We start from the raw sequence: 540,748 nt of genomic DNA, 5'->3' as shown, positions 1-540,748 counted from the left end.
ACCTTGATGCTGGGAAAGATTGAAGGCAGGAGGAGATCAGGATGACAGAGGACAAGATGGTTGGATGGCATCACCAACTCAATGGACATGAGTTTAAGCAGGCTCTGGGAGATGGTGAAGGACAGGGAAGCCTGGTATGCTGCAATCCATGGGGTCACAAAGCGCTGGACACTACTGAGGTACTGAACAGCAACAACACATAATAAATATAATAAATACTCATATTTATAATAATACATATAATTATAAGTAACAGTGTCTAATTATATATATACTAAGTATATTAGGAAAAATATATTTATAATTCATAAATCATATATTTTTCTCCTTATCTACTTATGATTATATACTTATATACATATATACAATTACATATATGTATACATTGTATCATATATATTTATACATATGATTACATAAATTTATACCTATATAATCATATGTAGGTAAGGAGAAAAATATATTAGGGAAGGAAGAACAACAGATGGGAGTCTATATGAGAAGGGGGAGAGGTTGAGAGTCTAAGGGTGGTCAGAAAAATTGTCACAAATAAGTAAACATTTGAGAAAAGACTTAAAGTTAAGAGAGTGACCAAGAGTATATCTAGAATTGGTAGCAATCAAGGTAAAAAAAAAACAGCAGATACAAGGCAAGTGTATGCCTGATGGTTTGAGAAACATCAAGGAAGGCAATGTAGCTGGAGTAGAGCAACAGAGGAAGTCTGAGAGGTTACGGTGTCCCGTATCAAGTAGGATATGGTCATTTTAAAGACCTTACCTTTTACTCTGAATGAGATGGAGAATTTTGAGCAGAGGAAGAATGTGATATAGCTTAGATTTAAAAAAGATTATTTGGACTACTGTGGGAAACAGTTCATAGATAAACAAGAGAGAAATTGGTTTTAAAAAATGTGAGATTGTTGCAATAATCCAGGTGATGATTGGGGCAGGGTAGTAGCACTGGGGAAAGAGATGGTGCATAGTCAGATATGTATATATTTTGAAGGTAGAAAGTAAAAGTGAAAGTCGCATCTGACTCCTTGCGACCCCATGGACTATACAGTCCATGGAATTCTCCAGGCCAGAATACTGGAGTGGATAGCCTTTCCCTTCTCCAGGGGATCTTCCCAACCCAAGTCTCCCAGGTCTCCTGCATTGCAGGCAGACTCTTTACCAGCTGAGCCACAAGGGAAGCCCGAGAATACTGGAGTGGGTAGCCTATTCCTTCTCCAGTGGATCTTCCCGAACCAGGAATCGAACCAGGGTCTCCTGCATTGCAGGGGGATTCTTTACCAGCTGAACTACATGGGAAGCCCATGAAGGTAGGCCTAACTGGATTTGCTAAAGAATTAACTGTGAAGTACGAGAAGAAGAAAAGAGTCAAAGATGATGTCAGGTTTTTGCCTGAGCATCTGGAGCAAAGGAATTGCCTTTTACTGAGATAAGGAAGATGGTGGAAGAAACCATTTCGGGGAAAACATAAGGAATTTGGTCTTGGAATTGGTTTAAGATACCTTCTAGACATACAAGTTGAAATGTCAAAGATGAAATTGGATTAAGAGTCTGGAGTTCAGGGGAGAAGTCTGAGTTAGAGATATAAATTTGGATGTCATTAGCATGCTGCTGTTGTTCAGTCACGCAGTCATGTCTGACTCTTTGCAACCCCATGGACTTCAGCACACCAGGCCTCCCCGAACTTTACCATCTCCTGGAGTCTGCCCAATTTCATGTTCATTGCATCAGTGATGCTTTCCAGCCATCTCATCCTCTGACACCTTCTTCTGCCCTCGATCTTTCCAAGCATCAGGGACTTTTCCAATGAGTTGTCTGTTCACATGAGATAACCAAAATACTGGAGCTTCAGCTTCAGCATCAGTCCTTCCAGTGAATATTCCTTAGCATACAGTGGCATTTAAAGACATGAGATTGAGTGAGACCATCTGTACAATAAATGTCTACAAATTCACAAAGTGCAACTACTGAACCCTGGGTCACTCCAGTGTTACAGAGCAGAAAAGTGAAGAATTAGCAAAGGAGACTGAAAAGGAGCAGTAGTGTGCTTAGAGCAAAACCAGGCGAGTATGGTGTCTACACTGGAGCCAAATCAAGAAAAGTGTTTTATGAAGAAATGAGGAAGGAAAGAGTGAGCAGATGTGTCAAACCGGATTCTAGAGCTAGTTAGATGAGGCTCCAGATTAACCTCCAGATTTATCAACACAGGGGTCTTTTGTGCCCTTGGTAAGAAGAGTTCCAGTTAAGGAAAGGGATAAAGCCTGATTAAAGAGGGCTCAAGAGAGAATGAAGGGAGAGGACTTGGTGTCAAGGAATACTGATAATCCTTTAGAGATGTTTAGTTGAAATGGAGAGCAGAGAAATAGTGTGGTAGCTAGAAGGGGATATGAAGTTAAGAGAGACTTCTTAAAGTGAGACATAACACTTTTTTAAGCTGATGGGTTGATCCTTTGGAAAGTGAAATATTGGTTATATAGGTAAGAGACAGGGTTGCAAGAACGTAGGGGAAAGGATTGGCATTTCGAGTACTGAAGGGAGGACTGAGTATGTGGGCATAGATGAGCTATGCCCACTCATAGTGGTGAGCTATTTGGTTAGAGGGAAAAGAAAGAGGAAGGTGTCCAAGTTTGTGGAGAGAAAATGTATGAAATAATCTTTAGAGAAAGTGGATGAACTTTTATTTATTTAATTGAAGAAAAATTGCTTTGCAATATTATGTTGGTTTCTGCCATACATCAATATGAATCAGCCATAGGTATACATACATCCCCTCCCTCTTGAACCTCCCTCCCACCTCCTGCCCCATCACGGAGCACTGCTGTCAAAGAGCACCTGTTTGAGCTCTCTGAGTCATACAGCAAATTCCCACTGCCTGTCTATCTTACGTATGACGGTATGTATGTTTCCATGCTACTTGCTGCACTTGTCCCACCCTCTCCTTCCCGCCCTGTGTCCGCAAGTCTGTTCTCTATGTCTGCATCTCCACTGCTGCCCTGCAATCGGTTCAAATCTTTCTAGATTCCATATAGATGTGTTAATATACGATACTTGTTTTTCTCTTCCTGACTTACTTCACTCTGTATAATAGACTCTAGGTTCATCCATCTCATTAGAACTGATTCAAATGTGTTCCTTTTAATGGCTGAGTAATACTCCATTGTATATATATACCAGCTACTTTATCCATCTATATCAGTCGATGGATATCTAGGTTGCTTCCATGTCCTAGCTATTGTAAATACTGATGAATGAACACTAGGGTACTTTTGTCTTTTTCAGTTATGGTTTCCTCAGGACATATGCCCAGTAGTGGGATTACTGGGTCATATGGTAGTTTTATTCTTAGTTTTTTAAGGTATCTCCATACTGTCCTCCATAGTGGCTGTATCAGTTTACGTTCCCACCAGCAGTGCAAGAGGGTTCTCTTTTCTCCCCACACCCTCTCCAGCATTTATTGTTTGTATATTTTTGATGATGTCCATTCTGACTGGTGTGAGGTGATATCTCATTATAGTTTTGATTTGCATTTCTCTGGTAATGAGCATCTTTTCATGTGTTTATTTGCCATCTGTATGTCTTCTTTGAAGAAATGTCTGTTTAGGTCTTCTGCCCACTTTTTGATTGGGTTATTTTTTTTCTGGTATTGAGTTTCATGAGCTGCTTGTATATTTTGGAGATTAATCCTTTGTCAGTTGTTCATTTGCTATTATTTTCTCCCATTCTGAGGGTTGTTGTCTCACCTTGTTTATAGTTCGCTGTGTGAAAGTTTGTAAGTTTAATTAGGTCCCACTTGATTATTTTTGTTTCTATTTGCATTACTCTAGGAGGTGGGTCCGGAGAAGGCAATGGCACCCCACTCCAGTACTCTTGCCTGGAAAATCCCATGGGCGGAGGAGCCTGGTAGGCTGCAGTCCATGGGGCCGCAAAGAGTCGGACACAACTGACTGACTTCACTTTCACTTTTCACTTTCATGCATTGGAGAAGGAAATGGCAACCCACTCCAGTGTTCTTGCCTGGAGAATCCCAGGGACGGGGGAGCCTGGTGGGCTGCCATCTATGGGGTCACACAGAGTCGGACACAACTGAATTGACTTAGCAAGAGCAGCAGCAGCAGGAGGTGAGTCATAGAGGATCTTGCTGTGATTTATGTCATGTGGATTGACTTTTAAAATAAAAGGATTCCCAGGTAGCACTAGGAGCCCACTTGAGGTTAGTGTAAATGAATTTTAAAAGTCCAGTTGATGTAGTTGTAAGTTTTTCTTCATCCACTTTCCCAAAGGTGGAGAGTAAGTGAAGAGTTAGATTGTCCAGGATAGGAATTTTGTAAGGCAAAATAACAAAGTAAGAGGAGACGGGAGGTACTCGGACATATCAAGGGAGTGATGATAACGTTGGGCCTTGCAATTGAAGTGGATAAAAAGAGAACTGAGAGGACATGAACTAGGTAAGAAATGGTGAATAGGTGTTAGAATCATTGGATTGTAGGGCCAAGGTGGGGATCCAAAAATCTGTTGGAGTGAGTGAGTTGGAAAGACTGGAGAGGTACAAGGATTAGAAAGATTATTGGTAGATTATTAATAAATAGAAACAATCCCCAAAATAATAGTACAGTAAGACATCAAAGTGCTCACTATGAAGTGGGGAAGACAAGGCAGAATGAAATGAATGCTAACGACAGTTGCATTCAATAGCTGTAGCCAAAAAGAATTTCAAGTAGGTGTGAGGGTCAGATAAAGGAATGCATGCAAAGAAAAGTGTCATTTGAGATGAGCCTCAAAATTGAGCAAGTGCAGAGCGTAGCCTAATGCATCACAGCAGTTGTACCACTGCAGCAAGTGTTCAGGAAACAGCAGTTGGAGCATGAGATGAGAGCTATGGCAAAATATAAGACTGGGGCCAGATTAGGAGATCTTTGAAATGGCAAGCTAATGCCTGAATATTTTCTGTAGGTAAATGTGAGCTTAGGGGCCCTTCTATGTAGTTGAGTCCAATTATAGCATTGTATGAAGTCATATTGGTTTCTGTATATTGATCAGTCTAAAGTCTTTCTTCGCCATTATATACATAGGTCATATTTAGAGTTTTTACATTTCACCAGGATTTTCTGTTTGTCCTTTTAAGATCACTTCCCCTCAACTGCGTTGATACTGCTGTTTCTATCCAAACAATGTACTGCCACATGCCCATTCACTTTCTTTTGAAGAGCCTTCAAATCCACCCCCCAGTGTTAGTAGGAACATGATTGCTTATAGGTCTGAAATGGGCTTAATATGATCAGAACTATGCTGTCCAGAGCATTAGGACTGGTTGCAGCTGATAAAGGGCCTTCCCTGGTGGCTCAGACAGTAAAGAATCTGCCTACTATGCGGGATACCTGGGTTAGATCCCTGAGTCTGGAAGATCCCCTGGAAAAGGAAATAGCTACCCACTCCAGTAATCTTACCTAGGAATTCCATGGACAGAGGAACCTGGTGGGCAACAGTCCATGGGGTCACAAAGAGGTGGACATGACTAAGCAACTAACACTTTTCAGCAGAGTGGAAGGTTAAGTAATCATATTTTCCCAAGTTTAGGAAGATGAAAGGGGCACAACCTCAAAACTGAGGTGTCTGAATTTTTTTAGGAGCTCAGTATCAGTACCAACGATGGGGGTCAGTCTCTTTGCAAGCTATATTTATGATATGATTTGAAGATAACCACAATCTGTGTCTTCACAGACTAACCAGTTAAGTGTTGAAACTATAACCTTCTCTATCTGTCATTGTAACTGTGGCCAAGTCCCTCCTCTCTTCTGGACCCAAGGTGCTATCTTTAAAAAGGGGGTTGCTGTCAGCCTTCTCTAGGGTCCCTTCCAACTCTGACATGCTCCAATTTTTCTGTTATCATTTATTCACTATTAAACTTATGTGGCAGGCATTTTTCCAAGCATGGGATCCTCTCACCCCTTTGCTCTGCCTGCCAAGCTACTGTTATGAATTGTATAGTGTTCTTCTTCATGTAACACATTAGAGAGAAAATCGTGTAAAAGGCTTTGTTTTGTTCCAGCAGCTGAAAACAATAAAAACCACCAGAATGACATGCAGCATCATTTTGTACTGCCCTCCAGTGGTGGCCCAAATGCCTTTTCCTGGTTGAAGTTTAAGCAATAAAATGAATTTTCAGAGGAGCTCACATTATCTAAAGGTAGGGGAGTCTTAGAGGGCCTAAGGAAAAGATCTAATCAGATATCTCTTCTTAAAAAGGAGGAGCTGAGGCCCATCATTGTTCTCATCACCATGCAAACCTATTCTAGTTTCTTCTGTCTTAGAAATATTTTAAAACCCTGACTCTCTGGGTCTATTTCTCTACTCCCCTTCATAGCCAAATTTCTCAAAAGAGTTATCTATATACTTTTTCTACTTAATCATCTCCAGCTTATTTTTAAACTTTTTACTCGAAAGTAATTCCAAACGTTCAGAAGAGTTGAAAAGAATTCCCATATACTTTTCATCCAGGGACACCAAGAGTTAGTATTTTGCCAGTCTCTTTATCTGTCTGTGTGTTTATGTGTACACATGCACACATAAATATATACAATATATTCTATATAGAGACAGGGGAGTTCTGAACCATTTGAATTGTAGCCTTCATACCTAACATTCTAAATACTTCCGTGTGTATTTTCAAAGAACAAGGTCATTATCTTACATACCTACCTACCTTTCTCCCTACCCCCAACCCCAGTATGATGGTTAAATTCAGGAAATTTAACACTGATATAATCCTTATTTATAGTTCACATTCGAAGTTAACTTATTGGCCTAGTAATATCCTATCTAGCAGTCATCCCTCCAATACAGGTTCTGATCCAGTCTTGATCCCTAATCATGTACTGCGTTTAACTCTCATGAGTCTTTAGTTTCTTTTAACCTAAAATAGATTGCTATTCATGATACTGACTTTTTTTTAAGTATAGGCCACTCTTTTGTAGAATTTCCCTCTCTCTGGGTTTATGTCCTATTTCCTTATGATGAGATTTATATTTTTCTTCTTTTTGGAGTGGGCAGGAAAGCTGCTTGTAGGATGCTTAGTGTGTCACATGAGGAGAAATATGGTGCTACCTCATCCCATTATTGATGATATTCATTTTGATCAGTGGTATCTGCTAGGTCTTCACTGTAAAGTTAGCAATTTTTTTCCTACATAAATAATGAGTAATCTGTGGAGAGGTACTCTGAGACTAAGATCATGGTATCTGGTCCCATCACTTCATAGTAAATAGATAGGAAAAAAGTGGAAACTGTGGCAGCTTTTATTTTCCTGGGCTCTAAAATCACTGCAGATGGTGACTGCAGTCACGAAATTAAAAGATGTTTGCTCCTGGGGGGAAAAGCTATGACAAGCCTAAACAGCGTATTAAAAAAGCAGAGACATCATTTTGCCGACAAAGGTCCGTGTAGTCAAAGCTATGGTTTTTCCGGTAGTCAAGTTGGATGTGAGAGCGGGACCATAAAGAAGGCTGAGTGTCGACGAATTGATGCTTTCAAATTGTGGTGCTGGAGAAAACCCTTGAGAGTCCCTTGGACTGCAGGGAGATCAAACCAGTCAATCCTAAAGGAAATCAACCCTGAATATTCATTGGAAGGATTGATGCTGAAGCTGAAGCTCCAGTACTCTGGCCACCTGATGTGAAGACCCAACTCATTGGAAAAGACCCTAATGCTGGGAAAGATAGAAGGCAGGAGGAGAAGTGGGTGACAGAGGATGAGATGGTTGGATGGCATCACTAACTCAATGGACATGAGTTTAAGCAAACTCCGGGAGATAGTGAAGGACAAGGAAGGCTGGCATGGGGTTGAAAATAGTCGAACACAACTAAGTGACTGAACAATATCTCTGAGACTGTGTAAATATCTTGTTCCTCTTCAAAACTTGTGCCAGAGGTTTCAACACTCACTGATAATTCTTGCCTGAATCAATTACTTTGATAGTTGCAAAATGGTGATTCTAGGGAATTCCCTGGTGGTCTAGTGGTAAGAACTACATGCTTTCATTGCCCTGGGCCAGGGAACTAAGATCCACAAACTGTTCAGCAAAAAAAAAAAAAAAAAAAGATTCTATAACTCCATTAGTTCATCTTCATTTTTTCAGTTAGCATTCTACTGTAAGCAAGATCTTTCCCTTATCTCTTATTTATTTATATATTATGATCAGTTAAAAAAAACTTCATCAATTCTTATTTTATTTAATAAGTTATTTTATTTAATCCATTATTGTCATTGTTCATTTTATTGTTCAATTTGTCCTAGATTTGGCTGTTGAGACCCCCTTTAAGCTAGCTTCTGTGTCTTTTTGACACATGCTCATTTTTTTTGCTTTTTAGCTTTTCCTGCAATGGCACCCCACTCCAGTACTCTTGCCTGGAAAATCCCATGGACGGAGGAGCCTGGTAGGCTGCAGTCCATGGGCTCGCGAAAAGTCGGACACGACTGAGCGACTTCACTTTCACTTTTCACTTTCACGCGTTGGAGAAGGAAATGGCAACCCACTCCAGTGTTCTTGCCTGGAGAATCCCAGGGGCGGGGGAGCCTGGTGGGCTGCCGTCTATGGGGTCGCACAGAGTCGGACACGACTGAAGCGACTTAGCAGCAGCAGCTTTCTGGTATAATACAGTACAGTGTTCCACATTCATCTTGTATTTTCCCTGTCTAGCCTTGGAAATCATCCCTCTCTCTGAAAGAGCACTGCTTTTAGTGGGGAATGGTATTTAGAAGCCAAGACCTGGGCACCAGATGTATCCATTGCTACTGGGGAGTAATTTCTTCTAGGCCTTCTAAGTTAACAGAGCCAAGGAGGAAAGGCAACCTAAAATAGTTCAACTATTTTTAATCATGAGATCAGTACTGGGTACCTCTAACTCCAGTTCAACACCACAGGGTTCTTTCTCCCATTCCTAATTTGCACCTCCCTTTTCCCACAGTTAAGAACTCTGGCTCTCAACAGCACTGATGTCTTTTTTTTCATTTGTTCAGTGTTATGATACACACCAAATAGTTTCAGAATTGCTATATTTGTTCCACTAAAGAAAAAATCCCAACAATCTATTAAATATGGCTCAATATTTGTCTGCAGTTTTGTTTTTATACTAAGGGAATATAGACAAAATACTATGTTCAAAAGTTATCTGGATTAGTTTTTTATTTTCCCTCGGAGTGGTTATTTTACTTATTTAAATATAGTTAAGTTTATTTCTGTCTGTTTATGTTCAGTTTTAGGATCCCTTTCATCCTTGTGGATTCAATTTTCTTTTTTGAATATGTGAAAGCTGACATTGTCCAAAAGTCAAATCCAAACACAGAACACTTCATGAATTTGTGTGTCATCTGTATGTAGGAGTTGTACCAATTTTCTCTGTATTGTTCCAGTCTTACTATACATGCTGTCAAAGCAAGAACACCTCCAATTTATTTTTCAACCTATTTGATGCTATTGAAGTGTGACCCCCTTCACCCACACACACATCCTTCACTGAAACTGCTCTCGTCAAAGTCATCAGTGACTAATATTTTTCTATCCTCATCTTAGTGGACGTTCCACACTCTAAGTAAACCTCTCCAATATTCTTGAAACAGTCTCTTCTCTTGGTTTTTGTTATCCTACTCTTCTGGCTTTCCTTTCTTTCCATAGGCCTCTCCTCATTCCCGTTGTCTATTCAACCACCCCAAATAAAATGTGTTACTCTTCAGTCCTCTTGGCTCCCTTCACTTCCCTCTGTGTTCTCTCTTCCTAGCTGATCTCAGTCATTTCTAAACCTTCAAATGCTGATTATGCTAATGACTTCTAAATTCATATTTTCATCCCAGACCTCTCTCCTGGTCTCCAAGCTTATAACCAACTGCCTAATTGACATCTACTTGGATATCTCACTGACATCTTCAGTTTAACAAGTCTAAAATAGAACTCCTCATTTCCTGGCCAAACCTGCTTCCCCCAGGCTCCTCCCTTTTAGCAGATATCACTTCCATCTGTTGGCTGCTCTAGCCAGAAACTTAGGAATCATTCTTGATTTCTTTATTTTCCTCAACCACAGTGTCCAAGCTATCTACAATATATGAAAATTTTACCTCCAAAAATATGTTGAATTCATCCATTTTTCTTTCTCTACTTCTACCACTTCACTCATCTCTCACTCGGGCTCTTCAACTATCTCATAATTGGTCTCTCTTTTGTCCCCCACACATTCATTCTCCATTTAGTAGCTGCTACTGCTGCTGCTGTCACTTCAGTCGTGTCCAACTCTGTGTGACCCCATAGATGGCAGCCTACCAGGCTCCCTCATCCCTGGGATTCTCCAGGCAAGAACACTGGAGTGGGTTGCCATTTCCTTCTCCAATGCATGAAAGTGAAAAGTGAAAGAGAAATTGCTCAGTCGTGTCCGACTCTTTGCAAGCCCATGGATTGCAGCCTACCAGGCTCCTCCGTCCATGGGATTCTCCATGCAAGAGTACTGGAATGGGGTGCCATTGCCTTCTCTGATTTAGTAGCTACCATAACATTTTTCATGACTCAGATAATCATGATGGTGTAATCAGTCACCTAGAGCCAGACATCCTGGAATGTGAAGTCAAGTGGGCCTTAGAAAGCATCACTACGAACAAAGCTGGTGGAGGCGATAGAATTCCAGTTGAGCTATTTCAAATCATGAAAGATGATGCTGTGAAAGTGCTGCACTCAATATGCCAGCAAATTTGGAAAACTCAGCAGTGGCCACAGGACTGGAAAAGGTCAGTTTTCATTCCAATCCCAAAGAAAGGCAATGCCAAAGAATGCTCAAACTACCACACAATTGCACTCATCTCATACACTAGTAAAGTAATGCTCAAAATTCTCCAAGCCAGGCTTCAGCAACATGTGAACTGTGAACTTCCAAATGTTCAAGCTGGTTTTAGAAAAAGCAAAGGAACCAGAGATCAAATTACCAACATCCACTGGATCATTGAAAAGGCAAGAGAGTTCCAGAAAAACATCTACTTCAGCTTTATTGACTACACCAAAGCCTTTGACTGTGTGGATCACAACAAACTGGAAAATTCTGAAAGAGATGGGAATACCAGACCACCTGACCTGCCTCTTGAGAAACCTTTATGCAAGCCAGGAAGCAACAGTTAGAACTGGACATGGAACAACAGACTGGTTCCAAATAGGAAAAGGAGTACGTCAAGGCTGTATATTGTCACCCTGCTTATTTAACTTCTATGCAGAGTACATCATGAGAAACGCTGGGCTGGAAGAAGCACAAGCTGGAATCAAGATTGCCGGGAGAAATATCAATAACCTCAGATATGCAGATGACACCACCCTTATGGCAGAAAGTGAAGAGGAACTAAAGAGCCTCTTGATGAAAGTGAAAGTGGAGAGTGAAAAAGTTGGCTTAAAGCTCAACATTCAGAAAACTAAGATCATGGCATCTGGTCCCATCAATTCATGGCAGATAGATGGGGAAACAGTGTCAGACTTTATTTTGGGGGGGCTCCAAAATCACTGCAGATGGTGACTGCAGCCATGAAATTAGAAGATGCTTACTCCTTGGAAGAAAAGTTATGACCAACCTAGACAGCATATTCAAAAGCAGAGACATTACTTTGCCAACAAAGGTCCGTCTAGTCAAGGCTATGGTTTTTCCAGTGGTCATGTATGGATGTGAGAGTTGGACTGTGAAGAAAGCTGAGCGCTGAAGAATTGATGCTTTTGAACTGTGGTGTTGGAGAAGACTCTTGAGATTCCCTTGGACTGCAAGGAGATCCAATCAGTCCATCCTAAAGGAGGTCAGTGCTGGGTGTTCATTGGAAGGACTGATGCTGAAGTGAAACTCCAATACTTTGGCTACCTTATGCAAAGAGTTGACTCATTGGAAAAGACCCTGATGCTGGGAGGGACTGGGGGCAGGAGAAGAAGGGGACGATGGAGGATGAGATGGCTGGATGGCATCACCGACTCGATGGACCTGAGTTTGGGTAAACTCCGGGAGTTGGTGATAGACAGGGAGGCCTGGCGTGCTGAGATTCATGGGGTCACAAAGAGTCGGACACGACTGAGTGACTGAACTGACGACGTTTTTGAAAAGAGAATAATAGTACAAGCTTACATTTATTAGGTGTTTCTTAAGTGCCAGGAAGTGCTGTAAGCACTTTATATGTGTTTAGTCCTTACAACCACTCTATGAGATAAAAACCGATTTACCTCAATTCTATAGGAAAGGAAACTGGAGCCCAGAGAGGTTAAGTAATTGCCCAAGGTCACACACAGCTGGTAAATGGTAGAACTTAGGCTTGGACTCAGACTGAATCTTCAGCCTTCATGCTTATCTACCACATTATACTGAATTATGTTATTACCCAGCCTCAGATACTTTCATGGCTTTTCTCTACACAGGGAATAAATACCCAACTCCATTTCAAGGTCCGCTGATCCTGTGCCATGCTTCCTGCTGACTCCCCCAAACTCATCTCAGGCTGCTTCCCTTTCCTTCTCTTCCCTCCAGCAACCTGGCTTGTTTTGTTGTTTTCCAACTTCCTTGATCGTAAGGCCTTTCTTAGCGACAGGCATTACACATTCTCTGCCTCAAACACTCTTCTCTCTGGCTCCTTCTCATTCTACAGACCTCACTTGAATGATCTGTTCTGAGAGAATTTCCCTCACCATGATATTTGTTAAACAGCTCCTTTACTGGTATGTTCTATTGAAGCCCCATTCTTGTTTTCTTTTAGCCCTTAAAACAATTTTTAATTATTTATTTGTTTGTAAATAAACAAGTTTTGTTTTATTTTGTAAAACAAATTTTATTTTGTAAAACAAATTTTGTTTTACTTTGTTTTGTCTCTCTTCCCTACTAAAATTAAGTGCTGTGAAGGCAGAGGCTGTGCCTGGTTGGTAAAACTTGTTTTTTACCTCACTTTTGTGTACTCAGAGCTTACACAGTGCCTAGTTCATAGAAGGAACTCTAGAAAGATTTGTTGAATAGACATACCTTTTTCAACTTCATAGTTTCTGTTTACTTGTATTTTCTGCTTCCTCATCACTTTAGTTTGTCACAGCTCAGGCTCCATTTTCTCCTACACTTACCCTTAACCTCATGACCTCTCTCTTTAGTTATAATTTTTATTGCTGTTAATGGCCTCAGTCACTTCATGTTTCCCAACTTGAATCCCTGAGAGAGAAATATTGATTTGTCCAACTCATTTTTTAGAAGCCAGGCAACATTTACAGGCTGTTGGTTGCTTGCCTTTGGGTCAGATTCCCAGTCCTGGTCCAAACAGCTGTGTTGGGCAGGGTGTGGGTGGTCTGCACTGTGCTGCTCCATTTCCTTTCTGGGACTCTTATCTTGAATCATAGCCCAGAAAATTGTCAGGCCAAAGTTTGACTGCCCAGTGAAGTGTTCTAAAGGAGTTTGATGATAATTCAGATTTCCCCTAAGGCAGTACTGTGGGTGAGCTCTATGGGCTCTGGGTTCCCAGGGCACTTACCAAGCAGTGCCTAAGGACTTATGGAGCACTTAGCATGTGCCAGGCACTCTGCTTTACATGTACTCTCTCGTTTCAACCTCACAACATTCAGGTGAGGTCAATAGTATTATAATCCCCACTTTACAGGTGAGGAAACTGAGATTCAAAGGATTTAGTCCCTGGGCCAAAGATCAAGATCTAGTAAATGGCAATTCCCAGATCCTAATTTAGATTTGTCTGACTCCATAGCCCATCCTACTTACATGACCCTAGACTGTTTACCTTCTCCTTATCAACCGTGTCACCTTGGTCAAGTTACCTAATGTATGTGACCTTCTATTTCCTTGTCAGCAAAATGAGGATATTAGTACTTAATTCATGGGATTATTATACATTTATGAGCAATCATAATCTATTCCAATAAGCATAATAACCACATTAGTATATCTCAGCTTAGTCTGAATCTAAATTTTCATATGTGAAAAGCAGAATTATCAACTTCAGTTGTCCATAAAGAACAGGATCTCCTGTGAACCTTTATCCTGCTGGCAAGTATTCCTGGTCCAAATCATGAAGACATAGGGCTTTGAGAGAGACAACAGTCACTCTCTAAGGAAACAGAGCAATTCATTGTACTTTGGAGATGACAAAGAACCTACATTCAACCTAGTCATAATGTAGCAGAGTGGAAATGAGTTAAGTGCTCAATATAGAGATTTGAATCTGTATCTGACAAGGATAAGACTTTCTCCAAGGCCAGAGCATTTTACATTTTGAGTTGGCAAAAAAGTTCACTTGGGTTTTTCTATAGCATCTTACAGAAAAACCCAAACTAACTTTTTGGCCAACCCAACATTATCTTATTTAATCCAACCACAACTTTAAGAGGTTTTCCAGTGGTTAAGAATCTGCCTTGCAATGCAGGGGACTTGGGTTCAATCCCTGGTCAGGGAATGTCCTATATTCTGTGAGACAATCAAGCCCGCACACTACAACTAGAGAGTCCATGCACCCCAACTAAAGATTCTGCATAACACAACAAAGACTCAACATGCTGCAACTAAGACCCAATGCAGCCAATTAAAAAAAAAAAAGAACTAAATTATAAGATGAGACATTATGAAACTTCTAGAAAAGAACATAGGCAAAACATTCTCTGACATAAATAGTAGCAATATTTTTTATATCAGTTTCTCAAAAGCAATAGAAATGAAAGCAAAAATAAGCCAATGGGACCTAATCAAACTTATACGCTTTTGCACAGCCAAGGAAACCATTTAAAAAAAGATAAACTACAGAATGGGAGAAAATATTTGCAAACAATGTGATCGACAAGGGCTTAATTTCCAAAATATGCAAACAGCTCATATAACTCAATAATAGAAAAACAACCCAATCAAAAAATGGGCAGAGGACTTAAATAGACATTTCTGCTAAGAAGACATGCTGTGCTATGCTTAGTTGCTCAGTTGTGTCCAACTCTGCGACCCCATGGACTGTAGCATGCCAGGCTTCCCTGTCCATGGGGATTCTCTGGACAAGAACACTGAAGTGGGTTAACATGCCCTTCTCCAGGGGACCTTCCCTATCCAGGGATAAAACCCAGGTCTCCTGTATTGCAGGCAGATTCTTTACCATCTGAGCCACAGAGAAGACCAAAGAAGACATATAGATGGCCGATAAGCACATGAAAAAATGCTCAACATCATTAATTATTAGAGAAGTACAAATCAAAACCATTTCACATTGTTCAGAATGGCCATCTTCAAAAAGTCTACAAATAGTAAATGCTAAAGAGGGTGTGGAGAAAAGGCAATCATCATACACTGTTGGTGGGAATGTATATTGGTGAATCAACTATGGAGAATAGTACAGAGGTTCCTTAAAACACTAAAAATAGAGTTACCATGGGAGCCAGCAATCCCGTTCCTGGGGAAAACTAATTCAAAAAGACACATGCACCCCAGTGTTCAAAGAAGCACAACTTACAATATGGAAGCAACCTAAATGTCCATCAACAGATAACTAGGTAATGAAGATGTTATATAATACATATCTGTGTGCATATATGCATATGCATATGCACAACTAAGCGTAGCACAGCATGTCTTCTTAGCAGAAATGTCTATTTAAGTCCTCTGCCCATTTTTTGATTGGGTTGTTTTTCTGTTATTGAGTTATATGAGCTGTTTGCATATTCATAAATAATGAAATACTGCTGCTGCTAAGTCACTGCAGTCGTGTCCGACTCTGTGCGATCCCATAGACGGCAGCCCACCAGGCTCTGCTGTCCCTGGGATTCTCCAGGCAAGAACACTGGAGTGGGTTGCCATTTCCTTCTCCAATGCATGAAAGTGAAAAGTGAAAGTGAAGTCGCTCAGTCGTGTCTGACTCTTCGCGACCCCATGGACTGAAGCCTACCAGGCTCCTCCTTCCATGGGATTTTCCAGGCAAGGGATACTACTCAGCCATAAAAGAGAATGAACTAACGCCATTTGTAGCAACATGGATGTACTTAAGGGATTACCATACTAAGTGAAGGAAGTCAGACAGAGAAAGACAAAGTATCATATGACATCATCTATATGTGAAATTCAAAATATGATAAAAATGAACCTATTTACAAAACAGAAATAGACTAACATAGAGAAAAAACTTATGGTTACCAAAGGGGATAGCAGGGGAGCCATAAATTAGGAGTTTGGGATAAGCAGATACAAAATACTATAATACAAAATAGATAAACAACAAGGTCCTACTTTATAGCACAGGGAACTATATTCAATATCTTATAATAAATTAGAATGAATATAAAAAAAGATTATATATGTATAATTGAATCACTTTGCTGTATACCAGAAACTAACACAACATTGTAAATTAACTATACTTCAAAAAGAAACAAAACAGAAGTGGAAGTTAAAAATGAAAATGAATGAATAGCACACTGATGGTAGGAGTAACTAAATATGTAGCAATTACTTTACATGAAAACAAATTAATCTCACTAACTGGATTTTTTAAAATTATATCTAACAATAAATTGGTTATCAGAGACACACACACTTAAAACATAAGGAGATGGAAAGACTAAAAATAAAAATATCAAAAAATATACACCAGGAAAATATGAACTGGGTTGTGGCTGTAGTATCTGTCAAAGAGGAATTTTAGTTTCAAAAGAGAACAAGTGATAAAGTTATTACATACTCATAGAAGAAACAGTAGGCAAAATGCAATAGGTAAAACACATAGATGCACCTAATTTTACAGTCTTAAAATATGCAGAATTGCAGGGAGGAATATTATAGATAAATGCATAATTGTAGCAGAAGGTTTTAAGATTCCCCTCAGAAATTGATATATCAAGGCTTAAAGTATAACTACCATATTTCATCAATTCTACATTTTATACAAGACTGGCTCGAAGATGATTAAAGACATAATAAATGTAAAAAGTAAAATTATAAAAGAAAAACATAGAAGTCTGTTACAGTTTGTGACTGAGAAAAATGGAAAAGCAAAACCTAAAAAGCGCAAACTGTAAGATAATAATATTAATGAATAATAAAGATTTATATTCACTGAAAGACACTGTAGACAAAGTAACTAGATAAAAGAATGAGAAAAGATATTTGAAATTTTTAATATACAAAATTCCTGCAAATAAATGACAGGGCAGCAACCGCTAGAAAAAAAAATAAGCAAAAAACAAGAACAGAGAGGAAATCCAAAAGTCAAAAGGCTTATAAAGAGATGCTCAAAAAATCAGTGAAATGTTAATTAAAACAGAAATGTACTATACTTTTACATCTATTAAACTATAAAAAATTGATAATGCCCGCCGGTTGGGTTGTGGGGATGCTGAAACCCTTATCCATGGTGGTGGAAGTATGGACTAGTATAGCCACTGTGGAAAGCAATCTGACACAAATTATGCAAATTAAGAACTCATATTCTATGAGCCTACAGTGGCACTCCTGGGATATATCCCAAAGAAGTTCTTGTGCAGACACGGAAACATATTCATTGCCGTATTATTTATGATGGTGGTGACTTGACAACCTGGCTGTCTGTCACTGAGAGAGTAGACAGCTAAAATGTGATAAATGTTATATCATGAAATATTATGTAGTAATCATCAGAAATAAATTAGATATGCACACAACAACATGAATGCATTTTATCTTGACAGTGGCGCTAGTGGTAAAAAAAAAACCCACCTTCCAATGCAGGAGACATAAGAGACTTGCGTACAGACCCTGGGCTGGGAAGATCCCCTGGAGAAGGGAATGGCAACACATTACAGTATTCTTGCCTGGAAAATTCCACAAACAGAGGCGCCTGACAGGCTATAGTCCTGCATGCGGCCATGGGGTTGCAGAGTCAGACACGACTGAGCACACAGCACACATAGCTGATATACAATATTATAATAGTTTCAGTTGTACAACACAGTGATTCAATATTATACTATATTTAAACTTATTACAAAATAAAGGCTACTTATCACCCCTTCTTTATCCATTCATTTGTTGATGGACGCTTAGATTATTTCCATGTCTTGGCTATTGTAAATAATCCTGCTGTGAACACTGGGGTGCATGTATCTTTTTGAGGTAGTTTTCATTTTTTTCACGTATATACTCAGGAATGGAATTGATGAATCATACAGAGCTCTATTTTTAGTTTTTGAGAACCCTCCAGACTGTTTTCCATAGTGGCTGCACCAATTTTATTCCCACAAACAAAATACTAGAGTTCCCTTTTCTCCACATCCTCACCAACATTTATTATGTGTTCTTTTTGATGATAGTCATTCTGACCAATGTGAGGTGATTATCACAGTGTGGTTTTGATTTGCATTTTTCTAATAATTAGCAATGTTGAACATCTTTTCATATGTCTGCTGGACATCTAAATGTCTCTGGGAAAATGTCTATTCAGTTTTTCTTCCCATTTCTTAATCAAGTTGTTTATTCTTTTGATATTGAGTTATATAAGAAGTTTATACATTTTGGACATTAATCCCTTATCAGTTATATCATTTGCAAATATTTTCTCCCATTCAATACGTTGTCTTCCATTTTGTCACTAGTTTCCTTTGCTATGCAAAAGCTTTTAGGTTTATTTGTTTATTTTTCACTTTGTTTCTTTTGCCTTAGGTGATAGAGCCAAAAAATATTGCTGTGCATAGAACTCTACTCAATGTTATGTGCCAGACTAGATGGGAGGGGGATTTCGGGGAGAATGGATACCTGTATATGAATGGCTGAGTCCCTTTGTTGTCCACCTAAAACTATCACAACATTGTTAATTGGCTATTAAAAGTTAAAAAAAAAAAAGAATAGGCTTCTTGTCTTATTCCTGATCTTAAGAGGAAATGCTTTCAGTTTTTTACCTTTAAGATGGTATTATCTGTGGGCTTATCATATATGGCCTATATTATGTTGATATATGTTCCCTCAGAGCCTCTTGATGAAGATGAAAAGGAGAGTGAAAAAACTTTTAAAACTCAACATTCAAAAAACTAAGAGCATGGCATCTGGTCTCATCACTTAATGGCAAATAGAAGGGGAAAAGTGGAAGCAGTGACAGATTTTATTTTCTTGGTCTCCAAAATCACTGCTGGTCGTAACTGCAGCCATAAATTAAAAGACGCTTTCTCCTTGGAAGGAAAGCTATCACTAACCTGCTGCTGCTGCTGCTAAGTCACTTCAGTCGTGTCCGACTCTGTGTGACCCCACAGACGGCAGCCCACCAGGCTCCCCGTCCCTGGGATTCTCCAGGCAAGAACACTGGAGTGGGTTGCCATTTCCTTCTCCAATGCATGAAAGTGAAAAGTGAAAGTGAAGTTGCTCAGTCGTGTTTGACCCTCAGCGACCCCATGGACTGCAGCCCACCAGGCTCCTCCATCCATGGGATTTTCCAGGCAAGAGTACTGGAGTGGGGTGCCATTGCCTTCTCCTAGACAGCATATTAAAGAGCAAAAGCATCACTATGCCAATGAAAGTCCATATAGTCAAAGCTGTGGTTTTTCCAAATTAGAGATACCAAGGGAACATTTCATGCAAAGATGGGCACAATAAATGACAGAAATGGTATGGACCTAACAGAAGCAGAAGATATTAAGAGGTGCCAGGAATACACAGAAGGACTATACAAAAAAGATCTTCATGACCCAGATAACCACAATGGTATGCTCACTCACATAGAGCCAGACATCCTGGAATGAGAAGTCAAGTGGGCCTTAGGAAGCATCTCTATGAACAAAGCTGGTGGAGGTGATGGAATTCCAGTTGAGCTATTTCAAATCCTAAAAGATGATGCTGTGAAAGTGCTGCACTCACTATGCCAGCAAATTTGGAAAACTCAGCAGTGGCCACAGGACTGGAAAAGGTCAGTTTTCATTCCAATCCCAAAAAAAGGCAAGGACAAAGAATGTTCAAACTACCACACATTTGCACTCATCTCATATGCTAGCAAAGTAATGCTCAAAATTCTCCAAGCCAGGCTTCAACAGTACGTGAATGGTAAACTTCCAGATGTTCAAGCTGGATTTAGAAAAGGCAGAGGAACCAGAGATCAAATTGCCAACATCTGTTGGATCATGGAAAAAGCAAGAGAGTTCCAGAAAAACATCTACTTCAGCTTTATTGACTACACCAAAGCCTTTGACTGTGTGGATCACAACAAACTGTGGGAAATTCTTCAAGAGATGGGCATACCAGACCACCTGACCTGCCTCCTGAGAAATCTGTATGCAGGTCAAGAAGCAACAGTTAGAACTGGACATGGAACAACAGACTGGTTTGAAATCGGGAAAGGAGTACATCAAGGCTGCATATTGTCACCCTGCTTATTTAACTTATATGCAGAATACATCATGTACAATGCTGGGCTGGATGAAGCACAAGCTGGAATCAAGATTGCCAGGATGGGAAGGAAGGTGGGAGGGGGGGTTCAGGTTTGGGAACATGTGTACACCCGTGGTGGATTCATGTTGATGTATGGCAAAACCAATACAATATTGTGAAGTAATTAGCCTCCAATTAAAATAAATAAAAAAAAAAGATTGCCAGAAGAAATATCAATAACCTACATAATCGATATGTAGATGACACCACCCTTATGGCAGAAAGTAAAGAAGAACTAAAGAGCCTCTTGATGAAAGTGCAAGAGGAGAGTGAAAAAGTTGGCTTAAAACTCAACATTCATAAAACTAAGATCATGGCATCTGGTCCCATCACTTCATGGCAAATAGATGGGAAAACAATGGAAACAGTGACAGACTTTATTTTCTTGGGCTCCAAAATCACTGCAGATAGTCACTGAAGCCATGAAGTAACTTGCTCCTTGGAAGAAAAGCTATGACCAATCTAGACTCATATTAAAAAGCAGAGACATTACTTTGCCAACAGAGGTCTGTCTAGTCAAAGTTTTTTTTTATTTTTCCAACAGTCATGTATGGATGTGAGAGTTGAACTATAAAGAAAACTGAGTGCCAAAGAATTGATGCTTCTTTGTTGGTGTTGGAGAAGGCTCTTGAGAGTCCCTTGGACTGCAAGGAGATCCAACCAGTCCATTCTAAAGGAAATCAGTCCTGGGTGTTCATTGGAAGGACTGATGCTGAAGGTGAAGCTCCAATACTTTGGCCACCTGATGTGAAGAACTGACTCCTTGGAAAAGACCCTGATGCTGGGAAAGATTGAAGGCAGGAGGAGAAGGGGATGACAGAGGATGAGATGGTTGGATGGCATCACCGACTGGATGGACATGAGTTTGAGTAAGCTCCAGGAGTTGGTGATGGACAGGGAAGCCTGGCGTGCTGCAGTCCAAGGGGTTGCAAACAGTCAGACATGACTTAGCAACTGAACAACAAAAACAAATACCAATTTGATGGTAGTTTTTTTTATCATGAATAGATGTTGAATTTTGTCAAATGTTTTTTCTGTGTTTATTGAGATGATCATATGATTTTTATCTTTCCTTTTGTTAATGAAGTATATCACATTGATTGACATTGAACTATCTTTGCATCCTGGGAGTAATCCCACTTGATCACAGTGTATGGTCCTTTTTATATATCATTGGATTTGGTTCTCTAATATTTTGTCAAGAATCTTTGCGTCCATATTCATCAGAGATGTTGGCCTGTAACTCTCTTTCTGTAGTGTCTGTGTCTGGTTTAGGTATCAGGGTAATTGTGTTTTTTGGAATAGTTTGAGAAGGATAGGTATTAACTCTTCCTTATATGTTTAGTAGAACTCCATATAAAGTTGTCTGGTCCAGGACTTCTTTTTGTTTTCTGGCTGCCCTAGGTCTTCATTTCAGTGCATGGACTTTTTCTAGTTGCACAGCATGGGCTCTAGTGTGTGAGGCTCGGTATTGGTGGCTTCAGACTTAGTTGCTCCACAGCATGTGAGATCCTAGTTCCCTGACCAGAGATTGAACCCCCGTTCCCTGCATTGAAACGTGGATTCTTAACCACCAGACTACCGTGGAAGTCCTCCAGCCCTGGACTTTTTTTTGCTGGAAAGTTGTTTTTATTTTTTTTTTAATTACAAATTCAATTTCACAGTTAATGATTGGTCTTTTCAAACTCTCTATTTCTAACATTAATGCATTTTATTTATTAGACTGGCAACCCTAAAGCATAGATTCCGTACACCAGCCCCGCAGCCCCGAGACAGTATTCAGACTCAGCACCTGAAGCCTTGCTCTTTTTCATCATGAGAAGACTCTTATGTTACAGAAACAGGTGTAAAGATGAAAAGTGCCTGGATATGCTACCCCAAAATATGCCACTTTGGCATAAGGGTTATTTTGAGCTAAAGGGACTTGAAAAACAGAAGATACAAAAGGGACACTTTGATCTCCCCTTTCCTCCTGAACACATGAGATAAAACTCCCACATAGGAGCTGCCCTTCACATTCCAGGAGAAAAGAAACAGTCTTATCAAACTGAGACCAAGAGAATTCTACCCAAACTGACATTGTTAAAATAATTCTTATCTTCCTTCAGCCTCCCTGTACATTTTAGTTACTTCTCCACAATTGACTCTCTTTGTTTAACCTGTATTAAAGCATTTAGGTTTTGCCACTTCTTTGGGTCTTGATTTCCTTATGAGGGCTCCCTTGTCCCATAAAACTTACGTTGAATAAATTTGTATGTTTTTCTCTTGTTCATCTGTCCTTTTATCTTTACCTTGCCCCACCCCACCATCCCCACTCCATGCCTGCAATATCACATGTAATTTCAGTCCATGAAATAGAAGACTCACTTTAGTACAAACTTTATTTCCAAAAAGCTTCTGATATCCTTTGGGGCCACATGTATTTAAACAATTCATACTTATTTGGATTTTAGAAAGATAGCTCTAAATTGATGCTTTTGAACTGTGGTGTTGGAGAAGACTCTTGAGAGTTCCCTTGGACTGCAAGGAGATCAAACCAATCAATCCTAAAGGAAATCAGTCCTGAATATTCATTGGAAGGACTGATACTGAAGCTGAAGCTCCAATACTTTGGCCACCTCATGCAAAGAACTGACTCATTAGAAGAGACCTGGATGCTGGGCAAGATTGAAGGCAGGAGGAGGAGGGGATGACAGAAGTTGAGATGGTTGGATAGCATCACCGACTCGATGGACAGGAGTTTGAGAAAGCTCTAGGAGTTGGTGATGGACATGGACAGGGAAGCCTGGCATGCTGCAATCCTGGGGTCACAAAGAGTTGGACAGGACTGAGAGGCTGAACTGAACTGAACTGAACTGAAGATAGCTCAGCACTTTTCTTTATATACTACAAATAACCCAGCAGGATCTAGAGTATGATCCCATAAGCAACATAGCAGAGGAGTAAGATGTGGAGATCATCTTCCTCCCCACAAATACATCTGCATGTGGAACAACTCCTACTGAAGACCTCAGACTTCATCTGTCGTACATTACATTCTCAGGCTCAGCTGAAGACCATAAGAGGGAAGAGGTAAAGTTTTGCCTCCCCTGCAAAGACACATTTCCCAAACCAGAATATTCCAAAGATTCTAAGGCCCAAAAGCTACAGCAGACTCCAATCTACATGAAAGAAGGAAGAAGTTGTTGCTGCTCCTCTGCGACTTCACCACCCCATTCCTATCATCCAGGTGCCGTGCTTTTTGACACTGAAATTTGATTCATGCGTATCTTTCTCTGGGCTTCTTTGGTGGCTCAGATGGTAAAGAATTTGCCTGCAGTGCAGGCAAACCAGGTTCAATCCTTGGGTCAGGAAGATCTAGAGAAGGGAAAGGCTACCCACTCTAGTATTCTTGCCTGGGAAATCCCATGGACAGAGGAGCCTGGCGGGCTATAGTCCATGGGGTTGCAAAGAATTGGACATGACTAAGTGACTAATATTACTGTGTTCCAGACCCAAATGGGTAGGCCTGTGCTATCATATGATAATTGTGTCTGGGCTTGATGCTCCAGCTAGACTAGGATTGGTCATCGGTGTAGTCCTAGTTAAATGAAGGAAGGAGTCAGCATTAATTATCACAGCTTAGTTTGCAAATGTGAAAAATGAGGCCCAGAAAAGTTAGATTACTTGTCCAAGTTACAACAGTTGGGAAGTAAGTAGGGCCAGGAATCAACCATGGTGACCTTGAGTACCTGGCAACCACATTAGCTAGCTTCTTAATATGAAGAGGTTGTCACACGTCACTCACCTGCTTGTTGGTATATTTTTTGAGAAAATTTTTAAAAGAGGAAAATTACCTTATGATTATTTTCATTAAAAGGGTATTTTTTTCCCATGTGAGAGTTGTCTACTATCTGTATTCAATAGTAATACTCACTCATTCAACAGTCTAATGCAATGGAAGGATAATCTTTGGAACCAGACAAACTTGAATTCAGATACTGGCCCCGTCCCTCACGGGCTGACCTGAGCAAGTGACTTCCCTGCTCTTAGCACTTCCTGTATCTGTAAAAAGGAGATAAGAATGGTATCCTCTACAATGGCTTCTCTGAGGGTTAAATGAGCACATTGCAGGAGCTCCTCAAATTGATAGGAAAGTGCTTTGTGATCTGTAAAGAGCTATGTGAATGCATATAATGATGCTGTGTGCCAGTGGTATAGAAAAGGTAAACATAAAACCAGCAAACCTGCAAACAAGTAATAATTAATTAAAAAATTGGGGCCCCAAACAGCAGAGAAGCAAAAGGAGTTTCACAAAATATTACTGTTTAAGAGGAAGTCTGATTTTGCTTTTAAGTGCTTGATACACCTGCAAGAAGAACACATCAAATAGCATTGCCCACAAATACAACTATCCGAACTGCTCAGTAAATACTAAATAATATAGACATTAAAATAAAATAAAATCATTGGATATACTGGAATAAATTGAGAGTGAGGCTTGAGTTTATATAGAAGGTTTTTTACTGTTAATTAATTTTATAAATACCATGAAAATGATAGTAGTAATAGCTACTACTGGTTGACTGAATATTTATATCAGGCACTTTATGCTGCTGCTTCTGCTGCTAAGTCACTTTAGTCGTGTCTGACTCTGTGTGACCCCGTAGACGGCAGCCCACTAGGCTCCCCCATCCCTGGGATTCTCCAGGCAAGAACACTGGAGTGGGTTGCCATTTCCTTCTCCAATGCATGAAAGTGAAAAGTGTAAGTGAAGTCACTCAGTCGTTTCTGACCCTCAGCGACCCCATGGCCTGCAGCCTTCCAGGCTCCTCCGTCCATGGGATTTTCCAGGCAAGAGTACTGGAGTGGGGAGGCACTTTATAGACATCACTAATTTAATCCTTAAAACAACCTCATGAAACAGGAATTATCACTCCCTTTCCATTGACAAGAAAATAGAAGCCCCCAAAGGTGGTGGGACATTCCCAAAGACATATAGAGCAAAGATGATGGGATAGAAATACAAATTCAATGTTGTTCAAAAAGAGCAAGTAATTTTGCTTCCTAGATTTTGCCAAAACTCCTGAACATTCTTCCTTCTAAGCAGTATCATTTGCCTCTGAGTGGGGACCACCTTTTACCCAGTTATAGTTCATCCTTCCAGTCAACACGGACTTCTACATTTTCACCCAGAAATGCTCTTTCATCATCATCTTCCTTCAGCTGCCTGTCATTTCCTGGTTCCTCAGCAGAATCTTCTTCACTTCCCTCTTCTTCAGTTCCCCAAATGTCATATTCCCTTTCCTCTTTCTTCTTGGCCTCTTCTTCCTGTTTTCTTTTTTCCAGTTCTTCATACAGTTCTCTCCATTGCTTCTCTACATCTTGTTTAGAGTATGGAATTTCAAAATAGTAATTTACAGATGCTATAAACAAACTTAAGTCACTTTGGAAACATCTGGCATCTCCCCACACACTTAAAGATTTGTGGTATGGTGTTTATTTACATACAAATTTTTAGTATGTGTGGAGTGGAAAGAAGTATGTGTGTGTGTGTATAATTTGTTCATAAATAAAATTGGTTCAGATTCAACAAACACTTACTGAATGCCTACAGCACTGCCAAGCATGGTGTGAGACAATATACACATGCTTTCTATTCCTTACGACAATGTCCAAGGCCCCATTTTCTAGGACTATGAGGTTCAGAGTGATTAAATGACTTGCCCAAGCTATACAGTTAGTGAGTTGTAGAACTAGAATTAAAAATCAGGTTTTATGGTCCTGAGTTTGACCCTCTTTCTGCTATATCACTGTAAAATAGTTTTTATGAAGCTCTTTGAATTTGCTTTTGAACTGTAGCAAGTACAAACTTGCAGTCAGAAGTAGAAGGTCTGTGATCTCTAATGGGTCATCCAGGTTCTAGAACTTGATCCTTAGAGCCATTATCATAAATTTTACTGCTCAGAGGGCCCTTAAAGAAAGGACAGAGTTGGAACTCCTCTAGGTCTTTAATCCTCAACATGGAGAATCTGGGCCAAATAGTCTTTTAGCCAGTCCTGGGAGACAAAGCTAGATTGGGAAACTGCATGCCCTATAGGCTGGGGCCCTCGACAATCCTACTGGGAGGAAATGCTTGACATCTTGTTGTGTTTGCCTCATTATTGTGTTGCGGGGGCATACTCTCTCTTTCAGTCAAGCCTTCTTTTTCTTGTGCCTGGAAAGCACTTGCCACAGTTAACGTCTCTATTTTTTTACTTCCCTCTTACTGCTCTATTCACTGATCTGTTTCTACCCTCCATTCTTTACCAAAGCAGATCTTGCCAAAGGTAACCAAACTCTACCAACTCCTTAAGCCCGCCTGGACCTATAACAATCCATTGAACCATTTCCTTTTCATTGGACCTCATCCAACTCATACCTTCACTATCCTCCTTTCTGTATTTTTATGTGATTACTCTCTTGCAAACATCCTCAACTTCCTTGCCCTTCCCTCCCTTAGTTGGAAAGTGAAAGTGAAGTCGCTCAGTCGTGTCCGACTCTTTGCGACCCCATGGACTGTAGCCTACCAGGCTTCTCTGTCCATGGGATTCTCCAGGCAAGAATACTGGAGTGGGTTACCATTTCCTCCTCCAGGGGATCTTCCTGACCCAGGGATCGAACCCAGGTCTCCTGCATTGGAGGCAGAGCTTTAACCTCTGAGCCACAGGTCCTCAAATCTGATTAATTCCAGTTTGCCATGCCTCCACCTAAGCAGAGAGAATGACTAGAGAAAATAATGAAAACAAACTGATTCTCCTCATTTTAAATTCATTGAAACTGAACTCAAGTGAGACCTTAGTGCTAACTGGTGAGCCTACCGTAGTTCTGTGTTTGATTCATTCTCCTTTTCCCCTGGAGCCATGTCGGGCTAGCAAGGTTTTCTTGGAGCTGCACTGCATTTGGCTATAATTCCTACCCAACCCTCCTTTCCCTTTCCCCTTTCAGAAGTGCCTATTTCTACACCCTCTACCCTTCATCTTCCCCAGGCATTACCTGCAATAAGTCACCTACATTTCTAACACCATCTTGGTGTCTGTCTGTTTCCCAGAGAATTCAACTACATGGACTGTCACCACCACATCTACCCACCTGCCTGTATTTTTTACACGGTCATTCCTTTTTTCCTGTCATTATGGATGAAATAGCTGTACTCCTATGGGAAGCCAGCGCACCTTGAGCACTGGATCTCACCCACTCTCATAGTCTCAAGAACAGTGCTCTAGCAATTCTCTTTTTCTCCAATATTGTTTTTCTCTTTATTTCATCATTCCCATTAACACAAAAGCAGGCAGATTGGTCAAAAAATCTTGACCAACATTTCCTTTTACCTGCCACCTGGTTCTCTCTACCCTTTTTTTTTTTTTTTAACCACAAAACTCCTCAAAACACTAGTTTATACTTATGTCTCTGGTTGTTCTTCTTTCATTCTTTTTCAAACCCATTTTTTCCCCTGTACCACTTCACTGAAACTGCTCTTGTCAGAGTCACTAATGAACTCCATGTTACTAAATTCAGTGGTCCATTCTAAGTCCTCATCTTCATTGACCATCCAATACAATTGATCCCTCCTTTTCCCCTTAAAATGCTTTCTTCACTTGGTCTACAGGATAGTCTTCTGGTTCTCTTCCTACCTCATTGGCTACTTTTTCTGTCTTCTTCGCTGGTTCCACTTTCTCTTCCTGATCTCTAAATACTGGGGTGCTCCAAAACTCATCAGGATTCCCTCATGGCTCAGATGGTAAAGTAGTCTGCCTGCAATATGGGAGACCCAGGTTCGATCCCTGGGTAGGGAAGATCCTCTGGAGAAGGAAATGGCAACCTACTCCAGTATTCTTGCCTGGAAAATTCCATGGATTTAGAAGCCTGGCTGGCTACAGTCCATGGGGTCGCAGAGTTAGACAAGACTGGGTGACTTCACTTTCTTTCCAAAGCTCATCCTTGAATCTTCCTTCTATATATACCCTCTCCATAGGGGATTTCATCCAGAGTCATGGGTCTTCAAGTATTACCTGTAGGATGATGACTCCCAAATATACTATTATATCTTATTCAGGTTGTATCCAGTTGCCTCATTAACATTTGGATTTCTAATCATCATATCTGACTTAACATTTAATAATATGTTATTTGTTTCTGTCCCCACTCCTACACCAAATATGCTCCTTCCTGTTCTTCCCTATCTCAATAACTCCACCCTTCTAATCACTGGAGTCAAAAACTTTGGAGCCATCCTCTTTACTCCCACTCATATTTTGTATCTAATCCATCATTTCTGTGAATTTTGCCTTCAAAATGAATCTAGAATCTGAACATTTCTCTGCCTTCGCCACCACCACTCACTTCTGCCCTTATTCTTACAGTCTTTTGCAACACAGCAGCCAGAGTAACATATTCTTCTATGAGCCAGTTCATATCACTCCTTTGCTAAAAATGGCTCCCCATTTTATTCAGAGAAGTGGCGGCAACTACTCTCTTTCACTCAGCTCTAGTTACATTGTCCTTCTTACTCTTTCTTGGACAAGCAAGTTATGCTTCTATTTCAGGGATTTTGCATTTGCTGTTCTCTCTACCAGAAGGCTTTTCTTCCCAAATATCTGTGTGGTTTGCTCCTTATTCCTCCAAGTTACTTAAATGTTGCTTACTCAACAAAGCCTCTCCTGACCGAAGAGCAAAATCCCCATGATGACAGGCCTCTCTCTTGCTTTCTTGTCCTCTGTAGTTTATCTCACCATCTCATCATATATATTTACTTCTTTGTATGTTTGTTGGTCTCCCTTGAATGTAAGCCCCATGAGGGTGGAAACTTTTCTGTTTTATTTCACTGGCATATCCCCAACAAATACAATAGTACTTTGAACAGGTACTCAAAATATTTGCCAAGTGAATATACAGGTTAATAATAATAAGTACCATTTATTGAGCAATTACTATATGCCTGTCTTCATGGGGATTTTGCTTTTTGGTCAAGAGAGGCTTTGTTGAGTAAGCAACATTTAGAGGCTTCCCTGGTGGCTCAGACGGTAAAGTGTCTGCCTGCAATGCAGGAGACCTGGGTTTGATCCCTGGGTCAGGAAGATCCCCTGGAGAAAGAAATGGCAACCCACTCCAGTACTCTTGCCTGAAAAATTCCATGGACAGAGGAGCCTTGTAGGCTACAGTCCATGGGGTCGAAAAGGGTCAGACACAACTGAGCAATTTCACTTTACTATATGCCAGGGACTTATAAGATAATTGCTATTGTATTCACAATTTGTAGATGAGGAGACTGAAGAGGTTAAATAACTTGCCTAAGATCCTACAGCTAGCAAGTAATAGAGCCTGGATTTGAACCTAAGCAATCTAGCGCTAAAACTCATGTTCTTAACCAATATGTATATTACCTCAATAAAACAATGTTAGATGATAACCTCAAAATAAAAAAAAAAAGACTAAAAAGTGTAAAAATGTCTAACTTTTATTTTTTCTATGGTGACTATCACTGCCTCTTTGAAAAGTTTAATTACTAAAGTTCTCTCAAAAATCTCTCTTTGATGCCTGTGCTTTGCTACTGCTCTAAGGCCTAGTCTCCTTTAGGGTAATCAGGCATTGGTCACAAATCTGCTTCAATGGCCCTTCCTGCAGAACCAGGAGGTCTGGATGAAGGGCGGCTCCATTAAGAAGCCATTGTCCCAAGTATCACTCCACCCATAAAATAGTTCTAGGAGACCAGGGAAGCTGGTAGACAGCACAAACCTTGCTTCCTTCTCCAAATCGTCCATCAGAAATGGCTTCGGTGTCTCCCTTCAAGGTCACCATACTGTGAGCAGGGAATGTGACACAGAAGGTGTGTGCATTCTGACTCAACAAGTTAAAGGTTGTGTGTGACCTTGCACAGTTTATATATACTCTCTGAATCTCAATTCCTACATTTGAAAAGTGGGAATACAAATATCTGCCTTGTGACACATATACACTATTGATACTATGTATGAAACACACAACTAATAAGAATACACTGCAGTAGTATAGAAAACTCTACTTAATGAATTGTGGTGACCTAAATTAGAAGGAAATCTGAAAAGGGGGATATATGTATACGTATCAGTTTGGTTCAGTTGCTCAGTCCTGTCCGACTCTTTGTGACCCTATGGACTATGCGTAGTTGATTAATTCTGCTGTACAGTAGAAACCAACACAACATTGTAAAGCAATGCTACTCCCGTAAAAATTAAAAACAAACAAACAAACTCTAATGTCTTGCTGGGTTGTTTTAAGGGCTAAGTGGGGAGACTTTTGGAAATGTTCATAGAGTTAGGTACAAGGTTTTAGGTGTCCAATGAATACAAATTCTTTACCCTGCCTCTCAGGGCCATGTAACCAGCAAATGAGACAATGACTACAAGACTGATTTTTTAAATGCAGAGAAGAGTGCACAGCTGAGGAGTCAGACATCTGGAAATCCATATGAGTGAATATCTTACTTTTCTTGTTCCCCAGGTCATATTTCCAACCTCCTCTGCAAACTCTTCATCATTTGTAAGAAGGAAATTGTCAAAGATGCTGCCTGATTTCACCTGTTGAAGAAACGATGGGATTATTAGAACTAGGTCGACCAGCTTAAAAAATATCAACTGGAAGCTTTGCAAAATGTAGATTCCCAGGCCAGAAGCCCAGTGATTTTAATCAATAACTGAGGCGGAGTGAGAGAATACAATGGTGATTAAGAATAGAAAAGCTCCAGAATGCTGTACCACCTTAGCTGATCTGCTCTAGAAATAAGTTACGTTACTGTTTCCCAAGATGCTATGTCCCCCAAGCCTCTGACAACTCTTTCAGAGGGTTGTGAAGAAATTTCCGTCACTCTGTCAGGCTCCAAATTGCTGCCCAGTGGCTCTCGCCCCAGTTCAGATTGACAGCATCTACCTCTGCTATCACTTACAGATGCCTTTTTAAGGTTCTCTCCTCAATATAGTCTGGAGAAGGCAATGGCCACCCACTCCAGTACTCTTGCCTGGAAAATCCCATGGATGGAGGAGCCTGGTGGGCTGCAGTCCATGGGGTCACAAAGAGTCAGACATGACTGAGCGACTTCACTTTCACTTTTCCCTTTCATGCATTGGAGAAGGAAATGGCAACCCACTCCAGTGTTCTTGCCTGGAGAATCCCAGGGATGGCAGAGCCTGGTGGGCTGCTGTCTATGGGGTTGCACAGAGTCGGACATAACAGAAGCGACTTAGCAGCAGCAACCTCAATATAGTCAGAAAAACTAAAAGAATACAAGGAAAAGAAAAGGTTTGACAAGAAGTGTGAGCACAGTTTCTACCATATTTCTCTATTTTCTTAAAATAATATACTTAATATTTACAATTACAGAAAAAGATGAATTAGTCAATGGTATATAATAATTTCAGTGTTCATTGGACTTCCTTGGTGGTCCAGTGGTTAAGAACCCAAAATTCCATTGCAGAAGGCACTGGTTTGATCCCTAGTCAGGGAACTAAGATCCCACATGTCATAAGGAGTAGCTGAAAAAAGTACTTTCAGCATTTATCAATGATAAAAAAATAGAATAGAAAGAGCAGAGGTCATGGAGTCAGACCAGCTCAACCACACACTATCTGTGTGACTTTGGGGATGTTACTCAACTCCTCTGAGCCTATTCCCTCATAGTTCAGTTCAGTTGTTTAGTTGTGTCCAACTCTTTGCAACCCCATGGACCGCAGCATGCCAGGCTGTAGTCCCTGTCCATCACTGACTCCTGGAGCTTACTCAAACTCATGTCCATCAAGTCAGTGATGCCATCCAACCATCTCATCCTCTGTCATCTCCTTCTCCTCTTGCCTTCAATCTTGCCCAGCATCAGGGTCTTTTCCAAGGAGTCAGTTCTTCACATCAGGTGGCCAAAGTATTGGAGCTTCAGCTTCAGCATCAGTCCTTCCAATGAGTATTCAGGACTGATTTCCTTTAGAATGGACTGGTTGGATCTCCTTGCAGTCCAAGGGACTCTCAAGAGTCTTCTCCAACACCACACTTCAAAAGCATCGATTCTTTGGTGCTCAACTTTCTTTATGGTCCAACTCTCATATTCGTATGTGACTACTGGAAAAACCATAGCTTTGACTAGACAGACCTTTGTCAACAAAGTATGTCCCTGCTTTTTAATATGCTGTCTAGCTTTGTCATAGCTTTTCTTCCAAGGAGCAAGCGTCTTTTAATTTCATGGCTGCAGTCACCGTCTGCAGTGATTTTAGAGCCCAAGAAAATAAAGTCTGTCACTGTTTCCATTGTTTCCCCATCTATTTATTCCCTCACAAATGAAGTATTAAAAATAACTCCCTTGCAGTGTTGTCATGAGCATTAGAAATAATACAGTGTTTATAAGTCATAAAACAGTGCTTATATTAGTCATTTGATAAATTGTAAGTTATTATCATAATTTTTAAGTATCTGCATATGTTTCAAAAGAAACACAGGAGGGTCATTCTGGATTTTTAAACTTCAGCACTATGTTAATTAAATCAGCAAATTAATTGTGTGAGAGCAGTTGTGTGACCAGGAGAAAGTTTGCAGCATGTGTTATCCCCATAGCCTCCCTCTGAAGGTTTGAAAAAGTTTTGTTTTGCTTTTTTAAATAAGAAAGAAGTTTATTTGGCTTACATCATCTCACCAAACCTGCCTTCAGCAGAAAAATAAATGACAAAATAGCCACTTTGGATAGAGATTGTTAATTTCCTCTGAGCAATTCGAAAAATCTGTTTTAATAATTTTTTATGCAACTTTACGATTTTTTTCTTTGGGATTGTTTTTTTCTTTTTTGAGTTGGATGTTTTGTTTTTCTTTTTTGAGTTATTGGAGTTGTTTGAGTTGGTTAGAGAACTGCTCATTTTTTGGTTCTTTCATTTTTCCTACTCCACAAGAAATGTTTCCAATCTCCCCTGTTCTCATTGGTACTCTTTTTCCTCCAGCCCCCTTACACTGAACTCTGCCTCCAGCTGAGAATCAGGACATGAGGGCCAGTCCTGCTGGCTAAACCTCACTACTGGAGGGACCTCAGTCTACTCTATCCTCTCTGTGTCTCCATGTTTTTCTCTGGACAATGAAAGAAAATATAACTTCCCTGTTTCCTTCACATACTTCTCAGGAGAGAACTTGTGAGAAAGACTTTCGTGAGACTATAACGCCTAAAAAATTAATTCACTGAAAGTTACCTAGTTTCCTTGATGTCCCGCTTGAATCATAAAATGGAAAGAGTGTAGATTTAGCCACTTACTAGCTATGAGATCTTGACAAGTCATGTCACCTCTCTAAGGCCTCCACTTCTTGGTCAATAAAATGAAGATGATAAACCCTACCTTCCAGCCCCATAGGGCTGTGACACAGACCATATGACCTAAGGAATGTCAACGTGCTCTGCATTATGACTGCTAGGCTGTACCCCTTCAAAGATCATAAGGAGTCCCAAAACTAAGAGAAAGTGTTTTCTTTGTTCACTGCCATCTCCTCGAGCCTCTGTCCCAGTGAAAGATGGCAGTATCTTCTGCCTAAGAGGAAAAAAAAGAAGGAAAGAAAAGGAATTTTGTATGGAAGACAGCAGGCTGGGTCGGGAACTAAGTAGAAAGGTTAAGAAATTTACTAGGCTAGGACCTGATGCAGAGGGTGATGGGTTCACAGAGCATTTGGAAACCCAGGCTGGAGTACAGCCAGTGAGCGAATGCCGCCCATTTCCACGCTGAGAGTCGCTAGGCTTTCCAGTGAGATGCAGGGACCCTGTGGTGAGCTGGATGTGCTGGGTTGGCTAAGTGAGTAGGGTGGAGTAGGACTTCGGAGTGCCAGACCCAGCTAGAAGTTAACAGGATGCCTGCAAGGGTGATGTCAGCATTGTGCAGAACTGTGTTACAAGAGGAAAAATAGATAAAGAGATCTTGCTGGAGTTTCAGAAATGTTGTCTCTCAAGATTCATCCCAGACCTGCTGGATCAGAATCTGCATTTTATTAAGATCTGAATGATTCATATGCATATGACAGTTTGAGAAACACTCCTTCAGCACGGTTTAAATTCTCAAACAGAAAGTTTTGCCTATTGGGGGAGGAAGATAGAACTCAGAGCAATTAGCACAAAATAATTTTAAAATTTTGTAGATGAACATAGATACTGTTTAGTGTGTGCCTTAATGTTTTTTATGGGAAAAAAACCCAACGCATTTTAAGGAAATAATCAGATTAGGCATGTTAACAGGACCACATATTTTTATAAGATGTAGAAAGTTCCTATTATTAAAAGGGGACAACTGAAAAAAAAGAGGTAATGGGAAATTGTAGAGAGTGTATCCGTATTCTTTAGATAAGAAAGCAAAGAAAGAAGAACATATGTCCCTCTGCTCTTTCTTCTTTCCGTCTCTCCTGAACCCCTACTGTGTACCTGGTAATTTACCTATCTCATCTCCTTGCACTTGTATGCTGACGTCACTGAATCAGGAAACCAATAAAGTTGAAATAAATAATCCAAGAAAACTTCAAATAGTGGGTGTCTGTTCAAGAGACCTTTAGCAGCCCTGAACTGTAGAAATCACTGGTCAGAGACAGAGATTTCCCTGGCCCTGAAACATTCCAGAATACACCCAAGAACCAGTGGCTTCACTTTCTAGAGGCTCCATTGTACACTGGATGTAGTCAGTAAAGGACTTAGGCTGACAGGTCTTTGAATCCTGTCTCTCCCATGCACTACCTGTGTGCTCTTGGGCACATCACGTGACATTTCTGATTCTTAATTCTCTCAAATATAACATGGGGTAATAATAAGCTGATAGTAATATTTACTTTCCCTTCCTCTCCAAGGGAATTCCAATACTACATAGATTGTAGTTTCCAAGAGGTCTCCTGGGCTAAAGTTTTCCCTCTGGGGCATGCACTTGAGGTACTGTCTTTCTCCCGAGCTGGGGAAGAATCATAACAGGTCTCGTTGGAAGAAAACAATCCGACAGCCTGAGTTTCTGAGCCCCCCTCTTTCCCTTCCAGTCAGAGGCAGGAAGAGGGAGGTGAGGTCAAGATTTGTCATCATGGCTGGGACAATCAGCCCCAACATCTCTCTGGGGATTTTAGCATTTCAGAGTTTTACCACATCTCTGATTCCCTTTTATCTCCAGAACTACCCCCCAAGATTCATATAGGACCAGACTAGCAATGCAAATTATTAGAACACTGAATCTAGCCTCAGAAAGGCCTGTACTCAAATCCCAGCTTCTCTGCTTACCAGATGTGTCTTCGGGCAAATTAGCTAACTTTTCTGAATGTCAGTTTCCACATTTAGGTACAGGGGATTTCATAGTGAGAATTAAATGGCATTTGCAGAGTCCCTGAAATAGAGCTTGGTATAGGGTAGAGACTGGGTAAATTTTAGCCGTTATAATTATCAGGATAAATATAACTAGCCCCATTTTAAAGATGAACAGTTTGAAATTTAGAAAGAATAAGACTCATTCAGTTCTTGTAATTTCCAGACTGGAGCTCTCTTCACTTTGTGCAAACTTCAGAGGGACTGTTGTTCAATGGCTCTGAGCCCAGAGAGCTTTACCTGCCAAAGGTCCAGGCCAAGGACACTGATGTTGTAATAGTGGCAAATGTTGGGGTCAGGCTTATATTCAGGATTGTCTATTTCTAGATGATTCCACTCCCCCTGGTACTTGGAACTGTCAATGATCCGAGGTTTCCACTTACCCTAAGCAAAGAACCAAAGAGTGAACGTGGCATTAGTATTTTTCCATTCTTCTCATGCAATTAGAAAGACTAATCAGTTTATAAAGACAATTGTGGATTAGGCATAAGGATTCAGAGCAGGCTTCCTGGAGCTTCTTTCCTTTTCTTTGAGCTAACTCACAAGACTTTCCCGGTTCCCCTTTCTCCCCAGAGGGATCTGAACAAGGTGGCAGAGACCCATTATGAGCCTGGTCCCAGCTCTCTGTGCAAGTTTGATCATGGGGTTAAGAAACGTAGCTTCAAAAAAAAAAAGAAAAAAGAAACGTAGCTTCACAGGGAACACCATCTAAGGACTCTGGACTTGGGGCCATTCTCTTCGTGGTGTGCAGCACAGGAAACTGGGGCCAAATAAAACAATACTTACTTCAGTCAGTCCTATCTCTGGACCATTTGATAGTTGATTCCTTTAGTTCCGGACTTGGCCCTTAAAAAGAAGCCCCCATACCCCAGCATGTTTGGCTATTCATGTCCTACTCTTCCCCTTTCTGGACCACTTCTGAGACTTCTGGTCCCTGACCCCAGACCCATTTCCTGTTTTGATCATGTTCCTTTGGCTGTTATCCACCACTTGGGACAAACTCCTTGCTTAGGGCTCCCTGGACCTCTGCTTCCCAGCATCGACCTTGACCAGCCCGCCTGCTCCCAGCCAGACACAGCCGTGAGTACAGGGCCCAGATGAAGCTACAAACTCATGGAGGGAAACAGGGCAGGGGGCAATGGGGAAGCAGGAAGATGACCACAGCATCTTAGTGTTTCTGTTCTGTAAATTAAAGTTTACACCATCTCTTTTGTCTTATTTCTCACACTGATTGGAAGGAGAGACCCCCTCCCTTCCCCCCGCACCGCCACTCACCTTATACTTCACGTTTGGTATCAGGGGCCCTTCCCACTCCCCATCCATTGCCTCATTCCAGTCGTCTGGCTTCTCGGCGTCTGGGTCAGGGATGTATTCAAAGTCTTCCCAGTCCTAAAATAAAACGTTCCTCCATGAAGACAGATGGGTGGGCCAGAATGAAACTGGGGTCATGAGTACGTCAAGTGGACCTGGTGCCTTGCACCTGCTGCTCTCCTGTCCTCATCCCTATGAAAGCCCAGCTCAGGACTCTGCAAACAAATCCAATACATGCGGCAGAGAAAAAGCCTTTAAGCAATCCAGCCTCTCCTCAGATTCTCCATCCTTCTGACCCTGACAACTTTAAGCTCAAAGAAGCTGGGAGTTTTCCTTATCCTGGCCCTCTCTCTTCCACAGTCATATGCCCCATCATTAGAACAAATCTTCTAGCCTGGGTCCCTCTTCCTAAAGACCTGTTTTAGTGACCTGGCACTTGGAAGGTCATGCTCTCAGATCTGTATCAGTCCTCCTTTGTACCCCAGGTCCCTTCTATTTCCTAAGACAACTCCAAGTTACAGCTTGTCTTAACTTTCATATTTCTTCTGCTCTGGAGCCTCTAAAGTTCTGCTCTATCTACCTGGCAGTTCACCTTGGTACTGACCATTTCTCAGACTTAAATAAATGCTTTGATACCAAGTGCACTAGGCTCACAGTCTTTCACCAGCATAAAGTTCCCTGGTTCCTGGGCTCTCTCAGCTGCTTTGCGGTTCTGAAATATTAACAGTCAGCATCTCATCCTGGGGTCTATAGACTTGATATGTCCAGCCTATCTAAGTAGTTTCTACCTTCTCTAGGTCCACTCAAACAGGGAGCATAGAGGCCTGTGTCTCTCCCGTCTGCCCCAGGCCTAGATCCATCCCTGACTACATCAGGTGTGTGGTCCACACCAGGAGGAAGGGTCTATGGTTAGTCTTGCTGCTTTGAGCCTGCCTGCTGGGTCTGGAACTAACCCAGCCCCTAATTTTCCCAGGGTACTGAAGGTCTAGACACTGCTTGATCATCTGCCTTAATTACCTGACCATACCTCCTTCCTCCTGGATTTGGAGCCCATTGAGTCTCCTTACACATGGCTGGGGCTTGCCCACTTCTCTAGGCCTCTCCTTAGGGAATGAATTCCAGTTGCTGGGTGCCATGCTGCTCCTCACTTAACCCTGAGCATCTCGTCCGCATGAAGCTGAATCTGCTCTGCCCTAAGGAGCAGCAGCCCAGCAGGTGAGGCCCTCTATGACCTGGCTCCAACAGACCATTCCAACTCATCTCCCACTCACTCACCACCTTGAACTTTATGTTCCCAAAATACTAAACTGCAGCTTTCAGTTCTTCGCATAACCATGTCACTTTCTGCTTAACTGATGTGTCTTCATACCTGCTGTGGGTCTGGAATATCTTCCCTTCAACTCAATTTCCCTTGCTCTAGTGAATTTGCTCTTTGAAATTCAGTACACGATTAATATATAATTGCCATGTATTAAGAACTTATTATGTACCAGGCACTAAATTATGTATATTAGCTCATTTAATCTTTACAACAACTTTCACATATAGGTATTATAAAAACCCTATTTGTGAAATTTCACAGCAGCTAAGTTCCTTGCCCAAGGTCTGTTTATAGGTGGGATGTTATAGTTAGTAAATGGTGGTACTCCGATACAAACCCATATCTGTCTGACCCGAGTCCCAACATCACCTACACCCCAACTCAACCTGAATTAGGAACCTACTCATGGCTCCCACAGGATTTGGCTTCCCTGACTCTCACCATTAATTACACAGTGTGACCTGCATCTGTGTACCTGCCTGCATCCCTCACTAGATTCTGAAACCCAAGAGGATTCACAGTCCCTGAATTGTTCTATTCATAGCTGTATCCACTTTGGCTTTCCAGTGACTAATAATGAATCAGTCCGTATACTCCACACATTTCCCATTTCAGTAACTTTGGTGTGAAAGATATCCAGATTCAAATGTTGGTTCTAATGTACGTGAGCTTGGGCAAGTCACTTCATTTTTAAGTGTCAGTTTCCGTATCCTCATTGAGGCTGCTAGCAGGATCAATAGATCCTGAACAAATGTGAGGTGCTTTCCTCTTCCCTCCATGCTTCTTTGGACACCAGTATTTAGCTGGATACCTCCTTGAGGGACTGTTGTCTCCGGTTTGTGCTCCATTGTTTCCAGCCTCCTTTGCCCATCCCCACAGCTAAGATCCCCTGTTGCTTCCTAGGAAACACCTTCTGACCTCAGGTTTCTTATCTTCATGATCTTCTATTTGCAGCTGTTCATCCCATTTTCTTGGTTTCTGGGCATAGGGGTCTTTTATCTTCCTGGGAGGCAAGAAGGTCCAGTCGTCCTCCAAATCCCCAGCTTCTACTTGCTTATTGTCAATTTTGACCTCATAAGTAGCACTGGGGCGAATAATGAGAGTGTATAGGTGAGTGTCTTTATTGATCTAGAAAGGGAAAGAGGAATATTTCAGTCCCCTGTTGGACCTCAAGCATTAAATGCACCATCTAAAACAGACCCTCAGTTCCTGAATGCCACCTCCCACATAGTCACAAACACACTTTATCATATTCCTCATCCTATTTCTCTGGTTAACCCAAAAGAGTTTTTGGGTCTCATTCTCCTAAGTACACACTCCTCTGGTCTCCCTTAGTTCCCATCCTTCCCTTCATCATAACTCTGGTCATCCTTTTTTCTTTTCTGGTTTTCTGTCTGTCCTACTAGACTCTAAGCTTCTCAATAGCAAGGATCGGGTCTGACTCATCTGCTATATCTGCATGTTTCAGAACAAGGCCTACCCTGAGCAGGATCCCAGGGAGTCCCTGTATGTACAGCTCCTGTACCGTCCTGGTAGGGAAGGACTTTGCCCTGAAAACAAGTTTTCCAATGACCCAGGTTCTAGGGGCTGCCCTGGACTCGGTCTCTGCCTCTCCCCTGTGCTCTGGTTGGGCTGAACTTCTTCAGTGCTACTCTTTCTCAAGCCTCCTTAACTTTTCTCATATGATTACCTCTTCTAGTAGCTCAATCCTTCCAAAAATTGTCACCTTCCTTTACAAGGCCAATTTGTGCTCATCATTCAAAGTTCAGCACAGGGGAAACCTTTTCTAAGAAGCATTTCCTAAGACACCAGGTCAGGTGGGGGTGGGGTCTCCTCCATGCTCTCATAGATCCCTATTACACTAAATAGTCATTCTCCTTTGTTTGACTCCTACCTTCTGAGTTCTGTGAGAACAGAGGTCACGCCTGACTCACTCTATCCCCAGTCCAAGGCCCAATACAGAGTTGACATTCAGTGACTTCCTGTTGAATTGCTGATGAAATCCAGCTCTTACCCACCAGCCAACCTAGATCTCTCTAGCCAAGATGTTCCTAAGGTAAACTCACCACCTATTTCTAAGTTCAGCATTCCCCACATCCCCCATCTCTTCCAGTATCTAGCAGTGGGGAATGGGAACTTGCTGACCCTTGTTCCAAGATACAACTTTATATGACTTCCTGTCTTTCAGATCAATTTCTTCTGTTTGAACTCCTATAATTTATACCACTTTCTATTTTCTAATATGCAAAATGGAGATGATAATACTTAATTCAGAGGGGTGTTATAAACATTAAATCAGATAACATATTCAAATACTTGCCCTTCTCCCAAGACTAATGACCAGCCCACACACTCACCCTACACTTGATGGTCTTGTTGTTTTCATGATATTTCCCTTGATAATGAAAGATGACTTGTACTTTGTTGTTGCCAAAGCCACAGATGTCAGGGCCTGGAAATTAAATCCCAATACATGATTTTACATCACTTTTAGGCAGTTTGCCTGTTCTGTGGCCAAAACAGACATGGTCTGTGTAATCATCAGGGTCCCAGCAGGAAATAGATAGCACACACAAATTTAGGATTATTTCAGAAGAACTTAATAAAGGGACTATTTTAAATGGTGGGAGCAAGACATGGAGAAAATATAAGGAATAATGCTATATTCCAGGCTAGCAACAGTAGGGCTATTCCCATCCCTAGGCTTGAAGTGGGGAGGAGAAGAGGTGGTTCTCAGAGCCCAGGGAAAAAAAAAAGAGTTCAGTAGAGAGGGCAGCCTGGAGAGAAGCTGTGACTTTCAATCAAGGAACACAACTCTCTTCCCTCCCTGTGATCTTCTGCCAGGGCTCCCACTGACCAAACCCAACTGGAAGCCCCTCCTGTGCCAGGCACGTCATAGCATGTCATTTAATTCTCACAAGTAGGTATTACTATTGCAACTTTTAGTTGGGGAAATTGTGGCCCATAAAAGTTATGCAACTTGCACAAGGTCAAACAGCAAAAAAGTAGCATTGCCAAGATTTAAACCCAAGCTTAACTAGAAACAGAGCCTGGGGCTCTTCCTGCTTTGTGAAAACTTTAGAGGAAACTGTTGGTTGGTGGTTCTGAGCCCATAAAACTTGGACAAAGGTCCAAGAATAGGTTTTAATCTAGTTTTTCAACCTAATTTCTCATGATATTGCTCTCTGACTATCCTAAGCATGTGTCTGCATACACAACAGACACACACACACCCACCCACACACACACACACAGAGGGTGCTCTAGCCACATTGTTGTTGTTGTTCAGTCGCTCAGTTATGTTCGACTCTTTGCAACACCATGGATTGCAGCATGCCAGGCTTCTCTGTCCTTCACCATTTCCTGGAGCTTGCTCAAACTCATGTCCATCGAGTTGGTGATGCCATCCAACCATCTTGTCCTCTGTTGTCCCCTTCTCCTCCTGCCTTCAATCTTGCCCAGCGTCAGGGTCTTTTCTAATGAGTTGGTTCTTTGCATCAGGTGGCCAAAGTATTGGAGCTTCAGCTTCAGGATCAGTCCTTCTAATGAATATTCAGGATTGGTTTCCTTTAAGATTGACTGGTCTGATCTCCTTGGAGTCCAAGGGACTCTCAAGAGTCTTCTCCAACACTGCAGTTCAAAAGCATTGGTCTTATCGTTTTTCTGCTTACATTTGAATTTCATGCCCCCGAGCTTTTGTATACACAGTTTCCTATGGCTGAATTACATGTCCTCTATTTTCTTTTCTGCTTATTAAAATCTAACCCATTCTTCAAAGAGTAATTAATATCTTCTCCCAAAAGCCCCCCGTTGGACAGAGTCATGCCATCTTTTGCAATTTCATGGCACCTCATCAACAGCTTTTTCAAAGTGTGTCTTTCATTCTGTCTTTTAAAACATGACTCATATGCCTGTGTCCCCACCAAAGAGAATACAAAAGGGTAGAGTAGGAAAAAGCCCAGACTTTACAGCCAGACAAATTGGGCTCAAAATCTGACTTTCCACTTATTTACCTTGGGCAAATTTCTTGCCTTTATTTTCCCATTTATAAAATGGAGATGATGATAGCCCAAAAAAACTTGTTGGGTTTTTTGAGCATCAAATAAATAATATTAATTTGAAAAAAAATCACCTTAAAAGAAACCTATTTCCAACTTCCCTACTACAACCACCACGTACATCTTCAAATATAAGTTCCTTGTTAAAAGGGGGGATTCTGAAAAAAGTAGAGGTGGAAGACACACACTTTAGAGCTCCAGAATGCTGTACTGGTGTACCTAAGAAAAGGATTAAAAAATAAGAAAGACATTGAAATATAAGAAAGAAGGAGAGTAGTGCTTGCTTCGGTAGCACATATACTAAAGAAAAAAGGAGAGTTGAGGAGGAAGTGATGCAGAGAGGAAGCAGCTGAAGAGGAGGATTTGGGGAAGGGCCAGAGAGAGAGATGGAGTTCGTTGGGAATAGAAAAAAATAACTAGAGAGAATTTTAAGGAAATGGTGATGTATGATGTGTAGTTTAACCTTTTCCTCTGAATTTGTGCAAAAACATTCAGTAAAATCCACATTCTTCATCAGTGATTTAGAAGTGGGATTAGTTGCTCTCATTTCTTTATTTTTAAATATCAACAACATTGAAACTGGTCTAAGGTAGGAGCTAAGTAAGAGCTGGACTGCCCCAAAGAGGCCCAGTATACTGAGGTTGCTTACTGGATGCACCACAGATGTTGGATAAAGGCAATTTCCCTGACCTTCTGTGTCTTTCTCTGCCTGGGGGGCAGGAATCTCCTTCAGACCACAAAGCCTTATTGTGTTACATATGTACCTTTGAGGGTGTCTACATAGTTTCTTGTCCCTTTCTCCTATTCTTAGACATGGAGAATGTCTCTTTGTACTGTACACTTATTAATACCATGTGACTCTCCACCTTTTTGATCTATTTATATTACCATTTAGGTTTAGAGTTGCTTTTCTCAGGTCTTTGAAGAGTCTTACCGCAGAGAGAGGTGGAGCTATCACGTTAGAAACTTCCTGCTTCAAAGAATGTGAAAAAGAATGTGTGTGTGTATAACTGGATATTTTATACATATATATATGTATATATATCTGATTCATTTTGCTATAAACAGAAATTAAGACAACACTGTAGATTAACTATACTTCAATATAATAGATTTAAAAAAAGAAATTTCCTGTTCCAGGTCCATCTGAGCCTTTTCTAGAACTACAGTGGCTGTCATTAAGATCTCATAGGACCAGGACTTCCTGGGTGGTCCAGTGTCTACGACTCTGGGCTCCCAATGCAGGGGGACCAGGGTTTGATGCCTGATCAGGGGACCATGCTGCAACTAAAGATTGTGCATGCCACAACTGAAAAAGAAAAAAAAGATGGATGATGCACGAGCTGGAATCAAGATTGCCAGGAGAAATATCAATAACCTCAGATATGCAGATGACACCACCCTTATGGCAGAAAGCAAAGAGGAACTGAAGAGTCCTTTAATGAAAGTGAAAGAGGAGAGTGAAAAAGTTGGCTTAAAACTCAACATTCAAAAAACTAAGATCATGGCATCCGGTCCCATCACTTCGTGGCAAATAGATGGGGAAACAACGGAAACAGTGACAGACTTTATTTTCCTGGGCTCCAAAAATCACTGCAGATGGTGACTGCAGCCATGAAATTAAAGACGCTTGCTCCTTGGAAGAAAGGCTATGACCAACCCAGACAGTGTATTAAAAAGCAGAGACATTACTTTGCCAACAAAGGTCTCTCTAGTCAAAGCTATGGTTTTTCCAGTAGTCATGTATGGATGTGAGAGTTGGACTATAAAGAAAGCTGTGCACCGAAGAATTGATGCTTTTGAACCGTGGTGTTGGAGAAGACTCTTGAAAGTCCCTTGGACTGCAAGGAGATCCAACCAGTCCATTCTAAAGGAAATCAGTCCTGAATATTCATTGGAAGGACTGATACTGAAGCTGAAGCTCCAATACTTTGACCACCTGGTGTGAAGAACTGACTTCTTGGAAAAGACCCTGATGCTGGGCAAGATTGAAGGCAGGAGGAGAAGGGGATGACAGAGGATGAGATGGTTGGATGGCATCACCGACTGGATGGACATGAGTTTGAGTGAACCCCGGGAGTTGGTGATGTGTGACAGGGAAGCCTGACGTGCTGCAGCCCATGGGGTCAAAAAGAGTTGGACAAGACTGAGCAACTGAACTGAACTGAATGCCATGCACGCAGCAACTAAAAGAACCTGCATCTCGAAACAAAGATTGTGCCACAAGTAAGACCAGGCACAGCTGAAAAAAAAAAAAAAAGAAAAGAGGACCCCACGTAGCTGACAGTGACTGCTATCAGAGCGCTTACCAAACATGATGTAATACTCCAATTCTGAATGCATATCCTCCTGGTTCATGGTGTCAGGAAAAAGTTTCACATACCCACCACCACAATCAACGCCTTGCTTATGTTTTATGGAAAATTGAACCACCAAGGTCTCGTTCTCATTGCTGAATGGCTTAAATCTGGTTGAGAGGGCATAAAACTTGGCATCTTCACTGCTCTGGAGACCTAAGAGCAGAGAGCACACAATCTTTAGACTTCAATACCCTAAGAGCAGCCACAGAAACCACACACTTGGTCTTACCAATTTCTGGTACTTTCTTACACACCTGCTGCATGCCAGGTACCGTCATGGATGCTTTACACACATTATTTTATTCAAGCCTCAGAGCAATTCTGCAAAACAGGTACTATCTTCACTTTTACAAATTAGGAATCTGAGTCATGGGAAGGTGAAGTGAGCTGCCTAGGACCAGATAGCAAGTAAGGAACTAAACTGGGATTTTTAAGCCATGTTTAACTGATTCTTTCTTTCTCATACCATACTGCCTCTGATTTACAAGAGATACTTAAATACTGTTCTGAAGTTTTACAAAACATGGGGTTTCTACAGAGACCCCATGGGTGGCCAGAATCAGGCTCTGCCGTGCAAAACTGCTGTGGTAAATAGAGGCCCAGCGTGGCCTCTTAGAGTAAATAGTAATCATTGCTAACACCTATTGAACACTTCCTCATTACTATGCAGTATGTTTCATTCATGTGTGTTACCACTCATAATCCTCATAAAAACTCTATGAGGTGGGCCTTACTAATATCTCTACCTTATTATGAAATCACTGAAGCTATTTTATTTATCCAAAATCATACAATCAGTGTACTTAATTTCAGAGCCCCTAACCCAAGACTTTATCTCCCCTTCCAGACAATATTGGAGCTGTAAGGGGTATTAGAGCCAATGGCAACCCACTCCAGTATTCTTGCCTGGAAAATCCCAGGAACGAAGGAGCCTGGTGGGCTACAGTCCGTGGGGTTGCTAAGAGTCGGATACGACTGAGAGACTTCACTCTCACTTTTCACTTTCCTGCATTGGAGAAGGAAATGGCAACCCACTCCAGTGTTCTTGCCTGGAGAATCCCAGGGATGGCGGAGCCTGGTTGGCTGCCGTCTATGGGGTCACACAGGGTCGGACACAACTGAAGTGACTTAGCAGCAGTCTAACTACATTGCTTTATAGATGAGAAAGCCAAGCCCCAGAGAGGGAAAGTTACTAATCTAAGATCATATAGTCACAAGTAACATACACATAAGCCAGTGTCCAGACCTCCAAGCTAGAGGTCTTTTCATTATTCCAAGCTGCTGCCCAGCTTTCTGGATATAACTCTGTCTCTTTAACTCTCTGAGCTTCAGCTTCCTCATCAGCAAAATGTGAATAATTAATCATACTCCAGAGAGTTCTCTTGAAAGTCAAATGGGTAAGAGAAGTAAGAAGTGAAGTGAAGTGAAGTGAAATCGCTCAGTCGTGTCCGACTCTTTGCAACCCCATGGACTGTAGCCTATCAGGTTCCTCCGTCCATGGGATTTTCCAGGCAAGAGTGCTGGAGTGGATTGCCATTTCCTTCTCCAGGGGATCTTCCCGACCCAGGAATCAAACCCGGGTCTCCCGCATTGCAGGCAGATGCTTTACCGTCTGAGCCACCATGGAAGCCCAAGAGAAGTAAGAAGCACTTTGTAAATTATCAATGTAAAATGCAAGGGACTATCATTATTCATGCCTGATGAGGGTCCTTCCTTTATGATCCCACAACTCTTGGTATCTCCCTGGATCTCATTATGTTGCAGTTAAGCTTATTTCAGTCTCTTTGAATAATTTTTAAGCTCCTGAATTGCAGAGGCCTCTTTAACATAAAGATCTAGGACAAGGTCCGGCATAGAGGAAATGCTCAATAAATATGTGTTAAATTGCACAGAAGGATCACAGGTCCTGATTCAGGTATCTCTTGAGCATTTATTGTACACTAGGCTCTGTGCTAAGCACTTTCATGTCTGATATTGCATTGCTGCTGCTAAGTTGCTTCAGTCGTGTATGACTCTGTGTGACCCCATAGACACCAACCCACCAGGCTCCCCTGACCCTGGGATTTTCCAGGCAAGAACACTGGAGTGGGTTGCCATTCCCTTCTCCAATGCATGAAAGTGAAAAGTGAAAGTGAAGTTGCTCAGTCATGTCCAACACTTAGCAACCCCATGGACTGCAGCCCACCAGGCTCCTCCATCCATGGGATTTTCCAGGCAAGAGTACTGGAGTGGGTTGCCATTGCCTTCTCCGGATATTGCATTAGGAGCTGTCTATATTTTAAAGCATATGCTCATACTTAAGACTTCACCTGTGGTCCAGTAATTAAGAATCCGCACCCCGCTTCCAAAAGAAGAATCTGCCTCCCAATGCAGGGGTCACAGGTTCAATCCCTGGTCTTGGAACTAAGATCCCACATGCTGCAGGGCAACTAGGCCTGTGTGCCACAACTAGAGAGCCCTCATCCTGCAACAAGAGAAACAACTAGAGAAATGCATGCTGCAACCAGAGAAAGCCCACCGGCCGCAATGAAGAGCCTGCATGCTGTAACAAAAACCCAGCGCAGCCAAAAAAAAAAGTGAAGTGTATGCTTATTTCCCCAAAGATCTCAGGAAGGCCAGAGTAGACAGGGAAGGCTTCATGGAGGAGGCATGGGCACAAAGGAAAGAATACTAAACCCATGGGCAGAAGACCAAGCCTTGAATCTGCACTCTACCCAATGTAGCTGTGTAGCCATGTGATTTCCCCCAACTCCAAGCCTCATTTGTATCCAGAACCCTTTTAGACAACCAGGGGGCACCTAATGAACCTGAATAGGATGAGATATGGGGCAAGAACCAAGAAATCAAGCTGAGAGAAGGTGGGTGGCTGTGCACACTGCCTCAAGAGCCCCTCAGAGAGTCTCTCGGTTCTCTCTCTGGAAACAATTTTCCAGAGTGGATTTAAATTAGATTTTAAAATGTACAAGCCAATTCGTAATTCTCTCCTTTAATAAACATGAAACTGAGATTCATAGTAGTATCCAGGAGAGAGAAGATGGGAAATCACTCCAGAGGACAATCAATGGATTCTATTTATAGGACAAAAGCTTTCTCAGACACACACAAAAAAAGACTTTGCCTAGCGTCCCCCTTCCCTCATAATGTTATTTGGTTCTTACAGCAGCCCTGCCTAATGAACATGGTAGATGATGATTAGTTTCTCCGTCTAATATCAAAGCTCAGAGAAGTGAAAAGACTTGCCCAAATTATGCAGCCAGCAAGTCATGGCCCTAGGTCTGTCTGCTCAGTTCTCCATCGTAGCAAGCAGCTCTGGGGAAGAGCAGTATTGGGGGCTTATATAGTGCTGTCCCCTGTTTCAAGTGCAGAGTGTTAAATTTAAAAATGCTTAGGATTGTGGAAAGCAGTATAGTCCTGGGTAATGAATACAGTCTGGTGTCAGATTTAGAATCAAGTCTCAGCTTCACCTCTTGCCAGCTGTGAATATAGCCTTGGGCAAATTGCTCAACCTCTGAGGGCCTCTGCAAAACCAGGAACCTAACAGTGACCTTCTCAACGGAGTTGTTAGGAAGATTAATGGGGTAATGTGTCTAAGGACTTAGTTTTAAATACCTGTTATTCAATAAATACAACATTATTTTTGTAGAGACTTTTCTCCACCTACTACTTCTTTTTATACTAAGAAAAAGAAGTAAGTTGATAATCATGAATAAAAACTGTTGTATAAAAGTCAGAACTTTCCCAATGAATTAGTATATTTCTGGATTCTTGTAATTACCTTTATCCTTTTCTTTGTCTCCATAAAACTTTCCTCCAGTGAACTGAAATTTGCCATAACTGACCCATCGTTTTTTCCATCCGTCTATGGGATTAAAGAAGAAAAAAAGCAGCATATAGAAATGGTTTGTGTATTTTAAAGACAATGAAATGCAGCCAAGGTTGATCAAGTCTTATGAAGATAGTAAGGGGATATCAGAAGGTAACTCCAATATTCCTGTAAACCCCCTCACTATCTGATGCCTGAACCCACTATTCATGTACTATTATGTAGTTAGTGCTCCATTAATGCTCTAGCCCACCCTCCCCCATGAAAGTTAAATTCTGAAAATCATTACAGGAATGTTTGGTAAAGTGCCTTTATGGTTGAGGGACTGAGTGCTTATACATATTTATGTCTAGTAAAATAATAAAATTAGCTTACCAAGTAAAGAGATTAGCAATGTCATTTTATACTTCTTGAATTAGTAATGATGATATTGAACAATCAATTTCCCTTTACCTTTTTTATTGCTTAAACTTTTTAGACTCTCCTCTGCAGTTTCAAAGAGATGCTGATAAATTTGTTTTGCTTTGGCATAGATGGCATACAGACAAAGAAGCATTCTTTTGGGACCCGGCACTCCTTCCAAACATTCAGTGCCTGTCTGATTTTATGCCTCAGAATCGCTGACTCCCACTTCTTGGACCCACCACGGTCTCAGAGTCATGGGGCAATTTGGCAGCTTATGATGAAAGAGGCCTTGAGGGTAGCTTTCATTTCATCTCCTTCCTGCAGCTGAGTCAGTCTTTCTCAGATACCACTACCTGATATCCAGGATTACTGCCTTAGCTCTGCCCATGAAAACCCCATTTCAACATACATCCAATAATACCACCACCCTGAGTGGCTCTTTTGGCTCCTATTACTCAAGTCTAAAAACAAACTGCCTCAGTAGTAAAGAATCCGTCTGCCAATGCAGAAGTTGCACTGAGACATGGGTTCAATTCCTGGGTCAGGAAGATCCCCTGGAGGAGGACATGGCAACCTATTCCAGTATTGTTGCCTGGAGAATCCCATGGACAGGGGAGCCTGGCGGGATACAGTCCATGGGGTGGCTCAGAGTTGGACATGACTGAGCACATACACAACAACGTCCCTTCTTGAGGCCTAGGGGCTTCCTTTCTCTCCTGTCTTCCCTTGTTGCTCCTAAGATCTCAGTGTTAGGCCAGAAAATGTCAGTGACCACCTCACCCATCAATCCAAGGACGGGACTTCCGAAGATTCTTTCTGCCTCAAGTTGCTGTGGCTTGAAAGAAGCAGGTCCTGCTTCCTTGACCATAGTTGACCCAATGAAGGATAAGAACTGATGTCAAAGTCAAAAGATTGTTATTATGTGTTAGACCTTTACGTGGCTCACTAAAAATTTCTCCTCATATACTCCCATGGATGATGCTTTAAGATACGTATTATTAGTTCCTTTTTGCATTTAGTAAGTGGTGGACCTGAGATTTGAAGCTAAATCTGTCTGATTTCAAACCTCTCCTCTTTTCTAGAAGGAGAGGGAGATGTAGGGAAAAGTGCTATGAAGAGAAAAAACTTGTATAATCATAATAATAGCTACTGTTCAGTAACTACATGTCAAGCATTGTACAGAGGGCCTTACATGCATTATCTCATTGTAGTCTCATAACTGGGGCTTCTCTGGTGGCTCAGATGGTAAAGAATCCACCTGCAATGCAGGAGACACAAGTTCAAGATGTGGGTTCAATCCTTGGGTGGGGAAGATCCCATGGAGAAGGAAATGGCAACCCACTCCAGTCTTCTTGCCTGGAAAATCCCATAGACAGAGGACACTGGTGGGCTACAGTCCATGGGGTCACAAGAGTCAGACACAACTTAGTGACTAAATCACCACCACCACAGTCTCATAATAGCTCTGTGACAAATGTTCTATTTTTTCCCCAATTCAAAAGATGAAAAGAGTGAAGCTCAGAAATTTGTCCAAGAACCAAGTCTGTAAGTTAAGTGTGGTAAGCAGGGTTTGACCCAGGCCTTTGTAACATCAAAATCTGTACTTTTGGGACTTCCCTGGTGGTCCAGTGACCAAGGCTCTGTGCTCCCAATGCAGGGGCCCTGGGTTCCATCCTTGATCAAGGAACTAGATCCCACATACTGCGACTAAGAGTTCACATGCCACAACTAAAGATCCTGCATGCCACAATAAAGATCAAAGATCCAGGGTGCCACAACTAAGAGCTGCTTTTACCAAATAAATAAATTTTTTTAATTGGTACTTTTAATTGCTATACTCTATGACTTTCATGAGCTCATGTATATGAAAAGCCTTCTATAACCTAAAGAGTATGCAGAAAATATGAGTCAATCATAGTACTCTACAGGTCCTAAGTAATAAAGCTATTTGTGTATAATTTGAATATTGTCTATCTTGTCCACTGGACTGATAAGTTTCATAACAATTTTACAAACTCTTATGTCCCAGTATCTAGCACAGAGTAATTACCAAAAACATTTTTTCGAACGACTGAATGGATGCATGGTCCTGCCTTTTGCCTATGCCATGACATTCTCAGCCTTACAATTGGATTGATCCATTTATTAATCCATTTGACAAATGTTAAGTGAGCCTGGCATTCATTCATGTTGAAACAGTTCACAGCTTCGATCTTGAACTTCATGACTGAAGCGGTGAGAACAGAACTCAGGACTTCTTATCACTGATTATTTTTCTGGATGAACAATACTGATATAAATCAAACTTGCTACAGTTTAGGATGTCATCAAATAAGGAGTCTTTCTTGTTAGAAAAATAATGTCATAGGGTCAATTAAGATCCCATTTTAATGTTTTATTAAATTTAATATTTTATTTAATTTCCTCTTAGCATCATAACATCTTAACATCATAAAAGGCTCAAGCCAGAATGATCCTTGGTGGTCATTTAATCTGACCTCCTCATATTGTGTATAGGGAAAATGAAGCCCAGAGAAGGAATGACCTGCTCATGGACCCAGTTGCCAGTTACAGAGCTGAGACTAAAGCCCAGTTTTCTGTGCTCTCGTCGCAGACTCATTATTCTTTCATTCAACAAATATTCCTCAAGCATCCATTTTGTGCAAGGCAACAGCGGTACAAACTTGAGTCTTACAACGTTCCTCCAGGGACCTATGAGCTTCAGGGAGCTCATAGTCTGAAGAAACAGACAAGTAAACAATTACAATGCAGTGCGGTAAGGGCAGTGATAGAGGGAAGCACAGGACCATGAAATGCAGAAAAGCGCTGACTGCTCCCCAGAGTCAGGTAGATTTCAGAGAAGCCATGACTGAAGAAGAACTGAAAAGGCAGAAAAGATGAAGAGTGAGTGTTCCAAACAGAATGACTTGCACGTGTAAAGAAAGGCCTTGAGGCATGAAACAGCACGGTATTTCACGGGAAATGCAAGCAGTACTGTATGGTTCTGCAGGCCAGAGGAGCCGGATCAAGGAGAAATCATTAATTGAGAACAGAAGAACAGTGTGTTTACCAAGATTGGATGTTCCCATCTTGTTTCCTTGCCAAATCTTTCATCCAAATTGTTCAAATATCTGTATGTACCCGGAAATCCATCCAACGAAAAATAACAGGTGTTTGGGAGCAGGCACATCTAGCTGATAAATGCACATAATCACAGCCAAGTCTGTAGAGATGCAGAACCAAGGAGGCCAAATAACTATGATTCTTCTACCAAATGAACTTATTTCCTTAATGCACCCCCCCCACCCCGGGTGCCTGGCTTGCAAGGTAGTTCAATTCAAAAGACTGGACTTGGCATTTGCCTGGTGGTTCAGTGGTTAAGAATAGCCATGCAAAGCAGGGGACCCTGGTTCAATCCCTGGTCAGGGAATTAAGATCCCACGTGTGCAGAACAACTAAGCCCACTCGCTACAGCTAGAGAGCCCGAGCTCTGCGACTACTGAAGCCGGTGCTTTCTGGGACCTGTGTGCCGTAACCAGAGACTCCATGAGCCACAAAGAAAGATCCCACATGATGCAATGAAGATCCCACATGCTGCAACTAAGAGTCAATGCAACTAAATAAATAAATACATAAAAATTTAGAAAAGACTGAGCTAGAGACTCATTTCAGCAGTATCTTTACCTCTTTGAGATTCAGTTTATTCAGCTACAGAAAGGGTTTACCTAACTCATAGTTTCTGGGAGAATTAAATGAAATAGCATGCAACACAGCATTAGGCACATCATAAATGCTCAGTAAATACTACTTGAAACCGGATTTGTATATATGTGTATGTGTTTACAAAGATATACATATCAAAGGTAGAGAGAGAAATATTTTCAGCCTTGAGAATAAAAGTTGTACCTTCCCCAGCACCTAGTCCTAAGCCTGGAACAATAGGCCCTTCAGAAAATGCTTGCATAATTAGATAAAAACACACATTTGCTGCATTTATTCAGCATTGTGGGATTATATTTTGCAGAAGAGAATTTGCTGGATGAACTAAAGAATATCTCTTCAGGGGCCAAAATTTTTTCTACCACTTTCAATGGAAAGGTTTTGTAGACATTTGTAAAAGACTCTGATCCCTTATGTAGAGAATCCTAAACAAAACTTGAAGTTTCTTGAAGACTCATGCTCTGTACGAAGCTGTAATGTGCAGTGGAAGTATGGGTTTATTTTGAAATTTTTCTGTCTCCACTGTTCCTATTCAGCTGTGAGCACTTACTTCTCCCTGAGGTCAGTGTGTTTGCCTCTAGCAATCAATCTATCCAGCTGTTATGAAACCAGTGGACCTACGTCCCACTTACTTGCCTGTCATCTTACCTGTTCAATTCCTTTCTTTTCTTTCTGTCTGCCAGTCGATATGCATGTCTGCCAAATAGACCATAGTCACAGATATTTATCAACTAGTAAAAAGCCTTATAGGGTGGTAAGTAGCACTGGATAAGAATCTTGGGTCTGTCATTTTTCTGAATCTGTGTATATTTAAATTCTTTAAGGAAAGAAAAAAAAAATTCTTTAAGGAAAGAAACACTGTGCACATAGTAGGTGTTCAATAAAAGTTTGCTGAACAGTAGACTGGCATGAGGACCAGGTAGCACAGTGCTAAAGTGTCTGCCTGCCAATTCAGGAGATGCAAGAGACATGGGTTCAATCCCTGGGTTGGGAAGATCTCCTGAGTAGGAAATGGAAACCCACTCCAGTATTCTTGCCTGCAAAATTCCATGGACTGAGAAGCCTGGTGAGCTACAGTCCATGGGGTTGCAAAAAGTTAGACATGACTGAGTGCGCACACACACACACACACACTAATTATTATTAACTAATATCATGATTATGATTAGTAAAACCATTAAAATTATTATTTTTGCTGTCATTGAATGGGTTCTTGTAGTGGGTCCCTCATTCATTTTGTAGGTTTCCATTTCTAATCAAGTATACCCTAAGAAGCACATAATCAAGTTTGCCAAGAAAGGGAGCGTTAAACAATAGCCTATACATTTGAAGTAGGATAGAATACAAGCCCTTTATTTAAATATTTGCAGGGAACCAATACTGTGCCAGTGTGAGTGCTAGATGCCAGGCTACAAACAAGATGTAATCCCTCAAAGAGCTCAGGGTCTAATTAGAAAGACAAGAAAATAAAGCATCTGCTTTTCTTATTTTATTGTTCTTGAATTTTCAAAGTAAATACTGTAGAAATTGTAGAAAACCCAGAGGAAGCAAATAAGCAGTAAAAACATACATCCATGATCTACCTCCCAAAGACGACCACTGTCCAGATTTTTATATATTTCCCTCCAGCCTATTTTTTCCTGTATGTGAACAATGACTCCTGCTCTCGCTTCCACATCCCTGCTGCCCCTGGAGAGATCCTTGCCATCAGTTTGTACTTGAGACCTGGAAAGGCCAGCTGGATCAGGCCTCTTGGGTTTGGGCATCTGTCCAGAGCGATTCTTCCTCAGGCCCAGCATGTCTAAGCATCCACGATCTACAGATGGTCCCAATAGCTTACCAAGCAGAGGCCTGAGCAGCAGGCTGTTCCTCAGCCCTGCTGGGCTGTCCTCAAAAAGTCTGAGCCAGCTGGACACAGAGGTCCTTTGTCTCAGGATGTCTTTCCAGCCAAGTTTTCATGATCAAGTCTGAGAGCTAATAGAATTAACATTCACTTGTTGTGCACACACACACGCACACACACACACACACACACACACATCTCTTGTGATGTCTGCACCATTCAGTGACTTCTGTACCTCATGTGAACTCCAGTTTCTTTCTGTCTGATTTTGTACTTTGACAATGGCCATTGCTGTTACCATTAGCCCTCTTGTCACCTGTCACACCTGTTTGTATCACTAATTCAATGATTCCCCAATTCAATCAACCACAATTCCTGCACATTTTAATGTGTCCCTTTTTAACACAAAGCCTGAGATTTCAAAAGTTCGTGTGGTCCCTGGGGCCACTGGTATTATTACCTGCTGACCTACTGACACTTGACCCCCTGCAGCAAGGGCCAGTACGTCCTTTATGCAGACAAGAGACCTCAGCTCAAAAAACATCTCTGCCACTGACTCACTGTGTGACTTTGGGAAAACTACCTCTTTTCTCTGGGTCTCAGTTTCCCTATCTGTAGAATGAGAGGGTTGAATTCTAAATGCCCTTTACTTGATGAGGCCTGGAATAGTCTGGAGAAAGAGCAGAAAGAAAGGAGCCTGAGTCAAACTTTGCCATAGTTCATAACTGGCCCTGGCATGTTATATCCTCTCTCTGGACCTCAGTTTTCCCATCTGTAAATGAGAAACAGGAAACCGTTTGGAGCTAGATGAGTATTCAGGGCCCTTTCAGTTCAGACATTCAAAGGATCTAAGCTTTACTTTCCTGGGGTTGCTATGCACTACTTAAAATGTGAGCTAGAAGACCTTCCACTTACTAGGTTCATGGGAGGAAGTGGGGTGGGGAATAGGAGTAATACAAGAATAATCAGTTTTGATATCACACAATCCTAGGTTCAAATCCTGACTTTGCCACTTAATAGCTATGTGACCTCAGACAAATTATGCAACTTTTCTGAGCTTCAGTTATATTATCTGTAGACTGGGAAAATAATAACTACTTTACAAGTGGAGGTGAGAATTGGGAGTGTGTAAACTATCATGCCTAGTGAGTAAAATTGGGCTTAATAAAGGTTACTTAAGGCATCAGATACTATTAGCTATAAAAACAAGGGTTCAAAAGGTGGAAATTCAGTTCCATAAAGAAATGAAAAGACAGAACAATTCTCTTAATTTTTAATAGTTTTTAATTAAAAGAGTAACACAAGTCATTATAGAAAGTAAAAAAAATTAAAGTCATCTGAAATTCCATTATTTACCATTTATATTTTTGGTGTATTTTTGTCTAATCCTTTCTTCTGTGCATGAATATATTTACACAATGACCACATATGCCTTATATGTAATTGTGTACTTTTACAACTAAGCTTAGATCTTAAACATTTCCCATGACATTAAAAACTTTCCAAACATTCTATGAATGTAGCATATTTCACTTCATTGTGCCCCTACTGTTGGATATTTAGGTTTCTTCAAATGTTTCCAATTATTAATAACACACCCTATCTCCACTGACCTTCACATCCATTCTTTAGCCATCTGCCCCTACATTCACATCTTGGACCTTATTGTGACCAGAAACTACTCCATCTCTGAGCTCTCAAGCCCAGACTCCCCGCTCTGTGACTGCGGCTTCCTATCCTCCAATTCTCACATTCTGTTACTTAAAGTACACCTGTTCTTTGATCCCCTGCATTTTTTTTTTTTTTTCAGTCAACTGGCTCCTTCCTAATTCTCATGATCCATCCTTCCTCCCTCCCTCCTCCCTTCTTTTATGAGCCAGGCACTGTACCAAGTGCAGGGGTTGTAAAGTTGTAGGTGTGACTCCATCAACTTGCTGACTCCCTTGCCCATTGCCTTTCTGCAAAAGCTCCACCTGTGTCGTACAAACCTTTCACCGTCACTTTCACTTTGCATCCCAGATTACCTTCTTGAGCCTTACACAACTTCCTCTCTCAGCCACAGCTCTCCAAAACATAGCTCATGACTGTCCTTTTCATTTCCCAGGTCTTCATCAGCCCCTCAACCTACTATAGCAGCCTTCCACCCCCAGCACTCCTCTGAGTCATGAAATTGGTCTCCAAACTACAAAATACAATGAATGCTTTCCAGAGTTTGCCTTATTTGGCCTCCAAACCACTTTTGACACTAACTGTGTAACCTTGGGAGAGTCACTCAACCTCTTTGAACTTCAGTTTCCTCACCAGTGAAAGAGATAATAGCATCTTTCTGATTGAACTGTTGAGAGATTCAATAAAATAAGACATAAAGAAAAAAATCCACTGCTATACAGTAGACATCAAACAAAAATTAAGTTCTGACATAGCTTTGTTTCCTTGGTCCCTGACAATCAGAAAAGGTCTGTCTTGGCTAGTATAAGCAGTCTCTTCTCTTGAAAAGGATCATTTCCCAGTACAATTCATTCACTCATTCAAAAAAAAAATTTTTGAGAACCTGCTATGTGCTTGTTCTAGGGGTTACAGATACAGCAATGAACGTAACAGAGAAGCACTGTGTGTTCTCAGGAAGCAAATCTAATGGTGAGGAGAGGAAGAGAGATAATGAATAAACATATAAACAAGGAATGAAGCAACACTGAAAAGTATTATAAAACATTCAGCATGCAAAAGTTCATGACGGAATCTTTAGGGGTGATGAAAATATTCTATGTATTAATTGTGGTGGTGGTCACAGAGGTGTATATATATATTTCAAAATCCAATGAATAATACACTTCAAATGAGTATTTTATGTGTATAAATGATACCTCAAAAAGGTTGATTTAAAAATTTAAATCAGGACTTCCCTGGCAGTACAGAGCTTAAGACCCTGCCCCTTCCACTGTAGGGGAACTAAGATCCCACATGCCATGTGGCGTGGCCCCCCCAAAAAAATTAAATCATACAAAAGGATAGATATATATGTGTATGTGTGTCTAAGTTCAGTTCAACCATTCAGTAATTCTTTAGTAGGCACTTGTCTAAGTCAGGCACTGATTTCGACACTGGAAACAGAGGAGAATCAGGTAAATAGACAACCATAGTCTGTTTACTGACTAACACAAAGGAAGCACAGAGGTTAAGGGACTTAGTGGAGGCCTAGGCAAGGCTTTCTGGAGAAGGTGACATCAGGCAGAGCAGACTTTTCTACAGATAAGGTATTGAATTTTATTCATGATTAACTGTCTTAGGGTTTGAGACTTGGAGCCCCTTTTTCTTTGATTCCAAGGATTATTTCAGCTGACTCATTGGAAAAGACCCTGATGCTGGGAAAGATTGAGGGCAGAAAGAGAAGGGGACAACAAAGGAAGAGATGGCTGGATGCCATCACCAAATCAATGGACATGAGTTTGAGTAAGCTCCAGGAGATGGTGAAGGACAGGGAAGCCTGGTGTGCAGCAGTCCATGGGGTCACAAAGAGTCAGACATGACTGAGCGACTGAATAACATTTCAGAAATATCTGTTGATAACATGCTTCAGAATTTTACTCTTGCCACACAGGGCAAGGAGAGTTCAGTCCTTGGGGAGGTGACTGCCCATCTGGGCATATTCTCCATTTTCCAACACAAGAAATTGCGGTGTGGGTAAAGCCATCCCAGGCAGGCAGGGTGGGGATGGGGGGAGATTAACAGTCAGAAGCTCAGCCTCTCAGGGTTCAACACAAAGGATAGCTGAGGTCAGTCAGAAAATGGGGGACCACCAACCTACACTTGGAAGGGGCTTATGCCTTGTCAAAAGGTGCCCCCCACAGCAAGTCAGTGAAGCTGAGGGCTGCATGCAGCTCATCCTTCAGCCAACTCCTAAACATATCTCCTGTACGCCCCTTCCCCTATCTCTCCATGACCCTCTCCGCAAAGCAGGCCTCTCCACTTTTCACCAAGATAACTACAGCCTCCCAGATGGCTCTGTTTTTACTTTGTTTGGGGGGTATTTTTGTCTCCAATCTCAACTTTGGTCAGTTTCATAGTACATTCTCCACATTTTTTGCTGAAGTGCTCTTTCTAATACCAGGGCCAGATCTTGCTTCTCCCTTTTGTGTTCTTCTCTGGCTCCCCCTGCTTACAGCCAAAGGCCAGGTTCCTTAGTCCCTGCCTGCTTCCCAGCCCCCCTTTAACCACTCTCCCCTTCACACTTCCCAGTTTCCTGAAGATGCCACTGCTGACTGTGTCATAATTGGGAACCTTTGTTGTAGCTGTTCTTCTTGCCTGGAACACCCTTCTCTCCATCCCCACCCATCTGATAAATTCTTGAAAACCCTACTTCGGTTTTACCTTCTCCCTGATCCTTTCCTGTCCAGTCTGCTTGTCTGGGCTTATTCATTCTTTCCTCTGCACCATCTCTGCGGCTTATTCTCAATACAACGTTACTTGTATCCCATATTAGGGAATTGAATATTAGAAAGAGGAAAGGGCTTATGAATGCTTTCAAGGTGGAATGTAGTACTCAAATCCTGATTCCCAGATGAGAGCCCTATCCACTGCACCCTCAAAGAATTAATCATATTTTACACACATGCACACACACACAGAATACTTTGTGGACTAAAAACAGTACCATTGGACATCTGTCCTTAGGTAAATAAGCTCTGCCATAATTCTCTGATGTTCCTGAGACATTCCAGGGAGGAGAAGGAGAACTCCCAGATCCTCTGAGCTCTGATATTCCATGAAACACACAAAAGTTTACTATCACAGTTAGTGCTCACATTTTCCCTCCTGAGTTCACTAGTGTTTTTAGGATGACAGGAAGGGAACAAGCATTTATTGCACATCTTCTATATACAAGGGGCACTGCTTTACATGCCTCATCTCACTGAATTCTCAGAACAATTTTTGCAAGATGTCTTTTGCTGTCCTCATTTCATAGGCAAGGAAATTAATTTGTAGACAGAGTAAACTACTAACCCAGGGTCACAGAGCCAAGGGAGGAAGGAGCTGAGATTTGAACTGTTCAAGGCTGGGGCAGGTGATTGAGGTCTACCTTCGCCCCCTGCCCCCACGCCTTCCCACTCGGTGGAGCCTCTTACCCCGGTCTAGGAGCGCCTCGCGCAGGTAGATCTGACGTTGCACCCGCGCCCCCTGCACACAAGTGGCCAGCAGCATTGGCCGCTTGACAGCCCTTTCATCTTGCAGAGGTTGGTGTCCTCACGCCCAAACTTGGAGAGCTGCAGTCCTAGCCAGGTATTCTGTGCTGTTACAGCCTCTTCCTGGGCCCTGGGGCGATGGCTGAGATCACCAGCACCCCGCACCTGACTGTCTCTCATTTGCGGCCTTGGGGATGATAATGACCACAGCCAATGGTTAGGGACCACGCGCTGTGAGTGCTGGAGGACGGACATGCGGGGAGGCGACTAAGTGTTGAGGGAGCTAGAAGGCAGGGTCCCTAAGGAGTGGGGGCGTGGAGGAGCAGCTGAGGCTGGCCTCTGGGACCCGGAGAGCCTGCTCACTGTTGGTGCAGCCGGTTTCAAAGTGCTCTCACACGTCCTTCCATCATCCTTCTGACGGTCCATCCTTCTACCCCCTTTCCCTTTATTCATGTATCCTTCCTCCCGTCTACCCATCTATCCACTGGGCTTATGCCGAACAATAACAGTATGATATATGTCTAACAGAAACCCCCAGGGAGGAAGGGTGCCCAGAAGAAGCTATAAATCGGCATGAGATCTTAAGGAAGGCTTTCTGAAATGCGTGACAAGGTGAGCCAGGGAGGAAGAAATGGGGAGAAAGGAGCAAAAGGAATACTATGTGCAAAGGCCCAGAAGAGGGAGAGACTTGTCACTTAATATCACTTCTATCATAACCCAATACCATGTAATCGGTGTCATTTCGCTTGTTGTGAGGCTAGTGAAGCTCAAAGAGGGGAAAAAAGCACCAATATTAGTTGATCATCCTATTGTGTGCTAAGCACTGTGCCAAGAACTTATCACGTATTATACCATCTGATCCTCATACTAAATGTATAAGGTGGGTGTTATCTTGTGAGACTTACTTTGTGGACTGTGAGAAACAAAGTGACTTGCCAAGGTTACAGAGATGGGACAAGGACTAGAACTTAAGCCTTCTCATTCCAGTGCCTTCTCTGCACCTTTATTCAACTATTCAGCTAGTCAGTATCTATTTTTTTAAATGTATTTATTTTAATTGGAGGCTAGTTACTTTACAATATTGTATTGGTTTTGCCATACATCTATTTTTGAAGGTCCTACTATGTTCCAGGAACTGGGCTAGGTGCTGAAGACACAGTGGAGAATAAGGCTGGCAATTCTCCTGCTCTCCTGGGACTCACTTTCTAGTTGGGGAGACAAAATCATTAAGGAAGCAAACAAATATCAATAATGATAGGCATTTGAAAAAGTAACACAAGGTTATGACTTAGAGAGTTGGAGAGAGATGGCAGGAGGCTGATAGGATGGGAGAGGGGAGGGAAGTCCTCCTCAAGAGGCGTTACTGGTTGAGATATGAATGAAAAGCCTTGTACTAATTTGGAGACAAGTGTTCCAGGCAGAAACAATGTCAAAGGTAATGGTTCAGCGAAGGGGAATGAGGGTGTCGTATTGCAACATTGGAAAGACAACCAATGTGGCTTAAGCAGAGTGAGCAAAGGGGACAATGTCAGGAGATGAGAAATCAAGGCTTGTAGGTCATGGGAAGAATTTATAAATGGTGCAATGGGAAACCCTTAAAGGGTGTGACATTACTGGATTTATATTTTCAAAAGGTCACTTTGGTTGCTGTGGGCTAAGTTGAGGATGTTAACATGAAATCAATTAAGGTTATTGAGTTCTCAGTTAAAATTTCTAAATCTGGAATTCATAGAAGAGATCCTAGCTATAAATATAAGTTTGGGGGTCATATAAGTGGCATTTTAGCCCATGTAGATAGATGAGTTTTTTTTTCTAAGACGGAGAGGAGATTGGCCAAGAATCTTGCAAGTACCCCAGGCCTGGAGAATTGCAACCCTGAGAGGTGGGCAGAGAAAGTGGAGGCAGTACAGTGGAAATTTGCTGTGTGACACAGGGAGCTCAGTCTAGTGCTCTGTGATGACCTGGAGGGGTAGGATGGGGTGGCAAATGGGAGGGAGGTTCAAGAGGGAGGGGACATATGTGTACCCATGGGTGATTCATGTTGATGTGTGGCAGAAACCAACAACATTGTAAAGCAATTATCTTCCAATTAAAAAAAAATTTTAAATCAAAGCATTAATCAGAATAGCAGCTTGCACAGATTTAGGGTATTTGCTGGCTAAAAAAAGAAAGAAAGAAAGAAAGAAAGAAAGTGGAGGCAGCAAAGGAAACAATGGCTCTTAAAGAGCTTCAAATAAATTCCCTTAGAATTCTAGATTTGTTACCCATTGGCAGGGCAGTCTTCTCTTAAAGGTAGTGCCATAAATGCAATTCAGCTAACATTTCCTGATCATCTACTGTGGACAGGACGCTGTGCCAAGTTTTGGCAAGACAAAGCCAGCTAGGACCTAATTCCTGGCCTCCAGGAATTGTTGAGCCACCTGGAGAGACAGACCTTTAGACAAATAACTTGGGAACTTGGAGGCCTGAATTTGGTTCCCTAAAAAAGACAAGAATGGGAATTTCCTGACAGTACAGTGGTTAGGACTTCATGCCCTCACTGCCAGGGATCTGGGTTTAATCCCTGGTCAGGGAACTAAGATCCCATAAGCCATGTAGAGTAGCCACACACACACAAAACCAAAACAAAAAACAAACAAACAAAAAAAACGAGACGAGAGCAGCAAGAGCACAGAGTCATAAAGATGTGACAAACAGTGTCCAGTGGCTTCACTTACATCATCTTACGCCATCCTTGCCAAAACAGTAACTATTGTAATCTCCCCTTTACAGAAGAAGGAACTGAATCTTAAGGATAGTGGTAACTTGCCCAAGGATACACAATTGACTGATTGTAAAGCCAGGTCTGTCTCACTTTAGAGCCCAGTGCTTAATCATTCTTTAAAATTCTGTGACTCTGTAATAGGGCTGGAGCATTCCTGGGAAGATGGAGGGCCCAGAGAACAAGGCACAAGGAGATAAAATGAAAAGATGGGAAGGGCCAAATTCAAGGTCCAGGCCTTGAATGCCAGCAGGAATTTGGATTTGGTTCTTCTGGCCAGGGCTTTTCAACCTCAATGCTGTTGACATTTGAGGCCAGATAATTATTTGTCGTTTTGGGGAACGGGGGCAGTTCTCTCCTTTGTGTTGTAGGATATTTAGCAGTTTTTAGTCATTAGATACTGCATAATGACAACCCACTCCAGTACTCTTGCCTGGAAAATCCCATGGACAGAGGAGCCTGGTGGGCTGCAGTCCATGGGGTCACTAAGAGTCGGACATGACTGAGGGACATCACTTTCACTTTTCACTTTCATGCATTGGAGAAGGAAATGGCAACCCACTCCAGGGTTCTTGCCTGGAGAATCCCAGGGACGGGGTAGCCTGGTGGGCTGCCATCTGTGGGGTCGCACAGAGTCGGACACAACTGAAGCGACTTAGCAGCAGCAGCAGCACTTTTTTCTCCCTCCCCTACAGATGTGACAATTTAAAATATCTCCGTGCATGCTTAATTGTGTCTGACTCTGCAACCCATGGACTGTAGCCCACTAGGCTCCTCTGTCCAGGGGATTCCCCAGGCAAGAATATTGGCATGAGTAGCCATTCCCTTCTCCAGGAGATCTTCCTGACCCAAGGATCGAACCTGTAACTCCTTCATTGCAGGCAGATTCTTTACTGTCTGAGCTAGCAGACATTGCCATATGTCCCTGTGGGGATTGTATGCAGAACTGGTCTCTAGTTGAGAATTGCTGCTCTAGGCAGTGGTGGGGTTCAGAGTTTTGAAAGGAATGTGAGATGATAATTACTAGGCGTGCACCCTTAACGCTAATAACCTATACCATTATTATACTCAAAATCAATACCATTATTATACTTCCCTGGTCCAGGAAGCTCCCACATGTGAGAAATTGTATTATGTTTCACTTCTGATAAATTGGAATCATCTGTATTACTTTGGTAACATTCCTGCAAACTCTGTTCTTTTTTTGTGAAACAAGTAGATTAAGTTAAACATGTGTTTCTCAAAGGCATTGTGCCTTCTTTGTTTGTATATTCTCAGTGCCTAACAGACTGAATGTTAAATGAATGGATGTATTTTAAATTTCTATTATTTACATAATTGCATTTATCTTTAGGACATCATGCTGACATCAGAGATTTGGCAGAGGTCTGATATACCCAGTATAAGATAAGCATCTTTGCAAGGAAAGAAAGATGTCTTTTAATCTTTTGACCCTAAAATTCTACAAATTGATAAAATTCATAGACTTCGTTACAGGTTTATTTTCCAGATGAGTAGGCCCACATGATTTTTTTGTGGCATTCACAGAGTTTTCTTCAATCTATAAGAATCTGGGACTTCCCTGGTGGTGCAGTGGTTACGGTTCCATCCCTGGTCCAGGAAGATCCCACACACCGTGGGGCAACTAAGCCTGTGTGCCACAACTACTGAGCCTGTGCTGCAGAGCCCATGAGTCACAACCACTGAGCCCATGTGCCACAACTACTGAAGTCCATGCACCCGAGAGCCTGTGCCCCGCAAGGGATGCCACCTCAGTGAGAAGCCTGTGCACTGCAACGAGAATAGTTCCAGCTTCCTGCAACTACAGAAAGCCAGGGCACAGCGACAAAGACCCAGCATGGCAAAAAAAAAAAAAAAAAAAATCTGTAACAATTTGCTGTTCATTGTTCACTGTATAAAGCAATTTGGGGTGACAATATAATTTAATTCAACATTTACCAAGCTATCCCCAGGAATTAGATACCAGGAGAGGAATGAAGGCACAGTTTCTGCCCTCTAGATGCACCTAATCAAACGGGATGTCAGGCTCACCAGGGCCTGCCTGACATTCTTCTGTCCCTTACCTGCAGTGTGACCTTGGGCCAATCAGGACCATATTAAGACTTTTGTAGGCCCTAGGCACTTACACCTTCATGGGCCCCAACCTCCATTAAAAAAAAAAAGTATTTAAATACATATTTTTCTCTGCATGGCATAAATACAAATGTAATGCAGGCTGGATTCATTATTATATATTCATTTTAAAATTCTGATTTAAAAAGAAATTAATGTTAAAACATTTTCTTGGGCCCTAAACACTGTCTGCTGTGCCTAATGTATAAGTTGGCTCTGGGGCCAATTACTGACCTCGCCTAGTTCTCATTACCTTCACTTTAAAATTTTAATTTTGAAGGGTTGTTATAAGGTTTACTTGAGATACTTGGAAGCTGCATGAGGGCAGGAACCAAGTCTTATTTGTTCTCCACTGCATACCTAGAGCACTTAACGAAGAGTAAGCGTTCAGTAATATGAACAGGAAATTATCCTCAAAGTGCCAGAATACAGTAAACACTTGACAATTATCAGATTTCTTCCAACAGATGTCCTAGAAAACAGTTCAGAGCATATATAATAAGTATCAGAAAGCTGGAATCTATGGTACAAACTCGAACAGAAATTTGGATCAGGAAGGATGGTATGGGACCATCAGTTCACATACTTTTTAATCTTTTATTTGTCAGTTTAGACATGTCCTGGGTTCACTTAATTGCCCTCATAACACAGTCTGTCATTAGCTACATAGATAGGGGAGTGTTGAAAACCATCAGTTTTCCTCTCCTGTATGGTGTGTTTATATATGCAAGGAGTTGCACCAGTACTGCTGTGCTTATCTCCAAATCCTCTGCAGATTTAATTACAAAGCTACAAAGCGAACGCATAAATTATGCACCAAGGCCCATGTTTTGGAAATCACTGTGTAGCCTTGGGAATTAGATAGGAGGTTATATCTTTGTAATTGATATGCTTCCACTCAAGGGCTGGAACGCTGTGGACCTGTGAGAACTTTTTCTAAAGACAGTGTGTCTGCAATTCTGCAATGCTAGCTGGATGTTTAAACCCTAAACAATAGATATCAGAAGGAAAAGAACTTTAAACAATACTTAATCTGGCCCAGGTCTCCCTGTCTAGCCTCATCTCCCACCATGGGTTCACTGGTGTTTTACCTTACCCTACCCCATCTGGAAGGATGAACCATTCCCCAAATGTGCATAGTCTCAAAACACTGTCTTTACTATACTGTTCTCTTTGCTTGGAATATTCTTCCTGTCTTCATTCTGGAGTAGGAAATGACAACCCACCCAGTATCCCTGCCTGGAGAATCTCATGGACAGAGGAACCTGGCAGGCTACAGTCCATGGGGTTGCAAAGAGCCAGACACAACTGAGCAACTAACACTTGATTCTGGGAAACCCCAGAGAGACTGCCTTATTCCTAGTAGCTACTCTACTGTGTAGTTTCTCCTCCCTGAGCAAGAAAGCAAAGTTTTCACGTTGGTAAATTCGGCTCAAATGCTATTTCTCGTGGAAGCCTTTGCTACCTTCTCTAGAAAGAAAGGATAAAAAGGAGGGCACTTGAGTATTAGACACCAGTTATATATTTATTATCTTATTTAATCCTCGGGGTAATTTTGTGTGGGAGGTATTCTTATTCTCAGTTCCCAGCTCAAGAATCTGAGGTCTAAAGTTTAAGTATCTTGGCCAGAGTTCCATGCCAGTCAAGGGCGGAGGTAGCACTGGAATTCAGTTCAGTCACTGTCTTTCTCAGGCAAATAATTTCATAATTGGAGATTTCAAAGCCTTCCATCATACCCCTCCCCTGGCACTTCTCATTGTATGATAATTTATTTATATACCGTCAAAATCTATCTCCTTCACTAAACTCTTAAATGAGGGACTAAATCTTACTTCTCTCTGTACCCTGAATGTGTGGCACAATGACTGGCATACAGTGGGTGCTCAAAACATATTGATGAAATGAGGTGAACAATAAAAAAGCACTCTGCAAACCATTTTCAAAAATATGAATTCATTTAACTATAAATAAGCATAAGATAAAGCCCTTGTCCTTGGAAGCTAGCAATATAAATGAGAAAAGTCATATGCAGGTGAAAAAGATAATGAACAAAACAATATTAAGAATAACAACATTGCATGACGATATGAAAAATAAGTCAGCTGAGGCTAAGGAGAATGAGAACTCAGAAAGCGATTTTAGACTTGGAGAGAAAATCATCTTAGAGCTCCATTTGGGGTTCTTGCTGAAACATTTTAAGTACCTTGTCTTATTTCATCTTCACAAAAACCCAGTGAAGTGATACTGCCTCTATTTCCCAGAAAGAGAACAAAGTCTCTTTGTCTGATAGGTTATGTGTTTTGTTCAAGGTCACACAGCTGGTTTATAGCAGAGGCTATTCTATTATGTTCCCGTCTCTGAGTCCTCTTCTTTTTTATTTTCTTTTTTTTTCCCTGTTATGATAGCTGGATTATTCTATGTCAATATTTTAAGGGATACCACTAATTTCTATGTTACTTTTACAGGTAACAGAAACATATTACTAAGGGTCTACTTACTAAACATCTTGGTGTAGTGTAATGTTTAGTTGTGGTAGTATGTTTCTTGGTTTCAGTTGGAATGCAAGTAACTTATTTAGGATGTGATGTCTGGAAACTGGGGTGGGAGTAGGGCGGTGAGACAGGAGAGCGAACAAAGCCAAAAATGTATACAGTATCAAGCTAGTTACCATGGTAGCCAACTGGAGCTCAGTTATGCTGGGGAACTGTGGGAGCCAATGTATAGGACACATTCAGGGTGTCTCAGTGGAGGGGTGAGGAAGCTGGGCTATTATCCACCAACTCACCATCCATACTGAGTTCAGGACAGCTTCTTGTGACATTAAACCTCTGAAATGTTTAGCTTGCTTTGCCCACAGGCCAAGTATGTTCTCTGGACAGGGAGAAAAAAAAATTAAAGCCTTCAGACAAAGAACTGTAAGTATTCCCTGTAAGTGGCTTCAGTGTACAGAAGTGAATGCCAATAAAAAAAAATGGACAGCAAGCCATTAGCATCTACTACAGAATGTAATGGGATACAAATCTTGCCTGCACCACTTCATTCTACATTCAAAAGAAATTCATGAAGTATTTATTGTAAGTCCATCACATGTTAGGTCAGGGATCAGCAAACTATGGTTCAAAGGCAAATCTATCCCACTACTTATTTTGTAAGTAAAGTATTACTGTAACACAGCCATGTCCATTCATTTATGGTTTTACCGTCCAATGGCAGAGTTAAGTAGTTGTGATAGAGAAGTCTGCAAAGCCTAAATTATTTAGTATTTGGCACTTTACAGAAAGTGTTTGCCAACTCCTGGACTAGGTACTTGGGATACTAAGATTAATAAAAATTTTAAATCTCCTGCCTTTAGAGAGTTTATTATTTAATGAAAAAGACAGATGTGTAAATCAAAGGTTACAAGTGCTATAGTAAGCATTCAAATGAGGGAATGTTAATCTAACTAGTTGGAGGGAGAAATCAAGAAAATCATAGATGGAGGGAGTGGGGCAGTCTTAAAAAAAAAGAAAAAGAAAATTTTCATGAGAGACTCGACAAACATTTACATAGAACCCCTAAAGACGAGTGGTATTTTTTATACAAACATAGAGGAGGGAAGACATTTGACACAGAGGTGGCAGAAGTAGCAAAGATGTAACATAGATCAACAATGAAATGAATTTCGGAAACTAGTGTCATATTTGGATATGGGGAAAGGAGTGACACAAAAAGGAAGACTGAAAAGTAAGGAATTGAATTTTATCTTTTCTTTAGAAGTATGAATGGCTTCCATAGTCACTGTGGCGGCCAGGCTGAAGGGAGCAATAGTGGAGTTGATAGCTCTAAGCTATGATAGAAATCTAAGCAGGAAATGTGGAGGCTTGAGTCAAGGTGCTAGCGTGGATAGGAAAAGGAGAGAAAGGCTATTTCTAGTGCAGACGGATACACTCCAGCCTGTCAATAGACTGGCTTAGGTGCCTTCCCTGTGCTCCCTTAGCACCCTTCTTTACCACTGGTGCAGCACGGATTGTCCTGGGTGGCAATGTATTGCATTCCTTGATGACAGGAACCATCCATGACTGATTTTTGTCCTCAGTGCTTGGTCCAGGGCTTGACACAGACCTGCTGCTAGTGAAGGCTACTTCCTGAAAACAGTAAATGAATGTACTGCAAAATTTTGGCTGCAGTAACTTGTCTGCAAAGTGGACTTGCAGTGTCAGCTCACATGGAAACCTAGACAAATACAGAATGAGGAACAAGGCATAGGAAATCTGCAGGGTTCCTGACTGGGGTAGAAGTCTGTTCTGGCAGGATCTGATAAGCTATCTATGCTTGAACTGTGATGCTGGCTTATCCCAGTTCCTTAAGTAGGCAGGCATATTATGATTATAGATGACAAATACCTGGAAAATTCAGAGCTGGCGTAATTACCTTGTGGTGTTTTTCTACTGTATTCTTTTTTAAAATTCCTTCACAAATGGCATTTTTTTTCTTATTATAAATACAATGTCTGTTACTTGTCAAACATTTGGAAAAGACTGAAGAATTATAAAGAAAAAAGTAAAATCAACCACAATCCCACAAACTGACTACAGATGTTTTTCTACATAGCTTTATAGTCTTCTGGGAAGATGTGCACATTTTTAATAAAATTAGAATCATACTACATATGTGATTTTTAACCATTTCATATGTATGTATAATTTTGTATTATACTTTTTTTCATTTATCATTATGTCTCAAACCATCTTTAATGACTGCACTTCAGTCCATCATACAGATCTACTACAACATATTTAACTTTTCCATTTTGCTGGGGTTATAGGTTGTTTCCAGGGTTTCAGTACTACAAACAAGATCCTGGCACATAAATCTCTGATTATTTCATTACTGACCAATTCTCAGAAATTCTTGATGCTATTTTGCTGCAGCAACTTGAGAAACTCCATCCTGGTCCTGTGAAGGGATATCATATTGATAGATAACTGATATCCACAAATAATTTCTAAACTCAACTTAGCCTCTCTAGTCTTTTGCTTAGTCCCCTGGAAAGGTTTGGGAATCACAGAAGAATCTCCTTTTATCATTTTGTCACTGAGCAACTTCTTTCATTAAAGTCGTGTCACCTGTCCCATAGCTTTCCCCTCAACTTCAACCCCTGCCATCAAGTGGGTAATTTCAACTTCCATGTAAACGAATTTTCCAGCACAGTGGCTTCACGGTTCCTTGACTTCTATACCTCTTCACACACTTCAACCCTTACCTTTCCATCACTTGGAACTGTTCTGCCCTGAAATCTGAAGCTCCTCTAATTATAACCTTCTACCACCAGGCTCTCAATCTCTTAAACCTCAGAGGGGATCCTCTTGACTCTTTTCTCCTATTCTATCCTCCTTTCCTGTCCTTTCACTCTTCTGCTACAGTCAGCCTAGATCTCATGATCTCTCTCACCTCAGTCAGCACTCTCAACTCCTTTCTTCCCAGTCCTCTTGCCACCTCTACTCTCTAAATCCCATCCGTGTGTGTGCTAAGTCGCTTCAGTTGCTAAATCCTCTTGAGAAAGAGAAAGTGAAGTCGTTCAGTCATGTCCGACTCTTTGTGACCCCATGGTTGTAGCCTACCAGGCTCCTCTGTCCATGGAATTTTCCGGGTAAGAATACTGAGTGGGGTGCCATTGCCTTCTCCAGGGGATCTTCTGGACCCAGGGATTGAACCTGGCTCTCCCGCATTGCAGGCAGACGCTTTACCATCTGAGCCACCAGGGTAGCCCACCTTGGATAATTCCAATTATGTGCTTTCTCTGTTCCTACAGTCAAGTTACTAAGAATTGCTGGGGAGGAAAATTTCCACAACCAGACAAACCTGTGCTACTAATAAACTCAACTAGACTAGACTTTCATTACTACTTGGAAATTCTTTCTTCATTTCACAGAGTCCCTCCCTCTCACCTTTCATTTTTCATCATCTTCCCAAAGTTCACTGTCCAGTCTATTCCCTGTCTCCCCACCTCATTTTCCTCTCTGATTATCTGCCAATAACCTTATAAACAGAGTTCACAGGGGACAAGGTTGCTTCATTTCTTGCATAAGACCTTGAAATGTTCTCCCTCAGTCTTGGCTTCCCCAAACTCTCTATTCTTTCTCTAGTCTAATTGTTCATTTTCAGTCTTTTTCTTGATTTCTCTTTCTGTCTTTCTTTCCCCCTTTTTCAAATGTTGCTGTCCTCCAGGATTCCTTCCTGAATCATACCCTCTGTTCACATTCGCTGGTGATTTCAGAACCTCCTATGCCTTCAGTTACCATCTCTGGATTAGAACTCTTGAACTTGTAATTCTCACTTAGATTTATTTCCTGAGCTTCTAATTCTATCCACTTGCCTGCTGAACACCTATTTTTATCCAGCTGTGCCACATATGTAAAATTCAGTATGTCCAACATTACATTTATCAGAGTTCCCCAAACCCAACCTTTGCCTTTGTTCTTAAGCTAGAAATCTGGAGCCCCCCTTGATTTCTTTCTTTTCCTAATCACTTAACATTTCTCCTCTCCATCATCTTCTGTTTTCTTGACCATGGGCTTCTTGAATCCAGCATGACATCTATCCTGGTCCCAGTAGATAGATTTGTCTTCCTAACATGTCCTGACAATGTTGTATACATGATCACAATGCATTGTGTATATGAACTCATTAAGGGTGTGGTGAGATCATTGCTATCTGCTTGGAGGAGTGTGTAATCTGCTGCAGGACATAGCAAAGGGTAAAATTAGTTTTACCTGGTTGTTGGCATAGTGGGGGTGTTTGAAGAAGCCCTCAAACAGGAATTGACATTTGAATTGGGACTTGCATGATCAGTAAAAAGTTGCCCAGGCAGAGGATATGGAAAGCTCATTCCAAGAAAAGGAAACACAGGTGGCCTTTGAACAACATGAGTTTGAATTGTGCAGGTCCACTTATACCTAGATTTTTTCTATACAATACCATGGTACTATCCAAACTATGGTTGGTTGAACTTGTGGATGGGGAGATGTGGATAGAGAGCACCAACTCTAAAATTACATGAGGATTTTCCACTCTGCTAAGAGTGGGTACCCCTAGCCCTGCATGGTTCAAGAGTCAACAGTAACAGGAGAAAAGTGTTAGTCTCTGAGTCACATCCGAGTCTTTGTGACACATGGTCTTTGGCCCTCCGGGCACCTCTATTCACAGGATTCTCCAGGCAAGAAAACTGGAGTGGGTAGCCATTTCCTTCTCCAGGAGATATTCCTGACCCAGGGATTGAACCTGGGTCTCCTGCATTCCAGGCAGATTCTTTACTGACTGAGCCACAAAGGAAGTCAATAGGAGAAAAGCAAGGAGCTAAATTCAAATCAGTTTCACAAGCATTCAGTGGGGGCTGCTGTGTCCCACGCAGTGTTCTCACACTGGGGATATACAGGTGAATAAGTCACTGACCTCAAGGAGATTATAGTCTTGAGAAGCTACTTTTTCCTTGACATTTACTAGGAAAGGCGGCTCAAGAGATTAAGCCCCTTAATTTCTATTAACTCCTCTAAATCCATCCAAATAAAGCAAAATAAATATAAGTGAAAACTATATCTAGCAAACCAGCTCCCCTTGCCTCCCCTCACCTTTTATCCTGATTGCCTGGTGCTGCTGCTAAGTTGCTTCCACTGTTTCCTTATTGTCTGTATCAGGCACTGAGCTAAGGTGAGGATGTATATATGACCAAGTCCTCAAAGAACCCATTGTCAAAGGAGGGCTTTCAGCCTCTGTGAACCACATGATAATTAAGGCAATTAGGTGTCTCAGACTCTCTGTCAGAAATTTGCTTAGAGAATAGGTGGGGCACAAGAGAATGAGGTGTCAATTCCATCTGAGGGTTGGGTAGGGGGATGTTTGTGAAATGTTTAAAGCCCAGGGTAGCTGGAATGTGCAGATATCTCCAAGGGGACTTTAGAAGGGGAGGTCAAAAGATAAGTGCATTCCTTTTTTTCTCTCCTTAAAACAGAGGGTCTAGACTTTCTAAAGTGTTTTCTCTCCCTTCCCCGGCTCCCTTCTGCCTCAAAATCTAAGCTGCGTTTTCCTAAACTTGACATTTCACTTTCTTGCTCTCTAGCTGGAGAAAAGGGTGGGAAAGAATGGGGATTTGTTTGTGGGCAAAAGAGACTGTGTCTTATTTTGCTTTTCCTATATTTAAACTCGATCTTTTGTTTCCTCCACACTCAGCAAAGGATAGTCAAGTTTTTGTAGGTGTCTGTGTTTTCCCTTAAGGAGGCAGCATTTTGTAAATGTCATTTTATTTGATGCCCAACAACGGCCAATTAAGAAACATGACAACAACAGCAATAACAAAAAGCAGTTGGTGGGAAGTTTAGGAAGAGAAGGCAACAAACCAGCAACAACAGAATGCATTTTGAAGCAATTTGCACCTACAAATCTTGGCTTTGGAAAGTTGGAAGTACTTTTTCCTGGAAACTTAAAAAAATATATCACATTTCTAAACAGCTGTGTAAAGGAAGGAAACTTCATATTGAGAAATACAAGCCGTTTTTGTTCTTCCTTAAAAAAAAAAAAGAAACTTGACTACTTAAATAATTAGTTGCGCAAGTTTGAAACCTTGGTCTTACCTCTCCCTCCCTTTATTTCCTCTTCTCTAATTCCATGGTTTAGTGAGTTTTAAAATCTTATTTCCAAAACATTTTTCAATAACTCTGCAGTACAGTATCTTTCCCATTCTCTATCACTGCCGTCATTATTCTCATTGTTCACGTTTAGACTATTGCTACTACTTGTTTGGCTTTTTAAAAGTCTCTTAGTTTGTCTCCTTGCTACCAGTCTTGCCCATCTCAGATTTGTTCTCAGTTTTACAACCAAAATGATCTTTTTAAAAATCACATCTTTAATATTTATTCTAACTGGCAGGATGAATTAGTCCCAGTTCCTGTCCTTGGTGAGCTTACAATGTTCAGTGGTAAACTCGTCTCTGTCTTCTGATTCTGAGCCTGATCCTCACTTTCTGCTCTGCTTCAGCTGCCATCTCATTCAACAAGAGGCCAGTCCCTGAGGAATGTGGGGATGAGAGCTGATGCGTCTCCACCATGTTGAATTTTAGCTGATGATCTAAAGCATGTAGCTTGATACTTGGTGCAGAATGTAGAAAAAGTGCTGTGCAATTGGACATGGTCTTAGGAGTCAAGAACTGCCCTCGCTCCTGGCTCATCCTGATGACTTATGTTTTGACATTTGAAGTTAAGTAGAGCCTGCTAGTAAAGTAATGCTCAAAATTCTCCAAGCCAGGCTTCAGCAATACGTGAACCGTGAACTTCCAGATGTCCAAGCTGGTTTTAGAAAAGGCAGAGGAACCAGAGACCAAATTGCCAACATCCGCTGGTTCATCAAAAAAGCAAGAGAGTTCCAGAAAAACATCTATTTCTGCTTTATTGACAATGCCAAAGCCTTTGACTGTGTGGATCACAATAAACTGTGGAAAATTCTCAAAGAGATGGGAATACCAGACCACCTGACCTGCCTCTTGAGAAATTTGTATGCAGGTCAGGAAGCAACAGTTAGAACTGGACGTGGAACAACAGACTGGTTCCAAATAGGAAAAGGAGTACATCAAGGCTGTATATTGTCACCCTGCTTATTTAACTTCTATGCAGAGTACATCATGAGAAACGCTGGGCTGGAAGAAGCACAAGCTGGAATCAAGATTGCCAGGAGAAATATCAATAACCTCAGATATGCAGATGACATCACCCTTATGGCAGAAAGTGAAGAAGAACTAAAAAGCCTCTTGATGAAGGTAAAAGAGGAGAAAGAAAAAGTTGGCTTAAACCTCAACATTCAGAAAACTAAGATCATGGCATCTGGTCCCATCAGTTCATGGGAAATAGATGGGGAAACAGTGGAAACAGTGTCAGACTTTATTTTTTGGGCTCCAAAATCACTGCAGATGGTGACTGCAGCCATGAAATTAAAAGATGCTTACTCCTTGGAAGGAAAGTTATGACCAACCTAGACAGCATATTGAAAAGCAGAGACATTACTTTGCCAACAAAGGTCCGTCTAGTCAAGGCTATGGTTTTTCCAGTGGCCATGTATGGATGTGAGAGTTGGACTGTGAAGAAAGCTGAGTGCCGAAGAATTGATGCTTTTGAACTGTGGTGTTGGAGAAGACTCTTGAGAGTCCCTTGGACTGCAAGGAGATCCACCCAGTCCATTGTGAAGGAGATCAGCCCTGGGATTTCTTTGGAAGGAATGATGCTAAAGCTGAAACTCTAATACTTTGGCCACCTCATGCGAAGAGTTGACTCATTGGAAAAGACTCTGATGCTGGTAGGGATTGGGGGCAGGAGGAGAAGGGGACGACAGAGGATGAGATGGCTGGATGGCATCACTGACTCAATGGACGTGGGTCTGAGTGAACTCCGGGGTTGGTGGTGAACAGGGAGGCCTGGCGTGCTGTGATTCATGGGGTTGCAAAGAGTTGGACACGACACAGCGACTGGACTGAACTGAACTGAACCAAACTGAAGAGCCTGCTGAGGGCTTCCCAGGTGGTTCAGTGGGTAAAGAAACTGCCTGCAATGCAGGAGACCCAGGAGATATGGATTTGATTCCTGCGTTGGGAAGATCCCCTGGAGGAGGGCAGGACAACCCACTCCAGTATTCTTGCCTGGAGAATCCCATGGACAGAGGAGCCTGGTGGGCTACAGTCCATAGGTCACGAAGACACAGATGAAGTGACTGAGCATGCATGCACAGATTATGCTGATACCTGCGTGAGCCTGATAAAAGTTAAAACTGATTAAGAAGTTGATCATGCTGCCTGTGTCAGGTCCATGACCTTTATTTACACATCAGATCAGATCAGATCAGATCAGTCGCTCAGTCTGTCCGACTCTTTGGGACCCCATGAATCGCAGTACACCAGGCCTCCCTGTCCATCACCAACTCCTGGAGTTCACCCAGACTCATGTCCATCAAGTCAGTGATGCCATCCAGCCATCTCATCCTCTGTCGTCCCCTTCTCCTCCTATCCCCAATCCCTCCCAGCATCAGAGTCTTTTCCAATGAGTCAACTCTTCGCATGAGGTGGCCAAAGTACTGGAGTTTCAGCTTTAGCATCATTCCTTCCAAAGAAATCCGCTTGCAGCTGGGGTGAAATGACTGTGGGGTGAAAAAGAACCTAGATTCTAATTCTGGTTCTGCTGTTTGCTAGCTGTATAATCTCGGGCAAGCCATTCAATAACTACATGTCCCAATGTCCTCATCTGTAAAATCGATGTGATAATATGAATCTTAAAGGATTGATGTAGGAATTAAGGGAGAAAATGTAGGTGATGTTTCTTAGCACAGAACTTGGAACTTAGTTTTTGGTGTTTGCTTTGTTGTTGTTGTTTATTTGGCTAGTGGGCCAGTGCAGCACTGGAAGCATGGAGTTCTAACTGTAGTGTAAGGGGGTTAGAGAAGGCAAGGTTTAGAAAAAGAATAAGAGCAGCATTTTATAGGAACAGATCACCTTTTATGAGGCAAGAAGGGGCAGCTGTCAGATTAGTGAGCTGCTGCACTAATCCAAGAAAAGAGTAAGTATATATGGGCATATATGTGGAAATCTTCTCTCTTAAGGGGGCCTGTTCTTCTTCTTCAAGGTTGTTCAAAGTAGTTATCTCTTAAACTGCTGGGGCAAGGAATTCTGGAGATTGGCCAGAGGCTAGGATCAGCTGGGAGCTGGGTGGGTGAGAGAGTTCTTTGTTTTGCATAGATTGGTGGGGAGGACCCGAAGGGAGTTTTAACTCCAGGCTATTTTGAGCAGTGTAACCTTCCTTCACTAACCACTGGACCCCCAGGGAAGTCCCAGTAAGTCAGTTTTAATAGAGCATATGAAAGTGAAAGTGAAGTCGCTCAGTCGTGTCCAACTCTTTGCCAGCTGTAGCCCACCAGGCTCCTCCGTCCATGAGAGTCTCCAGGCAAGAATACTGGAGTGGGTTGCCATTTCCTTCTCCAGGGGATCCTCCCGACCTAGGGATTGAACCTGGGTCTCCTGCATTGGAGGCAGACGCTTTAACCTCTGAGCCACCAGGGAAGCCACATGCTGCTGCTGCTGCTAAGTCGCTTCAGTCGTGTCCGACTCTGTGCGACCCCATAGACGGGAGCCCACCAGGCTCTGCCGTCCCTGGGATTCTCCAGGCAAGAACACTGGAGTGGGTTGCCATTTCCTTCTCCAATGCATGAAAGTGAAAAGTGAAAGGGAAGTCGCTCAGTCGCATCCGACCCTTAGCGACCCCATGGACTGCAGCCTACCAGGCTCCTCCGTCCATGGGATTTTCCAGGAAGCCACATAATTGAGGTCAAATAACAATTTTTAAGTATCTCTGTGTGCCAGGCATTGGGCTAGTTGAGCCACAGAGATGAATATGATCTGATTGGTGCTCTTAAGAAGCCAATGGAAAAGTAGTAATTGACACATTGTAAAGCTTTCTTTTTTTTTTTATGCTTTATTTTTTATTTTTAAACTTTACATAATTGTATTAGTTTTGCCAAATATCAAAATGAATCCGCCACAGGTATACATGTGTTCCCCATCCTGAACCCTCCTCCCTCCTCCCTCCCCATTCCATCCTTCTGGGTCGTCCAGTGCACCAGCCCCAAGCATCCAGTATCATGCATCGAACCTGGACTGGCAACCTGTTTCATACATGATATTATACATGTTTCAATGCCATTCTCCCAAATCTCCCCACCCTCTCCCTCTCCCTCTCCCACAGAGTCCATAAGACTGTTCTATACATCAGTGTCTCTTCTGCTGTCTCGTACACAGATGGCTAACAAACACATGAAAAGATGCTCAACATCACTCATTATCAGAGAAATGTAAAGCTTTTAACTCACATTCATAGGGTTATTGGGATAGGGTTAAATGTGATAAGGTACATACTTCTGGCACAGTTCATGGCACAGTCCCTGGCACAGGGTAGAAAATAAATGGTGGAATTAGTGAGAAAAACATTGGTTGCATGGATGTTTCATGCCCCTGATTAGCTACTGGATAGGAACTAGCTCTTCATCTTTATCTTTGTTGAAGGTGCTAAACACGTGTTTTGTTCTTAACGAACTGTTGAATTGTTATTTAAGAAAAAGGATATCCCAAAGAAAGGAAGGAAGGGGGAAACTGGAAAGTGATTTTATTTGCTGCTATCTCTTTTAGATATGCTCTTTCTTACTACTTAAATTAGATAGAGATTTACCTTCATATTTACAGAAGAGAAATTTCAGTCCTACACAGGCTTACCCAATGTCCCACAGCCAAAATAGCAGATCCAGGACACTTCATGCTCATCTCTTTAATTCTAAGGTCAAGTTCTTTTTATTCCATTTTGCTGCTATTTACAGAAAAGTATAGAAAAGTCAGTAAAGAGGGATATAGAAAATATTCCTTGTGTATATTGCTATCTGTGGCATTCCTTAAAGAAGACAAATTATAGTTTGTAAGGAATAGTATGAAGAACTCGAATTGCAATAAACAAAGTGACTTGTGTGGGAAACATCTTATGTAATATGGTTTCAATAATTATGAGAATGGCTTTTCCTAACAAGCACTTCTGCTGCTTGAACATCAATTTCTATTCCTTGACCAGGTTTCTTCTTTCTATGTTTCCAGTTGCATTTTCTTTGCAGCTCTTTCATTTTCCTCTGACTTTCATGTGTGGCCCATCCTGCCCTTAGCTTAGAAGCTCCCTGAGGGCAGGGACTACATCCACATATCATTGAACCAATGTCTTTCATGCCATATGATTTTAATACATTAAACTGATGAATCAAACTAGATCAGAAGCTCTTTGCAAACGAAGGAAACAACCATGTTTCAGGTTCTGCTTTGGTTGCTGCAGATACAGTTGTAAGCAAGTGAGACAAAACCTCTACTCTCATGGAGACTACATTTAAATGGAAGAGAAACAATACATAGTTATATACCTTCTAGCTTCTTCCATAATATCTTTTGTTTGGTGTGTATGGAGGGCTGCTAAACTAAATGTTTATGTATCTAGGAATCGTGAAAGTGAATTCAGTGGAGAAGTGCTGGATTGAAGGAAGAAGTGTAAAGTACTCTGTCTTGTCATTGTCTGTTTATATATTGTTTCTGTTTCAGACCCCTCATGTTTAGGGGAAGGATCTTACTCTTTTTAGTAATAGCAAATCTAGCCTAGTGCCTGATACATAGGAAACAGTCAATAATTCTGCAGTGAATTACAGCATTGCTATTTAATAGTAGTAACTCTGTGAACTTGTAGTCTCTTGGGTTCATTTTTTATCAACTAAAAGGGGTGTTACTGTCTATCCCACAGGGTGGTTAAGACTAAATGTTCCCTCTGCTGCCTCTAAACCATTTCCCCTCCTTCATAAACCTTAGCTTCTTTAAGACCTTGCCACTGTACTTCATCCCCTGCTATTCTGCTTTGTTGCTGTCATCTACCCATCCTCTGGGCGTTAGTCCTCATTCAATGGTGATTTTAGCCCTGAGCTCTCACTTTTTCTACACTACTGTTCTTGTCATTATTCTCAACATGTCCTAGGACAATGCTTTAAATGCTTTCACTTCTAGTTCCTGGACCTCCTCATCCTCAAATCTGTTCTTCTACTTGACCTCAATCATCCATGGCTGTGGTGGTATCTCATCATGATGTGGTCTTTGCCCTCATCAGTAACTGTTTCACTTCCAAAATCTTGACTTCAGGTGTCCCATCATCTTTCAATCACCACTTCTTACCCTTCCAGGTTACCTGTTCCCACTCCAGGGCTTCCTTGACCTTAGTAAGAAGATTTGTAGTTTTATCCTTCTTTCATCTCCTGTTCTCACTTCCTTCCTTACTTAAACTAGGTTTTATAATCATATTCACAGCCCTGGATATCACTGTAAACTCAATTGTCCTTTCCTGTCACTTGGCTCTCTTGGATAAATTCATCTCTCTACACAGTCTGAGCTTACCCCGTTGCTCTTTATTTTTCAACATGACATTGCTGAAAAAAAGCTGATATCCCTGTTGACTGGTCTCACTTTAAATTCATGACCATAAATCTTAAATGGGCATGCAACACTGCCCAGCAATCCTACTCTACTTCTATTGCTTTCTCATTCTCTGAAATGACCTTTTCAAACCTTCTCCTCTTTTCTTAATTTATTTAAGGATAATTGCTTTACAGAATTTTGTTATTTTCTGTCAAACCTCAACATGAATCAGCCATAGGTATACATATATCCCCTCCCATTTGAACCTCCCTCCTATCTCCTGCCCCATTCCATCCCTCTTGATTGATACAGAGCCCCTGTTTGAGTTTCCTGAGCCTTACAGCAAATTCCTGTTGGATATCTATTTTACATATGGTAATATAAGTTTCCATGTTACTCTTTCCATGCATCTCACCCTCTCCTCCCCTCTCCCCATGTCTATAAGTCTATTCTCTATGTCTGTTTCTCCACTGCTGCCCTGTAAATAAATTCTTCAGTACCATTTTTTTAGATTCCATATATGTGTGTTGCTGCTGCTTAGTCACTTCAGTTGTGTCTGACTCTGTGCGACCCTATGGACTGCAGCCTTCCAGGTTTCTCTGTCCATGGGATTCTCTAGGCAAGAGTACTAGAGTGGGTTGCCATGCCCTTTTCCAAGGGATCTTCCTGACCCAGGGATCGAACCCGAGTCTTCTGCATTGCAGGTATATTTTTTTTTACCACTAAGCCATCAGGGAAGTCTTTGTATATATGTATCTACAGTAAAACATGAAGCTTGTTCGTTTTCATTTTGTTTTTCACGTGGGCCATTTTTAAAGTCTTTACTGAATCTGTTACAGTATTGTTTCTGGTTCATATTTCAGTTTTTTGGCCTTGAAGCATGTGGAGTCTTGCTTCCCCTGCCAGGGATGGAACCCACACTTCCTACATTGGAAGGAGAAGTCTTAATCGCTGGACCACCAGGGAAATCCCAGTCTACATTTTTTAAACCAAGTTGGCTCTGCTGTCGCTTCCTAGAGGCACACATCAGCCAGACCACGTCTCCTCCCATGCTGTCCCATGTGACGCGCCCCCAGGGGTGGCCGTTCAGGCACCTGGGAAGTCATAATACAAGTGACACAGACTCAAATTCTCTCTGTGGATGTGTCTGCAACCTTGTTTCGATGACAGATCATGGAGCATCTTCTCCTACCAAATGGCAGAAGCATGAATGTAAATCACAGTCTTCTGGGAAGTGCTTTGTACTCACAGACGTGGCGCATTGTCAAGGTTTAAAAACCTGACTCTATTATTGAATAAATATGGGAAGATAACGGACTTCCTTCCCAAATAGCCCATCTTGACGATGAAAATGTTTTCTTCTCCGATTGACCAGGTTCTTTAGAGAGGAATTCAGAGAGAGACTTGTCCTTGCATCCATTGTTCCCATTCCAACAGTGACGTCTGCCTCACCCCCTGCTCTGCCCCCCAAGGTGTGAGCAGCACCGTCCCTCTGGCGGTGCGGCCAGCAGCTGCACTGGGTCCTACACCTGGGAGTGGGGAGTGCAGACTCCTCCGTGGCACGTGCTCTGATGAAGATGCACCCCGGCACCCACCCACCCAGGACCCCTGGCGCTTCCTGCTAACAGACAGTGCTTGGCCCTTCCACTGTCAAAACAGTCTCTCCACTGTCTAGTCAGAGGGCAACCAACTTGCTCTGCAAGGGCCTCATACTCAATAGCAAGTTAGGCTTCCAGGGACACAGAGAGTCTCTCACCCTCAACGTTCTCCTTGCCCTGTTTATCTTTCTCTTTCTGACTCACTTCACTCTGTATAATAGGTTCTAGGTTCATTCATCCACCTCATCAGAACTGACTCAAATGCGTTCCTTTTTATGGCTGAGTAATATTCCATTGTGTTTATGTACCACAACTTCTTTATCCATTCATCTGTCGATGAACATCTAGGTTGCTTCCATATTCTAGCTATTGTGAATAGTGGAACAATGAACAATGAGATATATGTGTCTTTTTCAATTTTGGTTTCCTCTGGGTATATGCCTAGGAGTGGGATTGCTAGGTCATATGATGGTTTTATTCCTAGTTTTTAAAGGAATCTCCATACAGTCTTCCATAGTGGCTGTATTAATTTATATTCCCACTAACAGTGCAAGAGCATTTTTCTTTTCTCCACACCCTCTCCAGCATTTATTGTTTGTAGACTTTTTGATGATGGCCATTCTGACTGGTGTGAGGTGATAGCTCATTATAGTTTTGATTTGCATTTCTCTAATAATGAGTGTTTTTGAGCATCTTTTCACATGTTTGTTAGCCATCTGTGTGTCTTCTTTGGAGAACTGTCTATTTAGGTCTTTTTCCCGCTTTTTGATTGGGTTGTTTGTTTTCCTGGCATTGAGTTGTATGAGCTGCTTGTATATTTTGGAAATTAATCCTTTGCCAGTTGTTTCATTTGCTATTATGTTTTTCCATTCTGAGGGTTGTCTTTCAAACCTTCCCCACTTTTATTTTGTAACACATTTCTTTCAGAAAAATTTAAGAACTAGAATATATATATATTGAGTGCTTAGTATTATTGTTCTAAGGTCTTCACATATACGAGCTCATTTAATCCTGAAGGCAACCTTTTATAATCCACATTTTAAAGATGGAGAAACAGAGGCACAGAGAAGTGAGAAAACTTGCCTAATGTCATGTAGCTATTAACTGATGGGTCTGAGGATTCAAACCTAGGTTGTGTGGCATCAGAGTCCACATTCTTAACCACTAAGCTTTGAGCTCAACTAAAAGCAGATAGATGCTTATTCATCTCTCTACCACTAAACTACAAATCCACGGCATTTGAATCCATACTCTCTGCTCTTCCTTTTGTTGCTATGGATGAAGTATCCCTGTTCCTGATTTTACTGGTGAATTTCACCAAACATTCAAAGAAAAATTAATGCCAATATTTCTCAACCCTTCAAAAAGAACTGAACAGAAGGGAATACTCCAAGACTCATTTTACAAGGCCAGCATTATATTATTAAAACCAAAGCCAGAACCACAACAAGAAAACAAAAAAAAAAAAACTACAGGCCAAGATCCCCCTGAATATAGACACAAAAATTCTCAACAAAATACTAGCAGATCAAATTCAACTATATGATTCAAACAATCATACACAGTAATCTGGTGAGATTTATTTCTGGGATGCAAGGATGGTTCAACATGCAAATTAATAAGTATGACATATTACATTAATACAATGAAAAATAAAAATTATAAGATCATCACAATAAATGCTTTTTTCCTAAAACATTTTACAAGGCTCAATGTCCATTCATGATAAGAACTCTCAACAAATTCGGTATAGAAGGAATATACTGCAACATAGTAGAGGCCATGCATGACAAACCCACAGCTAACATCATACCACATGGTGAAAACTTGAAAGGTTTTACTCAAAGGTTAGGAACAAGACAAGGCTACCCAATCTCACCACTCCTATGCAACATAGTACTGGAAGTCTTAGCCAGAGAAATCAGGCAAGTAAAAGGCACCCAAATCAGAGAAGAAGAAGTAAAAATTTCTCTTCGCAGATGACATGATTTTATATACAGAAAATCCTAAAGACTCCACAAAAAAAGTTAGATCTTATCACCAAAGTCAGTAAAATTACAGGATACAAATAAATATTAAAAAATCAGTAATGTTTCTATTTGTTGTTGCTTTTAGGCGCTAAGTCATGTCTGACTCTTTGCAACCCCATGGACTGTAGCCCGCCAGGCACCTCTGTCCATGGGATTTTCCAGGCAAGAAGACTGGAATGGGTTGCCATTTCCTTCTCCAGGGGATCTTCCTGACCCAGGGATAGTACCTACATCTCCTGCACTTAAGCAGATTCTTTACTTCTGAGCCACTGGGGAAGCCCCAGTGTTTCTCTACACTAACAATAAATTATATGCAAAAAAGACAATCCCATTTACAATAGTGTTACCAAATGAGGTTTGTTTGCCTAACTGAAAGCTAAAGTAAAACACAAAGCTTTGCAGTAAAGAAAGAGTTTGTTCTCAAGGCAGCCAAGCAAGGAGACAGGAGAACAAATTTCAGATCTGTCTCCCTGAAGGGGACAGGTCTGTGATGTTTATGGGATAAAGAAGCAGGGTGATTTTAGGTGTGAGGAAATGTGATTGGAGGTAAGGAAAAGGTGAGGTAATCAGTGTTTTGAGCAGGCCCAGTTTTAGGGTCGGTGGTCCCCACTAGTCTTAGCCAGATGGAACCGGGCAAAAACCAACTCCAGATTTCTGGAAAACAACTTAATCTCCTGTTACCATAGTGATCCATATGTCAGAACTGTTATCTATAGGAATGTTAAGAAGTGTGTGGTGGGACTTCCCTGGTGGTCCAGTGGTAAAGAATCCACCTGCCAATGCAGGAGACATGGTTTAATCCCTGATCTGGGAAGAGTCCACCTGCCTCTGGGCAACTAAGCTTGTAAACCACAACTACTGAGCCCATGAGCTGCAACTACTGGGTCTGCACACTGAAGCCGGTGCACTCTGGAGCCCATGATCTGCAACAAGAGAAGCCACCACAATGAGAAGCCCACACACCGCAAATAGAGAAACCCCATAGGCAGCACAGTCATAAATAAACAAAAATGTTTTAAAAAGCGAAGAAGTGTGGTGATATATTACCTAGGCTATGTTAAGCTTGGAGGGTATGAAATTAGAGAAAGGGAAAAATAAATCAAACAAACTGAAAGCAGACCTGATCAGTGAAGGCAGGTTATAAACTGTTGTTCTGTAAGACACACTCAAGGTCTTCTGTTTAGGCTCCAGCTTCTGTTAACCTTATGGGACATCATTTCAGTAGCAACAAAAACAATAAAATACTTAAAAATAAATCTAACCAAGGAGGTAAAAGATCTGTATACTACAATTTATAAAACATTAATGAAAGAAACTGGAAAAGGAATGGATAAATAGGAAGATGTTTTGTGTTCATAAATTGGAAGAATTAATGCTGTTAAAATGTTCATATACCCAAAGCCTCTTATAGATTCAGTGAAATTCCTCTCAAGATTCCAGTGGCATTTTTTACAAAGATAGACAAAAAAAAAAATCCTAAAATTCATTTGGAATCACAAAAGAATCTGAAAAACCAAAGCAATCCTGAGAAAGAATAACATGGCTGGAGGCATCCCACATCCTGGTTTCAAACTATATTACAAAGCTATAGTAATCAAAACAGTTTATGACACTGCCATAAAAACAGATACACAGGCCAATGGAACAGAATCAAGAGTACAGAAATAAACCCATGTATATACAATCAACTAATATTTGACATGAGAGCCAAGAATGCTCATTCATTAGGGAAAAGGTAGTCTTTGCAACAAATGGTACCAATTCATATGAAGAAAATTAAAACTAGACCCTTATTTTAAACCATTCACAACAATTAACTCAAGATTAGTTAGAGACTTAATTGTAAGACCTGAAACCATAAAACTCCTAGAAGAAAACATACAGGAAAGCTTCTTGAAATCAGCCTGGGGAATGATTTTTTTTTTTTTGGATATGACACCTAAAGCACAAAGCAGCAAAAGCAAAAATAAGCAAGAGGGACTACATGAAACTAAAAGTTGGTCAAAAGGCTAAAAGTTCTAGTTATGAGATAAATAAATTCTAGGAATGTAGTGTGAAGCATGGTTACTATAGTTATAATACTGTATTACATATGAAGAGTTGCTAAGAGAGTAGATGAACTAAAAAGCCTCTTAATGAAAGTGAAAGTGGAGAGTGAAAAAGTTGGCTTAAAGCTCAACATTCAGAAAACTAAGATCATGGCATCTGGTCCCATCACTTCATGGGAAATAGATGGGGAAACAGTGGAAACAGTGTCAGACTTTATTTTTGGGGGCTCCAAAATCACTGCAGATGGTGACTGCAGCCATGAAATTAAAAGATGCTTACTCCTTGGAAGGAAAGTTATGACCAACCTAGACAGCTTATTGAAAAGCAGAGACATTACTTTGCCAACAAAGGTCCGTCTAGTCAAGGCTGTGGTTTTTCCTGTGGTCATGTATGGATGTGAGAGTTGAACTGTGAAGAAGGCTGAGTGCCGAAGAATTGATGCTTTTGAACTGTGGTGTTGGAGAAGACTCTTGAGAGTCCCTTGGACTGCACGGAGATCCAACCAGTCCATTCTGAAGGAGATCAGCCCTGGGATTTCTTTGGAGGGAATGATGCTGAAGCTGAAACTCCAGTACTTTGGCCACCTCATGCGAAGAGTTGACTCATTGGAAAAGACTCTGATGCTGGGAGGGATTGGGGGCAGGAGGAGAAGGGGACGACAGAGGATGAGATGGCTGGACGGCATCACTGACTCGATGGACGTGAGTCTGAGTAACTCCAGGAGTTGGTGATGGACCGAGAGGCCTGGCGTGCTGCAATTCATGGGGTCGCAAAGAGTCGGACATGACTGAGCGACTGAACTGAACTGAACTGAAGAGAGTAGATCTTAAAATTCTTATCACAAGAAAAAAAATTTTGAGGTGAGGTGATGAGTTAACTAAATGTAATGTAGTAATCATTTCACAATACACACATGCATATCTTTGGGGTTTTTCTTGGCCACACTACACGGCACATGGGATCTTAGCTCCCCTTCCTGGGATCCTAGAACTCACGCCACCTGCATTGGGAGCGTGGCGTTAACCACCAGGGAAATTCCCAAATCATGCACATCTTAAATTCATACAATGCTGTATGTCAATTATATCTCAATGAAATAAAAAAGGATATCAGCATAAATAATTTGATCTTTAGATCTTCATCCAACTTGATTAGCTAGTAAATAGGTTCTCTTTGTCTAGCTCCTTCAGTGATATTCTCTTTTCCTAGAGCTTCTGTTACCAGCAAATAGAGATTCACAGCACAATACCTGAATAAACAAAACACCTTTAAACCCCTAAAATAAAGAAGTTAAAAATTAAAGACAAAGAAAACCTCTCCCTTGACTTCACAGCCACTTCTAGCCAATGCCCTGCTTCTTAGTTCCCTTTTTCTTATTCTTCACGTCTCAATGTGTTTTCCTGGGATGCCTTACACAATCACTCAATTATATACTTTATAAGTAGCTACCCATTGGCTTCCTATTACATCCACCTACTTAAATTCTCCACAAGACATTCATCACTATTAGATATTTTTCATGTTTATTTGTTTTGTGTTTGCTTTCCATCACAGAATTTAAGCTCTTATCTCTTAACAAGGAATCTGTTTGTCTCCTTCAGTGTTGCATTGCCAGGACCTCAAACATTGTCTCAATATACTAGGACAATACTTCCATTGTCTTTATAGGCTCTAAGAAATCTGCTCTTACTTCTCTGACCTTGTCTCCAACTACCTCCTCCCTGGCTCACTACTCTACTTACAAAGAACAATTTGCTGTTTTTTTGCCAGCCTCCCTCTTTCTTCAGGTCTTTGCTCAAAAGTTACCTTCTCACTCAGGCCTTCTCAATTTGGGAACTTAAAATTGCAGCCCCTTACCCTTTGCCTCTTTACTTGCTTAATTTGTCTCCAAATTACCAAATTGTAATATACAGTTACAATTGTATATTACAATTGTATATTTTTTTATTGCCTGTTCGCCTCATGAAGGCTTTGCTGAACCCCCAAGCCTACAGCACAAAACAAAAAATATTTATTAAATGAATGGGTTTGTGAAATAATTGCTTAAATGAATATCAGATGTGAAATTATTTGCATGTGTAAGGTATTATGGGCAGTAAAATTATCTATGTTAATAAGTAATCTTAACTTCAGTATTCATGCTTTAATTCTTCACATTTCGGGCACGGAGTCCTACACACGACAGACTCCCAAAGAAAATCGTTTTTCTGAATTTTATAGCTGGAGGCGTGGGTCCGCGAGTCTACCAAGGCGGGAAGCAGTTGCTGGCCCCACCCTGGGCCCGCCCCTGTCGGCGATGACCACGCCCACCGAATGTTGAAAGCCTTATAGGCGAGTGACGTCAGGCCGTTTGTTGTCATTGGCGGCTCCCAAGATGGCGTCCATCATGGAGGGGCCGCTGAGTAAATGGACTAACGTAATGAAGGGCTGGCAGTACCGTTGGTTCGTGCTGGACTACAATGCAGGGCTGCTCTCCTACTACACAGTAAGTCCTTGGAGGCAAATCCCCGGCTGCCTTGGGAGTCGGGATTCCTCGGTGGAGGTGGGGAACAGGCTTTTTGGTAGCCCGGTAGAGGTTGCTAGGATGGGGGTGCCGCCGTACGGGAGGGTTCCCTCGTAGGGGAGGGTTTTGCGCCCCGGATAGCCAATGAGGGTGAAGGAGATGCTCGCGCAGCCAATAAATAGGCACCGGTTGTATGATTTATGGGGCGGGGGCGAGCCGTGTTCCTTTCTTAGGGTCCGGTATTTGTTGGGGGGTAAACAGTGGGGCGCGTTGTAGGTAGGTGGATGGTTGTAGTCGTGGCTTGAAGGGTTCGGTCTCGGGATCTGTGCAGTTTCCACATGTTATCCTGGACTTGACAGTGTCCCCCACCAGGCCCTGTAGACGGCCGCGCCCCTTAGCTTCCCTCCAGGGATTGAGCAGCGCTGCTTTCTTGGAGCAGTGGTCTGACGAGCTTGGCCAGGTCCTGGAAGTGACTGGGCGTTGCTCAACATGAAGGATTCTGAAATACCTCCAGTCTGCCCAAGTTGAGTGTGTCTTTCACAGGACTCTCCTCCATTCAGCGGGGGGCGAGCGTAACCGACGCCTTAACTTTTGAGAGCGGAGGATTTCCTACACAGGAGTCTCTTGTTAGCGAAGAGAGACTGCATAGTGCGATGTCTCCTGAAAGTTATATTCTGGGAAGGGCTGAGTTAAGGGCTTCAGTGTCGTGAAACACAAATCAGTGACTGCGGGAAAGGTCCATGAATTGCTGTGAATCTTATGTTCTGACTGTCGCTCCACCCCCCGACGCGTTAGAAATGGAAGGTGGGTGGAATTAGAGAAATTACTTCCAAAGGTATTGTCTCTGAATGGTGTCTAGTTAATAATAGCCAATGAGAGGGAGGAAGCCTCTTCAAACGACAAAACAGAATGTCCTGAGGCTTTAGAAAATAATAGAAGGGGAAAAATTGTGACTGTGGAAGAAGGATTAATGTCAACGAGAGGAATGGGGACACTAGTATTGATATTTTTTCGTTAATTTAAATATTTATTGAGCGCCCACTACGTGTTAATTACTATTGCTTTAGGCTAGGTGTGTGTGGATGTGTGTGCTCATGCGTGTGCATGTGAGCGAGAATCAACAAAGTTCAAGATACCCTTTTCTCTGGAGCTTATATTCTAATAAGGTGGTTCCCTTGATTCTTTTTACTTCAATAACTGCAGAATAAAGTATTCATTATCCCCATTTTACAGTTTTGGAATCTGAGGCTCCAGGCTTTTCAGCGATTTGCTCAAGGTCACAGAGCTAGCAGTGTTATCAGGAGTCTAAGTAACATGGCTTTCTTTTTCCTTTACACTTCACTTTCACTACAGGAATGAGAAAAATGCAGTCTTTGAGTTACTAAAGACAAACCTACAGGAGTAAAAAGTAAAAACTTTCACACCAACTTCCTTTCTTTACATAATTTTGAAGGGGGAAAAGACTGAACAAACCTGAATGAAATTTAAATACATTATTCAAGATTAGCTAGCTATGAAAGAGAGGCAAATGAACATTATATCCTGAAAACTCTGAAATTATGAAATCTCATAGTTCAGATAGATGAAGAGTAATAATAAGTTTCAGTAGAAGTGATAATCAGAAAATCCCATGGACCCTTTCCAGCCCATTCAAAGTAATTTCAGTGGCACTATGGAATGAAGTTACTCTACAGATCCCAAATTTGTGTGGGTCTGAATTTAGGGCCACACTGGAGGGGCCCCAAGCTGGGGTTCTTGGGAACTCCTCTCCCAGACAGAATCTTCTTTTTTTCCTGTTTTTCTCACTTTGGCATATCTTTTTTCTGCCTCCTTGCCCTTTAGTTTCTGAGTATCTTGACAAATTTCTCCTTGTCTTTGGCTAAACATGGCTTTTTAAATTATGCTTCTTTCTTCTCCCTCCCGTTACTTATCCTCCCTACTGAGATTAAACTATAAAACATCATCCTTGCCAGTAGAAGGAGGTATCATATTTCTCACTAATGGATGTTTAGAAATTTTCTTTTCTTTTTTTTCCTTGTTTTTTTGGTGTTAAAAGTATTTGTTTGCAGAGAAACAACAGAGAAATATTGTAAAATAAAATGATTTTGTGAAAATAAGATGATACTCAATGCCAAATTAAAGGAGATCCAGTAAAGATGAGAAAAGGATAGGTATTACCCACTTAAAGAGAAAGTAGGAGACACATTGAATATTGGCAGTGAATTCTGTACACTTCAACATTGTTTCATTACATTAGGATTTGGAAGGATGAAGGTACATCTTAATGATCTGCATGCGGCTGATAACTTGGAGCTGCATCTTCCAGGAAGATTATCTGAATAGTTGCACAGCATTTTAAGCAGAGCAGTAAATAGCAAGTCACTCTAATCACTTGCTCTCTGGTCTGGCTCTGTAGTTGGAGGTCTGTCTATTCTAGGGTGGCCATGAAAACCCTGAACGAAACTAGATTGACCTTGCTTTAGAGTTGGCCTATACCAAAAATTGGTATTGAGATAATCTCAGGGTTTTGGAAAAGATCACGGGAATTGCTGTGAACTAAATAGTTTCACCCAAACCTCACCTTCACCTGGAACTTTTGGTCCTGGGCCCAGACCCTTACCTGTCCTCTGGGAATGAATAGTTTTTTTACTTTACATTTCTTTTATTTTCATTTTATGTAAATTTTCAGTTCTTGAAAAACCGTTTAGTAGATATTCTGTTTAATACAGGAACAGAAAAATTGATTACCTTCTTTAGAAAATAGATTTAGGCAACCTTTTCAGGTCACGCTCCTGTCTTTTAATTATTAGAAACAGTGGTTTATTCAGGAAGCATTTATTTGGGACTTTTTAATAGGCACTTTATATATGGACTTCCCTCATAGCTCAGTTGGTAAAGACTCTGCCTGGAATGCAGGAGACCCCCGTTTGATTCCTGGGTCAGGAAGATCCGCTGGAGAAGGGAAAGGTTACCCACTCCAGTATTCTGGCCTGAAGAATTCCATGGAGTGTATAGGCCATGGGGTTGCAAATAGTCGGACACAACTGAGCGACTTTCATTTTCACTTTACTATATATGCCGGAGATAAAAGCATGAAGGAGAGAGTCCCTTCCATCTAGGAACTCAAAATCTTGCAGAATAGACACCTAAACATAATTTCAAAAAAGTATGATAAATTCTACAATAGAAGTAAGAATAGACTGCTGTGGAAACATTGCCTAAAAAAGGCTAGAGAGACGTTTGAGCCGAGACTTAAAGGTAGAAGAGAAGAAGGACATTTCAGGCAGTGGGAAATATGCACAAATTGGGAAACTTGAAAACATAAAGTCCGTTAAGAAGATAGTGAGAATTTCTGAGCTTCTTTAATGTAAAGGCATGTAGGGAGATAACAGGAGATTGAATCCAGAAGGTATTTGGAGCCATAGGTCAGGCCTGGAGATGAAGATCTGTTAGATTATAGCATAGAATTTGTTAGTTGAATTTGGGGGTGAGCTGTACTGAGTCTTCCTTGTGGCACATGGGTTCTTTGTTGTTGCTCACGGGCTTTTCTCTAATTGCGGTGTGTGGGCTTCTCATTGTGGTGGCTTCTCTTGTTGCGTACACAGGCTGTAGGGCGCAAGGCCTTCAGTGGTTGTGGCCCATGAACTTAGTTGCCCCCCCCACCCCCGGCATGTGCAATCTTAGTTTCTGGACCAGGTAGCAAACCAGTGTCCCCTGCATTGGCAGGCAGATTCTTAACCATCGGACCATCAGGAAAGTCCCCTGTTAGTTGAATATTTATTGAGATACTCAGGGATAAGGATATAAATTTGGGAACACTGTTTAAACAGCTAACCATTTATGTTATCATGATCACATCATGATCACAGAGAAAGACGAGAAAGGAAAGAAAATTGAAGGAGATATAGATATGTGAGGAGTTGTTAGACTAGAAAGCAGGTGTTCATACCTTTTGATTATCAAATGTTTATTGAGGATGTACTATGTGCTAGGCACTATGCTGGGAAGAGGGGTTAAAATGGTAAATAAGATGGGAATGGTCCATGTTCTCATGATGCCTTCTGCCGGGGTGTACATCAAGTAAGAGCTGTGATGGGGAAGAGTAGGATGTTGGGAGGTACACAGATGGGTAGCTTGCCTCTGTCTTGGAAAAGATTTCCTTGAAGAGGTAGGTTTGCTTTGACCTAAGTGGTGAGTAGAGATTAGCCATGTAAGCAGAGAGGGAAAACTGCTTGAGATAGAGGGAATAGATGTTTTTGAAAGAGACACGAGTAAGGAGCTTGTTAGTCCTGGAATTTATGCTGTGAGGTGGACAATAGTGCGATGAGAGGGAGAGAGAAGCAGGGGCCAGATAATGAAAGACTTTCTTGGTAAACTGAGCTAAGGAATTTAAACTTTTCACTCAGGGCAGTGGAAAGTCACTTAAGTGTTGTAAGCACTTTTTGTTGTGGAAAAAACTTTCATAATACAAAATTTGTTTGAAACATATACGAAAGATGATAGTAAAATGAATTCCTGTCACCCAGCTTGTGCAGCTATCAATATATGGCTAATCTTGTCTTATTAATACTCCCAAAGCTCCTTCCTACCCCACTGGATTACTTTAAAGCAGATCCCAAATCTCTTATTATTTCATTTGTGAATATTTCAATATGTTTTACTGTGTTTAATTTCCTTGATTTTTCTCAAACATCTGTCCCTCACCAGTTGGTTTATTTGAGTCAGAATTCCAAACAAGAGCCACACGTAAAACTGAGTCTCTTTTACTCTGTAGGCCTTCCCTCTCTCTTTTCCTTTGCCATTCATTTGTTGAAGAAAGCAAATTATTCTTTAGATTTTCCACATTCTAGATTTTGCTGAGAGTATTCTTGTGGTGTATTTAAACATGTTCCTTTATCCTCCATGTTTCCTATAAACTGATACTTAAAGCTAGAAGCTTAATTAAATTCAGCGTTTTCCCCCCACTTTGGGCAGCAATACTTTGTAGGTGGAACATATTACAAGTATCTCCACTTTCTGATAGTTTGCTTTACTCTACTTCTTTTTTAGAAAAGACCTATTTTCCTGTTTTTGCTAACCAAAAGAAATCCAAAGAGGATTTTTGCTTTTGTGGAAAATACACAAAAAGTGAAAATGGCATTCAGAGGTTTTTTTTTTTTTTTTTCCCCCGCAGCGAGCTGCTATAGAGTTAGTGAGCGCCCTAAGCAGCAAGAGTGACACCAGTAAGTTCCTTCCCTGGGACCTATGGGCTTCCCAGGTGGCACTAGTGGTAAAGAACCCACCTGCCAATGCAGGAGACATACGAGATGCAGGTTTGATCCCTGAGTTGGGAGGATCCCAAGGAGAAGGGTATAGCAACCCACTCCAGTATTCTTGTCTGGAGAATCCCATGGACAGAGGAGCCTGGAGGTCTGTAGGGTCACAAAGAGTCAGATGCAACTGAAGCGACTCAGCTTGCATGCATGCTGGGAACTATTAATACATAGTAGCAAGCTGCTGTAGTTTTGAACTGTGTTTGTGAGCATCTTTACTTTATCTCAGTTTATTTTGTACATCTGTTAGCAATGTGTATCCTAAGGCAATTGCGTCATTGCTTTATGCCATTTTGGCTTAGGGAAGGTTTCTTAGGAACAGAGGGAACCTGTACATCAAGTGGCCCATGATGTCTGGTTGTCTCTCTGTGATTTTTAAAATTAAACAATAGGTTCAGGTAAAGTTTGTTTTTGGATTATGGAGAAATAGTGAAGTCCTATTGACAGGATTTCAGTGATTGGATGTGAGTGAAGGGGAAGGAGGAGTTTGATGAAATCCAGGTTTTTAGATTTAGTTGAATGAATGATGATAGGGAAGATAAGTATAGGTTGGGTGGAGAATGGTAGTTGCTTTGGGGCATGTTGAAATTGTAGTAAAGATATTGCATAGTCTTGAACTTAAGAAAAACATCTGGGCTACAGATAAATATTAGCTTTATACATATGGAGAGATGAGAGAGTGAATGAGTGGGAATAATAGAGAGCTTTAGATAGAACACTGAGAAACACCATTGGATTAGGTATCTATTGCTTTATAACAAATTGGCCATAATGATTTTAGCTGCATAAAACAATACACATTTATCATCTGTGACTCAGAACTTTGGGCTCAAGGTCTCTCATGAAGTTGCAGTCAAGACATTGGCTATGTCTGCAGTCATTTGAAAGACTTGACTGGAGCTGGAGGATTTGCTTCCAAGATGACTCACTCTCATGTCTGTTGGCAGAAAGCCTTAGTCCTTACTGGCTCCTGGAAGGTGGCCTCAGTTCTTCCCCAGCTAACCTCTCTGTTGGGCTACATGAGTGTCATCGTGACAGGGCATCTATCTGGCTTCACCCAGAAGGAGTAATCCAAGTGAGAGCAAGGAGAAAGCTGAAGTGCCTATTTGACCTGGTCTGAGAACATCACTTTTGCCTTCTTCCATTCATTAGAAATGAATCATTAAGTTCAGTTCATGCTACAGGGGATGGGAATTTTAGGCATGGGAAAGAGAATTAGCCTCTACCTTTTGAAAGGAGTGTCAATTTATGGAGGGATTTTAAGCCATCACAGTCGTTTCTAAGGGATTTAGGTAGAGAAAAGAGCCTGCACAGAAGAGTGAAAAGGGACAGCCAGAGATAGCCAAGAAAAACCAGAATGTGGAGTCAAGGCAGGAACTGGCTTGAATACTGTTGAGACAATTGAATAGATGAAATCTTAAAAATACTCAATGGATTGATCAAGTTGGACATCACTGATGCCCTGAAAAAGAGAAGTTCCCATGGAGTCAGAAGTTTGGAAGTCAGAGTGGTTTGAAGAGTAGATAGGAGGCAAGAAGTAGAGAAGATGAGTTTAGATTGCTCAAGGTGTTTCATTATGAAAGAGGAACAAAGGAATATGGAACTGAGAGGAAAGAGTTTCTAAGGTAGGAGTATGCTTAAATGTTTTAGGGATGGGAAGCAGGGTATTTATTAAAGATGAGAATAGAGTTAAGATTTAAGGAATGTAGTAAAGATTTAGATTAGTGGCCATGGGAACTGGAAAAAGGAATAACTTGGGTCACATTCTGAGAAGGCAGTGGCAACCCACTCCAGTACTCTTGCCTGGAAAATCCTATGGATGGAGGATCCTGCTAGGCTGCAGACGATGGGGTCGCTAAGAGTCGGGCACGACTGAGCGATTTCACTTTCACTTTTCACTTTCATGCATTGGAGAAGGAAATGGCAACCCACTCCAGTATTCTTGCCTGGAGAATCCCAGGGACAGAGGATCCTAGTGGGCTGCTGTCTATGGGGTCGCACAGAGTTGGACACGACTGAAGTGACTTATCAGCAGCAGGGTCACTTTGAAATTAACCAGGGTGTAAGAGGAGCCTCTTGAGAAGCCTATATGCAGGTCAGGAAGCAAGTTAAAACTGGACATGGAACAACAGACTTGTTCCAAATAGGAAAAGGAGTACATCAAGGCTGTATATTGTCACCCTGCTTATTTAACTTCTATGCAGAGTACATCATGAGAAACGCTGGGCTGGAAGAAGCACAAGCTGGAATCAAGATTGCCGGGAGAAATATCAATAACCTCAGATATGCAGATGACACCACCCTTATGGCAGAAAGTGAAGAGGAACTCAAAAGCCTCCTGATGAAAGTGAAAGTGGAGAGTGAAAAAGTTGGCTTAAAGCTCAACATTCAGAAAACTAAGATCATAGCATCTGGTCCCATGACTTAATGGGAAATAGATGGGGAAACAGTGGAAACAGTGTCAGACTTTATTTTTTGGGGCTCCAAAATCACTGCAGATGGTGATTGCAGCCATGAAATTAAAAGGCGCTTACTCCTTAGAAGGGAAGTTATGACCAAGCTAGATAGCATATTAAAAAGCAGAGACATTACTTTGCCAACAAAGGTTCGTCTAGTCAAGGCTATGGTTTTTCCTGTGGTCATGTATGGATGTGAGAGTTGGACTGTGAAGAAAGCTGAGCGCCAAAGAATTGATTCTTTTGAACTGTGGTGTACTCATGATGTACTCTGAGTATAAGTTAAATAAGCAGGGTGACAATATGCAGCCTTGACGTACTCCTTTTCCTATTTGGAACAAGTCTATTGTTCCATGTCCAGTTCTAACTGTTGCTTCCTGACCTGCATATAGACTTCTCAAGAGTCTTCTCCTCTTGAGAGTCCCTTGGACTGCAAGGAGGTCCAACCAGTCCATTCTGAAGGAGATCAGCCCTGGGTGTTCTTTGGAAGGAATGATGCTAAAGCTGAAACTCCAGTACTTTGACCACCTCATGCAAAGAGTTGACTCATTGGAAAAGACCCTGATGCTGGGAAGGATTGGGGGCAGGAGGAGAAGGGGACGACAGAGGATGAGATGGCTGGATGGCATCACTGACTCGATGGACATGAGTCTCAGTGAACTCCAGGAATTGGGGATGGACAGGGAGGCCTGGTGTGCTGCGATTCATGGGGTCTCAAAGAGTCGGACACGACTGAGCAACTAAACTGAACTGAAGAGGAGCTAGTTGAGATTATAAAATATGATTTGGGGGTGGGGGGGAGAAAAAAAAATAAAATATGATTTGTTTAGTCATGAACTGTTAAGTATTTAACACTCTTTCTTGTTTTATATTGTCTTTATGACATTTCAGAGAGAAAAGTTAGAAATAGTGAGTTAGTAAGTTGTCAGGGTCACTCAAGGTTTTCTTTAAAAGGAATCATTGGAGAAATGATGTGTTTTGCTGTTAACATGCTAGCTGGAAGAGAGTCATAGTGACTTTGCATTTCAAAAACACTGGTAATCTGAACACATTTAAATATTACTTGACAGTCCTTAGCAATGTCTGGAAGGTGATAAAATCTCTCATCTAATTCTTGGATTTTAGGTTTTTGAAGAGCTTAAATATATGTGTTTTTCTTGCAAAGATGTAAAAGAGGGAATCTCAGATTCTCCTAGAAATGTATCAGCACCACTCCCATCAAGCATTTAAAAGTGAATTTATACTTTTGTAAATAAACTTCTTGGTTATATCAAATGTTTTTTATTAAGCTTACATGGTACATATTAATAATCCAAATTAATAAAATAGCTTTAGAATTACAAAAGGAACACAAGAAAAATTGTACCTAATCTAAATGCCCTGAAAAGAAGTATGTGGAAATTTTATGTCTTGTGGTTTCCTTCAATACCCTAGTCAGCCTTAGTTTTTCTCTTTTTTGATTTTTTTTTTTGTTTTGTTTTGCTGTGCTGTGCATGGCATGTGGAATCGTTAGTTCTCCAACCAGGGATGGAACTTGCACCCTCTAAAGTGTAAAGTGTGGCGTTTTAACCACTGGACTGCCAGGGAAGCCTCTATTGCATTCTTTATCTGTACAGCAGGCTTGTAAACTCCTTGATAGTACTACTAGCATTATCATTTTCAAGCCCTATAAATATAGTACATCATTCTCATAGTGAGTGGAATGTCCAAGGCCCTTTAAAGTAAGAGATGTGATGTAGAAGATTGTTTTGGAATCATTGCTTATACAGCCTTGTAAATTTTGCAAAATATACTGATAACAAATGTGTTTATGGCTTATGTAAAACCTGATTAAGCTTGTATTAATAACAATGGCTTTGTTTTAATCATCCTTACCCTGTAGAACTGTGTGGGATCTTTTGGTTAGTGTGTTACATCAGACAAGCAGTCAGTTCTTGCTTTATTGCAGGCAGTTTTGTTGATGATAGTAATTTGTAGAAGGATAGAAAGCAGAGCTATTCTTAAGTATGCCACTCTTACATGTGGCAGTTGTCATAGGATTAGATTTTCAACTAGTTATATAATGTCAGTCAAAGCTAGCTAGAACAATGCTCAAGAGAGTTAGATTAAGGACCTAGTTCCTTTTACTGCTTATAGAGAAAATCAAATGGCCAGCTGAGTCTTTTTCTTCTCATTTACTGTATTGTAAAGGATAATCATCTTAGACTGATTTAAACTTAAAAATTTTACTTTTTTGGTACATGATACATGGAATCATATAAATGAAATCATATTTGGGGAAAGTATTTTGAGGTATTCAAAATTATTTTTTTCCCATTCACATGACAAAGATTATTATGAATGTTAATATTCTGATTCCTGGAGTTTTTTCACATTGAGCCTTCATGCTAAATTGTCTACTTATTTAATTGAATTTATTTTATTTTAGCATTACTCTTATGGCACAGGTGGACAAATGAAATATTGGATGAACATTTGGTTTGTCATTTTGGCAGCTGTCTCTAGTCTCTTGATCTTCCTCTTTCCTCAGTCTCTTATAAATGATACCATGCTTCTCAGAGACAATAGAGTTCATTTGGTGGGAACACTCTCAACTCCTTGTACTGCCACCTATGGGTATAACTATTTTCCTGCCTATCCTTCCCTGTGTCCTCCCTGACATAATGGAAGAGGTAATCCTTGGGTGGGCTTTCTTGGTGGCTCAGTGCTAAAGAATCCCCCTGGCAATGCAAGAGATGCAGGTTCAGTCCCTGGGTTTAGAAGACCCCCTGGAGAAGGAAATGACAACCCACTGTAGTATTTTTGCCTGGAAAATCCCATGGACAGAGGAGCCTGCCAAGCTACAGTCCATGGGTTGCAAAAAGAGTTGGACACAACTTAGCAATTAAGCAACACCACCAATCCTTGGGTGTTCTGGATTCCATCTACTCGCGAATTTTTAGAGAATCTCAGTCTATAGGTTTTTCTCCTTTTTCTGCTTTCTCCTTCCTCTCGCCCATTGTCTTCTACTTCTTTCTATGTACAGACTTTTGTTGTTTAAGAATATTTTGCAATATAACAACTAAACATCATAGTTGTAACAATTTCATATGGAAAATTTTAATACGTTTTGGGATTGCCTGTTGCTTTTCATTTTTTTGGTACACTTAGTTTTGAAATTGGAAAGTGTAAGCCCTTCAGCTTTGTTCTTTCTCAAGATTGTTTTGGCTATTCTGGGTTCGTTGAATTTCTGTATGAATTTTAGGATATACTGACTTTTTCATTAACAAATAAACTTGGGCTATGTCTCTCTCAAGTTGAAAAATATCTCTGCTAATTCTGTGTCCCCCTGGAAAAACCATCTTCACCTCTCTTCTTCAAGTTAGATAAACCTATTGAAAGAGTCTTCTACATTGTCTGTCTTTATTCATGCATTTACTGTACAGCAATCTGTTTTTACCTCCAAATTTCACTGAATATCCTAGCAAAAGTCTCCAATGAAAGCTTTGTTGCTGAACCCAGTGGGTGCTTTTAACTTTTCATTTTAATAGCACTGTCTCTGCAGAATTTGACATTATTACTCTTTATTTTAAATTTCAAAAAGATAGTTTCATTGCTCTTGAAGGGATGCAATATATTCTTAATTTAAAAAAAATTGAAAAAGCATATAAAATAGAAAGAAGCAAAGTACTACCTGAAATCCTACTATCTGTGTTTTGGAGAATAGCTTTCCTAACAACTCTTTATGCTTAAATACACCTTTATGTATATTTTATATAAATGGAATCATTATATATATAATAATCTACAACCCAGAAGCATTTTATTAAAAAATTTTCTATAGATATGTTGTACCATTTTGTATTGTATTTCTTCAACTAACAAAATGAGCAAAGGATATCTTTTCTCCTTCATCCTTACTTAATGAGATCTCAGTCATCTGGCTTTGGGAGATTAAGAGTCCTATGCTGTCTGTGATGCAGGAAGACAATGTACAATAATCTGTATTATGTCCCATAGTTCTGCTCAGCTGGATAGTACCCAGTCTACTTGATTAAGGGCAGTTCAAAAACCCACCCACAAACAGAAGACTCTACTTCTTAATGAGGGAGTGACAAAGTTCTAAAAGAGCTTGTAGGATGAGAAGTACCATGATAGGCCATTTTTGGAAAATGCAGTGTGCCATAAGCCTCTACTATATTAATCATTGTTGTAGGTATTTTCTACTATTGTCAAATATATCGCTTCATTAAGCCTCATAACCTCTTCCATTTTTCCTTGCTACCGCTATAGCATATAAACCACCCGGGTCTGGTGCAAAAACTTCCTAAGTGTTCTCTTTGTTTCCTTTTTGCTCTCTAAAGTCCATTTTTTTATCAGTAGCCCAAGTGATCTTTTAAAAAAAGGAAAAAGGAAGATCATATTTTTCCCCCTGCTTAAAATTCTCTAGTGACTATAGGAAAAAAAAATTCAAACTCTTTACTATGACTTACCACCTTGTAAGCACCAAAGAATTGATGCTTTTGAACTGTGGCGTTGGAGAAGACTCTTGAGAGTCCCTTGCACTGCAAGGAAACCCAACCAGTCCATCGTAAAGGAGATCAGTCCTGAGTGTTCATTGGAAGGACTGATGTTGAGGCTGAAACTCCAGTACTTTGGCCACCTCATGTGAAGAGTTGACTCATTTGAAAAGACTCTGATGCTGGGAATGATTGAGGGCAGTAGGAGAAGGGGATGACAGAGGATGAGATGGTTGGATGGCATCACCGACTCAATGGACATGAGCTTGGGTAAACTCCGGGAGTTGGTGATGGACAGGGAGGCCTGGCGTGCTGCGGTCCATGGGGTCACAGAGTCGGACGCGACTGAGTGACTGAACTGAATTGAACGGATGGCCTTGTGATCTTTCTCCACTTAACTTTCTACAGTAAACCTTTTGCTCACCACTATATCCACTGTAGCCTTTTTTTCCCCCTGTTCCTTGGACACCTCAAGCTTGTTCCTATCTCAGGGTCTTTGTGTATATTTTCTGGCTTCTTGGACTGATACTCTCCCATGACTGTAGCATGCCTGATTCCCTTCTTGTTATGCAGGTCTTCATTTAGGCATCACTGCTCAGAGAAGCCTTTTCTTAACAACCTGTCTAAAGTACACCTCACTATCAGTCACTAGCACCAGCACACTGGCCTTTTTTTTTTTTTTCACTTGATGGTTTAGAATATAAGCTTATTTTATGTTATTTAAAAAAATTAATTTATTTTAATTGGAGGCTAATTACTTTACAATATTGTAGTGGTTTTTGCCATATATCGACATGAATCAGCCACAGGCGCACATGTGTTTCCCATCCAGAACCCTCCTCTCACCTCCCTCCCCATCCCATCCCCCGGGGTCATCCCAGTGCACCAGCCCTGAGCACCCTGTCTCATGTATCGAACCTGGACCAGCGATCCGCTTCACATATGATAATATGCACGTTTCAACGCTACCCTCTGAAATCATCCCACCTTCACCTTCTCCCACAGAGTCCAAAAGACTGTTCTTTACATCTGTGTCTCTTTTGCTGTCTTGCATATAGAGTCATCGTTACCATCTTTCTAAATTCCATATATATGCGTTAGTATACTGTATTGGTGTTTTTCTTTCTGGCTTACTTCACTCTGTATAATAGGCTCCAGTTTCATCGACCTCATTAGAACTGATTAAAATGCATTCTTTTTAATGGCTGAGTAATATTCCATTGTGTATATGTACCACATTTTTCTTATCCATTCGTCTGCCAACGGACATCTAGGTTGCTTCCATGTCCTGGCTATTGTAAACAGTGCTATGATGAACATTGGGGTACATGTGTCTCTTTCAATTCTGGTTTCCTTGGTGTAGCACACTGGTCTTGATGTATTTTTTCATAGCATTTATTGTTAGCTGCTAAACTTACTTTGTTTTTCCTGTTTAGTGTCTGTTTCCCTCCTCTGGAATGTAAGTACTGTGAGAACAGAGACTTACCTTCATCATTTTATCTTTAGCATCTAGAGCAATGCTTGGCATTTAGTGAGTATTCAGTAAATATTTATGGAATGAGCAACAGGTGAAGTAGTTTATATATTACTTCCTTTACACATGAAGAAATTGAGACTTAAAAACTCACACAGTAGTTTCTCTGTATGTGATTAAGTCTTCTAACTCCAGATAGAATGTTCTCTCACTGAATTGTGCTAGTGTTGATATTTTAAAATGACAAACCCAAGTTATCACTAGTCTGCTTATAGGTGAAAACTGAGTTACATCATTATCACAATGAAATAAACTTTCTGCATGCTGCTGCTGCTAAGTAGCTTCAGTCATGTCCGACTCTGTGCGACCCCATAGATGGCAGCCCACCAGGCTCCTCTGTCCACGGGATTCTCTAGGCAAGAACACTGGAGTGGGTTGCCATTTCCTTCTCCCAAACCTTCTGCATAGGCTATTATTCTAAGGTACAGACTGCATTGATTAATCATTAAAAAGTACTGAGTCCTTTAACATCTAAGTTGAAACACCGAGGATGAATGAAAAACTCTCTTTCCATTCCAGTGAAGAGAAAGCCTCCTAGAGAAGGGAAAGGAAGAGCAGATACTAAGTCTTAGAATTTGTTGAGTAATGAGTTTTTTATATTCACAAAACATGACCACAGAAAGATAGTGGCACATTCTTGAACATAATTCTTTGAAATTTTCATCACCCAGAAGAGGATGAAATGTACATTTCAGATAGATGATACGTTGTGTGACCAACCCTCTGTTCTGTGCTTGCATGTCAGCTCTTCTGCCTTTGTTTTTTGTTTGTTTGTTTGTTTTTTAACCCATTACAAAGAGTCGGACACTACTGAGCAATGGAACAGCAACAGCAATTCTGAAGTAAAATTAGACCTAATAAAGAATGAGTGTTTTTATTCTTTAAAGTTTTATTTACTACTGAATTATAGTTGATTTACAATATTGTGCCAGTCTCTACTGTACACCAAAGTGATTCAGTTATACATATATATACACTTTTTAAAATATTCTTTTCCATTATGGTTTATCACAGGATATTGAATATAGCCCCCTGTGCTATACAGTAGGATTTTGTTGTTTATCCATTCTGTATATCATAGTTTGCATCTGCTAACCCCAAATTCCCAAGCCATCCCCCCCCCAACCCCTCTCCCCCTTGGCAATCACAAGTCTGTTTAGAATGAGTGTTTTTAAATTGCCTTTTTAAAAAGTGTTTCTCCCTCCCCCGCTCCACCCTGTTTATAAAAGTAAAATGTTTATCATAGATCATTCACTAATCAAGTCCTAGGTCTCCTAAGCCCTTTGGCATAGTTGACCTACTTCCTTATTCTTCCTTGTAGTCTTTTTTTTTTTTTCCTTGTAGTCTTGCTTTCCCTTAAGCAACAACATCTAAAAGAAATGCTTTAAGAAAATAGTTTCTTGGGCAGTATTTGAATTTATAACAACTTTCCCCCTATCTTTTGATCACATGCTGTATTTTGAGTGCTTTTCCTAGCTAATCTGGGGACCATTTTCAACAATTTATTCAAAAGAATTTGTTCTCAGTTCTAAATTCCAAATCAGAACAAGGAGCTTTTGTAGCATAACCTTATTCTAAATTGAGGCATGTAGGATGAGTCTTAGGACTGAGAGTTCAGATATCTGTGGTTCTGGCTATTGTTCTTGCTAACCAGATTATTTTAGGTGTTGTACAAAATTTCCCATCTTTAAATTTTTCTAGTGCTGTTCTTGTTTTTCATCTTTTCATGATCTTACTGCCTTGGGCCCTGACTTAGTCTTTTCCAAATAAGGAGAAACACTCTTGGGCAATTTTTGATGGAAAAGTGAAGTTGAATGATAATAATGGATTATCACTGTACAGTTTGGTGGGAAAAGTACTAAATAACATAAACTTCCTGGAGTTTAAAACACCCCTATCATTCCCTTCAGTCATTTTTTGTGAAATAACATTAATCACTATTTAGTATTTGGGCAGTATACAATTCAGATTTAAATCGAAGAAAGTAGGGAGAACCACTAGACCATTCAGGCGTAACCTAAATCAAATCCTTTAGGATTCTACAGTGGAAGTGACAAATAGATTCAAAGGATTAGATCTGATAGAGTGCCTGAAGAACTATGGACAGAGGTTCGTGACACTGTACAGGAGGCAGTGATCAGGACCATCCCCAAGAAACAGAAATGCAAAAAGGCAAAATGGTTGTCTGAGGAGGCCTTCCAAATGGCTGAGGAAAGAAGAGAAGCAAAAAGCAAAGGAGAAAACAAAAGATACCTATCTGAATGCAGAGTTGCAAAGAATAGCAAGGAGAGATAAAGCCTTCCTCAGTGATCAATGCAAAGAAATAGAGGAAAACAATAGAATGGGAAAGACTGGAGATCTCTTCAAAAAAATTAAGAGATTCCAAGGGAACATTTCACGCAAAGATGGGTACAATAAAGGACAGAAATGGTGTGGACCTAACAGAAGCAGAAGATATTAAGAAGAGGTGGCAAGAATACACAGAAGAACTATACAAAAAAAATCTTCATGACCCAGATAATCATGGTGGCATGATCACTCACCGAGAGCCGACATCCTGGAGTCTGAAGTCAAGTGGGCCTTAGCAACCATCACTATGAACAAAGCTAGTGGAGGTAATGGAATTCCAGCTGAGCTATTTCAAGTCCTAAAAGAAGATGCTGTTAAAGTGCTGCACTCAATATACCAGCAAATTAGGAAAACTCAGCAGTGGCCACAGGACTGGAAAAGGTCAGTTTTCATTCCAATCCCAAAGAAAGGCAATGCCAAAAAGTGTTCAAACTACCTAAAAATTGCACTAATTTCACACCCTAGCAAAGTAATGCTCAAAATTCTCCAAGCTAGGCTTCAGCAGTATGTGAACCATGAACTTCCAGATGTTCAAGCTGGATTTAGAAAAGGCAGAGGAACCAGAGATCAAATTGCCAACAACAGTTGGATCATAGAAAAAGCAAGACAATTCCAGAAAAACATCTACTTCAGCTTTCTTGACTACACCAAAGCCTTTGTGTGGATCACAATAAACTGTGGAAAATTCTTAAAAAATTCTTAAAGGCAGACCATCTTACCTTCCTCCTGAGAAATCTGTATGCAGATCAAGAAACAAAAGTTAGAACTGGACATGGAACAATAGACTGGTTCTAAATTGGGCAAGGAGTATGACAAGGCCTATGTGGTTGGATGGCTTCACCAACTTAATGGACATGAGTTTGAGCAAATTCTGAGAGTTGATGATAGACAGGGAAGCCTGGCATGCTGCAGTCCATGGGATCGCAAAGAGTTGGACATGACTAAGTGACTGAACTGAACTGATTTTGAGGAACAAAACAAAAATAGAAACTATACATTGAGATTCAGTATATATTGACATGCTAAGTAATTTGCAGCACTTAGGTTACTATTTAGTATTTTATGTTATGGTTAACTTTTCTTGGAAAGGATCCAGAAACCCCCGTCATCAGAGTTGTGCTTAATTAAGCCCTGTGAAGTGGTTCTTGTCACTGATCTGTTGACCTGAATTTTTGACTTAAAGATAAAATTATCCTTTTTAAGAAACAGTAAAAGACCTGGGACTTTACAATTTAAGAGATCACAGATCAAAATACAAGTCTCCAGTCCTTTACCTGTAGTTCAGAAATCCCTGAGTCTCTGAATTCCAGAAGTTTTTTTTCCTAAATGTGTTATATTCTCATTTGGAAGTAAAGCCTGCCTTGAACTGTGTGGTTAATTATAAACTCCATTGTGCTTAATATAAATATATGTTGTACTACCAAAATATTAGTATGCTTGATTGTGAAATTAATTAAATGCTTAATAATCCAGACTCTGTTGCAGGTGTGTGACAGTTTATGTACTATTTGTATGGTACTTTTTGAAAATTCTGAATTTTAAAGCACGTTTGAACCAAAAATCTCAGATAAGTGATGTGGACCTCTATCTGGTCTAATGACCTAGGGTTTATATGCTGGCAGTAGTTCAGAAGGCAGAGGGGGTACCACCCTCTGAAGCACTGCTGCAGTGCTTTGTGGGGTGATATTTGCGCTGATGAATTCAGAGGATCGCTGATTTGACACACAGCCTTTGTGGCTCGGAGAAACTTTGAAAGGAGACTTAAGTTAACCAGATCTGTAGTAACTGTGGTAGAAATGCATAACCTTTAGAGTCAGACCTGGATTGGAATTCTCTCTGCTGCTGCTGCTGCTAAGTCACTTCAGTCGTGTCTGACTCTGTGCGACCCCATAGACGGCAGCCCACCAGGCTCCTCCGTCCCTGGGATTCTCCAGACAAGAACACTGGAGTGGGTTGCCATTTCCTTCTCCAATGCATGAAAGTGAAAAGTCAAAGTGAAGTCGCTTAGTCATGTCTGACTCTTTGCGACCCTATGGACTACAGCCTACCAGGCTCCTCCGTCCATGGGATTTTCCAGGCAAGAGTACTGGAGTGGGGTGCCAGTGTCTTCTCCGGAATCCTCTCTATCTATCTGTTATCTGTGAATCCATGGGCAAGTAACTTATGCCTTTTGAGCCTTTATTTTCTCAATTATAAAATGGGTATAATAAAAGAACCTATATCATAAGATTGGTATGAGAAGTAAATAAAATTGTATTTAATTGTGTTTAAAGCACTACCCCAGGATTATGTGAGTTCAGTTCAGTTCAGTCACTCAGTCGTATCTGACTCTTTGTGAACCCATGAACCTGCAGCACACCAGGCCTCACTATCCATCACCAACTCCCGGAGTTTACCCAAACTCATGTCCGTTGAGTCGGTGATGCCATCCAACCATCTCATCCTCTGTCGTCCCCTTCTCCTCCTGCCCTCAATCTTTCCCAGCATCAGGGTCTTTTCAAAAGAGTGACCTCTTCACATCAGGTGGCCAAAGTTTTGCAATTTCAGCTTCAACATCAGTCCTTCCAATGAACACCCAGGAGTGATCTCCTGTAGGATGGTCTGGTTGGATCTCCTTGCAGTGCAAGGGACTCTCAAGAGTCTTCTCCAACACAACAGTTGAAAAGCATCGATTCTTTGGCGCTCAGCTTTCTTTATAGTCCAACTCTCACATCCATACATGACTACTGGAAAAACCATAGCCTTGACTAGACGGACCTTTGTTGACAAAGCATACTTCTTTTTAGTATGCTGTCTAGGTTGGTCATAACTTTCTTTCCAAGGAGTAAGCGCTTTTAATTTCATGGCTGCAATCGCCATCTGCAGTGATTTTGGAGCCCCCAAAAATAAAGTCTGACACTGTTTCCGCTGTTTCCCCATCTATTTGCCATGAAGTGATGGGACTGGATACCATGATCTTAGTTTTTGAAATGTTGAGCTCTAAGCCAACTTTTTCACTCTCCTCTTTCACTTTTATCAAGAGGCTCTTTAGTTCTTCTTCACTTTCTGCCATAAGGGTGGTGTCATCTGCATATCTGAGGTTATTGATATTTCTCCCGGCAATCTTGATTCCAGCTTGTGCTTCTTCCAGCCCAGTGTTTCTCATGATGTATTCTGCATATAAGTTAAATAAGCAGGGTGACAATATACAGCCTTGACGAACTCCTTTTCCTATTTGGAACCAATCTGTTGTTCCATGTCCAGTTCTAACTGTTGCTTCCTAACCTGCATACAGGTTTCTCAAGACAAAGGTCAGGTGGTCTGGTAGTCCCATCTCTTGAAGAATTTTCCACAGTTATTGTGATCCACACAGTCAAAGGCTTTGGCATAGTCAAGAAAGCAGAAATAGATGTTTTTCTGGAACTCTCTTCCTTTTTCGATGATCCGGAGGATGTTGGCAATTTGATCTCTGGTTCCTCTGCCTTTTCTAAAACCAGCTTGAACATCTGGAGGTTCACAGTTCATGTATTGCTGAAACCTGGCTTGGAAAATTTTGAACATTACTTTACTAGCATGTGAGATGAATACAGTTGTGCGATAGTTTGAGCATTCTTTGGCATTGCCATTCTTTGGGATTGGAATGAAAACGGACCTTTTCCAGTCCTGTGGCCACTTATGAGTTTTCCAAATTTGCTAGCATAGTGAGTGCAGCACTTTAACAGCATCATCTTTTAGGATGTGAAATAGCTCAACTGGAATTCCATCACCTCCACTAGTTTTGTTCGTAGTGATGCTTCCTAAGGCCCACTTGACTTCACATTCCAGGGTGTCTGGCTCTAAGTGAGTGATCACACCATCGTGATTATCTTGGTCATGAAGCTCTTTTTTGTATAGTTCTTCTGTGTATTCTTGCCACCTCTTCTTAATATCTTCTGCTTCTGTTAGGTCCATACCATTTCTGTCCTTTATTGAGCCCATCTTTGCATATAATGTTCCCTTGGTGTCTAATTTTCTTGACGAGATCTCTAGTCTTTCCCATTCAATTGTTTTCCTCTACTTCTTTGCATTGATCGCTGAGGAAGGCTTTCTTACCTCTCCTTGCTATTCTTTGGAACTCTGCATTCAAATGAGTACATTTTTCCTTTTCTCCTCTGCTTTTTGCTTCTCTTCTTTTCACAGCTATTTGTAAAGCCTCCTCAGACAGCCATTTTGCTTTTTTGCATTTCTTTTCCATGGGGATAGTCTTGATCCCTATCTCCTGTACAATGTCACGAACCTCCGTCCATAGTTCGTCAGGTACTCTGTCTATCAAATCTAAGAGTTCAGTACATGTTAACAAAAAAATAAAGTTTAGTGTTTAACATGTAATAATATTCATTAAGTGTATTTACATTGTGGTCACTATTGCATAAACTAATATTCAAATTTGTTAATTCATAACAAGAAATATAATTATTAAGGAGACTGCATATTTAGGCTATCTGATTCATACATTAATACAGTCTCTGCAAGCAAGCTATATGGGATGCCAAATTTATATGCAGAAGCAGACCAAAGAGAGCTATAGATATTTAAAGGCATCAGGCTTTGGTATCAAGATGCAATATCTCTGTGTTAGATACATACCTATTACAAGAACAGATCTAATCTCTTGGTCAGCAAAACATCTGACTTTCTGGTTCTAGTTCTGACCCTCCCACTGTAGTTCTATTACTATTAATACTTTCTATACTTAGTATAATATCATAATTAGTATAATTACCTCCAGGCTGTTCCAGCTCTTAATGATGTTCTTATATATATCTCTGTTCTGTGTCTGTTTTCTTTAAAGGAAGGCAGTCATCTTCCAGGATCTTGGAAAGACCCCAGACATCATTGTCCCCTTGTATACTGATTCTGTATATTTCCCTAAAGCTCTATCCACCTGATGTGAAGAGCCTACTCGTTGGAAAAGACCCTGATGCTGGGGAAGATTGAGGGCAGGAGGAGAAGGGGGTGGCAGAGGATAGTTAGATAGCATCACCGACTAAATGGACATGAATCTGAGCAAACCCCGAGAGATAATGAAGAGCAGGGGAGAAGGACAGACGTACTGCAGTCCAGAGTCAGACAGAACTTAGTGACCGAACAACAACAAAGTCTCTGTCTGTAGTATGTGCGTGTATGTGTGCTAAGTTGCTTCAGTCGTGTCTGACTCTTTGTGACCCTATGGACTGTAATCCGCCAGGCTCCTCTGTGCATGGGGATTCTCCAGGCAGAAATACTGGAGTGGGTTGCCATGCCCTCCTGCAGGGGATCTTCCCAACCCAGGGATCGAACCTGCCTCTCTTACGTCTCCTGCATTGGCAGGCGGGTTCTTTACCACTAGTGCCACCTGCTACTGCTCAACTGAGGCCTTCTATAATGTGGAGTGGGAGATGCGGGAGTTATCTGTAGTGTAAAACTTGAGGGATGAATGATGGGGAATATTCCTCAACAATCAATAATGAATATTGATTTTCATTCATCTGAAGTATTTTCAAATTTCCCTTGTTATTTTTTCTTTGAGCCATTAGTTGTTTAGGAGTATTATTTAACTTCTACCTGTTTGTGGATTTCCCAAATTTCCTTCTGTTATTGAGCATGCCTTTTAATCTGTTTTGGTCAAAGAACATACTTTGTTTTGTTTATGTTCTTTTAAATTTATTGAGGCTTGTTTTATGGCTTAACGTATGTCAGTCCCAGAGCTTCCCTGGTGGCTCAGATGGTAGAGAATCTTCCTGCAATGCAGGAGACCTGGGTCTGATCCCTGGGTTGGGAAGATCCCCTGGAAAAGGGAATGGCTGCCTACTCCAGTATTTTCTCTCTCTCTCTCTTTTTTTTTTAACATTTTATTTTATTTTCCTGTAATCCAGTATTCTTACTTGGAGAATTCCATGGACAGAGGAACCTGGCCCAGGCTACAGCCCATGAGGTCGCAAAGAGTTGGACACAACTGAGTGACTAACACTTTTACTTTTCATGATCAGTCTTGGGTAATGTTCGATTACATTTGCAAATAACTTCTTTTCAAGAAGTTTCTTTTGAAAGGATCAATCTGTTGCACATTGCTTCTGTTCACAGCCCACTGGCCTATACCTAGATACAGCATATAGCTAGCTGCAAGAGGCTTGAAATGTAATAGTCAGCAGAGGAGCCACGTGTTCAGTTAAAATTTGGGGTTCAGTTCAGTTGCTTAATCATGTTTGACTCTGCAGCCTCATGGACTGCGGCATGCCAGAGTTCCCTGTCCATCACCAACTCCTGAAGCTTGCTTAAATTCACGTCCATTGAGCTTGCTCAAATTCATGATGCCATCCAACTATCTCATCCTCTGTCGTCCCCTTCTCCTCCTGCCTTCAGTCTTTCCCAGCTTCAGAGTCTTTTCTAAGGAGTCAGTTCTTTGCATCAGGTGGCCAAAGTATTGGAGTTTCAGCTTCAGCATCAGTCCTTCCAATGAGTATTGAGGGATGATTTCCATTAGGATTGATTGGTTTGGTCTCCTTACAGTACAAGGGACTCTCAAGAGACTTCTCTAACACCACAGTTCAAAAGCATCCATTCTTCGGCGCTCAGATTTCTTTATGGTCCAACTCTCACATCCATACATGACTACTGGAAAAACCATAACTTTAACTAGACAGATCTTTGTCAGCAAAGTTATGTCTCTGCTTTTTAATATGCTGTCTAGATGAATCATAGCTTTTCTTCCAAGGAGAAAGCATCTTTTAATTTCATGGCTGCAGTCACCATCTGCAGTGATTTTGATGCCCCCAAAATAAAGTCTCTCACTGTTTCCATTGTTTCCCCATCTATTTGCCATGAAGTGATGGGACCAGATGCCATGATCTTAGTTTTCTGAATGTTGAGCTTTAAGCCAACTGTTTCACTCTCCTCTTTCACTTTCATCAAGTGGCTCTTTAGTTCTTCTTCACTTTGTGCCATGAGGGTGGTGTCATCTGCATATCTGAGGTTATTGATATTTCTCCTGGCAATCTTGATTCCAGCTTGTGCTTCGTCCAGCCCGGCTTTTTGCATGATGTACTCTCCATATAAGTTAAAATTTGGGGTGGAGGATGTTAATACTGAAAGGAAGAAGAGGAGAATGGATTTTGGGGGACAGGCGTGTGATGGGCAGCATTATATTGTATTTGTGGTAATTTACTTTGAAATTTTAATACAAATTGTAATCTGAATCAATAGCTTGGGGTTATCATAAGGATTAATATAAATTATTTCTTTGGGGGTGCTGAGTCTTAGTGTGGAACGTGGGGTCATTGATCTCTGTTGAGGCATGTGGGATCTTTCAGATGCAGCATGTGGGATCTAGTTTCCTGACCAGGAATTGAACCCAGGCCCCCTGCATTGGGAGTCCAGAGTCTTAGTCACTGGACCACCAGCAAAGTCAAAAAAGTGATTTTTGGTTGCATGGCTTGTTATATCAGAATCCAGTGCCCTTGCATTAGTAAGATATAAGAAACCAGCAAATCCAGCCACCAAATCCAACCATCTTGTTAGTCCTGGAGCCTCTTAGAAGTAGAACACATCACCCCTGTATCTTTCTGCTTCATGGGGGATTCTGTTTTCTTAAATCGCTGAAAAGATTTTACCATCTGTTTTCTGAGTACCTCTCAAGGTGCTGAGCCTTGTGGCTTGGAGGCATGTTTGTGCTAACTTGCTAAAAAATACTTTTGTTACTAAGTTTGAGAACATTGTTAGCATGGCACCCGGTAGGAAGATCACCGGAGTTGGGGTTATGTTTGTTGGCTCTACCTTTTCTCTCATCACTACTTGTATTTGTAAAAAAAAACCCAAAGAGACAATAAGAACATCAAAACCAAAAACAATGCCCCCTGCCAAACTTCCAAAACAAAACCCCCTGCTCTTCAGTGAATAGCACTGGCAGGTTTGCTTCAGATCAGAGGATAGCTGGAGATCACTTGCAGGTAGAAACTTCTGCCTCTCCCCTCTCCTTCTCTCAGCGTGTATGCTTTAGTTATTGCTTCCTTCATGTAGAGGGCACAAGACCTGTGGCAACTGTTCCTTAAGCTTCAAGAACATATAGGAAGGAACTCTTCTCTCAACGCCAGTAGAAAAACTCCTGTGAAAGGACTCCATCCTGCCTTGTCCCTGAGGTCATAGGTCCTGTGATTGGCCAGCTTGGTCCAATAACCACCCCTCAGCACTCACTGTGCCTAGGGGGACTTAGTCATACCAGCTTCTCTTTGGCTACACATTGGAGTTGAGTGGCAAGAAAATGAGGGAGAGGGCTCTGTGTCATTGTGGAGAAGGAGCAGGATTCAAGGGTATCAGCACAGGTGTGATGTGGGAGAATGATTGGCAGGGCAGCCATTCCAAACTGTGTCAGCCGTATCAAACTGCTATGTTTTACACATGTAATTTAATTGGGTAATTTACTTGATCTCCCTGATGTCACCTTCATTTATGTGGGTAACTCTTACCAATGCAAGGTCTTGTGAGGTTTACTGTGTATAAAGTCATAGCACATGGAGGTCATCAATGAGTGCGAGTCTGCTGCTGCTGTTGATGCCGCTACTGCTTTTGCTGTATCGTTAATGTCACCATCATCCCTTTTCCCCAAGTTCTCTTATTTAACTTCTGTTTTTCTATAACACACCCTTGAGAATGTTCATAAACCTTTAGCTCTCCATTAACTATTGAAGTTTAATTTCCTTAACTACTCACTGTTTCTTTCAGATCCCCCCAGGACCTGGTCCCCACATCTCCTTTTCAGCTTCATCTCTCCACCTCTCTCTACCTCCCTCTTCACACTCTGTGCTTGGGCTATAAGTCTGCCACTTCTGTGAAGACCTCATATGTAAAGTTTTCCGTACCTGTTCCTTTGCTGATGTTGTTACCTTGCTTGGAATACCTCTTTTGCCTACCTTCTCTCTCTAGAATTCTGTTTGTTTGTTTTTTTTAAAGTCCCAGGTTAAAGCTTGAGACCTAATCCCTTCTCTGTTGCTTTCCCTGATCTTTTTCAATGGCAGGGAGCATTCTGTAGTTCACGGTACTTTGTGCCTGTATGCACATAATTTATTTTTGCTCCTTTTAATTTAATTTATTTTTACAATTGTTTATGTGCTAGTCTTTTTTTTTTTTTACATTTTAAAATAGTCCAGGCCAATTATTTTATAAGATGTCCCACAGTCTGAATTTGTCTGATTGTTTCCTAGTTATGTTTGTTGTAATTATTTATTACCCCGTCTTGCCCTTTTTTTATCTACTATAATCTGATTTTTAAAAATGGAAGAGAATCAAGGATGTTTGTTACCTTGTTTGAGTTGCATTCTAACTCTCATTGGGTATTTTCAAATCTAATTATTATTTTTGTGTTTTGCCGTGACACTTTTGGAGAGAAGATAAATATAGGGTACAGTAAAAGGGCTATTAAATGCTTAGGGAATGTTTTTGTCAACTGTGTTTTTGCCAGCTATTTTGTTAGTAAAGAACTCATTTTTAACCCTGTTTATTTATTTATTTATTTTTTTAAGTTTTAAAATTCTGAAATTTTTTTTTCCTTCTTCAATTTTTTTAATTTAATTTAATTTTTAAACTTTACAATATTGTATTGGTTTTGCCAAATATAGAAATGAATCCGCCACAGGTATACATGTGTTCCCCATCCTGAACCCTCCTCCCTCCTCCCTCCCCATACCATCCCTCTGGGTTGTCCCAGTGCACCAGCCCCAAGCATCCAGTATCGTGCATCGAACCTGGACTGGCGACTCGTTTCATACATGATATTATACATGTTTCAATGCCATTCTCCCAAATCTTCCCACCCTCTCCCTCTCCCACAGAGTCCATAAGGCTGTTCTATACATCAGTGTCTCTTTTGCTGTCTCGTATACAAGGTCATTTTTAACCCTGTTTAATGTTGAGAATTTTTAATAAAATGTATGAATCGTGGTTATACTTGCAAGAAGACTCTCTACAGTATTTCAGTAATTTCTGAACATGAATTTCTGTAGCTCACTACTGTGCTTTTTTGTTTCTTTTTTTTATTTTTGAAGAAAGTTTGCTTTGATTTATTGTAATGTTGTTACACTGATAAGCTTACAATCAGTGAAAACAATGGCATAGATGTGTTAACAGCATGTTGCAGTGAGAAGGATAAGGCAGATCTTTGTGTATAGGCAGGCAAATCTCTCTGAGAAATGATTAAATTTACTTTTTCAGCTTTATTGAGGTATAATTGACATGTAACATTATTTAAGGTGTACAATGTGATGATTTGGTATACATATATATTGTGAAGTGATTACTACAATAAGATTGAACAACACAACCACTATCACCTCTTATAGCTACCTTTTGTTTTGTAGTGAGAACTTTTAAGAGCTACTCATTTAGCCACTTTCAAATATTCAATATGTATTATTGACTATAGTCATTATGCTGTACATGAAATCCTCAAGGTATAGTTATCTTATGGCTGGAAGTTTGCCTGTGGCTCAGTACAATGGATGTAGGGCATCTGTGGTTTAAAGTGGGACAGTTTTCTTCAAAAATGTAACTCCATGATATTGACTTGTTTTACTTCTTTGTCACATAGTGGAAAAAATACCAGTTGTTGAGGTATTAAATATTTTTAAAGCTTTAGTTGTTTGAGGTTTTACTTTATTTTTTACACATGACTAAGTTAATTCTAGGAATATTTACTGGATGTCAACATGGGGCTTATTGTTCAGAACACAGTCTTTGCTTAGCTCAGTCTAGCATCAGAAACAAAGGATAAAAATGTTTTATTAGTAAATATTTTCTGAGCACCTACTGTGTGCCAGACACTGTTCTGAAGCATAAGTCAGATACAGTTTCTACCCCCTAAGGAATTTGCAGCCTTGTGGATGAGTCAAACAAGTAACCAGCCACTATAGCACAAGGTGCCAGGGTCGGGAAACATACAAGAGATGCTAGGAGTCCAGGGGTGGGAATTCTAATTAGAGGTAGGGCACTTGATGAGTGATAATCCAAGGCAGAAAATCAGAGCCAAGGATATTCTAAACTGAGAAACATTGGATGAGAAATCTCAGAGGCAAAAAAAAAAAAAAAAAATGTGACCTATCTAGGGAGTTGCAGAGACGAAGTTAAAGCAGTTTTTCTCAAGATGTGTCCTCTGTTTGCTTGAGTCAGAATCATCTGGGAGTGATTCTTAAACCCGCAGATTCAGGTGACTCTCAAACTCACTGAAATGTGAGAAACATATTTTAGTTGAGAGTTAAGGGATATGAAGGAAAAATGAAAATATAGTGTAATATATGCCATGTTTTTTTTTGTTTTGTTTTGTTTTTTTCATGCCATGTTTAAGGTACACATAAAATTCTGTGATTAGCTTTATTTGTATAAACTACTTCCCTGGTGTCTCAGAATCTGCCTGCAGTGCGGGAGACCTGGGTTTGATCCCTGGGTTGGGAAGATCCTCTGGAGGAGGGCATGGCAGCCCACTCCAGTATTCTTGCCTGGAGGAACGTGGACAGAGGAACCTGGTTGGCTATACAGTGCATGGGGTTGCAGAGTCGGACATGACTGAGTGACGAGGCACAGCACAAAACATTTTACGTTTGCTAATTCCTGTCTTTAAGTGATGGCTGGGTAGAGTGGGACAGGGATGGGGAAAAGGGAGGAATATTACTATAAAATTTATCTCTTTACCCCTAGATGATTCTAAAAAGTCTGTTTATCTTTTATTCATTTAATGTTTTTGTTTTTCTTTTAGTCCAAGGACAAAATGATGAGAGGCTCTCGCAGAGGATGTGTTAGACTCAGAGTGAGTATTTATTCATTTTTATGAAAACCAGTTTTGACAGAAAGAAAACTATTTTGACAGATTCATGGGAATCTAAATTTAGTTTAGCTCCCTTACTTAATTGGTGGGGCAGACAAGTTTAAGGCTCAGAGGAAAAACGACTTCTCCAGGGTAACTCCAGAACCAGGGCTAGAGTTCAGTTCTTTTGGCCCATTAATTTAATGTTGTATCCATGACTTGATGCACCTACTGATTTTTTAAATCTGTTTTGTATCCAGGGACAGGGGCTGGAAATTAAATAAGTTGTAGTGTTGGCAATAGAGTAAGCAGTAGGAAAAAACTCTGAGAAATCCCCACTTTCAGCTGCTTAATTCTTTCTGTTCAACACTATTTAATAATGGGTGTTGCAGCAGTTATGTCCCTTAGAAATATAATGTGAGCAACATATATAATTTAAAATTTTTGTTGTGTCACATTGAAAAAGCAGGTGAAATTAATTTTAATGGTATGTTTTGTTTATGCCAGTATATCCAGAATATTATTTGAACATGCAATCAATAAAAAAATTATTGCGATATTTTACGTTCCTTTTTTTCATACTACGTCTTTGGAATCCACTCTGTCTTTTGTACTTATGGCACATCTTGGTTCAGATCAGCTGCATTTTAGGTGCCCTATAGCCTCATGTGACTCAGGGCTACCTATTGGACAGTACAGGCCTATAGCTTCAAACTGTTTTCTATTTCCTGTTCAGTTTCCGCCATTGTCTGAATAGCTAAAGACAAGGACGAATGCAGGGTTGAGGATATAGTTTCTAGTACTCAACTGTATCTGAAGAAGGACCTATCTCTGTCGTAACTATTAATAGGTAAATGTGCTTCTAGTGGCATTTTCTTCTTTCGGATTCCTGTTGCTTTCTTTCTGCCATCGTTTTTTCTGTACCCTTACTTTTGAGGATGTAAATGTATTTCATAAATATATGATTGCCTTTATTAGCAGTAGGTTATTGGTAGAAATGGGAGATAACTGAGAAAGAAATCAAATTCTAATGGAAAAATTTTGACACTGAGATAGGAGTTAAGTATGATGAATTTGCAGGATGGAAATGAGACAGGCTTGTTTTGAACAGATGGTGTATATATGACAGCATAAAGATTTTTGAAAATTCAGCTTATTGTGCTCTTGGCTATTTTTCCCCTTTCCTTTGGTTTTTGCTTTTGCCTTCTTGGTTTAATTGCTTTTCTAAGCACTTGTTATTGACCTCAGTCACTGCTCAGTCTGGTATTAACTGCTTTCTTGGCTTGAGATAGACTCAGTCAGTAGTGAGACTTTGGCAGCGCTGTAGTGAGACAGCTCTTCAGTTGAATTCAATCTGGATTGTTACACTTAATGCACATTTTTTTTCTTTTAAATATAGCTTAATTATTTATGAAACCTCGTGGCTACCTTGTAGGTTAAGAAGTAGAGTTTTGCCCAGTTACTGTGGAAGCCTGTCTCTGTGTCCCGTTCAAATTGCATCTGCCTCCCTGTCTCCTAAAGTAACCACTCTTGTTTTATAGGAACCACTTCTTAGATTTGCCTTCCTAAATTCTACATTTTATCTTGCCCATTTAAAAAAATTGGTATCTTTTGTTTGCAATTTATCTGTTGATGACTCCAGACCCTTTGACCTGTAGGAGTTTTCCGTAGTGGAGGTTTTATCGATTGCGTACTGGTGCAATTCAGCATGTTCCTGTCTCTTTTCCTACATATTGGCAGCTGATCCAGAGACTGAGTCAGACTTAGGTTTGATCCCTTTGGCAAGACTTTAGGCTGTGTTGTATTCTTTTATTAGGAGGCAGTGTCTGGTTTTTGCTCTTCATTGGTATTAACAACTTTGTTCTTGGCTGCAGGATGTCAGTTTCCTAACCAGGGATTAAATTTGGGTCACGACACTGAAAGTTGCTGAGTCCTAACCACTGGACCACCAGGGAACTCCCAGATATTACCAACTGTTGATGCAGTACCTAGATCCATTTGCAATATTATATTTTATCATTTTGTTTAAATTTTTATCAGAAATAATCATATAAGGAAACGCTTCATCAGTTATTTGGTTACCCAGTGCTACAATTCAAATAGGATAAATAAATGCTTGATTATTTCCTTTTACTTACTCAATGTTCATAATAATGGACTTAAAACAACACTCATATATATATATATAAATGTCTGTATATACCCAAAAGAATTGAAAGCACAGCCTTGAGTGGATATTTGTATACATAGGTGCTGTTTGCAAAAGCAGCAGCACCTATTGTGAGCAACTATTGTTACTCACAATAGTCTAGACATGGAAGCAGCCCTAGTGTCCATTTGATGGATGAATGGCTAAACAAATGTGAAATATCCATAACAATGGAATAGTGTTTAGTCTTAAAAAGAAAGGAAATTCTGACACATGCTACAACATGGATGAACTTTAAGGGCATTTGCTACATGAATTAGGTCAGTCACAAAATGACAAATACTGTTTGATTCTACTTACATGAGGTACCTAGAGTTGTCAAATTCATGGAAACAGAAAATAAAATGGTGGCTTCCAGGGGTTGAGGCTAGGAGGATTAGAGATTTCTTGTTTAATGGATACAGAGTTCCAGTTTGAGAAGATGAAAAAGTTCTGAAAATGGATGGTTAGGATGGTTGTACAACAATGTGAATGTTCTTAAAAATATTAAAATGGTAAATTTTATGTTATGTGTACTTTACCACAATTAAAAAAAAACACATTTTTTTAATCTACAGTTTTTTAATCTACAGTTCTGTAGATCAAACACCTTAGAAAGGTTCTCTCCTTGTTGAAATCATGTTAGCCAAGCCGGGCTCTTATTTGGAGGCTCTGAGGGACTACAAGGGGAGAGTCTGCTTCCAGGTTCATTCAGGTTGTTGGAAGAATTCAGTTCTTTGTGATTAAAGGACCAAGGTCCTCATTTTCTTGCCGGCTGTCAGCTTGAGATCTGTGCTTAACTTCTAGAGGCTATGCATACTCCTTGTCCTTGTGGCCCCTCCATCTTCAAGTCAGCATGGTGCATGGAATTCTTTTAGTGCTTTAAGCCTCTCTGACTTCTCCTTTGTGTTACCAGCTGCAGAAAACACTCTGCTTTTAGAAAGTCTTATATGATTAGAATAGGTTATACCCACCAGATAATCTCCCTTTTGCCATGTGATCACTTCAGAGATTACTCTTCCTGTAACATAATCCCTACAGTAACTTCTCATCATATTTGCAGTTTCCACTCACATTCAAAGGGGAAGAGAGAAAACAGGGACGGGGTCATTGGGCGGGGTGGTATTTTAGAATTCTACCACACAGCATGACCGAGAAGAGCTCACTATACCTGTGTTTGAATCTTATTTTTGCTCTTTGCTTTGTTGACTGGAAGAGGGAAGCAATCGGTAATTCTCCAGACCTTAGGTTTTCTCTTCTTTTAAGTGGGGATTATAATATCCTTGCAGAATTTTGTGAGGATTACTCACTTATTAGGCTTTTAATTAGTTGTGTGTGTGTGTGTGTGTGTGTGTGTGGTGGTGTGTATGTGTGTTTTAAGAGGCTTTGTGTTATTTTCAAGAAGCTGAACTACCATTTGGCTTTCTATTTAGGAAACATCTGGAGAGTTTGTTTGCAATATAGATTTCCAAGTTCCACTCTAGTGATATACTGTTTTAGAACTGGGTCTGGAACCTTTTATTTTTAAACAGCTTCTCCAGGTGATTGTGTTGTACAGCCAAGTTTGGGACCACTGGTGTGGTAGAATCAGAGAGACCTGGAGCTGAATATCATTTAGCTACACCCCTTACTGACTCTGTGCCTTTGAGCAAATTTCTTAACTTCTATGAAGTAACATCTAACTTGTAAGATTGTGAGGTTTAGCACTTATGTATGTACAGAGTTTGGCACATCGTACACATGCAGTGATAACTGCTGTGAACGATGATGGTAGTGGTGGTCGTGATGATGCACCTATCATCGAGATTCCAAAGGAACATAACAAGCTCTCACGGGTCTCTTCCTGCCTATTCATCCATCCTATCCTATGTTCTAACCACACCACACTTTGTTTCTTCAACCTTGTATCATATATTTTTCTATGTCAGGAGTATTCTGTGCCCTTATCTGGTGAGCTCATCCTTTTTTTTTTTTAAGTTTAATATTACAATCATGAGGCAGGACAGGACAGTTCACAGGCAGCTTCCCAAAGACAGGCCAGGTCTTCTCCCCAGGCCAGTGCACTACCCCACAGAGCACCCAGGCAGATGGGCAGGGAGGCCCACCCTCAGTCCAGCTCTCCTGCACAGAGAGCACGTACACTCGCTAAGCTCGCTGCCAGAGTTGTAAGCAATGGTAACGTTGTTCAGCAACAGGATCTGGCAGGCCAGCTGGGCCTCAGTCTTCTTCCCCAGGTAGACTGACTGTATAACAGGTCCCCATGGTTTAGATCCGTAAAGCAAGCACAGCCTGGCTGCTGGTCACCAGCAGGTTGTCTGAAATGACCCTCAAGCTTGCACCACAACCCAGGTCTTGCTGACTGGAGTAGAGCTTGATGCCTGTGCTGCAGTCCCAGATCCCGACGAGGTCATCTAGACCATGGCTGGTGGCGCAGGAGGTGGTGTAGGGGAGGGAGGTGACATCTCCACGGTGAGTGAACATGTGGCTGACCTGGCTGCCAGTCAACACGTCGCACAGGCGCATGGCCCCATCTTACCTTGCACTGACTAGCCCTGTGGTCTGGTCAGTGTACATAGTCGTGATGGCCTCTGAGTGGCTTTGCAGAGTGAAGAGGCAGCCTGAGTCCTCCAGTCCGATCACCCTCAGTGTGTGGCCCTGGCTCCCAGTCGCCCAGTGCCTGGCCTCTGCCTCCAGGCTGTGATGGGCTTCTGGTGTGCACAGGGCACTGTGGGTCAGTGCTGCTGTGTCCCTGCTGCTGTACGTGGGGAATTTGGGGGACTGCCCTGCCTTGGGGCCCCTCGGAACTGCAGGAAGCTGAGAGCAGGTGTGCGTCTCCAAGGAGAAGTCAAGGAAACTATTGAGCCAGGCAGCCAGTCCTTTTGTCTCCGTGTTGCCGGAGGAGACCTCCTCGGTGCTGCAGTGCAGAGTGCCCTCGATGGCCTCCCACACCTCCAGCCGACCACTGCTGCACCCACCACGATGGGATTGCCCTCAGCTCCAGGCTCCACATAGAGCCGTCTGTGCTGGGGGACCAGATGAGGAAAGGAAGCTCTGAGAGGAGTGCCTCCCTCATTCTCAGGGCCCTGGGGCAGGGTGGGTGCAGGGCTGGTGTGTGGACAGGAGCCATTCTGAATCTCTTCCTAGTACACCGGCTGCACCAGGCGGCTGACATCATTGCCTGGGGAGTCCTGAGCAGGGCGGCAGCCCACCCAGTGCTAGGACTCAGGCTGAGTTAGCTCTGGGAGCTGCAGCTATGCTGAGAAGTTGGTGTTGATCAAACAGGTGAGGTCTGACAGATCCCCAAAGAAGGGAGGCAGTGGAGGGCCCTGTGATGGTACCGTAGTGGAGGACTGTCCCCGGGCCACTCTGGCCACCCTTCCTGCTATCTGACAGCCGTTCCCAGCTCTCTTGAGCCTCCAACACATTGCCAACACCACTGTCATGGTGCTGCCCGCCTGGTCGCCAGATGCTGGTGAGGTCATTTCCGATGTGTGCATCCCATACACACATGTGGCCTGCCAAGCAACAGCTCACCAGGAGCATCCCATCGTTGGCCAGAGACTTGATGTCCGTGAGGTGCCCATGCAGCACCAGGGGCACGATCTCCGTCTCAGGTGGCTTGTAGCTGTAGTCACTGCAGGCCAGCACCCCATACCATGGGTTTGCCAGGGTCGTGCATCAGGATACTTATAGTTACTCGGGCAGAGCATGCGGTACAGGCAGAGCAGCAGCAGCACAATGATGCCCGAGGCCTCGCTGAGCCCCACCACCTTGTACGGGGTGATGTCTCTGTGTGCATGCACCGTCTGGCCCCTGAGGCTGGCCTCCCAGAGCCCATTCTGCCCAGACCATAGTGGAAGCCAGGGGTTGTGGGTATCCTGAGGGTGCCGCCCCTCCAGAGGCCTCCGTTGGGTTTGAGGCGGGGGGTGACAGGCAGCAGGTTGACGTACCTCTGGGCCAGTGTGATGATGTAGTAGCTGAAGAGTGTTGGCTAGTGGCAGAAGGACAGTTTCCTCCAATGTTCCTCATCCTCAGGTCCCCAGGTTACTCTGGGGCTGGGCTATCTTGGACACCCTCAGGTGGACCACTGGGCCTGGGCAGCTCCCCTGGCCATGTCTGGTTCTTGGGTGACTTAGAGGTGTCAGGTGGGAAGATGGAGAAGGTGGGATCTGGGTAGCTGGAGGGCACCACATCACTAGGTACAGGCAGGGGAGCCAGGGTGCTCTCACCCAGAGAACCCTGTTCTATCACCTGGGCAGCTAGGTCTGTGTACACCAGGATACCAGTCAAGACAACAGTGCCGGCCATGGTTGGTGCTGTGTTAGGCGGGTTCAGGCCAGGAAGCAGACTGCATGCAGCCTCTTGGGGAACTGTAGGTTTTGGAGGGAGAATGGTTGCAGCGTGATGGTGTAGGGTGTGGACAACTGCCGCTCAAGGCGTGTTGGCCATGCCACTGGCTTAGCAGGGGGCAGTCGGGCCTCAGGGGGCAGCCACTTATTCATATCTGCCAGCTCTGTCCAGCAAATGTCAATGAACAGTGCTGAAAAACAGCGTTTGAAGGAAGAAGTCAGACACTGGCCCACAATGGCAAAGCAATAAAAACTCCTGAGTGGCAGGCATGAGGGTGAAGTAGCCAACGAGGATGATGCCCAGCTCTGTGACCATGGTTTTCATGATGGACCAGCTCTCTCTGCTTAGGCCTTGGGCAATGCGCAGCTTCCTCTTGAGATCCACTGGGGTGGAGACCACTGACTTGGTGAGCACCAACACGTTCTCTAGCCCAGTGATCACCACAAGGTAGGGGAAAACCTCACCACTGTTGAGGGTGGGCATCAGGCCAGAGAGTGTGCAGAGCCCCACAGATGTGAGCAGTGATCCGAGTACTGTGACCATGGTGGGCAGAGCCAGCCCCTATTTGGACTTGGCTCTGTGTATCTTGCACGTGAAGGAGAAGTAGGCCTGATGTAGGTAGGCACAGGACGATGAGCTCAGCAATGCCAGTCTCCTCCTTGAAGTGCACGTGGACCAGGCTCTCTGCCCAGTTGGGACTGGGGTGCAGGAGCATCAGGGAGGCCCGCAGACTGCCCAGAAACTTGAATGGTAATGCTGGAAGACCAGGATTATGGTGTACGAGACCACTCTCTTCCTGGTGTAGAGGCTGTACTCACGGAACAGCCCATGGTTGTAGCAGGTCTGAGATACCTCTCCTGCAGCCTTTCAGTCAGGGTCATCCTCAGCTGAAGTCACCTTGCTTCCCTCCTGGGAAGTGACCGTGGATCAGCCTGGCACACATTGGACAGCCCTGACAGTGGACACTGTCTGCACACACGAGTCTGAAGCAAGTTCTTGAAGCAGTATCCCACCGTGTGTGGCAGATGGCAGGCAGTACATGGTGACCAAGCTCATCTTTTAAGATACTTTTCAAATGGTGATTCTTCATGAAGCCTTCCTGACCCACACCCTTCTAAAAGATTTGATCCTCTTCCGTTTGTGACTTAAAACCATGAAAGGGCTTTTACATGATATTACATGTTAAGTAATCTGTTTTCTCTGCCCACTAGTGAGTTCACACCCAGTGTCACAAATGCATGGTACATTGTAAGTAGGTATTCAAAAAATGCTTCTTGTTGATTTCATGTAATTATAAAAATAAGGAATACACTTTAGGGAATTTACCTTTACTATAGTTTATAGACAAAAGAAGTTAAACACAGTGGCGTGGATGTGTTTTTTTAAAAAGAAGAAAAAGAAAAAAAAAAGCACAACACCCACGTGGTTTTAGGCCACATGAAAGAATAGGGAAAGGAACCAGTAGTTACTGAGGAAGCTCTTTGGATCAGTGTTGCCAGATTTTCATTGATATCCCCATGATAATCCTCTCAGGTCAGTGGTGGTATTTCGTTTTACAAATGAGAAGATGGAGACTCACAACTTTTAGTAGCTTACCAAAGTCACATAGTTAGTAAATGGTGAATCTGGGGTTGAACTTGGGTCTGTCTCATTCCAAAGCCCTGTTCAGCCCTTAATGTTACCAGGCTCCTATTCTTCTTGACTACAAGAGTCAATAATGCAGATGCTCCAACTTGATGCACAGAAGTGAAAAACTAGTGGAGGAAGATGAAGTTTGGAAAACCATTTCCTTCCCATCTTTGTTTGACTGTGTTAATGTCAGAGTGTGGCCACTAGATGGTGCCCTTGCCTTGATGGAGAAGTACAATAGTCAGTTGAGTCCTGGGGTCTGATTTTTTTTCCCCCCCCTTCTGGGACTCAACCACAAGCAAAGCATTAATATTTCCAGGTAACATGAAAAGTGGAGAAGTGTTAGTATTAAAGAGGCAGTGTGGGGGTAGAGACAAGGTAAAAAGTGAAATAGAATTCAAATCCAGATTTGCCACTTACTAGCTTTGTGACTTCAGGGAACTCATTTATTCAGTTCTGAGTCCTATTTCCTTTACCTCTGGAATGGCCTCGTGTCATTTACTCATGTAATTATGAATATCACATTAACTGATACATTAGAAAGTATCCAAACAACGTTTGGGACTTCAGTTCTTAATGAATGATAGTTACTATTGTTACTAATTACTATTGGTGAGATGAATATCAGATTCTGAGGAATTCTGCAGGGCCTTAGGAATAACCAAAGTAATCACTAAATGTATTGTGACTTTTTTTTTTTTTGGTATTGTGACTTTTTGAAAACTGTTAATCCATATGTGACTTTTTTTTTTTTTACCAATCCAGTGAAACTGAGTACTTCATTTATTTATTGTGCTTATCATCAGAGTTGATTGATTCCCTGAGGAAGGAGTCTCATATTCTCTTAGTCCATCACAAGAGAGTACAGCACTGTCCTGTGATGGGTTAAAAGTTTTAGCACTGATTTCTTCCAGTGCCTTATTTCAGTGATTCTACATTATTTTTGCATACGTTAACATCTATGGCATTGGAATGCATTTTATAATCACTGATATCTTAGCATAGATACAATTAGATATTTTTAGATTAATGTATCTGGAGAAGGCAATGGCACCCCACTCCAGTACTCTTGCCTGGAAAGTCCCATGGACGGAGGAGCCTGGTGGGCTGCTGTCCATGGGGTCGCTAAGAGTCGGACATGACTGAGCGACTTCACTTTCACTTTTCACTTTCATGCATTGAAGAAGGAAATGGCAACCCACTCCAGTGTTCTTGCCTGGAGAATCCCAGGAACAGGGGAACCTGATGGGCTGCCGTCTATGGGGTCGCGCAGAGTCACGACTGAAGCGACTTAGCAGCAGCAGCAGCAGCAGATTAATGTATAACCATAAGAGTGTCCTTCTCCCCTGTCCTCTTAGATCTACATCCTGTCTGCATCATCCTGTCAGTTGTTTTCTCATTTCATTATGAAAAAGTACTCTATTGGTTTATGTCCTTTTTTGTTAATTCACTAGCTTTTTTGCAGGCATCATCTCTTCTCTGTGAATTTGACATTAAGAATCTCTCTCTGACTTTCTTGTACAAGATGTACATCTATTTAATCTCTTGTACAAGATGTACATCTATTTAATCATCTTGTACAAGATATTCATCTATTTAATCTCTTGTGATTAGTACATAGATGTCATTAATGCTATTTTCCGAATGTTTATCATATTTTATGGCTATAAATTTAAAAATAAGGTGATAAAAAAGGATGTTCCAGGAAAATAGCAAAAGAAAGCTAGGAAATAGTATTATTAATAATATCAGAAATAATAGACTTTAAGGCTTGCCTGGATTGATTTCAGAAAGTAAATCTAAGTTTGATTCTAGGAATTATATAACCTTAATCTTCAGCTTTTAAATTAAAATTCCTGGGAATCTAATAATGAACTATTGGTGGTAAAATAAATAAATAATAGACTTTAAGAAAATGATTAGAATTGTATGGGAAAAGAGGGTACTCAAAATTCAGTGTCATATACATAACATTCTTTGACAATGGTAGAATAAATTAGAAACTCCTTAACAAAACAGTAGCCACGTGCCACCTCACATGGATACTTCTAAATAATTCATTGGTGAAGGTTGAAATTATAATGGAAATTATGAAATATTTAAACCTGAGTGACAGTGAAGGGACCACATATTAAAGCTGCATCTAAGGCAGTCTGTGATTTATAACCTTAAATGAATATATTATAAAATAGAGATTGAAAGTTAATGAGATAAGCATTATAGTCAACAAATTAAAAAAGAAAAAATTAATGATAAAGTAGAAAGAGGAACAATCAAGGAAATTTTTAGGCCAGAGTCGCTTATTAATATAAATGTTAAAATCATGAACAAAAAGCAGCAAACCATACCCAATAATATATAAACAAAAAGGGTTATGACCAAACAGTTTATTTTGGGAATACTATTAATAGGATTCTAATTTTGTAATTAATTAAGATAATTTAACATATTAACTAATTACAAAGGGAAATTACATGACCATCTGAATAAATGGAAAAGAAGCAGTGAATAAAATGAAACATGCATTCAAGATCAGTGCCAGCTAGGAATAGGAAGAGAACATTCTTAACCCAATAAGGAGTATATACTAAAATGTTCCAGTGTGTGCTTAACAGCGAAATAGTAGAAGCATCTATTTTAGAATCAGCAATGAGACAAAGGTGCTTGATTTTTCTGTTTTTGTTTTTTTGAACGTAGTGCAGTTGATTCACAATATTATGTTAGTTTCAGGTGTACACTGTAGTGATTCAGTATTTTTGCAGATTGTATTCCATTATAGGTTATTTCAAGATAACGGCTGTAATATTCTGTGCTCTGTACTATATCTTTGTTGCTTATGTATTTTATACATAATAGTTTGTGTCTGTTAATCCCATACCCCTAATTTTTCTTTCCTCCATTCTCCTCCTTGATAACCACAAGTTTTCTATATTTGTGAGTCTGTTTCTGTTTTACATATACATTTATTTGAAATATTTTTAGATTCCACATGTAAGCAATGTCATACAGTATTTGTCTTTCTCTGTCTGACTTATTTCTCTAAGCATAACCCTGAGTCCGTCCACTTTGCTGCAAATGGTAGTATTTTGTTCTTTTTTATGGCTAAGTAATATTTCATTCTGTATGTATATGCATATATATATACATCTATATGTATATATACTGTGTGTGTGTTTATATACACACACACACATTGTCCACATCTTCTTAATCCAGCTGTCTGTTGACTGCACTTGAGTTGCTTCCATGTCTTGGCTGTTGTAGATAATGCTGCTGTGAATATTGGGGTGCATGTGTCATTTCAAATTAGTATTTCTGTGTTGTTTTTTTTTTCTGGATATATACCTGGGAGTGGAATTGCTGTATTGTATGGTAGTTCTGTTTTTAGTTTTTTGAGGAGCCTCCATAACCTCCTTACTGTTTTCCATAGTGGCTGCACCAATTTATATTCCCATCAGCAGTGTACAAAGGTTTCTTTTTCTCTGCATCCTCTCCAGCATTTGTTATTTGCAGACTTTTTTGAGGATAGCCATTTTGACAAGTGTGAGGTGCTATCTCATTGTGGGTTAGATTTGCATTTCTCTAATGATTAGCAACACTGAGCATCTTTTCATGTGCGTGTTAGCCATCTGTCTTGTTTGGGAAAAAAAATCTGTTCAAGTCTTCTTTGATTGGCTTGTTTTTTTGAGTTGTATATAGAGTTGTATAATCTGTTTGTATATTTTGGGTATTAACCCCTTGTTGGTTGCATGATTTGCAAATGCTTTATCCCATTCTGTAGGTTGTCTTTTAGTTTTGTTGGCCATTTCCTTTGCTGTGCAAAAGCTTTTAATTAGGTCCCATATGGGTTTTTGGCATTTATATATTTTGCTTTGGGAAAGTGATTCAAGAAAATACTGCTATGATTTGTTTCAAAGAGTATTCAGCCTATGTTCTCTTCTAGGAGTTTTGAGGTCTTTAAACCATTTTGATTTTATTTTATTTTTTATATGCTGTGAGGGAACGTTATAATCTCACTGCTTTACATGTGACTGTCTGCTTCCAGTTTTCTCAGCATCACTTCTTGAAGAGACTGTCTTTTCTCCATTGTGTATTCTTGCGTTCTTTGTCATTGATTAACTGACCACAGGTTTGTGTGTCTATTTCTGGCTGTCTATTCTGTTCCATTGGTTAATGATTCTGTTCTTATGCCAATACCTTCTGTTTTGATTACTGTGGCTATATAGTATAGTCTGAAGTGTGGGAGGTTTATACCTCCAGGTTTTTTTCTTTTTTCTCAAGATTGCTGTTGCAGTTCTAGCTTGTTGTGGTTCCATGTGAATTTTAGGATTATTTCTTCTAGTTCTTAAAAATGTCATGGATATTTTGGTAGAGATTGCTACTTCTTTATATATGGTATTCTGGAGGTCCTTGGGAATGCAATAAGATACAAAAGATGTAAGCTTTGGGAAGATGAATCAAAATTAGTATTTGCAGATGATGTTTCTGTAACTATACTAGAAGTCCTGGCAAACACAAGAATAAGAAACAAAAGAAATCAAAGAAAAAGGATGGAAGTGAAGAATAAACATTATTGATATTTGCAGATGATATGATTTTCTACTTTTAAAAAATCCACAAAAATTTGCATAAATGCTGTTTAAATGTCTCGCCTTTGGGAAAGGTTTTGGATTTGAAATCAATATACAGAAAATAGTGTTCTTCTATGCAACCCACAATTTTAAAAAAGGGATTCTAATAGTAACACAAATTCTAAGTTACATAAGAATATATTTTACAAATAAATACATTCCTTTGATGGAAAAAAAAGTAAACATCATTGAAAGACTAAAGGAAGATCTGAACAGCTATCTCATCTTCCTGCTTATTAGACTCAGTATTATCTGAATGTTTGCTTTCCTTAAATTAATCTATAAATACATGTAATTTCAGTCAAAAATCTTAATCAGGCTTAACAAGATGATTCTAAAAGTCATTTAAAATGGTAAAGAGGCAAGAAGAATTTGAAGAATAAGGGGTTGGGGGACTTGCCTTTCCAGATGTTAAAACTTTTAAAATAAAACTATGGTAAATTTAAGTATGGTATTGGTATAAGGGGAAATAAATAGATCAGTGGCATGGAAGAGAAAGCTTAGGAATATTTACATCTATGTAAATTTAGTGTATAACAGCATTACAAACCAGACACTATCACTCAGTAAATGAAGTTGGATCAACTGGCTGCCCGTATGGAGAAAATAAAATTGTTCCCTAACTCATGCTATACACAGAAATGAAAGGTATAAAATGAAATTTTATACTCATAAGAATGTATAGAAGAATGTCTCTATGATATCAGGATAAAGGAAGATGTCTTAAAAAGCAAACAATGATAGAATTGATTGTTAGATTTGACAACATTCAAATTTTAAAACCTTTCACAGCAATAACAAAAGACTCTACAATCAGAGAGAAGCACGCCTTGGACAGGAGAGAAAATATTTACAGTGCATACAGTTGACAGAGGTTTAACAGACAAAAAAGAAAACCCAAAGAACACATATAAATCAGTAGAAAAGTCAAAAGAATGCCCAAAAAGAAAATGTCAAAGGATACACTCAATTCACGTAAAAGAAATAAGAAAGCAATAAAAGTGACTTGATTCTTATTCTCAGTGATTGTCAGAGATTCTGAATTAAAAGTTCAGTAAGATAGTATTTTGATCAGATTGCCAAGGTCTTATAAAGTCTGATTTTATCTAGTGTTGGCCAGCAACTGGGGATATAGGAACTTTTCTCCAGTGCTGGTGAGGATATTAATTGGGACAACTGCTTAGGGGAGCAGTTTTATGGTCTGAGGGCTTCCCTGGTGTCTCAGATGGTGTGGGAGAACTGGGTTAAATCCCTGGATCAGGAAGATCCCCTGGGGAAGGGAATGGCTACCCACTGTAGTGTTCCTGCCTGGAGAATTCCATGGACAGGATCCTAGAGAGCTACGTATAGTCCATAGGCTCTCAAAGAGTTGGACACAACTGAGCAACTAACACTTTGTAATCTTTAGTAAGATTGAAGATGTGTCTGATTCTATATAAAAATGGAACTGTCTGCCATTTCAGAGTGTTTGCTTAATATTCTCTTGCAGAAATGTTAGCAGGAAACATATACAGTGATGATTATTGTTGCATTATTGGGATAGGAAAAATTAAAAGTAACCTAAATGTTCTACACAGGGAAATTAGACATTGTGGTATACTTATATAATAGGATACTATATAACAGATAACAGTTATGTGCATATTCTCAACATGGATAGCGTTTGTGTGTATATGTATTCATATGTACACACACATATATTTCTATTCTTGACATGAAAAGTATGTATTTATTTACTCAATATGAACAAACCTCAAAATAGTATTGAGTGAAGAAAGGAAAGCAAATTGTTCACCACCCTATTGCTTTCACCAGAAAACTCAATAAATACTTATTGAATCACTGAATGATGTTGATGCATCATTTCTTTTTTATGCAGCTGTGGCCTTGATGAGCACGCTGGACCTCCAGCTTTCCTGCTTCCCTCTGTGTTGTTGACTTTTCTCTCTCCTCTCTGAACTATGTGCTCATGTGCTCTTACAGTGCAGAGATATATCTTATTCCTATTTATATCCCCTGGCTGTTAATTGCTCCTGGCCCAGAATAGGGATTTAGTAAGTATGTTGAATTAATGAATATTGCTTATTATACGTATGCCCTATTAAGAATGAACTTTGGCTCAGGAGTTGGAAGACCTGAATTCTCCTGTCTTTTAGTTGTCGGACCTTAGGCAATATTTTTTTTAATATACTCTGAGTCTTGGTTTTCTAATTTCTAAAGAAGAGTAATACCTGTTCTGCCCAAATCTGAGAGATCATATTTATGTGTTATATTCATGTGAGATCATATAATGTGAGAATGTGAAAACGATACACGAATGTAAGACTTTAATATTTCAGCAGTGAGGGAAAATGTGCAGTTGTAGAGTCGCAGTGGGAGTAGCTGTGCTGTGTATTCTTAGCACAGTCAACATTCCTTTTAGGAGCCATATGAGCGATCTGTGTCCCAGAGGAGTCATCATTTCTTTTTTATTTTCTTTGGAGCCAGTTTACCATTCTACTTTTCTCTTTTTGACGAAGGGAGATTGGCCCTGAAATAGCCAGCGTTCTGTTTTTTTTCCCAAGACATGAGAGCAAAACTGTCTTCCTGTCTTTGGTACCAGAACTATGATTATGTCTGAAATATGTTTGTGGATATAGAAAAAAAGAGAAGAGGTGAAGTCAGGAAACTCAACTGATTTCATAACTCCATCTCCCATTACCTTCTGGAACCTGGATAGTGTGACCTGGAGCAGCAGGCACCATGGTGAGCCTAAATCCTGGCAGAACCTGAAAGGTTGATCATCTGAAACCTTCAGAAGAAAAATCATGGAAAGTCATTGAAAGATATATATGTTTATTATGTTGGCACAATGAGTCATAAAAGCAGGAATGAAGTAAAAACTTCGAAATTTTGATGAGTTAGCATAACAAAGAACTTTGCTTAATGATAGAATATTATTTCATATATGGATTAGAAAAGGGAATTTTGCTTTACCAGATATAAAGATAAATAGTATAAACCCAGATTAGGGGAGAGGAAGGATGTTTGGTGGAAGACAGCTTGGGGAAATTGGTAAACCTCAAACTGCCCAAGTATAGAATTTGATGAGAGATGAGAGGTAGGTGTGGAGCAAATCACTGAGGGTCTTTGGTCTAGGCCATGATAGAGTGACCATATCCCCTAAAGCAGGACACTCCTCTAAGAATAAAAGGGGGTTCTATTCATCATTATGCTAGGATAACAGGAATAAAAAAATAGCTCCAATGCTTTGGCCACCTGGCGTGAAGAGCCGACTCATTGGAAAAGACCTTGACACTGGGAAAGATTGAGGGCGGGAGGAGAAGTGGGCAACAGAGAACAGGGTTGTTGGATGGGCATCACTGACTCGATGGACATGAGTTTGCGCAAACTCCAGGAGATAGTGAAGGATAGGTAGGGAAGCCTGGCATGCTGTAGTCATGGGGACTCAAAGAGTCAGACATGACTTAGCAACTGAACAACAACAAACAATAATAGGAATAATCTGAAACTGTCTCAGATAAACTGGATCATACAGCACCTTATTTCAATGTAAAGAAGAGCTACTGATACGATTACAAGGAGTGGGAGGTTAAAATAAATTTTAGGCAGGAGACTTGGACAAGTCTGAATAATAATCTTGGTTGGAACAGAAAGAGAGAGGTGGGCCATTTGCTAGATTAGGATGTATAATGGAGAAAGATTGTTGGTATTGTTTTTGTTGTTGTTAAAGAGTGTAAAGTCTTCTCATATGTAAATGAAGTTGAGAAGGAGCCAGTAGAAAGGAAGAGGAGCTGAAGATTAGAGTCAGAGACCTGAGGAAGTAATAGGCACTTTTCCAATTACGACAAGTGAAAAGAAGCAAGACTGGGTATGGATGCAGATGAATCTTCAGGTAGGAGGGCATAAAAGGTGTAGAGTTCCTATCTTATGACTTTTTAGGTTATTGAGGGTTCAGGGAAAGTAGAGAAGATTTTAAATAGCTACAGTGGACAATGGAAGAGAGGCCAATCGCAAGACAAGGATGCCCCCTACTCTCCTTGTGTTCAACGTTGCCTACCACTCTAGGGTCAATCTGAAACCAGGCAGTCCTAGCCAATGAATAAAACAAGAAAAATAAATATAAAGTCTGAGGATTGGAGTAGAAGAAATAAAATTGTTATTATTCATGGCAGCTTTAATTGAACATATAGAGAATCCAAAAGAATCTGCAGATAAACTAAAGAATTGAAAAATGAATTTAGCAAGGTTATGACTATGCCAAAGCCTTTGACTGTGTGGATCACAATAAACTGTGGAAAATTCTGAAAGAAGATGGGAATACCAGACCACCTAATCTGCCTCTTGAGAAATTTGTATGCAGGTCAGGAAGCAACAGTTAGAACTGGACATGGAACAACAGACTGGTTCCAAATAGGAAAAGGAGTTCATCAAGGCTGTATATTGTCACCCTGTTTATTTAACTTATATGCAGAGTACATCATGAGAAATGCTGGACTGGAAGAAACACAAGCTGGAATCAAGATTGCTGGGAGAAATATCAATAACCTCAGATATGCAGATGACACCACCCTTATGGCAGAAAGTGAAGAGGAACTCAAAAGCCTCTTGATGAAGGTGAAAGTGGAGAGTGAAAAACTTGGCTTAAAGCTCAACATTCAAAAACGAAGATCATGGCATCCGGTCCCATCAGTTCATGGGAAATAGATGGGGAAACAGTGGAAACAGTGTCAGACTTTATTTTTCTGGGCTCCAAAATCACTACAGATGGTGACTGCAGCCATGAAATTAAAAGACGCTTACTCCTTGGAAGGAAAGTTATGACCAACCTAGACAGCATATTCAAAAGCAGAGACATTACTTTGCCAACAAAGGTTCGTCTAGTCAAGGCTATGGTTTTTCCTGTGGTCATGTATGGATGTGAGAGTTGGACTGTGAAGAAGGCTGAGTGCCAAAGAATTGATGCTTTTGAACTGTGGTGTTGGAGAAGACTCTTGAGTCCCTTGGACTGCGAGGAGATCCAACCAGTCCATTCTGAAGGAGATCAGCCCTGGGATTTCTTTGGAAGGAATGATGCTAAAGCTGAAAGTCCAGTACTTTGGCCACCTCATGTGAAGAGTTGACTCCTTGGAAAAGACTCTGATGCTGGTAGGGATTGGGGGCAGGAGGAGAAGGGGACGACAGAGGATGAGATGGCTGGATGGCATCACTGACTCGATGGACGTGAGTCTGGGTGAACTCCGGGAGTTGGTGATGGACAGGGAGGCCTGGCATGCTGCGATTCATGGGGTCGCAAAGAGTCGGACACGACTGAGCGACTGATCTGATCTGATCTGATCTGGGGAAATCCAAGGACACTATACAAAAATAAACTATTTCAATATATCAACAACTTGTAATTAGAAAATAAAATTTTAAAAACAAGAACATTTACCATAGCATCAAAACATTAATTACTTAGGAATAAATATTAACAATAGGCAGATAAGACCTTTACTCAGAAAACTATAAACACTGAAGTTATATGTATACCCATGGCTGACTCATGTTGATGTATGGCAGAAACCAATACAACATTGTAAAGAAGTTGTCCTCTAATTAAAAATAAATATTAAAAAAAGACCTAAATAAATGGCAGTCCCAGTTTGTTCCCAATCAGTATCCTAAAAAGTGAGTATGTGTGTGTAAAACTTGTTCAACTGCTGACTGTAAAGTTTATAAAGGGCCAAGAATATTCACTTTTGATTCCTATCTTAGTCAACGAAGAGACCCCAGTAGATACAGCAACTTCTCTCACCTGCCATTCTAGGGAGAACTGGCTATGACCGTGGTCATGATGTTGATTTACAGTTAGTTTATAAAGGCCAAAAGACAAATGTTAGAGGACTTATTCCACTTGATTATTGTTGTTGTTCAGGTGCCAAGTCATGTCCGACTCTTCACGGCCCCACGTACTGTAGCATGCCAGGCTTCCCTGTCCCTCACCATCTTGTAGAGTTTGCCCAAGTTCATGTCCATTGAATTGGTGATGCTATCCAACCATCTCCTCCTCTGTCACCCTCTTCTTCTGCCTTCAGTCTTTCCCAGCATCAGGGTCTTTTTCAGTGAGTCAGCTGTTCGCATCACTTGAAATTCAAATGTAGAGACTTCCGGATGATAACATAGGAGAATACTTTCATGGCATTAGGATTGGTAAAGATTTCTTAAAGAAGATACAGAAAGCACAACCATAGATGTAAAACCAATACATTTTACTACGTTAAAGTTAACTCTTCATGAAAAGACATCATTGCTGCTGCTGCTGCTAAGTCGCCTCAGTCGTGTCCAACTCTGTGCGACCCCACAGACGGCAGCCCACCAGGCTGGGATTCTCCTGGCAAGAACACTGGAGTGGGTTGCCATTTCCTTCTCCAATGCATGAAAGTGAAAAGTGAAAGGGAAGTCGCTCAGTCGTATCCGACTCTTCGCGACCCCATGGACCACAGCCCACCAGGCTCCCCCGTCCATGGGATTTTCCTGGCAAGAGTACTGGAGTGGGTCGCCACTGCCTTCTCCAAAGACATCATTATGAGAGTATAAAGGCTGGCAAGAGGGTGGGAGAATATATTTCCCTAATTCATAACTAATGAAAGATTCATGTCCAGGATATATTTTAAAAAAACCTCCTACAAATAATTAGAAAATGATAGTCTAGTTTATTCAACAGACAAGAAACTTGAACTATTTCACAAAAGTCTCGCCAAATGGTCACAAACATAAAAAGATACTGAACTTTGTTGTTTTCAGGGAAATATAATTAGGACCACTATGAGCTACTAGTACTCACCTGCCAGAATGACTAACGTAAAAAAAGTGTTAGTGAAGATGTAGAACAATTGAAACTTCCATACACCATAGTTTGGAGTATTTTTGGCTCAATGAGTACGTCAAGGGTATATCTTGTCACCCTGCTTATTTAACTTATATGCAGAGTACATCATGAGAAATGCCAGACTAGATGAAGCACAAGCTGGAATCAAGATTGCGGGGAAAAATGTCAATAATCTCACATATGCAGATGATACCACCTTTATGGCAGAAAGCAAAGAAGAACTAAAGAGGCTCTTGATGAAAGTGAAAGAGGAGAGTAAAAATGTTGGCTTAAAACTCAACATTCAGAAAACAAAGATCATGGCATCTGGTCCCATCACTTCATGGCAAATAGATGATGAAACAATGAAAACAGTGACAGACTTTATTTTTTGGGCTCCAAAATCACTACAGGTGGTGACTGCAGCCATGAAATTAAAAGACACTTGCTCTTTGGAAGAAAAGCTATGACCAACCTAGACAGCTTATTAAAGAGCTGAGACATTACTTTGTCGAAAAAGGTCTGTCTAGTCAAAGCTATGGTTTCTCCAGTAGTTATGTATGGATGTGAGAGTTGGACTATAAAAAAAGTTGAGCACCGAAGGATTAATGCTTTTAAACTGTGGTGTTGGAGAAGACTCTTGAGAGTCCCTTGGGCTGCAAGGAATTCCAACCAGTCAGTCCTAAAGGAAATCAGTCCTGAATATTCATTGGAAGGACTGTTGCTGAAGCTGAAACTCTAATGCTTTGGCCACCTGATGTGAAGAACTGAGTTATCTGAAAAGACCCTGATGCTGAGAAAGATTGAAGGCAGGAAGAGAAGGGGATGACAGAGGATGAAATGGTTGGATGGCATCACCGACTCAATGGACATGAATTTGAGCAAGCTCCAGGAGTTGGTGATGGACAGGGAAGCCTGGCGTGCTGCAGTCTTGGGGTCGCAAAGAGTTGGACACGACTGAGCAACTGAAGTGAACTGAGAACTGTTTGACAGTGTCTATTAAAATTGGAGTGTGCATACCATAAGACTTAGCAAATTCATTCCTACACTGTATCTACTAGAAATATAAACATATGTATACATATATATATATAACACAAAAGATATGAATGACAATGTCATAGCAGCATGATTCTAATAACCTAAGACTGGAAAACAACATGAATGTCCATCTGCAATGAAATTGATAAATTGTGGATATTCCTACAAAAGAATACTATATATAGCAATAGAAATGAACAAACCGTTGCTACATGTAGCCTCTTGGATGAATTTCACAAACATGTTGAGTGAAAGAAGCCAGACACAAAAGAAAATATGTGATATGAGTCCATTTGTATGAAGATGGACAAAACTACTTTTAATGTTAGAAGTAGGGATACTGTTTGACTTTGGGTTGGAGGACAAGGGTAATGATTAGGAAAGGATACAAGGAGAGTGTTTCTTTATTGAGCTTGTACAGTTATGACTTGTGTATATGTTTGTTGTTCAGTCGCTAAGTTGTGTCTGGCTCTTTGCCATCCCATGGACTATGGCACACCAAGCTTCCCTGTCCTTCACCATCTCCCAGAGTTTGTTCATATTCATGTCCAGGGAAGCACGCCAGGCTTCCCTTGTGGCTTCGTTGGTAAAGAATCTGCCTGCAATGAAGGAGACCTGGGTTCGATCCTTGGGTTGGGAAGATCCCCCAGAGAAGGGAAAGGCCACCCACTCCAGTATTCTGGCCCCTGGAGAATTCCATGGACTGCATAGTCCATGGGGTTGCAAAGAGTCAGACACTACTGAGCGACTTTCACTTTTATGTCCATTCAGTTGGTCGTGCTATCTAACCACCTCATCCTCTGCCTCCCTCTTTTCCTCCTGCCCTCAATCTTTCCCAGCATCTAGGTCATTTCCAATGAGTCAGCTCTTCATATCAGGTGGCCAAAGTATTGGAGCTTCAGCTCCAGCATCAATCCTTCCATTGAATATTCAGAGTAGATTTCCTTTAGAATCAAAGGGTTTGGTCTTCTTGCAGTCCAACGGACTCTCAAGAGTCTTCTCCAGCACCATGATTCAAAAGCACCATGATTCATTAGTTCTTCGGTGCTCAGCCTTCTTTATGGTCCAACTCTCACATCTGTACATGACTGCTTACCTTTCAGTATAACGTTATTTTCAAGTGATGTATGTAAAATGCTTATCATAGTGGCTGGTTTATTACTGCCAGTTCACTAACTGACAGTGTTAACTTTTTTACTATGGTTCAATTCTCTGTAATGACTAGGTCAAGGACAATGCTGTCCAGTAGAATTTACTGCAATTATTAAAATGTTCTGTATCTACAGTGTCTAGTCCCATAGCCTCTAGTCACATGGGGCTATTGAGTATTTGAAATATGACTGAAGAACTTATTTAAAGTTTTACTTAATTTTACTCAATTATAATTAAAATTTAAATACCTTTATGTGACTAATAGCTATCGTATTGGATATGGTAAGATATCCAGGTCTAAGGAATTGCCATGGGAATGAGTCAATGAAGGAGAATGACAGTGAAGTTTATGTTAGTTGAATAATCAAGAAACTGAGAGGCCAGAGTGTCAGATGAATTGTGCATCTGTACACTGAAGAATGCTCAGGGCAATGGCAAGACTGGGTTGGCATTGGAGGTGGTTAGGTAGGTTCCAGAGTCTTCAAAGAAGCATTTGGATAGAGGAGGGGAAAAGTGTAATGAACCAAGAAAGAATGCTCTTTCCCCTATGGGTTGTCAAAGATACTTGGATAGAAATGTTTCTGAAGCACAACTTAAGTAATTAAGAGTCCTTGAAAGAACAAGTTTTAAAAAAGAAGTGGTTAGGAGCAGTAGCAGTGCTTCAGAGCAGTGTTCTATGACAAAACTCTAATGTAGTAAAGAGGTATTGAAGAGCTGTGAGAGTAAAACTTGGTGCAGAGGTGGGAAGGGAAGCTAATTGCCAGGAGTAGGTGAAAGGTTAAGGTGTGGGCAGTTTTCAAAAAGCTCCTCCTGGTGAAAGCTGTAAGAAAGGAGGTGGTTGCTAGTGGGAGTGTGGGGTTTTGCTTTTGTTTAGCAAATGGTAGGAATTGAACTTGAGGAAGGACATGAAAAAGTGAAATTGCTTGGTGTTTTCTTTCAGTGCATAGAAGAAATCTTGAGGCTGAGTACCTACAGGGTCTCTGTGAGGTGAGGAAGAAGTGGCTGTAGAAATGTTGATTGGGCCAGATTTTGAACCATCTTGAATGGCATTATGAAGAATTGTTGGCTTTATCTCATAGTTCATGGAGAGCCAAGGAAAGTTTTAAATATCTGAGGCTCCTATAAGAGCTTGTGCTTTATAAATACTATTCTGGCAATATCAAGGACTGTGGACTAAAGGTAGCCAGACTGAAGACAGATTGCTTCATCAAGCAAGAAGTGATGAAAACCTGAAATAGGGCAATAACAGTTCATAGAATGAAGAGTTGGGAGAATTTGACATTATAGTTTGGAAGTGGAATGAGCACAACTTGTGGTGATGGAATAAGGGAGAACAAGTGTTAGAACCTAGAGGTTTCTGAGTTGACTAGCTAACTGATGAATTTATATTAAGGGGCTAAAAGAACTCAAGTTTGGGATGGTGGTCAGTTATTATATCTCAACAGTTGAGATATAATTCACCCATTTAAAGGAGACATTTCAGTGTTTTTGGTGCAACTACCATTACAATTTCAATTTTAGAATTTTTTTTTTTTGTCATCCTATAATGAAACTCACACTTATTAGCAACTACTCCTCATTTTACCCCACCTCCTTCTCCTACCTCCCAGCCCTGGGCAACCACTAACCTATTCTTGGTCTCTATGAATTTGCCTGTTTGGGACATTTCATATAAATGGAATCATACAATATGTCCTTTGTGACAAACTTCTTCTTCAGCGTGTTTTCAAAGTTCATCCAAGTAGAGGTCTCTTTTTGCCTTGTTTTATGTATATTCATCTCTTTACATGTTTTGGCTCCTCTACCGGAGGCACTATTGTTATATATTCTAAGCCTATATCTATTAACAGTATATATGCTGTATTTAGTTATGACTTAGCAGATATTTGCTGCATCATAAAGTTAGAAGGTTAACTCCACTAACCATGAAATTAACCTGAATGAGTTGCTCCCACACATGCTTACCCACCAAGATGTGTCTTTTTTTGCTGTCATAGAATAAGTAGGTACCATGCCAAATGGTTCTGGTTCTGCCATTAACTCTGTATGACCTGGGTAAGTCATTATATTTTGGATACACTTTCTGTATCTGAAAACAGTTATAAAAATCCCTACTCTATATAGTACAGAGGAATAGCTAAGGTAATGCAGGTTGATGGGATTTGGATAGAATTGGGGTTCATCCAGACAGTCTCTGAGAAGAAATGAACACAGGTTTCCTCTCCTATCTAAAAGATGAGTACTCTTATGAAACTTTTTGTAAGGCAAAATGGCGAAAGCAGAAAAGCAATACCTTAGGATGCTGCTTCCTAACATATACACAAAACAAATAGAGATAAAGCCAAGATGCTCATCGATACAGTTCAAAGCTGACAACTTGATGCTGAGATGCCAAGTGTAGTTCCTGAGCGGGGAGCTTGGCGGTTCTACTCTTATTGTTTATGGTGTGCGCTGCCTCTGTAATGGCTTAGGGCAAAACAAATGCTGAATGCTATTTTTGCTTTTCACCTATTTTCTGGAAAATTTCCAGATTTATTTTGGTAAGTGAAAACAGGTACAGCCTTACAATGGGGTTACATACAGTAAACCTATTGTAAGTCAAAAATGCATTTAATACATGCATTTAATACACCTAATGTACTGAATACCATGGCTTAGGCTCACCTGCCTTAAACATGTTCAGAACAGTTATGTGAGCCTATAGTTGGGCAAAATCATCTCACACAAAGCCTGTTTTATAATATAGTATTGAATAGCCCCAGTATTCTTGCCTGGAGAATCCCATGGACAGAGTAGCCTGGTGGGCTACAGCTCATGGAGTTGCAGAGTCGAATGTGACCAACACACACACACGTTGAATAGCTCATGTAATTTATTGAATACCGTACTAAAAACCAGAATGGTTAATTGGATACAGGAATGGTTGTCACTGTTTGTTGTTCACCCTTGTGATCACATGGCTGACTGGGAGCTGCTGCCCAGGATCATGGGAGAGTATCACCACATATTGCTCGCTCGGGGAAAGACCCAAATTCAAAATTCAGAGTATGCTTTCTGCTGAGTATTTATGTCTTTCATACCTGTAAAGTTGAAAAGTCCTAAGTCAAACTATCATAAGTTGGGACGAGCTATACTAATGTAGGTCTTTTGCAAAAGTAAAGTGGCATGGGTGACCTGTAAATGTTTGACTCTATTACCTGAAACTCCTGGGATAGGAGTAGCCTTTTTTCACAAGATTTGGAATTTTGGCCCCTTAAGTCCTTTCAGTCCCATTTTAGCAGGTCCTGGTTTTGTCATTGGTAAACTGCTTCTTAGTCACCAATGTGGGGCATTGTACTTGTGTCATGTTCTCTAGCTGCTCTGTTTGGAATACTTAGGACCCTTATTTCTTAAGGACACTGACCAGTAGGCTCCCTGTTTTTCATAGCTTTATATTGTTTTAATATGGCTGCATATAGTTAAATACAAAAAAAAGATAAAGTTTAAAACCCAGTCTATCCACCTTCCTGAAACAAGCAACTTATAACTGCAGGCCTACCTTACCCCTCTCGTTTGGAGAATTGTTCATGCTTTTATTTAAAAAAACATATACTGAGTGTGTACTTGAATGCCATGTCTCAAAATAAAATAGTCCTTAGATCTCATAGCAATTCAATGGGAGAAGGCAGACATAGATGATCACAGTATGATATGGAAAGTGCAGTAGCAGCACACACCTGGAAGAAGCCACTGGGACAGGGTTTTGAAGCAATTGTCACCTGGTGTTTCTTTACTAATAAATATAACACAGAAGCAGCCTAATGAAAAGCACTAGTGTTCTTTGAGCCTCAGAACAACTGAGGTGACTCCCATTTTAGAGAGCAATCCAAAACTCAGAAAGGGTCAATGGCTGGGTTTTAAATAGATTCTAGACTTAGATTCTATGTTTATCCCCTTGTCCTCACCATATCCATGCCCCTAAGCAAGAGTAGAAAGTACCGTTGCAGACTCCTACAGTGCTCTGCCACCCCCCTCTGTAAGCAAAGCTGGAGTCTCAGGTTCCCTTTTCTGTGTCTAGCCTGCTTCCAGTGTCGTCGGTGCATTGAGCATTCCAGGGCTGTAGCAGTAGCGAATATTGCTGATGTCATTGTTTGCCTTATTGGGATTTTGCTCTTTGTTTCACAGGGAGCTGTGATTGGTATAGACGATGAGGACGACAGCACCTTCACAATAACTGTTGATCAGAAAACCTTCCATTTCCAGGGTGAGCTGAAAGAAGAGATTTTTTTCTCTTCACAGTCCCAACTGCTTCTTTCCTTCTCCTTTGGGTTGTTTGCTGGATGACTAGAATGGTTTTTACAACTGATCCTGTATGAACGATTGCACAGGAACGTTCTGGATGAAGTGGTACTGCAGGTTAGGCAGGGATTTAATCGTATCTGCAGTGGATACAGATCTCTTTGAAACATCTGTGGATCTGGCTGCAGTTGGAGATTAAAAATTTAAACGATAAAAATCAGTGAAGGGAGAGAGTAATGGGCTGCTGCTGCTGCTGCTGCTGGCTTGTGTTTACAGAAGGTTGCTGATCTTCTTTATCGAGGAGTATGGCTCTGCTTCTGCATGAAGAGTCTAAAGACTGATTGTGAAGGTTGCAGTGTTTGTCCCTGTAAAACTCAAAATATAAATTAAATTGAAGCTAGTGGCAGCCTTTGGCTTAAGGTTTTGCTTTGCTTCAAGAACTACAAGTTTGCATTCATTTCATCTGCATTCTGTGTCTTGTCTGCCAGCCATCATTTCTCTGCTATTATCCTTTTTATAGTTAATAACACCAAATGCCATCTGCCACTGCTATGTTTCGGCATTGCATGCTCTGGTTCACCGGTAGAAAGGGTAAGGTACTGGATGATCATTCTCATTTCATCTTGCTTTGAAAACTCTAAACCAGCAAATAAAAGTCAGTTTTAAGGATCCTGTCCTAATGTACTCTCATCTGCTAGGAGTGTCTAGTAGCTTTGATACTAATGTTTTTGCTATTTTTGCCTATTGAGAGTAACCTCTATTTTATATTTAAAGCAGTCCAAGAAACTTAGAAATTGAGAATATTTGCACTTTTTCTGAACTACAAGTGACAGTGCACTGTGATAGACGCTAGGTATACCAGGATTAAAAAAATAGTAAATCAATTTATTGTTTAAAAATGTTTTGGTTATGAAGTCTAACAGTGACCAGATATGTTATGTGAGATGTTCAGACAGCTATTGTCCTTCTGTATTAGGATAGTATATTGCAGTAATTTTTCTTCATTGTCTTGTTGGCACATAGAAATGAAAGATGCAGCTTATATATAATAAAGACAAGCCAATGTACTCACTTGTGATATCTCTAATGCTTTTAGGAAAAAGCATTCTTAGAGTATTTATTATGTTTGGTCATATTCTTTACTCAGAACTGCTTTTAACTAATAATGCTCTCTTGAAATTTTCTACTACATTTAATTTCATAAAACATTTAAAATCTTAGTTTAAGAAAGTCTATGGCCTTTATTTTTAGGTTAAATATGTAATGCTGCTTATCAGTGAAACCAGATAATACCCACACTGTGGAACTCTTTACTTGAATGAACTTGAATACTTTAATGTATTTCAAGTAGTAGCTGCTAGATACAGGTAAAGACTGCAGTATGAAATTCCTCTGCAGTTACTAAGAAGACATCTTCTTTGGACTTCAGAAGCTGTATTGTTTGCCTGTTTAAAAGAGAGGAGACTCAGGCCTCTAGAGTAAAGGCACCTCTACCTTCTCTAATATAAATTATTTATGTTAAACTGATCTTCCCTTTAACACTTCTGTATTTATGTTGTTTGCTTGTAAAACAAGTGATTCCTTTAATGAATCATTTAAATGACAAGGATAAATAAGTGTTATATATATTTTTTTAATGGATACTTAGCTCTGAGACTGTTGGATTCATTAGTTTATTTTCTGCTGTAATAGTTTTGGAAGTCTCAGACAACATGAGATTATTTGGCTTTTGTAAAGAACTCTAATATTCTTTATATTCTTGGACATAATAAGAATTATTTTGCCTTCATAGGTCCTTGCTCATAAGTTTGGTGAAAAATTGATGAAATTTTCCGTCTAAGGTCTTATATTCTTGATTAGAATTGAAAGCAAGTTAAGATGGATATACATTAGCATGTGTGTAAATGTGTTGACTTTTTAAAGTTTAATATAACAATTTTTTGAAGCAAGTGAAGTATCAATTGAGACATCTATAAAACAAATTCTGCTTACTTTCAACTCTTAAAGGGAAAGCTAGAATTTGTTTAGATCCACTAATTTGTTCAACATCTATTTTAGACATTATTTTAAGTTCTGGGGATACAGTAGTGAACAAAATATAAAATTCCTCCCCTCTGTAGCATCTAATCTGGTAGAGGAGAAAGCCAATAAATAAGATAAATTGGTAAAATATAAGGAAATAAGACAGTGCCAAGTCCTGGCAAGGAAAAAAAAAAATGCAGGAAAGGAGAAAATGAAATAGAAGTGTGTGTATATTTGTAGGGGGTGGCTTAAAATTTTAGATGGCTGGGGAGACTCATTGGGATGATGCCTTTCAGTGAAAGACCTGAAGGAAGTGAGGGAACAAGCTTATATGGCTTTGTTGGGGATGATGATGAAGAGTAAATCACTCCAGGCAAAGGAAACAGTAAGTGCAAAAGGGTGTGCCTGCCGTATTTGAAGACCAGCAAGGAGGCCCGCTCTGGTTGGAGTGCGGATAACCATGGGGAGGGTAGTGTGAGATGATGTCTAAGAGGTAATGTTGTATGAGGCCTTATATGGCACAGTAAGGACATTGAATTTTACTGAGATAAGAAGCCATTATAGATGGTTTTAAGCAGAGGAGTGACATGATGTGATTTTTAAACAGTTATCACTCTGGACACTGTTTTGAGAATAAAATGCAAGAGGCAGGAACAGAGCAGAGAAACTAATTAGGAGGCTAGAGTAATCCAGAAGAGAGATGATGGCGGCTCCCACGTGGTAGCAGTGGGAGTAGAGAGGTAGTGAGAGGTGGTTGAATTGTGCATGTGTATTTAATCAACTCTATTGAGGTATAATTAATATGCAATAAAATGTATACTCTATAAAATTCAGTGAATATTGACGAATTTACTTACTCATATAGCTGCTACCATAATCAAGATCTGGAACATTTCTGTCATCCAGAAGATTCTTTTATTCCTTTGTCAGTCTACACTCCAGCCCCTGGCTCCAGACAGCAACTGATCTACTTTCTATCGCTAAAGATTAAATTTTTCTTGTGGAGAGTATCACACAAATAGAATCTTTCAGTATGTACTCTTTTGTGTCTGGCTTTATTTTAGCTCAGTATGTTTTTAATGCTCGTCCATCTTGTTGCATGTATTGGTAGTTCCTTTTATATTGCTAAGTAGTAGTTTGTTGTTAGGTATTATATTTTTTTGAAGGTTGTACTGTATGTAGCATGTGAAAAAAAGACAGTAGGAAGACAGGATGACACCATATTTTTGACTTGAGCCAGACTGGTGTTGCCATTAACTGAAGTGGGGAACCAGTTGGGGGTGGCAGACAGGTGGGCATCGAGAGCGTAGCCTTGGACATTCTTATAATAAAGTTCTAGATGCCTATCAAATGTCCAAATGGAGATGTCAAGTAGGCAATTGAAGTGTGGCGTTCAGGAGAGAAGTTCAGGCTTTAAATAAATAATAAATTTGGGAGTCATTGGCATATAGATGGTATTTAAGCTGTGAGAATTTGGGAGGAAGTATGGAGAGAAAAGAGAAGAGGTCCAAGTAATGAACTCTGGAACACTCTAACATTTATTTAGAAGCACAGAGGAGAAGTGGAACTAGCAAAAGAGATTGAAAAGAATCAACCAAAAAAGAGGAAGGAAACCAGGTGAATGTGGTACCCGGAAAACCAAGATAGGAAGTATTTCTTGGAGGTGAGAGGCATCAGCAACTGTGTCAAATGCTCCTGATTGAGAAAGTTGAGGGCTGAGAAATGATCACAAGATTTAACAATTAAGTCTATTGATAACCTTGAGAAGAGCAATTTAAAATTAAGAGCATAGACAGTGCTTTTAAGTTCTGCTATAAAGGGAGGGTGAGAAATACAATAGTAGCTGGGAGAGGGAAATAAGTTTTTTTAAAGATAAGAGCAATAATGACATGCCATTCTTATGCTGTTGGTAGTGACTCAGTAGAGAGAGAAAAGTCAATGACGCAAGAGAGAAAAGGGAAAATCATTAGATCGGTGTCTTTGAGACAGCAAGACAGGATGACACCTAATACACAGGGAGGGCATTGCGTTTGGCTCAGAGCATAGACAATTCATCCATAGTAACAAGAAAGTCAGGTGTATAGTATATATGTAGACAGAATGTTATCCATCATTTTTATTTCCACTGTGGTTTGACTCTCTAGTTGACCTACAGGTCCTGTATCCTAAAACATATTTTGTTAATCATAAAGAGGACTGGTGCCATGAAGAGAACAAACTTTCCTGAAACAATAGATAATTTTTCATTATAATGATTCTCAGTTCTGGTAGCTTGATATTTCAGAGTAGCTATAATTTTAAAGAGATATCATAAAATTCTCAAAACAAAGTTAATTTAAATTAACTTTAGTTTTGAAAAAAAAAAGAAAAAACTCCTTTTCCCCTCTTTAGGTAATAATTGAAATTACAGTCCTTGCATGTTAGAGCTTTAAACAGATTTGAAACCTACAGCTTTATTATGCCATTTTTCAGAGATTAAAAAGAAAATGATTGCCAATTCATCTTTATAAACTGGCTCTTCTGATAAGAGCGAAAAATGATTCCTTTTTCTCTCAGTCAGCCAGAGTTGTTTGCATTTGGATTCTTAGCTAGACATTGTGTGGATAGCAGTTTTGGTATCCATTAGACTGGCTGTTGTGTTCAAACATTTAATATATGAATAGTATGTGTAACTCAGAACTGTATACAGGTTAATAAGACATAAGCCAGGATGTTAGCGAGCTTGTGAAGAAGTAATTATAATGTAGTATGAAATACGCTCTAGTAGTAGAAATATGTATAGGACACTGATATAATGGAGAGGCAAAAAAGACAGTCAGTACTTCACAAAGAGCAGAGTTTTTCTTGTTACCAAGTAATTCTTTTTAAAATAATAACAACTTAAAATTATACTAGTTCTAAAAAATTTCAGGTTGCCCAGAATTACATAATATAAAAACTAAAAGTCCCTGTCCCCAAGCTCTGTCTCTCACCTCCCCTTCCTTGCCTCCTCTACCTGGTAGAGTTCTGAAGTCTGAAGAGAAGTTTACCAGGCGGAGGGGTGTTGTAGCATTTGCAAAGGTATGGAAATATGATGCTACCACATGTGTTCCAAGAACTTTGAATGTTTGGTACCATTAGGACAGTGGACAGGAGTTGAGGCAGAGGCGTACGTCTAATATGAAAGGGTTTTATTTTTATCCTGAGGTCTGGTAGGAGCCAATGAAGCAGAGTTTTAAGCAGAGATTAGATAGAATAAGACATGGTTCTCTAGATAAAGACCCTTGATTTTTAAGGCCCTGAGTGGATTAAAGCCATTGGTAATGGGGAAAGAGAAGAGGAAAACAGACTTGAGATTTTTTTAGTAAGTAAATCTTTAGGAATTGTTGATTGCTTGGGAAATGGGAGCTGAGAGAATTGAGAGTAGTAAAGGTGTAAGAAGGATGTGGCTTACTATTTTGTTTGGATGTTATCAACATCTGAAATAGAGAATTTAGAACAGAGATGGTGTGGGACTTCTTAAATTTGAGGTGTCTTTGGGACATACAGGTATTGATGGTGATGCCAATTGGGTCTAAGTCTGGGCTTCCCAGGTGGTGCAGTGGTAAAGAATCTGTTGGCCAGTGCAGGAGACACAGGAGACATAGGTTCCGTCCCTGGGTTGGAAAGATCCTGTGGAGAAGGAAATGGTAACTCACTCCAGTATTCTTGCCTGGAAAAGTCCATGAACAGAGGAGCCTAGTTGGCTGCAGTCTTTGGGGTCACAAAGAGTTAGACACAACTGAACATGCATGCCTTCCTTCCTGGGCTGAAGATGGAGATTAGTGGTTATCAACCTATGACTGGAAGGTAGAATTATTAATAGAATTTAGAAAATTGAATGCTTCAGGGCTAGGCAGATATGTAAAGGAGTGAAAAGTAAAGCTGACTGAAGACTAGCGATTTGGAGAGCTTATGCCCTGTTTGAAGGGGTAGCTGGTACTTAATTCCAGACAGTTGTAGACTTTTGGTAATGCTTGTCCAATGTTTTCAAGAGAAAACTGTCCAGTTTTTCAAGAGAAGCCAGAAATCCAGATTTTTTTTTTGTATGTGCATGAGTTTGAATATGTGCATATTAAATCTTCCAGTTTTAAAAAACAATTACGTAGACCAATGCAATGCATCTATGAGCTAGCTAAAACCTAGATATTTTAGTCTGTGGTTAAAACTATGGTAGTGGTGGTTATGAACCTTCTGGCAGATGTGAATGAGAAGAGAGCCTCCAAACCTGGCAGTATACTAGGGTGGGACCATCAACAGGCTCAAAGGAATGATCAGAGAGGTTGGGGTGAAAGCTACTAGCTTCAACCATATGAAAGTACATACTGTTTTTATCATTCAAAAGTAGTTACATATCGGCAGTTAATATGGGACAACTTAATAAAAGACTAAATGGACCATAATTTGTACTAATTAGAAAGATATCCAGTTATTTGAATTTTACCTTCAAAAATTATATTTATTTAATGCTTTTATATATGTATATAATGATTTATAATGTTACTGATAGTGTATTGGAATAATGATAACGATAGCTACATTTATCAAAGGTTTATTTTATACTATTCAGAGTTTTACGTAGTTTAACCCATTCAGTTTTTATGACCTTATGAAGTTAGGTACTGTTATTTTTATTTTATGGGTAAGGAAACTGGGGGCCACGTACATGTAGGTAACATTAGGCAGCAATGGAATTTGAACACCAACAGTTGAGCTCTAGAGGCATTCTCAGATGCTACAAAAACGTTATAGAAATTTGTCAACTAGTTTATAATTAACTTTTATAATTTTATCTAGAAAGGAATTGGTGTAAAATATAAGGAACTTCAAATTACAGTGCTGCTGCTGCTGCTGCTGCTAAGTCACTTCAGTCATGTTCGACTCTGTGTGACCCCATAGACGGCAGCCCACCAGGCTCCCCCGTCCAGGGGATTCTCCAGGCAAGAACACTGGTGTGGGTTGCCATTTCCTTCTCCAATGCATGAAAGTGAAAAGTGAAAGTGAAGTCGCTCAGTCGTGTCTGACCCTCAGCGACCCCATGGACTGCAGCCTACCAGGCTCCTCTGTCCATGGGATTTTCCAGGCAAGAATACTGGAGTGGGGTGCCATTGCATTGGCAATTGCATTGCCAATTTTAATGCAATTAAAATTTTTTGTGATGTTCTACATGTTCCATTGCTTAGTAGAAATAGTAGCAGTAGTGGCAGTAACAGCTACTACTAAATATGTCTTATAAACTAGGCACTCTGTTTAACAGGCAATGTACATTACTTCCATAATTCCTAAACTCCCCAATGAGGTAGTTATATTTCCAGTTTTAGAATCAGAAAAACTGAGTTTCAGAGAAGCTAAATGCCCAGGATTAGTAGATTGTGCCTACGTCTGTCTAGATCAGTAGCTCTTAAAGTGCAGTCCCAGGCTAACCTAACTAGCATCACCTGGGAACTTGTTGAGACCACAGAATATCAGGCTGAGCCCCAGACTTGCTGAATCAGAAACTCTGGGAATGAGTCCTCTAGTGATTCTGACACACACTGAAGTTTGGTAATCATTGATCTGGATCCAGGGTTTCGTGTTGTTATTCTGCTTTATTCTCATAACCTTATATATTAGGTGTAAGTATCCCCAAGTTATATGTGTGAGAAGACATAGAAAGTCAGGGGTCCTGGCCTTGATCTTAGATTGTTTTTTACTATGTCGGACACGACTGAGCAACTTCACTTTCACTTTTCACTTTCATGCATTGGAGAAGGAAATGGCAACCCACTCCAGTGTTCTTGCCTGGAGAATCCCAGGGATGGCGGAGCCTGGTTGGCTGCCGTCTATGGGGTCACACAGGGTCGGACACGACTGAAGTGACTTAGCAGCAACCTACATAAACCCTGGAGGAGGGCATGTCAACCGACTCAAATATTCTTGCTTGGAGAATCCTCATGGATGGAGGAGCCTGGCAGGCTGCAGTCTATGGCATCTCAAAGAGTCGGACACAACTGAGCGACTGAGCACAGCACAGGAACCTACATTGAAGGGCTTCCCTGGTGGCTTAGTGATATAAGAATCCACCTGCCAATGCTGGAGACTAGGGTTTGATCCCTGGGTCAGGAAGATCCCATGGAGAAGGAAATGGCAACCCACTCTAGTATTCTTGCCTGGGAAATCCCATGGATAGAGCAGCCTGGCAGGCTACAATCCACGGGGTTCCAAAAGAGTTGGAGACAATTTAGCAACCAAACAACAGCAACAACCTACATAGAAGGAGTCTCTTGCCTTAAGTAAACCTGGTGTGTACAGGAAAAAAAAATCTAAATTTTTATAGGGTGAAAATTAGCAATATGTGATATTCTTTCATTATAAAATAATCCTTTACTTTCAAAGGATTTTAATAAAGGCATTCTTTAATCAGTGTGTTTTCAAAGTGATTTCAATATGAAATTTGTTTGCAGATTTATTTGGGTATACCTTTAAAGCAATACAAGTTGCATAAGACAAAATTTAACATTCTTAAACAATAAAAAGTGTTTAAATTAGAAGAACCTTTAGGAACTGTGTAAGTCTAGCAGAGTCATCTGTTGCACTGATCACTGACCTTTTCAGCTCAGTCCGTTAGAGCTTGCTTATTTATTAAAATGCAAAATTACTATAAATCAGCCCAGTGGTGAAGGAAAGTGTTTAATTTAGAAATGTTATATTGATCAAGGATATTAGGGCAACCCTTACTGCATTAACATCAATCAACATGGCATGACACATCTGCATCATTAATCATTTAGAAGAAAAGACTTAACTCATAGTTGCAGACTTGTGCTTTAAAAATAAGTTAAAGTCTTTTGCTTTAAAAATAACCATCTCAGCATTATCATTAGTAAACAGATTCCATTATTCTATTGATTACCGACTTAAAAAACTTTCCTTCTGTGGTTATAGTTTTTATTTTTATGTGATAACCCCTCCTCAAAACAAAATAACCACTTAAAGATTTCATTTAAGGGAAATAAATCCCCTATAACTAATTCTCTAATTAGATGTTATAATTTCACTAGGCGTCAGGAGGGGAAATGCTACTGAATTCATGTATTGGGAGTTTGTTACATTACTGCCGGAGAATTGGATCTCAGTGGTGTACCATTCTTCTTAATTTGCTTTCTGTTTGTGATCCTCCCTGAATTTTTGAAATTGCATTTTATCAAAATTTAACCAATTGTGGACTATTTGTCTTACTGAATAGCCAGGATTAGTTGATATATAGTTTTATTTTTCTTAATTATTTACATTTTATCCCACCATTTCCTTTTTCATCATTTTTGAGTAGTAAAATTAGTAACTGCTCACTGTAGAAATTTGGGGAAATAGAGTAGTATACGGCTGGTACTAATAATCGCCCATAATCATACCAGAAGATAATTATCAGTAACATGCTTATGGATTCCTTTCTGATATTTCAGTTGTTTGTGTGAGAGTGTATGTTTGTATGTGTGAATTTTACAAAATTGAGTCATTCTGTGTAAATAAATTTCCATACTAAATTTAAAATATTATATTATGAAAATTTTCCCATGACACTGAATGATCTAAGAAAATGTGATTTCTAATAGTTTGTGTTATATGATTTAATAAATAATCATACTTAACCATTCATCTGTATTGTACAGATTTTTCTCTATATTAAATAATACTGTGTTGAATATCCTCATACATAAATCTTCAGCAAAATCTCTATTTAGCTTAGGGTAGATAGATTCATAAAATAACTTGTCAGAACAAAAACATAAATATTTTAATATTCCTGAAATACTTTATTCCTTATATAAACCTTCCCCTGTAGCTTCCAAGGGAGATTGTCAATTTATATTTCCCTTCTGCTTCATCACACCATCAGCATTTGGCATTTTAATTTTAAAAGAATACCAACCCAGTGTCCTCAAGAATAAAATGTGTTTATTTCTTGTTTGGTCAATTACTCATTCTTCTGTCCTTGTTTTTGTTGGTGGTGGTATGCTCATGCTTTTCTTATACTCTCCTCTTTGAAAGGGTAGACTCATTCATTATATCTTGCTAAGTAATCTTTTTATCTAATTTGGAACACGTTGCTGGTAGGTAGTATTGTGCAGAGTAAATGAAGATATATAAAGAAGAGCATTTCCCTGCTTTAATGTATAATGTATAACTGAAAATGTTCATGGAAGCAAACTGAGTTGAACAGACTTGCAGGGTGTAAAGGGGGTGCATTCTCACCACATACTATGAAGTCCTTAATGACACTTTGACTTTTAGACATAACATTTATTCATAAAACATAGTCATACATTTTGTACCTTTCTTTTAAAAATGAACGTATAGGCAATGGACTAAAATCTTAGGGGCTAAAGTCTAAGGAGTGTCCTATTGATGATCAAGATTTACTGCTTTTAGCATGCCTAATGATTTCTCAATTGATTTCTCCGTTATGTTTATAAAGTTTATATTAATTGTCACCCTTATTGGCACTTTAATTTTTCTCTTTTTCTACTAATTAAAAGAATGGTAAAATAAATGCGAAATATATTAAAATAGTTGCATGAGCACTGCTCTTCCAGTGGAGGTGGTGATGCTATAAGAACTAATTGTTGCCTGGCAGGCTTTTGCAACACACTTTTGCACTGTGTGTTGGCGCAAAATGTCCACTTGTTGCTTGATGTAAGAAAATTAAAACTTTCTCTGAGGAGTCAGTGTATAAGAAAGTACAGGTTATATGGAAGATTGAATAGGCCAGCACTGCTTATGTAAAATGTAGTCTCATTCCTCAGGAGACTTTGGGGACTCAAAACTGACTTAGCCCTCCTCCAGGGGATTTTCCTGACCCAGGGATTGAACCCATGTCTTTTATGTCTCCTGCATTGGCAGGCAGGTTCTTTACCACTTGCTCCACCTGGGAAGCCCCATGTCTTAGGGAATAGTGAGCATTAAATTATATACACTTATAAGTATAACAGAATTCAGAGGAGGAAATTACAGTGATAGTTAGATTTTCTCTGTTTTTCAGACTTTTAATAAAAGCATTTTACATGTGCAACCTTATTTGGAAGCCTAGATGTGAGACTGAAAAAGGTATAGTTGCTCTGGTAAAAGTCAAAGGGTTGAGGGCCTACATCCATGCCCTAGGAACTTTGAGAAAACACCAGTGTTCAATTTATTGCAGCCATTCTTTCTTTTTATTCATCCATTCATTTATTTTCATTGTCAACAAATAATTAAATGCTTATTGTATACCAGGCACTAGGCTGTTTCCTGAGCGTAAAGTAGTGAGCAAAGCTAAGCGCCTATCCTTAAGGGTCTCACATTTTGAAAATCATTATTCTAGAGGAGTCTTCCTGCTTGCACACTTTCAGGTAGTTCTCAGACTCCAGGTTAAATATCCAAGAGTTAAAGCGGTATCTTTTAATAATGTCTAGACTGCATTCACCTTTTAGCTAACTCAATGGTGAACTCTCTAAGAAAATACTTACTTCTGCCAAGGTCATTTTGGCCTTTCAACCTCCTTCAGTAACACTGCATGTAGTTTATGGACTACATGTAGTTTATGAACATTCTCATGATTGTGGTGGCTTTAATCAGTGTACTCCACATGTAACGTTGTTTCAGCATATAAATTCAGGTTATGTTTCACCATTGCATTTTGTTAATATTAAACTTGGAGAACCCTAAGACAATTTGACTCATACCCCTGGAAAAAGAATTCAGGTAAACTATAAAGAAGCTGCATCTTTGCTGGGTTGGTGGCTTTAATGAGGATATATCTGCTTTGGGTAGGACTGCCTAGTGGGTGGAATTAGTGGATCATATAAAAAAGATTTAAGCTAAGCCCTTGTATATGGATGATTTAAGTCAAGTGGGGATGAGTGTCAATGGGTTTTTTTTTTAATCTTGGAGAGAGTGATTGACTAGAAATCTTTTCTGGAGGTGATTCTATTCTAGAAGTGAGCCTCTGATGAATAAAAGAAGGGAATGGAGTGGAAAGGAGCAAACATTTAGAGTGCAGTTAATGTGATGCTAGGCACCATAATCCTCATATGTACCCCCACATATCTTTGTGAGATAGGTATTTTTATTCCCATTTTATAGAAAAGGAAACTGAGGCTTGGAGAAGCTTTTATCCGAGGTACCACATATGGGAGGTTGCTGAGCCTGAATTCAGGCCCATGCTATCTTGATTATTACAATGCTGCTTCTCCACAACTCTTTTCCCTTTTTACTCTTAGTCACAATGACTTCTCTTTTCACCATGCCTTAGCCTCCCTGCAGCTCTAACTTCAGGCTTCCCTGGTGGCTCAGTGGTGAAGAATCTGCCTGCTAATATAGGAGATGCAGGTTCGATCCCTGGGTCACAAAGATCCCCTGAAGGAAGAAATGGCAACCCACTCCAGTATTCTTGCCTGGGAAATCCTTCTGTGGAAGGAGCCTGGCAGCCTACAGTCCACAGGATCACAAAGAGTTAGGCGTGACTTAGCAACTAAACAACAACAATGCTATAACTTCAGTTCTATTTTCTCTTCTGAATAGTCCAACATTGCTACTCTGACGGTAGTTAGGGTTTTCATGCTACCCGGTGGTTTGGTTGGCATAGTTCCTCCTGTGCTCAGTGTATATACAAGTTGCTAGTTGTCAGTTGTCGTTGGCAGGGGCCCAACTGAAGCAAGAGAACTGGGATATTGGTCGAAATAGACTAGTGTGAAGCATGAGGTGAGCAGTCTGTCACCAAGTGTGAGGGAGGCTTGGAAGTGTGGCTGAAGAGAGTCTCAGGAATGTCCCTGTATGGAGTTAAAGGCAGCATATCAAACACACATTGACCTGTACCCTGTTTAATTTTACTTCTATTCTGATTGCAGAATTCTCATAATATGTCGACTGAGATAGCATGCTCAAGTTATTGAGGAAAATAGGCCAATATATCTTACGATATTTATTCCTCCTTTGCAGAGGAAGTCCTGCCTCCCTGAGAAACCTAAATGTGGAGCAGGGGGTCATCAGTAAGAGGAGGATGGTAATACCGAGCTCCAGAATTGTACTGTTAGAGAAAATATATATAAATACTCAATATGGTGCCTGATAAATAGCAGTGCTCAAAAAATAGTAGCTGTTGTTATTATTATTGTTTTTTATTTTATGAAGTTGCTGATGATCATGCTGCTGCTGTTTTTGGTTTTCCCTTTTCTCCTTTTTCTAGCCAAGGGTTTGGGTTAGAGGTAACCCAAATTAGGTTTTTGAAAGTGCCACAGGCAAGCGCACGATACAAGGGATAGAAAGCTGATTCCCTGCTAGTCAGGGAGCTCTCAGTTTAGTAGGAGGAACGACTATGGGAATATTTACTAGAAAGATGACAGTGAGGATAGCAGCTTGGGCTTAACACGTGTTTTCTCATTTCCCTCTTTTAACAACCCTAAGAAATAGTTTTGAGGAAACTGAGGCAGAAAGTGCTAAATCACTTATCCAAGTGATTTAGTTTGAAACAGCTAGTTACAGTGCAATGTAAAAGTGATAGAGATGTATTGAGATGTAGAAAAGAGAATGATGGAGGCAGGAAGACGTCACAGAAGAGATGGTTTTGATACGGATTTTGAAGGATGAAAAATACTTCAAATGAGATGTAGTCAGGCAGGAAGAGAAGTGAAAAGAAAGAACATTTACCAAACTTCACAGAAAGAAAGGAGAAGCACGTTCCAGATAAAGGGAAAGTATGTGTACAAGCTTGGAAGGATGAAAAAGAAATGTAGGAAGTGCAGTACATTTGAGAATACATTGGAGGTGAGGAAAAGGAGCTTGAGTTCTGTTTGGAACTAGATAGATCATCAAAGGTCTCATATACCAGAATGATAAACTAAAACCCCTTTTCTATAAGTTAGCGAGAAACATCAGTTATTTTAGTCATGGAAATGTCATGATCCCTTTTGTGGCTTAGAAGGAACACTGGGAGCTGTTTGTGGAATGCTTTGAAGAGAAGTGAGATTGGACGTAGGATGCCTGGTTTGGAGCTTGCTGCAGAGGTTCTGGTAGGAGGTGATGGGGTCTTGAACAAAAGCAATAAGACTGCCCCAGAGAGGATAACACAGAAAAATGGATATGACAGGCAGATTTTGGTGACCGTTTCTAGGAAGATAGGGGGAAAGGAGTGCAGAATTATCCCAGGCTTTCTGACAGAGTAATGGGAGGGTGCAGCACTGTTCTTTCAGATGTATTAAGGACTTTGTCTTTTTCACTGAGTGTCACCAGTGCCTACCTGCTGTGGACACATATGCCCTCAATGCATATATATATATATATATATATTTTTTTTTTTTTTTTTTAATGAAAACGTAATTTTGGACTATGTCAGGGTAAATGCAATTGTTTAAGAAAAACAGGTGATATTCTCCCACTGAAGGAAGCTTCAGGGCTTCAGATCCCTGAGAAAAATAGTCTTCAATTAAGAAGTATCAGAAGGTCAGCAACTTAGGCTTGGAAAGAAGTGCTCATACCTGGGGATCAGTGTCTGACTTATACTAGAACACAGTATACTCTGATTTGTTAATGGGAAGACCACGAGTAGAATACGACTGAAGTATATAAATTAATTCTTGACCATGTTCTCTGTGTGGAAGTTTCTAGCCATCTTGCAGCACTTTTGAATGTGAACTAACTGGAGTCCTTTCCTTTCAGGAATCTAAATTTTTAGGCTAGTGAAATAAGTCAGGGTAGTGCCATAAATGTAATATTTTACTAATATGAACAGGTTAGTTCATGGTAGACAGAAGCAAATCTGAATTATAGGCTATCTGAACAGAAATGCCCTTTTCTAGCTTTATCTGTGGACACTAGAATTAAGCTAACATTGTTGCATGATGAATTTTTTTAGCATGTTTATCATCATTAAGAATTTCTTTTATTGTTATTTATACTTTGTACTTAGTGAGTCGGTTTAAGCATAGTGATTTGGTATAAATCATTTAAGTCCTAAATTGTAGGTAGGGCTGAATCAATGACATGTTACTATATCTAGACTGTGTTTTGTCAGAGTTAAATCATGTGAGATGCACTGAGGTTATGCAAGTTTATATTGCAGTCTTGGTCTGGAAATATATACTTTCCTAAAGAAAGGTCAGGATATTATATTAAGAGCTTACAGCTAAATATAGAGAAGGAAGGAAGTAACTTATTGATAGCTTTGTGCCCTGAGCAGATTTCCTTGGAGAGTTACTGGGGACAAAGAGCGAAGCCTTCAGAAAGGTTGTTCACTGGGAATATTTTGAAGATTATAATGCAGCAGTGTTTCTACTGTACTTTATGTACTGAAGACCTATTTGCATATATATTACATTTTTTTCTTTTGGTCACGCCATGCAGCCTGCAGGATCTTAGTTCCCCATCCAGGGATTGAACTCACATCCTCAGCAGTAAAAGTGCAGAGTCTTGACCCCTGGACCGCCAGGGAATTCCCTATATATTTTGTTTAAGTCTAAAGGGTCTCCCTATCCTCTGTGTATAAGGAATAATACCTGTCTTCAGAAAACTCTCTTTAAAGTAACATAATCATATAAACATAATAAAATAACATAAAGTAACATTGTAGTTTCTTCTTAGATTGATTCTGTCACTTTGTTAGGCCACACCTATTTTGGCCTTGTTTACCCCATGGACAGAGGTACCTGGCAGGCTACAGTCCATGGGGTTGCAAAGAGTTGGACACAACTGAGTGACTCAGCACAGCACTTTGGAAGTAGACAAAAGAATTAGGTAGCAAATTCTCTTTTATTATATATATATATTTTTTACTTGCCCTGCTTTCATTTTCTTCCTAAATTTTCTAACATGTATTAACTTTCCCCCTCTCTTTCCTTTCATTGCCTAATTCAAAAGTTGAATGATTCTGTAACAGCATTCTTTTTTTCTGAATAACTCTTAACTTTGGTAGCCAATGAAAGTATTTTTGACATTCTTTCCAGTTGACCCTTGAACAAGATATGGGGTAAGTGTCCTGGTCCACTGAGCAGTTGAAAATCTACCTGCAATTTCTAGCCAACCCTCTGTATCTGTGGTTCCTCTATATCTGTCCTCCCAAATCTGGATTTAAACAGCCATGATTTGTGTAGTACTACAGTATTTACTGTTTAAAAATTCATGTAGAAGTAGACCCATGCAGTTCAAACCCATATTATTTGAGTCAAACTGTATTTATCCTCATGAACTAGTAGTTGGCTTCAACTTCTCAAAATTGCCTCCTTCCATCCCTCTCTGAAAGTGCTGCATTCAGTATATCAGCAAATTTGGAAAACTCAGAAGTGGCCACAGGACTGGAAAAAGTCAGTTTTCATTCCAGTCCTAAAGAAAGGCAATGCCAATGAATGCTCAAACTACTACGCAATTGCACTCATCTCACACGCTAGAAAAGTAATGTTCAGAATTCTCAAAGTCAGGCTTCAACAATAGGTGAACAATATGTGAACCGTGAACTTCCAGATGTTCAAGCTGGTTTTAGAAAAGGCAGAGGAACCAGAGATAAAATTGCCAACATCCGCTGGATCTTTGAAAAACCAAGAGAGGTCCAGAAAAACATCTATTTCTGCTTTATTGACTATTCCAAAGCCTTGGACTGTGTGGATCACAATAAGCTGTGGAAAATTCTGAAAGAGATGAGAATACCAGACCACCTGACCTGCCTCTTGAGAAACCTGTATGCAGGTCAGGAAGCAACAGTTAGAACTGGACATGGAACAACAGATTGGTTCCAAATAGGAAAAGGCGTATGTCAAGGCTGTATATTGTCACCCTGCTTATTTAACTTCTATGCAGAGTACATCATGAGAAACGCTGGGCTGGCAGAAGCACAAGCTGGAATCAAGATTGCTGGGAGAAATATCAATAATCTCAGATATGCACACAACCCCACCCTTATGGCAGAAAGTGAAGAAGAACTAAAGAGCCTCTTGATGAAAGTGAAAGTGGAGAGTGAAAAAGTTGGCTTAAAGCTCTACATTCAGAAAACAAAGATCATGGCATCTGGTCCCATCACTTCATGGCAAATAGATGGGGAAACAGTGGCAACAGTGACAGACTATTTTGGGGGGCTCCAAAATCACTGCAGATGATGACTGCAGCCTTGAAATTAAAAGATGCTTACTCCTTGGAAGGAAAGTTATGACCAACCTAGACAGCATGTTAAAAAGCAGAAACATTACTTTGCCAACAAAGGTCCATCTAGTCAAGGCTATGGTTTTTCCAGTGGTCATGTATGGATGTGAGAGTTGGACCATAAAGAAAGCTGCTGCTGCTAAGTCACTTCAGTCGTGTCTGACTCTGTGTGACCCCATAAACGGCAGCCCACCAGGCTCCTCTGTCCACAGGACTCTCTAGGCAAGAATACTGGAGTGGGTTGCCATTTCCTTCTCCAATAAAGAGAGCTGAGCACCAAAGAATTGCTGCTTTTGAGCTGTGGCATTGGAGAAGACTCTTGAGAGTCCCTTGGACTGCCAGGATATCCAATGAGTCCATCCTAAAGGAAATCAGTCCTAAATATTCATTGGAAGGACTGATGTTGAAGATGAAACTCCAATACTTTGGCCACCTGATGCAAAGAGCTGACTCATTTGAAAAGACCCTGATGCTGGGAAAGATTGAGGGCAGGAGGAGAAGGGAACGACAGAGGATGAAATGGTTGGATAGCACCACTGACTCAATGAATATGAGTTTGAGTAAACTCTGGGAGTTGGTGATGGACAGGGAGGCCTGGCATGCTGCAGTCCATGGGGTCACAAAGAGTCGGACACAACTGAGCAACTGAACTGATCCCTCTCTCCCTTCTCTTCTCCAGAATGCATTAAAGATGTACTCTACTTTTTGGCTTCTCCTGGAAAGGGAGTATTTTCTAGCAATATATATACTAACAGTAAAAATGAATGAATTCAGTAAAACTTAAATAAGATTTTTCAGATCAGGTTTACCAGATTTCAGGATTCATTGAATCTAGGTCTCTTCAAACCCAAAATAATATTTTACAACCCACCATTCGCAAACTGTTTTTCTTTCTGTATTCGCTATGTTGTGGAATAGCACTTTCATTTACCCAGTTAGCCAAATTCGAAGACTTCTCTTTCTCTACATCTGCATCTACCACATTTTCCATGTATCACTTGAGTAACCATGGCCATTGGCTTCTACCCTTTTTCTATTTCCTAAGTCACTTGCATAGTCCAGGTCTTTATCACTTCTTTCAGTATCTATATGGATCCTCTTCAGTTTCCTTCTCTCCTTTTTCTCTAGTCTTTTTTTCTGCCAAATCTCCCTCTTTATTGATGTCTGGGTGAGGTCTCTAAAACCAACCTATTTCTAACATTTTTTTCCCTCCCCTCCTTAGTATTGTCTTTTTTGTGTGCGGGTGTGGCTTAAAACAACACAGATTTATTATCTCTCGGTTTTGTAGGTAGGAACTGGTTCCTCCAGCTCTGCCGATTTCCCTGTTCCAGGTCTAACAAGTTTAAAATCAAAGTGCTAACTGGACTCTTACTGGCAGACTCTGGGAAGAATCAGGTTCCATGCTCATTCAAGTTGTTGGCAGAATCTTGTTCCTTATCGTTATAGCACTGAGGTTCCATTTCCTTGCTAACTGTCAGCTGGGGGTGCCTTTAACTCCTAGAAGGCTCTCCCTGGTTCTTGCATATGAACCCCTGTACCTCCGAGCCAGCAGTGGTGCATCAGACCTTTCTCAGGCTTGGACTCTGTTTTTGTTTCTCTTCTGCCACAGCTTTTCTCCTCTAGTATTATAAGTCTTAAAGACTGAAAACTCCAATCTTAATTTTTCTTCAATTTATGATTAAGGAATAGTGACCCCTTTACCAAAAGCTGGAGTTGAAGTAGTTAGGGCACATCTTCTGCAGCAGCTAAAATTCTTAGGCTATATTTACATATGGTGAAGATTTTTATTTACTGGGAATAACTTGACTTGGAAGCCTCTGGTTGTAGAATGAATTGAAAATAACCCATTTTCACTGTCTACTTTGACTGAATCAAAGATATCCAGTTGCCCAATGCAGTGCTGACTCTGTCCAGGAGAAGCACAGTATTGCTTCAGATAGTCAAAGCAGAAGTTGTGGGGGAGAACACTTTTGTAAATATTTGCTTGTGTTTTATTCAGCAGTTTGGAGATTTTAGCTAAAATTGTTCATAAATCTTTGAGGGAGCAGCTTTAAAGGATGCTAAGCAAAAATAATGATTTCTTAGGAAATCCAACCTATTTTTAGATTCCAAATATAAAACATTAGGTAAACCATACACCGAATAGTGCAATCATTATTCCTCATTCAACAAATATTTATTGAATACTTGTTTGCCTGGCATAATTCTAGGGACTTGGGATACATAAATAAATGAAATGAATCAAGATGCCAGCCTTTGTGGAGCTTACATTTCTTTTTTTTTTTTGAGCTTACATTTCTGTGATAGGAGACAGATAATAAATAATAAGCATACATAAATATATATAAACTGCTGCTGCTGCTACTGCTGCTAAGTCGCTTCAGTAGTGTCCGACTCTGTGCGACCCAATAGACGGGCAGCCCACCAGGCTCTGCTGTCCCTGGGATTCTCCAGGCAAGAACCCTGGAGTGGGTTGCCATTTCCTTCTCCAATGCATGAAAGTGAAAAGTGAAAGTGAAGTCGCTCAGTTGTGTCTGACTCTTAGCGACCCCATGGACTACAGCCTACCAGGCTCCTCCATCCCTGGGATTTTCCAGGCAAGAGTACTGGAGTGGGGTGCCATTACCTTCTCCAAAAATATATATATGTGTGTATATATATTAAAAATATATATATATACACACACACATATAAAAGAAGCGATAAGTACAATGAAGAAAAGAAAAGGTACAGCAAGATATGGGGAATAGGAAATGCTTGGTTGGGGAGTCAAGTTTTAGCATACACCTCATGAAGAAGTATCATTGGAGAAAATGATAGATTATTATTTGTCTGGTAATTATGAGTATCATTTAGTTGCTAAGGACATGTAGGTTTTTGATAATTAAGAAAATAGGTATCATATATATGGAATCTAGGAAAATGATGTAGATGAAGCTATTTGCAGGGTACAAATAGAGACATAGACATGGAGAAGAGACACTGAACACCAGGGTGGTTGGTGGTGGGGTGAATTGGGAGATTGGGACATATATACACTAACATGTATCAAATAGGTAACTAGTGGGAACCTGCTGTAGGGCACAGGAAGCTCAGCTTGGTGCTCTGTGATGACCTAGATGGGTGGCATGGAGGGGGATGGGAGAAATATCCTAGAGAGAGGGGATATATGTATACAAAGAATCTGCCTGCAACGCAGGAGACCCCGGTTCAATTCCTGGGTAGGAAAGACCCATGGAGAAGGGATAGGTTATCCACTCCAGTATTCTTGGGCTTCCCTTGTGGCTCAGCTGGTAAAGATCTGCCTGCAGTGCAGGAGACCTGGGTTTGATCCCTGTATTGGGAAGATCCCCTGGAGAAGGGAAAGGCTACCCACTCCAGTTTTCTGGCCTGGAGAATTCCATGGACTGTATAGTCAATGGGCTGGCAAAGAGTTGGACACGACTGAGCGACTTTCACTTTCATAGCTGATTTACTTCGTTGTACAGCAGAAATCAACACAATATTGTAAAGCAACTATACTCCAATAAAAAATAAAAAGGACTTAGGGTTTATAAAAAGAAGAGTATATTCATCTGATTGGGAAAATAGCCATTTTCCCAAATGAAAAAAAATTAGTGAGAAGAAACATTGTTTTACATTTTTGAAAAATTTTAAATGTCTGGCTTAATAGAAGATGGCAGTGTTCTTATACCTGTTTCTGCATTCAGTCTTTGTGATATGTTGTTTTGGTTGAAGTATATGAAGAAAATATAGTCTCATACAGATACATAGTTAGAAAAAGGAGTACTTTAATAACCTTTTCATATAATTGTGAATATTCTTCTTTGATCCTTGACCCAAACTCAACAAGTGATAAGTTTCTTAAAGATTAGTTGCAGTGTGGAATTTAACTATAACAATTAAATTTATATATGAAAATATTACCTTTAAATCCATTGGTCTGTCTGGTATTTTGAATGGATCTTTATGTATCATTTTGCAACATCATGCATTGGTCATATGCAGATCTTCCATATTGATACATTTCAGCATACCACATGAAAAATTATATTTGTTGATATTGTCCCAAACTCATCCAGAAAGGCTTTAAGTATTGAGACTCTGTCAGAGTCATGATGCCTGGTGAATATAGCTTTTCTAAAATGCTAATGTTTGCTTTGAAACCTCAGTTTTATAATTGGCAGCAAATACTGTCAAATGACAGGTTATTTTCAAGGAAATGTCTGCAAAATACCCCAGTGTGAATAATATGGTTTGTCAGTATTGTTCTTTCAAGTAAAAATGATTTTCCATGAGAAAAGAAGAGGCTTCCCTAATGGCTCAGCAGGTAAAGGATCATTTGTAATGCAGGAGACACAGGAGATGCAGGTTTGACCCCTGGGTCTGGAGGATCCCCTGGAGAAGGAAATGGCAACCCACTCCATCCAGTATCCTTGCCTGGGAAATCCCATGGACAGAGAAGCCTGGTGGGCTACAGTCCAAGGGGTAGCAAAGAGGCAGACACTATTGAGCACATAAACACATGAGAAAAAAGCCACTTAATTCACAACTCAGACAATTGCACAAGTGCTTTGGCTTGAGATAGTCATTATACTTTGATGTAGCAGCAGTGTACTTCCCACACAGATTATTTCAGAAGCATACATTGAAGGATCAAGATGTCATCATATTTACTGTTTCTTCAAGGGCATTCTTGAGTAAAACAGGGGTTTTTGTTTTTTTTCTTGTTCATGGTGGTGAAGAATATAATGAGAAGTTTAGTTCGATGCCATGGGCTCTGCTGGTGCTGATGTATTGAGTTTCACCACCATCTCTTGCACCATTGTTGCAAATGTCAACATAGTGGAAAACACAGATAGCATGTTAATGTTGTCATGAAAAGAGTTTTGCCCTAAGGATACCTGTACCCTAAACATTGTCATATATCTTATTATCCACTTTTCACTGTAGACCTTTGAGCTGGTTGGTGATGTTAAAACCCCTTCTTGAAATTTGTGTATATATATATCTCAGTTATTAAGTACTGCCCTCCTGAGGTCACACGAAATTAGTGACACTGCAACCTGAATCCAGGTTTTTTGATTAGAGTTTTGAGCTCTTGTTTTTTTCTATTTCATATACTATTTCCAAGGCAGAAAAGTTTATATTGTTAACTTTTGAGAAGGACTTTGTCTAGTAAGAAGGGCATGGAATGAGGCTTATTTAACAGAGGTAGGGTTACTTGAAACCTAGAGACTTAATTTTTGCTGTCTCCTTTCTTGGTGGTATGTGAAAGTCGCTCAGTTGTGTCGCTCTTTGTGACCCCATGGACTATACAGTCCGTGGAATTCTCCAGGCCAGAATTCTGGAGTCGGTAGCTGTTCCCTTCTCCAGGGGATCTTCCCAACCCAGGGACTGAACCCAGGTCTCCTACATTTCAGGCAGATTCTTTACCAGCTGAGCCACCAGGAAAGCCCTTCTTGGTGGTATACCAATGCAAAATACCAAACTTTTCTATTTCTCTATTCTGGAAAATAAGGATAATAATAATACCTATCTCATGTAGTTGTTGTGAGGATTTAATTAGTTAATATGCATTTAGACAAAGGTGTCAGACAGTGCTGACACAAATTAAGTGCTCAATAGAGTTAGCTTGTATTATTTACACAGATAGAGGCAAGTCTTTGGCATTTCAGTGGAAGGAACAACTTGAGCAAAAGCTGAGAATTGTGAGTACAGTAAGTACAGTGTAACTGAAATGTACTGGTGTGTGGAGGAGTGTATTGGGAAGATAGAAAAGGTAGGTTTGGATCTGATTATTGCTGGACTAGATCTGTAAACTCAAAATTGTACCCCTAATGCCTAAGACAGTGACTAGTGTAACATATATTCATATACTACCTGAGTGTGGGAACATTTAAATAAATTTAAAGAAGGAAAGAGCAGATCCCTTTATCATGAGCAACATATAGGGAGAAAGTGACATTTTAATGTAGCTCACAAGAATGACTAGGATGCTAATAAGCATGTATTAGAATGGGTGGAGATACTTAAAACAATACACTATTCAACCAAATGGTTATACTTTCCAAGAGACTAAGTTGCTTGAGATTATGGATTGTTCTATCTTTGCCTGTGCTTCCCTGGTAGCACAGCTGGTAAAGAATCCACCTGCAACACAGGAGACCCCAATTCAATTCCTGGGTCAGGACAATCCCCTGGAGAAGGAATAGGCTACCCACTCCAGTATTCATGGGCTTCCCTGGTGGCTCAGACAGTAAAGAATCCACTTGCCATGTGGGAGACCTAGTGACTCAGACAGTACAGAATCTGCCTGCAATGCCGGAGACCTGGGTTTGATTCCTGTGTTGGGAAGATCCCCCTGGAAAAGGGGATGGCAACCTACTCCAGTATTCTTGCCTGGAAAATTCCATGGACAGAGGAACCTGGTGGGCTACAGTTCATGGGATTGTAAAGAGTCAGACACGACTGAGTGACTAACACTATCTTTGCCTGTAACGCCAAGATAGTACCTGATGCATAATGGGGCTCAGTAGATATTTGAGGAGTGTCTTGAGCATTTGATCTTGTAAATATGATTTTTGTGTAATGTTTTCATTTCACAACAACTTTCAGAGAAAAAGAGAGCTTCCTGATTATAGAGGCTATTTCTTCTTTTTACTTCAGTTACAAAACAGGGAAATAACCACTTCCTTCTGCAAACAAGCAGTAGTTTATTCTTAGAGAAGAAAATATGACAAGGAGGACAGATTCCTAAATAGTGGATCAGGAATGGTAAGGTATCAGAGTTTTGGAAACTTGTCTAAAAATGTATTTTAAATGTGTATAATGGAGGAAATGTGAATAGATATGTAATTAAAAATCCTGTAAATAAAAGTATTTTACTTACTGGATGAATACTGTTTCTCTTTCTGTGTACCATATATTATTTCTATATAAGCCAGGCATTGGGAATTAGAAGTTACCAATAATCTCCTCCTAACTCATTTTCTGTAACTAATCATCTATTAGATTATTAGTAGAACTTGTTTTCTCTTAAGGCTGTGTGTGATAAGAATAGCATATATTTTTAAACTTTATTGAAGTATAGCTGATGTGCAGTGTTGTGTTAATTTCTGCTGTATAGCCAAGGGATTCAGTTATATATATTCTTCTTTGTTATGATTTATCACAGGATGTTGAATGTAGTTCCCTGTGCTATACCATAGGATTTTATTGTTTATCAATCCTGTGTATAATAGTTTGCATCTGCTAATCCCAGATTCCCAATCCTTTCCTCCTCCACTCTGCCTCACCCTTGGCAACCACAAATCTGTTCTCTTTATCTGTGAATTTACCATATTGATGTTTAAGTTTATGTTAGATACTGTGGTAAATATTGTATGGATTAATTATCTCATTTAAACCTCACAACAACGTTATGTGGTCTAGTTATGAGCTGTCTGTATATTTTGAAAATTAAGCCCTTGTGAGTTGCATCATTCACAAGTATTTTCTCCCATTCTGTAGGTTGTCTTTTCGTTTGCTCTGCTTTTGTTTGATTAGGTCCCATTTATTTATTTTTGCTTTTATTCCTATTGCCTTGGGAGTCAGATTTTTTTTTAAATTGATACAATTTATGTCAGAGAATGTTTTGCTTATGTTCTCTTCTAGGAGTTTTATGGTGTCTTTTCTTATATTTAAGTCTTTAGCCATTTAGCTTCCCTCATTGCTCATTTGGTCAAGAATCCACCTGCGATGCAGGAGACCCCAGTTCCTGGGTTGAGAAGATTCCCCTGGAAAAGGGAAAGGTTACCCACTTCAGTATTCTGGCCTGGTGGCAAAGAGTTGGATGTGGCTGAGTGACTTTCACTTTTACTTTAGCCATTTAGAGTTTATTTTTGTGGATGGTGTGAGGGTGTATTCTAACTTCATTGATTTACATGTGGTTGTCTAGTTATCCCAACCCCACATGCTGAAGAGACAGTTCTTTTCCATTGTATATTCTTGCCTCATTTTTTGAAGATTAATTGACTGTAGGTGTGTGGGTTTATTTCTTGGTTCTCTGTTCCATTCTGTTGATCCATTTATCTGTTTTTATCCCCCCAACCATGCTGTTTTGATTACTGTAACTTTGTAATGTTGTCTGAAGTCTGGTAGGGTTGTGTCTCCAGCTTTGTTCTTTTTGCTCAGGATTGATTTGGCAACTTGGGGTCTTTTATGGCTCCATATGAATCTTAAGATTATTTGTAGATTGTTTGTTCTAGTTCTCTGAAAAATGTCATGAGTAGTTTGGTAGCCATCACATTAAATCTGTAGAATGCTTTGAGTAGTATGGCCAAATTAACAATATTAATTCTTACAATCCAAGAGCATGGGATGTTTTTCCATTTATTTGCATCATTTTCAGTTTCCTTTATCAATATTTTATAGTTCTCAGCATCTAAATCTTTTACTTCCTTGGTCATATTTTGTACCTAACCATTTTATCTTTTTGATGGGATTTTAAAAGGGATTTTTTAAAAACTTTCCCTTTCTGATTCTTCATTGATAGTGTAAATAAATGCAACAGATTTCTGCAAGTTAATATGATAACCTGCTACCTTGTTGAATTCGTTTATCAGTTCTAATAGTTTTTGTGTGGAGTCTTTATAGAATTTTCTGTGTATGGTATCATGTCATTTGCATATAAAGACAGTTTTGCCTCTTCCAATCTGGGTACTTTTTGTTTCTTTTTCTTGTTTGAGTGCTGTTCTTTGCCCATTTAAAAATTTTGTTGTTGTTGTTGTTGAGTTGTAGAAGTCCTTCATGTATTTTGGATATTAACTCCTTATCATATACATGATTTACAGTTATTTTCCCCTATTCTATAGGGGAAAATATTTCTCTATTTCTCTATTGATTGTTTCCTTCAATGCACAGAAATTTTTAAGTTTGTTTTACATTAGTCCCCCCTTTATCACAGGGATATACTCCAAGGCACCCAGTGGATGCCTGAAACTGCACATAGTACTGAACTCTATATATGCCTAATGTTTTTTTCTATACATACATACCTATCATTAGGTATAATTAATGCATTAGCCATAGTAAGGGATTAACAGTAACTAACAGTAACATAAAACGATTGTAGTATACTATAGTAAAAGTTATGTGAATGTGACTTTTTCAAAGTATCTTATTGTATGATGTGAGATGATAAAATGACTAGTGATGAGATGAAGTGAGGTGAATGATATAGGCCTTGTGAAGTATTATTAGGCCACCATTGACGTAATGATGCACTGGAAGGAGGATCATCTGCTTAGTGTGGATCATGGAGCCATGACAATATTGATTGTTGGCTGTAAGGAGCACATTATGTTAATGGTTGGGGATCCCGGACAGGACAAAGCAGGATGATGTGAGATTTCATCATGTTCCTCAGAATGATACACAGTTTAAAACTTATAAATTGTTTATTTCCATTTAATATTTTAGCATCTGGTTAACTGGAGGGGTAACTGAAACTCTGGAAAGCAAAACTGTGGATAAAGGGGTTCTTTTATAGTTCTGTTTGTCTATTTTTAAATTTCATTGCCTATGCTTTTGATATCATGTTGAACAAATCCTTGCCAATTCCAATGTTCTAAAGATTTCCCCATGTGTTTTCTTCTAGGAGTTTAATAGTTTTAAGTCTCACATATAAGTCTTTAAAACATTTTTGGGGAGTTCCCTGGCAGTTCAGCAGTTAGGACTCCATGCTTTTACTGCTATGGGCCCAGGTTCAGTCTCTGGTCAGGGAACTAATATCCTGCAAGATGCACAGCATGACCATAAATAAATAAAAATAAATACATTTTCAGCCAGATTTTGGATGTTAAGAGTCCGCCTTCATTCTTTTGAATTGTGGATATCCACTTTCCCCAGTAGCATTTATTGAAAAGACTGTCTTTTCCCCATTGTATAGTCTTGGCACCCTTGTCAAAAATCATTTTGGCATACATAAAAAAATCATTTTGGCATACATACAAAAATCATTTTGGCATACATACATACAAAAATCATTTTGGCCTCTCCTCTGTTTCATTGGTCTGTCTTTGTGCCAGTAAACCTGTAAGCCATGTGGTGTTAGACTAGAATTGGAGGTATCAATATGAACACATGGTTTCAGAGAGAGAGAGAGAATGAAAAAGAATGGGGGCATGTCAAAAGGAGAAGTAGAACTTGTTCTGAGGCACATGGGGCTTAGAGATGGGAAGGAGGGTAGAGTCAGCATTAAGATTCAAGGAAGGGGAAAGTATGCCATGAACAGGAAAATAGTTCATTTAGAGTGTTTAGGGGCCTATGAGAAGATGGTTTAGGTCATATAAAAGAGGCGTGAAATAAAAGATGTGGAGGGCCTTTTCTGTTACTCAGGAAGGTTAGGTAAATCTAGTATGGTATTAGAGAATGTTGAGGTTTTTGATGGAAACAGCCTTGAAATGTAAGTTCAAATATGCATGAGGTGTGCAGGCTGCACTGACCCTAGCAGAGGTTAGCACATGTACATCTTTTGTGATGATGTTTTGTTTACAGGCATGAGACTATATGAGTGCTTGAACAAGCAAGTTGTCAGTAGAGATGGAAAGAAAGACTGGAGAGAGGGACTGTATCAAGGAAGAATCTGGTGATTGTGAGGATGTGGCAGGTTTAAAGGTGCTTGCTGTTTAGTGCCCTGATGGCTGTGAGAATGGCACTTCATGTCATGTCCCAGACATTTCTCAGTTCAGGCCTCACCCTCACAACCACTTCCTGACTGGCATACCACCTCTATTTTTGCCCCAGATTGATATTTTAAACATGCAAATTAGGCCATGTCACTCTCATGCTTGAAACTCTTCAGGGGCTTCCCATTGTCATAAAGTCCATTCACACTCCTTGGGATAGGATCCTAAACTTTTGCCATTTCCTTCTCGCCCGTCAGCCCACTGTTCTACACACATTGAAACCAGTTTTCTAATTTTACTCTTTACATGCTTCAGTGTCTTTCGTTAATGTCTTTCCACTTTCAGGATATCCTTATCTTTCTCTGCTTCACAAACTGATTCTTATTCTTTGAGATCTAAACTCCTTAAGGAGGTCTTCCCTGATTTTTCATTTACACCCTTTAGTGGTGATGTTGTTGTTGTTTAATCAGTAAGTCCTGTGCAACTCTTGTGACCCCAAGGACTGCAGCCCACCAGGCTCCTCTGTCCATGGGATTTGTCAGGCATGGTGGTGATATAAGCCATGTATTTATGCAACTAAGTACAAATCTGTCTTCTTACTAAATTTTTGAGTTCCTTGGGGTCAGGGATAAGTCATAATAAATGCTCAACAGTAATGATAATAATAATTATACCATTTACCTGTCCAAGTGTTATATTTGGACTAACTCATTTTACATTTGTAATAATCTTATAGATAACCATTATTGTCCTCCTTCTATAGATAAGAACTCTGAGGCTTAGAAAGGTTAAGTAACTTGTTGAAAGTCATATGGTTAATAGACAGCCAAGTTCAGAGTTGAACGGGATGTTCTGGCTCTGAAGTCCATGTTCTTTGACTTCATATGTCACAGTGGCTTACCATGATATTCTTTAAGTGGTGTATTTTGATGAACTCAAATTGTTAAGTTTATGTTTTGATTTTTTTTAATTGGAGGATAATTGCTTTACAATGTTGTGTTGGTTTCTACCACACAATGATGTGAATCAGCCATAATCATACATATGTCCCCTCCCTCTTGAATCTCCCTCCCACTGCCCATCCCAAACCACCCCTCTAGGTTGTCACAGAGCACCAGTTGAGCTTCCTGTGTTATACAGCAACTTCCCACTAGGTATCTCTTTCACTTATGGTAATGTATATATTTCAGTGCTACTCTCAAATTGATGTAGTTAGATTTATCAGTTGTTGTCTTTATATCTTGTTTAAGTTTTGTACCCTAAGAAGCTTTTTTCTGTCCCAAAGTTAAGATGATATTCTCCTGTTTTACCTTCTGGAAGATGTGTTGTTTTTCTTTCACATTTAAGAATTAAGAAAATCACCTGGATTTTACTTTTGTGTATAGTATAAGGTAGGTTCAGGTTTCATTTTTTTTTTCATCCATATTATCCTAGCACCATTTATTGAAAGATTGTTCCTTATTGCTCTTCAGAGCCATACTTAGCACTAACCAAGTGTCTGTATTTATGGGTGGGTCTGTTTCTGGTCTGTGTTCTTCTTCACTGGTTTATTATTTATCCTTGTTCCAGTATCACATTTTCTTAATTATTATAGCTTTATAAGACTTTATATGTAATAGACTAAACCCTCTTAAATGCTTCTGTCTTTTCAAGAAGGACTTTGCTATTCTTTACCTTTTGTACCATTTTTCTTTTTTTTTTTTTTTTTGCTGAGTCAGGCAGCTTGCAGGATCTTTGGTTCCCCATCCAGGGACTGAACCCATTCCCCTGCAGTGGAAGCACTGAATCCTAAGCACTGGCCCACCAGGGAGTTCCCTGATTTATATTTTAGAATCAGTTTGACTGATTTCCCAAAGTGCCTTTGGAATTTTAATTTGCATTGCGTTTAATCTGTAGATCCATTTGAATATTCTAATTCATAAAATGGTTTTTCCATTTATTTATGTCTTCTTTATCATAATAATGTTTTTAAAGTATAATTTTTAAGAATTTCAAATAATCTTGCATTTACAAGAAGGTTGCAAATACAGTACAAAGAACTTTGCCCTCCCAAAACTGTTTGAAGGTTGTTGTTAACTGGAAGTCCCATCGCCCCTAAATGTTTTTTTATTATATATTTATTTTCTGCAAACAAGGAAATTTTCTTGTAAACACACTATGCAACCATTAAAATCAGGAAATTAACATTGATGCATTAAAACCATCTACTCCTTCGAGTCTATTCAGGTTTTGCCAGTTGTTCCAATAATGTCCTTTATAGCAGGAGGATCTGGTTCAGAATCACAATTTGCATTTAGTTGTCACATTTTATAGTCTCCTTTAGTCTGGAACAGCTACTCAGTCTTTCCTTGAGTTTTATGACTTTGACACTTTAAAAGATTAGAGGCTAATTATTTTGTAGACTGTCCCTCTGTTTTCTCCTAATGTTTCTTCATGATGCAGATTACATATCTGGCCTGAAGATCACAGAAGTGATTCTTTGTTCTTTTCACAGGATTTCAGTTTGTTCCATAACTAATGACATTTACTTTGATCAGATGATTGAGGTGGTATTTTATCTTTTTCCTTTCTTGATATTTTGTGGGGGTGAAGCTATGCAAAATCCCATTTCTGAGCAAACCTTCAATTTATATGTATCAGTGCTAACTCATGGTTTCCTGTTTTACTCAATGGATTATAATTCTTTACTATCATTATTTTAATGCTCAAAGTGTCCTTAATTTGGCCAGTAGGATTTTTTTTTAAGCTGACTTCTGTGTTCTGTTGACATGTTCCTATCATTCTCTGAGTATTTTCTTCTTTAACTTTCAGGCACACAAAAGATGTTCCAGGCGAGTTTTCTGTCTTCCCTGTCCCAGTCCTGGAATCAACCATTTTTCCAAGGAGCCCTAGTTCCTTGTAATGGAGAAAGATATTTAGAAATCAGTACCTGATGCTAGGTGTACTTATTGCTGATGGCTCTCATGGTGCCCAGGCCCTCTCAGAGCTAAGAAACATATGAATGTTATATACATGTGTACATACATGTGTATTCATGTACATATTTCCATATGTATTTATTTACATAAATATTAAAAACTATTAGTTCATACTGATACCTGTATTTCCAGCCTAACATTGCAGAAATCATTCTGGTTTTCTCCCTTACCGTTTTTGTAACTATCCAACAACCAGAAACCCTTTATCCTTGTTATATTTACTCATTTGATCAATCCCTCTGTATGCAGTTAGTTTCCCATCATCACCCACTTCCTTGTGTGGATGTCCCCCTCATTCCACTTGTACCAGCCTGACCCAATCCCCCTGCCCAGCGTGGACTCCATCTTGGGCTCTGACTCCCCATGCTGGACTTGTCCATTGTGTAATTTTCCTCTTCATCCTGCTGGCTTTGATACCCAATGCCAGGTTGTTTCTTGGTTTGATGTATGCCCTCCTTGTCCTTTTCAGACTCTGATGTCCTGAGCTGAATTTTCTACCCATTTGGTACAATACTTTCAACTAAAGCACAGAGCTCATGTGATTTTCCCCTTTTAATGCCCCCTTTCTCTTCCAGGGTTCAGTCTCAGATCCCATATTGCCTTTAGTTATGACAGTTCCTTACTCCTCTTATCTTTTGTGACTTTGACATTTTTGGTGAGTTTTAGTTATTTTGTAGAATGCCTCTCAGTTTGGGTTTATCTGATATTTTCTCATGATTAGAGTGAGATTATGTGTTTTTGGCAAGAATACTACAGAAGTGATGCTGTTTCCTTGTCAGTGGGTCGTATCGAGAGAGTGGTATATGATATCAAGAAATTTGTTACTGGTGATATTAATCTTGATCACTGGATTGAGGTGGTGTCTGCCAGACTTGTCCATTATAAAATTACTGATTTTCCCTTCATAGTTAATAACTATATTGGGAGAGATACTTTGAGACTCTGCTAATATCTTCTTTCTCCTCAAACTTTTGCTCACTGTTTTTAGCTATTAGTATGCCATTGGCCAGTCCTGCCTTCAGTAATTATTAATGTTGTATTTGTCTACAGGTGATTTAAACATTTCTTTCATTCATGCTATACTTATGAATTGTAACTCTTCTGAAGAAAGAACTGTGCCTTCTTCCCCATCTATTTATTCAAGTAATTTATATCAATAGTGTACTCTTAGATATTTATTTTATTCTTTGGATTATAATTCAATACTATCAGTTATTATACTACTCATATTCTTTAGGCTTTGGTTTTTGGAACTCCTTCAGTTTGGCTCCTTTCTCCTTTTGACATGCCCCCATTCTTTTTCATGCACTTCCTGTCTTTCTGTCTCCCTATCTAGAACCCTGAGTTCATAGTGATACCTCCTTTTCTATTCTTAATACCATATGGCTCATTCTATCCTTCTCATTTTCCTCATTTGTAATTTTTTTCCCTCAGACACTGAGAAACCAGGGTTGGCATTATCTACAATATATTCACTTGTTTGTAGTTACAGAATTGCTCAACTATACTCCTGTGAAAACCAGATTTATAGTACTTGTGCACTTTTTGTACAGTATTTGTGTATGGTTCTGTTTCTGTTTAGCCTTGCATTGTCTAGTTAGAATACTGTTTTCAAAGTTAGTTGGGCTTAATTTTTTCTTTTTTCTTCCTCGTACCCTTCATTGTGGTTGTCTTATTCATTTGTAATACAGTTAGGTTAATTTATTACTGTTTATATTATATTTTCCCAGGTAGCTCAGTGGTAAGGAATCTGCATGCCAATACAGGAGATGCAGGAGACATGGGCTGAATCCCTGGGTTGGGGAGATCCCCTGGAGAGGAAAATTGCAACCCACTCCAGTATTCTTGCCTGAATAATCCCATGGACAGAGGAGCCTGGTGGGCTATTGTCCATGAAGATCCCAAAGAGTTGGACATGACTGAACACATACACAGAATTACATTGTATTTGGGGTTCCCTCTCCCCATCCTGGTTGATTTAAATTATTTATCTGGGGGGCGAATGTGAAATATTACTGTGGCTTTAAAGAGTCTGAGTATATACAAAATGATAAATTCAGAGAAGTATTGCTGCCTCTGAACCCCTACTAACTCATTCCTGTTTTTCCTGATTTCCATACTTGCCCACTGTGCTTTGCAGGTAACCAATCTCATTAGTTTATAGTTCCTCCTCCTTGTATTTATTTTGCACAAACCAGCAGATGTGAGTATATTTTCTTATATCCCCTTCTTTCTTCTTTGTTTTCATTGAATAATACATCTGAAAAAGCACTCCAAATCACTCAAAAGTGATCCTCCTTGTTCTCTTTTTTACACTTGCATTGTACTCCATGGTTTATTCAAGCATCTTCCTCTATCTAAGCATTTAGGTTGTTTTACAGTATTTTGTAATTATAAACAGTGCTACAGTGATTAACCTTATTCATATGTATTTTTATCTTGTTCAATGTTGCTTGATTTTTTTCCATACTCAACCAACCTTGTATTTCTGGAATAAACTCAACTTCAATTTGACATATTAAGTTTTATAAAGAATTTTTGTATATCCTTTTTGCATTAGAAATGTTGCCTTAAATTTTTTTCTCTTATGATAGTCTTGTCAGGTTAATATCAAAGTTATTCTGACCTTAAAAGAGTTGGGGAGTGTTCTTCTTTTTCTTTTCTCTGGAATATTTTGTGTTTGATTGGCATTCTTTCTTCATAAATGTCTGACACAGTGCTCTGGTAAAACTTTCTGGGTCTGGAGTTTCCTTAATGGGATGACTTTTCAATTATTTTAATATAGAATATTTTTGATCTACCAAAAGTACACTTTTTCTGTGACCTCACCTAATAGTTACAAAACTGTTTAGATCTCACCCCCAGCTATTTTAAGAATATTTCCTCTGTCTTTGGTTTGTAGTAAATTTTGGCTGGGATGGGTCTAGCTGTGGATTTTCTTTGATTCAGCCTGCTTAGAATTCTTGTGTGTGTTAGTCACTCAGTCGTATCTGACTCTTTGTGACCCTGTGGACTGTAGCCCTCCAGGCTCTTCTGTCCATGGAATTCTCCAGGCAAGAATACTGGAGTGGGTTGCCATACCCTTCTCCAGGGAATCTTCTCCATCTAGGGATCAAACCTGGGTCTCCTACATTACAGGCAGATTCTTTTACTGTCTGAGCCACCAGGGAAGCCTGGGCTTCTGAAATCCGTGGCTTAATGTCTTTCATCTTGTTTTGAAAAATTCTTCATCAGGTAGTGCTTCTAGTCCTTTCTCTCTTTTGTCTTCTTTTGGCATTTCAATCACATGCATATTACACCCTCTTACCGTCTGTGTTGCTCTCCCTTTCGTCTATATTTTCTCTCTTTGACTCATCTTTTGTTCTGATGAGTTTCTTTTGGTCTCTCCTCCAGTTCTCTCATTGTCTCTTCAGCCGATTTAATCTGCTGTCAGACTCATTCACTGAGTTCTTAATTTTGCTTATTATTTTAATTTTGTAATTAAAATTTTGTAATTTTTTTAATTTTGTAATTTATATTTAATTATTTAAAGAACCCATATAATTTATAAAATAGTTTCTAAGGCTCTGTCAAAGTTTCCAGTCTTTTATTGAATGAATTAAAACATAGTTACTTTTCAGTTGTGGGACTGTTTGTTCAAATATCTGGAGCTCTTATTGATCTGTTTCTATCATTTGATTTCTCATTTATGTGTGGTTTTGTCTCCTTGTATACCTTTGGTTATCTTTGGTTATGTGCTAGTCATTGTATTTAAAAATTGTTTATAAAAATAATTTGGAAGCTGATATGATGTTATCTTTCTATAGAAAATATATTCATTTGCTTTTGCTAGCTGGATGTTTAGAGTCAGTAACAACTTGGGGTAGTTTTAATTTCTTTCAGGCCTCAGGATTTTGCTGGATGATCCACATGACTGAGCAACTGTTTTAATTCTGTTTTAGTCTTTTTTTTTTTTTTGATGTGGACCATGTTTAAAGTCTGTATCGAATTTGTTACAATATTGCTTCTGTTTTATGTTTTGGTTTTTTAGTCTCCAGGCATGTGGGATCTTAGCTCTCTAACCAGGGGTTGAACCCACACACCTTGGCATTGGAAGGTGAAGTCTTAACCAGTGGACTGCCAGAGAAGTCCCTGTTTTATTCTTAATCCCAAGGTGCAGCCCTTTGAGGTCCCAATCAAAACCTGAGCTGTTTGCCAGAGCCACCACTGTTGGTCGGCCTTGCTCTCCTGATTTTTGGCCTGACAAACATCCAACAGATGTTTTTAGAGTAGTTTTAGGTTCCCAGAAAAATTGAGCAGAAAGTACATGGAGTCCCCATATATATGTCCCCTGCTCATATATAATAACAAGTCTTTTAAGAAGTTGCTCAGTCTACAACTCCTCTTTTGAAATGTACAATGCCTCTAGGAGGACAGTGGCCCTTAAATACCAGGCTGGATGTTTGTCTTTTCCTAGATTTTGGCCTGTTAATTCTTTACTATCTTGCTATTTTCTGATGCTTTCAAAACAGTTATTTTAAATTATTTTAATTTTTCTAATTATTCCCAGTGGTAAGGTAGCCTGCAATTGTTCTCTTTGTTATAAATTGCTGCAATTAGGTTGCATATTTGAGAAGAATAGAAAGATAAAACCTGTTAAGGAAATGGCACAACCAAAAACCTTTTCTATTTAGCATCATGATTTAAAATTTTTGCTTCCAATTATGGAGTTGTATTGTAGATATTAAGGTTTTGCTTTTTATAAACTTTTATTCCAGCTCGTGATGCTGATGAGCGAGAGAAGTGGATCCATGCCTTAGAAGAAACTATTCTTCGACATACTCTTCAGCTTCAAGTAAGAATCTTTACATGGCTTCTGGATAGTTCACTAGGTTTTTTTGTTTGTTTTCTGTTTTTGTTTTTTTTTTAAATAGCTAATAGGACGTAATGGAAACTTTTAATTTCTGAGTTGTTTATTTTTGCCTTTACAGTATTATAATATATATAAAGTTATAGTCATTTTCTTCTGCTTAAAATACTGATTTTTGTCTAGAAACAAAACAGTACAAGGCAATGTTGAAACTGAAATGCTGTGTTAGAATTAAAATGTGCCAGGCTCATTTTTTAAATTTAATATGTAAGTTGGTTATTGGTATAGCCAAATTATATAATAATGCATGATAATAGATAAAGTGCTGAGAAGTTGACCTACTTTTCTTTTTGTAAGATTTGGCAGTTACTGTTGTGGGTAGTACTCTTAGGGGTGAAAGTGAAAGAAAAAAATCCAAACTTGGTTTAAGGAAAAAACACATCTAACTTGGGTGTGGTTTGAAGTAGGCATTTAAATAATGTCATGAGGACCCAGATCCCCATCTCTGTTTCTCTGTCTAAGTTATTCTGGGTTGACTTCATTTTTAGATAGATTCTCCCTTTGTGGTAGTAAAATGGAAGCAGCAATTTCAGCCTCCCGTCGGTGGAACTCCAGATCCATAGGAGGCTGTTGTTCTTTCTGGATTAAGAGTATTAGTGCTGATACCTTAGCTTCAGTCACTTTCCCAGTCCTAACCAGTCATAATTTCACAGTCATATGTTCCACCTCTTGGTAATAGGATTTACCTCTACATCAGAAACATGTAGCAGTTAGGGGAGAAGGTGGTCCTCGCTGTCCCCAGGCAGAGTCAGAATGGGGGAAAAAAGATGCTAGGTGACAAAAACAATAAATGTCTAATCTACCATACTAAAGATGGTTTTCAGTGTTTGTTCTCCATTGAAAGAGGTTATATTGTAGTATATATAGAGGATTTTGTTTTGATTATTTGGATTTATAGGACTGAATCATAGAAAACTGATGTTTTGTAATCCTTTGTCTACTTAATTTGTCCTATATCAGGAATGGGGGCTTCCCAGGAGGTGCTGGTGGTAAAGAACCCACCTACCAATGCAGGAGATATAAGAGACATGGGTTTGATCCCTGGGTTGGGAAGATCCCCTAGAGGAGGGCACGGCAATCCACTCCAGTATTCTTGCCTGGAGAATCCCATGGACAGAGGAGCATGGAGGGCTATGGTCCATGGGGTTGCAAAGAGTCAGACACGACAGAAGCAACTTAAGCAAGCATGCACATACCAGGAATTGGCTTACTTAGACCAGTTAGTTTAGGACATCCCAGGTCTTACAAGACAGCAAACTTCCCATCACTTTGAAAGTTGTTCAAATAGATGATTTAAAATAATATGTGAGGATATGGCTATTAAGAAACTGTAGGAAATGAATATGGAGTTGAAATCAGAGCTCTCTAAAGTTACTCTGTGAGCGAGCTATACTTTTTAAAAGCAACTTTATAAGCACATCTGGCTTGGGTGTACTATGAAGAAATTCTATGAATTCCTTCATAAATTTCTTTTCAAGTTCAGTTCAGTTCAGTCCTCAGTCGTGTCTGACTCTTTGTGAACCCATGAACTGCAGCATGCCAGGCCTCCCTGTCCATCACCAACACCAAGAGTTCACCCAAACTCATGTCCACTGAGTTGGTGATGCCATCCAACCATCTCATCCTCTGTCATCCCCTTCTCCTCATGCCCTCAATATTTCCCAGCATCAGGGTCTTTTCAAATGAGTCAGTACTTCACATCAGGTGGCCAAAGTATTGGAGTTTCAGCTTCAACATCAGACCTTTGAAAAAACACCCATGACTTATTTCCTTTAGGATGGACTGGTTGGATCTCCTTGCTGTTCAAGGGACTCTCAAGAGTCTTCTGCAATACCACAGTTCAAAAGCATCGATTCTTCGGTGCTCAGCTTTCTTTATAGTTCAACTATCACATCCATACATGACTACTGGAGAAACTGTAGCCTTGACTAGACGGACCTTTGCTGGCAAAGTAATGTCTCTGCTTTTGAATATGCTGTCTAGCTTGGTCATAACTTTCCTTCCAATGAGTAAGCATCTTTAAATTTCATGGCTGCAATCACCATCTGCAGTGATTTTGGAGCCCCAAAAAATAAAGTCAGCCACTATTTTCATTTCTTCCCCATCTGTTTCCCGTGAAGTGATGGGATCAGATGCCATGATCTTAGTTTTCCGAATGTTGAGCTTTAAGCCAACTTTTTCACTCTCCTCTTTCATTTTCATCAAGAGGTTCTTTAGTTCTTCTTCACTTTCTGCCATAAGGGTGGTGTCACCTGCATATCTGAGGTTATTGATATTTCTCCCAGCAACCTTGATTCCAGCTTGTGCTTCTTCCAGCCCAGCATTTCTCATGATGTACTCTGCATAGAAGTTAAATAAGCAGAGTGACAATATACAGCCTTGATGTACTCCTTTTCTTACTTGGAACCAGCCTGTTGTTCCATGTCCAGTTCTAACTGTTGCTTCCTGACCTGCATACAGGTTTCTCAAGAGGCAGATCAGGTGGTCTGGTATTCTCATCTCTTTCAGAATTTTCCACAGTTTATTGTGAGCCACACAGTCAAAGGCTTTGGCATAGTCAATAAAGCAGAAATAGATGTTTTTCTGGACCTCTCTTGCTTTTTCTACGATCCAGAGTATGTTGGCAATTTTATCTCTGGTTCCTCTGCCTTTTCTAAAACCAGCTTGAACACCTGAAAGTTCATGGTTCATGTATTGCTGAAGCCTGGCTTGGAGAATTTCAAGCATTACTTTCCTAGCATGTGAGACGAGTGCAATTGTGTTGTAGTTTGAGCATTCTTCGGCATTGCCATTTTTGGGATTGGAACGAAAACTGACCTTTTCCAGTCCTGTGGCCACTGCTGCATTTTTCAAATTTGCTGGCATATTGAGTGCAGCACTTTCACAACATCATCTTTTAGAATTTGAAATACCTCAGTTGGAATTCCATCACCTCCACTAGCTTTGTTCGTAGTGATGCTTCCTAAGGCCCACTTGACTTCACATTCCAGGATGTCTGGCTCAAGGTGAGTGATCACATCATTGTGATTATCTGGGTCGTGAAGCTCTTTTTTTTGTACAGTTCCTCTGTGTATTCTTGCCACCTCGTCTTAATATCTTCTGCTTCTGTTAGGTCTATACCATTTCTGTTCTTTATTGAGTCCATCTTTGCATATAATGTTCCCTAGATATCTCCTATTTTCTTGAAGAGATCTCTAGACTTTCCCATTCTGTTGTTTTCCTCTGTTTGCATTGATTGCTGAGGAAGGCTTTCTTATCTCTCCTTGCTATTCTTTGGAACTCTGCATTCAAATGGGTATATCTTTCCTTTTCTCCTTTGCTTTTCTCTTCTCTTCCTTTCACAGCTATTTGTTTTTTTTTTTTTTAATTTTATTTTATTTTTAAACTTTACATAACTGTATTAGTTTTGCCAAATATCAAAATGAATCCACCACAGGTATACATGTGTTCCCCATCCTGAACCCTCCTCCCTCCTCCCTCCCCATTTGTAAGGCCTTCTCAGACAGCCATTTGCCTTTTTACACTTCTTTTTCTTGGGGATGGTCTTGATCCCTGTCTCCTGTACAGTGTCATGAACCTCTGTCCATAGTTCATCAGGCACTCTATCAGATCTAGTCCCTCAAATCTATTTATCACTTCCATTGTATAATCATAAGGGATTTGATTTAGGTCATACCTGAATGGTCTAGTGTTTTCCCTACTGTCTTCAATTTAAGTCTGAATTTGGCAATAAGGAGTTCATGATCTGAGCCACAGTCAGCTCCTGGTCTTGTTTTTGCTGACTGTATAGAGCTTCTCCATCTTTGGCTGCAAAGAGTATAATCAATCTGATTTCGGTATTGACCATCTGGTGATGTCCATGTGTAGAGTCTTCTCTTGTGTTGTTGGAAGAGGGTGTTTTATATGATCAGTGTGTTCTCTTGGCAAAACTCTGTTAGCCTTTGCCCTGCTTCATTCTGTCCTCCAAGGCCAAATATGCCTGTTACTCCAGGTGTTTCTTGACTTCCTACTTTTGCATTCGCGTCCCCTGTAATGAAAAGGACATCTTTTTGGGGTGTTAGTTCTAGAAGGTCTTGTAGGTCTTTATAGAACAGTTCAAGTTCAGCTTCTTCAGCTTTACTGGTCGGGGCATAGACTTGGATTAATGTAATATTGAATGATTTGCCTTGGAAACGAACAGAGATCATTCTGTCGTTTTTGAGATTGCATCTAAGTACTGCATTTTCGGACTCTTTTGTTGACTATGATGGCTACTCCATTTCTTCTAAAGTACTCCTGCCCATAGTAGTAGATATAATGGTCATCTGAGTTTTCAATTTAGACAGTTGTATAAATGAGTAGCATCGTTTTAGGAAATTTATGATCCAATAAGAAGACAAGTATTTTAGGAATCAGATTAGACTGTAAGTGGCAGATAATATTCCCTCCACAGTTGGTTAGACTGATATTCAAGTCTCTGTGTGATCTATTTTCTTCTAGACACTTCTATAAACCTACTAGAGTGCTGCCCCTACATAAATCTACTAAAGTGCTGCTGCTTACTTGCTTTCCTCTGAACCCATCTTTTCATTTCTGATCTCTACATTCCTATATGTGATATTCTGTCTGCCTGTAATACCATCTCCCTCCACTCTGCCTCTGTGTTCTGCCTCTTTCTTCAAAGTCCACTTCAGAACTGACCTCTTCTGTGGAGCCTCTCCCAACCAACCCCTCCTCCCTCAGCCACCAAACTCAGTGATCTCTTCTTTGAATGTCATACTTGTTGCATGGTTTACTGAGTTCTTATGATATTCTTCTTGTTATCCTTTAAGTATATATAATTCCCACCTCATCAGATATGATGCAGACTCCTTAAGGTACCTACTTTTATCCAATTTTGGAATACATGAGCTTTTACTAAGAAGAGCGCTTACCTGTCTTTTGGAATAACAAAATGAAAGGGATAACTTTGGGAAGTCTTAAATACTGATATTTAAATACATGAATGTAATAATTTATTTATATATTTTTTCTAAAGTTAATACACACAGGAAATAGGACATTTAGAGATATGTAATTAAATGTTAATTATTCTGGCAAAAAAGGTAAAGAGATTCTTTCCAAAGATGGTGAAGTATGGTGAAAGACTTGACTTTGGAGGCATAATGACTTGGTTTCTGCATCACTCTGAGTTCCAGTGTCCTCATGTATAAAAAGAGGATAATAAAACCTATTCTTCAGTGCTGTTTTGATTATTAAATGAGCTAAATGCAAATTTATTGAAATAATGCCTGGCTATAGTAAGAAGTTGGTAAAAAACAAAAAAAAACTTCCCATGTGGCTTAGTGGTAAAGAATCCGCCAGCCAATGTAAGAGATGCAGGTTCGATCCCTGGGTCAGGAAGATCCCCTGAAGAAGGAACTGGCAACCCACTCCAGTATTCTTGCCTGGGAAATCCCATGGACAGAGGAACTTCATGGGCCACAGTCCATGGGGTTGTAAAAAAGTTGGACACAACTTAGTGACTAAAAAACGGAAATAATTTTTAAGCGATTACTAATACTCAACTTTCAAACCTCAACAGCTCAGACTATAATGCTGTCATTAACAGAAACAGAAAAACTGGATGAAGACATGGGTTTGAGGAGAAAGAGTTGATAAGCAATTTTAGTCTTGCCGAGGTTGAATTTCAGGGAGACATCCAACTGTCAAAATCCACAAGGAAAGAATATAGGACAAAAGCTACAGCTGCTTTTACCATTCCTACCCCCAGTACTTGGCATTCTAAATGGTGCTTGATAAATGTTAATTAAAGAAAGAATTGATGAAGGAATTAATGAATAAACACATGATGTATAGACTGCTTTTACATTGCTGTGTATCATATTCTTTGAGATGTCTAACATATTGTTACACCTCCATGAGTTAGGGACTCATGAAGTGCTCATCCAAATGGGTGTTGGAGAAGGTATTTATATGTCTTCCTTTTTCAGTGAACTTTAATTTAGCTATTAAATTATACTGCTGTGGCCTTGTCATTACTAAAAGCTTCACTATCTCCAAAATACTGAATTTAAAAGTGTTTTCTATTTGTCCACAGTTTTCTTACTTCATCCCCTTCTAGCACTTTACTTCTTCTGGACTTTTCTTCTCTCATTTTGGTCTGAGCTCTACTTCTCCATTTTTCCTGGCCATTTCACACCTTCCTAGTTTTGCTTATCTCACTCCCCCATGTAGATATGATGGTCTGTTTCTTCAACGTAGATTTTGGTATTACCCTTAAAATCTCTTGTCCCTGGATATTTTGCACTGTTAAAACAGCTGTGAAAAGAAGAGAAGCAAAAGGCAAAGGAGAAAAGGAAAGACATACCCATTTGAATGCAGAGTTCCAAAGAATAGCAAGGAGAGATAAGAAAGGCTTCCTCAGTGATCAATGAAAAGAAATAGAGGAAAACAGTAGAATGGGAAACACTAGAGATCTCTTCAAGAAAATTAGAGATATCAAGGGAACATTTCATGCAAAGAGGGGCACAATAAAGAACAGAAATGGTATGGACCTAACAGAAGCAGAAGATATTAAGAGGTGGCAAGAATACATGGAAGAAGTGGACAAAAAAAGATCTTCATGACCCAGATAATCATGATAGTGTGATCATTCACCTAGAGCCAGACATCCTGGAATGTGAAGTCAAGTGGGCCTTAGAAAGCATCACCACAAACAAAGCTAGTGGAGGTGATGGAATTCCAACTGAGGTATTTCAAATCCTAAAAGATGATGTTGTGAAAGTGCTGCACTCAATATGCCAGCAAATTTGGAAGACTCGGCAGTGGCCATATGACTGGAAAAGGTCAGTTTTCGTTCCAATCCCAAAGAAAGGCAATGCCAAAGAATGCTCAAACTACTGCACAATTGCACTCATCTTACATGCTAGCAAACTAATGCTCAAAATTCTCCAAGCCAGGCTTCAGCAATACATGAACCATGAACCTCCAGATGTTCAAACTGTATTTAGAAAAGGCAGCGGAACCAGAGATCAAATTGCCAACATCCGTTGGATCATCGAAAAAGTGAGAGTTCCAGAAAAACATCTATTTCTGCTTTATTGACTATGCCTAAGCCTTTGACTGTGTGGATCACATCAAACTGTGGAAAATTCTGAAAGAGATGGGAATACCAGACCACCTGACCTGCTTCCTGAGAAATCTGTATGCAGGTCAGGAAGCAACAGGACATGGAACAACAGACTGGTTCCAAATAGGAAAAGGAGTACGTCAAGGCTGTATATTGTCACCCTGCTTATTTAACTTCTATGCAGAGTACATCATGAGAAATGCTGGACTGAATGAAACATAAGGTGGAATCAAGATTGCCGGGAGAAATATCAGTAACCTCAGATATGCAGATGACACCACCCTTATGGCAGAAAAGTGAAGAAGAGAAGAGCCTTCTTCATGAAGGCTCTTGATGAAAGTGCCTTCAAAGAGCCTCTTGATGAAAGTGAAAGAGGAGAGTGAAAAAGTAGGCTTAAAGCACAACATTGAGAAAACTAAGATCATGGCATCCGGTCCCATCACTTCATGGCAAATAGAGGGGGAAATAATGGAAACAGTGACATTTTAATTTGGGGGCCTCCAAACTTACTGCAGATGGTGACTGCAGCTGTGAAATTTTAAAAGACGCTTGCTCCTTGGAAGAATAGTTACAACCAACCTAGATGGCATATTCAAAATCAGAGACATTACTTTGCCAACAAAGGTCCGTTTAGTCAAAGCTATGGTTTTTCCAGTAGTCATGTATGGATTTGAGAGTTGAACTATAAAGAAAACTGAGCACCGAAAAATTGATGCTTTTGAACTGTGGTGTTAGAGAACACTCTTGGAGAGTCCCTTGGACTGCAAGGAGATCCAACCAGTCCATCCTAAGGGAAATCAGTCCTGAATATTCATTGGAAGGACTGATGCAGAAGCTGAAACTCCAATACTTTGGCCACCTGATGCGAAGAACTGACCTATTTGAATAGACCCTGATGCTGGGAAGGATTGAGGGCAGAAGGAGAAGGGGACGACAGAGGATGAGATGGTTGGATGGCATCACCAACTGGATGGACATGAGTTTGAGTAAACTCCAGGAATTGGTGATGAGCAGGGAGCCCAGTCATGCTGTAGTACATGGGGTCGCAAAGAGTCGAAGACGACTGAGCGACTGAACTGAAGTGATGCCATTCTGATTTCTATTCCCCAGTGCCCCCAGCTGTTATATTTCTCTGCTTCTATTTGGAGGTCACAAAATCAGGATGGCTTTATCTGTCACTTTAAATTTTGTCTAACTTTAATCAAATTTCTATAAATATTTGTCGTTTTATTCATTTCTTTTTGATTGCCAGTTAAATTCCCACAGTGGGTCTTTTTAAAATTACTGTTTAGTATCTAATATAGTCCACTCCCTTCTTATAGAAAAGATCTCACTACTTCTTCAATAGTTATAAGTGACTGCACCTAATTTTTTCTTTCTATGCTTTGCATGTTTCAAAGCAAAAAAATATTCTCTCTTTCAAGTTAATAATATCCCCATAATCTTGACTACATGATAGTTCCTTTAGACTATGACCTTATTTACCCTCCAGCAGTCCCCACTATTTCCATGAATTCAGTTGAAACTTCTGTGTAGATGACTTTCTTCCCTTCCCCCATCTTTATATCTCTTTTGCTGTTTAGCTTCTCCCTTAAGTCCTCAATTCTTTCCTTGTGGATTTTGCCTAGTAGATATCTTCTGAAATTCAACCTCAACAAGGCTAAAAGTGTCTTATCAGCTCTTTTCTCCTCAAATCCATCTCTTTATCCATTTTTTATGTTTCTTAATATCCACATTATAGTCCGATCCATTGAGGTTTGAAAGTTGAGGTTTTTTCAGGTAATAACTTCTAACTTGCCAAGCCTGGGGACTTTTTTTCTTCTTTTTTTCCTCTCCTCTCTTTTTAATAGAATTACTTACACTCCTGTGCTCACGTTGACTATCATTTTTCTTACATCTGACTAACTCTGTTTCTAGTGCCCTCCTAATATTCCTGAATCTATTCCTTTCTTCATCCTATGAACTTAACATCTGTAATTAATGATCTTAAGGCCTCCGTAACTGTGAGAAACCTTTAGTGGTTTGCATTTGCCTGTAGAATGAAATGAAAATTCTTTTTAAGGGATTTCACTATCTGTTCGATTATATCCCACCCTAAATTTCTACCGCCTGTCCCTGCATGTACTTGATGCTCTATGTAGAAATCATCCCTGGTTCCATTCTGTGTAATCTGTCTTTTAAACCTCTTTTAAACTACCTGATCTTTAGAAAGTGAAAGTGAAAGCCGCTCAGTTGTGTCAGACTCTTTGTGACCCATGGACTGTACAATCTGTGGAATTCTCCAGGCCAGAATACTGGAGTGAGTATCTTTTCCCTTCTCCTTAAAGGTATATATAAAACCTTAATAAAGTAGTTGTGCTAAGGTATTATCATATCTCCAACATATTATTACTTTTGAGATGGTGGAGTGGGTTGCCATTGCCTTCTCCAGTGCATGAAAGTGAAAAGTAAAAGTGAAGTCACTCAGTTGTGTCCAACTCCTAGTGACCCCATGGACTGCAGCCCACCAGGCTCCTCCGTCCATGGGATTTGCCAGGCAAGAGTACTGGAGTGGGTTGCCATTGCCTTCTCCTTTGAGATGGAAGGTATTCATAAATATTTATTCTGTTTTTCCTTCCATTCTGATTAATGAAAATTCATCTGGAGGATCCCTTGTAGCTTCTCTCTTTCCTTCTATCTTTCCTTTGTTCTTTTCTTTTAGTATTGGTCCTGTTGTTTTGTGGGTAACTGTGATTTACAATTAGGATAGTCTGAGGATGGAAGAAGACAACTGAAGCCTCTCTCCTTTCGACACCTATGTTGAATTTCCAATAGTTACTCTAAACTTGTATTTAGGTTGTGGTATCTTTTCATGTATTTGCAGCCAACTTCACTCCTTGAGAGAGGCCGGAGGGGCTGCTAAGCTTCTTAATTCCATCTTTTTAGCTGGTTAAGAGGCATTTAGTAGACATCTGATGACACTAATTAATGAAAGCAAGCATTTCAATTCTTTATTTACCCTTGTAAGCTTTAGTACCGACTAAATGCTGAGAGATTCCTAAGCAAATGATTGATCATGGAATAAGATTTAAGATGTTATATCCTGTATGTTTTGCAGTATCTATCCTAATTTATGTAATGTATTATGAATTATAGCAACAGGTCTGGATATCATACAGTTTTAAAAGTTTTACTTGAGTAAATGGACCCATTAAAAAAAAAAAAACTTTTGCAAGAAAAAACTCTTGAACCCCAGTGTTTAAAATAAAATATCATAGTTTTATTTAATGTGGGCAAGCGTAAATCTATATCAACTTATTAAGTTTAAAATCTTACAGAAGTAACCATGCATTTAAATGAAAATTGCAAGTTAAATACAAATAAAACACAAAGCAATAAAATCTAAATTAACGTTAAGTTAATGTGCTGAATGATACTGCCTTGCTTAAAGTGGTTCACTACTTTGAACATGAATATGATACTGTAAGGAATAGATTCTTTTTCAATTTGGCATGCATACACTATTGTGTGGAATGTGATAACTGTAATCTCTCCACATTTCTGTGTTCTGACTACTGGAAAACCTTCATTTGCACAGCATGTGTCATGAGGTCTTTGACTTTGACTTCACACTTACGTCATTTTCATGGTCAAGGCTCTTCTATGGCAAGTGATAGTTTTTGGTACCAGCTTGATGATACTTGGCAATGAAGTAACTTGTTAGCACTTGAATTTGATGTTGTTACTGCTGATTCAGTGTGTGGTTATACTAATTTTTATAGGTTATCAGAAACTAAAACACAGAAGATTGAGATATAGAGACTTGTTTAGACCCCAATTTGAATACACTAATGTAGATGTTTGAATAGTATAAGACCTTTATAGGTTTTCTGGTGGCTCATTGGTAAAGAATCCCTGCAATGCAGGAGACCTGGGTTTGATCCCTGGGTCAGGAAGATCTCCTGGAAAAGGGAATGGCTACCCACTTCATTATTCTTGCTTGGAGAATTTAGTGGACAGAGGAACCTGGTGGGCTACAGTTCGTGGCATAACAAAGAGTTGGACACGACTGAGCGACTTAACACTTTTAACTTTTCATAGATCTTTAAGTTTTTGGCTTCTATGCTATAAATGAGTTGATATTTTTAAAAATTTTATACTGAATGGTTTCTGTGATTATAATTTGAGTCATGAAATTGGCTATACTTGTCCTTGTCTGTGTAAGTTTCTGTAGGCCACTGTAGACTGTATCTTAGGTGGTTATCAAATTGGAATTTCATTGCTACTGACTTGTAATCTTTTAATTTTTGCCCTTTCCTATTTGTTCACTATATATTGGCTTTGATCTCAAGTCTGTAGAGAAAAAGGACATGATATCTATAAGAATATGGCTGAGGGGAATAGTGAGGGCTGGTAGAAATCTCACCAGAAATGCTATTGAATCTGTAAGTAAAACATCATTTTATATATAAAAGAGATGTGATAGAATTCAGATTGCAATTTGTTATTGAGGCCAGAAAAACAATAGAACCATTCTGAAGCATTTTTTCAAACCTAGATACTTTGGTATGATAATTATATACATACATGCTAATTTAGTATTTAAGATGCAATTTAGGATAGTTGAACTAATTATTAGTATTAGTTAGCTTGAGTCTACCCTCTTTTCTATAATAGCTATGTGTCTAGTTGGGTAGTTAAGATTAGTAGAAATCTCCTGAGTATTTTTCTTTTTTAAAATATTAAAAAAATTTTTTATTTATTATCTTTGACTGTGCTGGTCTTCATTGCTGCACAGGCTTTTCTCTAGTTGCAACAATTGGGGGCTGCTTTCTAGTTGCGGTGTTCGGGCTTTTCATTGTGGTGGCTTCTCTTATTATGGAGCACTGGCTCTAGAGCGTATGGGCTTCAGTGGTTGTGGCTCTAGAGCACAGGCTCAATAATTGTGGCACATGGGCTAAGTTCTGTGACCTCTGGGATCCTCCTGGACCAGGGATCAAACCCATGTCTCCTGCATTGGCAGGCAGATTCTTTACCACTAGCCACTAGGGAAGCCCTTGTGTATTTTTCTTGAGTGTTAAGCTATTTTACTGAAGATTAGCTTTTGGAACATCTATTTCGATTTCTTAGTATAAAATACTGACCACATGAACATAATAACTATCACTGTACATTTCCCTTGGCCTCATTAGATTTTATTTTTGTGTCATGTAGAAAAATACATCTGTTTTGTTTTTCTCCCTTGAAGCCCTTTGTTTCCCAAAGGAAATGATTGCAATATAGATATGTCACTTTTTCCACAGGTAAAATGGTATGTAGAGGTAGCCAGGTACTTGGGGCTCCTACAACAAAGGAAAATTCCTCTAAGGAATGTTGCCAACATTGTTGCTGTTACTGAGGGTAGAGGAATTTCTGGCTCCTAAATTGGAATTTAGGATTCAAGGATTCATTTTTTAATAATAAACTTTGTTGTAATAGTGGTGGCCCATCTTATCTTGAACTCTTGGGAAACAACTAAAAACAAACGGTCCAGTTATTGTAGATGCTAAAGATTGTTCCTTTAAGTGCCAGAAATTTATTTTAATTGTGGTTTTATGAAAATCTTTTAGAACTTATATTTTACTGCCTTCTCTTTATAGAAATAAAGTTTAAAAATAAAAAAAAAAGCTCAATTCAGAACATACAGAGAATACAGAAAAGTTATTTATTTCATAAATATTTATCAGACAATGTGTTCAGTGCACTGTATTAGTTGTGGAGGATGTAATTGTGAATAAATGACATACTGTCCTTGTCTTTACTGAGCTCAGTCTGGTATAAAAAAGAAAATATAAATCATGAGAAGTGAATTTTTAAAAAACTATAATAATGTCATAAGTCATGCTTCCAAAAATGTTTTAGCTTATATATTAATAGAAGTATGTAAAATAAAAGCAATAGTTTTTCTTACACCCTTTCTTTAGAGAAAAAACATGGAGTTCCAACTTGTTAATGTCCTAATTCTCATGTAAAGTTAGTATGCCTAAAAGCCTGGAGCATTTAAAGTGAAGAGCAATCACAGAATACAGAGACATTTTATCCATCTTGTGGCAGGAAGCTCTGTCTGTACTTTTAACCAATTTTGGCAACTCACATGGTTTTAGTGGAATCAGAACTTTCAGAAAAGTTAAGTGGCCAGTGTAGAATTTAGCTATAAAAATAGGGGCAATAGCACCTTTCTCCTATAATTTAAAAAGTGAATGGTACTAAAAGGCTCATATAGAAAAACATTGTCCTTCTATTGCAGGAAGGGGGATCCCTTCCAGGGCCCGAAACTGGTCTCTTGTCTAACACTTGGAAATGAATTGTCCGAGGAGACACATCTGCTGACAAAGCAAGAGATTTTATTGGGAAAGGGTACCCGGGTGGAGAGCAGTAGGGTAAGGAACCCCAGGAGAACAGCTCTGTCACATGGCTTGCAGTCTTGGGTTTTATGGTGATGGTAGTTTCTGGGTTGTCTTTAGCCAATCATTCTGACTCAGAGTCCTTCCTGGTGGCGCATGCCTTGTTCAGCCAAGATGAATGCCAGAGAGAAGGATTCTGGGAAGTGGTCAGACTTGTGGTTTCTCCTTTTGACCTTTCCTGAACTCTTCCAGTTGGTGGAGGCTTATTAGTTCCCTGTTTCTTACCAGGACCTCCTGTTGTAAAACAACTCATGCAAATGGTTACTATGGTGCCTGGGCAGTTTGAATCAGTGTGCTTCCCCTAACACTTCTGCCCCTCTGCTTTCTCTGTTCTGCTTGTTAGACTACCCATTTTCAACCTTTTTTGCTGTTTATACTGCTCTTTTTGTAATGTACCTAGCATTTCATTCATTCAGTAGACATTTATTAAGCACCTAGTACATGCCAGTCTCTGTGTGAGAAGATACTAAAGATACAGGGATGATTAGGGCAGTATACTATCAAGAGCCACTGTGGGGTTGTTTAGAGGGTATTCATTCCTAAATCTGAACCAAAGATTTTTTTGTTTGATGATGCATTGAGACCATCTTATCTGTCTCCTATGAAACCTATATGTGGGTCAAGAAGCAACAGTTAGAATCCTGTATGGAACAACTGACTGGTTCAGGATTGGGAAAGGAGTACAACAAGGCTGTTTATTGTCGCCCGGTTTATTTAACTTATATGCAGAGTACATCATGTGAAATGCCAGACTTGATTAGTTATAAATTGGAATCAAGATTGCGGATATCAACAACCTCAGATAATGTGGATGATACCACTCTAATAGCAGAAAGTGAAAAGGAACTAGAGAGCCTCTTGATGAGGGGTGAAGGAGGAAAGTGAAAAAGCTGGCTTAAAACTCAATATAGAAAAACTAAGATCATGGCATCCGGTCCCATCACTTCGCAAATAGAAGGGGAAAAGGTGGCAGCAGTGACAGATTTCATTTTCTTGGTCTCTAAAATCTGGTGGATGGTGACTGCAGCCATGAAATTAGAGGATGATTGCTTCTTGGCAAGAAAGCTATGACAAACCTAGACAGTGTGCTAAAAAGCAAAGACATCACCTTACTTACAAAAGTCCATATAGTCAAAGCTATGGTCTTTCCAGTTGTCATGTACGGATGTGAGAACTGGACACACAAAGAAGGCAGAGTGCCGAAGAATTAATGCTTTAAAACTGTGGTGCTGGAGAAGACTATTGAGAGTCCCTTGGACAGCAAGGAGATCAAACTAGTGAATCTTAAAGGAAATCAGCCCTGAATACTCTTTGGAAAGACTGATGCTAAAGCTGAAGCTCCGGTACTTTGGCCACCTGATGCTAACAGCTGACTCATTGGAAAAGACCCTGATGCTGGGAAAGATTGAAGGCAGAAGAGGAGGGTGACAGAGGATAAGATGGCTGGATAGCATCACTGATTCAGTGGATATGAACTTGGGCAAACTCCAGAAGATGGTGAGGGACAGGGTAGCCTGGCATGTTACAGTTCGTGGGGTGGGTGAAACATCAGACATGACTTGGCGACTGAACAACAGCATTGCCATTATACCAGTCTTAGACACTGAAGTCTATCAAAAATAAACAAACCCAATTTATAATTGGGTCCACTAAATTTATACTAGGATTTAATTTTTATAGTACACTGTCAAAAATGATAGTGCTTTAGATTTTGAAGTTCTTGACTCTTTGATGATGATAATGATGGTGGTGGTGGTGATAGAAGATTTGGAGGACACAGACACGATCTGATACTTTGGTATATACTGTTAAATGCAAAGTCTTTAATGACCCTATGGATCTTTCTGTCTTGTTGGGGAGATAATAAGAACACATGAAAAGCACATGAAAGAACTGGTAAGCAAGAATTACATAAATTAATAGTTTGTCTCTTATAGGGTCAAATAGTGTAATTTATAAACAGATTTAGAGATATAGGCTTTTTTTTTTGCCTTGACCTGGAGAACTGTTTGATCAGCCAGTATTGAATTAAAGTCCTTTGAGCTTCTCTGGCACAAAATTAACTGCTAGAAAAGCAGATATGAAAGGAAAAAAATGTAAAGGGTATTAGTGAAGGTTGTTAGACACTGACCTTAACCTTGTCCCTCTGGCAAAATTAATGTATTTTTATCCATCACTGCTTATAGTTTTATTGATGTTTATCATTTTTCAGACTGTTAACAGAGGAACTTCATTATTGAGCACCCAATATGTGCCAGGCATTTGGCTAAATATTGAGGCTATGATGAACAAAATCGGATAGATCCTTACCTCTTTACCTCTTACAGTCTAGTGATGAACGTAAACATTAAATAAAGAATTATGCAAATAGAAAACAGAGCCATGGTTGGCAGGATTGACTGCTTGAGGGGCACAAGGGAAATTTTGGGATAATGGAAATGTTCTATGTCTTAATTGTGGTGGTCGCTGCATTTGTGCATATGTTTATCAAAATACATTGAACTCTGTACATCTAAAAAGGATACATTTAATGTTATGTAAATTGTAACAGTATGTTTGTTTAAAAAATACTCAAATACATGTAAAATTATAGCCGTAATAAGTTTTACAAAGGAGTGTTGCATGGGCTATGAGAATGTAAAATAGAAAGAATTCACATAGGCAGAGAGGAAATGATAAGTAGAAGTAAATGAAGGATGGGGATTGGTTTCATGGGGACAGTGTAAAAGGCAGAAATAACCACAAGGCCCACGTGCCAAGTCCCTGAGGTTAGAAGATCCATGGCAAATTGAAAGAACTTGAAAAAGGCCATTGTGTGGAGTGCAGAAAATGAGGGAGTAGGTGTAAGACGGAGTTATGGACAGGTAGGGCTAAACCTTGCACACTATTGATGAATACTCCGTTGTATTCATCAATACAACGTATTCATCAATACAATATGTTGTATTCAGGGTAAGCAGTTGAAGTTCTTTAATGGGGTCAGGTTGGGAACGCTGGGCCGGAGGAAGCACAAGCTGGAGTCAAGGTTGCCGGGAGAAATATCAATAACTTCAGATATGCAGATGACACCACCCTTATGGTAGAAAGTGAAGAACTAAAGAGCCTCTTGATGAAAGTGAAAGAGGAGAGTGAAAAAGTTGGCTTAAAGCGCAACATTCAGAAAACGAAGATCATGGCATCTGGTCCCATCACTTCATGGCAAATAGATGGGGAAACAGTGGAAGACTTTATTTTGGGGGCTCCAGAATCACTGCAGATGGTGACTGCAGCCATGAAATTAAGATGCTTACTTCTTGGAAGTAAAGTTATGACCAACCTAGACAGCATATTCAAAAGCAGAGACGTTACTTTGCCAACAAAGGTCCGTCTAGTCAAAGCTATGGTTTTTGCAGTAGTCATGTATGGACGTGAGAGTTGGAATATAAAGAAAGCTGACGCCAAAGAATGGATGCTTTTGAACTGTGGTGTTGGAGAAGACTCTTGAGAGTCCCTTGGACTGCAGGGAGATCAAACCAGTCAATCCTAAAGGAAATCAGTCCTCAACAGTCATTGGAAGGACTGATGCTGAAGCTCCAGTACTTTGGCCACCTGATGCGAAGAACTGATTCGCTGGGAAAGACTGAAGGCCAGAGGAGAAAGGGATGACAGAGGATGAGATGGTTGGATGGCATCACTGACTGGATGGACATGAGTTTGAGTAAGCTCTAGGAGTTGGTGATGGGCAGGGAATCCTGGCGTGAAGTCCATGGAGTCGCAGAATCGTACAGGACTGAGCACCGGAACTGAAATAACCATAATGAAAAAATAGTAAGAGCAGAAGGCAGTTGCCCTCCAGATCAGTAACTCAGTAATTTATTCGTGTCTGTGATTTCCTGGTTTGGATGAATTTTTGTTCAGGTCCCCTAAGCCCAAGAAGTTATGTCATTTGGATTCCCAAAGTATTTTCACAAACCACCTACATTCCTTATGGAGCTGTGGCACAGCAGCAAGCCCATGTTTCCCTGAATTAATAAAACAGGCACCGCTGCTATTGTTTATTGATATAGTATCCCCCCCTCCCCTCACGCCCTTCCCCGCCTCGCGACACAAACAACTTTCCGGAAGTAAGAAAAAGCAGTCATCCAGATGAAATTTGGCTCCACAGCTGCCAAAATAGTGGATGTCGAGCTAGACGCGAGTGGGTTTAGGTGTTTGCGTCTATGACCGGGTCTTTCCCAGTCGCCACCCTACGGGAACCTTCGGGGCCGAAGCCCCGAAGCCTAGCTGAGCTCCCTTGAGCCTCGAGCTCCCTTTCCTGGGGGCAGCAATTGGCGTGGTGGGGCAGCCGCGAGTCCCGAGGAATAGGTCCGGGCGCGGCAGACGGCCAGAGCCCCGAGGTGAGCCCTGGGCTGCGCGAGGCGGTGGGAGGGCTGGGGAGCCAGGCCGTCCAAATGCCCGGCCGCCGCGGCCGGCCCCTCTCGCCTCTCCACCCCAAAATTGGCCTAACCGCCAATCTTCGGCCGCTCACCTCCTTTACCGCAGGTGACCCGTGGCCAATCGCCAGGGGTCTCTTTGCCAGGAGTCGTCAGAGTCAGCCAATCGGTGCGGTCCCTCGGTCGGGGCGGGGCAGGGGTAGCGAGTGAGGGGCTGTCCCGCGGGAAAGGCAGAACCTGAAGAGACCAACTGATCCGCATCCGTGATTCGGCGGAGGGGGGCGAAGAGGGGTGCTCGGAAGCAGCCCTCGGCTCCCTCCCCTGGAGGCAGAGAGGGCGGGGGCCTTGGCGAATGGCTTTCTTGGTGGCCACTTGCGGAGTGAGTAGACCCGGAGGGTCTGGGAGAGGGGCCGGCTCCCACCCCTGAGTTCCCAGGGACCCTGCTGCTTGCCCAGGCCGTGGGCGCGAGTGTGCTTCTCTCCCTGCCTCCATCCCGTCGCCCCCTGGGGTGAGTAGGACGATGTGGCCGTCCGGGCCCTCTCTTCCGTGAGACTCTCCTCACTTCCTCGGCCGAGATGGTTGGAGGCTGGGACTAGGGGCCTTCTGAAACCCGGAGAGGTCATTCGCCTCCAACCAAACCAGTCTGGAGAGAATCGTTTCCCCCTTTTCGATTCATTTTTGTGAAACTCTAGTCTTCTTTCGGAAGCTATCTCAAGGTACTGAACACAAAAGTTAGACTTTCTCTTAATGTGAAAGTTTAATTTTGACCAGTTGCCCGATAATAGAATTTCCTGTTGCTGGCCAAACATTTTTTGTTGTTTTATTTTTGGCTGTGTTCTTGCCTTGGCCAATGTTTTTGTGTGTAATAATTATGGGTGCTGTTATTTGTGAGTATGTGTGTGTTGGGAAGGGGAAGTGGTTTTATGTTTTTGGGGGTAGTTTGTGGAAAAAATAGTGAAAACTTTGGAATAGTTTTATGGGGTTCACTTAAAAACTGGAGGGAAAAGTTTAGGTTCTCAGTATGCTTGGTTATGGAAAGTTGACTATAAGCAATGGACTAGGAAGCATGTATGAATCATACTTTTATTGCATCATTCCTACTATATTTAAGTGTTTTTGATATGAAAGAGTAAGAGATGTATTGATTCAGAAAATGTCTGTTTGCCGATTTGAAGTTAACATTTGGCTTTACTTGTTGATTAAACTGTGTACTTTTAGCTGTATTCAGGAAATCAAAAACAAATCAAGGAATTCTTTCTCCTAGTATTGAGTTAAGAAAGTGGGAGAGATCTTAGAATAGTAGTTGCAGTTTTAAGAATTCTTGTAGTGAACTTTTAAGTTGGGAATTCTCATCCACCGTGAATCATCTCTCAGAACATTTCCTTTTTTGAGCTGAGTTTGTGATAAAGCCCTTTAATAAATAATGTTAACATCTTTCATTTACTTTTAATTTTTTTTTAATTTCACTTTTTATGTACCCCAGCACCTTAAAATACCATGCTACCTTTCCTATTTTAGGAAAGATAAAAACCACTAAAAATCAGACTTTCAGTCTGGAGAGCTTACCTGGGAAATTAGAAAGATAACAGAGAAGCTGGATCTATTTTCAAAATGTTCTGAGTTTGATTTTTACAAAGATGACATTTTACTTGAAGTACCCCTCAATAAACACTAGGTTGCAATGGCTGTTGGTCACATTCATTTTGATATTTCCAAAGTCTTAGGTGGTGGTCTTTTTTCCTTTAGTGTGGAAAGATTGGTAATAATCTAACCACTGAGCCATCCCCAGTTGTTAAGTTTGGTTCAGGCCGTAAAGAGCATTGTGATACAACCATATTCTGCTGATTGGAAAATCAGGCAGTTGCATAGTTTGTAGTTTTTTGCTTGAGAAAGAGGATACCAGGCTTTTATTTTAAAAAGGAAATTCTGAGATGTCCCCTGGGATATGTTGAGTTCTGTCAGTATCTGAGAACTGTTGTTTATTGGGATTCTATAGAAAAAGACAGTTTTTTATGGATACTGTAATGTACTTGGCCTAAGATTATATTTGTACTATTTGTACTAAAGCTTCCCTTGTAGCTCAGTCGGTGGAGAGGGAAATGGCAACCCACTCCAGTGTCCTTACCTGGAGAATCCATGGACAGAGGAGCCTGGCAGGCCACAGCCCATGGGATCGGAAGAGTTGGACATGACTTAGTGACTAAACCACCACGAGATTATATTTAGGAAGATTTTCCAGTAGATGTTTAAGCAAAGATTATGTTTGAAAGAATAATTCTTAGGTTGAAAATGTGCTTAAGCCAAGTACCTCTCCCTAAATATTTTAGTTAATTGAAGTTCCACCACAAACAGGCAATTAGTCATTTAAAGCCATTTTCCATCTCCCTTATTTTCCATGTCCAGTTAGTTACTAGATCCTGTTTAATCTGCTTTAGAAATAGCTCTTGGGTTTATCCTTTTTTTTTTTTTTCCTCCCACATAACTGTTTTAATTCAGGCCCTCATCATCTCTCACCTAAACTTGCACAAAATTTAACTAGTCTCCCTGTCACTAGACTCCCTCTGTCCATATTCTTTTCCACAATTAGATCCCACTGAGTCACAGCTGTGCTTAAAAGTCTGTTTTGGCTCCCCCTTGCCCAAGCCCAGCTGCTGAGAATGTTCTTTAAGGCCCTTCACAACTTGGTGATAATTATCACTCTTGGTGTGGACTCAGCTGCAGGCATCCTACCCAGGGCATCTACTGTAGCATTATGAACTCTTACGTGTTTGGAACATGACATAGCCTCTCATAGCTCTTTGCACAGTCACTGCCTTTCCCTCTTGATTAAAATTACAGTTGCTTAGAATTCAATCCAGTGCTATATCGCTACTACTTTTGACATACAGTTTTTGTGTTACTTTTTCTTTGATGTCTTCCTTCCTTCAGGCAAAGCAAGTTAGGATTACTGTTGTCCTTCACGTGTTACTACAGCACTTTGTTCATACCTCTATGCTATAGATCTTTGTGCACGTATCTGGTTCTTGGATTAGACTCTAACCTTCTTTATTTCTGTAGGGCCTTTGTCCCTAGTCTAGTGCTTGGCACATGATCAAAATACTTGACTTAATCATGTCGTTAAGTGTACAAACCTTTGACTCATTGTACTGAAGCTTGGTTTATCTGTGTGAGTTAGAAAAATATTCCAAGTCACCAAGCTCCCTAATTGCTGCCACACCTGAGAGACAGGACTGCAGAAAACGTTAGAAACAACGTTACAAATGGTGAGTGGATTTCCAGGCAAAGGCCTACTTTTCCAAACTATGCGGCCTCTAATACAGTTGAAAGAACACTAGTAGTGGTACCAGTACAAGTTGGTTTTGTAGTAGTTAGTATCATAGGAAGAACAGCATGTTGCTGGCTAGGGAAGTCAGGGAGACTGCTTGGAAAGGGTGAAATCTGATCTCATTCCAGAAGATTAGGTAATGATTAATTGTATTTGCTATTTTATCTGTATTGTCCTTAACGAAGTCCTTTGAAGACATTGATAGCACCTGGCACATAACAGATCTTCAGTGAATATTTGTATTGCAGAGGAATGTTAATGGTTGCTGTGTGTGTTTTGGAGGGCAGGGGAGTTATTAATACTATAGGAGTTCATTTATTTCTAGAAACACCTTTAAGAACATTGCTTCTTTGCTATATTGACAGAGCAGCTAATTTTGTTTTTTTCTGAAATGTGCCATTTCAACCAAGGTATTCTGCTTACTCGGTTGTTTCTTTGCATTCTCTGCATTCCAGAGCATGTTTTTTAATCCGGTTACATTAATCTTCCTCACTCAGTTTCAGGGTTACACTAAATTTTTGCTTGTGTTTTGACTTTTTTTTTATCCTACGGTAGAGGACCCAACTGCAGTTAGAACCTTTAAGTTCTTATTGTCTTTGTTTAAATGAAGTTAACTTTTTTTTTAAAGCCAGTAAACAGACCCTTGGTTTTTCCAGTATGGTGAGCTGTTCACTCACCTGATGAATATGGTTATTTACTTGGAGATACTGGCTTCACAGACTCTTAGAACTGGAAAGGATCTTAAAGTTTTAATTCAGCCTCTATGTATTTATAAAATGGAGAAAACAGTTTCAGAGAAGCCAGGTGACTTGCCCAAGTTCACCCAGTTAGAGACTAGACTAATAGGACTACCATCTATGGTTTTTGCTCTTCTGTTAGCTCTAGAGAGAACTGGGATGCTGCTCTGATGCTTGTGTTCATTCATTGCTTGCCTCAATCTCCTAAGTCCCAGTCATTTTTCCAATTCAGACACTGATTTTGCACTTTCAGTTCAGCATCTGCATCTGAAAAATATCTTACATACTTCTCCAAGAGAATATTGTTCGTTATTTCACCTCCTTGTGCTTTTCAGCCTCTCTTTGTGCTTATACTTGCTCCTAAGTCTGGAAAGATGGCTTTTCTGGTTACTCCAGTTTCCTGCAAATTCATTCTCTTTGCTTCTCTCTCTGTCCCAGGAGGCTGACCTTCACAGCCTGTGTTACCTAGAGTCCTTTTTACCTTCTGGCTTCTCGTAGGGTTTAGCCAATGGAAGGACAAAAGATGGAAGGAAAAAAAGAACCTTTGGGGGTATTTATTCCTCTTGCTCTCTCTCTGCTTTGATGAATTTGTGGCAGTGGCTGTGTCCTACAGCTGGTGTCCCTTGAGCCTGCTCGGAGCTACATTGTTTCCCTCCTTGTTCCATCAGTCTTGGCTGCTGATCCTGATTCCTGGGTACCTTAGCATCCCTTGCTAGTTTACTTAACCCTGCCCTCATTTCTCTTCTAAAGAAAAGTTCACACATTCCATCTATTTATAATGTTTCCCACCCTTGCTCACTGCTGTTAATAATTTCCCCCTCCTCATCTTTGTCCAAATCAAAGTGCTACCTCTGTGACACTTTTCTGACCCCCTTAACTTTCTCTCTTGAATTGCTTAGTACCTTTCTCATAATAATTTATCATGCTTGAAGCAGTTATTTGTAGACAGATGTTTATCTCCTACTACAGATTTCAAGCTATATCTGCTTCATCTTGGGGTGTCCAGAGCATCCAGCGCAGTGTCATAGTCATAAACACCCAGTGAATGAATCATTATTGTAATGCTGAATTCCAAACCCAGAGTAGTATGTATAAAACTATGTTCATGAGACTTGGCATGAGAGAATGAAGTTTTAGAAGTTTGTTTTAGTTATTATCATCTGGTCTTGCTTCTTGAACTCCCTGGTTGGTGTCTTTCCTATTTAATTTCTCTTCTCTTAAAAACTTTCAATTATTCTTAAAAGTTTTCAGCATCCATACTTATAATAAATTGTTTAGAATAGTTAGATGTTATTTGTGATTTTTTTAATGAGTACTCTGATTTATAATCTGCAAGAACATCTTTGATTGCTTTTTATGTTTAAATCCTAACAGGTTGACGCATTTCAGAATTCCTTAATTCATTAATTTACAAAAATTTTATTGAGCACTTGCTACAAACCAAGCACTATCCTGGGGGTACAGTGGAGAATAAAAAGAGTCTTGTCGTGTCAGACATATATTCTAGTCATATTTTAGACTTTTTTGATCGATTTCTGACAACAGGGTAATCAGGGTAATTTTGTATTGCACTTTTAACAGCCTTAGTAAAAACAACTTACTTCCTTCTGTTTGATGTTCACTGGCAGCTAAATCAGATATACAAAAACTGCTTCGGCATATGTAATTTTAAAGGAATTATCACCAAGCCAGTTACAGAATCGATTCATTCCAATTCAGGGTTATTTTTGTTCTATTTTGTTTGCTTGTTTTGCGTGAGAAATAAGCCATTTAGTACTGATTGTCTATTGGCCTGACTAGTTTATCATTTAACTTCCCTTGGTGGTTTTATTTCAGTTTGTTGTATTTTGCTATACAGAGAGATCAGTTTTGTTAAAGGAATACATTAGATTTTGTAGAAACATTTCATAATCACATTTCAACAAGTATTATGAATGATTATGAGAATTCTGTAGTTATTTGAAAACTTGAACTACTAAAGCATTCAGTTTTAAGAACTCATGTGTTGAACATGAATTTTTCCTCATTATATGTAGAGCAGATTTCCAGGAGACTTTCTGAAACTTCCATTTTTGGTGGGCCCTTGAAAATCATGAGAATTTGCTTTCCAAAATTCTGTGAAGCTCAGTGACAGGCAGTCATACGAGGTTGGAAAGGGGAAGAATGTATTTTTTGCATCCCATCCTAGTAAGCAACTCAGAGCTTATTTAAGATCCTGGAATGACTTAACCTATGACTTTTAATTTTAAGAAAGATATTGTCAGTAGCCTGACCAGCGATTAACATGTGAAAAATAAAGCTTTGACTAATTGCCAGCACCACATGGTCAAACAGTGCTTCATTAAGTGGACTTATATAGTAGATATTTTTGTTTTTTATGAGTTTACTTTCTTTAGTGTTGACTCATAATCATGGAATTGGCAGGAAGGATGTGGGAAAAAATTATGTATTCTGCTTTGTTTTACTGGCCATTTTTCTTGTTAGTGTGCGTGTGCATGCGTGGGTGCTAGTTTATACTTTATCTGTAAATAATGTTATAAGTTTGTTATGCTTTATTTTATTTGGCTTGAAAAGATGTATCTGAGCAGCTTTAGCGTTACCAAGTTTACTCTCTCAAGACATTTTAGGGTTTGATAATTTTAAAATAATAATGCTAATGATTTTGCAAGCTAAAAGAGTTATAACATTTTTGAAACATATTTATAACCAGTACAGTTTCTGAATACTTTTTACATAAAATTTTTGAGTTTACTAATTTTTTAAAAATCAGGCATCATGAATATATAAAGTAAAAATTAAGAAGTCTTTGTCTCAAATGCGCCTCTTTCTCAATCTCACTTCGTAGGTGTAACATCTGCTTCTTGTGTGTTTTATTTCAGACCTGTGTGTGTGTGAGAATAAAATAACTTTTCAAAAATATAACATCTTATTATTCATGTCTCTGTCTAGAATAAGGTAATCACTCAGCCAGTATTAATTGGCCTGAATTTTGATGTCTCTTTTATTTTTGTAATTTGCTTTCTACATTCAGAAGCTGTAAACTCATATTTCATTTAAACATTTTTTAAAGTAATTTGCTGCATTCTGAAATCTTGAGGCAATCTGTATGCCTCCCAGACATTTATATCTCTATAATGCTAGTTACCACCTTTATAGAGAGGGAGAACATATTGTTGTCCCAACTGGAGCACTTGGAGAGTGAAGGAGGCTGCTAATAATTTTGTTCAGACAACAGGCATAAAAAGAGACTCTCCCAGACAAACTGGAAAAGTGGTCACCCTGTTTATAAACTCCAGGTTTTTGTGTGTTCTATTTACTTTTGGTAGTAAGTTTTCATATGACTTTATTGAATAAATTGGGAGAGTCATTTGGAAAGACAAGGTATCAGTGATTTAAATAGAGGAAAATGGTACAAACCCAGACCTTTCTTGTGCAGTTGTTTGAGTAATCAAATCAATCACTTTATGGAATCAATATTAGTATTTTGTTATGTAAGTCAAAATGTTATATAACAGTGGTGGTATTAGATGAAGAGAGATCATGAAGAGTAAGCAGTTGTGCTAAGAGTTATGATAAAGCTAAGGAATTTTGACAAAGGTGTAGGTACCTGATTCCTATTTGACAAAGCAGCTCTTTTCTGTCCCAAGTATATGAGCAATTTAGACTTGTTGTGTTTGTTTTTTTTTAAGAGAAGTTATTTTCTTTGTAAATTTAAAGATAAAAATGTTTTTATTTTTCAAAGAACTAATGTATTTTCAAAATCTTTTATTTTATGGAAAAGAGTGATTCTTTATATTGTTTGACTCTTTGTTACCAAGGTAATAATTGAGCACAATTTACCTTTTGTGGTTCAGGCATAATACCTGATACTTTTCTGAACATCTCATATGGAATTTTGTTTCTGATCTGTTTTCCAAGACTGTATTTTAGCACTAGTTTTGTCTATTTCTCATACCTTTTTTATTACTACTATGTGTTTTCTTCAGAGTTCATCAGCTTACTGTTTATTTTCCTTTTTTTCAAGGAACGTTAAATACAGTTTAAGTTATGCTGGTATCCTTTTCTCGATTATACTTCTTTATTAGAGTTGCATATGTTTTGTGTATTACCTAGTTGTTAATTTATTTTGTTCTTAATCCATCAAATATTCGTTGAGAAACTTTTCTGTATGTTAGGCCTAGTTTAGGGTCTGGGAAACAGTGCTGAATCCTGGTTATTTTCAGCTCCACATTATGAAGAAGAAATAGAACACCAACTATTTTGCTACTTTATGTATATTCTTTCATCTCTCCAACAACCTTTAGAGGTTTATTTTTGTGTCCTTCCCTGGTAAGAAAATGGAGGTAGAGAAAGTAACTTGGCCAGATCATGTAGGTAATTAGGGAATCCCAGATTCAGGATTTAAAACTAGATCAGTCTGACTTTAGAGCTTGTGTTCATTTTGGATACACTAGGCTCCTGCGGACATTTTTAGATTAAATTTTAGTCTAATATGCTATGAATTCTTTTCAAGTATCATTGTGATTTAATAGAAAAATGTAATGGGTTTGAAATCAAAGGACTGGGTTGAAATCTCATTCTAAAACCCATCTGGATGATTTGGGTAAGCACTTATAAAATAGGGTTAATATCTATCTATTTTACTATGTTATAATAATGAAACAAGAAATGACATACAGTAAAATATCTAGCCAGAGGATCTAGTACTCGGAAAAAAACTTACTGTACTGTGTTGTGCATCCCTGGTGAATCTGTGGTGCTGCTGCTGCTAAGTCGCTTCAGTCGTGTCCGACTCTGTGCGACCCCATAGACGGCAGCCCACCAGGGATTCTCCAGGCAAGCTGTGGTGCTAGTACTGTTCGTTTAAAACTATGGGAAAAGGCTTTACCGTTCAGGGCATTCTTGGGGCACCGAGCAGTTGTTGATAAAATTAGCTGTAACTATCATGTTGATAAAAGAGAACCTAATTTGGAATCTTAGACTATCAGAACATTGACTTAGTTGGAAAATGCTGTTCTGAAGTTACACTGGAGGAAAGAATTTAATAATAGGCTCAATTTTATGGATATTTTTGAATTGGAAATCTTTACTCCAAACAAATTGGTATATGAGTATTTTTTAGGGTTAAAAATTCATATTCTCAGAACTTCTCTATACCTCTAAATTCTGTTTTCCTTTAGCTGAAGAGGGTAAACCACAGAAATGGCAGATTATAAATGTTTCCAAATTTTTAATAAACCAAGGAAGGCACTGATTAGTATACCCCACATAAAATCTTGGTCTTACTAATATTTCTGGTTTCTTTAATATACTTTTTTCATCATTAAAGCAACTTTTGAGTAACTTGGTGAGGAAACAAAGTGGTGTCATTTTTCAAAAAACTTAATTTTCTAATTTCTAAGGAACAGAAAAGCCATTAAAATTTTTGGCATAATTTTTAAATTTATTTATTTTTTAACTTGCCACTTGCTACTCATGTACCTGTTGATACTTTTCCTCTGTACAGTTAGATTTTTCTCTTATTATTCCTTTAATTAATTACTCATGTCACACGCACAGCATAGTAACTTTCTATTCTCTCTTTTCCTTACCTTTTTGGAAGATCAGTACCACACTTGCTTTTTTCCAGTCTTCTGGTATCTCTCCAGTTCTTGAATTTTCAAAAATAATTGTAAGTGATTCAATTGTAAGTATGCCCTATACTTCTTTCATTGGCTGAAAGCGTATCTGTGATGCATGTCATCTCAAATTGCTAACTGTGAACATAAACTTTCCAAATAACTCATATTTAATCAAAACAACATTTCTGCAAAGTTTTTATTATTTTATTTAAGGACTGTTATGCTAATTTTCCTTTAAAAATCACCTACTTTTGTCTGGATTTATGCCATTTGTTTTTCATTAGGTGTCTTGTTTTCTTTGGTGTTTTTCCTTTGTTAAATTTTTAAGCTGTTATTCCTTTTACAGTTCTGCTACTGATCACTTATTTTGTTTTCTTGTTACTCTGAACTTTCTTGTGAGACTCACATGGAATAATTTCGGTGTTTCTCGTTTCACAACATATTATATAAGAGAAAGCACTGAGCATAAGGTACTTAGTCCTTTAAGTTTTTGCTGTGAAATAAGATTTGATATGAAAATAATTACTCATTTGTGAATTTCTTTTTAGAGTGTTATTCAGTCATAGCCCTTCCTGTTCTGCATTATTCTTCTCAGTTCCTTAAATTACTCATAACTTTCTTATTTCCTGATTCTGATCTCAAGAAGACCTTAAACCACCTTTCCCCACCTTTACCTCCACTATTCATTACTCTTCCTCTGTCAGCAGGAATTACTTTAAAAGCTTTTACTCTTTGCCTCAAAAATTGCCTCTTGTACTATTTTAGTAAGTGTCTCTCCAAAGCAGCTACATAAGAAGTACAATTCCTGTGTACTTCAGAAAGTATTAAAGCCATCCTTTATAATACTCTTCTTTCTAATGGCAGTGAAGTATTCAGTTATGTATATGTATAAAGTACAATGTTTAATGTCCCTATTAGAGTTATTAATAGAAATTTAATTTTGCTGACATGTGTTAGAAGTACCTTCTGAGAAAAGTGATGATATTCAACATAAGTATTAGAAAGATAGTAGGGAGGTACTTACATACAATTTTGAGGCAGTTTAATATTCTTCTGTCATTTTAGATATTATTTTTGAAATTCCCCTTAAATTGGGCCAGATGTCTGCCTTTATATATTTTTAATCTGGACACATAGACCTTGGTTGATAGAGAATTATGTGTTACTGTTAACTTTATACATGTACTTTAGCTTTCTTTAATTAGCAAGTTACTCTTGAAGACTAGGGACTTTTTTTTTTTTTTAAACCACGTTTGCCACATAAGTGGGTTTTTTTTCTTTACATAGATTATGGTTAGATTTAGGTATAATTTCTATTGAGTTTCTTCTAGTTTAGCTTATTTTATATTACAAACCATTTTGTCTCTGTTTCTCTATAATAGTTTTATTTTAAACTTTAAATGAATTCATACAGAAATCATCTTTAGAACTATGGCTCATCAATGTGGTAAATTAAGGAGCAACCACCTCTTTTGGTCCTGACTGCCAAAAATGCAGTATATCACTTACTACTGAAGGAAAAAAGAGAAGGAAAGAAGGACATGAAGAAAGGACTGAGGGAGGAGAAGGAGAAAGAAAACGCAAGGCAGGGGAGATCTAGGAAGCTGTGCATGGAGAAGACTGGCATCGGCATCAGCATTGCCGGAAGCTGCCATCAGTGCATACACGTTCGCTCAGCAGTGCGCCAGTGCGCTAGCCTGGAGTTGGTGTGGGGGTGGAGCGGTACAGTGCTGAATGAACGGTAGTTTCTGCCCTAGTGGGGTTTAGAATCCTTCAGGGAAATCAGTCAAGTAAATATTTAGATACGATAAAATGTGATAAGTGTTAGATTAAAAGGCAAGTAGAGAGTCTGTTTGACTCCCAAGCTGCTTGTTCCCAAGAGCTAAGATGTCACTGTAGGAAGTATGAAGTCATAGTGTTTTAAATTATGTTCTATTCAAAAGAAGACAGACCACTCTCGACATGGTAAAGGACCATATTCTATTTTTATGACCTTTTTAAAAACACAAGTCCCTTAAAAAGGATATGAATAATTGTAATACCTTATGTTTTAAATGTTGAATGAAAAGAAGAATAAAGGGATGTTATGAAATCGTTTATGTTAGAAGGTAATAAGTTCCTTTTCTCTTAAGATACTCTAAGACTAGATGACTTTCAAGAACATTATAAAAGTAACTGCTGTTGAGTGGGAGGTTGGACTACATGGCTTTAATTCTATGTCCTGAATCACAGTATGTGGTGAAAACATATATTTTCCTCTAGCACATTATTCTTAAAAGATTTGAGAAAACAGCTTAATTACTAGCATTGCTTGTCCACATTATTAAATCAATGTGTACATGTTATTTTATTGATTGCAGATGGGAAATTATATATGTAGATTTTATTTTAAGGTATACCAAAGATTTATGAATTTACTATGCAAGAGAGTTTAGGCCAGTTCTGGGATTTTAAGCTAATAACTATTGTTACAAACTTCCCATTATACAGTACATAGAGAAAAGTGGATTGTTGAGTAGATCTCTGACTTGGATGTTACGATGTTGGGGGTTTTAAGGGTAAAGGAATGTTGTGGAAGACTGTCTAGGGAGAGGCAGGTCTGACAAAAGAGCCACAGTGAGGTTCGCATGATTATATTAATAGTAAAATCAAAGAGTTGTTTTTAAGACTTAATTTAGGTAGCTTTCAGATCATAGTAATTTAAATCTAAGTTTTTCCATTTATTTATTGGTAGATTTTTAATCAAATAGTGATTTGTCTAGAAGGTTATGTTAATTAGATTTTTATAGTGGTGGTTCTAAATGGATTCAGAAGAGGGAAAATTCTTGAAGATCACTTTTTCTCATTTAGATCCTTCACCTTTTTATTTATGAGCATGCCATTGACTTTTTTAATATTTAGCAAGAATAATGTATTTAACTGATTTTAATGAGGTTTTATAGTTATTGATAATTATATCGCTTTTGAAACAAAAAGTAAGCCAAGCAGTCCTTCCTATATTCCTGTGGTGTAGTTACATTGAAAGGAATCACTCCCTACTTTCTTAGTACAATACTGTAGTATCTCTGGAATGTGATGGATTTATCCTTTCTTTCCCACATCTTTTATTATATTCTGCATAGGAAGGAAGTGTTTCTAAAACAGTGTCTTAGGGGTTATCTTTAAAAATGAAGATGTTTACAATTTTATAAATATATCTGGATTTTACATACGTTGCTTATTATTTTTCTTTCTTAAACTTTGTTTTTACATGACATCTCTTATTTTCAGTACTCATTTCAAGTAGTTTCTCAGTGTGTATGTAAGAAAAAAAGCAGGCAGTTTTTGTTGCCTTTGAATTTGAAAAAGAAAATAAATTACAAGATTAGTTGTTTTTCCCATGATCTTAATAAGAGTTAGGTTTTTAATGCTTTGTTTACGAATTTAAATTTTAGTTTGGGAAGAACAGCAGTAGTAACGGTAGTTATTGATAGTAATTATAGTCTTTAGTAGAAGTCATAGCTGCCACATTAATAATAGGAGGAGGAGGAGCCTGTATTTGGAGGTAAGAAAATAGCTTAGAGAAACACAGTATCTTGTTAGTGGCTGAGCTGTAACTAGAAACCAGGCCTGCCAACCCCTTGTTGTTTCCATAATGCTATACTGTGTCAATCTAATGTTTGAGATCATGGTGGAGAAAATGCTTTGCTAATGACAGTGTTAGGCAAGGTGAGGTGTTGGTTTAATATAAAATGAACTCTGGCCTCAACTGACTAAAATGGAGAATGTGAAATGATAAGCAGTTTTTTTGGCAAAAGGGAGGGGAACAAAAAACACTGAAGGTCAAGTATGTTATATTGGAGCACTGTGTCTCAGCCTTTTAGTGAAGAGTTTTGTGGTTGGGTTAGGATTATGACTTTATTGGTTCCCGACCCTTATTTCCCTGTTTAACTGCATGACTTCTAGTCATGCAAATATGGCAAGATGATAGCCTTTTTTGATCTCAGACTGTTTTGTCTTTTACAACCAAGATTAATGTATTTTTCAGTCAAAGATGATTAACTCAAAACTTTCTTTTGAGTAGAGTTAAAGCATAGGAATCCTATACTCTTAGAGCTTAAAATTTTTAGTGTACAAAAAGTAGGACATGCACATTCTGGATTGTAAAACTGAGAAATAAGTGGGCCCTCTAAATAAATAAACATTTAAACTATGTCGAGAGTGTAGTGTTCATGCCAAGGGGGAAAATGAGTAGGGAACGTAAGACAGAAGTGTTGTCACTTTCACTTAGGGAGGGCCCTCTTGGAAGAGGTGAGAATTTTGAGTTTTCCTTCTTTTTTTAAATAAGGGAGGAGGAGGAGGAGGAGGAGGAAAACATCTGAGCTAATGGGGTAATTTAGGGAACAGGAGAACAGTGAGAATATAAAGTTGAGATTAGGGGACTGGAGGATTGAACTGAACAGAAAATAGGGGGAAAATAAGAGGGTAATCTAGGTTTTGTGCATGTTCCTTTAGCTAAATTATTGTTGCTCTGGAGCCCAGTATGGGGCTTTTGGGAGAGAAGAAAATTATTCTGAAAAAGCAGGATAAATCCTAATTTGAACAGCAGCACATGTAATTGATGAGAAGGGAATAGTGCTAGAAGTTCATGAAGGAGATTGATGTACCAACTATTCTTGGAGAATTGAGATAATTTAAATAGACCTATTATTTATTTAAAAGACTATTTTTAATTTAGAAAAGTGAAGTGTCGCATATGAAGGATGATCTTTTGTACTATTAGACATTGCTGGGATTTATTGCAATTTTTTCCCCCCTCTAGGGTTTGGATTCAGGATTTGTTCCTAGTGTCCAGGACTTTGATAAGAAACTTACAGAGGCTGATGCATACCTACAAATCTTGATAGAACAGTTGAAGGTATGATATTTGATTATATATTGAATTGATATAAAGTAGTAAATGTTCCAGAGCTTGATTTTGAGTAAAAACAATTACTTAATGTTACCGACTCGATGGACATGAGTTTGAGCAAGTTCCAGGAGTTGGTGATGGACAGGGAAGCCTGGTGTGCTGCAGTCCATGGGGTCACAAAGAGTCGGACATGACTGAGCAGCAACTGAACTGAATGTTACTTTACAACGCTTACTAGTCCTTCAGCAATTTTAAAAACTAACCTAAACATAATTAGAAGGAAATAAAACAAGGTTAGTTTCATATTTTGTTTAAAAGTTCTCTGAAACTGGTAAATTTTAAGTGGTTTAGTTTTTAAGGGCTTTTTTTATTTGGGTGAGTTAGGAGTTTGGAAGAGGGAGTTAGGAGTTTGGAAGAGTTTATTTCTTTACATCCTTTATCATTACTAAAATTGTCTCCTTCAATTCCCACTTTAAAATTAATTACTAGCAAAGGTCCTGGAAAGAAAAAGAAATGTTGATAAAGTTGAAAGACAAGGCAGAAAAAAACAGGTTCGAACTGACATTTAAAGTTCTTAAAGTCATATATTTTCTTTTGCTTTGTAATACTACCACAGTAATTGATCTTGACTGTTTAAGATAGTTCAGTAGAATTTGACTTGATAACAATGCCTTGGAAAAATACATGTTATCTTGTATTTTAAGAAAGATTATACTTTTAATCCATGTATAAATCATCCCTGGAAGAAATATGGTTGTTTTTCTTTGTTTAGTAAACATATACAATGTAGTAAAATAGCTTGATACTATAATCTTTTCTTTTTTTAATCCTGTAGCTTTTTGATGACAAACTTCAAAACTGCAAAGATGATGAACAGAGAAAGGTAACTTCCATAATCATGATTTTGACTTTAAAAATTTTTAAACCAGGAGCCTTTTGGAGAAGTAATAGAAGGACCTCAGTGTTTTGACTACTTTACTGTTCACCTCTTATAATGTGCCATATAGGTTTTAAGGGGAGTTTTCTGGTGCATTTCTGGTGTGGTTTCATAATTGAACAAAAGAATAACTGAAATTTTTATTATGATACCCTTTTTGTAAGTACCACCTTCCTAGGAATAAGTTCTTTCTGTTGAGGGATCATATGTTGAAGGTAAAAATTCATTAGATTTACATGTGGTCACTTCAGATATTAATAAGGCAACTGGTAAAATTTTCAAAATAAACCAGAAGCCACAGATGAGGACACAAAATGAATGTTGCTTTAATTATAGTTCCTCCCTTTGGGTTTTTGACAACCACTTTGTAGTTTGAATATTATTTTCTTTTTTCAATTAATGTTTTCCTTTTCCTTGACTAGATTTCCTGATGCACCATCATTTATGTTTTTGCATTTATATTAATCATAGCCTTGCATTTGGCTCTTGGTAATATTAGTGAGTCATGTTTAGCTCACCTTCTTAGTTTTGGAATTTAGTTTCATGTCATTTTTAAGCAGCTTTGCAAAGTTTAAAGTGATTCTAAAATAAGCATTTTAAAATCGCATAATGTATCCTATTGAAAAGACAAAACTTGCTTTCAGGTAAGGAATAAGAATGTTTTATATTATTCTTACAAATCTTGAATTGAACCACATGAATTTTATTTGAGGATGCAATCCATAAAGTGTTTGAATTTTTTATTTAAATGTTTGATTTAAATTAAGAAGTACAACTAAAAGCACTCTGCAACCTGCCTGAACTCAGAGTAATGAGTACATTTTTAGTAAAATTCTTTAAATGACTAACCAGTAAAAAACAGCAATGATATCTCCTTGTGTTTCTGACAATTTATTTAAACTTATTTTTCACAGAAAATTGAAACCCTCAAAGAGACAACAAATGTAAGTTATATGTTTGATTAACTCTGGCTTTGCATTAGAAAGTGCTTTAAAATGTTTCTGTTTTAAGCTGCTACTATTAATAAGAACAATTGAGATTTTAATTTTTATGAATTTTTACAAGAGTTTAAGAACTGTGTTATTTTCTAAAGGAATTTAAATGAATAGAATAATCCCTTTAATTGAATTGACTTCAGATGCCATTTTATGTTTCTGGTCTTGTCTTTTTGAGATCCTTGGATAAAAAGTGTTATGCACACACAATGTATATTTGAGTTTTCTGATATACTGGCCTTCTGACATTATGTACTGGACTGCTAATAAAACTTCTATTTTGATAAAAGCATTTTATATACAGATATAGTAGTATTGTAGGTTCACCAGTATTTTGATAGGATCGTTTATTCTCCATAATGCCATGAAAGTCTTGAATGACATTTTGAGAATTTACATTGAGATAGCCTGCTGTTGATCTAAGAATTTGGAAGTTAATCAGATTCATATCCCATTCAGAATCTTCTGATCCATAGTCAGACGCATTATCCATTACGCCACTGGTCCCATACTTAGATGTTATTCAGTGTAAATTAACAATTTTTTGGCATTCCCAAATGATTCATAGAATTGCTAATAATAATTTCATTTGCCACTATCAGCATATTTCCTGGTGTCTCAGACAGTGAAGAATCTGCCTGCAATACAGGAGACCTGTGTTGGATCCCTGAGTCCAGAAGAGCCCCTGGAGAAGGAAACAGCAACCCACTCCAGTATTCTTCCCTCGAGAATCCCATGGCTAGAGGCTACAGTCCAGGGGGTCGCAAAGAGTTAGATGGACACACACACACATATATTAGAACCCACTCGAAATCCAGAGAGGGTATTTCTTATGTAGAGAAGACTTAAAATCCTGTGTATTTGAACTGATTTTTATATTTTAAGCTTTCACATTACATGGCCGTTTTATTGGGGGCAAGATCTAAAATCAGTATTTTGTTTTTGTAGAGCATGGTAGAATCAATTAAACACTGCATTGTGTTGCTGCAGATCGCTAAAGTAAGTAAAGTTTGTTTTTGATTATTTTCATTTAATGGGATTTAAATGTAATGGCATTTTTCTCTAATAACCAAAATACTCAGTTCTGAAATAATAGTACCTTTCTACAGTCAATTTAAGTTCTATTTTGGGGTTCCTGTTACTGTTGAAAAACTATTGTGTTTGGATGTTACTTGCCAGCCTGTGCCTGTTTTTGATGAAGTTATTTGTGATGGTGGCTGGGAAGGAAGGGAGCACATTTGAATGGCTCACCCTTTCCATTATCACTGCTTGAAACACAGACATATTTTGCAAAATCTTTCACAAAAAAGATTTTCTTAGGAAAAAAGGAATTGAATTTTAGCAGAGTTATTTTTGTTCATCCACAATGAAGAGTATAATGGAGATAAAATTGTTTTTTACACATTTTTTCTAGTAGTGAATTACATTAATAAACTGCTATTCCTTATTCATAGAATATATATTTTTGGTTATTGTGATTGGGTAACAATTTCATGGATATTGCCTGCTTTTCTAAAAAATTTTGGTGTATTCAACCTAAAAATGTACTTGATTGCATGATATTTTGAGAAATAAAAATTTTAGTATTTGAAAATAAGTATTAAAAAAAGTTTTGTTTTGTTTTGTTTTTTACCATTGACTGCACCTCTGTGTTTCTAGCCAGTGGCTAAAAGCAGGTGGGCAGCCAATTCAGCAACCAGGTTTGGAAATGTTTAAGTTTTTAATTATTTGACCTATTCTACGTATTCACTTGTATATACGTGTTTGCCTAATAATGAACACTATTTTCCTAGCATTGTTAATGACACAATAGTATAGAAAAATGCATTTCTGCTTAGATAGTATGGCTATTAAGCTTGTAAGTGTAGGGGTGAGGGGAAGTATCATTTTCTTTTGAGGCTATTAAAGTGTCAGAACTTAAGGACTTGTGTTCATTTTCTAGGTATTTTTGATGACTATGCCTGATTTTCTATATATGTTTCTAAATTTCCCATCTATTTTTGTGGATCAGAATATATTCTAAAGGGAAAATAGGGTTGGAGGCATAAAGAGGGGTAAGGTTTTTATTTTGTGTTTTCTTTACTGTGAAATTACATGAGTGGGTTGGGGCATCTACAATTACCCAAAAGCTTATATACAGATAACCAGTAAAAAACGTTAAGCTCAGTGTGAGTTAGATAGGTATTTTAGGGAATGTCTTCTCTAGAAAATTGAGGAAGAACTGATAGTGTTTAGACTAATTTGGATCATCTCTGCAAATCATGGAATTCTCCACGCAAGAATACTGCAGTGGGTTGCCATTCCCTTCTCCAGGGTATCTTCCTGACCCAGGGATCAAACCTGGGTCGTCTTTATTGCCGGCAGATTCTTTACAGTCTGAGCTACTAGGGAAGCCCATTCAGTACTTGAGATAGCTGCTCTTTGTAAAACAGAGCAGCCTAGCCTCTTTCAGTAGCTCACCATTTAGCTACCCAAGAAGAACATTTTTGATGCTCTGTCTTTTGAATGAGTTACAATTCAAATTAGAAAAACTTTATTCTAGAAATTTATACAATTAAGTCAGTACTTGCTACCTGTTTGTTTTAGCCCAGCTTAATGGACCTGCATTTCAGTTTAGAATGGATAACATGGATCAAGTAAATGAAGTTTGGCTTTTTAATTTTTTCCAGAAAGAATTTCACTGTTCAAGCTTTTTATGTACAGATATATCCCTCAAATTATTTATGTACCATATGTGAACTCTATGTATTTTTAAACAATTTAAGTGTAAATCAGGCCATGTCACTTGCCTGCTCAAATCCTGTTAATGGTTTCCCACTTCCCTGGAATGGAATCTAAATGACTTAGGATAACTTAATGGCATTTGAGCCATCACTACTCCCTCACTTCATCTTGCTTGATTACACTGTTCTGACAACATTGGCCTGTTTTCTTTTTCTCAGGCCAAGCATTTTCTGCTTCAGGGATTTGTATTTGCTTTCCCCTCTGCCTAGAAGGTATTTCTTCCAGACTTTGGGGTTTGCTTCCTTACTTTTTTTCAAATTTCCACGCACATGAACTCTCTTTGGAGAGACCTTACTGACCACTCGATCTAAAATAATCTTATCCTCCCATTAGTTTTCTTTTTCTTCTTGGCCTTGCATCATTAGCCAGATTTACATGGTATCTTGTTTATTGTCTGTCTACACCTGACTATAATCTCCTTGAATACTTTGTCTTATTTACTACTTGTATTAGAATGCTTGCACTGCCATAACAAAAATACCACAGACCAGGTGACTTCAACACCAGAAATATATTTCTCACAGTTTTGAAGGCTAGAAGTCCAAGATCAGGGTTCCTATGGATATGGTTTCTGGCGAGGACTCGTCCTGGTTTGTAGGCAGCCACCCTCTCACTATGTCCTTACAAGGCCTTCCCTTGGTATGTACACGTTGAAAGTGAGCATGAATGAGAACTTTAATGTCTCTTCTTAAGAGGACACTTAATGGATTGGGGCCCCATCCTTAAGACCTTATTTAACCTTAATTTACTTCCCTTACTCCAAATACAGCCCCGCTAGGGTTAGGGCTTCATTGTTTGAATTGGGGGGTGATGCATAGACATTTACATCATAACACTAGAATGTTGCCTGCCATGAGCCAGGGACCTGATAATAATTGTGAATTTTGAATGCATTTTTTAATACATAATTTGTAATAGTTCATGGTTTAGTATTTCCACTATATGTATGATTTTTTAGTTAGCCATATGACTCATCATCCTTGTAAATTAATCTTTGGCTAATCAGTCAATCTATGATTATTAGTTTTTAAATAATAATGAGAGGTAGCATTACATTATATTTAAGAGCATGGACTTCAGAGCCAGACTGAGTTTGCATCTTTGCTCCACCATTTGAGCAAGTTTATTTACCCTCTCTTTGCTTTGGTTTTCTCCTATAAAAAATGGGATAATAATAGTATCTGTACTCTTACTGGTAGTGTGAAGCTTAAATGAATTACTGTTTGTAGTGCTCTTGGTACCAAGCATTAATTAGTCCTAAATAATTGTTAAGTTTAAAAAAAAAAAAAAAAAAAAACCTCTCTAGGAGGGCATAAATTTTAAAGCCACCAAATGGCATTTTGGTATAATTTTGAGAACTGATGGGAATATAGTGTTATAGTTACTTTGGGGGATTATTCTGCCCTGGTGGGTTAATAAAATTTTGTAATCAGCTACTCTGGAAAAGGTACTTTCATCTGAGACTCCAAATAGACACAGCCAAAAAAAGAATATAGATAATTTGATACCTTTGTTGTTTGGGGTTTGATTTAGTATGCAAAGGTTGGGTTTTAATCTTCTTCCAGTTTTCTGAGTCTTTCTTTTTAATTCTCACTCCCTAAAGCTTCCCACCTGCCTGAATGATTAGCGCATTGGTTCCCAAACTTTGCTGCACATTAGAACCACCAGGGGGGCCTTTAACAATTCTGATGCATGCTTCCCACCCCCAGACATTCTTGTAGTTGCTGTGGTGTGTCAGCCTAGACACTGGATTTTGCAGTTCCCAAGTTGATTCTAATGTGTAGCAAAGTTTGGGCATTCCTTGGTTATTGGGATTTTCGGGTACGTTGTGTTAGCTTATATAACTTCATTCTTCCTTTGAACCATAGGTAGAGACAGCACTGTTCCATTCATGGGGAACTGCAGAGGAAGTAAGGAGTGAGGGGAGGGAGCAGAGTGAAGATAATCTAGGAGACCCCTACAGCAGAGGACTTGATCAGTTCATCAAGATTAGGTGATATGACCAGAAGTCACAACTCATACAAGCAAGGGAAATTAATAATGCATTTTATTTAACTAATTATACCCAAAATAATAGCATTTCAACATGTAATCAATATAAAAATTCATTCACTAATGAAATATTTCATTTTCTCTCTCCTTCTCCTTTAGCACTAAGTCATCACTATCCTGGGTATGTTTTATACTTTGAACTAGCCACATTCAGCTGCTGAATAGCTACATGTGACTAGTGGCTTCCAGACTGGACTTCACAACTCTGGATTATAATTTTAGAACTGAGTTGTCTGGCCATGTCGTGTGCTGTGTGCTCAGTTGTGTCTGACTCTGCGACCCCATGGACTGTAGCCTGCCAGGCTCCTCTGTCCATGGAATTTTGCAGACAAAAATACTGGAATGGGTTGCCATTTCCTACTCTAGGGGATCTTCCCAACCTAGGGATCCAACCCACGTCTCTTGCATCTCCTGCATTGGCAGACATTCTTTACCACTGTGCCACCTAGATACTTTTAAAGTAGATGTGTCTTTAAGTTATCCTTTGATCCCAGATTCTCTCCTTAGAATATTTTTCTTTGTAGACTTTTTCTTTACATCTCAGCATTCATTAATTTCTCATCAGACTTTTCTTAAAATGAGATTTTCTTGTTCAGTCGCTCAGTCGTGTCCGACTCTTTGCAGTACGTCAGGCTTTCCTGTCCTTCTGCATCTCCCTGAGTTTGCTCAAACCCATGTCCATTGAGTTGGTGATGCCATCCAACCATCCTCTGTCGTCCACTTCTCCTCCTGCCCTCAGTCTTTCCCAGCATCAGGGTCTTTTTTCCAATGAGTCAGTTCTTCGCATCAGGTGGCCAAAGTATTGGAGTTTCAGCTTCAACATCAGTCCTTCCAGTGAACACCCAGGACTGATCTTCTTGCAGTGCAGGGGACTCTCCAACACCACAGTTCAAAAGCATGAATTCTTCGGCACTCAGCCTTCTTTATGTCCAACTCTCACATACATCATAAAATTCGCTCATTTAAAGTTTATGCTTTAATGGTTTTTGGTATATTTACAAAGTTGTACAGCCATCACTATAATCTAATTTTAGCACATTTTATCACCACCCCCCAACAAAGAAGCACCAGACCTATGAAGAGTTCAGTCCCTATACCTCTTTCCCTCACTCACCCTTGCTCCTGCCTCTCCTCTAATTCCTGGCAACTACTAATCTATTTTCTGTCTTAAACTTGCCTATGGGGCTTCCCAAGTGGTACAGTGGTAAAGAATGCACTTGCCAATTCAGGAGAGGTGGGTTCGACCTCTTGGTTGGGAACATCCCCTGCAGTAGGATATAGCAACCCATTCCATTACTTTTGCCTAGAAAATTCCATGGACAGAGGAGCCTGGCAGGCTACCATCCATGGGGTCACAAAGTCGAACATGACTTGAGTACACACGCCACAGCACAGACTTGCATATTCTGGACATTTTATATATTTAGGATCATATAGTACGGGGTATTTTGTGACAGGCATCTTTCACTTAGTATAATGTTTTCAAGGTTGATCATGTGGTAGCATGAATCAGGACCAAATTCCTTTTAATTGCTGAATAATATTCTTTTGAATGATACACTACATTTTGTTAATGATATACAACATTTGGCTTGTTTTCGGTTTTTGACCATTATGAATAATGCCTCTCTGAACATTTGTGTATGATGTTTTTGTGTGGATGCTTATTTTCATTTCTATTAAGTACATACCTAGGAGTGGAGTTACTGGGTTAGGGTAACTCTCTGTTTAACTTTTTGAGAAACTGCTAGACTACTTTTCAAAGCAGCCACACCATTTTATATTCTCTTCATAATGCGTAAAGGTTCTATTTGCCCCACGTCCTCACCAACATTTGTGATTATCTTTTTGATTATAGCCATGCTAGTGGTGTCTCGTAGTGATTTTCATTTGCATTTCTGGAAAAGTGTTCACATTCTTTGCTCATTTTTTTAGATGGCTGTTTTAATCTTATTATTTAGTTGTAAGGGTGATTTTATGTCTTCTGGATACAACTTATCAGATACATGACTTAGAAATTTTTCTTCAAGTCTGTGGGTTGTCCTTTTACTTTCTTTATAGTGTCCTGAGAAGCATGGGAATTTTAAATTTGATAAAATCCAATTTATCAGTCTTCTATTGCTTTTGGCTTTGGTGACTTTTCTGAGAAATCATTGCCTAAGCCTCAATTACAAAGATTTATTCCTGTGTTTTCTTTTGAGTCGTATAGTTTTAGCTCTTACATTTAAGTCAATGTATAATCTACTTTGAGTTAATCTTTGTGGTGTTAGGTATGGATCCAAGTTCTTTTTTTTTTTTTTTTTTTTAATGTGGATATCCAGTTGTCCTAGTCCCATTGTTGAATGTCATCAAACTGAATTGGAAATTTTCTTTCATCTCCATAGCATATTTATTTTTTAATTTATGTAATAAGCACATGTATAGGCCCATAATTAAGAGAGCTTTCATTAGACTCCATTTCCTTATTAGAAAGATGAGAATATATTTCATAAATTTTGTCAGTAGGCATGGTTTTAAAATACTGGAGTCTATCAGTTCAGTTCAGTTCAGTCGCTCATTCGTGTCCGACTCTTTGCGACCCCATGAATCGCAGCACGCCAGGCCTCCCTGTCCAGCACCAACTCCCGGAGTTCACCCAGACTCACGTCCATCGAGTCAGTGATGCCATCCAGCCATCTCATCCTCTGTCGTCCCCTTCTCCTCTTGCCCCCAATCCCTCCCAGCATCAGAGTCTTTTCCAATGAGTCAACTCTTCCCATGAGGTGGCCAAAGTACTGGAGTTTCAGCTTTAGCATCATTCCTTCCAAAGAAATCCCAGGGCTGATCTCCTTCAGAATGGACTGGTTGGATCTCCTTGCAGTCCAAGGGACTCTCAAGAGTCTTCTCCAACACCACAGTTCAGAAGCATCAATTCTTCGGTGCTCACCCTTCTTCACAGTCCAACTCTCACATCCATACATGACCGCAGGAAAAACCATAGCCTTGACTAGACGGAGTTTTGTTGGCAAAGTAATGTCTCTGCTTTTGAATGTGCTATCTAGGTTGGTCATAACTTTCCTTCCAAGGAGTAAGCATCTTTTAATTTCATGGCTGCAGTCACCATCTGGAGTCTATAATTCTGGTCAAAAGTCTTCCCAAATTATATTGTGCTGGTGTTTTTGTTATGACCATATTTCCAGATCTCAGTCATGTTGGTTTGTTTAAAGAAGAGAATATCCATTGTGTTAAGGAATGAGGGGTGTAAAATCAGATAAACATATTTATAATCTAAGTGTGAAGTAACATTAGGTCCTTTCTTTGTTTAATTAACATAATTCACATTGATTTCAGTTGAATCTCTGGTTCAGTAGTACTTGAAATTGAGCTTTAGCTGACCCTGATAAAAGGCAACTTGTGGTTTACATACAAAACAAGAACAATAAAATTTTTAAAAAGAAAAGTAGGGTGGGGTGGGAATGAGTGTTGTAAACCCTTTAAAATAATAGAACAAAATTCCTTAAGTTCATGATGGGAATGGATTGGTACTAAGGTGTTTAATAGTCTGTAGGTTCATCTAGATTTGACTCTGCCTTGAAAGATAAAGCACAACAGTAACAAAAATAGTAAACCCTGCCTTAAAATACCCTGTAGATAGCATTTATTATTGAGAACACTTTGAGGGAAAAATTGTCAGATATTTATTTTTTTCTTCCAGTTTTATTGAGATACAGGAGACTGCACTGTGTAAGTTATGGGTGTGATTGACTTTACTATTAATACATCATAAAAGTTTATTACAGTCTGTTTAGTGAGCATCCATTATGTCATTTAGATACAAAATCAGAGAAATAGAAAAAAATTTTTGTGTGATAAGAACTCTTAAGGTTACTTTCTTAGCCATTTTAATATATAACATACAGCAGTGTTAGTTACAAGTATCATGTTGTACATTACATTCCTAGTACTTATTTATCTTAAAACTGGATATTTAAGTTTATTTAAGTTACACCAGAAGTAAAAGTGGTGGTTTTCTTAGATAATATGATATACTATATCAATAATGTGTTGCTATATAACAAACCCGATCTGTCTTAAAGTAGCTGTCATTTATCTTGCTCACAAATCTGGGGGTGATCTGGGTAGGCCCCATGACCTGTTTCTGTTTCACACAGTGCCTGTTGTTAGCCTAACTTCAGGCGGAGGGGGAGGTACCAGAGGATGCACTTTCAAGATGACTAACTCACATGCTTGGGAAATTGAGCTGCAGCCGAGGTTCTCCTCCACATAGTTCTTTTTACAATTGTTTGGCCTTTCTCACAGTGTGGTGATTGGGTTCCAAGAAGACAAGGCATTTCTGTGACCTGGTCTCAGAAGTCGTAGTCACTTCTGTTATGTTTATTGGTAGAGACAATCACCAAGTTTTGAGGATAGGGGCCATGAACTCTACCTCTTGTTGGGGCCATTTTTGGAAATTTTAATCTACCCCATGTGTTTCTTTCCACTTTATTGCCACTTAACATGTATTTCTGAGAAATTCTTTGGAAAAAAATCAATTTAATGTTTAGAAGTTAGTAGAAAACTAAAAGTAAAATAAAATAATATCTGAGCAAGAAACTTTAAAATTTTCCTTTCTCTGTAGTTCTCAAGATTTTATTTTCAACTGCCTCTATTAAGAATTACTGAAACTTTGGATATTGTAAATACATAGTTAATTTACTTGTGCAAATCCCAGCATGAATTACGTACTTATCAACATGCTTTTATTTTCAAGGATATACAAAGGAAGTATGCATTGTGTTGGCAGTTTATAAGGCCACCCCTGGGTTTGGTGATGTTCTTGGAGGGCACAGCATGTAGCTGTCCTCACAGATATGGTTTATTACAGCAGAGGAGCCAAAGCAAAATCAGCAAAGGAAAAAGGCATATGGGGCCAAATTCAGAGGAAACTAGGCCCAGACTTCCAAGAGTCTTCTCTCAGTGCGGTCATACAAGGGGTGTGCTTAATTCCTCCAGCAACAGATTGTGACAACATATGTGAAATGTCTGCCAGGGAAGCTTATTAACGACTTGGTGCCCAACGTTTTTATTGGGGTCTTGTCCTGTAAGCACTCTTTACCTTGCACTTACCAAATGCCAGAGTCCCCAAAGGAAAGCAGGTGTTCAGCATAAATCAACCATTTGGGTTGCTTAAGCAGTTCAGGCACAGTGAAGTACCCTTATGATAGTTGGGTGCTGGGAACCCTCCTAAAATCCAAGTTCCCAGACACCAGCCAAAGGCCAACTTTGTAGGCAGGCTTTTCTAAGGATAGCTCTTTCAGGCCTGCTGTGTTAATGCTTTCTTTAAAAAAAATTATCCCCTAATCTTTAAATTGTTCTTGATTGACCCTTCAATGTTGTAAATTCTGAGTAAACTCCATAGTTAAAGAGTTGAACATAAATGAGATATAACTTGGCTGTTAACTTTAAAACCAAAACCAAATATCAATTTCTGTTAAAACTTGAAAGCTTCCTGATAGTATGGAGTTGAAACATTAACAGTTTTAAGCTAAATATATTGTCTGTGTATTACTAATAGATGGATTATAGTTACAGGATCAAATACGTTCAATAACTTTCCACCAACTTCTTAAATACATCCTTGGAGAGGAGAGACGAGTCTTAAGGAGCATAAGTTCTGGAACTAAACTATATGTCTTCGAGTCCTGGTTTCTCACACTTTCTCAGTTTTCTCATCTATCCAAGGGGGATAATAATAGTACCTACTTGATAGAGTTATAGGTGGAATAGGTGAATTAATATACACACATATCTTGCTTTGTTACATTTTGCAGATACTACCTTTTACAAATTGAAGGTTTGTGGCAGCCTTGTGTCGAGCAAGTCTATTGGCGTCATTTTTGCAACAGCATTTGCTCACTTTGTGGTCTGTCACATTTTGGTAATTCTCATAATATTTCAGACTTTTTCATTATTACTGTATTTGTTATGGCTATCTGTGATCAGTGGTCTTTGATATTACTACTGCAACTCACTGAAGGCTCAGATGATGGTTAGCATCTTTTAGCAATAAAGTATTTAAAATTAAGGTATGGACATTGTTTTTTAAGACATAATGCTGCTGCACACTTGATAAACTAGCAGGATAGTGTAAATACAACTTGTATGTGCACTGGGAAACCAAATAATTTGTGTTAGTTGCTTTATTGTGATATTTGTTTTATTGTGGTGGACTGGAATATCTATGAGGTCTATGGCTGTATGTAAAATATCTGCCAGGTAGTGTGTGTTAACCCCTATATCATCATTCTGTGGTTATAGTAATTATGATTGTCATATCTTTAAAGTACAGTAAGAGATTGGGGGTGTGGAGAGTTGGAATAATTTGCTATAAAGTTAAACCCAGAAGTATTTAGGACCTTTAATCCTCAATTAATGTATCTACTTTAATCATTGGTACCAATGTGCCTGCACAGTTCAATAGGATATTTCTACAAATAATTAAATGCCTGTATAGAAAAATAATTTCCATGTTTTTGGTTAGAATTCTGTTTGGCTAGGAATGGACAAGTGAAACTATCTTAGTGGAAACAGATCAGTAGTTTTCTAACATTGTTGATTACACAGTAAAATAAGCTTTCTTACTAGGGAAGAGAGTACACAAGGTGTTAACTTAAATGAAAGAATGAAGTTAATATTTTTAACATTTCTCCTTAAGGACCAGTATATTGCGGAGAATCACGCAGATGGAATTATAGTAAGTTTAATCTAATCTTTACTCCACTTTACTTCTGCAGAGCATTAATAACCAGTTATGTCAGGAGAAGCCTGAATTTCCACTTATTTTTCAACACAAATCCCTCTTTTTACCCACTCACTGCTCTCTATTGTTGATTCTTGCAATTTTCCTTGAGCTCTTACAGTTGGCCGTCTTTCAACAATCATTTGGAGGGGAAATTTAGATCTTAAAATTAAGTATTGGTTCTTATTGAATCACCTTGCATGTGTTAACTTGATGGGTTAATCATGGTGTAAAAATGCGGCTTTTATGACTAAATACTGCATAACTCACAATGCTACATTTCTTGGCAAACTGTTTCTAATGAAAGTAGGGGGCACAGTACTGAAACATATCTTAATCTAATTATATGTTTATAGGTTTCTTTTTCTTCTTTTTTTTTTTTTTCTTTTTAGATTCTGTGTATTGTGTTAGCTGTGTTAGCCGCTGTGGTGTATACTGCTTTTTTGTAGCAGCAGGTTGCAATGTGAATTTTTTCACATATAGCCATTTTCTCTTCTTTCCTCCCCTTGGTTTTTTAGTCTTCCCTTATATTCAACTTGCGCACCTAAAAGAAAATTTTATTGGAAATAAAAGTTAGAGTTTGAAGGTTTGCAGTTTAAGCTTCCCTGATTTTATAATACATGTGTGACTTGTGTTCAGACTGTATTTTTGAAGCATGAGGCAACCTCTTTTTTTAGTCTTGAGGCTTTACAAATGCCAGAGGTCTGCAAACTCATTTTGTAAATCTTCAAAACCATCTTATGATTATACTTGAAAGGATGAGTATGTTATCTTTTTATTTGCTTTAAAATGAACACCAAGTTAGATGTCTATGTTGTTTACATATTTCTTGAGAAAACAGAGATAAGAGAAACATTTTAAAAATTTGAATTAAACACATTGAAATATTTGTTTCTCTTCACAGCATGAATTCAGGGTTTGAGCCCTGGTGATTTAATAGAACTATGTGATATAAACACAATACAATATAATATACCTCTTCCTGAGATAGCAGTTAAGATTATAAGCCTCATGGAAAAAGACTATGTAAGTTGTCTAGAATTTCATGGGAACCCCTAACACCTTAAGGAAAATTAATGATGGCAGTTATTTTTATCTCTTTTCCCTCAAAGCAAATCAATTACTTTTTATTATGTTAAACAAGTTTTATAAAGCATACCAAAAATGTTTGATTATTTGCAGTTTAAAAACATCTAGAAAGTTTATACTCATAGAAAACCTAAACTTATAGAAAACAGACATATTTGAATCATTTGATTAGGGACCATAGCATTTTTCCTTAAGGGTTTTTTTTTTTTCTTTTTTTTTTTTTTTTTTAAAGAGGAGTTGTTTATGGTTTAGGCCTTGAACCCAGACTGCTAGGACGTAGCCCTTCCACTTACTAGCTGTGACTACAGGCAAGTTACTTAACCTTTGAGTCTTCTTTTCCTCATCTATAAAGAAAAGTGACTTCTACCTCAGAGGGTTGTTGTAAGATAGTATGCACAGAGTACTCAATAAATGTTAGCTGTATATACATGTATATATAGATAATTAATCCTGGAGAAGGAAATGGCAATCCACTCCAGTACTGTTGCCTGGAAAATCTCATGGACAGAGGAGCTTGGCAGGCTACAGACCATGGGGTCGCAAAGAGCCGGACACAACTGAGCAACTTCACTTTCGACTTCACTTAAATAATTAATATATTTTGTATTGAATCGCACTTCTCAAGCTCTTCACGTTCTTTTTTAAAGCAAAGCATAGAATATTATTTGACATATTTTAGCCTGAAGTTGATCGATCACAGATTGTTAGATATGTGTAGAATAGTTGTGTTTTCTGTTAACAACAGCAGCAAGAAATATTTGGTACCTTTAACATACATCTTAAAAAGTCTAAAAGTGTTCTGTGGGATTGACAAGCCTAATAATCTTAGGCTTTTGAAAAATGGGACATTGCATTCAAAAGATAGAATTCTGGTCCATTTTTCCAAAGTTATTTTATTTCTTAGCATCTTTATAAATTTTACTTACATTAATGTAATAGGTGGGAATAAGGAGGCAGCATGTTCTTGTTCCTGTGGCTCAAAGTATTAGAAGTGGGATTTTGCCTTTGTTAAAGCACCTGGGTCCCTTTAGAGAAAAATTACTATGTAAAAATAAGAAATATATTCTAAGGACAGTTCCAGGATTGTTGAGACACTTGTTTAGTTATTATGGCCCAGCCTGGTATCTGAAAATAGAATCCTAAAGTAATAACTAAAAAGCCCTTAGAGACCATAGCATCCAGATATTTCTTCATTTTATACACTGGGAAGGTGAGGCCCACAGCAGATTAGACTTGCCAGGTCACTGGTAGAGCAAGGATTCTAGGAATTAAAGTTTTAAGTCTCTGTTTCTGTGCTTTTCCTAATGCTTTGGAACTTTACCCACTTTACAAATTATTAATTATTGTTTTCAGAGTTTCTTCTCTGTGTCCTTTATTTCCTAGGCCTAGAATATTTATGGTAGGTAGACTGTTGTGACAGAATTCTTGTGTTTAAATTACTTAATTTAAGAGATCTGATTTAGTGATTTTTCTATATACAGAGAGGGGGTTTAAGAAAAAAATTAACTTAGGTATTAAATAAGAATGCTATAAGAAACTTTCCCATTATCTCAATTTCCATTGTTAGGTGCTTTTAAATTTTCACAAATGCTTTTGAAGCTCATTCATCAGTAAAAATACATCTTTTCTAATTCTATTTTAGTATTTTCTGTTATAAGCTCTACCTAATATATATTTGAAGTTTAGTTTTCCAGATCAAGGAAAGCTGAAGAATTTAAGTTTTTATTTCTTGGATTTTATCTAATGTCATCTTCTAAATGGTGGATTTAAACTTTACTTTGGCAAAGACCTTGGTTTAAAATCTCACCCTCCTCCAAAAAAAAAAAAAAAAAATCAGGAAGCTGTGGAGTCTTGTTTTTAAAATACCATTATGCTGGCAAAATAGTTTCTTGGCTTGGAGTCAGAAAACCTAGGCTTTTTCTCTCTCTCTCTCTCAAATGTAACTACATATTTGAGTATTTTTTTTCCTTCTAAATCCTCAAGAAAAAAAAAGCTTGTTTCCCCGCAACAACTAATTAGGAGACAAGTTTCTTTGCCTTTAGTGACTGTAAAACTAGATGCCTATACAGTGCAATACACATTGATGGAAGGTGGCTATAGTATGGGATGTAAAGATAAGATTATAGTGGTGCAAGTGTATTAGGTCGTTGTAGGTATAATGCTCATTAATAACAAAGTAAGAGCATTTCTCCCCACTTTGATATTTGTGTTGAATTAAAAATTTGAGAAGCACTGAGTTGAATTGAGAATTTATTGTTTTGGCTTCCTGAAATCATTCTACAACTCTTTCCATGTGTTTTCATTTGGCTTCACCTTTCTATGTGACAGATTGATTCATTTTTCCTCCTTACTATGATTTTTGAGAAAATTTTTTATAAGAAACTCTTAGCCTGCTGTATAGTAAAGTTGTTTTATTTCCTCCTTGAAATTTGACCAACATGTCTGTATAGCTGCTCCCAGGACTTTGCTGTCAGAAATGTGGGCATTTCATACATTTGGGAAGGTCAACACCAGAAGGGTAATTACAATAAAAATAACTATACTGTGTTTCTTTACCTCAGAGTACTATTAATCCTGTGGATGCAATATATCAACCTAGTCCCTTGGAACCTGTGGTCAACACAATGCCTTCCCAGACTGTCTTACCTCCAGGTATAGTATAGTATTTGGAAAATTGTTTCACAGATTCATTAATGACAAAAAAAATCTTTTTTTTTTAATGGCAGTTGTAGTAATCTTGAAGAGCTCTGTTTTTTTTTAAAAAAAAAAAAGTAAAAGGGATCTCACACACAAATACAGCCAAAAATGAACTGGAAAAAAATCATACTATTTTGGGGATTGGAGCTTTTTAAATACAATTCAAAAGGTTTTGGTTTTCAAAGTGAGATGGAAGACAAACATGATTACTTGGATTAGCTGATAGGACTGAATCCTATGACCTAGGATTCATGGCTACCAAGGAAAACATAATATACCTTGATCTACTTGAAGGTAACCCAGAAATGTTCTATTTTTGTGTATTCTTTATAACTCTGAATTATACAAGTGTACTTTTTTGTGGCATCCAACATTTCAGTTGTTGGGTGAAATGTTCTCATTAGTGATGAAGTTAAGTCAGAAATTTTACTGGGGAAAAAAAAATCTGTTTAAAATTACTTACAAGTATGTGAGGTCTTTTTAGGAATTTTTTCTCCTTAGGAGAAAATTAGGAGCATAATATGTCATGAGACTAAAGAGGAAGTACTGTGCCACATTTTAGATTTTACATGTGGTTTAATCCTCGGGTGCATGCTGTGTGCTTGTTAAGTTGCTCAGTCGTGTCCAACTCTTTGCAACCTATGGACCAGGCTCCTCTGTCTATGGGATTCTCCAGACAAGAATACTGGAGTGGGTTTCTATACCTTCCTTCAGAGGATCTTCCCAACCTGGGGGTCAAACCCAAATTTCTTAGGTCTGATGCATTGGCAAACAGATTCCTTACCTCTGAGCCATTTGAGAAGCCCATCCTCAGGGAGGAAACAGTTTATCATCAGAAGCATTTGCTGGCTGTACAGAGCAATTGTGCTAAGATATTGGCCTATCTTGACTAGTCCTTGATATCCCACCTAGTGTCTCAGTACTCGGTAGCCTACCATCATTGAGTTTAAAGAGGATAGGGCATCGGAAAGGAGTAGCAGCATGACAAGTGACTTACTGGAATATAGTCTCAAAAGTTACTGGTCTTTAAGATTTTGAATTCCACAGAGTTGTAGTTAAAAGTTATGTTTGGCTTTTTCTCTCACTTATTTCACATCTTAAATCTCCTAGAACCTACTCAGTTGTGTAAGTCAGAGCAGCGTCCATCTTCTCTACCAGTTGGACCTGTATTAGCAACCTTGGGACATCATCAGACTCCAACACCAAATAGTACAGGTACAGATTGTGTGCTTCCTTTACTTCTCATAACTGCCCATTAACACTTGAGATTTGTGTTTGATTACGGATGGGAAAAGATTGAAGAAAGGTGGTATATTTTGCATTGGAGATACCTTAGTTTTACTTTTATAGTTCCATCCATGAAGTGGTTAGCTTTGTGATTGAACCAGAAATTTAATAATAATTATAAAGACTCTGATGCTGAGAGGGATTGGGGGCAGGAGGAAAAGGGGACGACAGAGGATGAGATGGCTGGATGGCATCACTGACTTGATGGACGTGAGTTTGAGTGAACTCCGGGAGTTGGTAATGGACAGGGAGGCCTGGTGTGCTACAATTCATGGGTCGCAAAGAGTCAGACATGACTGAGCGACTGAACTGAACTGATAATTTATATGAAATAAATTATTGCAGAATTTTGTGTATTTATTGAGATTTATTTTGAAGATATGTATTGACTTTTTTAAAAAATTGCTCAGGTTAGATTTATATACTTTCTTATTGTAAAGGAATCAAATAATACAGAAGTATGAGAACAAAAGCTGTAAATCTCCTTTACTGTTTGTTGTTTGCATACATGTATGTACATGTCTACCTGTATTGCATACTTTTATTACTGTTTTTGTTCTAACCTAAATGAGATCATACGGTTCTGTGACTTTCTCAATTTTCATTTAACCGAGAACCATTTAGAGAACTTTCTGTGTTTATACACTTAGGTCTGCAACATACTTTTTACAGCTGCTCAAGCTGTTTTCCTGCTGATGGACATTTAGGTTGATTACAGTAATTTCCTGTTATAAGCAGTATTTCAGGGAATACTCTTCAACAGCAGCTTGGGCACATAATATATTTTTATGGATAGATTTATCGGTCACATTTTTCACCAATTTTATAAGCATAAAAGGATACTTGATTTAATTTGCATTTTCTGAATTTGTTTAGATTCCTGGTCTTTATTTTTTTCTCTGATTCACAAGGATACTATCAATGTTAGTATAGATTTATTCCTTATTTTAAAACTAATCAGGTTGATGTTGAGTTATCAGTTGAACCAAACGCAAGGGAGCACTTGGTTTTTGTCCCTATTACACCTGGAGGCCAAAATCAAAACCACATGAAGGACATGGGAGATGAGCTCCTGCTATTGCTCCACAGATTCTTTCCTGGGTGGGAATTTCCTGTGTAATAATGAAAAGCTACCTTGTGATTTTTAGCCCAGTATGAAATTTGAATTAGTAAAGATGCTGATACTGTTACTTTGGATTTTTAATATTTAACAGCCTGAACCATATGTCTTCTTAATTTTGGAAAAAAGCAAGCAACAAGAAGAGCTCTCTTATTTGAAACTGTAAAGTGATGATAAGCAATTTGAATAATAAGATTGAGATGTTTAGCTGACTTTTTTGTGTATATCATTACACTTTGCCATTTTAAAAATTGTATCTGTGTTTCTTTTTTTATAAAGAGGAATTATGTTAGAATTTTGAAATAGCCAAAATATATCCATTTGGAAATATAAAATACTAGTCAGTTACAAACTTTGAAAAAGTTTGCATTTTTTATGTACATGAAGTTTAGAGTCATTAATTAGTTATAAATAATGATAAATAATTTAGGATAAATTATTTCAGGAGGCATTATAAAAATATAACATTGTAGAGTAGGTGGACTTAAAGAAATCTTTTCTGGTTTATGTCTTGTTTGATTTTTCAGCCTAAATTCTTCATCTTTCTTTCCTTCATCTCGGTCACTAATACATAAAAAGTTTTTTCTCATAAGGAAAACTCAATTCTTTGGATTGCAGTTCCCATTCTAACTCATTTTCTTCTTGAATACATTTTCAGTTTTGTGTGGTTGCCAGGACTGTTTGCATATTACTTAATCATTTGTATTTCCTGGTCTCTTTCTTCCTTTCTCTGTCATTTTCCCCCCCTTATTTCAATAAGGGAAAATTTATTTCCCATCTTATTGCTGGTATGGAGCAGGGCAGGTGGGTGAGGAGAAGATTTTAAAGTCATTTGCTAAGATGAACTATCTCTGGCATTCACACAATAAGCTTTGCCTATTTAGGCAGCAAACTTTCTGTGTTTATGTTTTAAAAATATCTTTGTGAACATGGTAACTGAGTGTGGCAGGTGGATGTGCTCTCGTAACTGTTGAAGCGTAGACCGTGGAATGGGCTAAAAATCCATGGGTGGGTCTGGATTCATTTTTATTGCTGCTGTTCTTATTTCTTCTAGAAGCATGGCATTGGCTTTTAGATTGTCAGCAGTGACTTTACTCTCCACCAGACATTGGTAGCAGTTTGGCATAAATTGCCTGAGAGTCCTTAGATGCTCAATAAATACTTTTTAAATTGCTCTCAATATTTCACTGTTCTGTTTGATACTTTCATTGTTATTTTTTATTACGAAACAATGAACCCCAGATGATTACCAAAGAAACATAGCATTTTTTCATTTATTTAGAAGGCTGTGTCCCATTCTATAATGTGATTTGCCTTTTTCTTTGTCTAGTTTACATGTTGATTTTCTTTACAAATAGTGTAGGGACTTCGGCCAACTTAACTCTTTTCTTGATTTTAATAAGTCTGCTTTGACCCCATCTTCCTAATATCTTCCTTTCTATTACCAACATTGTCTCTTAATTTAAAACTCTTTTAACTTTCTAGGCAGTGGCCACTCACCCCCTAGTAGCAGTCTGACTTCTCCAAGCCATGTCAACTTGTCTCCAAACACAGTCCCAGAGTTCTCTTACTCTAGCAGTGAAGATGAATTCTATGATGCAGATGAATTTCATCAGAGTGGCTCATCACCAAAGCACTTAATAGAGTGAGTAGGTGAACTAACTGTATTGAAATGAGTCTCCTGATTTTTAAAAATGTGATTTGATTTTGAAAAACGTGTTAAACAAGTTCCTTTAAAAATTATTTGGAAAAAATGGAAAAGAGCTTATTTTCAGTTGACTTACTGAGCAAGGCTAGTTCTGTGAGAATGTTGATTTTACTCCCGATTTAATTCAAATAGAATAAGTTAGTATCAGTTGTGATAACATGCCAGTATTGTTCATTGAACTTTGGGCCTTATTTCTATAGAACCAACATTAGGAGAGGGTCAAATGAAAGTGAGGATGCTAGGAATTATTCATATAAGAGGAGGTTACTACTACTTGTTTTGTATTAGAGTGAAGGTATTCAGGTACCTATAAGTAAGGCTCTGTACTAACCAGGTAGAGGAATGATGTGTTCAGGACTTTGGACCCCATGGACTGTAGCCTGCCAGGCTCCTCTGTCCATGGATTTTTCCAGGCAATAATACTGGAGCAGGTTGCCGTGTCCTCCTCCAGGGGCTCTTTCAGACCCAGGAATCGAACCCATGTCTCTTGTGTCTCCTTCATTGGCAGGTGGATTCTTTATCACTAGCGCCACCTTATACAGAAGTGAAACAAGAGCCAATCCTTCCCCTCAGGAACTTACAGTCTTTTGTGGGGAAAACGGACCTTTATAATTCAGTATGAAATATGCTTTGGAAGAATAAGCCCAGGAAGAATTGGGAGCATTTTGAAGTCCTGAGAAGAAAGGATTCACAGAGGATGGCGGGAATGAGATCCTAAGATGAGACATGGATGAGAGAGAAGGGTCATAGGGGTGAGAAGAGGAGGGGGAAATGGAAAATGTTGTTCTCATGGAGCTGGAACCCTAATAAGAAAGGCCTGGGGGCAGCAGGGGCTTGGTTTCTTTGAGAAGCTATAAGCTAGTGAGTGTGGTTATAAGTTGTGGGGAGTGGTTAAGAAGATACAGGATACAGGAGAGGTTGACAAGGGCCAGGTCATAAAGGAGTCCTTTTAGCCTTTGATGAATTTTGAACATTTTCTCGCAAGTGATGGCATCTGCTGGTCAGGTCTACCTTTTAGAAAAATGAATAAGAAAAATATGCCTAAATTGTACAGAATTGAGTGCAGTGGGAATGCATTATGTGTAGGAAGACCAGCCAAAACTGGGTAGGACATTGAGAAATGTTGATAACCTGAGCTAAGGTCATAGCATAGGAATGGAGGGAAGCATGTGGACTCCAGAGATACAAAGTAGGCAGATTTTAGCAGATAGTGATGGTAGATTTTCTTTTATTAGGTGACATTTGACCTATTTTACACTGTCAGATCAAAGCTAGGTATGTTCTAGGTATGTTCTATTGTACAGAAAAGGCCTTTCTTTACACATGAAGTCACTTACATAATAGTTAAAGAAAGTGAAAGTCACTCAGTTGTGTCTGACTCTTAGTGACCCCATGGACTATACAATCTGTGGAATTCTCCTGGACAGAATACTGGAGTGGATAACCCTTCCCTTCTCCAGGAGATCTTCCCAACCCAGGGATCGAACTCGAGTTTCCTGCATTGCAGGCGGATTCTTTACCAGCTGAGCCACAAGGGAAGCCCAAGAATACTGGAGTGGGTAGCCTATCCCTTCACCAGCAGATCTTCCTGACCCAGGAATCGAACCGGAGTCTCCTGCAGTGCAGGTGGATTCTTTACCAATTGAGCTATCAGAGAAGCCCACTTACATGATAGCCAGTCAGCAAAGTCCTTTTTATCCCTGCTAGTATAATATAGGTTGCTATGATTAGACTTTGGATTCTGGAATCTTAGAAAGAAATAATAGGTTCTAAATCTGTTTTGCTTTAAAGGTGTGTGATCTTGGTCAAGTTATTTAACCAGTGTAATCCTCAGTTTCCTTGTTGGTAAAATGAGGATGATAATAGTTTCAAATTCAAGGAGTCGTCGTGAACATGTAGATGACAATCATGTCAATCAAGTGCTTACAGTAATGTCTGGCATTTATAATAAGTATGCAGTAAGCGATAGCTGTTATAGAAAGCAAATTAACATTTATTTGCTTTAATGTTCCTATATTTGTTGTAGATGTAACTGGCTTACTTTTTGTTGGGTATTTTTTCCAACTGTTGTGCATCTCAAAGAGTAAGTGCTATCGTTGCAGTTTTGGGTTTGCTTTGAAATACAATACAGATTTGGAATTTGGAATTTTGTCACAGATTATATGTGAATTTGCAAGCTGAGTACCATCAGCCAAACTTAGACCTTGAACCTTGGTTTCTTTTAATAAGGAATCTTGTGTAGCACTTCAGTTCTCTTAAGTTTGCGCATGAACTGAGAAATACAGTATCACATGTAATTGTACCATAACTGTTCAGAATCTCAAAATTTATAAGGAAAATGACTATTATTAATTCGGGAAGTGTTATTACATAGTAGATCAAATTCAACATTTGAATGTGAGAAACGTAAAATGTATGCCATTAGGTGAATACATAGTTACAAACATGAGAGGAAAAGAGATTTGGGCCCACAATTCAAGAAGACTAGTTCAGCAGAAAGAGTTAGGTTTAGCATGTTGGTTTCTTAATGTTTGTATGTGCGGCAGTAAACTATTACAAGACCATTATTAACAGTTTGCCAGTAGAAATTTCACTTTAATTTTGAAAAATAATTTTTATAATAGGTTAAAAGAAAACAGGCATTTGGGAGAAAATTCCAAAATAAAGATTATTATTGATTTTTGAAGTGTTAAATCATTGTTTCCTTAAAAATAATTAAAGAAGGTCTGGTTCATGGGACGTTAGCTATTACTTGAAACATAGAACAAATTAAGTATCAAAATGAATCATCTATCCTGTAGAAACCTAAGTATATTTATTAAAAGCTTGATGATGATATGGTTAGCCTCCTTACTACATCACTGATAGTCTCTGGCCCCAGTTTTAGGGGTACTCCTTAAATTTTAAGTGCTTGCTTACCTGTTGTACCTGTAATAGGCATGTCTACAAAGTTACCTGCAGGCTCATAGGCGTTTTTTTTTTCTCCTTAGAAACTTCTTCTTTGTGCTCTCCCAGTACCCACCTCATAACAAACATATGATCTATGAACCTTCATGCATCCTTATATGCCTTAATCTAGATTCCAAAACTAGTAGGGACTATAGGTATTTAATTTGGCCAGCACAGTGTTTGTTGACTTGTTTTTTTTTTTTTTTTTTTTTAAATAATGGGAGTGTAAATCCCTTCAAATTGACTATGCTGGCTCCAGGTCTCCATTGTCTTATGGAATGGGGAGTGTTCAGTCGTGTCTGACTCTTTGAGACGCCATGGACTGTACCCCGGCAGGCTCTGTCAAATTTCCAGGCAAGAATACTGGAGTGGGTTGTCATTTCCTCCTCCAGGGGATCTTCCCAACCCAGGGATTGAACCTGGTCTCCTGCATTGCAGGCAGATTCTTTTACTGCTGGGAAGCCCACCTGACCCTATTCACATATTTAGGCTTCCCTGGTTGGTCAGCCATAAAGAATCTGCCTGCAATTCAGGAGACCACCTTCAATGTAAGAGACACTGATTCTATCCCTAGGTCAGAAAGATGCCCTTGAGAAGGAAATGGCAGCCCACTCTAGTATTCTTACCTGGGAAATCCCGTGGACAGAGGAGCCTGGCAGGCTCCAGTCCATGGGGTCGCAAGAGTCAGACTCAACTTGGCAGTTACACCACCATCACCACCATTCTCACATTGATGCTCTCTGTCTCATGTCTGTAGGCATTGAGCTTGTGTGCCACCTGCTGCTCATCAGCTGCTACCACTAGCTTTCTAGCTCTCCAGTCAAGTTTCTATCTACAGTTTCTCTCCCTGAAGGAAGAGAATTTGAAAGCTTAAGTCCTTCCACCATTCAGTTTCTAAAGACCTGTCGTAATGATAACTTCTCTGTAAACTAATGTTCTAACATAGGCAGAGCACAGAAGATTTTTAGGGTAATGAAACTGTCCTCTGCAATAACTACAATGATGGACACTTAACAACATCCTTTTGTCAAAATTCATAGAATGTACAAGACCAAGCGTGAACCCTACTGGAAACTGTGGACTTTCAGTGATAATGCCATGTTATGTAGGTTCATCAGTTGCTACAAATGTACTACCAAGTACAGGATGTTGATAGTGGGAAAGTTGTACATATGGGAATTCTGTACTTTCTGCTCAGTTTTGCTCTGAACCTAAAATTGCTCTTTAAAAATACCATGCTTACCATTAAATAAGAAATCAAAAGAAAGTAATCAAGGCAAACTATGTTTCAATTAGAATATATAATGTGTTTTGCTGGAGAAGGAAATGATATTCTACTTCAGTATTCTTGCCTAGAAAATCCCACGGACAGAGTGGCCTATCTGGTGGGCTGTAGTATATGGAGTTCACAAAAGAGTCGAACATAACTTAGCAACTGAAGAACAGTGGTGTTTTGCATCTATAAATTTGCAATAAAAGACTTTAATGTGTGTACCATTTTATAAATAATACCTGCAGTATGAGAAATTTGGTTTCTATTTTTACCCTTAATAAGTAAACTTAGATCATTCTTTTATTAATGTACAAATACTAGTCCTGGGTAGGTTATGATCAGAGCTGTATAACAGAGGGAGCTTTCTTTAGACCCTGTTAATCAGCTCATAATACCACTTACCATAAATTTACTTGTAAAAGTTAATTTTTTTAATTTCAAATATGGTTTTTTATTGACTAGGAAAGATGTTATTACCCGTTGTAGGCTTTTTCAAAGGATCTCAAAAATACATCTTTCTGAGACTAATTAATAGATTTATCATTTTTGAGGTTCTGGAAATTGTCGCCAAGAATTACGACATACTTACATTTATGCAAGGAAACAAATTTGGAAAATGAATTCAAGTTTTAAACTTACATGAAGAGGCAAAATCTTACTAATTTTTCATGGCCTTTCAACATGTGAGCATACACCATGCAAAAAAACAGGAAGCTGATGGGGAGAGAATCAAGCATATATATGTATATAACCAGCTAACTTTAAAGGTCTAGTTTGTTTCTGTCAGTTATCTGCATATACTGGTTTTAAGTGGCTTTATAGGTTAACGTCTTACTGTGATTTTAAATTGCTTCCTTAAAAAGCTTAAGAAGGTGATTAATATTTTTTAGTTCCTCTGGATCTGCCTCAGTCTTGACACACAGCAGCTCGGGAAATAGTCTAAAGCGTCCAGATACCACAGAATCACTTAATTCTTCTATGTCCAATGGAACAAGCGATGCTGGTAAGCAGCCTTTGAGAGTTTTAACTTTTTTTCCTTAAAAATATTTGTTTGAAAAAAATCATTTATAATACTGGTACCAGCACAGATTGGCCCAGTGTAACACCACTCTAAGAAGATGTGTTTTATTTTAGACCTTTTCGATTCACATGATGATAGAGATGACGAAGGGGAGGCAGGGTCGGTGGAAGAGCACAAGAGTGTTATCATGCATCTGTTGTCACAGGTTAGACTTGGAATGGATCTTACGAAGGTAAGAATCAAATTTGGTTTTGCTGTTAATGTATATATGTAGATTCTCAGTGATTGTATGGTGAGTGTATCTGCACATGTAATGTAATGACGTATTTCTGTTTATACTTTTGTCTTTTTATATATGTACCTGAGTAAACTGAGAATTTTATAAATGGATAACATAAGTAAAACTAGGGTAATTTCATAGGGATAGTATGTATGGGAAAAAGCGTGGAGTAGTATTGGGCTTGGTTAGTAGTTGGACAAAACCCAAAGCAGTGTAGCATATGCATAGAATCAAAATGAGCAGAGTTCTGATTTTGGGGTCAGAGGGTCTGTGCTTACATCCTACTTTTGCTGTTACCAAACTCTGACCTTGAGCAAGTTCCTTCCTCTATAACCTTTGGGTTTTGCATATACAAAATGGATATTGGAACAGGTAATGAGTGGGAAATTGTATGATATACATTGAGCCATAAAATTATTATGGTTCTGGATTTGAATTTGAATTTAAACTTGGTGCTCTAAACAGAATGCATGATTGATACAGGAGACTGGTGTATAGGTGCCTGTGTATATCCCTGCCACTCTGCTTAAAGCCTTCTCCTTTCACCTAATTCTCACCATAGCACTGCAAAGTTGGTGGTGGTGGTTAACTTCATTTTATAGATGAGAAATTGAAGCTCACAGAGATTAAGTAATTTGGCTAAGTCCTTCCTATTAAGTGGCAGAACTGAGATTCTAATCTGGTTGTAGATTTCAAAATCTATAAACTAAACCATAATACTTTCTAGTAAGTGTGTATAATAAAAATTTTTACCCCAAATCTAAGAACAGAAGCACAAGGATAGCATTAATTTGTGCAACAAACATACTTGCTGGGGAAGTTCTAGGTAAGAGAATATTTGCAGGAGCTTGCCTCCAGAATTTTTTCATTGATCATTAGATTGATTGCATAATTGCTGGAGCAGAATTGTCACTTCAAATTTGAGAAATACAGCTTCATTTTAGATAATGATGTTTATATTTCTTTTCTACACCTTCTACCTTGGTTGCGTTTGGTCTCCAATAATGGAAGAGCCACCTAATAGTATCTTGAACAATACTAGGTTTACTATCTCAGGAAATGAGAAGTCCAGAAATAGAGTAGTTCCAGGATCCATGAATTCATAGTGGGTCAACAATGTGAGAAACGATCTAGGTCCCTTCATCTCTCTGCTCTGCTATACTTTGCATGCTGACATTCACACTCAGACCCGTCTTCCCACCATTGCAAAATGACTGCCACACTTCCAGTTGATCACATCCTTACGCAGGTATGTCAAAAGGCAGGAAAAATAATTCTCTTCATGAATTTTATTGTTGATATAGGGAGAACATCCTTTTCCCCAGTGGCCCGTCAGACTTCCAGTTGAATCCCATTGACCCAAGCTCAGCCAGTGTGCATGCATAAGCCAGTCACTGGCAAAGGAGGTTAATAGATTGGTTTAGATTAATCTACATTCACCCCTTGGGGTGTGGGAGGGCCCTGTGACTCATAGCAACCTATAGCCTATACCTGAACTGAATCAGACTTCTTTCGGTAGGGATATGCATAGGCAGCCGGAAGGATGTGCTGCAATCAAGTGTGTAGTTCTTGCCTCTCATAGTTTCCTCTGCCGTATGCTCCATGTTTGGGTTTTGTAGCCACTAAAAGTTTGTTAATTTTTGCTAACTTATTAGATATTTTAGAAATCTTCATTGGCATACATGGTTGTGGTTGTCAGCAGATTGTGAAATCTTGATTCCCTTGTGCATTTCAAAGTATTATTACAATAATACCTTATCTCATTTTCCTACTTATAATAATATCTTCTCACCTCAAATATTTTCTAAAAAGAGTTATTCTCCAAATACATCATAGTGTTTGGAAACATTACTACAGTCACATCTGGTTTACCTCTCTTGGTCTTCAAAACAGTCCTAAGACTTAGCAGGGCATATAATTATCCTCCTTTTACAGAAACTTTCAGATGTTGAGTAAATTTTCTATGGCCTCCTCACACCAAAATAAGTATTTGAACCCAGGTTAAAGACAGCTTAGTCCAGCTCACTTAAATCAGTGTTTCAGCAACTTGACATAATGGCATGTATGCAGATAGTGCTAAAAACAATGAAGAAGATCTGTTCAATGAGAGTTCTTAAGAAAAATTTTAAATAGTGAGGGAAAAAATTTTTTTTGATTACACATCTAATCAAACTTAGGGTCTGTGGCCATGTCTTCTTTTTCAAATTGCATGTTCTGTACTTTTGTTCATTTTTCTGCTGGCAATAGTAGTCTTTTTCTTGTTGATTTGCAAGAGCTGTTTATATATTGAGATATTTAGCCCTGTCTTGTTCTTTTGCAGTCTTACTTAATAATGTATAATCTCCGTGTTCTCCAAGAGTGGTAGAAAATTACAACAAGCTTACTCACCAGTTTAAGCATACTTATACTATGAATATAGGTGTTCTGAGGAACATTTAAACTCAGGAGTCTAATAATAAACATGCTAAATGTTAGAGCCATAGGGGTTCTTTCCAGGTTCTTGCGTTCTGTCATTCCTCTTTATATACAGCAGCAATACCAGTCCACTGGTCAGTCACTGTCACACTCATTTTCTGCTGCCTTCCCTCCCCTTGTCCCCCACCACCATCTCCATGTCTCCATGTTTTCCCTCTATTAGAGCCTACTCTCTAAGGCTTTTCTCTAGCACCACCTCAATATGTTGTTTCTCAGCTTCGCCCTCATTCTGGTTTCACAAACAGAGCGTGATCTTTTGCCTCTCCTGAATTTCCAGAGTACATTGAACATCTCCTGGATGCTCCTCTGTTCATGGAATTCTCCAGGCAAGAATAGTGGAGTGGATAGCCATTCTCTTCTCCAGGGGATCTTCCCAACCCAGGGATCAAACCCAGGCCTCCCACATTGCGGGCAGATTCTTTTCCATCTGAGCTACCAGGGAAGCCCGATATTTATCACATTTTACCTAAAAGTTAAATGCTGGTATTATTCTCTCAATTAAACTTTGCTGCTTCCATAGCATTTACCACAGGTGCTTGAATATTGCAGTAATTACTACATTTAAAGGAATCTTTGGTTACTGTGGTGCTCAACTGCCATAATGAATAATGTCTAATCTGATACAGACTTCAAAAACTCTTCCTCTATTTGTAATTAAATTCTTCTTTTCTTAACTGATTAATCTTAATCTTTCTTATTCTTTTTTCCCATATTTCAATTTCTTCTTCTTCTAAGTTTTTATCTTATATTTATTTTTGGCTGCACTGGATCTTTGATGCTGTGCATGGACTCTTCTCTAGTCGCGGCGAGTGGGGCCTACTCTTCAGTTGTGGTGCACAGGCTTCTCATTGCAGCAGCTTCTCTTGTTGAGGAACACAGGCCCTTGGGCACACTGGCTTCAATAGTTGTGGCACATAGGCTTAGTTGCCCCACAGCATTGTGGAATCTTACCTTCTTGGACCAGGGACGGAACCCTTGTCTTCTGCATTGGCAAATGGATTCTTAACCACTGGCCCGCCAGGGAAGTCCTCCAACTTCTTTCCTTTACTTTCTCCTCTGCCACTTTCCCAGGCCCTCAGCATTTTTCTTCATGGGCCCAGCCTCCTGAAGAAAGAGTTGGTAGAATCCCATCTTTATTGTCTTCTTCATTTTGTTTATTCCCTCAGTTACTTACTAAAAATTTCTTAGTTTGTAATAGTAGCTGAAATGCAAGTACAAATAAAGTATGGTTCTTGCATTCTAGAAGCTCATTGTTTACTTGAGGACACAGATCCATAAGTACACAGATCCAGTAGATAAATTTCCTTAGGCACTTAAACGATGATAGAGAAGCAACAGTAGAGAGGAATGTGTGTAGACCCCACCCCCCAAAGTCAAACAGAGCCAATTTTGGATTCCACTTAACAACAGAGCAGTGAGAAAATTTCTCACCCATTTGAGCTTCATTTTTCTCCACTAGTTTGTAATAGGAAAAGGAGTGCATCAAGGCGGTATATTGTCACCCTGCTTATTTAACTTATATGCAGAGTACATCATGAGAAACGCTGGGCTGGAGGAAGCACAAGCTGGAATCAAGATTGCCAGGAGAAATATCAAATAACCTCAGATATTCAGATGACACCACCCTTATGGCAGAAAGTGAAAAAGAACTAAAGAGCCTCTTGATGAAAGTGAAAGAGGAGAGTGAAAAAGTTGGCTTAAAGCTCAACATTCAGAAAACTAAGATCATGGCATCTGGTCCCATCACTTCATGGCAAATAGATGGGGAAACAGTGGCTGACTTTATTTTTGGGGGCTCCAAAATCACTGCAGATGGTGATTGCAGCCATGAAATTAAAAGACGCTTACTCCTTGGAAGGAAAGTTAGGACCAACCTAGACAGCATATTCAAAAGCAGAGACATTCCTTTGCCAACAAAGATCCGTCTAGTCAAGGCTATGGTTTTTCCAGTAGTCATGTATGGATGTGAGAGTTGAACTACTGAAGAATTGATGCTTTTGACCTATGTTGTTGGAGAAGACTCCTGAGAGTCCCTTGGACTGCAAGGAGATCCGACCAGTCCATCCTAAAGGAAATCAGTCCTGAATATTTATTGGAAGGACTGATGTTGAAACTGAAACTCCAATACTTTGGCCATCTGATGCAAAGAGCTGACTAATTTGAAAAGACCCTGATACTGGGAAAGATTGAAGGTGGGAGGAGAAGGGGATGGCAGAGAAGGAGATGGTTGGATGGCATCACTGATTCAATGGACATGAGTTTGAGTAAACTCCAGGAATTGGTGATGGACAGGGAGGCCTGGTGTGCTGCAGTTCATGGGGTCGCAAAGAGTCAGACACGACTGAGCAACTGAACTGAACTTTCTCTAGTGTAAAATGATGATAATTTCTTCTTAATGAGATGGTTGTATGGTTTAATAAGATAATGTATGTGTGATGCTCCAGAAAGTCAAAAGATATCAAAGGGTTGCTACTGCATAGTTGTTATTGCTAAAACTTTGATTATTGACTCAGGGAGCCAAAGAGAGGTTGCTCAGAGAAAGTGACATTTGAACATTCAGAATCTCTTGTCTTTCATCTCTTAGGCAGGTTAATGGGCATTTGTGAATCAGAACAGTTTGAGAAGTAGGTATCAAAAGCATGCCTGGGCAGTACTTGGTGGATGTTACTGTGATTGGAATCAATTTTTTTTGTTTTCATTTACGTGTTTTTCTTTTTAAATGCAGCTTAGCAGTCTTATATATCTGTAGTGGAATTTGATTCTCAAGGGTCAAATATGTATGTTTTTCAGGTAGTTCTTCCAACATTTATTCTTGAAAGAAGATCTCTTTTAGAAATGTATGCGGACTTTTTTGCTCATCCGGACCTGTTTGTGAGGTATTTGACTTGATACATTAGCTTCACTTTTTAAAAGATGTTACTCATTACCTTTCTGCCTTTGCAGGATAGATTTGCCTTTCAAATGTTTCTGAGGAAAAAAGGTGTTGAATATTTTGTTTGTATTAGATGCCTCTTTGCTTAGGTTATCTGTTGCTGATACTGTTAGGCAACCAAGTTGAACACCTTAAAAATCTTGAACACCTATTAATAAGGTAGCCAGTATTTACAGAGCTGTTTTTGATCTAGGAATTGGTAATCACTGTCAGATTATTGATACTACATCCTGATGAAGTTCAGTTATTTGAGTTTAACAAACTTTTCTAAAACACTTGTTTTTTTGTCAACATTTTATTATAAGCTGGAAAGGGAAAGAGTTGCAGTGTCTGCATTTGAGGAATTTATAGGCCAGTGTCCAGATTACAGACTGATTCATAAATTTTAAATACAAAGATTGCAGTATTCGATATATGTATAAAGGACAGGAGTAATCTAAAGGTGAGATTGATTTATGAGGAGGTGAGTGAGTTCACATTGCTTTTCACTGGTAGCAGGAGCATTTTCTTTGTAACAGGATGTTCTAATCCATCTTCTCTGATTGCATTCCTTGGCCTTGGACTGTGATTTACTAGAGCCAGATACAGATCACCGAAGTTTCACAGTGGGTGGGCACATTGGATGACACTGATATGTAACTTCTTAATGAGGATTTTAGAGACTCATTTAACCAGTTCCCAAAGGGCAGAAATTAAATATGGCATTATTTAAATTCATACAAAGTTGAACAAATAAAATGTAAGCATTTATTGATAACATACATAGAAAGTAGCAGTTATTCATTTTATATAGATTTGAGGTTTAAGGATAATTTTTATGTATGAGAATTTAGGTCCCTAGAAGGAACCATTTAAAAAATACAGAAATACAGCTAAAACACCAATAGATATGATTAAGTGTAATTCTAAAAATTCTCACTCTCCCACAGAGGAGGAAAGGAAATATAATAGAACAAAGAATAAAAGGGCCAAGAAGAAAACAAATGCCGTGATGATAGAGTTAAACTCAGCTATATATTCATAGTACATTAAATGTGAATATCATATATACTCCATTTAAGAGAATAGTGATTTTAAGACTGGATTAAAAAAAAAAAGCAAGATTCATCTGTACTCTGTTTGCAAGAGAGAGACTTTAAATATGTAAAGACATTGATTGGTTAAAAGTAAAAGGATGGACAAAGACATACCATGCAAAACACTAAGCATAACAAAGCTGGTGCTGCTGTGTTAGTATCAGACAAAAAATACTTTTTAAGGTAAGAAATATTACCAGAGACAAGTAGGGATATTTCATATGATAAGGGTCAATTTATCAAGAATAAATAATCCTAAATATGTAAAACAGCTTCAAACTATATGTAGCAAAAATTGACTGAAGGAAGAAATAGACAAATACACAATCATGGTTGGAGATTCCTCCCTCTCCCCACCCCTCTGAGAATCAGTGGGACTATGGAAGATCTATTTAACCTTTCTAAAACATTACCAAACACTATAACGGTCTTTCTGAGTGCCGTGGAACATTCATCAAGATGTACCATATACTAGGAAGACTTAATAAATTTAAAATAATTGGAACCATATGGAATATATCCACTGATCTTTGAAGAATTAAATTAGATATCAGTAACACAGATACATCCAGAAAATCTCCAACTGTTTTGCAATTAAACAGTGCACTAACAAGTATGAAGTTATGGAAAAAGCAAAACTAATGGTACTGGAAACCAGAAACAGTGTTTGTCTCAGGGTTAAGGTGTGGGGATTGCTTGGAAAGAATGGGGAAACCTGGGGGTAATGGACATGTTCTGTATCTTGATTGTATGTCATTATTTAAGTACAATCAAGATATAGAACATTTCCATTACACCCAAGATTAATTAAATGGATATATGCATTTTTCCGATTCATGAAACCAAACAATTAAGGCTGGTATGTTTGATTATGTATACTATACTTCAGTTTTAAAAAGGAGCTGAGGTAGTTAACTGGTCCTAGGTCCTCTCAGCCTGGCTTAGGGGGTGGACCATGCTGAGGGGTACTGTCAAAAAACAGGATGTTAAATTTTGTCTTTCTTCCTTGCAGTATTAGTGACCAGAAGGATGCCAGAGACCGAATGGTTCAGGTTGTGAAATGGTATCTCTCAGCCTTTCACGCAGGAAGGAAAGGATCTGTTGCCAAAAAGCCATACAACCCCATTTTGGGCGAAATCTTTCAGTGTCACTGGACATTACCAAATGATACTGAAGAGAATGCGGTGAGTTCTCCACTGATGTTTTTAATTATCTTAGTACTTAGTTCTTAATGTGCTGATTCAAGATTTCATTTTATTTGGGGGCAGATGATAGTGGTAAAGGCACTGATTAAAAGATGTTTACCACCATAGAAGAACAATGTTGTTGGATCAGCATATTTTGAATATAGTGAGCAAGGGAAAAGAGTGGTGCAAGATGAGGATAGAAATTGAGAAACAAGATCATGCAAGTCCTCATGGACCATAAGGATAATTTTATGGCTTATCAAGAACTCATTTTTGTAATGAAAAGGTCATTATGATTATTTTGTGGCAAATGAATTGAAAAGGGGCAAAAATAGAAGCAAGGAAACCATTGAGGAGACTTGGGCACTATTCCAGGACAATAGTTGATTCAAGTTATATTTTGGAGGCAGAGCTGTTAGATTGGGGGAGGTAAGTTAGAGATGAATCCTTGCATGGTGGGCTGATGCTATTTACTACAAAGGGAAAGATTGGATTTGGGGAGGGAAAAGTCTAGAACTCCAATCTGAAATATAACGTATGGGGAGTCTCTTAGACATGTAAGGAGTTAGAATTTTAAGAGTCTGGAGTTCAAGGGATGAAAAAATAAGCCCATAGCCCACAGTGGTTGGCACATAATAATCTCTCAGTAAATGTAACTCGCAATGTTTTTCTTTTGCTGAATGATGCATTACATGTAGTCCTGCTTCCCAGGCAGCCTCTGGAGAAGGAAGTGGCACCCCACTCCAGTATTCTTCCCTGGGAAATCCCATGGACAGAGGAGCCTGACAGGCTACAATCCATGAGGCCGCAAAAAGTCACACATGACTGAGCAGCTGAGCACACACACACTAAAGACACAAGCAGTATATGTCTGTTCTTAATCATATTACAGACCTGGATAAGTACCTGTTCTGTGCCAGGCTTGGCCCTAAGTTCGGGACATGATCCTTGCCTTCATGCATGTCTTAGAGAGACTTACACAAAGCAGTCATTCCAATAGTGTAATTAAGTGCTGTGAGAAAAGTATATATGAGATGCTTTGTGAGTGTAGAGGAGAGAGCATTTAACCACCTTATGAGGCAGAGACTCCAGTTATTAGATTGTCTGCATGTTGTTTGTTTCTACATCAAAAGAAAATGATGTTCTGTTTGCTTGCAGGAGCTAGTTTCAGAAGGACCAGTTCCCTGGGTTTCCAAGAATAGTGTAACATTTGTGGCTGAGCAGGTTTCTCATCATCCACCCAGTAAGTGACAGAGTTCCTCAGCTACATCCACTTTCAAACTATTGTCTAAAGAGGGTCATAGAAAGCTCCACAACTGAGGTCTCTGCACTGTCCTCGTGTTTAATGGCTACCTGTGTCTTTCCAGTCCTGTGAAGATTGGTTCCTCATATCTGTTCCTGGTATAAGTTCCAAAGACTCTATTAGCTTCACTGATTAATTAATATAAAAATAAGGGATTTGGGAAGGTAATTTTTAATGCTTCTAAAGTCATCTTTCTCATCATGAGCTGTGCTGTAGCGATCTCAGCACCTCTGAAGACAGTTCATATAAAACAGATGTAGTTTCAGTATGGTATGTTCCTGGCCCAGTGGAAAGAATGCATGTCTTCCCCTGTTACTTGCTGGATGCCATGTTAAGACTGATTATACTGTATGGGTTCAGGTTTGGGCTGGGGCAGCAACATGCTTGCTGATCAGAACAGACTGACCCTTTGTTTTTAAGCCCTGGGATTGGCCTCACGGTTCAGGAAGTTCCTCCCCATGTGATCCTGAACAGTGGCTTGCACTGGGGGAGACAGGGTGTAAAGGGCAGGTGGGTAATTCCTGACTACATTCAAGGATGTTCTTTGAAAGGTAAAGGATTTCCCCCATGCAGCCAGTTGTTTCTCTGGGTTAAGGGAGTTGGGGGTGGGGGGCATGTATGTTTATGGTGTGTGTATGTTTATAAATAAAATGAGGCTATATATAGTGCACTAACTGAAACAGTTTCTCTTCAGTTTCAGCTTTTTATGCTGAGTGTTTTAATAAGAAGATACAATTCAATGCTCATATCTGGACCAAATCAAAATTCCTTGGGATGTCAATTGGGGTGCACAACATAGGGCAGGGTAAGTCTGTGGGCTTTGGGTGGACTACAGTGTTAATGGGAAAAGTCTATGTCATTCTTATATGTGCCGGTCATCTGTCTAGTAAGAGGAAATGACCCCAGAAAGTCAGGCCGGATGTCATTGTGTGCAGGGAAGCAAGTGTGTTGGGGGTGAGAGCCAGGTTGAGATGCAAGAGTGATTATCCCTAAACTGAATGGAGATTCCATCAGCTGCTTATATGAGATTCCATCCCTTCTCTCCACAGGTTGTGTCTCGTGTCTAGAGCATGACGAACATTATATTCTCACATTCCCCAATGGTTACGGCAGGCAAGTAGAGCTGGTCCATTCCTCTGCTGCGCAGGCAGTAGGCCCTGCTGTTCTTTAAGTTGTGCCCCTCCTTTCTTTCCTCCAAACTGTCAGCCTTACTGACACTTTTGATTTTGCAGGTCTATCCTCACAGTGCCCTGGGTGGAACTAGGCGGAGAATGCAATATTAATTGTTCCAAAACTGGCTATAGTGCAAATATCGTCTTCCACACTAAACCTTTCTATGGGGGCAAGAAGCACAGAATTACTGCTGAGATTTTGTAGGTATTTTGTTTTTCTGCTTTGATGCTCCTTCTGCATCTCTAAAATAGTTTTCCTTTTGTCTTGAACTATAACTTCCATCAAGAATTGACCATTTTACCATATTGTAAAGTTTAAAAATAAAATAAAATTAAAAAAAAAAGAGACTAAGGAAAAAAAAAAAAAGAATTGACCATTTTAATGGTCCTGTCTTTGTAAACTTATTTTATACGCTGTGTTTCATGTCTCTTCCTAAAATCCCATCTCAGAAGGAGACCTAAGAACAATCTGAGGTCACTGGTGGGATTTCCTTCCTAGGAACCTGACTTGCAAATAGGAAACTTAAGGAGTTTTCCTGGATCTTGTAGATATAGGAAACTTAAGGAGTCTTCCTGGATCTTGTAGCCAACCCAGATTATGTATGCCTAACTCATTATTGCTGGATTGGATCATGAGCTTGTCCATACAGTAGACCACTGTAGTGTCTCAAAGCCCTTATGGTCCTTGTTTTTTTTGTGTGCCTTTGCTGGAGAAAAACAGTAACCATTGTATCTTTGTTTGGTTCTGTTTGACGCTCCAGGATTAGATGAAGACGTCTGCTGTCCAAGTCAGTAGTCCGTTGGGTTCAGAGCCTGCCTAGACAAGGAGACCCTGCAGGGATTTCTTTGTCCTCAGAGGCCTCACTGGGAGCAGTGTTGCAGATGGCAGACACAGAATTGGTTAACCAGTTTTTTATGGAGATAATTTAATTTTGATGATAGAATCAAAATCCAGAAAATTCTTGGAAGGAAGGAAGGAGGAAGGGACCATGAACAAAAGATGAAGTTTACTAAGGAACACTGTAAAATCCAAAATATTACTGCAGTCAGAAAATAGGGGCAGAGCTTAGGGAGCAGCACAAGTCACCACTATAGTGTGACTGCACCCCTCAGACAGGCAGGCGGGGGAAAAAGGATGTCCAGAACAAAGACATGGGTGGGCCTGCTTCTCAGAGTTCCTTAAAGCAACCAGCACCAATAGGAACTGCTAGCAGATTTTTTGGCCAGTCACAGTAATTTATAATAAACTGCCTTCTGAAAGAGTGCATGGTGGGCTCCTCAGATAACATCTTAATATTATGGCCCAGCCTGAAGATGAAAGTCTGGTCTCCATCATTGTATCCTTAAGCAAAGCCTTCCCTGACCCTCATTGTAGCAGTGTTGCCCTTGATCTCCCGTGGTTGCCTGGACATAAGAGCACTTGTCACCCAGAATTTCAGTGGTAGTGTCTTCCCCACTAGACTGTGAAGAGCTCGAGTTTGTCGTCTGCTGTGGTCCCAGCACCTAACATATCTCATACCCAGTTTCTGGGATCTTGAATCCATTAGCAGCATCTTTAGGGCATTAATTCTTATAGTTGGCTCTGAGAAAACCAGTTTTATTAATCTGCATTCACAAATAAAACCAGTTTTATTAATCTGCCTTTACAGTTGCTCTTCTGTGTTTTGCTCTGGGTAGGTAGGCCACAACTAACAAGATTCTTTGGTAGAGAAATTTCAATTTGAGACTGACACAAATGTTTTAATGTTTGTTTTTTGTTTTTAATGTAGTTCTCCAAACGACAAGAAGTCTTTCTGCTCAATTGAAGGGGAGTGGAATGGTGTAATGTATGCAAAATACTCAACAGGGGTAAGAACGTGTGTTTTGCCACTTGTTTCAGGCTTCATTGAATCGTAGCTTGTCCCTTACTCTGGCTTCCTTCATCTGGAAATTTTAACCACCAAGATGAGCTCTAATGCCATCTCTTCAAGCCAGGCCTTTTCCTTCTTCCACCTTTCCCCAGCAGTACAGGTAGTAGAATGATTTTTACTTTCCTGTCCCCTTAAAATACTCAAGAATAATATATGGCAAAAAGTGCTCAGAGTACTTAACATTAGGATTCGTTGTTCAGCTAGTCCAAGAGATTACATCCCAATCATATTACATCCCAACACATAGCCACATTGAAAGGATCTATTTTTACCAAGAGCCTTTGCTGCTGCTGCTGTGTCGCTTCAGTCGTGTCCGACTCAGTGCGACCCCATAGACGGCAGCCCACCAGGCTCCCCTGTCCCTGGGATTCTCCAGGCAAGAACACTGGAGTGGGTTGCCATTTCCTTCTCCAGTGCATGAAAGTGAAAAGTGAAAGGGAAGTCGCTCAGTCGTGTCCGACTCGTAGCGAACCATGGACTGCAGCCCACCAGGCTCCTCCGTCCATGGACTTTCCAGGCAAGAGTACTGGAGTGGGGTGCCATTGCCTTCTCTGACCAAGAGCCTTTACCAAGACTTAAATAGTTTAGGCTTTAGATTGCATATGGAACTCATTGTCTACATCACTAACATATTGTGGGATTTCATTATTAAATCTGTTAATGGGAAGAGTTGACTTTTTCTCTTAGAACAATGTGAACAATAAAACATCTACCCACCTTTTCTGTTTTCTAGGAAAATGTAGTTTTTATAGATACCAAGAAGTTGCCTATTATTAAGAAGAAAGTAAGGAAGCTGGAAGATCAGAATGAGTACGAATCCCGCTGGTAAGGAGACAACATAACTATAGAGTTGTTGCAGCAATGCTCTTGCTATTGGCCAGGCATAGGTGCAGGGCCAGGTTGTAGACTGCATAGCAGGGTGTAACAGAGCACAGGTGGAGTCCGAATGCCTGGGTTCATACGGTGCTCCACCTGCACTGTAACCCTGACTGTAAGCTAACCTGTCTTTGCATTCTTTCCTGAAATGGGAACCACCTCAGCATTGCTATGAGAACTAAAGGAGATATACATGGAGCCTGTGTATGATGCTGGACAAGTGGATGTTGGCTTATCACCATCTTTGTAGACTCTGTATATATGGATATAGATAGATCTCAAAACATCTTTAGGTTTTAAAAAACTTAAAAACTTGAAAGAATAAACAGTCTTATTTGCCTGGACTGCCTGTTCATAGTTGTAAGTGGAAATCTATAAACCTTTATGCTCTGCTGCTCACACAAGGGGATCTTAGGATGGCTACTTTTCTAATCCCTACGCGTTCTCACTTATAAAGCATTGTTTGAACCAGACTTGTCTAGCTACCATCTTCCAGGCCTTGAGAAGAAGCCAGATCTCCTCCCCCACCCCCAACCTTAAGCCTCTGCAATGCTTCTCTTGACCTTTATTCTGTATTCAGACTGCTTCTCCCAGATTCATTAATTCCAGGGGAGTCTTTATGAAATGGAATGTCTCAGCTCCTCTCATCTCCCATTTAGTTTATTTAATATAAACTGTTGTTCCTTGAGCTTAATATAAGGGACACTGACGCCCTAGAGAGATGAACTGACAGCCCCAAGGTTATATCACTAGTTAGAGGTACAGCTAAAAGTAGCCTGTCTCAGTTGATCTTTCTCCTCTGTTGTCCCAGCCATATATACAGCTTTCTGCACATGCTTTATTTCCTCCTTTGACAACTAGCAGTAGAATCTTCTGAGTTTGTTTCTGTTTTTCACTCCTGTGCCAGCCTAAGGAGATTTAGTCTGTGAGCTACATTTAAAGTCATTTGACTTGTACTGTAATTATGTTCTAGATGGCTCTAGCCTTTCATTTTTAAATTGCTAACTCCTCTCTCCACCAAGTACTCAGCACCTTCACTTCTTTTCTTTAGCCTTTGGAAGGATGTCACTTTCAACTTAAAAATCAGAGACATTGATGCAGCAACTGAAGCCAAGCATAGACTTGAAGAAAGACAAAGAGCAGAAGCCCGAGAAAGGAAGGAAAAGGAAATTCAGTGGGAGACAAGGGTAAGTTTGTTTTGGGGAGCCTGCCTCGGTCTGCTAGCTGCTGTTCCCTGAGCTGTCATTCATTCATTTCAGTGAATACTGAAGTACCAAATAAGCATGGTGATAAATGAGATGAATGTTCATTTCACTTGTTGAGGGGGGAGCACATCAAATAATTAAAAGTATGATACAGAATTACAAAACAATTGTGTAACTGAATTTCCCCCCTTTCTCTAACAGTTGTTTCATGAAGATGGAGAATGCTGGGTTTATGATGAACCATTACTGAAGCGTCTCGGTGCTGCCAAGCATTAGGTTGGGAAACATAAAGTTTGCTCCTGGTTCCAGGGCAGGATGCATAATTAAGCAACAATCTTCCTTTGGGAGAACCTATTCACTCCCTTCTTATTGCAGTGGTTCCTATCTCAGGGATACTGGACTTTCTGATGCAGATGAACAATTAAAGCGAGCAAAGCTTCCCTTTTTCCTGTCTGTGGCAGTTACAACGTTGATTTTGGTCTTGAGAAAAACTTCAGGTTTTGAAAACAAGATGTCTGCTCCTTTTCCAAATCCCACGGTATAAATCCCAGTCTTAAACTCTGCATTCTAGTACTGCTGTTGAGATATACAATACAACATGTTTCCTAGTTCATATAATCGTGGGTTCTATATATACATATATATAATATAGCTGATGCCAGATTTTTCATAAATACTCCATTTACTGTAAATATCAGTTCCTCTGAGTTGTTTTAGAAAATTTAGTGTAATGTATTAAAATCACGTGTTAGGAAATTTCATGGTCTCACCTACAATAACTTTTACTTTGGAATTGAACTATTATTAAATTGTATCTAACTCTGGACTGTGGTTTAATTATACTCAATGCTTCTTAAGGCTTCATAAAGTAATTTTTCCAACCTTTTTTTATAATGTGCTGATTATTTTTATGATTAGACTTGGGCCTAGTTACTTAGCAACCTTGAATACAAAGGCTGGCTTTTTACAGGGACTCTTCAAATAATGAAGGGGGTCCATCCATTCTGTCCCTTCTTTATACTCCTCTGTTCTGTCTATAGCCCCCACCATGCTATTCTTGTTTTAATTGAACTCTCAAATACTACACATAGGGCTACCAACCTTTTATCCAAAAATATTTTATTGCCTTAGAGAATTTGGGAAGAATGCTTATTTTTAGATCCCCACCCCACATTGAAACAAAATATAATAAAAGGAATGTCACAGCAGCAAATGGCTCATTCTGAAGGGCAATACAGAATTATCTTTATTTTTAAATACATTAAAAACAACAACACAGGTATTAGCACCTGGCATTTAGGTACTAAGAAGACATAGGGCCTCTCAAGGCAGTCATACAGAACTGGATTCTCAATCTGAGAAGACCAGGACAGGCCAGGGCATCTCAAGACTGCTCCAGCAAGCTTTTTGGTTACATTTGGCCCACCCTGCTCGTTTCTCTCTGCAGCTGCTATAGTAACCCTCGGTCTGTTAGTCACAACGGAAGGGGAAGGGTAGTAAATCAAATTCTGTGATGCCAGTGCAAAAATTCAATGGAAGCCCTAAGGCAGTAGTAGTGTAACTTCATAAAATTCAAACACTTAAATGCACAGTGCTTCAGGCCAAGGAGACTGCAGTTTATTTGACTATTTTATGGTAGGGGAGAAGGTTAAGTCTTGATGTGAAACCCCTGATATCAACAATGGGGACGGTACAGTCTACCAGCAGAGGAGAAGCTGGCAGGTAAGTTAGCTGCATCACGTCACAAGAAGAGTTTGAATCCTCACCGGAAGGGGTACCATCCTCTTCCAGCTCGTACTTCCCGAATCCAACAACCTGAAAAAGGCCAAAGACTTGAGGTGAGAGACAATGCTGACCACGTTTGGGCAAAGACCTAGTAGGATCTAGGACACCAACCCAAACTCAGTACATGGGTGAGACGACAAGTCTGGAAAGGACAGAGCTACAGCTTTGGTAACGATACTCACATGAACACTGAGCATTTTACTTCCTGGTCCTCTGTGGGCCTTGAACCAGTTGACTAGGTCTGATTTTGAGAATGACTTCAGTGCTTCAATCTTAATGGGAGAAGGGAAGATATGAAAGAAAGCTATAAAAAACTAGCAATATATTTATGCAAAGATGGTTCTTAAAACACAACACCCTAGCCAGACCTTCTTGGTCCTGCTTATTATAAGCACTGTTTTATTTTAACATGTTTCAGCTGGCTCCCAACCTTCCAGATAAAGATACAAATGAGCCTGACATACCTTCATGTTTCTTCGCACTGACTGACTGGCAGATAATAAGCAGGAGAGGGCAGCAGATGCTGTAACTACAGCTAAGTACCGTACATGGAGTCAAACTCGTTACTCCATAGTGTCACCTCTCAGATACATGGTAAGTATTTATCCTCTGGCTTCTAACAGAAAAACTGCAGAACCTCAAGAGTTGGGCTGAATGAAGCCTCTCTGTTAAATACCTGCTCTGCTTCAATGTCCTTTGGTAGGGTTATAGTATCAGAGCACTGGACTGTAGGACCCAGAGCTCCTTTAAATGGGATTTATTACTTGAGGCTAGAAGTTGTCACAAAGACCTACACAAAGAATCCTTAAATCTGGAGAAGGAACTTCATAAACACCAGAAGTTCGCAATTTTCTTTAAGTAGCAGAACCTGTTTTTCTCCCAAACTTTGTAGTGAATCTGAATATATAATACAAAAACGAAAAGGAAAAAAATTATATATATATGTAAAACTGAATCACTCTGCAACAGAAATTAACATTGTAAATCAACCATACTTCAATTTTTTAAAAAGTGGATTTGACTGAAATTGGGGGAGCAAGAGTAAGAATACCCAGCATCCTGCTCACTTGGCCACCTGAGACACTACAGTAGCCAGTCTGGAAACGATGTAATTTAATAACATCAAGAAATGGGCAAGTAAATAATAACCAACCCAAGATGAGTGCCCCTGGTCTCTCCTCCACACAATACCAATTTGCTTAGAACTGTGTCTCCTGTTAAATCAAGAGTCCCTGTCAAAGCTGTCTTACTCTGAAAACCATGTTACTACCTCATGGGCAAGGCGGTCAAAGAGATACTGCCGAGTCACCACTTCATTCCAGTTCCTGTCCACTTCCTCCCCAAGGTGGGTGTCCTCGCACTCCTTCAGCTTGATCAGAGCTGTGACCTGTTACCGTCAAAGAAACACTCAGGCATGGCATCACCCAATCATCCTCAGCACACTTAACCCTGTCTGGTCTGATTTGTGATAGACCTGCCAGCATGACGACGAGGGATGGAGCTAGGAAGACGTGGTCAGGTTAAGGTGGGCTACAGAGCTCAAGAACCCAGCACACAGTACTGTTAAGACTAGTGTCGAGGGCTTATGCTATGCTAAGTCACTTCAGTCGTGTCCGACTCTGTGGGACCCCACAGACGGCAGCCCACGAGGCTCCCCCGTCCCTGGGATTCTCCAGGAAAGAACACGAGTGGGCTGCCATTTCCTTCTCCAGTGCATGAAAGTGAAAAGTGAAAGTGAAGTCACTCAGTCGTGTCCGACTCTTTGCAACCCCATGGATTGCAGCCTAACAGGCTCCTCCATCCATGGGATTTCCAAGCAAGAGTACTGGAGTGGGGTGCCATTGCCTTCTCCGATTGAGGGCTTGGGTGACCCAACAAAAGACCAAGCCAGCACAATGACCTGGGTGTTGAATGCATCCTCAGTGAGGTTCTCAATCTTCTCCTCAAAGCTTGAAAGGAACTCTTCTATCTTCTTATCAACAACTTCAGAGCTAAAATAAAACATCTTCCATTAAGTCATCACTGACCAGGTCTCAAGCAGAAGGCAAAGGAAAAACTGGGTCTAAGGCATATTTCCAGGAAAGGCTGAAGTGATCTCCCCTAAGCTGCAGGAGGTAAGTGAACAGTGAAGAACCCCCACCCCTACTCCACTTCTAGCCCAATTCCCTGGTATCCTCGTAGGAAGCAGCAGACAGCCATGCTGACCACTTCAAAGCTGAGGACCAACAAGGCCTAGTACCTTGCTTGCAGCCTGAATGCTAGGTTACGCATCTGCCTTTCTTGTCTTCAGATAGGCCTGAAGAGAGGAAGCAGTGGCAAGCCCTGCACAGTCACCATAGGACTTGAGTCAAACCCTACAAACCCACTGGTAAGTCCTGGACCAGGCCATATATGAGCCACCTGCTGCAGCTGTGACTAAATGGGAAGCAAATGGTCAGGGCAAGGATGCAGCCCCTATTCTCTATGCCGAGAAAAACGATAGCCGGGCCCATCTTCTCACTTGTTTACTCACTTGTATTTGGTTGCCTGAGTCCCCACGGTGACAGAGAAGCCTAGAATCCCAGATGTGTTCCTACAGGTAGGGTAGACATGGTACCTATGGCCAGAGTGAAAAGTTCTATGAGCTCAGGTACTCATCTGCACCCTGTCCTTGGAGTTACTAGAGAGCAGTGGGAAGGGTTTCTGCCCATCCTTACTGGACCCTACAGGTCCTGGAAGAGGATCCATAGATGTTTACTCTTGGGTTAGGGTATCCATATCCACCCCTCTCCTGAACTGAGGACCACAAGGCCAGCCTCTTAGTCTTGAAACCTGACCAAACTGACAGACTGATCATAGTCCAAGATGCAAACTGCAAAAGTTTTGACAGTATGACTCTACTGAGTATGACTTGGTAGGTATGACTCTTAAGGCCTGGAAGGGCCAAAGAGTGCTGAGACTGTTCAGTCAGTATAGCTGATCGACTTAAGCCTGCAAAGTAAGCCCCAGATCTTGAGCTCAGTGCTCTTGCCAGCAGACTTACCCAAGGGTCTGCTTGGTTCGAAGGAAGTCAAAACAAGGCTCTTCCATATGCATCTGTAATTCAACATACTACCCATCAGCTTAACTCCTCCCAGCAGAGAAACCTCCATTTCTTCCCCCCAAAGTGTTAACATGTGACCCCGAGTCCAGCCTCCTTTACTGCCTTCTTAAATAGCCCAGGCCCATTATCCTGGCTCATACTAGGTGAGAAATGCTCAACAACCAGCTCACTTACAAACCACAGATCTCTGACCACTCCCAGGTCCCCAGCCCCCAGGTAGATAGGCCAGTCCTCACAGTTGGCCAGGGGCTCCCGAGTATTGGGACTCTCCTTTATGCAACTTACCACAAGCAGCTCCATAAGAGTGTATTCTTTCAGACTCCTGGCACCTGACTGAGAGGAGAAGCTGATCAGACCAACTGAAAAATCCAATGGCTTACAGGGCTTTTTAAAAATATAGCTCTTCTTGACAACCATTTATTCAGGATACTACCCTACTCTTCTCTCCCCCCCACCCCGTACCCTCTACTGTTATACTTCCTGCCTTCCCACAAAACAGGAGGTGTGTGCAGACTGGAATCATGCGTGATGATCTGTATTCCCAGCCCTAGCTCAGAACTGCAGGTGGACATGGAATTGAGTTCAGTAATCCCTGACCTGCCAGCTCCTGCCCAAAACACACCAAGGACACAACCTAAAGTCAAGGACTTGCAGAGGAAGACAGGCTCTACAGACAAGGCAAAGATTCAGCGCCAGAAACTCAAGAAAAGGACAAGGTGACAAGTGAAGCCATGGAGCCCTGCCCAAAGTCCAGGCCAGGGATCTTTATGAGGTCAGACAGAGAAGTGACTTCCTCATGTAGAAAACCCAGGACCAAAGCAGCAGATAAAGAGCCCCAGTGTTTGGGAAGTCTGAGATCAGTCTAAACACACAGGTCCCCATTGTCCTAAAAGTGAGTGGGACCAAACACAGGCTAGTCTATGGACCAACTGAGATCAGTGCAAAGCTCTTTCTTATTTTAAGCACCATCCCGTATCTCCAGAATGCTGTGGAAAACACATAGGATTTGAAGACAGAAGGTATAAATTTGAACTCCAGCTGGTATGACCTCAGTAAGTGAAGGACCTCAGATTTATCATACATAAAATACAGGTGATAAATCCTCTCTCTCAGGCGCTTTGAAAATACTCATTATGACTCTGGAAGCCATTCTATTTACTGTATGTTGGTTGACTATGTTTGTTTTTGTCATATTTCAAAACTGTCCTTTTAACAAATGTCCTCTTGCTCCCTGGAGTTGTGACTGGTAAATATGTAGGGATTTCCAGCCATACTTCAGTTCTGTCCCTCTGGACTAGTGGCTGGGTGATTAATAAAGCACTGTGATTGAAAAAGGATCCACTCACTGACAGGAGCAGTTTTTAAATGTAATTGCTTCAAGAGGACATATGACCCCAAGCATAAAACCACAGAGTAACCGCAAACAGGCCTTGAAGAGCATAGGATCACTTCCCCCAGACACTGCGGTCCTTCCACCAGTCTTTAGTGTCTAAAAGACACAGCCATGAGGACAGCTGTGTGCAAAGGGGCCACTGACCTGGTAATATACAGTGACTTCAGAGTTGGCGTCACCCCTGTTCAGAGCTCTCACTTTGCACAGGTGGTGGCCACTGGGTAGCTCCACCACCTGGAACTGCACAGGCATCTCCTGCTCCAGAGGCATGAAGTTCAACTTGCTGCAAAACAATCAGTATGGGTCATCGAGGCTGTGCCTTTATCCTCCTACTCCTGCCCCCAAAATGGAAAGTCAGGCCTTCTACATTGCCTTCTGAATTGTTTTGTTTATATAACTAACCTCAAATAAACCTACAAGAAGCATCTCCATTACAGATTTAGTAACAACTGAATTTTGGTCTCAAGGTCCTCTTGCTATTAAGAACACATAACTCCTAAAGAGAAAATTCAACCAATACTCACTCAACAACATATTTCAGGAAATCTGTAGATTCCTAGGAGGTGAAAGAGAAGAAAAGAGCTATATCAGGCTCTACTGTCATTAATTTCACCCTAAACCAACTAATACCAATGTTCTAAGTGCATGGGAAGCCCTGGAATGCATCAGAAAGCAGATACAGTCTGTCACCCAAAATGCTGATCATTCATTCACTGGGTTTATCACTCATTCACTAGGATTATCATTCACTGATTCAATATTATGTTTGTTGAATACTAAGTGGCTCTCAACTGAAGTGGCTCCTTTTCTGTTCTCCCTTGGTGCTCTGTTTACTGTCCACTGTGAAACTTTCTTCACTTGGGGATCAAACTTAGTTGTCCGGTTTACCCCATTAGGCTGTGTTTTAGAAACCTGGATCTATTAATATTAATACAGAGCCTGGCATAGAGTGAGCAACAGAATACACTTGATACTAAGTGAATGATGTATATGTATGTACATCCCTCAGCCCTCCCCAGCTCCCACTTTTATATCTAAATTAAACTGTTTCTAGTTTCCACAATCGTCAACAAATGTAACCAATACCATGTATTTTCCAAACCCACTTAACTCAAAATGCGGTCCAATACCAGTAGTCTCTTTCATAAGAAAGTCTTGTCCAGCACCGAAAGGGCCAACTTTCCTTCTAAACAGACTGTGACAATGCTGGCCTGCCAAAATGACAGCTTCCCCTTTAGGGAAGAACTAACAGAATTCCAGAGCGCAGAACAGCATTCATACCTGGCCTGTACCAACAGAACCCTGACACTCACTGTGCTTGTGACATTTCCTTGTACCAGGCCCTCAACAAAGAGCTGGGCTTTGAATTCTCTGACGAAGCTCAGCAGAGACTCAAGGGAAAGGCCATCCATCAAAGCACGATACTTATCAATCATAGACCAACGGGAATACTCCAGGATTAAAAGCCGAACATCTCTACAGAGAGCAGAAAAAAAAAAGTCATATTGTAAGAAATGAATCGTAAGGGTATAGGATTGGGTTAAGTTTCTATAGATGATGTGTTTCTTTAAAGTGACAATTTCTATCACTACTTAAGATAGGGAAACAATGTCATAACCAGCAAAAAGCATTTAAAACTGCATATATAGACTATTACATAGATTTTTAGCTCATTGGTAAAACTTATCTGTTTCAATTGCAAAATAAAACATTTCACACAAGCTGCCAAATGAGTCACAAACCAATTTAATATTACTATTTTGATTTCAAATCTCACTAGCATTTATCCATTACTGGAAGTGACCATCATGTATATCTACAATGACAATACAGCATAACTGGCTCTAGGCAAGAATCAGACTAACCCCCTCCCACACAGTAAGCTATTTATTTATTTTTCTTAGTAAGCTGTTTAAATATGGCCAAGTTACCTAACATTTGTGACTCAATTTCATTTGTAAAACAAGGGAAATAAAAATGCCATACTATTATCAGTTTTGGTGAGAATTAAATAAATACACTTAAAGTTCTTAGATCTAACACATACCAAATCTTCAATAAACAAGTATTATTACTCTACCACATTTTAACAAAGTAGTATTCAGCAGTTAGAGGATATATGGGGCTATTTTTAATCATATCAATAATTCCAGACAACTCTCCTTTCCCATTTATATTTGGTTATTAGTTTTTATAACTTTTTGTGATCAGATTATCAGTTATTACATGTCTGATTCTTACCTACTCCCTCCCCTGCTTTCGAATTTTGGCCACTTATGTTCTCATTATAACTATGTCTAATGCAGGGTATTTACAGATGCCCAGCAAACAGGTCAAGTAGGGGCTTGCAAGCCATGTGCATAAAGGGCTATATCTGCTCAGAGGGGAGTTTTTCCCCCCTCCCACAAAGGCTCTTTTTACCCTCAAGAGTGTACTTTTTTCTGATTCACACAAAGGTACCCTATAAGCTACTGCTGGCCCTGGATTAAAGAACAGGCTCTGGTGAAAGGCCCAAGATGACTGCCTATTAGCAGAGGGCATACTGACTGTCCAGAAGCATTTCTGCTCTCTTCTGCAACCTGACTGAATTCTGGATAGTTGCAGTTGTCAGAAAAATGACCTGTTAGGCAATTTAACTCAGCTACTTATCATAACATCCAACACACTAAGCAATTTTGAGCTACAACCAAGTCAGCACTTTTTGAACTGTTTTTTACTTAGAAACTAGGAAAAAACACTCTTTTAACCTTTAGCCTCTAATTAAGTATAGTAGACAGCAGTCCTCCTCACCGATAACTACTTACAATGAGTTTAGAAACTCTCTAACTCTACAGGCTAGTTTCCTAAAACACAGCACAATTCTATCACATCTGAATTAGCACTGAAACAACAGCCTCACTCCCCACACTTAATTCCAAGAAGGCATATAGTTTTAGGCCTTCAAAATATAAGCTGATCCCATGTATACCCACTTGGCCAGAGTTTCAGGCTTGATGAGGATGTTAAAGTAGGTCTTCTTCAATTGCTCAGTTATCATTGTAAACACAGCTGGTGTGGAACTGAACTCCGCTAAGTAGTCAATAATAAGCTGAAACAGTAGCTAAGAAGAAAAGAAAGAAACACCTTAAGTGGAGAAACATGTAAATCCACTGATTTTTAGGGGGAAAATGTTTCCCATTGGTTTCTACCAGGGGTTCAATATGATAAAATAGGCATTGTGTGGGACATAAGTACTAATGACTCAAAGAATCTTTTTTTTTCCCTTAACCCATGGCTACACCACCTAGCTATTTTTTTTTTTTTTCCAGTAATTCATTTATTTATTTTTGGCTGTGCTGGGTCTTCATTGCTATGTAGGCTTTTCTCTAGTTGCAGTGAGTGGGGACTGCTCTCTAGTTATCATGATCAGCTTCTCACTGCGGTGGTCTCTCTCGTTGTGGAGCACAGAGTCTAGGCTGCACGGGCTTCAGTAGTTGCAGCTCGTGGGCTCTGCAGGTGTGTCTCCCGGGCTCTAAGCACAGGCTCAACAGTTGCAGCACACAAGCTCTGGGACATGTGGGATCTTCCCAGATCAAGGATTGAACCGGTGTTTCCTGCATTGGCAGGTAGATTCTTTACCACTGAGCCACCAGGGAAGCCCCTCCCTCAAAGAATTTTTAGGAGCTAAAATTCTCAATTATAAAATCTGAAGGAATAAAAATTTTCTTTTTCATAATTTTCAGAGGTATTTTAAAACATTTTTTCCTTCCCATTAAACTTAAAAATAATTTTATTGAGCATCTCCACTGCCCCAAAATTTGATTTTAACTGGGAGAAGATAATTTAGGAAATAATGACTTTGTATCAACCTGTGCTATCCAGAAACATGTGAAGTCTTCTCCCTTAAAGTCTTTTATATGCTTCAAAAAGATTTATAGCTTTCTTTAGATAAGTTCTATACTTTTCTTCTTTATTCTTACATATTTGATTATTTTTCTCAATATTATAGTGACATATTTTTTCCCAGTCCATTTCTAAATGGTTACTGCACTATAGGAAAATGAGCCATTGATATACTGGTCTTATGATGAGTCATATCACAAATTATTTTTTAAATTCTAATAGTATCTTGCAAAGAAAAATGCTTTTTCTCTTCCAGGTGTTTTTATTTTTTCACTTTAATATAGTAGCCAGAAACTCTAAAAATAATGTCAAGTAATAGAAGTGATCATGGGTATCCTCGGCTTATTCCTAATTTTAATGTTCAGGATTTCATCAGTTAGTATAACATCTGTTATCATACATTTAATTAAGATTTTTATTGTGGTTGTGTAACCTCCCTTTATTCCTACTTATTAGGAATGACAACTCAAATTTATCAAATAATTTTGGGGGCATTTATCACTATATTCATATAGTATTTCTCAACTGATTTTGATATAATGATTTATGTTCATGATCACTATATTCACACAGTGTTTCTTAACTGACTTGTGTTATAATGATTTATAACAGCTTCGTAAAACTGAACAACCAACTCTTTGCTTTGCTGGCACTGGTCATGGTGAATTATTCTTTTTGTTATATTTGAACTTAACTTTCAAGTTTTTAGAATGCTTGACTCTGTATTTCATAGGTGTAAATGATCTCTGGTTTTATATATGTATTTATAGTATTTATATCAAGTTTTAATGTTACAGTAGGGAAGCTTCATAGAATGAAGAACCTCAAATACTATGGTTTGTATTTCTAAAAAGCTCTCCAGGTAATTCCAAAACATACCTACCAAATGACAACTACTGTATTTGGCTTTAATATGTTTGGATTTTAAGCTACATTATATTTACTCTTTTGAAGGTTACTAAAATATTCCATGTGTCTCCTCCTAAGGACAATTTTTGTTCCCAGGGGAGACTGACAAGTAAGAGGGTATAAAGAAGAAAACTACTCTTCTCTAGGATTTTTGCTAAGATATGGAGGCTATCACCTCTTAGCACAGGTCTGATTACTTCCAGGTCCTCTCCTCCAGATTTTTTCTTAGATGAACCCAATTCCCCAAATGTTAATATATATTCTACCCAAAAAACCAACATATAAAATTTATTGTTGGGTACATTATTTTACCTGGTACTTGGTATTTCTTCCTTTACTTATGAAGTACTGACAGATGACATTGAAACATATTCTTTACCAAAAGATAAATCACTAACAAGATATAAACTCTGTTTCTTAAGAGTCATAAACTTAGAAGGGAACAAGACACACACACTTGAAACAATGGAAAAGACTGTAAGAAGACGAAGAAAGAACACAGACATCTAAGTTCTACTCTTCGTCAGGGCATCAGGGAACATGTCAGGTGTTTTAAATCTGTCCTTGCACTATGGCATGAAATTACACTCAAAAAAGAAAACAAATAAGAGCTAGTCACTCAGTAGTGTCCAACTCTTTGTGACCCCATGGACTGTAGCCCACCAGGCTCCTCTGTCGATGGAATTCTCCAGGCCAGAATACTGGAGTGGGTAGCGTTTTCCTTCTCCAGGGAATCTCCCCAACCCAGGAATAGAATCTAGGTCTCCCACATTGCAGGCAGACTCTCTACTGTCTGAGCCACAAGGGCAGCCCAATTACACTCAAACAAGTCCTAAATACCAGTGTTGGCTGCAGAGAAACGGACAGCAAAGAGAAGTGTAATCAAGTCTGAAGCACAGGCTGTGCTGTATCTATTACTAATGTATACAACACTAATAAATGTAATTAATTGAAGAATATATGTTGCTCTTATATGTGGCCAAAGTCAGAATACTTGCCATCAGCCAAAAAAACCATAATGATCTCCAGGCCAGAATACTGGAGTGGGTAGCTGTTCCCTTCTCTAAGGAATCTGTCCCACCCAGGAATCGAACCAGGGTTTCCTGCATTGCACGCAGATTCTTTACCAGCTGAGCTACCAGGGAAGCCCAATAAATGCAATTAATTAAAGAATATATGTTGCTCTTATATGTGGCCAAAGTTGGAATACCTGCCATCAGTCAAAAAAACCTAATGATCTATATTAATACATATTTCTTTTCATATACAGCACCTCATGCACAAACCTCTATGCTTGGTGCTATAGGCACAACAAACAAATATGAAATTTTAAAGTTGTCTGCAAAGAAATCAGAGCACTGTACTTACAGGTAGTTTATGGTTGAATCCTTTCACTCGAATAATTAAACCATGTTCTCCAGCGACCAGCTTATACTCCAGCTGTGCCACATCTGCTTCATAAGCTGGTTCCGCAAGGTTATGGGTAAGGATATTGACAAAAATATCAAAGAGGACCACACTAAGAGTATAAAAATGCAAACAGCATCATTAACTGACAAGAAATAGACAAATTTCCTTCAATTTAGAGTAAGAAACTTCACTTTTATAAAGATATTAATTCACTACTCCAGAATGTAAACTCTATATACTAACTGAGCTCAAAGGTTACTAGGGCTCGGGTTCACCGGGGCATTACAGAACTCCCACCTTCAGCAGTGCTCCCCTATCTTTTTCATGTCATGCACAAATAGAATATGATAATATTTATGTTGCACAATGGGATAAGTGTAAAATACATGAAAAGCAACTGGCCCAAATGCTCTGGCTATCCCTGTGGCCTAGGTTTTCTGACCAACAAATTAAAAATCTGAGGGAAGAGAGGAGGGTCCTTTTTTTTGGCCATGTGGCATGTGGAACCTTAGTTTCCCAACTAGGAATTGAACCAGAGACTGATGCATTGGAAATGCATAGTCTTAACCACTGGATGGCCAGGGAAGTCCTGTAATGCACTTTTTAGACTGGATATTAATAATGTTAGTGCTATTTGTCAGTTTAAGGCTGGATTTTACAGGTTAAGGGGCAAAAGAAAGGGAGAAATGTAGTAACATTTCCTGAGCACCTCCTATGATTCAGGTATATTTTAGGCTCTCTGACCTCCCACAATACAGCTAATCTATATAAACGTGTAAATAATTTGCTAAGAATGAAGTAAAATCAGACTCCTTGGCAGTCTCAAAATACAGGTCAACAGATCCACACTAGTCCTCATTATATACTGGAAGCTAACCCAAGCTTATCTTTAAGGAACTTTCTCAATCCAGTACAAATAAGTGCTGGAGATGGAGCAGCCACAATTCCATCTTAGTGATTCACACAGATAATTTGTTTTGGGCACATAAAAAACACATAAATGAGGAGCACAGCTCAAGTACTGACAAAGAGAATGATACAATGATTCAGAAATAAAAGTCTTTCAATAATTAAAATATATATATCTTCCAGAAAAGAGGACAATTTCTTACTTTGCTGCAGACTTCTGTATCAAAGGTGAGATCAGATGGAAACGTATATATGCTGAAAGAAAAAAAGACCCTAAATAAGAAACTAATGGCCAGAGGCCTCAAATATTTAGTACACCTGTTATTTTCCCCCAATATGATGATGTTTTAAAAATTCTGAAATAAACCACTAATCCTTAAATCCTCATTACATTTTTATCCTTAAGCATCCTTAATAAGTATATTTACCATTCCTAATAGTGTCCAGAAGGCACACTTTAATCTATAGGAAAATCACATATATAGACAGATATGCAGAGAGGCCTATGAATACTCTTACTATCAACAGCCTTGGTCAGGAAAAATGCATATAGAGGTATACATGTCAAGAACATTAAGGGAAAAATACCAATGCTCACAGAAAGTTGTATCAGTACTGTTCCAAGGAAGCGGAATAAATGTTAAGAACATTTTTAGAAACTCATAATCTATCCAAGAAAAACTGAGTAAACAACCTTCCCAGTGAACTCAAGAATCCCTGAGAACTATAGTACAGTTGTGTCAAGGCTAGGGATATGGGCTAGATGGCAACCAAGAGCACCTACCCTTTGATTCCAAGTTGCTTCAGTAAGTTCCTATGCTATGCACAAGAACACAAAATTTAAAAAGCAACACAGTTTGGGCTACCATGTTGAAGATAAGAGCTTCAGAGTCTGGTTAACTGTATATACAACACTTCCTTTAGGCTGAGAAACAAAAGAATACAGGGAGACAGATGGAGGATATTTCACATTTGTAATGCTGAACTTGGCTATCTATCACGTCTAAGAATAATTCCTTTCAGCTTACTCTTACTCTTGATTCTCTTTTTAACAATAATGTTCAAAAAACACCACCTGCTGCCTGAGACAGCCAAACACCTGGCTCTGCTTTCATTTAACTGAGAAAAAAAAAAATCAAAAAATAATTTCATTTTATGCTTGAATCCTTATTTATTCCCTGGAATCTGTAGTGTACATAAGAATTTCTGTGACAGCACAGGAGCATAGTATGGATCCAATAGGTAAGCCTGGAAAAGGTCTTCAAGTAGAAGGGGAAGAGGAAAGGAAGAGATGTAACAGAGAAGAGGTAAAAGGTTGTGAGAAACTGGAGAAAGTTTGGTTATACTTATTTCACTAGTTTTAAGGAGGTAAACATTTTACCTTTGGGGATTTTGAATTTGTTGTCTTTCTTATACCACAGGCAACCTTGTGGAGTATTCACAATTTTAACAGGGTATTCTGTCTCTGGACAATCAAAAGCCTTCAACATGAAATCCGTGGCTAACAAAAGCAAAAGGTAATAAGTCACTCAGTTATCACAACAGAATTTCCATCAATCTGTTCTTGGTTTCAGAACTCTAGGTAACTCTTTTTTGAGGCAAAAAACATGTCAAATTCAAATGTTAGAGTACAATAAATTAGTAGAACAATACTAAAAAGAAAGTCCTCTTGGCCTTGCTGCTGCTGCTGCTAAGTCGCTTCAGTCGTGTCCAACCCTGTGCGACCCCATAGACGGCAGCCCACCAGGCTCCCCCGTCCCTGGGATTCTCCAGGCAAGAACACTGGAGTGGGTTGCCATTTCCTTCTCCAATGCATGAAAGTGAAAAGTGAAAGTGAAGTCACTCAGTCGTGTCCGACTCTTAGCGACCCCATGGACTGCAGTCTACCAGGCTCCTCCGTCCATGGGATTTTCCAGGCAGGAGTACTGGAGTGGGGTGCCATTGCCTTCTCTGCTCTTGGCCTTAAACTACATGAACTCTGAAAATCTGTAATTTCCCAAGAGCTGACTAATCTTAACTGTGAGAGGGAACTTTGGTCAAAATAATTGTACAGACCAATTTATGAATGCATTCTTGAATGAGAATGTCTTTTACCAATTTACATATTCAAAATTTACATATTTTTGAAAGTTAACAAATAAAACCATTTTAAAGTGAACATTTCAGGGGAATTAAGTATATTCACAATGTTGTGCAACTACCACTTCTTTCTAGCTGCAAAACATTTTCATCAACCCAAAAGGAAACCCCTAAGCACTAAGGACCACTAAGCAGTTACTCCCCATTACCCACTACCCCCTGCCACTGGCGACCATCAACCTGAGTTCTGTGTCTCTATGGATTTACCTATTCTGGGTATTTCAGGTAAGAAGAATCATACGTGTAACCCCTTTTGTCTGTCTTCTTTCATTTACCATATTTTCAAGATTCATCCATACTGAAGCATATATCAGTACATCATTTCTTTTTATGACAGAATAATACATCATTGTATGTATATGCCATAGTTTGTTTATCCATTTATTCATTATGAACACTAGTTGTTTCCACCTTTTGCCTTTCGTGAATAATGCTGCTATCAACATGCATGCACATGCATTTGTTTGAATATCTGTTTTCTTTTGGGTATATACCTAGGAATAGAATTGCTGGAAAAATGAAATTCTGAGTAAATTATATTTGTCCTAGACCAGTGACTTCCTCACAGTTAGAATTGTTTTCTGTTGTAAGCTAGTAGACAGGTTAACACACACATATACCTACCGGGAACAGAACTTCTGAAAATAATACCCTTTCTTTATTTAATGAAACATTTTGCTATTTTCCACTCTGATATTTTTTTAATGCTTTCACAATTCATTACACTGGGAGGCAAGCTGTAGTTTGAAAACCTCTAGAATAATCAGACAAGATAATGGCAACACCTACAAGAACTGACGTGAAAGCATCAGCTATCACTGACCAGAAAAAGTCCCAGGATCTATGCTTACGTCCTGTTTCCTGCAATCACCAACTGAACAGTCCAGGACAAGTCACTTGGCTTTTCTGAGCTTCAGTTTTATCGTTCGGAAAAGTAAGAAAACTGTAATGCTCATCCCAGAGATCAGGTGTTATTTAATATTAGTACATGGATGGATTATATATAATGATTGATATTTCACTGACCTATGTACTTGTTTTCAGCTGGAAGATGAAGATCTGGATTCAATTCAAAATCACTCTTCCACAGTTCAGCCCAAGAGTTTTCAATATCTGTAGAGATAAAAGACAAATTGATCCAATAAAGAATGCAGTGTTCAGAATTCTCATAGTAACAAACCAGTCAACAACTGGTCTTCACTAACCAATTCTTTTTTCTCAGGAAAACTGTAAGTGACATAACCTGAGTTTCCAAACTCTTGCTACTCAATGGGTGGTTTCATCAGCATTATCACCTAGAAAGTTTGTTAGAAACACAGAATCACAAGCTCAACTCTAGAGCTACTGAATCACAATCCATATTTTAATAAGACCTCCAGGTGATACATAGGCACACTGAAGTCTGGGGGGCACTTTTCTAAAATACAGCCAAAAATAGCCCCAGGCTCCCAAAGACAACAGGATTTTCTCACTAGCTAATACAGATATAAGCATTGCAGAAAATAATTTCCAGTAAAGTAATATAAATCATTTTCATTTCAAAGTAAACATCTTAAAAAAAAAAACAAACCATTTTCTCCACAGGAACTACCAAACTATTAAAGGAATAAAACTTCCCAGGTGAATCATATACCTACATGTAGGACAATTTTAAAATATTTTACCTTCCATACTATACTGAGTCCCAAACCATTTCTCCTTGAGGTCACATTTTCCCTCATTAGCACCAGACAGTAGAACAAGATTTGCCTTTTGAGGAACTAGCTGATTAAGGGCTTCAGCAATGACCTAATTGAGGACGGGGGAAAGTGGAGGGGGGGAGACACATATACAACAATTATAACTTCAATCTAATACATCTCTGTTAAAAAGGCAAAGCCACATTATGTTAGACACCCTCAAGATCCTAGCACCTTAATGCTCATGAAACTGTCTATAGTCCATGACCACCCTAATTGACAAAACTTCATTAGTCTATCAGCAGCTTCAAATATCTTTCTTCAGAATGCTCCAACAGTTCTCATCTCAAATCCTACATAAGAGGACTAGCAGTGAAAAGAGCTATCATTTACTAAGCTTTTACTATGTGCCAGGTAGTATTTCATTTAATCCTAACAATAACCTTAAGGTATACCCATTTTCCCTGGTTCGGGAAGGTCCCCTGGAGAAGGGAATGGATACTCATTCCAGTATTCTTGCCTGGAGAATTCCATGGACAGAGAAGCCAGGTGGGCTACAGTCCACAGGGTCGCAAAGAGTCAGACACGATTGAGCAATTAATAGTTTACTTTTCATACCTATTTTATAGAAAGCACTCAGCCTCAGAGGTTAAAGTTTAAGTAATTTGCACAGATTAAAGAGTCTATAATCTGCACAGAACAACACACCTAGAAGTGACAAGTGGAGTTCTAACCAAGTTTGTACATAATTTCAAAAACTATGCTCTTAACTATTATGTATTATACTACTTCAAACACAAGAATCAGTAAAATGATTCAATGTAGAGCCTCCTGTAATAATCCTTCAGCTATGACAAGAACTAAGCATAAGATTTTTGTGGGTTAGATTTGAAACCCTAACTACTACTTAAAAACATTTCTTTGAGAAAAAAACAACAAACAGTGGTTCAGAAAAAAATACTTGGACCCTTGGGCACAATTATCCTAGGGAAATGACAAGACTATGTGGTTACTGCTTCCTCCTTTACCTTTCCCTATCTTCTTTAAAATTAGTAGTTTTACAATACCTACCATCATCACAGTCTCTCACCTCAGCACTATTAACATTTTGGGCCAGATAATTCCTAGTTGTAGAGTGCCATCTCCTGCATTGTAAAATGTTCAGCAATAACTCTGGCTTCTACCCACTAGATGCCAAGATCACTCTCCAGCTGTGACAACTGAAATGTACCCTTTGTTGCTGTTGTTCAGTCACTAAGTCATGTCCAACTCCTTGCAACCCCATGGACTGCAGCACACCAGGCTTCTTTGTCCTCCACTATCTTCTGGACTTTGCTCCAACTCATTCCATTGAGCCCGTGATGCTACCTGACCATCTCATCTTCTGCCAACCCTTTCTCCTCTTGCCTTCAATCTTTCCCAGCATCAGGGTCTTTTCCAATGAGTCAGTTCTTCATATCAGGTGGCCGAAGTACTACAGCTTCAGCTTCCACATCAGTACTTCCAATGAATATTCAGGGTTGATTTCCTTTAGGATTGACTGGTTTGATCTCCTTGCTATCCAAGGGGCTTTCAAGAGTCTTTTACAGCACCACAATTCAAAAACATAAATTCTTCAGCAATCAGCCTTCTTGATGGTCCAACTCTCACATCCACACGTGACTACTGGAAAAAACATAGCTTTGACTATACGGACCTTTGTTGACAAAGTGATGTCTGCTTTTTAATATATTGTGTAGGTTTGTCATAGTTTTCCTTCCAAGAAGCAAGCATCTTTTAATTTTATGGCTGCAATCACCATCTGCAGTGATTTTGGAGCCCAAGAAAATAAAATCTGTCACTGTTTCCACTTTTATCCCTTCTGTTTGCCATGAAATGATGGGACTGGATGCCATGATCTTAATTTTTTTGAATGTTGAGTTTTAAGCCAGGTTTTTCACTCCTCTTTCACCCTAATCAAGAGGCTCTTTGGTTCCTCTTTGTTTTCTGCCATTAGAGTGGTATCATCTGCATATTTGAGGTTGCCAATATTTCTCCTGGCAATCCTGATTTCAGCTTGTGATTTCCCCCAGCCCAGCATTTCACATGATATAGAAATTAAATAAGCAAGGTGACTGTATACCTAGTCATAGTCTAGTCATACTCACGTCCCAATTTTAAACCAGTCAGTTTTTTTATGTCTGGTTCTAACTGTTGCTTCTTGACCCGCATACAGGTTTCTCAGGAGACAGGTAAGGTGGTCTGATATTCCCATCTCTTTAAGAATTTTCCACTGTTTGTTGTGATCCACACAGTCAAAGGCTTTATTAGCACAGTCTTCATGAAGCAGAAGTAGATGTTTTTCTATACTTCCCTTGCTCTCTCCATGATCTAATGAACGTTGGCAATTTGATTTCTGGTTCCTCTGCCTTTTCCAAACCTAGTTTGTACATCAGGAGTTCTCAGTTAATGTACAGCTGAAGCCTAGCTTGAAAGATTTTGAGCATTACTTTGCTAGCATGTGAAATGAGCAACTGTACGGTAGTCTGAATATTCTTTGACACTGCCCTTCTTTGGGACTGGAATGAAAACTGACCTTTTCCAGTCCTGTGGCCACGGCTGAGTTTTCCAAATTTGCTGGTATATTGTGTGTAGCACTTTCACAGCATCATCTTTTAGGATTTGAAATAGCTCAGCTGGAATTTCATCACCTCCACTAGCTTTGTTCGTAGTGATGCTTCGTAAGGCCCACTTGACTTCACTCTCCAAGGATGTCTGGCTCTAGATGAGTGACCACACCATCTTGGTTATTCAGGTCATTAAGACACATTTTGTATAGTTCTTCTGTATATTCTTGCCACCTCTTCTTAATCTCTTCTGCTTCTTTCAGGTCCTTAACATTTCTGTCCTTTATCCTGCCTATCCTTACACGAAATGTTGCACTGGTATCTCCAATTTTCTTGAAGAGATCTCTAGTCTTATTCATCCTATAGTTTTCTTCTATTCCTTTGCATTGTTCATTTAAGAATGTTTATTCTCTCCTTGTTGTTCTCCAGAACTCTGCATTCATTTTGGGTGCATTTTTCCCTTTTTCCCTTGTCTTTCACTTCTCTTTCCTCACCTCTTTGTAAAGCCTTTTCAGACAACCACTTTACCTTTTTGAATTTTTTTTCTTTTTCTTTGGCATGGTTTTGGTCACTGCCTCCTATACCATGTTATGAACCTCCATCCATATTCCTTCAGTCACTCTGTCTACCAGATCTAGTCCCTTGAATCTATTAGTTACCTCCACCATATAATCATAAGGGATTTGATATAGGTCATACCTGAATGGCCTGGCAGTTTTCCCTACTTTCTTCAATTAAAGCCGAATTTTGCAATAAGAAGCTCATGATTTGAGCCACAGTCAGCTCCAGGTCTTGTTTTTACTAACTACAGCTTCTCCATCTTTAGCTGCAAAGAACATAAATCAATATGATTTTGGTACTGACCAATCTGGTGATATCCATGTGCAGAATAGTCTTTGGGTTGTTGCAAAGGGTGTTTGCAATGACCAGTGTGCTTTCTTGACAAAACTTTGTTAGCCTTTGCCTTACTTCATTTTGTACTTCAAGGACAAACTTTTCTGTTATTCTGGGTATCTCTTGACTCCCTACTTTTGCATTCCAATCTCGTATGATGAAAAGGACATCTTTGATGCTAATTTTAGAAGTGTTGTAGGTTTTCACAGAACTGGTCAACTTCAGCTTCTTTGGCATCAGTGGTTGGAGCACAGACTGGGATTACTGTGATGCTGAATGGTTTTCCTTGTACCCAGGCAGTGACAAATATCCCATGGGGACAAAATCACCCCTGGTTGAGAACCTCTACCCCATATGGAGTGAAATGATTTATTTACCAGGACTAGTGGAGGAAAGACCCTGACCAACTATTTATGTGTAATATTTTTTACACATAAGTCATGTATTTTGAAATCAAGGATTCTTGTATTTCTCTTGTATATATTCTCAAAATTATTAAAATTGTACAGAGTCTCCAACAGAATTAAAAGGCAAGCTAAGCAAGTATGTTTATCACCTAAAGCACATAATTCTTAGAAATGACTTTAATAGATGTTTCAACACTTGAAAAATAGAACAATACCTAAGGAGAGGACTTGATTTTCTCGTCATATTAAAGCATGGTCATATACAAGAATCATGAAAAATTATCCACAAAACTACTGACATTTCTTCAGTTAAAACAAACAAAAACCTGACTAAACATAACCTAATTTTCTCCATTCTCATGTTCTTATGTACCTTTCTACACTTTCTCACCCTCCTCTTTCTCTAAAAGTAAGGTTTAGAGATGGAAACCTCCTTACTTCTGGCTTGTATTCAAAAAGAAGCTGATCTCCAGTGAGAAAGTCCTGTAGTGGGTACAGCTGCATGTTTTCACACATGTTTTCCACATACTCAACTGGATCTGTCTGTAAAGAGGTAAAATTATTTCACACCAGAAATTCCTCATTACTATCCTTAATTTCCCACAAACTATAAATACTTAGCTCTTTTTTTAAAATGAAACCAAAAGTTTCCCACAGATACAACCAAATATAATGGCAGCTTAAGGATCTGGTGCTCAGAATTCTAACATAAATTAGCCAGAGAACTACTTTAAGTAGCTTATCCTAACACCCCACCAACCCCCCATCCTAAGCCCTACAACACACAAGGCTCTAATCATGTCACAGCATCTTCATGGGAGAAATTTTAACAATGGCCCAAATTTTAACAATGGGCACTGTGAAGTGCCCAAAGAGAGAGTCTTCATCATTTAATCACTACAGCACTATAACCTAAAAACTATTTGTAAGCATCAATCAAAATCAAGGTAGAAATCAAATTTTGTCATTAAAGCCTTGATATAAATGGTAAAATTAACTAGTATATTATCTCAATTTAAAACTGAACTAATGAGGGCAGTCTCTAAGATGGCAGAGGAATAGGACAAGGAGACCACTTTCTCCCCTACAAATTTATCAAAAGATCATTTGAACACTGAGCAAATACCACAAAACAACTTCTAAATGCTGGCAGAGGACACCAGGCACCCAGAAAGGCAGCCCATTGTCTTCGAAAGGAGGTAAGACAAAATATAAAAGATAAAAAGAGAGATAAAAGAGTTAGGGACGGAGACCCATCCCGGGAGGGAGTCATAAAAGAGAAGTTTCCAAACACCAGGAAACCCTCTCATTGGCAGGTCTGTGGGGAGTTTTGGAATCTCAGAGGGCAACATAACCAGGAGGAAAAAATAAATAAAACCCACAGATTACATGCCTAACTGCAACTCCCAGTAGCCCAGATGCTTGCATCTGCCACCAGCAAGCGGGGGCTGAACAGGGAGGTGCGGGCTGCAGTGCTTAGGGTAAGGACTGGGCCTGAATGCCATAAGGGCAATCTGAGGGAGCTAACGTGAGACAGCAACCCAAACCAGGGGATAGCCAGAGAGAGAGAACTTTCCCACAAAAAGGTCTAACCTAAGGCACTGCTGGGCTGCTCACAGACAAAGGACTGAGCCAATACCAAAGGAGAGATAGCCAGCAGCACACTGGCCCATCCCCTGCCAGAGGCAGGGAGGCAGGCATGCAATGGCCAGAGCCATAAGGCAAAGGGCAAACTCGGCTCCAGGGATGGCATCCTCTACCAAACTGCAAGCAGACTCCCAGTTGCTAACCAAGTCTTCCTGGGATCCTAGACTCACTACTGGATACTTCATTGCACTCCAGAGAGAAAAGATCCAGCTCCACCCATCAGAACACTGATGCAAGCTTCCCTAACCAGGAAACCTTGACAAGCCACTCATCCAACCCCACCCACAGGGAGGAACCTCCACAATAAAGAGGAACCACAAACTACCAGAATTCAGAAAGGCCACCTCAAACACAGCAACCTAAACAAGATGAAAAGGCAGAGAAATATTCAGCAGGTAAAGGAATATGATAAAAGCCCACTAAACCAAACAAAAGAGGAGGAGATAGGGAGTCTACCTGAAAAAGAATTCAGAATAATGATAGTAAAAATGATCCAAAATCTTGAAAACAAAATGGAGTTACAGATAAACAGTCTGGAGACAAGGATTGAGAAGATGCAAGAAAAGTTTAACAAGGACCTAGAAGAAATAAAAGAGTCAATATACAATGAATAATGCAATAACTGAAATCAAAAGCACTCTGGAGGGAACCAACAGTAGAATAACTGAGGCAGAAGATAGGATAAGTGAGGTGGAAGATAGAGTGGTGGAAATAAATGAAGCAGAGAGAAAAAAAGAAAAAAGAATTAAAAGAAATGAGGACAACCTCAGAAACCTCTGGGACAATGTTAAATGCCCCAACATTCAAATCATAGGAGTCCCAGAAGAAGAAGACAAAAAGAAAGACCATGAGAAAATACTTGAGGAGATAATAGTTGAAAACTTTCCTAAAATGGGGAAGGAGATAGCCACCCAAATCCAAGAAACCCAGAAAGTCCCAAACAGGATGAACCCAAGGTGAAACACCCCAAGACACATATTAATCAAATTAACGAAGATCAAACACAAAGAACAAACATTAAAAGCAGCAAGGGAAAAACAACAAATAACTCACAAGGGGATTCCCATAAGGATAACAACTGATCTTGCAACAGAAACTCTTCAGGCCAGAAGGGAACGGCAGGACATACTTAAAAGTGATGAAAGAGAAAAACCTACAACCCAGATTACTGTACCCAGCAAGGATCTCATTCAAATATGAAGGAGAAATCAAAAGCTTTACAGACAAGCAAAAGCTCAGAGAATTCAGCACCACCAAACCAGCTCTTCAACAAATGCTAAAGGATGTTCTCTAGACAGGAAACACAAAAAAGGTGTATAAACTCAAACCCAAAACAACAAAGTAAATGGCAATGGGATCATACTTATAATTACCTTAAATGTAAATAGGCTGAATGCCCCAAACAAAAGACAAAGGCTGGCTGAATGGATACAAAAACAAGACCCCTATATATGCTGTCTACAAGAGACCCACCTCAAACCTAGGGACACATACAGACTGAAAGTGAAGGGCTGGAAAAAGATATTTCACACAAATGGAGACCAAAAGAAAGCAGGAGTAGAAATACTCATATCAGATAAAATAGACTTTGAAATAAAGGCTGTGAAAAGAGACAAAGGAGGACACTATATAATGATCAAAGGATCAATCCAAGAAGAAGATACAACAGTGATAAATATATATGCACCCAACAAAGGAGCACCGCAATATGTAAGGCAAATGCTAACAAGTATGAAAGGGGAAATTAACAATAACACAATAATAGTGGGAGACTTTAATACCCCACTCACACCTATGGGTAGATATACAATGGACCAGTTAGATCTAATTGATATCTGTAGGACATCTCACCCTAAAACAATGAATTTCACCTTTTTCTCAAGTGTACACAGAACTTCTCCAGGACAGATCACCATCCGGGCCATAAATCTAGCCTTGGTAAATTCAAAAAAACTGAAATCATCTCAAGCATCTTTTCTGATCACAATGCAGTAATATTAGATGTCAACTACAGGAAAAAACTATTAAAAATACAAACATATGGAGGCTAAACAACACACTTCTGAATAACCAACAAATCACAGAAGAAATCAAACCATGCATAGAAACAAATGTAAATGAAAACACAACAACCCAAAACCTATGGGATTCAGTAAAAGCAGTGCTAAGGGGAAGGTTCATAGCAATACAAGCCTACCTCAAGAAACAGGAGAGAAATCAAGTAAATAACCTAACTCTGCACCTAAAGCAACTAGAAAAAGAAGAAATGAAGCATCCCAGTGTTAGTAGAAGCAAAGAAATCATAAAAATTAGGGCAGAAATAAATACAAAAGAAACAAAGGAGATCATAGCCAAAATCAACAAAGCTAAAAGCTGGTTTTTTGAGAAGATAAATAAAATAGACAAACCATTAGCCAGACTCATCAAGAAAAAAAGGGAGAAGAATCAAATCAACAAAATTAGAAATGAAAATGGAGAAATCACAACAGACAACACAGAAATACAAAGGATGATAAGAGACTACTATCAGCAACTATATGCCAAAAAAATGGACAACTTGGAAGAAACAGACAACTTCTTAGAAAAGTATAACTTTCCAAAACTGAATCAGGAAGAAACAGAAAATCTTAACAGACCCATCACAAGCACAGAAATAGAAACTGTAATCAGAAATCTTCCAACAAACAAAAGCCCAGGACCACATGGCTTCACAGCTGAATTCTACCAAAAATTTAGAGAAGAGTTAACACCTATCCTACTCAAACTCTTCCAGAAAATTGCAGAGGAAGGTAAACTGCCAAACTCATTCTATGAGGCCACCATCACCCTAATACCAAAACCAGACAAAGTGCCACAAAAAAAGAAAACTATAGGCCAATATCACTGATGAACATAGATGCAAAAATCCTTAACAAAATTCTAGTAAACAGAATCCAACAACATATTTAAAAGATCATACATCATGACCAAGTGGGCTTTATCCCAGGGATGCAACGATTCTCCAATATTCGCAAATCAATCAATGTGATATACCACATCAACAAATTTAAAGATAAAAACCACATGATTATCTCAATAGATGTAGAGAAAGCCTTTGACAAAATTCAACATCCATTTATGACAAAAACCCTCCAGAAAGCAGGAATAGAAGGAACATACCTCAACATAATAAAAGCCATATATGATTAACCCACAGCAAACATTATCCTCAATGGTGAAAAACTGAAAGCATTTCTGCTGAAGACAGGAATAAGACAAGGGTGCCACTCTCACCACTATTATTCAACATAGTTTTGGAAGTTTTAGCCACAGCAATCAGAGCAGAAAAAGAAATAAAAGGAATCCAGATTGGAAAAGAAGAAGTAAAACTCTCATTGTTTGCAGATGACATGATCCTCTACATAGAAAATTCTAAAGACTCCACCAGAAAATTACCAGAGCTAATCAATGAATATAGTAAAGTTGCAGGATGTAAAATTAATACATAGAAATCCCTTGCATTCCTATACACTAACAATAAGAAAACAGAAAGAAATTAAGGAAACAATTCCATTCACCACTGCAAAGAAAAGAATAAAATACTTAGGAATAAATCTACCTAAAGAAACAAAAGACCTATATATAGAAAACTATAAAACAATGGTGAAAGGAATAAGATGACACAAATGGATGAAGAAATATACCATGTTCATGGATCAGAAGAATCAATACAGTGAAAATGAGTTTACTACCCAAAGATATCTATACATTCAATGCAATCCCTATCCAGCTACCAATGGTATTTTTCAGAGAACTAGAACAAATAATTTCACAATTTGTATGGAAATACAAAAAACCTCAAATAGCCAAAGCAATCTTGAGAAAGAAGAATGGAACTGGAGGAATCAACCTGCCTGACTTCAGGCTATACTACAAAGCCACAGTCATCAAGACAGTATGGTACTGGCACAAAGACAGAAACATAGATCAATGGAACAAAATAGAAAGCCCAGAGATAAATCCACACGCCTACAGACACCTTATCTTTGACAAAGGAGGCAAGACTATACAATGGAGAAAAGACAATCTCTTTAACAAGTGGTGCTGGGAAAACTGGTCAACCACTTGTAAAAGAATGAAACTAGGACACTTTCTCAGAGAAGGCAATGGCACCCCACTCCAGTACTCTTGCCTGGAAAATTCCATGGACAGAGGAGCCTGGTAGGCTGCAGTCCATGAAGTCGCTAAGAGTCGGACACGACTGAGCGAATTCACTTTCACTTTTCACCTTCATGCATTGGAGAAGGAAATGGCAACACACTCCAGTGTTCTTGCCTGGAGAATCCCAGGGACGGGGGAGCCTGGTGGGCTGCCATCTATGGGGTAGCACATGGTTGGACACGACTGAAGTGACTTAGCAGCAACAGCAGGACACTCTAACAACATACATAAAAATAAACTCAAAATGGATTAAAGATCTAAATGTAAGACCAGAAACTATAAAACTCCTAGAGGAAAACATAGGAAAAACACTCTCTGATGTAAATCATAGCAGGATCCTCTATGACCCACCTCCCAGAGTAATGGAAATAAAGCAAAAATAAACAAATGGGACCTAATTAAACTTAAAAGCTTTTGCACAACGAAGGAGACTATAAGCAAGGTGAAAAGACAGCCTTCAGAATGGGAGAATAATAATAGCAAATGAAGCAACTGACAAAGAATTAATCTCAAAAACATACAAGCAGCTCAATTCCAGAAAAATAAGTGACCCAGTCAAAAAGTGGGTCAAAGAACTAAATAGACATTTCTCCAAAGAAGACATACAGATGGCTAACACACACATGAAAAGATGATCAACATCACTCATTATCAGAGAAATACAAATCAAAACCACAATGAGGTACCATCTCACATTGGTCAGAATGGCTGCTATCCAAAAGTCTATAAACAATAAATGCGGAGACGGTGCAGAGAAAAAGGAACACTTTTACACTGTTGGTGGGAACACAAACTAGTACAGCCACTATGGACAACATTGTGGAGATTCCTTAAAAAACTGGAAACAGAACTGCCATACAACCCAGCAATCCCACTCGTGGGTATACACATGGAGGAACCGAGAATTGAAAGAGACACGTATACCCCAACGTTCATCGCAGCACTGTTTACAACAGCCAGGACATGGAAGCAATTTAGATGCCCATTGGCAGACGAATGGATAAGAAAGCTGTGGTACATATACACAATGGAATATTCAGTTCAGTTCAGTCGCTCAGTCATGTCCGCCTCTTTGTGACCCCATGAATCGCAGCACGCCAGGCCTCCCTGTCCAGCACCAACTCCCGGAGTTCACTCAGACTCATGTCCAACGAGACAGTGACGCCATCCAGCCATCTCATCCTCTGTCGTCCCCTTCTCCTCCTGCCCCCAATCCCTCCCAACATCAGAGTCTTTTCCAATGAGTCAACTCTTCGCATGAGGTGGCCAAAGTACTGGGGTTTCAGCTTTACCATCATTCCTTCCAAAGAAATCCAGGGCTGATCTCCTTCAGAATGGACTGGTTGGATCTCCTTGCAGTCCAAGGGACTCTCAAGAGTCTTCTCCAAAACCATAGTTCAAAAGCATCAATTCTTCAGCGCTCAGCCTTCTTCACAGTCCAACTCTCACATCCATACATGACCACAGGAAAAACCATAGCCTTGACTAAACAGACCTTTGTTGGCAAAGTAATGTCTCTGCTTTTGAATATGCTATCTAGATTGGTCATAACTTTCCTTCCAAGGAGTAAGCGTCTTTTAATTTCATGGTTGCAGTCACCTTCTGCAGTGATTTTGGAGCCCAAAAACATAAAGTCTGACACTGTTTCCACTGTTTCCCCATCTATTTCCCATGAAGTGATGGGACTGGATGCCATGATCTTCATTTTCTGAATGTTCAGCTTTAAGGCAACTTTTTCACTCTCCTCTTTCATTTTCATCAAGAGGCTTTTTAATGCCTCTTCACTTTCTGCCATAAGGGTGGTGTCATCTGCATATCTGAGGTTATTGAGATTTCTCCCTGCAGTCTTGATTCCAGCTTGTGCTTCATCTAGCCTAGCATTTCTCATGATGTACTCTGCATATAAGTTAAATAAGCAGGGTGACAATATACAGCCTTGACATACTCCTTTTCCTATTTGGAACCAGTCTGTTGTTCCATGTCCAGTTCTAACTGTTGCTTCCTGACCTGCATACAAATTTCTCAAGAGGGCAGATCAGGTGGTCTGGTATTCCCATCTCTTTCAGAATTTTCCACAGTTTATTGTGATCCACACAGTCAAAGGCTTTGGCATAGTCAATAAAGCAGAAATAGATGTTTTTCTGGAACTCTCTTGCTTTTTCCATGATCCAGTGGAAGTTGGCAATTTGGTCTCTGGTTCCTCTGCCTTTTCTAAAACCAGCTTGAACATCAGGAAGTTCACGGTTCACGTATTGCTGAAGCCTGGCTTGGAGAATTTTGAGCATTACTTTACTAGCGTGTGAGATGAGTGCAATTGTGCGGCAGTTTGTGCATTCTTTGGCACACTGCCTTTCTTTGGGATTGGAATGAAAACTGACCTTTTCCAGTCCTGTGTCCACGGCTGAGTTTTCCAAATTTGCTGGCATATTGAGTGCAGCACTTTCACAGCATCATCTTTCAGGATTTGAAATAGCTCAACTGGAATTCCATCACCTCCACTAGCTTTGTTCGTAGTGATGCTTTCTAAGGCCCACTTGACTTCACATTCCAGGATGTCTGGCTCTAGGTCACTGATCACATCATCGTGATTATCTGGGTCGTGAAGATCTTTTTTGTACAGTTCTTCTGTGTATTCTTGCCACCTCTTCTTAATATCTTTTGCTTCTGTTAGGTCCATACCATCTCTGTCATTTATCGAGCCCATCTTTGCATGAAATGTTCCCTTGGTATCTCTGATTTTCTTCAAGAGATCTCTAGTCTTTCCCATTCTGTTGTTTTCCTCTATTTCTTTGCATTGATCACTGAGGAAGGCTTTCTTATCTCTTCTTGCTATTCTTTGGAACTCTGCATTCAGATGCTTGTATCTTTCATTTTCTCCTTTGCTTTTCGCTTCTCTTCTTTTCACAGCTATTTGTAAGGCCTCCCCAGACAGCCATTTTGCTTTTTTGCATTTCTTTTCCATGGGGATTGTCTTGGTCCCTGTCTCCTGTACAATGTCACGAACCTCATTCCATAGTTCATCATGCACTCTATCTATCAGATCTAGGCCCTTAAATCTATTTCTCACTTCCACTGTATAATCATAAGCTATCCCACGTTGAAGGTCAGGAACGGCGGCGGTGAGGATATACCCCTCATTGAAGGTAAGGAGCAGTGGCTACACTTTGCTGGAGCAGCCGTGAAGAGATACCCCAAGCCCAAGGTTAAGAGAAACCCAAGTAAGATGGTAGGTGTTGCAAGAGGGCATCAAAAGGCAGACACACTGAAACCATACTCACAGGAAACTAGTCAATCTAATCACACTAGGACCACAGCCTTGTCTAACTCAATGAAACTAAGCCATGCCTGTGGGGCAACCCAAGACGGGCAGGTCATGGTAGAGGGATCTGACAGAATGTGGTCCACTGGAGAAGGGAATGGCAAAGCACTTCAGTATTCTTGCCTTGAGAACCCCATGAACAGTATGAAAAGGCAAAATGAGAGGATACTGAAAGAGGAACTCCCCAGTCAGTAGGTGCCCAATATGCTACTGGAGATCAGTGGAGAAATAACTCCAGAAAGAATGAAGGGATGGAGCCAAAGCAAAAACAATACCAAGCTGTGGATGTGACTGGTGATAGAATCAAGGTTTGATGCTGTAAAGAGCAATATTGCATAGGAACCTGGAATGTCAGGTCCATGAATCAAGGCAAATTGGAAGTGGTCAGACAAGAGATGGCACGAGTGAATGTTGACATTCTAGGAATTAGCGAACTCAAATGGACTGGAATGGGTGAATTTAACTCAGATGACCATTATATCTACTACTGCGGGCAGGAATCCCTCAGAAGAAATGGAGTAGCCATCATGGTCAACAAGAGAGTCTGAAATGCAGTACTTGGATGCAAAATGACAGAATGATCTTTGTTCGTTTCCAAGGCAAACCATTCAATATCACAGTAATCCAAGTCTATGCCCCAACCAGTAACGCTGAAGAAGCTGAAGTTGAACGGTTCTATGAAGACCTACAAGACCTTTTAGAACTAACACCCAAAAAAGATGTCCTTTTCATTATAGGGGACTGGAATGCAAAAGTAGGAAGTTAAGAAACATCTGGAGTAACAGGCAAATTTGGCCTTGGAATACGGAATGAAGCAGGGCAAAGACTAATAGAGTTTTGCCAAGAAAATGCACTGGTCATAGCCAACACCCTCTTCCAACAACACAAGAGAAGACTCTACACATGGACATCACCAGATGGTCAACACCGAAATCAGATTGATTATATTCTTTGCAGCCAAAGATGGAGAAGCTCTATACAGTCAACAAAAAACAAAACTGGGAGCTGACTGTGGCTCAGATCATGAACTCCTTACTATCAAATTCAGACTTAAATTGAAGAAAGTAGGAAAACCACTAGACCATTCAGGTATGACCTAAATCAATGGAATATTACTCAGCTATTATAAAGAATGCATTTGAATCAGTTCTAATGAGGTAGATGAAACTGGAGCCTATTATACAGAGTGAAGTAAGTCAGAAAGAAAAGCACCAGTATAGTATACTAATGCATATATACGGAATTTAGAAAGATGGTAATGATGACCCTATATGCAAGACAGCAAAAGAGACACAGATGTAAAGAACAGACTTTTGGACTCTGTGGGAGAAGGCGAGGGTGGGATGATTTGAGAGAATAGCTTGAAACATATATATTATTATATGTGAACTAGATCGCCAGTCCAGGTTCAATGCATGAGACAGGGTGCTCAGGGCTGGTGGACTGGGATGACCCTGAGGGATGGGATGGGGGAGGAAGGTGGGAGGGAAAGGGGAACACATGTACACCCATGGCTGACTAACGTGAATGTATGGCAAAAACCATCACAATATTGTAAAGTAATTAGCCTCCAATTAAAATAAATTTTAAAAAAAGAACAACAACAACAACAACAACAAAAAAGAATTTAAAAAAAAATTTTTTTAATTAAAAAAATGAATACATAAAACTGAACTAATGAATAAAAGTTCTACAACCTATGAAATGGAAATACTTTTGCAGAGGAAAACAACCAATTCAAGTATTTTCTGAGCACCCAAATGCATGGAATCTTAAAAACTGACATGTCCTTTAGATACCAAGTGGCTCTATTCCTACATTTTACAATGAGGAAATTACTCAGATTAATTAGGTGACTTGCTCCAGAACACACAATAAGTGACAGGCAGAATAAACACTAGAGCTCAGGCCTCTTAATACAGCAGGGAACACTCTTTCCCAAAATACTATACTGCCCAGTCCTTTTGTAGACAATCTGGTTATTCTCTCATGGAACAGAAGACAGAAAGAGAAATAAAGCTTACTACATTCACGGAGGAGAAATGAGACATGAATGTATCAAATCAGAAATCATAGGTATATGCTAACTACTACATTATCGCATTAAAATAGAATATGGAAAAAGTATGGGGAAAAAAGTATTGTTAGCCTTTTTTGCCTCTCCTGAATCATATGTTGATAAGTCACTAAAGTACTAATAATACATGTGTGTGTGTGTGTGTGTGTGTTTAAGTTAAGGTACTTTTTTTCCCCTGAAGTATAACTGATATATAATATTAGTTTCAGGAGTCTGACACAGCGAGTCCATATTTTCATATACTACAAAATGATCACCAGAGTAAGTCTAGTTACCATCTGTCACCCTACAAAGTTACTATAACGTCACTGACTATATTCCCTATGCTGTACATTACATCCCCATGACTTATGTACTTCATAGCTGAAAGTCTGCATGTCTTCATCTCCTTTGCCTATTTCACTTAGCTCCCACACCTTCAAGTGCTATTACTGTTTAAAATTACTCCCTTGACAGAGGAACTGTGGCTCCTGAGGCATGCAGGATACAGAGAAACTGAAAATGTAGTCGATCAGATTTTGGAAATAACTACAACAGGAGTCTGAAAAACAAAGAGGTTGTTTTCATCTCATCAGTTCTAGATGAAGAGATCAAGTCCTGAGCCTTTGGAGTGAGAGCACTGACTCCAAGACCCTAGGCTACCAGAGAATTAACCCTAGGGAATATCAAATAGTGAGAACTCACACAAAGGAAACCAGCTAAATACAAAACCCAGCATCACCCAACCACAAGTAGCACCCTGTACAGGACGCCTCATCTAAACAACAAACAAAACAAAAATACAAACCCAATCAGCAGCAGCCAGGATTACCACCTCACTCAGCCTTGCCCATCGGGGTGGGACGGGGAGGGGGGAAACTCAGCACAATTCTCACCCAATATGAAGCTTACACAAATCCCTGGACCAACCTTAGGAGGGCAGAAACCAAAAAGAAGAAAGAATTCAACCCTTTAGCCTGGGAAAAGGAGACCTGAAACACAATAAGTTAAAAAATAATAATAATAATGAAAAGGCAGAGAAATACTACACAAATGAAGGAACAAACTAGAAACACAGAAGTCCAAATAAATCAAGAGGGAATAGGCAAACTACCTGAAAAAGAATTCAGAATAATGACAGTAGAGATGATCAAAAACCTTGAAAACAGAATGGAGAAAATGTAAAAATCAATTAACAAAGACCCAGAAGAATTAAAGAATAAACACAGAGACAAACAACATAATTATTGAAATTAAAAATATTCTAGAAGGAATCAATAGCACAATATCTGAAAGAGAAGAACAAATCAGTGAGCTGGAAGATAAAATGGTAGAAATAACTTCTGAAGAGCAGAATAAAGTAAAAAGAATGAAAAGAACTGAGGACAATCCCAGAGACCTCTGGGACAATATCATATGCACCAACATTCGAATTATAGAGGTCCCAGAAGAAGAAGAGAAAAAGAAAGGGTATGAGAAAATTTTTGAAGAGATTATTGTTGAAAATTTCTGCAACATGGAAAAGGAAATAGTCAATCAAGTCCAAGAGGCGCAGAGTCCCATACGGGATTAAACCCAAGGAGAAACATGCCAAGACACATACTAATCAAACTAACAAAGACTAAAACACAAAGAAAGAATATTAAAAGCAGCAAGAAAAAAGCAACAAGTAACATACAAGGGAAACCCCATACGTTTAACAACGGTTCTTTCAGCAGAAACTCAGCAGGCCAGAAGGGAATGGCAGGATATATTTAAAGTACTGAAAGGGAAAAATCTAAAACTAAGATTACTGTACCCAGCAAGGATCTCATTCAAAATTGATGGAGAAATAAAAAGCTTTTCAAAAAAGCAAAAGTTAAGAGAATTCAGTACCACCAAACCAGCTTTACAACAATGTTAAAAGGACTTACATAGTCAAGAAATACAAGAGAAGAAAAAGATCAACAAAATAAACCCCCAAAATTTAAAAAATGGCAATAGGAACATTTATCAATAATTACTTTAAATGTAAATGGATTAAATGCTCCAACCAAAAGACACAGACTGGCTGAAAGGATACAAAAACAAGACCTATATATATGCTGTCTACAAGAAACCCACTTCAGACATAAAGACGCATATAGACTGAAAGTGAGAGGATGGAAAAATGTATTCCATGCAATTGGGAAGCAAAAGAAAACTGGAGTAGCAATTCTCATATCAGGCAAAATAGACCTTAAAATAAAGAAGATTACAAGAGATAAGGAAGGACACTACATAATGATCAAGGGATCAATCCAAGAGGAAGACATAACAGCTGTAAATATCTGTGTACCCAACACAAAAGCACCTCAATACATAAGACAAACACTAACAGACATAAAAGGAGAAATTGACAGTAACACAATAATAGGAGACTTTAACACCCCACTCACACCAATGGACAGATCATCAAAACAGAAAATTAATAAGGAAACACAAGTCTTAAATGATACATTAGATGAGATGGGTCTCATTGATATCTTCAGAACACTCCATCCAAATGCAGAAGAATACACCTTCTTCTCAAGTGCATATGGAACATTCTCCTGGGTCACAAATCAAACCTCAGTAAATTTAAGAAAACTGAAATTGTATCAAGCATCATCTCCGACCACAACGCTATAAGACTAGAAATCACTTACAAAAAAACACAAACACATGGAGATTAAACAACAGGATTAGTAACCTAAAGAGACTAAATAATCAACAGATTATTTAAAAAATCAAAAGGGAAATCAAAAAATTTCTAGAAACAATTGACAATAAAAACACAACTCAAAACCTATGGGATACAGCAAAAGCAGTTCTAAGGGGGAAGTTTATAGCAGTACAATCCTACCTCAAGAACCAAGAAAAACATCAAGTAGACAATCTAACTTTATACCTAAAACAACTTGAAAAGAACAAAAAAAAAAACCCCAAAATTAGTAGAAGGAAAGGAATCATAAAGATCTGAGCAGAAATAAATGAAAAAGAAATGAAAGAAACAATAGTAAAAATTAATAAAACTAAAAGCTGGTTCTTTGAGACGATAAACAAAATTGACACTCCTTTAGCAAGACTCATCAAGAAAAAGAGAGAAGAATCAGATCAACAAAATTAGAAATGAAAAAGAAGAGGTTAAAACAGACAATGCAGAAATACAAAGGATTATAAGAGAGTATTATAAACAACTATATGGCAAGAAAATGGATAACCTGGAAGAAATGGACAGTCTTCTTCCAAGACTGAAACAGGAAGAAATAGAAATTATGAACAACACAATTACAGGCACTGAAATTGAAGCTGTGATCAAAAATCTCCCAAAAAACAAAAGCCCAGGACCAGATGGCTTCACAGGAGAATTCTATCAAGCATTTAGAGAGACCTAAGACCTATCCTTCTAAAACTCTTTCAAAAAATTGGAGAGGAAGGAACACTTCCAAACTCATTCTATGAAGCCACCATCACCGAACCAAAACCAGACAAAGACAACACAAAAAGAGAAAACTACAGGGCAATATCACTGATGAACATAGATGTAAAAATTCTCAACAAAATTTTAGCAAATAAGATTCAGCAACACATCAAAAAGATCATACAGCATGATCAAGCTGGGTTTATTCCAGGGATGCAAGGATTCTTCAATATATGCAAATCTATGTGATACACCATATTAACAAATCAAAAGATAAAAACCATATAATAATCTCAACAGATGCAGAAAAAGCATTTGACAAAATTCAGCACCCATTTATGATTAAAACTCTTCTAAAAATGGGCATAGAAAGAACCTACCTCAACAAAGTAATGGCCATATGTGATAAGCCATACAGCAAACATTATTCTCAATGGTGAAAAACTGAAAGCATTCCCCCTAAGATTAGGAACAAGACAAGGGTATCCACTTTCATCACCATTATTAAACATAGTCTTGGAAGTCCTAGCTATAGCAATCAGAGAAGAAAAAGAAATAAAATGATTCCCTCTATTGTGTTCTAAATTTTTTAACCAGTTACTTTCACCAGCCACTTATTTATAAGTTAACTTTATAAGTTAACAATCAGAATGTTACTAAATTGAGTGACTCAAATATTTCCTATACAAAAACAGGACCCTGGTTAAAAGTAGATCTTTAGTGCCAAGGCGGTGCAGAAAGTACTAGAAGAAAACACTTGAATGCTATCCTTTATTTTTTTTTTAAGATAAAATTCACATACCATAAAATTTACTTTTAAGGTATACAATTAAAAATAAAGTATATAACTCAGTGGGTTTTGGTATATTCATAAAGTTGTATAATCATCATTTATATCTGTTGATAGTTCTAGATTCAGAATATTTTCATCAGTCCAAACAGAAACTTCCATACCCACTAAGCAGTTGCTCCCAGTTACTCACAACCCCTAGCTACTGAAAACCATCAGTCTGTATTCTGGCTCTACAATTTACCTTTTCTGGTTTTTTCATATAAAGTGAATCATATAACACGTGACCTGTGGTGTCTGGCTTCCTTCACCTAGCATAATGTTTTCAAAGTTCATGCATGTTGTAGAATGAATTAGTACTTAATTCCTTTTTATGCTGAATAATATTCCACAGTATGAAAATTCTACATTTTGTTTAGCCATTCATTCAGTGAAGGACATTTGGTTTCTACATTTTGGTTATAATCAATAATGCTGCTGTGAACACAAGTGTACATGTATTTATGTGGACATACATTTTCAATTCTCTTGGGTATATACCTGTAAGCCAGTAACTGCTGGCTTGTAAGGTATCTCTATGCAAAACTTTTTAAGGTCATTGTTTTCTAAAGCTACTGCACCATTTTACACTCCTAACTGTATTACACATTATATATATTTATATATGGTGAGTCCAAGTTCCCATGTGAAATAAAAATTATTTTTAAATTTCTCAGTTATAAAAGACTGGTTTAAACAGTCTGAAAGAGCATTTCTATTTGTCTTTACTAGTGAAAACAAGAAAAATGTCTAAAGAGAAGATAGGTCAACTTTGCTAGTAAAACAGAAATATATAAAAGCTGAAATAAGCTGAGCTACTTGAGTTAAAATTTAGCAGTTCAGAGATATGAACCATTCCCATTTGTTCTTTGTTCTGATTAGGTTTTGATCTAAAATCTTTTGGATTCATGTTTTAAAATTAAGACAAGCATTCAGTAGCACTGCACTAAAGGTAAAAATAAATGAGCTACAAAATGGGAGCTACAGAAAAGGTATCTTGAAATGTCTTGCTAAGAAGGAACTACAGCAGCAGAAAGAAAATGTTACTCAACTAATGCTAAAAATCCAATACCTAAAAAAGAAATAAGGGTATTACTTATGGCAGGCCCACAATTCTTACTCCCACTCTCCCTAATACAGTTCTAGCCCACATGCTGCCACAACAGCTGACAAGAACACCAAAAAAAATCAGGTTTTTTTCCATCAACTGCTAAGGTTGATGGAAGGACTTGTGGGTTCTAGGCGTATCAATCTTTTCAGAGATTGTCTATAGGACCATCAAATGGCCAATATAAATCACAACAGCTCTCTGTTTTCATAGAATAAGATTTCTATTTTAAATGACTTCAATCATATAGAGCAGACTGCACAGGAATCAACAGCAACTGGAAGCTTATAGCTTTTACAACCTTGTCCTCATGTACTTAAGTCTTTTTGACTTGTAATAGATACACAGGGAATTGTTTCTAATGATGATCCAAAAAGGCAGATTTCAAGATGTTCTATGAACTGGTTCTAAATTAGGGCTCTTAATCAAGGGTCCACAGATACCTTCCACAAGATATCAGTGGACAAAATCAGGGAGGGTGGGAAGCATGAAGTTGACTGGGAAGAAATTACATATTTTCATTAAACTATAACTTAGCATTTTTACTCATTTATGAGTATATAGGCAAAAAATCATAGTAATATTATCAGCATCTATGACTACAATCGATAGAAATAACAATACAGTTCAAAATTGCACACTCACTGCTACTTAAAGTTGTAATAATTATTAGATCTGCCATTAGATCTTGTTATTTAATAATATATCAATAGAGACCCATATTACTAATTCTTACTATTTTGAGTACTTTATTTCCATATTCCTTTGCAACCTACTGCATTTTATCTTATGCATTTAAAAACAGTATTCTATAAAAAGGAACCCTTCTACCCTACTGCTGGGAATGTAAAGAGGGGCAACCATTATAGAAACTGATGGAGGTTCCTTTAAAACCTAAAAATTGAGCTACCATATAATACAGCAATCCCTCTCCTGAGCCATTTATCTGGAAAAGATGAATACCCCAATTTAAAAGATGAATGCACCCCAATGTTCATAGTAACATCATTTATAATAGCCAAGACAGAAACAACCGAAGTGCCCATTAACAGATGACTGGTTTAAGATGTGATACACACACACATATACTGGAATATTACAGCCATTAAAAAGAATGAAATACTGCCATCTACAACGATGTGGACTGACCTAAAGGTATCATACTAAGTGAAGTAAGTCAGATAGAGAAGAACAAATATTGTATATCATTTATATGTGCAATCTAAACACAAGTGAATCTATATACAAAACAAAAACAGACTCGAAAACATAGAAAACAAACTTATAGTTACCAAAGGCGAAAGAGATGGGCGGGGGTGGGGGGTGGGATAAATTAGGAGTATAGATACAGATACAAATTACTATACATAAAAGAGATAAGCAGCAAGGACTCACTGTATAGCACAATGAACTATATTCAATATTTTATAATCTACAATGGAAAATAATCTGATATATACAATATATAGATACACATATATCACTGAATCACTTTGCTGCACATCTGAAACTACCATATAATACTATAGATCAACTATACTTAAATTCTATGGTCTGTATAATATTTAACAGTATTGTTTCAATGTTAAATTTTCTGAGCATGACAATTTTAGTGAGGTTATATAAGAAGACGTTTGTAAGTAGCAGATGCATGGTAAGAGGTATCATGATGTCTGTAATTATGAAACCTCCAAAAAATACATACACACACACATAAATAAGAGGCATGAAAGAGAAAAGAGAAAGAAAACATGGCAACATATTAAGAACCAGTAAACCTAGGATGAGGGATATACCAGTGATCATTGTACTACTTGGGTGATATTTCATTAAATATTATCTCATTAAAAAAATGAAGAGATAAGAGATTGTTCTGAGGAGGGGTCCAAAGGATTCAAGAGATTCCAAAGGGATCCAAGATACAAAATGGGTTTTTTAAAAACCCTGCTTTAAACTTATTACCTTTCATCCTTTCATATACCCTATGCTATAGACATGAAAATACCATTTCCTTTTTCACAGTACTCCAGAGTTCCTTACTTATGTGCTTCCTAATACTTAGAATGTGTCTAAACTTTAACTATTTTTTAATACTGAATTCAATTCAAATTTATTATACCCATAAAGCCTTCCTTGTCCTATTCCAATCAAGACAAATGCTTTCCTTACCCTGAAAGCACAAAACATACTATTTCTAACACTACAAATAGTAATCACTTCACATTACCCTATAAAATATATTCACAATATTTGAATTCCCAAAATATAAGCTCTCCATGAATGTTTATCAAAGGGATCAAAAAGATCCACAGATGAAATGACTACACAAGTGAACAACTGCCACACAACAAATGACCTGTGTCAATCTGCCTAACTGTCTCTCTGTTACTCAATATAAATGCTCAAAAACACAAGAGTTAATTTTCAGATAGCCTCAAGGCCATCTTGAAACTCACATGACAGAGAGTGGCAGAATTAAAACTCCAGGGACACTTCCAAAAAGAGGAACAATGTCCACACCAGTTTCAACTTGGTCACAGATAATATTTAAAAAGAATTTGACTTCTAGTACCTGTTCTTGGTAATGAAATTCATTATCTTCAATTTTCTGAATCTCTTCAAAAATTCTGTGAAAGAACAAAATTATAATTAGAAGACATATTTAAATTTCTCATTGGAATCAACAGCAAGAAAAGAGAAGTATAAAAATAAACAGAATGCCCACATAACCTGTATATTTAACATACATTCACATGTAGAATAATAAGGGTATGGAATCAATAACAGAAATTTGAAAGTGAAAAGTATTAGTCACTCAGTCATGTCTGACTCTTTGCGACCCCATGGACTGTAGGCTACCTGGCTCCTCTGTCCATAGGGTTCTCTAGGCAAGAATACAGGAGTGGGCTGCCATTCCCTTCTCCAGGGGATCTTCCTGACCTGGGATGGAACCTGGGTCTCCTGTACTGCAGGCAGATTCTTTGCCATCTGAGCCACCAGGGGAGTCCCTAGTAAGTGGAGTTTAAGCAAGAAATGCCTGGAACACCATCAAGGTAGGCCTAATCCATGTCTATTGGCAGCCTGAAGGCTAAAACATAGTGGGATTGACCCCTGGCCTAATTCTAATAAGTATATATATATAAATATTACCTTTTCTCTGGGCCAAGCTTTTGCAGCATTTTTAAATACTGGAAGACAGTATGAGCAACCTAAAAACAAAGCATCTAATTATACTGTTGCATAAAGTGATATCTATATAACTTAAAAACCCCTCCATTTTAATTATTTACCTCATAGAAATGTTCATAACCCTCATCAGTCAAAGTAATAGAAATGCTGAACACTGAGTAAGTAGAATTTTGCTCGAATCCTGTCTCACCATTTCCACCAAAGAGTGCAAGAGCCCAGCACCTACAGTGAGAAAAAATTATTCCAATCAGTATCTTGGGATTGACAGTCCACAAATGCTTCAAATTAACAAAATAGGTAGGCTTTCTACGTAAAATTTGGGAAGGCCAGACTTTGAAGCAGTAAGTACTTTCCAACAGTAAATTTAAAAGTACAATTTTTTTACAAAGTACAAAGCTTCCCAAGGAAGTGTAGTGCATACAGAAATGACCAGAAGGAAATAATAGCTATATTTACTCCTTCAGTGGAAACCCTAATATTACAACATAGTAAAACATTAACAGTTTCATGAAGCTGCAGTAATTTTTTGTTGAAGAGAGCAGCACAAAATATTAGAAGCATGTTTTCTGGAAAGCATTTCTCTTTCTCTCTCTCTTTTTTGGCCATACTGCTCAGCTTGCAGGATCTTGGTTCCCCAACCAGGGACTGAATCAGGGCCCTTGGCAGTTAAAGCATGGGGTCCTAACCACTGGACCACCAGGGAATTCCCCTGGGAGGCATTTCTCACATCTCATTTTGAATGATCTCCCAGAAGAAGCCTTAAACAACACTTCAGATACATCCCTATTTAGAATGTTAAGTAAGCTCTTTGAGACCATCAGCTAACCTGACTGCACAGGTTATGCAGGAAAGAATCAGTAAGACTGTATTTTTTCTAACTAGAATAATCCTGAAAGTCTAAAATAAGAAAAGAGGAAGGCAGAATGAAAAATTTGAAATTCTAACAAAGTACAGCAAGATTAAAAGGTTATATAAATCTAAAATCATATAACATTTATTATATAAAGAATATATTTAATTTCATTCACTTTTTCTAGTAACCCTGCCCCCTCAGCTTTCTTTAAATAATTTAGTACACATCAATGTTTTAAAGTCTTTAAATTTCTTTAAATCCACCTTCCATTCTTGAATAGTGTATGGAAAAGTCAAGCAAGGAATTACTTTAATGTGTTTTGGTCCTGATTCTAAAGTTATATTTCTATTATTTGACTAGGCAACTTAAACATGTGCTTAAATGCTTTAGGAGACATTCTGGCTATTTTCTAAAACACACGGCTGTTCACAGTCCCACATAATTTCTATAATTTATCCACCCAATGAAGTTTTCATTAAAGTCCACCTTCTGGAGTGAGAAAGGCTGGAGATCCACAGCATTTAAAATTGACTTTATTATTGTTCAAATACAAATTCTTGATTAGAGCTAACCTTTTATGTAATTCAGGACTCATGGTTCTATAAAACTGCTGTCTACTATTTTTCAGAGATTGCTACACTGAAAATATTTATTAAATACTTGCTTTTTTCTAAGGTAAGAAAGAATGCTGCCTTTGCCTTCATGTCCAACCAGCCAAGAGATATAATGAAGTGGTTTCACCCTTAAAAAAAAAAGTTAAGATCAGAAATTTTAAAATATTAAGGTATAAATACCTTAATTTTACTTTATAAAATCTTCTGAGACTGATATTTGAGAATGTGGTTATAAACTTATTTTCACATAAATTCCATTAAATATGAAATTATAATTAATTTGATAGCAGCAAGACAAAAACACTTGCTTCTTTGTAAAAATAAATTGTTCCCCACAAAAGCTAATTTACTCAAAGTTCATATATCTGGAATAAACATTAGGTTAAAACAAATACACAGTCCATTAAAACAACTGGATCAAAACATATAGAAATGATACAGTCTTTGGAAAACAGAATCATGGATGACTTTTTTCTACTTTTTAGTAGTTCTCAAGATTTCTACAATGAATTACTTTAGTAATCAGGCAGAGGATGAATAAGGCTTTGCTAATTAAGAACACAGAATAAGAAAATGCAAAAAAGAGGAAGAATGGTATATATAGTATAATTCCAATCCCATAAAAAGATATGTTTTATATTTATTATTTTAATGTTAGGCATACTTATGAGGACAGAGGAGATGCAGAGTTTTACTTTTTACTTAATATTCTTTGTCCTTAATATTATGTAAGCATACTATTTTTCTAATCAAAATTTAAAACAAATGGAATAAACTTTTAAATATGCATATGACCATTTTAACATTTTTGAGACACTCTAACACACAATCAATGAATATTACTACTTCCTATATTATCCCTACACTAAAAAAAAACAAATAGACAATATACATGTTCTCTACTTTCTAAATGGAGGCATACTGATCTTGTTTGTTAACTTCAAGGAACTAGATTGTTAAAAGCATTTTTACTGAACTGACCTTAAGCAATACACATTACTTTTCTTTCCTTCTGCTTGTGTGTCTTCTTGGGTTTGTTTTGTTGGTAATAGTTTTAGAAACTTCAGTTAACTTTTTATCAGTTCATTAGCATTTATTTCTAATGAAAGAAGCCTTTGTACCCACTTAATGATCCTAACCTTTAAAGAACTTCTTAGCTCAACTCTATGGCTCCTGTAAGATAATTATAAGAATAAACTGAAATGTTTTCCTAACTTCCAAAAATCTGACCTAACTCATTCCCAACTCAAGTAAGTTCTTGAGATTTATGCTGTAGTTGTATGCCAGGCTCAAAATTACTTAATTTTATTTTTCACAAGATCAAACTAAATGATCACCACTAACAAATAAATCATAAGCTAATACATATTTATACTCAAAGTACTAAACAAATCATTATAAAAGTTAGCATTCACACTGAGATACTTAATTTCAAACACTCAGGAAAAGCAACTAATCCTAAGAAAACTCTAGCTTTTATATCCAGGAAGATATTAAAACATATACCAAAGGCAAAAATCTTGAAGTAGTGGTGTCCCAGTTTATCATCGTACTTGCATTTATAAATCTGGAGTGCCCAAATTTAAACCACTCAGTATGCTTTTAAAATATGATTCTCAGTCAGTATCTAATGGAGTAAATTTGCCTTTGAACTCTTACCTGTAATGCTGCTGTTGAGGGGGAAGTGCCCATGTGATGGTCAGAGCATGGATTTTTCTAATTGGAACAACTGAACAAAAATATTTTTCAGAAGAGCAGACATAAGTGTTTCTCCACAACTTATATATACTATGTTACATGAAATTTTTAATAAATTGTATATATTTCATCCTCTAATAAGCAGGGGAAAGTTAAACACAATATAATTATTATTTCAAGTTGCCAATTTTCCACTTTGAATAGTGCAATTTTGTAAATTTCTTTTTAATTTGGTTTCACAGATAGAGAAGGCATGGATAAAAGAACTATAAAAACATGAACACCCCTAAGGGTGGATCCCTTTTTGCAAGAACAGGTACATGACTAGGAATAAGGAGACCCATGGCTGAAATCTAGCCCTACTACTATCTTGCTATGTGAGTTTATAGGACTTGGAGAAAATAAACTGCATTTAACTCCTTCTGAATCGGTTATGGTATGATGAGTTGGGGTAAATTAAAATATCTCTAAGATTCTTCCCAGTGCTACTATTCTACGATTCTTTGAAGAGAAAATCTACAGTCAGAAAAAAATACAACCAAAAATAAGTTGTCTCTGGGAAGAGTCAGCTTAGTTCGAATGGAGGCAGCAGCATAAACAGTGTGACAAAAGTCACTGGTCAGAGAAAACAAAGAAGAAAGAGACTGGCAACTGGGGTAAAGGAGAAGGAGAAGGGAATAATTAGCCAATTAGGAGAAACAAAAATATTTGCCATGATAAAAAAAGTAAAAAAGAGAAATGGTGAATTAGGAATGCTTTTGCAATATTTACTATAGGCAAATTGTTAAGTAAACTATAGCATAACCAGGTAATGGCTCATTGGGCGGTTATTACAAACATAATATTAAATGAAAAAAGCAAGAGACAGAGTGCATATACTTTATAATCTCAACTATGTTATAAAAATATACATACAGACTCAAAAGAAAATTTCCCAAAACCACTTCTCTGGATGGTAAGATTTACCGGTGACTCCCCCCACCCATTTTTTTTAAACACTAAATTTGTCTCATTTAATAAAAATTAGTTTTATAGTGAAGATAAATGGAAGTTATTTCCAAAGTGTTTTCCCATCCCTATTTTTGTCTTTAAAAGGCAAAAAAGAGCAGAATATAGATAAAACAAAATAGGAAAGAAACAAAAAAACACCAAGAACAAAAGGAAACGAGAGAAAAATAGGAAGAAAGCACGAAACAGAGTCAAGCAGCATCAAGGTACCAGACCCATGAATCTGCTACTAGTTAGTGGACTGCTATCTGTCACTAGTTGGATTTCCATTGTCTGTCTACTTCCTTTCCAATCTAGCTGTACTTTCTGTTGTATTCTCATTTTCAAAGAAAATTGGCAGCCCCAATTAAGTTTTAGAGAATGTGCTAAAGTTATTTCAAATAGTTTTAAACCTTTGGTTCACGAACCTCTATAAAGTTTGTTAAATGCTGGTGTGTCAAATGGATCCGTTAAATGGCCAAAGTTTGGTTTGGGTAACCCACTGAAAATAAAACAAATACATTAAAATTTAATTGGCAAAAGCCTTTATAAGCAGTATCTTTAGGGATACCTAAACTGATAGGTATTTATAATCTATTCTATGCGCCCCTGGTTGAGAATCATCCTAGGCATAAGTGAATAGATGGCAAGAAAGCCACAAAATCCTGAACTACACAAACTATTCTTAACTTCAGCCCCAATAACTCAAATACTTTTAAAACTCACGGGAGACAGAAAACAATGAATTGAAGGGACCTCCCCTCCCAATATTTACTGTCTCTATCAGTCCCATTCAACTTTAGTTCTCATCTTAATAGAAAGCCATTTCAGAGAGAAAATTTATACTAGAGATATTTTTTTGATACAACAAATACACATTGAGTGATTCTTAGGAATAAAGTATGGTATTAATAAGCACTGTGGTATTTAAAAAACTTGGATTCTTCCTTCTAAAGGCTTTGCACACAGTTGAATATACTGTTAACTAATATTTCTCCTAAACACGGTCAATATGAAATCAGTATTAATTACCCAGAAGACTTTTTAACCTGGCTAATTAAGGAAACAAAGTTCTTAATGAATAATATTTAAAAGATTTTTTAAATTTAAAATTCTTATCAGGGATTGACCAACAAGACCTAGTGACTCCCTCTATTCTATATGTGCTGTGCTTAGTTGCTCACTCTTATCTGACTCTTTGTGACCTCATGGACAGTAGCCCACCAGGCTCCTCTGTCCATGGGGATTCTCCAGGCAAGAATACTGGAGTGGGAGGCCATGCCCTCCTCCAGGGGTCTTCCCACCCCAGGGATCGAACCCAGGTCTCGCGCATTGCAAGCAGATTCTTTACCACCTGAGCCACCAGGGAAGCCCCTCTATTCAATATACTTATGATTTTATTAGTAAAGTTTCACAGTGAAACACATTTCAATCTGTCACTTGACACTTAAGAAGCTAATATTCATTTCTTATCAAAACAAACAAAACAACCCCATAACATTGGCATGGCTTTCATTATCTTTCCTTGTTAGTATCAATGGAAATTTACATTAGGCAAGATAATAATAACCAATCAGTTGTTATTACAAATTATTCTAACATTTTTAAAACTAATTTCTCTTTCATAAATTTAAAACAAATTGTCTTGGAATGAAGAACTGGAAAAAGTCTAGCTTACTCACCTGATACAAGAAAAAAACAATCTGATTTCATTTAGTTTACTAAAATGCAAACTGCTAAGAGTGAGAAGAGAAACTTATTTGCTTAATTAAATTTTTTGTATTCTCTGTAACAAAAAACATAACAATAAAGTATCTTTTAAATATGTGTATTATTTTTATGAATTTGAAGTGGACCAAAAAATAGTAGCTTTCTGAGCTGGAACTCTACATCCAATTTCTAATAAAAGGCAATTTGATTTGAATATATGCAACAGGCTTTTCAGGTAATATGTAAAGTCAATTATCATCTACAAGATTATTCTTTTGTGAGGGAAAAGCATTCCAAGTTCCAAACCACTGACTTGAAAAACAAACCTTCAGAACATAATTTGTTCTGAGGCAAGGGATACATCTAAGTATATGTATATTCTACCTCTCAACACAATAATACAGTTTCAAGCACTGAACACAGTAACACAAAAGCTCTGAAGAAACACAAAATGAGGCATAAATTCTTCAGAGTTACTGCTTACTATAAGTTTACAAGCTTGGAATTTTGAACTACAGAAACTATGGAAACTTGGGTATTCAAGTCAGTTTTCCCTCTCAAAGCCTGTGTTATCTTGCTGTGTTATCTAAACTACTTTAGGTCTTAATTTAATTACCCGTTTAAAAAATAAACCAAAAGCAAAAAACGGCCTCCTTAACTCCATAGGAGTATGATTTATGAAAATAAATGTCTTACTTGTTTGGTATCTGAGAGAAGATCTCAGTCACCCACTTTTCCAAAGTATCCAGAGTTTCTTTGTGGAGAAGGCAGGAAGGAGACAGAGAAAGGCAATGTTGTTATTAAAAGCAGAAATGCAATTAGATTTCTCATGGATTTTTAGCTATAAAATAAAGGAATACTTTAATTTGGGCATCACTTGCCACTCCTTAACCAGTAATCAGTAACAGGAAAAATAACTATTTAAGAAAATCTTGAGATACATATAATTTAATTTTGTTGAGACTTCTTTATTCTTTCTTCCTAGTGAATTTAGAGAAAGCAAACAAGTAGAAAAAAAGTTTTTGCTAGGCAAGAGATGAGAATACATCAATCACCATTCCAAAACTTACGGTTTCGCTTAACTAACCTACACTACACTGACCGTTCTCAGCAGCTCATCAGTACTATTATATTCCATTTGTTTTACATCAATATACACTTGCTGAGGTCTTCTTAGGTTGATATGATTTCTATCTTCTCTCGATTCTTTTTCTTATATTTCATAAGAAATTCTTTTGAAATTTCTAGTAAAACAGGAGTTCTAAATGAAAAAGGAAATCTTTTAGTCTTATCCCAGTGATTTGTTACCATCACCATCACTGGATATTACTTGTTAGTTTCAACAGACACATGAGTTTCACTAACTCAAAAAGTGATGCCCCAGGATATATAAAACAAAATGCAAATCAGTAATCAAGTTCTGAATTTACTCCATACTATTTATATTGATATTTAACTTGTAAATGATACAATAAATGCTGACACTCCAAACTGACTCTAGATTGGACAAAGTTCTCTTATCGAATATGTGGGACTTATTTTAGAAATTTGCAAGAAGCATTAATATATTTGCTATCACTGAAGAAAAGAATGCAAAAGAATCAATACCCAGTTGAAAAAAAAATGCATGTTCATGACAGATTTGGAAACAAAAATTAGTTTTAAATTGCAAATTAACATTACACAGTAAATATAGAATTGCCTATTTTAATAAATGTTGTAAAAGGAAATGAGATGCACATTTGCAGTCTAAATGCCATACCTTATGTTCATGTCAACTTTAGTGGACTAATTTTGATTCTAAATATAAAAATGTTTTATAATTAAGTGCCAAGTCAGCTCTGATCTTAATTTTGACAATGAGAGAGCAAAATTTTATAAAATGGAGAATTACATTAGGGTGAGAAAATTTGTTTTTCAAAAAGAAATATACAAACTGAGGTTTATCAAATGTGTATCAAATATACAAATATGAGGTATATCAAAATGTATAGTTCAGCAAATGACTGACTTTGAAAATCAACCTAAGGAGAATAAAATATAAAGAAAACAAAAGAAAGATACTATGATTTCTTTAATGAGAAAAGTTGATACAACATTATCTTCACTAAAGATAAAAGAAGTGAAAGTGTAGAGGTACTGACCAATATTTTTACATTTAAGATACTTCTGCTAGCATCACCATGATAGGCTTCAATTAATCATGCCATTTTATTGGACCCTATGTAATGATGAAAAGACAAACACTGTGGAAACAGATGGGGAAACAGTGGAAACAGTGTCAGACTTTATTTTTCTGGGCTCCAAAATCACTGCAAATGGTGACTGCAGCCATGAAATTAAAAGACGCTTACTCCTTGGAAGGAAAGTTATGACCAACCTAGAGAGCATATTCAAAAGCAGAGACATTACTTTGCCAACAAAGGTCCGTTCTAGTCAAGGCTATGGTTTTTCCTGTGGTCATGTATGGATGTGAGAGTTGGACTGTGAAGAAGGCTGAGCGCTGAAGAATTGATGCTTTTGAACTGTGGTGTTGGAGAAGACTCTTGAGAGTCCCTTGGACTGCAAGGAGATCCAACCAGTCCATTCTGAAGGAGATCAGCCCTGGGATTTCTTTGGAAGGAATGATGCTAAAGCTGAAAGTCCAGTACTTTGGCCACCTCATGCGAAGAGTTGACTCATTGGAAAAGACTCTGATGCTGGGAGGGATTGGGGGCAGGAGGAGAAGGGGACGACAGAGGATGAGATGGCTGGATGGCGTCACTGACTCGATGGACGTGAGTCTGAGTGAACTCCGGGAGTTGGTGCTGGACAGGGAGGCCTGGCGTGCTGCAATTCGTGGGGTCACAAAGAGTCGGACACGACTGAGCGACTGATCTGATCTGATCTGTGCCCTCTAAGAGTTTATGATTAACACAAATTAAATGCAAAAGCAGAGATGATAAAGGCAGCAGCCAAATGTTGCTCAAAAGACCAATTCACAATCTATTAGTACATTAATACACTAACACTAGCCAAGAGATAAGACTTATGTCTATAGGAGAAAAACATTTGCCTGAGAATCAGATGATCTTGTGTGTCCCTGAGCTTTGCCTCTTCAAATTCTGATTTCCTTTAGTTCATATTAGGATCAACCACTAAAGTAAGTTAACAGTGCACAGTAACACTGATATGACAGACAAGTCCTAAAAAAGCACTACTTTCAAGTAATTCTAAGGGCCATAGTAGACAATATTACCTTTGGATTGAACCACTAAAGTCATGTAATGAGCAGAATAATAACGCAGCCAGAATTCTCTCAATCTAGCATGTGTATCAGTATTATTTCTTTTGGGCTCATGTTTGAGAGTTTCAGCATTTCCTATAAAAAAATGAAAAAGATTATAGATATGATTAAGTTTACTGTATTAAAAGTCTCTACACTGACAGTGCATCCTCTGCTACTATATACAACTAAGGAAATAACCCAGGTGACTCAAAATACTGAAACAGTTTATCAAAATAAGACAAAAATTCACAAGAAACAATTTCAAGGTTTATTTTAACACATAAGGAATTAATCTCTAGTTAGCAATACCGCAACAACAGTATTTGCCTTATGCTTCCTTTCTTAATAATTAGTCTATTAGGTTTTATCTATGAATTATTTTAGTAATATTCTGCATAATTCTTAAATATAAACCACATACAGCCAGGATGCCATATAGAGTATACAACTGTACAAACAAGCAAACAAGCAAATCATCCTTTGAATGATTGGTCTAAATGCCATTAGGCCAACTCATTCCAGATTCTACTCTGTAGTCAAGTGGATTAATATAAGGCTATAATAACTGAATTCTAACACTAAGAAACAGCCATTATGAAAAACAGACACCATTTAAACAGTTTACCAATTAAACAAAATTAGGTCACAGCTCAAAAACTACTAGAGAAATCACTGCTCAATCTCTGTTGATAAAGGCAAATTCAGGTTGGGGTAGAGCACATATTTTATAACACACTTTTATAAATTCACACTGTGGTAGTAGAGCATCTGGTACCCAAAAAACATTTTCTAAATAAATAGTAGGTGCTATTCCTCATACATCCAACATTAGGGAACCAAAACATAGGCATACTTAACTGCTTTCTATTTGAAAAGCTACCTACCTACCTACCCCAAAATGTAAAAAGTACCTAACTACCTTACCTTTTCATTATTTATAAACCCTTCATGTTCTCAATCTTTCTTTACTAGAAAATATGAAACACGATGAAATATTTAGTCTCTTACCCCAAAAAAATTTCCCCATAGGATGTCCAGGTCTAGCAAGGCTTCCAAACAACATTTCCTTTCTGTTTGCATCAGAGGGTCTTGCAAGCTGATATTCTGTCAATTTTAAAGAAATATTTTTAATAAAATGAAATTCAGTATCTTGATTTACTATCTGGAAATTCAGGCTTAAACAACTGAAAGTAAGGAAGTAACAAAAATTAATTTTATGAATCATGTATAGTAAGACTGAAGTGGGAAATTCAATGATCTAGGACAAGTTCTATGACTTAATATATTCTGTAATTTTGGGTAGTCAATTCACCTTTCTAGAGATTTTCCTTTATTTTCAAATGAAACAGGTAGTTAATGACCTGAAAGTTTCAAGTCTAGAATATGAGAACCAAAATATTGCCTGCCAATCAGTAAACAAAGGATGTTACAGTCATCAAGCCATCACATTACAGCCGCAGGGACAGCGTGCCCTAAGGAAACTCAGCATGAGAAAACACAGGATACTGGCCCCAGATAGCTGAGATGCTATCAAAGGAATGATTTCAGTGAGTCCAGACTCTTGCATCTTCCCATACATAGAAAAGCACTAAATTCCTTACCTTGAGATATCTCATTTTCTTTTATTAACAGTAATCTTTTGATGTTCCAACTACCTGGTCTCCTGTTGCAAAAAACTCCTATATATCCTGGCTCCCTGATCCCCCTTGCCACTTTGGAACAGTTTTCTCAACATTATCTGAGATGCTGCGTCCCAGGCTTGAAGTCCTCAGAGAACCCGTCAAGTAAAACATAACTCTCAACTTTTAGGCTGTGCATTTTTATTCAGTCAACAGAGGCTATGTCCAAGATTTTATCAATGAAGGTGCTAATAAAATGTTAAATCAAATTCCTTATTATCTGAGAACTTTGCCATATATATTATTTAAATTTCCTCCAAAGCCAACTATGTAGGTAATAAAGTACTAATGGTTAAAAACAATCACTTTGAAGCCAGAAATATCTTGGCTAGAATCCAAGTTCTGCAATTACTAAGCTGCATAACATTGAGGAAGTTATCTAACTTCCTAGATTCTATTTTTCGTCTAGAGTATGGAGTTACTAGTACCAAGCTCATAGGATTTTTCAAAATAAGAATTAAATAAGATACATTCCTACACTGAACATCTACTATGCACCAGGTACTACTAAACTAGTTGCTGGAGGTAGAAAGTTCAGAATCAAAGCAGAGTCAAGATATAAGGCTGAAGAGATAAGGAAGAAACAATTTTTGAAAGAGCCCTTCTAAGCCTCAGTTTCACTGCATGTCAAGTAAGGATAATGGAGGTAATAATCATAATAAGCTCAATAAATATTAGCTATTATTACTTATAGGAATAATGGTAAGACATTACCAGTGTTTAATAAGGAGAGTAACATTATTATTATCATAGATCTAGACTTCAGTAAGTTCATTCTGGTTGTAAAAGTAAAGACAGGAAAACTGATGAGGAGCCACCACTGTTATACTTGGAAAGAGAGCGGAAACCAAAGTGGTGACAGAAGGGAAGGAAAGTAGTAGAAACATATATGAAATAACATACTTCAGTTACAAGTCATGAAGTCTAAATCAAAGGTGAGACAGTAAAAAAAAATATAATTTCCATATCTAGAAAGCATACATAGTAAAAAGTATATATACATAGCTTCAATAGAGCAAATTTTTAAAATCTCTGTAAAAACATGAAGATATGGTGGCTATAACACAGAAGAAACAATTCCATTATTAAAGTGTGAAAGACTGAACAATGGCCCCCAAAGATGGCCGTATCTTAATCTCCAAAACCTCTGAATGTGTTACCTTATATGGTAAAAGGAACTTTGCACTGTGATTAAATTAATGATCTTGCGAAGAGACTCTACGGGATTATCTGGGTGGTCCCAATGTAATCAGAGGGTCCTTAAAAGACAGAGGTAAGAGGATCAAGGTCAGAAGATGTTAAGACAAAAGCAGGGTCAGATAGCAAAGGAGATTCCACACCAATGGCTCTTAAGATAATGAAAGGAGCCACAGTCTAGAAAAGTAGGTGGTATCTAGAAGGTAGAAAAGCAAACAGATTCTCCCTTGGGGCCACCAACAGAAATGCAGTCCTGAGGAAATATTTTAGATTTCTGACCTTCAAAAGTTTAAGAAAATAAATCTGTTATTTTAAGCTTTCTGGTAATTTATTACAGCAGCAACAGGAAACCATAACAGAGTAGACATATAAACATATCTACAAAAAGTAATTTAGAATTCCCCTACAACTGATAAAAATAGAGTATAAATACTGAACACTTAAAGAACACACTCAACCACTTGATTATATTAAAAAAAGTTTTGGTCATATCCCCAATCTCAATTACTAAGGTACAATATGTAGGCAATTACACATGATTATGTAGAGTATGAATAATCGTTAAAATAAAGAGCTAATCATTAAGAATAATATTTTCTCTACAATCTTATTTTAGCAATAAGTCAATCTGATTTTAAGATCTATCCTGTGTACATTTGTGGCTTCTGTGATTAAATGTATTCAAGAAAATTATAAAACAATGAACAGACCTATCTGCATTGTGCAAACAAATTCTTATAAATTTATGTGTATAACCACTCCATTGAAAGATCAGACCAAAAACAGACTGTCAATGCAGGGCATGGTAATGAAGGTACAAGAAGTGATAAATTTAAAACCTAGCAAAGAATCTCTTCCATAAGCAGGAGGAGAAGGAAAAGGAAAATGAAAAGATGAATCTACCATGACAGTTGAATTTCAACTCCTCTCACACTGAATGGGTCATTAAAGCATACAGGCAGCTAAAAACATGCAAATGAGGTAAGAATGATAGAATAAAGATTATTACATCTGAATAAAAGAAAATAACATTCAATTGTGAAGCTTTCAAAAGTGCTTAATAGACCTCATTATTTCTAGATACTGATTCTGAAAAAAGAAAGGCTAAGATATGTGACTACAATACTGACTTAGAACTAGCCTAGAGCTGTTAACACTTAATGGCCTGCATACGATATGTAACATGTGACACTATTCAATTATAAATGTTTTGTGGCTTTAGCCAAGATAAATTTATGCTGTGTTCATATTAAGTATCAGTATCTACCAATGTGTAAATACTGAGTCCCCAAATGTTCGTATGTTCAATGTTCATAGACCCTAAACTTAAGCTCATCTTAAATTTTCTGATGTATTATAAATACAAATAAGAGAATAATATATCATTAACAATATGCTAAAAAACAACTACTTAATGAATACTAGTTTGTTACACCAAAATTTAGACCTCTCCCATCTCCTTGCATATAAGGCATGCTCAGTCACTTCAGTTGTGTCCGACTCTCTATGACCTCATGGACCACGGACCGCCAGGCTTCTCTGTCCATGGGATTCTCCAGGCAAAAATACTGGAGTGGCTTGCCATGCGCTCCTCCAAGGGATCATGCCAACCCATGGATCAAACCTGCATCTCCTGCACTGCAGGTGGGCTCTTTATCGCTGAGCCACTGGGGAAGCCCCTTTCATCTCCCTAATCTCAAGTAAATCCTTAATACTTAGAAGGTTAAGTAACTAATGATATATACCTAGCTATTTGTATCGGATTACAAATTGAAACCTAGGTCTCCTATCATCAGAAACAAAAAAAACAGAGCCTTTAGCCTAAATTCATTTTAAACCAAAACTACTTATTGTGAGTGTGTGAGTACATATCATATAACACATATTCAAAATATAATATATTCTGAATTAAACTTATAAAATTAAATCAGATGTTTAATCTTTTTTGGGGGGGCCTTACCACACAACTAGCAAACTTAGTCTGCCAACCAAAGATTGAGCCCAGGCTCTAGCAGTACAATTTCTGAGTCCTATCATTGGACCATCAGGGTCCTTTTAACCTTTTAAATGGCAATTTCAACCTACTCTTGAAACTATACAAATAAAAACACACTTGAAAGAATTAAAGACACAGAATATAGTTCCTAGGTTCCCAAAAGCAGGGAAAGCTTTTAGAGTTTTCCTTGTTTATTTTAGTTTTCATACATTCAACAAAGTTATCTGGGCCTATGAAAAAAGTTGTGGGTAAGTAAATAACAAAAATGAAGAAAATAAATCTTTGATTATAAGAAGCTACTACAACTAGAAGGAATCTAACTCCATTCTACCCTCTTTTACTAATAAATTGAGGGCCACAATTAGTGACATTTCTATAAGTAAAACACAGTTTGCTGGCTTGAAACAAATAGTTCTTTCCAGTCATCTGCAGTTTATTTTGCCTAGTGAAGGCTCCTGCTGCTGCTGCCAAATTGCTTCAGTCGTGTCCCACCCTGTGCGACCCCACAGACGGCAGCCCACCAGGCTCCCCCATCCCTGGGATTCTCCAGGCAAGGACACTGGAGTGGGTTGCCATGTCCTTCTCCAATGCATGAAAGTGAAACGTGAAAGTGAAGTCACTCAGTCGTGTCCGACTCTTAGCGACCCCATGGACTGCAGCCTACCAGGCTCCTCTGTCCATGGGATTTTCCAGGCAAGAGGACTGGAGTGGGGTGCCACTGCCTTCTCCGCTTGAAGGCAGTAAATGATTATCAGAAATAGATACACAATCAAACCAAAGGGAAAATGTTACAAAAGGAAGAACTAGTACAAAGACCTGGCCTCTTCAGTCATGCAAGCCAAGCCTAACCTATATGAACTGGAAGTCCCCCGCAGTGTACTATTACGTGTTTCTAATGCTAAAATAAGGAAGCAAAAAAATAAATAAATAAATAAAATAAAATAAGGAAGCAGGGTTAATCTGCAGTGATATTATTTATTGATACCCTGTAACTGAGGGATATCTGTAGCACAGTTCTCTAATGAATCCTCACCCTATACAGACACACAGTTTTCCTTATGGTCTTCAATCTTGAAAACACAAAGATAAGAAAGACCATCAAAAAGTAAAATTAAAAGGTTTCCTGCTCAGGAGTTTAGTTTCTTCATCTATAAACATATCAAAATTATTTTCAGAACTACAGAAGCTAAAACCACAAAGTAACAGAAGTTACTGACACACAGAGGTAACAAAAAATAAGCTATTTTAATATCAGGATGGTGCATAAGGTAAAGCCTCAGAGGAAATATTTCTTCATGCAAAAAGAGTATGTGAACTTCTAAAGTTTGAATACCCAGTATTAGTCTTAAGAATTAAGAATTACGGTTAAGAGGTCAGTCACTGTGGTTAAACCCTCAAAAAACGCAAAGGCTGAAAAATCAAAAATCCACAATCCTTTGATTTATTTCAAATCTATACTGAATAGACATTTAATGGCTTCAGTAATAAACATGACATTTCTATTTTAATTTAGCCCTTTATGACATAAAGAGTGATAAAGGATGATAAATGTGCTAAATAACTAGATCAATGAAGGAATAAGCAGTAAAACATAAAGTACTTACCACTATCAACAGCTTCAACTTCTCGGTCAATTGCATCTCTGATCATTAGTGGATGGATGAAAAACTGGGCCCATCTTAAGACAAAAAAAAAAAAAAAAACCTGTCTGGTAAAAGCTTTTCACTAGTCAACATCTATTTTTTTAAAGTAAGAAACTTTACTAAGTTGGAGATTTAGTTCATTATCGTGCGTATAAAACCTAAACAATTTACAGCATTTCTAGATTTTGAGGTCTACAAACCACTTTTTCTCTATTATGAAATATAATACCCATTACAGAAAAATACATAAAACATGAGCATACAGACTATAAGGCAAATACCAAAGTGGCAACTACTCAGTTCAAGAAATAGAACACTGTCAAAACTCTAGAAGCACCCAGCACCCATCTCAGAAGTAATATCATAGATGTTACAGTAATCACTTCTCTGCTTTTCTTGGTAGTTTTAACACATATACATGTATTTCTAGACTGGTGTTTCTTGATTTTTTTTTTTCCCCATTATCAACCCTAAGGAGCCTTTTCAGAAATCTTATTCCAATCACTACCCTATGAAATTTAAGCACACATATAAAGCCTGTTTACATACTGTATGTGTACCTGATTTCATAAGTAAAAAGTATCTTGAGGACTCCTCTTTTTTAACTTTTTAAGTTAAAATATTAAAGGTTATTCGTATTTCACTTAATTGTGTAACTGTATTTGTAAACTTTAACATATTTCTTATGTAGGTTGTGGTACATCAAATTACATATGCAAAATATCCATTTAAATAATAACAGGAATACAAGCAAGTTTTTTAAAAATTACTATTTATTTTTCCAGCAAGACGTTAAAAAAATTAATTTCCTACAATATTTAATAAACTTTGAACTTCTGCTTGCTCTGAGAAGAAACTTTTAACTTAATTAGCTACTAGTACTCATTAAGGGAGAAGGCAATGGCACCCCACTCTAGTACTCTTGCCTGGAAAATCCCATGGACGGAGGAGCCTGGTAGGCTGCAGTCCATGAGGTCGCTAAGAGTCGGACACGACTGAGCTACTTCACTTTCACTTTTCACTTTCATGCATTGGAGAAGGAAATGGCAACCCACTCCAGTGTTCTTGCCTGGAAAATCCCAGGGGTGGGGGAGCCTGGTGGGCTGCCGTCTATGGGTCGCACAGAGTCATACACGACTGAAGCAACTTAGCAGCAGCAGCAGCAGCAGCAATAGCAGCAGTAGCAGTACTCATTAAAATATTACTGACATTTTTTTCTTTTCAGTACTTGTTATAATGATGAGCTAAATAATTTTTATTGAATTAAATAATAAAACAGAATATTATATTTAATTCTAAAAATCAAAGTCACACACAAAAGGAGAGGGTCAAACATAAACAACATCCACAAGGCAGCTAATGACAACCAACTGACACACGCAGACTACCTCTAGTGATGATTTCAAGATCAAACAATCATTTGAAAGTCCTCCAATCATCTATCACCACAGTTTTGCAGCCCAGACCTTGCATACGCTCTGCATCTCTTCCATGAACTCAGTGTCAGTGTAAATGGTGCTCATGTGATACTTGAGAAAATTCAGAAAGAAATTAATACTAAGTGAAGATTTTGCAGGTAGGGTTAAGCTTTGGAGGGCCACAAACCATTATAATATCAAACATTTTTTTACCTCCAAGAACCAACTTCTGCTACCAAAAGAAACAATATGAACCCTGCCAAGAATGCATGTTCTAGACAATAAAGTTTCATTTTTGAACTTCATATAAATGGATATACAGTTTATATACCCTTTACATGATTTATTTAACTCAACACTTTTAATGGTCATTCATGATGTTACACGTAACTGTGGCTGATTTATTTTCACTGCAGTAGAATATTTCACTGTATGAATTTACTCATCCATTCTACGGCTGATGGACATTTGTGCTGGTTCCGGATCTGAACCATTACAAGCAATGCTGTCAAAAACATTCTTATAAACATGTACCATAGCACATGTACACAAGTTTGTCTAAATATCTATCTAAGAAAGAACTCCTAGGTAATAGCATACGCATCATACGTTCTACATCACCAGGTCAATACCAAACCTTTCCAAAAGTGATTGTGCCAGTTTACTCTTGCATCAGAGCATTCCTCCAATCCTCTACCACCTCACCCTCACTTGGTATTGTCAGACGTTAAAATTTTCTGTAACTTTTAGAAGGATACTTAAATTTCATAATGATTTGAATTTACATTTTCCTGATAGAACATCTTATATTTTTAGTAATAATTTTAATTTCTTATTTTATAATATGCCTGTTTAAGGGCTTTTTCTATTGGGTTGTACTTTTCTTATTGATTCTAAGAGTATATATATTTAATTATCCATTGTGGCTCAGACGGTAAAACGTCTGCCTACAATGCAGGAGACCTGGGTTCGATTCCTGGGTCAGGAAGATCCCCTGGAGAAGGAAATGGCTACCTGCTCCAGTACTCTTGCCTGGAAAATCCCATGGATGGAGGATCCTGGTAGGCTGCAGTTCATGGAGTCGCAAAGAGTCGGACACAACTGAGCAACTTCACTTCACTTATATAGTATGTAACAGCATATATAATCATGTGTAAACATATGTAATCTAATAATTAAAACTCAATGGTAGTTATTCTAAATATAAGTCCTTTGTTAGTTACATGTGTTACAAATATATTCTTCCACTTTATACTTGCTTTTTTCACTCTCTTTACGTTACCATTACATGAACCCAATGTACTATCATCTCTCCTTTTTGTTTTTCCATCTTGATAACCCTTATCTAAGGTTAAAGTCACACTTTTCCATAAAAATTTTAATGGCACTTTTCACTTTTGGTCTATAATCCACATAGAATTGATTTTTTTGTGTATGTTTTGAGATAGGGAGTCAATTTTGGTTTTGCCATTATACTGTCTTGGTATCATTTTTTTTTAAGCCCTTGACCACTGCTTCATAATGTTCCTATCAAAAATCAAGTGTCCACATATGTGTTGGTCTATTTCCATTCCAAGAAACATTCTGTTCCACCATCTCTTTGTCTAGCAAAACAAATCTTAATATCCAGTAGGTCAAATTCTACGACCTTGTTATTTTTCCAATTCAAAAGTATCCTGGCTATACTTAGCTCTCTGTATTTCTTTATAAATCTTAGTTAGATTGTCTATTTAAGACTAAGTAAATCTTCTAAGATTATGGTTGTGATATCATAATCACATATGAATCATTCATATAAGATGATGCCATCTACAAGTAGTTTTACTATTTTCCCAATCAGCATGCCTTCTTTTTTGTGTCTAATTGTTCTAGCTGAAACCTCCACTACAATGTCAAATAGAGGTGGACAGAGCTGATGTCTTGATCTTCATATTTGGGAAAATGTTTTCAATCTTCCACCATTAAAAATGATGTAAGTTGTGGGTTATTAATAGATACACTTTATAAAGTTGAGGAAGTCCCCTTTTCAGTTCAGTTCACTTCAGTCGCTCAGTCGAGTGCAACTCTTTGTGACCCCATGAATCGCAGCACACCAGGCCTCCCTGTCCAGCACCAACTCCTGGAGTTCACTCAGACTCACGTCCATCGAGTCAGTGACGCCATCCAGCCATCTCATCCTCTGTCGTCCCCTTCTCCTCCTGCCCCCAATCCCTCCCAGCATCAGAGTCTTTTCTAATGAGTCAACTCTTCGCATGAGGTGGCCAAAGTACTGGACTTTCAGCTTTAGCATCATTCCTTCCAAAGAAATCCCGGGGCTGATCTCTTTAAGAATGGACTGGTTGGATCTCTTTGCAGTCCAAGGGACTCTCATAGTCTTCTCCAACACCACAGTTCAAAAGCATCAATTCTTCGGCGCTCAGCTTTCTTCACAGTCCAACTCTCCTATCCATACATGACCACTGGAAAAACCATAGCCTTGACTAGATGGACCTTTGTTGGCAAAGTAATGTCTCTGCTTTTGAATATGCTCTCTAGGTTGGTCATAACTTTCCTTCCAAGGAGTAAGCGTCTTTTAATTTCATGGCTGCAGTCACCATCTGCAGTGATTTTGGAGCCCAGAAAAATAAAGTCTGACACTGTTTCCACTGTTTCCCCATCTATTTCCCATGAAGTGATGGGACCGGAGGCCATGATCTTCATTTTCTGAAGCCAACTTTTTCACTCTCCACTTTCACTTTCATCAAGAGGCTTTTGAGTTCCTTTTCACTTTCTGCTGTAAGGGTGGTGCCACCTGCATATCTGAGGTTATTGATATTTCTCCAGGCAATCTTGATTCCAGCTTGTGTTTCTTCCAGTCCAGCGTTTCTCATGATGTACTCTGCATAGAAGTTAAATAAGCAGGGTGACAATATACAGCCTTGACATACTCCTTTTCCTATTTGGAGCCAGTCTGTTGTTCCATGTCCAGTTCTAACTGTAGCTTCCTGACCTGCATACAAATTTCTCAAGAGGCAGGTCAGGTGGTCTGGTATTCTCATCTCTTTCAGAATTTTCCACAGTTTATTGTGATCCACACAGTCAAAGGCTTTGGCATAGTCAATAAAGCAGAAATAGATGTTTTTCTGGAACTCTCTTGCTTTTTCCATGATCCAGCGGATGTTGGCAATTTGATCTCTGGTTCCTCTGCCTTTTCTAAAACCAGCTTGAACATCAGGAAGTTCACGGTTCACATATTGCTGAAGACTGGCTTGGAGAATTTTGAGCATTACTTTACTAGCGTGTGAGATGCGTGCAATCATGCGGTAGTTTGAACATTCTTTGGCATTGCCTTTCTTTGGGATTGGAATGAAAACTGACCTTTTCCAGTCCTGTGGCCACTGCTGAGTTTTCCAAATTTGCTGGCATGTTGAGTGCAGCACTTTCACAGCATCATCTTTCAGGATTTGGAATAGCTCAACTGGAATGCCATCACCTCCACTAGCTTTGTTCGTAGTGATGCTTTCTAAGGCCCACTTGACTTCACATTCCAGGATATCTGGCTCTAGGTGAATGATCACATCATTATGATTATCTGGGTCGTGAAGGTCTTTTTTGTACAGTTCTTCTGTGTATTCTTGCCATCTCTTCTTAATATCTTCTGCTTCTGTTAGGTGCATACCATTTCTGTCCTTTATCGAGCCCATCTTTGCATGAAATGTTCCCTTGGTATCTCTAATTTTCTTCAAGAGATCTCTAGTCTTTCCCATTCTGTTGTTTTCCTCTATTTCTTTGCACTGATCGCTGAGGAAGCCTTTCTTATCTCTTCTTGCTATTCTTTGGAACTCTGCATCTGACAGAATGTGGTCCACTGGAGATGGGAATGGCAAAGCACTTCAGTATTCTTGCCTTGAGAACCCCATGAACAGTATGAAAAGGCAAAATGAGAGGATACTGAAAGAGGAACTCCCCAGTCAGTAGGTGCCCAATATGCTACTCGAGATCAGTGGAGAAATAACTCCAGAAAGAATGAAGGGATGGAGTCAAAGCAAAAACAATACCCAGCTGTGGATGTGACTGGTGATAGAAGCAAGGTCCGATGCTGTAAAAAGCAATATTGCATAGGAACCTGGAATGTCAGGTCCATGAATCAAGGCAAATTAGAAGTGGTCAAACAAGAGATGGCAAGAGTGAATGTCGACATTCTAGGAATCAGCAAACTCAAATGGACTGGAATGGGTGAATTTAACTCAGATGACCATTATATCTATTACTGCAGGCAGGAATCCCTCAGAAGAAATGGAGTAGCCATCACGGTCAACAAAAGAGTCCAAAATGCAGTACTTGGATGCAATCTCAAATACGACAGAATGATCTTTGTTCGTTTCCAAGGCAAACCATTCAATATCACAGTAATCCAAGTCTATGCCCCAACCAGTAACGCTGAAGAAGCTGAAGTTGAACGGTTCTATGAAGACCTACAAGACCTTTTAGAACTAACACCCAAAAAAGATGTCCTTTTCATTATAGGGGACTGGAATGCAAAAGTAGGAAGTCAAGAAACACCTTGAGTAACAGGCAAATTTGGCCTTAGAATACGGAATGAAGCAGGGCAAAGACTAATAGAGTTTTGCCAAGAAAATGCACTGGTCATAACAAACACCCTCTTCCAACAACACAAGAGAAGACTCTACACATGGACATCACCAGATGGTCAACACCGAAACCAGATTCATTATATTCTTTGCAGCCAAAGATGGAGAAGCTCTATACAGTGAGCAAAAACAAGACTGGGAGCTGACTGTGGCTCAGATCATGAACTCCTTATTGCCAAATTCAGACTTAAATTGAAGAAAGTAGGGAAAACCACTAGACCATTCAGGTATGACCTAAATCAAATCCCTTATGATTATACAGTGGAAGTGAGAAATAGATTTAAGGGCCTAGATCTGATAGATAGAGTGCCTGATGAACTATGGAATGAGGTTTGTGACACTGTACAGGAGACAGGGATCAAGACCATCGCCATGGAAAAGAAATGCAAAAAAGCAAAATGGCTGTCTGGGGAGGGCTTACAGATAGCTGTGAAAAGAAGAGAAGCAAAAAGCAAAGTTCCCTTTTATTCATGGTTTATTACATGTTTTATCATGAAAGGGTGCTGAATTCAATTAAATGCCTTTTCTGTTTATACTGAAATAATTTTTGAAATGTGTTTGTCCTTCTATTAAATTGGCATATTATGTTGATTGGTTTTTGTATGGTGAACTACCCTTGCAGTTCTGGAATAAATCCCACCTGAATGGTGCATAATCCTTTTTATATGTTGTTGATTCAGTTTTGTAGTATTTTGTTGAAGATTTTTGCATCTATATTCTACTACTTGGAGAAGGAAATGGCAACCCACTCCAGTACTCTTGCCTGGAAAATACCATGGATGGAGGAGCCTGGTAGGCTACAGTCCATGGGGTCGCAGAGTCAGACATGACTGAGTGACTTCACTTTCTTTCTTTCTATAGTTCCTTTTGAAGAAGGAAATGGCACCCACTCCAGTGTTCTTGCCTGGAGAATCTCATGGACGGAGGGGCCTGGTGGACTACGGTCTATGAGGTTGCAAAGAGTCGGACACGACTAAGCAACTAACACACACACACATTCTACTACTGGTGTGTAGTTTTCTTGTACAATCATTGTCTAGTTTTAATATCAGAGCAATACTAGCTTCATAGAATGACTTAGAAGTGTCCCTCTTCTATATTTCGGAAGAGTTTATGAAGCCTTAGTTTTAACCCTTTAAATGTTTGGTAGAATTCACCAGTAAAGTCATATGGACCTATACTCTTCTTTTGGTAAGTTCTTGATTACTAATCCCATCTCTCATGATAGGTCTATTCAGATTTTCTGTGTTGAGTCAGTTTCAATAGCTTTGCACCTTTCTACAAATTTGTCCATTTCATCTTGGCTATCTACTTGTTGGCATACAATAGTTCACAACTGTATTATAATTTTAAAATTTTGGTTAATATAATACTAATGTCCACTCTTTCATTTCTTTTTCTTGGTCAGTTTAGCTGAAGGTTTGTCAATTTTGTTCACCTTTTCAAATAACCAAATTCTGATTTTGTTTACTTTCTATAGTTTTTCTATTCCCTATTTCATTTATTTCCACTCAAATATTTATTACGTCCTTCCTTCTGCTTACCTGGGTTTAGATTGCTCTTCTTTGCCTTGCTAATTAAGATGCAAGTTTAGGTTCATTTGAGATCTTACTTTCATAATGGAGGGGTTCGATCTTCCTGACCCAGGGATCAAACCTGGGTCTCCTGCATTACAGGCAGACGCTTTACCGTCTGAGCCACCAGGGAAGCCATGGAGGGGCTTACAGCTATAAATTTCCCTCTGATGCATCTAAATTTCCCTTTTGATGCATCTCATAATTTTTTGTATGTTTTTTTCATTTTCACTAGTGTCTAAGTATTTTTTAATTCCCCTTGTGATTTCTTTTTTGATCCACTGATTATTTAATGGTAGGCTGTTAAATTTCTACAGATTCGTGAAATTCCCTAAATTTCCTTGTTACTATTGATTACTAATTCCATTCCATTCCACCTAGAGAACATACTCTGTATAATTTCATTCTTTCAAATATACTGGAAATAAATTTGTTTTATGACCTAATATATCAATGCTGGAGAAAAATACATGCAGTACTTGAGAAGAATGTGTATTTTGCTGATTTGGGGTGAAGTGCTCTGTTAAAGTTTACATGCTTGTTCATGTCTTCTATTTCTTGTTGATCTACCCAGTTGTTCTATGCCTTATTGAAAGTAGAATATTTACATTTGCAATTATTATTACTGAATTGTGTGTTTCTGCCTTCAATGCTGTCGGTTTTTGCTTTATGTTTTTTGAGGTTCCTTTGAAAGATGAACATGTGTTTATAACTGTTACACCTTCTGAAGAACTGACCCTTATATCATTATAAAATTCCCTTGTCTCCAGTAACAAGTTTCATCTTAAAGTCTATTTTGTCTGATATTAGTTCAGCCACTATAGTTCCCTTTTAATCACTATGTGTATATACTTTTTCATCCTTTTATTGCCAATCTATTGGTGTATATTTAAGGCTTCCCTGGTGGCCCAGTGATAAAGAACTTGCCTGCCAATGCAGGACACATATCATCCTTTTGTTGCCAATCAACTGGTATGTTTTAATCTAAAGTGTGTCTCTCACATGTACACAATATTCATTGTAGCACTATTTACAATAGCTAGAACACGCAAGCAACCTCTATGCCCATCAACAGAGTGAATGGATAAGGAAGATGTGGTACATTTATACAATGGAATATTACCTGGCCATAAAAAGAAACACATCTGAGTCATTCCAATGAGGTGGATGAATCTAGAACCTATTATACAAAGTGAAGTAAGTCAAAAAGAGAAAGATAAATATCATATACTAATGCATATATATGGAATCTAGAAAGATGGTACCAATGAATTTATTTGCAGGGCAGCAGTGGAGAAACACACATAGAGAACAGACTTACCAACATCGGGGGTGAGGTGGGATGGGAAGGGAAGGGTGAGATGGAGAGAGTAACATGGAAACTTAACATGTCGCTCAGTCGTATCCAACTCTTTGCCGACCCCATGAATCGCAGCATGCCAGGCCTCCCTGTCCAGCACCAACTCCCGGAGTTCACTCAGACTCACGTCCATCGAGTCAGTGATGCCATCCAGCCATTTCATCCTCTGTCGTCCCCTTCTCCTCCTGCCCCCAATCCCTACCAGCATCAGAGTCTTTTCCAATGAGTCAACTCTTCGCATGAGGTGGCCATGAGGTGGCCAAGTACTGGACTTTCAGCTTTAGCATCATTCCTTCCAAAGAAATCCCAGGGCTGATCTCCTTCAGAATGGACTGGTTGGATCTCCTTGCAGTCCAAGGGACTCTCATGAGTCTTCTCCGACACCACAGTTCAAAAGCACCAATTCTTCGGCGCTCAGCCTTCTTCACAGTCCAACTCTCACATCCAAACATGACCACAGGAAAAACCATAGCCTTGACCAGATGGACCTTTGTTGGCAAAGTAACGTCTCTGCTTTTGAATATGCTATCTAGGTTGGTCATAACTTTCCTTCCAAGGAGTAAGCATCTTTTAATTTCATGGCTGCAGTCACCATCTGTAGTGATTTTGGAGCCCAGAAAAATAAAGTCTGACACTGTTTCCACTGTTTCCCCATCTATTTCCCATGAACTGATGGGACTGGATGCCATGATCTTCGTTTTCTGAATGTTGAGCTTTAAGCCAACTTTTTCACTCTCCACTTTCACTTTCATCAAGAGGCTTTTGAGTTCCTCTTCACTTTCTGCCATAAGGGTGGTGTCACCTGCATATCTGAGGTTATTGGTATTTCTCCTGGCAATCATGATTCCAGCTTGTGTTTCTTCCAGTCCAGCGTTTCTCATGATGTATTCTGCATGTAAGTTAAATAAACAGGGTGACAATATACAGCCTTGATATACTCCTTTTCCTATTTGGAACCAGTCTGTTGTTCCATGTCCAGTTCTAACTGTTGCTTCCTGACCTGCATACAAATTTCTCAAGAGGCAGGTCAGGTGGTCTGGTATTCCCATCTCTTTCAGAATTTTCCACAGTTTATGTTATGGTGATCCACACAATCAAAGGCTTTGGCATAGTCAAGAAAGCAGAAATAGATGTTTTTCTGGAACTCTCTTGCTTTTTCCATGATCCAGCGGATGTTGGCAATTTGATCTCTGGTTCCTCTGCCTTTTCTAAAACCAGCTTGAACATCAGGAAGTTCACGGTTCATGTATTGCTGAAGCCTGGCTTGGAGAATTTTGAGCATTACTTTACTAGTGTGTGAGATGAGTGTAATTGTGTGGTAGTTTGAGCATTCTTTGGCATTGCCTTTCTTTGGGATTGGAATGAAAACTGACCTTTTCTAGTCCTGTGGCCACTGCTGAGTTTTCCAAATTTGCTGGCATATTGAGTGCAGCACTTTCACAGCATCATCTTTCAGGATTTGGAATAGCTCAACTGGAATGCCATCACCTCCACTGGCTTTGTTTGTAGTGATGCTTTCTAAGGCCCACTTGACTTCACATTCCAGGATGTCTGGCTCTAGGTGAGTGATCACACCATCGTGATTATCTGGGTCGTGAAGGTCTTTTTTGTACAGTTCTTCTGTGTATTCTTGCCATCTCTTCTTAATATCTTCTGCTTCTGTTAGGTCCATGCCATTTCTGTCCTTTATCGAGCCCATCTTTGCATGAAATGTTCCTTTGGTATCTCTGACTTTCTTGAAGAGATCTCTAGTCTTTCCCATTCTGTTGTTTTCCTCTATTTCTTTGCATTGGTCGCTGAAGAAGGCTTTCTTATCTCTTCTTGCTATTCTTTGGAACTCTGCATTCAGATGTTTGTATCTTTCCTTTTCTCCTTTGCTTTTTGCTTCTCTTCTTTTCACATCACAATATGTAAAATAGAAAGCCAATGGGAATTTGCTGTAGGACTCAGGGAACCCAAACAGGGGCTCTGTATCAACCTAGATGCATGGGATGGTGAGGGAGGGAGGAAGGAGTTTCAAGAGGGAGGGGACATATGTATACCTATGGCTGATTCATGTTGATGTTTTACAGAAAACAACAAAATTCTGTAAAGCAATTATGTCAATTAAAAAATAAAGTGTATCTCTTATAGGTAGCATATTATATAGCTGACTCATGTTTCTTTGCCCAGTCTGCCAATGTCTTATCTTTTAATTGAAATGCTTAATCCATTTACATTTAATTACTGATAAGACAGGATTTATATCTGTCTTTGCTATCTATTGCAAGTCCTATGCCTCTTTTCCCCTCTATTCCTCAACTGCTGACTTCTTTTTGTTAAAATAGGTATTTTCTAGAGTACTGTTCAAATTCCCTTGCCATTTCTTTTACTATATTTTTGAGTTATTTTCCTAATAACTTATAACAATCCATTTTGAATTAATACCAACTTAACTTCAGTATTTGGAGAAGGAAATGGCAACCCACTCCAGTATTCTTGCCTGGAGAATCCCATGGATGGAGGAGCTTGGTGGGCTACAGTCCACGGGTCACGAAGAGTCGGACACGACTGAGCAACTTCACTTTCGCTTCACTAACTTCAGTATTACACGAAAGCTTCACTTCTATATACCTGTTTTCTTTTTTGTGCTATTATTGCCATACAAATGATATCGTTACACATTATATGCCTATGAACACATTTATAATTTTTTCTTTATACAGCTATCTTTTAAATCAGATAGGAAAAAAATTACAAAAACTATATCTTTTATATTTATATAGGTAAACAAAGACAGTATAAATTATATAAATTATCTTTTTAAGTGTGCTTTATTTCTTCATGTGGAATTGAGTGTCCTTTCATTTCAGTCTGAAGGACTCCATCCATCCACGTCGTACAGAGATTTGCTAATGACAATTTTAATTTAGCTGAGAATGTCTTAATATCTCCATTTAGAAGGATATTTTTGATGGATAAAAAATACTTGGTTTGCATTCTTTCAGTACTTTGAATGCATCATACCATTGTCTTCTTGCTTCCATGATTTCTCAAAGCACCTGTTTACCCTATTGAGATTAATCTTTATGAAAAAAGCTGCTCCTCTCTGGCTACTTTCAATATTCTTTTTACATTTAGCTTTTAATGGCTTGATTATAACATGTCTTAATGTGAAAATCATTGTGAATATCACTGTGTTTATTCTTCTGGAAATCTGCTCAGTTGCTTGAATGTGTAGATGTTTGTCTTTTACCAATTTGGAAAGAGTTTGGCTATTATGTCTTCAAGAATACTTTCTATGTTTTTCTCATTTCCTCTTGGAACTCCTATAAAACACATGCTAGTATGCTTGATGGTATCTCGTAGATCTCTGAGGCTCTGTTTTATTTTTCTTCATCCCTTTTCTTTATTTCTGTTCCTCAGACTGGAAAATCCCAATTAATCTTTCTTCTAGTTTGTTCATTCTTTCCTCAGCTAGCTCAAATCTGTTAAGCTCTTCTAGTTAATTTTTCAAGTTGTACTTTTCAACTCTAGAATTTCTATTTGGTTGTTTTAATAATTTGTATCTGTTGAGGGGTGTTAGAAGGAAGGTTCAAGAGGGATGGAATATATGTACACACATAACTGACTCACTCTGTTGTACAGCAGAAACTAACACAGAATTGTACAGCAATGGTACTCCAATTAAAAAAAAAAAAAAGTAAAAATAAAGCAATTATTTATCTGGGAAAAAAATAATTTGTATCTCTTTACTGATGTTCTCTATTTAGTAAGACATCATTCTTGTGTTCTCCTGTAGTTCTTAGACATAGTTTTCTTTAGCTCCTTGAACATAATTAAAATAGGTGATCTATAGTTTGTCAGGTTAACTCCAGAATCTAGACTTTCTTAGGAACAGTATCTATTGACTACTGTTTTTCCATTGTATCAGTCATACTTTTCTGCGTCCCTCATAATTTTGTTGAAAAAAAATTTTTAGTAATATAATGTAGCAACTCTGTAAATCAAGCCTCTCCTCCCTAATCCGGGTTTGTTGTTATTGCTGTTTCTTGTTGTTACTATTTACATATTTAGTGCCCTTCTGATTTCCCTAGTGGCTCAGACAGTAAAGAAACGGTCCACAATGAGATCTGGGTTCAATCCCTGGTTTAAGAAGATGCCCTGGAGAAGGCAATGGCTACACACTTCAGTATTCTTGCCTGGAGAATTCCATGGACAGAGGAGCCTGTGACCATGGGGTTGCAAACAGTCAGACATGAACGAGCAACTCACACTTACCTTAAACTAATCCTGTGAAGTCTGTATTCTTTGACGGCTTGGTTAGCTTAGTGATAATCTCTGGTTGCAGAGAGATTTCCTTAAATGCCTTGCCAAGGGGTTCTCTATGCATATTGGGGGATGCTTTCAACATACAGTCAGGCAGTTTACAACTCTACATTAGCCATCACATCCTGCTTGCACAGAGACTCAACACCAGCCATGACAAGAGTGTAAGGCCTTAAGTCTTTTTGAGCATGCATAGAGCCCTGGACGATACAGCTTTATACACATATGTGACCTTCAAAATTCCCAGGAATATCCTGGAGCTTTCCAAAGACCCTTAGGATCTGTTTTGCACTTTTTCCTTTTAAGCTTTGTTTGCTCCAACTTTTATCCACTGCCTCAGATGGTCACAAAGTTAAACTATTGCCATCTAAATGCTATAGACAAATGTCTCCAGAGAAAAAGATTTTTGTAAATACGTGAGCTCCCAGTCAGGCCAAATCATGAAAGTTCATGAATGGTGGTTCCCAGGGAACTGCTAGACACGTCAAATAATTAAGATTCTCCAGAAGGATGTTTTTAGAGATCTGTAAATCCATCCAGCCCCTTTCAGTGGCTGCTAGACTGCTGTTTTCACTAAGACTGTGGGACCTTTTTAAGACTACTGTAGAGTTGGGTAGAGGGGAATGGAAACAGGGCAAATTAAAATGTCACAAAGCAAACTATTCTTACTAAGATTTAGTCACTTGCCTGAATAAACTCCTTGGATTGTTGCAAGCTTTGGCTTATTTCCAGAGTTCTGAAAAAGTTGATTTTGACAATTTTTGGCAAGGTTCTCATTGCTTTTACAGAGGAGGGGCTTTCAGAGGTCCTTATTTCACTATTCCTGCTGAGGTCAATCTGCTCTTTATTTCATTTATCTTCACCTTTTCTTTCTTCTTTCTTTGGGCATACTTTGCTGGTCTTACTCAGACTTCCTGAGATTGATCAGCTCATTAATTTTAAACTCTTCTTTTCTAAAATATACATTTGGTGGTGGTTTAGTTGCTAAGTCGTGTCTGATTCTTTGGATCCCATGGACTATACCCTGCCAGGCTCCTCTGTCCATGGGATGTTCCCGGCAAGAATACTGGAGTGGGTTGCCATTTCCTCCTCCAGGGGATCTTTCCAACCCAGGGCTCGAACCCAGGTCTACTATATAGTAGGCAGTCTCCTGCACTGCAGGCAGATTCTTAACCAACTGAGTCATGAGGGAAGCTGACAGAATACACACTTAAAAGTATATATTTCCCTCTAAGTACAATTATAGCTGCATCCCACAACTTTTATTCTATAATATTTTTATAATTCAATACAAAATATTTTCTAATTTCTGATACGCTTTCCTCTTTACCCAGGTATTCCTTAGAAATGTATTTAATTTCCAAACATAAGGCAATATTCTAGTTGTCTCTCTGTTATTGATTTCTAGCTAAAATTTAACTGTACATACAGTGTGATTAGAAAACAAAATCATTAATAATATGGTTTCAATGCTTTGAAATTTGAGACTGAATTTGTGGCTTAAAATATGATCAAATGAAAGAATTTTGTAGCTGGAAGGTGTTGATTAAGGATTCAAGTGGTAATCCTTTTGTCCTAATCTTCAATGTCCTTACTGATTTTATGGTTATTCTATCAAATACTGGGAAAGGGGTGTTAAATCTCCCACTGCAGTTGCTTACTTATTCATTGTTCTTTACATTTGATTTGCTTTGAGGCTATGCTATTAGATGAGTTCAAACTGGAAACAATTATATCTTCCTAGTTAAGTTTTATCAATATGACATGAGCCTCTTGAGCAATATTTTTTTTCCCAAGACTTACTACGTGTACTAGTCGCTCAGTCATGTCCGACTCTTTGTAACCCCATGGACTGTGGCTTGCCAGACTTCTCTGTCCACAGAATTTTCCGTGCAAGACGCTGGAGTGGGTTGCCATTCCATTTTCCAGGGGATCTGCCCAACCCAGGCAAACCCAGGTCTTCTATATTGCAGGAAGATTGTTTTACCATCTGAGCTGCCAGGGAACCCCTCCCAAGCCTTAGATATCTAAGTCTTAAAAACTATTTGATTAGGCTTTTTAAATCCAGTCTGTTTATCTTTTAATCGGAAGTTAATCCACTCATATTTAATAAGAATTACTGTTACATATGGATCTACATCTACCTCCTAGAACAACAGACTGGTTCCAAATGGGAAAAGGAGTTCGTCAAGGCTGTATATTGTCACTCTGCTTATTTAACTTCTATGCAGAGTATATCATGAGAAACACTGGACTGGAAGAAACACAAGCTGGAATCAAGATTGCCGGGAGAAATATCAATAACCTCAGATATGCAGGTGGCACCACCCTTACGGCAGAAAGTGAAGAGGAACTCAAAAGCCTCTTGATGAAAGTGAAAGTGGAGAGTGAAAAAGTTGGCTTCAGAAAATGAAGATCATGGCCTCCGGTCCCATCACTTCATGGGAAATAGATGGAAACAGTGAAAACAGTGTCAGACTTTATTTTTCTGGGCTCCAAAATCACTGCAGATGGTGACTGCAGCCATGAAATTAAAAGACACTTACTCCTTGGAAGGAAAGTTATGACCAACCTAGAGAGCATATTCAAAAGCAGAGACATTACTTTGCCAACAAAGGTCCGTCTAGTCAAGGCTATGGTTTTTCCAGTGGTCATGTATGGATAGGAGAGTTGGACTGTGAAGAAAGCTGAGCGATGGAGAATGGATGCTTCTGAACTGTGGTGCTGGAGAAGACTCTTGAGAGTCCCTTGGACTGCAAGGAGATCCAACCAGTCCATTCTGAAGGAGATCAGCACTGGGCGTTCTTTGGAAGGAATGATGCTGAAGCTGAAACTCCAGTACTTTGGCCACCTCATGTGAAGCGTTGATTCACTGGAAAAGACTCTGATGCTGGGAGGGATTGGGGGCAGGAGGAGAAGGGGACGACAGAGGATGAGATGGCTGGATGGCATCACTGACTCGATGGACATGAGTCTGAGTGAACTCCGGGAGTTGGTGATGGACAGGGAGGCCTGGCGTGCTGCAATTCATGGGGTCGCAAAGAGTCAGACACGACTGAGCAACTGAACTGAACTGACATCTACCTCCATCCTCCTTTGTCCTGCTTGTCCCACTTGTTCTATCCCTCCTACTACAGTTTTCTTCTTTGAATTCATTTGAGAGACTTATTCCAAGTGTTTTCCTTGTACTGGTTTGGAATTTTTATGCCCAAATTGTGTTCTTTCAGCAGTTACCCTTAAAAATATTACATGTATCCTTTTAACTTATCAAAGTGTAATATTAATCTTATAAAAATATCTTTTTCTCCATTTAGCATTACTCCTGATACATTGTTGTTGTTAACTCTGTATACTTTTAAGTTTCATAATTACTGTTTTAAGTGATCAATGCTCATTTATATGATTCATATAAAATGCTCCACTTCATTTGGAGCATTTCAAATGCTCCATTTCATTGCTCCACTATTGTTTTTGCAGCTCTGATCTGTATTCTCCTTCTGCCTGAAATATATTCTTTAGAATTTCCTTTGGTAAGCTGGTGGCATGCACACTCAACTGTGTGTCTAAGGGTCTATTCTACCATCATCCTTACAAGATATTTTTTGCTTGGTGTAGAATTTGTAGTTGGTGGTTATTTTCTTTCAGGCTATTACAAGTATTCTATTGTCATTGAGCTTCCACTGCTGCTGAAAAGTCATCCATCAGACTAACTAATGACTTTAAAGAATTTCTGCCCTTTTATCTGCCCTTTTAAGATTTTCTATATTTGGTTTTCTGTAGTCACTATAATTTTCTACATGTGGATTTCTTTTAATATATACTTTTGGAATTTGTTAAGACTTCTTTACCCTCTGATTTGACGCTCTAGAAATTTTCCAGTGATCAACCCTTCAAATATTTTGTCTGTATTACTTTTCTCTCTTTTCCCTCTAGTTCTCTAGGTGTGTATCTCTCTCTCTCTCTCTCGGACATTTTCACTCTATTCTCTATGCTACTTTTCCTTTTTTCTGTATCTTTCATTTTTTCTCTCTTCACACTGTACTTGGGATTTCTCTTGGTCTATCTTTCAATTCACAAATTCTAACATCATCTGTATGTATTCCTTTCTTAAATCTATCCATTGGTTTAAATTTCAATTATCATGTCTCAATTCACAATGCTCTTTCTTAATTTTTATATTTCAAATCTCATAGGTCACATTTTATCGTTTCCTATGACTTACAACTGTATTCAAACTTGTCCCTTATTTCTGTAAAAACAATAACTGTACGTAACCATGCCAATCTCTAAGATTTCTAAGGCATTAAGTCTTTTTCTGTTTCCTGTTCTCATTCACATTGTCTTATTTTGTTGCGTGTCTGCTTATGTTTGACTGAATGCTGGTCACTCTACTTGAGAGTAAATAAAACAAAGGCCATTTTATTTTTGAGAGGGTTTGTTTTTGCTTCTCCTGGGCATCAGAGAACACTACCAGATCTGGACCATGTTAAACTATATTCAAGGCTTAAGGTTCACTAGACAACATAGGCATTTTTCAAAGCAGTCTGTAACTCCTCAGGATGGCTAATCCATTTCCTCAACCTAAGGGTGATGCCTTCTGAAGTCGCAGTTTATCATGAGAAGAGTTTTCTATTAAATATCCCACTTTGTGAACATCCTGGACTTTGATCAATCTTCTTCTTACCCTGAAATACTGATAAACTAAAGTTCAAATTTACTGAAATTAGCAAAGGCCACCAAGGTAAAATCAGCTTTCATTCTCATTTACTTAACAGAGTAAAAATTCAGTTATTTCCTCAACTTTTTACTTAAATGATTCAAGATACTGAACAATATGACCTGTGAGGAAACTGGATTTTACTGACCTATTAAAAAATAGACAAACTTAATCCATGCTATGTAAGAGTCTTTTGCAAATTATCCAAAGACTTTTTATTTCATATTAACTGTGAAAAAGTGAAAGTGAAATCACTCAGCCGTGTCCGACTCTTTGTGACCCCATGGACATAGTCTCCCAGGCTCCTCCGTCCATGGGATTTTCCAGGCAAAAATACTGGAGTGGGTTGCCATTTCCTTCTCCAGGAGATCTTCCTAACCCAGGGATTGAACTCGGGTCTCCCACATTATAGGTACTTTAATGTCTGAGCCACCAGAGAAGTCATATTAATTGTAGAAGTATAATAATTATCATCTTTATTATAGAATATGCAATGCTTAATGCTCTACCACTGTCTACCATTTATGGCATAAATTCATGGCCTGATATTCTCAATAATTTCTCCTATTAGGCAGTAGCATTCTTCTTATTAATTCTGAGTGTTTTAAGTAGAAATAACCTGTAATAAATGTGCAAATATCTTTGGATTTCCTGAAGTACTCCTAAGATTAAAAATGTATGGAATTTCTTAAGAAGAAATGAAACAAGTTCCTTAACTAGACTTTATATCAAATTTCATCATCTCTGAGGTGGTTGTAATTTTTCAACATATCCTTTGCCTATTCTTTTTTTCCAATGAAATGTGTTTATTCATGAGTATTCAATTTGTCTACTGCTTAAGTTTTCTTAACATGCTGTAAAACTTGGGAGTTGAAAACTCTGAAATCAAAGCTAACACACAGTCACCCTAAAGAGTATTCCTGATTTTCTAAGTTTATAAAAAAGATAAATTTGGGCCTCATTTGCACCGTTTGATTAACTTCTTTTATCTCTATTCTTTTGTTTGTTATTTTGGAATTAAATGCTTAATTAGATAAACACTGATTATCAAATATATGCACTGTGAGCATATCCTTAAGTATGGGATTAAAAAGAGCTATAAACTATTTCACTGAATACAAAATAGACAGCCATATTTCAGATTAAAGAAAAAAACCACTATGTTGTATCCTACTATAAACACTGTCATCAAAGTAATTATGTCAATTTTAACGAGATTTTGGCATTGTTTTAGTGGAAAAGCTGTTAACTTGGGGGTTAAAGAACAGACAAATATTTATTTCCTTGAAAATAATGGCATATGCTTTCAACTTACAGGAACTTACCCAAAAGTTTTCTCAGGGTCAAATTAATTCTTAAGGGATGAGACAATTTAAGAAAACTTGACCGCTGTCATGTTTTGAGAATTTTTTTTTGTCATTTGTGTTTTGATTTTATGGCATTTTTTTATATTAAAAAAAAATCTGAATTAATTCATTCAAGACATCTCAAATAAGTATCTGCCAAATTCTTGATACTAGAAATAACCAACAAAAAATGGACCAAAAACTGCCATCAGACCTTACATTATACCGGTCAAACTCGATTATTTCTTTCTTTCTTAGTATTTCAATCTTATATTTATCTAGATTTTGGTATAAAGTGACTTCTTTTTACTACTGTATGCTTTGCCTTACAACCTTGCTATATCAAAGCTCTATTAATGCCCTGACAAACTTTTGAGAAGATAATTTTGAGTATCAAAAGCTCTTTTTAAAAAAGTTTTAAAAATATTCATGCAAATACACTCAGAAATTTCACTCCTTAGAACTTAGCAAAAGGAAATGATTAACGATGTACACAAACACTAGAATATTCACTACAGCATCATAGTACCAGAAAACTAAAAATAATTCAACTGTCCAATAATATGTGAATGGTTAAGCAGATACACACTTAGTCATGTTTTATAAATTATAAAACTGTATACAAATGTGATAAACCTTGTTTTTAAAATATGAAAAGATACGAATAAGCTGATCCCATATATGTTACAAATATAGATGGCTTCATTCCAAAGTATCAATCATGGTTATCTCTAGATTATGAAATTGAGAGCAATCTTACCTCTTTTTCCCTTCTCTGTTTTCCATATTTTCTACTAAATTAGAAAATAATAATTGCAATAATGAGTCAATAGAGACTACATTATTTACAAAATTCAAAAGATATTTAAATGGTTTCAGTTTAATCTTTAATACAAAGACTAAGTATTACAGAATAAGAGACAAGGTATATTCACAATTTGCTCTGTTCTCCAAATATTGTTGATATTCCTACAGAACTAGAGTACTGCTAGAAAAGAAATACCACAGAACAATGCCCAACATTGCCAGTTGTAAGATGGCACCAGATAATCAAAATAAAAATATATTTTGGGTTAGTTACCTATCCAGGGCTTCTTTGAAGTACTTCCTCTGGACATCAAACTGAAAGACTGTACGTTCACAATCAGTTGAAGCATTATCACTGCCCCCATGTTTCTTCAGGAAGGCATCAAATCCATTTTCATCTGGATATTTCAAGCTACCCATGAATACCACTAAGTGAAAAGAATTCAAAGTCACAGAACACAAAGATACAGACAATGCTTTTATTAACAAGGATGAAATTTCAAAAAAAAACTGGTAGAAAATATGCCAACAGTGATTACATCTGGATAATACTTATTTTCTTCATTGTACTTCTGTTTTTTTAACTTTCTATAATGCTCATATATTACTTTTAAATTAAAAAACTAAATATTTTTAATGAAATATGTAATTTATTTGAAAAAGGTTAAAATGTAAACTGACATATATGCAAATTATTTCTACTATAAAAACTCATAAGGTAAGAAATTCACCCTTGAGTAGCTTAGAAAACTAGCATACAAAGAAGTAGTAATTCAAGAGTTCATAACTGGATAGCATTCACAAAGGTTTTACTTGGGTACATGAATAATTACACTGAAGATTTACTGTTTTGCTTTGATATTAATCGTGCCTTTTTATTTTTTGTATTTCTAATGCTTTGACATCTTGAGGCCTTGCCAGTCCTGGAAGGAACTGCCCATCCCAAGATGATAGTCTAAACTCCTAAAGATCAGCAATTTCCTCCTGATTGGTTGGCCTTACTGTACCTGAATAATAAGACTTACATTTTTAAATAGTTTTCTAAGCAGTTTCACGCTAATCCTCAAAACAAATACACTCAAGATTAAAATTAAGTCTTTCCCCTATGATATTCACTAAGATTTTTTTCTTAGTTTTTCTCTTATTAAACATTATCACAATCCTATCAAACCAGTTACTTATCTGTGAAATCAATTCTTACAAATTTGGAGGAAAAAACACACCCGAGAATGGTATTTTACAAAGATCTTACTGTGCTCCAAAAAGTGTGCCAGCCCGGGCAGGTCATCTGGATCAGCAAAACTCCCAACTCCAACACAAAGAGCCGCTGCAGACTGGAGTAAGTAGAACACATACAAATAGTGAGTCAATCCTACAGGAATAATAATGTCATCTCATTTTAAGGATTCACTTGAAGATGGACCTTATCCAACAGAAAGCAAGAGAATTCTTTCCCTGAGAATCTGGAGGAGCAGCAAAGTGAAACTCACCAGAACTGTGTCAGTTTCACCCTGCTGCTCCTCCTCTTGCCATCCTGCAAAATGCTGAACAGGTGCAGACCTAAGGGAAAAAGCAGAAACAGACAGGAAAAAAGCCAAAGGGGACTGGCCAGCCCACCCAAGTATCATTTTGTGTCAGCATTTCAAAGTTCTGAACCAAGTTTGTTTCCTGATTAACCAGATTTCAGAAATCTGCAGAAGTAATATATCTGAGATTTTCTCTAAAGATCTCTAAACAATTAAAGGCTCTGTGTTCATTAATTCAAGTTACTAGATGGAAACTTCTCAGTATGTCACTCAGAAAATATTGTTTTTATTAAAACAGGGCATAAGATAACAACTCAAGAAAACATCTAACAAGGATAATAAATTAATGGTTATTAAAAAATCTTAAGCCATTAAAGAACTATAGAACTAAACTTTAAAGAGGCTTTTTAGTTCTTCATTTCTTATATAAGGTATAAAAAATACATTACTTATTGGTTGACATTTTCCAAGTACTTTGGGAAAATTAATTTGCAACAAAATAGATGGTTAGGAGGTATGCCAAATTCTGCATTTAAAATGATCAGGGCAACCATTATATCAAAGTAAGTTAAAGGACACAAAAAAAGGAGAGAAAAATAGTCAATCTGAATCCTAAAGGATAGAAAGCTGAATTATTAACTTTCCCAAATTTTACAAATGTCAATTTTAAAGGGCTAACACATTTGATGACACAGATTATTCTGATAAATGGTTATCCTCTTAGAAGGCTTAAAAAAAAAAAATAGTGTACACCTGGTATAAAGTCTAACCATGTGTAGGCGGGGTGGGGGGGGGTGCGGAGGCAGTGGCGGGAGGTGTACATATTTGGAAGAACCAAACAGCCTCACGTGATACTCATAAATCCCTTATTTAAGACGAAGACACATAAACTCAGTTAAAACACGACGGAATATCCACTTCTTCAAAGCACAGTCTAATGGGTTCTGTGATGTGTTTAATAGATGCCTAACCTGCTTTCAGCTCCAACTACCCCATTAAGATTTCTTGTCTTGAACAGCTGGGTTGAAGACATTTTTGTGTAAGTTGACTTAAACCACAGTTTATCAGTCAGCTTTGACCACAGCAAAAACAGGCTCTGCAATTGCTAGAAAAGAAATTCATACTTGAGAATTATCTATCCAAAAAATTCATACTTGAGAAATTCATACTTGAGATTTAAGAAAGCCTTGAACAAATCATAATTCAGCATATATCATACTTAAATTCCAATCTTGTTAATTTATCAACTTTAAGATCAAGAACTTTAAAGATCTAAAACTTTAAGATCAAGAACAACTTCCCTCTGGGAGGAAGAAAGTGGAAGGGGGTAAAAATGATGATTAAAAGAGTAGCCAACTTCCTAATTGGGTAAATGTTCTCCAAAAACCTCAAAAAACTTTCTTCCTACTATCCTTACAAATTCACATATTCATCTTAAACACAGTTCACATTTTTCAAATAAAAAAACCGTAAAACCACTGCAAAATCCTATATTACTCTTAAGCCACCTCTTATCTAGATTATCTACTTTATTTACCTTTTGTAGGCATTTATTCATTCAGTGAATATAAATAATTTTCCATGACTACAATCATGGGATCTTTCCTTTCACTAGTGTACCCACAGCATAAAACAATTTGATCTCGTCTTCAAACTGCACTAACCTCCTCCATTCCTTTCTAAAATCCAGAAAATCAGCTATCAGTATCTTATGAGGGAATATATCATACCAAGTTCTCAGAAAAGACAGGCAGCATCTAAGCCATTGTTTAAATGATCACTAGAATCTGACCCTGCTGCTTCTAGACAAGGTAACATTTAGAGTTTGATGTACGTAATAAGCAAAATAAAAAGGGGTACCCAAAATACTGGATGTATATCTTCTTTTGTCAAACAGGTTCACAATTGCTATATAAATCTAAAATATTTTATTACATCTTGACAATAAAATTGGCTGTCAAAAAAATTTTTAACTTAATCCTAGAGTTTTGCTTATCAGTTGATAGAGGGTATGAAGAAGTCCAAATACAGGAAAAGCCATTAATAGAGATACAGGAAGAAGTTTATAAACCAGGAATATTCAGTTATGAAGTTATAACACAGTAAGTCTGGAGCGAAAATGGACTTCAAAATTTATGTAACCTAATTCTCTTGTTTTAGAAATGAGGGGAAAAAATGAGAAAATGAAAAGGTCTAAGATCCTTTGTAAAGATAATGACAGTCTCAGAATTAGAATTCAGGTTTCCTAACTATCACTGTTCTTCCCACTTGACTTATTTCTTCCCTTCTATTATTTCTCTATTTGGAATTATAAGATCTATTTTAAATTAAAAGTGAGTTGATTAACTCCTAATTTATTTATAAAGACTTCAGTATAGACTATAAAGACAACAGACTATCTACATATATATACTTTTTTTCCTGGTGTTTTGGTTTTTATCCCCAAAGCCTTCCAAGCTAAAATCACTTGGCCTACCTTGCTCTGCCAAAACAGGCATCAATTATAATCTGAATAGCAAGAGGGAATAGCTTCTTTAAACATGACTCAACCCCTTCAACACCTAAGTGAAACAACTGGCACAATCTTCTTTAAAAAAAATTTTTTTCCAGAAGAGTACCTATCAATTTATCTAAGACATATCTACTACTTACATTTCAAACTGTCACATTTTGAGGGCTGATTTTATAGTGTTATACATGTGATCTTTTAGATTTTAGTGTTAATAATCTGAACTTTAATTCATTTTTTTTTAGAATGGTACCATGTTGAATATATTACCAATATTTAAGATACTAGCTTTAACAAACATTTGCTGGTCAATTCCACTATAATGGCTCCAGAATATTATACTCCAATATAGGTATTTTCTACTTCAAAATGGAAGCATTCTTCAAAAAATATCCAGAGAGGAACATTATTTCTATCAACCAGTACTTATCTATTCACCTACTGTTATTAATATGTTTCACTAACTAAGCTCAACTCCCCATTTCTATTTCAATTCTTCCAAATTACTTATTAATTATTTGACCACTGAAACTTCCCCATAAAAATACAAATCACATTCAGTTACTTACATAGAAATTACCCATGAGGATTCTCAGAAACACAGGCCTATGTAAGAATTCTACACTACACTTGTTCTTCTCTTATGCTTTTTCCAGTCTCTCCAAGGATAATGCATTCTCTTATTCCTCTATCCCAGGCTAAGAACTTTGCAGTTTCACAGCTCCAGGCATTTGTTTTTAAAACATGTCGTCAAATACTTCCAGTGATTATCTCTGAGAGTTACGGTTATGGGCAACTTGTATATTTTTGTTTTTATTTTCCATTAGCTTCTATAATGAGCAATTGTCCCTTTTACAATACAGCAAAAAGAAGCTTTTTTCCCCTAAATTTTTTGGCCACACATTCTAGCATGAGGGATCTTAATTCCCTGACCAGGGATCAAACCCAGGCTCCCAGCATTTGAAACAGAGTCTTAACCACTGCTAACCACTGAAGCACCAAGGAAGTCCCTAGAGGAAAATATTTTTTTAAATGTAATCTTTACATAGAATAAATATTCTCTTACTGAAGATCAACAGATATATACTTCCTATTTGCCAGTAAGAGACAAAACATAAGTTTGGAACTTATCACAAAGAATTCCCAAATTAGAAAAAGATGTAACAGACATGACTCACACCTGTTTTTCAGTGGTTTTCTTTCTAGCTTCTGCCCTCTCTTCTAATTCTTCCAACTCATTATCCTCAGCGTCAAGATCATCATCATGTTCATCATCATCATCTTCAAACTCATCTTCATCATCAAAACCTTCTTCATCATCATCTTCTATTTCTGCTCCAGAATCTTCATCATCGTCGTCGTCGTCGTCGTCGTCATCGTCATCTTCTTCTTCCTCCTCTTCTTCCTCTTCATCATCTGTTGCATCACCCATTTTACCTTCCATATTACTTAGGTCTGAAATCAAAAGTGCCTGCAAGCCATTTCGTAATTTGATGTACCTAAAAAATAAAAAATGAAAAAAAAAAAAAATCACAAAACATTCAAGTCAGCTCTTCATTATACTATGACACTGAAAGATAAACTCCCCAGGTTGGTAGGTGCCCAATATGCTACTGGAGAACAGTGGAGAAATAACTCCAGAAAGAAAGACAAGACGCAGCGAAAGTGAAAACAACGCCCAGTTGCGGATGTGACTGGTGACGGAAGTCAAGTTCAATGCTGTAAAGAGCAATATTGCATAGGAACCTGGAATGTTAGGTCCGTGAATCAAGATAAATTGGAAGTGGTCAAACAGGAGATGGCAAGAGTGAACATCGACATTTTAGGAATCAGTGAACTAAAATGGACTGGAATGGGTGAGTTTAATTCAGATGACCATTATATCTACTACTGTGGGCAAGAATCTCTTAGAAGAAATGGAGTAGCCCTCATGTCAACAAAGAGTCCAAAATGCAGTATTTGGGTGCAATCTCAAAAATGACAGAATGATCTCTGTTCGTTTCCAAGGCAAACCATTCAATATCACAGTAATCCAAATCTATGTCCCAAGCAGTAATGCTGAAGAAGCTGAAGCTGAACAATTCTATGAAGACCTACAAGATCTTCTAGAATTAACACCCCAAAGCAATGTCCTTTTCATCATAGGGGACTGGAATGCAAAAGTAGGAAGTCAAGAGATACCTGGAATAACAGGCAAATTTGACCTTGGGGCACAAAATGAAGCAGGACAAAGGCTATCCGAGTTTGCCAAGAGAACACCCTCTTCCAACAACACAAGAGAAGACTCTACACATGGACATCACCAGATGGTCAATACCGAAATCAGATTGATTATATTCTTTGCAGCCAAAGATGGAGAAGCTCTATACAGTCAGCAAAAACAAGACCAGGAGCTGACTGCGGCTCAGATCATGAACTCCTTATTGCCAGATTCAGACTTAAATTGAAGAAAGTAGGGAAAACCACTAGACCATTCAGGTATGACTTAAATCAAATCCCTTATGATTATACAGTGGAAGTGACAAATAGATTCAAGGGATTAGATCTGATAGAGGGCCTGAAGAACTATGGATGGAGGTTCGTGGCATTGTACAGGAGGCAGTGATGAACACCATCCCCAAGAAACAGAAATGCAAAAAGGCAAAATGGTTGTCTGAGGAGGCCTTACAAATAGCTGAGAAAAGAAGATAACCTAAAGACAAAGGAGGAAAAAAAAAAAAAAACATCTGAATGCAGAGTTCCAAAGAATAACAAGAAGAGATAAAGTCTTCCTCAGTGATCAATGCAAAGAAACAGAGGAAAACAACAGAATGGGAAAGATTAGAGATCTATCTCTTCAAGAAGATCAGAGATACCAAGGGAATATTTCATGCAAAGATGGGCACAATAAAAATAGAAAGGTATGGACCTAACAGAAGCAGGAGAGATTAAGAGGAGGTGGCAAGAATACACAGAAGAACTATAGAAAAAAGATCTTCATGACCCAGATAACCACAATGGTGTGATCACTTACCTAGAGCCAGACAACCTGGAGTGCAAAGTCAAGTGGGACTTAGGAAGCATCACTACAAACAAAGCTAGTGGAAGTGATGGAATTCCAGTTGAGCTATTTCAAATCCTGAAAGATGATGCTGTTAAAGAGCTGAACTCAATATGCCAGCAAATGTGGAAAACTCAGCAGTGGCCACAGGACTGGAAAAGGTCAGTTTTCATTCCAATCCCAAAGAAAGGCAATGCCAAAGAATGTTCAAACTATCGCACCATTGCACGCATTTCACATGCTAGCAAGGTGATGCTCAAAATCCTTCAAGCTAGGTTTCAACAGTATGTGAACCAAGAACTTCCAGATGTACAAGCTGGATTTAGAAGGGGCAGAGGAACCAGAGATCAAACTGCCAACATTCACTGGATCATAGAAAAAGCAAGGGAATTCCAGGAAAACATCTGCTTCACTGTCTACACTAAAGCCTTTGACTGTGTGGATCATAACAAACTGGAAAATGGAATACCAGATCACTTTGCCTGTCTCTTGAGAAATCTGGATGCAGGACAAAAAGCAATAGTTAGAACCTTACATGTGAACAACAGACTAGTTCAAAACTGGGAAAGGAGTACAACAAGGCTGTATATTATCACTTTGTTTACTTAACTTATATGCAGAATATACCATGCAAAATGCTGGGTTGGATGACTCACAAGCTGGAATTAAGATTGCTGGGAGAAATATCAACAACCTCAGATATTCAGATGACACCACTCTGACAGCAGAAAGCAAAGAGGAACTACAGAGCCTCTCGATGAGGGTGAAAGAGAAGAGTGAAAAAGCTGGCTTAAAGCTCAACATTCAAAAAACGAAGGTCATGGCATCCAGTCCCGTCACTTCACAGCAAACAGATGTGGGAAAAGTGGAAACAGTGACAGATTTTATTTTCTTGTACTCCAAAATCACTGTGGATGGTGACTGCAACTACGAAATTAAAAGAAACTTGCTCCTTGAAAGAAAAGCAATGACAAACTTAGCGTATTAAAAGGCAGAGAAATCACTTTGCTGAAAAAGGTCTGCATAGTCAAAACGATGATTTTTCCAGTAGCCATATACGGATACAAGAGGTGGACCACAAGTCTGAGTGCCAAAAAATTGATGCTTTCAAACTGTGGTGTTAGAGAAGACTCTTAAGAGTCCCTTGGATTGTAAGATCAAATCAGTCCATCCTAAAGGCAATCAACCCTGAATAGTCATTGGAAGGACTGATGCTGAAGTTGAAGCTCAATACTTTGGCCACCTAATACAAAGAGCTGACTCACTGGAAAAGATCCTAATGCTGGAAAAGATCCAAGGTAAGAGAAGGGGGCGAGAGTGAATGAGATGGTTAAATGGCATCATCAACACAATGGACATGAATCAGAGCAAACTCAGGGAGATAGTGAAGGACAGGGAAGCCTGGCGAGCTGCAGTTCATGGGGTCAAAAAGAGTCATACAGGACTTAGCGACTGAACAACAATCCCTATCCTCTTTTATCCTGTTTTAACTTTTTTTCGTATCATTTATCATCCTTTTTTCTGGTTTTGGTTTTGTTTCATTTTTTAATTTTCTGTCTGCACCTTTAAAAAGTTAGCTCTGAGGACAGGCTTTTCTTTTTCTTCATAGCTATATTTCCAGCACCTAAGTCACTGCCTGGCACTTAGGAAACATTTAAGAAACATTTGCTGAATGAGCAGAAGAATGCCAATGCCCAAAGGGGGCCTGATATATAATAGGTATTTAATGTGCTAAGTGAAACAGAATATCAGGTAGTTCTATAAAATAAATAAAACTATGTGTACACACATACACAAAAATGTACACAAATATACATTAAATGTACATAAGTGAAGTGAGTGAAAGTCACTCCGTCATGTCCAACTCTTTGCAACCCCATGGACTATACAGTCCATGGAATTCTCCAGGCCAGAATACTGGAGTGGGTAGCCTTTCCCTTCTCCAGGGGATCTTCCCAACCCAGGGATCGAACCCACGTCTCCCGCACTGCAGGCAGATCTTCACCAGCTGAACCACAAGGGAAGCCCAAGAATACTAGAGTGGGTAGCCTTTCCTTTCTCCAGGGGATCTTCCCGACCCAGGAATCAAACCGGGGTTTCCTGCATTGCAGGCGGATTCTTTACCAACTGAGCTATGAAAGTGAAAGTGAAGTCACTCAGTCGTGTTCAACTCTTTGCAATCCCATGGACTGTAGGCTTCTCTGTCCATGGGATTTTCCAGGCAAGAGTACTGGAGTAGGTTGCCATTGCCTTCTCCAGGGGATCGTCCCAATTCAGGGATTGAACCCGGGTGTCCCACATTGTAGGCAGACGCTTTTACCATCTGAGCCACCAAGGAAGTCGGGAAAAGCCCTAAATGTACATAAAGGTGTAGCAAAAGAACTAAAAGGACACAAACCAAATGTAATAGTAATATATATATATATATATATGGAGAAAGAATAAAATTAGAACAAGATACAAGAACTTTAATGCTTTACACTATAATTTCTACATATTTTTCCATCTTTTGTAATAATAAAACACTTATTGTTTGTATAATAAAAAATAATTTAATGACAATCCAAAACCCACTCCTTAACAAATTAAGTACACACACACAAACACAAACACATACAACCCTTAGCTTGAATTAACTTCTAAGGGTTAAATTCAAGACAGAATTAACTTCTATAAATCAAACATCAAATCTATTTAAAGACAGTCATGGACAAAATGCTCTTCATCATCACTTATTCAACACTGTATAAGAAGTGCTAGCAAATGAAAACAAATCCACAATATAAATAAACAAGAAAGAACTATAAGGCCAAAATATTGAAAGCTAAAACAATTCACTGCAAAAGTATATGATTAGCTACAGAATGCAAAAGAATTTTTAAAAAATGAGTAAAAAAAGTGTTCAGCAAAGCATCCAAAATCAAGAACCATAAAAAAAAAATCACAAATTTCCTACAGACCAAAGCTAACCAATTAAAATGAGATTTAAGTAAAAGATTCTATTCATAAAAGCAAAAGAAACTATAGTATATCCAATAACCACTCACATTTTATGTATTAACTTATATATCTTAATCCATTTAATCTTCATAATAACCCTAATGAGTTATTATTCCCAATTTACAGATGAGGAAACTAAAGCAAACAAAAAAAGGATTTTTATTTGCCTAAGTTTAGCAGGGATTGAGCCCAAGTAGCATGGCACCAGAAGCCAATCTGTTCCTCATCCAACAACAGAAAACTAGAAAACTTTACATGAGAAGATAACAGACTTGACTAGTCATACCATGCAGCTGGAATGGGAACACCAAGTATTACAAAGATATAATTATTCCCCCAAATTAGCCTATAAATTCAAGGCAATTTCAATTTTAAAATCCCAATAAGTTTGTATTTGTGTGTGTGTGTGTGTGTGTGTGTGTAACTAGCTGTCGAGACTGCGCTATGCTCTGTTGTGTCTGACTCTTTGCAGTCCCATGGGCTATAGACCCCCACAGGCTCTTCTGTCCATGGAATTTTCCAGACAAGAATACAGAAACAGGTTGCCACTCCCTATTCCAGGGCATCTCCCCAACCCAGGGATTGAACCTGCATCTCTTGTACCTCCTGCATTGCATACAGATTTTTACCACTGCACTACCTGGGTAACTTGGCATACTGATTCTAAAATTCATATGGACCAAAAAAAAAAAAAAATACGCCAAGAACTTTTTCAAAAGGGAAAACATGACGGGAACTGCCTTACTAATTATGAAATATAATCTTTTAAAGCAATTAAAATTAAAGAGTATACTAGAACAAGAATACCGACAGATCAATTTAAGAAAACAGGTTCTAGAAACAGAGCACTGTTTATAATATCATTGTAACACTGTTTACTATGATTCAATAAATGATTTTGAAACAACAGGTAATTCTTTAGGGAGATAAAACAGCCATTTCTACCTTACACCTAACACATATAAATTCAATAGCTTATAGAGCAAAAGAAAAAAAGTCTTAAAAGTAATTATGAGAAAATATTGTTATAATATTGGGGTGAAGAAAATTTATGCTAAATAAGATACAAAATTATTGTTTTGGGGGAGATTTCACTATATTCTAACTTAAAATTCTTCTAAAACAAAACATCATAAACTAAATCTAACAAAAAACTGTATACTGAGAGAAGAGAATAACAATATACAAAAGAAGTGTCAGTCCCTCAGTCATGTCAGACACCCTTTGTGACCCCATGCACTGTAGCCCACCAGGCTCCTATGTACATGGGATTTCTCAGGCAAGAGTACTGGAGTGAGTTGCCATTCCCTTCTCCAGGGGATCTTTCCAACCCAGGGATCGAACCCAAGTCTCCTGCATTGCAGGCAGATTCTTTACCATCTGAGCCACCAGGGAAGCCTGTAACAAGATATAAGAGTTCCTTCAAATCAATAAGAGCATAAAACAAAAACAAAAAAAAATAAGTTTAAAAATATATGCAAACGGTATTCTCACATGCTTGCTTATGAATCTCAGTGGGTACAGTATTTTTGTAGTATATGGCAAACCTATTTTCTTAACAATGAGAACTCTGTATACCTTTTACCCCAGTGATTACATTTCTAGATTACATTACAGAAATAGTCACACACATGCACAAAGATATGTAACAATGTTCACTGCAGCAACATTTGTGATAGAGAAAAGTTGGAAATCATCCAAATTTCCACATAGAGAAAAACATGCAAATAAATTATCTCCTGGCTGTACCATAGTATACTATATAACTTTGAAGACCTCATTTTCATATACACAGATAAAATAATTAGCCACTCAGGTTCTAGTCTTAAATTGCTATTTCTAGACCTAGATAGTGCTAAATCATTACAGGTCAAAAAAGGGTACTTGGGAAGATAACCATGTAATATATAACTTGTCATTACCTCCCAACTAAACCATGTAGTCTCTATTTATGTGTGTGTGTGTGACTGTGTATAAATCTTTGGAGGAGTAAGGCTCTTCTAAGATGTCTAAGAAAACCTGTCTCCCTTTAACTTATTCAACCTGTCTACCTCAATTTGGTTTCACCCTCTCATGGTTCCTGTACTGACTATAAAGATTGAAGTAGGGACTTCCCCAGAAGTTCAGTAGTTAAGACTTGGTGCTTTCACTGTCAGACTCAGGTTAGATTTCTGGTTGGGGAACTAAGATCCCCCAAATCGTGCAGTATGACCAAAAGAAGAAAAAGAATTAGAAGACTTAAAGAAGGTCTTTTTCACTCTCCTCTTTCACTTTCATCAAGAGGCTTTTTAGTTCCTCTTCACTTTGTGCCATAAGGGTGGTGTCATCTGCATATCTGAGGTTATTGATATTTCTCCCGGCAATCTTGATTTCAGCTTATGCTTCTTCCAACCCAAGAGTTTCTCACGATGAACTCTGCATATAAGTTAAATAAGCAGGGTGACAATATATAGCCTTGACGTACTTTTCCTGTTTGGAACCAGTCTGTTGTTCCATGTCGAGTTCTAACTGTTGCTTCCTGACCTGCATACAAATTTCTCAAGAGGCAGGTCAGGTGGTCTGGTATTCCCATCTCTTTCAGAATTTTCCAAAGTTTATGGTGATCCACACAATCAAAGGCTTTGGCATAGTCAATAAAGCAGAAATAGATGCTTTTCTGGAACGCTCTTGCTTTTTCCATGATCCAGCGGATGTTGGCAATTTGATCTCTGGTTCCTCTGCCTTTTCTAAAACCAGATTGAACATCAGGAAGTTCACGGTTCACGTACTGCTGAAGCCTGGCTTGGCGAATTTTGAGCATTACTTTACTAGCGTGTGAGAAGAGTGCAATTGTGTGGTAGTTTGAGCATTCTTTGGCATTGCCTTTCTTTGGGATTGGAATGAAAACTGACCTTTTCTAGTCCTGTGGCCACTGCTGAGTTTTCCAAATTTGCTGGCATACTGAGTGCAGCACTTTCACAGCATCATCTTTCAGGATTTGAAATAGCTCAACTGGAATGCCATCACCTCCACTAGCTTTGTTCGTAGTGATGCCTCCTAAGGCCCACTTGACTTCACATTCCAGGATGCCTGGCTCTAGGTGAGTGATCACACCATCGGGATTATCTGGGTCGTGAAGATCTTTTTTGTACAGTTCTTCTGTGTATTCCTGCCACCTCTTCTTAATATCTTCTGTTTCTGTTAGGTCCATACCATTTCTGTCCTTTATTGAGCCCATCTTTGCATGAAATGTTTCCTTGGTATCTCTAATTTTCTTGAAGAGATCTCTAGTCTTTCACATTCTGTTGTTTTCCTCTATTTCTTTGCATTGATCGCTGAGGAAGGCTTTCTTATTTCTTCTTGCTATTCTTTGGAACTCTGCATTCAGATGCTTATATCTTTCCTTTTCTCCTTTGCTTTTCGCTTCTCTTCTTTTCACAGCTATTTATAAGGCCTCCTCAGACAGCCATTTTGCTTTTTTGCATTTCTTTTCCATGGGGATGGTCTTGATCCCTGTCTCCTGTACGATGACACAAACCTCTGTCCATAGTTCATCAGGCACTCTATCAGATCCAGTCCCTTAAATCTATTTCTCACTTCCACTGTATAAGTAAGGGATTTGATTTAGGTCATACCTGAATGGTCTAGTGGTCTTCCCTACTTTCTTCAATTTAAGTCTGAATTTGGCAATAAGGAGTTCATGATCTGAGCCACAGTCAGCTTTGCTTAGAAGGAACCAAATGAGAGAATACAATTCATTTATAGTCTAGTTAGTGCTCAGTACTTGCTCAGTAGCATATTTTTAGCATAGGGTTACTATAAAGATTAAATGAGATATTATATAAAGTTTTTAGTACCTAGTAAGAATCCAACAAATACCAGTTATTATTAGGAGAACAAAGATCATCGGTGGTGGTGGTAATGAAAATATAAAACTTCTATAAACACATCTCTAGTATACCAGGTGAACTTTTCAAACTGCAATCAATTTCCAACCTTTCTGCAAATTAATTCCAGTCCAACCATATAACTAAGCCCATCATCCCTGCCACAAAAAAAAAAAAGAGAGAGAGAGACAGAGAGAGAGAAATACACACACACTAGAAAGGGATTATAATCTACTCAGTTTCCTTTGAGTTGGATAGGCTTAATGACTGACTTCATTCTAGGAACCAGTATGAATATAAGACCTATGTCAGAGTGGAAGTCCCAGAACAAACCATCTTCTTGTCTGCCAGTTCTCCCGATTAAAGAATATCCCAGAAAAAAAGCCAGATCACCAAAAGTTATCCTACATATCTATCAAATCCATTATGATTGAGTCTACACCAAAGGATTCAGTTGAGAATAAACAGATTTCTAAGTTAAAAAAAATCTGACAATCTAGACTATAAAATGCTAATGATTAAATTATGATGTATCTATACCTTGAACTTCTAACTAGACAAAACATATTGAAAAGCACAACAAGAAAATGTTCACACATTTGTTAAATATAGTATTATACCATTTTAAAACTATAAATTACAACTGCATAGCAAAAAAGAAATAAGGTTATAAAAAACACTGCCAGTGGTTAGTGCTGGATGGAATAACTGTAGGAAATTAAAATTTTTTCTTATCTAAATTTCCTTGAAGAAACAAATAATACTTTGTCTATTGATCAATCTTTTTTAATTACTAAAAAGTAAACAACTCAAGTCAAATCTCTACTTTTCTCTAGAAATGAGCTTGCTTAATATCATTTCTAATCATTTCTGTGCATATCTAAACACATAAAATTATATTTTAGGTAAATATATAATGGGAAGTGTTGTTTTCTGGGGTATTTTTCTTTCTAAAAATGGAATTGTACAATATATTTGGTTTGCAACTGGCTTTTTTCATTCAATAGTAAACCATGGGACATTTCTCCATATTGATATATAAAACCATCTATCCTTATAGCTATATACTGTTTCACTGTAGAATGGTATAATAATTTTTAGCCAAAGAATGGACTATAAAGTTATTGCCAATCTTTTTGCTATTAAAGTGCTGTAAATATCATTTAATAATTGTGAACATATTAAAAGAATAATGGCTAACATCTGAATGCTTATTATATGCCAACTGCCACAAGCTTTTATATGAATTAAACATACTACAATATCACTATTCATATTATTATTATTTGTATAACACATTTTTTTTCTCTGTCACCTGCCTATTCATACTTGTTTCCTCTGAAAATTGAGTTCTTTTTTTAAAAAATTGGCCAGGATACAAATTTGATCTAAAAAGTTTCTAGCAGACTATTCCCAGGAGTTCCATGAAAATGTCTGGCATATGGGCATTTATACATTCCACAAATCCTATCTGAGGAGCTGTGAGTGAGCAAAACAGACTTGAACTCTGGATTCTAAACTTTTAGCCTAGCAAACACTGGGTTAATAAGAGGAAAGCAAAAAAGAGTGAACAGGGGAACACATCAATTAGAGAAACACTACACCAGTTAATACACAATTATAATTACCTCTTAAAACAGTCTTGCCTCATCCTGTGGATCTTAACTACCACTGATTAAGCTGCTGCTGCTGCTGCTAAGTTGCGTCAGTCGTGTCTGACTCCGTGCGACCTATAGATGGCAGCCCACCAGGCTCCCCATCCCTGGGATTCTCCACGCAAGAACACTGGAGTGCGTTGCCATTTCCTTCTCCAATGCATGAAAGTGAAAAGTGAAAGTGAAGTCGCTCAGTTGTGTCCGACTCCTAGAGACCCCATAGACTGCAGCCCACCAGGCTCCTCCGTCCATGGGATTCTCCAGGCAAGAGTACTGGAGTGGGGCGCCATTGCTACTACTAGCTTAATCTTATGGAGAAGGAAATGGCAACCCACTCCAGTGTTCTTGCCTAGAGAATCCCAGGGACAGGGGAGCCTGGTGGGCTGCTGTCTATGGGGTCGACCGCACAGGGTCGGACACCACTGAAGCAACTTAGCAGCAGCAGCTGCTTAATCTTAAAATACTGCTTTACTTACACAATTTTCATGCTCAAGAACTCATAACTTCTCTCTTTAGTATTTCTTAAGTATACCTAAATCATTCTCTACACTATTTCAAACCTTTACTACTAAAGGCTTTCCTTATGTTTCCCACTTCTTCCCCTACAACTTCTTAGAGGACCACTTAGGTAGACCTCAGTGCTTACTTCACAGGAAAAAAAAATAAGTCCCTAATCCTTCCAGAAGAGAAGGAAATCAACACTTATCAAGCATTTATATAGATCACTTAAAAAAAAGCAGAAGAGATGTCCTGGAGGTATGATTAACATTTCAAAAAAGCTTAAAACAAATTACATAGAGAAGTACAATTCCACAGGCTATTATGTGAACCGTTAACTTCCTGATGTTCAAGCTGGTTTTAGAAAAGGCAGAGGAACCAGAGATCAAATTGCGAACATCCGCTGGATCATGGAAAAAGCAAGAGCGTTCCAAAAAAGCATCTATTTCTGCTTTATTGACTATGCCAAAGCCTTTGACTGTGTGGATCACAATAAACTGTGGAAAATTGTGAAAGAGATGGGAATACCAGACCACCTGATCTGCCTCTTGAGAAATTTGTATGCAGGTCAGGAAGCAACAGTTAGAACTCGACATGGAACAACAGACTGGTTCCAAATAGGAAAAGGAGTTCATCAAGGCTGTATATATATATTGTCACCCTGCTTATTTAACTTATATGCAGAGTACATCATGAGAAACACTGGACTGGAAGAAACACAAGCTGGAATCAAGATTGCCGGGAGAAATATCAATAACCTCAGATATGCAGATGACACCACCCTTATGGCAGAAAGTGAAGAGGAACTAAAAAGCCTCTTGATGAAAGTGAGAGTGAAAAAGTTGGCTTAAAGCTCAACATTCAGAAAAAGAAGATCATGGCATCCGGTCCCACCACTTCATGGGAAATAGATGGGGAAACAGTGGAAACAGTGTCAGACTTTATTTTTCTGGGCTCCAAAATCACTACAGATGGTGACTGCAGCCATGAAATTAAAAGACGCTTACTCCTTGGAAGGAAAGTTATCACCAACCTAGATAGCATATTCAAAAGCAGAGACGTTACTTTGCAAGGTCCGTCTAGTCAAGGCTATGGTTTTTCCTGTGCTCATGTTTGGATGTGAGAGTTGGACTGTGAAGAAGGCTGAACGCCGAAGAATTGATGCTTTTGAACTGTGGTATTGGAGAAGACTCTTGAGAGTCCCCTGGACTGCAAGGAGATCCAACCAGTCCATTCTGAAGGAGATCAGCCCTGGGATTTCTTTGGAAGGAATGATGCTAAAGCTGAAACTCCAGTACTTTGGCCACCTCATGCGAGGAGTTGACTCACTGGAAAAGACTGATGCTAGGAGGGATTGGGGGCAGGAGGAGAAGGGGACGACAGAGGATGAGATGGCTGGATGGCATCACTGACTCGATGGACGTGAGTCTCAGGGAACTCGGGGAGTTGGTGATAGACAGGGAGGCCTGACGTGCTGCGATTCATGGGGTCGCAAAGAGTCGCACACGACTGAGCGACTGAACTGACTGACTGACCCAGAATAAAATATCATTTATTAAGTTACATTCAACCACTTTTCGGAAAAGATTTAAAGATATCTCAATGCATAGCACACTGTAAGACTTTAGCATTTTTCAAACGAATTTGCCAAAAATGAGGTCATTAAATGAATATATTGAAAGCAATTAGAACAATATCTGATACACAGAGTACTTTCTATAAACATTACCTGATATTATGTAAGTTTATATAGAAAAAAAAAAAAACAAAAAAACAAAACCTGAAGCTATTATTTAATCTGGATGGCAAAAACTAAACAACTTTTCTCAAAGTTTCAACTAGCTCTAATATAACCACATTTTTGATGAGAAGGAGGGAAAATCTGGTCTATTCATAAAGACCTATCGCCTGGGAAAAACAGTATAAAGAGCTGTGTTCTGTTAATCTCTAGACTTAGACTGAATGAAGAAATTAGGCCTATCTTCAATTTAGGGCTAAAACACTTCTTTCTCTACCTTAGCTTCAGTCACCTATACATTGGGGGTGATGGAGAGTGAAAAAGATTATCTCTAAGGTTCTTTCCGGCTCTAACATTGTAGGGGCATAAAACAAATTAAAAATCAGAGTGCTTAAGCTTCCAACTCAATATGAATAAAAACTTTATAAAAATCAGTAAATGGTGCATTGGATTTGGTGTCAGATAGGGTGTTCATATCAACTTTATAATTATTTAGGTGTGTAATTTTAAGCAAGAAGCAAACTCTCTGGATCTCAGTTTCCTCAACCTTTAAAATAAAGTTGGACAATATAATCTCTCTTTAAAATACATTATAGTCATGGCATTCTATGGAATAAGTTACATGTGAAGAAAATATTTAGGTGGGGATTGTTATTACAGATGTTTAGAGGATTATGTATAAACCAAAAATTGGAAAATTCAGGATTGGGAGAAATCTTACAAGTCTTCTCTGACTCACCCAAATGAGACTCAAGATCTCTCTAATACATTCTTAGAAGAGGGCACCCAACCATTCTTAGCAATGAGAAACAACCCATGGAAATAAGTTACCTCATCGTAGGCCAACTCTAATACCTAAGTTCTTTTAGTGAAACTACATGATCCTCTAGTAACTTCCAGCCATTAGTTTTACCCCTTTCAATTACAGGCACCTCAAGCCGTCTATGGTGTCGCACAGAGTCGGCCACGACTGAGGCGACTTAGCAGCAGCAGCAGCAAGTAGTTGTGGATAGTGACACTATGCCCCTTACGTATCCTCTTCAGAATTAAAATCCCCAGGTCCTTCAACCTCTCCTTAAATATAATACCAAGTGTCCCTGACCATCCAGCCTGCCTTCCTCAAAAACCCCATTCTTGAATAGGATGGAAGAAAAAAAGTAAAAACAGAGCTATCATATGACCCTATAATCCCACTCCTGGGCATATATCCAGAGAAAAACATGGTCTGAAAAGATACTTGCACTTTCGGTGTTCATTGCAACACCGTTTACAACAGCCAAGACACAGAAGCAACCTAAAAGTCCATGGACAGAGGAATGGATAAAAGACGTAGTACACACACACAATGGAATATTACTCAACCATTAAAAAGAGTGAAATAATGGACCCAGAGAGTGTCATACTGAGTGAAGTCAGACAGAGAAGGAGAAATACCATATGATATCCCTTATATACGGAATCTTAAAAAAAAAAAAAAAATACAAACGAACTTAAAAAACCTGAAACTCATAGGCTTAGAGAACGAATTTATGGCTGACTGGTGGAAAAAGGGAATTTGGGAAAGTCAGGTACACACTGCTATAGTTAAAATGGATAACCAACAAGATATTGGATAGCACATGGAACTCTGCTCAACGTTATGTGGCAGCCTGGATAAGTGAGCGTTTTGGGGGAGAACGAATACATGCATTTGTATGGCTGAATTCCTTGTTTATTCACTTGAAACTACTACAACACTGTTAATCCGCTATACCCCAATACAAAATAAGAAGTTAAAAAAAAAAAAAGGAAAGAAAAACCTCCATTCTTGCCTGAGAGAATGTGAAAACTACTCGAACAAACCCTCCCCATTCTAACTTCCTGATTCCTGGTGGAACCCAAGATCTCCCCCTCTTATAGCTGACACCACATAGATGCCCCTAACTGCCCTTGCCACCTCCATCCAAGCAAGTTTTTGGCGTGGGAAATAGTGCTCCTGATGCTCCTTCGGAAGATTAGGATAAAAGAAGTGACCACAGCGGGAACAGAGAGGCCCGCCTCCTCCCTTACCGGTATTGCTTGGGGTCGCTGGGAGACTTAATGATCTCAGGGTCTCCGGCATTATTGACAGGCCCCCTCCGTCCCTCCTCCTCAGATTCATCGGCTCCCAGACGGGCAACCCGGCCGCTCTCGCCCAAATCTTGTCCATTGGGCTGCAGGTCAGGGCAGCTGCAGGTGGACTTCGCCTTGTTCCTTCCAGGCATGGTCAGTGTAGGAAAGCGTCTGGCAGCCGCCGAGTCTTCACACCGACCCCGCGCTTCTATTCTCGAAAGCGCCGCGAGCTCCCGCCCGGCCTCACACAACTTCCTCCCGGTGGCACAGACTGCAGCAACCGCGACTCTCCTCAGCATTCACTACCAAGCCGGAACGCTGGGCATGCCGTTCCCTAGGGTCCACCTCCTCCTCCTACTCCTCCAGCCGCTCCTCCTCCGCGTTCCAGAGGCGGTGGCGGCCGGCGCTGTTGCTGCCGCAGCCGCTGAGGTGGACAGGCCTGAACCCCTCCCCCAATCCGGTCTCCCTCAAGCCAACTTCCCTCATCCCCCCCACCCTCCAGACCGTCGATGACGCAACTGATACTAGCCAATCATAAGGCAAGAGAGCAGTCACGCGCAAGTAACCAACCAATAGGAACAGGGAATTAAAAAAAGGAGCCAGAGACCGGGCCGGATTCTCAAAGCACCCAGCGAGCTTTTCGAAACCAGAGGTAGGAGGGGCGAAGAAGAAGAGGCGGAGAGAGCGGCGCGGAGGCCGACGGGAGAAGGGCGCAGGACTGCTGCGCAGCGTTTATGACGTAAGCTTGGAGGTGGTTTGAGGTAGCAACTGAGTGGGCTCTGTGGCTCAGAGGAAAATATTCCCCTGAGGCGAAAACTGGTAAGCGAGTGGGGAAAATTAATCCCCCAGCCTTTCCCCCACCATTTACGTCATATTTTGTGCATCCTGCTTCTCAAACCTGGGGTGGAGACTTTGGCAGTGACTCAGCACGTTAAAAGCAGAACGCCGGAAGTATTTTTCTGCCGCCGGATGGAAGCGGCATCTGGAGCTGAGCTGAACGATAGAAATAGTCATTTTGAGTCTCTTTTTTTGTAGCCTGCCAGACATTAGTGCTGCTCGCCCTCAAGGCCTAGAAAGTGCTTAAAAGACAGGTGTAGATGTGTTCACTCTATTGTGCGAAAACATTTTTTAGCTCCCTCGCAAACGAGAGTTCACAGCGTTCAATTCAGTTCAGTTCAGTCGCTCAGTCGTGTCCGACTCTGCGACCCCATGAACCGCAGCACGCCAGGCCTCCCTGTCCATCACCAACTCCCGGAGTCCACCCAAACCCATGTCCATCGAGTTGCTGGTGCCATCCAACCATCTCATCCTCTGTCGCCCCCTTCTCCTTCTGCCCTCAATCTTTCCCAGCATCAGGGTCTTTTCAAATGAGTCAGCTCTTCATATCAGGTGGTCAAAGTATTGGAGTTTCAGCTTCAACATCAGTCCTTCCAATGAGTATTTTCAGGACTGATTTCCTTTAGGACGGACTGGTTGGATCTCCTTGCAGTCCAAGGGACTCTCAAGAGTCTTCTCCAACACCACAGTTCAAAAGCATCAATTCTTCTGTGCTCAGCTTTCTTTATAGTCCAACTCTCACAGTCATACATGACCATTGGAAAAACTATAGCCTTGACCTTTGCTGGCAAAGTAATGTCTCTGTTTTTTGACATGCTGTCTAGGTTGGTCATAACTTTCCTTCCAATGACTAAGCGTCTTTTAATTTCATGGCTGCAATCACCGTCTCCAGTGATTTTAGAGCCTGGAAAAATAAAGCCAGCCACTGTTTCCACTGTTTCCCCATCTATTTCCCATGAAGTGATGGGACCGGATGCCATGATCTTCGTTTTCTGAATGTTGAGCTTTAAGCCAACTTTTTCACTCTCTCACTTTCATCAAGAGGCTCTTTAGTTATTCTTACCTTTCTGCCATAAGGGTGGTGTCATCTGCATATCTGAGGTTATTGATATTTCTCCCGGCAATCTTGATTCCAGCTTGTGCTTCCTCCAGCCCACCGTTTCATAAGTTAAATAAGCAGGGTGACAATATACAGCCTTGACGTACTCCTTTTCCTATTTGGAGCCAGTCTGTTGTTCCATGTCCAGTTCCACCTGTTGCTTCCTGACCTGTGTACAGGTTTCTCAAGAGGCAAGTCAGGTGGTCTGGTATTCACATCTCTTTCAGAATTTTCCACAGTTTATTGTGATGCACACAGTCAAAGTTGTTAAATTAGCCAACTTTTACTGAGCAGCCATCTCGTGTCAGGCTTCTACCCTCAAGTCCTTTTTCCCAAAGGTTTTTCTGCTTTCAACAGCTTTTGGTAGGCAAAATGTAATTGAAACAGACATACTGGAAAATAAAAAGCAACTGCCTGCCATACAATATATTTTATTAACTATGAGATATGGATTCCTAGCACACCAAAGGAATAAATATGAATGAATGGAAAAACACTTGAAGCAAGCAGATTTATTGACGATTGTTGTAAGTCTCTAAATTTTTCTAGGTGTCCGCAACTCCAGGCACAGGGAATACAGTCATAAACAAAACAAAAATCTTTGCCTTCTTGGAGCTTGAATTCAAAGGGGGAGAAACATAAAATCGATTTTTTTTTTTTTTTTAAGTGAAAGCTGTGGTGTTGGAGAAGACTCTTGAGAGTCCCTTGGACTGCAAGGAGATCCAACCAGTCCATTCTAAAGGAGATCAGTCCTGGGTGTTCTTTGGAAGGACTGATGCTAAAGCTGAAAGTCCAGTACTTTGGCCACCTCATGCGAAGAGTTAACTCACTGGAAAAGACTCTGATGCTGGGAGGTATTGGGGGCCGGAGGAGAAGGGGACGACAGAGGATGAGATGGCTGGATGGCATCACCGACTCGATGGACGTGAGTCTCAGTGAACTCCGGGAGATGGTGATGGACAGGGAGGCCCGGTGTGCTGCGATTCATGGGATCGCAAAGAGTCGGACACGACTGAGCGACTGATCTGATCTGATCTGATGATAACACAGGTTAATAAAAAGTTTGGAAGGAGAAGTGCAAAGATCCTACTTGAGTAGGAGATTATGAAACAACTAGTGCAGCAGATGAGATAAATTAATTGAAAAATAGTGCTCGAATTTCCAGTTTATTTTCAAGAACCTATCATTTTTATAGTAAGTAACTCCACTAGATTGCCCTCCTTCAAAGCAGTGTTTTCCTTTCCCTTTATTACCAATTCCTAGCACAGCTTCCCAGCACATTGTAGTAAAATAGTCAGTGATATTTGTTGTTGAATAAATACCTGAAGTGACATGTCTCTTTCGAGGTACTGTGTTTTTTAAATTCTCCAAAGCAGTAACACATTACAAGTAATGATTCCCAAAACTGGGTTTGCCTCTTGGCGGTAGTTGTTCAGTCACTAAGTCTTGTGCAACTTTTTGAGACAGGGTGGACTTGCAGCATGCCAGGCTTCTCTGTCCTTTATCCCTGGGAGTTTGTGCAAATTCATGTCCATTGAGTCGGTGATGCTATCTGACCATCTTATCCTCTGCCATCCCCTTCTCCTCCTGCCCTCAATCTTTCCCAGCATCTTCCAGTAAGCAGGCTCTTTGCATCAGGTAGCCAAAGTATTGGAGCTTTAGCATCAATCCTTCCAATGAATATTCAGGGTTGATTTCCTTTAGGATTGACTGGTGTGATCTCCTTGTTGTCCAAGGGACTCAAGAGTCTTCTCCAGCACCACAACTCTAAAGCATCAGTTCTTTAGCACTCAGCCTTCTTTATGGTCCAACTCTCACAGGGAAGCCTGGCATGCTGCAGTTCATGAAGTTGCAAAGAGTCAGAGGTGACTGAACAAGGACAACAAATGTCGAAAAACTGTATCTGGTTCTTTTCTTCAGGTTCATTTACTCCAAGGACTCCTTGCCCTATATATATATTTTATATATATATATATATATATATATATATAATATATATATATAACAGGGAAGCTTCAAATTCAGACAATAATTGGAATTTTCTGACTAGAATCAAAGGCCATACCCTAAAGTGTGACCTGTTTTTCCTTTTATAAAGAGACCTTTGAATCTTGCAGGTCACCAGACTATTACTATATATGTGTAGTAACAGGCTATTACTATATTACTATTGAAATATAGTAACAGTCTGTAATTAGGCATTCATTTATTCATTTAGCCAACAAAGTGAGCTCTAACATGTACCAAACACTGGGAATAGTAATGAACAAGAAGTTTTCCTGTTCTCTTGAAGCTTACAAGAGGATAAATTGGAAATGTAGAATGTTGATTCTAAGTCGAGTAAGAGTGCAGAGTTATCTCTTTTACTTTAGTGTCTAAAATTTCCCTATTAATGATGCAGTATTGTCTTTACAACTCCTCCTAACTGCCAGTAATACCCTTGAGAGAAATTTAAGCACCATTTTGTGAATGGATTTGTTCTGATTTCCCCCTCTTTGAACCACCCCACGGCCAACTTGAGATCACCATAAACCTGGGATGGATGAAGACATTACTAAATGTGGGAGGAAAGGCACAGAAAGAGGAAATAGGTAAAAAAACCATTTACAGTTAAGTCCTGGGCCCACACTCTAGGCAATTATGCCTTTGGAGCTTTAGTTATTAATGTCCTGCCCACTCCACGTTTGGTAGCCTTGTATCTAGGTCAGGAAGTAGGCATATTCTTGTAGAATCTTCTGTTGTGAGACTAAATATATGCAAAACATACCAAGGAATTTGTGTGACTATAAAAATAGTTTTCTCCTGTACTATAAGCATACTTCTAGGAATAATTTGGTGTTCAAACTTCAAAATAAGAGTAACTCTAAAACATATGTGAATTGCTCGTGCTCCTGTGTGTGTTTCAGTCATGTCTGACTCTGTGATCCCATGGACTGTAGCTTCCAGGCTCTCTGTGCATGGAATTTTCCAGGCAAGAATACTAGAGTGGGTTGCCATTTTCTCCTCCAGGGTCTCTTCCCATGCCAGGGATGAAACCCTTGTCTCTTGCATCTCCTGCATTGACAGATGGATTCTTTACCACAAGTTGTGTGCGCTCATGCTCAGACATTTCAGATGTGTCCAACTCTTTGCATCCCTATGGACTGTAGCCCGCCAGGCTCTTCTACCCATAGGATTCTCCGGGCAAGAATACTGGAATGGGTTGCCTTGCCCTCCTCCGAAAGATCTTCCTGACCCAGGGACTGAACCCACATTTCTTGCATGGCAGGTAGATTCTTTACCCACTGAGCCAACTGGGAAGCCCATTTATCACTAGTTTATCTGTTACAAATACTCCTGATTTGTAAGGGATCCTCATTTCCGATCTAAAGAGACAGATTTTGAGATTCAGCCTGTAAGGGAAAATGTGAAGATATAAAATGACGCTTAAAATATATGAATCAGAAATGAGATCATATTACTCCCCTTTTTAAGACCTATCAGTGACTTATCACTTTGAATAAAATCTAGCTGTTTGTCATAGCCTATAAGACTCATACATGATTTCTGTTCTTCCTCTGTGTTTACAGTCTCCTCTACCATTCTGCCCTCTGCTCCATTCATATTGGCTTTCTTAATGTCTTCCAAAGTACAAGGGTTTTTCTTGCCTTAGGATCATTATGTCTGTTCCTTTGCTTGGACTGTTCTTCCTTTACGTTTTGCATCACTGTTTCCTTCTCACCATTGTATGTCAGCTCAAATGTCACCTCTTAAGAGAGGCCTTCTCTTACCATTCTGTCTAAAATAAAGGCTTCCCTGGTGGCTCAGGCAGTCAGAATCTGCCTGCAATGCAGGAGACCTGGGTTTGACCCCTGGTTCCGGAAGATCCCTTGGAGAAGGGAATGGTTACCCACTCCAGTATATTTGCCTGGAGAATTTCATACAGAGGAGCCTGGTGGGCTACAGCCCATGGGGTCACAAAGAGTCAGACACTACTCAGTGACTTACACCACACATACACACACACACACACACACATTATCTGAATTTATTTCACACACACTTATTATCTGAAATTATATTATTTGCCCATTAGCTTATTGTCTATGTATGTTCTCTATTTTATAAGGGCCATTGGAGAATTGGTACTTTGTCTTTTCTCCCCCCATATACCCAACATCAACAATAGCATCTGACATATAGGGGATATTCAATAAATACTTGTTGAATTAAAAAATGAACAATACAGGAAAAAGGAAGGAAAACTGAAGTTTCAAGAGACCTAGGGGTTCAGAAGAGAGGTGGTGGTGGTTTTGTCACTGAGTCATGTCTAACTCTTTCAACCTCATTGAATGTAGCCCTCAGATTACATTAAGATTAACATATACAGGGCTTCCTTGGTGGCTCAGTGGTGTGTGTGTGTGTGTGTGTGTGTGTATATATATATGTATATGTATATGTATATTTGTGTGTGTTGTTGTTGTTCAGTCACTAACTGAGTGAACTACAACTACAGAGTCATGTCCGACTCTGTAATGCAGCACAAAAGAATTCCCTGTCCTCCATTGTCTCCCGGAGTTTGCTCAAGTTCAGCTATGCATATATAGCTGAATCACTTTGCTGTGAACCTAAAACTAACACAACTTTGTGAATCAATTATACTTCAATTTAAAAAAGAAAGTGTCTGGTTTTCCATCAGTCTTCTTCCCTTCCTTTCTGAATAATTATGTCTAAAAGCCATTTGCATAAGTGGGGCTAATCAAGATAGAAACCTGCACCCAGGTATGCAAGAGCTGCCTGAGGAGAAGTGTTAGAGCATGAGCCATATGAAGAGGGTGAATACGTGGGCTGAGGGTGCAATGTGTCAGAGTCCTAGCAGAATAAGGAGGGTGAGGAGAGAGGGCAGTGGTGGTAATGGAGATTGGTTACATACAGGAGTGATTTATCAGATTAGTAAATATACTGAAGATAATGGGAGTCAGTTTCCTCACTGTGTGAGAAGGGAGTTACATATATGAAAAGATAGGAATCAGAATGAAATCTGTGGTATTGGACTAGAATTGTGGGTGTCACATGTGAGCTGACAACTTTTAATTGATAGATGTAAATATAGAGGTAGATGTTCATGTACACATGCATATGTGAGTATACATATGCATAACACATTTTCAAGCCATGTTCTCTGAGAGGGCCTGGGAGCAGTGACATCCCAAAAGCAATGAGCATATCTAATACCTCCAACTTTGTTTCTAAATGCTGCTCTCCACTAAAAGGCAATTTTTCACTGAAAGGAACCAGGGCTTGTTGGAGAAATGGCTGATTTCAAGGCTCTAGGGCAGGGAAGGTACAAGATGAATCTGAAACATCTTGTATGCCAAAAAATAAGGAAATATTCAGAGAATGATGAAGGCCTGTCAAAACAACACAGAGATTAGCTTGAAGAGGCTCTTATTCTCCCCACAGGAGCAGAATAGGACGATGTGAAAAAAATCAAAATAAATAATGATGGTGAATGATTATAGTCCATTGTATAGAATAGGAATGCATGCATCTGAACTGATGAAGAAATAAATAGGGAGAAAAGAAAACTTTGTTTCAGTGGCATTCTGCAATAATGAACGTTGGACTTCCATTCATGATGGAATTAGAAAATCATTTGATGATCATAACAATAATAATCAACCAAGAAACATCTATGCATGCTAACTTGGTGAAAATTTGATGAAGAATGGGAAATTTGCATGGTCTCAAAGTAACTCCCTGCAAAACTCTTAGTAGTTAAGGAGAAAAGAACAATTTCACAAAGAGAAAGCCTGGCAAGTACCATTTAATCCGTGAACACAGCGTCAGTAATGAACAAATTGAACTGTACAAAAAAGATTTTCATGACCCTGATAATCATGATGATGCAATCAATCACTGAAAGCTAGACAGCCTGGAATGTGAAGTCAAGTGGACCTTAGAAAGCATCACTATGAACAAAGCTAGTGGAGGTGATGGAAGCCCAGTTGAGCTATTTCAAATCCTAAAAGATGATGTGAAAGTGCTGCACTCAGTATGCCAGCAAATTTGGAAAACTCAGCAGTGGCCACAGGACTGGAAAAGGTCAGTTTTCATTCCAATCCCAAAGAAAGGCAGTGCCAAAAAATGCTCAAACTACCACACAATTGCACTCATCTCACATGCTAGTAAAGTAATGCTCAAAATTCTCCAAGCCAGGCTTCAACAATACATGAACTGTGAACTTCCAGATGTTCAGGCTGGTTTTAGAAAAGGCAGAGGAACCAGAGATCCAGTTGCCAACATCTGCTGGATCATGGAAAAAGCAAGAGAGTTCCAGAAAAACATCTATTTCTGCTGTATTGACTATGCCAAAGCCTTTGACTGTGTGGATCACAATACACTGTGGAAAATTCTGAAAGAGATGGGAATACCAGACCACCTGACCTGCCTCTTGAGAAACCTATATGCACGTCAGGAAGCAACAGTTAGAACTGGACGTGGAACAACAGACTGGTTCCAAATAGGAAAAGGAGTATATCAAGGCTGTATATTGTCACCCAGCTTATTTAACTTATATGCAGAGTACATCATGAGAAATGCTAGGCTAGATGAAGTACAAGCTGGAATCAAGATTACAGGGAGAAATAATCAATAACCTCAGATATGCAGATGATACCACCCTTAGGGCAGAAAGTGAAGAAGAACTAAAGAGCCTCTTGATGAAAGTGAAAGAGGAGAGTGAAAAAGTTGGCTTAAAGCTCAACATTCGGAAAACTAAGATCATGGCATCTGGTCCCATCACTTCATAGCAAGTAGATGAGGAAACAGTGGCAGACTTTAATTTTTTGGGCTCCAAAATCACTGCAGATAGTGATTTTCATGCAGCCATGAAACTAAAAGACGCTTACTCCTTGGAAGAAAAGTTGTGACCAACCTAGACAGCATATTAAAAAGCAGAGACATTACTTTGCCAACAAAGGTCCGTCTAGTCAAGGCTATGGTTTTCCAGTAGTCGTGTATGGATGTGAGAGTTGGACTATAAAGAAAGCTGAGTGCCAAAGAATTGTTGCTTTTGAACTGTGGTGTTGGAGAAGACTCTTGAGAGTCCCTTGGACAGCAAGGAGATCCAACCAATCCATCCTAAAGAGCAGTCCTGAGTATTCATTGGAAGGAATGATGTTGAAGCTGAAACTCCAGTACTTTGGCCACCTGATGTGAAGAGCTGACTCATTTGAAAAGACCCTGATGCTGGGAAAGATTGAAAGTGGGAGGAGAAGGGGACAACAGAGGATGAGATGGTTGGATGGCATCACTGACTTAATGGACATGAGTTTGGGTGAACTCCGGGAGTTGGTGATGGACAGGGAAGCCTGGCGTGCTGCAGTGCATGGGGTCAGAAAGAGTCGGACATGACTGAGCAACTGAACTGAACTGAATGGTATGCAATAAGGGAAAAAAACAGCATACTTCTGTGCTATCCCTGCTGAAAATGTAAAACCTGAATCTAATTAAAAAGAAACATCATAAATACAGATTGGGAGAAATATTCTGTAAAATAATTTACATGATCTTTAAAAGGGCAAGGTTACGAAAATCAAAGGTTCAGGAACTGTTTTGCTTTAAGATTAATGAGATTTGAAAATTAAATGCATCACTATAAAGGACATTATTGGGACAGTTTGATAAACTTGAATGGAATCTGTGGATTAGACAATAGTAATGCATAGATGTTAATTTCCTGACAATGGATGTATAGGTGTAAAAAACTATAAAGCATTCTATATATAAACAGAATTATTATTATTATTTGCAGTGCCTAGTACATAACTGATATGCAAGAAATATTTGCAAAATGGGATGTGGAAACATGCTAAATACTTGGAGGAGAACAGGAGATCATATGTGATATCTGCTCTGAATTGTTTACAGCATATAATTATGGAGATAATATATTCAAAAGAAGATTTAAACTAACTCAAAGTTTATGTAAGACAATAACACAAGAGAAGTCACAAGGTTATATATGATAATTGATATAATGTTATCATAATGTTATATACCACTGAGCCACCAGGGAAGCCCTATATAATTGATAATTTGGGGGTGGTGAGGCATCATATGGATAACTTATTCTAAAAGGTTCAGGGAGGGAAAGGCTTCCTTTGTGCCATTCTTACAAATTTTCTGTAAGTTTGAAATTTTTAAAAAAGAAAAAAAACATTACCAAGGAGATCAAAAAGAATACCATTTGAAACACTGAAACTGCATGCCAGTGTCCTAAATGTAAAATATGATTCCAGGAATTGTGTGTAGAAAAATAGTGCTTTGTAGGTATCATGGTAGCAATTGTTCTCCATCTGATCACACCTTCCAAGATCCTGTTCAAGACCTTCTTCCTGCTGGAATCCTTCTGTGAGTCTTTCATCCCACACTTATCATCCATTCCATAGTTGAACTCAGGATACATATTTGTTTTATATCACTTCTTTGTTGCTTAATCATATGTAACCTTGTGACTTCTCTTGTGTTATTATCTTATGTAAATTTTGAGTTACAGTTTAAATCTTCTTCTGAATATGTTATCTCCATAATTATATGTTGTAATCAACTTAAGAGGGCTTCCCTGGTGGCTCAGCAGCAAAGAATCCACCTGCCAATGCAGGAGACTTGGGTTTGATCCCTGGGTCAGGAAGATTCCCTGGAGAAGGAAATGGCAACCCACTCCAGTATTCTTCCCTGGAAAATCCCAGGGACAGAGAAGCTTAGTGGGCTCTAGTCCATGAGGTTGCAAAGAGTGGGATACAATTTAGTGACTAAACAGCAACATCAAAACTTAAGAGCAGGTATCAGATATGATCTCTTGTTCTCCCAAGTACCTGGCAATCAAGTTTCCACATCCCACTTTGCAAATATTTCTTGCATATCAACTATGTATTAGGCACTGTAAATAATAATTCCTGTCATATATAGAATGCTTTATAGTTTTTACAGCACCTACACATCCATTATCTCGCTTCCTGTACATAACAACTCTGTGAGGTAGGCACCAGGGCATGATAAACATGCTTAGAGAGGAACTGTGATTTACTGGAAGTTGCACAGCTATTTACAAGCAGAAATGAGATACTTAGTCTTTAGATTCCAAGACCAGTGCCTTTTCCACACCAGCATAGGAAACAGATAAGAAGTCTGGACACACTAATGGTCATAGATACTGTATGTTTCCTATTGCTCCTATAACAAATTGCCACAAGCTTAGTGGCTAACACAACACAGATATATTATCTTACAATTCTGGAGGACAAAACCCTGACCCAGGTATCACTGGGCTAAAATTAAAGAGCCAGCAGAGTTGCATTTCTTTCTAAAGGTTCTAGAAGAGAATCTATTTCATTGCTCTTTCTAACTTCCGGAAGCTGCTCACATTTTTTTGCTCATGTCCCTCTTTCTCCATCTTCAAAACAAGCTACAGTGCATCTCTAAATGCCTTTCCTCTACAATTACATCTTCCTTTGACTCTCCCATTTATTAAAAATCCCTTATGATTAAATTGGACCCACCCAGATAATCCAAGATAATCTCCCTATTTTAGGGTCAGTTGATTTAGCAATCTTAATACCTTCTGCAACCTTAGTTCCCCTTTGCTGTGTTTCTGAACATGTTCCTAGATTCCAGAGATTAAGATGTGGACATCTTTTGGGTGGGGAGACTATTCTATTATGTGTATGTTCTTAAAGTTTCACTTCTCAAAGATGCACTGAGCATTTTAACAACTCATCATGTGACCAGTTTTTCCACCTACTAAAAATCAATCACCACATTCCAACAGGATTCTTTGTTTACTGATACGTTAACTTTTAGAAATTAGTTTCTATGAAAAGTAAGCCAGAGTTTGATTTACAAAAATTAGCATTATTTGAGTCCATTGGTTCTTAATTCACTTAAGGGACCTGAGGCCAGTGACCTTAAGTAACTTGCCCAAGGCCATACAGCTATTAAGTGGTAGAACAGGTATTCAAACTAGCAAATCTCTTGGCTTTTCCAATATACCATTTTATCACCAAGATCAGCCTGATTCTAGGGCCTAATGCTCTAATCTAATGCCTGTCATTTAAACATTAATTTGTTGCTTTGGATCATCCATTTCTTACGGAGTGCCTTGAAAATGCAAATCCGCGCAATAGAGGATTAAATAAGATGTGTTTACATGTGTGTTGGAAAAAAATGTGTGTGATGTACATGTGCCTTAGTTTATAAGCAGACAGTTGTGATTGAAAAGAAAAGCCTAGAAATGGTTGGTTTAAGTCCTAACTGCCACCTGTATGATTTTTTTCTGGCCAAGCCATGTGGTTTGCAAGATCCAGGGCTCCTGCAGTGGAAGCAGAGTCCTAACCATTGGACAACCAGGGAATTAATTCCCTGCGTGTATGATCTTTGAAAAGGGCTCAACTCTGGTAAGGGGCTTCCCTGGTGGCTCAGGGATAAAGAATCTGCCGCAATGCAGAAGACGCAGGTTTGATCCCTGGGTTGGGAAGATCCCCTGAAGGAGAGCACAGCAACCCTCTTAAGTTTTCTTTCCTGGAGAATCCCGCGGACTGAGGTGGCCTGTAAGTAGGCCACAATCCGTAGGGTCAAAAAGAGTCGGACATGACAAACTCTGGTAACTCTCAACATTGGTTTTCCATCTATAAAATACATCTTTCATAGTGTTGTTATGAGGTTTAAATGCCATAGTTCTTGAATATCATGTACACAGAGCCTGGCCTAAAGTATTAATTAATATGTTATCAGGAACTATTGGCAAGTATTTTTTTTTAATTTTATTTTATTTTTAAACTTTACATAACTGTATTAGTTTTGCTGGCAAGTATTGACTATAAAGATCCCGATGACTACTTAACTCCCCAGTTGATGGGAAGTAGGTGATTTCTTGATTAATCACAAGGTGGAGCTAGAGCCATAGGAATGTATGTCCTGTTCTTGAACAAGAATTTTGGATTTTAGGCCGGGGGGTGGAGGGGGGTGGGTGGAAGAAAAGCCTTTCTATTTGAGTCCTGTTTATTTTTGGCTGTGTTGGGTCTTCGTTGCTGTGTGTGGGCTTTCTGTAGTTGAAGTGAGCTGGGACTACACTCAGGTTGCAGCGCACGGGCTTCTGATTGTGGTGGCTTCTCTTGTTGCAGGGAGCACAGGCTCTAGGGCTCCTGGGCTCAGTAGATGTGACGCATGGGCTTAGTTGCCCCAAGGTATGTGCAGTCTTCTCAGATCAGGGATCAAACTCGTGTCTCCTGCATTGGCAGGAAGATTCTTAATCACCAAACAATTAGAGAAGTCTATTTTTTTTAATTTAAGTATAATTGCTTTACAACGTTGTGTTGGTTTCTGCTGTACAACAACATGAATCAGCTATAAATATATAATATTCCCTCCCTCTTGAGCCTCCTTCCCACTCTGTTTTAGTCTTGACAAAATAAATCCTGTCTCCGTTAAAGCCACTGCTGATATCACTCCATTGTGAGAGCTCAGGGGTTTTTGTTTGGCTGGTTGGTTTTTGTTTTACAAAACGAGCCAGATGGACAGAGGAGATTTCAATAGATATTCCTTAATAATGTAAATTTCACTTCTACTTGGAGAAGACTATGCAGTTATGAGAGAATATCTTTAATTCACTTTATTTTCTTTACCTTCTTCAGTCCGGAGAACAGAGGCAGTTCTTGTCTACACCCCTTGCTCCAAAAGGCATATTTATCATTTTTCCCAAGGAGCCCATTGGGTACCCATACAAATAGGACTCCTGGAAGTCTACTTAGCATCCCAAGATTCTAAGGATGTCGATTAGGCTTCTGTTGTTCTCAAAGGATCACTTTGAATGTTAGTTTTTTTTAAGCTTGTTAAAAACTTAACTCTCAAGAGGGTGTGGAGAAAAGAACCCTAGTACTGCGTTGATAAGAATGTAGTCACTATGGAATTGGTGCAGTCACTATGGAAGACAGTATGGAGATTCCTCAAAAAATTAAAAATGGAACTATCATATGATTCAGCAATTCCACTCCTGGACATACATCCAGAAAAGACAAAATCACTAACTTGAAAAGATATCTGCACCTCCATGTTCATAGCAACACTATTTACAATAGCCAAGACATGGAAGCAACCTAAATGCCCATTGACAGATGAATGGATAAAGGAGATGTGGCATATATATGTATATACTGGCGTGCTGCAGTCCATGAGGTCACAAAGGGTCGAGCATGTCTTAGCAACTGAAAAACAAATATACTTTACTCAGCCATAAAAAAGAATGAAATAATGCTATTTGCAGCAACATGGATGGACCTAGAGATTATCATACTAAGTGGAATAAGTCAAAGACAGATATCATATGACATTACTTATATGTGAAATCTGGAAAAAAAATACAAATTTATGATTACATAAGGAGAAGGGAATGATAAATTAGGAGTTTAGGATTAACAGATATATACTACTATGTATAAAATAGATAAACAATAGGGACTTACTGCATTGCACAAGGAAGTATACTCAATGTCTTCTAATAACCTATAATGAGAAAGAATCTAGAAAAGAATATATACATATATATGTATATATGAGCTTCCCAGGTGGCACTAGTGGTAAAGAACCCGTCTGTCAGTGCAGGGGAGGTCAGAGACAAGGGTTTAATTCTACGTCAGGAAGATACCCTGGAGGAAGGCATGGCAACCCACTCCAGTATTCTTGCCTGGAGAATCCCATGGACAGAGGAGCCTGGCAGGCTGCAGTCCGCAGGGTCACAAAGAGTCGGACACAACTGAAGTGACTTAGCATGCATGTATGCATATGTATATATACATATAACTGAATTACTTCACTGTACACCTGAAACTAATACAACATTGTAAATCACCTATACTTTAATTCACAAAAGAAATCTTGATTTTCAATACATTCAGGTTTGATCTTGTAGACTATATATCTATTTAGAACAACGAAAGATTCTAAATAGCCAAAACGATCTTGAGAAAGAACAAAGCTGGAGGCATCACATGTCTTGATTTCAAACTATATTGCAAAGCTATGGTAATCAAAACAGTATGATACTGGAATAAAAACACACAGATCAATGAAACAGAGTAGAGGCCAGAATTAAACCCATGCATATATGATCAATTAACTTAGAGCAGAGGTATCAAAAAGGACAATCTCTTCAATAAATGTTGGGAAAACTGGACATCCATATGCAAAAGAATGAAGCTCTTATCTTACACCTTACACAAAAATCAACTCAAAATGGATCAAAGTCTTAAACTTAGACACCAAACCACAAAACTCCTAGAAGAAAACATAAGGAGTAATTTCCTTAACATTGATTGGTCTAACCATGATTTTTGGAGAATTTGGCACCAAAAGCAAAGGCAACAAAAATAAAAATAAACAAGTGAAATTACATCAAACTAAAAAGCTTCTGCACAGCAAAGGAAACAATTCATAAAATGAAACGCAGCCTACAGAATGGGAGGAAATACTTGCAAATCATATATTTGATAAGGGGTTAATATACAAAATACACAAAGAACTCATGACTCAATAGTAAAAAGGCAAAGAATCTCATTTTAAAAAGGAAAGAGGTCCTGTATAGACATTATTCCAAAGAAGACATACAGATAGCCAAAAGGTACATGAAAAGGTGCTCAACATCACCAATCATCAGGGAAATGCAAATCAAAACCGCAAGGTATCATTGCACAACTGTTAAAATGGCTATTATAAAAATAAAAGACACAAAATAACAAGTGTTGGCAGGGATGTGAAAAAAAATAGAACCCTGTATACACACATACACACACATATATATAGGGCTTCCCTGGTGGCTCAGTGGTAAAGACTGTCTGCCAATGCAGGAGATTATGGTTCGATCCCTGGATCAGGAAGATACTCTGGAGAAGGAAATGGCAACCCACTCCAATATTCTTCCCTGAGAAATGCCATGGACAGAGGAGTCTGGCAGGCTACATTACATGGGATCACAAAAGAGCTAGACACAAGTTAGCAACTAAACGTGTGTGTGTGTATGTGTGTGTGTGTGTGTGTGTAGAGAGAGAGATAGACAGCTGGTTCTCAAGGCATTAATTTGGTAACATATATTCTGATTCTCGAAAAGGACAATGTAACATGCAGCATTTCTCAAACTTGCTTGACTATAGGACACCCTGTGCTTCTCTTTTTTTAATTTTTATTTTTTGGCAATGAATATTCTACTCTGTGAGAAAAAATTTGAAAGAGGCTGATTTATAGTTTTGTTTTTCTTATGCTGATCTGCCTGTTCTTAGCTATCCCATTACCCACTATCAGGGCATGTTAAATAAGGCTTCCCTGGTGGATCAGATAGTAAAGAATCTTCCTGCAATGCAGCAGACCAAGGTTCAGTCCCTGAGGCAAGAAGATCCCCCAGAGAAGGAAATAGCTACCCACTCCAGTATTCTTGCCTAGAGAATTCCATGGACAGAGGAGCCTGGTGGGGTACAGTCCTTGGGGTCACAAAGAGTCAGATAGGACTGAGCGACTAACACTTTCACTTTCCAATGAATAACTCCTAGAATGAGAAATGATGCTCCCTGGAAGTCCTCAGAGAAGCAAGTTGTTCACTGTCATTCCACCAAGCTCGTTCCTCCAAGGACCAACCCAGAGTGGGTTGTAATGACCAAACCCACAGGAAGAATAGTCAAAAAGGAAGGGCTAAACCCTAACCTGACTTCCTACAAGGAATTCAGATCACAGCCAGGGAACCAAGACTTTTATATATAAATATTTCTTGTTTTGTATTCCTGTTCTATTCCCCCAAAATGGTTGGTAATAAAATCTTTTAAACAAAATGACTCATTGAATTTGTGGTCTAAGGAGAAAGAAAGATGAAGAGAGAGTCTATTTAATTCTGGAATTGGATTGAGAGAAGGATGGGGTCGAGGGGGAATAGAATAACCCAAAACAGAATTACTGAGTCACCTGGGAGTCCCAAGTGTGTAGGTACAGTTCATTCATATTCAGCTCTGCATGACAGTCCATTGTATGAATCTACCATGATATACTTATCCATTCTATAGATCTTTGGTAGTCACCAAGAAGAGAGGGACAGAGACAGAGTCTGTGGAATATGTAAAAAGGGAGACAGAACAAGGAAAGCTCTTCCTAACTTGTACAGTGGGATTCAGAGTTTTAAAAAATTCCTTGACTCCCTATCATGGATGGGGAGGTCCTAGGCCAAAGTTGGATATCCATTAAGTTGTTCAAACACATATTTTTGTACTTTCTAGTGTCAACATCATTCTAGCAAAAAAAAAAACAAGACAAAAATCTCTGTCCTCACAATCTTTCATTCTAGTGGGAGTTTATTATATTTAATTTTAATTTTTACTGTAAGATATATCACACATACAAGAGGTTATCTACAACATATTAAAGAATAATTTTATTAAAGAGTAATCATAAAGCAAATACACATCTACAAACAGCCTCGTTTAAGAAATAGAATATTACCAGTACATGAGTCCCCCATGTGGCTCTTTTGTATCATATTTCCCTCCCCCATAGAGGTAATAACTATATTGAATTTTATGTTAATAATTCCCTTGCTTTTCCTTGTAAATTTTACCACAGTGTCTCTGTATCCCCAAACAATATTGTATCAGTTAGGGTCCTGGCAGGAAACAGATGGCACACTCAAATTAGTATAATTTGAGGAGAGTTTATTAAAGGAATTATTTACAAAGGTGCAGGCAGGATACAGAAGAATACAACAACAGGATATTATCTTTAGGCTAGTAACAGTGCTCTTTATCACCATAGGCTTCAAGCAAGAGTAGTGGAGGTGGTTTCAGGAAGCCAGACAGAGAGAGCCTCCTGATAGGAGCTGAGACCTTCATTGGAGGGAATCCAGCCTCCCTATAGCAACCCATAGCAAGGGTACCAGAGAATAAACACTCAACTCCACTTGCTTCTACCTCTCCAATCTTCTGCTGGTGCCTCCCATCAGCCAAATCTAAGCAGAAGCTACAAGTCATAAAGGGCCCATAGATTGGGTCCACTCAGTGCAGCCTCCTGGAAATAGAATTGTGGAAAGTGAATCTGGAGGGTCAAACTGAAGTTATCTGGGCAAAATATATTGCTTAGATTTGCCTGTTTAAGTTTACATAAATGGAACCATTTAGTATGTTATTCTTCTGTTACTTACCTTTATTGTTTATTCATTAAAATAGTTCAGTTGTATAGCTACGTGTGTGCGTGCTCAGTCACTGTGTCCAACTCTTTGCAACCCCATGGACTATAGTCCGCCAGGCTCCTCTAGCTATGGAATTTTCCAGGCAAGAATACTGGAGTGGGTTGCCATTTCCTCCTCCAGGGGATCTTCCTGACCCAGGGGTTGAACTCATGTCTCTTGCATCTCCTGCATTGGCAGGCAGATTTTTTACAACTGAGTCACCTGGGAGTTCCAAGTGCGCAAGTACAGTTCATTCATATTCAGTTCTGCATGATAGCCCATTGTATGAATCTACCATGATATACTTATCCATTCTATAGTTGACAGACATTTGGACTGTTTCTAGCTTTTTGTTTTTACAAATGATACTGCTTTAGAATTCTTATGTATATCTCTTGCTATGCAAGCACAAGAATGTATATGCATATGCAGTTGCTAGATCATGCAATATGTGCAAGTTAAATATATAATACCAAACTATTTTCCAAAGTCCTACTAATTTAAACTCCAACTAGCATTAAATGAGGATTCCTGTCACCCTACAGTTTCACCATAACCTGGTTATGAGTTTCTAATTTTTGTCAGTCTGGTAGGTGAGAAATAGTGATTTGTGATTTTAATTTTCACTTTCTTGTTTCTAACAAAGTTGAGCATCTTTTCACATGCTTTTTGGCCTTAATACAATGGTATTTTTCCTTTTGCTCATTTTACTGTTGAGTTTTTCTCTCTTTCTTTTGTCAGTCGTATGTTATCAATATCCTCTCCCCCTTAGATTTGTTTTTTCACTCAGAATAAGGTTATCTTAAATTAGACTTTTTTTCCTTCATGGCTTGCACTTTTAGTTCCCATTTAAAAAAATCCTTCTCTATCCTGAAGTCATAAAAATATTTTCCTATTTTGTCTTCTGAAAGTTCTGTTGTTTTACATTATGCTTTGAGATTTAAGTCTTAAATCTAGCTAGTACTGATATTTGTATATAGTATAAGATAGGAATCAGATTTTTTTTTCCATATAGATAACCAGTTAGTGAATAGTCCATCTTTTCCCAACTGATCTGTAAATGCTTTCTGTGACAAAAAAACAAATTGTTTCCGTGTATGTATTAATCTTTTCCTGGATTCTCAGTGTATTCTGCTGACCTGCCACGGAGCTTGAGAATCTACCCTTAAGGACTTCAGTGTTCCTGAAGGCTCTTATTTGATATTAGTTCCCCTGGAGAAAATATATTTTAATCCATTACTTTTCAGATCATCTCAATGGGAGAATAATTTATTATCACCTATCATACATCAGGACTGAGAATGTGGTTATTTTAATGTTGGGAGAAGAATGAGGGAAAGAAGGCTCTAAGATAGCATGAAGACACTTGTTACATGAAAGGTGGTTGCCTTTGCAAAGGGGAACAGATTAAGGAAGATGACCTTGATCCTAGCATCCAAGGGATATTTATGCAGATCTAATCAGCTGAGGCAGAGAAGGCAATGGCACCCCACTCCAGTACTCTTGCCTGGAAAATCCCATGGGCGGAGGAGCCTGGTGGGCTGCAGTCCATGGGGTCGCGAAGAGTCGGACACAACTGAGCGACTTGGCTTTCATTTTTCACTTGCATGCATTGGAAAAGGAAATGGCAACCCACTCCAGTGTTCTTGCCTGGAGAATCCCAGGGACGGGGAAGCCTGGTTGGCTGCCGTCTATGGGGTCGCACAGAGTCAGACACGACTGAAGTGACTTAGCAGCAGCAGCAGCAGCAATCAGCTGAGGACAAGCATGTGTATGGAGCAGAAGTATTTCTAGAATCATTTTTTCATATGATGTGAAGAAATCTGCTCATGTAATGAGTAAAATATATACATATACAATAACATATATGAAAAAATAGGTACTTTTATTTTTAGCTGCTCTTTTAAAGAGTCACTTTATTGAATCATGCACAGACAACCTAAGTATTTAATTTAGACAATTACCAGCTGATTCCCAAGTATTTTTGTATGTACACTATGAAAGGCAGAAAGACAACAATACGGAAGGTAGCGACTTCTGTTTCCATAGGCACAACTGTGATCTAGGCAGATTTTGTAAGAACTGGGAGCTGGGAGAAACAGCTCCCTATAAGTGCCTGGTGGTGGACGCTGGATACTGCTGCCAGCTTATTCTTAAAGAAGAACAGGGAAAAAAAGATTCTTCAACTTAAGCAGACTCTGGAGGTTTGAGGGAAGGATTTTTAAAAGGCCTTTGGCCATGAAGTGCTTTAAATTTACACCCACCGGTACAAACCATTATTTCTTTTTTATGGCTTCCTCCAGAACTAGCTTGATTGTGATCTCTTCATCCTCTCAACACCCTTCCAAAATGCCATCGCCATTGCCACCTTTCAGTTAAAAATCTAAGATAGCAGCTGCCTTGTCTAGGCATCATCCCATCTGCTGATAAGAGCATTCAATTCTCTTCATTCAGCAAATAGCCACTGAGCACCCTTAAAATGCTGTAATCTGTGAAGGACTTGGGATTTGAGATAGAAGTAAAACTCTCTTCCCTGGCCTTCCATAACTCACTTTCTAGTGGTGGTAAAGGCAAATGGTTGGGTCTCATAGCAGTTTATTTCTTAAAGAATGCCCCAGGAGAGTCCTATAAAGCACTGGTGCAGCTGTCAAAGCCAGAGAGGGGGCTGAAACATGGGCAGTCGAGAGAAGAGAGATCCTCTCCTCTTCTGTCACTGCTGGAGTGAGTTGCTTTGGGTATGTTTCATGGGATGAGATGGCTGGGTCTCCAGCACCGGTCCCTGCTCTTGCCACTGGGAGAATCCCTCACCAGGGATTCTTAGGATGTGAAGAAGGACAACATCCCATCCCAGTGCTACACTCAGTCAAGAATTGCATTACTCCTTACTACTTTACAAGTTAACCCTCACAGCCATTTCCCCAGGTACAAGATTGACCAGGGAAACCCCTACAGAAAGATAAAATAGCTGAAAATTCAGTATCACTGCCTCACAGACTCCCAACAACCATTCCCTTTCAATACTTGTCTTGATTTTTGAACTAGTCCAGTGGTTCTATCTTTTTCCATTCTCTTGGTGATTTTGTTCAGTTGAAAGGATTTATATTAGGAGTCATCACACTGTCATGGTGAAGCACTGGGACTCTGAGGTTTCAATGCCTGCTCTGCATTTACCAGCTGTGTGGTCTTAGATAAACTAAATAACTTCTCTGTTTCCTTATCTACAAGATGGGAATCTTATAAGACGATTAAATTGATGTAGTGTCCTCCTCAGTAACCATGAAGGATCAGTTCTAGCACTGCTGAGGATACCAAGATCTGTGGATGCTCAAGTCCCTTATATAAAATGACATAATATTTGTACATAGCCAGTGCACATCCTCCAGTGTACATCAAATAATCTCTAGATTACTTACAATATTTAATACAATGTAAATAGTTGTCAAACATGACAAATTAAAGTTTTGCTCTTTGGAATTTTCTGGATTTTTTTTTCTGACTGTTTTCAATCTGCTGTTCATTGCATCTGTGGATACAGAACCCACATATATGGAGGGCCAATTGTATATGTAAAGTGCTTAGACTAGTACCTAGAACATAGTAAGCACAATATAAATGCTACCTAGTATCAGTTATCAACTATGTGCCAGGCATTGGTCTAAGCTCTTATGTTAATGCATTTAATCCTCACAATAACCCTAAGAGGTTGGCATGATTTACAAATGAGAGGTTTAAGTAAAACAGAGGTTAAGTAACTTGCCCAAGGCTCTGAGGGTATAGCAGTGAACAAAACAGGCAAGATCCCCACTGTCTTGAAACTTTCATCAAACAAATAAAATAATTTCATGATGATTAATGAAAATTTATTTTCATAATGAAAATAAAACAAGTTGAGGAGTATGATAGAGTCAGGGTACACTTCTCTGAGGAATGACATTCCAGGGACTCACCACCCTTCCCCATCATTGACCTGTGTTCATAGCTACCCTGGTTTACCATGGTAAAACATTTCAATAACTCTGAATCTTGTTAGTGAAACTATTGGAGTCTCATTTCCTTCATTTAAGTAGGTCTCCAGACTCCTCCTGCACATTTGCCTAGTTCTTGCCTGGTTTATTTCACAGAAAAAAAAAATTGTGTTCAGTGTCATTGGACAATCTATTCCCACAAGTACTCAGAAAATTACAATATGGCACAGTAAGTTCTATGGCAAAGGAAAACAGGGAGATGTGGTTTCTCAGAGGAGGCACATAAGTGAGCTTGGAAGACAGAAAGCAGAAAGAACAGCAGATGCAGAGGCTCCAGTCTAACATGTGCCCCACTCACCTCAAACCAAGAAAAGGTTGTCACTCGTTTTATTGGCAGTCCTCTCTGAACTACTACAGTTTGAAAATACTGTCTACTTGCTGTGTGAAGGTGGCATAACAGGCACTTCCAGTACACTCTTGGGTAGTAGTACTTATGAGGAGGCCCAACTACTTCTGCTGGGATCTCTTGAGCCCCTTGGTTTTCTATATCTTCTACCAGGACATGAGGGTAAAGGAGAACATTACTCTTGAGGCTGCTGCTAGCCCGTATAGTACCTGTATTAGTTTCCTAAGGGTGCCATAACAAAGTGCCACAAACACAAAAGAAATTTATTCCCTTACAGCTCTGAGGCAGGAAGTCCAAAATCAGGGCATTGGCAGCATTGGTTTCTTCTGAAGGTTTTGAGGAGGAATGTTTCGTACCTGTTTCCTAGCTTCAGGTGGTTACCAATAATCCTTTGCATTCCTTGGCCTGTAGCTGCATCACTCCAATTGCCACCTCCACCATCACATAGTCTTCCCTGTGTCTCTTCTGTGTCTCTGTGTCCAAATCTCCCTCTTCTTGTAAGACACCAGTCACTGGATTTAGTGCTACACTTATCCATAGTATGGCCTCATCTTAACTTGATGACTTCTGCCAAGACCCTATATCCAAATAAGGTCACATTTGTAGGTACCAGGAGTTAGGACTGAATATGATGTCTACCAAGGTTCTTGGCCTTCCCCAATCAATAGGAATTGATCAGAGGCCAGACAAATACAGGCAAGGCTTTATTGGGGCCCCTGCTGCAGCAGCAGGGAATAAGAACAAACAACAGTTTCCCTTGCTTGCACCTTGCCACTCCATGAGTGGGTGCAAGCTTATTCCTTTCAGGACGTGAGGGTAGACATATGTCCAGGGGTCTGGTGGAAGGGTGGCTTAGGTATTTTGCTTGCCCCTTAGATGGTGGTATGTGTAGCGGGTGTGCTCAGTTCTCTTGCTTTTGTTCCTGACCTCCTGATTTTGCTCCAGGCTCTTCAAAAGTGGCATTTGGATTTTTTGGTCTCTTTATATCTTTTGTCCATAATTTTGCTCTAACTGTACCGTGCACACAGTTATTTTTAGTCCTGTATAATTTCTTTGTATTTTTTTGCTTGAGGAGAGGTGTGTTCAGGTGCAAGCACTGTACCAGTGCAGCAAAGGGTCCCAGGTCCCAGCCTATCTCAAATGTATCTTTTAGGGGGATGCAATTCAACCCACTACAGCATCTTTGTGCAAATTGGAAGCAGGTGTTCCCTCGGGATGGATGTTGCCCCTCTACTCACAGCTTGGTGAGCAGATAGCACCTTTGGGTGAATTATACAAAGGACCCTTCCTCCTGGTAGAGGCAGCCCCACACTAGGACACAAAACTCAGCACCTGGAGCCCAGGCTGCATTTCAACCACCATTCAGTTCACACAGGCCCTCTTGCAGGACACAGCCTATTCAATCATAGATACTCATCCTGCCTGCTCTAAACTCAGCTGGCTGCCTCGGGTCTCCACAAACCCTCATCCCTTGCTATCCTTGCCTGCATTGTTCCTTCCATTTCCATACTCAAGACTGAGTAGAACTCAATCTTGTTCTCCTATGTCCAGTCTTTATGTGTCTTTTGTGAAATGATCTGATTCTGTATCTCCTATGAATAGGTTGTATTTATGCCTGGCCAGCACCCATTCTCTTCTCATCTGAAAGCAGCACCCAAATTTTCCTTAGGGGCCACCACTCCTCTCCCACTTGGAGCTCATCTGGTTTCAGTGGGACTAACTCCATTTTCCAAATGCAGAGATGGGCACGAGGTACAGGTTCAGCCAATCAGAACGCTCACCTCCTGGTATAATAATTGATCCTAAAACAGGTACATGACCCAAGATTTTTGCTAAAACTATTGAAGTATCCATTGACAGATAAATGAATAAAGATGTCACGTATGTATACAATGAAATAACTACTCAGCCATAAAAAAGAATGAAATAGTGCCATTTCCAGCAACCTAGATGGACCTAAAGATTATTCTAAGCAAAGTAAGTCAGAAAGAGAAAGACAAATACCATATTATATCACTTATATGGGGAATCTCAAATATGACACAAATGAACCTATCTACAAAACAGAAAAAAACTCACAGACATGAGAGAACAGACTTGTGGTTGCCAAGGGGGAGGAGTGGGTGGGAGGGGTTAGAAGAAACTAACTGGGAGTTTAGGGTTACAAGATGTGAACAGAGAATGGATAAACAAGGTCCTACTGTAAGTACAGAGAACTATATTCAATATTCTGTGATAAACCATAGTGGAAAAGAATGTAAAAAAAAATGTATGTATAACTGAATCACTTTGCTATATAGTGGAAATTAACACAACATTGTAAATCAGTTTTTTAAAAAAGAAAGCTATTGAAGCAAACTCACTCTCTTTTTGTAAAGACGGCTACCTGGTAAGATAAACTTGAAGCAACCTGAGAATGAAGCCAACCCAGAGGAGAGTAAAACTGAGAGAGAAATGGAATCCTGATAATATAAATCAATCACCTGGTTCTAGGTGAGCCTGAAGCTAGATACACTCCTGGACTTTGCAGTAACATGAGCTAACAAATTCCCCTTCCACCATGATCTCTTTTTCCCCCCTTGTGATTATTAAATGTGGGTATATGTCACAAAATCAAAAGAATCCTCACTAGTGCAGTATCTAACACTTCCATCACTTCTGCTCTGTTTCCAAAGCTTCACATCATCTCTGGCTCACCAGGGTCTTGGTGCCTGTGTCCTTACAGATGAATAAGAGTTAACCAGGCTAGAGAAAAGGGAAGGGCTTCCCATCACACCATGGTGGGGATGAGTGAAGAACTATGTTATACTTTGGGGAAGTTGTTAAGTGGGAAGTAGGTTCTGCCCCTTTGGGAAGCTGCCATTTCTGTCTATACTTTTTCATTTTCCTGTGGGCTGAGTACTCTCTCCAGCTCAGCCATGTATTGAACAGCTCTCTTGCTCCTCAGTGCTCCAGCAGTATATCCTAACCCACTGTTGGGCATCAATACTGAGCCATGCTCCTTGGAGACACACACTGATCCTTGTAATTCTCTGCATCATCCAGCACAGAACTGGGACCAAGAGGATCTTAATAAGTGCAGCCTTCCTCCTCCATTAAGCCTTCCCTGTTATAGTCTGCCCTGATCTCCCCCTTTTGAGTCACTCATGAACTATTATCTTGTATTGTGGCTTTTATTGCATCGGTGCTGGAACTGTCTCCCTAGTTCCTAAGATCTCAGATGGGAGGAGTCTTTCCCCAAAGCTCTTAGCACAAACTCAAGGAAGAGTCATGCATAAATGATGCATACTTCAGATGAACTTTAATGCACATCCCAACACTGCCACCATGATGAGGGTAAAGCTATATTAAGAAAAGCCAATTTATATCAATACGACATATCAATACAGAACAAGGAGACACCGCAGATATTTGCAAATGGGATCTTTCCTTTTGTTACTGTGTATGCCCTGGTATTTCTTTATATTTGTACAAACTCACAACACGACATGACATTTCATATGTCACTGAGAAGGGGTGTCAGTAAGCAGAAAATAAAAAAAAGCAGGAAAACATCTGTTTAGCTAGAATCTGATGGAGGGGTGGGGACATGAGAGTTATGATCCTTCTCTGTGCTCAGTCTTAAGAGAGCAACAACTCTGATTTTTGCTACTTGCTCCTCCAGAGGAATTCTTCTCAGCCTGTTGTAGTACATCTCCTAGGCTGGCATGAGATAGCTTGGTCCCTGATTGAATAAATTAGAGTCATTGGGAGAATTGAAGATGTTGTGCAAACTGAGTAAGGTGACATTTCACTGTGTGACTGGGGAAAGCATCTGCCCCTGTAATGGGAGGAAAGACTTTGCTGCTCAACCCTGCTCTAGGGTTTCATTTTACTGAGGGTGTGGGTGCCATGAGGAATGTGTGTTCCTTGCTTCCTTCCTTCCCACAAGCAGATAAGAAGACAGATGTAGATACAATGGATGCTTAGGTTTTTTCTTCAGCTTGCCCTCCCCCTGCTCACAATACGCAGGGTTCAGGACCAAGACTGCCCACTCCTGGGGGCAGACCCTACCCGGTTCTGAAATCAACCAAGCCATTTGCTGCTTTCTCTATGTAGTCTTGGCTTGGTTGCTTCTCAGATGCAGGCCTCAGTTTTCCCCATCTGAGTACTGGAAATTCTAAAACCCACATTACAGGGTTGTATCAAAGATCATTAGGGCTTCAGTGAGAAAGTGCTTTGGGAACTGTAAAGTGATTTTTGTTATGCTATTCTAATCACAGTGCATATGGACTCCACTGTCTGCCCCTCCTGGGTCCCCACCCAGTCTCAGTTCACTGCTCTGCTCATTCAGTCCCACATGCACTGGTTAATTCCTTTCAGTGCTCTTAGTCTCTGGAAGTTTCTCTGAAGTCAACCAAACCTCTGGGCGTAGGGCATGCTGGCTCTATTTCCACGTGACGTTAGGTTCCTGGGACCTAATGTGGGGGAAGGGGAAAGGAGGTGGAGGGAGGAGGGGATCCTTGGAAATGGCTCTGGGAGGGGTATGCTCAGTTTCATTCTATGATGAATGCCACCTGTTGCCTACCCCAGCCCTTCCCAGTGGTTCCATCTTATATGCCCCCAATGTTCTGCAGTTCCTAAAATGTACTTTCATTTGACTGTCACAGGTATTTTGTGAAGTAGGCACAATTATTAATCTCATGTTACAATGAACACGTTTGTCCAAGGGCTTCCAGGCAGTGCTAGTGGTGAAGAACCCACCTGCCAATGCAGGAGATGTAAGAGACGTGGGTTTGATCCCCTGGGTCGGGAAGATCCTCTAGCGGAAGCTATGGCTACCCACTCCAGTATTCTTGCCTGAAGAATCCCATGGACAGAGGAGCCTGGCAGGCTACAGTCCAGAAGATTGTAAAGAGTTGGACATGACTGAAGTGACTTAGCATGCACGCACGCACACATCTTTGCCCAAGGTCACACTATTCGTATATTGCAAAGGCAGGACTCAAACCCAGGTCTCCAGGATCCTGGTTTCCTGTACATTGGAGGAAATCTCTAACAGAGGCTCCAGAACACTATAAATCTCATTTTTGGCTTATTCTTCACTTCTGGAGGCTGGTTTCTACATTCTGTCAGGTGTCTGGGGGCAGCCAGCCCAACAAGATCATGCAACAGAACTGTTCAAAGCCATTTTCTTGGATTCCCTTCCCTTGTTCCCAATGAGATTCTTTCTCCATCCACTTTCCAAGTCCAGGCTCCATCTCCTCCTTACAGGCCCTGTCCCACCCCCATTGCTCTGTTGCTCATAGTGTTTACACAGGGTCTTTCCTGTCTCTGCTCCAAGAGCCCTTACAAAGATCCTAGGTTGGATTTTCGCCCTGCTCTGCCCGACTGGGATGACCTTCTGCAGCACAACTGCCAACACCACACATTTGGCACTTACTATGTGTTAGGCCCTGCACTAAAGACTTTATTTATACTATTCTCACATTTAATCCTCTCAACAATTTCTTGAGGTGAGAATTACTTTTCCATTTACATATGAAATAATTGAGGCTCTGAGAGAGAGTAATTTGCTCCAAGTCACACAACTAGTTAATGATGAAGAACCAAATTGAACCTGGGTCCATTGAACTACAAGCTGTCTCCTTAGACCACTCACTGCACTGCATATTCGGTCCTCATTCTGTGGTCTGAAGTTTAGAGGAATTGGAAGATAATTCAGCACATGCAAATCTCTCAACCCTTTAGTTTCCAGGATCCCAGGTGCATGATAGAGACTGTCCTCAGAAAGATCTTACCCAGCTGAGCCTGGCATCCACTTAGTGCTCTATAAATTAGTCCTCCTTGAATTGGAATGCATTTATGGCTCTTAAACACTGGCTGCCCTAGTATTTCTTCTCAAATGCATGAGTCTGTGCTGCATTCTTAATAAGTCTCCCTAGAGATTCTTGTTTCTTTCTTCCTCTTGTGACCCTTTAGGAAACTCTGACTTGGGACAGGGAGTCAGGGACCATCCAGATGCACTTAATTGTTAAGATGCTTTCTGACAGCCTCCGAAACAAGAGTCACAAACTTGGTTGTGTGATGAGAGGGGTCACATAGCCTTGGCTGTTTTAATTATACCCAAGAAGAGAAGAGGCTTTCATAGTGAACATTTCCCTGCCAAAATCTTGTTTGCCACTTGCAGCTCTTACAGAAAATGGGCATAAAATCATAGAGCATTAGTGCCAAAAGCGCCTGAAGAAACCATCTGCTGTAAGCTCCTGAAGCTCAGAGATAGGGAGTGACTTAACTAAGGTTGCACAACCTGTTAACTTTATCCCAGTCCATTGGTGAACCACAGGAAGAGATGCAATTCTAATTACATTCCTCGGAGACTTACTGACTTATTTTGCATTTCTATTCCACAATTTTACATCAAGCAAAGGAAACTCTTTTAATCAAGTCTCTTTTCAAGAGACTTCCTATTTGGGTATTTGCTGTTTGGTCACTTCAAGATGAAAGAAGAGAAGCAGGTGAAGGCACATCCCATACAACTCAGTCCATTCAACTGTGTTCTCTCAAGACGGTGGCTGTCACTGAGTTGGCACAGAAATAGGAACAGATATGAGCTCGCAGCAGGGGTGTTAGATGTTTTGTGTAGTTTCTGGGTACTTAGGAAGCCAGACACTGTGTGGATCAGTGACCTAACCATAGGAACCTTTGCCTGTACAATCATCAGGAGACATCATGGAGAACTGCTTTTTACTTTGCAAAATCCCTCTTCCTCATGCATTCAGGTATAATAAATGAAAATCCCATAGAAATGGGATTTTCTGAAGTCTTGGTGTTTAAAAATTTGGAGCAGTAAGAAAACTGAGAACCAAAGAAGAAAGACTGTAGTTTGGTTGCAAGTGATAATAACCTAACTCCAATGAGCAAAGCTCAATAGGGCCTTTATTGAAACTAGTGAGGTGTCTAGCAGAATCAAAGAACGTGGTGACCAGTCAAGCCTCAAGAAGCCAGAATCAATAAGGAATCCACAAGACACACACTCTTACCTATATCTATGCTTCTCTCTGCATGGTGAGCTTGTTTTCCTTTACTACAGAGTGGTATTCTACATCTGGGTTGAGGATACACCATCAGTTTTAGAGCACACATCCCTGTATATTTGCCATTCAAAAGGAAAGAAAATTGCTCCAGTTAAAAAAATTCCTAAGGAAGGATTCTGACTGGCCCCACTTGATCACATGCCCCCTTTACTGACAATCTTCACTTGTAATTCTCAAATCACAAGTGAGTAGATGAGGCTTCAAGGAAGAAAGTATATCTAGAGCAGAGGGCTCAACTGTTCTTTTAGTCATCTCTTTTGCATATACTGAATCCTTCTGCTGGGCTTCCAGCCAGGAACTTCAGATAGAATCACCTGGTTTGGATGAGGTAGTAGTAGTACAACAAAAGAAGAGGTTGCCGTTTTCTGAAGAAATGAGGGGAGACATGATAGCTGGCTATCAAAAGAAATGATTTACCAGAGATCCTGCAGCAAGTAAACAGATTCAGGGCTAGAACGAGAATCAATAAAATAATGATTATTAATCATAATGGAAGTCTCTAGATTCTTTTCATGTCTGGCATTGAAGTAGACTTCAGTGTTACTGAATGCTGATTCATTTATATTTTTTAAAAATTGCTATTGTGTGCAGGGTAGACGGTAAGTGAGCAAGCATGGAGTAGGGAAAGTGGCTACAAGCTCTGTGTTAGCTCCTAGGTATGGGAGAAACAATGGTACCTTGGACCAATGTCATGGCCATGAAAGTGAAAATGGCTCAGTCGTATCCGACTCTTTGTGACCTCATGATCTATACAGTCCATGGAATTCTCCAGGCCAGAATACTGGAGTGGATAGCCTTTCCCTTCTCCAGGGGATCTTCCCAACCCAGGGATCGAACCCAGGTCTCCCACATTGCAGGTAGATTCTTTACCAGCTGAGCTACAAGGGATGTCCAAGAATACTGGAGTGGGTAGCCTATCCTTTCTCCAGCGAATCTTCCCGACCCAGAAATTGAACTGGGGTCTCCTGCATTGCAAGTGGATTCTTGACCAACTGAGCTATCAGGGAAGCCTTACTTCCAAAAGTGGGAAGACTTGAGATAGACTTTAGAAGGAGAATCACAGGACTTGTTGGATTAGATGTCGATGCTAAGAAAAAGAAAAACAAGGAATTAGGAATTATACCAAGATTTCTGTGAAAACTAGAGATAAAATAAATTTGGAGCAGAATCAAGAGTTCCTCACATGGTAAGTTTGAGACAAGGAGATGTATAGTAGGCAGTTGTTTATACATGTCATCACCAAAGATGTGGCACCTAAAGCCTCAGGAGTAGATGAGGCTTCAAGGAAGAAAGTACATCTAGAGCAGAGGGTTCAACTGTTCTTTTAGTCATCTCTTTTGCATATACTGAATCCTTCTGCTGGGCTTCCAGCCAGGAACTTCAGATGAGAATCACAATCATTATTACAGTGAATCCCATGGAATGAGAAGCCAGACTCATCCCTCAGTGGGGAGCTAAGAACTAACCAAGTGAACTGTTAAACAAGCATCTAAACTCCATGAGATGTGTGGATTGCTCCAAAGTATACCCTTTGGACAACTAAACAAATGATGAGAAACAGGCCTGTTGTAAACCACTGTGTCATTTCCCTTGGTTATCTTCAGAGCCAGGTTTTAGGACCCAGGAAAATTTACCCGACTTAGTTTCAGATGACTTAGAGTTGCTTCCTTTGGTAGGCTGAAAAATGGCCATAATTTTCTGCAGCTCTTATCAAGAGATGGCATCTATTCTTCCACCTCTTAAAATTAGGCTTGGCCGTATGACTTGTTAGTCAGTTGGACATGAGCAAACATGATACAAACAGAGGCTTGAAAAATGCTTTTGCATTGGAGCTTGCCCTCTCATGCTGCTGGGAAAACTTCTGCCACCATGTGAACAACTTTGGGTTGCTTTCTGGAGAATGAAAACATGGAGAGAGAAGATCCCACCACCTTAGTCATCTCAGCCTGGACTCCAGACACATGAATGAAGCCACTCTGGACCATCCAGCCTTGGCCAGAGGAGCCATCCACCCATCTCTATCCAATGATGAGAAATAATGTTTATTGTTTTCAATTACTCAATTTTGGAGTGGTTTGTTATGTGTCTCAGAGGACAGTTAACTCTGAACCAGGTGGTCTACAGATGTTTCACAAGTACAGATATTCTTTATCTCATTTTTTTTTTTTGGCTACACCACGTGGCTTGTGGGATCTGGTTCTTCGACCAGGGACTGAAGTTGGAGTCCTAACCACAGGACCTCCAGGGAATTCCTTCTTACTCCTTTTGGAGGATTTGTGTTCAATCAGGTTTCATCAAAGGTTTAAACTAAAAGATGAAAACTTAATTGAGAACTGTAGAGTGATAGCCAGGGGCAGTGGGGTCTTCCTGAAGTCCCTGAAATAGCTCCACAAAGGTGACTCAGGTTTCACAGTTATGTGTTCTCATAGAATGATGTAGCTTTCCTTCACTGTGCTTTGTAATTATATTTTGGTGATTATTTTACCATGTCTAGACTAAACAACACACTGTTAGACTATAAGCTTGATAAAGGCAAGGATTGTGTCTAGTTTACCAGTGATTGTATCCTGGCACATACTAGACACTAATTTGTTGAAAGAATATATTTCAATTGTGCCTACTTCATATAAGGGATCCAGGCCTTCAAAAACATCACTTAACAGTATTTGTATCCAATGGACATGTCTCTCACAGGCCCTCCCAGTCACAGGCTGTTGCTTGATTCTTCAGCAGTAGCAGGTAATCAAATGTAGGTTTAGAATGGGGGATCTGAAATCAATGAATTATCAGGACACTCGCCACTATAATTCTTTCTACTTATACCAAATGGTTGGCAAACGAACTCAAATAAACATTACTCAAGACACTGTAAGAAACTTGATACATAAGCAAGGAGCTTGGGGCAAGAGCAGGTGGTATAACTGGGAAAGTCATGTCCGGAGAATGTTCATATCATTCTGTGGACATTATAAGGCTGCAGTCACAAAGCAATTGTGAAACAAATGCCCCAAGTGAGGCTGTAAACTCTGACAATCCTTGGAAATCTGTTACTACCAATATCCCAAATACACAATCTGAAGAGGAAAACTGAAAGAGCAAGAGTCAGACAGAGGTGGGTTCAATTAGTAAATGAATGACTTTGGCATGTTAACCTTCTCAAGGGTATGTTTCCTTGCCTGTCATTGGGGATAATAATATTTCAAAAAAAAGCACCTCCATTAGACTATAGGTACCTGCAATCAGGGACCATTTGTTTTCATGTATATTTTCCAGTGTTTAATAGCACCAGACCTATAGTAGATACAGAAGTGAATTTCTTCCTAGAGGTGATCCAAGACCTAGTCCTGGCTCCATCCCAATCCACTGAGAGTGACCTTAGGAAATTTCCTCCCCCTCCCTGGGCCTCCACCTTCCTTTTTGTAGCAAGAGGAGCCTAGACATTCCCTCTAAGCTCCCTTCCAAATACAATATTTAATGAGTCTGTGACCATTTGGTGCAGTCTACTGCATTGCTGCGCCTAGAAGTTAATAATGCTCCAGACTGAGAAGACAGTATTGTCACCAATCACTTTGTATTTACAGATACACATGCATTTAAACCAGATCCTGTAAATAGCTACGATACTGTATTGCACTTTGGGCCTACTTTTGCATTTTTAGAGGTCAAGAGGTTTTTTTAAATCTCCTTTTATTTGGAATGTTAAGCGAAATGAAACCTGGGGACAAGTTGCCATAACACATATTATGCAGCTTGAACCTAATTGCACTATTACCATGATTGATGAACATTCACCACAATCAGCTGGAAGCTGCTGCCTTCATTCTGCAGAAACGAGGTCACAGAGCAGGGTTGAGGAATTGCCATCTAACGAGCAGATCTGTCTGTTGCCTGGTAGAAGAGTTTGCCATTATTACATTTAACTGTTGATTCTGTCTATTGTGAAGATGCTTGTTCCCTTGAATTGGCTCCAGAGTTTTTAGGATTTTGACAATCTTCAGGTGAAAAATACAATTTTTGCCTGGATACTCAGTAGGAGAGAAAGGATTATTGGATACATGTACTAACATACCCAGGGGTCATGAGGAGCTTGGTCTGAAATCCTAATACCGGGGTAGAAGGGTGTGACTGCCCAGAAAAATAATAATTATTCCTGACCTGTATAGGAATTTACAGTGTAAAAAGCACATCCAGAAACACTGCCCTGGGAAGGGACCACATTCTTCCTTGGTCAGAGAATTTTATCAAGTTATACCTCCCAAGATGACCCACTGCTGATGCAGGCAGGCTACTCACTGCACTGCTTCAGAGCTTGATAAAAATTTCTTGACAGAGGCAGATACAAGGAATGCCAGCGCCTAAGCCTCAGAAACACTGAGCAGTTTTTGCTCAGGCCCATGGGACCTAGGCTTCCTCAGAGACTCCTTTCCAGAAGTGTTAGACAGCTATCACCTCAGATTAGTCTGAGTAGTTGAACAATTTATTAACAAATTAGAGATATGTCTTTTCTTCAGTGGACTTGGAATCTGATGGCCTCGGGGCTGAATTCTACTGTGGCTCTAACACTTGCTAGTTGTATGATCTTGGCCAAGTCTCTTAACTTCTTCTGATCACAGTTTATCTATAAAAACGTACTATAGAATGTGGTGAGGAGCACAGACTTTGGAGCCTACTTTCTGGGTTTGAACCCCAGCTCTACCATTTACTCATTAGGTGACCTTAGACAAGCTAAAGAACCTATCTGTTCCTTAATTTGTTTTTAAACGAGATGGATTATAGTGCCTCCCTCACAAAGATGTCGGAAAGATAAATGAGTTTAATACACATTCAGTGCTTGGAGCAACACCTAGTATTGAGTAAGCATCACTTGCTTACTTATATCAGTGTTGGCTACAGTGATATTGGGGTGATAATCCTCATCTCTTGGGTTTATTTTGCAGATCAACTGAAATATTGAAGGTGAAAATTAGGCTCTCAGAGTTCTTAGTGCCAGAAGAGACTGAAAAGATTTCCCAGATGGCTTCCCTCACTTTATAAGTGGTAAATCAAGACTCACTGATGGGGAGGAACTGGTCCAGAATCACAGGACAGAGTTTTTAAGTCTCCTGATTTCAGGGCAGAGCCTGAGTCCCCTGATTCCAAGTTCAAAGTGCTATCCTCTGTACTGCGTCACAGAAGGCAACTTCTCCACAGAGCTGACCCTGAAGGGTTATTTAATGCACTTTCCTAGGACAATAAGCTGTGTTCAGAATGGAGAGAAAATTTGGGAGAGACTCTCCTGCCTCCTCCACTGACTTCTGAAGCAGCATGTTAGTACAGAAGGAAACCAGGGATTAAGGCCAGGGCTGGACGAAAGATTTTCAGGAATTATTGCTAGCTCCACATCATTGTTTCAGTAACAAACCAAATGTGTGCCTGTGTCCAAACAAGCTAGAACCATGAGCTAATGCATTAGGTTCATTTCCAGTACCAGAGGGCTCTTCTGGTTTTGTTTTCTTCAGATGTTTAATGAAGTAGTAGTTTCACATCAGCTCTTGGGTAGAAACCAAAGTTTCACTCTCAGGAGAATGAGGGACCTCTGAGTTCACTTTTCCCAATTTTTTTTCAGGGTTGTGCCCACTGAGATTTATTCTGCTTTGAATCAGATTTCTCAGCCAGACTACTCAAGAGTGACAGAAAGACGGGTTGGAGGAAAAGGCAGGATGGGGAGAGAACCCTAAGAAGAATAGCAGATGGGATGAGAACTATTGACTTAGAGAAAGGGCAGATTCCAGGGGTCATGGTATCTGTTCTCAAATCATCTAAGTGGGTCACATGGCAGAGGGAGCAGAGACTGTGAAGTCTCTGACAACAGAGATACTACAAATGGGGTGGGAAGAGGAAGAAGAATTTCTAGGAGGCAGATTTCAGCTTAAAGCAAGGAAAACTTTCTGATTATGAGAGCTACCGAAAGATGGTGTGGAAACTGAGCTCCCATCCCTCCCTAGGAAGTATGCTTTTTTAGAAGAGATTTGGCTGTGAGGCTTGACAGCCACTTGTCAGAGATATGAAGATTGGAATTGACTAGTGAGACTTGGTAAAATTTGGGATCCCACCAACTGTAAATTTTTTAGATTCTGGGAGCCTAAGAACCAATGACCAATGCCATGGAGTTCCCACAGTGAAGAACCCACTGGAAAGCAGCAAAATCAGACATTTGTGACCTATTTCTTGATTTTGCCTGTGTTTGTTTTTTTGTCTTCCTCAAGCTCATGCATTTACTCTTCTATATAGCAGGAACCTTTGACATTTTGCAGGGGATAATCTTTTTCTTTTAAGTGTGTTTCCTGACTCAGCCTTTGCTCTTTCAGCATCATTTAGAGAGGCTGAGCTCTCTGGAGATTAGCTCTGGCCTGTCACCACAGCAACTGCCCAAGCCCTCTGGGCATCCGTGGTAACAGACGAGGGCTTTGAGAAACAAGGCTTATCTAGTGGTTAGAGAAAGCCCCACAGGGAGCCTGATATGAAACAAGCTGGCTGTGTAAGGAGAGGGTTTTTTTTTACTTTTTTTCCCCCAAAAGATTAGCTATGCAGGTGTGTCTCACTTTACACAGTTAGCCAGGCCCTGAAAAGTGTGCATGGGCATGTCAAATTTTGGTCAAGGGAGGGAATCTCATTCTAAAGGCAGAGAAGAGACTTGCTTTTCCAAGTCCCTGTAGTGAATCGCCTTTGTAAAGTGGAGTCAACTTTTGTAAAATGAATCTCCGCCCACATTGTGACCTAGTTAGTCTAGTGCTGAGTGTATGTGAGTGGGGCCACCTGTAGAGAACCCCAGGGTCATGCTTCCACCTCCACTGCAGGCAAGGAAAAGCAGCAGCTCAGCTTGGGGTGGACAGAGTTGTAACAGGGAAGCAGAGTGGGAGTAGGGCCACAATGAAGGGAGATCGGGATGGCAGGCCTTGCCTAGCACGAGCAGTTCTGCTGCAGCAGAGGTGGGGTGTCTGAGAGACGGGTGTTCTTGGAGGTGCCCAGCAAGGAGGGGTCTGTGTCCAGCGTATCAGACATCTTGTCGCAAATGGCATCCACCAGGCGCTCGAAGGCCTGCCTCACGCTGATGTTCTCCTTGGCACTGGCTTCAAAGAAGTCAAACCCTGAAGATAGAAGAGAGATTGGGATTGACATATATTATGTATAAAATAGATAACTAATCAATAACTACTGAATAGCACAGAGAACTCTACTGAATGCTCTGTGGTGATCTAAATGGGAAGGAAATCCAAAAAAGGAGCTACATGTATGTGTGTGTTAGTCACTCAGTCATGTCTGACTCTTTGCAACCCCATGGACTATAGCCCGCTGGGCTTTTCCATCCCTGAGATTCTCCAGGAAAGATTACTGGAGTGGGTAGCCATTCTCTTCTCCAGGGGATCTTCCCGACCCAGGGATTGAACCCGGGTCTCCTGCATTGCAGGCAGATTCTTTACTGTCTGAGCCACAGGGAAGCTGTACATGTATTCACTTTGCTGTACAGTGTACACTAACACATTATTGTAAAGCAACTATACTCCAATAAAATTTTTAAAAACAGAGAGAAGAGAGATAGCAGTAAGGATTTTTCCCTTCCCTTTCATGACCCCTTGATAGAACACTCTGTATTAATATAGCCAGTGCTCAGGCTTTGAAGCAAGGAGGGCTTGCTGCTTCAAGGAGGTTTCTTCTTGAAGGAGATGGTTCAGTGACCCAGGATCCTGAGCCAGATTGATCCTGGTTCTATCATGGACCAGCTGTGTAATCCCCAGCAAGTCATTATTTTCTTTATGAATCAATTCCCTGGTTTGTAAATTGGGATAATCTTACCTATCTCGTAGATTTAGTTCAAGGATTAAACAAGAGAATGCAGGTAAAGTGTACACTTCTGTACCTGATGGGGTGAGACGGCGTGAGAGTAATAATTAGATGTTTTTTGAGAGTGACTACGTGACTATGTATATACAACACTTCCATTTCCAAAGCACTGATTGAATGTCTTACTTCATTTGATCCTCATGTCACCCCTGGGGGATGGAGGGTCCAGGCAGACCTTCTCCATTTCACTAACACTCACTCTGTGGCTCCAAGAAAAAAGCTGACCTGCCCAAGGTCATCAGTATAAGAAGCCTAAGCTTGTCCTTTTTGACCAGTGCTTCTGTTCCTCTTTCCCCTGGTCCCCTGCTTACCCCAGCCTGGCCAGCTCTAGTCTAGACTCTGGGAGGCACCCCAAGATCTTCACCAAATAAGTAAAGCTTCATTTGCTCTTTCTACCCACAGACACACTGGCTTATCTCCCCTCTGAGGGCTTTCTCTTCCCTGAATTCCCAGGAATTACTCTGGATCTCTCCTGCCTCACAAGATCCTTACAAATGGCCCAGGAAAACCTGCATCTGAAGCGTGAGACTTTCTTATGTGTTTGCACCTTAAGACCCTTAAAGATACTTCCTGTGACAATGGACAGAACCTGGTTGTCCCAGGAGACAAGAGAAAGGTCCCCCTGATTCAGATAAAGCGGCTGCTTCCCAACTGAGGAGTCCTAGCCAGGTTGGTGGCAGTCCTTAGATGCATGAACCTGTTTTCTCTATTTCATCCCTGCACCAGCCTATTTCCTCCTCTTTTGTCCATCCACCTTCCTCTTTCCCTTCCTTCCAAGTCCATATTTTATTTCTCCTCAAAAACTTCCCTCTTTGCTTTTACCCATTTTAGCTCTTTCTTTTTCTCTTCTGTCCCTCATATTCCTTGGGATCCTTAATATTTGTTGGGTACCTACTGTATGCCAGATGCTATGCTAGGAGCTTTACAAATATTGTCTTATTTAATCCTCATAATAGCCTGTGAGGTAAATATAATCATCTCCAATTTATAAAAGAAAGATGAAGGCTCCAAGAGATTACATAACTCACACAAGGTCACATGACTGTGTTAGTGGAAATTGGGTTTAGATCTGGGTTTGGCTGGCTTCCATGTCCATACACAGCCCTGCCTCTCCTCATTTCTTCATCTTTCTCCCTTTCACTTTCCTTTTTTCTTTTTTTCTGTTCATATCTTTTTCTTACTTTACAAGTCTCTTTGGCCTCCTTTGCTTTTATCTGACTACCACAGTATCTAAATCCGGGCAAGTCACTTTATCTTTCTGAATCACTTAACCTCTCTGAGCCTCAGACTCCTCATTTGTCAAATAGGAATAATCATAGCATCTTCCTGCTGCGAGCAGTTGGGAGGATAGAGCCCGACGATGGATAAATTGCTGTACAAAGTTGCTTGTTACGATGACAGCTTCTTTCTGCTCTTCTTTCATCTGCTCCTTTTACCTCCACTTCACCGCTTTCTCCCTCTTATCATCCTCTCACACACACAGGAGGGGGGTCTTTTTCCTCCTCCCTCTTTCTTCCTAATATCTCATTGTCCACAGAGAGGGCTGAAGCCCCCAGGCACAAACAGGGCTCCTCTTCCCCAGGCCATCCAGCCTGAAGGCACTCACAATTACACTAGCTCACCTCTGGTGGACAGCCTCTTCTGGGGCCACTTCCCGACCTGAGAAAGGCAAGCTGTAGAAGTGCCTGCTAATTGAGGACGAGATAAAGAAGGAAGTGGCCGCTGGCTTGTTATCCACAGGCTGTTGAAACTCAGCTGGCTTTAGAGACTCTTCAGCATGTAGCCTGTCCTTAATGGATATCATAAAAATTGACGTTCTGGCCTTTGACCGGTTTGTTACAAGTGATACTGTTTAGGGAAACAGGCAGTGTATGTTGCTTGCCTAGGAAAGGGGAAAATAGGTAAAGAAGTAAATAGGCTTAAATCATCAATTTGGATGAAGATGGGCACACAGGTCAAGGCCAGGGGCACTGATCCCTTCTGAGGAATTGGCACCGAGGGGAGGATATGCCCACTGCACAAGAGGGCAGTGGGTAAGAAACCCAGGAGTCAGAAAGCCTGGGTTTGAACAGTCTCTGTCAGCTACCAGCTGTGTGACCTCAGGCAAGTTGCCTAATTTCTCCCAGCCTCTGTTTCTTCATCTGTGGAATAGGTAAATATGACCTGCCTCATAGAGTGGGAATAAGGTTTAAATGCATAAAAGGATGTGAAGTGATTGGCATGTGAAATCCATGGCAATTCCCTTTCTCTTATCTTCCTAGCCCATCTGAGTCCTAGCTTCCCTGCCCCTCCATCATTCACCAGGGCCTTTGGAGGAAAGCCTCTTTTTTCTTCATCATTCAGGGCTGATTGACAAACCAGGTCTTTACTGAACATTGACTTTTTGCCATGTCTTGCACTGAGTGCCAGGGACAAAAGAAGACAAAATCTAATTATGGAGAAAAGGCACACTAATCAGAGTATCAGTCCCTCACATGTGCATAGTCCTTGCTGCTGCTGCTACTGCTGCTAAGTCGCTTCAGTCGTGTCCGACTCTGTGTGACCCCATAGACGGCAGCCCACCAGGCTCCCCCATCCCTGGGATTCTCTAGGCAAGAATACTGGAGTGGGTTACCATTTCCTTCTCCAATGCATGAAAGTGAAAAGTGAAAGTGAAGTCGCTCAGTTGTGTCCGACTCTTAGTGACCCCATGGACTGCAGCCTACCAGGCTCCATCCATGGGATTTTCCAGGCAAAAGTAATGATTCACAAACACAAATTTTAAAAAAACTTTGTGATGGAAGTGGGGCAAGGCAAGGGTTATCATTTGTAATTGACAGATAGGAAAACTGAGGCTCAGGGACGGAGCATAGGCCAGGGCTCTTATTGCTTATCCCCCCTTGTCTCGCTCTCAGTTGGGACAGTGACAAACACATTATAACCCAGGTAGAGCAAACTAGAGGTTGTGCAGGAATGCATCAGAGGGAGAGAACAGAAGGGGAGGAGATGGGGAATAAGGTTCCAAAAGTTAAGAGAGAGGGGAGACTTTAAGGCCAGAACTGAACAAAACTTATGCTTTGAACTTATGCTAATGAACTTATGCTTTAAGACTTAGCTTGGATATGGCTTCTTCATCCTCTGTGCTTCTTCTGCCACAGCACAACTTACCCTGCACCGTGGAAGTCCATCTGACAAGGAGCTCCCCAAGCAGGGATCATGTCATTTATCCGAGCTCCAGCACTAGCCAGAGGAGTAAGGGCTTGCTAAGTGTTAACTGAATGAATGGACAGATGGATGAAGGGGACAGGAATGAGCATGGAGGGTGTGGCTAGGGGCCCGTGGATAGGGAAGGTCATGAGAACTCATCTCAACAAGCAGGACAAATCCTGTGCTGGGCACTGGGGACACTGATGTGAATCAAATGCAGTTCCCACTGTTGAGGAGCTCCTAGTCTACATACAGACATACAGACAATGTTGGAAAGGCAGGTAGCGAGGGGACTATCAGGAGCACAGGAGGCACCTATCTAAGCCTGGGGCCCAAGGAAAGCTTCTTGGAAAAGCTGATTCCTAAGCATATATCAGCTACATAAAGCTATGTGGTGGTGGCGGGGTGGGGGGGTGTTTCCCTGGTGGTCCAGTGGTTAATAATCCTCCTGCCAATGTAGGGGACATGGGTTCCATCCCTGGTCTGGGAAGATTCCACATGCCTCAGAGCAGCTAAGCCCATGGGCCACAACTACTGAGCCAGCATTCTAGAGCCTGTGCTCTGCAAAAAGAGAAGCCACGGCAATGAGAAGCCACGCACCACAATGAAGAGCAGACCCAGTTCAGCATTGAAGACCCAGCACAGCCAAAAATAAAGAAATAAATCTTAAAAAAAAAAAGACACATAGTATGAGTGTAAGTGTGAGCACACACACACACATATAGAACACTAGGCCCAGGAAACAGCATAAAACATATAAGGGGGCAGAAAACAGCCTTTATTATCCCAGAATGCCCATAGCAGTTTATCATTAGAGCAGAAAGCTCAAATTGGTGAGATAAGAGGCTGTGAGCAACCAAACACAGAGAGTGTGTATGTCATGCCAAAGAGCTGTCATCACTGTCCTCTCAAAGGTGCCCAAGGTAGGAGACCTCTGATTCAAGTAAGCGGCGCATCACCCTAGCCAGCTCGTGGGTCTCTTTTGCTATCAGAACAACCTCAAATGCACCTCCAACCAATTACTGTCAGACTGCTGGAAGGCTCTTCATTAGTAGGCCAAGATGGTAACCTTTTCCTCAGGTTCATTAGTGAGGAGTCTCGGGAGCTGAGAATCTGCAGAGCTCAGGAAGATGACAACCAATTAATCAGACTAGCCCCCAGTCCTTTCCTCCCTCTAATTGGCTTCAGAACAATGGAATTTCTGCTGCCTTTAACAGGGCCCAATTCTTAACTGAATCTGAGAAAATTCCCACCCCCAAAACGCTCCTGTTTACCCATCCTGTCCAAAGGCAGCTGTCATAGCCCCACAAGCTCCACTGACTCTGGCCACATTGCCTGTTTCTGAACGTGACCTCAGAATTCTTTTCAGAAACTCACAATAAACCAAACTCACCTCTCCTCACCCTGACACGGCCCCAGAACATTTATCTCCTATTTTTACATTCAAATCCCTTCTCTAGCCGGCTCTTGTACCTCCTCATCTCCATCTTGTATTATATCAATCTGCAACTCAAGCCCCTCTAGTCACTGATGACTTTGGCAAGTGACTAGCTGTCTTCCTTTCCACCCAGGCATGTACTCACTGTCACGAACGTAGGCTTTCAGGTGCACAATCCACCCCAATACCCTGGCTGTTAATTTCTTAACCATCTCATTTCCAACAAAATTATCTTCCGTTTTGCTTATGCTATGTCATTGTCCTTATAACTTGAGTTATTTTGAATTAGATTTGTGTGCTAAGTCATGTCCAAATCTTTGTGACCTCATGGACTTCAGGCAGGTCAGGAAGCAACAGTTAGAACTGGACATGGAACAACAGACTGGTTCCAAATAGGAAAAGGAGTACATCAAGGCTGTATATTGTCACCTTGCTTATTTAACTTATATGCAGAGTACATCATGAGAAACGCTGGGCTGGAAGAAGCACAAGCTGGAATCAAGATTGCTGGGAGAAATATCAATAACCTCAGATATGCAGTGCAGATGACACCACCCTTATGGCAGAAAGTGAAGAGGAACTAAAAAGCCTCTTGATGAAGGTGAAAGTGGAGAGTGAAAAGTTGGCTTAAATCTCAACATTCAGAAAATGAAGATCATGGCATCTGGTCCCATCACTTCATGGGAAATAGATGGGGAAACAGTGGAAACAGTGTCAGACTTTATTTTGGGGGGCTCCAAAATCACTGGAGATGGTGATTGCAGCCATGGAATTAAAAGACACTTACTCCTTGGAAGGAAAGTTATGACCAACCTAGATGGCATATTCAAAAGCAGAGATGTTACTTGGCCAACAAAGGTCCGTCTAGTCAAGGCTATGGTTTTTCCAGTAGTCATGTATGGCTGTGAGAGTTGGACTGTGAAGAAAGCTGAGCACTGAAGAATTGATGCTTTTGAACTGTGGTGTTAGAGAAGACTCTTGAGAGTCCCTTGGACTGCAAGAAGATCCAACCAGTCCATTCTGAAGGAGATCAGTCCTGGGATTTCTTTGGAAGGAATGATCCTGAAGCTGAAACTCCAGTACTTTGGCCATCTCATGCAAAGAGTTGACTTATTGGAAAAGACTCTGATGCTGGGAGGGACTGGGGGCAGGAGGAGAAGGGGACGACAGAGGATGAGATAGCTGGATGGCATCACCGACTTGATGGACGTGAGTTTGAGTGAACTCCAGGAGTTGGTGATGGACAGGGAGGCCTGGCGTGCTGCAATTCATGGGGTTGCCAAGAATCAGACACAACTGAGCGACTGAACTGAACTGGACTGCAGCATGCCAGGTCTCCCTGTCTCTCACCATGTCCCAGAGTTTGCCCTAGTTGAATATCCATTGAATTGGTGATGCTATGCAAACATCTCATCCTCTGCCGCCACCTTCTCCTTTTGCCTTCAATCCTTCCTAGCATCAGGGTCTTTTCCAATGAGTCAGTTTTTTGCATCAGGTGGCCAAAGTACTGGAGCTTCAGCTTCAGCATCAGTCCTTCCAATGAGTATTCAGGGTTGATTTCCTTTAGGATTGACTGACTTGATCTCCTTGGTGTCCAAAGGACTCTCAAGAGTCTCATCAAGCACACAGTTCAAAAACATCAATTCCTCAGCGTTCAGTCCAACTCTCACATCCATACATGACTATTGGAAAGGCCATAGCTTTGACTATACAGACCTTTGTTGGCAAAGTGATGTCTTTGCTTTTCTATACACTGTTTAGGTTTGTCTAGATTTGTGTTACCAGAGCTCACAAAGGTCTAATTAATCCAATATCCAGCCCTCACCTTATTAGGTTAACACCCAAGATTCTGCATGGCTCAGCCTCTGCCCACTTCCTCAGCCTCATCTCCCTGACTCACACCATGCTCCAGAAACAACACTTTCTTATTTGGTGCTGTTACTCATGCTACTACTCTCTAGCTCTTACTCCTGATCCTCTTTATTACTCACGTGTGGAATCCCTGATTCCAAAGAGCCTTTCCTTTCTCTTCCCACCCCATCTCCACCACTGGGAACTCAGGACATACAGTGTATCTTTCCCCTAGACCCCCATGGCACCTGACATGATTGTTTCAGTCAGATTCCCTCAGGAAAATACGAACTATTTTCAACACTTAAACAGAGGGAAACGGTTATATGGATGACAGAAGAACTAAGAGGCCAAATAGAATAGTGAAGAAACCCAGAGATTATTAACAGTTGGGGCGGGGTTGGGGGGGGGGATCTATTAATGGGACCAAAGGAAGTTAAAACCATGGGAGCAGAAGTCGGAGAAGAAGAGCAGCCCCTCCTGGAGGAGCCAGGCAAAGGGTACGGGAGACACACATGCAGGTTTTTCCCTTTTTCAACATGCCAATTACTTGCCTGTGTCTCTCCTTGGCTAAACCAAGCCAGAAGCCACTATCAAAGGAGCCTGGGAAACACAGCCTTTGGGCAGTTTCAAGAGAGAGAGACAGAGCAGAAGGGTGAGGAACGACAGCAATCAAGCTAAGGACTGGCACAGGATGTTGAGCGTATCTCTCTACTACTTGGTTTCCCTGATCAATGAGCACCTTGAGGGCAGGGAACCTATCCACCTCTGTGTCACCAGGGTCCATCATATGTTCAGTGATGGTGGCAGACTGTTCAATGTCCTCCCTATAGAAGATTTTATTTTCCCATCCACTGCCAAGCGGCTTGCAGTGCCTCCTTGTGGGAGGAATGTATTTCCTTCATCCATCAACATCAGATTTCATCATGTAACTTGCTTTGGACAATGAATGTGGGTATTCCGAGTGCCAGTGGAAGCTTTGAACGTCTTTGTGTGGCGTGGGCCTCCCAGATTGGATCTCAGAGTTGCATGACATGGACAGAGTTGCAGCTGACTTGCAACTGGCATATAATGTGAGTGGGAAATCAACTTTTATTATCTAAGCTCCCGACTTGAGTTGTTACCACATACCATTATGTTGTCGAAATCTAAAGAATTCTCACCAACATTATGACTGAGGGTGGAAATACCAAAAGAAACTATGTCAGGCTTTTGCAAAAACACCACTGGGTGATGATACAATGGGAGCATTAGGATTTTGACTCTGAAGGCTAAGTTTTGAGTATTGGACCTGCCACCTATGACCTGTATGGCTTAGAAAAGTTACATAATATTCAAGTTAAAAAAAAAAAAGACATGGAGGTCTGGCACAGCTCATTGTGTGCAAGAAAACATAAGTGGTCAGCTTCTTCAGTGTAATGGAGTTGAATACAATGCTGCCTCCCAGGCTAGGAGTGAGGGTAAGAGTCACAAGAGACTTGCTGTGAAAACACATTGTGAATCACAAGTCATTACACCAAAGTTAGTTGTTCTCAGTGTCAAGTAGGTCTTTCTCTGCAACCAGGCTGAGTGATGCAAGGTTTAAGTTCATCCCAATCCAAAAAACATTTATTGAGCACCTAAAACTGAAAGAGGCCATCTTGATGCATATAATATAAAGGTAGACAAAATAATATAATACACCCTGATGCATCTATCACTCAAATTTAGTACATATCTGAGTGATGAGTCAGGAATTGTGTGAATTGAAATCATGGAATCAGAGGGATAGAGCTGAACAGATCTTCCCACTCAGCTAATCCAAATCCATTTTTTTTCAAAAGGGCAAATTGAGATCCAGAAACAGGAAATAAGATGCTCAAGGTCACACAGTAAACTAGTGGCAGGAGCAGGATAAAACCCTCAGTCTCCAAACACGTAGGCTAGTGCTTTTCCCTCCACACTTCACTACAGTGAGCATTTATACGTATGTTTCAAAACCACATTTTGAACAGATGTTGCAGTGAAAAAGAAAAAAAGAAGAATGGGTTTTTCTCTTTGCCTTTCCTGAGAACAAAGAAGATAAAAAAACACAGTGAGCAGGCCTGAACATTCCTAGGTTTTTACTTTAACTGCTCCTAACTCTACAACACAAGAGAAGACTCGACACATGGACATCACCAGATGGTCAACACTGAAATCAGATTCATTATATTCTTTGCAGCCAAAGATGGAGAAGCTTTATACAGTCAGTAAAACCAAGACCAGGAGCTGACTGTGGCTCAGATCATGAACTCCTTATTGGCAAATTCAGACTTAAAATGAAGAAAGTAGGGAAAACCACTAGACCATTCAGGTATGACCTAAATCAAACCCTTACAATTATACAGTGGAAATGAGAAACAGATTTAAGGGACTAGATCTGATAGATAGAGTGCATGATGAACTATGGAATGAGGTTCGTGCCATTGTACAGGAGACAGGGTGCAAGACCATCCCCATGGAAAAGAAATGCAAAAAAGCAAAATGGCTGTCTGAGGAGGCCTTACAAATAGCTGTGAAAAGGAGAGAAGCGAAAAGCAAAGGAGAAAAGGAAAGATATACCCATTTGAATGCAGAGTTCTAAAGAACAGCAAGGAGATATAAGAAAGCCTTCCTCAGTGATCAGTGCAAAGAAATAGGGGAAAACAATAGAATGAGAAAGACTGGAGATCTCTTCAAGAAAATTAGAGATACCAAGGGAACATTTCATGCAAAGATGGGCACAATAAAGGACAGAAATGGTATGGACCTAACAGAAGCAGAAGATATTAAGAAAAGGTGGCAAGAATACACAGAAGAACTATACAAAAAAGATCTTCATGACCCAGATAATCCCAATGATGTGATCTCACCTAGAGCCAGATAACCTGGAATGTGAAGTCAAGTGGGCCTTAGGAAGCATCACTACAAACAAAGCTAGTGGAGGCAATGGAATTCCAGTTGAGCTATTCCAAATCCTAAAAGATGATGCTGTGAAAGTGCTGCACTCAATATGCCAGCAAATTTGGAAAACTCAGCAGTGGCCACAGGACTGGAAAAGGTCAGTTTTCATTCCAATCCCAAAGAAAGGCAATGCTAAAGAATGCTCAAACTACCACACAATTGCACTCATCTTACATGCTAGCAAAGTAATGCTCAAAATTCTCCAAGCCAGGCTTCAACAGTACGTGAACTGTGAACTTCCAGATGTTCAAGCTGGTTTTAAAAAAGGCAGAGGAATCAGAGATCGAATTGCCTACATCCGCTGGATCATTAACAAAAGCAAGAGAGTTCCAGAAAAATATCTACTTCTACTTTATTGACTATGCCGAAGCCGTTGACTGTGTGGGTCACAACAAACTCTCGAAAATTCTGAAAGAGATGGAAATACCAGACCACTTGACCTGCCTCCTGAGAAATCTGTATGCAGGTCAGGAAGCAACAGTTAGAACTGGACTTGGAACAGACTGGTTCCAAATTGAAATGAGTACGTCAAGGCTGTATATTGTCAGCTTGCTTATTTAACTTCTATGCAGAGTACATCATGAGAAACAATGGGCTGGAGGAAGCACAAGCTGGCATCACAATTGCCAGGAGAAGTATCAATAACCTCAGATATGCAGATGACACCACCCTTATGGCAGAAAGTGTAGAGGAACTAACGAGTCTATTGATGAAAGTGAAAGAAGAGAGTGAAAAAGTTGGCTTAAAACTCAACATTCAGAAAACGAAGATCATGGCATCTGGTCCCATCACTTCATGGTAAATAGATGGGGAAACAATGGAAACAGTGAGAGACTTTATTTTGGGGGGCTTCCAAATCACTGCAGATGGTGACTGCAGCCATGAAATTAAAAGATGCTTGCTCCTTGGAAGAAAAGTTTGACCAATCTAGACGGCATATTCAAAAGCAGAGACATTACTTTGCCAACAAAGGTCCATCTAGTCAAGGCTATGGTTTTCCAGTAGTCATGTATGGATGTGAGAGTTGGACTATAAAGAAAGCTGAACGGTGAAGAATTGATGCTTTTGAACTGTGGTATTGGAGAAGACTCTTGAGAGTCTCTTGGACAGCAAGGAGATCCAACCAGTCCATCCTAAAGGAAATCAGTCCTGAATATTCATTGGAAGGACTGATGCTGAAACTGAAACTCCAATACTTTGACCACCTGATATGAAGAACTGACTCATTTGAGAAGACCCTGATGCTGGGAAAGATTGAAGGCAGGAGGAGAAGGGGATGGACGACAGAGCATGAGATGGACATGTGTTTGAGTAGACTCCAGGAATTGGACAGGGAGGCCTGGCATGCTGTACTCCATGGGGTCGCAAAGAGCTGGACGCAACTGAGTGACTGAACTGAACTGACTGATGGTCCATCAGTAGAGAATCCACCTGCCAATGCAGGGGACACTAGTTCAAACCCAGAAAGATCCCACATGCCTTGGGGCAACTAAGCCCAAGTTCCACAACTCCTGAGCCAGCTCTCTAGAGCCTCTGCTCCACTATAAGAGAAGCCACTGCAATTAGAAGCCCATACACAGCAACAAAGGGTTATTTACCCCCCACTCATTGAAACTAGAGAAAGCTCACATGCAGCAATGAAGACTCAGCACAGTCAAACATGAAAATTAAAAGACACTTACTCCTTGGAAGGAAAGTTATGACCAACCTAGATAGCATATTCAAAAGCAGAGACATTACTTGGCCAAAGATTCGTCTAGTCAAGGCTATGGTTTTTCCTGTGGTCATGTATGTATGTGAGAGTTGGACTGTGAAGAAGGCTGAGTGCAGAAGAATCGATGCTTTTGAACTGTGGTGTTGGAGAAGACTCTTGAGAGTGCCTTGGACTGCAAGGAGATCCAACCAGTCCATTCTGAAGGAGATCAGCCCTGGGATTTCTTTGGAAGGAATGATGCTAAAGCTGAAACTCCAGTACTTTGACCACCTCATGTGAAGAGCTGATTCATTGGAAAAGATTCTGATGCTGGGAGGGATTGGGGGCAGGAGGAGAAGGGGACGACAGAGGATGAGATGGCTGGATGGCATCACTGACTCGATGGTCGTGAGTCTGGGTGAACTCTGGGAGTTGGTGATGGACAGGGAGGCCTGGCATGCTGTGATTCATGGGGTCGCAAAGAGTAGGACATGACTGAACAACTGAACTGAACTGAACTGAACTGAAACCACATTAGGGCTGGTCTTGGTGTGGAACCCTCCCCTCCCAATCCCCCAGCCCCCCAACTCTTTGCCTAACTAATATTTTTCTGATCCTTTTGTTCTCAGCTTAAGTGTTACTTTCTCAGAAGACTTTGACTCTCCAGTCTAAAATTAGGTCTCTCTTTTTCACTTTCTTCATATCACTTGTGGTGGACTTACCTTACTTTTAGTGGAAGCCCATAGCTCAGTTGGTAAAGAATCCGCCTGCAATGCAGGAGACCCCAGTTGATTCTTGGGTCAGAAAGATCCCTTGGAGAAGGGATAGGCTACCCACTCCAGTATTCTTGGGCTTCCCTTGTGGCTCAGCTGGTAAAGAATTCTCCTGCCGTGCGGGAGACCTGGCTTTGATCTCTGGGTTGGGAAGATCCCCTGGAGAAGGGAAAGGCTACCCACTCCAGTATTCTGGCCTGAAGAATTCCAAGGACTATACAGTCTACGGGGTTGCAAAGAGTCGGACACGACTGAGTGACTTTCACTTCACTACCTTACTTTTATCTGTCCATCATTCCTTCTTTTATGGAACTGCTACTTTAAACAACTGTGGTGGGACTATAGGTTATAATACTTGCCTCCCCCAGGCACTGAAACAGGCATGTGACTCACAGGTGTCCAATCATAGTCTTCCCTGAGATTGATATATGGCGGTTGGGAGCAAGAATCCTCTTCTTCAGAAGTTGGAGGATATAAATTTGGAGCTTCCATCATTTATCTTATTCTGCATTCAGAGTCTGGCTACAGAAAGAGGCTGAAGGGATGTGCAAAGCTGAGAAATACAGACCCAGTTGAGTCCTGTGACTAGTGGACTTCCCAGCTACATAAGCTAATACATTCTTTTTTAAAATTAAAGCTAGTTTGATTTGAGATTTTATCACTTGCCATAATGACAGTCCTAAGTCATACAGAACATATCACAGTTTTAAACAGTGTTATTGATATATAATTTCCATACCATACAATTTACCCATTTACAAATTTTTAATTATATATTTACTTGTATGATTATTTGTTTAATGTCTCTTTTCCCCATTAGTTCCATGATAGTAAGAATCACACCTAAGTGCCAAGATACAACCTGTCTCAGAGTATATGCTCAATAAGTATTTTTCAATGTATAAATGTATGAGTGAATGAGTATCCTGTGCTGGATGGTTGGGATAATGAAAACAATTAGACGTAACCCCGACTACTGCTGAGGTGTAGTGTAAAACAGACATGTAAATAGCTGAGTTCTGGTAAGCAGTAGACAAAAGCTCAGGAAGTTCAGTAGGACTAAGATGGGTTACCTTGACCTATGCAAATCTAACCAATTCATCAATGCCCTCTTTAATGTCTTCCTAAACTCTGTACTAAGAATTAATCTCAGTTCTGTCTTTCTACATAAATTAGATAGATCTTTATTGGCTCTGTGAGTGTGTGTACATATATGTGTGTACGTGCGTGCACTAAATCACTTAAGTTGTGTCCGATTCTTTGTGACCCCATGGACTGATTGTAGCCTGCCAGGTTCTGCTGTCCATGGGATTTGCTGGGCAAGAATACTGGAGTGGGTTGCCATTTCCTCCTCCAGAAGATCTTCCTGACCCAGGGATCAAACTGGCGTATCCTGCACCGCAGGCGAATTCTTTGTTGCTGAGCCACCGGGGAAGCCCCTTTATTGGCTCTGCTGCTGCTAAGTCACTTCAGAAATGCACAATCTTAAGCAAGAACCTTATGAACCTATGCTGAACTTGACCTATCTTGAAGAGTTATGTTGAGAATTAAAAGAGATAATTAACACAAAGCATTTCATATAATGCCTGGCTCAATATATATTACCTATTATTATAATATTTGCTGTATAGTGAGGTTAAGTGGTCAAAGTGCAGCTCTGGAGCCAGACTACTACTTGAGTTCAAATTCTCACTCTACCTGTTACTAGCTATGTGATCTTAAACAAGTTACTCAACTTTTCTGTGCCTCAGTTTTCTCATCTCTGTAAGAAATGTACCTAAATTAAATTAGGTACTTTTAAATTAAATGAGTATTACTTTAAAACACTTAGAATAGGGCCTGGCACATGGTAAATACCTAATAAATGTTTAACAAACTCACCTTTTAAAAATATTAGTCATAATGACTTGGCATGCTGGCTATATTTTTTCCTAACATAAAATTAACTCACCTTTTAAAAACAGTCTTGTTTAACCTTAAAGGGCTTGAGATGCTAATTATATTTTGTCCTAATATACACCAAAATATATACATAAAATCATCTTGAACACCCAGTGACATGAATCTCTTAATTGGGGAAGTGCTACTCTAGACTCACACAATCCAGTGACTTATGGTTCCCTAAATACACAGGGCTGTTCCTTGCCTTTGCCAGTGTTATTCCCCCTGCCTGGAATGTCCTTGCCTTTCTTCCTCACTTGACTGCTCCTACTTATCTCCAAGGCCTAATGTGGAGTCAGGGAGCCTGACTCCTCCAGCTCTGTTTTCCTTGCAAATCAGGGACTTCCCTGGTTGTCCAGTGGTTAAGAATCCACTTGCCAATGCAGGGGACAGGGATTCAATCCATGCTTCAGGAATATTCCACATGCTGCAGGGCAACTAAGCCTGTGCACCACAGCTACTGAGCCCAAGCACCCTAGAGCCCATGCTCAGCAGCAAGAGAAGCCATCACAATGAGAAGCTCAGCATCGCAACTAGAGAACGCCCAAGCACAGCAACAAAGACCCAGTGCAGCCAAAAATAAAATAAATTTAAAAAATATTTTCAAGACTTTCAAAGCAGAAATAGAGACATAGAAGCAGAGAACAAATGCATGGATACCAAGGGGGAAGGGAAGGTAGTAGGAAGAACTGTGAGATAAGGATTGACACATATACACTATTGATGTTCAGTCGCTAAGTCGTGTCTGACTCTTTTCGACCTCATGGACTGCAGCATGCCACACTTCCCTGTCCTTCACTATTTCCCGGAGTTTGCTCAAATTCATCTAACCATCTGCTGCCCTCTTCTCCTTTTGCCTTCAATATTTCACAGCATCAGGGTCTTTTTCAAAGAGTTATCTCTTGATACGACACATAAAATGGATAACTAATGAGGACATACTCATTGTATAGCACAAGGAACTCCCTTGTAATGTACTGTGGTGACCTGAATGGGAAGGAAATTCAAAAGGGAGGAGACAATATGTGTATGTATGGCAGATTCATTTTGCTGTATAGTAGAAAATAGCACAACATTGTAAAGCAAACTGTACTCAAATCAAAATTAATTAAAAAAAAAAAAGACTCAGCATGGGCTTCACGTTCTCTGACCCAAACTGAATAGATGCCTCCTCTGTGTCCACAGCCCTTGGTGCATCCTTCTATCACAGCACTGATCACCTGGCTTATCACAGTTTCTGTCTCAGACCAGGGAACATAGCCTGTTTTGCAGCACAGTACTTGGCATGGAGTAGGAGCTCAGGAAGTGATAATTAGAATGAAGTAAAATGAAGTAGCCAAATACTTGACTCCATAAAATTTTAATCAAAATATATTTTTACAGTGTTTACTCACTGCCAGACCATATGCCAGGCACTATGGGTATAAAGATAAACAAGATAGATAAGGAAACAAGTGCACCCAAGGGAGATGGGTACTGTGACTGTTGCATGCATAGGGTACTCTAAGTAGGGGAACCAAGAAAAGAGCTGGGGGAGGTGTGTTTTGAAAGTTGAGTGAGGGTTCAACAGCTAGATAAGAGTGGAAGATGGGGGATAAAAAAGAGCCTTTCAAACAGAAATGGCATTGTTGGTCCAGGGAAAGTGCAGGGCATCTCACAGACAGCAGGCTGAAGGCATAAGATAGCCAGAGGTCACCCATGTGTGGGCTTCACCACGTGCTTACTGTCCTGTGAACCATGGGAATGGGTATAGACACATTCTATGGGCCCTGAGGACACCTGTGATGGGGTAAGAACCATCAAGAGCCAAATGGCCCACCCTCCCTATTTATTAAACACCTTCAGTGTGCTGATTTCTATTCCAGGCCACACTGGAGAAGAGGAGAGGGAAGAAAGAAGTATACGATGCTCCGCTATACATGTCCTCGTAATATACATAATACAAATATATACAACACAAATTCACACTTGTATATTACACAATTTACCCACCTACCAGCCCAAATATCTGAACTTCAGAAACTGGCAGAGAATATAACTTTAAACTCCCTTCTCCTTAATACTTACAGCACTGAGGTTGTGAGAAATACTTAGGGAGACGGCTAAAAGCTAAGCAGTACATGTATTCTTCTAAAAGAAGACTTATCTAAGGTGATCCTATACTAAACCCCAATAGGGAAAAGAAAAGAAAAGCTTCTCTTTTAAGCAGGTGTAGGTAGGTGTCCCGCTGTGTGGCCACTAAGACATACCTGAGACACCTGGGTGTCAATGGAGCACAAGGGTCAAGATGCATTAACCTTGCAAAAAGAGCATCATTGAGCAGCATGTTTAATCTACATTGTCTCATGACTTCATACAATCACCTTTGCTGTGAATTGTATTTTGGTGACAAAACATCAGTTTACACTGATAGAAACTGTAAGACACAGCCTACGATATACAGTGTTGTAGTTACTATAAAGGATGCTTGATATTAAGAACATCATCACACTCAACATATAGAGTCTGTTCTACAGTTGCCAGGCTTCCCAAGTGGTTCAGTGGTAAAGAATCTGCCTGCCAATGCAAGAGACACAAGAGACGTGGTTCAATCCCTGAGTTGGGAAGATCCCCTGGTGAAGGAAATGGCACCCCACTCCAGTATTCTTGCCTGGAAAATTCCATGGACAGAGGAGCCTGGCAGGCTACGGTCCATGGGATCACAAAGAGTCAGATACAACTGAGCATACACACACTCAGTCTACAGTTGTCAGTGGAGAGCAGTGCTTCTCTGGAATAATGGGTTTGTTTCTATCTTAAGGACCATCTCTGAACCATGTAACTGATTATGTTTCCCTCTTTGCAATGGTTGCTAGGAAGCTCAAAGTGACTATTTCAGTCCAGCTCTTGCACATGCCCCAAAACTTACAAAATATAGTTATCTCACCCCTGGCCTTCTCTTATGTTCTCCTACCCTTGCCTTTTTTCCCTTTGCTCCAATTGTCTCATTTTTTGGTTGATATACTATGACAATGTTATAAGATACCTCAAATCCTTTGTGGAAGGAACTGGTTTAAAAAAAAGATTTCATATATTTAAGTTTTATTTATACATCCAGTGTAACAAAATATACATGTATCATAAATAATGCATTACCTAGAATTCATTAGCATGAAGCCCACATGTATATGCCCTAAATATGAAACAACACACACAGAGCACATATGCACATAATTCAGGGTCACAGCACATCCTTAATGTCCCAAATACAAACACACACTTATTCCCTCCATTTGCCCCACTCCAGTGCACACATGCACCCACATGTGTCATGCACATACCAAGCTGCTCTGCGAGGAGCCGGCCCTTCTCAGTGGGAACAACCCTCTCTTCCTCCATATCACACTTGTTCCCCACCAGGATGACCTGGGCATTGTCCCAGGAGTAGGTCTTTATCTGAGTAGCCCTAAAGAGAGACAGGAAGAGGACTGGGTTATCGACACCCTCCTAGGCCAGAAAGGACCCCAAGAAGCTCACAGAAGCCCCTTCAACAAGGTTGCAATCCCACAAGCCATACGTTCAGGCCAATAAAAAAACCTTTTCTCGACAAGTTTTTGAAAGTGAGCATGTATTATTTCTATAATGAGAAATAAACTTTTAAATAGAGGAAATAAAACCAGACCTTTATATTGAGCATACATTTTTTGGGAAGCAGTCCCAAACACCTCAACACCTCACAGGTAGGAACAGCTACCCCCTCTTTGGTTTCCCTACACCTTTACTGTGGCATCTGTTATTACATTTGGCTGGATTTATCTGTCTCTCCTTGAGGGCAGAGATAGGTTTATTCTTTTGTATATATAATTTTATTTAGGTACTTATTTTTTTTCTTGGCTGTACTGGGTCTTTGTTGCTACGCCAGCTTGTCTCTAGTTGCAGTGAGTGGGGGCTACTCTTCAATCCCCTGCACAGGCGTCTCGTTGTCGTGACTTCTCTTGTTGCAGAGCACAGGCTCTAGAGAGTGCAGGCTTCGGGAGTTGCAGCACATGGGCTCAGTAGTTGTAGCTCCCGGGCTCTAGAGCACAGTTCAGTAGCTGTGGGACACGAGCTTAGTTGCTCCACAGCATGTGGGATCTTCCCAGACCAGGGATCAAACCCACGTCTCCTGCAATGGCAGGCGGATTCTTTTCCACTGAGCCACCAGGGAAGCCCCATCTTTGTGGAACTAGCCCCCCGAGCATAGAGCACAGAGAAGTTATTGAATGTCTGATGAAAGAAGGAGCCAGCAAATAATTAATCCTGAAGCAGATCTAAATAAACTCTGATCCTATCCTGATACTGACATTCAATCTAACTCAACCTTAACTGCAGACTGGACCAACTACCAACCCTGCTCCTCAAGCTGATTTCACTACCCATCTTCTCTTTAAGGGTGAAAAGCCACTTCCATCAATGGATGGAATTCACTCAACCACCATTTGTGCTGAAACTACAGAGAGGCAGGTTCTGTGTTGGGCACTGAGGTTTAGATGGCAGATGGGTGCTAGGCTGGGACCAAGTTTCCCAGAGGCAAAACTGAAGGTCAGAGCTTGGAAAAGACAGATAGTCTTCAGCATCAAGGCAGGGACCTGAAGCCAACTCCCTGTGCCTCCCGTGCCACTCTTCTGTCATCTTCCTCCCTCCTCCCACCTCCATCCACTCTCAGCTCCTAGATTAGCAACTTAGGTTATTCTTGGAGGAATCGTCACCAGGTGTTAAAGTCACTGTGTTCCTGAGGCAGGATGAACAGGGACTGATGGAGAAAGGGAAGGAGGTCAAGGCTGGCAGGGAACAGGCAGTGTGGAGATACTTAAAGAAAGAGCTAATCTCTTCATGGTGGGAGGTGAGGAGGGGAGGAGATAGAGGAGAGAAGGGAGGAGGAGGGAAAAGTCATGACTGGAGGGAAGAGAGAGAATAAGAAAGGGGGAAAAAACAGGAGGAAAAAAGGTACAATGAGAGAGGAAGAGAAAAAAGAGGGAGGAAAGGAGAAAAAAGGAAGGCGGAGAAAAGGAGTTGTTAAAAGGAAAGAGGGAGAAAGGAGGAAGAAGGGGATGACCAAGAGGCTGAGAAGGAGAACACATGTGTGACAGGCATGTGGGTGGCACCCTAGACTGCTGTTCAGAACTGGGAAGTGGGGGTAGGCAGCCTGAAAGGTCACTCCCAGCTCAAGGCTCCAAGGAACCAATGGCGCCTCACATAGTCATGGCAACTGTTCCTTGGCAGAAGCGAAGTCTTCAAAGGGTAGCTGTTGGGCAAAAAAGAGCAGAAGACAAGCTTGGCACCGGCCAGCACTGCTGCGCTGTGCCCAGCCTGCTCTGCCTCACTGACTATGGATAAGAACCAGGCACAGATTCTCCATCTTCCACATTCTTATCCTCTCCACTGAATAGGGACACCCAGTCCTGGCCTTCCCTCTTCACCTCTCCTTCTCTTCATGCTCCCTTCTCTTTGTGAGTAATTTTCCAGGGAGAAAGAAGTAAATCAGCAGTCTCCAACCTTTTTGGCACCAGAGACTGGTTTGATGGAGGCAGTTTTTCCAGGCTCGGGGTTAGGGGGGTTTAGTTCAGGCAGTAATGCAAGAGATGGGGATGTGGCCTGGGAGGTTGGGGGCCCCTGATATAAGTTGCTCAGAGGCTATACCTCTAGGGAATTGTGTCAGATTCTATTGTATATTGAACTGTTATGAACTTGACCCCCACCCCCCAGCCAAGGGATACACTTTATAGGAAAACAATATGTGGATTCACTTAGTACTCTGTCCAGAATGATTTTTCCTAAAACACTAATCTGAACCTGTTGCTTCCCAGTTCAAATGTCTTCACCTACAAATAAAATCCAAATTCCCTACCCCAGCACATAAAATCCTTCATGACCTCTGCTCTTCTTACCCTCTCACCTACCTTCTTGCCTTTGCACATCTGTATTCTTTTTCTGCAGCATTCTTATCCATTTGTCCCTCTGGCTAATTCTTGTCCATCTTCAAACCGTAGTATGTATGTCAGCAATTCCAGGGCACATTCCCTAGCTCCCCAAGCTAGGTTTCTACGGCCCGGGTACCACTCTCATCACTGCACCTGTCCCAGGATACTGTCAGTGCCTGCTCACTGACCTATCCTCTCTGCTCATCTGTGAGCATTGTGAAGACAGGAGCCATGTCTTATTCATCTGGTTTTCCCTAAGACATAGCGTAGGGCTTACCACATGCTAGAGTTTCATGAACAATCTGATGACTGGATGAATGAATGAATCTCATACCAGTCTTGGACAGCATTGAAAGATTCCTCATTGGTGATGTCATACATCAGAATGAAGCCCATGGCTCCGCGGTAATAGGCTGTGGTGATGGTCCGGTACCGCTCCTGCCCAGCTGTGTCCTAGGCGATAAAAGGAAGGAGTCAGCCTCACAGAAAGTCTGTTTTTGTTTCTAAAAAGTCCCTAGGACAATTAACTAATAATCCAAAGTATACTTAAGAAGCATCTATTATTTATCTTGTATTTGGTGACTATAATAAAATGGTTTTTGAAACATCATAGAAATGAATAAGAAAATAATTAAAATCCCAGTAGAAAAATGAACAGGAGGAAAGAACATTTCACAAAAGAACTGTAAATAGATAATTATTATAGGAAAAGATTTTTCTTTGTTTTTAATTATAATTCCTGTTACAGACAAGGATGTAGTAAGATGTACGACCTTACACCTTGTTTGTGGGAATGGAACTTGGTTCAGTCTTTCTGGAAATCAATTTGGAAGTCCCAAGAGTATTATAAATATTTGTACCCTTTGGCCTGGAAATTTTTCCTTCTAAAAACTTTTTTACAAAAATAGAAAATCAGACTAACATTAATATTTATGCACAAAAATTTTGGTTACAACTCTATTTAAACAGTGTAAAAGTATCATTAACATATATCCAACTTTAGAATGGTTATGTGTTTATTTATATAAGATGGAACAATGCTTGTATGTGCAATGTAATGTCAGTTTCATAACGATATTTGCAGAGAAGAAAACTGGAAAGAAACACATCAGAAGGTTAATAGTGACTATCTCTGTAAGAAAGATAAGAATTATCAGGATTTTCATTTTCTTCAGGTATTTTTATTGTCTCTAATGCTAAACATGTATTATTTATACAAGGAGAAACAAACATTTTCACTAAAAAAAATACATGACTAAGACAATTCTTTATCTCAAGCAGCTCACAGTCTAGTTGCAAAGACAAACACAAACAAGCTAAGCCAAACCCCACAATAAAACGTTAATGGAATACTCTGGGGTGCTTCACAATGTCCACAGAGTCCTCGTGTCAGGGACCAATCAGTCTTCTCTGTATCATTATAGTTTTAGATGTGTGATACTGGAGCACATATAAAAGATTTCTTCATATATTACCTCATTTAAATTTTATAAAAAGTCTCTCAGAGGTAAGGATCAGTATTTACATTTTATAGTTGAGAATGCAAAACTGCAAAGAGGGTAAGTGACTTTCCAAGGACACAAAGCTGGTTAAAAAAAAAAAGCTATGTCTTAAATCTAGGACTTCTGATTCCAAGTCTGATGCACATACCATTATACCTCAGTCAATGAAAGGTTTATCCACAGGCATTTACTGAACACTACCCGTAATGATATTAAAAACAAATAATGGGAACAAAAGAATTATAACATGCCATTATTAGTACATATGTTGCATCTATTATCCACAAACTTTAGAAAAACCCTGTAAGGTACATATTATTACTCCCACTGTACAGTTGAGAAAACTGAGGTTCACAGAGATTGTCCATCAAATATAAGAATCGGGATTCAAAACAAGTCTGTCTGTCTGATTCCTACACCTATTTCAGTATGTCGCCTTGGCTATGAATCATAATTTGTGTGATACAGAAATGGAACAAGCATCACCCTTGCCCTCAGGAAAGCTCAGCAAAAGTATAGAGGCGGCTAAGACATACCACCAAACTCATAATTAGCAATGTCATCACTATCAAATAAGTGGTATAAAGAAAATGTGTCACACAATTCAGATAAAGTAGAAATATGGTGATCTAGGGTAGTTATGAAAGATGTCAAAGCAGAGATAGTGCACCAGTTAGGACAGACTGGGTTACTCAATAATAAGCAATCTCAAAATCTCAGCAGCTTCAATAACAAGGTTTTATCTTTCACTATTTTTACATATCCATTAAGAGTTGGCTGGGTGCTCTGCTCTTTGTCTGCTTCATTCCAGGATAAAGACTGACAGAGCAGCTATGAGAAGGAAAGAAAGTATGTGAGTCATGTTTTAGCTCTTCCATTTTTCTTGTTCACTGACCAAAGCAAGTCACATGCCTGCACCCAAGAAAGCACAATCCTATAAAATGCCCAGGAGGAGAATGGGAAATGTGGTAGATGGCATAACCACTCCCATGGATGGAATCTCTACCAAGTCCAGCAGCATTACCTAAAGATGTAGTTACTTGGTAATAGAAGGAAGACAACAGGGATTTTCCTAAATAAGACTTTTCCAAGCAGAGAAGTGAAGGAAAGGTATTTTGGCATAAGGAAGAGTTTTTTCCCATGACTACTCCAGAAGAACTTAAGGAATTATGGGAAATGAGTAGGCAATAAAACTAGAAAGAGCTTTGAATGCAATGCTACAGAATTTGAATTTGATCTTTTTAGGATCAAAGATTTTGAGGTAGGATATTAACATGATTTTATCTGAACTTTAGAAAGATCGCTTTGACTGTGATGTGGAGAACAAACTGGAGGAAGTAGAGATGGGAAGCAGGCAGGCTGGTTTGTGAGATCTTTGCAATGGCTCAGGTGAGACCTAAGAAGTATTTGAACTAGAGTGGTAGCAGTGGGGATGGAGTAAAAATAGATTCAACAAGTATTTAAGGGGTGACTTACAGACATGGCAAACATCAGTTATTTTTCTGACAGGGCTCAGCTTCTTCATGTTCTGTGCAATTCAGCTCTGACCCAGACTTGCACATTACTCAGCAAAACAAAGTCTGCATTTAACATATCCACCATCCTTGAAGAGCATTTGAGTCACCATCTCCTGTTTATTGAGCATGGATTGGGGGTGTCTTACTCTTTACTTCAAGCAGCTTATCAGAGTATTGCTTCTGACCACATACAGTACTTCTCCTTAAGAGTTCTGGCAAATAGAATTGTATCCAGCTCATGGATGAGTAGTGTAGAATGAATGAGTAGATGGGTGTAATGAGTGAGTAGTGTAGAATGGGTAAGTAGATGAATGAATTAAAAAATGAATGAAGAGATAGATGAGTGAGGGTGAGTGAGTAAATAAACATCTAACACAGGAAACTTAGGCACTAATATTAGAGAGATACTCCTGTTATATCTACACAAAAGCTCTGTGCGTGGGTACCTATGAACCACTGCAGCAGCTCTTACCTCTACTTCCTGAACTCCTCAGAGCCAACGAGACAGAAGAGACTCTTTCTACCAGTGTACAGGCTCAGGCCCCAAGTCTTGTTCTATAGGGTTTAGAACTAAGCCACCTGTCCAGACTAGGGATCTAAAGGCCCAAGCAGGATTTTTGAGCACTGCCAGCAGGTCTCATTTCTCCTCACTTCACCTGCATTATACCACTTCTTTGTGACAGTTTCCAGTCTCCCATCTCTACCTGGAGTCTGGACCTGTGCTCCATCTCTTTGACAAAGAATCCTGCTACTCAACTGATGCCCAGTTAATTGGAAATCCTGGTATAGAATAATAAATACGCTTGGACAGGAATTAGTTTTACTTCTACACGCTCAGTGCCTTGGACAGTGCTATGCACACATTAGGGATTCAATCACCACTTGCTAAACAAAAAGGCCGTATGGTTTTGAGGTTAAGAGCGTGGTCTTTCGAGTTAGACTTCTGGGTGTAAACCCCTATTCTAGCACTTACTAACTGTGACAATGGTAGGCAGCCTCTAAAATGATTCACAATGATTCCTGTGTCCCAGTATTCATGTTTTGGATAATTCTCTCCTGGGGCAATTTTCCTTTTGGGTCCTTAGTTTCTTCATCTATAAAGTGGTCTATAACAATAGACCTATAACATCTATAACAATACCTATTTCACAAAGTTACCACAAAGATTAAGAAAGTTATTATATCTGAAATGCTTGGAACAGTTACTTATACAGCATGAGTGCCACTTAGGCATTGTTTTGTACTTCCACAGTCAGCCCTAGGAGCAGGGCCAGCTTCCCAGGGTCTGCTCAGCAGGACTGAACAAGTCTCATGCCATGGGCCACCCTGCTCTCATTCAGACCTGCTCAGGGCAGCATCCATTCAGGGTCTAAATAGGATTTGTCATTGTTTAGTTGCTTAGTGTGTCTAACTCTTTTGTGACCCCATGGTCTGTAGCCTACCAGGCTCCTCTGTCCATGGGATTTTCCAGGCAAGAATACTGGTGTGGCTTGTCATTTCCTTCTCCAGGGGATCTTCCCAACCCAGGGATCAAACCCGCATCTCCTGCATTGGCAGGTTGATTCTTTACCACTGAGCCACTTGGGAGGCCCCTCAATATGAAGCTTCCCTCAAAGAGCAGAAAATGGACAGACAGAAAGGGAATGGATGAATTACGAGTTGAGCAGGCTTTGGTCTGACACACAGTTTTTCCTATCATTAACTGTGTGATTTTGGATGGCTTGGCTTTTTCATCTCTCTGAAGCTCAGTTTCTTCACGATTTGAATGAAAATAATAATACCTACTTTGTAGGGTGTTTATAATTAAGTAAGATTTTTTTAAATGTCTAGCTCATACTAGGTACTCAAGTATAGGAGTATTTGTCCCTTGTATTATTATTTAACTTTTCTAAGGCTTAATTTCCTCATTAATAAAGTGGTGACAATAATACTAGTCCTTTTCCTTAATTTTTTTTATTGTGGTAAAAGTCACATAATATAAAACATACTATTTTAACCATATTTAACTCTATAGTTCAGTGGCACTAAGTACATTCACATTGTTGGCCAACTCTCACCATCACCCATCCCCTGAATTTTTCATCTTCCTAAACTGAAACTCTGTCCCCATTAAACATGAATTCCCATTCCCCCTCCCCAAACCCCCACCCCTGACCCCTGGCATCTACCAATGTACCTTCTGACTCTATGAATTTGACTATTCTAGGTATCTCCTATAAGTGAAATCAAATAGTATTTGTCTGCAAAATAATAATACCAGTCCTGGAGTGGTTGTGTGAGGATTAGAAATAATGTATTCATAGAGCTTGGGAGAGTGCCAGGCACACAGTAGGTATGTAATAAAGCTTATAGTAGCTGTGCTTATTACTGTCGATATTGTTGTTTTTCACCTAAAGAAAAGCAAGGTTGGAAACAATCGTCCAGCTCTCACTATCCTGTGCTCAATGGAAAGTAACCCAGAGAATCGCTCCTGAAACTCCCTCTCTCTTTTATTTTTAAAAATCACTTTGATGAACATTGATTCCCCTCCCACTGATGAGAGTCAGAAATAGAACCAAAGAGGAGACAGGAAGGAGGAAAAAAAAAGAGGCATGACTCACTGTCTACTTGAAGAAGGAGATCGTGTCATCAAGAGCAATTGATTGACTTCTACGAAGCAGACATTCATTGAGCTCTTCATATGGGCAGAGCACTATGCCAGAGACTGGACACAACGATACGCAAGCCACTGGCCTGGCCTCCAGCAGCCCTGTCAGTGTGACTGACAGACACGGGGGCCAGAGAGAAGGGAGATAACATCAACTGAACACCTACTATGTGCCAGGCACGTCAATAAGTGCTTCAAAAAAAAAATTGCTTCATATATGGGATCTTATTATTTGTACTAACCAAATAAAACCTGCTAAGTGCCAGGCACTATGCTAAGCACTTTTCCTATTTTACTTAATTTTCAAAACAGCCTTGAAATACTGTTATCTGTACTTACAGATAAGGAAAATTTAAATAACTTGCCTAAGATCTTATAACCAGTTCATGGCAGACTGAGATTCAAACCTAGGTCTTATTCCAAAGCCTGTGCTCTTCCCAGAATGCCTTTGCTGTAGGTTATTCCTCTTAACTATTACATCAGCCTGAAGCAGGACAAGTTTGAGTCCCCATTTTATATATAAATTAACTGAGGGTCACAGAGTTTAAGTAACTTCCTAGAGTCACAAACTATAAGGAAGTAGAGTCAGGATTCAAATTCTGTGTTTTGACAAAAGTTTGTGTATTGTCTACACAGCTTATAGCCCAACCAGACTGTATATTCTGAATTCTTCTCCGCTCCTCAGGATAGGACCCAGCCCACTTCCAGACAGGAGAACCTCCAACCATTTCTAAGTTTCCCTAAGGCCAACGTCTCTCCGCCACCATAGAAAAGGGCTGGAAATCACCCACAAAGCTTAAATGGAGTCACGTGTCTGGCACACAGGTGTTCAACCAATATTAGTTGTCTTCTTTATCTTCCACTGAATCATTGACCCAACACAGATCCATCATTTCTGGAATTTCCATATTGTCACCCACACATGCAATACTCATTTCTGCTCCATATGTCTCTTCATGTACTCTCTTGGCCACATATGCCCTCTCCCAGCTCCTCCACATGTCTTAACTATCAGACTGTTGAATTCTAAAATTAAAAGTAAATCTTAGAAGTTACTCAATCCACCCACTCACTTAAAAAACGAATTCCTTCTATAGCATACTTGCATTAAGTGTTCCCAGTGTTAGATGCCTACCACCTCAAAAGGCAGCCACTCAACTGATGGACAGTTCTGAGTATTACAGTTCTTCCTTCTGTTGAACTGAAAGCTGCATGTGGTAATTTCTATCCATCAATTTAATTCTGTTCTCTGGAGACCCAAAGAATAAATCTAATTTTTCACTCATGTGGCAGCCCTCCAAATATTTAAGTCCTATGTTTGTTTAGCTCTTAGAGTTTACAAAGTATTTTTTTCTTATTATCTCAGTTAGTTCCCAGAGAAATCCTATGAGAGAAGAACCAATATCTCCATTCCATATTAAGAAAAAAAACAAACCTGAGACTTGTAGAGATGAATGATGAAAAGAGGCTTAAATAAAACCAGGTCTTCTGGCTCCAAGAGACAAATGTTCTTGGCACTGGACCCCATCCCTGCTGTTTCAAATCACCTGTCACAGGAGCCACAATCAAATGGAATGACCAGAAAGAACAGTGACAGGAACTTGAAACGGTGTCATGGCAAGAGCAGCTGAAGCAAGAAAGAAGCTCTGAGGAAGGGTACTGCCATCTCCAAATATCTAAAGTGCCTAAAGGATTTTCATTCTTTTCCTTTCTTTTTTTTTCCGAATCTTCACCGGGCACTGATTCTGTGGTAAGTGTTGGTTAGGTCCTGAAGATATAAGGTTGAATATTATACATACCTGCTTAAACTCTACAGTGTCTGTTTACTGAAAAGAAAAACATGTATCGAATGGGGACTTTAAAGTGGGAGAGGCCATTCCCGCAGAGCCTTCTAGCACCTCTCCCTGAGGCAACACTCTCCCTCTGGAGCTTGGCTCGACTCAGCAGAGAAGCTGCCCTGACCATCCTGGCAATGTCAAATGCTACAATTACATCCTCTGCTGGCACCATGTACTTCTCCTTTGTAGCACTATAATTTTGCATTTATTTGTGTAATTATTTGATTAAAGACTGTCTCCCCTGCCAAACTGCAAGGGCCATAAGAACAAGGTGTCTGGTTTTGCTTATTCTTTGGTCTTCAGTGCCTGGCATAGCACTGGGATGGGGGCAGGGAGATTTCCAATAAATATTTGAAAAGGACTGAAAGGGTGAACTTTGGGAGTGACTGCAACATTTCTGATAGAGCACAATGAATGTCAGATGGGTCTTTCTAAATCTTATCTTCTAAATCTCATCTCTTTTGGTTTAAATCCCTCCCTTTACTTCCCACCGGCCACCTCATAGGCTACAAGCATCTCAGTAGAAAGCAGACCCTTCAGGGTTGATTGAGGCTTCCCTTCCAGTTCCTTCCCTCCCATTCCTCCACTGAACCAGTGAGTTTCAGCTTTGCCTAACTACTTGTGGTTTTCCAAACACTGCTCCTTCACACCCCTGGACCTTAATCTGATACCCTGATCTTTGCCTGAAATCCCCTTTCTCCTTTATGATTCACAACTTTATTCAAGGTCACATCCTCTGAACTGTCCTTGACCTCCTCTCCCCTGACAAAGTAACTTCTTTCTCTGCCCTCTTTAGTTTGGCATTAGATCACTGCATGTATCACACGTATTAGAGTTACTGGGTTATTCATCTGTCTCCTCTGAGACCCAATATTTATTTAGCTAAATTAAATCCCAGGTCCTCAATTATAGCACCCAGCACATAGTAGGCACTTAATAAGAATGCTGGTGAATGAAACTCAAAGGCTGATTCTGTGCTAAGGACAGAAAACTCATTTAGAAACTCAGGATTGGTAGGAAAATCACCTGTGAGAAAAGGGTCCCCTCTTCTTTCTGATTCCTTTCCAAGTTATTAGATGAAAGAGGAAGGCTCAGAGTAGTGACAGACTTAAGAAGTCACACAACTAGGAAGAGGTTATATCTGGGGCCTCTGTCCTTGCTTGGATTCCTGCCCTATTATATACATACTTGCCAAACTTCTTCCTGCTCCTCTTTAGCTCATTCCCTCCAGGCGAGGTTGCGGGGGTGGGGATGGGGGGATGATGAGCACCAGGAAGGCAGGTAATAAGGGCTGAGCTGGTTCTCCCCTCATCCTACACCTTGACCTGCAGCTGCCAAACTCCAAGCCCTTTGTATTCTGTAGCACCTGGGAGCCGAGGCATCGTGTCCCATAGGAATGGGAGGAGCAGGAGAGAGCTTTTCAGGGACATTCAGTGGAGCCAAGGAGATGCAAAGGATTGAGGGAAGGAAAGAGTGTCCCCTTAAAGCTGGCTTGGTGTTATACCCTTCTGTCCTCAGGAGTATAGACCACGCTTGGAGCACCCTACAGTTTATAAGCATTTTTGTTGCATCATCTCATTGGATTCTAACAATGACCTTGTGATACAAACTTTTGAGAGTCAGAAGAAAAATCAGTCTTTGAGCTTATCCAGTCTTGATTGCTTTATTTTGCATGTTGCGAAATTGGGACTCAGAGGTAAAGTAACTTTCCTAAGATGTTACAGCTACTTATATTTTTGACTAGGCTGGGACTCAAATGCAAATATTCTGACTCCACCTCCAGTATTCTTTCAGCACACCATGAATTGCTGTCACTACTGATTTACAGATAAGAAGATTGGAGTCTAAGGAGTTCAGTCACAGGTAGTGATCCTTGAGGACAGCGGGCAGGAAAAGAGGTCACTGGAACCCAGGATTGGGTATTGGAAAGCACTTCCCTGCCCACATAATTCCTATCTAACCTTTGAAGTCCAGGCACCTATTCTGGGAAATTCTTGGGGATCCAATATCAAAATTCGTTTTTTTGGACCATCACAGAATATACCTGAGCCTTATTTTAGTGATAGCAGAACACAGAACCTTCAAGTTAGAAAGCCCTTGTGGAATTGATTACATATGTGAGAGTAATCAATTCCACAAACATTTACTGAGCCTACACTGTGCCAGTAAATAAGACCCACATGATTTCTGCCCTCAGAATTCTCAGTCTAGCAGGGAAACTACCTCACATGTGGCAAATCCTTTGAGGAGTTATAGGATGATACATATGATACCTATAGGGTCTCCCTCATTTTACAGGTGAGAAGTCCAGCTCCAGAGAGGTGAATACCCTGCATTCTTATTTTTGGCATTGATCTCACACAAAACCCTCAAAGCCTCTCACAGATTCGAATGATTTCCACTAAGATACAGGCACTACATTTTACTTCACACAGATAAACTAAAGATAGAGTGGTTCCTTTCATTGCTCCTCAGTGAACCTGGCATAGCTTAGGTTTTCAATATTTATTTATTTATTTTTGGCAGTGCTGGGCTGGCTTTCTCTAGTTGCAGTGAGTGGAACTACTCTCTAGCTGCCGTACACGGGCTTCTCGTGGAGATTTCTCCTGCTGTGGAGCAGGGGCTCTAGTACGAGGCGGCCTCAGTAGTTGTGGCACATGGGCTTAGTTGCTCCACTGCATGTGGGATCTTCCTGGACCAGCAATTGAATGGTGTCTTCTGCACTGGCAGGTGGATTCATAACCACTGAACCATCAGGGCAGTCTCTTCAATAACTATTCTTGAATGAATGGATCACAGAATCTACATCAGGGATTTGTTTCAACTCCCATCTACATCTCCCCATTTAGGCTGTGGACTCAGGGCTGTCTTTCATTTCTATAGCCTCAGCAACAACCTAGAGCAAGGCATGGCACCTTCCAAAAATACTGAATGAACAAAGGAACGAATAAATGAGAGAAAGCTGGGTAATATTATCTCTCTGTTGCCTCAAATAACAATGATGACATGCCCCATACTTGCTCCTCTTCTCAAAACCCCTCCTTACCTCAGTTTCTATGAAACCTTACTTTACCAGCTCTTCCCCTGCACCTCCTCCTGCTCCTGTCTCCTAAACTGGCTCTTTATCGGCTGGGCCCTTTACTTCCAAGTTTCAGATGCAAATTTCCAACTGTCTGCTGGTCATCTCCATTTAGTCTGAATGCCTTAGACATGTACATAGTTGACTATTAAGTAAGACCTACTTCATTTGTGTCTTCTCCAGTTACTAAGCCCTCATCAGTACCCAGGACAGATCTGGGCACATAGCAGGTATTTTAAAGATGCCTGCTGAAAGAACAATCATCCCTGACACCCCAGTGCTTTTGCATGGACAAATTTAGCATCAGAGTTGCCAATCCATTTCCTCTTCAGTCTTTTTGCCTCCCAATTGACATCAGCACTATTCAGAGCAGGCTGAGGAGTCTCCCTAGGGAATCTGCTTAATTTGCCACCTGCTGTATCCTTTCAGTGACTCACCCAACTCCCCTTCAAGACAGGAAGAAATGGGAGAAGAAGTGATGTGGGAGAGGGCCAGGAGAAAAAAGAGAAGCTTGAAACAAGATTATACTTAATATATTCCCAGGTAACAGCGAGCAAAAGGAAATGATTGTTAGGTTTTATATTAAGAAATGGCTGGTGATAAAAATAGGACCCTTGTCAGACAATTTGAAGAAAACAAATGGTTAATAAATGTATAGATGATTGTTCAATAAGTAATCAGAGAAATGCCATTTGAAATAATGAGATACCATTTTACGCTATTAAATTAGCTAAACTTAAACTAAGATAATATTCGATGCTGGCAAAGGTAGAGTATAATAGGAATCGCACTAGTGAAGTCTATGCAAAGGATATAATCTGAAACTGAGGAAGAGTTTTATATACAAAGATGATCACTGATCACTGCAATGTGATCCATAACAGCCCCAAGTTGGAAAGTAGTTAAATGTTCAAACAATGGAGAACAACTAAACTTTGAGAGGCCAGAACTTGTACCTCATTGTTTTGCCGCTGTTCAGAGTGACCAAAATATGGTAAATGCAACAAATACTGTTAGTGAATGAATTAATGAATAGATACGGTACATTTTCCTTGTAAAATGCTATGAAGTCATTAAAAACATATTTAAAAGATTTTCTAACAACTGTAGCTGTATTCATGTCATAGCTTTACATTAAAAAAGACAAGATATAAAATTGAATATACATCATCACTTAAATTATGTTGAAAATTCATAGAAAAGAAACCAACCACAGTGTCAGTAAAATTTTCTTCTTTATGTTTGTATATAATCTCTAAGTGTTTTTTAATGAGCATATATTACTTTTATAATTAAGAAAAACTAAACTCATAATGAACACTGGTAGTTGCTATTATCATGAATAGTCTAGGGAGAAGGAAACATGGGAAAAAATACGGAAGGCAAATCATAAGTTGATCATTGCTGTAGATGGATGATGGTACTCAAGTACTCCTTAGTCTTCCTACTTGAGTGTATGTTTGAAATTTTCCATTATAAACAGCTAAAAAGAAAAAAAAATAGTAAGGCCCAAAACAGCATGGCATCTGGGGAAAGTATAAGCAGTTCCATTTTCACTGAAGTGTAAAGTACAATATTATATGGATTCTAAGATGCCCTTTTTTGTTTCACATTTTAACATCTCTGAAATAAGGATATACCTTACAATTGATAGCATTTTCAATTTTTGAAACACAGTACTTAAAATAGGAAGTGAGGCTGGAACTAGATCATGGAGGTCTTGAATGCCAGGCACTTGGACACCGTCCAGAAGAGAACAAGGAACCACTGAGGGATTTAGTGGTACCCACACAACATAGGGGGCTGCTAGGTGGCGCTAGTGATAAAGAACCCACTTGCCAATGTAGGAGATGGAAGAGACACATCTTACATCTAAGATATACGGTTCTATCCCTGGGTTGGGAAGATTCCCTACAGGAGGGCATGGCAATCCACTCCAGTATTCTTGCCTGGAGAATCCCATGGACAGAGGAGTCTGGTGGGCTACAGTCCATAGGGTTGCAAAGAGTCAGACACAACTGAAGTGACTTAACAGGTATGCACACAACCTGTTGTGTAGGGGACATTCAGTAAGTGTGTGCTAAATGGTGAGGCTTTTGAGGTTGGGGAAACTGCTGCTTATGCCAAGGGCCAGGGGACACCGGGACACTGACTTTTATGGGAGATGAATTTGAGGCCTTGCTATCTCCTCCTCGTCATCTCATGAGTCCCATTTCTCTGCAGCTCGGCAGGGCAAAACCATCAGGTTGTCTTAATAAAGCCTTTCTCTCTCCAAATCCCCAATTACTTCCATTTTCCTGATAGTAAGAAATATATTCCCAGAACCTGAGCCAACAAAAGCTAAGTAAATGTAAATGTCCACAAGCCTGGGTTCCATGGTACCTTCTGACATGACATTCTAAAACCATTTTAGCCAAAAACAAAACCTTGGGCTAAAGCCTGGCCCAGGGGCCCACTTATGAACTCATTTCTAAACAGAGACATAGGGAGTTAATATTTACAGGGCAGCTAATAGGCTAGAGTGAACTCCCTAGCACTTCTGGGACTTAACTTAGAAAGACAGTCCAGGATCTCCATCCTGCCCTGGGCTGGGCTTTCCCTTTGGTCTCATAGCTACCTTCTCTTGGGAGTTGGCTCAAGTCACCATAGCAGACAAGTCCCCTGAGGATCATTTGCATACAGGTGCCACAGTGTTCTAAAAATAGAATAAACACTCAGCTCCACAAAGCAAATGCCTTGAAATGTATTTACAAGGGAGGGGAGACAATCATGTAAAGAGGGAGGAGGGACCTGTCAGAGGCAGCCTGACAATAAGGGAGCCACATGGTGCAGGCCGGGAGTCAGGAGGCCTGGGTATGATTCAATTCTACCACTAACTTGCTTTGTGGGTTTATGAATACCAGCTTCCCCACCCCACCCCCCACACTCTGGGCCTTGGGTTTTCCATCTTTAGATGATTTTTAGGGCCCCTTCTAGCTCTGTAAATAGCAATAGTAGTAGTAATAACAATAGCAAGAGTAATAATAATTGCTAGCATGAACTGAATACCTACTAAGTGTTAGGCAGTGTGACAAGCATTTTTTTTCTTGCATTATTCATCAACCCTCACAATCAGCTCTTTGAGGCAGGTAGGAAAGAAACTGAGGCACAACATGTGTTAGTAATTGCCCAAACTAACAAATATTGGAGGTAGGAGTTTAACCCCTGTGCAAGAGTGACTTCCAGAATACTAAAATGTTACACTTATTCCTGATTTTTTTAATCTAACAGTTTCACTGCCTTAAGCTCATGCTATCTCTTACATTCTTTCTCCTCAGGTTCTAACCACCCTAGGCTGTTCCCCAGGTCCCAAAATTGTGCTCTTCAAAGTCTCCTTGCTTTTCTCACACTGGTCCCTCTGACTGGAACAGCCTGATCCCCTGCCCTGCTGAACTTGTCACCACTTACCAATCAGAATTCAGTTCAAATGCTTCCTTCCCAATTCATTTTCTCCAATACCCACTGGCAGAAGTGATGACTGATTGCCATTTGTTGAGAATAAGAGTATGCCAGGTACTATGCTAATTCTTACAAGTTTTTGAGAGCAGTTCTATTATCACAACCATTTTACAGATGAAGTTCTTGAGGTTAAATACTTGCCTTAGGTCATATAGCTAGATAAAAATCTGAATCAGACAATCTGACCTCACAGCCTTCCTAAGCCCTTTTCCACCCTCTCTCTAATGAAATCACGTATGAATTGCCAAGGTGACTGTCTCCTCCACCAGACTACAAACTCTTCTAGTTCTTCTTCTTCTTTTTTTTTTTTTGCTTTGCTTTTTGTTTTATAGGATTAACTGAATTGCTGGAAAGTAATTTGGAGCAGCATAGAAAAGATGAAAGACTAAGTTCTTCATTCTGTCTGATCTTTCTCTGCCATTTAAATCCCTTTGGGAGGGGCTTCCCTGGTGGTCCAGTGGCTAAGACTTCATGCTCCCAGTGAAGGGTGACTGGGTTTGGTCCCTCGTCAGGGAACTAGATCCCATTTGCTGCAACTAAAAGTTCGCCTGCCACAACTAAAGATCCCAAATGCTGCATGCTTCAATGAAGATCCCAAATGCTGCATGCTTCAATGAAGATCCCACATGCTGCAATTAAGACCCAACAAGGCCAAATAAATAAATAAAAATAGTTTTTAAAAATCCCTTTGGGAGTAAGTATATATATTTAATTATATACCTTGGCAACATTTTAGTTTCCATCTCAGGAGCGTGGGTGAACCACCTCCTCCAAGAAGCCACTTAAAATCCTCATTCTCATCATCCCATTAATTTTAGTGTCCTTCAGCATTTATACTTCATTTAATTAAACACAGTAAGTATTAATGAGTGGGTTCTGAGTTCAAATTCCAGTTCTGCCACTTCTGGCACCTGACCTTGAACCAGATCTAAGTCAGAGCCAACTAGTTAGCTGCAAAGCGAATATCCTTTCTTTGGTGTTGTTGGGACGATAAAATGAGATGAATGTTGTGATAGTGCTTGGGCAGCTGTAAAGTTCTGAATAAACATTAGTCACAATCATTTAATTGACAGTTTGCTCTTATAATCTGTGGTTCTTGCCCTGGTGTCATATGCAGGACAGGCCTTGGATTCCCGGAGAGCTGGAGCTGTAGGAAAGTGTGAAGAGGGAGGAATCCAAGAAAGCAGGGATGCTAACTGCCTGAGCAAACTTCCCTGGAAGGAAATTAAAGGTCTAATTATGCCTCTGCTGGTGGTAAATTTCCAGGCCAGCCTTGGGCTCAATCAGGTAACACAGCAACACAGCAGTGGGGGAGGACAGTAGCCAGAGAGAACATTTTCTTTCCCCACAAAATGGCATCTCATGGGAGCCTGGACACAAAGTCCAACCTTAGAATCACCTCTGATTTTCTCCAATCACTCTTTCTCTTCTCTCTTATTTCCCTTATCTCTTCCTCCCCAGGTCCCAGCAGAGAAAACTGAAAGCTTCAGCCAGTTTATGGCACTGTGGGTTCAACCTGGAGCCCTATTAGTATTGTCCCTGCAGAACAGGCTGGGGTGTCCTGGAATGGCTCACGGCAGCACTTAACTGTTGCTGTGGTTAGGTCTCAATATGTATACGCAGAAATCGTGTGGTCCAGTGGGAAGAGCCCCGGCTTGGAGGTGAGTCAAGCTCAGGTTCGAGTCTCACGTAATCCAGCTATGGGACCTCTGATAAAGCATAAATGCTTTACTTCTCTGGGCCTCAGTGTCCTCATGTATATAATGAGGATGACAAGACCTCTCAGGACCAAATGAGATCAGATATACCAGATGATCTGACTGGATTAGTGTCCAGAGGGCAACAAGAGGACAGCAAGTAAGAAAGCAGCATGTCCATTCCAGAGAGGCCAACCCAAGAGAAAGCCCAGGCCTCCCAGCTACTGATGGGCAGAACTATGCAGAGGAGGTTCCCTGGGGGGAGGTAAAACTTAATCTGGGGCCAAGGGAAGGGTCGGGCATGTGAGGTACACAGAGAATGCTGGCCTTGACTTTGAGAGGTATAAAGTACAACCTGAGAACTCAATTTCATTTTAACAACTTCTACTGAATGCCTACTCCTCGACACGCCCTGTGCTGTGTGATGAAACTGTGGATCTATATCAGACTTGGCCCTTGCCCTCAGGGAACTTGCAATGTGAGAGGAAGACAGACAAGTTCCAGATACATGCAATATAGCTGGTAAGTATGAGAACTAAAGGAGGGGCCCTAAACCCAGGCTCAGGGAGAGGTGGATCAGGAAAAGAGTCTCAGAGGAGCTTAGACTTGAACTGAGTCTTTAAGTCAAATGGAAGTTTGCTGGTGGGAAATGGGGAGGAGAAGTCATCTCTGGAGAAGGGGAAGGAAGTAGCAAAAAATTGCATCCTAACTCTCACAGCCAAGAGGAGCCTAAGGAGACATGACAATTAAGTGTAATATGGCATCCTGGATGGGATCCTGGAACAGAAAGGGGATATGAATAAATCGTGGATGTCAGCTCATAGTAAGATATCAATATTGGTTAACTAGCACAAATGTACCATACTAGTGTAATAAGGTAATAAAAGGAGAAACTGGGGATGGGGTAAATGGGAACTCTGCAATACTGTTTGCAAATTTTCTGCAAATCTAAAACTATCCAAAAAAATAAACTTTGGGGTTTTTTAAAGCACATCCTATGTTTGGATTGGCAGTTTGGAGAACACAAGGGTGCAGTGTGGACTGACTGAAGGGTGAGTGACTGAAGATGGAACTGGGAAGGTAAGGAAGGGCCTGGAATGCCAGGCAAAGCAGTTTCCTGGGTATGGATGGGCAGCCCTCCCTGGTTTAAAGCCGTGCAGTGACAGTGATCAGAGAGCATGTGAAGGAAGCAAGGCTGAGGGCAGGGAGATCCATTCAGGCTCCAGATACAGTCTAAGGAGAAGAGAACAAGAATCTGAGGTAGGAAAGGGGCAGAGGGACAGCCAGGCTCAGATTGCCCTGGTTAATATTTAGGGGACAGAACTGAGGAGGGGATGCATACAAGAGAAATTTGGAGGATAGAACTGATAGTTTTTATGAACAACTGGATGAGTAGGACCAGAACTGAGAATAAAGGGGGACCCTCAGTTTTAAGCTGGGGGCAGTGGTTGGGATGCTCAAGAGAGGGAGCATAGACACCCCCTTGGACTTGACCCCCCCATCATCTTCCTCCCCATCACCCCCTGGGCCTGAGCTCAAAGTCTCTGCGTCATTAACACAGAGTCGACAGACTTCACAGAGGAAGGTGAGAAGCACAGGCGTAGAGAGAGGATAAGAGTTTCCAGCTGTCACCTGGCAACCCAAGGTGTGGGGCAGTGGTGTTGGGCCATGATATGGGGGAAGGGGGAGTCTGCAGAAGGAAGGAATGATAAATCCTCAGTTGAGTGGCCTCCCTGACACCTCCCCCTGCCCTTAGCAACCCATCAGGCAAGACCCCAGCAAGCAAGGAGAATGTCCTGCCTTTGAAGGCATCCAGGCATCTTCAGGGGCAGAGCACTGCTGCTCTCTCCAGCCCCCATTGAAAACGGGAGTAAAAGGTCCACAGCTCACATCTGATTTCTCTGCTGATGAACTCCACCCTGTACACACCATGGCTCCAATCTTAAAAATGGCAGCAACCAAGACTAGTCACACAGTACAGCACACTAGAGCACTCATGAACTTATCCTGCTCCACCATTCTCTGAGTGACTGTGGACAAATTTACTGACCACCTAATATGTTACAGGCACCATGCTAAGTCCTTTCCTTTTATTTTCTCATTTGCTGCACTACTAAAGTAGCTGTTAATGTTATTCCCATTTTACAGCTGAGGAAACAGAGGTTCAGAGACATCGTGATTTGTCACACTGCTGGGGCCATGTTTTCACTCTACCTCTACCACAACTAACGAAGCCCCCACCCATCCTCTCATACTGCCAGAATGTGCTCCTCACCGAGCACTGCATTAAGTGCTGAACCACTTAATTACATACCTGTTTATCACTGATAAATGGGCATCACTATGCCCATTAGAATCACCTGTGAAGCCGTAGAGGGTGGAGAGAGACAGGGCTGGTAGAAGGGGAGAGAAGCTGGAAAGCTAACGGGGGATAGTTTGAAACAGATAACCCATCCCTTTCTGAGAGTGTTTCCTTGGAGACGCAGCTCCAATTTTCAGCTATGACACTGACTCTCAACCACCTGTGAGTCCTTGGGGCATCACAGGGCAACGGGAAGAGTGGTGAAGGCAGTCGGCTGTAAAAAGAGCACAAGTTCTGAGCCCCTATTGTGCCATTTACTAATTTTGATGATATTTGTTCGAGTCTCTTAACTTCTGAGTCTGGTAGTTTTGTCATCTGTTCTGTGCTCCATCATTGTGATGATTTTCTTTTAAAGGCATGTAAAGTACCTATACAATCTATAGTTGTTGCTCAATAAATTATAACTCAACAGTATTTTCACCATCTATTGAGTGCTTTCTGAGCACCCAAGTCGTTACATATGTAATGATATAACAAGGAGGGTGGGGTACAGGGCATCATACATGGGTTTTGAAGCCCAATGTACACACGTGCTAAGTTGCTTCAGTCATGTCCGACTCTGTGCAACCCTATGCACTGCAGCCTGCCAGGCTCCTCTGTCTGTGGGATCTCCAGGCAAGAATACTGGAGTGGATTGCCATGCCTGCCTCCAGGGGCTCTTTCCGATCCAGGGATCGAACCCTGATCTCTTACGTGTCCTACATTGGCAGGCAGGTTCTTCACCATTACCACCACCCGGGAAGCCCCTAAAGTCAGAAAATCCTGGATTAAAATCTGGAGTCTAGAGACTTCCTGGTTCCAGTGGTTGGGACTTCGCTTTCCAATGCAGGAGGTGTGGGTTCAATCCCTGATGGGGGAGCTAAGATCCCACATGCCTTGGGGCCAAAAAACCAAAACATAAAACAGAAACAATATTGTAGCGACGTCAATAAAGACTATAAAAATACTCCACATCAAAATTAAAATCTTAAAAAAATCTGGACTCTACCACTTACTATTTTAGTAAACTTAAGTAAGCTACCTAACTTCTCTGGACTTCAGTTTTGTTGTTCTTGTTTAGTTATTAAGTCATGTCCGACTCTTAAAGACCCCATGGACTATAGCCTGTCAGGCTCCTCTATGCATGGGATTTCCCAGGCAAGAATACTGGAATGAGTTGCCATTTCCTTCTCCAGGGTATCTTCCCAATCCAGGGATCGAACCTGTGTCCCTTGCATTGCAGGTGGATTCTTTACTGCTGAGCCACTGGGGAAATCTGGACCTCAGTTTACTTATCTATAAAACAGGGATACTAACAATACCTACCTAGTCACAGGATTGCTGTGAGAACAACATGAGTTGCTAAAAGCATTGAGCACAGTGCTGGCCATTAGGCAGTGCCATTGTCCGCTCACATCAACCCTGCCGGAGGTATTATTAGCCCCATTTTGCAGGTGAAGATATTTTACATAAACGGTGGTTGCTGTTTATCGCCACAATAACTATTGATGTGTGAAATAGAGAGGGAGGCCTTCTGAGTAAGAAAGCAAAATCCTCCAGCCTCCGGGCCTCTAAAACCAGGGATTAAGAGGAAGCAAGACCCATATCCCTCCCCTGTGGCCCCCACACAACCACTGTCTGTAGCCTTTATTCCTCTATTCATGTCAGTCATGGCAAGAAGCCCCAGTCTTCCAGGCCATCCCTAATTACTGGGCTTTGATTCCCATACAGCTGTGTATATCATCCTTTCTAACCCTATTTTCTCCTCTCCCCCTTGAAGGCTTTCCCTGGGCCTTCTGAAACCCACAGTTGGTCATCAGAAAAATCTCATTTTCCTCCACCTCTGGTCTGGATGTTTTCCTCACCTTCCTGCTGTGATTTAAAGCTGATTCTCCTTGAGGGCATGGCTTCTCCCAAATTGATGGCTGCTCCTCTCTCACCACCTCTGAATCTCTGGGCCAGAAAGTAGGACACATGTTATTGCTTTCCACCCCTGCCTGCAGATCATTCTCTTTCCCTCCTTCAAAAAACAATATGCCCTCCAGCTTTGGGTCTCACATTATGAGATTATGCCACCCACTCATCCCTCTGCTGACCAGTGAGCAGTTCTTGCTTCATGTTACTCTCTCCATAATTCTTGGTGATTTCATAGCCACAGAAGTGAGCCTTCCCACATCTTCCCTCAAGTTCCTCTTCTGTCGTCATGCTGATCTCCATCCCTGCCTCAGCCACTCACAATTATGCCCTGCACCTTGTTGGTACCAATAGGAATTTCAACCTCCTATTCTCAGATAGCTATGATCTTTCTAGCTCATTCCTTCTAGATTCCCAGCTGCAAGTCTTCAACCTCTACCATCTTTTCACTGCCTTTACATCATCACCTCCTTCTCTGCCCAGCTTGAATTCTAGGGCCTGTTATGACTCTGGCTTCCCACATACACCTCAGACTCCGCTAGTCCTCTATTCCTTCGTCATACCCATTCAGCAAAACAATACTTTCATTAGAGCCAACTCTCTGCCTCTTCTATGACTCCATCCACAGAGTAAAACATGGTCAGAGAAAACACACAACTATGCTCTGAATTCATGAGTTTAAATTTATGATCACTAATTTCAAGTGGAGCCTTAATGCTAATCAGCAATCAAATTACATTTCCCTAGTCTATTCCCTCTCCCACCTTCTGAGACGACCTTCTCCTCTGTTCTTGAATCTCTGTGAAGAATCTCTGTTCTTGAAACTCTCAGCTGACGACCTTGCTTCCTACTCCACCAAAAAATTATCCAAGAGAATTCCCACCAGCACATGTAGCCCCTAGCTGCGTGTGTGTGTGTTAAGTCACTTCAGTCGTATCTGACTCTGCGATGCTATGACTATAGCCTGCCAGGCTCCTCTGTCCATGAGATTCTCCAGGCAAGAATACTGGAGTGAATTGTCATACCCTCCTCCAGGGGATCTTCCTGACTTAGGGAGGATCCTGATCGAATCTGCATCACTTCTGTATCGGCAGGTGGGTACTCTACCACTAACGCCACCTGGGAACCCAGCCCCTAGCTGCACCTGTGCCCATTCCTTCCAGCTCTGCCATGTTAATATGGACGCACAGTCTGTGCTCCTAGCAAGGACTCACTGTGTTTGTCATCCCATTCTCTCTCATCAACTCAAGGACACTGTCCTAGAAGCTCTCCTCTGTCTCCCACAATGTCAGTTTTGTTTTCTTTCTTTGTTGGTTGCTTGATTTGTTGATCTCTATTGCATTGTTCCACCAGCACACAAACATGATGCCACTTCTCTCATCTTAGAAAACAAAAATCAGAAACATTTTCTGACTAACAGCCCCCTTCATCTTCAGCTACCCAAAATCCTTAAAAGTGTTATGTACGCCTGGTCTCTCTAGTTTCTCTTCTCTTACTCTTAGCAGGCTCTCATCGCCACTACTCCACCAAAACAGCTAGCGTCAAGGTTACCAATAAAATTCCTGCTGCTAGATCCAGTGGTCAATCCTCAGTCCTCATACAGACTGAGCAGCAGCACTGGACACAGCTTCTCTCTTCTCCCTCAAAAAATTCTGTTTGGCTGCAAAGACCCCACATTTTCCCTTTTCAGTTGTTCTTTTTCAGTATCCTTTGTGATTCTTATCTTCCCAACATCTTCATGTTGGAATATCTCTGGTCTTTACTCTTTAGAATGTTCCTATTCTTCTATCTTCATACCTTTCCTTTATATCTTGTTTGGCTTCATGGTTTTAAATACCTTCTCTATGCTAATAACTTGCTAATTTATATCTCCAGGCAGGGCCTCTGGCCTGACCGGCAGATTCATTTATCCAACAGCCTTTTCTATATCTCCACTTGGTTATCTAACAGGCATCTGAAATTTAACATAACCAAAACTCAGTACCCAATTGTCTCCCCAAATCCTGATGTCCCCGAAGTCTTCCAGATCTGAGTCAGAGGCATCATTAACCTTCCAGCTGCTCAGTCCAAACACTTGGGATCATCCCTGACTCCTCTCCTTCCTTCTCTCCCACATCCAATTTAACAAGAGACCCTGTCAACAATATTTTCAAACTGTACACACTCTGACTACCATCACTGACCACTTTCACTACCACTACTCCTACCCCTCTCCTTCAAATCACAGTCATTCCCAGCCTGGATTATTACAACTCCTAACCAATCTTCCCACTTCTGCCTGTTGTTGGTTTATAATTTATTCTTGAAACAGACATACCCTGCCTCAGAGCAATCCTGTTAAATATTAAAGTGCAAGACACTAAAATATTCTGGAATTAGTAGTGATGGTTGAACAATTTTGTGAATACAAAATCACTGAACTGTAAACCTTAAAAAGGTGAATTTTATGATATCAGAATTATATCTCAATTTTTAAAAGTTATTAAGTGCAGCATGGATTGGATCCCGAAGCAGTAAAAGACCATTAGTTGAAAAACTAGTGAAATTCAATTAAAGTCTATTTAGCTACTAATACTGTATCAATTTTAACTTAGTTTTCGCAAATGCACCATGGTTGTATAGGGAAACTGGGTGAAGGATATATGGGAACTCTCTGTTCTATCGCTGGAAATTTTCTATAAGTCTAAAATTATCAAAAACTAAAGTTTATTTTAAAAAATATAAGTCAGATCATATAATTCCACTGCCCAAAATTCTCCCATCTCATCCAGAGTAAAACCCAAAGCCTTCAAAGATTTTTCTGAAGAAACTCCATATTGCTTTCCATTGCTGTTCCAACAAGGGCTCCTTGTGTACAAGGGCTCCAAGTCTTTGGCAACACTTCATATCTTTTTAACTTTATAATAGGCACCCTAACATGTATGAGAATATATTTCCTGGTATTGATTTGCAGTTCCTAGTGCTGCTGAGCATTTTTTCATATACTTGTTGGACCTTTCATATGTGTCTTTGGAAAAATGTCTATTCAAGTCCTTTGACAGAGCTACCATATGATCCAGAAATTCTACTTCTGGGTGTGTACCCAAAAGAATTGAAATAAGAACCTCAAAGAGATATCTGCAATTCCATGTTTTTTGTTGTTGTAAAATTGCTAAGTCATGTCTGACTCTCTGTGACCCCATGGACTGTAGCACGCCAGGACTCCCTGTCCCTCACTATCTCCTTGAGTTTGCCCAAGTTCATGTCCATTGAATCAGTGATACCATTCAACCATCTCATCCTCTGTTTCCCTCTTCTCCTTCTGCCCTCATTCTTTCCCAGCATTAAGGTCATTTCCAATGAGTCAGCTGTTCACATCAGGTGATCAAAGTATTGGAGCTTCAGCTTCAGCATCAGTCCTTTCAACGAGTATTCAGTGTTGATTTCCTCTACGACTGACTGGTTTGATCTCCTTGTTGTCCAAGGGACTCTCGAGAATCTTCTCAGCTTCTCTGGTGGCTCAGACAATAAAGAACCTGCCTGCAATGCAGGAGACCCCAGTTTGATCCCTAAGTTGGGAAGACCCCCTGGAGAAGGGAATGGCTACCCACTCCAGTATTCTTGCCTGGAGAATTGCATGGACAGAGGAGCTGGGCCAGGCTACAGTCCATGGGGTCGAAAAGAGTCAGATACGACTAAGCAACCAATATCTGAATCCCATGTTTACTGCAGCATTATTCACATTAACCAAGATATGGAAACAACCCAAACGTCCATTGATTTAGACAGATGAAGAGAAAGTGGTATAAACATACAGTGGAATATTATTCAGCCTTAAAAAAGGAGATTTTGCCATTTGTAACAACATGGATGATGAATCTGGAAGACATTATCCTAAGTGAAATAAGCCAATAACATTACTGCACAATTCTATTTATATGAGATATCTAAAATAGTCAAATAAAAGCAGAAAATAGAACAGTGGTTTCCAGGGGCTGAGGGGAGAGGAAAGGAGGACTTGATGAATTTGCTATAATGTTTCAGTTATACAAGGTACAAGTTCTAGAGATCTGCTGTAAAACATAATACCTGTAAGTGAGCAGAACTGTAGTATTTAAAAATTTTTAAGAGGGCAAACTTTATGTTAACTGCTCTTACTATTGAAAAAAAAAGGAGGGAGTAAGAGTGCACAAGGAAACTTTGGAGTTGAATAAGTCTACTATCTTGATTGTGCTGATGGTTTCAGAGGTATTTGCATGTGTCCAAACCCATCAAATTATAGACATTAAATATGTACAGGTTTTTGTATAACAATTACACCTTTTGGGTTAAAAAAAAAACAAAAAACCCAAAGACTTATAAGGCCTCCAAGGCCCAACACAATCTAACCCTCCCACTAACTCCAGCTTCATCTCTGACCACTCTCCCGCTCCAGTACCACTGGCCTTCTACTATCCCTGGAATGTGCCAAGCATACCCCTGCCTCGGGGCTTCTGCACTTGCCTTCCCTTCTGCCTGGGATCCTCTTCCTCCAAATACCCTATACCTCCTTTAGAATTTTACTGAAAAGTGCCCTGTTCAGTGAAGTTCACCCTGACCACCTTGATTAAATTTATAAACAGCCCACCTATCCTAGCCTATCCCCCTTACCGCTGCATATTCCTCTGGAGTACTTACCATCACAGAACATACTGCATATTTATTTATTGCCAGTCTCCCTCCTTAAATCTAGGGGAATGTGGGAAAGGGGATTCCATTTCTTACTTTCACTGCTGTGTCTGTAGCACCTGAAACAATGCTTGGTGCACACAATGTAAATATTGCTGAATGAATGAATGAGTAAATAAACGAACAAACGCATAGAAGTTTGTTGTGGCTGGAAAGGATACAGCAAGTGGGAGGTGGAGCAGAGGCAAGAGCTGTGACTGGGAGATGTGGGAGGATTTCAGTCACCTCACAGAAAGAACATCCTACAAAGCACATGGCAACTGACCCTATCTCTTCATATCTGCCCTCATTTCAGCTTATGAGAGCCGCCTCTTGCTTGGACCATCTCTATTACACCCTCCCCTCTTGCCATACCCTGCAATGCCCCCCACCTTCCTCCCAGAGGTCTTTCTTACCCACTTTCTGTACTGAACTCTCCCTTCCCTGCATGCCACTGCATACACTCAGCACCACAGTTTATTTTATTAATATTAAAATGTTGAGGGTTACCAATTGTATTGATACAACTGAAAAGCAAAAGAGAGCAAGCACTTAAATACAATTTATGGTAACAGAAAAGAATACTGCAGAGAGTTGTTTAAAGACCACATCAAGCTGTCCACATCACTAATTCCCAGTGTTTCACAATTTGTAAAATACATAGCAGCGGCTCAGTGGTAAAGAATCTGCCTGCCAATGCAGGTTTGATCCCTGAGTTGGGAAGATCCCCGGGAGAAGGAAATGGCAACCCACTCCAGTATTCTTGCCTGAAAAACCCCACGGACAGAGAAGACTGGCAGGAGGCCCATGGGGTTGCAAACAGTCAGACATGATTCAGTGACTAAAACAAATAAAAACAAACAAAATATATAGCTACATACCCCTGTAAGACACAAATAACTTCTCCCCGAGTTAGGGCAGTAACACAAAGCTGCTGACCCAACAGTTCAAGCATGTGCAGCAAATGTCTTGGCTACTTCTTTCCTACAGCTATACAATTAAAAATTATACAAGGAGCTGTGTGGTTAGGGGAGGAAAACCAAAATAGTATTGTGCTCATTAAATAAAGAAAAGTCCTGATGAAAAAATATCAGCAACACACATTTTAGCGCTTAATGGTCTTCTGAATTGTTTTCTCTTCCCAACTAAACTGCTTGTGCCATTAGGGCAGGGATCTGACAAAGCAGTCAGCCATCAACACCACTCAGTTTGAGAGTCAGAGAAAGCATTCAGGTGGATGTTCCTCAACTCCTAAAAAGGATGCAGAATCAGCTCAGATCACATTCAGACTTTCAGTTGCCACAAATCAATCCTTGAGAGTAACAGAGTTAATAAGAACAAGGCTACCAACTAAGGATCATTTACTATGTACCAGCCACTAGGCTAAGCATTATCTCATATTATTCTCTCAACAACACAAAGCAGTTGTTACTAAAATTACCCTTATTTTAGAAAGAGGAAAGTGGAGTACAGGGAAATAATGGGACTTGAACTAGGTGACGGCAGCAGAAGTGGTTTTGGAGCACAGGTTGCTCCATCCAAAGGCTGTGCCCCTGATCACATGCTGGGCTGCTTCAAGTAAATCAATGCAGGGATCTCAGCACGCAGCCGCAGAGTCAAAAACTGAGGTCAGCCTGGACCACAGAGGGAATGAAAGAGACGGAGAGCCCTGCCTCCGAGGATGTTATTAGCATTACCATAAAGCCACCTCCTCCATGGAGCCCTCTCTGATGCTCTCAAGTTTAGAAGGAGCACTCCCTCTCTGAACTCTCAAAACTTTCTGTACCTCTCTCAAGGCATCATCAATATTTGCAGCATCGTCGCTATTTGTGTACGTTATACCTCTCTTCACACCCGAGCACCACCCTCTCCTTCGAAGGAGGGATACTGTCTCACCAATCCCTGCAGAGCCTACCAGAGCCAGACACACAATATGGGTCCTTGAAAGCAATCGTGATTTTGCACACATCTTTCTCTTGTAAAGATCTTCCCCAACACTAACCTGAAAACCTCTTAACTCAATTGCCAACACCCAGTACAAATGGCCCCTTTTCGTGAAGCCTAAAATAGCTTTCCCAGGCAGAGGTAGTAGCTCCTTTCCTGTGTTCCCACAGCACTTTCTTCATCCCTTTATATCATTTATTTTGTATTGTAGCTGTTTATTTGCCCTGTTATGACAGTGCCTGGCACATAATAGGCACACATGTTTATTGAATGAGTGAATGTGCAAATGGCTTATGGGTTACTTCTTTTCCTCCCACGCCAATTTGGGTGGCAGGAAGGCAGTGGTGGGCCCAAAATGTGCAGGCCCCAAGAAGAGCTGATCAGGATGGCTGGTTCACTCTTTTGCAAATTACAAAAGCAGACTATGCCTGCAATTCTGATTTGACCTCCCATAGTCTTTGTTGTGATTTTAAAAATCAGATTAAACTTCCCTAGCAGCTGGTTCCTACCGGCTTTGGGAAGATGAAAGTGTCAACATGTCTCTGCAGCCACACCAGGAAATTTGCTGCCTAAAAAAGTCGATTCTGAATATCATAAGAGCTAAGTAGGGAATGTTGTACTCAGCAGTGTCTCCATATTCCTGAAGCCACAGGGACCTGTCACAGCCCTCGTGTTCCAGTTCAGCCTCCAGTCTCTTCTGTGCTGCCCATCGGTCTCTCTGTGGGTCTGCATTATGTTCTGGTGGCCAGATTTCAACTTCCTGAAGGTGGCATTAAGGACCCTGCAATGGGCCCTTAGTAAAGTCCTCTCTCTCTGGACCTCAGCGTCCTCATGTCTAAAATGAGACTGAGATGTGATAAGCTCCGAGCTCACAGGCTTGTCAGCACCAAACAAGATGGCAGGTGTTCTCAGCAGGAAGTCTGAGCCTAAGCCACAGACAGGACCTGTTCCAGGGAGTTAGCAGAGGGGGCTCTCATTGGAGACGAGGGAACCCAAGTCAGAGCCCTGAAAAAAGGGGAGGATTTATATTAGGTCTTTTCCATGTTATTAATAGATGCTGTAGTAGTCAGAATAATGGTCCCCGAAAGATATCCATGTCTTAATCCCCAGAACCTGTGAATATATTACCTTGCATGGGAAAAGGGACTTAGAAAATGTGGTTAAGTTAAGGTTTTAAAATGGGAAAGATTATCTCAATCATTCAGGTGAGCCCAAGGTAATCATATGGGTCATTATAAGAGAAAGGCAGGAAGTCAGAGAGACAGAGGTTGACAAAATTTACACAGCTGGCTAAAAGAGGAAGGGATTGTGTGGCGCAGTGCCCCTTCCCCCAAAGTCATCACCAACACAACAAAACAACCTGAATAATGGAGGTACACACAAGCACTATAGTGACTGACGATTTCAGAGGCGGGAGGTCAGAGAAAGAAAAAGAGGATGGAGAACAGCAATTCCAGGACAAGCCCAGGAGTGAGGACAGTGATCTTTAAATCCTTCACAAAACACAGAATTCTTGAACTCTCGACAGAAAAATGCTGGGCCAGCCAGTCCATTTCTCAGTCTCTAAACAAGTAATCCCAGACACAAGAGACACACCTATTTTTAAGTCTTCCTGACAAGAAGGTCACCAAAAAAAAAAAAGCCTCGCTAGTGGGAGTGAGAAAGAGGACATCCTGACCTTCCACAGTGGAGGCCCCTTCCATTGCATCCCCTGACAGAGACCAGGCCTGGAATGAGCCTTTTAAATTGTGAATAGAAATGAGCCTGAGCCCCAGTTGCAAGCTGGGGACGAGACCCAAGTCACAGTTTAGTGATTCCTGAGCTCAGCACCTCAGTGCTGGAGTTTGAAATAAGTTGATTTTTTTTTCCCTCATGGCCCTTATCACAGATGAAATTAGATATTTTTCATTCATATACTTAGTGTCTACTTTGGCCACCTGATGCAAAGTGTTGACTCACTGGAAAAGACCCTGATGCTGGGAAAGATTGAAGGTAGGAGGAGAAGGGGACGATAGAGGATGAGATGGTTGGATAGCATCACCGACTCGATGGACATGAGTTTGAGCAAGCTCCAGGAGTTGGTGATGTACACGGAAGCCTGACATGTTGCAATCCACAGGGCTGCAAAGAGTCAGACACGACTGAGCGACTGAACAATGACACTTAGTGTCTATCTCCCCTACTTCAGTGAAAACTCCAAGGGAGTAGAAAGAGTATTTCCCCACAGCTAGCACAGTGCCTAGCACAGAGGGAGTACCAGATAAATGTCTACTGAATGAATACAAGAATGGAGTTTACTGTTTGGCTCTGCACAAGTAATTTGACATCTCTGGGCTCAACCACCTGTATTGGTGGGGTATATATACACATCCCTGGTGGCTCAGACAGTAAAGAATCCGCCTGCAATGCAGGAGACCTGGGTTCGATCCCTGGGTTGGGAAGATCTCCTGGAGGAGGGCATGGCAAGCCACTTCAGTATTCTTACCTGGAGAATCCCATGGACAGAGGAGCCTGGCCGGCTAAAGTTCATGGGATCGCAAAGAATCAGACAAGACTGAGCAACTATGCATAGATACATATAATTTTATTTCTTTTTGGCTGTGCTGGGTCTTTATTGCTGCATGGGCTGTTGTGATGAACAGGGGCTACTCTCTAGTTGTGGTGCATGGGCTCCTCACTGCAGTGGCTTCTTTCATGGCAGAGCAGAGGCTGTAGGGCGTATGGGCTTCAGCATTTGCGGCTCGCAGGCTCTTGAGCACAGGTTCAGTGGTTGTGGTGCATAGGCTTAGTTACCCTGTAGCTGTGAGAACTTCCCGGATCAGAGATCAAACCCATATCCTCCTGCCCTGGCAGGTGGATTCTTTATCACTGAGCCACCAGAGAAGCCCAACCACCAATTCTTTAAGGAGATAACTACTTCCTTGGGTCAGAGGGAAGATGTGAAGACACAAAGAATGATTCAAAGCACATACAGGGAGGATTCACATGGCTGACAATATCCATAATCCCAATCTACTCAAAGCGTCACAATTCTCCTTGGACTTTCCTTTCTATATCTTCCCTTGAACTTCACAACATCCCATGAGGCAAGAAGAGAGAGGATTATTTTCTCCTTTTGATCTTTGGGGACACGGGAGGAGAAGAGTTACTCCAGATCACACAATGACCACACTGCAGGGCAGAGCCAGGACTAAAACCCAGGATTCCTGGGTTGGCTCCATCATGTCACAGACCCCCAGATTCTTCCCTTCCCTCAGACCCAATAGCCCTCATAATGGGCTCCACGTGGAGGCAGTGGAAGGCCAACTCCCACCCTTCTCTTCCCACAGGTCCCCAGGGGTTGCTTGGCAACTAGCACCTGAGCAATAAGTGGCCTCTAGTCGGGTCTATTGCTGTGCAGTTACCAATTCTCCCTCCTCCCTCCACACCTGTGCATGCTCTCACTCTCTATTAATGAGATTTTGCCCCTACCCTTACCTCCTCAGTCAGATTATCTTCTCTAGTCCGCAATAATGAACCTTTCCGGACACAGAAGAGGCTCTCAAGGACTTATATGGCAAGGGACGCTGGGAAACAAGGCACCGTCAGTACCCTCACGATCCCCCAGAGGTGGGAGAGACTCCTTTTGTGAATGGTCCTGCTCAGCAATATTAACCTCCTCTTGTTCCCTCTCCACCTTCCATTCCGACAATGGCTTTTTTGAAATCCCCTGGGAGAGACTGAATGAGCTTGAGAAATTTAATTGAACGCTTCATACAGTGCTAATGAATCCCTGGATGCTGTTCCAGCACTTCTGAACCACAGGTGGGAAACCTTGGGAGGGAAGTCAGTCACTGTCTGCATGAGTGGCAGGAGCAGAGAGAGGACAGAACCTAACTTCTACTGTATTCTTAGTATGTGCCAGGCACAATACTGTGTTATCACATGTAGCTTCCCCTCAACAAACCTGTGAGACCTTTACAGTTGAGGATATTATCTACTCATAGAAGTGGAGTGACTTGCCAAAGCCTATATATCTGCCTGCTTCAGTACACAAAAGTATTAAAATACATTTCAATGACAAAGGCAATATTCAAATGCTTACATTTTAATGCATTTATGAACAGTACAGAAATGTTTATTTTCTGCTACAGAAAGTACATATGCATACAAACATACACACACAAAAAAAATCTTTGCTAATTTTTTTTTAGCAAAAGCAATGTGCTTATGTCAGATCATATTAGATTGTCATTGATTTTACCTCAAAACATGGCTAACATTGAACTTGTGCTAGGTGTTGGGGAAACATGTCTAGCCATTTTCTGTGCTCACTTAGGCTCGCTATAATTAGTATATCCTCAATCAGAAGCTTCTTTGTGGGTTTCTTTTAAAGCTACATATATATCATGGGGGTTCATTTCGTTAAAAACAGTACAATCAATAAACCCACTTAATGAGGCACAGGAAAACTGCAAAAGCTCATAATAGGCTGAAAATGAATAAAAGAGTGAGGGAGCCGCCACTGCCAATCCCTTAGAAGGGCAGACTTGTCTCCTTCCACCTGAAGAGTGTTTGAGCGTAGAATATAGACTGTCTCCTTCTACCTGAAGAGTATTTGAGTGTAGGATATATGATCATCTAATGTGGAGATCAAATGAAGACATCTGTGTCAATCCATATAGCAAATATTAGTATACACTGATTTTGTATTCAAAGATAATAAACTCTATTAAGTTTCTTCAGCTCCCTAAGGAATAATCAGGCATGTAGCCTCTGACCCATGTCAAGAAACTTTTATTTGTTGTCTAAGGTCTCTCTACAGAGAAGGCAATGGCACCCCACTCCAGTACTCTTGCCTGGAAAATCCCATGGACGGAGGAGCCTGGTAGGCTGCAGTCCATGGGGTCGCAAAGAGTCGGACACGACTGTGTGACTTCACTTTCACTTTTCACTTTCATGCATTGGAGAAGGAAATGGCAACCCACTCCAGTGTTCTTGCCTGGAGAATCCCAGGGATGGGAAGCCTGGTGGGCTTCTGTCTATGGGGTTGCACAGAGTCGGACACGACTTAAGCAACTTAGCAGCAGCAGCAGCAAGGTCTCTCCCAAACTGCCACCCGACAGCCTCTCCAGCAAATTTCTCTTAGCATCCCCTCCCGGCGCTTTCTCGGCCTTGCTCCATTTTCACTGGATTGCTCACCATGCCCCAAATATCCTGTGCTTTCAGCCCCCTCTGTGCACCAGCTGCAGGGAGGATGTCAGACTACACAAATGGAAGCACCGGCACATAATAGGCACTTAATAAATGCTGATTGATCCTCACCATGAGGTAGTTAAACTAGATCAGTGGTTCTTCAATTTTAGCCTACCTCAAAACACCCGGATGGTTTGTTATAGCACATTATTCGGCTATACCCCAGAGTTCCTGATTTTCTGGGTGCGAGGAGGGACCTGAGATTCTGCATCTCTAACAAATTTCTAATGGTGCTGATGCTGTAGATCTGGACACCACACTTCTAGAACCAATGAACTAAATGGCCTGCATAGTTTCTCCCATTTCCAGTGGTTTATGATTCCTTGATGCTTTTAATAGAGAATAAATAAACAAAATAAACTTTTATCTCTATATAAATTAATACTTAATATGACCACAAATGGAAACATGGGCTCTATAATACCTAATGGACACAGTGTAGAGAAAAAAAACTCATACTTTAGAATCAGAAGATCTGCGTTGGAATCTCACTTTGTAGCTGCGTGGTCAACTTAAGGTAAATTAATTATGCTCTGAATATCTGTCCCATGAGATTGTGAGATAATATTAATACATGGAAAAAAATTGTAAAACAAAAAGCACTGTATACAGATTATACTAATAACATATATGCACAATGTATTAATGTTGAGTGGACTGATAATAAATAATACGTTTTGAATACTTTAAATCACAGATTTTTAAAATTTCCAATCTCAATGCTAATTCATTATCAAAAAGTATATGATGTACATGCTGCTATTATCATTTCAAATATGTATATATTTTATTGGTACACTGGTAAATACCAGTAATAGTAGCTGTGGTAGCCAGTTTCCAAGATGGTCCCCAATAATCCTCACCTCCCAGGACTCATACTTTTGTATAGGTTCCTTCTACACTGAATTAGTGACCAACAGCATACTCTAATTAGAGACATCACCACTTCCAGTTTGGTTTCTTGGATCTCTCCCCCTAGGACAAGCTAGCTCCATGTCATTAAGACATTGTATGAAGAGAGCCATGTAGGAAGGAACAAAGGTCTCCTACTAAAGCCAGTGCCGGACACATGAGTAAGCCACCTTGGAAAGGAATCTTCCAGGTCCACTCAAGCCTTCAGATGACTGCAACCCAAACCAACATCTGCCAGCAACCTCATAATAGATCACAAGCCAGAAACCAAGCCACTCCCAAATATTCAATCCATAGAACTGTGTGTTAATGAATTGTTGTTTTAAGCCATCAAGTTTTAAGGTGATTACACAGTGATAGATTATGGACACAGTAGCTAACATTTACTGTACATTTATTATGTTCCAGAAACTATGCTAAGCACTCACCAACCCTATGATATAGATGTCATTATAATCCCCAAAGAGGAAAGCCTGGCCTAGAGAGATTAAGTAACTTAGTCCAGGTTCCATGACTAGTAATTGGCAAAACTGAAATCTGAATCCAGGCCTATAACTCCAAAGCCCAGACTCTTGGTCGCTTGTCTGTATAATCCAGGATAAAACCTCTTGGACAGTTAAGCAGCAGAAGCAGCTGAGTCCCCAGATGAGAGCAAATGTATAAAATCAGCAAGGGACAGTCCAGGGGCCAGACATGCAATAGCACTGGGGCCTAATGTCATAAACCCCAGCAAAGTTCTAAACTGGCCCCACTGCCCAGCCGTTGTACTAGCAAGCGAGTCAGCTCTTGGGACACTTCTGCCCGAGATGCCCAGGACTCACCCAAATCTGCAGCTTCACTCGCTTCTCGTGGCGGTAGACTGTCTTCACCTTAAAGTCGATGCCCACGGTGCTGACGAAGGCTGGGGTGAAGGTGTCATCAGCATAGCGGAAGAGGAAGGAAGTTTTGCCGACACTGCTGTTGCCAATGATGAGCAGTTTGAACATGTAGTCAAAATTCTGGTCAGAAGCATCTTTGACTCCGGCTTTACCATCAGTCACTGAAGCCATCTGCAGGAGAGACCTGTGGTCACTCAGGAACACATCTCCAGTGTCACTCTGAGTCACCTAACTTTTAATGGTCACACACCCATTCACATACTCACTCCCCACCCGAGCATCACTGAGGAAATACACTACTCAGAATCACCCCCGCACTGAACCTGCCCCAAATGTTATCTCAGGATTGGGGTGGAACCCAGGATTGGGGTGGAACCAGCTCCTCCCAAATATTCCTTCAGCAAATATTTACTGAGCACACTGTTCTGAGTCAAGTACTGTGCTGGGCACAAAGAATACAAATATGAATCAGACATGGTGTCTGACCTCTGAGTGGCCGCAGACTAGAGTAAAAATTCAAACACAGAGTAACAAAGCAGTGGATAAGTGATAAGACAGAGGGAAGCCTTGGCTGAGGAAGCTCATCAGAAGCACCTAACCCAGCCTGAAGACATGGTGGTCAAGGAGAGGTTCCTGTAGGAGACAGCTCCTAAGCTGAGTTTTGGAGTGGCTAGAGGGAGGAAGGTCAAGATAGCAAATGTTTGAGCATTCCAGGAAAAGCCAACACAGGGCTCTCATTCTCCTGTTTCAAAAACATTTATGGCTCCCTATAGTTCTAAAGATCAAGCCCAAACTTTTCAACTTGACAAAGAACCAACCAACCAAAGAATAAATTCTCTAAATTTTACCTTCCCCTAAGGCTTCTCCCTACCAACCTGTGCTACTTTTTATAGAATTATGTTGTTGTTGTTGTGGTTTAGTTGCTAAATCATGTAACTCTTTTGCAACCCCACAGACTGTAGCCCACCAGGCTCCTCTGTCCATGGGATTTCCCAGGCAAGAATACTGGAGTGGATTGTCATTTACTTCTCCAGGGGATCTTCCCAACCCAGGGATCAAACCCGTGTTTCCTGCATTAGCAGGTGGATTCTTTATCACTGAGCCACCAGGGAAGCCCATACCAAATTATACTCCACTCCAAATACGCTGTTATTTCTTGCTTCTGTCCCTTTAGCTATGTATTCTTTCTGCCCACAATACTCTTCTGCTTCAAACAAACTCCTGTTCAACCTTGCAGATCCATGTGAAGGTTCACTTCCCCTGGGCAGGGCAGAGGATGCACTCCTGGCCCTAGGCTCCCAGTGCGCTCCAATAGCACTTGTATCATTTCAGAACTGTTTACTATTCCAGCTTCTCCTTTAGACCAAGCATCTTGGACCTAATGTATTTCATTTCTTAATGTATTTCTCTAGTTTCAGCACAAGTCCTAGTATGTAATCAGCACTCAGTAAACGTATACTGAATTAATAAAAGTCACATCACCACTCTGGGGCCCAATCTCATAATCTGGAAAATGGGGAGAACAATTTCTGCCCTGCTTTTCTCACAGGGCTATTACAGGACTCAAATGAGAAAACAAGGAGTAAGATCTTAATAAGCTGGTAAATCCCAACAGGTGTGAATATAAGTTATTATTATTCCAAATCCTTCAAAGCCTAGCTCCTTCATTTATTTATCTGTTCATTTGTTCATTCATTCCTCTGGCAAGTATTTATTACATGCCAGACCTTCCCTGAGACCTCAGCACTCACAGTCCTGCCACTATCCTCTCCTTTTCTAGAATGATTTGAGTCTGAAAGCCATCCATAATCGAGCACTTGACCCCATAGTCTTACTTGCTTTTTTATTTCTTTTTCTGCAGAGACCCTACTTCTTCACCTGCCATCACTCCTTCTGCTTAACACTGGGTACTCAGGTGGGTGGGGTGTGTAGTCAAGAGGAGGGTGGAAGGACAACCCTGACATAAGATGTCCAGAGTGTCATCCTCTTTAGGAATTCCTGCCTTTTCCTCAAAGGAAAAGAAAGAGAGATGGATTTATCTCTCTGGGCCTCTCAGGTGAGCTATAAAGATAAGAAGCTGACAAATGCAGAAGGTGAAAAGCTGTCTTGAAGAAAAGCCAGATGAATATGTATGATTATTAGCAGCCCTTAATAATACTTCCTTAAATAGGCCACCACAAGCCTTCATTGGCCTCTGCTCTTCCTTCTCTTTTTCTCCCAGCTCTCAAGGCTTTATTGGGACCTACACGCCCACCACTGTATCAGCCTGCCCCTTGGCAGGGCTCACTAGGCAGGTGTGGAACATGCTCAGGACACCTGGAGACTCATACATAGCATTTACACGAAAGAAGAAGGTGAGATTGGAGGGGAACAATTGGCCTGATCCAACTGTCTCATAGCCTGAACTTTTCAGTTTTTCATTGCACAAGATGCAGAGCTCATTTCAAGAACTGGCAAGTCAAAGGAATTATGCTTTTTTTCTATCTAAGACAAGGGAAGCAATCACAACGACCTCACACCATCCTCCGCTCTGCTACCGGTCATTTTTGTTTGTTTACAAGAGAAAATTTCACCTTTGAAAGTATATATCCATTATTAAATGTTAGGGAAAAACACAATACTATAAAAAAGAAAAATTTTAAATTACTAGATACCCCATCCACTTAGAAACTGCCATCATTAATATTTGAAGTACATTTCCTCCTTTATTTTTTCACACACCAGAGTATCATCTATTTTGAAATTATATCTTATTATTTAATTTAAACAGTATATATATTGTGGTATACCTGGGCCTTAATATTATCAGTAAATACTTGTTAAGTACTCATTATTTTCCATGAGGGACATGGTAGTGACAATAACCATGTAACCGTTACCATTTATTGAGTACTGTGATATAATAAAAGATACGTATTTGGTCTGGGTACCTGGTTCCAGGCAGAGCTCCTGAAGCCTTTGGAATCTCTGGAAGTGCAAGTGATTAAGTGTCTTGTTGTATGCTAATGAGATGACTGATGACTGGGGCTCCAGGACAACCTCAGAGTAGGGGCTTGTTGCCAGAGGAACCAACCACACAGTTAGAGGATTGGAACTTTCAGCATCACCCGCTAACCTCTGGGGAGGGAAGAAGGGCTGGAGATCAAGTTGATGACTAAAGGCCGATGACTTAATCAATCACGCCTGCAGGAACGAAGTCTTCGTAAACAACCCTAACCAAATGGGGTGGACATCTTCCAGGCTGGTGATGACATTGATGTGTTGCAAGGGTGGCACACCTGGAGAGGCCATGGAAGCTCCAAGACCTCCCTTTCCCCATACCCTGCCCTATGCATCTCTTCCACCTGGCTGTTCCTAAGTTGTATCCTTTTATACTTTTATAATAAACCAGTGTATGCATTACTCTTTATATATATCATATATAAATAATATATATTGAAAACATTTATATTACACTAAAAATAATTTAAACTTTACAATTTGCAAGTTATCATATAGTAAAATTACTATTATTTTATCACCATTTGTCATTTGCATTATTTTCTTAACTTTCAGCATAAAAAGTAAGTAATATGGAACCTAAAGGTTTACAGTGAAAAGTAAGTCTTGCTTCCACCCCTGATTCCCAATCTCTAGTTCCTCTCCCCAGAGGCAAACATGTTAACAATTTATGTATCCTTCAAAGATAGTCTTTGCATATATAAGCATAGAAGTCTATTCATACTTTATATATATATATAAATGACAGCATACCATACTCTCGAGTCTATGTGTATACATAGACTCTTCCATGTGTATTTTAGTAGCTGAGATCTTTAGTTTTGTATCCTACTCCTTTTCACTTAACATTATATCATAAACATCTTACTGAGACTTTAAAAATTCCTTGTAAATATCGTTTCAATTGACTACACCTTATTTAACCCTATGGTTGTGTCACATGACCAATTCTTTAAAGTTGTATATTTATTTTTCTGTTCTCAATTATTATAAATTAAGTTAGAGTGACCATTTCTTTACATAAATATTTGTTCTCTTTCCTATTTACTTCTTTATTATGCCCATCCTTGCATGAAATGTTCCCTTGATATATTGAATTTTCTTGAGGAGATCTCTAGTCTTTCCCACTGTATCATTCTCCTCTTATTTCTCAGCAATGTTTATTGAAAAGTTATACTCTGCTATACTCTGGAATTCTGCACTCAGTTGGGCATATCTTTCCTTTTCTCCTTTGCCTTCCACTTCTCTTTTTCCTCAGCTATTAGTAAAGCATCTTCAGACAACCACTGTGCCTATTTGCATTTCTTTTTCTTTGAGATGGTTTTGGTCACTGTTACAAGAAGAGGTGGCAAGAGTACACGGAAGAACTATACAAGAAAGGTCGTAATGACCCAGATAACCATGATGGTGTGGTTATCACTCACTTAGATCCAGATATCCTGAAATGTGAAGTGAAGTGTGTCTTAAGAAGCATTACTACGAACAAAGTTAGTGGAGGTGCTGGAATTCCAGCTGAGCTTTTTAAAGTCCTAAATGATGATGCTGTTAAAGTGCTGTACTCAATATGTCAGCAAATTTGGAAAACTCAGCAGTGGCCACAGTACTGGAAAAAGTCAGTTTTCATTCCAATCCCAAAGATGGGCAATGCCAAAGAATGTTTAAACTACCATATAATTACTCTCATTTCACATGCTAGCAAGGTTATGCTCAAAATCCTTCAAGCTAGGCTTCAGCACTACATGCATGGAGAACTTCCAAATGTACAAGTTGGGTTTCAAAGAGGCAGAGGAACCAGAGATCAAATTCCCAACATTCGTTGCATCATGGAGAAAGCACAGGAATTCCAGAAAAACATCTATTTCTGCTTCATTAAGACTGTGCTAAAGCCTTTGACTGTGTGGATCACAACAAACTATGGAAAATTCTTAGAGATGGGAATACCAGACCACCTTATCTGCCTCCTGAGAAACTTGTATGTGGGTCAAGAAACAGTTAGAACCAGACATGGAAATACTAACTCGTTCAAAATTGAGAAAGGAGTACAGTAAGGCTATATATTGTTACCCTGATTATTTAACTTATATACAGAGTACATCATGCAAAATGCTGGGTTGGATGAATCACAAGCTGGAATCAAGATTGCCAGGAGAAACAGCAGCAACCTCATATATGCACATGATACCACTCTAATGGCAGAAAGTGAAAAGGAACTAAAGAGCCTTTTGATGTGGGTGAAAGAGGAAAGTGAAAAAGCTGTCTTAAAACTCAACATTCAAAAAACTATCCAGTTCCATCACTTCATGGCAAATGGAAGGGGGAAAAGTAGAAGCAGTGACAGATTTTATTTTTTTGGACTCCAAAATCACTGCAGACTGATTACAGGATGAAATTAAGAGATGCTTGCTCCTTGGAAAGAAAGCTACAATAAAACTAGATAGTATATTAAAAAGCACAGACATCACTTTGTCAACAAAGGTCTGTATAGTCAAAGTTATGATTTTTTCATTAGTCATGTACAGATGTGAGAATTAGACCATAAAGAAGGCTTGCTGCTGCTACTGCTGCTGCTAAGTCGCTTCAGTTGTGTCCGACTCTGTGCAACCCCATAGATGGCAGCCCATCAGGCTTCCCATCCCTGGGATTCTCCAGGCAAGAACACTGGAGTGGGTTGCCATTTCCTTCTCCAATGCATGAAAATGAAAAGTGAAAGTGAAGTCGCTCAGTCGTGTCCGACTCTTAGCGACTCCATGGACTGCAGCCTACCAGGCTCCTCTGTCCATGGGATTTTCTAGGCAAAAGTACTGGAGTAGGGTGCCATTGCCTTCTCCAAAAGAAGGCTTAGCACCAAAGAATTGATGCTTTTGAACTGTTGTGCTGGAAAAGACTCTTGAGAGTCCCTTGGACAGCAAGGAGATCAAGCCAGTCAATTCTAAAGGAAATCAAGCCTGAATATTCACTGGAAGGACTGATGCTGAAGCTGAAGCTCTGACACTTTGGCCTCCTAATGGGAAGAGCTGACTCACTGGAAAAGATTTTGATGCTGGGTAAGATTTAAGGCAAAAGCAGAAGGGGATGACAGAGGATGAAATGGTTAGATAGTACCACCAACTCAACAGACATGAATTTAAGCAAACTCTGGGAGATAGTAGGGGACAGAGGAGCCTAGTGTGCTGCAGTCCACGAGGCAGCAGAGAGTCAGATATGACTTAGCAACTGAACAACACAACAATTTATTTCCTTAGGAGAGATCTCCAGAAGTGAGAAGAGAGAGATCTTCTGGTCAAAAAATAACTTTACTAAAACACAGATTTAATCCTTACTCATTTCCTTGATCTTATTTTACCCTATAAATAGACCTGGAAGATTAAATTGGAAGGGCAGTGATTATTATTCCCATTGGAGCAAGAAAGGAACTAAGAGCCAGAAATTATGAGGATCTGTCCAGGACTCACAGCTAACAGCTGAGATTAGCTTAGTACCATGCTATAATAAGGACTTCCCTGGTGGCTCAGATGGTAAAGTGCCTGCCTACAATGCGGGAGACCTTGGTTCAATCCCTGGGTCAGGAAGATCTCCTGGAGATGGAAATGGCAACCCACTCCAGTATTCTTGCCTGGAAAATCCCATGGACGAAGGAACCTGGTAGGCTACAGTCCAAGGGGTCACAAAGAGTCAGACACGACTGAGCAACTTCACTTTATGCTCTAATAAGGGAAAAGTAAAAATCCCTGCTCTATTCCTTGGCTGAATTCTTGGGTGTGTTATATCAGCTCTCTAAGCCACAGTATTTTTACCTTGAAACCAAGAAAATACCACCTACTTCACTAAGTGATGGTACCAACAGAGTGAACATTTATCATATGTAAATAAGCTGGTGTGGTTTCTTGACCTATGGGAGGTACTCAGTAAATATTAATTCACTGGTTTCTTTAATTCACTTCTGTAGTCAAGTGCCCCCTCCCTGATCTGGGCTCCATAATTTGAGCTTATTTGACAATTAACTGTCTATCCCTCCTTCTGGATTCAGCTGAGTTTTATTTATCCTTACACCCTGTCAACACTGAATCTAGATTAAATCCTTGGACATGTTACTCCTTTCTGTAAACGTTTATTGAGCGTTTGCCGTGTGCCAAACTTTGATGTAAATGTTGTATTATTGGTTTCTTCATTTTTCTTATGCAGCTGCTTGCACTCTTAGATTTCTGGAATTAGAAGAGATTTTAGAGTGGCAGCTTTATCATAACAAAAAAGTCTGGCTCTTGGTCCCAAGCTTTTGCAGTAACTCAGTGTATGAAATTGGACAAGTAACCTAAACTCTGAGCTTCAGTGTCCTCATCTATGATGTGATCATATTACCTACTGCAGAAGGCTGCTATGATTTTTAAATAAGAAAATGTGTATAAGGGTGCTTCATACGTACAGTGTATGGAAAAAACTATACTGGCCTTGTGTAGGATTAGCAGGTAAAGTGCCTGCCTTTATTAGCTATGTCTGCCATAGGTGTGAGCCAAGAGTAAAAAAAAAACAGTTTCAGTTCCTGGTCTGATACACTCCCTTCATTTTCAGGGGAAAAAATAATCAAGGCTCCACAAAGAGAACTGATTTGTCAAAGGTCACACAGCAAGTCAGTTGGAGCATCATTACTAGATATTCTGTCATCTGATGACTTTCAGATTGGACTGGGCTTAAAGAAAATAAAAACCACATCAATTTGACTGCATACGTGCTCAGTTGTGTCCGACTCTTTGTGACTCCATGAACTGTAGCCTGCCAGGCTCCTCTGTCCATGAGGTTTTTTTCCTGGCAAGAATACTGGAGTGGGTTGCCATGCCCTCCTCCAGGGGATTTTTCTGACCCATGGATCGAACCTGTGTCTCTTGTGACTCCTGCATTGCAGGCGGATTCTTTATCACTGAGCCACTGGGAAAGCCCACAACAATTTTAGGGTGAATAGAAAAGCATCCCCAGTGTGGCAGAAATCAAAACCAGTCTTGTAAAGCCATCATCAATCAATTAAAAATAAACAGACATAATTTAAAAAGAAAAGAAGAACATCCCCAGCACCCTGAGATCTCTTTCCTAGCATTTGCCATACTGTACTGTCAACCTCTGCTTATGCGCACACAGTGCAGCTTTCCCAGAAGATGGTGTGAGAACAGGGAGAGGCAGAGAGCTGAGTTCAGCTGGAAGATAGGTTCAGATGGGAGCCCCCAAGGAGATCTTTTCAAAAGGAAGGCAGGGGCTACACAGACATTCAAAAGAGAGGTAAAAATCACCCCAGCAGGCAGCTGCCTGAGGCAGATCTGAGCAGACAGGTCAATGCAGAACTGCATTTGTCAGATAAGCATCAATCAGATCTTCCCTCTCTTTTGTGACAGTCACATAAATGATAGAGCTCTTGCTCTTCGTGACAAGCAATACAGATGAAGGCCCAGGGACCATCCAGGAAGTCATCTCTGGTTCCAGGCTGGGGGGAAGAAGGAAATGGCTCCTAGGAAAACTGGTGTGAAAAATAACACTTTGAGTCTGATCGACTAAGGAAGAGGCCAACTTCAGCCATGAAAGGGGGAAGGAGAGGAGACAGCCCTAAAATGCAGCAAGAGATCAACTGAATACACATTGTGGAGAGGTACACGGAGGAAATTCCCTTTGATGGAAGGAGCACAGGATTAAGTCAGAGACACCTGGACTGAGCCCTGGCTCTCTAAGCAATTGTGTAACCTCAGGCAGATCACACCCTGGGTCTCAGTTTCCTTAGCTATAAAATGAGTTAATAAAATGACTTTTGGGCAAACTACTGGAAGAATTAAAACTAGTATATGACAGTGCTTTATAACTCCTTTCCAAAAACTTTTGTCTGTGTGCTTCATGTTTTCTTCTACCAAGTCATCCTGGGTAGTGGAAATTGCTTGGGATTCCAAACAAACAGGCTAGATTCAGTTTCCAGGCCCAGCATTTATTAGCTATGAGACCTTGGCAAGAAACTTTGCATGAGTAAGACAGTTTCCTCATTTGTAAAATAACCATTGTTGGGAGGATTACAGTCAATCTTAGTGGCTCAGACGGTAAAGAATCTGCCTGCAATGGGGGAGACCCAGGTTCAATCCCTGGGTTGGGAAGATCTCCTGGAGAAGGGAATGGCTACCCAGTTCAGTACTCTTGCCTGGAGAATTCCATGGACAGAGGAGCCTGGCAGGCTACAGTCCATAGGTTGCAAAGAGTCCAACACGACTGAGCAACTAACACTTTCAGTTCACTCAATGTTGGTAAGGCATACAGATATGCTGCTATTTGACACATAGCGGGTGCTCAATAAATGTAATTTTGTCTTCCTATTGGGAGTTAGACAATTGAACTTCACCCTGCTATACACAATCTCCTCCCTAAAGCCATACTCCACTCGCTTTTCTGATTCAACCTTTCTTGAAACCATTCCCCACCACCAGCCCAGCCCAGCCCACCTCCTCATTGTTTCCCCTGATCTCTTAGAGCCACAGAAACTATTGTAATAGCTATCATTTAGTGACCACCTACTACTAAATGCCAGGCACTCTACCAGGCGTTTTCATTGTGTATTCCACCTTGCATATGACAGATGCTTGATAAATGTTTACGTCCTTCTCCAGGCTGGAGAGAGAGAGCGGTTGATATGACCACCATCATAATGTAGGCTGCTGCTACTGCTGCTAAGTCACTTCAGTTGTGTCTGACTCTGTGCGACCCCATAGATGGCAGCCCACCAGGCTCCCCTGTCCCTGGGATTCACCAGGCAAGAACACTGGAGTAGGTTGCCATTTCCTTCTCCAATGCATGAAAGTGAAAAATGAAAGTGAAGTTGCTCAGTCGTGTCGACTCTTAGTGACCCCATGGACTGAAGCCTACCAGGCTCCTCCGTCCATGGGATTTTCCAGGCAAGAGAACTGGAGTGGGGTGCCATTGCCTTCTCCGATAATGTAGGCAAACCTGCATAATAACGTCAGTGCCCTCTCTCTTCTATACAGTGTTTTACAGTTTATGAAGCTCTTTCACCCAAATTATATTTGATTCTCACAACAATTCTTGGGAGTAGGTGAGGAAATCGAGGCAAGAGCAAAACCACAGCTCAATTATTCATTCAGTCAACATTCATTGAGCACCTACTGTGTGCCATCTCCGCTGTGCTCTGGGGAGATGAAGAGAAACCATAGGAATTCCAGCTTAGAGGGAAAACCTTTTCAAACATCCTCTACAGGTTACTGGTGCCTCCCTTCACATCATAATCCTTAAGAAACTGGAGATTTATTTCTTGGGTTGGAGATCATTTTAGATTTTTGCCTTCTTCCTTACTGTTTCCTCTGATTGGAACATACTTTCCTCCAGCTAGCTAAATCCTTCATGACCTCAAAGACTTCCCTGACCCACCATCCTCCAGCATAATGTCTTTGCTCCTGCAAACAAGCACCAGGGGCTTCCCCGGTGGCTCAGTGGTAAATAATCCACCTGCCAATGCAGAGACATGGGTTCCATCCCTGAGTTGGGAAGATCCGCTGGAGGAGGAAATGGCAACCCCCTCCAGTATTCTTGCCTGGGAAATCTCATGGACAGAGGAACTTGGCAGGCTGCAGTTCACAGGGTCACGAAGAATCCGACCCAAGTGAGCAACTAAACAGCAACAACACAGCACCAGGGCTTCCTTATACCATAGGCGGCTTTTCACAGACTTCCATTGTCTTCCTCCGTATATATGAGTAGAACAGGTGGGCACACACCTGTGCACACGAACACATCCAGCTCCTTTTACTATCCCGTACCCTTTTCCATCTGGATTCCATGCAGTTGAGATGGATGTCCCTGTCCTTCTCTCACTCCCCTCCGCACCTCTACTAGCTGCCGGAGGCTGCCACCTTGCCCTCCCTAAAAATCTCTTCCTACACTTGGACTCTAAAACAAGAGTCCGCCTGTGGATGAATTTCCCTGTCAATGATTCTCTTCTTGTCTCTGATTCCAAGTAGCAGTGTAATAGGGTCCAGTGTTTGCACCACCTCCTCAGCTTGTGAGTAGCTAAGACAGGGCTAGCATCTGGATGCTTTTGGACTCCACTCTGGGCCCCCATCATCTTCCCACTCTCACACCACAACCCACACCTGGCTTTCTCTGCACCGTGACCCAGCCCATCCACCACCCTAAACTCTCCAAGTTCCAGGACAGTTCCCCCAACCCCCTGCTAAACTGCAGTGCTTCTCCACAGCCCACCTCTAGCCAGAATTCAGGCTCCCACAGCCCATATCCAAGGCCAGGACTCTCCCTTCACCAGCTCCCCACCCGCTTTCTCTGCAGCCTGGATAGACCTAGCCTTGCCTCCCACCTTCTCATTCTTCCTAGCTTCCCACTTCCAAGCCCCCACTCCAATTACCCACCTTGCCCATACCCAGCTGGGCTCCGCTCCACACCACACTCAGATTACCTTCTCCCGGCCCATCACCCCTCTCCCGCCCAGCGCGCCTTCCCCTCCTCGTCTCACTCCTCCATCTCAAAACGACCCCCACCACCCACTCCCCTCCCCTTAGCTCTTCACTTCCACGCCTCCCCTCCCTCGCTCTCCCTAATCTCTTCGCTTCAACACCCCTTTCCCCGCCCCTCGGCTGTTCGGTACCCTCTGCCCTCACGGCCCCTCTCAGCTCCCTTCTTACATCTCCCCCGCCTCCATCCCCCTCCCCCCAGTTTCCCCCTCAACCAGCCTTCGCTGCGCTCCAGTTGCCGCTCAGCCTTCTCCTCAGCCCCGGCGCCCTCTTTCTTGTTCCTCCGATCCCGCTGCCCCTGCCTTTGGAGCTCCCCTCGCGGCCCTCAAAGCCCGGGTAGACGCTCCTCAGGGCCCCTCCCCGGGTTACGTGCCCCTTCACTGCCGCGGTACCCTTCCTTAGTGGCCTCCCCTGGCCCCTTCTTCTTGGTGCCCCTTCCGCTGCCCTGTGCTCCTTCTCAATGCCCGCTCACTGTGCCCCGCGCCCCGGTCCGGGGATCGGTCCCAGATACGCCCCAGGCGGGCTGCCGGGCCGCGCCCCTTACCTGGGACTCCGGGTGAGGACGAGCGGCTCGCTCCCTGGCAGCGCCGCGGAACCGCTGGACCTGGCGGCGGGAGGCAGAAGGCGCAGCGGGTTCGCGGAGCAGGGAGTGGGGGGCGGGGCGGGGCGGGTCCGGTCCCCTCCGCGGCGACTTCGGGCAGAGGCTCGGGCTGCAGCTGGGCTGGGTTACGGCCGCTTCCAGGCCCCACCCATGCCCCGCCCAGGGGCGGAGCCCGCTTTCGCCTGGCCCTCGGCTCCCGGCAGGTGTAGGAGATAAGAGGTTTCTTGGGGACCCGAGGATCCCCAATACCTGGTTGACTATCGTGATTTATCTTAATTCTCACGCCTCGTTCCATAGACTGAACTTAGTAAGGTTATCAAAGGGCTTTGATGATAAAGTAGATGATGATGGGTTTGTAGCTCTGCCATTTCTAAAGCTCTTGCCTGTGCATTTATCATTTCGTACTCAAAGAAGCCCGCGGAGAGAGGCAGGATCTGGATGGCTGTCTACGTGGAAGCGAAGCCAGAAACCTGGGCATTGTTGTATACCCTATGCACTCCTTCACACCCTACATCCCATCAGTCTGGTAATAATGCCTCCATAAGGTATTCTATGGAGAAGGGAATGGCAACCTACTCCAGTATTCTTGCCTGGAAAATCCCATGAACAGAGGAGCCTGGCAGGCTACAGTCCCTGGGGTCACAAAGAGTCGGACACTCCTGAGCGACTTTCACTTCACTTCACTTCAAGGTATCCTATCCCTTCCCTTCCTCTCCATCTCCACCGCTCTCACCCTGGTTCAGGCCTCATCACTTCTTGCTTGAACTAAAGCAACAGCCTCCCAGTGGGTCTCCCTGCCTCCATTCTTCAATCTACCGTCTACATCAGCAGTTTGAGTGATTGTTCTATACGTCACCATGTTACCTCCACCCTTATGAAACAAACAAAACATTTCCAATGGCTCTCCATTACCAGCAGTAGCCTGGAGTGAGAAAATGTTCTTTCCTTGTCATTAGAAAGTCCCAGCTCTTCCAGAGACGGCAGGTATAACAAGTAAATAGCATCCCATCCTTCCATACAGACCTGGACTTCATTTCAATCTTCCTGAAGTCACAGGAACCAGCTGCCACGTTTGGTTTAGAATTATAATCCCTCCCCATAGTCATCCCCCTTCTCAAATCTTAGAGGTCTATTGTTGTTCACTTGCTCAGTCTTGTCCAACTTTCTGCGATCCCATTAACAGCAGCTTGCCAGGCTTCCCTGTCTTCACTATCTCCCGGAGCTTGCTCAAACTCATGTCTATTGGGTTGGTGATGCCATCCAACCATCTCATCCTCTGTTGTCCCCTTCTCCTGGTGCCCTCCATCTTTCCCAGCAACAGGGTCTTTTCCAGTGAGTCAGTTCTACGCATCAGGTGGCCACAGTGTTGGAGTTTCAGCTTCAGCATCAGTCCTTCCAATGAATATTCAGGATTGATTTCCTTTAGGACTGACTTGTTTGATTTCCTTACTGTCCAAGGGACTCCCAAGAGTCTTCTCCAGCACCACAGTTCGAAAGCACCAATCCTTTGGCACCTGGCCGTCTTTATGGTCCAACTCTCACATCTGTACAGGACTACTGGAAACCATAGCTTTGACTAATCAGACCTTTGTCAGCAAAGTGATTTATATGTTTATGTAACTGAATCACTTTGCTATACACTTGAAACTAACCCTACGTTATAAATTAACTATATATCAATTTAAGAAAAAAAAAACCTTAGACAACAGAGTCAGATATCAAAACATTTTTTCCATACATTCCATTATGATTATCTACAATTTGTCTCTCTGGTCCAAGGAGCCACCCAAAAGACAGCCCCTCTGGTTGTCTGACTTCTCTCTCAGACTCATGTTTGAGATCTTCGGAGCTTCTCCACCCCCTCCCTTTCACTCACCTTCCCACCATCCACGTCCTGACAGCCCTTCCCACCGTGCCCTCTAGAATCCTGTTCTTTCGCCAACAAACTTTGCTACACCCTCTGCTTCTTCAGACCATACTCAGATTACTTCTTTGCCTTTATTAATGCTTGACAGTCCTCCAGGACTTCTCTTGCCACCTTCTGCAGGAAGGCTTCTCACTTCTCTACTCTCCACACACCACAGAACCAAGAGGTGGGGTTAGCATTACTACCTCCACCCTTGTACAAAAATTGCTTCTCCTTTGGTCTCCAGACACACCCCTTCCCATCCCTCTTATCAAGGACATCACTGACCCCCAGTTGCTCCACTGCATTGAAGATTCCAACCTCTGGCTCATGGTCATTCGCATTAGCTCTGTCCTGCCACCCTCCTGGTGCCTTTGGTAGCCATGTGGTTGCCTGATCCTTCAGTCCTTGGTCTCCTCTTCACTTTCCCTCCCATGGTCATACCTTGAACTTCTTAATCACCCAGAACTAGTGCCTCTGTGATCTTAAAATCAAATATCCTATGCTGCCTGCTCCTGCACTGTCTTACTTGAGTTTTCTCATTTTCAAAATGGGTGTCATGATAATAACTATTCATTCTTCACAGGAATAATGAGATAACACAAAAAACCCACCCTTTTGGGGTTGAGAGACAATAGGAGACCAGATGGTATTGGTTTACATTGCCTCAGGTCTTCTCATCACTTTCTCTTTCTTCCCTTGCATGTAGTAAAGTGCACAAACTTAGAACAAGACAGATGTAGTTTTTAATCCTTGTTCCACACAGTTACTTGCTGTGTGACCTTAGGTATATTATCTGATTTTTCTGACACATGCACCTCATTGTTATTTGTAGAAATAGTAATAATGTTGTGAAGATCAAATAAGAAAATGGGATAGCTACTGGAAAGCACTTGACTGAGTGCCAGGCACATAGTAAGCCCTCAATAAATAGGAAACATTGTGGTTGTAACAGAACCAAAAACACTCTTTTTTAACAACTGCCTTCCAAGAAGGATAAACTCTAACGTAGAGAGGTCCTTTTGTCCTGTTTAGGGCCTTGAGAAGTGTGGATATGTAAGTGTGAGAGGAGAAGGGAGACACTCACTTGCTCAGTGCAAAAAAGGAAAGAAATTTGGAATTTACTTAGCAAAATGGGGGGGGGGGGAGAGTAATAAAGAGAGCTGGGAAGGGGAAAGGAAAAAAATGAGTAAGAAAATCAGTGTAAGGGTAGGTGCTGCATGGATAAAGGGTCAGAAGTAACCTTCCCATGGTGGGTAAACAGAGGGTGTTTAAGCACTGGAATACATTAAATGGGAGAAGTTGTTTGTCACACATATAATGTAATCATCTTCTGTGACTCTCAACACTTCAGTAAAGGCCATTACACTTAGGAATGCTTCCTGAGAGAGAAGAGTTGTATGACTGAGTGACTAGGAAAATTGAGCAATGGGCTTTGTTATTCTGAGTTGAAAAAGGAGAGTAGTAGCAGAGACTATGGGAGCATTAAGTCTTGTGGAATTTGCAGAAAACTTCAGGATGTCTTCCAGCTGACAAGAGCAATAAAATGTAAAAACTGAGGTTCAGACTCATTGCATTTAGATCTTAAAGGGGCAAGAAGGTCCTATCTGACATTTGGGCTGTATCATTGTGCCTCTCTATTGATTAGCAGGTGATTACCAGAGAGAATACAGAACAAATCATATTATATTGGGCCGTCTCCACTTCTAGATCTAAATGCCAAGTAAGAATAAGAAGAAAGACAAAATTCTACCTTTGGCCTAGGATCAGACTGGCTAACAATCATAATCATTAAGACCTTAAAATATACTGGATTAACTCATATCTTTGTCTCATTTAGTCCTCAGTGCAATCATGCAAGGTATGGATTGCCATCCCTTTCTATAAATGAGGAAATAGACGTCAGAAAACTTAAATGACTTTCCAGGGTCACACATATGATAAATGGAAGAACCAGATTTGAATCAGGTCTGTCTGACTCCAAGTCAAGAGCTCTTCCTACTAGATTGCAGAATCATGGTTGCTTGGTGAACACCATTGGGGTTAAGAGTCCTAAGAACAAAATTTCCTTATATCTTTTCTAGTTGTCAGAGTAGTCAGCCTTCTCTTGCTCCTAGTTTGCACATGACATATACAAGTGATGCTTTTTATTGAATGATAATCAATCACTTACCCTCATTTTACATCAACTATACTTCAATTTCAAAAAGAAAGAAAGGAAAAAAGAAAAGGCAAGAAAGTAGTGAACTTCCAGATGTTCAAGTTGGATTTAGAAAAGGCAGAGGAACCAGAGATCAAATTGCCAACATCCGATGGGCCATCGAAAAAGCAAGAGCGTCCCAGAAAAAACATCTATTTCTGCTTTATTGATTATGCCAAAGCTTTTGACCATGTGGATCACAATAAACTGTGGAAAATTCTGAAAGAGATGGAAATTCCAGGCCACCTGACCTGCCTCTTGAGAAACCTGTATGCAGGTCAGGAAGCAACAGTTAGAACTGGACTTGGAACAACAGACTGGTTCCAAATCAGGAAAAGAATACATCAAGCCTGTATATTGTCACCCTGCTTATTAACTTATATGCAGAGTACATCATGAGAAATGCTGGGCTGGAGGAAGCACAAGCTGGAATCAAGATTGCTGGGAGAAATACCAATAACCTCAGATATGCAGATGACACCACCCTTATGGCAGAAAGTGAAGAAGAACTAAAGAGCCTCTTGATGAAAGTGAAAGAGGAGAGTGAAAAAGTTGGCTTAAAGCTCAACATTCAGAAAACTAAGATCATGGCATCTGGTCCCATCGCTTCATGGCAAATAGATGGGAAAACAGTGGAAACAGTGGGTGCTTTATTTTGGGGGGCTCCAAAATCACTGCAGATGGTGACTGCAGCCAAGAAATTAAAAGACGCTTACTCCTTGGAAGGAAAGTTATGACCAACCTAGACAGCATATTAAAAAGCAGAGACATTACTTTGTCAACAAATGCCCATCTAGTCAAGGCTATGGTTTTTCCAGTAGTCATGTATGGATGTGAGAGCTGGACCATAAAGAAAGCTGAGCAGTGAAGATTTGATGCTTTTGAACTGTGGTGTTGGAGAAGACTCTTGAGAGTCCCTTGGACTGCAAGGAGATCCAACCAGTCCATCCTAAAGGAGATCCGTCCTGGGTGTTCATTGGAAGGACTGATGTTGAGGCTGAAACTTCAATACTTTGGCCACCTGATGTGAAGAGCTGACTCATTTGAAAAGCCCCTGATGCTGGGAAAGATTGAGGGCAGGAGGAGAAGGGGATGACAGAGGATGAGACGGTTGGATGGCATCACCCACTCAGTGGACATGGGTTTGGGTGAACTCCGGGAGTTGGTGATGGACAGGGAGGCCTGGCGTGCTGTGGTTCATGGGGTTGCAAAGATTTGGACACGACTGAGTGACTGAACTGAACAGAAGAAGGTAGTAGCTTAAGTGTGGATGTCACTTGGAATGTTCAAATCTTTACAAGGTTCAGATCTGTACCCCAGTGTGAGTCCCTCATAGCCAGCCTAGGAATGTAGATCTGTTGGCAAGTTGAGTGTTTTTCTCTGACCTCTTTAGCAGGTTGCCTCATATAACAGAGAAACTGGTGCAGGTGCCTGGAAGTCACCAGAATGTCTAAAGCAGCTCTAGAAACATAAGGTTCATGAGAGGAGTGGTGGAAGACAGGGATGGAAAAAGAAACAGAGGCTGGCTGGTCTAAGGCCTTGGAAATCACATTATTGGGAATTTACTTTACAAGCAAAAGGTTTGAAGCAATGGAGTATCCTGGTTATATATGCATGTACAAAAGACAGCTCTGGGGCTTTGTCGGTTGCTCAGGGGTAAAGAATCTGCCTACCAAAGTAAGAGATGCAGGTTTAATCCCTGGGTCAGGAAGATCCCCTAGAGGAGGAAATGGCAACCCACTCCACTATGCTTACCTGGAGAATCCCATGGGCAGAAGAGCCTGGCAGGCAATAGTCCATGGGGTCTCAAAGAGTCAGACATGACTGAACACACACATACTCGCACAGGCTGCAAATTACATTAGAAAAAAAAGAAAGGAAAGATAGCTCTGACTGTGGTGGGTGTGATAGATGGAGTGGGAAGGGTAGGGAGCAGGGAGAAAGGAAGAGAGGGAACCCAGTTAGAGATTGCTGTAATAATCCAGATGAGAGATGAAGAGGACCAGAACTCATGTCAAGGCATGGGGAAGTGGGAGGTAGAGGGATCCAGTGTGTATTTAGGACCTGGTGGCAGATTAAATGAAAGATGTTGGGGAAAGGGACTCTGCAGAAACAACCAGGTAGACAGTGGAGCCAGTCACTGGTAATGGGAACGGAGAAGTTCCTTCAAGTTATGCTTTTCTGCATGACAATCACTCCCCAAAGTTCAGTGGGTTAAACAGCAATAATTTATTATTTCTCACAATTCTGTGGGTGGCTGGATGGGTTCATTTGCAGATTTTATTACTATCTCAGATAATTTTTGAACAGCATTCAGCTGGAAGGTCACCCCTAAGTCTGGCAGTTGGTGCTGGCCAAGGGCTGAGTGCCATAGTTTTTTCCCAGGAGGCTTCTAATCCACTGGCAGGCCAGACCAGTTCACATGGTGGTCTCGGGGCGGTGTTCCAAGACAGCAAGGCAGAAGACACAATCTATTGAGGCCTAGCCTCAGAAACTGCAAAACATCCCATATGCTGCATTCTATTGGCCAAATCAAGTCAGAAGCCTGGCCCAGATTCAAAGGGCTTTGATTGAGAAGAGCAAAGTCACTTTACAAAGAGGCATGAATAGAGATGGGAGGAATCTGTGGCCTTTAACCAATCTACCACAGGGATGGGAACAGATTTGGATAATGAGAAAAAATGGTTAAGTATTTCAAACACCACTTCTTGCACTAATCAGCCCTTCTTTCTTCTCTGTGCCTCAGCCTTTTCATTTGTAAAATAAATGAAAATGCGCAGTGAGGACACTGCCCCATCACCAGGGCACACTGCTGTTCCCATTGGGTGGAATCATACACATACACACCACACACACACAGCATTCAGCATGTGAACAGTCAGAACCCAGTCCTACCCACCACCCCTCTCTCTTGCCCATCCTACCAGTCCTTCACCAAAACCCACCTGTACTACTTCCTGTGCTCCATTCCATCCCTTCCTTGCTGCTGCATGGCCACAGCCTTCTCACTGTCCTAGACCCACAGTAGCCTCCAAACTTCTCATGTAACCACACTCCAACACTGCAGCAGAGGACTCTTCCTAACCCAGTTTAAATCTGTTTAATATGCACATATGGCCTCTTGTGGTCTGGCCCCTATGACCTTCTGGTCTCATTAGTGGACACGCCCCCATCTCGCCCTAAGCTCCAGCAACATTAAATTACTTTTAGTTCCCAGAGTGTAATCTGTTCCATAACATTGCCTTGAATTTGTCTCAGTTTCTCCCACTACCTTGAATTCACTCATTCATTCACTCCCTCACCCACACAACAAATAGTCCCTGATCCAAGATGCTCAGGGTCCATCAAAGATAGCAGGTTTTAAGACCCACTGATCTGAGTTCACAAAAGCATAGGCCAAGCTGCAACCCAACATGATCTCCTAGATCATTCTTAGAAGGGGTCAGGGATATTTGCTGAATAAATAGTTATATAGATATTCACAAAAGATTTCTCACATCTACTATCTCATTCAACTTTCACAGTAAACCTATGAAGCGGGGATTGATTCATGCCATCCTGGATGAGAGGAAGAACTAAGTAGCCAATGGTTTCTTAGCTACTGAAATTAGGGAAAGCCAAGATTAAAATCAGCCACATTTGGCAAGACGTGGCTATTTTCTCACTGTGGAACACATCAATGGGGAGGAGCCTAAGCGTTAGGCCCCATGCTGGGATGCAGTGTTGAGACTTAAGCTGAGTCTTCATGGATAAGTAGGAGTTAAACTCAGGGAGAAAGAAACAAGGCAGAAGGGCTAGCATGAGCCAAGCCCCAAAGGTATGCAATTATACAAAGGCTTCAGGGAACTTCAGGGATTGTAAGTCTCTGGAAGCACAGACAGGATGAGCAAAGTACCTGTGATGAATGAGGTAGAAGAGTAAGTCAGAGCCAGAGGTCAGCCAGGGCCTGGGGAGCCACGCTGAGGATGATGGACTCAAAGATCAGGGCAATGTGGAGCTGTTATATTGCTTTCTCCAGAGGGAACACTTGGTCCACTTTATACTTTCGAAAGAACTCAGCTTGGAGGATAATTACTTTATAATACTGTGATGGTTTTTAGAAAGAACTCAGTTTATACAGCGGAAATGGATCAGAGGTTCCAAGATACAGAGGACAAGGAGACCAGAGAGAAAGCTGGTGCAGTGATGTCAAAAGAAATTATGAGGGGACTTCCCTGACGATCCAGTGGTTAAGACTCCACGCTTCCACTGCAGGCGGCACAGACTCCATTCCTGGCTGGGGAGCTAAGATCCTACAGGCCATGCAGTGTGACCAAAAAAAGAGAGAGAGAGAATGAGCTTGAGCTGGGAGATGCAGTGGGACATAAAAGGATGAAAAAGATAAGATCTGGCAACTAATTGGATATAGATGGGAGAAAAAGAAATGGAGGCAACTAGGGGAGTTTTGTGACTTGGGTGGTGCCATTCCCTATGAGAATGGAAGAGAAGTGGGAAGTGGGGCCCAGAAGAAGGGGAACAAAAGCCCAGTGGTAAAAGCAGCTACTGAATTGGAAATGATTATTCATAACCGTCTTCATTAATTTTATTTAGCTTTAAGCATGCCAACCAGAGGATCAGATGGTTGGATGGCATCACCGACTCAGTGAATATGAGTTTGAGCAAACTCCAGGAAATAGTGAAGGATAGGGAAGCCTGATGTGCTGCAGTCCATGGGGTCACAAAGAATTGGACGTGACTTAGGGACTGAATAACAACAATCAGCATCTCAGTCAGGCCTTTCCCATGAAGCCCAGAAGCAGAATCTAGCACTATAAACTCCCTCATCTCTGCCTCCCCTGCCCTCTGGGCCTCTCTTTCCCTAGCTGTTAGAGAATACTTAGTCCATAATTTGACACAGACAATGACTAGACAGCATCCTGCTACCAGGGTTTTGGCTCAAAATTTAATTAAGATTTTACTGGGAAGCTAAATGAACCTCAGATCATCCCTCCCCCACCATCCAACATGGGCACTCCCTCTGTAGCCTTGGGATGCTCATTTCCAAGGATGCGGAGACAATCTCCTCCAAGGCAGATTGCTTTGTCTTTGAACAACTCTTGTTGTCATGAAAATCCTCTTCTTTACTGACATCTGCCTGTTCATATCATTCATCCTCTGCAACTAGTCCTTCATCATTATGTCATTCATTCATTCTTTCTATAAAGATTTGTTTGTATGTGCTAACACTTAGTGTTTCTGGCACAGAGTACACAAATGTGAACTAAACAGACAGAACCCTTGCTCATATGAAGAATATGAATCCTAGAAGGACAGACAAACAGTAAATAAGGAAATAAAATCTAACATAATTCAGTTAGTGATCAGCACATTTAAGGAAATAGTCCAACAAAGTGATGGGATAGAAAATGACTGGCTGGGGGTGGTTTAGTCTCTGAGTCATGCCTGATTCTTGTGACCCCATGGACTGTAGCTTGCTCAGCTCCTCTGCTCATGGGATTTCCCAGGCAAGAATACTGAACTGGGTTTCCATTTCCTTCTCCAAGAGATATTCCTGACCCAGGGATTGAACCTGCATCTCCTGTATTGGCAGGCGAATTCTCTATTGCTGAGCCACCAAGAAAGCCCGAAAGTGACTAGAGGAGGGGCTGTTGTAGAAAGAAAGTCTCTCTAAGGAAGTGACATTTGAGTTGAGACCTGATAGAAGAGGAGTCAGCCTGTTTTAGGGATGAGGCACTTAAGGGGCAGAGAGGACAGAAGATTCTCTGAGAGTGAGACCATGGCTAACTGCTCTCACCAAAGCCTCCCCCTCTTGCAGAGTGTTTACATGGCAATGGCATTAGCTCAGTTATGGTCAGTGGCTGGTGGTTCTGTGTCCACAAGCCCACCCTAGGGAAAAAATCCCCCTCAGTCTCATCAGTTATTACTCACAACTGACCAGTCCTCTTTCTGAACCATTTCTGTTAAATAGGGGGATTTAATTAAAATGAACTCAAAGAAAATAAATAAATAAATAAATAAATAAAATGAACTCAAAGGCTTTCTAAGATGACCAGTGTGGGATGATCAAAAGGACATACACTTTGGAATCAGAGAGTTTGTTGTTAATATTGTTTAGTTGCTAAGTCACGTCTGACTCTTTTGCAACACTATGGACTGTAGTTCAAATCCAACTTTCACCATTTGCTAATATGTGATTGAAGTACTGTTGATCATACAGGTTGCTGATCTGTAAAATGGGGGTCAGAATGATTTCCTTAAAAGAGTTCAATCAAAAAATGATAGTGTATGTAATTTAGGGGATGCTCAATAGGATATTCAGTAACATCAGATACTTTTAGGGATCTGACAACTCTTACAACTAGGTATATCATGCTTGCCAATTATTTCTCTCATCAAATACATGTCTAGGGAACTTAAGAACAGTTGCCACTTAGAAGCTATAAAGCGTCAGGTTGCCTCTCTAATCTTGGGGAAATATTTATGTCCTCTTTCTCAGAGGGCTTGCTGAAGGATACTGCTCAGGCTGCCTTGTGACCATTTGCAAAAGTTTAGTCTCATATTCCCCCTTGTGCTTTAAAAGGGAAATGCATTCTCTCCAGACTGATCAGTCTTCAGTCCAGCCTGAATATAGGGGCTGAAAGGAAGGGGTAAGCACTTAACTTAAGGAAATTTAAGCACTTAAGGAAAGGTATACCCATCTGAATGCAGAGTTCCAAAGAATAATAAGGAGAGATAAGAAAGCCTTCCTCAGTGTACAATGGAAAGAAATAGAGGAAAACAATAGAATGGGAAAGATTAGAGATCTCTTCAAGAAAATTAGAGATTCCAAGGGAACATTTCATGCAAAGATGGGCACAATAAAGGACAGAAGCAGTATGGACCTAACAGAAGCAGAAGATATTAAAAAGAGGTGGCAAGAATACACAGAACTATACAAAAAGATCTTAATGACCCAAATAACCATGATGGTTTGATCACTCACCTAGAGCCAGACATCCTGGAGTATGAAGTCAAGTGGACCTTAGGAAGCATCACTATGAACAAAGCTAGTGGAGGTGATAGAATTTCAGCTGAGCTATTTCAAATGCTAAAAGATGATGCTTTAAAATGCTGCACTCAATGTGCCAGCAACTTTGGAAAACTCATCAGTGGCCACAGGACTGGAAAAGATCAGTTTTCATTCCAGTCCGAAAGTAGGGCAATGCCAAAGAATGTTCAAACTACCACACAATTGCACTCATTTCACATGCTAGCAAAGTAATGCTCACAATTCTCCAGGCCTAGCTTCTTTCATGGATAGACCTAAACAAAGGAAAGAACTGAAAAAATCAGTGATGTTTATTGCATGATAGGATAAATGCAACCTCATTTACAAATTCAACTAAGTCCTTTTCTCTCTGCATTTATCTCCCACCACCAACCCCCTTGATCCTTGTTCTCTGGATATACAGAATGACTTACAACTCCTAGAACCTACTTTACGACTCAGCATTTTGCATAGGCCTTTGTTTCTACAAAGTGCCTTCCTGAATACTCCTCCTTTATAAAGAAGACTCCTCCCTACTCATCCTTGTATCTATCTCATTCTTACTTGGAGGAAATTTAATCACTCCCTCCTTTGTACTACTTCTGGACCTTAGGATTGCAGTTGGTACATGCTAGCTAAAGTAAAATGTTCAGCCCTAGGAAATTGGGCCCATGCTTTAATACAAGTATTCATTTACAGTATACTCATGGATGAAGGAGCCTGGCAGGCTGCAGCCCATGGGAGTTGCAGAAGAGTCAGACACCACTTAGCGACTGAGCACACATGCACAGGCATAGCTAAAGGTTCTGAGCACTGGGACTTCCTTAGTGGTACAGTGGTTAAAACTCCATGCTCCCAGTGCAGGGAGCCAGGTTCGATCCCTGGTCAGGGGACTAGATCCTGTGCGTGCGTGCTAAGTCGCTTCAGTCCTTTCTGACTCTTTGCGACCCTATGGACTGTAGTCTGCCAGACTCCTCTGTCAATGAGATTCTCTAGGCAAGAATACTGGAGTAGGCTGCCATGCCCTCCTCCAGGGGATCTTCCCGTCCCAGGGATCGAATCCATGACTCTTAGGTCTACCTGCATTGGCAGGGGTTCTTTAGCACTAGCACCACCCAGGAAGCCCAGATCCTGTGCGCCACAACTAAAACCCAGTGCAGCCAAATAAAAATAAAATAAAGATACTGAGCACTAGAAATACAATAATAAGCAAGTCAGATACAGTCCCCAGTCTCACAAAACTTACACTCTGGTAAGGAAGGCAGACGTTCACAACTAATCACATCAGTAATTACCATTGTGATCATTGTTTTGAAGGGAAAGTGATGGGAGATATAAAAGAAAGAGCTGTGTTGGTGCTGTGATCATGGAATATTTCACAAAGCAACATTTAGGTGGGATTTCTGAAGAAAGAGTTGGGCAAATATATGGGGAAGGACACTCCAAATAAAGGGAAAAGCATGTGTAAAGACCATTGAGTAACTTGGAAAAATGGAAAGAAAACCAACGTGGCTGGAATTTGTAATAGAATGAGAGAATGACATGCAGTGCAGCTGGAGAGAGACTTGGGAGCCAAATTATACCACCCATTTAAACAACACTATTGATTTTGGACTTTGTCCTGGAACTAATGGAGGAGAGTCAGCAAAGAGTATCAAGCATGAAAAATGAAACAATCAGACTCTGTTATAAAGAGAGCAGTCCCTGTGGAGAACATCTGGAGAGAGGGGCAAGGATGGATGCAAGGAAACCACCTAAATAGCTATTCATTTATTTAGCCATCTCATTAATATTTATTGAATGCCTACCACATGCCACATTCTATACTATGCCTTGCTGCTGCTGCTGTTGCTGCTAAGTTGCATCAGTCATGTCTGACTCTGTGCGACCCCATAGACGGCAGCCCACCAGGCTCCTCTGTCCCTGGGATTCTCCAGGCAAGAACACTGGAGTGGGTTGCCATTTCCTTCCCCAATGCATGAAAGTGAAAAGTGAAAGTAAAGTCGCTCAGTTGTGTCCAACTCTTAGTGACCCCATGGACTGTAGCCTACCAGGCTCCTCCACCCATGGGATTTCCCAGGCAAGAGTACTGGAGTGGGGTGCCATTGCCTTCTCCGATACTACACCTTGAGGATACAGCAATTAACAAGATGGATAAAAGCCCTACCTGATGGATAGTACACTGTAAAAGTCTAGGTGACAAATGCTGGTGATCTAGACAATGGTGGTGATGATAGGGATGAAGAAGAGTGTGTTAGTCAGCTTGGGCTGCCATCATCCAGTACCACAGACTATGTGGGTTAACAACAGATTTGTTTTCTCACAGTTCTGAAGGCTAGAAGTCTGAGATCAGGATTGATTTCTTAAGGTCTTTCTGCTTAACTTACAGAGAACCGTCTTCTCCGTGGTCTTCACGTGCTCTTCCCTGTGTGTGTCTATGTCCTAATCTCTTCCTCTGAGAATATCAGTCCTATTGGATTAGGACCTACCCATATGACCTCATTTTAACTTAATTACTTCTCTAAAGGTCGTATCTCCAAATACAGTCACATTCAGAGGTTGGGGGTTAGGGCTTCAACATATTAATTTGGCGGTAGATATGATTCAGCCTATAACAAGGATTTAAAAAATATCTAGGAAAACAAATGAACAATAATTGATGATTAAGGAGTAAGATAGAAGGAGATGTCAAGGATGGGTCTCAGGCTGCATGTGTGCTCAGTACCTAAGTCATGTCAGACTCTTGTGACCCCCATGGACTGTAGCCTGCCAGGCTCCTCTGTCCATGGGATTCTTCAGGCAAGAATACTGGAGTGGCTTGCCATTTCCTTCTCAGATTTCTAGCATGTAAAATAATAGGGTGATGCTATTGACTTATTTGATAAGGAACACTGAAAGTTCACTGTTCACCAGGATCCATTTCCTGTTTTTCAGTAGTTGTGGTTCTCTTGGAGTCCTGAAGCAATGTACAAAAATATATAGTTTGGCCAGCAGCATATCACAATGTTTATTGGCACATGATATCAAATACATGGAGGAGGGATTGGATCATCCATGCAAGTCTGAATGAGAAAGAGCTTTCAAAAATGACTTTATCAGCCAAACTTTCCTCATTCACTTCCAGTCTCATATCTCCTACCGTTATCTTAGCAGGAATCATTTAGGTGGAGTTGCCAAAGCCAAAGTGTAACACGTGGAATGTTAAAGAGAGAATGAGGTGAGGAAAGCTTGACCATATGTGTGCTAAGTCTCTTCAGTCATGTGTGACTCTTTGCAACCCTATGGACTGTAGCCCGTCAGGCTTCTTTTGTCCGTGGGATTCTCCAAGCAAGAATACTGGAGTGGGTTGCCATTTCTTTCTCCAGGGGATCTTCCTGACCCAAGGATGGAACCCAGATCTCTTATGTCTCCTACACTGTCAGGTGGGTTCTTTACCACTAGCACCCCCTGGGAAGTGGATCAGGCTAAATAGCACGTAAGTCCACAGATGGTTTGTTTTTAGATAAGAAATACCAATGCTTATTTATTTTTACACAGGAATAACCCAATAGAGATAGAGAGATTAATTATATAAGAGAGAAAAGGGAACATTTACAGGAAAAAAAAAAAGTCTGAAGACAGGGAGGGGATGACTCCAGAACTCAATTAGCCTCTGAAAAGTAGAAATTGGGCTTCCCAGGTGGTGCTAGTGGTAAAGAATCCACCTACCAATGCAGGAGAAGCAAGAGACCCAGGTTCAATCCCTATATTGGGAGGATCCCCTGAAGTAGGCAATGGCACCCCACTCCAGTGTTCTTGCTTGTAAAATTCCATGGGCAGAGGAGTCTTTTGCACTTTAGTCCATGGGGTTGTAAAGAGTCGGACACTACTGAGCAACTGAGCACAGGACAGAAGTAGAAAATATCTCTTTCACTGGAATAAAAGGGTAGGATAAAAGGATGAGACAGATGCAGGGAAGGTGTGTAGATTTACCAGTAAAATGTTGAGGGAGTTATAGTAGAAGATCTGGATAAAGTTAAAGTGTAATGGAAGATACTGATCAGTTAGGTTGAAAGGATAAACAGTTGATTGTAATCAGAGAATATTTCTGAATTCAGGGTTTCAAAGGTAAACGAGTTTTGAGTGATAACACGATGAGACCATTGGAGTGGGTGGGTGGCTGAAATAGAGTGGAGGTTATTGACGATAAGGAGGTCCAATAAACAAGAGGCCAAGGTAATAGATGATGGTTTTTCATGGCTTTTCATGAAAATGGAAAACCAAACTTCAATTGACTTAACTTATTGGAATATCAGCTCATATATCTTGAAGTGCACAAAGGGGGATTCAAGGTTGACTTAATCCATTGCGCCAACCATGTTTCACTTCAATTTTTTCAGTATTTCATCCCCTTCATGTGTTGGTTTCACACTCCATCTAGTAGCAAGTAAGAATATCCTGTGAGACCTCTCAGAATTTCTAAAATATCAATTTGAGTTATAAATCATTCCAAGAGATAAACTGTTATCCAAACTTATTTAATCATGGAAAGTCTTTCTAGGGGCACTAGTGTTGCGTGGACTATACTTTGGGAAATGCTGCTATACCCTTGTTAAGCAACAGTTATTGACTCCTACAGTGGCTAGCCACAGAAGCGTATACGCTGGTTTATGTAAGAAAAAAAAAAAGAATTTGTTAAACAACACTGACTAGATCACAAACTACCCGGGGATGCTGGAGTACCAGGCTTGGGGGTATACACTGAAGACTTGCTGGGGAGGACACAACTGCTTCACCACTAAGCACCAAGTTTGTACTGCTGACACCACTAGCCTCCAACACTGGACACCTCTGTGGGCGCTATAACCACCACTGCCCCAAGGACTCAGTCTTCCTGCAAATGCTGTTATCTTGTGCTGCATGAAAGTGTGCCAGATTGGGTGAGCTGGGGTCATTTGCCTATAGTCTAGCTGCAAAGGGGGCTGGGAAAGCAATTATCTGGTATTTCCAACTTCTAAAACAGAAAGAGGGTCCCACCTCCCTCCAAAACTTAAGAGGTAAAGGATTTTTAGAACCTAAGAAAGATAATTTAATGCAATAGCTAAAAATAATTTTTAAATATCTATATAATATACTAATTTCTTTGCCCAACCTGAACTATATTATTTCCCACCTAGTCATATTTAAACTTAAAAAAACCTCAATATAATGCAACTCAAAATACAATTACATATTCACCAAAAGTGGTACAGCCCAAAATCTCATCATTTACTACATCCAATTACAAATGTAGAACTTCTAAGTGACATTTTTTGGAATATCATTTAGATATGACATCTTTTCTAAAATATGTGTGTATGTATGCATGCATGTATGTACATATTTGGCTGCACTGGGTCTCAGTTGCTTCAAGTGGGATCTTTAGTTGCAGCATGTGAACTCTTAGTTGTGACATGTGGGGTCTAGTTTCCTGACCAGGGATCAACCTCAGGCTCCCGGCATTGGGAATGCAGAGTCTTAGCTACTGGACCACCACCAGGGAAGTTCCCTGTATATACGATATCTTAATTAGGAAGTTCACCACTATAATAAGCAAGGTCTTGTTGTAGATAATAGGAACCATGGTAGCTATTTTAATCAGAAAGCATTTAATACAGGGAATTAGGTACTAAAATGATCAGAGGAACACACATTAGCCTGGTCCCCAAGGAAGGACTCCAAGAAAATCGTTATCTGTCCTGACATGGGAAATGAAACTTGACATCAATCTGGAAGGTAGAGAATCAGGAATCTGCTCTCCAAGATTCTGGTTCTGGAATCACACTATCTTGGCCATCACGTAATCTTAGCCATCATCTGGAATTAAGGAAGCCGTTGTCCTCCTGGAACACACTGTGATAGCTATTCATACAGCCTGAGATCAGGAAGCTGCTGCCAGAATAGTTGACTCTGGGGCCACATCACACCTGCAAAGTCACACCAGCAAAACGAAAGTCTCACACTCTGCAACTCTTGCCCAGCAGTTCCATCTTCAGATCTCACATGCAAGCATCACTGTAAAGTGTGTTCACTGCTCAGAAAATACTGAGTGAGACAGCATGATGGCAAGTAGAGCGGTTAGCAAGCGGTACGGATGGTGGTACCAAAGCAGAAACTTGGTGGAAGGGAATTTCAGATTCAGTTCAGTTCAGTTCAGTCACTCAGTCGTACCGACTCTTTGCGACCACATGAATCGCAGCACGCCAGGCCTCCCTGTCCATCACCAACTCCCGGAGTTCACTCAGACTCACGTCCATCAAGTCAGTAATGCCATCCAGCCATCTCATCCTCTGTCGTCCCCTTCTCCTCCTGCCCCCAATCCCTCCCAGCATCAGAGTCTTGTCCAATGAGTCAACTCTTCGCATGAGATGGCCAAAGTACTGGAGTTTCACCTTCAGCATCATTCCCTCCAAAGAAATCCCAGGGCTGATCTCCTTCAGAATGGACTGGTTGGATCTCCTTGCAGTCCAAGGGACTCTCAAGAGTCTTCTCCAACGCCACAGTTCAAAAGCATCAATTCTCTGGCGCTCAGCCTTCTTCACAGTCCAACTCTCACATCCATACATGACCACTGGAAAAACCATAGCCTTGAGTCAACTCTTCACATGAGGTGGCCAAAGTATTGGAGTTTCAGCTTTAGCATCAGTCCTTCCAGTGAACACCCAGGACTGATCTCTGTTAGAATGGACTGGTTGGATCTTGCAGTCCAAGGGACTCGCAAGAATCTTCTCCAACACCACAGTTCAAAAGGATTCCAATAAAATCAGATCACTGCTTCATCTGAGATCAAAGGGATCCAGTGTAATTAAACTGACACGAGAGGGAATTCCCTGGCAGTCCAGCAGTTAGGACTCAGTGCTTTCACTTCTAGGGGCTCAGGCTCAACCCCTGGTCAGGGAACTATAATCCCACAAGCTGACAACATGCCTCCCCCACCCTTAAACAAAGCAAAACAACAAAAACCTGACAGGAGGTACCTTGCTGGAGTGTCTGGACTGTGTCGCCAAGTTTACAGATTCAGGGTTGTTTGCTGCAACTGAGAGTTTGGGCGCTCAGCAGTGACAGGTGGCAGGTTATCCTTCAGATCAGATCAGATCAGATCAGTCGCTCAGTCGTGTCCAACTCTTTGTGACCCCATGAATCGCAGCATGCCAGGCCTCCCTGTCCATCACCAACTCCCGGAGTTCACCCAGACTCACGTCCATCGAGTCAGTGATGCCATCCAGCCATCTCATCCTCTGTCGTCCCCTTCTCCTCCTGCCCCCAATCCCTCCCAACCTCAGAGTCTTTTCCAATGAGTCAACTCTTCGCATGGGGTGGCCAAAGTACTGGAGTTTCAGCTTTAGCATCATTTCTTCCAAAGAAATCCCAGGGCTGATCTCCTTCAGAATGGACTGGTTGGATCTCCTTGCAGTCCAAGGGACTCTCAAGAGTCTTCTCCAACACCACAGTTCAAAAGTATCAATTCTTCAGCGCTCAGCCTTCTTCACAATCCAACTCTCACATCCATAGATGACCACAGGAAAAACCATAGCCTTGACTAGACGAACCTTTGTTGGCAAAGTAATGTCTCTGCTTTTGAATATGTTATCCTTGGAGAGGTTGTATAACTGTGATCAGTGGCCCTGATGCTCATGGCCTAGGATGGCACAGGAGAGCTACCCAATGAAGGGAACATAAGTGGTGCTGAGGAGCTGGAAGGGCCACCTAGAAGGGCCATACTGACAAGATAAAGGGGCCAAGTATATGGACTGAATAGTGGAGGCTGATAAAATAGACATCCCAGCAGATGCCTTCATGGAAAGATGTGCCAAGACCAGGTAGCCATACATTATACCTCAGAAGATGCTAGCCTGGGCAGTGTCTCATATCTGAGGTCATGACATCATATAATTCTCTGAGACTTAATGCCATCCAGGCCAAGAGGAAAAAGAAATCCTGAAGTTGACCTAGTTTAAACCTCAAATAACCTAAAAAACCTTGAACCTGACTTTAAGAGATTTTGCTGTCTTCATGCAGAATGACAGTTTAAAGAGGAATTGTTATTGGAATATACAATTGTTTCTCTTTTTTTGTAATTGTATTAGTTGGTTTGAAGATTTATACTTGCTACACAGCCTAAGTCATCGATGCAATCCTTGAGTTGGTTGACTTGAATACAAATTACCTAGTATGGTGTAGTAGCTAAAAGCATAGCTACAGGGGCCAAATTGCTCACATTCAAATACCAACTCTGATCCCAGTAGTTTAGGTGAATTACTTACCCACTGTGTGCCTCCATATCCCTAGCTATTATTTTATAAAGCACAGATGATGATGGAAATAGAACCAAATCCATCAGGTTATTGTTAGGATAAATGAGTTAATGTGACTGCAAGATTTAAAACAGTTCCTAAAACACAGTGCTGTATAAATATTTGCACCTTCAGCTGAAGAATGTTTGAAACCTGTAGTCTTGAAACTTCTATGGTTGCATGACCACTGAAAGAATTTTGGAAAACTATGTATTTTCAAGCTGACCTGTAAAAGCATCACCATTTAAATAATTGCAAAGGACATAATTTTTACTGTACTGTAAATATTAACATTTAGAAAAAGTTGTTATGTCACTTTTAAAAAATATATCCATTAGAGTCTAAGTACCACAGGAATTTTATATCCATTTACCCACTGAATTTTTTTCTACCTTATTCACTTAAAATTAATAGATGGACAGGCTCTTAACAGTTGGGAATTTTACATCATTCTTCTTTTTGAATTTTTATTTCACTCTATCCACAGAATTATAAACTAACATAATGTATTTATTGGAGTAGGAAATGGCAGTCCATTCCAGTATTCTTGCCTGGAAAATTCCATGGACAGAGGAGCCTGGTGGGCTGCAACCCATGGGGTCATGAAGAGTTGGACATGACTGAGTGACTGAGCATGCACAAAGGATTTATATGCTTAAAACTCTCTTACTGATCATCACCATGTCATACCTCTCAATAGTAAATATATATATTTAATTGGAATTAAAGTGCTAAAATTTTCTTTGGCTATAAGAATCTAAGATATGTTAGACAATTTTTGTACCCTACTTTACAACCTCTTGATCTTTTTCCTGCTTTGGCAGTCACTGTGGTAACCAGCTACATTCAGAGGTTGAGGACACCACCATAAAGCTGCATTCCCTTATCTCTTGTTTTATGCTTCCATGGCTCTTTGTCGCCTCTGTGTCTGTTCTTCCAGGAAATTAGCTCCTCGGTGCAGCTCTGGACCAAGGAGGTAACCAGCTCAATAATATACTCTACTTTGATTCTCCCTCCTGTGCTTCACTTTCACCAGTCCCTCACTCCTATTCCTTAGAATTTCTTCCTAAAATATATTACCTGTATAGGCCTTATCTCAGGCCCTGCTTTTAGGGGAACTTAAGCTAAAATCCCAGAGTTAAAATTTCTCTTCCAGATTCAGCTATTGTTACAAGAATTATTATGTCAATCAAAACACACATTACAAATTATAATAATTAACACTAAAGTTTTATTAAAACTTTAATAAAACTACATCTCAGTGACATGACTTTTTTAAAATGTCATCATATATCCGTGGGAAGAACATTACTTACAGTTATAATGAGACAAGATTCAGCATTAACTCTTTTTTGTATCAAGTATTCACAAAATGTTAAAAAAAAATTTCGAACAGATTCTAAGCATATGCAAAAGTTTTAACTTATTAATAAGGACCAGCAAGATGAAAAAACCAATTCAAAGTTGAAATAAGATTATTAAATCAGATACAAAACTGGTTAATGGACCTATCTTCTCCCTGGGAAAATCATTTGCTTATTAGTTTTCTGTAAATTAACGTATCTCTATAAAGTGGTAAAATGTCTGTACCCTAATTCATAGTAAATCAAGGTCTTCCCTGGTCATCCAGTGGTTAAGAATCGGCCTTGCAGTGAAGGGTTGAGAGTTCGATCCCTGGTCAGCAAACTAAGAGCTCACATGCTACAGAGCAACAAAGCCTGAACGCTGCAAGGAAAGATCCAACATGATGCAATGAGGATCCCTCGTCCCATAGCTAACACTTGACACAGCCAAGTAAATAAATATTTTAAAAAACAGTAAATCAAACTAAGCTATATTCTCTCAGAAAGTCAGTTAACTTTTAGACAGGCTTGTTACAACAATGCTGTGTGCTTGCCTGCTCAGTCACTAAGTCATGTCTCTTTTGTGACCCATGTAGCCTGCCAGGCTCCTCTGTCTGTGGGATTTTCCAGGCAAGAATACTGGAGTGGGTTGCCATTTTTTAAAATTCTCTGATTTATTCATTTAATATTTATTTACTAAATATCTCCTTTGTGTCAGACATTTCAAGAACCTTGTCATATACTTCGAATAATACTGATGAAATGCTTGCCTTCCTGCAGCTTACATTCTCAAAGAAAGAGGTAGAGAATGAACTTGTAACTTCAGCATAGTTATGAACAGTGCCTCTGTCACTCAGTGTTCCAGTGGAGGTGATATCTTATAAGATTCCTCTTTTTATACTGTTGAAATAATATACAGGGTAAAGAAAAAGAGAGTATGGGGGAGGGTAGGCTGTTACTATTAATAAAGTCAGTGAAGCTTTAATGAGAAATGATGGAGCAAAGCCTGTAGATAGCACAGGGAAGAGTGGCCCAGGCAAACGCAGCAGCAAATGCAGACTCCGATGCAGGCAGGCCCCAATATTTTCTAATGTTAATATTATTTTCTTGAAGGAGGCAGGAAAGGCTTTAAGCAGGGGAGTGACATGGTAACATCTGTGTTTTAGAAAGATTACTCTGGGGGAAGTTAAGGAGGATGGATGACAGGAGAGAATATCGGAGGCAAGTAGTCGAGTCACAGGCTGTAACAGTAAATAGGAAGTAGAAAAGGCCTGTCCTGTACAGAACAGTGACAATGAGGATGGAGGGAATTTGGGTATTTGAAAAGTAGAAGAGACAAGCTCTGATGTCCATTAGCATATGGGAGATGCAGGTGTGGGAACAGCCCTAGACAGAGCTCTTGGATTAGACCCTCAAGGTTAGTTTTCTTCCTGAAGTGCTCTCCCTCCATTCCCCAATAAGAAAAAGGCCATCACAACATATTTCCTTTTAAAGTTTTATTAAAGTTTAATGGAACAATTAATATTTTGTTGTTGTTGTTGTTAATCCCAGTACAAAAATACAGTTGACGACTTGACAAAAATGGCTCCATCTAGGGCTAGAAGGTTTCTTCAACGGTTAACGGGGGGAAAGAAAGCATGCTTCCAGCTGGGGCCAGTCCAGAGCACACAGCCATTCCTGCACACGCATGCGCGCAGACAGGGAAGCCAAGCCAGAGAAGAGGAAGGAAGTTGCAGGCATTCAGGAAGAAGCCCAAGATTATTCCCAGGAGAAAAAGAAGAGACAGGCTGAGCTCCTTGGTGGGGCAGAATTACGGCTTTACATTTAGAATTTGTTGTCTTAAATGATAAGTTCTTTCCGCAATTTTTAACATTATAGAAAAGATGCTTCTGGTCTCTTTTCACCACCAAGGTGAGTTAAGCAGGAGGAAATGGAAAGATTCAAATACTGCAGTGTGAGGAGTAAATCTCCAAATGGCTCAAGTTTTATGTCAAAAGGTGTCATTCTTTACCTTCAATGACAAAGAGATATTTAGGTGAGAGGGGACAGGACCAGGAAGTCTGCCACACTCTGCTGGATCACAAACATGGAGACCAGTTTCTGGCAGCAGAACTCTTCCAACAGTGAGAGGGGCCCTTCCCATGTGGGAAGGAGCAAGGTTTTCCGATCCATTCAATTGTTCTGATTCCTCAGTATTCCCTTCCCTGCTGCTTTCTTCCAGAACAATAACTTTGAGGAAAGAAGGGATGCATTCATGTTACAACTCATCTTCCAGATGTTTCTCTCTGAAGGCATCACCCGTCAGCCTTTCCTGAGCTTCCTTCATCCCCTGAACAACTGTGAAATAAACATTGAGGAGAAAAGCATGAAGCAGGTCTTTCATATTTGACAACCAACACATAATTTTATGTTTTAGGAGAAATGTAAGAGGAGCATAGGATCTGGATTTAAGATCTAATTCTGGATTTTAGCCCAGGAAAGTCTCTTGAATTTGTTTTCTCATCTATAAATAAGGTGATGTTACTAACTTCAAGCAGATTATAAAAATTAAATGAGAGAATGAATAATAAATGTCCTTTGTAAACTATGAAGTCCTACAAAAATGTTATTTAGCAGTTACTTTGGCTTACCCTCCAGGATTAGAATTGAACCCCTGTCATAAGCTGGAAATATCACGACACTAAGGGAATAGAAAGCATCTTCCTATCATCTCCATCACCTGTTCGGGATGAATGCTGCATTTATTTCATTTTCTGTGGAGGTTACACTGATACGTGAGCAAGTATGTGTGCTTAGAAGGAGGATGGTTCTTCATGGAAAGAGGTGGTCATGTCCAGTACCAATTATGTATGGAAGAAGTCAAGTTCTCAGGCAAAAAAGAAACCTGGAAGGCAAGCCCTGGGTAGACAGGAGATGAGTCTTCTTGTCTATCTCGGGAATCAAAGAGGGAAGCTGGGTACAGGCTCCCGTACAATGGCAGCCACAATCTGTGGATCTCAGAAAGCATACCAGGTAGTAAAGTTTGTTACACCCCTTTAGTTTTACCCAAGCATTTAGTAAAGTCAAGTTTGAATATTTCAGCTTCATGTCAGCTGAGCCATCGGGAATTCAGGTAAGGATTCTGTGTCTATATCTGGACTAATATATTAAAGGATGATGCACATGTCAAGATGGCAGGGGTAACTGCATGAAATTCTAAAAGGAAGGTGAATTTCAAGGGTCAAGAGTTGGGGACCTAAAGTTCAGTTGCCCTTCTCCATGTGGAAAACTTCCCTCTAATACCAGCCTCCAGGGATCTGCTTTTGGGTAGGGAAGGTAACATTCTCCTTACCCATGGGAAGGAGAGAAGAACCTCTCCAGATCTTTCTTCTCCCTATTCTGAGAAATGAGTGCTGAGGTCTCAAAACGTAAAATGATCAACAAACTGGCAGCATGGCAAAGTAAGACACATGGCAACTTAGAAATAACCCTCTTTTACAGATGGCAGGGAGAATTCAGAAGGAAAACAGTGACAGTATGTGGCATGAATTCCAACTTCTGCCTCTAGAGTGGTTGCACTCAGGATTAGAGAACAAAAAAGCATGACTGACTTATGATTTCAATCTTCCCTCACATGTTTGTGCTGATGCTGTTCCCTCTGCCTTAAATAATGCTTTGCACATCCCTCTGCTGGTTAGGTCTCATTCTGCAAGACTCAATCCAGTTATCATCCCCTCTAGCATGACTCATGCACTCTCCATGTCAGGCTACACCTGACACACTTTTCCCTTGCTTCCTTAGCTTGAAATGTCCTCTTCATACCTAGATCAAGTTAGTTTACTATCTATGATACCTTTCAGAATTGATCATCTAACAGCATTCCCCTACCTTTGAATTCTTCAAGAATAGTGTTAGTGCAGTGGAAAAAAACTAAGTTGTAGACTGAAATCCTGGCTCTGTGACTTATTAACTGTGAGTCCAAGGGCAAGCGACTGTTTCTGGAAGCCTCAGCTCTCCAGTTTCCTATGGGTCAGTTAGCTTCCTACTGGATTGTAAGAAGCTAGAGGAGGGGCTTGCTCTTATCTTTCTTCTGTATCCTACATAGCATCTAGCCAAAAGCTACATGCAGAAGACGCTTAGCTAACATGCTGAATTCGTTTCCCATTAAACCTTGCATGTGGTTCATTCTAGTTAAACCTAGCAGCAAAGCTCCCTCCTGTGTCTCAACATAAGCGTACCTTGCTCAGCACTGATGTAGAAATACTTGTAGCTGGGGTTTCCATTCTCATTGATGATTTCAGGACGCACTTTGCCACTGGGATCTATTGTAGACAAAATGGCACAGGGGTTGCAATAACTACAACAGACAGGTACTTCAAGCATTATATGATATACTAGGCCTTCTGGAAAATGAGACCTGCCCATCTTTGCAGCCCATTATCTTATCACCCTACCCACTGTGTTTTACATTGCAATCAAAAGGAATCCCTTGGAATTCCCTGAACACAACCCACCCCCACTCTCAACCATGCCAATATGCTGTTCCATCTTTCTGGCATGTTCCTTTTCTGCTTGATTATAGTGGGATCCTATATTTTTATTTGTATTCCCCATAGAATCTAGCAGAATGCTGATCAAAGACAAGGTGGTCATCAAATATCTCCCAGGAAATTGTTTCTGAAAAGATATTTGTCTGGTTACAGTATCCCATTGCCTCAGCTGTGCTACCGGGCAAGGGTGGGAACTACGGCTTCTCTCGGCTCCTGTAGTGCCTCACTTGTGGCTGACAGTGCTTAACTTGCGGCTGATGCATAGATGATTGCTAAATGATCAGTACTCTCCCATTGCTCACAAAAGCAGTTAGTTTGGGCCGGGGGAGGGGGGAGGGGGTGTTTTATTGTTTGTTACAAAAGCAGCTAGTTAATGGGAAAAGTTTTCCTTCAGACCTGAGGCTCTGGCATTTAGAATCCGTCACTCTCTTTTGAAAATGGCTTTTGTTTGTAGCCATAACAATATAATTTCACTAGGTGGAGTCAGTGCCTTGATGCACTTCTCTCTCCTTCTGTACCAAGGATCCCCAGATTAAGACCTTTCACCTTACCCAGGAACAGGATTCGTGGAATATAACCCCCATCGGGGCTGAAATCTTCATCTTTGGGCTCCTCTTCATCCTATTAAGTGTAAACCTCAAGTCAGATCATGTTCCTTCTCTCCTCAAAGCCTTTGAGTGGCTTCCCCTCCCACTCAGGGTAAGTCCTTGAAGTGGCCTGAGAGGCCCTACATGACCTCCTACCTGGGCACTTCTCTAACGTCACATCCCACCCCTTGTTTAGTTTCTCCCAACCACAGTAAGTCACCTGCTGTTGCTGTCATTAAACAAGCCAGGCATGCTCTCCACTCAGGCTTTTGGACTTGTTCTTACCTTCTGCCTGGACATACATCCCCCTTCATCCAGGTGGCTCACTCCCTTTTCTGCTTCAAATCTTTGCTCAAATGCCACCTTCTTTTCTAACTACCTAATTAAAACTGAAAACTGTCCCCTCCATTCTTCATTTTAACCACAGCATTTACCACCATCTGACATATTTTATTTCTTTGTCTGCCTCCCCATATTCAAGTCCTCATATGTAATTTAATGCCAGCAAAGAAAGTTGTCTGTTTTGTTCATTGCTTATTCACAATACCTATATTACTGACTTGCAGTTTTTCTTGAATGCATGAATTGATAAGATTGACATTTTAGTACAATTGTGAAGTTACAGTCCTCCCAGGAGACATGACCACATAGCTAGCTTTCTTTTTAAGAAATCTCTCAAGTTGGGGAATGCTCATTGAACACATTTGTGTTTTCTTTGAGTGGTGATTCTAAGTTACTACAGAAAATGGTGAGGAGTTCAGATAGACAGGAATCAATAGTAACTTTGTCATTTATGGTGTGATTCCCATTTCAGAAGTTATATGTGTTAGTATTCAGGCTATCTACTAGCTTTATTTTTTATTTTTTAAAATTATTTATTTATTTTTAACTTTGTCATTTATGGTGTGATTCCCACTTCAGAAGTTATATGTGTTAGCATTCAGGCTATCTACTAGCTTTATTTTTAAAGTTATTTATTTATTTTCGGCTGTGCTGGATCTTCATTGCTGCGTGGGTTTTTCTGTAATTGTGGTGAGCTGCAGTGCACAGGCTTCTCATTGTGGTGGCTTCTCTTGTTGCAGAGCACAGACTCGAGAGCGTCTGGGTTTCACTAGTTGTGGCACTTGGGCTCAGTAGTTTTGATTCCTGGGCTCTAGAGTACAGGCTCAGTAGTTGTGTTGCATGGGCTTAGTTGCTCTGCAGCAAATAGGATCTTCCTGGATCAGGGATCGACCTGTGTCTCCTGCATTGGCAGGTGGATTCTTTACCACTTAGCCACCAGGGAAGCCCCTATCCACCAGCTTTATAAGCAGTCCCTTAGCTACCTCAACATTAACTGTTAATGTGTTCAGATTTCCAGTCCTATGTTCAAATAAACATCATTTTATAGAAACATAGGGCTAGGAGGATCATCACAGAGCATCCAAGAATCCCACATTTGAAGAGTACAGCCTAAGAGGCAGCACAAGTAGATCACAGTACCTATTCTTATCACTTACTCGGCTCTATGATCTTGACTAAATCACCTAACTCCTTCAGGTCTAAGATGCTCAATGTATAAAATGGGAATGGTATCAATGGCCTAAAAATCCCTTCTAACTCCAAGGTCTGATATTCTGACTTGGGATTCTAAGACCTCTGGCCAATGTGAAGAACATAAAAGATATCTAACCAAGAAAAAGGAGGCTGTACATATAAGCCCAGCACAGAGTAGGATTTCAACTGAATCCTATTTTTCAGGGAATTGTGGCCTGCATGTGTGACTACATCTTTAGTTATACAAGAATGTAAAACCATGACATAATCACAAACTAAAAATGAAAGAATCTTAAAAGTTAGTCATTTTAACCAATCTTTCTTCTCCTACTTCCTCCCACGAATGGGGGCTAGATGGTTCTACCATATCTGATACAAGCCTTAGTATTAGAGTTCAGAAGAAAAACACATACATACAAGTAGACAACTCTGCTTAGTAAGATTTTATACCATCAATGATGTTAATTCTATAACAGTGAAGACTTAAAACCACAGCAGAAAGGAGAAACTCTGGAATTCTTACCTCAAGATTTACCATAACAAAATTATGGGAAAGTTCTGAAATTTCTGTAGATTCTGCAAATTTGGGCTTTAAAGCTGGGGATGGGAAGCAACAGAAAAAAACATCGTTGTCATATCCAAACCTTAATTTGCTGAGATAGTCATGTAACTGACAGTTTTTCTAATCTTAAGACCCAGAAATCAGGACACCTGAATTCTGGTCCTGCTTCTGCCACTGACTTGCATAGCTATGTATCCTTAAGTGATTGACTTCATTTCTCCTCATCTCATTTATAAAATATAGATAATGGACACTGATGAAAAAATTACCACTATTTGCTTTTTTACATATTTCAATAACATCTACTTAAGAACAGATGTAATAAATAGAGGAATAATGCTCTACCATTAATGCACATGTATTACTAAACTAATGGTTTACACTAATTTTATACTTTTTCCAACAAGATTTTATTAAGTGTAGCATACCAAACAAAAGAAGAAATCCGCCTGGGAAGCTGTAGGGTTATGTAACAGAGAGAACACATGCTGCATAGTAAGAAAACCTTACTAATTCGGTTCCCACCTCCTCCAGAAGACTTTGCTAACCACTCCTCATATCTCTTTTTGTATATACAACCGTTCATACAACTACTGTAGCACTTACTCCCATACTGTATACAACCATATCTTAATTGCCACATCCTTTAATCCCTTGAAAATACTAATGTAAATTTCTTGAGGGCAGGGAATCTGTTCCATGTATTTCTTTGGTACTCCTACAAGCAATAAACAGTGCTGAGCCAAAGTCAGTGCTATTTTTAAAATGTTAACATTTGAGAACACATCTGAGGTCTGATCATTTCCACCTACCTTTGCAAGCTCCACACCAGGACTTATGGATAATCACCATCAGGGGCAATCCACTTAAAAACAAAACAAACAAATTATAATCTAGTAATTCCACTTTTTGAAATGCACTCTAATAAAATGACCAATCAATGAAGACAAAGATTAACGTACAAGGATGCTCATGTAACATAATTTCAATAAAAAGAAATTTAAGATAATCTATTCAATAATAGTGGACTATTATAACAAAATTATTTCTAAGTTCTGATGTTCCAATAAATTGTGCAAATTTGGGCTTTAAAGCTATGGAGAAGAGATTAAAAAAAAAACAAATTACATTTTCAAATGTTATGGTTATATAACCACTGAAATGGTAACAAAACTTTTCATTGGTACACTGTCAAAATAAAAACTAGAACATAAAATTATTATCAGTGTTGTTGTTTGGTTGCTAAGTCATGTCCAAATCATTGCAACACCATGAACTGCAGCACACCAGGCTTCCCTGTCCTTCACCATCTCCTGGAGTTTGCTCACACTCATGTTGCTCACACTCATTGAGTCGATGATGCTATCCAACCACTTCATTCTGTTGTCTCCTTCTCCTCCTGCCCTCAATCTTTTCCAGCATCAGGGTCTTTTCTAGTGAGCTGTCTCTTCGCATCAGGTGGCCAAAATATTGGGGCTCCAGCTTCAGCATCAATCCTAACAATGAGTATTCAGGACTGACTTCCTTTAGGATTGACAGGTTTGACAATCTTGCTGTCCAAGGGACTCTCAAGAGTCTTCTCCAACACCACAATTCGAAAGCATCAGCCTTCTTTACGGTCCAACTCTCATATCCATACATGACTACTGGAAAAACTACAGCTTTGACTGTGGACCTTTGTCAGCAAAGTGATGTCTCTGCTTTTTAATACGCTGTCTAGGTTTGTCACAGCTTTCCTTCCAAGGAGCAAGCATCATTTAATTTCATCGCTGCAGTCACCGTTCATAGTGTTTGTGGAGTCCCCCAAAATATTACCTATAGTTTCAATTATACAAACATGCAGAAAATAGTCTAAAAGGAAATGTTTCAAAACATAATAGAAGTTATCTCTAAATAATGGGATTGTGGATTTTACTACACTTTTTCTGTATTTTTCAATTTTTCTACAATTAAGTGTAATTTTTTTTGGAGAGGGCAGACCTGTGGGATCTTAGTTCCCTGACCAGGGACTGAACCTGGGCCCCAGCAGTGAAGGCATCAAGTCCTAACCACTGGACTGCCAAGGAATTCCCAATTTAGTAAATTTTTTTTATCATCAGGGAGGAAAAAGCTTTTTCTTTTATAAAATAATAAGCACTATATTCCACCTGAGTCAGTCTTGGCCAACTGAAGCTCTAATACTCTCATAGCTCAAACACCTTGAAGGTCCTATGTAAGCAGCCACTGGCTTTTTCCATCATCCACCCCCATGTCAGCACATCATCACAGGTGTATAATACTATCAGCATTTGGCACACTGAACTGTATCTATTATTTACTCATCTCCCCTCACTGGCCTTAGAGTTTCCTAAGCAAGGGCCTCTTAGCTGTCTCTATATACTCTACAACTAGTACAGTATTAATGGTAGCCAAAACGTATATAATATTTACTATGTACCAGGCACTACTCTACAGCAGACTGGTTCCAAACTGTGAAAGGACTATGTCAAGACTGTCTATTGTCACCCTGCTTATTTAACTTCTATGCAGAGTACATCATGCAGAATGCTGGGCTGGATGAAGCACGAGCTGGAATCAAGATTGCCGGGAGAAATATCAATAACCTCAGATATGCAGATGACACCACCCTTATGGCAGAAAGTGAAGAAGAACTAAAGAGCCTCTTGATGGAAGTAAAACAGAGTGAAAAAGTTGGCTTAAAACTCAACATTCAAAAAACAAAGATCATCGGATCTGGTCCCATCACTTCATGGCAAACAGATAGGGAAACAATGGAAACAGTGAAGGACTTTATTTTGGGGGGGCTCCAAAATCACTGGAGATGGTGACTGCAGCCATGAAATTAAAAGACTCTTGCTCCTTGGAAGAAAAGCTATGACCAAACTAGACAGCATATTAAAAAGCAGAGACATTACTTTGCCAACAAAAGTCCATCTAGTCAAAGCTATGGTTTTTCCAGTAGTCATGTATGGATGTGAGAGTTGGACTATAAAGAAAGCTGAGTGGTGAAGAATTGATGCTTTCGAAATGTGGTGTTGGAGAAGACCACACAAGTCTTCTCCAACACCACAGAGTCCCTTTGGACTGCAAGGAGATCAAACCAGTCAATTCTAAAGGAATCAGTCCTGAATATTCATTCAAAGGACTAATGCTGAAGCTGAAACTCCAATACTTTGGCCACCTGATACAAAGAACTGACTCACTGGGAAAAAACCCTGATGCTGGGCAAGATTGAAGGCAGGAGGAGAAGGGGATGATAGAGGATGAGATGGTTGGATGGCATCACCGACTTGATGGACATGAGTTTGAGCAAGCTCTTGGAGTTGGTGATGGACAGGGAAGCCTGGCGTGCCGCTGTCCATGGGGTTGCAAAGAGTCAGACACAACTGAGCAACTGAACTAATCATCTGTTTACTACTAATCTCTCAAGGGCAAAGACTATCTAAAACATCTTTCAAAAATATAAGCACTTATCTATTATTTGTTTAATGAGATAAATGAAAGACAAGCTTAAAGGGCTTTTGCCTTGAAGAGCAGAATGAAGCACCCAGTTAGGGAAGTTGTCATGATCCTGACTCCATGTTAAGACCAAGACATCAAGACTCACTGAGCACTAGCCAAGTACTTTTGATAGAAGGCATAACAGGGATACATCTGTATCTAAAATGTTACATTAGGTAAACTATATGAAGAATATAAAGCTACATTAAGAGAAAGAGATGCCAGCACATTGTCTTTTTATAAAAGATTTTATTAAATGAAATAATCTAGTGGTTTTATCTTTCAATTCCACTAGAACCAAAGCTTCCCAAGGATAGAAACCAGTGGATCCATCTGTGACCCCAGGCCCCAGGTCAGAGACTAGCCAAACGTAGGCACAGTACTTAAAAAACTGTGTGGTATGAAGAAAGGGCCAGCACAGATGCAGAACTGTGCTATGTTCAGTTCACAATTATTATAAACAATTCATCCATCCTGTCTGCTCTCCCACACTTCAGATGCGAGAAATCAATGGTGTGTGACAGCCCAAACAGAACTCAATCTATGCAAGCTCTGTCCACTTAAGCTCTGTCCTCTAGAGAAATTTGCATAGATCCTCAGACAGTTCTCCATTCTCTAGTATCAAATTTGCTGTAAACTCAAGGCCTGGCACAGAGGGATCCAGGAGGGTATGAGTGAATCAGTCACAACAGCTCTAGTACCACATTTCAATATATTCTGCAGAACTTTGTTCTTCCCAAACAAATGTTGTAGTGGTTAGACAAGAAACCATGGTTTTCCCACTCACTTGCTCCAGTTAGTGCAGGCTCTGGCTCAGATACTGCAGAAACATGTTGGCCAGTTGAGGCAGGTTCTCATTGTTGGGATGCATTTTTGTGTAGGAAATAAACTGACGACGGAGGCGACTCAGTTCTGCCATGGTCAAAGGCCTGGTAAACCGCAGGTGTTCTGTGGTGCCAGGAAGCTTAAGCAAGTCTCCGGGAACTGCACTCTTCTGCGCTTCCATCAGTCCTGCCAGAACCTGGCTGGTGACCTGGTCCAATTGGTGCAGAAAGCTGCCGGAGGCCAGTGGCTGGGACTGTGTAGACTGATGGGGTGGAGGAGCCCGGTTCTCAAACAGGGCAGCTCTGATCTCTGCCAGGGGCAACGGTTCCTCTAAGCCCACCAAGGTGAACAGGGGTCGGTCCCAGCGGTTCCGAGAGTCGGGAGCTTCGAAGCGCAGGGCTAGGGCCTCCAAAAGTTCGGGAGGGTAAAAAGCACCAGACACACGCTCTGCAGATTTCTCGGATTCCGAAGCCACGAGAGCTGGAAAATCTGCCGCCCTGATTTCCTTTGGCTCGGATTCCGTAGGTACTTCTGCCTGGGCTCGCCTATTTACTAGAGAGACCACTGCCTGTGGTTCCCCGAGGACATCGGTGCCCACCGCCAGAGGTCTCCCTCCCTCCTCAGCTCGCGGTCTCCAACTCACACTGACATTCCGGTTCGGATTATCCACGGCGCCTGCCACCCGCAGTCCCCGGCTCAGACTGCCTGGTCGCACGCAGTAGACGAGGCAGAGTGGAGTGCGCGCCGCCCGTGCCAGGCAGTACAGCTCGTAACGGAAGCCCTTGATGTAGTTCAGCGAGTCGAGGATGACCACGTCCTGGCGACTCAGGAGCCGCTCCACAGCCGCTCGCAGGGCCCCACGCAAGGCCTTCTCACGGGCTGAATCGCCATACACTGTTGCGTCCTCCGCGCCCAGCACCGCCGCATCGTCCACCACCTGCACCGCGCGGCCCTCAGCTGCTAGGGCCACGCGGAGTTCCTCCACACGCCGGCTCTTGCCGCTGTACGGCAGCCCGCAAAACACCACGAGCGGCATCCTCCCAGGACGCGGCCATATGCAAACCCGCCGCGTCAACTTCCGGGTTGCCGGCGGCTCTGACGCAAGCCGGAAATGAAAGCCGCACTTCCTGTATCTCTTAACTCTTACAGGACCTCTTGTTGCTATGGAAACAGGAGCTCTAGGCCAACTAGAACCAGGTCCTGCTCTCTGCAAAAGGAGCTGGAGCTTAGAATGGCATCAGTTATCTATGTCAAATGTTCTAGGTCTCGGAGAATGTGATCTCCTGATGGCCAATGACTGTGTCCATCAATTTACAGTGGGGGCCTTAAATAGCATTGAATATTGCTCGGCTATCAATGCAAAGAAATAGAGGAAAACAATAGAATGAGAAAGACTAGAGATCTCTTCAAGAAAATTAGAGATACCAAGGGACCATTTCATGCAAAGATGAGCACAATAAAGGGCAGATATGGTATGGACCTAAAGAAGCAGAAGATATTAAGAGGTGGCAAGAATACACAGAACTATACAAAAAAGATCTTCAAGACCCAGATAACCACGATGGGGTGATCACTAACCTAGAGCCAGACATCCTGGAATGCAAAGTCAAGTGAGCCTTAGAAAGCATCAGTATGTTTATGGCTAGTGGAGGTGATGGAATTCCAGTTGAGTTATTTCAAATCCTAAAAGATGATGCTGTGAAAGTGCTGCACTCAATATGCCAGCAAATCTGGAAAACGCAGCAGTGGCCACAGGACTGGAAAAGGTGAGTTTTCATTCCAATCCCAAAGAAAGACAATGCCAAAGAATGCAAACTACCGCACAATTGCACTCATCTCACATGCTAGCAAAGTAATGCTCAAAATTCTCCAAGCCAGGCTTCAACAGTACATGAATCGTGAACTTCCAGATGTTCAACCTGGATTTAGAAAAGGCAAGAACCAGAGATCAAATTGCCAATGTCCGCTGGATCATCGAAAAAGCAAGAGAGTTCCAGAAAAACATCTACTTTTGCTTTATTGACTATGCCAAAGCCTTTGACTGTGTGGATCACAATAAACTGTGGAAAATTCTGAAGGAGATGGGAATACCAGAGCACCTTACCTGTCTCCTGAAAAATCTTTATGTAGGTCAAGAAGCAACAGTTAGAACTGAACATGGAACAACAGACTGGTTTCAAATCTGGAAAGGAGTATGTTAAGTCTGTATATTGTCACCCTGCTTATTTAACTTATATGTAGAGTACATCATGTGGAATGCTGGGCTGGATGAAGAACAGACTGGAATCAAGATTGCCAGGAGACATATCAATAACCTCAGATATGCAGATGACACCACCCTTATGGCAGAAAGCAAAGAACTTAAGAGTCTCTTGATGAAAGTGAAAGAAGAGAGTGAAAAAGTTGGCTTAAAACTCAACATTCAGAAAACTAAGATCATGGCATCTGGTCCCATCACTTCATGCAAATAGATGGGGAAACAATGGAAACAGTGACAGACGTTATTTTGGGGGGCTCCAAAATCACTGGAAATGATTTTAAAAGCCATGAAATTAAAAGACACTTACTCCTTGGAGGAAAAGCTATAACCAAACTAGACAGCATATTAAAAAGCAGACACATTACTTTGCCAACAAAGGTCTGTCTAGTCAAAGCTATGGTTTTCCCCAGAAGTCATGCACGGCTGTAAAAGGTGGACCCTAAAGAAAGCTGAGCACAGAAGAATTGATGCTTTTGGACTGTGTGTTGTAAAAGACTCTTGAGAGTCCGTTAGACTGCACGGAGATCCAACCCGTCAATCTTAAAGGAAATCAGTCCTGAATATTCATTGGAAGGACTGTTGCTAAAGCTGAAACTCCAGTACTTTGGCCACTTAATGCGAAGAACCAACTCATTGGAAAAGACCCTGATGCTGGGAAAGAGTGAAGGTGGGAAGAGAAGGGGATGACAGAGGATGAGATGGTTGGATGGCATCACCGATGGGATGGACATGAGTTTGAATAGGCTCCAGGAGTTGGTGATGGACAGGGAAGCCTGGTGTGCTACACAGTCCATGGGGTCACAAAGAGTCAGACACAACTGAGCAACTGAACTGAACTGACTGCAAAACAATCAACATTATATTTAGTATACAGAAGACAATTCACAAATACTAGTTCCCCTTCATTCCTTATGGCCAGTGACATTCAGTAACTATTTATTCAATAACAATTTCAATCATTCAGTATCTTCACGATTGGGAATACAGAGATGAACATAAAACAGTTTCCCCAAAGGAGATCAAGGGTCTGAATGGGAAAAGTCAGGCACCTACAAGCTGAATAATACACACCAATGGATAGAGGTAGGCTGGGTTGTAAAAGTACAGAAGAAAAAAACATACTGCCCACAAAAATTGCCGAAGACTTTTAGAAGTAGTCATTTGATTTAAAACTTGAAAAACGAATAGGAATTTTTCTCCTAGTTAAGGATGCCAGATAAAATACAGGATGCCTAGGGCTTCTTTGGCAGTCTGGTAGTTAAGACTCCGAACTTCCACTGCAGAGGGCACGGGTTTGATCCTGGTCAGGGTGCAAGATGTGGCATATATATATACACACACACATATATCGCATGTATATACATATATACACACACACAAATGTACAATATATATATATATACACACACACAGAGGATGCCTAATTAAATTTGAATTTCAGATAATTAATACATATTGTTTTTAAAATAAGCTTGTCTCAAATATTACTTGGAGCATATTTAAAATTACTTATTGTTGGAAATTTGCTGTTATGACTCAGGTAACTCAACCTGGGGCTCTGTAACAACCTAGAGGAGTAGAAAAGGGTGGGAGGTGGGAGGAAGGTCAAGAGGGAGAGGACATATGTACACCTATGGCGAATTCATGTTGATGTATGGCAGAAATCAAACCGATATTGTAAAGCAATTATCCTTCAATTAAAAATAAATTTTAAAATAAATGAATAAAATTACTTTTTATCTGAAATTCAAATTTAACTGGGCATCCTTTAAAAAAATTTTTTTATTGAAGTATAGTTGCTTTACAATGTTGTGTTAGTTTCTACTGTACAGCAAAGTGAATCACCAGTATATATACATACACCCCCTCATTTTTGGATTTCCTTCCCATTTAGGTCACCACAGAGCACTGAGTATGGTTTTCTAAATTAGACAATAGGTTCTCATTAGTTATCTACTTTACAAATAGTATCAATAGTGTATTTATGTCAATCTCAATCTCCCAATTCATCCCACCAACCCTCCTTGTCCCCTTGGTGTTCATAAGATTATAGTCATCCTCCATTTGTATTTGCTAAATTTGGCAACCCCACTTCTGCAGAAGATATGAGTCTCAGAGCCATGAAGCTATAGGATCTGTTCTAGCAAAAGCAAGCATTATCATTTGGTAGGTGCAGAAGTATAAGTGTTTCTATGCAAGGATGTGTGTGTATAAAGTAAGTGCAAACATACTGGATTTTTGTATCTCTCCAGTACAGTATAGCAGGGAATGTGCATTTCTTCCTCCTTTTGTACATTTCCTGTGCATAGACTACACATACTTGGAACTTAAGACTATTCAACTTGAGACTATTAGGCAGTATGTTTTACTGGCTGAGTGTAGGATTTGAAGTGTCTGGGTACAGATCTTGGCTCTACCACTTAACTAGCTGTATGATTATTTAACTGCTCTATGCCTTAGTTTTCTCATCTATAAAATGAAGATAACAACAGTACCAACCTCAGAAGAGTTGTTGTTAGATAAGTTAATTCACATAATAAATGTCTGGTGCATAATAAGCACTTAAAAACGTTAGCTAGTATTATTACTTTTGTTGTTGTTATGCAACTACTCCACTGTTCTGCCTTGGCATAACCCTTCACCTGAAATTAATGCTAAGTTGATGGCTGGAAAGTGTTCTAGATAAGCTAAAACCATATCTTGTACCTGGCAGCTGCTTCCTTCTTCCCATCTTCTAGCGTCCTCCAATGAATGTGATCTCCAAAACCTGGAAGGAAAGAGCCTCATAAATATTCACACATGAACAAAGGGCAAAGACCCATGAAAGAAATGTAGCATATTCACAAGATACTCATAAAAAAGGCTTTCCTTTGTCAAGAGCATGGTGTTCAAGTCTCAACTCCACCGCTTTCTAGGTGTATAGAACCATGGACAGTCCCATACCTCAAGTCTCAGTTTTCATACCTGCAAAATGGAGATAATGTCACCTAATTCAGTTTTTAAGGAGATTAAATTATTAATGGCTATGAAAACCTTTGTAAACTAACAGAGTATGCAAATAATACTATAAGAATGAATGAGAATTTTCCACAGTTATCATAAAGCAGGTCCTAACAAATCATTGCTAGTTGGAGTCAACACAGCAGTATAGTTTAAAGAGTCAGAAAGACATTAAATGTGTGAATTTTGTAAATGAAGTAAGTTCTTGAAGTCCCAGTTTCTTCATCTATAAAATCAAGACTAATACCCATACCTCCAAGTGGTGGTGTAAGGATTTTAAGACAATATATTTTGAGATAATATAAAGTTATTCTTGTTATTTTTCCCCACACTTCAGTTAGAGTGATCTTTTAAAATCACATATTTGCTTGGTAAAATATCTTTCAGAGGCGTTTCAAAGCCCTAAAAGGGAAGATCAAACTCTTATAGCAAGGTTTCTGAAGCCTTTCAGAATATGGCTCCTACCCCCCTCTCCAGGCTCACTTTACACACTTTTCTTAAAATCTTACACAAAAAACTAATTTTCAGGAGCAGTTCTCTCAGGATTACTTGAGATGCTGTCTCCCAGGCTTGAAGTCCTAAAAATTCCCACCAAATAAAACATAACTCTCAAAAACAAAAAAAAACTAATTTTCATTTCCTTAAATACAATATGCACTCTCTCTCCCCTTCAGCCTTCATAATCGCTGCTTCCTTTGCCTTTCCTCCCACTGTCACCTCCAATTCACTCTTCAGGTATGAAACTAGCAGGCATTTCTTCTGGTAAATCTTCTCTGACTCCCCAGGCACTCTATTCTTACCCCATCACTGTGCTTCCCAGGCTGAACTGTAAATGTTTATGTGTGTCTGTCTCCTTCACTCTAAAGGAAATTCCCTATGGGCTGGGACCATATCTGTCTTATTTCCTCCTGTTTCCCTAGCATTTAGCACTATACAGGGCTTCCCTGGTGACTCGGACAGTAAAGAATCTGCCTGCAATGCAGGAGACCTGGGTTTGATCCCTGTGTGGGAAAGATTCCCTAGAGTAGGAAAGGGCAACCCACTCCAATATTCTTGCCAGTAGAATCTCATGGACAGAGGAGCCTGGCAAGCTACAGTCCATGGGGTCACAAAGAGTTGGACATAACTGAGCGACTAACATTTTCATTTTTCATGGCTATAGCAAGTGCTCCACAAAATATTTATTGAGCAAATGAATATTAGTTAGGCCATCTCACATAAATGACTTAATTTTGCATCTTGAAAATAGTGACTGTAACAATGCTAGGTGTTATTTATTGACCAATTTACACATGTCCTGCACATCACACATATTATCTTATTTAAATTTATTCTTAACAATAACCCTTTCACTGAACCTCTCTATATTTCCATTAAAATAGGCATAATAATAGCTGTATCTTGCCTTTCCAACCCTGGCCGGCAGGATGGCTCCTGCATAGAAGGATGGTGAGAAGGGCTGGGCCACTATCAATGGAGGTGGTACCTAGAGAATACACTATGAACATTCACAAGCACCCATGGAATGGGTTTCAGGAAGCATGCCCCTCGGGCACTCAAAAGAAATCTGGAAATTTGCCATGAAGGAGATAGGAACTCCAGATGTACGCACTGACACTAGACTCAACAAAGTTGTCTGGGCCAAAAGAATAAGTAATGTCCCATACTGTACCTACGTGCCTACCTGTACATGGTTGTCCAGGAAATGTAATGAGGATGAAGATTCACCAAACAAGCTCTGTATGTTGTTTACCTATGTACCTGTCACCACTTTCAAAGATCTACATATAGTTAATGTGGATGGGAACTAACTGCTAATGGTTCAATAAAGTTACAGAACCTCAAAAACAAAACAAAAAAACAATAGAAAACTTGTATCTCGTAAGATTGTTGTTGAACATTAAATTACATATATATATTACATATATATATATAAATCTTAAGACAGTGCTTAGCAGATTGAAAATGATCAGTAAACAGCACCTTTTGTCATTCTTTACAGTTGAAGCTTTTGAGACTCAGAATACACAGCCTGTACCAGGTCACATAGCTGATAAATGGCCAAGCAGGGGTTTTAAGTTCAATTTTATGACTTTTAGTTACCATACATACTGTCCTTGAGGCCTTTCTTTCCCAGAAATTTCCATCAGCTTAGCACAGGGAAATAAACAGCTCATCCAGATTAGCACTGAGAGGCAGTATCCAAACTAACCATCACTTTTCATTCCAAGTAGCATGGGCTACTGGCCAAGGGAAAATGTGTCACTTGCCTACAGCCCAAAGTCTAATCCTGGAGAGAGAACAACCAAGTGACAGTGAAACTGGGAAGATGCCCAGGAGAACTGGAAGGTGCCTTACTATGACAATCATCATTCTACCTGTCAAAACCTAAATTCAGGCAACAGAACCCTGCTTTGGAGAGATGCCTGACTAGACAGTCTGGAGAGATATTCACCTACAAAACAACGAAATCCTACATAAAATAGACTTCCCAAAAGGCACCCACTGGGCTCAAAGTAATAGACACAAACACAAAGTAAGCCTAAATCAGACAAGGAACAATGAGCAACAAGCAAAAGGCAAGGCTAGCCTGAAAGCAAATGTCCATCATCATGTGGCAAGATGAAGGAGATGAATCTGAGACTCCATTTTAACCCAGCTGTCAAAAGCAACTAGAGTGATTCCAGGGCAGTAATTAGTAGCCGCTGGTTTCCAGATGAATCAAATGCCGAACTTTCCTAGAGGAAAGCATTACTAATGCTAGGCCTCCAGGATAACCTATATAAATAACCATTATGACCTTACAATCATAGATCACGAAACCTGTAAGCAAAGCAGTCACCACAAGTAAGAGCAGAATCAACAATTAGATAAGAGGACTTCAGATATTAGAATGATCAGGCATAGGATACAAAAGTAACTATTATATAACCACTGAAAGAAAGAACATATGGCATGACAAAAATATGCATATAATAAAACACAAAATAGGCAAAACTGTAAAGGCACCAAATAGAATTTTTTTAACTAACGTGATTTTTTAAATACAAAATCAATGAATATTCAGTGATACACAGAAATGAGTTATTAAGCCATAAAAAGACATAAAAGAGCCTAAAGTGCATACTGGTAAGTGAAAGATGCCAATCTAAAAAGGCTACATAATGTAGGATTCCAATTATATATGATTAGTGTTCTGGAAAAGGCAAAACTATGGAGACAGTAAAAGACCACACTAATGCAGGGGAAACTGGGATAGGGAAAGGTGAAGTGGTAAGGATTCACATGGGAACTCTGAATTTTCTGCTCAAATTTTCTATAGATCTTAAATTGTTTAAAAATAAACTCTACTAATGAAAAAACAATTCAATGGATAGATTAAAATAGCAAATTAGAGACAGGTGGAAACGTGAATCAGATGCTATCCAGAATATAGCACAGAGATAAGGAGAGAGAAAATGTAAAAGAAATAGACAGTAGATTAAGAAAAGATTGGTATATTTAAAACTGGAGTCTCTGAATGCAAAGTTGAAGGAAAAAAACTTATCTGAAGAGATAATATACTGGGGTGGGAACTGGATGATGGAAAAACAAGAGTGGAAGGAAATATATACCTCTTAAAAGTATTAAACCATGCTAATGTTTCCAAGGCAAACCATTCAATATCACAGTAATCCAAGTCTATGCCCCAACCAGTAACGCTGAAGAAGCTGAAGTTGAACGGTTCTATGAAGACCTACATGACCTTTTAGAACTAACACCCAAAAAGATGTCCTTTTCATTACAGGGGACTGGAATGCAAAAGTAGGAAGTCAAGAAACACCTGGAGTAACAGGCACATTTGGCCTTGGAATATGGAATGAAGCAGGGCAAAGACTAATAGAGTTTTGCCAAGAAAATGCACTGGTCATAGCAAACACCCTCTTCCAACAACACAAGAGAAGACTCTACACATGGACATCACCAGATGGTCAACACCAAAATCAGATTGATTATGTTCTCTGCAGCCAAAGATGGAGAAGCTCTATACAGTCAACAAAAACAAGACCGGAAGCTGACTGTGGCTCAGATCATGAACTCCTTATTACCAAATTCAGACTTAAACTGAAGAAAGTAGGGAAAACCACTAGACCATTCAGGTATGACCTAAATCAAATCCCTTATGATTATAGAGTGGAAGTGAGAAATAGATTTAAGGGCCTAGATCTGATAGACAGAGTGCCTGATGAACTATGGACGGAGGTTCGTGACATTGTACAGGAGACAGGGATCAAGACTATCCCCATGAAAAGAAATGCAAAAAAAGCAAAATGGCTGTCTGGGGAGGCCTTACAAATAGCTGTGAAAAGAAGAGAAGCGAAAAGCAAAGGAGAAAAGGAAAGATATAAGCATCTGAATGCAGAGTTCCAAAGAATAGCAAGGAGAGAGAAGAAAGCCTTCCTCAGTGATCAATGCAAAGAAATAGAGGAAAACAACAGAATGGGAAAGACTAGGGATCTATTCAAGAAAATCAGAGATACCAAGGGGACATTTCATGCAAAGATGGGCTTGATAAAGGACAGAAATGGCATGGACCTAACAGAAGCAGAAGATATCAAGAAGAGGTGGCAAGAATACACAGAAGAACTGAACAAAAAAGATCTTCACGACCAAGATAATCACGATGGTGTGATCACTGACCTAGAGCCAGACATCCTGGAATGTGAAGTCAAGTGGGCCTTAGAAAGCATCACTACGAACAAAGCTAGTGGAGGTGATGGAATTCCAGTTGAGCTATTTCAAATCCTGAAAGATGATGCTGTGAAAGTGCTACACTCAATATGCCAGCAAATTTGGGAAACTCAGCAGTGGCCACAGGACTGGAAAAGGTCAGTTTTCATTCCAATCCCAAAGAAAGGCAATGCCAAAGAATGCTCAAACTACTGCACAATTCGCTCATCTCACATGCTAGTAAAGTAATACTCAAAATTCTCCAAGCCAGGCTTCAGCAATACGTGAACCGTGAACTTCCTGATGTTCAAGCTGGTTTTAGAAAAGGCAGAGGAACCAGAGATCAAATTGCCAACATCCACTGGATCATGGAAAAAGCAAGAGAGTTCCAGAAAAACATCTATTTCTGCTTTATTGACTATGCCAAAGCCTTTGACTGTGTGGATTACAATAAACTGTGGAAAATTCTGAAAGAGATGGGAATACCAGACCACCTGACCTGCCTCTTGAGAAATCTGTATGCAGGTCAGGAAGCAACAGTTAGAACTGGACATGGAACAACAGACTGGTTCCAAATAGGAAAAGGAGTTTGTCAAGGCTGTATATTGTCACCCTGCTTATTTAACATATATGCAGAGTACATCATGAGAAATGCTGGACTGGAAGAAACACAAGCTGGAATCAAGATTGCTGGGAGAAAGATCAATAACCTCAGATATGCAGATGACACCACTCTTATGGCAGAAAGTGAAGAGGAACTCAAAAGCCTCTTGATGAAAGTGAAAGTGGAGAGTGAAAAAGTTGGCTTAGAGCTCAACATTCAGAAAACGAAGATCATGGCATCTGGTCCTATCACTTCATGGGAAATAGATGGGGAAACAGTGGAAACTGTGTCAGACTTTATTTTTTTGGGCTCCAAAATCACTACAGATGGTGACTAAAACCATGAAATTAAAAGACGCTTACTCCTTGGAAGGAAAGTTATGACCAACCTAGAGAGCATATTCAAAAGCAGAGACATTACTTTGCCAACAAAGATCCGTCTAGTCAAGGCTATGGTTTTTCCTGTGGTCATGTATGGATGTGAGAGTTGGACTGTGAAGAAGGCCGAGCGCTGAAGAATTGATTCTTTTGAACTGTGGTGTTGGAGAAGACTCTTGAGAGTCCCTTGGACTGCAAGGAGATCCAACTAGTCCATTCTGAAGGAGATCAGCCCTGGGATTTCTTTGGAGGGAATGATGCTAAAGCTGAAACTCAAGTACTTTGGTCACCTCATGCGAAGAGTTGACTCGTTGGAAAAGACTGATGCTGGGAGGGATTGGGGGCAGGAGGAGAAGGGGACGACAGAGGATGAGATGGCTGGATGGCATCACCGACTCAATGGACGTGAGTCTCAGTGAACTCCGGGAGTTGGTGATGGACAGGGAGGCCTGGCGTGCTGCGATTCATGGGGTCGTGAAGAGTCGGACACAACTGAGCGACTGAACTCAACTGAACTGAATGTATCATATCTACTTAAAAACACATTTGCATTTTTTAGAAAGAAAAAAAGATGAATGATAACAGTTTCAAGAACCAAGATAAAACATGAAACTGCAGATAGTAAGAAGCACAATGTATAGCTGACAAATTACAAAAAGAAATCACACACATATAAATTGTAGTGAAACTGCAGAAGAACCAAATATTAAGATCTTAAAAGCATTTCAAAGAGAAATGACATATTTCCATTCAAAGATCGACAATTAGACTGACAGTAACAAATTGGAAATCAGATGGCAAAACATTGTCTTCAACATGCTGAAAGAAAGTATCTCTAAATTTAGAATTGTGTACCTAGCAAAACTATCTTTCAAGAACAAGGCCAAAATAGACATTTTTAGATAAACTGAGGTATTTTTCTACCATCAGGTAGTCACCACTCATTATTTCAGTATTTATTGAGCAGTATTATGTAGTGGTTAAGAGCATGGACTATGGACCTAGACTCCCTGGCTTTGATTCCTGTAGTTCTGTAGCTAACTAGCTGTGTGACTTTGGGCAAGTTACTTAAACTCAATTTCTTCGGCTGTAAATGAGAGTAACAATAGCACCTACCTACCTTGTTGGGCTGCTTTGAGGATTAAATAAATCAATACGTTAAAGATCTTAAAACACACGAAAGACGTTGAATTGCCAAAACAATCTTGAGAAAAAGGAACAAAGCTGGAGGCATCCTGTTCTCTGACTTCAGACTATACTGCAAAGCTACAGTCATGAGAATAGCACAGTAATGGCACAAAAACAGATACACAGATCAATGGAACAGAATAGAAAGCCCAGAAGTAAACCCACATTCTTATGATCAATTAATCTATGAAAAGGAGGAAAAGTATACAAAAAAGAAAAGACAGTTTCTTCAATAAGTAGTACGAGGAAAACTGGACAGTTACATGTAAAAGAATGAAATTACAACACTTTCTCATACTACATACAAAAATAAATTCAAAAGGGATTAAAGACTTAAATAATAGGCCTGAAATCAGAAAACTCCTAGAAGAGAGCCTAGGCAGAACACCTTTGACACAAATCACAGCAATATTGTTTTGTATCTGTCTCCTAAGGGGAAAGGAACAAAAGCAAAAAATAAAACAAATGGTACCTAATTAAACTTAAATGCTTTTGCACAGCAAAGGAAACCATAGACAAAACAAAAAGACATCCTACTGAAAGGGGAAAAAAATGTTTGCAAATGATATGACCAATAAGAGGGTTAACAACCAAAAATACATTAATAGCTCATACAGTTCAATATCAAAAAACCAAACAACCCAATTAAAAAGTGGACACAGATATTTTTGCTAAGAAAACACAATAGAAATTACCAACTGGCATATGAAAAAATACTCAAAATCAAGAACCACAATGAGATATCACCCCATACCTTTCAAAATGGCTATCTTGAAACAGACAAGAAATAATTTTTCTGGGCTCCAAAATCACTACAGATGGTGACTGTAGCCATGAAATTAAAAGACGCTTACTCCTTGGAAGGAAAGTTATGAACCTAGACAGCATATTAAAAAGCAGAGACATTACTTTGTCAACAAAGGTTCGTCTAGTCAAGGCTATGGTTTTTCCAGTGGTCATGTATGGATGTGAGAGTTGGACTATAAAGAAAGCTGAGAGCAGAAGAATTGATGCTTTTGAACTGTGGTGTTGGAGAAGACTCTTGAGAGTCCCTTGGACTGCAAGAAAATCCAACCAGTCCATCCTAAAGGAGATCAGTCCTGAATATTCATTGGAAGGACTGATGTTGAAGCTGAAACTCCAATACTTTGGCCACCTGATGCGAATAGCTGACTCATTGGAAAAGACCCTGATACTGGGAAACATTGAGGGCAGGAGGAGAAGGGGACAACAGAGGATGAGATGGTTGGATGCCATCACCGACTCAATGGACATGGGTTTGGGTGGACTCTGGGTGTTGGTGATGGACAGGGAGGCCTGGCGAGCTGTGGTTCATGGGGTCGCAAAGAGTAGGATACAACTGAGCAACTGAACTGAATGAATAGATATTAAAGAATAGGTGGAGAAAAGGAAACCCTTGCACATTGTTAGTGGGGATATAAATGGGTGCAGTCACTGTGGAAAACAGCTTGGAGGTCCCTTAAAAAACTAAAAATAGAACTACTATGTGATTCAGCAATTTCACTCCCGAGTATACATCTGGAAAATACTGAAAACTAATTTGAAGATATACATACCCCAGTGTTCACAGCAGCTTCCCAAGTAGCGCTAGTGGTACACAGCCATCTCTAACAGGCCTGGTACAGATCCATCTCTCAGCCTTCAGGAGGAACCAATGCTGCCAGAACCTTGATTTCAAACTCCTACTCTCTAGAACTGTGAGACAACAAATTTCTGTTGTTTAAGTCACTCAGCTTGTGTTACTTTGTTATTGCAGCCCTAGTAAACTAATACAGAAAAGGCAAAAGCAAAATAGACTAGTAAAGTGGTCACTGGGATAATTCAGGCATGTGATAACAGTGGTTTGGACTAGCTGTGACGATAGAGGAAGCAGATACTATCAGATTCTGGACATATTTTGAAGGTAAATTTGAAAGGATTTTGTCCTGGATATGGGGTGAGAGAAGTTAATGATGACTCGAAGGCTTTTTGGCCTGAGCAACTAGAAGAATGGACTTGTCATTAATAGAGATGGGGAAGATAGTAGGTGGAGTGAGTTTTGGAAAGAAACATTCAAGTGCCTGGATATGGATACGCTCATTTTGAGATGCTTACTTCCCTGGTGGCTCAGATGGTAAAGTGTCTGTCTACAAGGCAGGAGACCCAGGTTTGAGCCCTGGGTTGGGAAGATCCCCTGGAGAAGGAAATGGCAATCCACTCCAGTACTGCTGCTGCTGCTAAGTCACTTCAGTCGTGTCCGACTCTATGTGACCCCATAGACAGCAGACCACCAGGCTCCCCTGTCCCTGGGATTCTCCAGGCAAGAACACTGGAGTGGGTTGCCATTTCCTTCTCCAATGCATGAAAGTGAAAAGTGAAAGTGAAGTTGCTCAGTCGTGTCCGACTCTTAGCGACCCCATGGATTGCAGCCCACCAGGCTCCTCCGCCCATGGGATTTTCCAGGCAAGAGTACTGGAGTGGGGTGCCATTGCCTTCTTGGACTCCAGTACTATTGCCTGAAAATCCCATGGACAGAGGAGCCTGGTAGGCTAGTCTATGGGGTCACAAAGAGTAGGACACGACTGAGCGACTTCACTTTCACTTCACTAGACAACAAAACAGAGATGCTGAATAAGCAACTAAATATCTGAGACTGGAATTCAAGGGACAGTTATCAGCATGCAGATGTTATTTAAAGCTTAAGAGAGAACAGGATCACCAAGGGAGTGATTATAGATAAAGAGGGAGTTCAGGAACCCTGGAGCACTACTAGATAAGGGACATAAAGAAGCAACCAAAGACCAGCTGGTGACAAAGAACTGCCACCAGCAGCACACGGAATTCCAGAAGTGTTTCCAGGATCTTTTAAGAGGAAGGATGATCCACTGACTCCAATACTCCTATTAAATCAGAAACTTCGGAATTTAGCAAGTAGAGAACAATGCAGACCTTGACAAGCCCAGTTTCAGTAGGAGTGAGAATGAAAAGATGATTAGAGTAGGATCAAGACAGCCCAGGGGAAGAATTAGGGAACAAGCACACACAACTCTCTCAAAGAATTTTGCTGTGCAGGGGCAATTGCTAGAGGGTGCTGTGAGTCCATGAAGGGTTTGTATTCAATATGGAGGAAAGGATAGGATGTTGAAAGCTGATAGAAAAGATATAATAAAGATAGGATAAAGCCTAACTACAAGGAACAGTGAGCAAATTAACTGGCAAACATGTGGATATATCTAAATACATTTGCATAAAATTTTTAATGCTCAATTTATGGTTAAAAAAAAGACAGAGAACTAAAGTATTGGACAACATAGCTTATAAAGAAAGAGGAAGTGACTGAAATTAGAATGTTCTAAGGCCCACTAACTATTGGGGGAGATAATCCCAAGGAAAGGCAATGCCAAAGAATGCTCAAACTACTGCACAATTGCACTCATCTCACATGCTAGTAAAGTACTACTCAAAATTCTCCAAGCCAGGCTTCAGCAATACGTGAACCGTGAACTTCCTGATGTTCAAGCTGGTTTTAGAAAAGGCAGAGGAACCAGAGATCAAATTGCCAACATCCGCTGGATCATGGAAAAAGCAAGAGAGTTCCAGAAAAACATCTATTTCTGCTTTATTACCTATGCCAAAGCCTTTGACTGTGTGGATCACAATAAACTGTGGAAAATTCTGAAAGAGATGGGAATACCAGACCACCTGACCTGCCTCTTGAGAAATCTGTATGCAGGTCAGGAAACAACAGTTAGAACTGGACATGGAACAACAGACTGGTTCCAAATAGGAAAGGGAGTACGTCAAGGCTGTATATTGTCACCCTGCTTATTTAACTTATATGCAGAGTACATCATGAGAAACACTGGACTGGAAGAAGCACAAGCTGGAATCAAGATTGCTGGGAGAAATATCAATAACCTCAGATATGCAGATGACACCACCCTTATGGCAGAAAGTGAAGAGGAACTCAAAAGCCTCTTGATGAAAGTGAAAGTGGAGAGTGAAAAAGTTGGCTTAGAGCTCAACATTCAGAAAACGAAGATCATGGCATCCGGTCCCATCACTTCATGGGAAATAGATGGGGAAACAGTGGAAACAGTGTCAGACTTTATTTTTCTGGGCTCCAAAATCACTACAGATGGTGACTGCAGCCATGAAATTAAAAGACGCTTACTCCTTGGAAGGAAAGTTATGACCAACCTAGATAGCATATTCAAAAGCAGAGACGTTACTTTGCCAACAAAGGTCCGTCTAGTCAAGGCTATGGTTTTTCCTGTGGTCATGTGTGGATGTGAGAGTTGGACTGTGAAGAAAGCTGAGCGCCGAAGAATTGATGCTTTTGAACTGTGATGTTGGAGAAGACTCTTGAGAGTCCCTTGGACTGCAAGGAGATCCAACCAGTCCATTCTGAAGGAGATCAGCCCTGGGATTTCTTTGGAAGGAATGATGCTAAAGCTGAAACTCCAGTACTTTGGCCACCTCATGCGAAGAGTTGACTCATTGGAAAAGACTCTGATGTTGGGAGGGATTGGGGGCAGGAGGAGAAGGGGACGACAGAGGATGAGATGGCTGGATGGCATCACTGACTTGATGGACGTGAGTCTGAGTGAACTCTAAGAGTTGGTGATAGACAGGGAGGCCTGGCGTGCTGCGATTCACGGGGTCGCAAAGAGTTGGACACAACTGAGCTACTGAACTGAACTGAAGATATTAATGTTAGATTTTGTTGTTAAATATGTGAGTAAAATTCCAGAAGTAACCACTAAAAGAAAAGAAGGGTGCGAACTTCCAAATTAAATAAAGGCAATAAAGCAATACAATAACCAGCAAATATTCAAACCCCAAAGAAAGGGAGAAAAAGAATAGAAAAAAACAGTAGCAATAGAAAATTGGATGAGAGAAATAAGACCAGCTCTGTCAATAATCACTACAAATATAAGTGAACAAAACTTGCCAGGTAAAGTTAAAGTAAGAAATTGTCAGATTTTGGTTTAAAAAAAAATCCTCTATGATGTTTACAAGAGCACCTAAAACAGAAGGACTTGTAAAAGTCAAAAGTAAAATGATTGAAAACTATATCCCAGACAGATGAAAACTATATATCCCAGACAGACATCAGGCAAAACAAAATTAGGCAAGCTAGATTACTATCAAGCAAAATAAAATTTCTCCATAAATACGGACTACTCAGAAGCTAGCTTACAAAGCATACAGTCATAGGTTATAGCTAAGAGAGACCCTAGGGCAGTGGGGCTTCCCTGGAGGCTCAGATGGTGAAGAATCTGCCTGCAATGCAGGAGACCTGAATTCAATCCCTGGGTCCGGAAGGCCCCTGGAGAAAGAAATGGCAACCCACTCCAGTATTCTTGCCTGGAGAATTCCATGGACAGAGGAGCCTGGCATGCTACAGCCAATGGGGTTGGAAGAGTTGGACACAGCTTAATGATTAAACCCAGGGTAGCGCTGTTTAACTGATCTTTCTCCAATGATGGAAATGTCTATATCTGCACTGTTCAGTATGGTAGCTACAAACTGTTGAGTACCTGAAACATGGCTAATCCAACACAGAAGCTGGATTTTTAAAGTTTAATTTTAATTAATTTAAAATTTGAGTGGTAAGGGCCTATCACTACTTCACTGGACAACACAAAGTTGCAGATCAGTCCAATCCTCTCACATTACAAAAGCCTGGAAGAGGCTACCGGAGACCACAAAAGAAGCCACAACCAAAATTTAGTCTGATTCCTAATTAAAATACTTTCCCAGAGCCCAGCACTTCCCTGGCTGCCTTAGTGCATTGTTCCCAAGAGTAATTCTAGAGATGTAACATGAAACAGTTCACTATGTGTAAAAAATTTATTTGAAAATTCATATTAAAAAGTAAATTGAAATTTTTCATAAGTAATAATCACCACCGTCATGTTTTGAGTGCTTACTCTATGGAATAATGATGATAATGTGTTGTGTGTTAGCTGCTCAGTTGATTCCAACTCTTTGTGGCCCCATGGACTGTAGCCTACCAGGCTCCTCTGTCCATGGGATTCTCAGGCAAGAATTCTGGAGTGGGTAGGCATTCCCTTTTCCAGGGGATCTTCCCGACACAGGAATTGAGCCCAAGTCTCCTGCACTGCAGGTCAATTCCTTACCTTCTGAGCTAATAGGGAAGCCCCGATTATGATAATATAATAACATTAGTAATGACTGCACCCCACTCCAGTACTCTTGCCTGGAAAATCCATGGACGGAGGAGCCTGGAAGGCTGCAGTCCATGGGGTCGCTAAGAGTCGGACACGACTGAGCGACTTCACTTTCACTTTTCACTTTCATGCATTGGAGAAGGAAATGGCAACCCACTCCAGTGTTCTTGCCTGGAGAATCCCAGGGATGGGGGCGCCTGCCGTCTCTGTGGTCACACAGAGTCGGACACGACTGAAGTGACTTAGCAGCAGCAGCAGCAACACTTATATGAAGTGAAGTTGCTCAGTCGTGTCCAACTCTTTGCGACCCCATGGACTGTAGCCTACCAGGCTCCTCAGTCCGTGGGATTTTCCAGGCAAGAGTACTGGAGTGGGTTGCCATTTTAGGGGATCTTCCCGACCAGGGATCAAACCTGGGTCTCCCACATTATAGGCAGATGCTTTACCGTCTGAGCTACTAGAGAAGCCCAACACTTATATGGGATTTACTATATGCCTGGCATAGTTTTTCATGCTTTTACATGTATTGAATTATTTAATCCTTAAACTTATGAGGTAGAAACTCAATTGTCTTCATTTTACAGACAAGGAAGGTGAAGTTAAATAGCTTGCTAGTAAATGCCATAGATGGGATTAGAACCTACATGGTGGAGTTCCAGAGTCTGTAGTTTACTCACCATACTTCACTAACTCTCCTGCAAAGATAAACATGAATAAATGAATAAAGGAACATGGCTTTCCTAAAGCAGAAGGAAAACACAGACTTCAGGTCTGGAAAACCTGGGTCCTTATGTTTCCCTTCAAAAATAACTTGAAAACTTGAAAAGGCACAGTGCTTATCTTGTTGCTACCTACTCCCTGACACCACCCACACTCATACCCATGCCAACATGGAACATCTGAAGACAGTCCAACTTCCTCAAGTATCACCTGCACAGCCACTTTATTTATTCCAGTTATCTGCAGAGTGAGCTGAAAGTTCCCACATTAGCAGCTCCTTCCCTAACACATTAATTTAAAAGGTGGGGGAGGAAAGAAAGTGACTGTTTCCAAACAAGGATTTACATCAGAATTCCCAAGCCCTTCAGGCTAAAACTATTTTCCTGAGGGTAAGCTAAGGACAGCAGAAAAGTATTACCCACCCTCTCCCAGCTGACAGAACAAAAGGCTAAGTGTCCGAACTGGCAGCCAAGCCTCTGAAATAGGGAACACTGTACCTGAGAGGTAGAACACCACGGCTAAATAAAATCTGTATGCATCAAACAAGTCCTAATTCAGCCACTTGCTGTTTTCATGTATGTGAAATATGATTAACCAAAATATCTGTCTCTTAGGCTTGTTGTGAATGTGAATAGGGTACAGTATGGAAGGTACACACCCCATATGTGTCAATGCCAAATGGTTATTTCAGAGACTTGACAAAGTCATCCATTTCTGTTTCAGGCAGGAGAGTGCATGAACCGCCCCCATTGATAACTTTCCCTTTTCTCCTTCAAAAGAGTCTCTGCACTCAGAGCAGGAGAGGACAAAAGCTCTGGAATCTCCATCTCAGCTGGTCCACTTACTAGCTATGTGACTCCTGCATCCCATTTTAGGCTCTTCGTCTGTGTAATGGGGATGATGACTACATCCCTTATCTACCTCAGTGGGCTATTATGAGGATTTAACCAGTCAGTACATGAAAAATACACAGAACGGTTCCTGGAATATAGCAAAATGTACAGTAAATGTTATCACTACACTTCTTCCCACAGGTGGTACATTCCAAATGTTGAGCACACAGAGAACAAGATTATTTTAGAGCTCTAAGATATTAGAGCTGGAAGGACTCTTAGGAATCATTTCTAGTCCAACTTTCTCATTTAATAAATGATCCCCAGGGAAGCCAAGAGCTGGCTATGTAGCCTGACCAGGATTAAAACTCAAGCCTCCTGATTTCTATCCAGTGCTCACACTACATCACTGTACTTCCTCTCTGCAAACTATCAGGCCATCATCTGGAAAGAGTCAAATCTACTTAAACTTCTGAGAAGAAATCTTACTTATCACTGCTCTGGGTAGCACTTTTCTGGGAGGTGGGGTGGGTGAACTATAATCTGTTTTCCAAGAATCCATATCCAGGAGATTAAAAAAAAAAAGTTTGCTATCTTATTAATTCCTTTCAGGAACAAGTCAATATTTTTCCTTGGGTAAATATAGTAAAAAGCATTAAATAAATACTCTCTACGTTTGTGACATGAATATTAAGTGCCTTTTGTTTGTTCATTTAATCCTCACAGCCCGTCCCCCACCAGGCTGCCCTTCTATGTGCTCCTCCAGTTCCCTGCCATTCCCCTGCTGACTGTACATATCACAGTGCCATGTAACTGCCCGCTTATTTGTGCTGATAGTCTTCAGACTATGAGCTGAAAAAAGACAGGGATCCCAACGATCATGTGTACCATTCATTTCTTCTTTCAACAAATATTTCTGAGCATAAGACAGAAATAGTCCTAACTTACTGGGGTAGACCATACTTTCCAAAGATGATTGCAGTAATACCTCCCATTCCACAAGCTCTTTTTACAACGTGACCTCAACATTCCTCCTGTGGGGGATGGAAAGGAGGTAGTTAATGTCCCTTCCCCTTGAACAGGCCCATGGAGTACAGAGGAAGTGATGCTACGTGACTTTTATGGCTAGATGACAAAATGCCATGTATTTTCACCTTGTTCCCTTAGGATGCTCACTCTTGGAATCCAGCTGTCATACGGTGAGGACGCTCACTCTAGCCCATGAAGACAAAACATATGGAGGAGTAACCAGCTCAGCTGAGGCCCCAGACTCGGAACCAAGGGATACACAAGGGATACACTGTGCCTTGTTTGACTTTCTGGCCCACAGAATCATTAGCATAATAGAATGATTTCTTTACACCACTTAATTTGGGGTGGCTTATTATGCAGCAATGGTAAATGGAACAACCACATGGAGCTTAACATCTAACAAAGAATACTGAATATGTGACTCCAAGGTATTGCCTACGCCTAACACAGTTAACTGGAATAATTACTGGGTAATTATTTATTGCATGTGTGAGATAGCTGTTATTATGCCCCTTTGGCACACGAGGAATTGAGCTTTGAGAAGTTTTAGCAACTTGCCCTAGGTTTCTCAGAAGGCAATGGCAACCCACCCTAGTACTCTTGCCTGGCAAATTCCATGGACAGAGGAGCCTGGTAGGCTGCAGTCCATGGGGTCGCTAGGAGTCGGACACGACTGAGCGACTTCACTTTCACTTTTCACTTTCATGCATTGGAGAAGGAAATGGCAACCCACTCCAGTGTTCTTGCCTGGAGAATCCCAGGGACGGGGGAGCCTGGTGGGCTGCCATCTCTGGGGTCGCATAGAGTCGGACACAACTGAAGCTTGACTTAGCGACTTAGCAGCAGCTAGGTCTCTCAACTGGTTTGTGGCAGAGTAAATTAAAACTCAAATCTAAACCCACTCCTAATACTACACGCTAATGTCTCCTTCAGTACTCATAATTGTACATGAATTTTACAGTAATCTGCTTTAAAATGGGACTGTCAGTACTTAAAACATTTTGGCCCAACAGAATTCCCTGTGGTTTCATCACTGAGATGGAAACCCACATATCACCTTCTCAGAGAAGCCTCCCCTGACCTTCCTAGCTCAAGTAATGTCAGCTCCCTCATCCTTTCTCAGTCTTTCTACTCCATCAGTTTCATTTTCTTCCCAGAACTCATCCCTAGCTGAAATTATCTTGTCTATTAATTTGTTCATGTACCTACTCTCTGTCTCTCTGAATTGAACACAAGCTTCATGAGAGCAGGAACCTTGTGTGTCCTGTCCACTCCTATATCCCTGGTGCCTAGGATCATGCCTGGAATATGGTAGGTAATCAAAAATTATTTACTCGATGAAGGAAATGACTGCATTCAGGTGCACTGAATGTCCACCCAATCTCATTATCCACCAATAAATGTGCAAATAGGGAGGATAAAACACAATTTAGAACAGCAGGGCTGTAGTAAAGACATTTCATACAGTGAGGTTAGTACAAAAACAAAACAAAACAAAAAAGGAATGGAAAGGAATACACACTACCACACAATCACCTAGAAAAAGCATAAACCCTGAGTTCCAATAAAGATGTAGACAATGGGATGGATGGAGTCGGCGGGGTGGGGGTGGGGGGTGTCACACCTCTTGTTCTCCATTCATAACGACTGTCCCCTCACTCTTCAAAAAAATCAGTTTCTTCAGACACACTGACTGAACCACATTAAGGACAACGGTTGATGACCGTCTAACATCAGACCTGCGACCCTTCATCCAGCCCTTCCTTTTGCATCAGTCACTGCTCCCTGGGATGCAGGTGCTGTTCCCTACAAGGTAAGGAGGCAGTAACCCAGCTCTTCAGGGAAGAGGTGAGGAGGGAAGTCTTCAGACCCAGGGCAAAGGTCTAAATACGCAGGTCCCCAAAGGTCCTATTTCTCCCAGGAGGGAAGGTAACAGTGCCTGAGGACCTACCAGGTGTTAGGCAGTATGCTGCTCTCTTAAACATGTTTTTCGAAATATAAAGGCCATTTCTGATCCCAACCCAAGAATTTAGGGAGGCCTCAAGTAAAACTTCCCCATCTCAACATTCCCCAGACCACTACTACTCCTTACCCCAAACTCCAGGAGCAATTGGGGAGGATACAAAGAAATCTAGCGTGGCCAGAGACAGAACGGGAAAGGAGTCGTGTTAGGACAAGAAGAGGGCTGTACTGGGCTAGGGCCCAGGATAAGTAAAGATTAAGAAAAGAATGCAGTCTGACCCTTTCCAAGCCCATTAGGTCCATGAGAAGAGGTGACGAGGAGCAGGAAACTGAAGCCCAGCAAACAGGTGGCCCCGAGACGAGGCCGCAGCTCCATGGTGGCAGGTGCGCGGAGCCACTGGGCTGAGCAGACGTAGGGCCGACGAAGTCCTAGGAGAAGGTCCGTGCGGTTTCCCAAGTGTGGATCAGCCCAGCCGTTCGCGTTCCCAGATTTTCTTTTTTTTTTTTTTTTCCCCTAACCCTGAAGGAAGTGATGTTAGACGGATGTGGGTGGCGCCTCCGGGGTCCGGTTTGGGAAGGAGTGAGAGTTTAAAGGTGTAGTTCACGTAGAAGGTTGCGGGAGTTGCTTTGGGGCGCTATTTGCTTCACCCCGGGTTCTGGACGTTTAGTCCGAGGACCGAGAAAGAAAAGATGGGCCGAGATAGTGGGGGTGGGGAGGAGTCTCGGGAGAACCGTTGCTGGATGCGTCCCCCAGCAAGCTAGCCCCTCCCCCTCAAGAACCACTGCACTTAATATTCACTAAGCAAATTACTGATCGGTGAAGTCAGCCGCTCCCAACAGTGGGCCGGTTGCCCATTGGTTCCGGGTCCCCCTTTCACCACCGCAAAAAAAAAAAAAAAAAAAAGAAAAGGCAGACAAGCGGATTTCATTCTCAGGTTACTGCTCGGGTCTGGCACAGGTCTGCCAAGTCTGTTTTGCGGTGCATGGTCTCGTGTCTGCAAGAATGCCCCTTCTTGCTAGAGAAGAAGCACTGGACTTTATTTTCCCTTTTAACCTGAATTCTCCTCCCAGGGATGATGCAACCAACTGACGCAAGTTGCATCATTGCAAAACTGACCTAGCTCTTCAGGGCGCCAGGTCATAATTCACTGCAGGTACTTACAAGTGCAAAGCTTCTTCTTAAATCTACTTGTTTTTGTTGTTTTTAAACTGGGTTCTCAGTTTTCCTCTCGGATGCATAGCAAACAGGTCAAAATTTCCCGTCTCTCCTCCGGGAACGGAGGCTAATTGAGTCCCCACACTAGTTAAGCTTGGCAGTGCGTGTGCGTACTTAATGCCCAGTGAAAGACAACTAGAGCAAAAGGACAACGAACAAAAATACACACCTCCCCTTTATCAGACTCCCTACAAATTGCAGGCACGGACACAATGGAACGCCAGGGGGACTGCAAGCTCCAGAATGCAGCGCGGCCACTGCACCTGCCGCTTTTCTATTGGGAGGCGCAGAGCGGCTTGGCCTTTGTAGTTCGTATATGCGATCCCAGGATAGGCTGCTCTGGTGAGAGAGAGGCGGGGCAGGATGTGTCACGTGGGTCCCACTCCCGCCGCCGCGGCCGCCTTCGTCTTTCTCTGTCTCGACTGAGGCAGCCATCTTGCTCTTGCCGCGTGCTGGTGTTGGAGGACCCTCCCTGCTTCAGGTGAGACCCCCGGCGGTCCCGCCACTCCACGGCCATAGGCCGCTGCGCACGGTCTCCCCCCGCCCTCTTCTTCCGACACCCGCCAACCGCTTGGGCTGCCACTTCCGCCGTGGCGCGCTGAGTGGGGGCGGAAGCGACTGGCTTGGCCTGTCGGTTATCGGCGGCGCAGCTGGGGGTCTGCACCTGAGGGAAGGTCCCCAGCACCACCGCTTTCCGTGGGGGCGAGCGGGCCAGCGCTGTTGCCGCCCAGATCAAGTCCCAGGAGGCAGGTGGTCCCCCGCCTCTGTTTTGTTACTCCTCATTATTCACGACAATAACGCTGTGAGCTTTATACCACCTATCTGCGGTCACCTCATTCGATCCTCCAGCTCGACAGCTAAGGAAACTGAGGCTAGCAAGCCCCGCCCCCAGGCTCTGGAGACCGTATTCCGTTGCATTGCTCTTCACCTTGTAATGGCAGGATTTGTTTACAAGGCTGCTACCCTCTCTGAAACGTTGCCTTGCCCATCATTCTAGCCCTATCACACTGCCTGGTGCATAGTAGGCTGTCAGGAAGTTGATGATTGAACGACAGGCAGTGTTATACATCTAGTGAATGGCGGTTTCAACTTCCGTTCCCACGGTCTTTCACTGTAGCAGCTCTGTCCCTTGAGTGGTAACAATAGTTACCAGTTTTTGAATATCTGCTGTGAATATCCCTGTGTTTGATAACGTAATCTTTAACTCTGAAAAAAAATACTGTGAAGTATGTGGTGTTACACTTTTTCTAATACGGAAGGAATACAAGTTCAGAGAAGTAAAATATGTTTCGGAAGCCTTAAGTAGTAGAACCTTGATCCTTCTGATTCCAATGCCTGTGCCTCTCTTAGAGGCCACATAATAAAAAGTCAGGATTAAAGATTGAATTTATTTTATCTCTGTGTAAAAATGAGGTATGTGTAAGTGCCTACTATAATGCTTAAAACTTAGGCACTCAGTAAATGTTGGTTATAACCTCCTTATTTGCACCGTTTCTTGAATCCTTGAGGAAAAGACTAAAAGATCCTAGGATCCTCAAGGAAGAACTCACTAATCATGGCCTTAAGAAGTTACTTCTCCCTTCTGGGCCTAGGAGGGCCCTGATTTCCAAATCTATTAAATTGGAAGGGATGTGAGCTGTTTTGTGTATTTTCTGATTTAAACCCTGCTGCTGCTTTCCAGTATTTGAGATGGCATCCTATACAGGACAGAAATAACAGGTACAATAAAAAGAAAGGTTGATTGAGGGACAGGGAGTTAAAGCAGGTGATCTTTGAGGTCTATTCCAGATTCTGAACTTGACATCTCTTCTCTCATGAACTGAATCCAGTCCACTTTCTTACTTGAATTCCATGCACCCCAACCTGGTAGTAGACAAAGAACCACTTTTCTTCTTTCCCTTCCAACTTTGAACTTCCAGCCTCCCTAAAATGCTTTTTCTCTGAGGTACTCCTTGAGAACAAGTTTTTGATTATACTTATTACCTGGAATGGAATCTGTTCTTGTTTGCACATTGATTTAAAGAGTTAATTTTGTTCTGGCTTTGTTTCAAACAGATCAAGGCTCTATTTTGACTTCCATCTCTTCCATCTCTTCTCTTAGGGATTGTTACTTCAAAATGCAGAAAAGTCCCCAAAAGTTTATCTTGTATCTGGTTCTAATATTTTCACTTAGCTCCTTTTTTAATAAAAAATTCCTTAGGCTCTTTGTTAGTTCACTACACCTTCATGGCCGCATTACTTTGAGAACAGTGAATTTTGGTCCTTTTCTATAGAAACTGTAGAGATTGGGATTTACATCAGCAGATTTAAGTCAGTGTCAGATTTAAGTGTCAGTGTCAGATTTAAGTTGAGATTGCCACACACTTAAGCCTTTTGATTTTGTACTCTAGTCACACTTAAATTCCTATAAAGGAATTTTTTTAGCTGCTTGAGCATTGTGATACACTGCTGAGTAAAGATTGAAGAATTGTAAATTCTAAATGTTATTTAGGAACTGGACTTCGCCCTTAAAGCAGAGAGATACACAGGTTTGTTTCTTAAGTACAGTGTCAGAATACAGAATGATTAGTACTTACATAATCTTTGATTCTTTCATCTCTAAAATGAAGAAAACAATATCTTTTTCATCTGGATGATGTTTATAAAGAGTTTAGAGAATCAACCAAAAAGTTTTGACAACAGCCTTACCCTTTATTCCCTCTGCTGTATCTCAATAGTGATCTGTTGATCTAAGAACAAGTAAAATAAGACTTTTAACATTGGCTTTTATTTGTTATATAGTGTGGAATGTTATGACCCATTATGAACTGAAGAACTTTTTTTTCCTTAGTAGGAAAGGGCTGACCAGACTAGGTTTCTTGACTTTATAATGAACTTAGAGTTTTCAAAATCAAGATTAGCCTTTAAAAGTTTATTTTTAAGATTCTCCTCTTCCCTGCAAAATTTCGTATTAATATAGCAGAGATAGGTTTTTGTCAAATTGTGCAAGGAGGCATTTTACCTTATGTGCAAGACTATCTTGACAGTTATGACATACTAAGTTAGTGCAAGGTTTTGAATGAACTCTGTGGAAAGTGCTGCAGAAGCACCGAAAGTCTGAAATCTGGTTCTCTTTTCCTATTATTAACATACCACCTAACCTTGAATATAGGATGTCATGACTACCTCATATCTTGACAGCTAGACTATTGAATTTTTTTCTTTGTCCAGATTTTTCTTTCTTTTGTCTTCTATCTATGATTTAAAAAAATAATACAGAATATTATTTGAGAGAAAAAAAAAAGTTGTGCTAATTTGCTAACAGCTCTCTTCTGTAAAAATCTTTGGGGAAGAAACTGGTGTACCTACAGAGATTTTAGAATTGGTTAGGTTTTATTGAGTACCAAAGTACCGAATTACACTTTTAAGGAGGGATCTTCGAATAAGTAACTTTGAATCTCAGTTCTATTTTCTGTTTGTATATATGGCTCCCTCTTGGTATTACTTAATTTTGGTTCTTTTGCTATTTGACTTATGAAGCTAGAAAAAGTTATTAATATTTTTAAAAATATATAGACAATATTATCGTGGTGGTGGTGCATATTACAGGTTCAATGAACCAGAAAGTACTGTTGTATAAACAGTTGTTTTGGTAAATAAAACAGTGACTTTAACAAATTTATTTTTCCCCCCCTAGATTTACCAACAGCATGAATCAAGAAAAGTTAGCCAAACTTCAGGCTCAGGTCCGGATAGGGGGCAAGGTGAGTGTGGCATAAGAAAAATTGATAGGAGAATGTGTTATTACCAGATAGTAGTATTATTTTGGATTTGTGGTCATTGAAGATCTAAAATTTTTTAAATTAATCAAGATTAAACCACATTCCAATTTGAAAATAACTTGTCTAGATCTAACATAGGTAATTAGAAGATATCTCTCTGATGGGTGCAATTGAAATAGCCACCTTTGAGACCTTTTAACATTCTGGTGGTTAAATGATATGAACAAGTTATTCAATCTTGTTAAACTTCCATTTTTGCATCTGTAAAATAAAAATGATCCTACATAAGATGCTTCTAAATATTAGTAATATTTATAAAGCACCTCAAACAGTGTCTGGCACAGACTAGACACTTATTAAAAGACAGCTGTTATTATGTTAGACTCACCCTCAGATATTCCTGGATCTTGAGGTTACCTTATCTTGACTGGATACCCCTACTGCTTCAGTTAGGTTTACAATGGAAGATACAAAAGCTGATGGTACATTTGTTCATTGCTAGGTTTTCCTCCCAAATTCCTACTTGTTTTTCTATGTTGGTGAATGTGAACATGAGCATTCTTATTCCATGTGCTTTGAAACTTAAGGGAGAGTTAGTTCTGATCACTGAAAATCTTTGATTCCCTTTAGTTCCAACCCTGGGTTCAAGGAGAATATTCTACCTTTATCTCTGCTCAATACAATTGAAAATTTTCCTTTTCCTTTGTAAAAGGAAAAGCAAGAATAGTATTTACCTCAGACCTAGGGAGGGGATAGGTGGGATAGTATGTAGCAGCCCCACTGTGTCATTTACTTTGATAATGACTATAGTTCCTGGGGATAGGAACAGGAGAGGGGGAAGGGAAGAAACAACTAGTATTAATACTTTCTCCTTCTTTCCTAGTAATACAGTTATCTGACTCCAGACTCACAGTAACAAATTCATGTGACCAAAGTACTAGTCACATTGTAGCAGCAAGTAATGTAATGTATCAGTGTAAAAGTTAGGGATATTCAAGAAACACGGAATATACCTAGAAGAGCTTGATACAGCACATCACTGTTGTATATTTTAAGCCAGAAGGTTGGCACAGTCATTCAGCTAGTTTATTGAGCAACTGCTATGTGCCAAGCACACAATAGATAAATAAGTCAAGGTTTCCTGCTCTTGACACAATTCAGCTTGGAAGGGAGATGCACTCACAATTACACTACAGAATAGTAAATATTAAAATGAAGTGTAAGGTGCACCTAAGTCAAGGAAGTCATCACTGAGCAGAGATTTGAAGAATAAACAACAGGTATGAGAACAAGTTGATAGGGTGAAGGGGAAGATTGTCATTCTCACACATGCAAAGGCATATGGGATGCTAAGATGCTTAGTGGATAGCATGATGCTTAGTGGAATGGCTTGCTTTAATTTGTTAAAACGAGAGTTTATAATGGATAAAGAATGGCAGCTAATGAAACAGGTTATTTAGAGTCAGATCATAGTTTTGTGTGTCATACTAAGGAGATTAGGATTTTATCCCATAGGCAAGGTCAACTACTGAAGAATTTTAAGAAAAAACAGTAACAGTGATTTTAAAAGATAGCTGCTGGCATTGTATGAAAATGTATGGCATTGTATGAAAATGAAAACAAGTTTGGCATAGAGGAGAAGCTACAGCTTGTAGTATGTGGGACACGAATTTAGGGGTTGTATATGACACAACTTAATGATGGATAAAATATGGGAGACAGAGGTGAGAGAGGAGTCTAGGATGGCCTCCAAATTTCTGGTTTTAGAGCTATGAAAATTAGGAAGTATAGGAAGAATAGTTTGGTGGACTGATGAGCTTATAGACAAGTTGATTTTAAGGTACATAAGGATCATTTGAGTTGTAACCAGCAAGCAGTTGAATCAGGAACACTTCACAAATTAATGGCCATCTATCTTAATAGTCTCTCTTAGTCCGTCCTTTAACTAGATTTCATTACAACCTCTGCTGCTACTCCTGGGGCTCTCTTCCACTCCCACCAGAGTTTCTAAGACTAAGCCTCCTGCCTACCCTTTATAAGGCTGATTTCCTGAGTAATACTACAGAAGCTACCCAGAGATTAAAATCTCCTTCCTTTCTTTTTACTCCTGGCAAGTCTCAGAAAGATTTAGCTCTCAATATACAGGCTACTGTTGGTACTGCTTCAGCTCTGCTTTAGGTTACATTTATTTAAATTGGCTCAGGAGTTTAATTCATGGTTTTAAATAGTTTTTCAATGGAAAAAATTAGAGTTTCAAAATATCCATTTAGAAATGAAGTTTTCTTATCTCAGTAAATAGTATAATTTTCATTTGCTTAGGTCAAAATTCTAAACATCATTCTAGATTCCTTTTTCCCCTTATATCCTATATTTAGTCCATCAGTAAATCCTTTTGGTTCTTCTGACCATCTTAGCTCTCGTTATCTCCACTGCCGCAACCCTCATCTCTCGTCAGTACTTCTACAGTAGCTTCCTGATTGATCTCATTATAGTTCATTTTCCACAGCAACCTCAGTCATCTTTTAGAATCATAAATCAGATCAAACCATTCTCATGCTTAAAACCTTCCAGTAGCTTCCTGTTGCAGTTGATATAAAGTCCAGTTTCTGCTCATGGCACATTAGGCTACGTGATCTGGCCCTTACCAATCTTTCTGATTTCATTTTCCTTTACCTTTCCCATTATTTATTCTAGTCATACTGGTCTGCTCTGTCTAGAAATGACAGGTTCACTCTTGTTTCATTTTTCTTGGATCATACTTCACCTAAATCTTTTCACGAGTCTCAGCTCGTACGCCACCTCTTCAGAGGGACCTTCCCTGAGCATTCTAATAAAGTAGTGCTTTGCCCCCACCCAATATTCTTGTTGCTCTGTTATTTTTTTTTTCTTAATACACTTATCCTGTTTGAAATAATCTAATCTGTTTATATATTGACTTTTCCTTCCCATTGTAATGTATGCTCCTTGAAGTAAGAACTTGATCTTTTTCATTCCTAGGTTCTAGGACTCTAGAACACTCATATAATAGGCATTTACCTGTTACATTGTAATGTCCAAAGTTTCAGAATATCTTTAGAGGGTGGTAGATAGTATAAAAAACTTTCCTTATTTGTTGGAAATTTGAAGTAAAGCACACTTCAGGTTATTTTGAAGTTAAAAATTATTTTTTGTTAGAAAACTTTTGAAACAATGTGTTAAAATGACACAGGCTAGATATTGGAAAGAATAAGAAAAATTGGCTAGAAACTAACCTTCAAAAATCTGCGTTAGGCTGACAGTCACAACTCTGTGACTATGAGAAGTCTAATTAACCATTACTATTAAGTCTGCAATTTTTTCTGTGAGTTTTAGGAAGAATATTATGGAGATTACATAATTACATTGATTATAGTTATCAAATGCATGGCATGCTCACACTTTTGTTTGGTTATCTTTCAGGGTACAGCTCGCAGAAAGAAGAAGGTAGTACATAGAACAGCTACAGCTGATGACAAAAAACTTCAGAGTTCTCTAAAAAAACTGGCTGTGAATAATATAGCTGGTATTGAAGAGGTATGATCACTTTGTAAATTGTTATGTGGATAAACAGAACATTCACAAATGATTATCCAGACTTTCAAATGTAACATATCAGCTTAAATTAATCTGATACTCTCTTTTTGAAGGACTGGAGCTGTTGAATTTGCCTACTGTATAAAATTGGATTGTCAAAAAAATGATTTTATTAGATGGTTAAGGAATTCATTATACTTTTCAGACTCAAAGTACTGGGTTGGCCAAAAAGTTCGTACAGGTTTTTCCGTACTATCTTACCGGAAAACCTGTACGAATTTTTTTGCCAACCCAATATTTGCATATATGACAAAATTGTGGACCTACTCTTTAATTTTAATGTAAAATAAGATTTTTTTTCTAATAATACAGAAATACGGTAAACCAAAGATTTCTTCCAATAAGGTGGACTTTTTTCCCTTAAGAGTACCTTTCTGCTGTTTACAGTCTCTCAAATTATTACTCAGAAAGCTCTCGCAGTAGCTTTACATGAATTGCATTTCTTATTAGACCACTTTCAAAAATTATTAATTTAATTTTAAAATTATTTTGATGATACTACTTTTCTCAGATCAGAAGCCAAAGATTGATTTATGCAAGAAAAATTATAATAACAATTTGTGATCTGTTACCATCTAGATCTACTTCTACCTGATGATTCCATTTCTGATAGTAACCAGTGTTTAAATTTCCACTACTATCAGATTTTATTACATCATTACCAGGTGTAGTACTACCTCACAAGTTTTAGTAGATTATTAATGCACATGTGCTGTAAAACATAGATCAGAAACAATGTAGAGGTGAGGATCTCTATTAAAGAAATAGAAGAGTAACAAAGAAAAGGCAGTGAAATGGCAAAGTGCCACATATTCCTTCCACCAGGGATATATGAACAAATAAATACATTGTTTAAATCTGCTTTGTACTTTCAAAATTAACTTACTGATAAAATAGTAGGGAAGGTAAGTCACATGTATCTTTTTTCCTTATAGCTAGATATGGCTGTGCGTTCTTACTCTGATAAGTATTAAAACTTCATTTGCAAGGCTTGAAATTAAGTATTTAAAATGCTTTTTTCCCCCCTGAGCTATTAAAAGTTTTCGTATATTTTCATTGACCTAAAATAATTTCCAGAGAGATCATTCTCTATCTGGGACATATTTGAGAAAAAGCAAATCTAAGCTTCTCTTTAAAAATTACAGCTTCATTTAAAAAAAAAAAAAGAATAAGTGGCAATAATGGACATGAACTCTGATAATATTAAACCTAACCTACTAATAAGTGTTTAGGCAGTCTTATATCTTTACCTATCTTTCTACTCTCCCAACTCCAGCCCCTCCCCACTCAACCTCAACACTATTGACACTTTGAACCAAATAATTCTTTATTGTGAAAACTGTCCTGTGCATTCTATGATATTTGGCAGAATTCTTGGAGTCTCCCTACTAGATCTTCAGTTAAGACAGCCAAAAATGTCTCCAGACGTTGATGCAGGTCCTTTGGGGGGCAAATCAACCTTTGTTGAAAACACTTCTTTAGAGGAAAAGATTTTATTTACCTCCTTGAAGTATAGATTTTATCTCCAAGGGCATGCTTTTCTAAATGTTTGATTTTGTTCAGATTTGGAAAACTCTGTGGCCCTTATAATTAATAAAACTTTTAGTGTTTTATAGTGAAATAACAAACCAGTCAGTTAGTAGTCTTTGATCTCTTCAGCATATAATCAAACCTAATTATAGTGCTGTGCTGAGGTCATAGTACTTTTGTAGTTCAAATTGTCATATTGAATATTTAATGGTAGTGAATATCTGCTGTATACCAAGCATTTTGCTAGGCAGTGGTGCATAAGATATTATTCATAGTCTGTTCTTTAGAGCCTAACATCTAGTAGGGAAACTAGTCAGCTAGCCAGATAAACAAAATATGTATTATGCATTTTAGCTCCACGGTATCTCTTTGAATTAGTTATTGTTGGTTACAGATAAGAAAGTTGAGACTTAAGAGAGTCAGGTACCTGCTCAAGATCACATAGCTGGAAAGTGTTGAATTCCAGATTTGAGCTAAGTATGTCAAAACCAGAGTTCATTTTATTCATTGATTCATCTTGCTTTGGTCTTCTTAGTTACATTTAGGCCCACTCTTGACCTTTTCCTCTCCTCCTGCCCCTCCTTCCTCTCCATTCTTTCAAAGTCCCACCAAAGAAAGGGACTGTACCTGCCTTATCCTGTATTATTGAGTACCTGCCATGCAGAATTCATTACTTACACCATCATGGATAAATGAAATTCCCAAAAGTATTTCTAAGGACATTGCTTTTTCTCCTTTTCAGATATTAATGTAGGTGTTATTTTGTCCTAGAAGTCTTCCTGGTAGCACACATATACATATATGCAAAGAGAGGTTAGATGTCTTTCCTATGTAGCTCCATAATGCCCTGTATTTAATTTTATTACAGCATATATAAAACTATATTGTTAATTCATTTTTGTTGGTATTGCCAATGCAGTTCTGTTTGGGGAGTCATAGCTCCAAAATGTTGCACAGAAAATTAATGGTACATATGGGCACATACTGATGCAATGGACATGAACTTGGGCAAACTTAGGGAGATAGTGAGGTTCAGGGAGGCCTGGTGTGCTGTAGTCCATGGGGTCACAAAGAGTCAGACACAACTGGACGACTGAACAACAATAGCAACAGTAGACATGTACACACACTTGTTGCACCCTTACCTCCGTATGGGTACATAAGTGACGTCTTCCAATCCTCACAGACTAGTTATACAGAGAAAATACACATAAAGAAAATTAACAACATGAAGTAACAACTATAAAATTTCCGAATGTTTGAGCCTAAAGTGGGAAGTTTTACTTTTTTCCTTCTTTCCCACTTTCTAAAATTGATTTTTTGAGAACCAAGATATTTGTACATTATATAACACTTTGCAGATATAAAATAATTTTATTTAGGCATATCTAGTATATTGCATATAATCTGGTTTGCCTCAAACATTACATTTATGTTACTATAATTAAACAATTTTTTTCTTCAAGAAAATGATGAGACACACTTTAAAAACAGATTCTTGGAAGAAAAAAGAAACTACTACCTTAAATGTATACATGAAAACATGCAATTTTCAGAAACATTAAAATAGGAAAAAATATATACGTCTTAGAATAAACACATTAATTACAGCTTGGGCTGTTGTGAACTTTTTCAAAGTGCTAAACTCTAGAATATACTATCTTTTGGGGTTTTGGCAGTTTAAGCAAAGTAGATAAAAACTTTTGAAAAGAGCAGATAGGAATGGTAAGAGAAGATAGCAATGGTAGCATTGTAAAACAAAAATGACATTACTATGTTTTCTATACTTTGACCTTCAAAACATCAAACCAGTAGAAAATACTCAGTTTGGTGGCTTGGGCACAGAGAGATCAGTGGCGGGTTTCAAAAACTCATTGCACTTTTGCCTAGTAAAATTCTGATCTTACTTTCTAGGCCTTCGGTATTAGTGATTATTTTATCCTATCCTAATGCTTAATTTATGTCCTCTTCAGGTATGTAAAAGCTAAAGGACTGTTTGAATTAAGAGAGGACTTCTCTGATCTTTTATATATTAATTAGTTGTTGATTTGAGGTAATAAGTTTAATTGTATGTAGATTTCTTTTACCTGTCACCAAAGGAGAAGGCAATGGCACCCCACTCCAGTACTCTTGCCTGGAAAATCCCAGGGACGGAGGAGCCTGGTGGGCTACAGTCCATGGGGTCGCTAAGAGTCGGACACGACTGAGTGACTTCACTTTCACTTTTCACTTTCATGCATTGGAGAAGGAAATGGCAACCCACTCCAGTGTTCTTGCCTGGAGAATCCCAGGGATGGGGAGCCTGGTGGGCTGCTGTCTGTGGGGTCGCACAGAGTCGGATACATCTGAAGCGACTTAGCAGCAGCAGCAGCAAAGACAGAAATCCAAAGCTGTCAGAAAGGGGCAGGGGAGTGCCAGAGACTGTTTCATACAAAGAAGCCAAGTAACTGACCAGGTTTTAGGAAGGAATGCCTATGTGAACTCTGAGAGTATAATCCAGAACTCAATTCCTGAAAAATTCTTATATTCTATGACAGTTGAAGATACTTAGATGTGCTTCTTATTTGGTAATCTGATTGAATATAGTGACGGTGTTGTCACCCTGATGATAACATGAATCTATCAAAAGTAGAATCTGTTTCTTTTCTCAGAGACAGTTGATTCTATCATATGTATTTGGTAAGAAATGTCACCAAAAATCTGTTTCTCTGGTTCAGATGGTTTAGTTGCTTCATGGAATTTTACTGTTATCTTCAGAGTACAGCTTCTACCTTAACTAAGATATATCCTGTCTCTATGAAACCTTCCCTTCTTTCCAGGCATAATTAACACTTTCTCTGTCCTTCCACTCCCCTTAACTTAAATTGCTCTGCTAGAATATGTTTATTATTACAACCTCATATTGTAGGGTATGGTTGCTTACTGATTAACCAAGTGGTCTGTTTGCCGTAGTCTCTTGATTACAAGAGTCTTGACAGCAGGAACTGTGTTTATTCATCATTTATAGTGTACAGCATGCTGACTCCCATGGACATCCCAGGTTGTTTGGGGCCTGTTAAATGTAAGAGATACTGATTATTTTAGGTGAGGTTGTTTAGCAAGAAGTTAGTCATAGAGAGCTGGAGCTCAGGAGAAAGCTTAGGACTGGGAATTTAAATTTTGTAATTGTACACAAAAGTTTTACTGTTCATATTTTCCTTTTCTTGAACCACTTGTACAGAAAAAGGACTTCAAGTTCCTAAAGGTACTGGTTGACCCTTATTGTGGTTGCTTCTTCCTTCAACCTAGAGCATCAGGAGCCAATGGGTGTACAGCTCTGAATGCAGGAGAATTAAAGGAAAGCACTCTGTCCCAGTCACCTTTTTATTACATGGCAGTCTTAGTTTCTTTGGATATCCTGCTTTTTTTTTTTTGGCCATGCTGCCAGCATGTGGGATCTTAGTTCACTAAGCAGGGATCGAACCCATGCCCCCTCAGTGGAGCATGGAGTCTTAACAATGGGACTATGAGGGAAGTCCCAAATACCCTGCTTTTTTGGTTTTATGTTTTTCCACATTTTTATGTGAAAATAAACATAGCATAAAATCTGCCATTTTAACCTTTTTTTCCATTCCCTATGTGCGAATCCTTTTTTAACCATTTAAATTAAAAAAATTTTTTTTTAACTATTTAAAAATTTTTAACCATTTAAAAAAATTGAATTATAGTAATTTACAATGTTGTCTTAGTTTCAAGTGTACACCAAAGTGATTCAGTCATATATATAATGACTGAATTACTTCACTTAATTTGATCATTTCTAGGTCTATCCATATTGCTGCAAATGGCATTATTTCATCCTTTTTATGGCTGAGTAATATTCCATTGTGTGTATCTTCCACATCTTCTTTCTCTGTTCATTTGTTGATGGACATTTAGGTTGTTTCCATGTCTTGAGTGTGGTAAATTGTGTTCCTTTGAATGTTGGGATACGTGTATCTTTTCAAATTAGAGTTTTGTCCAGATATATGTCCAGGAATGGGATTACTAGATCATATGGTAACTCTGTTTTTAGTTTTTTAAGAAAGCTCTGTACTGTTCTCCATAGGGGATGCACCAATTTACACTCCCATGTAGTAGGGTTCCCTTTACCTCCACAGCCTCTCCAGCATTTATTATTTGTAGGCTTTTTAATGATGACTTATGAGGTGGTACCTCATTGTGGTTTTAACTTGCATTTCTCTAATATTTAGCAGTATTGAGCATCTTTCCATGTGCCTACTGGCCATCTGTATAATATCTTCTTTGAAGAAATGTCTATTTAGGTCTTCTGTCCATTTGATGATTAGGTTATTTGGGTTTTGTTTTGGATATTGCGGTGTTTACTTTGGAAACTGATCCCTTGTTGGTAACATCATTTGCAAATAGTTTCTCCCATTGAGTAAGTTGCCTTTTCATTTGTTTATGGTTTCCTTTGCTGTGCAAAAGTTTTTGAGTTTAATTAGGTCTCATTTGTTTATTTTTGTTTTTATTTCCATTACTCTAGGAGACAGATCCAAACAAATAATGCTGCAATTACATTGAAGAGTGTCCTACTTGTGTTTTCCTCTAGGAGTTATATAGTATACAGTCTTACATTTAGATGTTTAATCCATTTTGAGTTTATTTATGTATATGGTGTTCTTTTACATGTAGCTGTCCAGTTTTCCCAGTACCACTTACTGAAGAAACTGTCTTTTTTCCCATTGTATATTTTTGCCTTCTTTGTCATAGGTTAATTAACCGTAAGTGCATGGGTTTGTTTCTGGACTTCTTATTCTCTTCCATTGATCTATGTGTCTGTTTTCTTGCCAGTATCATGCCATTTTTTTTGTTTGTTTGTTTTTTAAATGGCTGCACTGGGTTTTTGTTGTGTAGGCTTTCTCTAGCTGCAGTGAGCAGGGACTACTCTCTAGTTGCGGTGCACTGGCTTCTCATTGTGGTGGCTTCTCTTGTTGTGGAGCATGGGCTCCAGGTGCACAGACTTCAGTAGTTGTGGTGCGTGGCCTCAGTCATTGCAGCTCATGGGCTCCAGAGTATGGGCTCAGTAGTTGTGGTACACGGGTTTAGTTGCCCTGTGTCATGTAGGATCTTCCTGGACCAGGGATCAAACTGGTATCCCTTGCATTGTGAGACAGATTCTTAACCACTGGACTCCAGGGAAAACCCAGTATCAACTGTTTTGATTACTATAGCTTTGTAATGTAGTCTGAAGTCAAGGAGCTTGATTCCTCCAGCTCCATTCTTCTTTCTCAAGATTGTTTTGGCTATTCAGGATCTTTTGTATTTCCATACAAATTATAAAATTTTTTGTTCCAGCTCCATGAAAAATACCATTGGTAATTTGATAGGGATTGTATTGAATCTATAGATTGCCTTGGGTGATGTGGTAATTTTGACAATTATGGCTTTCCCAATCCAAGAATATGATGTCTTCCCATCTGTTTGTGTCATCTTCAGTCTCTTTCATTCAGTTCAGTTCAGTCACTCAGTCGTGTCCGACTCTGCGACCCCATGAATCGCAGCACGCCAGGCCTCCCTGTCCATCACCAACTCCCAGAGTTCACTCAGACTCACGTCCATCGAGTCAGTGATGCCATCCAGCCATCTCATCTTCTGTCGTCCCCTTCTCCTCCTGCCCCCAATCCCTCCCAGCATCAGAGTCTTTTCCAACGAGTCAACTCTTCGCATGAGGTGGCCAAAGTACTGGAGTTTCAGCTTCAGGATCATTCCCTCCAAAGAAATCCCAGGGCTGATCTCCTTCAGAATGGACTGGTTGGATCTCCTTGCTGTCCAAGGGACTCTCAAGAGTCTTCTCCAACACCACAGTTCACAAGCATCAATTCTTCGGCGCTCAGCCTTCTTCACAGTCCAACTCTCACATCCATACATGACCACAGGAAAAACCATAGCCTTGACTAGACAGACCTTTGTTGGCAAAGTAACGTCTCTGCTTTTGAATATGCTATCTAGGTTGGTCATAACTTTCCTTCCAAGGAGTAAGCGTCTTTTAATTTCATGGCTATAGTCACCATCTGCAGTGATTTTGGAGCCCAGAAAAATAAAGTCTGACACTGTTTCCACTGTTTCCCCATCTATTTCCCATGAAGTGATGGGGCCGGATGCCATGATCTTCGTTTTCTGAATGTTGAGCTTTAAGCCAACTTTTTCACTCTCCACTTTCACTTTCATCAAGAGGCTTTTGAGTTCTTCTTCACTTTCTGCCATAAGGGTGGTGTCATCTGCATATCTGAGGTTATTGATATTTCTCCCGGCAATCTTGATTCCAGCTTGTGCTTCTTCCAACCCAGCGTTTCTCACGATGAACTCTGCATATAAGTTAAATAAGCAGGGTGACAATATACAGCCTTGACGTACTTTTCCTATTTGGAACCAGTCTGTTGTTCCATGTCCAGTTCTAACTGTTGCTTCCTGACCTGCATACAGATTTCTCAAGAGGCAGGTCAGGTGGTCTGGTATTCCCATCTCTTTCAGAATTTTCCACAGTTTATTGTGATCCACACAGTCAAAGGCTTTGGCATAGTCAATAAAGCAGAAATAGATGTTTTTCTGAAACTCTCTTGCTTTTTCCATGATCCAGCAGATGTTGGCAATTTGATCTGTGGTTCCTCTGCCTTTTCTAAAACCAGCTTGAACATCAGGAAGTTCACGGTTCACATATTGCTGAAGCCTGGCTTGGAGAATTTTGAGCATTACTTTACTAGCGTGTGAGATGAGTGCAATTGTGTGGTAGTTTGAGCATTCTTTGGCATTGCCTTTCTTTGGGATTGGAATGAAAACAAGACCTTTTAGAACTAACACCCAAAAAAGATGTCCTTTTCATTATAGGGGATTGGAATGCAAAAGTAGGAAGTCAAGAAACACCTGGAGTAACAGGCAAATTTGGCCTTGGAATACGGAATGAAGCAGGGCAAAGACTAATAGAGTTTTGCCAAGAAAATGCACTGGTCATAACAAACACCCTCTTCCAACAACACAAGAGAAGACTCTATACATGGACATCACCAGATGGTCAACACCGAAATCAGACTGATTATATTCTTTGCAGCCAAAGATGGAGAAGCTCTATACAGTCAGCAAAAACAAGACCAGGAGCTGACTGTGGCTCAGACCATGAACTCCTTATTGCCAAATTCAGACTTAAATTGAAGAAAATAGGGAAAACTACTAGACCATTCAGGTATGACCTAAATCAAATCCCTTATGATTATACAGTGGAAGTGAGACATAGATTTAAGGGCCTAGATCTGATAGAGTGCCTGATGAACTATGGAATGAGGTTCATGACATTGTACAGGAGACAGGAATCAAGACCATCCCCATGGAAAAGAAATGCAAAAAAGCAAAATGGCTGTCTGGGGAGGCCTTACAAATAGCTGTGAAAAGAAGAGAAGCGAAAAGCAAAGGAGAAAAGGAAAGATATAAACATCTGAATGCAGAATTCCAAAGAATAGCAAGAAGAGATAAGAAAGCCTTCTTCAGCGACCAATGCAAAGAAATAGAGGAAAACAACAGAATGGGAAAGCCTAGGGATCTCTTCAAGAAAATCAGAGATACCAAAGGAGCATTTCATGCAAAGATGGGCTCGATAAAGGACAGAAATGGTATGGACCTGACAGAAGCAGAAGATATTAAGAAGAGATGGCAAGAATACACAGAAGAACTGTACAAAAAAGATCTTCACGACCCAGATAATCACGATGGTGTGATCACTGACCTAGAGCCAGACATCCTGGAATGTGAAGTCAAATGGGCCTTAGAAAGCATCACTACGAACAAAGCTAGTGCAGGTGATGGAATTCCAGTTGAGCTATTCCAAATCCTGAAAGATGAAAGTGAAAGTGCTGCACTCAGTATGCCAGCAAATTTGGAAAACTCAGCAGTGGCCACAGGACTGGAAAAGATCTCTTTCATTAGCATCATAATAATTTTTAGAGTATAGATCTTTTGCCTCCCTAGGGAGGTTTATTCCTAGGTATTTTATTCTTTTTGATGTGTTAGTAAATGGGATTGTTTCCTTAATTTCTCTTTCTGATATTTCATATTAGTATATAGAAATGCAACAGATTTCTGTATATTAATTTTGTATCCTGCAACTTTACCAAATTCATTGATGAGCTCTAGTAATTTTTCAGTGACATCTTTAGGATTTTCTCTGAATACTACTGTCATGTCATCAGCAAACAGTGACAGTTTTATGACTTTTTTTCAATTTTGGATTCCTTTTTTTTTTTCTTTTTCTTCTCTGATTTCTGTGGCTGGGACTTACAAAACTATGTTGAATAAAAATGGTGAGAGTGAGTATCCCTGTCTTGTTCCTAATTTTACAGGAAATGCTTTCAGCTTTTCATCATTGACTATGATGTTAACTGTGGGTTTATCATATGTGACCTTTTTTATGTTGCAATAAGTCACCTATATGCCCACATTCTGGAGAGTTTTCAATGTAAATGGATGTTGAATTTTATCAGGAGCTTTTTCAGCATCTATTGAGATGTCCTATGCTTTTTATTCCTCAGTTTTTTAATATGGACTGCCAGGGAACCCCCTACCCTTTTTTCTTTTACAGATGACTTCACCTGTTATTCTGCTTTCTTTTCATCATCATTTCACTGATACTCTGTAGCATTTGCCAACACTCTCAAAATTTTGTGCTTTGCTTCTTGTCCTTTCTCCTCCTTTGTTTTGTCCTTATTTCTTTTGTCTTATTTCTTTGTCTTTTTCTTTTCCACCTCACTGAAACCATTATTTCCACAAAATTTTGTCATTACCATATTTGCTTCATTAATAGTTCTCAGAATTGGTCTTGGGACCACTTTTTTCAGAATCATATAGGTTGCTTTTTAAAGTTGAGACTCATCAGTCCATTGGAGAGCTCCAGAATTAGATTTCTATTTTAAGCATTTTTAAGTATACAATTCAGTGCCATTAATTACACTCAGAGTGTTTTACAACCAGCACCATTGTCTATTTCCAAAATTTCATAATCCCAAATAGAAACTCTGTACCCATTAGAAGTAATAACTCCTCATTCCTCTTTCTCCCAGCCTCTGATAATCTCTAACCTGCTTTTTCTTTGTACTTGCCTGTTACAGATATTTCATGTAAGTGAAATCATAAAATAGTTGTCCTTTCATGTGTGACTGACTTCACTTAGTATGTTTCAAGATTTATCTATGTTTAATGTGTATCAGAACTCCTTTTATTGCTGCATAATATTCCATTCTGTGGATAATACCACATACTATCCGCTTGTTTATTGAGAAACATCTTTTGTTTTTAAAACAACTTCCCCTCCAGTATAACTTTTACAGAAAGTTACGGGTATACATAAAATATGAAAAAATATTAATATTCAATCATAACTCCACTAAGAAATAATTATTAGTCATGTCTTTCTTTTCCATCTTTATATGCACATATACTTAACATATCTGAGACTACAGCTAGATGTACAATTTAAAACCCTTCCATTTTTTAGTAGTATTATAAAAATTGTTTCCTGTCACTAAAAAACTCTTAAGCATCATTCTAAGTGTCTGTATATATTCCAGTATGTGAACATAGCATATTTTAACATTTTTTTCTCATTTATTATGCATTATAATGCTTTGATAGTAAAGAATCACATATTAGACTCATATATACATAAATATTTATCTTCATCTCTGATTTCCTCCAGACAGACTCTTGGAAATGTAGTTACTGACTACATTTGAAACTACGTTTGTAGTTACTGACTACATTTCATACTACTAATGAAAGATCATTAGTATTTTTAGAACTCTTCATCCATATCGACAAATTGATTTTCAGAAAAGGTATGCCATTTTACACTAGCATAGCTACAGAGAATCCATCTCATCAGACTTGCCACTAGAGCATAAGGGAAAATGATCCCAGCATATCATATAGTCTAATGACATCTATTAACTTTCACTCTTACCAATAATAATAGGTTGTGTCTCATACTAGCCAGAAATAAGCAGGAGCTTAAAGGGATTCAATGTGAAAGACACTGACTTAGGGGAATGCAGAGGCCATAATCTTCAAAATCTGACATCCTTTAGCCTTACAAAATCCAGACACTTACGTGCCTTATTCTTAAAATGTTTATTATTTCACCCCCATTAAAATATAGCAAAAAGACAACAGAAGATTAATTTTCTGATAAATATTTAAGTACCACTACATATAAGAAGCAGTAGCAATACAACTTGATTTTAAGATAGCTGTCAATTATGAACTGCAGTTAACTGGCCTAATGGTGACTTGAAGACACACACACAAAAAGGTCACATGGCAGAATTTAAATTTCCTCTCTGAACTGAGAGGGCAGTTACCAGCAATAACTGTGGGGTCAACTATAACTTTGTAAGCTTCTTTATAGCCACAAAAACTTACCCACTGTGTAGGAATTAAGCAAGCATCAGCTTTACTAGCTAGAAGGCTGATGTGGTTAATGTATGTACCCTGTTCAAAGGCTAGCAGTGGCAGGGGTTGTTAAGGTTTTGATAGCATAATTGGGCTACCCAGCAGTTGCCTGGAATGACTTAAAATGGCCCTGAATTCTGTAGAACATTTGGACTCACTCAGAAAGGGCAGAACAGTAGGAAAAGACAGACCTAAAAATAGTCGAGGAGGTTCTGGGAATCTCCATTGGAGGAACTATTGGTGCTATTTCTAAACCTTAATATGACCCCTCATCTAGCATTTGAGGTATTGAGGTCTGATAGCATCCATGATTTCAGAATAAGCTGTATAAGAGGTGTTGATTCATTCAGCAAATTTGAGTGACTGTTAGGTGCTGACATCATGAGAAACGCTGGGCTGGAGGAAGCACAAGCTGGAATCAAGATTGCCGGGAGAAATATCAATAACCTCAGATATGCAGATGACACCACCCTTATGGCAGAAAGCGAAGAGGAACTAAAAAGCCTCTTGATGAAAGTGAAAGAGGAGAGTGAAAAAGTTGGCATGAAGCTCAACATTCAGAAAACTAAGATCAGCGGAGGGGGCGTGGCCTGCTGACGTTGGGAGGTGGGGATAACGGGACGCAAGCAGGCGCGACGCCATTTGCTGCGGCCAAGCGTTGGTGAAGGTGGGTCTCGGAAGATGCCCGTCGCTAGACTCCCGCAGACGCGACCTGGTCTCTCGCAGTCAGTTCGTGTCACCCTATCTCACACTTCTCCCTTCGGAGGAGTCACTGCCACCACCCGGAGAGAAGTCGGAGACGCCTCAAGTGCGTCGTCACGGCCATGCTTAAGAATAAAAGGTAAAGGAGGTAAAAACGACGCAGAGGCAAGAACGAGAATGAATCTGAAAAGAGCGCTAGTGTTCAAAGAAGATGGGCAAGAGTATGCCCAGGTAATCAAAATGTTGGGAAACGGACGATTGGAATCGATGTGTTTCGATGGTGTTAAGAGATTGTACCACATCAGAGGGAAACTGAGAAGGTCTGGATAAATACCTCAGACATTATATTGGTTGGTCTTCGGAACTACCAGGATAATAATAAAGCTGATGTAATCTTACAATACAATGCAGATGAGGCTAGAAGTCTGAAGGCATATGGCAAGCTTCCAGAAAATGCTAAAATCAATTAAACTGATACATTTCGCTCTGGAGATGATGAAATCCAGTTTGATGACATTGGAGATGATGATGAAGACATTGATGATATCTAAAGCGAACTCAGCTTTGCACATTCCAGTTTTCTCTGAAGATTGTTCAACAGTTTGGATGTTAACTGTGACTCATTAAAATAAAAGTTTCATTAGCAGCAAAAAAAAACCAAAACCTAAGATCATGGAATCCGGTCCCATCACTTCATGGCAAATAGATGGGGAAACAGTGGCTGATTTTATTTTTTCTGGGCTCCAAAATCACTGCAGATGGTGATTGCAGCCATGAAATTAAAAGACGCTTACTCCTTGGAAGGAAAGTTATGACCAACCTAGACAACATATTAAAAAGCAGAGACATTACTTTGCCAACAAAGGTCTGTCTAGTCAAGGCTATGGTTTTTCCTGTGGTCATGTATGGATGTGAAAGTTGGACTATAAAGAAAGCTGAGTGCTGAAGAATTGATACTTTTGAACTGTGGTGTTGGAGACTCTTGAGAGTCCCTTGGACTGCAAGGAGATCCAACCAGTCCATCCTAAAGGAGATCAGTCCTGGGTGTTCATTGGAAGGACTGATGCTGAAGCTGAAACTCCAATACTTTGGCCACCTGATGCGAACAGCTGACTCATTGGAAAAGACCCTGATGTTGGGAAAGATTGAGGGCAGGAGGAGAAGGGGACAACAGAGGATGAGATGGTTGGATGGCATCACCGACTCAATGGACGTGGGATTGGGTGGACTCCAGGAGTTGGTGATGTGACAGGGAGACCTGGCGTGCTGTGGTTCATGGGGTCGCAAAGAGTCAGACACGACTGAGCGACTGAACTGAACTGAACCGAAGTATGTGCTGACACTTGAGGGAATGTTGTGTCTCATAAGACAGTGACCTCTAATCTCAAAGGAATTCATCTTCTAGTAAGGTCAAAGATTACAAACACAATTATACTGCAAGATAATTTTGTATAGTATCAGTTTTCATGAAGTCGGAAGGTGCGTAAACCACCTTAAGTTTTCACAGAGAAAGAAGCATCTGACCTGTGTCTTGGATAATTGGGAACTTGCAATGTGGAGAAGCAGGAAAAGGTTCTTCTAAACAGTGAAAACAGCGTATGTAGATACACTATGCATGGAAGGACGTAGTAGTTGTTTCTGGTAACTTCAAAACATGTCAGTATTATTAGAGTGAAAAATAAGAGCAAGGGCATCTGGAGTTCTGAACTGGGGTCAAAAAAAAAAGCCTCTTCCTCTATAATTCAAGTAGCATTCTTTACCTCAGCTACCTTTTAAGTGGAAAAAGCACTGTGACATAAAGGGGATACTTGCTTGATTGAAAAAGGGACCTGAGAGCTGGTATGGTAGGTAGTTTAACAGTCTTTATTTGTCTGCTCCTTGTCCTTATACTATATATAGATTGTATGACTTAACATAGACCAAACAGAAGTAAAGTCACTGGAGAAAGTGAAGTCTTCACATGAAATGCATACAGTTTGCTTTGTCAGTTCAACAAATTCCTTATCCTTCCTTTTGCCTTTTAAAAGAGTTGGGAAGTGTCCTGTTCATGTTGCTTGCTCAATAATTAATCCTTTGATAGTTCTAATAACCTGTATCTAGGAGCCATATATAACCATATTATTTGCTCAGTAGAGGGGAAGGAATGTTAGACTGAAATAAAAGATTCTGGCCTTTGTAACCTCTAGGATTTCATTCTCTCTACTCTAAACTCTCCACCTGTCTCTGGACCTTTCTATTCATGAAGTTACATCTTTTACACAACCTCATTTAAAACAACCATTAATAAATTTCTATTTCACAATCTGACATGGAAAAGATATGACATATATTATTCATATATCTGCTGTTACTTAACCTGTACTCTGAGATAGATAATTCTCTGACAAGCTTTTATGGTGCCACACAATTGAATTTTTATAGACAAATAGGTGTTTAAGAATGTGAGTGACATCATAGGAAAGAAACTAAATAAAGTTGGGAAGCCTAAGTTTAAGTTCTGAGTTTGCACATAATCAGTTATTTGTCCTGGGTATATTGCTTACTGAACAATAATACTGCTTAACCAAGAACTCTTATCATTAGTATTTATTTCTTTAACAAGAGATTTGAACTAGGAGACCTCTAAGTTCAACAAATATATGGCCTGACTTTTTTTGAGCAATACTGATTTTAAATTTCTTGTGACTGTAATGTTTGTAAATAAAAACTATCTCATATTCCAATGTTGGGATACTTTTCACCCTTGGTAGTGTTATAGAAGTCATTTATTAAGTTAAGTGATGGGTCTTGATTTGGAAAACTGTAGTTCTGCCATATCTTTATTCTTCTCCCATACTAAAATTATGTGGTTCTGGAATAGATCCAGAAAAGCATCCCATTTCATATCTACTATGCCACTGCTACCTTCTCATGCCATTCCTCTCTCATACTTTAAGCTGCTTTTCCATTGAACTTTTCTACCTACACAATAATTATCTTCAGAAGTACATGGGTTATTTTTTTCTAAAGTTAACATAAATTATTTTTAACTCATGATTTTTGTTCAGTTGGATTGAATGCTTACTCTGTATAGTATTTGTGGGATTTAGTTACAATTTTCTAGGGGACTTGCCTTTATTTTCTCTGTGTTCCAGGTCTTGCCTGAAATTTAGAAGCCCCTTTCTTCCCCTTCCTTTCTGGTGCTGTGTGTCAGTGGTGGTGATCACCTCTGAGGAAGAAAAGCCCACTTCCACTGACCATGGAGAACACTCAGCATCTCTGCTTGATTCTGACAAGGGCAGTTTTTGGATGGACCATGAAATGCTTCTAAAGTAGCCAAGAATTAACTCTCCTAACCTTTTTATATAATAAGCATGTTACCACCAAGGTAACTTACCCAGTGAAGTCAACTGCATAGTGTAATCACATTATTTACACATTTAACTTATATGCAAATATAATACATACAGCTCTACTAAAACACAGCAAGAGTGAGAGAGAAAAATAACATTTTACATGGTGTACACACATTCAACCTTCCTTTTCAGTGAGTCCCAGGCAATGGATGAGATTAAATCTGAAGCAGTTCATATTGAGGAAAGCTATGATTTTAAGGGTTTCCTAGTAACTGATAAATGTTCAGATGGCTAGATAACTGAGTGGGAGAACTTGTTGTCATTTACAAGGGTTATTGAAGATTGTTGAGAAGCTCCACTTAAAAGGATTAGAGGAACTGACAAAATCTCCTATGAAGAATGACATGAGGAAAACAAGTTGAAACTTTTGTAAATTTACTAGATATTCAAAAGAGCGAAACCCTGATTGATTAAATTTCTGAGTGTTCTTTATGGGTTTTCAGTGGTTATTTTTACCATACACTATTATCTCCTTACCACCTATTCCATAAGTAAGATGCTAACTATTGTACAGATACAGTAGTATCTGTATGGATTTAGTTTGATAGTGTAAATTGAGTAATGGGTGATTTCATTAAGAAGCCAATTCTTGGCTGATAACTCCCTTTTTTAAAAAATGTGGGCATGATCTTCCTTCTCATAGTAGAAATCTTTGAAATTAAAATCTAGATTCTAGGGAATTCCCTGGCAGTCCAGCAGTTAGGACATGGCATTTTCACTGTTTTGGACCCAGGTCCATTCCCTAGTCAGGGAACTAAGATCTTGTAAGCCATGTGGCATGGCCAATAATAATAACAAAATAATAGAATCTAGATTCTATAATAAAGTGATTATTTCTTTACCATCCTAGTAATTTGTGCCATAAACACCATTTTACTTTGTTGCTAGGGTGTTTTTCCACCCAAATTCACTGCTTAGATAATTATTACATCAGGATTGCAAAACTACCTACCAGGTAAAAAACAAGAATTTTTTTAAATTGTTTTTTAAACAGATATTTTTTGAGTTGTACCAAATATGTGAAATACATTTTTTTCTGTGATCATTCAGGTGAACATGATCAAAGATGATGGGACAGTTATTCATTTCAACAATCCTAAAGTCCAAGCTTCCCTTTCTGCCAACACCTTTGCAATTACCGGCCATGCAGAAGCCAAACCAATCACAGAAATGCTTCCTGGAATATTAAGTCAGCTTGGTGCTGACAGCTTAACAAGTCTTAGGAAATTAGCTGAACAGTTCCCTCGGCAAGGTGAGTATTTCAGGTTAATGCCTCTTTCCCTTCTCATCTTACTTAAAGAACCTAATGATTTAAAGGTATCTATTTCATGCTGGAAGGATTTGCCTGTTCATAAATTTTACTTTTATAACGTTGCTTGTATGCTTCATAAATTTTTGAGTTTGTTCCTTCAATGATTAATGAAGTGCAGTCTATAGACTATTCAGATACATTTGGTGGTAATATAGAGAGTTGGGAGGTAATTACCTAAAAGGAAATTTTATAAATAGTTGATTTGGTATTTACTTCTGACTAATAACAAGAAAATAGTGATATCACAGAACTATATTTTCATTTAATATTGTTGATGATACTACAAATGAAGCAGCTGTAAGTTCTGAATGTCCAAGATAGTCCTGGTTTCAAATTTGTCTTGTCATTCCTGAAAATCAGAGCCTTTTATTTCAGTGTTCATTCTACAAAGCTCGATACTTTTGTGCCAAATGAGATAGAAAAAAATCTTGAATGTTGATTTTTTTATTTGAAGAATATGGAATTTGGAGAATAAATTTAACGATAACGTCTTTATTTAAATTCACCTAAATTATTCCATTTTGCATGTTGTACCTTCACTACACATTGAGATTGCCAAGCATATTTAGTGTATATCTAAAGAAGTTAAACTTCTATTAATTTTTGTATTAAATAGAAAATATGGGATTAGATTAGACAATATTTAGCTTTTCCTGAACAGCTATGTAAGATTTGTTTCTATAAACTATGTAGACAGGCAAAAAAAAATAAACACTGTTAAGTGTTCCATAAAGGTCTTTGTTCTCAGTGACTAATTTTAAAGTAAACTTTTTGTAGTGCTGGATAGCAAAACCCCAAAACCAGAAGACATTGATGAGGAGGAGGATGATGTTCCAGGTAAGCAACCTTTCCTTAGTTCTAAGACTTTTTGCATCCTGTTCATCTCATTTAATTCATTGTGATGATTTTTCAGTTTTTTGTTGATGGTGAGCTTGTGAATTTAAATGGATTCATAATGATGCACATACAGTCTAATGAAAAAACCCTCCCATTTAGAATGTGGAATCAGAAATTGTCACACAAAGCTCTGCTGCATTTACTGAGTTAGAATATGCCTTTATTAAGTTGGAATCATTGTGATTATAAATTTACATTATAGCATTTCTGTAGGAATTATGATTGACATACGAAAATGCTATTCACCTTAGTTTGCTTAGGCAAAAAAGGACTAACATTTCCTTAAGGTTTCTATTTTAAGCAGAAATTGAAGCATTATTAGTGAAATGCCCCCAATTTGTTTCTGCTTCTTGTCCTATGTCTTTTCAGGCTAATTCTGGTAGCAGTATTTGTTGAGCCAGAAGATAGGGATTGCATTTACTTTCTTTTTTGTAAATTTAACTCATTAACTTTTTTTTTCCAGATCTCGTAGAAAATTTTGATGAGGCATCAAAGAATGAAGCTAACTAAGATCTTTTCTGATTTTTGGAAGCTGGCATGGACTAGATTTAACAAATCAGCTATGTGGTTCCAAAGTTTTACAGACACGGAGAACATCAACTGTTACTAGTTCAGTAATATAAATATTTTGTATATTGATAATGCTGTTTGTTCAGCATTTTTTGGTCATTAATTTTGCATTTTGCACTTCCTCCCAGGATCTATTCTTTTGGACAAAATACGAAGTGTTGGTGCAGTTTGAGGGTCTTTTGGTTTTTGATTCTTGGTTTTTTTGTTTTTTGTTGGGGTATTTTAGGTGTGTGTATGTGTGTATGTGTGTGTGGGGGTATGTATGTATACAGTGGAGAGCAAATTGGAAACCAGTTTTATTTATCCTCCTCCTACCCCAGTAGAAATAAAACAAATCTTTACATTTGTTACTTTTTATTTTTTCTAATGATGCACAGAATTAATAAAAAGTGAGGGTCTTGGATTTTGAATCTGAGGAGATTTTTACCCTTGGAGGTTTTGGTTTTAATTTGCTTGGTTAACATATTTCTCATATTTTTCTGGGCTTAAAATGTCTTGAGATATTTTGCCACCAGCTACAGGCTGGCATGATGGGTAGCATATCTTTGGTGCAGTTGCCTTAGATTCACTTACCTAGTTAGACCCAGAAGAATTTCTTCTACTAGCTTTCCTGAATGCCTTGTTTCCTCTCCTCTCGGTCTCCAAATGGCTTGGTCAGCCTGTAGCAGTGCTCTTCCTCATCTTCCATCTAGCTTGAGAAGGATGTTCTCCGTATAGAGTTAAGTGAGTGCCTAATCCCTCTTTTTGTAAGATGGTTTCTTCATCTTTGAGGAACAACAGCTCCATCTTCAACTTTTTAATTTTTTGATTTTATAGTTTGGTAGATTTCAAACTGGAATAGCTAGCATGTGCTTGCTAAATAACTTTATGCCAGCCTTATCCTGTGTTCTAGCTGTTTTTAATAGCAGGTGCAAAAATGCCTCTTTTTCAGCAAGGTTGAAGTTGGGAATGTTCTTTTGAATCAGAAAAAATAGGCCATAGACTCATTCCCCAGCACAAATGGGCATTCTGTGAAATGGTACTGGCCCCAGGAGGACTTCAACCGTTCCTCTACTCTTGGCCTTGAACCTACCTCTGGATTGGATCTTACTGTTGTAGCTGCTCACAGCATCCTCCTGCATGCTTAGGTAATGCTTTGGGGGAATACTGGTAAAACACAGTATTTATTTTTTCACCTCCTTTCAGAGGACTTGGAGGTAAGTTGCATTCATTCACTGAAGCTTCCCTCTTGCTATCTGATGATAAAAGCTTGCACTTTGTTATATCAGCATTTGTTAGAGCCAATATTTAAGAATAAGATTTAGAAAATCTGTCATGACCCATCATCAACCTATGGCTTAACCTTGCAGCATATCAAATCTTGTTTCAAGCTAGATATCTTTATTTGATATCTCTAGTGCAAGACCAACAACATATCAAGAGATCTATAGACACGAAAGCAAAGCTCTTGTGTTTTTTTCCATCCAGACACCTCAATTTATTTTATACATTTGTTGGTTTTTCCTGTTATGTTTTATATAATATATGGACTTAACTACAAAATAAAATAACAGTAATAAAATAACAAAAGAGGATAATACTTCCTCTTGTGCTTCTCCTTTTGTGGTCTACAGAATTTCCTCCTTTTGTATTTCCTCTCTGCTCTTCACCCCAAAATGAATTGCAGTCTAGTCATTTTTTGATATATTGCTTCCTACATTGTTAGATCAGCAGGTCTATATGGTCTCCATAGTCCAGAACGCTGTTCTTTTGACTTTCCCTAAAGGGTACATTGTGGGGGCCAAGAGAGTTAAAGGGACTTCAAGTGGTTAAGAACACAGAAGAGACGGGTAGTATAGCAAATGGTTGGGGCGTGGGGAGGTCTCATTTGGAATTCAGGAGAATTAGGTCCTAGTCCAAACTGTAGCATTAACCATATGACCTTGGGCAGGTTCCCTAACGTAACAACTTTGAAATTCATCATCAGTCAAATGAGATGTTTCAGAATCAGTATTTCTTATGTTCCTATAGTTCTGTGAATCTCATTTCTGAAAATCCTCAAGTAGGTGTTTTATCATCTTTTCAGAGATGTCTTTGTATCAATACCGATAGAAGTTTTTTGTGTATATATACTTCCTCTTTTACATTTTGATCACATTTTAATTACTCACCCAGAGGAGCTCTCCTCAGTATTTCCTTTCATCCTGTTGACAACAACTCTTAATGGCTGGCCTCTCTTGTGTGTAATGAGCCAATATTCTTTTTTGTTTTATATTTTCATACCTTCACTTTTCCTGGACAAAGCATACTGAGATCCTGACTCAACCCAAGGAAATGTTCCTGCCTTCAGAGTGAGTAGGTATAGGTAAGAATGTTGATGAAGCTTCTGTCAATTGTAGTGTTCTTGGCATAAATATGAATTATATAGTTTTTTTTTAATATATGTAGTAGTTACTCAGCATTTACTTTTTACTAAGTTTATGTGTTTATTGCCAAGATAACTATAGAAGAATTTTCTGGGGAATTTCATCTTAAAATTTTGGGATAATTCAAGAAATGTCTGCAGAGAGTTGATTGATAATCTTGGTTTTTGTGTTTAGTCCTTTCAGTTTTTATAAAGGTCCTTATTTATCTGTTTTGGGGAAGCCCAAAGTAAATAATTGGAACCTTATATTTGTTTGACCCCTATTTTTCCTGTTAAGTAATGGCTTAAGAATATACATCAAGCATCTTGATTTATTGTTAAGTAACTAGTATTTATGGCATTCCATTAAATTAATTTTAATAAGCCAACAGGTTCTTGTGAAAACCTACATTGGGATGTGTTTGATTTCTTTCCTTGTTTCAATTCAGTGTTTAATCCTAAGTGTGCTATATATCCACAAATAAAATATTACGATAAAGACATATCAGCAGTATGGGATAGTAGAAGATGCACAGGTTTTTAGATGGTCAGTTCCATATCTTTTCAATAAGGCTGCTGTAATGCACAGCTCTAGGGGTCACCATTCATATTTGTTGTGTTCCAGTGGTTGCCATTTTCATACAGTATAATGTCACTAGTGCCCCTGTATTAGTATAATGATGGCCTTGTTTTCTGAGCCTGTCTCCTTCCCTGTAAATAGTCCCTGAGTCAAACAGGGTTCCTTCAGTTCAGTTTAGTTCAGTCACTCAGTCGTGTCCGACTCTCTGCGACCCCATGAATCGCAGCACGCCAGGCCTCCCTGTCCATCACCATCTCCCGGAGTTCACTCAAACTCACGTCCATCAAGTCGGTGATGCCATCCAGCCATCTCATCCTCTGTCGTCCCCTTTTCCTCCTGTCCCCAATCCCTCCCAGCATCAGAGTCTTTTCCGATGAGTCAACCCTTTGCATGAGATGGCCAAAGTACTGGAGTTTGAGCTTTAGCATTATTACTTCCAAAGAAATCCCAGGGCTGATCTCCTTCAGAATGGACTGGTTGGATCTCCTTGCAGCCTAAGGGACTCTCAAGAGTCTTCTCCAACACCACAGTTCAAAAGCATCAATTTTTCGGCACTCAGCTTTCTTCACAGTCCAGCTCTCTCACATCCATAGATGACCACAGGAAAAACCATAGCCTTGACTAGACGGACCTTTGTTGGCAAAGTAACGTCTCTGCTTTTGAATATGCTATCTAGGTTGGTCATAACTTTCCTTCCAAGGAGTAAGCATCTTTTAATTTCATGGCTGCAGTCACCATCTGCAGTGATTTTGGAGCCCAAAAAAGTAAAGTCTGACACTGTTTCCACTGTTTCCCCATCTATTTCCCATGAAATGATGGGACCAGACCCTCTAAATGATTAAGGTGAAGATGAAAGATTATTATAAAGTTTGTTATCTCCCAAGCCATGGCAGAACAGAGCTTATGGTTCTAGGCACAGCAAGGCCCCATCCAACACTGTCACCCTCCTGTTCAAGCTGTATTGCTCTGCCACACAGAGTTTGCCTAGATTATCATAGCCTCCTTATTGGGCTTGCTTAGGATTCACTGGCTCCAATCCATCCTTTATAACCTAAATTTCATATCTGAGCATGACAGCCTTACATTTGTGACCAACATACCACTTTGTTCCAAGCTTTCATTCCTTTGCACATGTTTTTACTGTAGTATAATATTGAGATTGATTTTCTTCATACTTCTCCCATCTAGATTCTGAGCACCTTCATGGCAGATGGTATGTCATACATCTTTATTCCCAATATCTTGCATGGTGACAACATGTAGTCTACTTACAGTCATAATAACCAACACTTATTGAATCCAGAATTATGTCATTTAACACTCTCACTCTCACTGGGGCAGATGTTATGGTCTAAAGCAGAACAAAAATGGTGTAGAGAAGTAGCAACATAACTAATTGGTGAGAGAACCAGAGTTCTAATCTAAAGCTATCAAATTCCAGGGTCTAAATTCTAAATATCACTCCACATTACTCAATGCTTATTGAAATGAAAAGTATGTATATGTGGCCTCTTGATAGAAATCTTCATTAAATATCACTCAATATTAGCCTGAAAGTCAAACCTTAAGGATTACTCAGTAAGTTTGAGAGGTGGTTTTTTTGGTTTTTTTTTTTTACAAGTAGGATTCGTAGTTTGTGTATATATTCAGGAGTTGACTTTTACAAACTTAATAATTGGATATTCTGCATTCCTGGGACAGGATCTCTGGTCATGGTATTTGGGCCAAAATTCTTAAGTTGCATATGTTGATTTCCTTAAGCACTGGTGTTTCTTCTCAAAGATTTGCCTCCTTTTCACTTTGATGCATTGGAGAAGGAAATGGCAACCCACTCCAGTGTTCTTGCCTGGAGAATCCCAGGGACAGGGGAGCCTGGTGGGCTGCCATCTATGGGGTCGCACAGAGTCGGACAGGACTGAAGTGACTTAGCAGCAGCAGCAGCAGGGATAAAAGAAAAGTATAAACTTGAAGGAGGTAGTGATGAGTTTATCCTGCAGTAACACTTTTTTTTTAATGTGTCTAAAAAATCAAACTAGCCACAAAAAAGAACTAATAAATAAATTCAGGAAGGGTTCAGGATACAACACACAAAAATTAGTTGCATTTCTATATACTGACAGTGAACAGTGTCAGATCAGATCAGTTGCTCAATCGTGTCCGACTCTTTGCAACCCCATGAATCGCAGCACGCCAGGCCTCCCTGTCCATCACCAACTCCCGGAGTTCACCCAGACTCACGTCCATCAAGTCAGTGATGCCATCCAGCCATCTCATCTTCTGTCGTCCCCTTCTCCTCCTGCCCCCAATCCCTCCCAGCATCAGAGTCTTCTCCAATGAATCAACTCTTCGCATGAGGTGGCCAAAGTACTGGAGTTTCAGCTTTAGCATCATTCCTTCCAAAGAAATCCCAGGGCTGGCTGATCTCCTTCAGAATGGACTGGTTGGATCTCCTTGCAGCCTAAGGGACTCTCAAGAGTCTTCTCCAACACCACAGTTCAAAAGCATCAATTCTTCGGCGCTCAGCCTTCTTCACAGTCCAACTCTCACAAGTAGATTAAGTAATTCTGTTCACAACAGGATCAAAAAAGAACAAAATACTTAGAAATAAACTTTACCAAGAAAGCAAAAGACTTGTACCCTGAAAACTACAAAACATTGCTGAGAAATTAGGACATAAACAAACTGACATAACCATATTCATGGATTGTTGTTCAGTCTCTAAGTCGTGTCCAACTCTTTGCAACCCCATGGGATGCAGTATGCCAGTCTTCCCTGTCCACTAGCTCCTGGAGTTGCTCAAACTCATGTCCATTGAGTCAGTGATACCATCTTACCATCTCATCCTCTGTTGCCCCTTTCTCCTGTCCTCAGTCTTTCCCAGCATCAAGGTCTTTCTGAATGAGTTGACTCTTTGCATCAAATGGCCAAAGTATTGGAGCTTCAGCTTCAGTATCAATCCTTCAGGGATGATTTCAACCCTGAATATTCAGGGTTGATTTCCTTTAGGAGTGACTGGGTTGATCTCCTTGCAGTCCAACAGACTCCTCATGGATTCATGGATTGGAAGACAAATTGTTAAGAGATAAATACTACCCAGAGAGATCTACTGAGTCAATGCAATCCCTGTCAAAACCCCAATGAAGTTTTTGCAGAAATAGAAAAACTCAGGACTTCCCTGGATGTCCAGAGGCTAGGACTCCATTCTCCCAATGCAGGGGACCTGCGTTCAAACCCTGATCAGGAAACTAGATTCTACATGCCACAACTAAAGAACCTGCATGTGGAAATGAAGACCTGGTGCAGCCAAATAAGTTTTTTTTTTTAATAGGAAAATTAATTCTGACTTGGTAGGGATGTAAATTGGTGTGATCCTGTGGAAAACTGTATGGCAGTTCCTTAAAAAAACCTACCATATGATCCAGCAACTCCCCTCCTGGAATATATTGTTTTAAAAAAACTAATTAAAAAAGATACGTATACCCCAGTGGTCATAGTTACACTGTTTACAATAGCCAAGACATGGAAGCAACCCGAGTGCCCATCAGCAGATGATTGGGTTAAGAAGATGTGACACAAATACAATGGAATATTAGTCATAAAAAAGAATGAAATGTCATTTGCAACAATGTGGATGGGCCTCAAGAATATGCTTAGTGAAATAAGTCAGAGAAAGACATACTATATTACATCACTTACATATGGAATCTTAAAAATAATAAAGTGAATCTATATACAAAATAGAAAGTTTCGTGGACATGGAAGACAAACATTGCCAGAGGGGAGTGGAAAGTGAAAGTGAAGTCGCTCAGTTGCATCCGACTCTTTGCGACCCCATGGACTGTAGCCTTCCAGGCCTCTCTGTCCGTGGAATTTTCCAGGCAAGAATACTGGAGTGGGTTGCCATTTAGTTCTCCAGGAGATATTCCCGACCCAGGGATTGAACCCGGGTCTCCCGCATTGTAGGCAGACGCTTTACCATCTGAACCACCAGGGCAGTCCAGAGGGGAGTTGGGGGAGGGTGAAATTAGGAGTATGAGATCAAAGGACACAGGACTTCCCTGGCGACTTAGTGGTAAAGAATCCGCCTGCCAATGCAGGAGGCACGGATTCAGTCCCTGGTCCAAGAAGATCCCACATGCCGTAGAGTAAGTCCACAGGCCACAACTACTGTGTTCCAGGGCCTGAGAGCTGAACTATTGAGCAA

The 540,748-nt window shown here is 39.9% G+C and overlaps 7 protein-coding genes, 2 non-coding genes and 2 pseudogenes across 20 annotated transcripts; 4 read left to right on the top strand and 7 right to left on the bottom strand.

The window, feature by feature from the left end:
- Positions 1-9,339: 9,339 nt before the first annotated feature.
- On the bottom strand, positions 9,340-9,442 carry LOC112585838. The gene has a single exon (XR_003110417.1). It is a non-coding gene; the product is annotated as a U6 spliceosomal RNA (small nuclear RNA).
- A 20,384-nt stretch (positions 9,443-29,826) lies between these two features.
- On the bottom strand, positions 29,827-45,069 carry LOC102399346 (calreticulin-like). The gene is made up of 9 exons (XM_044945452.1): positions 45,021-45,069; positions 44,741-44,944; positions 42,537-42,650; positions 40,731-40,825; positions 39,292-39,501; positions 37,017-37,130; positions 35,982-36,125; positions 30,892-30,984; positions 29,827-29,838 (listed from the first exon to the last, which is right to left on the bottom strand). Exons 1-9 carry the CDS (start codon positions 45,067-45,069, stop codon positions 29,827-29,829), a joined length of 1,035 nt encoding a protein of 344 aa, XP_044801387.1.
- Positions 45,070-87,659: 42,590 nt separating this feature from the next.
- OSBPL9 (oxysterol binding protein like 9) lies at positions 87,660-252,125 on the top strand. Of its 8 annotated transcripts, XM_025289467.2 has the most exons (25): positions 87,660-87,807; positions 115,713-115,763; positions 141,766-141,844; positions 177,463-177,539; positions 205,224-205,292; positions 210,044-210,139; positions 210,969-211,016; positions 211,985-212,014; positions 213,014-213,064; positions 223,596-223,634; positions 227,330-227,420; positions 228,576-228,680; positions 231,358-231,517; positions 236,693-236,805; positions 236,937-237,055; positions 242,369-242,454; positions 244,599-244,770; positions 245,932-246,016; positions 246,771-246,881; positions 247,126-247,189; positions 247,309-247,449; positions 249,018-249,096; positions 249,892-249,983; positions 251,086-251,221; positions 251,441-252,125. In XM_025289467.2, exons 1-25 carry the CDS (start codon positions 87,697-87,699, stop codon positions 251,513-251,515), a joined length of 2,280 nt encoding a protein of 759 aa, XP_025145252.1. In that variant the 5' UTR covers positions 87,660-87,696; the 3' UTR covers positions 251,516-252,125. The 8 variants fall into 8 exon arrangements, with proteins under 8 accessions (XP_025145252.1, XP_025145255.1, XP_025145253.1 ...); XM_025289470.2 differs by lacking the exon at positions 205,224-205,292; XM_025289468.2 differs by lacking the exon at positions 223,596-223,634.
- A 337-nt stretch (positions 252,126-252,462) lies between these two features.
- NRDC (nardilysin convertase) lies at positions 252,463-348,281 on the bottom strand. 4 transcript variants are annotated; one of them, XR_006641224.1, is made up of 34 exons: positions 347,791-348,281; positions 333,125-333,443; positions 330,407-330,540; positions 329,400-329,469; positions 329,162-329,243; positions 328,184-328,337; positions 307,710-307,783; positions 302,242-302,337; positions 301,204-301,326; positions 298,662-298,719; positions 296,684-296,757; positions 295,230-295,299; positions 293,621-293,698; positions 292,205-292,325; positions 292,065-292,123; positions 291,487-291,541; positions 272,773-272,877; positions 268,413-268,536; positions 267,775-267,861; positions 265,991-266,110; positions 264,813-264,864; positions 263,659-263,809; positions 260,472-260,599; positions 258,813-258,975; positions 258,024-258,055; positions 257,644-257,782; positions 256,392-256,439; positions 256,047-256,099; positions 255,537-255,620; positions 254,925-255,015; positions 254,295-254,411; positions 253,819-253,921; positions 253,207-253,296; positions 253,039-253,054 (listed from the first exon to the last, which is right to left on the bottom strand). XR_006641224.1 is itself a non-coding variant. In XM_006043743.4 (33 exons), exons 1-33 carry the CDS (start codon positions 348,129-348,131, stop codon positions 252,857-252,859), a joined length of 3,690 nt encoding a protein of 1,229 aa, XP_006043805.2. In that variant the 5' UTR covers positions 348,132-348,281; the 3' UTR covers positions 252,463-252,856. The 4 variants fall into 4 exon arrangements, 3 of the variants coding, with proteins under 3 accessions (XP_006043805.2, XP_044800959.1, XP_006043806.2); XM_006043743.4 differs by lacking the exon at positions 253,819-253,921 and having other exon boundaries at positions 252,463-253,054; XM_044945024.2 differs by lacking the exons at positions 253,819-253,921; positions 272,773-272,877 and having other exon boundaries at positions 252,463-253,054.
- On the bottom strand, positions 315,432-315,504 carry TRNAY-GUA. The gene has a single exon. It is a non-coding gene; the product is annotated as a tRNA-Tyr (tRNA).
- Positions 348,282-381,001: 32,720 nt separating the features above from the next.
- On the bottom strand, positions 381,002-451,001 carry RAB3B (RAB3B, member RAS oncogene family). The gene is made up of 5 exons (XM_006043742.3): positions 450,846-451,001; positions 438,747-438,974; positions 405,450-405,568; positions 402,497-402,621; positions 381,002-384,576 (listed from the first exon to the last, which is right to left on the bottom strand). Exons 2-5 carry the CDS (start codon positions 438,972-438,974, stop codon positions 384,389-384,391), a joined length of 660 nt encoding a protein of 219 aa, XP_006043804.1. The 5' UTR covers positions 450,846-451,001; the 3' UTR covers positions 381,002-384,388.
- A 22,170-nt stretch (positions 451,002-473,171) lies between these two features.
- On the bottom strand, positions 473,172-506,908 carry TXNDC12 (thioredoxin domain containing 12). The gene is made up of 7 exons (XM_006043741.4): positions 506,393-506,908; positions 488,197-488,257; positions 479,717-479,769; positions 478,866-478,939; positions 476,771-476,840; positions 475,908-475,991; positions 473,172-474,027 (listed from the first exon to the last, which is right to left on the bottom strand). The coding sequence occupies exons 1-7, from the start codon at positions 506,487-506,489 to the stop codon at positions 473,948-473,950; spliced, it is 519 nt and encodes a 172-aa protein (XP_006043803.1). The 5' UTR covers positions 506,490-506,908; the 3' UTR covers positions 473,172-473,947.
- On the bottom strand, positions 482,635-484,701 carry KTI12 (KTI12 chromatin associated homolog). Its single transcript, XM_025288764.3, has one exon. It carries the CDS (start codon positions 484,264-484,266, stop codon positions 483,202-483,204), a length of 1,065 nt encoding a protein of 354 aa, XP_025144549.3. The 5' UTR covers positions 484,267-484,701; the 3' UTR covers positions 482,635-483,201.
- On the top strand, positions 489,918-490,301 carry LOC102407462 (annotated as a pseudogene).
- Positions 506,909-507,667: 759 nt separating the features above from the next.
- On the top strand, positions 507,668-533,927 carry BTF3L4 (basic transcription factor 3 like 4). 2 transcript variants are annotated; one of them, XM_006043739.3, is made up of 6 exons: positions 507,668-507,810; positions 511,006-511,072; positions 514,529-514,642; positions 531,853-532,054; positions 532,892-532,951; positions 533,475-533,927. In XM_006043739.3, the coding sequence occupies exons 2-6, from the start codon at positions 511,019-511,021 to the stop codon at positions 533,519-533,521; spliced, it is 477 nt and encodes a 158-aa protein (XP_006043801.1). In that variant the 5' UTR covers positions 507,668-507,810; positions 511,006-511,018; the 3' UTR covers positions 533,522-533,927. The 2 variants fall into 2 exon arrangements, with proteins under 2 accessions (XP_006043801.1, XP_025144551.1); XM_025288766.2 differs by lacking the exon at positions 511,006-511,072 and having other exon boundaries at positions 507,684-507,810.
- LOC112585498 lies at positions 527,560-528,064 on the top strand (annotated as a pseudogene).
- Positions 533,928-540,748: the final 6,821 nt, after the last annotated feature.

Source organism: Bubalus bubalis, chromosome 6 (assembly GCF_019923935.1).
Source record: "Bubalus bubalis isolate 160015118507 breed Murrah chromosome 6, NDDB_SH_1, whole genome shotgun sequence".
NCBI lineage: Eukaryota > Metazoa > Chordata > Mammalia > Artiodactyla > Bovidae > Bubalus > Bubalus bubalis.
This window is presented reverse-complemented; position numbering and strand designations above follow the sequence as displayed.

What these genes read in the sequence shown, in the direction of transcription:
- KTI12 (XM_025288764.3), bottom strand. Translation starts at nt 484,266, where the DNA reads ATGCCGCTCGTGGTGTTTTGCGGGCTGCCGTACAGCGGCAAGAGCCGG.
- OSBPL9 (XM_025289467.2), top strand. Translation starts at nt 87,697, where the DNA reads ATGGCGTCCATCATGGAGGGGCCGCTGAGTAAATGGACTAACGTAATG. An exon ending in CCCTCAAAGAGACAACAAAT is followed by an intron (nt 212,015 to 213,013) that starts GTAAGTTATATG and finishes TTGTTTTTGTAG; the next exon opens with AGCATGGTAGAATCAATTAA. An exon ending in TGTTGCTGCAGATCGCTAAA is followed by an intron (nt 213,065 to 223,595) that starts GTAAGTAAAGTT and finishes TTTCTCCTTAAG; the next exon opens with GACCAGTATATTGCGGAGAA.
- BTF3L4 (XM_006043739.3), top strand. Translation starts at nt 511,019, where the DNA reads ATGAATCAAGAAAAGTTAGCCAAACTTCAGGCTCAGGTCCGGATAGGG. An exon ending in AGGTCCGGATAGGGGGCAAG is followed by an intron (nt 511,073 to 514,528) that starts GTGAGTGTGGCA and finishes GTTATCTTTCAG; the next exon opens with GGTACAGCTCGCAGAAAGAA. An exon ending in TGAACAGTTCCCTCGGCAAG is followed by an intron (nt 532,055 to 532,891) that starts GTGAGTATTTCA and finishes AACTTTTTGTAG; the next exon opens with TGCTGGATAGCAAAACCCCA.
- LOC102399346 (XM_044945452.1), bottom strand. Translation starts at nt 45,069, where the DNA reads ATGACGGTACCTGGCATGCAGCAGGTGTGTAAGAAAGTACCAGAAATT. An exon ending in TAAGAAAGTACCAGAAATTG is followed by an intron (nt 44,945 to 45,020) that starts GTAAGACCAAGT and finishes CTCTGCTCTTAG; the next exon opens with GTCTCCAGAGCAGTGAAGAT. An exon ending in AGATGTACGTGGTGGTTGTA is followed by an intron (nt 40,826 to 42,536) that starts GTAGGGAAGTTG and finishes TTTAATTTCCAG; the next exon opens with GCCCTGACATCTGTGGCTTT.
- RAB3B (XM_006043742.3), bottom strand. Translation starts at nt 438,974, where the DNA reads ATGGCTTCAGTGACTGATGGTAAAGCCGGAGTCAAAGATGCTTCTGAC. An exon ending in GAGTGAAGCTGCAGATTTGG is followed by an intron (nt 405,569 to 438,746) that starts GTGAGTCCTGGG and finishes TTTATCGCCTAG; the next exon opens with GACACAGCTGGGCAGGAGCG. An exon ending in TTCAATGCTGTCCAAGACTG is followed by an intron (nt 402,622 to 405,449) that starts GTATGAGATTCA and finishes GTCTCTCTTTAG; the next exon opens with GGCTACTCAGATAAAGACCT.
- TXNDC12 (XM_006043741.4), bottom strand. Translation starts at nt 506,489, where the DNA reads ATGGAGCTGCGGCCTCGTCTCGGGGCCACCTGTTTGCTGGGCTTCAGT. An exon ending in ACCTAATGGGCTTGGAAAGG is followed by an intron (nt 488,258 to 506,392) that starts GTCAGACTGCAT and finishes CTTTCCTTCCAG; the next exon opens with GTTTTGGAGATCACATTCAT. An exon ending in TTGTTATGGTAAATCTTGAG is followed by an intron (nt 476,841 to 478,865) that starts GTAAGAATTCCA and finishes TACACTTAATAG; the next exon opens with GATGAAGAGGAGCCCAAAGA.
- NRDC (XM_006043743.4), bottom strand. Translation starts at nt 348,131, where the DNA reads ATGCTGAGGAGAGTCGCGGTTGCTGCAGTCTGTGCCACCGGGAGGAAG. An exon ending in TTTTTGAATACAAGCCAGAA is followed by an intron (nt 268,537 to 272,772) that starts GTAAGGAGGTTT and finishes GTCCTCAATTAG; the next exon opens with GTCATTGCTGAAGCCCTTAA. An exon ending in AAGCCTGAAACTCTGGCCAA is followed by an intron (nt 258,976 to 260,471) that starts GTGGGTATACAT and finishes TGCTCTCTGTAG; the next exon opens with AGATGTTCGGCTTTTAATCC.